At 44.3% G+C, this 489,803-nt stretch overlaps 1 protein-coding gene and 1 non-coding gene across 3 annotated transcripts; both read left to right on the top strand.

Annotated features, from left to right (window-relative positions):
• Positions 1-11,010: 11,010 nt before the first annotated feature.
• LOC143763247 (small nucleolar RNA U3) lies at positions 11,011-11,227 on the top strand. Its single transcript, XR_013212329.1, has one exon. It is a non-coding gene; the product is annotated as a small nucleolar RNA U3 (small nucleolar RNA).
• A 420-nt stretch (positions 11,228-11,647) lies between these two features.
• VPS53 (VPS53 subunit of GARP complex) lies at positions 11,648-287,833 on the top strand. 2 transcript variants are annotated; one of them, XM_077296358.1, is made up of 25 exons: positions 11,708-11,866; positions 25,622-25,702; positions 37,052-37,101; positions 40,818-40,884; positions 79,846-79,932; positions 83,686-83,801; positions 85,350-85,469; positions 97,763-97,841; positions 101,046-101,189; positions 103,027-103,169; positions 118,587-118,728; positions 134,504-134,602; positions 147,289-147,383; positions 171,989-172,231; positions 195,580-195,727; positions 199,736-199,818; positions 205,485-205,563; positions 222,977-223,125; positions 231,116-231,185; positions 246,586-246,723; positions 260,420-260,524; positions 273,744-273,879; positions 275,511-276,110; positions 284,679-284,923; positions 285,238-287,833. In XM_077296358.1, exons 1-23 carry the CDS (start codon positions 11,783-11,785, stop codon positions 275,516-275,518), a joined length of 2,466 nt encoding a protein of 821 aa, XP_077152473.1. In that variant the 5' UTR covers positions 11,708-11,782; the 3' UTR covers positions 275,519-276,110; positions 284,679-284,923; positions 285,238-287,833. The 2 variants fall into 2 exon arrangements, with proteins under 2 accessions (XP_077152472.1, XP_077152473.1); XM_077296357.1 differs by lacking the exon at positions 273,744-273,879 and having other exon boundaries at positions 11,648-11,866.
• The last annotated feature ends 201,970 nt before the right edge of the window (positions 287,834-489,803 follow it).

The following is a 489,803-nucleotide window of genomic DNA, read 5'->3' as shown; positions in this document are numbered from 1 at the left end:
GATGATGTCATAATAGGTATATGGGCATGAGACTATGGGATGGAGGATATGTATGATGGGAATATGGGCATGGGACTATGGGATGAGGATGTGTATGGTGGGTATATGGGCACGGGACTATGGGATGGAGGATATGTATGATGGGTATATGGGCACGGGACTATGGGATGGAGGATAATCATTATAATTTGTTATAACTAACCACAGTTAGTTACTATGCCCATGCAACGCCGGGCTCTTCAGCTAGTATTATATAAAGTGCTGATGGGGGTGCATTATATTATATAAAGTCTGGCTATAGTGAGTGCATTATACTATATAGAGTCTGCCTATGGAGAGTGCATTATATTGTATAGAGGTCTATGGGGGTGCTTTATACAATATAGATTCTGCCTATGGGGGTGCATTATACTGTATGGAGTCCTAAGGGGAGTGCATTCTACTATATGGTGGCCTATGGGGAGTGCATTATACTATATTTAGGACTATCTGTTGCATTATACTATATGGAGTCTGTTTAGGGTCCCATTATACAGTGTGGTAATTACAGCGAGAGGGCCATCATACAGTGTGGGAGGTAATGTGGGGTCTTTCTACATTGTGAGGCTATCATAGAGTTTTGGAGCCATCAAACAGTTTGGGGGCTACTAAGGGGTCAGTATACTGTGTGGGTGCTACTGTAGAGTGAGGGGGAATTATACTATGTATAAGAAAATATCATACAGTGTAGAGGGGAGCTGTGCAGGTGGGGAGACTTGGGGCATTATTACTAGTGATGAGCGAGTATACTCGTTGCTCGGGTTTTCCCGAGCACGCTCGGGTGGTCTCCGAGTATTTGTGACTGCTCGGAGAATTAGTTTTCGTTGACGCAGCTGCATGATTTACAGCTGCTAGTGAGCTTGATGTGAGGGTTGCCTGGTTGCTAGGGAATCCCCACATGTAATCAAGCTGACAAGTAGCCGCAAATCATGCAGCTGTAGCAAGGAAAACGAAATCTCCGAGCAGTCACAATTACTCGGAGACCACCCGAGCGTGCTTGGGAAAAACCGAGCATCGAGTATACTCGCTCATCACTAATTATTACATGAACTGAAATAAGCTCAATATTAATATAATATCAACATATACTGTAATTAATATATTATTTATAACTAATATTAACTATCACTCAATATTGAGCAGAATTAAGTATGTCGACATTACCCTATATACCGTTTGAACCCGAATACAGCCTCTTCTATATATTGTATGTGGCCCACACAGCCTCCCCATGTCCAGGACATGAGGCCCACACAGCCTCCCCATGTCCAGCACATGAGGCCCACACAGCCTCCCCATGTCCAGCACATGAGGCCCACACAGCCTCCCCATGTCCAGCACATGAGGCCCACACAGCCTCCCCATGTCCAGCACATGAGGCCCACACAGCCTCCCCATGTCCAGCACATGAGGCCCACACAGCCTCCCCATGTCCAGCACATGAGGCCCACACAGCCTCCCCATGTCCAGCACATGACGCCCACTCAGCCTCCCCATGTCCAGCACATGAGCCCCACACAGCCTCCCCATGTCCAGCACATGAGGCCCACTCAGCCTCCCCATGTCCAGCACATGAGCCCCACACAGCCTCCCCATGTCCAACACATGAGGCCCACTCAGCCTCCCCATGTCCAGCACATGAGGCCCACACAGCCTCCCCATGTCCAGCACATGAGGCTCACACAGCCTCCCCAAGTCCAGCACATGAGGCCCATATAGCCTCCCCATGTCCTGCATATGAGGCCCACACAGCCTCCCCATGTCCAGTACATGAGGACCACACAGCCTCCCCATTTCCTGCACATGAGGCCCACACAGCCTCCCCATGTCCAGCACATGAGGCCCAAACAGCCTCCCTGTCCAGCACATGAGGCCCACACATCCTCCCCATGTCCAGCTTATGAGCCCCACACAGCCTCCCCATTTCCAGCTTATGAGCCCCACACAGCCTCCCCATGTCCAACACATGAGGCCCACACAGCCTCCCCATGTCCAACACATGAGGCCCACACAACCTCCCCATGTCCAACATATGAGGCCCACACAGCCTCCCCATGTTCAGTACATGAGGCCCACACAGCCTCCCCATGTCCAGTACATGAGGCCCACACAGCCTCCCCATGTCCAGTACATGAGGCCCACACAGCCTCCCCATGTCCAGCATATGAGGCCCACACAGCCTCCCCATGTCCTGCATATGAGGACCACACAGCCTCCCCATGTCCAGTACACATACCTCCCAACCATCCCGGATCCAGCGGGACTGTCCCAATTTTGACAGTCAGCCCCGCGATCCCGGGCGGGACATTAGTTGTCCCACACTGGGTGGGAGGTGTGTAATATCACCCGGTCAGCTCCCTGAGTCCCTGCACCTGCAGAGCAGCACACCACATATTGGCTGCTCTTTGCGCACAGGACCTGTGATGCGGTCACAGGATGGGAGGAGTCAGGGGGTCACATGATCGGGACGACCTCCGTGTACAGGACTCTACTGGTTGTCATGACGCTGGACGAGGGTAAGCATATGTGTGAGGTCAGAAGGTGTTTACAGTGTGGATGTAGCAGAGCTGTGTGTGTACGAGGTGTACGGAGCGGAGCAGCGTGTGAAAGGTGTATGGAGCGGAGTCGTGTGTGTAAGAGGTGTACGGAGCCATGTGTACGAGGTGTATGGAGCGCAGCCGCGTGAGTACGAGGTGTACGGAACACAGCCGCATGTGTACGAGGTGTACGGAGCGGAGCAGCGTGTGAAAGGTGTATGGAGCAGAGTCGTGTGTGTAAGATGTGTACGGAGTGGAGCCATGTGTGTAAGAGGTGTGCGGATCGGAGCAGAGTGTGAAAGGTGTATGGAGCAGAGTCGTGTGTGTACGAGGTGTACGGAGCGGAGCCGTGTGTGTACGAGGTGTACAGAGCAGAGCCACGTGTGTACGAGGTGTGCGTAGCAGAGCCATGTGTGTACAAGGTATACGGAGGGGAGCAGCGTGTGCAATGTGTATGGAGCGGAGCCGTGTGTGTACGAGGTGTATGGAGTGGTGCCGTGTGTGTACAAGATGTATGGGGAGGAGCCGTGTGTGTATGAGGTGTACGGAGCGGAGCCGTGTGTGTGCAAGGTATACGGAGCGGAGCAGCATGTGTAATGTGTATGTAGCGGAGCCATGTGTGTACGAGGTGTACGGAGTGGTGCCGTGTGTGTATGAGATGTATGGAGTGGAGCCATGTGTGTATGAGGTGTATGGAGCGGAGCCGTGTGTGTGCAAGGTATACGGAGCGGAGCAGCATGTGCAATGTGTATGGAGCGGAGCCGTGTGTGTACGAGGTGTACGGAGTGGAGCCGTGTGTGTACGATGTGTACGGAGTGGAGCCGTGTGTATGAGGTGTACGGAGCGGAGCCGTGTGTGTACGAGGTGTACGGAGCGGAGCCGCATGTGCAAGGTATATGGAGCGGAGTCGTGTGTGTACGAGGTGTATGGAGCGGAGTCGCATGTGTACGAGGTGTATGGAGCGGACGCTGGCTGTGTCGGATCGGAGCAGAAATTGCTCCTCGCTCTGACACTGACTGCCACAGGAGACACGGAGAGGTCTTTATCAGTGGCGTATCACAGCTGCAGCGACGTGAGCAGTCAGCGGCGCAGCTGGATGACACCATTCAGCGCCATGGGAGTGGAAGCTGCCGGCTGCTGCGAGGGTGCGCGGTGAAAGGTGTGTGTGTGTAGTGATGGAGAAGGCAATGATGGGGGTGGGGTAACCATGTGTGGCCATTATACTGCACCCAGCATTGTGTGGGGCCATTATACTGTATGGAGCATCGTGTGGGGCCATTATACTGTACCCAGCATTATGTGTAGCCATTATACTGTACAAAGCATCATGTGGGGCCATTATACTGTATGGACCATCACGTGGGGCAAGTATACTGTACGCAGCATCATGTGGGGCCATTATACAGTATGGGGCACTGTGTGGCCATTATACAGTATGGAGCATCATGTGGAGCCATTATACAGTAAGAAGCATCATGTGTGGCCATTATACAGTATGAAGCATCATGTGGGGCTATTATACAGTATGGAGCATAATGTGGCCATTATATAGTATGGAGCATCATGTGTGGCCATTATGCAGTATGGAGCACCATGTGGCCATTATACAGTATGGAGCATTGTGATGTGTAGCCATTATACAGTATGGAGCATCATGTGGGGCCATTATACAGTATGGAGCATCATGTGGGGCCATTATACTGTATGGACCATCACGTGGGGCAAGTATACTGTACGCAGCATCATGTGGGGCCATTATACAGTATGGAGCATAATGAGGCCATTATAAAGTATGGAGCATCTTGTGTGGCCATTATACAGTATGGAGCGCTGTGTTGCCAATATACAGTATGGAGCATCATGTGTGGCCATTATACAGTATGGAGCATCATGTGTGGCCATTATACAGTACGCAGCATCATGTGGGGATATTATACAGTATGGAGCATAATGTGGCCATTATACAGTGTGGAGCATTATGTGTGGCCATTATACAGTATGGAGCATCATGTGTGGCCATTATACAGTATGGAGCATCATGTGTGGCCATTATACAGTATGGAGCATGATGTGTGGCCATTATACAGTATGGAGCACTGTGTGGCCATTATACAGAATGGAGCATCATGTGTAGCCATTATACAGTATGGAGCATCATGTGGCCATTATACAGTGTGGAGCATCATGTGTGGCCATTATACAGTATGGAGCACTGTGTGGCCATTATACAGTATGGAGCACTGTGTAGCCAATATACAGTATGGAGCATCATGTGGAGCCATTATACAGTATGGAGCATCATGTGTGGCCATTATACAGTATGCAGCATCATGTGGGCCCATTATACTGTGTGGAGCATCACGTGGGGCGAGTACACTGTACGCAGCATCATTTGGGGCCATTATACAGTATGGAGCATCATGTGTGGCCATTATACAGTATGGAGCATCATGTGTGGTCATTATACAGTATGGAGCATCACGTGGGGCCAGTACACTGTACGCAGCATCATTTGGGGCAATTATACAGTATGGAACATCATGTGGGGCCATTATACAGTATGGAGCATCATGTGTGGCCATTATACAGTATGGAGCACTGTGTGGCCATATTTTTTTGTTTATAATTATTGTTTACGAAACATTGTGATCAGAAGTGCTAAATAGGTGTGGTCGGGGCGTGACTAGTTTTGAAATGGGTGTGGTCAGAGGTGTGGCCTAAAATTTGCTGCGGCGCGCGCCGCTAACTTTGTCCCTCTTTCCCTTCCTCGAAAGTTGGGAGGTATGAGCACATGAGGACCACACAGCCTCCCCATGTCCTGCATATGAGGCCCACACAGCCTCCCCATGTCCAGCACATGAGGCCCAAACAGCCTCATGTGCAGCATGAGCCCCACACAGCCTCCCCATGCCCAGCATATGAGGCCCACACAGCCTCCCCATGTTCAGCATAAGAGACCCACACATCCTCCCCAAGTCCAGCTTATGAGCCCCGCACAGCCTCCCCATTTCCAGCTTATGAGCCCCACACAGCCTCCCCATGTCCAGTACATGAGCCCCACACAGTCTCCTCATGTCCAGTCCATGAGGCCCACACAGCCTCCCCATGTCCTGCATATGAGGCCTCCTCATGTCCACAGTAAGAACCATATAGCCCCATAACCTCCTCATGTCCACAATAACACCCCAATAGCTTCCCGATGGCCACAGTAAGAACCCCATAGCCTCCCCATGTGCAGCCAAACATCCCATATACATAAATAACTAAAAAAAAATCACTCACCTCGGTCCCATTCCCCGGCACTCTGCTTCTGCTTCTGTCTTGGTGTCTCCAGTGCGCTGACTCTCCGCAGTACACAGCTGACGCGATTAAATGACATAATCGCATCAGCTGTTTCACACGCTGATTGGTGGAGGAAATGGCCTGAGGCCCCTTCTCCGCCAATGCAGTCAGCGTGGATATACCGTATTTTTCGGACTATAAGACGCATCCGAACATAATACGCATTTAGGTTTTAGAGGAGGAAATTAGGAAAAAAAAAATGAAGCAAAAAATGTGGTAAATTCTGCACTTAATATCCCCTATCCTGGTATATATGGTCCCCTCATCCCTACTCTGGTATGCATGGCCCCCTCATCCCTATCCTGGTATGCATGGCCTCGTCTTCCCTATCGTGGTGTGCATGGCCCTCTCATCCCTATCCTGGTATGCAGGGCCCCATCCTGTCCTAGTATGCATGGCCCCATCCCTATCCTGGTATGCAGGGCCCCCATCTCCTCCTAGTATGCATGGCCCCATCCCTAACCTGGTATGCAGGGCCCCATCCCGGTCCTGGTATGCATGTCCCCATCCTTATAATTGGCCCCCACCCCAATCCTGGTATGCATGGCCCCATCAGAAAACATTAAAAAACCAAACCATTACATTTACCTTTCCAGCGCTTCTTCGCAGCGTTCTGCTCCGTTGCCAGCAGCTGCTTTATGCTTGTAAGCAGTGCCTGGCAGGGACGTCATGTGCTGCTCACAAGCAGAACACAGCTGCCGAAATACTCACTGCTCTGTACACCAGGACTGTGTGCGCAGTGTCAACCGGAGCCTTCCTGCTGCTGCCGGTGATCACGTGTTTCGCTACTTAAGAGAAATTAATACTAGCTGCTCTCTGCACGCACAGTCCCAGCGTACAGAGCAGTGAGTATTCTGGAAACTGCTCTGCTTGTGAGCAGCACATGACGTCCTTGCCAGGCGCTGCTTACAAGCATAAAGCAGCTGCTGGCAACGGAGCAGGACACTGCGAGGGAGCGCTGGGAAGGTAAGTGTAATGTGTTTTTTTTAATGTTTTCTGATGGGGCCATGCATACTAGGATGGGGGTGGGGGCCAATCATAAGGATGGGGCCATGCATACCAGGAGCGGGGTTGGGGCCAATCATGCCAAGACGCTATTAAAGATAAATAAATAATTATTGTCCTCCATGCCCATGGGCGTGGAATGCAGTGAATATTCATTTCTCATGTTCTGTAGGGCTGGTATCTACCACTGACCATATCTACTATATAATTGTCTAATGGTCACTTCCGTCTTTTTGTCTGTCTTTCTTTCTTTCTGTCTGTCACGGATATTCATTGGTCGCGGCCTCTGTCTGTCATGGAAATCCAAGTTGCTGATTGGTCGTGGCAAAACGCCCATGACATTGCCACGACCAATCAGCGACAGCCATAGTCTGGAAGTGAAATGGCCGCTGCTTTACTGCCCTGCAGTCAGCGCTGAGCGCTCACACAAGGTTAATGCCAGCGTTAACGGACCGCGGTGTAACGCACTCCGTTAACGCAGCTATTAACCCTGTGTGACCAACATTTTACTATTGATGCTGTGTATGCAGCATCAATAGTAAAAAGATCCAATGTTACAAATAATAATAATAATAATAAAAAAAACACGTTATTCTCACCTTCCGACGTCGCACGCTGTCCTCGGTAGTGCAAGCGGCAGGTTCCGGTGCCAAGGATGCTATGCGAGAAGGACCTGCCATGATGTCACGGTCATGTGACCGCGATGTCATCACAGGTCCTGCGCTCATACCAACCCTAGGACCGGAAGCTGCCGTGTGCACCGCACACAGGCGCCAGGACTTCAAGGGGCCTTCGGAAGGTGAGTATATGTTTATTTTTTATTTTAAGTCTTTTTTAACCACGCATATAGTGCCCACATTGCTATATAGTGCGTGGGCTCTGTTATATACTGCGTGGGCTCTGTTATATACTACATCTCTGTGCTATATACTATGTAGCTGGGCAATATACAACGTGACTGCGCAATATACAACATGACTGTCCAATATACTGCGTGACTGTGCAATATACTACGTGCTCTGTGTTATATACTACGTAGCTGTGCACTATACTATGTGGCTGTGTCAGTTCTGTTATATACTACGTTGACTGTGCAATATACTACGTGGCTCTGTTATATACTACGTGGCTATGTTATATACTACGTAGCTATGTTATATACTACGTGGCTCTGCTATATACTACGTCGCTGACCAATATACTACATAGCTGTGCAATACACTACGTAGCTGTGCAATACACTACGTGACTGTGTTATATACTAAGTCGACTGTGCAATATATTACGTGGCTATGTTATATACTATGTGGCTATCTTATATACTACGTCGCTGACCAATATACTACATAGCTGTGCAATACACTACGTAGCTGTGCAATACACTACGTGACTGTGTTATATGCTACGTCGACTGTGCAATATACTACGTGGCTCTGTTATATACTACGTGGCTATGTTATATACTATGTGGCTATGTTATATACTACGTGGCTCTGCTATATACTACATCGCTGACCAATATACTACATAGCTGTGCAATACACTACGTAGCTGTGCGATACACTATGTGACTGTGTTATATACTACATAGGTGTGCAATACACTACGTGACTGTGTTATATACTATGTGGCTGTGCAATATACTACGTAGCTATGCAATATACTACGTGCCTCTACATTATACTACGTGGCTATGTTATATACTACGTGGCCCTGCTATATACTACGTGGCTGACCAATATACTACATAACTATGCAATACACTACGTGGCTATGTTATATACTACGTGGCTGTGTTACATACTATGTAGCTGTGTTATATACTACGTAGCTATGTTATATACTATGTAGCTATGTTATATACTACGTCAGTTGTGTTATATACTACGTCACTGTGCAATATAGTACGTAGCCTGTGCTATATATTACCTACATATTCTAGAATACCCGATACATTAGAATCGGGCCACCCTCTAGTGGTGGTAATATCCATATTGGTCTTTATATAGAGAATAGATGGTGGCCCGATTCAAATGCATCGGGTATTCTAGAATATGCATGTCCACGTAGTATATTGCCCAGTGAAGTAGTATATTGCCCAGTTACGTAGTATATTGCACAGCCACGTAGTATATTGCCCAGTTACGTAGTATATTGCCCAGTTACGTAGTATACAGCACAGAGCCACGTAGTATATTGCACAGCCACGTAGTATATTGCCCAGTGACGTAGTATATTGCCCAGTGACGTAGTATATTGCCCAGTGACTTAGTATAAAGCACAGAGCCACGTAGTATATTGCCCAGTGACGTAGTATACCGCACAGAGCCACGTAGTATATTGCCCAGTGACTTAGTATACAGCACAGAGCCACGTAGTACATTGCTCAGCTTACGTAGTATATAGCACAGAGCCACGGAGTATATTGCACAGTGACGTAGTATACAGCACAGAGCCATGTAGTATATTGCCCAGTGACATAGTATACAGCACAGAGCCACGTAGTATATAGCACAGAGCCACGTAGTATATTGCCCAGCTACGTAGTATATTTCCCAGCCACGTATGTCACAGGTTAAAAAATAAACATATACTCACCTTTCGAGGGGCCCCTTGTAGTTCTGTCGCCTGTGTTCGGTTCAGGCGGCAGCTTCCGGTCCGAGGGTGTGATGACGTCGCGGTCACATGACCTTGACGTCACGGCAGGTCCTTCTCGCACAGGCACGCAGGGCCTGCGATGACGTCGCGGTCACATGACTGTGACGTCATGGCAGGTCCTTGTCGCACACCAACCTTAGCCCCGGAACCTGCTGCTTGCATGGACCGGTCACCGGAGTGTTGGAAAGGCGGCGGAAGGTGAGTATATAATGATTTGTTATTTTTTAAAATTATTTTTAACGTTAGATGTTTTTACCTATGCAGCCTCAATAGTAAAAACTTGGTCACACAGGGTTAATAGCGGCGGTAACGGAGTGAGTTACCCGCGGCATAACGCGGTCCGTTACCGCTGGCATTAACCCTGTGTGAGCCGTGACTGCGGGGAGTATGGAGCGGGCGCCGAGCACTGACTGCAGGGGAGTAGGGAGGGACTAATCGGACTGTGTCCGTCGCTGATTGGTCGTGGCAGCCATGACAGGCAGCTGGCGAGACCAATCAGCGAATGAATATCCATGACGGAAGTTGCCGACAGAAAGACGGAAGTACCCCTTAGACAATTATATATATAGAGATTATCTTCAGTAACAGCGCGGTCACATGCTGAGGTTCTCCTCCACTATTAGGGGGCGTCACCGAGTTGTAATCAAGGTGACCTGGTTAGGGGCCCACTCAGAAGCTTCGCCCCTGCACCAAAACCCTAGCTACGCCTCTGCGTCACAGATAGAGGACTCTATATAAAAAATACTCCATACACTATAAAGACATTCTGACAGGGAACGTAGACTGTGCGCCCCAATGGGGACAGTGCAGATAATGTCTGTAAAGTGCTGTGGAACTGATGGCGCTATAAAATAAATCTATGTCTGTGGCCTCACAGCTGCAGAGAGCCAGGAAGCGCATATATATAGATATGTATATATACAGTCCATACACATAGATATGGGCAGGCAGCTGCAGAGGCAATGTGTACAGATGCACCCATAGCTCTGGACAGGTATATTCTATGTGTGGGTACGTGGGCACAACATTCAGTCACACAGGTCACTGGTCACCGCCAGCCTCCGGTCTGAGGCAGCAGGTCAGGGAAAGAAAAGAGCTACTACCCACCACAAACTCTAACCAATGGCGCTCTTTCTCTCTGAACTCCTAGAGGTGTTTACTCCTCCCACAGATGGCTCTAATCTGTTCTGCCATTGGTCGGTAGGTGGAGAGTATGCAAATATTCCCGAGAGGCTACACTACTAACTTATCGGAAGTAGATCACATATAGAGCCTTTTGTAAGGAATTTTATCTCAATTTTCACATTCTGAAGATGGAATTACTTAAACATCCTGTAATAAATAAGAATAGTGTATCATGTGTGAGATCTCCGTAATATAGCAGGGGGCCGCGCACAGTCCCTACCGGCATTGCAGCAGGAGAGAGGTTAAGACTATACTTTCAGGGATCATTTCTATAGTGTGTAACTTGAGAAATGTGCTCTAAAGTGTCCAAACTTCCCAACCACGAGGAGGAGCTGTAGTGATCTCTCCTGAGCGTGAAGTGAGCTCTCAGTTCTGCTTCATTGCAGGGGCTGATTGCTGGTGATGATCGTTCTCCTTCTCTGTTACAGGGAGGTGGAGGGGGAGATCACAAGCTGAGTGGTTGGTTTTTTTATTCTGGTTAAAGAAAGAATCATTTGAAGGATGAGACAGTTACTCGTGGATTAATGGTAGTTGGTGCTCATCATGGCGTCTCAGGTGTGGTTTGCAGAAGGCGTTATATAATGACTCCGGATCTATTGGTTCGTACAATGGTGTGCGTTGTGCAGCGTGCGAACCAATAGAGGGCGCAAGTTAGGTAATAGAACTGAGTTGTTAGCGTTCTCCCTTTCGATCTCCACAACCAATAGATGGCGCTAAGCGGGTCAGGTAACACATACATCAGGTCTCTGCTACATTGCTGTGACACTTATGAGGTCAGAGTTGCCTATGGGACCGCAATGGTGTGCTATGCTGACTGCGTGCAGCTTTATGTAATCGGAACCCTAGGTAATAGCTACAGGCAGTGCCAGCATTAGTGACACAACGGGCTTCCTTTCCCTCACTAAACATGGCTGCCATGGTGTTAGTCACAGCTCGCTGGTTACATCACTTCCTCCCAGCATGCACCTCGCACCAGGAAGCGGCCAGAGTAAGCAGCAGAGAAGCAGCCGGTCAGGATGGAGGAAGATGAGCTGGAGGTGGTGGAGGGGCTGGAAAATGTGTTAAACCTGGCACCAGAGGTGCAGCAAGCCATAGAGCAGGTGAGGAGAGCCACATGGCGTGCCCTATCGAAGCACAAGGACTTGTGGTCTGTGCAGTGACTGGCGAGTGCCCACTGTGCATGCCAGGCTTATTATGAGGGGAGCTGGCAGTGTGTACAGAGGGGGGCATAGTGCCCTATAGAGTGGTCTGTGCAGTGACTGGTGAGTGCCCACTGTGCATGCCAGGCTTATTATGAGAGGAGCTGGCAGTGTGTACAGAGGGGGGCATAGTGCCCTATAGAGTGTTCTGTGCAGTGACTGGCGAGTGCCCACTGTGCATGCCAGGCTTATTATGAGAGGAGCTGGCAGTGTGTACAGAGGGGGGCATAGTGCCCTATAGAGTGTTCTGTGCAGTGACTGGCGAGTGCCCACTGTGCATGCCAGGCTTATTATGAGAGGAGCTGGCAGTGTGTACAGAGGTGGGCATAGTGCCCTATAGAGTGGTCTGTGCAGTGACTGGTGAGTGCCCACTGTGCATGCCAGGCTTATTATGAGAGGAGCTGGCAGTGTGTACAGAGGGGGGCATAGTGCCCTATAGAGTGGTCTGTGCAGTGACTGGTGAGTGCCCACTGTGCATGCCAGGCTTATTATGAGAGGAGCTGGCAGTGTGTACAGAGGGGGGCATAGTGCCCTATAGAGTGGTCTGTGCAGTGACTGGTGAGTGCCCACTGTGCATGCCAGGCTTATTATGAGAGGAGCTGGCAGTGTGTACAGAGGGGGGCATAGTGCCCTATAGAGTGGTCTGTGCAGTGACTGTACCTGGACTATGACAGCCTCAGGTCAGGAACCTTCCAGAATAACCTTCAGCTGCTGTGCTTGTGTCTAGCCAAGCTGTCAGAAACCGAGTACATAAGGTGGCAGTGTTATGAGGCCCTGACATTGCCCTCAGCCTGGCACTGAGCAGTTGGGTAGGCAGCCTCCAGAGAACCCCAGAATTGTCCCGGCTGCTGTTGGCACCGTCTTCTTTTCACAGATAAGAGCAGGTTCACCCTGAGCACGTGACAGGCATGGAATATTCTGGATATACTGTGGTGAATGTTATGCTGCTTGTAACATCATCCAGCATGACCAGCGTGGCAGTGGGTCGGTGATGGTATAGAGTGGCATGTTATTGGATGGTCTCAAAAGCCTTTTGTTGATGGCTAACATGATCCCAGCTCCTGCTGAGGGATGAAATTGTCAGATACATAGTTACACCTTACATAGGAGCCCCAGGCCCCTATCCTGGTGCAGGACAATGCCCGGCCCAGTATGGTCAGTGGGAAAGCTGTTCCTAGATGTGCATGGGGCATGCAGTTGTCTCGCCCGTGTGCCACCTGAGGACCACACGGACCGTGCAGGAGAGACAGCACTACAGTAAGCGCTGTCCCATGCGTGTGGTGCTGAAGGCGGCATTCATCTCTTCTCCCCTGCAGCGCTCGCAGTAGAGAAGGGATGAAAAATCAAGTTTTTTTTTTGTTAAAAATAAAGTTTGGAGTCACCTTCCGCCTCCCACACCTCCCCACCCCCTGCGCGCCAGCCCGCTTGCAGAGGAATACTGACCCAGCTCCCTCGGTTCTTCCTCTCAGCTCCGGCAGCTTGTCCTGTGTGAGCGGTCACGTGGTACCACTCATTACAGTGATGAATATGCGCTGCAGGGGAGAAGAGATGAATGCCGCCTTCAGCACCACACGCAGGGGGGGGACAGCGCTTACTGTAGCGCTGTCTCTCCTGCGGCGATACGTGCACCCTGAGGAGAGTGCACACTGTTCTCCGTGTCCGCGTGTGCGGGACGCTTTGCGGACCGTGCTGCTGGAGAAAAACGGACATGTCTCCGTGTTTTTAACACGGACACACGGTCCGTGAAAACACGCAGACATGTGCATAGACCCATTCATTTGAATTGGTCTACGTGGGTCAGTGTTTCCGGTACATGAGAAAACTGTCACTACACGTACTGGAGCCACTGACGTGTGAAACCGACCGAAGGGTGTGTGTGTGTGTCTGTGTATGGGGGTGTGTGTGTGTGTGTGTGTGTGTGTGCAGTACACACATGGGAGGCTGCTGTGGGATACCGGGATGATGGGAGGCTGCAGTGGGATACCGGGATGATGGGAGGCTGCAGTGGGATACCAGGATGATGGGAGGCTGCAGTGAGATGATGTGGGATGATGGGAGGCTGCAGTGGGATACCGGGATGATGGGAGGCTGCAGTGGGATACCGGGATGATGGGAGGCTGCAGTGGGATACCGGGATGATGGGAGGCTGCAGTGGGATACCGGGATGATGGGAGGCTGCAGTGAGATGATGTGGGATGATGGGAGGCTGCAATACTGTAATGTAGAATGATGGGGGCTGTAATGGAATGATGGGGGTGCTGTATTGGAGACTGTAAAGGGATGATGAGGGCTGCAAAATGATGATGGGGCTGCTACGGTAAAGGAACTGCTGTGGGTGATTGTTACGGTAGCGGTACAGTGTCCAGAAAGTGTGTGGGAGCCATTTTAGAGCCCTTATGTTTTGTGGCCCTGTTCTTTTTCTTGAGAAAATAAGACAAGCCCCCCCCCTCCCCCAAAAAATAAGACATGGTGCAACTTTCAAATCAAAAATTAATATTAGACGGTGTCTTATTTTCGGGGAAACAGGGTAGACGTGCCCAGCGTTGCTCATTTCACTTGTATTAAGCAAAGCACATCCAGTGGTCATGTAACTGCACAGTCTTGATATCAACAATGGAGATTTCTGAGAGCGTGTGATATGCTTGCTGTTGAGATTCAGACATCAGTGTTATCCGAGCATGCTCGGGTGCTAACAGAGTGTCTTCGGTGTGCTCAAAAAATATGTTCAAGTCCCTGCAGCTTATCTTGCGGCTGTTCAACAGCCGCTACTCATGCATGGTAGGCAGTCCCTACATATGTTGCGGGTGTTGAACAGCTGCGAGACATGCTGGGACTAATGTATGAGCTCTCATGTATTACAATGACTTCCTATACAGCTGTCATGTACCGGTATTTGACTTCCTATACAGCCTGTATACAGCTGTGTGCACCTCATGTATGAGCTTCTGCAGCAGCATGTGTTCCGGCTGTTCGACAGCCTCAACACATGCATGTTCGAGGCAATCCCTGCATGTGTTGCAGCTGCTGAACAGCCGCGAGACATATTGGGACTCCTGCGCCTTATCCGTGCACGTTCGTTCATCAATAATCAGTATATGACTTCCTATACAGCATGACGCAGCTGTGTGCATGCTCAAGCATGAGCTTCTATACATCACTGTATGACTCCCTATACAGCCTGTACACAGCTGAGTGCACGCACAAGCATAATCTCCCAAATATCGGTATATGATTTCGTATACAGTCTGTACACCAATGTCCCCACCTAAGGCATGAGCTTCCATGTATCAGTATATGACTTCCTATACAGTGTGTACACAGCTGTGCGCACGTCATGTACGAGCTCCCATATGTCAGTATATGACTTCCTATACAGCCTGTACACAGCTGTGCGCACCTCATGTACGAGCTCCCATGTGTCAGTATGACTTCCTATACAGTGTATACACAGCTGTGCGCATCTTATGTACGAGCTCCCATGTGTCAGTATATGACTTCCTATACAGCCTGTACACAGCTGTGCGCACCTCATGTACGAGCTTCCATGTGTCAGTATGATTTCCTATACAGTGTACACAGCTGTGCGCACCTCATGTACGAGCTTCCATGTGTCAGTATGACTTCCTATACAGTGTGTACACAGCTGTGCGCATCTTATGTTCGAGCTTCCATGTGTCAGTATATGACTTCCTATACAGTGTGTACACAGCTGTGCGCACCTCATGTACGAGCTTCCATGTGTCAGTATGACTTCCTATACAGTGTATACACAGCTGTGCGCATCTTATGTACGAGCTCCCATGTGTCAGTATATGACTTCCTATACAGCCTGTACACAGCTGTGCGCACCTCATGTACGAGCTTCCATGTGTCAGTATGATTTCCTATACAGTGTACACAGCTGTGCGCACCTCATGTACGAGCTTCCATGTGTCAGTATGACTTCCTATACAGTGTGTACACAGCTGTGCGCATCTTATGTTCGAGCTTCCATGTGTCAGTATATGACTTCCTATACAGTGTGTACACAGCTGTGCGCACGTCATGTACGAGCTCCCATATGTCAGTATATGACTTCCTATACAGCCTGTACACAGCTGTGCGCACCTCATGTACGAGCTCCCATGTGTCAGTATATGACTTCCTATACAGCCTGTACACAGCTGTGCGCACCTCATGTACGAGCTCCCATGTGTCAGTATATGACTTCCTATACAGCCTGTACACAGCTGTGCGCACCTCATGTACGAGCTTCCATGTGTCAGTATGACTTCCTATACAGTGTGTACACAGCTGTGCGCACCTCATGTACGAGCTCCCATGTGTCAGTATATGACTTCCTATACAGCCTGTACACAGCTGTGCGCACCTCATGTACGAGCTTCCATGTGTCAGTATGATTTCCTATACAGTGTACACAGCTGTGCGCACCTCATGTACGAGCTCCCATGTGTCAGTATGACTTCCTATACAGTGTGTACACAGCTGTGCGCACCTCATGTACGAGCTCCCATGTGTCAGTATGACTTCCTATACAGTGTGTACACAGCTGTGCGCACCTCATGTACGAGCTCCCATGTGTCAGTATGACTTCCTATACAGCCTGTACACAGCTGTGCGCACCTCATGTACGAGCTCCCATGTGTCAGTATATGACTTCCTATACAGCCTGTACACAGCTGTGCGCACCTCATGTACGAGCTCCCATGTGTCAGTATGACTTCCTATACAGCGTGTACACAGCTGTGCTCACCTCATGTACGAGCTCCCATGTGTCAGTATGATTTCCTATACAGCCTGTACACAGCTGAGCGCACCTCATGTACGAGCTCCCATGTCAGTATGATTTCCTATACAGCCTGTACACAGCTGTGCGCATCTTATGTACGAGCTCCCATGTGTCATTATATGACTTCCTATACAGTGTGTACACAGCTGTGCTCACCTCATGTACGAGCTCCCATGTGTCAGTATATGACTTCCTATACAGCCTGTACACAGCTGTGCGCACCTCATGTACGAGCTTCCATGTGTCAGTATGACTTCCTATACAGTGTGTACACAGCTGTGCGCATCTTATGTTCGAGCTTCCATGTGTCAGTATATGACTTCCTATACAGTGTGTACACAGCTGTGCGCACGTCATGTACGAGCTCCCATATGTCAGTATATGACTTCCTATACAGCCTGTACACAGCTGTGCGCACCTCATGTACGAGCTCCCATGTGTCAGTATATGACTTCCTATACAGCCTGTACACAGCTGTGCGCACCTCATGTACGAGCTTCCATGTGTCAGTATGATTTCCTATACAGCCTGTACACAGCTGTGCGCACCTCATGTACGAGCTTCCATGTGTCAGTATGACTTCCTATACAGTGTGTACACAGCTGTGCGCACCTCATGTACGAGCTTCCATGTGTCAGTATGATTTCCTATACAGTGTACACAGCTGTGCGCACCTCATGTACGAGCTCCCATGTGTCAGTATGACTTCCTATACAGTGTGTACACAGCTGTGCGCACCTCATGTACGAGCTCCCATGTGTCAGTATGACTTCCTATACAGTGTGTACACAGCTGTGCGCACCTCATGTACGAGCTCCCATGTGTCAGTATGACTTCCTATACAGCCTGTACACAGCTGTGCGCACCTCATGTACGAGCTCCCATGTGTCAGTATATGACTTCCTATACAGCCTGTACACAGCTGTGCGCACCTCATGTACGAGCTCCCATGTGTCAGTATGACTTCCTATACAGCGTGTACACAGCTGTGCGCACCTCATGTACGAGCTCCCATGTGTCAGTATGATTTCCTATACAGCCTGTACACAGCTGAGCGCACCTCATGTACGAGCTCCCATGTCAGTATGATTTCCTATACAGCCTGTACACAGCTGTGCGCATCTTATGTACGAGCTCCCATGTGTCAGTATATGACTTCCTATACAGTGTGTACACAGCTGTGCTCACCTCATGTACGAGCTCCCATGTGTCAGTATGATTTCCTATACAGCCTGTACACAGCTGAGCGCACCTCATGTACGAGCTCCCATGTCAGTATGATTTCCTATACAGCCTGTACACAGCTGTGCGCATCTTATGTACGAGCTCCCATGTGTCAGTATATGACTTCCTATACAGTGTGTACACAGCTGTGCTCACCTCATGTACGAGCTCCCATGTGTCAGTATATGACTTCCTATACAGCCTGTACACAGCTGTGCGCACCTCATGTACGAGCTTCCATGTGTCAGTATGATTTCCTATACAGTGTACACAGCTGTGCGCACCTCATGTACGAGCTTCCATGTGTCAGTATGACTTCCTATACAGTGTGTACACAGCTGTGCGCATCTTATGTTCGAGCTTCCATGTGTCAGTATATGACTTCCTATACAGTGTGTACACAGCTGTGCGCACGTCATGTACGAGCTCCCATATGTCAGTATATGACTTCCTATACAGCCTGTACACAGCTGTGCGCACCTCATGTACGAGCTCCCATGTGTCAGTATATGACTTCCTATACAGCCTGTACACAGCTGTGCGCACCTCATGTACGAGCTTCCATGTGTCAGTATGATTTCCTATACAGCCTGTACACAGCTGTGCGCACCTCATGTACGAGCTTCCATGTGTCAGTATGACTTCCTATACAGTGTGTACACAGCTGTGCGCACCTCATGTACGAGCTTCCATGTGTCAGTATGACTTCCTATACAGTGTGTACACAGCTGTGCGCATCTCATGTACGAGCTCCCATGTGTCAGTATGACTTCCTATACAGTGTGTACACAGCTGTGCGCACCTCATGTATGAGCTCCCATGTGTCAGTATGACTTCCTATACAGCCTGTACACAGCTGTGCGCACCTCATGTACGAGCTCCCATGTGTCAGTATATGATTTCCTATACAGCCTGTACACAGCTGAGCGCACCTCATGTACGAGCTCCCATGTGTCAGTATATGATTTCCTATACAGCCTGTACACAGCTGTGCGCATCTTATGTACGAGCTCCCATGTGTCAGTATATGACTTCCTATACAGTGTGTACACAGCTGTGCTCACCTCATGTACGAGCTCCCATGTGTCAGTATATGACTTCCTATACAGTGTGTACACAGCTGTGCGCACCTCATGTACGAGCTCCCATGTGTCAGTATATGACTTCCTATACAGCCTGTACACAGCTGTGCGCACCTCATGTACGAGCTTCCATGTGTCAGTATATGACTTCCTATACAGTGTGTACACAGCTGTGCGCATCTTATGTATGAGCTTCCATGTGTCAGTATATGACTTCCTATACAGCGTGTACACAGCTGTGCTCACCTCATGTACGAGCTCCCATGTGTCAGTATATGACTTCCTATACAGCCTGTACACAGCTGTGCGCACCTCATGTACGAGCTCCCATGTGTCAGTATATGACTTCCTATACAGCCTGTACACAGCTGTGCGCACCTCATGTACGAGCTCCCATGTGTCAGTATATGACTTCCTATACAGTGTGTACACAGCTGTGCGCATCTTATGTATGAGCTTCCATGTGTCAGTATATGACTTCCTATACAGTGTGTACACAGCTGTGCGCACCTCATGTACGAGCTCCCATGTGTCAGTATATGACTTCCTATACAGCCTGTACACAGCTGTGCGCACCTCATGTACGAGCTCCCATGTGTCAGTATATGACTTCCTATACAGCCTGTACACAGCTGTGCGCACCTCATGTACGAGCTCCCATGTGTCAGTATATGACTTCCTATACAGTGTGTACACAGCTGTGCGCATCTTATGTATGAGCTTCCATGTGTCAGTATATGACTTCCTATACAGTGTGTACACAGCTGTGCGCACCTCATGTACGAGCTTCCATGTGTCAGTATATGACTTCCTATACAGCCTGTACACAGCTGTGCGCACCTCATGTACGAGCTCCCATGTGTCAGTATATGACTTCCTATACAGTGTGTACACAGCTGTGCGCACCTCATGTACGAGCTCCCATGTGTCAGTATATGACTTCCTATACAGTGTGTACACAGCTGTGCGCATCTTATGTATGAGCTTCCATGTGTCAGTATATGACTTCCTATACAGTGTGTACACAGCTGTGCGCACCTCATGTACGAGCTTCCATGTGTCAGTATATGACTTCCTATACAGCCTGTACACAGCTGTGCGCACCTCATGTACGAGCTCCCATGTGTCAGTATATGACTTCCTATACAGTGTGTACACAGCTGTGCGCACCTCATGTACGAGCTCCCATGTGTCAGTATATGACTTCCTATACAGTGTGTACACAGCTGTGCGCACCTCTTGTACGAGCTTCCACGCTGTCACTGGCTGTGGTGCCGGCAGTGACCCTTCATGCTTTGGTTCTGGAGATGTTGCCAGCGCAGCTTCAGCCATACTTTCTCATACATAGTTTTGCAATCTCCTGAACTTATTTAGCCCTTGTGCACCTTGCCAGCCTGGTACTATACCTACCTGGTGGTGTTATTGGATAAGGCACACAGTTTGGCTGTTGCTGTAGCCAAGTCGCTGCCTATCTGCGGCTGGTCATTGCCTGCAGGTTGAAGCTTCAAAATTAAGTGACCATGGACCATTCCCAATTGAGTGACATCTCAGCCACAGCTATAGTTTCACTGAGGTAACTAAAATGAGCAGACTGTCCCTGGCCAACTGTATTTGGGTCAACTGTGTGATTTTATGGGTACACTTCCAAGTGTATCGGGCAAATATGTCACATGGGCCAAAGTTTGCAACTTCTTGGTCCAGAACAGGGGAGCGCACACTGTGGCTTCTGACCATTGACTTCCCCAGACAAGTGACAGTTGCCTGTAAAGTTGCCTTTAAAAGTCAGTGTAGGAGAAGGAACCATGTAAAGGCCTTAGTGGCTCTGCGGCTCCATCCTCCATGCTGGTGACTAGGGTTGAGCGACTGTTACTTTTTTAGGATCGAGTCGGGTTTCATGAAACCCGACTTTCTCAAAAGTCGGATCGTGTGAAATCGGCCGATTATTGTGAAAAGTCGGGGGGCCGACCGAAACACGAAACCCAATGCAAGTCAATGGGGGTATTTATTTATTTCTTCTTCTTCCTCCTCCTCCTTCTCTCTCTCTCTCTCTCTCTCTCTCTCTACTTCCTCGGACTGTGTAAATCGCTACATCCAAAACGGTAATATGGCGTTTATACCCCCACCCCCTGTGACGCCGCAGAAAGCAAGACGAGACCTATGTCATCACGCTGCCCACACTCCTTCATTGGCTAAAAAAATGGCGGTTAAAGCGTCATACGAAACGCGACTTTGGCGCGAAGATCGCCGACCGCATGGCCGATCCCACACTGGGATCGGCTCGGGTTTCACGAAACCCGACTTGCCGAAAGTCGGCGACTTATGAAATTGACCGATCCGTTTCGCTCAACCCTACTGGTGACATGACACTACTTTGTTCTGTGGTGCTCCATCTTATGATGCTTGCACTGCTGGTTCCTCTGGCTCCTGCGGCTCCTCTTTCCCTGGAACCATGTCCTAGCCATACCTCCCAACATTCGAGGAAGGGAAAGAGGGACAAAGTCAGCAGCAAATTGTGGGCCACACCTCTGACCACACCCATTTCACAACTAGTCACGCCCCAACCACACCCATTTAGCACTTCTGATCACAATGTTTCGTAAACAATAATTATAAACAAAAAAAAAATATGGCCACACATGACGCTCCATACTGTATAATGGCCACACATGACGCTCCATACTGTATAATGGCCACACATGACGCTCCATACTGTATAATGGCCACACATGACGCTCCATACTGTATAATGGCCACACATGACGCTCCATACTGTATAATGGCCCCAAATGATGCTGCGTACAGTGTACTGGCCCCACGTGATGCTCCATACAGTATAATGGCCACACATGATGCTCCATACTGTATAATGGCTCCACATGATGCTCCATACTGTATATTGGCCACACAGTGCTCCATACTGTATATTGGCCACACAGTGCTCCATACTGTATAATGGCCACACAGTGCTCCATACTGTATAATGGCCACACATGATGCTCCTTACTGGATAATGGCTACACATGATGCTCCATACTGGATAATGGCTACACATGATGCTCCATACTGTATAATGGCCACATTATGCTCCATACTGTATAATGGCCACACATGATGCTCCATACTGTATAATGGCTCCACATGATGCCCCATACTGTATAATGGCCACACATGCTCCATACTGTATAATTGCTCCACATGATGTTCCATACTGTATATTAGCCACACAGTGCTCCATACTGTATATTGGCCACACAGTGCTCCATACTGTATAATGGCCACACATGATGCTCCATACTGTATAATGGCCACACATGGTGCTCCATACTGTATAATGGCTCCACATGATGCCCCATACTGTATAATGGCCACACATGCTCCATACTGTATAATTGCTCCACATGATGTTCCATACTGTATATTAGCCACACAGTGCTCCATACTGTATATTGGCCACACAGTGCTCCATACTGTATATTGGCCACACAGTGCTCCATACTGTATAAGGCCATACATGATGCTCCATACTGTATAAGGCCATACATGATGCTCCATACTGTATAATGGCCACATGATGCTCCATACTGTATAATAGCCCCACATGATGCTTCGTACTGTATAATGTCCACTCATGATGCGTACTGTATAATGGACACACATGATGCTCCATACTGTATAATGGCCACTCATGGTGCTCCTTACTGTATAATGGCCACATTATGCTCCATACTGTATAATGGCCACACATGATGCTCCATACTGTATAATGGCCCCAAATGATGCTGCGTACAGTGTACTGGCCCCACGTGATGCTCCATACAGTATAATGGGCCCACATGATGCTCCATACTGTATAATGGCCCCACATGATGCTGCGTACAGTATACTTGCCCCACGTGATGGTCCATACAGTATAATGGCCCCACATGATGCTTTGTACAGTATAATGGCCTCACACGATGCTGGGTACAGTATAATGGCCACACATAATGCTGGGTACAGTATAATGGCCCCTCACGATGCTCCATGCAGTATAATGGCCCCACACAATGCTGGGTGCAGTGTAATGGCCACACATGGTTACCCCACCCCCATCATTGCCTTCTCCATCACTACACACACACACCTTTCACCGCGCTCCCTCGCAGCAGCCGGCAGCTTCCACTCCCACGGCGCTGAATGGTGTCATCCAGCTGCGCCGCTGACTGCTCACGTCGCTGCAGCTGTGATACGCCACTGATAAAGACCTCTCCGTGTCTCCTGTACCAGTCAGTGTCAGAGCGAGGAGCAATATCTGCTCCGATCTGACACAGCCATTGTCCACTCCGTACACATGCGGCTCCGCTCCGTTCACCTCGTACACACACGGCTCCGCTCACCTCATACACACAGGGCTCCTCCCCATACACTTCGTACCCACACGGCTCCACTCCATACACTTCGTACACACACGGCTCCTCTCCATACACTTCGTACACACACGGCTCCACTCCATACACTTCGTACACACACGGCTCCGCTCCGTACACCTCGTACATACACGGCTCCTCCCCATACACCTCGTCCACAGACGTCTCCACTCCATACACTTCGTACACACACGCCTCCACTCCATACACCTTATACACACACTGCTCCGCTCCGTACACCTCATACACACACGGCTCCTCTCCATACATCTCGTACACACACGGCTCCGCTCCGTACACCTCTTACCACATGGCTCCGCTCCATACACCTCGTACACACGTGGCTCTGCTCCGTACACGTCTTACACACACGACTCTGCTCCATTCACCTTTCACACGCTGCTCCGCTCCGTACACCTCTTACACACTCGACTCTGCTCCATACACCTTTCACACGCTGCTCCGATCCATACACCTCGTACACACACGGCTATGCTACATCCACACTGTAAACACCTCCTGACCTCACACATACTTACCCTCGTCCAGCGTCATGACAACCAGCAGAGTCCTGTACACGGAGGTCCTCCCGATCATGTGACCCCCTGACTCCTCCCATCCTGTGACTTCATCACAGGTCCTGTGTGCACAGAGCAGCCAATATGCTACTATGTGGGTGCAGGGGCTCAGGGAGCTGACCGGGTGATATACACACCTCCCAACCAGTGCGGGACAACTAATGTCCCGCCCGGGATCGCGGGGCTGACTGTCAAAATCGGGACAGTCCCGCTGGATCCGGGATGGTTGGGAGGTATGTGACCTAGCTATGTGCCCACTCTTGGATTTGTTACTTATAAAGCAGTACATGATGCTCTCAAAGTGTGAGACCAAGAAAGAGAACCTGTAAGTGTCTACAAGGGTACAAGTGGCACATTGTACTGGCGTACCTGACATGCACACTGTTCTCTTGGTGCACTGTATTAATATACCAGTGGGTGCATGTCATGTGCATCTTGATATAATCTTGACTGTGAATTACATAGGGTTTTTTTCTTATCCTGGAAGTTTAAGGCCGCTTACAGAGGAGAGGATTTCATGTTTCATGTATGGACCGCAATGCACAGAGCAGTGATTACTTAGGTCTATAAAAACAATTTTTTCAGCTACCAAGGTTTTTTGAATGGATTTAGGGTATGTTGAGGATACTGAATTAAAAAATCCCATTACTTTGTATTGATTCTAGTTTTTGAGAATTCATCCATGAAAATAGTTCATTTCCCCAATGCAACTTGTGTGTGATCACAGATGCAATAGCTTTTGGTCCTTTAACTGTTTAACAGTGTCTTAGGTAGTGAAATATTCCATATAATTATTTTATATCAATTTATCAATTTGTAGGCTTACAATGCTATAAAAGCGATTTCTTTGAAGCCAGAATTCCTATTAAATATCTCAGAAACTAGAGCCAGTCATATTCTTAAACCACACCATAAACTTAATATATACCCACTCAGACATTGTTGGCACCAAAATCACGGTATATAAGTGTTAGCCCCCCCCCACCGAACAAACGGCCTTATATTTGCCTATCAGGCCGTTACTACAGATTAGGTGGCCACAGGCGGTCCACGTATTGTGATCCACGTCTGAAAGCAGCCCAAGACTGGGCCCTCACAGTGACTTGGTGGGTGATACATGACTTGCAGCCAATGATTGCACTATGCCGCTGCTATATGTAATACTTCGTGAATGTTTTCCTGTTGCAATGCTCAAATCATAGAAAATCCTCATGATTTTATTTTAATTTTTTTTGTATCAAAATGACAGCATGCAGACCAGCAAGTGACACTTTGCTGGTATCTGGGTCTCAGCGTCTATATCGTGCTGCTCTCAGATTACATAGCAAAACCCTGGTGACATATTCCAATTAACGTCCATTGTGTTGTATTTAGCATCTGTATAGTATGATGTATTTTGAAAGAGGCTCTGAAGGTAAGACGGTTTGGAGGGCATTGGTCTACATGATAACTCTGTTGTGCTGACTATGATTGCTTTGCTATTATTCTGTTATATTATATTAGACCCTAATAGTGTACACCTGTAAATCTATAGATTTTCTTCCATGGTTAAAACGTAATTTCTGTTTGATTTGTAGGTATTTCCAAGCCAGGACCCATTGGATCGTTCAGACTTCAATGCTGTAGAATATATTAACACTCTGTTTCCAACTGAACAGGTAAGTCTGATTAGCCATTACAAAGATAATGGATTACAGCAGTGTAAGTACGGGACACCAGTTACATCAGAGCAGATGTGGTGTGTTTAAGGGGTGATCCAGTACCTAAAATGTTCTTTCTAAATATCTATTTATACACCCTAACCACTTTTGTAATTAGGTTTATTATAAAAATGCCCTATCCTATCGTGCTTATCCCTAAATGTGTGTTGTTGTTTTTTTTTACTGTACTTCCCGAGGAGTCTTGAACAGGACAGTACGGAAGGCCGGGCCTGCACTTCCCTGCAGCGTCTATCTCCCCTCTTGGAACAGGTCGTTGTCAGGTGGCAATTCTACAGTTTCTTGCGTCGTCGCACACTGAAGTTGTCCTGGATCTTGAGTAAAATGGGTAATGGATGCTGTGACAGAGGTGAGTGCAGCACCGGCACTCTGCTTCTATCACCCCCCATGCATCTTCTAACTTGGAAGCAAATCATCATCAAGGGGCATAGATAAAAGCTGTGTAAGTGCCACCCCACAGCTTATCAACACTACAAGTCCATCAGTGATGATAGCTGCTTTAACTCTTGAGAGGATAATTACTACATCAGGAGGAGAGTCCTGAATACAAGTAAATAAAACCTAACTAATGGAAATATATAGGGTGCCGTTTTATTTAAGTATACATAGAGAATTCAGCAGTCAGTAAAACAGTGATACAATAGTAAAGTGCTCAGTGCAAATAAAAAGGGTTTTATCTCGCCAAGTTCTTGATGCCAGATCACTGAGAGATGCCATGTCTGGTATGGCTCCCGTCCTAACAAGGGCAGTACCCAGCACTCTGCACTCTTCATGCTATGTTCCCTCTGCCACTGCTGGACCTGTTTATACCCCTTTGAGTTGGATCCAATGGAACCTTTTTCATGTCTTTGCAAGTACACTCCCCCGATGAGGCCCTGCTAGTGAGGACGAAACGTGTCTGGAGAGTTTTTTTGGGGAGGAACTTTTACCCAACTCTAGGTAACACACTTGCGTACTGTCCTTGTTATTGCAGGAACCATACAGGGCATGATAAGGGATGGTAGTTCACGTATCTATCCAGCGGGCTCTGTACTCCAGCATTTGTTGGTGTTCTAGCTTCAAGAACTTGGTAACGGAATATCTTTTTATTTGCACTGTTTACAATAGTAGAGTGCTCATTGCTTCACTAAATTTTATTGACTGTTGATTTCTATGTGTATATTTAGATAGTGTTACCCAAGAGTTGCATTTGTATTTATTACCATTACAAGTTAGGTTTTATTTACATGTGTTGACCACTCCACAGCTTCTATCACTGCCCTCAAGCAAATCGTCATTAAGGGATGGCACTGATGTCATTCGCACAGCTACTATTGCCGCCCCGGATGTTAAATCATTTGAGGGCGCTGCTAGACACTGTGGGGCGGCACTGTCCCTGCATCTATCTCTGCCCCTTGATGAGAACTTGTTTCACAGAAGATGTGACAACAATAGAAACAGAGTGCTGGCGCTGCCCTCACCTCTCCCACAGCTTCTATCACCATGGATAGAGGACATCTCCGGAGGACGGCAATGCAATAAACTGAAGTAAGTAATTGCAGTGCTAACCTATGATGACGTCCTGTTCCAGAAGGGGCAATTGACGCTACAGGGAAGCGAATGCAACCCCAACCTCCTGTGATGTCCTGTTTGAACCTCTTCTCAAGCGAAACGTGACAGTAAGTGAAGTAAAAAAAAAACACATTTAAGGATTTTCTACATAGGGAGAAGAGGTGTACAGAATTTTATAACCATGTTAATTACAAAATGGTTAGGGTGTAAAGACTGATATTTAGAAAGAACATTTTAGGTATTGGGCCACCCTTTTTTTAATCAAACTTTTTTTTGTATAGAATGTTAAAGATAATAGAACAAGTCAGATAACCGGATTGTTATAAATCACATACACTTGATTAAGAAATAGTCGCATTCCTTGTTCTTGAGTGTGAATGAAACTCCATTATTTTATCCCCAACATCATCATACCCCTCTCTTTTTGGTGCACAGATTACAACCAAAAGCAGGTAAAATCTAGTACAATAATGAAATGTAATATTTTAATGGAAAACCAAGCTGAATAACATATATATAACTATCAGATGACTAGTAAATTGAAAATATCTGTACCATTAGTTTACTAATGTACGTAGTGTGTTAGTGGTGACAGGGGCCTTGTATGTACCCTGATATCACATTCATTGCGTTGTGAACTTAAAGGGGATTTTTGGACACAAACCCACCTATCAAATCTGGCTGTCCCTGTAACGTGTCCCTAAAATTCCCTTACCTACACTTTCCTTTATCTCCCCTTTAGCTTCCTGCTGCCATTTTTGGATTTGGTTATGGTTTTCCTTCTGAGCTCTCAATCTCTATTTCCAGGCTGTAGATGTAATTCTTTTTCTTTTTATCTGTAATCTATGGAGCCTTGGTTTTATAATGTGTACATGGTTATATTCCCAATCTGCTGACTCAGACACAAACCTTATCCAGGCGTCCATGAGTCACATACCTGTTCTACCTGGGTGGCATCCATGTGCTGTCTGTGATTAACATTGCTATGGATAGGAGAAGCTTTGCAGATTTTTTATTTTTTTTTCCCCACCAATGAAAAAAATCACTGATGAAACACTAATGATAAGAACTGACACACGGGCCATATACTGATGAAAAGCTGGTTAAAAAAACAAACAAACAAAAAGAAAAACAACTGATGAACAACAGTCAAGTGTCTTTACATCTGAGAAAAGTCACTGACGTCTGACTGAGTTTCTCAGGGTGTACTACTGTCGGGTCTAGGCTGTGATAACTCCTCACTTGTCTACTGCCTGCATCTCCAGCATTGTCACACCGCTTGATACAGTTTACCCTCATAGTGCAATTACTTGCCTTTAAAAGGGCCCAATCACTCCTCCAGGCCACTTTTCAACCTCCATTACTTTCAACTATCTCCTGCTAGGCCACCTACTATAATATTTATTTTTGTTCCTGCACCTCTTGTTCCTCCCTCTATTGTCCTATCCATTTAATCTTACTGTTCTATAGATTTGTTTACATTACCCAATTTTTGCACCATTGAACGACCGCTGATCAGTTACCTATCCACGGTGATTTAAAGCGAACCTGTCAGCAGGAATTTTCCCAGTAACCTACAGACAGTGTCAGGTTGGCGCCGTTATACCGATTACAATGATACCTGGTGATGAAATCCGTCTTGTGGTTGTTATTTACTCTGTATTTGTAGTTTTCAGTTAATGAGATTCTTGTGCTTTTGGGGCGGCCTGTGTGGGCGGCTTTATGTGGTGCTCTGCTTAGATATTCATCTTTATGGGCTTATAACAGGTCACTGACCCCTCATGATCTGCCCCCTATTTTACATACTGAATATTCAATGGTGTGTTTAGAAATTTTTTTTTACATTGAGCAAAATGGCAGCGGTTCCTGCGCAGTATCATGTGTAGCATTATGCCTATAATATTGCCAAGTAAAAATGAAAATTCCCTTCATCAAAATGGCGCTTGCCCACTAGCGTCTATAGGAACTGCTGGCGCCATTTTACTGCAACCAATTTTTTTTTCTCTAGCAAAATGCGCAGTAGCATCGATTGCTTTCTGATAGATGTCACTGCGCAAGTGCTGCCGGTGCCATTTTGCTGAAGACTAAAGAAAAATTTGGCTTCAGTAAAATAGTTCCGATGCTTGCGCAGTAGCATCGGAACATAGCATCTTATGAACCGGTCATAAGCCCATACTTATGCATATGTAAGCAGAGCATCACATAAAGCCCCACCAGGGCCAGACTGGCAATTCTGGCAAATGCCAGCAGGGCCTGTCTAGTTGTGGGCCGCCTTGTCTGCTACATTCTAAGAATCTGCATCCTCAAGGCGCCCATAATGTTAACAGTTGTGATGACGCACAAAGTCGGTGGCATATCACTTACCCCATCAGGCCACGGGTATCCCTTCTGTCTGCAACCTGCCGGAGGCCAACAGCAACTGGGGACATCGGCGGTGCAATGACGTTACTGCATCGCGCTGTTAGCGGAGGATGAGGTGGCTGAATTTGGTGAGTATAGGGATTTTTGGTATAGGGATTTTTTTTTTATTTTTGAGGGCTGTGGCGAACCATCATACTACATAGGGGGCTATGAGGTGATCCATCATACTATATGGGGGGCTGTTGGGGTACAGTCATACTAGAAAGGAGCTGTAAGGTGGAGTATTGTACTGTGTGGGGTCATCCTACTTTGTGGAGGAATAATACTCTACACTGGTCATGAAAGGGGTATCATAGTGAGTGATGCACTTTGGACCTTCAGTAGGGGAAAATAACTGTGCTGCAATACATTTCCTTTTCCATTCCTTAAAATGTGTGGAGGTATGCTCTTTGTGACGTGATAGGACTTTTTCTATGGGACCTGTTATTTTTATGTACATCCCTGCTCAGGAGCATAATTACAGTAAAGAGGCACTGAGGGTCATTATTATAAGGAGGCACAATGGGGGGATTGTTATCATTTTAGGGGAAACAAGGAGTCATTAGTATTAATATAACAAAGAATAGGGGGTGTTTTTATTATTATAAGGAGGTACAAGGTCATTATTATAAGAGGTCAAGGGAGAGCATTATTAAAGGAGGCACAGGGTAATTATTATAAGGTATCCCAGGTTGTGGTTTGTGTAGAGGTGGTATAATGTGAGGAGAGTCCTGGAAAATCGGTAAAGTGAAGATGCCTCTGTGTTACATTTTGCAGGGACGAGTTATGGATGGAAGAAGAGGTCATGGTGATCTGGGCCGAAAGAAAAGGGAAAATGAATGACAACAAAGAACATCACTGGCGAGAACCTGCACCATATACACATATACAGTATGCTCTGCAGAGCACTGGTGCTGAACTGATATTACCATTATATAGTCACTGTATGGTGGTAATATCAGTCTTGGTACAATGGTAGCTCTTCAAGCTTGAGGATAAAGTCTGCAGTGACTATGTGACTTTGGACTTCTGAATGCTCAGAGTTCGCACTCTGAGGATTCTCTGGTGTCGGCGCTGGGAGTTGGTGGTCATGTGCAGTGGCGTAATTTGAACAGCATGGGCCCCAAAGCAAAACCTCTAATGGGGTCCTCAATTATTGCAAGTCTCGCACCTACTGTAGTTACACCCCTGATCATGTTGCCACAAGTATGTGATTTGCATACATACGGTCACATGCTAACTAGACGTGCAAAGCTTTTCTCAATACAAGTTATATTAGCAAAGCCGAGTACAATTAGTCGGAATATGGCTAGAGATGTGAAAATCGCATAGTTGTGATTACATGGTGGCCACTCCCAGTGCTGGCACCGGGGCATTGTCAGTGTGCGCTGTGAGGATTCAGAAGTCTGAAGTTACATAGACCCCTTTAGCGATCAGTATGGTGGTACTATTAATCTACTATATAATTGTCTAAGGGTCACTTCCGTCTTTCTGTCTGTCTGTCACGGAAATCCCAAGTCGCTGATTGGTCGCGGCAAAACGGGCACGACCAATCAGCGACGAGCACAGTCAAGCGGCGAAATGGCCGCTCCCTACTCCCCTGCCGCCAGTGCCCGCTCCACACAGGGTTAATGGCAGCATTAACGGACCGCGTTATGCCGCGGTGTAACGCAGTCCTTTAACGCTGCTATTAACCCTGTGTGATCAACTTTTTACTATTGATGCTGCCAATGCAGCATCAATAGTAAAAAGATCTAATGTTAAAAATAATTAAAAAAATTAAAAATCATTATATACTCACCCTCCGTTGGCCCCCCAGATCCAGCCCAGGCCTTTCCAACCTGTGATGCCCGACGTGCCGACGCGCGTTGTGAAAATAATGCCCGACGTGGGCAGCGGAAGCAGTCTTGCGACGTTTCCTCTGCCCCATTGTAAGGTCCGGGGAGGAGGGGGCGGGGTTTGGAAAATGGCGGACACGACGCACAAAAAAAGTCACATGTAACGTTTTTTTGTGCCGACGGTCCGCCAAAACACGACACAACCGTCGCACGACGGTTACGACGTGTGGCCATACGTCGCAATGCGTCGCTAATGTTAGTCTATGGGGAAAAAAACGAATCCTGCAGACAACTTTGCAGGATGCGTTTTTTCTCCTAAACGACGCATTGCGACGTACAGCCAACAACGCTAGTGTGAAAGTAGCCTAAACCAATATAACTGCACAAAATTTAGAAATAAACATTTCTGACATGCAAAAACAAAACCCCCCAAAATTAGTGACCAATATAGCCACCTTTCTTTATGATGACCCTCAACAGCCTTCCATCCATAGATTCTGTCAGTTGCTTGATCTGTTTGCGATCAACATTGCGTGCAGCAGCCACCACAGCCTCCCAAACACTGTTCAGAGAGGTGTACTGTTTTCCCTCCCTGTAGATCTCACATTTTATGAGGGACCACAGGTTCTCTATGGGGTTCAGATCAGGTGAACAAGGGGGCCATGTCATTATTTTTTCTTCTTTGAGACCTTTACTGGCCAGCCACACTGTGGAGTAGTTGGAGGCATGTGATGGAGCATTGTCCTGCATGAAAAACATGGTTTTCTTGAACGATACCGATTTCTTCCTGTACCACTGCTTGAAGAAGTTGTTTTCCAGAAACTGGCAGGAGGTCTGGGAGTTGAGCTTCACTCCATCCTCAACCCGAAAAGGTCCCACAAGTTCACCTTTGATGATACCAGCCCATACCAGTTCCCCACCTCCACCTTGCTGGCGTCTGAGTTGGAGTGGAGCTCTCTGCCCTTTACTGATCCATCCTCTGGCCCATCAAGAGTCACTCTCATTTTATCAATCCATAAAACCTTTGAAAAGTCAGTCTTAAGATATTTCTTGGCCTAGTCTTGATGTTTTATCTTATGTTTCTTGTTCAAAGGTGGTCGTTTTTCAGCCTTCCTTACCTTGGCCATGTCCCTGAGTATTGCACACCTTGTGCTTTTTGTTACTCCAGTAACGTTGCAGCTCTGAAATATGACAAAACTGGTGGCAAATGGCATCTTGGCAGCTTCACGCTTGATTTTCCTCAATTCATGGGCAGTTATTTTGCGCCTTTTTTGCCCAACACGCTTCTTGCGACCCTGTTGGCTATTTGCCATGAAACGCTTGATTGTTCGGTGACCACGCTTCAAAAGTTTGGCAATTTCAAGACTGCTTCATCCCTCTGCAAGACATCTCACAATTTTGAACTTTTCAGAGCCCGTCAAATCTCTCTTCTGACCAATTTTGCCAAAGGAAAGGAAGTTGTCTAATAATTAAGCACACCTTATATTTGGTTTTGATGTCATTAGACAACACCCCTCCTCATTACAGAGATGCACATCACCTGATTTACTCAATTGGTAGTTGGCTCTCAAGCCTCAACAGCTTGGAGTAGGACAACATGTATAAAAAGTATCGTGATCAAAATACAACTTGCCTAATAATTCTGCACACAGTGTACGTGGGCTGTGTTAGATACTGCGTGGGCTGTTATATACTGCATCTCTATGCTATATACTATGTGGGCTGTGCTATATACTACGTGGCTGTGGTATATATTACGTGGCTGGGCAATTTACTACATCGCTGCGCTCTATACTACGTGGCCTGTGTTATATACTGCATGGGCAGTGTTATATACTACGTGGCTGTGCAATATATTACGTGGCTGGGCAATATACTATGTGGCTGGGCAATATACTATGTGGCTGGGCAATATACTATGTGGCTGGGCAATATACTATGTGGCTGGGCAATATACTATGTGGCTGGGCAATATACTATGTGTCTGGGCAATATACTATGTGTCTGGGCAATATACTACGTGTCTGGGCAATATACTACGTGTCTGGGCAATATACTACGTGTCTGGGCAATATACTACGTGTCTGGGCAATATACTACGTGGCTGGGCAATAGACTACGTGTCTGCTATTTATCACGTCGGCTGTGCTATATACTACGTGGCTGTGCTATATACTACGTGGCTGTGCTATATACTACGTGGCTGTGCTATATACTACGTGGCTGTGCTATATGCTACTTGGCTGTGCTATATGCTACTTGGCTGTGCTATATTTCTCTGCTGTATCTGTGCATCATGAATCGTTGTATGTGTTAAAGAGGGAGGCCCACTGAGACTTTTTCGCCCAGGGCCCTCAAAAACCTGGAGCCGGCCCTGGCTTCACTGATTGTTCAAGGCCGGGCGTGACCAATCAGCGACAAGCGCAGTCTGCCCGCGAATTGGCATGGAATTTGAACCACGCTTCATTAATTGGTCGCGGCCGGCCAAATCCTGTGTATAAATTGCATTATTCTGTAAACTTCATAAATATACTACATACATATTCTAGAATACCCGATGCGGCCACCATCTAGTACTGTATATGCTGGTAATATTTGGTTATGATTTGTTGGAATTTGTCTGTAATATTGCAATCTTATTATTTTGATATTATAATTATTTAATCTTGTATAGTGATATTATTGGTATTATTAGAAATATTGGTCTTGTAGTAATTCTTGTTTCCTTCAGGCAGGGTAATATTAGTAATACCGTATATACTCGACTATAAGCCGAGATTTTCAGCCCATTTTTTTGGGCTGAAAGTCCCCCTCTCGGCTTATACTCGAGTCATACCCAGGGGTCGGCAGGGGAGGGTGAGCGGGGGCTGTCTGTTTATACTCACCTGCTCCTTGCGCGGTCCCTGCAGGTCCCTGGTTCCCCGGCGCCGCAGCTTCTTCCTGTACTGAGCGGTCACATGGTACTGCTCATTACAGTAATGAATATGTGGCTCCACCTCCCATAGGGGTGGAGCCGCATATTCATTACTGTAATGAGCGGTAACGGTGACCGCTCAATACAGGAAGAAGCTGCGGCGCCGGGGAACCAACCACCTGCAGGGACCGCGCCAGGAGCAGGTGAGTATAATGGTGTGGGGGAGCGCTGCGCGATGGTCACCTTTCCTCGTTCCAGTGCCGCTCCGTCGTCAGCGTCTTCTGCAGTAATGCTCAGGTTAGAGGGCGTGGTGACATGGTTAGACGGAGCGGCACCGGAACGAGGAAAGGTGAATATTGCAAGGGCCTGAGCGACAAGAGGCGAGTATGTGATTTTTTTTTTTTTATCGCAGCAACAGCAAATGGGGCAAGTGTCTGTATGGAGCATCTTATAGGGCCATATTCAACATTTGTGCAGCATTATATGGGGCAAGTGTCTATATGGAGCATCTTATGGGGCCATAATTAACGTTTGTGCAGCTTTATATGGGGCAAATGTCTATATGGAGCATCTTATGGGGCCATAATTAACGTTTGTAGAGCATTGTATGGGGCAAGTGTCTGTATGGAACATCTTATGGGGCCATAATCAACGTTTGTGCAGCACTATATGGGGCAAATGTGTCTATGGAGCATCTTATGGGGCCATTATTAACCTTTATGCAGGATTATATGGGGCATATTTTAATATGGAGCATCTTATGGGGCCCATCATAAACTTTATGGAGCATTATATGGGGCTCTTGATTCAATATCAATATTCAAAAACACTTAACCTACTGATGTCTCAATTAATTTTACTTTTATTGGTATCTATTTTTACTTTTGACATTTACCAGTAGCTGCTGCATTTCCCACCCTAGGCTTATACTCGAGTCATTAACTTTTCCCAGTCTTTTGTGGCAAAATTAGGGGGGTCGGCTCATACTCGAGTATATACGGTATATCCCCATCTGGTGCTTGGGGGCGAGTACAGCTTGGGCCTGTATGATTTCAAATGCCAGCGCTCAATTTCAGTCCCAGGCCATCCCTGAGCCCCACCCACAGGCCGCCCTGAAGCACGTGAATCTCAAATAAGTAGATTTTGGTGATGTACCTAAAACTGTGGTTCATTATTTTGAATTGTTTTCGGCATGTGGCTTGAGGTCCTTGGAAAAGGTTTCTGTTTGTAGCAACGACAGCCTGTGCAATGATGGAAAATAATCATGGCATCAAGTTTCCTTTTTATATACAGATGTAAGAACTGTATTTTTCTTTTATTCCATACGTTATGATATGTAATGCCATATGTTTACCCAGAGTCCTACTGGATGGTTGCATCATCCACACCCACTAGAGGTCACTGTTCTCCTTTGTGTGCACATTGGTTATCTCTGCTGAGTAAACCAGTCAGCCCCAGCTCGCCTAATAATCTGCCATAGCGATTGTTTGCTGTTTTATTCTGAGACTAAAATTATAGAAAGAAGAAAAAAACTCGTTACATTTGTGTTTCTTTTTAAACCACAAAAAGTTTAAATGTTTCTTTCTCGTTTAAGGCTATGTGTGCACATTCAGGATTTGCTTGCAGAAATGTATGCAAGGTTTCTGCATCTCTTGGCAGGAAAAACACTGCCGAAAAAATGCTCATTTTTGCTACGTTTTTCGTTTACATTTTTGTATAGCAATGAAGTTTTTTTTTTTTAGCTAAATAAAGATATTTGAAAAAAAAAAAAAAAAGTTTTGTGATGTAATTTCTTAGTTCAACACCACCTTTTTCATGCTGATGCAGTAGTAGGGCTTGGTGTCAGCAGCTGTCATTGACACCTAGCTGTAGGCTTAGTAATGAAAAAATGTCAGCCCGACACCCTCATTACTCAGCCGATAAGTAAACACAAACACACCTTGTCACCAGCCTATGTAGGAGCGTAAAGAGAACGAACGTACATAGGCTGTAACCAGACAGCAACTGTTAATTTTAAAGAAAAAGAAATTAAGAAACTTACGTGGGCTCCCATAATTTTAAATGAAACAGACGGTCAGTCATTACATGTCTCACACTGATAACACGACCTTTCATTTAAAATAAGCTCTGGAGGCAGATTCTCTGGGAAATCTATGTCCTGCCCATAGATCTTCACAGCTCATTTACATATTTAGAAAAGTGTGGGTTATTCATGCATAAAACATTGGATCACAGTAATCAAAGTACCATTTTATTCAGCTTTCTGTGACCTGCATGCCCATATAGATGGCTTAGGAGGGACGGTCCTACTGACAGATTCCCTTTAACTTTTTCACAGAACTGGAAGTAGAAGATCCAGTCTGTCCATTTTTTTGTGTCCCCTAACAGCAGGAGAGGGTGCCACCCCATAACTATTCGGATCTTCTCAAACATATAGAACAATATAATGACCATGAACAGTTTTTTTTTATTGGTTTCATTACAAATTAGTTTACACGTTTTCTAAAAAGGCTTTCAGGCTGTATTTTCAAGACTACTCATCTCTATTTGTGTCTAATTTTTGGTAATGTTTCTTCTTTTTTGCAGTCCTTATCAAACATTGATGATGTTGTGAACAAAATCCGTCTAAAAATAAGGTAAGAGATTTATTATTACAGAAACCCTTTTTATTATAGTATATGTTTAATCTTGGTAAACACCTGAAAGAGTTCTGTCTATAGCTGTGGATTCTTCTCTAATGTCCTTAAAAGGGTTAACGTACATTTTAATCCATACATATTTGAATAATAATAAGTTCCACAATTGGATGCCTTAACATTTTTTTTCCTGTGCTTATAAATGTGCCCCTGCTGTGTACTGTGTAATGGCTGTGTCTGATCGTGCAGGAACATGGTCTGATCATATCAGAGCTCCTGGTCAGCACGGGGATCACAGATATTGCTTTCTGTCAAGTAAAACATTTCACTACTTGTTTAAAACCTGTTTTACCTCACAGAAACTAACAGATGTGATCCCATTTTGTCCTGTCTGTATACTCTCTTCCTTCCTCCCCTGCCCAGTAGCTCTGATATGATCAGACCATGTCCCTGCAGGGTCAGACACAGCCATTACACAGTACACAGCAGGGCCACATTTATAAGATTATCTCAGCACAGGAACATTTTTTTTTAAACACATCTACCGGTAATTGTGGAAATTATTGTTATTCCAAGGTCCATTGATTAAAATGTACTTTGTTCATGGGAAAATCCCTTTAATGTTTTCTGCCATTTACGAGGATATCTACAAACACAACAGACCTTTGTCTAAACAGAAGAATCACATTTTGATTAAAAATGCTATTTATCGAAATATTGCCATTGCCCGGAATAACCAGTTGAGTTCTGAGTCTCATTTTTCTATATGTAAGAGAAACAATTTGATAGCTTTTAGATTACCCCTACCTGGTGTTTATAGCTTGAAACCCTGAACCTAGCATTATTTTGGTTCAATTTTTCTACTAATAACTTTAATAGGGGATAGAGTTGTCATAAAAATCTTTGTGTAAACCCAACAGGAGCCATATGTGGCTTATAATAAAAGCAGTTGTTAATGCTCATGTGAAGGGAATCTGCCAACTATGGTTATATAGTACATGTTAGCAGAGTTGTAAGTGGCTGTGTATGGTGTTTATTTTACTATTTGGAGAAAACGATGTTTGACGTTGGCTTTCTCTGTATGTATCAAGCTTGCTAATAGTGATGGTGGCAGTACTGGAGCTGGGCAGAGTCAGTGTTCTGGCTCCAGACATACCTATTCTGTTATACTTGACATCCCACTTTCTGCATTGCAACTGCTGACTTCAATCACACAGGGGGGTTGTCAATCAAGAGGGAATTAACATGCTAAGAGCCTGGACATCATTGCTCCTCATTCTTCCAGCACTATAACTCCTGGTAAGCTCGGTACTCTGGGACTGTGCTCATTTTAAGTTCAAGACTTATTAACAAGTAATAAATCATCATGCCGTCTGTTTATTCTGATGACAGGTTTTTTTTAAGGTGGAATTTGTCAGAAGGATTTGACCCCCCTGCCCATCAAACTACGATATTTATGCATCTAGCTATTTGAAAGGGAAGTCACAGTACTTATGCACAAGTACAGCAATACCATTCAGTTCCTTTGTCATCCAAGGAAGTATCAGTTCCTTTGTCACTAAGAAATCAGTGCTTTAATTGATATGCAAATAAGGCTAAAGATCTGAAACTTCTGTCACTCCACCTCTATTCTCTGCTCAGCCCAACCTCCTCCTGCTTGATTGACCACTCCAACCTCCTCCTGCTTGAGTGACCACTCCAACCTCCTCCTGCTTGAATGACCACTCCAACCTCCTCCTGCTTGAGTGACCACTCCTTTGCCTGAAGTTGCTTAGCTTAGAGACCAGTCAAGCAGGAGGAGGTGGGTCTGGTGGGGAATAGAGGCTTCAGAGCTACAGTTTCATTTACATATCAATTGAAACACTGATTTCTCAATAATTGAGGAATGCACTGGCCATGTAATGGATATTGCTGGACTTTGCCTTTTGAAAGCACTACATGTAAATATAAATAATTTGGGTTGTGAAATCCTGCTGACAGATTCCCTTTAAAGAAAACAAACAGATGATTGGATTAAATTTTTAAAATGTCTGTGTCCACTTTTCAATGAAAAGTGTAGGGTCGCTGAAGTCTCAGAAATCATCCCCAGTACAATTTATTTTCCTGGTATTTTTGATAACCAGCCAGGCAAAATTGATAGCTGTGGGCTACAACCCTCAGCTGTCAACATTAGTAAGGCTGGCTAGAATAGAGGGGTCACCACTCCATTTTTTTAATTTAAATAATTAAAAAACAAACAAACAAAAAAAAACAAACAGTATGGTGGTCCCCCCCTATTTTTGACAACCAGCCAAGCTAAAGCAGACAGCCGCCCCAGAAAGGCGCATATGTTAAATGTTCCAATTCTGGTGCTTTGTCCGTATCTTCCCTCTTGCCCTGTGGTGACAAGTGGAGTTCATGTTTGTGGGGTTGATGTCACCTTTGTATTTTCCAGTGACATTAAGCTCACGGCTTAGAAATGGAGAGGTGTCTGTAAGACACCTATCCATTAGTAATTCCATAGTTACATTTAGTGATGAGCGAGTGTACTCGTTGCTCAGGTTTTCCAGAGCACGCTCGGGTGACCTCCGAGTATTTGTTAGTGCTCGGAGATTTAGTTTTCATCATGGCAGCTGAATGATTTACAGCTAGTAGCCAGGATGAGTACATGTGGGGGTTGCCTGGTTTTTAGGGAATCTCCACATGTAATCAAGCTGGCTAGTAGCTGTAAATCATTCAGCTGCCGCAATGAAAACTAAATCTCTTAGCAGTCATAAATCCTCGGAGGTCACCCGAGTAACGAGTACACTCGCTCATCACTAGGTATATTGTAAATAAACACACACCCAGAATAAAGTCTTTTATTTGAACTTAAAAAAAAAAACACACACACTTACTTTTTTTTTTTATATAAAAATATCACAACGTTATACACACCTAACGATCATTGCACTTAAGACATGGTCTCCTGTAAAAAAAATAAAAAAAATAGCCATATCTCTCATCTGTCTGTCGTTCTGTTCCACGCCATAATCCATGTCTGGGATAAGTATTTTTCAACCTGGACGGTGCCAAGAAGCGGCCGTCCAGGATGAAAACCACTAGAGAATGAGCTGCTGCGAGCGCAGCATTAATGACTAGCGGTGGCATCATCGAGGTTACCACCGGTCAATGAGGCTGCACTCCTAGCCGGACCCCTGACCTGCGGTGACCTCAGTGAGATCACTGCTAGTGAGTAAAAGGCTCACTATACAGCTGTGAGCTCGAGTTCAATGCAGTTCACCGTGAGGAGAAATTTCTGAAGTCACCGCAGTTCAAACGCGTTGACAATAAACCTACATTTGTACCTCAGTACTGGTTTGTCGTGACTCCAGAGGCACTTCATTCTGAAATATTTTATGGAAGCTGCTGCACTTGGATTCTAGGCCTTTTAGATGTTGTCTCCCTTTGTTCTCTTGTCTTTTTTTTTTATCATATGTTACCTGGATAAGACCCTATTACGCTCTTGCATTTTTTAGTTACATAGTTAAGGGCACAAAGGGCATGCTACAGACATTCTGTCATTAGTGGTTTTGAAGGTTTTGTTCCTTTGAGTGTTTCGAAAGCTGCTGTCTAAATTCTGTCTTAATATCTATTCTTTGAAATGAAGCTTGTGATGTCACATAATTGCTTTCGGAAGAACAAGTAAGTAACACTATAATGCAGTAGTATGACAAATATGTTTTTTTGTGTTCTAGACGTCTGGATGACAGTATAAGAACTGTAGTACGAGGTCAAACAAATGTTGGTCAGGATGGGAGGCAGGTATGCATTCATTCTAAATGTTCCTATTTTTTCTGTTTTGAAGAATCCTTCTGTATTCGCCAATAGTCTTTGCTAAATGACTCTGGAATCATTCGTAAGACATTTTTACTGTGCAGTTTTCAGGATCTTGCTTTTTCTACAGTGACCCTGTGCCTTTCAATAGTGACCCCTGTGGGCACTTGGAAACCAGTTATGGAAAGGGAACCCCACCTAATCAGTATGGGGGGGGGACTTTCTCTTCAGTTCTTTTGATACTTTTTTTTTTAATTTAATCTTGGGTCTTCCAGGCAGGCTCTTTTTTGAAAAATCATGATGGCTAGTGCAATACTTAATTAGTTACATTCACACCATGAACGGACTGGGACTAAAATTCAGCCCTGGCATTTGAAAACACACAGGCCCATGCCATTCCTGCCTCTTTCCCCAGATTAAGGTCTCTATTAATTATAGCATCCTGCCTACAGGAAATTACCGTATATACTCGAGTATAAGCCGACCCGAGTATAAGCCGAGACCCCAATTTTGCCACAAAAAACTGGGAAAACTTAATGACTCGAGTATAAGCCTAGGGTGGAAAAGGCAGCAGCTACCGGTAAATGTCAAAAATAAAAATAGGTACCAATAAAAGTAAAATTAATTGAGACATCAGTAGGTTAAGTGTTTTTGAATATCCATATTGAATCAGGAGCCCCATATAATGCTCCATAGAGTTCATGATGGGCCCCATAAGATGCTCCATACAAAATACGCGCCATATAATGCTCCATACAGTTTGATGGGCCCCATAAGATTCTCCATATTAAAATATGCTCCATATAATGCTGCACAAATCCTGATTATGGCCCCATAAGATGCTCCATAGACACATTTTCCCTGTATAATGCTGCACAAATGCTGATTATGGCCCCATAAGATGCTCCACAGAGATATTTGCCCCCATATAATGCTGCACATGGCCCCATAAGATGCTCCATACAGATATTTGCCCCCATATAATGCTGCACATGGCCCCATATGATGCTCCATAGAGATATTTGCCCCATATAATGCTGCTCCTGGCCCCATAAGATGCTCCATACACATATTTGCCCCATATAAGGCTGCACATGGCCCCATAAGATGCTCCGTAGAGATATTTGCCCCATATGCTGTTGCTGTGATAAAAAACAAAACAAAAACATGTTCCCCTCTCGTCGCTCAGGCCGCAGGCACTTGCTATATTCACCTGTCCCACGTTCCACCATCAGCGCCGCTGTGTCTTCCGCGTCCTCTGCACAGACTGTTCAGGCAGAGGGCGGCGCGCACACTAATCGCGTCATCGCGCCCTGTGACCTGAGCGTCACTGCAGAGGACGCGGAAGACGGAGCGGCGACGACGCTGGAACGTGGGACAGGTGAATATGCCCCCGCTATACTCTCCTGCTCCTGGCGCGGTCCCTGCAGGTCCCTGGTTCTCCGGGCGCTGACAGCTTCTTCCTGTATTGAGCGGTCACATGGTACCGCTCATTACAGTAATGAATATGCGGCTGCACCCCTATGGGAGTGGAGTCGGGTCCATATTCATTACTGTAATGAGCTGTACCATGTGACTGCTCAATACAGGAAGAAGCTGTCAGCGCCTGGAGAACCAGGGACCTGCAGGGACCGCGCCAGGAGCAGGTGAGTATTATTACACAGCTGCCGCTCCCCCTTCCCTGCCGACCCCTGGGAATGACTCGAATATAAGCCGAGAGGGGCAATTTCAGCCTAAAAAAATGGGCTGAAATTCTCGGCTTATACTCGAGTATATACGGTATTATTATTATTTATTTATATAGCACCATTAATTCCATGGTGCTGTACAAAAGAAAGGGGATCAAGACTAGTGATGATGAGCGAATATACTTGGTACTCGAGATTTCCCGAGCACGCTTGGGGGTCCTCCGAGTATTTGTAAGTACTCGGAGATTTAGTGGGGGTTGCCTGGTTGCTAGGGAATCCCCACATGTACTTATGCTGGCTAACAGATGTAAATCATTCAGATGCGGCGATGAAAACTAAATCTCCGAGTACTTACAAATATTCGGAGGACCCCCGAGCATGCTCGGGAAATCTCGAGTAACGAGTATATTCGCTCATCACTAATCAAGACTACTATCTATATTTACAATAATAACTTTACATAAGATTTAATAACATTACAATATAACAGATAAATATCACCAGATACACAGCGGTGAAAATACCGCCATACTGATCAATAACCAAAACCTCTGTACTAGACCATACAATGACCATATATTATTGTCAGTTTTACACCAGTGCTCTGCATACCATATATGTGTACTGTAGAGGTTCTCAGAAGTTTCGTTTTTGCTGATTACTGTCAATCATTTTCCTTTTTCTTTTTTATTTGGTCCAGGCCGCCATTACCTTTTCTTCCATCCTTAACTCATTCCTGCAAAATGTAACTGAGCCCCCTCCTCACATTCCCCCCCAGTGTCCTAGACAGTAATGCCGTATAGACTCGAGCATAAGCTGAGTTTTTCAGCACATTTTTTATGCTGAAAAAGCCCCCCTTGGCTTATACTCAAGTCAGGGTCCCACAAGACAGAGAGGGAGCAGCTGCGGCAGACCCCTCCAGGGTCACTGGAGGCAGGAGCCGGCTGCTGCAGCTAAGACCTGTGCCCGCTGCTAAAGAGAAATGAATATTTAATGTACTCTCAATGAATATTCATTTCTCTTTAACCCCTTTCCGACATGGGGCGTAATAGTATGCCGATGACGGTCTCCCTCCAGTTAAATGCCGCTTTCAAACTGACCGGCATTTAAATTGCGCTTCCGGCAATTGCCCCGGAAATAGGCACACTGGTGACCCCCGTGACGTGATTGCGGTCACCGGTGTGTTGGCAAGGCAACCTGAGGTCTCCGGCAGACCTCTATGGTTGTCAGTGCTGGCTTGCTGTGAGCACCACCCAGGGGTCGGTGCTCATAGCAAGTGAGTAAATCTGCTATATAGAGACGATCTGATCATCGCCTCTATGTAGCAGAGCCGATCGGGTTGTGGCAGCTTCTAGTCTCCTATGGAGACTACTGAATCATGCCTAAAGTTAAAAAAAATAATAAATAAATAAAAAAAATTTTTTTTTTAAAATATAAAAAAATCGTTCAGAATCACCCGATCTATCAATAAAATAAAAGGATTAACCTGATCGCTAAACGGCGTAGTGAGAAAGGTCAAAACGCGAAAATTATGTTTTTTTGGTCGCCACGACATTGCATTAAAATGTATAAATGGGCGATCAAAAGAACGAATCTGCACCAAAATGGTTTCGTTAAAAACATCAGGTCAGCACGCAAAAAATAAGCCCTCACCCAACCCAAGATCACAAAAAATGGAGACGCTATGGGTATCGGAAAATGGCGCAATTTTTTATTTTTACAAAGTTTGGAATTTTTTTTACACCACTTAGATAAAAAAGAACGTAGACATGTTTGGTGTCTATGATCTCTTAATGACCTGGAAAATCATAATGGCAGGTCAGTTTTGGCATTTAGTGAACCTATTAAAAATGCCAAACAAAAAACAAGTGTGGGATTGCACTTTTTTTGCAATTTCACCGCACTTGGAATTTTTTCCCCGTTTTCTAGTACACAACATGGTAAAACCAATGGTGTCGTTCAAAAGTACAACTCGTCCTGCAAAAAAGAAAGCCCTCACATGGCCATATTGATGGAAAAAAAAAAAAGGTTATGGCTCTGGGAAGGAGGGGAGCGAAAAACGAAAACGCAACACCTATAAAAGCTCCAAGGTTTAAGGGGTTATTAGCGGGCACAGTAGTCGCAGCCACCGGCTTCCTACAGCGGCCGTGCGATCACGTGTGCCCACTACTTAAGGGAATGAGTATTCACTGCTCTCAACTCACATCGGCATGGAGAGCAGTGAATATTCATTACCTTTAGTAGCGGGCACACGTGAGGGAGCCATGCATACCAGGCTTATATTCGGTTCGGCTTATACTCGGTAATTCCCCTCTATGCCCTGTACAGTAACATTACTCTCCTTTTGTGCCTCGCACAATAGCAGTGGCTCCTCTGTGTACCTACACAGTAATAACAATCCCTCTAGAGTTCCTCATAGTAACAATGCCCAGGGCCGTATTTAGGGTTTCTGCTGCCCTAGGCACTTTTAGTGCTGCCCCCCCCACCCCCCCCTTTGGTGAGTATGACACTATCGGCAGTGACTTTAGCAAGAATCGCTGATGTGAAAGTCGCCTTTTGCAGCAAATCCGGCAGTTTTTCTGCATGTGCCGCGTAACGGATCACTTACGGCAACACTGCGTTCGGCCTCATTCATTCCCTATGGGATTTGCGGCACTTATGATCTGGCGAATGCGGTACCATACCTCCCAACTTTTGAAGAAGGGAAGGAGACAAAGTGTGCTACGCGCGCCGCTGCAAATTTTAGGCCACGCCTCTGACCACACCCATTTCATAACTAGTCACACCCATATCCACGTCCCAACCACAGCCATTTAGCACTGCTGATCACACTGTTTTATATACAATAATTATAAACGAAAAAATATGGCCACAGTGCTCCATACTGTATAATGGCCACGCATGATGCTCCATACTGTATAACGGCCACACATGATGCTCCATACTGTATAACGGCCACACATGATGCTCCATACTGTATAACAACCACACATGATGCTCCATACTGTATAACGGCCACACATGATGCTCCATACTGTATAACGGCCACACATGATGCTCCATACTGTATAACGGCCACACATGATGCTCCATACTGTATAACGGCCACACATGATGCTCCATACTGTATAACGGCCACACATGATGATCCATACTGTATAACGACCACACATGATGATCCATACTGTAACGACCACACATGATGCTCCATATTGTATAATGGCCACACATGATGCTCAATACTGTATAATGGCCACACAGTTCTCCATGATACTGTATAATGACCCCCCCTCCTGTATGCATGGCTCATATTCACCCCCCCCCGTATGCATGGCTCATATTCACCCCCCCTGTATGCATGGCTCATATACACCCCCCCTGTATGCATGGCTCATATACACCCCCCCCCCTGTATGCATGGCTCATATACACCCCCCCCCTGTATGCATGGCTCACATACACCCCCCCCCCCCTGTATGCATGGCTCATATACACCCCCCCTGTATGCATGGCTCATATTCACCCCCCCCTGTATGCATGGGTCATATTCACCCCCCCTGTATGCATGGCTCATATTCACCCCCCCCCCCCTGTATGCATGGCTCATATTCACCCCCCCCCTGTATGCATGGCTCATATTCACCCCCTCCCCCCCCTGTATGCATGGCTCATATTCACCCCCCCCCTGTATGCATGGCTCATCTCCCCCTCCCTCCCTGTATGCATGGTGGCTCTGGCTTATCTCCCATCCCCCCCCCTGTATGTGTGGCTCATCTCCCATCCCCCCCTGTATGTGTGGCTCATCTCCCATCCCCCCCCCCTGTATGCATGCATGCATGCATGGTGGCATTGGTGGCTCTGGCTCGTCATCTCCCATCCCCCATGCGTGGCTCATCGGCAGCCTGCCCCGCCGCTCCCCATCTATCTTGTGGCTGCCGCCTGCCGGGCTCCCCGATCCTCCTCCTTCATCCTCCCCGGCTCCCCCCGTCCCTGGCTGTCATCATACTCACCTGGCTGTGTCACCTCACACCGCGCACGGCGCGCAGAAGAACGGGATCCTCCACCTCTGTGCTGTGTCCCGGCGCAGCACCCTCGTCGTCCTGTATGAGCGGTCAGGTGGTACCGCTGATTTAAGGTCATGACCTTAATCAGCGGTACCATGTGACCGCTCACACAGCGAGGGTGCAGTCACTGAGAGCAGACCAGGCGTCGCTGGAGCAGGTGAGGTGAGTATGCATCAATCATAGTGTGTATGGGCAAGGAGGCAGCGGCGGGGGGGCGGCGGCAGCGGCGAGGGGGGAGGGGCTTAGGCCTTTAGGTGACCCCGGCCGGACCGGACTTTGCATAAAAAAAAAAATAAAAAAAAAAAAGAGCACACACACCTGCTCAGGTGCCGCCCCCCCCGCATGGCCCCGCCCTAGGCACGTGCCCTCAAGTGCCTAGTGGCAAATACGGCCCTGACAATGCCCCTCCTTACAGTTATACAGCACCCTATAGTAATAATGTCCCTGTGTGCCTCCTTATAATAATTGTCCTTGACCACTTATAGTACAAACACCCCCGTACATTCTTATAATAATAATACCTCCTGTGCTATCCCTATAATGATATTATAGGTGCACATAGAAATTACAGGAACCCTTTGCAAAAGTCCTGTCACAGAACATAGGCTCCGTCACAGCAGGGCAGACTTTCCAAGTTTAGGAGAAGCAAATGTATTTCAGCCCTTACAAAGTTATTTTGCCCCTACTGAATCCCCTTACTATTCTTGCACCAAAAAGTGCCCCAACACAGAATAATGGTCCCACATTCCTCCACATACACCACACAACAAAATGGTCACCCCTACCCCCCAACACAGTGTGGTGGTTTCCCCACACATTATAATAGTTAACCCACAGCCCACACAGTTTAATGGCCACTGCACACAGTATGATTGTCATCATACACATAATGGTGGTCCCCTCCACAGCCTACCATGTAGTATAATGATCCCCCACACAGTAAAATGGTCCCAGCACGACCCTTCACATAGTACGATGGCTCTCCAAAGATCCAATACAGTATGATGGTATCCCAATACCCCTATATAGTATGATGGTCCCCCCACACCATTATATAATATGATTCCCCCATAGGCCCCTATATAGTATATGATAGTCTGCCCACAACCCCAATACAGTATGATCGTCCCTCCACAACCCCAATGCAATGTGATGGAACCCCCACACATTTTTGTATGCCCCCACATCCTACCATATAGCATATTGGTCCCCACAGCCCCAATACAGTTTGATGGTCCTCCCACAGCCTTCCATATGATATGATGGTCTCTCCACAGTCCCTCATATAGTATGATGGTCCCCCATACAGAATGATGGTGCCCCATAACCCCGAAACAATATGATGATAATCACAACCCCCCATATATAATTATATCCCCCTCCGACCTCTATATAGTATGATGACCCCCAATTCAGTATGAGGGTCTCCGATAAACCCCCTATACTATGATGGCCCTGTACAGGACCCTATATAGTATGATGGTCCCCACACGGGCCCCATTATAGTTTAATGATCCCCCACAGCTTTCCATATAGTATAATTGTCCCACCCATAGGACCCTATATAGTATGATGGTCCCTCTATAAGACCTTATATAGCACTAGATTGTGGCCCGATTCTAACGCATCGGGTATTCTAGAATATGAATGTCCCCGTAGTACATGGACAATGATGATTCCAGAATTCGCGGCAGACTGTGCCCGTCGCTGATTGGTCGAGGCAACCTTTTTGACATCATCGTCGCCATGGCAACCATTATGACATCTACGTCGATACTGTGCCCGTCGCTGATTGGTCGAGGCCTAGCGGCCTCGACCAATCAGACGCGGGATTTCCATTATGACATCATCGTCGCCATGCTGTGCCCGTCGCTGATTGGTCGAGGCCTGGCGGCCTCGACCAATCAGCAAATGAATAAACGGGACAGACAGACAGACGGAAAATCCCTTAGACATTTATATATATAGATGATGGTCCCCTACAGCTTTCCATATAGTATAATGGTCCCCCGACAGACCCCTGTATAGTATGATCGTCCCCCACAGCTTTCCATATACTATAATGGTCCCACCACAGGCCCCTATATAGTTTAATGATCCCCATAGCTTTTCATATAATGACTGTCTTACCCATTGGCCCTTATATAGTATGATGGTCCCCCAAAAAGCTTTTCATATACTGTGATAGTCCACCTATAGGACCCTATATATATTATAATGGTCCCCCACAGCATTCCATATAGTATGCTGGTCCTCCCACAGCTTTCCATATAGTATTACTAGCTATTGAACCCGTTCTATGCCCGGGTGGCGAGCATTTATATTGGTATATGGTCTCCATCCTGGTATGTGCTGCTCCCATCTTGCTCTCCCATCCTGTGCCCCGATCCTGTCATGTGCTGCTCCATCCTGCGTCCCCATCCTGTCATGTGCTCCCATCCTGCACGCTGAGTGCGGGCGGCTGTGCTGAGTGCGGGCGGCTGTGCTGAGTGCGGGCGGCTGTGCTGAGTGCGGGCGGCTGTGCTGAGTGCGGGCGGCTGTGCTGAGTGCGGGCGGCTGTGCTGAGTGCGGGCGGCTGTGCTGAGTGCGGGCGGCTGTGCTGAGTGCGGGCGGCTGTGCTGAGTGCGGGCGGCTGTGCTGAGTGCGGGCGGCTGTGCTGAGTGCGGGCGGCTGTGCTGAGTGCGGGCGGCTGTGCTGAGTGGGGGCGGCTGTGCTGGGCGCCGAGTGCCGGGGGCCTGAGCGGGCAGGGACACCGGCGCGCTGGGGGGGTCAGGTGCCGGAGTTGCCACTAGCTCAGGCCCCCGGCACTTGCTTTATTTACCTGTCCCCCGTTCCACTGCTGCGCGCCGCTCCATCTTCCGGGTCCTCTGCCTGTGACTGTTCAGTCAGAGGGCGGCACGCATTAAGCGCGTCATCGCGCCCTCTGAACCGTTCAGTGGCGCATCACTGGAACGGGGACAGGTAAATATTGCATACTCCCCCTCGTCCCTGCTTCTCCATTGGAGATCGCGGTGTGCGTTCAGTGCTTACGCATACCGCGATCTCCTGGGAGCGTCACTCTGTGGGGTCCAGACTGCGTTGCCGCTTGCGCAGTCTATAAAGGCTTCGGACAGAGTGACGCTCCCAGCGTTATATTATAGATGGTCCGCCTCACAGGCCCGTATATAGTATGATGTTGTACCACACAGTATTATCGGCACCATATCCCACAAAATAAATAAATAAAAATGATTACTCCTCTAATCCAGCCTATGCTTCTACCGCAGCCACCGTCTCCTCTTCAATCCTGTTTTGTAGTACATGTCAGTGTCACAATGTAGTGACATCATCGCGCTGCAGGATTACCCCTGTGTTGGGCCGGCCTCCAGCAGGCAGGAATCAACCTGAGGCCTTCCGGAGGAACTGTTAGAGTAATGAGCTGGCGGCTCCATGCTCCGCCACAGCTGCTAAAAGTAACGAAGTCACAATTCATGCAGCCCACACCTGGATCAGCTCATCTGGCATTTGCCATAATTGCCAGATGGCCAGTCTGACCCTGTCCCTGGGGGCCACTTGCTGCAGACCTCTTTAGCCTGTTTCCTTCTTTTATACAAGAACATTGTGTCTATTCAGCGGCTCTGTGTCCCAGTCTTCAGTCTTCTCTCGTAGTTTGTTGTGTAGGATATATACTATTTTAGGGCCCTGCCCCATCATAGAACTAGGCACCCATAACACTTATAATGTAACTTGGGAAAGGGGTTGACATTGTTACCACAATGGGTGGAGATATACTGTATGTGGTATGCCTTCTGTAAATGAACACCCACATAATTCCTGGTTCTACTTGTGTAAAAAAAAAAGTCAAGAGGAAAAAACTCACATGACAATTTTCTTTTCTTTCTTTTTTTTTATTGGAATAGCAATAAGCAACATTGTAATAAAAATATTACCGGCCTTATAAGAAATTAAACCATGATCATGATGACTCTCAGGTCAGAACCAATGGAAACAGAACTAGCTGTGGTCATTGAGGACAGTCTGAGAGCCACTGGACCCAAAGAACCAGAGAAAGGCAAAGAAACCCCCTGGAGACTTCTGCCTCAGGGCGGAAAAAAATTCCTTCCTGACCCCAGTTGTGGCGATCGGATAATTCCCTGGATAACATCTGTCTTGCTGCATATTGCTGTATATCTGCATGTAATTATAAGCTCAGAAGTGTCGACCCTAGGAAGGAAAAGACAAAGATCTTACAGACTAATATACACCCTGCTCCTAGCAGCTTACAGTCTAATATACACTATACAGTCTGCTCCTGAAAGCATACAGACTAATCTACACCCTGCTCCTAGGAGCTTACAGTCTAATATACACTATACAGTCTGCTCCTGAAAGCATACAAACTAATATACATCCTGCTCCTAGGAGCTTAGTCTAATATACACTATACAGGCTGCCCCTGAAAGCATACAGACTAATATACATCCTGCTCCTAGGAGCTTACAGTCTAATATACACTATAAAGGCTGCCCCTGAGAGCATACAGACTAATATACACCCTGCTCCTAGGAGCTTACAGTCTAATATACACTATACAGGCTGCCCCTGAGAGCTTACAGACTAATCTACACCCTTCTCCTAGGAGCTTACAGTCTAATATACACTATACAGTCTGCTGCTGAGATCTTACATACTAATCTACACCCTGCTCCTAGGAGCTTACAGTCTAATATACACTATACAGGCTGCCCCTGAGAGCTTACAGACTAATCTACACCCTGCTCCTAGGAGCTTACAGTCTAATATACACTATACAGGCTGCCCCTGAGAGCATACAGACTAATCTACACCCTGCTCCTACGGCAAGAGTGGACAATCATGTGAGCTCATGTATATGATTTGTATACTCCTGGCCACATTCCGACTAGACATGTCCGGCCTCGCTCAATTAATTTTCATTGAGTGAGGCCACTCATGTCTAGTCAGCACCTGACCACATGTATGCAAATCGCCGGCACCAGAGAATCCTGACAGCGTGCAGTGCCCACTGTGAGAATTCAGAAGTCTGTAGTCTCATCACAAACTTGGACTACCCATTTAATGCTCCCAACATAAATAAAAATGAGAATTAGTATCACTTCTTTTTTTTACATGCAGGTAACGTTTTAGATGAACAACTGCAGAGCCATCTCTTTTTCTTTCATCTTGATTTTGTCCAGACCCCATGATGACTTTTATCATCCACAGCTCATCTCTGCAGACCTCCATCTTCTCCAGTCGTGTGCAGCACATCCCCCACATGATGCCCTTAAATGCAGCAGTGTCAGTATAACGCTCCTGCATAAAAATATCTGCCCTGTGCTGTGCCTCTGAATAAATCATTGCCCCTCACTATATTCCCTGCACAAAATATGACCCCCATGTCAGCAGCGTGATCACATGACCTGATCACGCTGCTGGCGTTGCTCTGACACGGCGGTCAGAGCCTCAGTTGTACTCGCTTCTACAATGGTTCACTGAGAGCCGATGCGCTGCAGCTTCTGTGAACGGCCGACTCCCAGTCCGTGGGGCTGCACCTCCTGTAGACTGTGCCCGGGTGCACGTGCCCCTAGATACGCCTCTGTTCTGCTGACATCTATATAATATAATACAGTTGCAGACTCTGATCAGAGTTTGATGAGATTGCCATCAGTTTTTCTCGGACGTGGAAAGAGAAGTAAAAATGTTTCTCAACCCACTCCATTCTGTCAGTCTGTGAAAATCGGAACTCATCCTACAATATAAACAAAATTCCTACCAGCGCTCCTTTAACTTCATATATTCTAAGGCAATATTTTAATATAGTATAGAGGAAAATGGGAACAATTCCAAGTGTGGTGAAATTACCAATAAAGTGCAATTCCACAATTGTTTTTTTTACTATGTTCACTAGGGATGAGCGAATAGCTATAGCGCTTACCGAATAGCTGCATTGGGAACCTGGATACCTGGAGCGCTCCCGATAATTAGCCCAATAAACAGGCTCTCCCTGCATGTGTTGTGACTGTCATGCAGCTGTGGTACCAGACAGCTGATTATCGGGAGCGCTCCAGGTATCCAGGTTCCCAATTCAGCTGTTCGATATGCGCTAAAGCTATTCGGATAATGACTTAGCTGAAGCTATTCGCTCATCCCTAATGTTCACCAAATGCTAAAACTGACCAGCCATTATGATTCCCTAGGTCATTATTAGTTTGCACATACATTTATAGGTTATTTTTTATTTAAAGGGAACCGGTCAGGATATGTCATCTCCTGTATGTACCTGTATGTCATCTCCTCCTGTATATAGTATATATCTGTATGTCATCTCCTGTATATAGTATATACCTGCTGTATGTCATCTCCTGTATATAGTATATACCTGTATGTCATCTCCTGTATATAGTATATACCTGTATGTCATCTCCTCTGTATATAGTATGTACCTGTATGTCATCTCCCCTGTATATAGTATATACCTGTATGTCATCTCCTGTATATAGTATATACCTGTGTCATCTCCTGTATATAGTATGTACCTGTATGTCATCTCCTGTATTAGACCTTGTTCACATGTTTTTTGGTCACTATTTTTACCTCAGTATTTGTAAGCAGAGAGCGCTTGTAACGGGCCTCATACCTGTGCTCTAGTAGACATTTGTTATTGTCTCATGGATTGGCCCCGGGCTGCAGTCTGACATCTACACATTAGAGCAGTTAACTCTTCTGTTATTAAACCGCCCGGTGACACCCCACTACTACTATGTGCTGGTTTCTCTTAGAAGAAGTGTAATCATGGCAAGCTCTTTCAGCCATTCATGTAAGTTTATTTTGGCCATTCCTGTTCTTGCAGTATGTACTAAAAATTAACCCCAAAATAAAATCTGAAGGCTGATAACCTCCTTTCATGTGTGGAAATGGCTCAGGCCGGGTGTGAAATTCCTGTGAAGGGAGTAGCAGATTTCCTTGAAAGCTTTGGCACTTCAATTATTTCACGTATACAGGAGGCAGTTGTTGTTGTTTTATTGTGGGTTGTATTATATACGGTAGTTAAATGAAATAAACCTATTAATAGCTACCTGTTATAGTATGTTTCCATCATTTCTGTACGTTCGTCAGTGAGCCATCATTTATAATAGGCGATGTCTTGCAATAGCATAGCTCCTTGGTATGGCAGTCTTAGATTCCCTAGCAACCAGGCAACCCCCACATGTACTTATGCTGGATAACAGATGTAAATCATTCAGCTGCGGCGAGAAAAACTAAATCTCCGAGCACTAAAAAATACTCGGAGGACACCCGAGCGTGCTCGAGAAATCTCGCGTAACGAGTATATTCGCTCATCACTACAGATAACCTCTTTAAGATTTTAAAATTGTATCCAAGCCCTCCTGGCTTTGGGTTTTGCTTACCTGGTAATATATCAGACTGGAGCAAGTAAGGGTACTGTCACACAGTACCATTTTGATCGCTACGACGGTACGATTCGTGACGTTCTAGCGATATCGTTACGATATCGCAGTGTCTGACACGCAGCAGCGATCAGGGATCCTGCTGAGAATCGTACGTCGTAGCAGATCGTGTGGAACTTTCTTTCGTCGCTTGATCACCCGCTGACATCGCTGGATCGTTGTGTGTGACAGCGATCCAGCGATGTGTTCGCTTGTAACCAGGGTAAACATCGGGTAACTAAGCGCAGGGCCGCGCTTAGTAACCCGATGTTTACCGTGGTTACCAGCGTAAACGTAAAAAAACAAACAGTACATACTCACATTCCGGTGTCTGTCCTCCAGCGTCTCAGCTTCTCTCCACTGTGTGAGCGTCTGCCAGCCGGAAAGCGAGCACAGCGGTGACGTCTGACGTCACCGCTGTGCTTGCCGGCTATGGCGCTTACACAGTGGAGAGAAGGAGAACGCCGGGGACAGACACCGGAATGTAAGTATGTACTGTTTGTTTTTTTACGTTTACGCTGGTAACCACGGTAAACATCGGGTTACTAAGCGCGGCCCTGCGCTTAGTTACCCGATGTTTACCCTGGTTACCGGGGACTTCGGCATCGCTCCAGCGCCGTGATTGCAACGTGTGACCGCAGTCTACGACGCTGGAGCGATAATCATACGATCGCTGCGACGTCACGGATCGTGCCGTCGTAGCGATCAAAATGGTACTGTGTGACAGTACCCTAAGAGCAAAATTGCGCAATTGTTTTGGTGGCACAACTTATCTGAGGTTTGTCACCTTGTAACCCTAACTTTAGGCTTTGTCACTTTAGAACCCAATGAGTAGATGTGGCTGAACTTAATATACATTGTCTTATACACTTTGGGATATCTGAAGTTCACCTTCCACCCCACAATAGGTTTAGTCTGAGGCATAGCAATAACTGTGATTAAAGCCTAAAGGTACCGTCACACTAAACGATATCGCTAGCGATCCGTGACGTTGCAGCGTCCTGGCTAGCGATATCGTTTAGTTTGACACGCAGCAGCGATCAGGATCCTGCTGTGATGTCGCTGGTCGCTGAATAAAGTCCAGAACTTTATTTGGTCGTCCGATCGCCGTGTATCGTTGTGTTTGACACCAAAAGCAACGATACCAGCGATGTTTTACACTGGTAACCAGGGTAAACATCGGGTTACCAAGCGCAGGGCCGCGCTTAGTAACCCGATGTTTACCCTGGTTACCAGCGTAAAAGTAAAAAAAACAAACAGTACATACTCACCCAGCGTCATACCTCCCCCAGCGTCTGCTTCCTGACACTGACTGAGCGCCGGCCCGAAAGTGAAAGTGAAAGCCGCTGTGCTGTTAGGGCCGGAGCTCAGTCAGTGTCAGGAAGCAGAAGCTGGGGGACGCTGGGTGAGTATGTACTGTTTGTTTTTTTTACTTTTACGCTGGTAACCAGGGTAAACATCGGGTTACTAAGCGCGGCCCTGCGCTTAGCAACCCGATGTTTACCCTGGTTACCCAGGGACCTCGGCATCGTTGGTCGCTGGAGAGCGGTCTGTATGACAGCTCTCCAGCGATCAAACAGCGACGCTGCAGCGATCGGCATCGTTGTCGCTATCGCTGCAGCGTCGCTTAATGTGACGGTACCTTAAGGGTACCGTCACATTAAGCGACGCTGCAGCGATAGCGACAGCAATGCCGATCGCTGCAGCGTCGCTGTGTGGTCGCTGGAGAGCTGTCACACAGACCGCTCTCCAGCGACCAGCGATGCCGAGGTCCCCGGATAACCAGGGTAAACATCGGGTTGCTAAGCGCAGGGCCGCGCTTAGTAACCCGATGTTTACCCTGGTTACCAGCGTAAAAGTTAAAAAAACAAACAGTACATGCTCACCTGCGCGTCCCCCAGCCTCTGCATCCTGACGCTGACTGAGCTCCGGCCCTAACAGCACAGCGGTGACGTCACCGCTGTGCTTTCACTTTCAGTTTAGGGCCGGCGCTTTAGTGTCAGGAAGCAGACGCGGGGGGACGCGCAGGTGAGCATGTACTGTTTGTTTTTTTAACTTTTACGCTGGTAACCAGGGTAAACATCGGGTTACTAAGCGCGGCCCTGCGCTTAGTAACCCGATGTTTACCCTGGTTACCAGTGTAAAATATCGCTGGTATCGTCGCTTTTGCTGTCAAACACGGCGATACACGGCGACCTAGCGACCAAATAATGTGCAGACCTTCTAGCAGCGACCAGCAATTTCACAGCGGGATCCAGATCGCTGCTGCGTGTCAAATACAGCGATATCGCCATCCAGGTCGCTGCAACGTCACGGATTGCTGGCGATATCGCCTAGTGTGACGGTACCTTAAAGGTACCTTCACACGAAACGACATTATAACGATATCGCTAGCAATCCGTGACGTTGCAGCGTCCTCGCTAGCGATATCGTTTCGTTTGACACGCAGCAGCGATCAGGATCCTGCTGTGATGTCGCTGGTCGCTGAATAAAGTCCAGAACTTTATTTGGTCGTCCGATCGCTGTGTATCGTTGTGTTTGAAAGCAAAAGCAACGATACCAGCGATATTTTACACTGGTAACCAGGGTAAACATCGGGTTACTAAGCGCAGGGCCGCGCTTAGTTACCCGATGTTTACCCTGGTTACTAGCGTAAAATGTAAAAAAAACAAACAGCACATACTCACATTGCGTCCCCTGCAGTCTGCTTCCTCCTCTGACTCAGCGCCGCAAAGTGAAAGTGAAAGCAGCACAGCGGTGACGTCACCGCTCTGCTCTCACTGTACGGCGCTCAGTCAGTCAGGAAGTGGACGCAGGGGGACGTGAATGTAAGTATGTGCTGTTTGTTTTTTTTAGATTTTACGCTGGTAACCAGGGTAAACATCGGGTTACTAAGCGCGGCCCTGCGCTTAGTTACCCGATGTTTACCCTGGTTACCAGGGGACCTCGGCATAGTTGATCGCTGGAGAGCGGTCTGTGTGACAGCTCTCCAGCGACCAAACAGCGACGCTGCAGCGATCGACATCGTTGTCGCTATCGCTGCAGCGTCGCTTCGTGTGAAGGTACCTTAAGAGTGCATACTTCCCAAGCTGGAGACTGCATTCCAGAGATAATAATTTGGGCAGATGTGGTTTATTCTCTATAAAGTGGATATTCGTTTAGGGAGGGAATGAATGTTTTTGTGATACATTTGTGCAGATCTTGAGATTATGGCATATTTTAAGCTTTTAATTTGGATCTATTTATCACATACTAATGGAAATAACACAGTCCATTATCAGGATTGACCACCTAGAAAGTTATTTTTCCCCCCACCAAAAATGCTAGTAAATATACAACCTTGAGTTTTCCTTTTCAGATGTCTTCTATGTATGTGTATTTCTGGTGAAGCACATCTGGGTAATTATACTGTGATAAATTCCCCTGTGCATTGGTGATAACTTCTGTAAAAAAAAATTATATATATATATATATATATATATATATATATATATATATATATATATATATATATATATATATATATATATGAGAAATGTGCATAAGTGTATTGAGTTTGCTAAACAGTTGTCTTAAAAAGACTGTCGCTGGCCATATGCTTTAGCTTTATTAGCTTCTATGGGCATCACGTATGGGGACGCCGGTAGGTGAGAATGTCACTATTTTTTATTTTTTTTATTATTTTTAACATTATCTTTTTACTATTGATGCTGCATAGGCAGCATCAATAGTAAAAAGAGAGAGAGAGCGAGAGAGCATTTCCCTGACTGGATATTCTTCCGCACATGCTCCGTTTCAAAAGATGGCATCCGTCTCTGGATTCCTGCTTTACACAGTCAGCGACGGATCACTGAGCGCCGCGTCACTGAGCGATTTTCCGACGTACAGAAAAAACGTTCCTCTGTGCATTTTCACCGCCCGACGGACAGTAATTTTATGACGTATCCAGTGCACGATGGATGAAACGGATGGCCATCTGTCACAATCCGTCACTAATACAAGTCTATGGGAAAAAAACGGATCCAGCAGAAACATTTGCTGGATCCGTTTTTTTCCACAAAACGACGCATTGTGACGGAAACAGAAAGACGGAAGTGTAAAAGAGGCCTTAGGAACTCCATTCTGTGAGGCAAAATACCAAGTAATTCTGTATGAGGGGCTTTGAATCTGGCCTCGGGGTAGGCATTGAATTAGATGGATAACCATCTCTGTGGCTGCTATGTAAAACTACTAGCCACAGCTTATGAAATGACTGGCTGGCTGCAGCATTCCCTGGCAAAATCAGGGAACTGGAGTTGCGCCTAAATTTTGCAAATTTTGACGTCTTCACACCAGTTCCTCTTAGTTCTGCAGAAATGTAAGTGACTGGCGTGCGGCGGGGTGGGATGTCCCAGGTCATCTAATTCATAAAGCATGTAGAAAAGCCGCGGAGACACCATCACGTGTTTCTCAACGCAAGCAATGAATAGCCAGGTCTTTCACCGGGAAGGAACAACCACGGGAAGGGCAGCATCCAAGAAAGGAAAACCACCTATGCCAAAAACATGTAGAAAAGCCACGGAGGCACCATCACGTGTTTCTCAACGCAAGCAATGAGTAGCCAGGTCTTTCACCGTTAAGGAACAACCATGCATTTGCATATTTCCCTTTAGGGATGGGGGCAGTGTTCTGGATCACTGCGTTGAGAAACACGTGATGGTGTCTCCGCGGTGTTGGATGTTTTGATCTCCCCGAGGTCATTCATCCTTATGTTTATAATGTAATTCATAAAGAGCTCGGTGTTCCCTACTTGAGAAATGTCACTGCAGTACCTGACATTAATGAGACTTCTGGTGTAGAGCACAGAGGTGCACGCCACTCGTTAGTTTCTCCAGATTCATGACGAGGCGTGCACATGTTAATTAATCGCGAGTGTCTGCCTCGAGCACGCCCTCTCAACACCAGGGTGAACAACTCCTTGATGTATCAGACCCTTAATTCTTATTTCTATCAACATATAAGATATAATTTCTATAAATATTTTTTACCATATTTTTTGCTTATCTAAGACATTAGCCATAACATTTGGAGTCTGTAAAAACAAAAGCATAGTGAATGTGAGGTTGAAACCCTTAGTGATTTTTGAAAATTCTAGTTGCGCTTTAGAGTCCTCTTGCTTGTTTTGAAGAACTACAATTTTTGTTTCACTTTGTTCCTGAAATTCACATCTCTATTAAATAGATCTCTATTAATGTAGCGATTAGCGATTGATAGAATTATCACTAAAAGGGATATTCGCTTCTAAGGGTACATTAATTGGGAAGTTCCTAGGAATGCTCGTTTTCCGAATCGATTATCTAAACCGGCTGCCCACTTGTATGGTGTGAGGCCGCCCCATCTAGTGACGTGTACTGGTCAGGAGAATGTATAACTCACACACATCCTCCGGTCCCAGGTCTAAAACCGGTGAATCCCCGCAGAACACACTGAGTGACTGCAGACTTATTGATTTGGACCTGACAGCCCCTTTAAGGGAACCTGTCACCCCCAAAATCAACTGCAGTGCACAGGAGCTGGGCCTTTCTGACCTTTCCCGGCACCTGCGCACTGCAGTACTTTGCTCTGCCCTCAACAGGACAGACAAAGCACGCCTGCGCTGGAGCCCCAGAGTGAAGACCAGAAGAGGATGTCATCGTAAGAATATGGGAGGCCCCGGACCGGACCGCGACGCCCACCGTACTGGGACCGCCCCCCCCAGGTGAGCATAATTTAACCTCTTTTTCTCATCTTTCAGGATACATCGGTGGCTTATCTACAGCATTACAGAATGCTGTAGATAAGCCCCTGATGCCGGTAGGCTTAGCTCAGCTTCGATTTTTGGGGTGACAGGTTCCCTTTAACTTGCACTCACCTTCCACTCAGGCTGCAAATTGAGCATAAATCACACCGATAAAGCGCACACATCAGATGCACAACACGTTGCAATCACTTAACAAACAAGTGGGGTGATGAGTCTCCAAAGTACCTACTGATATCTGGCAGCCAAAATGCCAAACACACTCAAAAATGCTATGGATTTTTCAGGTAATACAATATCCAAAGTGGGATATAAAAAACGGATGTGTTCCAAGCGGTATAAACCCTGGGTTTATTCTATTCTTGCTTGTGATCGGTCCCTTCAATCCATTTAATGTTCTGATGTGATTTTTTTTTTACTGTGCTATGATTAAGTGCGGTGTACCGCTCAATGCTTGTCAGTAGGGTTGAGCGACCTTGACTTTTTTAGGGTCGAGTCATGTTTCACGAAACCCGACTGTTGGGAAAGTCGAGTCGGGCGAAATCGGCCGATTACTGCGCAAAGTCGAGGATCGACCAGAACACGAAACCCTATGCACGTCAATGGGGATTTTTTTTTCTCTCTCTCTCTCTCTCTCTCTCTCTCTCTCTCTCTCTCTCTCTCTCTCTCTCTTTCTCTTTCTCTCTTTCTCTCTTTCTCTCTTTCTCTCTCCCCTCCGTCCCAGCACAGAAAATTTCGTTTTACACATTCCAAATCGCTACTGCGCACAAGCGATAAAATGATGATAGGCGTGCACGCCCTAACCCCTATGTCATCACTCTGCCCACGCTCCTTCATTGGCTGTAAAAATGGCGCTAAATGCGTCATACGAAACGCGACTTTGGCGCCAAGATCGCGTACCGCATGGCCGACCCCACACAGGGATCGGGTCGGGTTTCATGAGACGCCGACTTTACCAAAAGTCGGCGACTTATGAAAATGAACGATCCGTTTCGCTCAACCCTACTTGTCAGTTTTTGTGTTTTTTTATATATCACCCTGTATATGTTTTGTCATTTTTTAATGGATCTTCAATAAAATAACTTTTTTATATTCTCTACGGATGGATGCGCGGAATTTCCTATTCTGCTCCCTATTATCGCTGCAAACAACCAGCTGAAAACTGCACCCCCCCATGTTGGATTATTTCAAGGGGTTATCCCTATTAGCAGTGTAGGTGGGCTTCCCACCCCTTCTTTGTTTTTCAAGGTCAAAACGTACTAAAGTTCTAGGATTAAAAAGCACTTACAAGAAGCACAAAAAGACACAAAATAAGGCTAAATAGAAATATGCATAACAAAAAATAAGAAGGAGAAATAACAGAAAATACCTAAATGTCTCAATCTATAGACATGAGGATAGGAAAATGTTGAAACAAACTCAGATTTGGCTGAGCCCCTTTCAATTGTCCAATTCATCCTTTATATACTCAGTAGCGGGCTCAGGTTTCCAGGAATGGCTGTAAATTTGTGAGGTCATTTTCAAGTCTATAACCGGGCACTGAGTTAATAAGGAGCGGTAGTACAATATCCAGTTTAGATAACATATGTTTATCGGCCCATCTTTTGAAGCTTGTACCCAACCAGGCTTATATATCAAGAATGATATGGACTTTTCGACGTTTTTATGGTCTTCAGTGCAAAATATGGTTGCCAAATTTATAAACTAATACTACATTTTCACGAGCTCTGATTGGCTTACATCATTGTTTCTCAAACTCCAGGTCTCACGGCCCCCAACAGATCAGGTCTTGCTCAGTTTTGCACAGGTGATAGGATTATCATAAAGATATCAGAAACTGTACAATACTAAGGAAATCCTGAAAACATGATTGGCTTACATGTAGCCTATCGGCAGTAGTTTAATGGCCATCAACGGTCAATGGAAATGCACCCTGAATGCTTGAGGTTTTCGAGTTTCTCTTCTGACTTAGCTTCCGAACTGCCTTGTTTTCCTTAACCCCTTCACAACCCATGACGCACTCTATGCGGACTCTGGTGATGAACCCTCATGGCACATGACAGCTGATTTAATCAACTGACATGTGCCCCTAACAGCCATAGGTGGAATTGTTATCTACCCACGGCTGTTAACATGTTAAATACTGCTGTCAATTTCACAGAACAGCATTTAACATGACCGCGCCGGAAGCTCGCCACTAATTCCATCAATCGGCTCCCATGCTACATGATAGCAGCTTCAAGTCTCCTAAGGGTACGTGTCCACGTTCAGGATGGCCGGCGGTTTGGACGGAGCGGAAAACCCGCTCCGCCCCCTTATGTAGACTCGATGATGCCGGATGTGTTCATTGCACACATCCAGCATCATCGCACCCCACACATAGGGCCCTGTGTTTTACCTTGCGGAGGCGCAGCGTCGCCGCAAGGTAAACGGACATGCTGCGATCTAAAAAGACGCGCCGCATATCCGGAATCGCAGGGCCGCCGGATGCGTATTACCACGCATAGTGGAGACGGGATTTCATGAAATCCCCTCCACTATGCTGTAACATCTGGACGCTGCGTGTTTGACGCAGACTATTGAAACAAGTTAAAAGTGGAAAAAATGTTTTAAAAATATTAAAGAAATATAAAAGTTCAAATCACCCCCATTCAAATAAAACCCTAAAAAATACACATATTTGGCATCGCTGCGTTCAGAAATGCCCAATCTATCAAAATATAAAAATAATTAATCCGATCGGTAAACTGTATAACAAGCAGAAGAAATCAAAACGTTAGAAATGTTTTTGTCGGTTGCCGCAACATTCCAATAATAGGCTATCAAAACATCGCATCTACACCTAAATGGCAGTAATATAAACATCAACTCAGCGCGCAAACAATAAGCCCTCACCCAGTTCCAGAGCTCAAAAAATGGAGACGCTGCAGTTCTTGGAAAATGGTGCTTTTTTTTATTTTTGCAAACTGTGGAATTTTTTTCATCACTTAAAGTGAACCTGTCAGCAGGATTGCACTCATTAAACTGCAGACACTGTCAGGTTGGCGCCGTTATACTGATTAAAATGATTTTTTTTCCACACAATGCGATGTGCAGTATGTAAAATAAGGAGGTAGGTCACTAAAGCCGTACAGATAGATATGTAAGCAGAATACCACATAAATCCCCAGCCTCAGCCCCACCCACAGACTGCCCCGGAGCACGATAATCTCATTAACTGAAAACTACAAATAAAGATTAAACAACAACCACAAGACGGATTTAATCACTTCAGGAATCATTGTAATCAGTATAACGGCGCCGACCTGACACTGTCTATAGTTTACTGAGCACAATCCTGCTGACAGGTTCCCTTTAAATAAAAAAGAACCTATACATGTTTAGCATCTGCGAACTCTTTTGACCTGGAAAGTCATAATGGCAGGTCAGTTTTAGCATTCAGTGAACATGGTGGAAAAAAAAAAAAACTATTTTGGAATTGCATTTTTTTTTGCAATTTTACTGCACTTTGAATTTTCTTCCCATTTTCCAGTACACGATATGGTAAAACCAATGGTCATGTTCAATAGTACAACTTGTTCTGCAAAATCAAGCCTTCACACGGCCATATTGACGAAATGGCTCTGGGAAGAAAAACGCAACAACAGAAAAAGCCCAAGGTTGTGAAGGGGTTAAAGGGATTTTCCCATGAACAGAGTTAATTTTAATCAAAATTTTAATAAATAAATCTTTGAATAATAAGTTCCACATTTGGATATGCTTACATAAAATGTCCCTGTGCTGAGATAATCTTATAAATGTGCCCCTTCTGTGTACTGTGTAATGGCCGTGTCTGTCCATCCAAGGTCTGATCATACCACAGCTCCTGGGCAGGGGAGGAAGCATAAGAGTATACAGACAGGACAGCACGGGATCACAGCTGATTATTTCTGTGAGATAAAACATTGCTTAAAAACATGCAGGGAAGTGGATCCTATTCAAATGAAAAAAAGAAAAAAAAAACCCAACAAACAGACAGCTAAGTAATGGACCCCTTTTCCATAGACTTCAGTGTTTAAATAAAAAAAATATTGCTGAATTCAGTTTTTTTTTAGCTGAACAAAAAAAGTTGTGTCTGCAGTTTTATGTCAGATTGCTGCTGGATCCGTTCTAACGGGTAATTACTGGACATGTCAACACAGCCTTAGAAAATCTGACATGCCTGAACTTGGGAAAGATGTGATCTACCTCATTTTGAACTGACACAATGGGGCAGGTTTAATATTTACAATCTTTGGCTCACAAGTGGTTCTCACAAAAATGTTGTCTTTTTTATCTTTTTTTTTGCTGCTCATGGCACTTTTAAACCAAAATCAGTGTAACACTGCTTCCCTCAGCCCAGCGAATTTACTTTAATTTATTATTTATTAATTTTTTGGTGTAAATTACAGCTCATTGTCAGCCTATAGCTTCAAAAAATGTGGTACATGTAAATCCAATTGTCTTTTTTTTTTTTAGGCCATACATTTTGTGTTCTAATTACGCCAGTTTCGGGATAGCTCTGCCTACACGGGTTTTAAATCAACGTCTTCATAATCTACTGAGTGTCAGTATTTTTTTATGCTTTTACTATAACTTTTTTTGGAAACCCTTTGGATAACAATCACTGATCCAAAAACGAATGAACTTGTGAAAATTGAGCAAGCTTTAAAAGAGAATTTGCTTGTATCTTGCCCTTTGGGCTTTAACATGCATGTCAATTCTGCTACAGTGTAAATGTCATTATTGGGTAAGATTGGATTTTCTGCTATTTAGTCCTAATGGCCAATATTGGCTAATTTCACGCTGAGCTGCGTGTATAGATTTATCGGTGTCTCTGTAACCAGCCCCTTGTGGGCACCGTGTTTACTCAGCGATGAAATAAGAGGAGATTGTGGTAGACCTGACAGGTCGGTGCCCTTGTGCCTTCGTATTAGCTGTATACCTATAGATCATTTTTGGTGTTTACTGTGCTACATAAACAGTGTGCACATCTTTTTATAGTTCAAATCCACATTTCCAGCAGAAAGAAACATGTCTTCGCTTGGATCACTTTGCCGTATAATGCCCTGCGTATTGTGGTGAGATTACTTATATGTTGACTGAACTGCCACCATTAGAGAAGGAAAAACATGGAATCTGCACAGTCTGTCTTTTTACATACTGACAGCAAGAGGTTGCAAATTGAAGAACTCATCAAAGGAGACGTAGTTCCGAGATGTCTAAGCTTCACATTCAAGGAGGTCCTTAACCTTGTAAGGCTGTTAAATTCCAAAGTCAGATGGTAACAGCTGTCAGCATTCCATGGGGCTGCTCAACACCCAAGGACAACATTGCTCTATTGAAGTCAGTGATGACTATGCTCAATATTTTGTTTTTCAATTATTTGAATCTATTTTTCAATGTGTAAATTAATCAAATCTTTGGAATATAACCCTTTAAAATATTCTCAAAAATGTAAAAACTTAAAGCCATTTATGAACGTTTACATATGTTTCTGATCCGTGAAGTTCAGGTCCTAAGATCCCCGACCATAGCACGCTGGTGATATCACTAACTGCAGCCACAATAAGAAGTATTGTATATAGTTTAGTTTGCTGATTTATAGCTTTGGCTAGATCTGTTGGAAAAGCCACTTGTCATAGAGGGATAAAGATGGGAGTGTGGTCTGTTTTGCTATGTTATGATTTATTCCATTAGCTTAATTTATATGTAACAACATTTTTGGTCTAAAAGGAGAACACAGATGTCTATAAATGGGTTCACTGATCCCCATGGTCTTTGTACATGGCTTAGCTGTACAGACTGTAGAACTCAATTTGCAGTTTCTCCAAAAATCTATAGGATAATGTGCTTCTGTGCTGACTTTTGCAGTAGCATTTGCCAATGTAGACCAGTGTGAATCCCTGTCTGTCTCTCTGGTTATGAAAGCTGGCTGCTTGTATAGAAAACTTTTTGTGTTACATAAAGCTAAGAACTAGTGCCACATTATTGTGAAGTTGCAGCATTTTTTTCCTGGAGATAAAGCAGGAATACGTTTTTATTGAGCCAAAATATAATAGTGATGGGCAGATAATCCACAAATGTTTACTTTAATTGTACAATATAGGGGTACTTGTTATATGGTTCATGCTGTCGCATTAAGGAGGAGCTAAGTGGGTCGCTTTGCTCTTTTTGAGGAAGTCTGCTAAGACCACCCATGGGATTATTGCATCTAAAGTAATCAAGAATTTAAATGAATGTACTAAGTTATACTGAATCTTTTCCTCCTACACTATATAATAATATATTCAACATCTCCTGTCCCCCCATATATGTTAGACTAATGTTGGTCGCATTCGTCGATATCCACTGGCCTGGTTGACAGTCTAATGTGTAAGGGGGTGCTGACCATCTGATTGTCTGGAGAGATGTCAATCAGGCATGTCCAATTTTAGACTGCCGATTGTGTTGTTCTCTCGTAAATAAGCTAATCTAATGGCAGAGATGTCGGTTGGCGTCTCTCTCAGAGAACACATCGGCTGAAGTATCTGTTAGCTGACAGCCATGTAATGCCAGCCAACAAATGGGTGGCCAGCTGCTGAGATCCGCTAGCTGGCGCATGGCAGTGTCGTCATATGCCGCCGCTCCAGTACACAGATGTCAGCTGCTAGCCTCGAATTGGCCGCCGGCTAACATTGGTATTGCTGGGCAGAGAGCCAGTTCCTGCGCAATAGTAATAATAATTTCCCAAGGGCACACATTCAACTAAAGTAAAGCGCTGCCGTCGGCTGGCCCCTGGACCGGGCTGGGATCGTCAAAGGGTCTACAGTGGCCTGCGGGCCACCTAAAGCTGCCTCGGGCTGCATGCTGCTCACTGGCCACGTGTTTGAGACCCCTGCAATAGGCTGACAATAAGCTAAGTGCACACCACAACCAGTTGACAAATCCTCACCACACTTCATGCCACCTTTCACAGTCTTGTTAGGCCAGCAAGATGACTGCCCTGGGTAACATACTAGTGCACACGCACACCCAGCTTTCCAGCACCAAACAGGCTTACTTCTAACACCCTGGTATATAGGGTAACACAGCCTAACTATACTTTCCATCCTCAAGGTTGTGAGTACATTTAGAACAGCAAATAACAAACTTTTTAAATTTAATATACAAAAGACACAATGCTTACAAAAAGATGAATATCAAAATGAAATACACAGAATGTAAAAACAGTACAAAAATAAGAATGGGTAAATGTTTAAAACGTTTACTGATTTAATTGGTGATTCTTGAGGAGACACCACTGAAATTTTGACTTATTTAGAAACCTCATAGTTACCCTGGGTCTGACCCTGTCTGTCAATGGATTAAATATCTTTAAGTATCCTATCCAGACTTAGCCTACTCAATCCGTCGAACTAGGGGCACCCTAATCCCTGTCCCCCCCGGATTACTGACGAAGGTGGAGATTCTGAGGTCACATGCCTTGCTATACTCCTATATTACCCCTTATCTGTTCCCTCCCACACCCAGGGAGGTGGGAGGCTGAAGTGTATATGATAACACTAACCAGGCAAACAAGGGAAGATGGACATGGATAAATTAAAACTATAATTATGCAAAATACATTCACCAAACTGAGTAGAAAACATGGGAGGTGTATATGAAAGTGAAACCAAATGCGAGAGGATGAACACGCAAACTAATTCCACACAACAGTCACCTGAATAACTCTCCAAACACGATCTTCACCTCCAAATCCTAACCAGGCAGTGAGAGCAATCACTGGCAATTCCCAAGTGCCATTGGCGAGCATATATAGCAGAGGGTAATGGCCAACACTGAACAGCTGAGACAATCCAGGTTGGAGAGCCTCAGGAGATCAAATGAACTGATTAACCCTTGCACAGCCAGCAAGGAAAAACCTACCCAGTTTAATAAGATGATGAAGCAGTTCTAATCAGTGCTTAAGGAGACGCCACAATCTTCTGGACCCGCTCTCACTGTATCCCTGTGACATCATTTTATTATATTTTCTATTCTAATTATCACCGCTAAACAAGTTTGAAAGGGTTAATCCCATATTTGTAGATGGGTATTCTTGGGTACTGTTTGTAAAAACAAGTACTTTTGCAATTTATTGTTTGATAACATATTTAGCCAATCTTGAGATATTAATGATTTTCTTATGTATAAAGCTCGTTATTTAGCTGTGGTGGTCGAACATCCATAGTACACATGTTCTTTTTTCTTTAAAAATTCTTTTTATTGTGATTTTATAAATTGGTTACAACAAAGGTACAATCGAATTGCTCAGCATATCAAGTTAATAGCAATAATATGCACATGTTATAATCTGTGGGGGGGTAATTATGGGACATGTAACAGTTTATTGCAAACGAACAAGTCAACAGAAATTCAATGAGTGGAGGGGAAGGAGAAAGGGTGGAGGGTAGTAGAAATCCAGTAATTTTAAACTGGAGAAATTTGTGTACTCTTGAAGGCTTGAGAGCTCAATGTCAGAGTATGAGGGTAAGGAAAGTCCTGTCGGAAACTATAGTCAAGAGGTGTAGTTGATAAAGTCTCCAGGGATTACAGATTTCTGTAAATTGTATGTGGCTCTTGAGTTCCCAACATGAGAGTTCTTCGCATCTGTAAATTTGTTCTACCTTGGATTTCCACTGGGTGATAAGGGTGCTGAGTTAGATTTCCGCGTAGTAGGTTTCAGGATCCTAGCTGATAGCCGAAGCGTGTATGTATTTAAAAATAAAGTTTGTTTCTTGAAATTTTGTTTGAGATATGGGAAATAGACCTAAAAAATGTCAATCTTGACCATGTAAGTGGCTAAAAGTCTACTTGCCCCGATGCACTCCTCTAAATGCAGTCATATGCAAGAAAACACATATAAAATATTGAATAGGTGGCATACCACCCCAGCCAAACTTCAAAGTTTCCAAAAATCATAAAGCTCAACATGGTGGGGATTCCTCTCCAAGGTCGGTACTACGATATGGGGTGGTCATATCCAGAAATCTAAATATTCTGGTCAGAAATCCTGGGTTTCATAAATCAAATCCTCAAAACACAGCTGGCTCTTACTACAGAAATATGTCTACTACACCTTTTGCTGATGAATGGGAATCTTTTTGGGTTCTCAGAGAGAGACTATTTGATTCTAGAGTTACAGCAACCTGTTTTTGAGGCTTAGTCGGGGACAAGAGTGACTCAAACTTTGTTAGGTGTCTGTTCGAGTCTGGGTTATTTGCAACAGATTTAAGAAGGAGCGTACGTTTGTGAGGTGAAGAGGGTTTAGTGAGGTAATGTTTAGGATTTTTTTAAATTCCTCTCTGGTGGGGATTAGTCTGGTTTCCCACAGGTCTTGTAGAGGTTCATTGGAGTGGCACAAAGCTTAAAGAAGGGTTTCATTTTGTATGGGTATAGGAGAAAGGAAGATATCTTTGACCTCTAGCAGGGGAAACAGATAAGGGAAAAAATTTTCCTTGTTGTGGTGTGTTGACCAGATTTTAAAAGTGTCTGTGGAAAATTGGTTTTGATTTGGAAGGAATTAGGGAAGTTGCGCAGGGAGAATATGAGCTATCATAATGAGTACTTCAGGTTTTCTTCAACTTGAAACCAAGTTCTGTGTGTGGGACGTTAGTTCCAGTCCATGACTCTCTGAAGGTGAATAACTTGCTGAAATTGGAACTGGGCTGGTAGGTCAATGCCTCCTGTACTATGTGTCACAGTAAGGCTACTTTCACACTAGCGTTGTGCGCTGCACGTCTCTATGCGATGTGGCGGCGCACCGACGCTAGCTGTGGAAGCGCCGCACAACGGGGGCAGGGGATGCTGTTTTTCAACGCATCCTCTGCCCCATTGTGAGGTGCGGGGAGGCGGAGGCGGAGTTCCGGCCACGCATGCGCGGTCGGAAAAGACGGGAACGATGCACCAAAAAACGTTACAAGCAACGTTTTTTGGTGGCGACGGTCCCACGCAACACGACGCAACCGTCGCACGACAGTTGCAATGTGTGGCAATGCGTCGCACTGTGTCGTTAATAAAAGTCTATGGAGAAAAAACGCATCCTGCAAGCACTTTTGCAGGATGCGTTTTTTCTCCAAAACGACGCATAGCGACGTGCAGTGCACGACGCTAGAGTGAAAGTAGCCTAAGAATATGATGTGGGATCCTATGTTTGTTGGGGCCCCATAGGAATTTTAAGATCTTGTGTACATTAACAAAAAAGGATATGGGAAGATAGAGTGGGAGTACTTTTAACAAGTATGTTATTTTAGGCCAAATCATGCATTTCAATAAATTTATCTTGCCTAGCCAAGATATATATGGGATTGTCCATGTGTAGAACATGTCGTACATGCTCTTTTCTGTTGAGCTTGTAACCACTGCTTTGCAGCTGATGGCATCATTGGAGCGTACTGTGTTGGAGTGGCTGCTATTTTTAGAAGCACTAACACTCATCTATGAAGATGGGAATAATCCTTAGTCATGTACCTGCAGTTATACAGAAAAACAATTACAGTGCAGGAACACATTATTCAGTGCTGAAAAATCTAGGATGTGCATGGACCACAACCTGCCCCAAGCAGGTATTGAGGCAAAACTGTTAATGACAGTGATTGTGTACATTAATGCACTATAATAATTTTCTACATGTCTAGAGGAACATTTATGAAGATTTAGAGGAAGTGACTGCATTTTAGGTGCACTGTTTAACATCTTCCCGACCGATGACTTTCACACACGCGTACACGTTGAGCATGCAGTTCAAATCACCCTCCTTGTGCCCCATTAACCCCTTCCCGACCTGTGACGCCACGTAGGCGTCATGAAAGTCGGTGCAAACCGACCTGTGACGCCTATGTGGCGTCATGGAGGGATCGCGTCCCTGCAGATCAGGTGTAAGGGTTAACTCCAATTTCACCCGATCTGCAGGGACAGGCAAAGTGGTACTTTAGCCCGGGGGGGGGGGGGTGGCTTTGCCCCCACGTGGCTACGATCGCTCTGATTGGCTGTTGAAAGTGCAACAGCCAATCAGAGCAATTTGTAATATTTCACCTATGAAATTTGGTGAAATATTACAATCCAGCCATGGCTGATGCTGCAATATTATCGGCCATGGCTGGAGACAGCGATCTGACCCCCCCCCCCACACCGACTGACAGCAGCGATCTACCGCCGCTGTCAGTCTTTCCTCCCCTCCGTTTTGTGCTCCACTGCCCTCCACTGCTTTCCTCCCCCTCCTCTCCCCTCTGGTGCCCCCCCCCCCCTCGCTGTCCGATCCCACCCCTCGTACAGCTGGAGTCCCGGGGACCCTCCCGGTGTCCATCCGGCATCTTCGATGGGCGCCGCCATCTTCCAAAATGGCGGGCTAATGGGCAGTTCACCCACCGAATCTGCCGGCCGGCAGATTCGTTACAGGTACATTTTGATTACTGTGATAGGTTATATCACAGAGATCAAAATAAAAAAATAGTAAATAAAGCCCCCCCTTATCACCCCCATAGGTAGGGAAAATAATGAAATAAATAAAATATATTTATTTTTATTTTTCCACTAGGGTTAGGGTTAGAACTAGGGTTAGGGTTAGAACTAGGGTTAGGGGTAGAACTAGGGTTAGGGCTAGGGTTAGAATTAGGGTTAGGGCTGCAATTAGGGTTAGAATTAGGCTATGTGCAAACGGTGCGGATTTGGCTGCGGATCCGCAGCGGATTGGCTGCTGCGGATTCGTGGCAGTTTTCCATCACGTTTACAGTACCATGTAAACCTATGGAAAACCAAATCCGCTGTGCCCATGGTGCAGAAAATACAGTGCGGAAACGCTGCATTGTATTTTCCGCAACATGTCAATTCTTTGTGGATTCCGCAACGTTTTACACCTGTTCCTCAATAGGAATCCGCAGGTGAAATCCGCACAAAAAACACTGGAAATCCGCAATAAATCCGCAAGTAAAACGCAGTGCGTTTTACCTGCGGATTTTTCAAAAACGGTGCGGAAAAATCCGCACACGAATCCGCAACGTGGGCACATAGCCTTAGGGTTAGGGCTGGAACTAGAGTTAGGGTTGGAATCAGGGTTAGGGTTGGAATTAGGGTTAAGATTAGGGTTAGGGGTCTGTTGAGGTTAGGGTTAGGCTTGTGGTTAGGGTTGGGATTAGGGTTGGTTGTGTGTTGGGGTTAGGGTTGGGATTAGGGTTTAGGGGTGTGTTGGGGTTAGGGTTGTAGTTAGGGGTGTGGTTAGGGGTGTGTTGAGGTTAGGGTTGTGATTACGGTTATGGTTAGAGTTGGGATTAGAGTTAGGGGTGTGTTGGTGTTAGAATTGAGGGGTTTCCACTGTTTAGGCACATCAGGGGTCTCCAATCACAACATGGCGCCACCATTGACTCCAGCCAATCTTGCATTCAAAAAGTCAAATGGTGCTCCCTCCCTTCTGAGCCCCGACGTGTGCCCAAACAGTGTTTTACCCAAACATATGGGGCATAAGCGTACTCAGGAAAAATTGTATAACAATTTTGGGGGTCTAATTTCTCCTGTTGCCCTTGGAAAAATAAAAAAAATGGGGGCTAAAAAATTATTTTTGTGGGGAAAGAAAAGATTTTTTATTTTCACGGCTCTGCGTTATAAAATTCTGCGAAGCACTTGGGGGATCAAAGTGCTCACCACAAATCTAGATAAGTTCCTTGGGGGGTCTAGTTTCCAAAATGGGTTCACTTGTGGGGGGTTTCTACTGTTTAGGTACATCAGGGGCTCTGCAAACGCAACGTGACACCTGCAGACCATTCCATCAAAGTCTGCATTTTAAAACTTAGCTACTTCCTTTCCGAGCCCCGATGTGTGCCCAAATAGTGGTTTACCCCCACATACTGGGCATCAGCGTACGCAGGACAAACTGGACAACAACTATTGGGGTTCAGTTTCTCGTGTTACCCTTGTGAAAATAAATAACGGGCTAAAAAAAATCATTTTTGAGGAAAAAAAGATTTTTTATTTTCACGGCTCTGCGTTATAAACTTTTGTGAAGCACTTGGGGATTCAAAGTGCTCACCACACATCTAGGTAAGTTCCTTGGGGGGTCTAGTTTCCAAAATGGGGTCATTTGTGGGGGGGTTTCTACTGTTTAGGCATAACAGGGGCATAACATGACGCCCGCAGACCATTCCATCAAAGTCTGCATTCCAAAACATCACTACTTCCTTTCCGAGCTCTGCCATGCACCCAAATAGTGGTTTACCCCCACATATGGGGTATGAGCGTACTCAGGACAAAGAGGACAACAACTTTTGGGGTCCAATTTCTCCTGTTACCCTTGTGAAAATAAAAAATTGTGGGTAAAAAATATTTTTTGAGGAAAGAAAAATTATTTTTTATTTTCATGGCTCTGCGTTATAAACTTCTGTGAAGCACTTGGGGGTTCAAAGTGCTCATCACACATTAGATGAGTTCCTTTGGGGGTCTAGTTTCCAAAATGGTGTCACTTGTGGGGGAGTTCAAATGTTTAGGCACACAGGGGCTCTCCAAACGCGACATGGTGACCACTAACAGTTGGAGCTAGTTTTTCATTCAAAAAGTCAAATGGCGCTCTTTCCCTTCCGAGCCTTGCCGTGTTCCCAAACAGTGGTTTACCCCCACATGTGAAGTATCGGTATACTCAGGAGAAATTGCCCAACACATTTTAAGATCCATTTTATCCTGTAGCCCATGAGAAAATGAAAAAATTAAGGCTAAAATAATTTTTTTGTGAAAAAAAAAAAGTACTTTTTCATTTTTACGGATCAATTTGTGAAGCACCTGGGGGTTGAAAGTGCTCACTATGCATCTAGATAAGTTCCTTGGGGGGGTCTAGTTTCCAAAATGGGGTCACTTGTGGGGGAGCTCCAATGTTTAGGCACACGGGCTCTCCAAACGCGACATGGTGTCCGCTAAAGATTGGAGCCAATTTTTCATTCAAAAAGTAAAATGGCGCTTCTTCACTTCCTAGCCATGTCGTGCGCCCAAACAGTGATTCCCCCCCCAACATATGAGGTATCAGCGTACTCAGGACAAATTGTACAACAACTTTCAGGGTCCAGTTTATCCTTTTACCCTTGGGAAAATAAACAAAATTGTTGCTAAAAGTTCATTTTTGTGACTAAAAAGTTAAATGTTAATTTTTTTCCTTCCATGTTGATTCTGCTGCTGTGAAACACCTGAAGGGTTAATAAACTTCTTGAATGTGGTTTTGAGCACCTTGAGGGGTGCAGTTTTAGAATGGTGTCACTTTTGGGTGTTTTCAGCCATATAGACCCCTCAAAGTGACTTCAAAAGTGAGGTGGTCCCTAAAAAAATGGTTTTGTAAATTTTGTTAAAATGAGAAATCGCTGGTCAAATTTTAACCCTTATAACTTCCTAGCAAAAAAAAAAAATTTTGTTTCCAAAATTATGCTGATGTAAAGTAGATATGTGGGAAATGTTATTTATTAACTATTTTGTGTCACATAACTCTCTGGTTTAACCACTTTCTGATATTGGACGTACTATCCCGTCGAGGTGAGGTGGGCCTGTATGACCACCGACGGGATAGTACGTCCAGCGCAATCGGCGGCGCTCACGGGGGGAGAGCGGCTGATCGCAGCCGGGTGTCAGCTGACTATCGCTGCTGACATCCGGCACTATGTGCCAGCAGCGGTCACGGACCGCCCCCGGCACATTAACCCCCGGCACACAGCGATCAAACATGATCGCGGTGTGCCGGCGGTACAGAGAAGCATCGCGCAGGGAGGGGGCTCCCTGCGTGCTTCCCTGAGACCCTCGGAGCAACGCAATGTGATCGCGTTGCTGCGAGGGTCTCTTACCTCCTCCTCGCTGCAGGTGCCCGGATCCAAGATGGCCGCGGCATCCGGGTCCTGCAGGGAAGGAGGTGGCTTACCAAGTGCCTGCTCAGAGCAGGCGCTTGGTAAGCCTGCAGTGCTGTAAGTCAGATCAGTGATCTGACAGTGCTGTGCAAACTGTCAGATCAGCGATCTGTGATGTCCCTCCCTGGGACAAAGTAAAAGAGTAAAAAAAAAAAAATTTCCACATGTGTAAAAAAAAAAAATAAAAAAAAATAAAAATTCCTAAATAAAGAAAAAAAAAATATTATTCCCATAAATATTTTTCTTTATCTAAATTAAAAAAACAAGAATAAAAGTACACATATTTAGTATTGCCGCGTTCGTAACGACCCCACCTATAAAACTATATCACTAGTTAACCCCTTCAGTGAACACCGTAGGAAAAAAAAAAAACGAGGCAAAAAACGCTTTATTATCATACCGCCGAACAAAAAGTGGAATAACACGTGAACAAAAAGACGGATATAAATAACCATGTTACCGCTGAAAACGTCATCTTGTCCCTCAAAAAACAGGCCGCCATACAGCATCATCAAAGAAAAAATAAAGTTATAGTCCTCAGAATAAAGCGATGCCAAAATAATTATTTATTCTATAAAATAGTTTTTATCGTATAAAAGCGCCAAAGTATAAATAAAACGACATAAATGAGGTATCGCTGTAATCGTACTGACCCGAAGAATAAAACTGCTTTATCAATTTTACCAAACGTGGAACGGTATAAACGCCTCCCCCAAAAGAAATTCATGAATAGCTGGTTTTTTGTCATTCTGCCTCGCAAAATTCGGAATAAAAAGCGATCAAAAACTGTCACGTGTCCGAAAATATTACCAATAAAAACGTCAACTCGTCCCGCAAAAAACAAGACCTCACATGACTCTGTGGATTAAAATCTGGAAAGATTATAGGTCTGAAAATGTGGAGATGCAAAAACTTTTTTGCTATAAAAAGCGTCTTTTAGTGTGTGACGGCTGCCAATCATAAAAATCCGCTATAAAAAATGCTATAAAAGTAAATCAAACCCCCCTTCATCACCCCCTTAGTTAAGGAAAAATAATAAAATTAAAAAAATGTATTTATTTCCATTTTCCCGTTAGGGCTAGGGTTAGGGTTAGGGTTAGGGTTGGAGCTAAAGTTAGGGTTAGGGTTGGGGCTAAAGTTAGGGTTAGGGTTGGGGCTAAAGTTAGGGTTAGGGTTTGGATTACATTTACGGTTGGGATTAGAGTTAGGGGTGTGTCAGGGTTAAGGGTGTGCGTACTCAGGACAAATTGGACAACAACTTTTAGGGTCCAAGTTCTCTTGTTACCCTTGGGAAAATATAAATTTGGGGGGCTAAAAATCATTTTTGTGGGAAAAAAAAGATTTTTATTTTCACGGCTCTGCTTTGTAAACTGTAGTGAAACACTTGGGGGTTCAAAGTTCTCACAACACATCTAGATAAGTTCCTTGGGAGGTCTAATTTCCAATATGGGGTCACTTGTTAGGGGTTTCTACTGTTTGGGTACATCATGGGCTCTGCAAATGCAACGTGATGCCTGCAGACCAATCCATCTAAGTCTCCTTCCCTTCCGAGCTCTGCCATGCGCCCAAACAGTGGTTCCCTCCCACATATGGGGTATCAGCATACTCAGGACAAATTGGACAACAACTTTTGGGGTCCAATTTCTCCTGTTACCCTTGGGAAAATACAAAACTGGGGGCTAAAAGATCATTTTTGTGGAAAAAAATATTTTTTATTTTCACGGCTCTGCATTATAAACTTCTGTGAAGCACTTGGTGGGTCAAAGTGCTCACCACACATCTAGATAAGTTCCTTAGGGGGGTCTACTTTCCAAAATGGTGTCACTTGTGGGGGGTTTCAATGTTTAGGCACATCAGGGGCTCTCCATACGCAACATGGCTTTCCATCTCAATTCCAGTCAATTTTGCATTGAAAAGTCAAATGGCGCTCCTTCCCTTCCGAGCTCTGCGGTGCGCCCAAACAGTGGTTTACCCCCACATATGGGGTATCAGCGTACTCAGCACAAATTGTACAACAACTTTTGCGGTCCATTTTCTCCTGTTACCCTTGGTAAAATAAAACAAATTGGAGCTGAAATAAATTTTGTGTAAAAAAAAAAAAAAAAATTTTAAATGTTAATTTTTATTTAAACATTCCAAAAATTCCTGTGAAACACCTGAAGGGTTAATAAATTTCTTGAATGTGGTTTTGAGCACCTTGAGGGGTGCAGTTTTTAGAATGGTGTCACACTTGGGTATTTTCTATCATATAGACCCCTCAAAATGACTTCAAATGAGATGTGGTCCCTAAAAAAAAAATGGTGTTGTAAAAATGAGAAATTGCTGGTCAACTTTTAACCCTTATAACTCCCTAACAAAAAAATAATGTTTTTTCCTAAATTGTTCTGATGTAAAGTAGACATGTGGGAAATGTTACCTATTAAAGGGCACCTGTCACCCCGTTTTTTCAGTATGAGATAAAAATACTGTTAAATAGGGCCTGAGCTGTGCATTACAACAGTGTATTTTGTGGACCCCGATTCCCCACCTATGCTGCCAAAATACGTTACCAAAGTAGCCGTTTTCGCCTGTCAATCAGGCTGGTCTGGTCAAAAGGGCGTGGTGTCTTCCCCCAGATCTTGCTTAGTTTTCCGTTGGTGGCGTAGTGGTTTGCGCATGCCCAAGGTCCCGAATCCACTGCACAGGGGAGTTAAAAGAGCGCGATGTGCACTATTTCATTGGTGATCGGTGGGGGCGGCCATCTTCCTTTGGCCGCGCGTGCGCAGAAGCGGCGCTCTGCTGGCCGCGGCTTCAGGAAAATGGCCGCGGGATGCCGCGCGTGCGCAGATGGAGATCGCGGCGGCCATTTTCCTGAAGCAGAATTCGCATCTCGGCTTCAGGAAAATGGCCGCCGCGATCTCCATCTGCGCACGCGCGGCATCCCGCGGCCATTTTCCTGAAGCCGCGGCCAGCAGAGCGCCGCTTCTGCGCACGCGCGGCCAAAGGAAGATGGCCGCCCCCACCGATCACCAATGAAATAGTGCACATCGCGCTCTTTTAACTCCCCTGTGCAGTGGATTCGGGACCTTGGGCATGCGCAAACCACTACGCCACCAACGGAAAACTAAGCAAGATCTGGGGGAAGACTCCACGCCCTTTTGATCAGACCAGCCTGATTGACAGGCGAAAACGGCTACTTTGGTAACGTATTTTGGCAGCATAGGTGGGGAATCGGGGTCCACAAAATACACTGTTGTAATGCACAGCTCAGGCCCTATTTAACAGTATTTTTATCTCATACTGAAAAAACGGGGTGACAGGTGCCCTTTAAGTATTTTGTGTGACATATCTCTGTGATTTAAGGGCATAAAAATTCAAAGTTGGAAAATTGCGAAATTTTCAAAATTTTCACCAAATTTCCATTTTTTTTCACAAATAAACGCAAGTTATATCGAAGAAATTTTACCACTATCATGAAGTACAATATGTCACGAGAAAACAATGTCCGAATCGCCAAGATCCGTTGAAGCGTTCCAGAGTTATAACCTCATAAAGGGACAGTGGTCAGAATTGTAAAAATTGGCCCGGTCATTAACGTGCAAACCACCCTTGGGGTAAAGGGGTTAACAGAATCAAAATTCAAAATTTGAAAATTGCAAAATGTTCAAAATTTTTGCCAAATTTCCGTTTCTTTCACAAATAAACGCAAAAATTATCGACCTAAATTTATCACTAACATGAAGCTCAATATGTCACGAAAAAACAATCTCAGAACCGCTAGGATCCGGTGAAGCGTTCTTGAGTTATTACCTCATAAAGGGACACTGGTCAGAATTGCAAAAAATGGCCAGGTAATTAAGGTCAAAATAGGCTGGGTCATGAAGGGGTTAAAAATAAAATAATGACAAAAAAATACGCAAATTTGGAAATGTCTGAGCTATCAAAATATAGAATAATTTGATCCGATTGGTAAATGACATAACAAGAAAAAACAAACAAAAAAAAACCCTCCCAGAATTACGTTTTTCGGGTGCTGCAACATTGCACTAAAATGCAGTAACTAATAATCAAAACATTGTATCTACCACAAAATGATATCAGGAAAAATGTCAGCTCAGTGCTCACAAAATAAGCCCTCAAGCAACCTCAGATCCTGATAGATGAGAACGTTGTGGGTCTTGGAAAATGGTGAGAAAATCAATTTTATTTATTTATTTTTTTTTTACAAATTTTAATTATTTTTTTTTCACCACTTAAGTAAAAAAAAACAAACAAAAAAAAAGTGTTCATGTTTGGTATCTGCGTACTTGTATTGACCTGGGGAATCATATTGCTAGGTGAGTTTTTACGATATTTTAATGCATGGTCAAAAAAACCCAAACCACTGTGAAATTGCACTTTTTTTGCAATTTCACCACAGTTGGAATTTTTTCCCTGTTTTCCAGTACACTACATGGTTAAAACAATGGTGTTGTTTAAAAGTATATCTCGTCCCGTGAAAAAAAACAAGTTCTAATACAGCTGTGTGGCTGGAAAAATAAAAAAAGTTACGGTTCTTGGAAGAAGGGGAGGAAAAAACAAAAACTGAAAATCGCTCGGGGGTGATTGAGTTAATATATAAAAAAAAGAGATGTGTGTGTAATATGTATAGATATATATAGATATATATGTATACAATATATATATTTAATTCACATAAAATGCAGATACGATGTTCTCATCCTTTGATGGATGATTACTGTTTGAACATGAGAAGCCAAAATGCACATATTTATATAGATAGTATTTAAGGGAATCGAGGCATTTGCTTGGCAAGAACAAATTGTCCTGCTTTTATCTTGTTTATTATCATAAATTCTAGATTAAGAAAGTGTTTAGAAGTGCACTTTATTGTATATATAAAATGTTCAAGTGAATCGTTATATACACAACCCTTTATTTACATTTAGATGCTATATGAGTAACGTGAATCAAGTGGACGCAGGTTGGATTAAATACATTGTTCAGAATTTGCATCTTAAATAATAAATACTGTCATCTTTCCGTAGCATTGATGAATTGCTGATTATCTTTGTTTTTTATTCGCAGGCTTTGGAAGAGGCTCAGAAAGCTATACAGCAACTGTTCGGCAAGATCAAAGACATCAAGGACAAAGCTGAGAAGTCTGAGCAAATGGTAAATAGAGCATTCCTTAGATGTTAATAGCGCTATACATCGAGATGGTTTTATACAGTCACCCAACAGATAGCGTAAAATATATTGTGTGTTTGTTCTGTGTGTGCATATATACAATATATATTTATAATACATATTTTTATGTAGTTTTGTTTTTGTTGTGTAGCATGTCTTTATGTATAACTTTTATTTACTTATTTTTATCTTCAAGAAAAAACATGCTTTTTAGCCAATAAACATGGAGTAACTCAAATTATAATTTTTTTAATAGACTCGATCCCAAAATATGTTTGTGGTTTATTTGCTTTATCTGTGTTTGAGGAATCGGTGATGTTATCTGGGGTAATTAGACCCACAGTTTGTATTAAACTTGCTGTCCAGGACTGAATTGATAACTTAGCCATATGATAAGTCATGAGTGTGAGATCTCTGGGGGTCCAACACTTGGCACCTCCACCAAACCGTTAAAAATAAGTGTAGGAGAGAGGAACACATCATCCCGATACATTGCTCGGTCTTTGCTACTGAATATTGCTCTTTATATCTCCCATCCAAGTTGTGTGCACTGCCTTGTGTTGGACTTCCTCAGATCTCGTATTAATGACTTACCTTAATTAAGAGTGATTGTATCCTAAAATGACAAATAGGCTGCATCATTAAAGAGTGAAACTAAATAATCAAATTCTATCTAGGCGATTCCCAAATATTTTTGGAAAAGTACCAGTTAAGGGAATCTGTATGCAGGTATTTGCTATGTAATTTGAGAGCAGCATAATATATGGCAAGAGAGCCTGATTCCTTCTATGTACCACTTGCTGGACTGCTTGGTGTAGCTGTGATAGATTCCATGTTTTATCTGTTGTAGAATGGTTATCATGCTAAACTGTGTATAACCCTTCCCACACCTCTAACAGCTTGCTGACCATTTTCACAGAAAACTGACAATCAGTGTTAGGTTGGGGTTACCAGGAGCTGATTAAGAGTAGCCAGAGCCCTGGGAAGTTTAGAAAGCGTGCCCGCACCCTCAGGTACCAGATCATGTTATGTGACATGTCACATGATCCCCTTTTCTAGGGTATGTGAGTAACACACAGGTGATCCTGTGCATGTCTGTAGATGGAAAATGATAGAGATAGCGGCGTATACATTTTTTTCCTTATGTACAGCACTATACATAACATAGCACTATACATAATAGTGTAGGGGCGGGAGATTAATCAACCAAGGGGCCACATGAGAGACTGGGACTGTTTTGGAGTCCCCACCAATATTATGAAACTAATTATGCTCAAAATAAACATATTAATCATAATTTTTTAAATGTTGTGTGTCTTAAAATTGAGCAGAATAAAGTATGCCAACATCACCCTATATACAGTCCCCACATAGCCCCCTACATACAATATGTTCCCCGCACAATACTGTATGTTCCCCGCATAGATCCCAGAATCAACAACCAAAATGATGAACCTATGGACTATATACTGTATATTTATATATTATACATGCACCCTATATTGCCTGACCAGTTGTGTACTTAGCCTAATGGCATCTTCTTCCTACGCGTTTCCTCCCTCTTTTGGTCATTAAGGGATTCATCAGGGAATTCCTTCCAGCAGGAAAAGAAAAGGAGACCGTAAGCTGTACTGCAATGAGGATAACAGCTCGCGGGTCCAAGCAATATGTCCCCATATAGACCCCCCCCACATACAGTGTGAGTCCCAACACAGCCCCCTACATATGAACAGCACAAACTCACATAGTTCCAATATACAGTATGAGCCCCTACAAAGCCCCCTAAATATAGTATGAGCCCCAAGATGGCCTCCTATATACATTGAGCCAGCACATAGTTCCCTAGATACAGTATGAGCCCCTTAAAGTCTCCTATATACAATTTGAGCCCCACCTAGTATCCTATATACAGCTTGAGCCCCCACATAGCCTCCTATATAGATTATGCGCCCCACATATCCTCCTATATGCATTGAGCCCCCACATAGCCTCCTATATACATTGAGCCCCCACATAGCCTCCTATATACAGTTTGAGCCCCATATAGTCTCCAGTATACTGTATGAGCCCCCACATATCCTCCTTTATACAGCATGAGCCCCCACATAGCCTCCTATATACAGTATGAGCCCCATATAGTCTCCTATATCCTGTATGAGCGCCCACATAGCCTCCTATATCCTGTCTAAGCCCCCACATAGCCTCCTATATCCTGTCTGAGCCTCCACATAGCCTCATGAACAGTATGATCCCTCACATAGCAACATATATACAGTACGAGTCCTCACATAGCCCATATATATAGGCCCACATCCCATACCCATTAATTAAAAAAACTCACCTTGCTCCTGTTCCCCCTGGCGCTCTGCTCCAGTGCCCGAGGCTCTGCTTGTACTTGTGGCCAGCACGTACATGTTCGCGTGTGCCATCTGATTACATCATCGGAGCTGTGCTGCCATTGTTTGTTGTCGGCAGCGGAGCGCTAGGAAAGCTCCGTGCCGGGATATATTATGGGCGATCTGGTCATGGGGTACCCCGGAGCCTCAGGCCCCGTGTGGTAGCCCAGATTGCTCTCATTATAATCCGCCTAGGGAGTTATACAGATCAGCAGGACCATGCACGTGAGACCTTTTCAGGCCTTTATAATCTCCTGCTGAAGAAATACTGCATTAAATTTACAACACACGGACCAGTGAATGACACATCCTTGGAATCAGGCTGTCTTGCCCTATGTTATGCTGCTGTTAGATTATATAGAAAAAACCTTCTGGTAGGCTCCCTTTATATGTAGCTTTGTTATGAGGTGTATTTTGTCAGTTTTAGGCTAGTTTCACACATCAGTTTTTTGTTTTCAGGCTAAATCCGGCCAATTTGTAAAAAAACAGATCTGGCGCAAATTGTGGAAAACTGATGCGCCGGATCCATTATTTAGCTGGATCCGTCCTTCTTTAATGCGCATGGATTTTTGACTTCCTGTTTCGGGGAAAAGAGAGAGACCAGAACAGAAAATCTGCATGATTTATATGTAAAGTGCTTTGAAAACAGGATCCGGCCGCCGGATTAATTGTTTCACACCTCCGTTTCATGTGTTTTTGGCCGATTTCGTCACTGTGCGTTTTTTTCCGCCTGATAAAAAAACGTTGCAGTGGATGTTTTCTCTGTCCGCCGGAAACGACTATTTGGACGGATCCGGGAAAAAAACGGATGAAACGTCTGGCCATCAGGCACAATCCGGCGCTAATACAACTCTGAGGGAAAAAACGGATCCGGCGTAAAAAAAAAAAAAAACGAACCTTTTTTTCCAAAAATTGCCTGATTGTGCCTGAAACAAAAAGCCTGATATGTGAAAGTAGCCTTAGACAGTCTGCACTGTAGGATTGGCCTATGTCTGAAGAAGCGTATAATATTACCTTCTAAAATTCAAGTAATTAACCTTCTTTTCTTTGTGCAAATCAAGACTATTCATTGACTACAGTGAACAGTTTGAAGGAAAGTTGGGAAAGCTACAAATCTTTATTTCCAGTATGAAACCTGGCAAACATATTGTCATAATTAGGTTAGGCGCAATATGGGCTGCATGCATGCCATCTGTCACCTAGGGATCTCTTTATTACCCCAGGGTATGACTTCCTCTTAGAAATTGTACCATAATTGGTGACAATTGAAGTTCAAAATTAAATTACATTCATTTTCAATTGCAAATTCCATCATTAACCAACATTGTGTGTCTCTTCCAAGGTGAAAGAAATCACAAGGGATATTAAGCAGTTGGATCATGCCAAGCGCCATTTGACCACATCAATTACAACACTGAACCATCTACACATGCTGGCTGGAGGAGTTGACTCACTGGAGTAAGCTTGTTAGCTGTGCTGACCTCATTGATATTCTTGTGACCACTTAAATTCTAGTTGCTTGTGCTACACAACAGGTTTCAGTAGTTCAAGTTAGCTTTCTAAGTATATGTACAGACTTAATATTATAACCACTTGCCCAATAGTGTGCATGCCCCCTTTGTGCCACCAAAACATCTGTGACCCGCCAAGACCGTGTGGCATCTGGCACGGAGGAGTTAGCAGCAGATGTCTTTAGTATAGTGTGGCCTAAATGGATCAGACTATATTTGTTAAATCATCACCTATAGGTGCTGTATCAGATTGAGATTTGGAGTAATTGAAGGTCAAATAAACACCTTAAACTATTTATGTTCCACAAACCATTTCTGAGCGATTTCTACAGTGCAGTAGGGAGTATTTTTCTGCTGGAAGAGGCCATTTTGAGTTCTGGTGATTTAATTTGCAGGACCTGGTTCAGCGACCATGTCAGTAATCTGTGTTCACTGGATGGCAGCCCTCAGAACATCTTTTGATAAGTTGGCGTGGCACAGTGTCTTTCATAAGCAGTAGGTGGTTCTCATGGCTCCCATCCAGTAACCACACGTAACTGATGTGGCCAATGGGCTGGATCCTGTGGATCCATTTGCACTAACTTCAAGGTCATTGCCATTAGGGATCATGACTGACAAAGGAGTGCACTTGGTCTACAACAATATTCACATGCAAATGAATGCCAGGTCCCCAGGTTTCCCCGCATAATATTGCCCTGATAATCCGTGCATCCGCTGGTTTGCCATTTTCCTTAAGCACCCTCTGGGAGAATGGCAAACCAGCAGATGCACGTATTTTTTGGGAAATATTTTGCCATTGTTCTCAACAGTTAAGTGACGCACACACTCTCAGCAATCCACATGTTTTCTTAGGCCTTGCCACTTTCTTTAATTACCCTACGGTCCAGTTCTCGTGCTCACACGCCTGTTGTTAGTACTCTGTGGTGGCTTGGCAGCATAGGCACTTTGACCAGTATATGCTGTAAAGCTGCGATGCATTGTATATAGTGACACCTTCCTACCATAACCAGCCTTATTATTTTCAGCAGTTTTTGCTGCTATGCCATGTTTTTGGGTTCGGACCAGACTGGCTAGTCTTTGCTCCCCACACTCACCATTTAGCCTTGGGTACCTATAACCCTGTTTTTGGCTATTCCCTACCCACTTGTAGAGCTAATTAGGTCATTATCATTCAGATCATTATGCTTGCCCATTATTTCTGCTTTTAACACATCAATTGAAAAATCTAAAAGTTCACTTGCTGTCTAATGCTGTCCGCAGCGACTCCGTCAACTCCATTCAAGGGAATGGCTCTATCAGGGTTCCTGTCACAATACAGTATTTTGGGGATTTAAATGGAAACCCCAACTTGGCGCTCAGCGTAGAGCACTGTATAAGTGTAAGCAGAGTCTTGTATATCCTATGCATTAATATGTGCCATTGTCAAGCGATAATCGGTCTTATTCGCTTCACCAGTCATTGGTTTTATTGTACTTTTTTTCAATTTGTTCTTAAGAGCTATGACTAGAAAAAGGCAATATGGCGAAGTTGCCAACCTTCTCCAAGGGGTGGTGAATGTCCTGGAGCACTTTCAAAAGTACATGGGAATACCACAGATTCGACAACTCTCAGAAAGGTGAGTTTTTTCATCTTGTGATATGTAACTGTTGCCTAATGGTTTAGATACACTGGCCGACTATTGTTAAAGGGGTAGTCCGAAGGTAAAAGAAATTTTATCTAAATCCCTATCTATTTGATGCCGTAATCTAAGCTATTTTCTAATATGCTATATATTTTTTTTACTTCCTGTATGGTGAACTCTTCATTTGAGAGCCCCCCGGTGCATCCTGGGATAGTCAACCAAAGAGCCATCAGTAATTCTCTTTTCAGGGACCGGATTGGTCCTTGCTCTGTTACTGCACTGATCACAATGAGCCGACAACACAGCGGTGTTACGATACCTGGCATGCAGGAGATCAACGCTGTCCCCGCAGGTGACATCACTGGTCTATTATGGTCTATGTCGGGTATTGTAACACCCCTGTTTTTCCAGCTAATTACCGCAGATTTGAGCCGCCAAGAGAGCGGACACCATCACTGTGCATATTGTAGGGACAAGCCCCACCCCTGAAACGAGCATCACTGGTAAGGTTTCATTTCAGGGAGGGAGCAGAGGCTGTGACGGTGACCGCAGTATCTGTCCCTTGCTCTGATGACGCTTTGTTTGACTATCCCACGATGTACTGGGGGCTCTCAAATGAATCATCATCAGACAAGAAGTAAAAAAATAAAATAGACCATAAACTGTTTAAGGTGTAAGTTTTTTAGTATTCTTTTTGTCTTTTTTAAATCGGTCATATGGCTCCAGAGGTATGGGCCTTTTAAATTGGTGCTACTTTTTCTGGTCTCCGCTAAGGGGCGTGGCTCACAGGGTGATTATGCCGAGCAGCGTTAAGACACGCCCCCAGAGAATCCCGTGAGCAACGCCCCCTTGTAAAGATCACAAAAAAACAGGACTTAAAAATAAAAGGTGTCTGTCTCTGAAACCATACGCGGAATTAGAGAAAATGAGAAAAGGAATGCTTAGGCGAGCATTGGTAATAAATATGTGCGAAAACTGCTCACTTTTGACCTGATTATTGGCCCTGTTTGACAGAGAAAAAGTGGCAATAGGTAACATGGGCTGTCCTCATTCAGATGTTGACGCAATGGCTGAAGGTTGTGCTAGGTTTATAACACACACTTTCTCAAAATAGCCATTGTCTCAAAGGTTTCCCTGTAGCTTAAATGTAACAGCAACATTTTACAAAGTTTTAACAAATTAATCTTAGTGACCGCTAATGTCGGAAAACACTAAACCACTTGCCTTTAATGTCCTATGTAGGCAATTGTGCTCAATTATGTTGCAGATTTTCCTACTGCTATTTGTCCCCAGTGTATTTCTAGAAGATTGGTTAAGCCTCCCTATTGCCGTTTAATGTCATCTCCTTTCAGGCCACCTACACACTTCTCACAATCAATTATACATTTCCATTATGTGTCCTCTGTCTCTTTCTTATCAGTGGAAACATTTGGAAGCATGGAGCAATTTAAGGGTTCTCAGGCATTGATCGCTTCAGGATAGATGAGGGCTTAGATGCCATCTCTCTTTTGAAATGTCAATGGGAAACATGATGGATTGTTTAGCGCTGATATTTTTAGTTGCATCTTTCCCGAGCCTCCTTCCTGATGTTTACATTTTGATAACCGTTCCATCTGGTTATGATAGGAATCATGATTTGTACGGAAATGAAAGGCACACCCTGTTCATTGCTTACATCTCCAGTGCTCAGAAATAAGGAAATATATTTTCTGTAAGCCAGAATAAATAGACTAACGGGCAGTTGCTTCTCATTTCTCATTTCCTTCAGTGACAAAAGTTAAAATTGGGTACTTCCATATTTATACTACATATAAAATCCATTTTATATAAACCAGACACAAGTATTATGAAGCACATGTCAGAAGCCTGGAAGATCCTGACTCCATTAAATTGGGTGAATTATCATCAACCTATATGTTAGGGTTGCGGATTTAATGCGGATCCGCAGCTTTTTTTTTCATGCAGAACCGCAAGTAATTTACAGTACAATGTAAATCAATGGGAAAATAAAAATGCTGTACTAATGGTGCGGAAAATTCCGCACAGAATCATCAGCGGTTTAAAAAAAGGAACATGTCAATTCTTTATGCTTTTCTGCAGTGTTTCCGCACCCATTCCATTATAGGAAAACGCAGGGGTAAAAACGCATGAAATCCGCAGTAAAAATGCACAAAATCCGCATAAAAAAAGTGCAGATTTTGACCTGTTTTTTTCTGCCAAGAGATGCAGAAACCGCACCCACAGGCAAATCCGCAACTTGTGCACATAGCCTAAGAATCAGTTTAGTGGAATCTATCAAAATGTGCAAATTTGTATTATGTTTGTTTCAAAAAGAATGCGTCTTACACAGCTTTATTATAAATTAGTCCATTAATCTTTAAAAGCAAATTAGATGTAGGACAACTTTTTTCAACACTTACTTGATTATCCACAAGGTGCTGTTATGATAGTGTAACAATTCACTCGGGAAAATGGATAACACAATAGAAACTGCAGCTGACCCTGCCTGTTCCAGTGCAGACTAGAGATCTTGGCTAGAGTTGAGCGAATATGTTCAGAATCGGTCTCCAAATCTGAATTTGTCATATTCGTGTCATATTGATATCCTATTTGTGTCAAATTTATGTTTGATGATTTGTTCTGAACATATTTGTTCATTTCTACTCCCATTGACCACAATGACGGTTCAGCTGTGTTCAGGGAATATTGCAAAAACAATATTCGCTTCTGATCAAAATCGTAACCAAATTTTGAAACATTCGCTCAACTCTAACACTGATCCCTTAGTCGCTATTGATTCCTGCGTGAGCTAAGATATCTCTAACCACAAATTGTACGATGGCAACTTGGGCCTATGCTGCCTGAAAAGTCGTTGATCTCTCCATGTTCCTCCTAAAGAACCAAATGATAGAGCAGAGTGACAATTACCTACAGAAGGAAAAGTGTGCTGAATTAGAAAGAGATCCAGAGTGAGTAAAACAAACCACAAAATTAAGGATAAGTACTTAATGTTAGAGAATATGCCGCCTACTTCCTAAAAAGAGACAGAAGATCGGTGCAGGGTAAAGAAGATAAACAGCAAAGAGATAAACCCTAGCTGGTCTTTCACTGACTCACTTAAACTACAACAGTATGGCTACACCTGTTTTAACTTGTTACCTGTATAAAAGACACCTGTCCGCACAATCAATCACACTCCAACCTCTCCACAATGTCCAAGACCAAAGGGCTATCTAAGGACACCAGGAACTAAATTGTTAACCTGCATTAGGCTGGGATGGGCTGCAGGACAATGGGCAAGCAGCTTCGTGAGAAGGCAACAACTGTTGACACAATTATTAGAAAATGGAAAAAACACAAATTGACCGTCTTCCTCAGTCTGGGGCTCCATGCAAGATCTCGCCTCGTGGGGTAAGTATGATTTTGAGGAAGGTCCGTAATCGGCTCAGAACTACACGGGATGACCTGAAGAGAGCTGGCACCACAGTCTCAAACATTACCGTTAGTAACACACTACGCCATCATGGATTAAAATCTTCCAGGGCACCCAGGGTCCACCTGCTCCCTCCAGCATATGCCCAGGCTCTTTTAATTCGCCAATGACCATCTGTATGACCCAGAGGAGGCACGGGAGAAGGTAATTTGGACAGATGAGACCAAAATAGAACTTTTTGGTATCCACTCCAATCGCCATGTTTTGGAGGAAGAAGGATGGCTATAACCCAAGAGCACTGTCCCAACTGTGAAGCATGGTGGGGAAAACCTCATCCTTTGGGGGGTGCTTTTCTGCAAAGGGGACAGGATGAACTGTATTGAAAGGAGGATGGATGGGGTCATATTTTGTGAGATTTTGGCCAACAGTCTGCCTCCTTCTCTCAGTAAGAGCATTGAAGATGGGTCGTGCCTGGGTCTTCCAGCATGACAATGACCCGAAACACACAGCCATGGCAGCTAAGGAGTGGCTCCATAAGATGCATTACAAGGTCCTGGAGTGTCCTCCTAGCCAGTTTGCAAACCTGAACCCTATAGAAAATCTATGGAGGGAGCTGAATCTCAATGTTGCCCAGCAACAGCCCTGAAACCTGAAAGATCTGGTGAAGAACTGTATGGAGGAGTGGGCCAAAATCCCTGCTGCATTGTGAGCAAACTTATTCAAGAACTACAGGAAACGTCTGACCTCTGTAATTGCAAATAAAGGTTTTTGTACCAAATATTAAGTTCTGTTTTTCCATTGTATCAAATACTTATTTCATGCAATTAAAAGATAATTATGTTAAAATCATACTGTGATTTTCTGGATTTTTTTTTTTTTTTTTTTTAAGATTCTGTCTCTCTCACAGTTGAAGTGTACCCACTGTAATAATTACAGACCTCTCTATTCTTTGTAGATGGGAAAACTTGCAAAATTATCAGTGTATCAAACTCTTATTTTCCCCACTGTATGAGATTCACTATAAAATATATGCATTTTTTAGCATCAAAAATTCCTATTGTCTTTTTCTGTTCAGTATTTTTCTATTCTCTACTATATAATTGTCTAAGGGTCACTTCCGTCTGTCTGTCCTTCTGTCTGTCACGGATATTCATTGGTCTTGGCCTCTGTCTGTCATGGAATCCAAGTCGCTGATTGGTCTCGCCAGCTGCCTGTCAAGGCTGCCGCGACCAATCAGCAACGGCCACAGTCTGATTAGTCCCTCCCTACTCCCCTGCAGTCAGTGCCCGGCGCCCGCTCCATACTCCCTGCAGTCACCGCTCACACAGGGTTAATGCCAGCGGTAACGGACCGCGTTATGCCGCGGGTAACTCACTCCGTTACCGCCGCTATTAGCCTTGTGTGACCAAGTTTTTACTATTGATGCTGCCTATGCAGCCTCAATAGTAAAAAGATCTAATGTTAAAAATAATAAAAAAATAAAAAATCATTATATACTCACCTTCCGCCGCCTTTCCCGCTTCTCGCGACGCTCCGGTGACCGCTCCATGCAAGCTGCAGGTTCCGGTGGCAAGGATGGTGTGCGAGAAGGATCTGCCATGACGTCATGGTCATGTGACTGCGACGTCATCACAGGTCCTGCGAGAAGAACCTGCCATGACGTCACGGTCATGTGACTGCGACGTCATCACAGGTCCTGTGCTCATACCAGCCCTGGGACCAGAAGCTGCCGCGTGCACCACACACAGGACCAGGACTTCAACGGGCCTTCGGAAGTTGAGTATATGTTTATTTTTTATTTTAAGTCTGTATACTACGTGGCTCTGTGCTGTATACTCCGTGGCTGGGCAATATACTCCGTGGCTGGGCAATATACTCCGTGGCTGGGCAATATACTACGTGACTGGGCAATATACTACGTGGCTCTGTGCTGTATACTCCGTGGCTGGGCAATATACTACGTGGCTGGGCAATATACTACGTGGCTGGGCAATATACTACGTGGCTGGGCAATATACTACGTGGCTGGGCAATATACTGTGTGGCTAAGCAATATACTACGTGGCTAGGCAATATACTACGTGGCTGGGCAATATACTACATGGCTGGGCAATATACTTCGTGACTGGGCAATATACTACGTGGCTCGGCAATATACTACGTGGCTGGGCAATATACTACGTGGACATGCATATTATAGAATACCCGATGCGTTAGAATCGGGCCACCATCTAGTGGTACCCATATATTTCACAGAGCTGCATAGTTCTCATTTGAAACTTGATCTCTGACCGTCTAGCCTTATTGACAGCTCATCATGGTCATCTTCCCTCCTGCTGCTGGGATCTGTCACTGCTCAGATCAATCTGCAGCTGTTAAATAGGATCTGTGAACACTGCTTCATTTGGACCTTTGAACTCTCTAGTTTAGTTCATTTTAATATCCTGATTATAGGCAACCATTCTGATATGGCTTTTCAAAGTAAGTACACCAGTCCCATAGGTACGGAAGATCTGTTTATTAATATATGTAAATTGTATTGTGAAATGTGGTGACTTCTCTTCTATGTCAGGCATGTTTCTTGTGTTTAGAACAGCAAAGCCGTGTATGTGAAAGCTGAATAAAACTTGCTACAAAGTTAATTCATTTATAAATAACTGCTGTTTTTTATGTAGAAAGTGCACTGTGTTTTTTTTTTTAAATCCCTGTCTGTAACCTGAAAAGGTTAAATGGGCATAGCAAATAATTGAAATGGCCTGGAAAGTATTTTCACCGAGACATAACAACTGTACCACAAGTCCGTGAAGACCGGCTGCCTCAGCCTCTTTTTCTGCTGCGCTGCCAGTCCTTGTCTAAAATTTCTGGTAGGCTAAGCAAAAAGAGCTTGTGGTTTGTAACTCCTACTTCAGTGTGAATGCTTGAGGGAAAAGATGTGAAAGGCAGGAAAAAATAAGATTTTTCTTACTTGATCTAGATGTTGAATTCCAGGTTGGGATACTATTAAGCTAACATTTTCACTGGGGATATTCTATTTCTTGAGATTATTTTTGCTATGAAAATATTTGATCAGTTTTGACTATTCATGATTAATATACCGTAAGTGAACAGAACAATGGCATACCTATGGTACTTAAATATTTTAACGCTTTCATGATTGGGGTTATTTAAGCAAAATGTCACCTTTTTCCAACGCTAGTGGGTGGAGACGATCTGCGATGCAGTCTCCTCCATACTGTATATAGAAAGCTGATGGACTCCTTCTCTCCTGTCTCACTGTAGCTCACTCTTAAAAGCATCAGTAACAGAATATTGGTGAGCATGCAGCAGTACTGAGCAGTCTACCTGTGAATCAATCAATGGAGCGAGATAAGATTTTGTAGGAACCAGCCATGTATCTCTGTGCTTACTTCCCCTCTCCACATACTTCAATAGGCAGCTGTAACGTGACCCTTTAGCAAAATGGCAGTCTTGTTTCGTCTATTCGTTCATATATCACCAGTTATTCCACAGCTCTTTACAGACAATTGTCATCACTGTCCACATTGGGGCTCATAAGCTAAATTCCCCATCCTGTCTTTGGAGTAAGGGAGGAAACCATAGTACTCCGAGAAACCCACACAAACCTGAGAAGAACATACAAGCTCCTTGGAGATGTTTTCCTTGGTGAGATTTGAACCCAGGGCTACAGTGCTAAGCACTGATCCACCATGCTGCCCCATTTTTAACAAGAATCTTAGCAGGATTTTGTTTAGAATGAATGATGAGTTCGTTAGGAAGGGAAAGAAGTGATTCATAAGTGGAGAAAGAAGTATCGTTTCCTGACCAGGTATATTACAAGGTTTCTTCTGTTTGATTTAAATATTTGACTTAAGCAATGTTTAATGAAATAGCAGTCATTATTTAGGCTCACTTTCAGCTGAGAGCACCAGTGAGTATGCATAGGTATGCCGTCTCTGAATAGGTGTTAGCATTCACATGATTAACCTTATCTAGGCTTTTGTTCTATAAACAATATGTAAGATAATTCAGGCTAAAGGCCCCGTCTCACATAGCGAGATCGCTGCTGAGTCACAAGTTTTGTGACGCAACAGCGACCTCAGTAGCGATCTCGCTATGTGTGACACGTACCAGCGATCAGGCCCCTGCTGCGAGATCGCTGGTCGTGTCGGAATGGCCTGGACCTTTTTTTGGTCGTTGAGGTCCCGCTGACATCGCTGAATCGGTGTGTGTGACACCGATCCAGCGATGTCTTCACTGGTAACCAGGGTAAACATCGGGTTACTAAGCGCAGGGCCGCGCTTAGTAACCCGATGTTTACCCTGGTTACCAGCGTAAATGTAAAAAAAACCAAACAGTACATACTCACCATCTGATGTCCGTCAGGTCCCTCGCCGTCTGCTTCCTGCTCTGACTGAGTGCCGCCGTACAGTGAGAGCACAGCACAGCAGTGACGTCACCGCTGTGATCTGCTCTCACTGTATGGCGGCACTCAGTCAGAGCAGGAAGCAGACGGCAAGGGACCTGACGGACATCAGATGGTGAGTATGTACTGTTTGTTTTTTTTGGTAACCAGGGTAAACTTAGTAACCCGATGTTTACCCTGGTTACCCGGGTGCTGCAGGGGGACTTCGGCATCGTTGAAGACCGTTTCAACGATTCCGAAGTCGTTCCCCTGATCGTTGGTCGCTGGAGAGAGCGGTCTGTGTGACAGCTCCCCAGCGACCACACAACGACTTACCAACGATCACGGCCAGGTCGTATCGCTGGTCGTGATCGTTGGTAAATCGCTATGTGAGACGGGGCCTCTATAGACAATAGTAACATAATCTAGGCGTATGCTCTGTTTACAATAGTAACATGATCTTGGTTCATGATCTATAGACAATAGATAACATGATCTAGGTTTATCCTCTATAGACAATGGTAACATGATCTAGGCTTATGGTCTGTAGACAATAGTAACATGATCTAGGCTTATGCTCTATAGACAATGGTTAAATATAAATTTCACCGCACTCTCACAGGGAATATAATGCAAAATTTTTACAAATTTATTCAATATGTTCTGGGAGCATAACAGAATATTTTAACAAAGCGACAAGAGACGTTTCGGCTCCACCGGAGCCTTCATCATACTCGCTTGTTCAGATAGATAGAACGCATAGGGAAGATAGGGATAAGGATCCCAGTGATGCTATGGTTACGTGGTGCCCAGGCGTAGTAGCGCAATTTGGGGATCGCTGTGGATCTGTGTAGGTAGCGTGGATAGGGGCGCTCCCGTGCCTAGCTGCAGTGATTCATCTCCATCACTGTACTGTACTTCTTCAAAGTGTCCATTTTAACACAACAACACAAGGTTGCACGTTTCTCGTGCTACTATGAGCAGCCTTCGTAACCTAAACATGATACTATCATCTACAGAATCTTTTGGATTTGTCTCCCATCGATCACATCTGGGACTTCATTGGTCAGCAATTGTAAAGGGATAAGCCAGCAGCAGATCTTAATGACTTGTTTGAGAATCTCTGTGTATGCTGTGATACTCAATCAAAGCGTCATCAGGGCAGAAGCTGGATATCCAGCGTTCAAAGTCCAGAGCCATCCTCGCAAGCAACGTCACTAGCGGGGGCGGCGCAGGTCTCTGCATGTTGCCGGATATTCTGACACAGCGCACTGACAGTGTGCTCTCCTCCATGTTGTCTACTCCAAGAGCGCTGTCAATGTGCACATCGCACAATACAATGGGATTCTCAAATGAAGCGTCATCACACAGGAAGGAGGGGGAAAAATACAATAATAGTGTACAGTACAGTTAATGCAAGTATATTAGAAATTAATTTAGATTAGGGCAATAAATAGTGATTAAAATTTCTTTGCCGTTCGGACCACCTCTTTAATAATAACCTAATTGATGACATGCCAAGGTGTATCAGTGCACATATTTCCATGCTGGGTGCTTATAGATGATAATGAATACATTGAGATTTTGAAAATGTAGTTTCCATTTTTCCATCCTTTTCATATCCTAACATTGTCTATCATACTTGTGATTTCAATATCCCCATATATTTTCCTTCTTGGTGCTGCAATCTCAATATTGAGAACAGTATATGACCTTAATAAACAGTGATTTCAAACTTTTGAAGAAATAGAATGGCATTTCAGTCCAAGTACTTGGTCTGATATTAATATAGCAAATTATCAAGTGTAATTTGTGCATTTTTTTGTTTCTTCCAAAAATGCATTTTTTGACTACTCCAGAGGACTGATCACAATTGCTGTAGAATGTGGGTTAATTTGTGTCTTGAATTGATTATGTATGGTATGATATGAATGTTAATTCCCCAACACAGATTACGATATAGCTGCATATTAAGTTACCATATAATGCAGGCAAACCTGGTAGTGGTACAATTATTGATAAGTGGTCTCTATTATACTTTATCTTTATCACTTTTCTGTCTGCATCTAACATTAGCACTATAGAAAGATCTACATACGGTAATTATACTGTAGCACTAACATAACCATAAGTATACTGTTGTTAGAGACCACATCAGAAATTAATGTCCATTTTTGTTTGTGAGGGCCAGGTTCTGGCTGTTTTATATCACCAGAGCTATGCAGTGAAATGCTTGCCCTTTATATCTAGAAAAGTTGTTCACTGGTTAGTTATAATTACAAGGGTCGCTATTAGTGATGAGCGAATATACTCGTTACTCGAGATTTCCTGAGCACGCTCGGGGGTCTCCGAGTATGTTTTAGTGCTCAGAGATTTAGTTTTTATTGCCGCAGCTGGATGATTTACATCTGTTAGCCAGCATAAGTACATGTGGGGATTCCCTAGCAACCAGGCAACCCCCACATGTACTTATGCTGGCTAACAGATGTAAATCATTCAGCTGCGGCAAGAAAAACTAAATCTCCGAGCACTAAAAAATACTCGGAGGACACCCGAGCGTGCTCCAGAAATCTCGCGTAACGAGTATATTCGCTCATCACTAGTCGCTATATAAAGTTGTCAATTGTATTTTGGCATAAACTCCATACTATGATCCAATAATATGTATTCATGTTAGAATTTTAGTCTTGGCATTCTGCAGGACCATGCCTTATAGAAAGGGCCTATACTTTGCACTGCAAGATATGAAAGTTGCAAACATGCAAGGCCTAAGCCCTTCACCACCGCTGGATTTTCGGTTTTTGCATTTTGGTTTTTTTGCTCCCCTTCTTCCCAAGAGCCATAACTTTTTTGTATTTTTCCGTCAATATGGCCGTGTGAGGGCTTGTTTTTCTGGCATGAGTTGCACTTTTGAATAACATCATTGGTTTTACCATATCGTGTACTGGAAAACAGGAAAAGAATTCCAAGTGTGGTGAAATTGTATGAGTGCAATTCGACAATCATTTTTTTTGTGTGTGTGTGTTTTTTTTACCATGTTCACTAAATGCTAAAACTGACCTGCCAATATGATTCTCCAGGTCATTACGCGTCCACAGACATGTATAGGTTCTTTTTTATTTAAGTGGTGAAAAAATCCAAAGTTTGTGGGAAAAAAAGGCACCATTTTCGCCGGTGTCTTCATTTTTCGCGATTATTTTTTGTGCTCCTAGTGCACTTTTTTTTATTGATACGATTTTGAGCTAGATATGTTTTGATCTCCTGTTATTGGCAAAAAAAGCCTTAATTCTAGTGTGTAGATTTATTTTCTCTTTACGCTTTTTACTGACCAGATTAATTATTTTCATATTTTGATAGATATGGTGTCTCTGAACACAGCGATACCAAATGTTTTTTTTTTAATTATTATTTTGAATTGGGCAAAAGGGGGATTATTTGAACTTTTATGTATTTTAAATTTTGTTAATGATTTTAAAAATGTTTCTTTTTTTACACTTTTTACTTGGTTCAATAGTTTTCTTAGGAGTTTCGTTTTCTTGAAGCTGTGATTGTCTGATCTCTTGTGCTACACATTATTATTATTATTATTAGTATAATTATTACACATAGCAAGACTTCAGCCCTTTCCATGTGTAACATAAATGATCACCTGCAATGAACACTGGCCAGGGGGCGGTGCTCATAGCAGATCTGCAATGACAAGCATCGGAGTTTTCTGCAGACCTCCAGTTGCCATGCCAACCCATCAGCTCCCAGCAATCATTGGATAGGGGCGCCGGTGGGTGTGGTTTGTGATGTGCTTCTGGCATTCTCATGTTAATTGCTGCCTTCAGAAATTGACCGCGGTATTTAACATGTTACAGCCGCGGGTGGATCGTGACTCCACCCACAGCTGTTAGGGGAACATGACCACTGATCAGATCAGTTATGTGTCTAAATAAAAATGCAGGCTCCGCGCCGGAGCCTGCATCAAAGAGGGCTAAAAAGAAATGGTCACTAGGTTTCTACTAGTGCTTTTGAGAGAAGCATGATATAGAGTTAAGTGACCCCGGTTACAGCAATGTAATCACGTACATGGCTGTTTGCTGCAGTTTTGATAAAATTGGTGTTTTATCTGCTGCAGATCTAGCAGTTTTCTGAATGCTGAGCTCTGTTTAACCCCGTCCACACCACTGAGGCGCAGCTTTCTGTGTACACTGCTTACGCAGGACGTTGGGCCAGGGTTAAGCAGAGCTCATGAATATGTAGGACTACATGGCAGCAGGTTTACTAGTCCTAAAGTGATAATCTCTTGCTGGTAAAATAGTAATTATATACAGCAAGCAGTGCATTACGTGACACATCGCTGGATTCAGAGTCCCTTTCTCTAAATTATGCTGCTCTCAGGCAAGGGGTAAATACTTGGTGGCAGATTTCTTTTAATTAACTTTATTTTTATTCCTTTCTCACCAGAGTTAAAGCTGCACAGACCGAGCTAGGACAACAGATACTTGCTGATTTTGAGGAAGCATTTCCTTCACAGGGAACCAAGGTAATTTTCTCTAAGGGTGATGTCTAAAGGCATTATATTGATGTGTTGGGATATCTGTTGGTTGTATGAACCATAAGGTACATATTACACTTGCAGAATGCAAAGTATTAGCAAGCAATGCGCAGGCAGAGAGCAAGGGAATCTGGGAGAAATTATGAAACCAGCAGAATTGTTTCTGTAACTTTGGCCTTTTAAACACATGTTCAGTATTTGCAGTTGAAATGTCTACAAATACTTGTGTGGGCAGGAAAAAAAGCATCACAAAATACACACATTTTTAGTGCTTTTTTTCTCCATTCATCAGAATAGGTGAAAAACGCTCAAATAATTGACATGTTGCAGATATGAAACTGGCATTCACTGTGCATAAAAAAGTAACAAAAAGCCAGTAAATACTTAATGTTTGCACACACCCTAAAGGTCCACATAAAATGGAAAATACAAAGTTTGGGTACGTTCACACAGGACTTTTTTGCTGCTTTTTTTTGCTGCTTTTTTTATGCTAATTTAGGTGCGTTTTTTGGTGCGTATTTGGTGCGTTTTTTGGGTACGTTCACACAGGACTTTTTTGCTGCAGATTTTTGCTGCAGTTTTTTGCTGCAGATTTTTGCTGCAGTTTTTTTTTAATGCCAATTTTCAGCTGCTAGGACACCTCACAATGGCTCTTCACACCTTACTACCAGGAACTCCCTCACAATAGATCACAATCAGGACACCTCACAATGGCTCTTCACACCTCACAATGGCTCACAATGGCTCTTCACACCTCACTAACCACACCCTTAAGCTCTTGGCTGTGAGATCCCTTCCTGCTGGCCATGATTTTCTGCACAAAAAACGCAGCAAATAATGCTACATGCGTTTTTGCAGCGTTTTTGCAGCGTTTTTTTCATCACCCATTCAAGTCAATGGGTGAAAAAACGCTGCAAAAATGCTGAAAGAAGTGACATGCCCTATGTCCAAAAAAAGCAGCAAAGCAGAAAATACTGATCAAACAAAAAACCAACGTGTGTGCATGAGATTTCTGAAATCTCATAGGCTTTAATGGTACTATAAAAAGCAGCTGAAAATTAGCATAAAAAAAAGCAGCAAAAAAAAGCAGCAAAAAAGTCCTGTGTGAACGTACCCTTTTTCTTTATAAATGAAGGTGAAATTTAGATGACGTGCACTTGTAGTATATTTTTTAATATTGTTCAGATTCACACAAATGGTAAAAAAAACCTTGGAATTAATGTAAAATATATATATATATATATATATATATATACATACATACATACATATACACACACACACACACACACACACACGACATAACTTATGATTAGGGATGAGCGTACCCATGGAAATGCGGGTTCGGCAGAACTTGAGAAAAAAAAGTTTGGTTTGGGTACCAGATCTTGACCCGAGCATGACCCCACACCCAAACCCTATAAGGCAATGGGGATCTTAACTTTGGTGCTGTAAAAATCATTGTAAAATGTTTGTAGTACTGGGGGTAAGAGTAGGACAATTGCCCTGCAAACAAATGTGGATAGGAAAATGGCTTAAAATAACAGAATAAAAAAAAATAAATTAATCTTGAACCAAGAGGCAGAAGTCCAAGTGGAGGAGTGAAGCACTACCTTGTGTGTGTATTTTATTGTACTTATTAACAAATAAATGAAAAAAATGGCGTGAGGTCCCCACTATTGTTATAACCATCCAAGGAAAAGCAGACGGCTTTGAGCTGCTCTTATTATTCTGGGAAGGGGCCAATATCCCTGGACCTTCACTACCTAATAATATCAGCCCCAGACTGCAAAAAGAGAAGAAAATGCTTTGAAAAATCTTTATTTGAAAAAAAAAAAAATCCCCCAACAATTTCCCTCTTTCCCCTATTTATTAAAAAATATTAGTAATAAAAAAAATTAAATAATCCACAGGGTCCAACGTAATCCATAATATGAATGTCCCACTATGATCCCCGTCTTGTTCATCCAGTCTATGGCGCTCTTTTCAGAGAACGCAGACCCATAGACTGGAGCAGCGGCCACTGCTGGGTCTCACGCTGGGCTCCTTGAGACCCAGCTACTGTGAATTGATTTGACGTCCGTAAGATCACCTCAGTTCATAGCAGTCGGTCCTCACCATGTGCAGCGCCATTGCTGGACTGATGGGCAGTCGTTCATCAGTGCCGCACTGGCGCTGTGCATCGTGAGAGCCTCCCGCTATGAACTTAAATGACCTTACTGGCGTCACCTCAATTCGCAGCAGCCGGGTATCGCGGTGTGCAGCGTGAGTCCCGGCAGTGGCTGCTGCTCTAGTCTATGGAGCTGCGTTCTCTGAAAGGAGCTCAATAGACTTCAGAGAGAAGTCTTTATTAAAAAAAAAAATCTGTCTTTTTTAACTATTCAATTACCTGGTTAGTAATGAGGGTGTCTGATAGATGCCGCTCCATTACCAACCTCTGGGTTTGATGTCAGTGGTCATTACACAGCTGCCATCAACCCCAAATATTACCCCATTTGCCAGCACACCAGGGCAAGCGGGAAGAGTGAAGCAAAGCACCAGAATTGGCAAATCTATTGGATGCTCCTTTTTCTGGGGTGGCTGCGGGCTGCTATTTTTAGGCTGGGGAGGGACAAATATCTAATTACCTTCCCAGCCTGAGAATACCAGCTGTCGTCTTCACCTTGGCTGGTTATGAAAAGTTGGGGGAACACCACTCCATTTTTTAAATGAGTTATTTAAATAAAAATAACGGCTTTGGGGGCCCCTCTATTTTTGACAACTAGCCAAAATAAAGCAGACAGCTGGGGGCTGCAGCTGTCTGCTTACCTCCTATTGTTATCAAAAATATTGACGACCCCTGTTTTTTTTTTTCCCTTCTATTATCATTATTATTATTATTTTCCATTTCTACCATGGTGTGCCGGCGAATCGCAGCCATACCAATATTTGGCATGGCTGTGATGGAGCTGGAAGTGCCATCATCAAAAAAGCTGGTTGATTGGCTGCACTGCAGAACTTCAACAAGCTTTTTAGTCTGCCAAACCCGAACAGTAAACCGAGCATACAGTACAAAGTCTGTGTTCGGGGGCGCTAGGTGTCTGGTACGGACCATGATCTTTACAGTTTTGGGTTCACTTATCCCTACTTCTAACACCTTGCAAAGATCCAGTTAAATAAACCTACATTTTGTTCTTGTTTTTGCTTTGTCAGAGACCAGGTGGACCCAGTAATGTCCTCCGTGATGCCTGCTTGGTAGCCAATGTCTTGGATGTACGGATTAAACAAGAGATCATCAAGAAATTTATTAGGCAGCACCTGTCTGAATATTCGGTTCTCTTCCAGGAAAATCAGGATGTACGTATGCATCAAGTTGTTTTTGACAAATATTAATGTATCTTACTTGATGTATGTTATTTGCATACCCAATCTGGTTATTATGGAATTTTCCCCTGAGAGGACCCCTAAATAATATATGCAGTTGCAGAGGGAAGCTTCCAGTTCTGTCACATGTAGTATTCCATGGGACAAGACATTTTTTACAAGAGCTTTTATGTCTGGTTAATAAAGAAGCTGTAGACTATAACCTATTTGTAGCCATTGTCTTGAGGGAACCACCTATAACTGTGTCCAGAACAGTTATTGTGCACTGTAGCGTTTTTCTTTATTTTACAACAATAATCAGTAGGTTTAAGTAGGCAAAATGATTGGGACTGTTGTAACAATATAGTGAAAATGCTTTAACCAGCCCAAGATCATTGTTTCTGGTTTCATTTTGGTTTTCAGTTTTTAGAAGCACGAACCGTTAGTAAGTAGGATTGGAATGAAAGGAGCGCTATCTAATCACAGTTAATGTATTATAAGAAAAAGGTGAAACATTTGTGGTATATGCTCACCTGAGACGATGTGCCAACTAGCGCACAACTCTATAAAGATTCAAAACTAACCACGATACAGATAGCAACCAGCCTGGATGTTAATGGAAATGTTTCCAATGGAGTTCCAACGGGAGGATAGAGAGTGTAAGGAAAGTAAATCGGCGCTTCCACAATGGGAGTGTGATAGAAACTGGAAACAAAAATATTGTTTTGTTTAATAAGGATGGAGGTTTATGTTATGGCAGTGTCCAAATCTGAGCCCATATTGGACAGCGGTGCTTAATGCCGTAGGAGGAGCATATGGTTGTAGGATTGAGAGGGATCCTGTGGTGTGTATTCTGGGATATGTGGAGGAGGTCCGGGAACATAATAAATATAAGGTGGCAATAGCTAGATTATTATATAGTGCGAGGAAACTAATTGCCAGATACTGGATAAATGAAGATCCACCAACGTTGCGGGAATTTTTCAGACAGTCTGACTCTATTGTGAATATGGAATAAAACATTTATGTTAAGAGAAAAGGCATAAGAACATTTGAGACACTATGGACACCTTGGGTGGAGAGAGGATGACCCTGAACTTAGGTTATACCATGCATTATTCGCTGCTCTTGTATGTAATGGGGGGAGGGGAAGAGAGGAAGGGATTTTCTGAAACTAATGACCATTGTTAATGTAGTTCTCATTGCGATTTTTGTTTTATTGCTTGAATTTGGTTAAATAAAAATGTATCTGATTTAAAAAAAAAAAAAAAAAAAAGAGGTTGAAACTGGGATAGTGAAATATCTGTGGTAATGGAGCTATGCTCAACTATCATTTTTATTAAAATAAAAATGGCATTTGAAACATAATGCATTTTGGCTTTATACATCGTTCATCAGGTGTCTGATAAAGATAGCAAAATACTATCAACTTATGCGCGCTCCACTCTGCTGAAGTGGGGATGGGGTTGGAAATTAAGTACCTAAACACCAATTGTTTTCAGTCTGTCATCCATGACCCTCATACATAGGTAATTGCAGACTCAATCCTGAAAACAGGTTAATAACATTAAAAAACACTACAGAACTATGTGAATAGTATTGCACACTTTAAATAACATTTACATTTTTTCATACATATTAACTTTATTTTACACAGCTGTAGCGTGTTGTTTTTAAATGCCAAAATATTTTTTTATCCTATCTCTACCATACTCCCACTGTGGAAGCGCCGATCACCTGGATTTTTTTTTTTACCTTAGAAGCATTAACTATGATTAACAAAAGTTAATTTTCAAATTTTTCCTTCTTTACATCTATTTTTATATGGCAGGTTGCATGGCTGGATAAAATTGATAGACGCTATGCTTGGATCAAACGTCAGCTAGTGGATTATGAAGAAAAGTACGGGCGCATGTTTCCAGCAGACTGGTGTATGACAGAACGCATTGCTGTGGAATTTTGCCATATAACCAGGTAAGATGAGAGAATAGAATGGTCATTTGGCAAAATTAACTTTCCCCATTTTTTTTTTTCCAGAAATGGTATAAAAGGCTACCAAGAGAATAGAAAATTGTTGCACGTCAAGAATTTAAAAAACCAGACCATTCTATTTGTAACCATTCTTATTAGCCAATAGCTATTACTTTAGAGTAAAACCTTAAGGCCACGTTCACACGCTGCGGGTTCCTCTGCGGGTTAATCCCGCAGCGGAATTGATAAATCTGCAGGGCAAACCCGCTGCGGTTATCCCTGCAGATTTATCGCGGTTTGTTCCGCGGTTTCCGCTGCGGGATTACTGCTGTACTATTGATGCTGCATATGCAGCAATATGCAGCATCAATAGTAATGTAAAAAATAATAAAAATTGGCTATACTCACCCTCTGACGTCTCGATCTCCCCGGCGCTGCAAGCGGCTGTGCCGACAAGGACCTTTGTGACGTCACGGTCATGTGACCGCGGCGTCATCACGGTCATGTGACCACACCACAGGTCCTGTTCGGCACAGCAACTGAGACCGGACGCCGCGGGCAGCGCAGAGAGGTGAGTATAGCATGATTTTTTATTTTAATTCTTTTTTTTACACCCAAATATGGTTCCCAGGGCCTGGAGGAGAGTCTCCTCTCCTCCACCCCGGGTACCACCCGCACATTATCCGCTTAACTTCCCGCAACGTGGGCACAGCCCCATGCGGGAAGTTAGCGGTTCAATGCATTTCTATGGGTGCAGTATCGCTGCGATTCTGCACCGAGAAGTGACATGGTCCTTCTTTTTTTCTGCAGAAAATCCGCGCGGATTTTCCACAGAAAAAAAGGATCGTCGGCACAGCGGGTTTTGTTTTCCATTAGGTTACATTGTACTGTAACCTACATGGAAAAAGGATGCGGACCCGCAGCTGCAAAACAGCTGCGGGTCCGCAGCAAAACCCGCAGCGTGTGAACATAGCCTTGTTGCACGTCAAGAATTTAAAAAACCAGACCATTCTATTTGTAACCATTCTTATTAGCCAATAGCTATTACTTTAGAGTAAAACCTTAAAACCTCAGAATTGAGTGATTCCATAATTTTCCCCCTATGCTTGGTTAAAAAAAAGTAACCATTACTGACTACCACATTTTTTGTTCTTGATTTCTTTTAGTGCTTCTTAAAGCCAGAAAGTTGCCATTTGAAATGACTTTAGTTTTGTGCCATGTCTGTGATCTGCTTTTTTTCTACAAAATTAAACCACTGAATGAACATCCTCCAAGGCCAGTGATTCCATAATTTTTGCCAGGGGTTGTAGTAGCAGGTTAGCATTACATATTGCTCCTGACTTGCGGGTTCAGACATTCAGCTTTTTTAAAATGCTGCCTTTAAATTGTGATGCTAAAATTATCGTTTCTGATTCTAGATACATATTAAGAAGTTTAAGAAGTTATGTTGTCTTTTTATTTTCACATTATCGTCTGTTATAGTACAGGATTTCAGGGCCAGGTATAAATGATGCAAGATTGTTTAGCTTTTATTTGGAGCCCAAACTTACAACTGACTTACCACTAACAAATGTTTAATTCAATTTCTTCAAGAAATTAAGAATATTAAGTTAACCTTTTTCCCAATTCTACAGTTTTACGCATGCACGAGCCTGTGAATTCCTAGTTGCTGTAGGTTTGGGCTGTGCAGAATTAATTTCTCTGTATTTTTCATGTTCAGCACTGTATGATTTTGTGCAGATTCACTCCTGAGTTTATTGCCAGGCTTCTGCTTTTATCACAGAGTGGTGTCCTTGGTTTTATTCTTGTTTATTCTGCATAGGTTCCCTGTGAATGTACCCCTGAGTGCTATAACGCAGCCGAAGTAACGCCGCTCTCACTCGCACGTTAAAAATATCATACATTTCCTTTTTAACTCGGCGAAGGCTTTTTTCATTTCGTGAAAGGATTGCTTAATGCAAGGCCTTGAGCCGCCCAGCTATGTTGTTCAATAATTTAATCATATATTCTGTGCTGAGCTTTCTCCAGGAAAAAGAAGAAATCCCCTTGAGCTTTTCTAATACCCTTTATACCTGTCATTGTTCTCACTTTAATGAGAACTTCATATGCTGCCAGAGCTTTGTACTTCTGGTACACATGCTGGCTTAAAAGCCCAGAATTGTACCCTGAACTCCTCACCTTTCCGCAGTTATTTCTTGTCCAGAACTAACAGTAAAGGGACTAAAGTCTAAAATGCAAGTGTCTAGCTAAATCACAAATTTATCATATCTGTCTAAATAGGTCCAAAATGCTCTTTATTATTTATATATTGAACTCGGCAATACAATGCTGTGCAGGATGGGCCTCTTTTTGTTTTAGAGATAGCTTGGGATTAAATATATTGTGACTCCTGCATTTAAAAAAAAAATCCTTAAAGTGGTATTCCCATCTCCAAAATCCAATCCCAATATGTAGTAGGTGTAATAATAATAATATTAGCAAATGCCTCCAATTAGAAATGTAGTATAGTTCTTCTTATTCGTTATGTTGCTTAACCCATGTGCTGGGCTTCTGATTTCTCCTTGTCCCAAACTGATAGTTCTTCTTCACGTCACTTGTCTTGTCTATTGCATTATTCCTGTGTCTTCTTGTGAATAAATATGTGACACTTCAGATTTTGTGTTATTCTATTCCTTATGAAGAGACTCTAGTAGTCTGGAAAGCTTGCAAGTTGTTACCATTATTTTCAGTTAGCCATTAAAAGGTATCAACCACTGAGGACTCTCACATTTTCGTATTTTTCTATCAAGTCGCTAACACCGAGGGTCTCAGGGAAGCACGCAGGGGCTCCCTGCATGCTTCCCTGAGACCCTCGGAACAACGTGAGTGATCGTGTTCCGAGCGTCTCCTCTGTCCTCCTTCCTGCAGGTCCCGGATCTAAGATGGCCGCGGCGGGCCTTCTGGGTCCTGCAGGGAGGTGGCTTGCAAGCACCTACTGAGAGCAGGCGCTGGCAAGCCTGCAGCACTGCCTGTCAGATCGTGCAAAGTGTCAGATCAGCGATCTGACACTATTGACACTATACCATGATGTCCTACACTGGGACAAAGTAAAAAAAAAAAAAAAATCTTAAATAAATGGAAAAAAAAAAGATTTTTCTAATAAATACATTTCTTTATGTAAATAAAAAAAAACAATAAAAGTACACCTATTTAGTATCGCCGCGTCCGTAACGACGCAACCTATAAAACTGTCCCGCTAGTTAACCCCTTCAGTGAACACCATAAAAAAAAGTCAAAAAACAATGCTTTATCATCATACCGCCAAACAAAAAGTGGAATAACACGCGATCAAAAAGATGGATATAAATAAACATGGTACCGCTGAAAATGTCATCTTGTCCTGCAAAAAACGAGCCGCCATACAGCGTCATCAGCAAAAAGATAAAAAAGTTTCAGCTCTCAGAATAAAGTGATGCAAAAATATTTTTTTTCTATAAAATAGTTTTTATTGTATAAAAACGCCAAAACATAAAAAATATATAAATTAGGTATCGCTGTAATTGTACTGACCCGAAGAATAAAACTGCTTTATCAATTTTACCAAACGCGGAACGGTATAAACGCCCCCCCCCCAAAGAAATTCTCGAATCGCTGTTTTTTGTTCATCCTGACTAACAAAAATCGGAATAAAAAGCGATCAAAAAACGTCACATGCCCGAAAATGATACCAGTAAAAACATCAACTCGTCCCGCAAAAAAACAAGACCTCAAATGACTCTGTGGACCAAAATAAGGAAAAATTATAGCTCTCATGTGGTAACGCGAAAAATATTTTTTGCCATTAAAAGCGTCTTTTAGTGTGTGACAGCTGCCAAACATGAAAACCCGCTATAAAAACCCGTAAGTCAAACCCCCCTTTATCACGGCCTTAGTTAGAGAAAAATAAAATAAAAAAAATGTATTTCCATTTTCCCATTATGGTTAGGGTTGGGGCTAAAGTTAGGGTTGGGGCTAGAGTTGCGGTTAGGGTTTGGATTACGTTTACGGTTGGGTTAGGGGTGTGTAAGGGTTAGGGGTATGGTTAGGGTTGGGATTAGCGTTAGGGGTGTCACGATTCACACCGTGACTGTCAAGATCCCTTAGCCGCTGCCCACAATATGTCACGGATTGGGGTGACTTTAGACCAGCAGACGGCTATCACATGTGCAGGGGGGCTTATCCTGTTATCCCTCCACTGCCACAATGTGATGAAAAAACACACACGAGGCTATTGACCTCTTGTTTACAGCAGGGGCTTATTTTAGGTATCCCACTGCTCTTCAATATACCATGAACTGCAGGGATTTGTGTCTATCCCGCTTACAGTTCCACTTAACACTTGCAGCTCTCTGGCGCCCCCCTTACTCTCAGGTCAGATTAGGTACTGCACCTGGGGTAATTAGTCGCCAGAAAGACTGCCTGCTATGTACTGGCTATTGGGCGCACTACAGCAACGCGATAACTACTCCCACTCAGGCAGGAACAATAATTATCAAGCCGCAGTCGCTACAGTGACCCCCCAACAGCCGGCACACGGTAAGCTGCCACCAGCGCCGCTTAACCGGGTTCGGCTGCTAACCCCCAAAATAGTAGCGTAATTCCCTTCAGAGACAGGGTACGGTTTAGGGCAGGAAGAACGAACTAGTATTAAAGAGTATACCCCATAAATGATTTTTAGGCAGTGTTTATAAAATATTTTACAAAGATGTTACAAATGAGACAATTGCAAATATGTACAAGGTAATTATGAAAATAAAAGGATTAAATGAAGAAAAGATAACACTCACATATTCTCAGATCATTGCATTGCAGGCAACCAGACATCCCAGCTCATTTGTCGTGCTGCTCAGGCCTCACAGGAAAAGACAAGAAAAAGAAGCTGGGGATCTGGCCACAAACTTAAGACCTACAGCTAGTGACATCACAGAAAGGGCTGGCTTTTCCAGATCCTCCTACCTTTCAGTCTGAGTACTTTGAATACAAATTGGTCTAATGCTTATAACTCCGTTCCAGTACATATCAGAATCATAGCACACCCAGCATTCAGCTTGTATTAACATGAGCTTTCTTATGAGATCAAATATGTCCTATTATTTACAGAGCAATCCCTACTTCTTCACCAGAGGGAGCTACAAGCCTGTGATTAGAGTCATTGATAGATCCACCGAGAGAGAATAAGAACATCTATTTTCGTGTTTTTAACGTAAACGGTTTGCGTAATATCTTACAAAAATGGAACAAAAGACTTTCATGATTCTAGAAGTTTCTCTAACAGTTCCTGCTAACACCAATTTCCCTTGCAGCTATGACCGTCGTAAATACCTTCCGTCAATAAAACTCCCCCACAAGGCAAGCTCTGCTACACAGACAGTTAGAACCACAGGGAAGGAAAGAGAACCAGAGAGAGGGGGGGTTTAGCCCCTGCATGCTAGCAAGAAAACTAACTTATGATATTTCATACCATATCGTGACAAGGGGTGTGTTGGGATTGGGGTTAGGGGTGTGTCAGTGTTAGGGGTGTGGTTAGGGTTGGGATTAGGGTTAGGGGTGTGTTGGGGTTAGGGGTGTGTTGGGGTTAGGGGTGTGGTAAGGATTAGGGTTAGTTGTGTGTTGGGGTTAGGGTTGGAGTTAGAATTGGGAGGTTTCCACTGTTTAGGCACACCAGGGGCACTGCAAACGCAACATGACTTCCGATCTCCATTCCATCCAATTCTGCGTGGAAGAGGTAAAATGGTGCTCCTTCCCTTTCGAGCTCTGCCGTGCGCCCAAACAGTGGTTTACCCCTACATATGGGGTGTCAGCGTACTCAGGACAAATTGGACTACGACTTTTGGGGTCCTATTTCTCTTGTGTGCTTGGGAAAATACAAAACTGCGGTGCTAAAAAATCTTTTTTGTGGAAAAGAAAAGATTTTTTATTTTCACGGCTCTGCGTTATAAACATTAGTGAAACACTTGGGGGTTCAAAGTTCTCACAACACATCTAGAGAAGTTCCTTGGGGGGGTCTAGTTTCCAATATGGGGTCACTTGTGGGGGGTTTCTACTGTTTAGGTACATCAGGGGCTCTGCAAACGTGAAGCCCGCAGACCATTCCATCAAATTCTGCATTCCAAAACGCCACTTCTTCCCTTCCGAACAGTAGTTTTCTCCCACATATGGGGTATCAGCGTACTCAGCACAAATTGCAGAACAACTTTTGGGGTCCAATTTCTCCAGATATCCTTGGGAAAATACACAATTGGGGGGTAAAAGATCATTTTTGTGATAAATTATTTTTTAATTTTCAGGGCTCAACATTATAAACTTCTGGGAAGCACTGGGGGTTCAAAGAGCTCACCACACATCTAGATAAGTTCCTTAGGGGGTCTACTTTCCAAAATGATGTCACTTTTGTGGGGTTTCCACTGTTAAGGCACATCAGGGGCTCTCCAAATGAGACATGGCGTACTATCTCAATTCGAGCCTATTTTGCATTGAAAAGTCAAATGGCGCTCCTTCCCTTCCGAGCTCTGCCATGCGCCCAAACAGTGGTTTACCCCCACATATGGGGGATCGGCGTACTCTGGACAAATTGTACAACAACTGTTGGGGTCCAATTTCTCCTGTTATTCTTGGTAAAATAAAACAAATTGGAGCTGAAGTAAATTTTTTGTGAAAAAAAGTTAAATGTTAATTTTTTTTAAACATTCCAAAAATTCCTGTGAAACACTTGAAGGATTAATAAACTTCTTGAATGTGGTTTTGAGACCTTGAGGGGTGCAGTTTTTAGAATGCTGTCACACATGGTTATTTTCTATCATATAGTACTGCAGAAAAAGAAATAACACGTCACCGCTGCTACTGTTGTCCCACTATACCCACTGCTATGTGCCGCTGCTGTGCCAATTTTATGCCTTCTGTAGGACATCCGGGTGCTCCTAATCCAGTCAGATATGAAAGTCCATTTATAGAAAAAACAAGAGTGCACTCACCGGTCCTCTGTAATACGATCCTTTATTTAGAACATGTGCAGGTAAGGCTGGTTTCACACTTGCGTTTTGATCTGCAGCGTTTTAGCGCTAAAAAACGCATGCCTTTTTTTTCCTATACTTAACATTAAAAACGCATGCGTTTGACTCGTTTTCGGCATCGCACTCGTTTTTTGACGCGTGCGTTTAGTTGCAGAAATGCAACCTGTAGTAATTTCTAGCGGCGTTTTTTTGCCGCAAAAAACCGCATGCGTTTATTCGCGGCAAAAAAATGCATTGCTGTCTATGTAAACGCATTTGTTTTTAAGCACATGCGTTTGCTTGCGTTAAAAACGCATGCGTTTTTATAGAAAAACACAAGAAAACACAAGAAAACCCTAACCCTAAACACAATAAAAAACAAGAAAACCCTAACCCTAACCCTAGGGTTACTAGGGATCCTAACCCTAACCATAAGTTTAGTAACCCTAGGGATCCTAACCCTAACCCTATCCCTAGGGATCCTAACCCTAACCCTTAGGGTTAGGATCCCTAGGGTTAGGGTTAGGATCCCTAGGGTTAGGGTTAGGGTTAGAATCCCTAGGGTTACTAGGGATCCTAACCCTATCCCTAACCCTAGCTATTTCTGTTTATAGTGGGTTTTCTAGTTGATTTTGATGATTGGCAGCTGTCACACACTTCTCAGCATGCGTTTAAAAAACGCAGGAAAAAGCGCATCAAAACGCCGCGGTTTTTTTTCTGCATGCAAAAACGCATGCGTCTAAAAAATGCGGCGTTTTGCCGCCTTTAAATGCGTTTTTTCACAACATGCGTTTTTTTTAAAATGCTGCAGATCAAAACGCAAGTGTGAAACCAGCCTTACCTATAGGGAGAACGTGGAATGCGTTCTCCCTATAGGTTACCTGCACATGTTCTAAATAAAGGATCGTATTACAGAGGACTGGTGAGTGCACTCTTGTTTTTTCTATGAATGGACTTTCTATCATATAGACCCCTCAAAATGACTTCAAATGTGATGTGGTCCTGAAAAAAATATGGTGATGTAAAAATGAGAAATTGCTGGTCAACTTTTAACCCTTATATCTCCCTAACAAAAAAAAATGTTGGTTCCAAAGTTGTGCTGATGTAAAGTAGACATGTGGGAAATGTTTCTTATTAAATATTTTGTGTGACATCTCTGTGATTTAAGGGCATGAAAATTCAAAGTTGGAAAATTGCGAAATTTTCAAAATGTTAGCGAAATTGCCATTTTTTTTAACAAATAAATGCAAGTCATATCAAAGAAATGTTACCACTCTCATGAAGTACAATATGTCACTAGAAAACAATGTCAGAATCACCGGGATCCATGCAAGCGTTCCAGAGTTACAACCTCATAAAGGGACAGTGGTCAGAATTGTAAAAATTGGCCCGGTCATTAACGTGCAAACCACCCTTGGGGTTAAGGGGTTAACCCCTTTATGACCTTAGTCGTATCCATACGTCCAGGTCATATGGTACTTACCGACCTTGGATGTATGGATACATCTACATATACTTATTTTGCTTACACAGAGGCAGTCCTCGTGTGATTGCCGCCTGGTATCAGCTGTTTTAATAGCTGACACCCGGCTCTCGGTGCCAGGAGTGGTACCCGCACTGCTTCCGCACTTTAACCCACTAAATGCTGCAATCGCAGCATTTAGTGAGCAGGCAGAGGGATGAAATGCTCCTCTGCCGTTGGATCGGAGACCTTATCGCAGGGTCGTGATCATTGTGATGGTGACCTGATGTCGTCATGACAACATCCGGGTCACCAGGCACTAGGAAGTTAGTTCTCAGTGCATGATCTAACTAACTTCTGTCTCCAGGGCTGACAGGCTATAAGGTATAGCAATGCTTTATACCTGCAATTAGACTGCAGAAAGTGAAAGTCCCATAGTGGGAATAAGTAAAAAATAAAAAAAAGGAGTAAACATATTTTTTTTTAAATCACAACATAATAAAAGAAATATATATTGTACCCATAAATAAATTTATGAAAAACTAGATGGTGGCCCGATTCTAACGTATCGGGTATTCTAGAATATGTAGGTAGTATATAGCACAGCCTACGTACTATATTGCACAGTGACGTAGTATATAACATAGCTACGTAGTATATAACAGAGCCACGTAGTATATAACAGAGCCACGTAGTGTATTGCACAGGTATGTAGTATATTGGTCAGCCACGTAGTATATAGCAGAGCCACGTAGTATATAACATAGCTACGTAGTATATTGTAGAGCCACGTAGTATATTGCACAGCCACGTAGTATATAGCAGAGCCACGTAGTATATAACATAGCTACGTAGTATATTGTAGAGCCACGTAGTATATTGCACAGCCACGTAGTATATAACAGTCACGTAGTGTATTGCACAGCTACGTAGTGTATTGCACAGCTATGTAGTATATTGGTCAGCGACGTAGTATATAGCAGAGCCACGTAGTATATAACATAGCCACGTAGTATATTGTAGAGGCACGTAGTATATTGCATAGCTACGTAGTATATTACACAGCCACGTAGTATATAACAGCCACGTAGTATATTGCACAGTCGACGTAGTATATAACAGAACCGACACAGCCACATAGTATATTGAACAGCTATGTAGGATATAACACAGAGCACGTAGTATATTGCACAGCCATGTTGTATATTGCACAGCCACGTTGTACATTGCACAGTCACGTTGTATATTGCACAGTCACGTTCTATATTGCCCAGCTACATAGTATATAGCACAGAGATGTAGTATATAACATAGCCCACGCAGTATGTAAGACAGCCCACGTAGTATATAGCAATGTGGGCACTATATGCGTGGTTAAAAAAGACTTAAAATAAAAAATAAACATATACTCACCTTCCGAAGGCCCCTTGATGTCCTGGCGCCTGAGTGCGGTGCACACGGGAGCTTCCGGTCCCAGGGTTGGTATGAGCACAGGACCTGTGATGACGTCCCGGTCACATGACTGCAACGTCATGGCAGGTCCTTCTCGCATAGCATCCTTGGCACCGGAACCTGGCGCTTGCACCGCCAAGGACAGAACGTGACGTCGGAAGGCGAGAATAACCTTTTTTTTAATTATTATTATTATTATTATTTGTAACATTAGATCTTTTTACTATTGATGCTGCATACTCAGCATCAATAGTAAAAAGTTGGTCACACAGGGTTAATAGCTGCGTTAACGGAGTGCGTTACACCGCGGTCCGTTAACGCTGGCATTAACCCTGTGTGAGCGCTCAGCGCTGACTGCAGGGCAGTAAAGCAGCGGCCATTTCGCTGCCAGACTATGGCCGTCACTGATTGGTCGTGGCAATGGTCGTGGGCGTTTTACCACGACCAATCAGCGACTTGGATTTCCATGACAGACAGAGGCCGCGACCAATGAATATCCGTGACAGACAGACGGAAGTGACCCTTAGACAATTATATAGTAGAAAATTAAACCATGAAAGTACACATTTAGTATCGCCCAGCCTGGAACAACACGACCTATAAAACTGTCCGACGAGTTAACTCCTTTCTCAGGAGAAATTGCACAACAAATTTTGTTGTCAACTTTCTCCTGCTATCCTTGTGAAAATTAAAAATCTGGGGCTAAGGCTAAGTTCACATTTGCATATGTGTCCGCAGCGTATCGTCTGCATGTGCGAACGCATGCTAAAACGCATGCAAAAGCATGCTTATTAAAACAAAGAGAAATTGCGGCAGCACTCACCGGTCCCCTTTGTATGACTATAAGGATTTATGTCTCCGATGTTTAGGGGAATGCACATTAGACATGCTGCTATTTTAGAGGTTGCTATTAGTCTTATTTTTATAATTACTATTTAGATCCTTTTAAGTATTTGGGTTATGAAAAAGGACAAGGACGTAAGTACTTATTCCAGGTTATTATACTAGTTTTGCTTTTAATATATTGTTTCGTCTTTTTTATGCACATGTTGTACTTCGGCTTCAGGTGTTTGGGAATGGGGGCGTGGGGTGGGAGGGGTTTGCCCTGACTCACCTATTTGTATCAGCGTCACTTCCCAGCACCATTGACCCGTGGAAGCGCTGCCATTAGCGCGAAACGGCCGTTGTCTATCCCTGCACACCTCCTGTTCATCTGCACACCCCCGAGCCGTGAAGATGTTGTTTTAACATGTTTCAATAAAGGACTCAGGCCACTCCAGGACCAGTGAGTGCTGCCGCAATTTCTCTTTGTTTTAGTGCTCGTTCCATTCACTTTTTCTTCATGCGAGCTCCCTGGTCAAGCTGTCAGGCTCTCCGCTACACCACATACAGGCTACGGCCAGCTCCAGGTAACACAGCTGTGCTGCTCTACTCCTTTTTTTTTTTTTTCTTTGTTTCAGTTTAAAAGCATGCTTATGCCTGCACATCATCTTGCGCATGACGCAAACAAAAATGCTGCTTATCCATGCGTTTAAATGTGTGTTGGCATGCGTTTGCTTTTTTTATGCACATGGTGGAGGCGGTGACATCATTTTCTGGACATGCGCAGTCTAAAGTTTGCATGCGTACGCATGTCCTTGCCTACCAATGCGTTCCCATAGACAGTAATGCATTTTTTGGACGCAATCATCCGCATGCAATATTTAACTCCTCAAGAAATGCAACATGTTGGGCTCCCCAGACATCGCTGGACACCGCCGCACACTGCGAAACAGCGCATTCGTACGCATCCGCATGCGAACGCATGCAAAATCATGTCCCTACCTACACCATGTTAAAGGTATGTACGCATGACGAATTCGGATCTTACACTGCGCACAGATACGCAAATGTGAACCTGGCCTAAAATAACATTTTTGTGGGAAAAATGTTTGTTTTTGTTTTTTTCTGATGTCTGTTATAAACTTCTGTGAAGCAGCTGGGGGTTCAAGGTGCTCACCACACATCGAGATATATTCCTTGAGGGTCTAGCTTCCACAATGTTCAGTGGTTGTTTTTTCACTGTTTAGGCACATCAGGGGCTCTCCAAACGAGACATGACACCGGCAGACCATTCCATCAAAGTTTGTGTTAGAAAACATCACTTCTTCTTTTCTGAGCCGCACCTTAAGCCCCAACAGTAGTTTACTCCCATATATAAGGTATCAGCATATTCAGAAAAAATGACACAACAAATTTTATGGTGCAATTTTCATGATACCCTTGTGAAAGTGCAAAATTTGGGGCTAAAACTATTTTTGTTGGGAAAATTATTTTTTTTTATTTTTCACGGCTTAATGTTATAAACTTACGTGAAGCACCATTGGGGTTCAAGGTGCTGAACACACATCTATAAACGTTCCCTGAGAGGCCTAGTTTCCAAAGCGGTGTCACTTGTGGGGGATTTCCAATGTTTAGGCACATCAAGGGCTCTCCAAATGCAACATAGTGTCCGCTAATTATTCCAGCAAATTTTGCATTCAAAAAGTCAAATGGCGCTCCTTCCCTTCTGAGCTCTGCCATGCGCCAAACAGTAGTTTTCCCTCACATATGGGGCATTGGTATGTTTAGGAGAAATTGCCCAATACATTTTGGGGTCCATTTTTTCCTGTTACCCTTGCAAAAATGAAAAAAAAAAATGTTGTGACAAAGTTATATGTTAATTTTCCCTTACACATCAAAAAATCCCTCTGAAGCATTTAAAGGGTTAATAAACTTATTGAATGTGGTTTTTAGCACCTTGAGGGATGCAGTTTTCAGAATGGTGTCACTTTTGGGTATTTTCTGCCATATAGGCCCCTCAAAGTCACTGAAAAAAACGCCCCACTTTAAAGTTTTTGAATTTCCACAAAAATTTAAAATAACCAATAAATTTTGTTCAACTTCACAATTGTGTTCCACTTGTTGTTGATTCTTTATCAAAAATTTACATTTGGTATCTTTATGTTTGAAGCATGATATGCGGGAAAAGGTTGAAAAGTTCCGGTGGGCCGAATACTTTCGCAAGGCACTGTATCAGTCCAGGAGGGAAAAGAAGCAGATTTCTCTAATATACCACAAAGTTGCTTATTTTCATGTGTGTACTATTGTTTTATGACAGAAAAAATAAATTTTGTGGTTGCTATTCAAATTATTTCTCACTTTTTCCTATCCTTAAGAGAGGGGAGTCTTGTATGTGAAACTTAACCAGGCTTGTATGAGCATTGATTAATTTTTGCTGTATCCTTGAGTCCTATACTTATGTTGCTAGATGCACTCTATCTTCCCTCATTCACCCTGGTATGAGGAACCAGGTAGCGTTGTTCTCAAAAGTTTACATACCCCGGCAGAATTTTTGCTGTCTTGGCCTTTTTTCAGAGAATACGAATGAGAGCACCACAACATTTTTTCCACTCATGGCTAGTGGTTGGGTGAAGCTATTTATTGTCAAACTACTATGCTTTCTCTTTTTAAATCATAATGACAACCCAAAACATCCAAATGACCCTGATCAAAAGTTCACATACCCCATTTCTTAATGCCATGTATTTCCCCCTCTAACATCAATGACAGCTTCAAGTCTTTTGTGGTAGTTGTGGATGAGGTTCTTTATTTTCTCAGATGGTAAAGCTGCCCACTCTTCATGGCAAAAAGTCTCCAGTTCCTGGAAATTCCTGGGCTGTCTAGCATGAACTGCACACTTGAGATCTCCCTAGAGTGGCTCAATGATATTGTGGTCAGGAGACTGAGATGGTCACTCCAGAACCCTCCCTTTGTTCTGCTGTAGCCAATTACAGGTCGATTTGGCCTTGTGTTTTGGATCGTTGTCATGTTGGGACGTCCATGCACAGCTTCCGGGCTGATGATTGCAAATTTGCCTCCAGTATTTGCTGATAACGTGCTGCATTCATCTTTCCTTCAACTTTGACTAAGTTTCCTGTGCCTTTGTAGCTTACACATCCCCAAAACATCAGCGCTCCACCTCCGTGCTTTACAGTAGGAATGGTGTTCCTTTCATCATAGGCCTTGTTGACCTCTCTCCAAATGTAACGTTTATGGTTGTGCCCAAAAAGTTCAATTTGGTCTCATTACTCCAAATTACCTTATTACAGAAGTTTTGAGGCCTGTCTCTATGCTGTTTTGCATATTTTAGGCTAGATACTTTGTGGTATTTGTGCAGTAATGGCTTTTTTCTGGCTACTCGACCATACAGCCCATTTTTCTTCAAGTGCCTTCTTATTGTGAATCTTGAAACAGCTACACAGTTATCAGAGAGTCCAGTATTTCAGCTGATGTTGTTAGTGGGTCTTTCTTTTCATCCTGAACAATTTTCCTGGCAGTTGTGGATGAACTGTTTGTTGGTCTACCTAACCGTGGTTTTGTTTTTACAGAGCCCCTGATTTTCCATTTGTTAATTACAGTTTGAATGCTGCTGACTGGCATTTTCAATTACTTGGACATCCTTTTGTATCCCTTTCCTGTTTTATACAGTTAACTACCTTTTTCTGTAGATCTGTTGACAATTCTCTTGCTTTCCCCATGACTCACAATCCAGAAACATCAGTGGCTGGATGAAAGATGCAAAAGTCTGTCTGGATCCCAGAAACTCACTCAGCTTTTATGCACACACACTGATTACAAGCAAACAGGTCACAGGTGAGGATGTTACTGTTAGTAGCCATTCAAGCCCATTTGTGTCAACTTCTGTGCATGTTATCAGGCCAAAATCACCAGGGTATGTGAACTTTTGATCAGGCTCATTTGGATGTTTTGGGTTGTCATTATGATTTAAAAGAGAAAACACAGTAGTTTGTCAATAAATGGCTTCACCCGACCACTAACTATGAGTGGAGAAAAAAAGTTTTGGTGTTACCTATCATTCATATTCTCTGAAAAAAGCCAAGAAAACAAAAATTCTGCAGGGGTATGTAAAATTTTGAACACAACTGTATTTTAAGGCTGTGTGCACACGTTCAGGATTATTTGCGTTTTTTTGCTATAAAAACGCTATAAAAACGCTTAAAAACGCATACATTAAGCATGCCATCATTTGTAATGCATTCTGCAATTTATCTGCACATGATGCGAAAAAAACGCATTGCGGTTTAAAACGCAGTATGTTCCTTAATTTTGTGGATTTTTCACGTTTTTCCCGCTATTCAATGCATTGGTAAGCTCCGGAAAAAAACGCACAAAAAACGCGTGAAAAACGCGCGAAAAAAACGCATCTGGATTTCCTGCAGAAAAAGTCCGGTTTTGTTCAGGAAAATTCTGCAGAAAATCCTGAACGTGTGCACATAGCCTAAAAGTACATTTATAAAATCTTGAACACATCACCTTAACTTAGCTTTACATGAAAATCTTCAGAAACAAGGGCTTAATTTCCTTTCCCTTAGCAATTTTCTATATTATACCACTGTTGCATTTTTATCAAGAAAATTGCATTGTTTATTAAAAAATGTTTGTGTTTTTAATCTGCAGAAATGATCTTTCAAAAATTATGAGAACAAGAGCTAAAGAGATTGAGGTGAAGCTTCTGCTCTTTGCTATCCAGAGGACCACTAATTTTGAGGGACTTCTAGCAAAGCGTTTCTCTGGATGCACTTTGACCGACACTGTTGTGGTAAGACCATTGTACTATATTATCTTTCTTGTTATAACACTTTACATATGTGAACTCTGCTCTGCTTCTCTATTCATTTTTTTTATATAAAGAAAAGTGGAAAGGAGCTACAATATATGGGAGAAGGTTAGTGTAGAGTTCGGACTCTTTCTGTAACTCCCATAGACTAGAGTGAGTACAACCGTGATTGTCCAGCTTTTAAAGAAACCAAAAGAGAAGAACCTGATATAAGGTCTAATGAATGCGTAAACCATATATGGTGAAAATTGTGACTTTGATTGGGATTGTGATTAAACCTTTTTTCCTCTAGACGTAACACCTGCCCTTTGTCCCTGTTGCCGACCTAAGTGCAAATAGATCTTTAGAAAGATCTGTCATGTCCCCTCATATATTTGTACATTGTGATATGATCGCCCCTAATCCTCCATTTTTCCAAACTAAATAACCCCAAGTTAAATAACCCTGTCTTGGTGTTGCAGTCCACTCATTCGCTTAACCCATAGTGACATCGAGCGTAATAGTACGCTGATGTCGGACTCCCTCCCTTTGATGTGGGCTCTGGCGGTGAGCCCACATCTTTCCCGGCACGTGTCAGATGTTTTGAATCGCGATCCACCCGTGGCTATTAACCTGTTAAATGCCTCTGTCAAACTCTGACAGCGACATTTAACATGCGTTTCCAGCAATCGTACCGGAAATTCGTCCATCAGTGATGCCCGTCACGTGATCGCGGGTCACTGATGGGTTGGCATGACAACCACAGCTCTACTGCAGACCTTTATGGTTGTCACTGCTTGCTTGCTATGAGTGCCGCTCCTTGGTCGGCGCTCATAGCAAGTGAGTAATTCTGCTACATAAAGGCGATCTGATCATTGCCTGTATGTAGCAGAGCCGATCGGGAGACTATTAAAGCATGCCAAAAGTAAAAAAAAAAAAAAAAAAAAAAAAGAATTAAAAATATTTAAAAAAATCACCCCCCTTTTTGTCTCATTCAAAATAAAAGAACTAAAAAAAAATCAAACATACATATATTTGGTATCGCTGCTTTCAGAATCACCCGATCTATCAATGATAAAAAAAGGATTAACCTGATCGCTAAACGGTGTAGAGAGGAAAAAAATTAAAAACGCCAGAATTACATTTTTTTGGCGCGCAAAAGATAAGCCTTCACCCAACCCCAAATCACCAAAAATGGAGACACTACGTGTATTAGAAATTGGTGCTCTTTTTTTTTTTTTTTTTTAAAGAAAGTTTGGAATTTTTTTCACCACTTAGATAAAAAAAGAACCTAGACATGTTTGGTGTCTATGAACTCGTAATGACCTGAAGAATCATAATTGCAGGTCAGTTAAAGCATTTAGTAAACATAGGAAAAAAAGCCAAACAAAAAACAAGTGTGGGATTGCACTTTTTTTTGCAATTTCACCGCACTTGGAATTTGTTTCCCATTTTCCAGTACATGATATGTTTAAAACCAATGGTGTCATTCAAAAGTACAACTCTTCCCCAAAAAAACAAGTCCTCATATGGCCATATTGACTGAAAAGTAAAAAAGTTATGGCTCTGGGAAGAAGGGGAGCAAAAAAACGCAAAAGCGAAAACACCTCTGGTCATGAAGGGGTTAATCTTTGTTGCTCTTCTCTATACCTGCTCTAGTTCAGGTATATCCTTCTTATACACTGTAGACTAAAATTGTACACAGAATTCTATGTAAGGCAGCAGTAGTTACTTGTATAGAGGCAACATGTTCTCGTCATGAGCATCTATACATGCATTCCATTATTCTACTTGCCTTAGCAGCAACTGCCTGGCACTGGTCACTAAAGTGCAGTTTTCCCTTTACCCAAATCTTTCTCAGTGACCGTTTTACCCAGTGTTTTACAGTTTAGTACTTAATTACAGTCATGGCCAAAAGTATTGGACCCTTGAAATTGCCCTAACAAATAAAGTATTTCTCAAATAAAATTATTGCAACATAACATTATTTGTTATACCCATGTTTATTTCCTTTATGTGTATTGGAACAAAACAAAAAAACAGAGGGAAAAAAATGCAAATTGGACATCATTTCACACAAAACCCCAAAAATAGGCCGGACAAAATGGTTGGCACCTTTCCAAAAACGAGTGTTTCACACATGTGATTCAAACTCACCTGTGGTATGTAACTGGTGTGGTCAATGTGAAAGTCGCACCTGAAACCAGATAAAAAGGGGAGAAGTTGACTCACAGAAAGAGGAGAATAGAACTGATTGAGGACTTGACAACCAAAATTGCTGAAAAATATCAACAAACTCAAAATTACAAGTCCATTTTCAATAATCTTTGATGTTCCTTTGTTTTCACGGTGCCCAACATAATCAAGAGGTTTACAACCCATGGCACTGTAGCTAATCTCCCTGGACATGGACGGCAGAGAAAAATTGATGTCAGGGTTGCAATGCAGGATAGAAATCTGGAGATTACCAAAGGATTTTGGGTCGCAATGTCGTTCCCAGTGTCAGGTTTGTGTCCTAGGTCATGAGTCTTCCAGCAGGACAATGACACCAAAAAAACTTCAAGAAGCACCCAGGAATGGATGGAAACAAAGCGCTGGGGAGTTCTGAAGTGGCCAGCAATGAGTCTGGATCGAAATCCCGTTGAACACCTGTGGATAGATCTTAAAATTGCTTTTGAGAAGGCAGCCTTCAAATATGAGGGACCTGGAGCATTTGGCAGAAGAAGAGTGATCCAAAATTCCAGCTGAGAGGTGTAAGAAGCTTGTTGATGGTTATAGGAAGTGATTAATTGCAGTTACAGTATTTTTTGGATTATAAGACTCACTTTTTTCCCCTCAAATTTTGGGGGAAAAGTCTGGGGGGCCTCTTATAATGCGGATGTACCTTACCGATACCGTTGCTGCAGGTCGCAAGCTGGGATGAGGTGGTCTCTGGTACTGCTGCGGGGGTCTCCTGTGCTGCTGCGGGGGTCTCGGTGCTGCTGTTGGGGCCCTACCAACATTTTATGAGAGGTCAGAGCCGCCGCAGTTCCATAGTTTCCTGTGCAGTGGACTCTGGGAAAATGGCCACCGGGGGGCAGCATATGTGCAGATGGAGATCTCGACACCAAGGTCTCGGGAGCTGAGATCTCATCTCCCGAGATCTTGGTGCTGAGATCTCCATCTGTGCATGCGCCGCCCCAGCGTCAATTTTCCCGGAGTCCACTGCACAGGAAACTATGGAACTGCGGGGGCAGACACCGCGCCAGACACCTCCACAGCGGCGTGACGCACAACGGCAGACCCCCTCATCCCAGCCTGCAGCATGACCCCACTCCTGCCTCCTCCAGCAGCAACCCTGGAACCCCACTTCACCGCAGCTACCACCCCCAGTAAGCAATAAGACGCATGGATTATAAGAAGCACCACCATTTTATAAAAAAAATAAAAAATGTTTTTTCCTATTTTTCTCTTCTAAATTTGGGGTGCATCTTATAATCCGGAGCGTCTTATAAACTGAAAAATACGGTACTCTGTTAGTTTTTTGGGGGCACTAGCAGAAGGGGCACAACGCTGCTCCGTTTAGCTCAGACCGCAGCACAGATCACCGTTGTTCTGTACTGTAGGTAAACAGAAAAAGCTCTAATTTTTAGAGTGATTTACAAAAATTATGTTGCAGAGTCCTGCACTGCAATCCTTTTTTCTTTTTCGAAGTGGAGATGCACCTTAAAGGGTCGTGGTTCAGCCAAATATATGTATGGCACAGACCTGTTTCAGCATTGACCATGGACTGTAAAGAACAGTCAACCATGTGCCCAGCCAGCTCTCCTTAGCCTTTCTTCCACTTAGCAGCCTTTGTTGGCAGTCTAACACTGTTCTTTTCAAAGAAAAATCTGCTGCAAATGTTGGAGTGTAGGAAAAAATTGGAAAATAAGCACATTTTTGCTGCTTTTTTCCCCCCATTCATTAGAATGGATGAAAACAATGAAATAATGCTCATGCTGTAGATTTGAAACTGGTTCAAATCTGCAAGGAAATAATAAGAAACAATATAGGCTGTCCCAACACCTAGTCTGTGTCGGGGTCCCTTTTTCTGGAGTTAGATGCGTGATCCAGACGTGTCACTTATAACCAGCAAAACATTCTGGAAGTATATTTAGGCGCTAAGTACCGTATCCTTTAACAAGCTGTAGAGACTGTGTTGTTAAATCTGCTCGTTTTAATATATTTTACTGTTTAATTTAATGAAGAACATATACATTTTTCTCATTTGAATTCTCCCTTTTCTATTACAAAATGAAAAGAGCTCATTCTGATTCAGCCTGACCACTGCAGACTTGGCATGTCATCTGAATTCCTTCCTCAATTACTCACAAACTTGTAGCTGCCTTGACAAAAAAAGTAGTCTTCATTATGTGGTTCTCTCTGTGATGTTCTTATTGCTAATATTTCAATGTACTTTAGCCACTTTGTAACAAGTTTATGGACGGCCATGCACCATGCGGAAAGTAAGCTGATCATGTGCGGTTGGTACCCAGGGTGCAGGAGAGGAGACTCTCCTCCACGGACTGGGCACCATATCACTGTTAAAAAAAAAAAAAAAAAAAAGAATTAAAATAAAAAATAGTGATATACTCACCTTCTGATGGCCCCCGGAGTCCTCTCGCCTATCAGCGGTGCACGCGGCGGCTTCCGTTCCCAGGGATGCTGTGTGCGAAGGACCTGGGTTGACGTCGCGGTCACGTGACCGTGACGTCATCCCAGGTCCTTCGCACACAGCATCCCTGGAAACGGAAGCCGCCGCGTGCACCGCTGAGATCATTGGGTGACGTCGGAAGGTGAGAATAACCATTTTTTAAATTTTTTTTTATTTTTAACATTAGATCTTTTTACTATTGATGCTTCATAGGCAGCATCAATAGTAAAAAGTTGGTCACACTTGTCAAACATTGTTTGACAAGTGTGACCAACCTGTCAATCAGTTTTCCAAGCGATGCTACAGATCGCTTGGAATATTCTAGCATTCTGCAAGCTAATTACTCTTGCAAAACGCTAGTGTTTAGCGGGAATACGCATGCCAATTTCGCATGTGATATACCCGCGGCAGGAGTTGCGGAATTGCCACTGAAATTTCCGCAGCAATTCCGCAACGTGTGCACATAGCCTTAAGAATAAAGCTTTATTAAAGGCTCGTATGTTGAACTTTTAATTTCCAAAGCATAAGATAACATCGGAAAAAAGTACAAAAAAGTCCTGATGTTTTCAAGTGGTTAAATGGTCTTGAGTAATTACTAGCATTTAACTGTACAGTGCATTAGTATTATACGAATAAAAAGTCACCGGAAAATATTTGAGCCGAGCTATGTACTTCTACAAACAATTGTGCCACCAATGCACAAATTGCTCAAAAGAGTAATTGTTTTATTGAAAATATGCTTTTATTCACACATTATTAAAACTATTCTAAGAGATCCCAACCAAATATAGGCAAATGTCAAGATACAGCAGCCAGATAAGGAGTATGGGTAAAAAGTACGTTTAGTGAAGCCATTCAGGAAAATCCATGAAATAAAGGGCATTTAGGTCAAATATATAACAATGTGAATTTATCCAAGTCAAAACACATGTATTGCGATACATGGAATAGCTTTACCCATACTTTGTTTGCCCAAATCTTGCCAGCCACTGACCCCAACATGCTTTTTGCTTGTTTTAGTTTATTCAGAGAGTACAGACAGGACAGATTGGGCACAAGGCGCAAACCCATGAGTAGTGGTTGATCCTTAAGCTGTTTAATTTACCTACTGTATAAAATTGGCAAGCTGCACCTGATGTTGCATTCACGTTGGGATTGAACGCGCATGTGCAATCCTTGATACCTGTTTAATCTAGTAGGCTCTTAAGGAGACACGGGAGTCACCTGGTGCTCTGGTCTGCTAACTGAAACCACAGGGATCATCCCACCGAATGCAAACTCTCCTTTTACCGTGGGCATAATACTACTCAGACAACACAGGGTGAGAGTAAAATAGTGTGGCAATTATTTATGGAACCACAAAATTACAGAGTCCTCACCCTTCCGTTGACTTGCCAGGGTAAGAGCAGCAGTGACTTAAGAGCTTCCAGGGCCGACAACACCACCTGTGGCACGCACAAAGAAGAGGTAACTGCAAGATTAGGAAGATGACAGTCCATTGAGGTACAAGGCCAGTTGACTATGTATCCATGGGCTCAGGTGACCGACTGGTTCAAATCCAGACTACCCCAAACGTATTCATGGTTCAGTGATGGTCATTGGAGCAGATCTGTATTCGGTCAGCTGGGTTTTCAAAACGTGCCCACACTTTTACCTACAGATGCACATACAAACGGCAATATGTTTTCACAGATGCACAAATTACAAACATATATGTAAATTATAACACACTCCCACACACTCATCTGCTTTTATATACATACTGAAATAGATACAAACGCATGCAGAGGTACATACAGGAACACCTTTATACACACAGGGGCACACACAATAAAATGTGTACAGTTATTTACATGGATAGTGAGGCTCAAGTTAAACCTATGCCTTCTAAAGGATAGCTCAGCTTCGCAAGTTCTCCCACTTAAAAAGATGAGAGGCCTGTAATTGACATCATAGGTAGACCACAACTATGAGAGTCAAAATTGAGAAAACAAATCCAGTAAATCACCTTGGGTTACAAGGACACTAAGCTTCAGGAGGGCAAATTTCCAACGGATGAGAGATGATCTTGGTGCAATTAACTGGGACGATATCCTGAGACATAAAAATACACAAAGAAAATGGGAGACGTTTATTAGCATCCTGGATAGGACCTGTGCACAGTATACACCGTATGGGAATAAACATACTAGAAATAGGAGGAAACCAATATGGCTAAATAGAGCTGTAAGGGGCGCAATCAGTGACAAAAAGAAAGCATTTAAAGAATTAAAGGAAGTAGGTAGTGATGAGGCATTAAATACAAAAAATAAAATACATTCTGTAAAAAGCAAATCAAGGCAGCAAAGATTGAGACAGAGAGACTCATTACCAGAGAGAGAGTAAAAATAATCCCAAAATATTCTCTAACTACATAAACCGTAAGAAACTAAAAATTGATAGTGTTGGCCCACTTAAAAATAGTCTGGGTGAAATGGTGGATGAGGAAAAAGCCAATATGCTAAATGACTTTTTTTCATCAGTATTTACACAAGAAAATCCCATGGCAGACAATATGATCAGTGATAACAAAAATTCCCCATTATATGTCATCTGCGTAACCCAGCAGGAAATACGTCAGCATCTAAAAATCACTAAAATTGGCAAATCTCCGGGCCCGGATGGGATACACCCCCGAGTACTGCAGGAATTAAGTACAGTCATTGATAGACCACTATTTTTAATCTTTAAAGCATTCATAATAACAGGGACTGTACCACAGGACTGGTGTATAGCAAATGTGGTGCCAATATTCAAAAAGGGGACAAAAACTAAACTCGGAAATTATAGGCCAGTAAGCTTAACCTCTACTGTGGGTAAAATCCTGGAGGGCATTCTAAGGGATGTTATACTGGAGTATCTGAAGAGGAATAACCTCATGACCCAGTATCAACACGGGTTTACTAGGGACCGTTCCTGTCAGACTAATCTGATCAATTTCCATGAAGAGGTAAGTTCCGGACTGGACTAAGGGAACGCAGTGGACGTAGTGTATATGGACTTTTCAAAAGCTTTTGATACGGTGCCACACAAAAGGTTGATACATAAAATGAGAATAATGGGGATAGGGGAAAATATGTGTAAGTGGGTTAAGAGCTGGCTCAGGAATAGGAAACAAAGGGTGGTTATTAATGGAGCACACTCGGACTGGGTCGCGGTTAGCAGTGGGGTACCACAGGGGTCAGTATTGGGCACTCTTCTTTTTAACATATTTATTAATGACCTTGTAGGGGCATGCAGAGCAGAATTTTAATATTTGCAGATGACACTAAACTCTGCAGGGTAATCAATACAGAGGAGGACAAATTTATATTACAGGATGACTTAGAAGCTTGGGCTGATAAATGGCAAATGCGCTTTAATGGGGATAAATGTAAGGTCATGCACTTGGGTAGAAGTAATAAGATGTATAACTATGTGCTTAATTGTAAAACACTGAGCAAAACCGTCAATGAAAAAGATCTGGGAGTGTGGGTGGATGACAAATTCACATTTAGTGGCCAGTGTCAGGCAGCTGCTACAAAGGCAAATAAAATAATGGGATGCATTAAGAGGCATAGATGCTCATGAGGAGAACATAATTTTACCTCTATACAAGTAACTAGTTCGACCACACTTAGAATACTGTGCACAGTTCTGGTCTCCGGTGTATAAGAAAGACATAGCTGAACTGGAGCGGGTGCAGAGAAGAGCAACCAAGGTTATTAGAGGACTGGAGGGTCTGCAATACCAAGATAGATTATTACACTTGGGGCTATTTAGTTTGGAAAAACGAAGACTAAGGGGTGATCTTATGTTAATGTATAAATATATGAGGGGACAGTACAAAGACCTTTCTGATGATCTTTTTAATCATAGACCTGAGACAGGGACAAGGGGGCATCCTCTGTCTGAAGGAAAGCAGATTTAAGCATAATAACAGCCGCGGATTCTTTTCTGTAAGAGCAGTGAGACTATGTAACTCTCTGCCTTATGATGTTGTAATGAGTGATTCATTAGTAAAATTTAAGAGGGGACTGGATACCTTTCTTGAAAAGTATAATGTTACAGGTTATATATACTAGATTCCTTAATAGGGCGTTGATCCAGGGAACTAGTCTGATTGCCGTATGAGGAGTCGGGATGTCTCCAATGTGCAGCTTACTCTTTGCCACATGGGGTTTCTTTGCCTTCCTCAGGATCAACATGTTAGGGCATGTTAGGTTAGGCTATGGGTTGAACTAGATGGACTTAAAGTCTTCCTTCAACCTTAATAACTATGTTACTATGTTGTCTGATTTGGCAAGATTTATTTTTCAAATTATGGTGGAAAATAAGTATTTAGTCATTAACAAAAGTTCATCTCCATATTTTGTTATATATCCGTGGTCAAACTTTTCTGTACTTCTTCACAAGGTTGGCACACACAGTTGGTGGTATGTTGGCCCATTCCTCCATGCAGATCTCCTCTACAGCAGTGAAGTTTTGAGCCTCTCGCTGGGCAACACGGATTTCGAACTCCCTCCAAAGGTTTTCTATGGGGGTGAGATCTGGAGACTGGCTAGGCCACTCCAGGACCTTCATATGCTTCTTACGAAGCCACTCCTTTGTTGCCCTGGCGGTATGTGCTTGGGATCATTATCATGCTAAAAGACCCATCCACGTTTCATCTTCATGGCCCCATTTATTCTTTCATGTGAACGGATCAGTCGTCCTTGTCCCTTTGCAGAGAAACAGCCCCAATGCATGATGTTGCCACCCCCATGCTTCACAGTAGGTATGGTGTTCTTTGGATACAACTCAGTATTCTGTCTCCTCCAAACACAACGAGTTTTGTTTGTACCAAACAGCTCTACTTTGGTTTCATCAGACCATATGACATTTTCCCAATACTCTTCTGAATTATCCAAATGCTCTCTAGCAAACTTCAGACGGGCCCGGATATGTACTGGCTTAAGCAGGGGGGCACATCTGTCACTGCAGGATCTGAGTCCCTGGCAGTGTAGTATGTTACTGATGATAGTCTTTGTTATGGTGGTCTCATCTCTATGCCGGTCATTCTCTAGGTCCCCCCATGTGGTTCTGGGATTTTTGCTCACCTATCTTGTGATCATTTTGACCCCACGGGTTGAGATATTGCGTGGAGCCCCAGATCAAGGGAGATTATCATTGGTCTTGTATGTCTTCCATTTTCTTATTATTGCTCCCACAGTTGATTTCATCACACCAAGCCGCTTGCCTATTGTAGATTCAGTCTTCACAGCCTGGTGCAGGGCTACAATTTTGTTTCTGGTGTCCTTCGACAGCTCTTTGGTCTTCACCATAGTGGAGCTTGGAGTGTGACTGTTTGAGGTTGTGGACTGGTGTCTTTTATACTGATAACAAGTTCAAACAGGTGCCATTACTACAGGTAATGAGTGGAGGACAGAGGAGCCTCTTAAAGAAGAAGATAGATGTCTGTGAGAGCCAGAAAACTTGCGTGAATTTAGGTGACCAAGTACTTATTTTCCACCGTAATATGAAAAATAAATCTTGCCAAATCAGACAAGGTGATTTTCTGGATTTTTCTTCTCATGTTGGCTCTCATAGATGTGGTCTAACTATGATGTCAATTACAGGCCTCTCTCATCCTTTTAAGTGGGAGAACTTGCACAATTGGTGGCTTACTATATACTCCCTCCCCCCCACTGTACCTAGAGACTAGTACAGGGGGCACTTTACTCCCCGCCTCCTGGCCCAACTCTTCCTTATACCTAGTATGTTTAGTGTTCATATTACTTTTTGCACTTATTTTGCTTTTTCAAAAAAGAACAAGAGCTAGGAAACTTCAGTGTGCATAACTATTCACCCCCCTAAAATCAGTTCCTTGTAGAGGCTTCTTTTGCTTCAATTACAGCTGCAAGTCGCTTTGGATCAGAGTCTCTCCACATCTTGCCAATGGGATTTTTGCCTATTCCTTAAGGCAATACTGCTTCCGCTCCTTTAAGTTAGATGTTTCCTCTGGTGAACAGCAATATTCTAGTGTGACCACAGATTCTCAATTGGATTAAGGTCTGAGCTTTGACTAGGCCACTGCAAAACATTTACGCGTTCCCCTTAAACCACTTGAGTTTTGCTCCAGGGGTCATCAGAGATGGAGATATTTTTTTTTATAACCTAAACCTGACTTGTACTTCAACAGCTTTGCCCCTGACTTATTTGGAGTCGTCCTTGGTCTTCCTGGTGTTGTTACACATAGTATATTCCACAGCCACGTAGTATATTGCACAGCCATGTAGTGTATTGCACAGCCATGTAGTTTATTGCACAGCCACGTAGTATATAGCACAGCCCACGTAGTATATAGCACAGAGACGTAGTATATAACACAGCCCACGCAATATATTACACAGGTCACACAGTATATAACACAGTCCATGCAGTATATAACACAGGCCACGTAGTATATCGCACAGAGACGTATATAGCACCGCCCATGTAGTATATAACACAGCAACTTAGTATATTGCACAGCCACGTAGTATATTGTACAGCCACGTAGTATCTAGCACAGCCCACGCAGTATCTAACACAGCCCACGCAGTATATAACAAAGCCCACGTAGTATATAGCAATGTGGGCACCATATCCCTGTTAAAAAAAATAATTTAAATAAAAAATAGTTATATGCTCGCCTTCCGGCGGCCCCTGGATCCAGTCCAGGCCTTTAGCGATGCTCCTCGCGACGCTCCGTTCCCAGTAATGCATTGTGGCAATAACGCGTGATGATGTAGCGGTCTCGCGAGACCGCTATGTCATTTCCGGTCATTGCCGTAATTGATTCTTGGGACCGGAGCGTCGCGAGGAGCGGGAAAGGCGCCGGAAGGTGAGAATATAATGATTTTTTATTTTTTAAATTATTTTTAACATTAGATCTTTTTACTATTGATGCTGCATAGGCAGCATCAATAGTAAAAAGTTGGTCACACAGGGTTAATAGCAGCATTAAGGGACAGCGTTACACCGCGTTATGCCGTGGTGTAACGCAGTTTGTTTAACGGACTGCTAAACCGCTATGGGGGCACTAACTGGAGGGCAGTAGGGAGGGGGCACTGACTGGTGGGGAGTAGGGAAGGGGAATTCACGGCCTGACTGTGCCCGTCGCTGATTGGTTGCGGCCAGCCGGTCGCGACCAATCAGCGACATGGGATTTCCGTGACAGACAAACAGACGGAAGGGACCCTTAGGCGATTATATAGATAGACTAGATAGTGGCCCGATTCTAACGCATCGGGTATTCTAGAATATGTATGAATGTATGTATGTATGTACGTACGTCGCACTTAGCACAGCCACGTAGTATATAGCACAGCCACGTAGTATATAGCACAGCCACGTAGTATATAGCACAGCCACGTAGTATATAGCACAGCCACGTAGTATATAGCACAGCCACGTAGTATATAGCACAGCCACGTAGTATATAGCACAGCCACGTAGTATATAGCACAGCCACGTAGTATATAGCACAGCCACGTAGTATATAGCACAGCCACGTAGTATATAGCACAGCCACGTAGTATATAGCACAGCCACGTAGTATATAGCACAGCCACGTAGTATATAGCACAGCCACGTAGTATATAGCACAGCCACTTGGTATATAACACTGCCCACGTAGTATATAGCAGCCATGTAGTGTATGACACAGCCACGTAGTATAGGCACACCAACGTAGTATATAGCACAGCCACGTGGTATATAGCAGCCATGTAGAATATATCAGCCACGTAGTATATAGCAGCCACGTAGTATATTATACAGCCCACGTAATATATAGCACAGCCCACGTAATATATAGCACAGCCCCGCAGTATATAACACAGGCCACATAGTATATAACACAGGCCACGCAGTATATAACACAGCCCACGCAGTATATAACACAGCCCACGTAGTATATAGCAGTGTGGGCACCATATCCCTGTTAAAAAAAATAAATAAATTAAAAAAAAAAGTTATATACTCACCCTCCAGCATCCACCGAAGCTGTCCTTATGCGCGCGATGCTGCTGCCAGCTTCCGTTCCCAGTGATACATTGTGAAATTACCCACATGACTTAGCGGTCTCGCGAAACCGCTAAGTCATCTGGGTAATTTCGCAATGCATCACTGGGAACGGAAGCTGGTGGCAGCATCGCGCGCATCGGTGGACGGCGGAAGGTGAAAATAGCACAATTTTTTTATTTTTTTAACATTATATATTTTTACTATTGATGCTGCATAGGCAGCATCAATAGTAAATAGTTGGTCTGGAATGGGGCGACACACTGGCACTGACTGGAGGGGAGTAGGGAGGGGGCACTGACTGGAGGAGGCACTGACTGGAAGAGAGTAAGGAGGGGCCAATTCGCGGCTAGACTAAGCCTGTTTCCGTTACAGACAAACAGACGGAAGTACCCATTAGACGATTATATAGATAGATATGTATAAAAGGGTGAAACCTTTTGCAAATATATATATATATATATATATATATATATATATATATATATATATATATATATATATACATATACATATACCATTCAGGCTATTATACCAAGGTTTTAACGTTCATCTGTGGCTGTTACATATGTTTTTGAGAACTTTAATCTACACTTATAAAAACATGCAAATAAAGTGAAAAGAAGAAGATAATGTAGCAATGAAGTGTGCTAAATTTCTAAAGTATCTTGCTGCCTTTTTAATGTTTTCCATTCAGATGATATTTTGTATGGAGTCAATGGGTCTGTTTTTGAAAATATATGGCAAATATATGCATTACATACAAAGCTTGTCTGCCTATTTCAGAGTTCGGTGCGTATTTCATACAAATTTCTCATACAAATTTTTGGTTGAGTAACTCTTTTGGCAAAGTCACTCCTTCCCCCTCTTTTCATGCCGTTGTCTGTTCCCAAGAGAATTCGTTTCAGTGTATTGCGTATTTTCCCATAAGAGACCCTGATGGCATTTATGGGAGTGAACATAATACTGTTTATGAAAGTTCTGGAGAAATTTACTGTTGCAACCAAAATTATTCCACCCCCATAGCAAATTAGGTTTGTTAGTAAAATTTATGAAAAGATGTTTCAAATAAACCAATCAAACAAGAACAAATTAATTAGCACAACATAGCTAATGAAACATGTGATGTCTCCAAACTCAACACAAATTTCCACTTTTAATTCAGTTTCAGAATTCACCTCTTTGTGGTATATTTATATGATTTTGAGCATATTGGAGCTCACTTTTCTTGTGCTTTTGGACCAGTAGAGGTGTTTTTTTTGGAGCTCAGACATGAATACGATCAACAATTATGCACTGTGAAACCTCAGTACCTGCTGCCACCAAATCTTGCTGCAGATCTTTTGCATTTACTTAAGGGTTTTGTAATTTGTTGGCAGCTGGTGATCGCTTCCTCTCTCTGGCATGTCTAGGTGGTGTCACCAGTGTTATTTTAACTTTGAACTTGTGAATTATGCTTACAACCCTATCTCTAAGAACATTCAATATCTTTGATATTTTTTCTATTCTTTTCTTTGTTTGTGTAAGGCCATGATCTCTTCTCTTTACCTTTTTGGGCCACTCTCTTGGCAACCTAAGAATATTAATGGAAATCTGTCACCCCCAAAATCGTATAAGAAGCTGTGGCCTCCGGCATCAGGGGCTTATCTACAGCATTCTGTAATGCTGTAGATAAGCCCCTGATGTAACCTGAAAGATGAGAAATAAAGGTTATATTATACTCACCCAGGGGTGGACCTGCTGCGGCCCGGGTCCGATGGGCGTCGCGGTCCGGTCCAGCGCCTCCTATCTTCATCAGATGGCGTCCTCTTCTTGTCTTCTTGCCGAGGCTCCGGCGCAGGTGTACTTTGCCCTGTTGAGGGCAGAGCAAAGTACTGCAGTGCGCAGGCGCTGCGGACAAGAGGAGGACGTCATCTCATGAAGATAGGAGGCGTTGGACCGGACCGCGAGCCCATCGGACCTGGACCGCAGCGCCCCTGGGTGAGTATAATATAACCTTTATTTCTCATCTTTCAGGTTACTTCAGGGGCTTATCTACAGCATTACAGAATGCTGTAGATAAGCCCCTGATGCCGGTGGCCGAAGCTCATATACGATTTTGGGGGTGACAGGTTCCCTTTAATGAACTGAAGGCCTTTGCCCATGGGCTAAGATTCCTCAGGTATGCTGACAGATGTTGGCATTCGGCTACACATCACTTGCAGCAGATCAGAACAACCAAGGGGTGCTCTAGCATGCACTAGTCAGTAAAAGTGACAAATTGTGATAAGATGAATTTAGAGAAAACACTTCTTTTATTAGTTGTTGAGCTATTTAAATTGTTCTTCTTTGATTGTTTTACAAATCAGTCCCAGGTATCCCGGTCTCCGCTTCATTATCCTGAGTCTACTGCCCTCTGTTGTGTTCCACGTTGCGTTTGGCAGGTGGCCCGGCATGGATCAATGACATAATCTCCCTATGTCTAGTTAAGGTCCTTTGAAATGCACACCTACGTCTTGTAATTTTGACTCTAGTGCTCCTTGTTTGGTATTCTCCATTATCTGTACTACTGCATTTCAACTCCTATCCATCTCTGCTCGGTTCCAATCCATCTGTCCGTCTGTTCCTGAGTTTCTAATTAGTGTTAGTTGCCATGATTCTATGTGTCCGTTGGAAGCTGCACCAAGTCTGGGATCCGTATACCCACACAGGCCAGAGATTTAGTGGATGCTCCTCACCTGGTGAGCCCTAGCAGATTGGTTTATTGCAAACAGCAGAAAGTTCGTACATTTTGCTCTTACACAATTTGGAGTGAGGAATTTTCATTTGATTTCTAAACCAAGAGTGCCAGGTGGTGAACAGAACTATTCTTCCTACCCAGAAAGTGTGCATGTTCGTCCAGCTATTGACATTATGAAAACTAAAATGTGATTTGTCTCAATTGCTGAGTTTTAGTTAGCGATTGCAATTTCATAGTTTTTCCACTCATTTTTTGCTCATGTGTTTTAATTGATAGAAATTATTTTTATTAAAAATAATAATTTTATAATTATTTTCTAGAAAAAGCCTGAAGTTCAACCTCCTGTTTCTACTAACCCATTTTTGGATGATGACAACATAGAAGAGTCTGCTCTGGACAGAGATAGTGACTTGGACAAAGTGAGTATTAAGCCCATTTTCTGCAGTAATTTTTAATGTCTGTAAAATTATGTCATTCATTTTGTTATAACTGTATTAAATCGTGTTGTTTACTATGCTAGTCCATATGTAGGTACCTGGAAAAAAACATTGACCATTTGGTATGTATATGTTTATGGAGCAACATTTGCCACTGTATGCCTCTATAGTGGCTCATGCTGGAAAGTCCTCCTTGCATATTTTTTATGATGTACACTGCAACCACACTATGAATAGACTCACAGGGTCACTGAGAAAAAGTTATAGAGATGATGTTGTTAGACAGTTGTGAATTTTCAATCCTTTAAAAGGGATGGTCACATAAACAAAGTACATTGGAATTAACCCCTTTACCACCTTTCAGAGCCATACTTTTTATTTTTTCGATCAATATGGCCATGTGAGGGCTTGTTTGTTGCGGGAAAAGTTGTACTTTTGAAAAATACCATTGATTTTACCATATAGAGTATTGTAAAACGAGAAAAAATTCCAAGTGCAATTCTACATTTTTTTTGGGGGGGGGGGTATGTTGCATACCATGTTGACTAAATGCTAAAACTAACCTGCCATTATGATTCTCCAGGTCACTACGAGTTTGAAGATGCCAAACACATGTAGGTTATTTTTACTTAAGTGGGAAGCAAAATAATATCCAGAGTTTGTTAAAAAAACAAACAAAAAAAAACAACATACCATTTTCCAAGACATGAAGCGTCTCCATTTTTCTGGATTTGGGTCGGGTGAGGACTAGTTTTTTGCGCTCCAAGTTGACGTTTTTATTGATATTATTTTGGAATCGATACAATGTTTTGATCTCCTGTAATTGCATTTTATTGCAATGTTGCGGAGACCATAAAAAATGTAATTCTTGCTTTTTTGATTTTCTTTCTTGTTACGCCATTTATCGAACGGAATAATTCTTTTTATATTTTAATAGATTGGGCGTTTCTGAACATGGCAACACCAAATGTGTATTTTGATTTTTTTTAATTGTTTTATTTTGATTGGAGCAAAAGGGGCATGATTTGGACTTTTATATTTTTTAAATAGTTCTGAAAACTTATTTTTTAACCTTTTACATGCTTTAATAGTTGCCTTAGACTATCTGATCACTTGTGTTACACATAGCTGACTATCACAGCTGACACCCGGCACTATGTGCCAGGAGCGGTCATTGACTGCTTCCGGCACTTAAACCCCCTGGAACACTGCGATCAAACAAGATCGCAGCGTTCCGTTGGCATAGGGAAGCATCATGCAGGGAGGGGGCTCCCTGCATGCTTCCCTGAGACCCTCAGAACAACGCGATGTGATCGCGTTGTTCCAAGGGTCTCCTCCCTGCAGGTCCCGGATCCAAGATGGCCGTGGGGTCCTTCTGGGTCCTGCAGGGAAGTGGCCTGTCAGTGCCTGCTAGGAGCAGGCGCTGAGAAGCCTACACTGCCTGTCAGCTCGCTGATCTGACATAGTGCTCTGCAAAGTGTCAGATCAGCGATCTGACTTTATACAGTAATGTCCCACCCTGTAACAATGTAAAAAAAATAACATTTTTTAAAAAATTCCTAAATAAAGAAAAAAACCACATTTCTTTATGTAAATAAAAACAAACAATAAAAGTACACATATTTAGTATTGCCGCGTCCGTAACAACCCGACCTATAAAACTGTACCACTAGTTAACCCCTTCAGTGAACACTGTAAAAAAATAAATAAAAAACAAGGCAAAAAACAATGCTTTATCATCATACCACCGAACAAAAAGTGGAATAACACGTGATCAAAAAGACGGATATAAATAAACATGGTACCGCTGAAAATGTCATCTTGTCCCACAAAAAATGAGCCACCATACAGCATCATCAGCAAAAATAAAACGTTAAAGCCCTCAGAATAAAGCGATACAAAAATAATTATTTTTTATATAAAATAGTTTTTAGTGTATAAAAGCGCCAAAACATAAAAAGATATAAATGAGGTACTATCGCGAAGAATAATCCTGCTTTCTCAATTTTACCACACGTGCAACGGTATAAACGCCCCACGCAAAAGAAATTCATGAATTGCTGGTTTTGTTCATTTTGCCTCACAAAAATCATAATAAAAAGCGATCAAAAAATGTCTTGTGCCCCAAAATGGTACCAATAAAAACATCAACTCGTCCCGCAAAAAAACAAGACCTCACATGACTCTGTAGGCCAAAATATGGAAAAATTATAGCTCTCAAAATGTGGTGATTAGGGTTGAGCGACCTTAGCTTTTTTAGGATCGAGGTGGGTTTTGTGAAACCCGACCTTCTCGGACGTCGGATCGTATGGAATCGGCCGATTCTACTGTAAAGTCGGGTTCCGGACCCGGAACACGAAACCCAATGTATGTCAATGAAATTATTTTTTTTATTCTCTCTCTCTCTCTCTCTCTCTCTCTCTCTCTCTCTCTCTCTCTCTCTCTCTCTCTCTCTCGTGCAAGGCATATGTTATTTTTTGACTCCGGAAATTACTACGTCCGAAAACGTAACATAGCACTATGATGCCGCAGGAGCCGGAACCTATGTCATCACGCTGCCCACAATTAATTGGCTCAAAAAAATGGCGGGGAAGGCGTCATTCGAAACGCGACTTTGGCGCCAAGTTCGCGTTCCACGTGGCCGACCCACACTGGGATCGGATCGGGTTTCATGAGACGCCGACTTTGCCAAAAGTCGGCGACTTATGAAAATGAACGACCCGTTTCGCTCAACCCTAGTGGTGATGCAAAAACTATTTTTTTTTTTTTGCAATAAAAAGCGTATTTTTGTGTGTGACAGCTGCCAAACGAAAACTCTCTATAAAACCCGCTATAAATAGTAAATCAAATCCCCCTTCATCACCCCCTTAGTTAGGGAAAAATAATAAAATAAAAAAAAATATTTTTTTCCATTTTCCCATTAGGGTTGGGGCTAAAGTTAGGGTTAGAGTTTCGGCTAGAGTTGGGGTTAGGGTTTGGATTACGTTTATGGTTGGGATTAGGGTTGAAATTAGGGTTAGGGGTGTGTCAGGGTTAGGGGTGTAGATAGGGTTATGTTTAGGATTGGGGTTAGGGGTGTGTTGGGGATAGGGGTTTGGTTGGGATTAGGGTTAGGGGCCTGTTCGGGTTAGGGGTGTGGTTAGGGTTATGGTTGGGATTAGGGTTAGGGGTGTGTTCAGGTTAGGGTTGGAGTTAGAATTGGGGGGTTTCCACTGTTTAGGCACATCAGGGGCTCTCCAAACCTGACAGTGTCCGATCTCAATTCCAGCCAATTCTGGGTTGAAAAAGTAAAATTGTGCTCCTTCCCTTCCGAGCTCTGTCGTGTGCCCAAACAGTGGTTTACCCCCACATATGGGGTAACAGCGTACAACAGAACAACTTTTGCAGTTCACTTTCTCTTGTTACCCTTGGGAAAATAAAAATTTGGGGGCTAAAAATCATTTTTTTGGGAAAAGTAAATGATTTTTTATTTTCATAGCTCTGCGTTATAAATTTTAGTGAAACACTTGGGGGTTCAAAGTTCTCATAACACATCTAGAGAAGTTCCTTGGGGGTCTAGTTTCCAATATGGGATCACTTGTGGGGGGTTTCTACTGTTTAGGCACATCAGGGGCCCTGCAAATGCAATGTGATGCCTGCAGATCATTCCATCTAAGTCTGCATTCCAAAACCGCGCTCCTTCCCTTCCGAGCTCTGCCATGCGCCCAAACGGTGGATACCCCCCCACATGTGCAATTTGTCCTGAGAATGCCGATATCCCACAACAACTTTAGGGGTCCAATTTCTCCTTTACCCTTGGGAAAATAAAAAATTGGGGGCAAAAATATTTTTGTAAAAAAAAAAAAATGATCCTTAGGCGGTCTACTTTCCAAAATGGTGTCACTTGTGGGGGGGTTTCCACTGTTTAGGCACATCAGGGTCTCTCCAAACGCGACATGGTGTCTTACCTCAATTTCAGCCAATTTTGCATTGAAAAGTCAAATGGCGCTCCTTCCTTTCGAGCTCTGCCATGCGCCCAAACAGTGGTTTACCCCCACATATGGGGTATCAGCGTACTCAGGACAAAATGTACAACAACTTTTGGGGTGCAATTTCTCCTGTTACCCTTTGTAAAATAATACAAATTGGATCTGAAGTAAATTTTTTGTGAAAAAAGTTAATTTTTTTTTTTTAAACATTCCAAACATTCCTATGAAGCACTTGAAAGGTTAATAAACTTCTTGAATGTGGTTTTGAGCACCTTCAGGGGTGCAGTTTTTGGAATGGTGTCACACTTGGGTATTTTCTATCATATAAACCCCTCAAAGTGACTTCGAATGTGATGTGGTCCCTAAAAAAAAAAAAAAAAATGATGTTAAAATGAGAAATTTCTGGTCAGTTTTTAACCCTTATAACTTCCTAACAAGAAAAAATGTGGGTTCCAGAATTGTGCTGAGGTAAAGTAGACATGTGGGAAATGTTACTTATTAAGTATTTTGTGTGGTGTCTTAAGGGCATGAAAATTCAAATTTGGAAAATTGCGAAATTTTCAAAATTTTCACCAAATTTCAGTTTTTTCACAAATAACCGTAAGTCATATCAAAGAAATTTTACTACTATCATGAAGTACAATATGTCACGACAAAACCGTGTCAGAATCACCAGGATCCATGCAAGCGTTCCAGTTATTTGCTCATAAAGGGACAGTGGTCAGAATTGTAAAAATTGGCCTGGTCAATAACATGCAAACAACCCTTAGGGGTTAAGGGGTTAATTCATGCACAGCACTTAAAGAGATAAAGGCAAACCAATGTTTAGAAAAAACACCATATTGCAAACATAATAAGTTTAAAGAGGGTTAAGACCCCCCAGGAAGAAGCTTAAAAGCGAAACGCGCATCGGGGCCCAGACTACACGTGCAGGTTATGACTTTAACCTATGGGTTTTGGATGTAAACAAGAAAAATATGTACACTTGGGAGAGTAAACATACCTGCGGGTGTCATCTTTTTGTTTTTTCCCCATGTGTTTTTTAATGGAATTTGTTTAAAAAAAATGTCTCAAAGTTCCTTTTTTTAATACCTAATGCAAAGAGTTCTATTTCTATGTAGGTTGAGTAATTGATCTGGAAGTGCCAATTATTTAGGCCTTTATTCGTAGGCTTTATTTATTGTACCACACACTTGGTACAGCCACAGGAACATTAAAATGCATATGTTCAATATATATATATAGAGAGATACATATATATATATATATATATATATATATATATATATATATATATATACTGTATACATATATATATATACTGTATACATATATATCTATCTATATATATATATAGATATATATCAGCATTGAATATACATTTCAACAAGACAATGTATGTACATTTACAAATACTCCAACGCGGGACATGCTCGGAGGCTCAGGGCGGCTACTGCAACCCCCTTACAATACCACCCAGTCTCTAGTCACTTCTAAGTCATGGACCTTTTAATCCACATGATTTACACAATTAGCAACTTAAATGTTGCTCAGTACCCAAGTCCTTCTGGAATTTATACCACTGAGAGAAGCCAACTTAGTAGCAAAGCCACGGCAGGGGACTAAAAATCCTCCAAAAATTCAAAAATACAACTGAAAAAGGGCAGCACTGCTTACCTGAGCAGGTCTCTGAACAAATGCACTCTCTTTGCTATGTGGGTTGGCTGCATTCTGTAGTGCCTTTGTTCAGAGACCTGGGCAGGTAAGCGGTGCTGCCCTTTTTCAGCTGTATTTTTGAATTTTTGGAGGATTTTCAGTCCCCTGCCGTGGCTTTGCTACTAAGTTTGTTTCTCTCAGTGGTATAAACTCCAGAAGGATTCAGGTACTTTTAACATTTAAGTTCTCACTGAGAGAAGCAGCATCATTTTCCTTGCTTACAATATAAATATACTCCTCCATTGAACTTGCAACACCAAGAAGAAAAAGCTGTATGGAATTATGGAAATCACTGGATCAGTACACGTTAATGATATGCAAATTGTGAAAAATGGAAACAAAATAAAAAATTCTTGATATATTGTGTATCGGCACCACCCACCATACAGAAATACACGCCTTTGCATGCCATCAATGAGGTTTTTGAGTGCAGTCTGAAGAATGTTCCTCCTACACTGAATGCACTTGAGCACACAAAACATCAAGATCCACTTCTGGCAACTTCTTCTTCCGCAATTGCTGACTAATAAGGACCCAGATGTCCTCAATGGAAGACAAGTCTAGAAACGCTGCAGGCTATGGCCGCACGTTTAGGCCACACAGCCTACTCACAATAGCACTAACACTTTTTTATATTCTGTCATGAAGGTGTCTTCATGGTGTTACCCATGTGGTCTCCTAAACAATCTTCGGTTATCAATGCAACCAAGAGAAAAGCAGGACTCACCGCTGAAGAGGATAGATCTCTAATCCATCTTCCATTGTCGTCGTGCTCTGTTCCATTATAGATTTTGAGAGCGGTGGCAAGAGTTGAATGGAGCATAATTTTAGATAGGGTATTTTGTTGGAATATTTGTGGTTACTTAATAACTATAAACTAGTTTTTGGATGTAATCATGCATAGTTATTGTCTTTGACTTTTTTATAGGCTATGTAATTTATCACTCATGTTTTATGGGATTCCTTCTGTCCATATTGGGAATTTCTGTTATACTGGCTATGAATTTCTTTATTGATGTATTGGTATTTTGTTAGTAATTACTGTAGATTATTGTTTTAATAATGCAACTACTGTCTGATTCTTGCTTCTGTGGTTCAGGCAGTATTAATTTCCTGACAGGTAACCCCTTAAAATATTTTTTAATATGCCTAGAAAAGGGGACATGCCTAACTGTAGTTTTAAGATCAGCCAAATTCATTTTTTGGGTAAGAAATAGCATTTGACTAGTTGCTCAAAATTTAATAAATTTGTTTCAGTTTTTGCTCATCTGGTCTGCTTTTACATTGTCTAAATTTAAAACCGTATTAAACAGGTTGTACTGGACTACATTATTGATATTTCCGTCATGTGCTTATCTGAAGCCAATCTCACATTGATCACCTATCCTAAGGGCAGAGTCAGACATACGTATAAATTGGAGCAAGATCAGAAAGCTTTGCACAGACTGGCCACCGACTCTCCTGACCTAAGCGTGACAGCAGCATATATTTCTATGCAGCTGTCACTCTTGGGTCCGGAGAGCACCGCTGTCCAGTCCACTGCATTCTTATCTTGCTCTGATTTATAATGCCATCTGATTCTGCTCTAAGGATAAAGGCTGAGTCACACATAACGATATCGTTAACGATATCGTTGCAACGTCACGCTTTTGCTGATGTAGCAACGATCCCGCTAACAATCTTGTTATGTGTGACAGCGACCAACGATCAGGCCCCTGCTGGGAGATCGTTGGTCGATGGGAATGATCAGGACCATTTTTTGGTCGCTGATCACCCGCTGTCACCCGCTGGATCGGCGTGTGTGACGCCGATCCAGCGATGTGTTCACTTGTAACCAGGGTAACTATCGGGTTACTAAGCGCAGGGCCATGCGCTTAGTAACCCCATATTTACCCTGGTTACCATTGTAAAAGTAAAAAAACCCAAAAAACAGTACATACTCACATTCTGATGTCTGTCACGTCCCCCGACGTCCACAGGGTTAAAACTGCTTTCGGCAGGAGCGCTGGTAATGCACGCGCTGCTGCCGAGAGCTTCCCTGCACTGACTGTGTCAGCGCCGGCTGTAAAGCAGAGCACAGCGGTGACGTCACCGCTGTTACTGCCGGCGCTGACACATTCAGTGCAGGGAAGCTCTTGGCAGCAGCACGTGCATATTAGCAGCGCTCCTGCCGAAAGCAGTTTTAACCCTGTGGACGCCGGGGGACGTGACAGACATCAGAATGTGAGTATGTACTGTTTTTTGTTTTTTTTTTACTTTTACAATGGTAACCAGGGTAAATATCGGGTTACTAAGCGCGGCCCTGCACTTAGTAACCCGATGTTTACCCTGGTTACCCGGGTGCTGCAGGGGGACTTCGGCATCGTTGAAGACAGTTTCAACGATGCCGAAGTCGTTCCCCTGATCGTTGGTTGCTTGAGAGAGCTGACTGTGTGACAGCTCCCCAGCGACCACACAACGACTTACCAACGATCACAGCCAGGTCGTATCGCTGGTCGTGATCGTTGGTAAGTCGTTTAGTGTAAAGGTACCTTAAGTCATCTATAGCTTAGTCCTACTCAACCCCTTTAATGCACTTCCACCACCATGTGTGCTTTTCTAAAACTACCTGCATTTGCGCCAAACTTTTGCAGTAGAATTAGTGGTTTGTAACAGCCCCAGTCTAATGTGAAAATTGGGTTGAGAGATTAGAATACATGAGAATAACCATAATAATGTACAGTATGTAAAAGTTGAAGGAAAAAAAAATAGCTGAAGATAGGCTAAGTTGGTATACCATCAATGAGTGATCATATCCAATAAAATGTGTACAGCTAACATAAAATCTAGAACAATTTTTTTACATATATTCAACGACTGGTGGCAGCGAATAATCGTTCTTGGGTTATTGTTGAGTTTGCCGTGACTGTATCGGAGGTATATATGTATATTCCGTGCTTTAGAATCGGATGTGTATATACACTTCCTTTTAGTTCCCCAATAACCAGACTATTAGTGGGAGGAGCCTGCGGCCTCCTCCGTTCATTGATGGTTAGTCGAGTAATTGTCAGGATGACAGAGAGCAGTAGAGAGCTGTTCGACACAAAGATCACAGCGAGTGGTTCTGTGTGACCATTCCAGGATGCAATATCTTGACATGTTAGTATACCCAAGTCTTTTTCACACGTCCTGTGGCTTATTTCTATTCATCCAATTATGTAGATGTAATTTATGTTTTTCTTGCCCAAATGTAGAATCTTGCATTTCTTCCTGTTAAATACCATTCTAATAGTCGCTGCCCATTGTTCAAGCCTTTCTCTGTCTTCTATAGTGTTAGCTATACACCATCTGCAAATTTGATTAGTTTACCTTGAATTCCATTATCTAGATCATTTATAAATGTTGAACAACACTGGGGCCAGGACAGAGCCTTGTGGTAACCCACTTGCAACACACTTCCAATTGGATGTTCAACCGTCAATTACCACTCTTTGAGTACGATCACTTAGCCAGTTATGAATCCACCTAACTGTAGCCTTGTCAATCCCATACGTGGTCGTTTTTTCAATAAGTATAGTGTGAGATACTTTACCAAATTCTTTGCTGAAGTAGAGATATTGTATATACTCGAGTATAAGTCGACCTGAGTACAAGCCAAGGCACCTAATTTTGCCTCGAAAACTGGGAAAACTTATTGACTTGAGTATAAGCCGGGTATGCATTGTCCCATCATCCCTATCCCGGTATGCATGGCTCTCCATCCCCGTCCTTGTATGCATGATTCCCCATCCGTCCTTGTATGCATGGCTCACCGTCTGTCCTTGTATGCATGGCTCCCCGTCCACCCTTGTATGCCTGGCACCTCATCCTTGTATGCATGGCTCCTTATCCCCTATCCTTGTATGCTTGATTCCTATGAAAAAAAAAACATCCTACTTACCTTCCCTATGTGCCCTCGGTGCATTTTGTTCTGGCGACAGCAGGTCTTCCGGCCGAGCGATCACGTGTCCCCGCTCATTAAAGTAATGAATATTCACTCCACGTCTATGATAGTGGAGAGTGTGATCGGAATGAGATGCTGCAAGGGCGTGAAGGGAAGGTAAGTAGGCTGTGGCTGTAACTGTGCGCGCTATAAGAGATATGAATATTCATTGCCAGCGCAGTGAATATTCATTTTTCTTTAGCAGCGGGCACAGTTACAGCCACCGGCTCCTGCCTCTGTGACCCGATGCTCTGCCTCTCCCTTCCCGCGCCATCTTTCTGGAACAATGACTTGTGTATTAGCCGAGGGGGGCGTTTTCAGCACAAGAAGTGCTGAAAAAGTCTGCTTATACGTGAGTATATATGGTACTATATCTACCGCATTTCCTTGATCCACTCAGTCAATGATTTCATCATACAAGGAAATAAGATTAGTCTGGCATTACTTATTTGCTACAAACCCTTACTCGCTCTTGCTAATTACTGTATTCTTATCGAAGTACTTGCATGCTATTTAATCATTTATTCAAAGATCTTTCTTCGTATAGAAGTAAGGCTCAATGGCCTGTAATTTCCTGGTTGCATCGTCTTTCCTCTTTTGACGGTGGAGACAACATTTTCCATTCAATCTTTGTGGACTTCTCCTTTTCTGTATGAATTTTGAAAGATTCTTTGTAGTATTTCTGCAATTTCCTCTGCTATCTCTTTAAGTACACTAGGATGTAATTCGTCTGGGCCAGAAGATTTAAATTTATTTAAATTAGCTAAGTGTTCCCTCATCATCTCTCTGTTAATGGATAGTGTAGATTCTTTTATTCCTTTGATAGCACCGTGAAGTTCAGTTTATCTTACATTTGATTTGTTAGAGAACACAGATGCAAAATAGAAATTTAAAAGTTCGGCCTTCTCAACATCATTTTTTACCTCTTCATCCTTTTCATCCTTTAAAAGTCCTATAGCATCTTTAACTTTTCTTTTGCTTTTCACATATCCCCCCCAAATCCTTTTTTATCCAATCTCCCTTGCAAACCTCACTTCATTACTGGCCTTAGATCTTCTATCGCTTGCCCTGCATTCCCTGCAGACAGCATTATTTTCTTCTTTAGTTATGCCCCCTTCTTTCCATTTGATATACATTTCTGTTTTTTTAGCAAGTGTTTAAGTTGTGTGTTCATCCATCCTGGTTTGTTTAAATGCATCCAATTCTTCTTTTCGAGACTGTTATTGATTGTGCACTGAAATGGTTCTGAACGGTACCACATCTCCAGGGCAGGAGGCAAAAGATTATACAGACAGGACAGCATGGGATTGCAGTGATACTGTTGTTATTAAACCAGGTATTGGTACTTTTGGTAGTGTGGACAGGTGTCAAGTCCTGCTGGAGAATGAAGTTTCCATCTCCAAAAAGCGTGTTGGCAGAGGGAAGCATGAAGTGCTCTAAAATTTCCGGGTAGACTGCTGCGCTGACTTTGGTTTTGATAAAACAGTGGACCTACACGAGAAGATGACATGGCTCCCCAAACCATCACTGATTGTGGAAACGTCACACTAGATCTCAAGCAGCTTGGATTTGGTACCTTTCCACTCTTCTTCCAGACTCTGGGACCTTGATTTCCAAATTAAATGGAAAATGTACTTTCATCTGAAAACAACACCTTGGATCACTGAGCAACAGTTCAGTTCTTTTTCTCCTTGGCCTAGGTAAGAGGCTTCTGACGTTGTCTATTGGTCATGAGTGGCTTGACACAATGAATACGACACTTGTAGCCCATGTACTGGATACATCTGTGTGTGGTGGCTCTTGAAACAATGACTCCAGCAGCAGTCCACTCCACCCCAAATTTTTCAATGGCCTTTTCTTAACAATCCTTTCAAGGCTGCGGTTATCCCATTTGCTTGTGCACCTTTTTCTACCACACTTTTTACTTCCACTCAACTTTCCATAAATATGCTTGGATACAACACTCTGTACAGCCAGCATCTTTAGCAATTACATTTTGTGGTTACTTTCCTTGTGGAGTGTGTCAATGACTGCCTTCTGGACATCTGTCAAGTCAGCAGTCTTCCCCATGATTGTGGAGCCTACTGAAACAGACTAAGGGACCTTTTTAAATGCTCAGTAAGCCTTTGCAGGTTTTCTTTTGTTAATTATTCTATTTTACTGAGAAGACTTTTGTGTTTTCATTGGTTGTAAGCCATAATCATCAACATTGACAAAAAAACACTTGATGTAGATCACTGTTTGTAATGACTCTATATAATAAGTTTCTCATTTTGTATTGAATAACTGAAATAAATTAACTTTTTGATGATATTATAACTTAGTGAGAAGTACTTGTAAGGTTGGACAGTAAAAAAAAGAACATTAACAAAAGAGCCTCAAGTTTGAGTTTCATGAGTCTCATTATATTGCTGTGACTTACCACTATATTAGTAAATGACCTATGGCATACCACAAAAAAAGTGCATTATCAGAATTCTTATTCCTCAGAAACTCATGTCACAATAACCAATAAGACCTTATCAACAATGCCATTATTGGCTGAAAAAATAAAACTGGATGAAAAATTACTTGGATACAAATAGGGGATGGGGAAGATACAGTACACAATGGATATTTAAGGAGAAAATATATTTTAATAACCCACATGACTATAGTGGTGTATGGCGAGCTCTTTTACCTAACTCTATCCAATAACTATAGCTTTTCAACTAACCACTTTGATCAAATTGAGTCAAATGGTTCAATTCTATTATTATGCTTTGCAGTAAGATACTCCGTGGACTGTGCTTCCAATACGTGTGTGTAGTTCCATTAATGGAGGAGGAATTGGTCACTTCCCAATGGCGGTCTTTTATCTGTAACCTAGGTCTCTGAAATGCCGATAAGCAATTGAAAACACAAGAGCCTAGAAATAATTTGGTAGCACTGTCCTTCTGGCTTCCACCACATGTCTTTTCAATGTCACAGTACAAATAACAAGTGATGGTTTTCTTTACATTTGACTATTTTTTTGTTAACAGCCAAAGAAGCCCAAAGCACCAGAAAATCCATTCCATGGCATCATTTCAAAGTGTTTTGAGCCCCATCTATATGTGTATATAGAGTCGCAAGACAAGTGAGTAGTAAATACTGCTTTTTAGATGTTGAATTTGAAAACTAAACAGTGATTGTATAACTGTATTTAATCAGAATTGAATAATTCTGTATATATTATGTTAAATGAATATTTTTTATTAGTTGTATTCTATGCGGCACTGGTACCTGATTCCATCTAATACTGAACTCATTTTACAGTAAGCTACTTAGTGGGGCCAGCACTGCCAGGGGTCTGTCTTGCTTCCTGCCAGCCAATGTAATCCCAGGACTCAGTAATCCCGCCACACCCTGTCCTGACTTTACATAGAATTTCATTTTGATTTTCCTCTTTTCCACTCAATCAGAAATGTTTTCCATTAGTGTTTCCCTTGCAGGCACCCTAAACTTGAAAGGAATTTGTAACCTTAGCTAAAGGTTTTTGAGAAAAGAAAGCTTTCAGTTTTCAAGTTTATTAACCAATGCTTACCCTGAATTGATATTGAAAAAGACTTTATTTAGAAAGCATGTCCTGTCACTTGTATTGTATCTATTTGGAATTTTTAGAATCCATTTTCTTGTCAGCAATAGTTTTACTTTTTTTTTTCTTTGTATTTCTTAATGCTGTCACACCACCATAAGTTGACAAGCTCCCCTTTTTGGGTCTTAACCCCTTAACGTGCAATGATGGATATATCCGACATTGGACGCCTCGCCCTGTTTGGTGTGGGCTTCGGCGATGAGGCCACACCTTTTCTGGCACATGACAGCTGATGTCAACAGCTGTCATATGCTCTTAACAGCCGTGGGTGGAATCGTGATCCAATCTCTGACAGGGACATTTAACATGCACGCACAGGAAGCATGTAATTAACCACGTGCCACGTAACGGCGGTTGCTGATGTGTTGGCAAGAGAACCCGGGGTCTGCAGGAGATCCCTTTGGTTGTCATTGCCGGATCGCTATGAGTGCCGCCCAGCAGTTGGCGCTCATAGCAAGTGAGCATTTCTACTATATAGAGCAGGGCTGCAGCCCTGCTCTATGTAGCACAAGCGATTAGATGATCGCAGCTTCTAGTCTCCCATGGAGACTATTAAAGCAAGTAAAAAGTAAAAAAAAAATAAAGTTTTTAAATATATATATATATATAAAAGTTCAAATCACCCCCCATTTTCACCATTCAAAATAAAACAATTTTGTATTGTTCATTACGTTCAATTGTTTGAAAGCAAATATGAATGTAACGTAATTTCATTATGTTCTCAATAAATGAATTAAAAAAATAAAAATAACAATTTAATTTAAAAAAAAACCACATATATGGTATCGCCATGTTCAGAATCGCCTGATCTATCAAAATGTGAAAAGAATTAATCCAATTAGTAAACGGCGTAACAGACCAAAAATCAAAATGCGTTTATTATGACTTTTTGGTCGCGGCAGCATTACATTAAAATGCAATAACTGGCGATCAAAAGAACATATCTACGCCAATATGGTATAAATAAGAGCATTAGATCGTTGCTCAAAAAATAGTCCCTCAACTAACCCGAGATCACGAAAAATGGATATGCTACGGGTCTCGGAAAATGGCGCCTTTTTAAGGACAAACTTTGGAAGTTTTTTACAATTTAAATAAAAAATAACCTATAAATGTTTGGTAACTCGTAATGACCTGGAGAATCATAATGGCAGGTCAGTTTTAGCATTTAGTGAACATGGTAAAGAAAAAAATTGTGGAATTGCACTTTTTTTGCAATTTCACTGCACTTTGAATTCTTTTCACGTTTTGTAGTACAAAATATGGTAAAATCAATGGTGCTGTTCAAAAGTATAGCTCGTCCCGCAAAAAACAAGCCCTCACATGGCCATATTGATGGAAAAATAACAAAGTTATGGCTCTGGAAAGATGGGGAGCAAAAAACGGTAACTCAAAAACAGAAGTACCCCTGGTCCTTAAGGGGTTAAAGATTTTAACCCCTTTCCGACGTTAGGCATAGTAATGTGCCCACGTTGGACTCCCCCTTTTTGGTGCGGGCTTAGGCGCTGAGCCCGCACCTTTCTGGGCACATGTCAACTGATTTATACAGCTGACATGTGCCCGCAACAGCCGCAGGGTGAAATCGCAATCCACCTGTGGCTGTTAACTAGTTAAATGCCGCTGTAAATTTCTGACAGCAGCATTTAACTTGCGCTTACCGGAAGCGCGTCCTTTATCCTGCCCATTGATGACCCCGTCACATGAATACCTAAGTAGAGCACCACATGTAGACCCCCCACAGGCTGCCACGGAGCACGAGCATATCATTAACCCCTTTGCGACATGCTCCGTACTAGTACTGCGCTGCCGGCACTGCATTTGTGCCAGCAGCAGTACTAGTACGGCGCACCGATCACCGCGGTCTCACTCTGAGCGCCACGGTGATCGGGTGCGGGTGTCAGCTGTATATGACAGCTGACACCCCGCAGCAATGCCCACGATCGGCACTAGCGCCGATCACGGGCATTTAACCCCTCTGATGCCGCTGTCAGTAGTGACAGCGGCATAGAGGGGGATCGCGCAGGGACGGGGGCTCCCTGCGCTCTCCCACCGGAGCAACGCGATGAGATCGCGTTGCTCCAGTGATCCGGAAGGAGTCCCCGGATCCAAGATGGCCGCGGGACTCCTTCCGGGTCATGAAATGCCCTGGCTAGCCGGTGCCTGCTGAGAGCTGCTGAGAGCAGGCGCCGTAAAGCCTCCTACACTTGCCTGTCAGATCGTTGATCTGACAGAGTGCTATGCACAATGTCAGATCAACGATCTGATCTAATACAGTGATGTCCCACCCTGGGACAATAGTAGAAAGTAAAAAAAAAAAATAAATAGCATGTATAAAAAAAAAATTAAAAAAAATCCCCAAATAAAGGAAAAAAAAAAACATTTCCCAGTAAATCCTTATATTTATGTAAATTAAAAAAACAATAAAAGTACACATATTTGGTATCGCCGTGTCCGTAACGACCTGCTCTATAAAACTATCCCACTAGTTAACCCCTTCAGTGAACACCGCAAAAAAAAACAAAAAAAAAACAAGGCAAAAAACAAGGCTTTATTATCATACAGTCAAACAAAAAGTGGAATAACACGCGATCAAAAAGACGGATATAAATAACCATGGTACCGCTGAAAACGTCATCTTGTCCCGCAAAAAAAAAGCCGCCATACAGCATCATCAGCAGAAAAATAAAAGTTATAGCTCTCAGAATAAAGCGATGCAAAAACAATTATTTTTTTATATAAAATAGTTTTTGTGTAAAAGCGCCAAAACATAAAAAAATTATATAAATGAGGTATCGCTGTAATCGTACTGACCTGAAGAATAAAGCTGCTTTATCAATTTTACCACACGTGGAACGCTATAAACGCCCCCCCTAAAAGAATTTTAGGAATTGCTGGTTTTTGTTCATTCCGCCTCCCAGAAATCGGAATAAAAAGCGATCAAAAAATGTCATGTGCCCGAAAATGTTACCAATAAAAACGTAAACTCGTCCCGCAAAAAACAAGATCTCACATGACTCTGTGGGCAAAAATATGGATAAATTATAGCTCTCAAAATGTGGTGATGCAAAAACTATTTTTTCCAATAAAAAACATCTTTTAGTGTGTGACGGCTGCCAATCATAAAAATCCGCCAAAAAAATTGCTATAAAAGTAAATCAAACCCCCCTTCATCACCCCCTTAGTTAGGGAAAAATAATACAATTTTAAAAAATGTATTTATTTCCATTTTCCCATTAGGGTTAGGGCTAGGGTTGGGGTTGGGGTTAGGGCTAGGGTTAGGGCTGGGGTTAGGGTTGGGGTTAGGGTTTCAGTTAGAATTGGGGGGTTTCCACTGTTTAGGCGCATCAGGGGCTCTCCAAATGCGACATGGCGTCTGATCTCAATTCCAGCCAATTCTGCTTTGAACAAGTAAAACAGTGCTCCTTCCCTTCAGAGCTCTGCCGTGCGCCAAACAGTGGTTCCCCCCATATACGGGGTATCAGCGTACTCCGCACAAATTGGACAACAACTTTTGTGGTCCAATTTCTCCTGTTACCCTTGGGAAAAAAAATGTGGGGGCTAAAATATCATTTTCATGGAAAAAAAAATATTTTTTATTTTCACGGCTCTGCGTTATAAACTGTAGTGAAACACTTGTTGGTTCAAAGTTCTCACAACACATCTAGATAAGTTCCTTGGGGGGTCTAGTTTCCAATATGGGGTCACTTGTGGGGGGTTTCTACTGTTTAGGTACATCAGGGACTCTGCAAATGCAACATGATGCCTGCAGACCAATCCATCTAAGTCTGCATTTCAAATGGCGCTCCTTCCCTTCCGAGCAGTGGTTTCCCCCCATGTATGGGGTATCAGCGTACTCAGGACAAATTGGACAATAACGTTTGTGGTCCAATTTCTCCTGTTACCCTTGGGGAAAAAAAAATTGCGGGCTAAAACATCATTTTGTGGAAAGAAAAAAGGATTTTTTAATTTTCACGGCGCTACATTCTAAACTTTAGTGACACAATTGGGGGTTAAAAGTGCTCCCCACACATCTAGATAAGTTCCTTAGGGGGTCTTCTTTCCAAAATAAGGTCACTTGTGGGGGGTTTCTACTGTTTAGGCACGTCAGGGGCTCTCAAAACGCGACATGGGTTCCGATCTCAATTCCAGCCAATTTTGCATTGAAAAGTCAAACGCGCTCCTTCCCTTCCGAGCTCTGCCATGCGCTCAAACAGTGGTTTATCCCCATATATGAAGTATCAGCGTACTCAGGACAAATTGCACAACAACTTTTGGGGTCCAATTTATCCTCTTACCCTTGGGAAAATAAAAAATTTGGGGCGAAAATATCATTTTTTGTGAAAATTAATATGAAATTTTGTTATGGCTCTACATTATAAACTTCTGTGAAGCACTTGGAGGTTCAAAGTGCTCACCACACATCTAGATAAGTTCCTTAGGGGGTCTACTTTCCAAAATGGTGTCACATGTGGGGGTTTCCACTGTTTAGGCACGTCAGGGGCTCTCCAATCGCGACATGGGTTCCGATCTTAATTCCAGCAAATCTTGCATTGAAAAGTCAAATGGCGCTCCTTCCCTTCCGAGCTCTGCCATGCGCCCAATCAATGGTTTACCCCAACATGTGGGGTATCGGCGTACTCAGAACAAATTGTACAACGACTTTTGTGGTCCAATTTCTCCTGTTACCCTTGGTAAGATAAAACAAATTGGATCTGAGGTAAAAATTTTGTGAAAAAAAAAGTTAAATGTTAAATTTTTTTTAAACATTCCAAAAATTCCTGTGAAGCACCTGAAGGGTTAATAAAATTTTTGAATGTGGTTTTGAGTACCTTGAGGGGTGCAGTTTTTAGAATGGTGTCACTTTTGGGTATTTTCTGTCATATAGACCCCTCAAAGTCACTTCAAGTGTGAGTTGGTCCGTAAAAAAAATGGTTTTGCAAATTTTGTTGCAAAAATGAGAAATCGCTGGTCAATTTTTAACCCTTATAACTCCCTAACAAAAATAAATTATGTTTCCAAAATTGTGCTGATGTAAAGCAGACATGTGGGAAATGTTGTTTATTAACTATATTATGCAATATAACTCTCTAATTTAAGGGCATAGAAACGAAAATTTTGAAAATTGCTACATTTTCATAATTTTCGACAAATTTCTGTTTTTTTCACAAATAAATGCAAGTCATATCGAAGAAATTTTAGCACTATCATGAAGTACAATATGTCACGAGAAAACAATGTCAGAATCACCAGGATCCATTGAAGCATTTCAGAGTTATGACCTCATAAAGTGACAGTGGTCAGAATTGTAAAAATTGGCCCTGTCACTTAGGTGAAAACAGGCTTCGGGGTGAAGGGGTTAACTCAAAACTGAAAATAAAGATTAAAGAGCAACCACATGGTGGATTTAATCAACCAAGGTATTATTTTAATCAGTATAACTGCGCCGACCTGACACTGACTGTAGGTTATTGTGCACAGTCCTGCTGACAGTTCCCTTTAAGTTTTATTTATCGATTTTATTTTATTTTTTTTAAATTTAGACATTTTTTTCTTGTTAGGGTCCCCTTAAAAATAGTCAGAATGCAAGGAGTATTGCTGCTCAGACTTCCAGGGATTACCTATTTTTACAGAGAAACATAAGTATTTAATTCCCGTGCTGCTCTGCGGCAGATGAAATGAGGCTTTACATGGTACTTATTTTTATGAATTGGCTTTATCTATTTCTTTAACTTCTCTGTTTTGTCTAATTGGAAATTATTACTCCAAGCTCATCTCTATCATCTTCCAATTTAATCTGTATATTAAAAATAGGTTCTTAAAAAAAAAAGTGATTATTCCATAAACCATCCTAATTACCTATGTAGTCATTAGAATCGTGTGCATGTACATTAAAATACTTACCGACTGCGGTCGGACATGACTGTTACTTTACTTTGCCAGGTCACACAGGGACCGTTGTGTAGGGCAGAGTTCCTTACTTAAAGATTTGCCTATGGAGCCTCGGAACGAAGCTCCATAAACTTACATTGAGAAAGTGAATACCAATTCAGACATATCACCTGTGTGAGCTGGCAAGTCTATTTTCCGGTCGTGTGGTCTAGAAGAGCTGCACCCTCGGATAACCCTTATTCGAGCCAGTTCACTAGTAATTATTTGTATGCACTTACACATCCTTAAGTAATTAGGACAGATTATGAAATAAAAATTTTGATGGTACATTTTCTTTGAGTACTTTTGCCGTTTTAATTCCGTGTTTAATGCCAATGTAAAAAAATAGTGAAGGGAGGAAAGGAATGAAGAAAAGATTCTACTTCTCCGTTCCTGATTTTTGCTTTATATGTTAAAGCACCCGCAGGCCAGTTCTCATGATGAGTATTTGTTATGGATTTCATGCTGCAGCACTTCTGTACTAATTAGCTAATGTAGGTCTCTTAAGATTTTTTTTATTGCCCTTTTAGTGAGCTTTTTTACATGCATTTTTATTACGGTGTTGTCTTTCAAATAAAACTTTGTTTTGCGGATTGCATGCATTTTATACTATGTTTCCTCTGCGGGAAAGCATTAAAAAAAATACGATACGTGGATTTTAATTGGAGATTTTCAGCGTCCTATTCAAGTCTATGGGGAAAACCCACAACAAGTCAGAATCCGTCTGAAAAAATATAGTGTGCACATAGCCTTAGGGTGACTTCACACAGAAGTATATTTCTGGAAAACATTCACTGCAGTTTGTAATATAGTTTTATTTACCAAAGCTAAAGAGTTGATCAAGTAGGAAGAAGTTGGATTAAACTCTTGAGCTTAAAGAGGTTGGCCGGATGCTACAGATCCACCATCTATTGATGCGCGCAAACTATAAAAATGGCGTGGCTGCTGTATTTGGCAGCATCCAAGAACTTCTGACCAGCATCTTTAACAGTAGATTAGCGGGGGTGCGAAGTGTTGGACTGCCATAGAACCAATATTGATGGCCCATCCTAAAGATAGGCCATCAATAAAGTAGTGAACTTCCCCTTTCAGAACTGCCACAAAAACCTGCAGCGTTTTTCCAACAATGCTTGTGTGTATAGTTAACCAAGGGTAAAAAATTAGGAAAAGCTGAATCTATCGATCAGTCGGGATAACAACCACAACGTTTCTTTAAAAACGTTTCTATAATTCTTGAAAAATCATTGGAAGTGAACGTCAAGCAGTTAATCTATGTACAGTATGTAGTTGTTATTCCTCAGCATCCAGTTTTCCCTAGTTCTCTTTTTTTCTAGCTATTACAAGCTGCAACAACATTTTGTCCTTACGGTCTGGGAACTTCTGATATGAATGTGTAGAACTAAGTGTGTTTTTATTTAAATACAGATGGGGACTTTTCCGCACAAATTAAGTTGTTTTTTTATGTCTGTGGAAAATGAATGCTTTAAGTTCATGCTTGCTCAGCAGTGTGGAAATTTACTGGCCCAATTATTTATAAGCCTTTATTTTTTATAGCAGGTGGGTACAGTACTTTGATTTAACAAGAAAGTAAAATTAAAAGTCCACTTTTTTCTTGCTAGTCCCTTTTTTAGCAGAATATTTAATAACTAAATGGAGTCCCGATGCTATCGCATCGGGAGGGCAGTAATGTCACGATGGGGGCAGGCTTTGTAGCATTGAGAGATGCTCTTCAAGAGTCTCATTTGCCCATTGTTGCCTACAACGTTGTGCTTTTGCTGCTTTCCTTTCATTGTTATTGGCGTACTTTTTAGGAGGAGCCATTTTGGCATTGATATTTGCTTTTTAAAGGGGTTTTCCCACGAACGAAAGTTCATTTTAAAAATTGTCTGTGTCTGACCGTGTGCAGAACATACCACAGCTCCTGGGCAGGGGAGGAAGCAAAAGACCATACTGACATTACAGCAGGAGATCGCAGAGGATACATTTTGTGAGGTAAAATATTGTTTAAAAACAGTCAGTGAAATATTTTGCCTGACAAAATGAATCCGCTGTGATCATTTTTAAAATGAACTTTTGTTCGTGGGAAAACCCCTTTAATGTGACCAGCTTCCTCTGCTTGTAGACATGTTGCTCATCTGCCTCCGGGATCAGCCGAATGATTCACTGCGCCTGCGCGGAATTCGCACAGGTGCAGTAAATCAGACCGCCGCCATCTTTGTGCAGACAGATAGCGCCGGTCACATTAAAACTGCGCATGCGCTCCTCCTGTGCAAAGATGGCGGTGGTCAGTGAATCATTCGGCTGATCCCGGTGGCAGCGTGTTTGCGACGGTGTTCCGCTGGTGGTACCGCGCAAGAGGCTGTGTATGGCGTATACAGCGTGCGCGCGTGTGGTGCATGCAGTCTATACAGTGTGTGTGTGTGTGTGTGTGTGTGTGTTGCGTACGATGTATACAAAAAGACACTATTCTTTCTGTCTTTACCATATAACTATAGAATTAGTAATGGATAGGCATCTCTTATTATAGACGCCTCTCCATTACTAATCTGTGGGCTTGATGTCACAAGACAATACAAAGGTGACATCAACCCCAGAAATATGAACCCCAGTTGCTGCCGCTACAGGGCAAGTGGGAAGAGCCGGGGAAAGCGCAAGAATTGGTGCATCTAATAGATGCGCCTTTTATGGGTGGCTGTGGGCTGCTATTTTTAGGCTGGGGGTGGGGGGGACAATATCCATGGCATTTTACCAGCCTGAAAATACCAGTCCCCAGCTGTCTGTTTTAGCTAGGCTGGTTGTCAAAAATGGGGGGGAACCCAAGCCTTTTTATATTATTATTTAATTAATTAAAAAATACAAAAAATACGTTGTGGGGACCCCTCTATTCTTGATAACCAGCCTTGCTGAAGCTAACAGCTGAGGGTTGCAGACCCCAGCTGTGAGTTTTGCCTGGCTGTTTATCAAAAACATGGGCGAACACATGCCGTTTTTTTTAATTATTTATTTACGGTGCAGGAGCCGGTGATGAATACTCCCACTGTTAGCAGCAGAAGGCGTCAGCTGATGGGAGTGGTAGTCCCATCAGTTGACACCAGTGACTGAAGATGAACCACCGATCACAGCTGCGGGCTCACGCTGTCTTTTGCCAGCGTGAGAACAAGGGCTCTCTCATCAGCGGTGATGAGTTCACTGCCAATTAGAAGCGGTGTTTGCCATTCTGTCATGCACATGACAGTGCGACAAACACCCGTGCAGCCGAACCCAAACAGTAACAACGGACTTCCTGGTGAAGTCTGTGTGCGGTGTCCATGCCTGAAAAGTAGGTGTTCGGTATGGATGCCAAACTTTACTGTTCTGGTTCGCCCATCTCTACTGAACACTAAATGTTATACAACCAACAAAGCTCAAAAAACAAAGCCATATTTGCATTTTTTTCAGCATTTTACTTAGAATTTGTTTAACATTTTTCAGTATATTATTTGCTAAAATGAATGGAGTCATTCAAAACAACTAATCTGCATTAAAAAAGCCAAGTGAAAAGAGAAATAAAAAAATCGTAGAATTTGGAAGGAGTAGAGGAAAAAAAATAAAGCGCTAAAAAAAAAAAGTCCCATTTCTTAACAGGTTAAATCTATAGTCTTTGCTATATAACTAATAGGAGGCGGTATTGGCAAGTGCTCTGACTTTTCTGAGAATGCAAAGAACTGTCATGACTACTGGGATGAAAAATCCAGTACAATATAAATGAGCTCTCCAGACATGCAAAACATAGATAAATAAAAGAAATGCCATTATAAATAGATTAAAAAATGATGTACCATAATTAGCGAATTACACTAGTTTTTCAAAGAAACTAACCACTGGTACATTAAACTGAACTGTTTTGGTACGCTGACAAGAAACCTTTCCTAGAATGCTAATAGGACAGGTGTCCGAGTATGTGCATTAGGAAGTTTGACATTACATGGTATAGGTTATCTCCTTGTCACAGTACCTGCTCAGCATTCATACCTCAGCACCCCTGGTATCTCCAGTATTAGATCAAATAGACATGGCGAACAGCAGTGTCAGCAGCCTTTTCTTACCTCAGCACCCCTGGTATCTACAGTATTATATCACATTGAAATGGTGAACAGCAGTGTGAGCAGCCTTTTCTTACCTCAGCACCCCTGGTATCTCCATTATTTGATCACATTGACATAGTGAACAGCAGTGTGAGCGGTTTCTTCTTGCCTCAGTACCCCTTGTATCTACAGTATTATATCACATTGACATGGTGAACAGCAGTGCGAGCGGTTTCTTCTTACCTTCACACCCCTGGTACCTCCATCTACAGTATTAGATCAGAATGGCAGGGTGGACAACATTATAAGTGGCCTTTTCCTACCTTAGCACTAGAGATGAGCCACCTCCCTAGTGTTCGGGTTTGGTTTGTCGAACAGGGACGTGTTCGATGAACACTGTCGAACCCCATTGAAACCAATGGCAGGCAAACACATACAAACACATAGAAAACACCTTAAAAGGTGTCCAAAAGCTGACAAACTGCTCAGAAGACACAACAAACACATGGAAAAGTCACAACTACATATAGTCATGCGAAAAGAAAAGAGATGGAGGAGTAAAAGGAGGAGGAGACACATATATAGGCATGTCATGCCCTTCTAAAATCAAGAAAGGCTGGAGTAAAAATCTAAACTCACTCTACCAACACCCAGACGTCTTGACAAAAAAAAAAATATATATCTTTAGGTAGAATGGCGGCGGGTCCATTCAGAACACTTTCCTTAGAAGACGTAGTGGGAGTTGTGCCAAAAAATGAACCCAATACATTCAGACTAATCCACCATTTGTGATATCCAAGGGGCAGGTCAGTAAACGACAACATCGACGCGGAACCAAGTACAGTACTATGTACTGTACCTCCTTTGACGAGGCCATCAGGCGGGTTAAGAAGTTGGTAAGGGGCACCCTAATGGCCAAAACAGACATTGAGGGGGCATTCCGGTTACTACCTGTGCCTCCGAATAGTGTCCTCCCATTGGGCTGCTTCTGTGAAGGAGCATACGACGTAGATCGCTAATCCAAAAAAGAGAAAAAAATCCAGCTTCCAAAAACTTAAAAATTTATTAAGGATAAAAGGCAAAGTCCAGTCCAATCCAATAAATTACATAGAGCAAGCAGTAGTTTGCTTGCTACTCTTCACTATGTAATTTATTGGATTGGGCTGGACTTTGCCTTTTATCCTTAATAAATTTGTACGTTTTTGGAAGCTGGATTTTTTATCCGTGCTTCCCCACAACACATGCCGACAGGTGAGCTGGTATATATTTTTTTCTTTTTTCTGCTACATAGATCGCTGTTTGCCCATGGGGTGCTCCATATCCTGCTCACTATTTGAGGCGTTTAGTTGCTTCCTCGAATGTGTCGTCATGGACGTTTGTAAGGCGGCACATATTATCCATTACTTTGACGACTTCTTATGCCTGGGCCCAAAAGATTCGCCACAGTGTGAAAACACGCGGTAGTCCACCTGTGAGAAGGAGAGAGCTGGAGGGAGAGTGGACACCCCAGAGCCGAGGGGTTAGATTGAGAAAGAAAGAAGGCGGTGTAGCTTGCTTCATGGGTGGGGTACTCTGCTGAGTAGCAGAAATTGCTACTAGGCCCAAAACGATTTCCTGGGCCAGATGCCGTTACAAAATAGTAGTTAGGTAAACAGGCGGTGTAGCTTGCTTCATGGGTGTGGTACGCTGCTGAGTAGCACTAAATTATACTAGGCCCAAAAGGATTTCCTGGGCCAGATGCAGTTAAAAATAGTACTTAGGTAAACAGGCGGTGGGTGGCTGGGCTACTCTGCTGACTAGCAGACACTGAACCTTTGGAGCAGACCTCTGAATCCCAGGCTATAGTATGAGTAAACAACTCTGCAGACGACCCCATCCACCTGGAATTGACGATGGCAACGTCATGTAAAACTCAGCAAGGGGACTAAGGCTAGGTTCACATTGCGTTAATGTGTGCACGCTAACGGACAGCGTTGCACGGCGAAAATGTCGCAATTAACGCCGTGCAACGGGTCCGTTAGCGCACCCATTGACAGCAATGTGAAGTTTCCCTGTAGCGCATCGCAAGCGCGTGCCCTTTTCGGCTCGCCCGAGGTCCGTTCCCCGCTCTCGCAGATCGGGGATCTGCGAGAGCGGGGACATTACCGCGACCCCTAAACGCGGCCCCTAAATAAACATTGCGTTAGCGCAATCAGCTAGCATTAGCGCTAAACGGATTGCCCTAACGCAATGTGAACTTAGCCTTAATAAGAGTCTCCATTTTTTCAAAAAATTCGGCCACAGACACCACTTAAGTGGCATCAATTTTGCCAGAGTTTTTTTTAAAACGGTTGGTGAGGTGATTTTCAAAAATCATCAAGCTTTTAGTCTCCCCAAGTTGACACAGGGGTAGAAAAGTCCTTGCGGATCCAGGATTTGTTCATCTTGATGAAGTTTAGTCTGTCTACATTGTCACTGGACAGCCACGTGCGCTTATCTGTCAGCACACCACCAGCAGCGCTGAACACACGTTCAGAGAGAATGCTGGCTGCGGGGCACGACAAGATCTCCAAGGCGTGAGTTGCGAGCTCAGGCCATTTTCAAGATTGGAATCCCAAAATGAGCAAGGGTCCAGTTCCACAGTCATGGCATTGGTGTTTACTTGGAGATACTCTTGTACCATCCTCTCTAGGCGTTGGCTGTGCATCAGACTTCTTGTCTCCTGTGGCCTTGCAAAGGATGGTCTAAAAAAAATCTTGAAACGATTAGAAAAAATTGCTGTTACCACCAGATACGATGTTACTGTTACGGTTAGAGTAATGACTCGATAGTCCCACGGTTGGCAAGTTAGAACTCAGTGCAGAACTGGTGTTTTGTGGAAAAGCAGATGTTAGATTCTGTAACAGTCTCTGCTAATACTCCTGCATGCGTGAATCCCTTTCTATGGCAGGAATTATTTAGCCAAATTTGCTTTTGTACCGGGGATCTAAGAGTGTGGCAAACCAGTAGTCGCCATTACTTCGGATTCTGACAATCCGAGGGTCATGTTGCAGGTAGTGCAGCAACAAGGCACTCATGTGTCTTGCGCATCCAGGAGGACCAAGTCCTTTTTGTCTTGGTGGTGGCGAGGTGAGAATCATGCTTCCTTCGTCTGCCCTCTCACCCCAACCTCGCACAACAGAAATTTGATCAAGGTCTCCCTCATCTGATGAGTCTTCCATGCCCAGCGCCAGTTCGTCCTCCACTTCTTCCTCGCCTCCTGCACCTTCCTCAACAGTTTGGCTGCTACCATGCGCCCTCGGTAATCCCTCTCCCCCAGCCTCCAATGCCAGCCGCCTTGGTGCTGCCAACCTTCTTGACCTTCGAGATATGATCTCTTCTGCATACGACTCCTCCTGTTCCTCCTCCTCTTGTTCCACCACCTGACTCCGGACACTGTGTAAGGTGTGCTCCAGCATGTAAATCACCGGAATGGTCATGCTGATAATGGCATCATCAGCACTAAACATCTTCCTTGCTATTTCAAAACTGTGCAGAAGGGTGCATAGGTCCCTGATCTGAGACCACTTCTGCAGCGTGATTTGCCCCACCTCTTGATCTCGTTGGCCCAGGCTATACGTCATAACGTATTGCACCAGGGCTCGTCGGTGCTGCCACATTCGATGCAACATGTGCAGAGTTGAATTCCACTGTGTCGGCACAAAGCATTTCAGCCAGTGAACTGGCAGGCCCAACGACTTCTGTAGAGATGCAAGTCGTCGAGCTGCGGGATGCGAACGGTGGAAGTGAGCACACAGCGACCGTGCCCTCTGCAGAAGCCCATCTAGTCCGGGATAGTGGGATAAAAATTGCTGGACAACCAGATTCAAAACGTGAGCCATACAAGGCACATGTGTGACATTGCCCCAGCAAAGGGCTGCACCCAGGTTTGCAGCATTGTCGCACACAGCCTTCCCTGGCTGCAGGTTGAGTGGAGACAACCATTGATGGAACTCGGTCTCCATCCAGAGCTGACCACAACTCCTCAGCTGTGTGACTCACATTTCCCAGACATTTCAATGTAAACACTGCCTGATGCCGTTGAGCCCTGGTGACAGCATAGACAGGAGGTGTGCAGGATTCCTTCTGCGCAGTTACAACACGGGTGGCATTACCAGACAGGGTTTGGGTGCAGGTGGAGGACCGAGAGGAGGTTCAGGAGGCAGAACCAGTGGAGGAACTTCTAGATGCAGAGGATCGACGAGCAACTCTTGGGGACGGCATGACTTGGACAGCAGCCCCTTCTCCTGATGTTACCATAGTTACCCAGTGCCCAGTCACCGACATGTAACACCCCTGTCCATGTCTACTCGTCCAAGTGTCTGTGGTGAAATGTACCCTGTCACACACAGAGTTTCTCAAGGAAGCGGTGATGTTGTGTACGACATGCTGGTGTAGCGCAGGCACAGCTTTCTTTGAGAAGTAGTGGCGACTGGGCATCTGGTACTGGGGCACTGCGACGGACATAAGGTCTCGAAAATCCTCTGTGTCCACCAGGCGGAAAGGCAGCATTTCTATAGACAACAGCTTGCAGATGGAGAAATTCAACCTCTTAGCTTTGTCATGGCAAGGAGGAAATGGCCTTTTACTTGTCCACATCTGAGCGACTGAGGGCTGGCTGCCGTGCTTAGACGGAGTTGAGTAGGGTGTCCCCGGCAAACTGCTGGTCTGTGAGGAAGGTGCAGGCGGAGATGTTATGTTGCCTTGATCAAAATGTGGTGTCGATGTCGGAGAGCGCTCAACGCCATCAGGTGTTTCCACTTGCAAATGTCCTGACGACCTGCCTATCACACTTGCTTTTGCGGGTAAAGAGGTGGAAGGTCTGCATCCAAAACCAAGTGCGACTGCTGTCCCCACAGTCACAGAGGATGAAGAGGACGCGGATGCGTCCTCTTTGATGGGGCAGACAGTGGTTGACCCGGCCCACTAGGCCGCATTGTAGCCCAGTGAGCTTCCTGTTGTGAATTCCGTTCTCGGGCTCCCTCCTGTGGTCATGAGTGGTATTGTGTGAGTTCTGTTCTTGGGCTCCCTCTGGTGGCCTTTAGTGCTTACTGCGGGTCTGTAGCTGGAATCCAGCTGCCTCGTTTTCTGCTAGTCTGGCCTCTATTTAACTCCACCTGGACCTTCACTTTTTGCCTGCTGTCGTTGTATTCAGTACTGGTTCTGATCTCTCTGGACTTTCCTTGTGACCTGTCTCCTCCTGAGAAGCTAAGTCTTGCTAGTTCATGTTTGCTCATTATTTCCTTGAAAATGTTTCTCTGTATATGATGAGTTCTGTCCAGCTTGCTTATATGTAATATTCTCGCTTGCTGGAAGTTCTGGGGTGCAGAGTTGCGCCCCTCACATCGTGAGTTGGTGTGGGGGTTCTTGTAATCTCTGCGTGGATTATTTTTGATAGCATTTTATACTGACCGCACAGATCCCTTGCTGTCTTCTGTCTATTTAGTGTTAGCGGGCCTCATTTGCTAAAAAACCTGTTTTCATTTCTACGTTTGTGTTTTCCCCTTAACTCACCGTTATTATTTGTGGGGGGCTGTCTAAAACTTTGGGGTGATTTCTCTGAGGCAAGTGAGGCTTGCTTTCTCTCTAGGGGTAGCTAGTTTCTCAGGCTGTGACGAGGCATCTAGGATTTTAGGTAACGTTCCACGGCTGCCTATAGTGTGTATTGATAGAATCAGGGTTGCGGTCAGTATAGCTCCCACATCCCCAGAGCTTGTCCTAAGGATTTCTGTTACTTAGCAGGTCAGTTTGCGATCCTTGCCACCAGGATCATAACAGTACAGCAGGCCATAAAAGAGTTAATGCATCGCAAAAGAGGGATAAGAGAGATCCTGAGTTCATTTTTTTTTTTTTTTCCCTCTGCAGTGTGGCTAGCCTCTCTCCTCCCCTTAATCTCTGGGTGGTTCAGAATTCAGCTGCAGACATGGACATTCAGAGTCTGTCCTCTAGTCTGGATCATCTCACTGCAAGGGTACAAGGTATCCAGGATTATGTAGTTCACAGTCCTATGTCAGAGCCTAAAATACCAATTCCTGAGTTATTCTCTGGAGATAAATCTAGGTTTTTGAATTTCAAAAATAATTGTAAATTATTCCTTTCTCTGAGACCTCGTTCCTCTGGTGACCCTGTTCAGCAAGTTAAAATTATTGTTTCTTTGTTACGTGGTGACCCTCAAGATTGGGCATTCTCTCTGCCGCCAGGAGATCCTGCATTGCTAAATGTGGATGCGTTTTTTCTGGTGCTTGGATTGCTTTATGAGGAACCTAATCTAATAGACCAGGCAGAAATGTTTTGCTGGCTCTCTCTCAGGGTCTGGATGAAGCAGAGGTTTACTGTCAGAAGTTTAGGAAATGGTCTGTGCTCACTCAGTGGAATGAGTGTGCCCTGGCAGCAATTTTCAGAAAAGGTCTTTCTGAAGCCGTTAAGGATGTTATGGTGGGGTTCCCCACGCCTGCGGGACTGAATGAGTCTATGTCGTTGGCCATTCAGATTGATCGGCGTTTGCGGGAGCGCAAACCTGTGCACCATCTGGCGGTATTTTCTGAGCAGAAGCCTGAGTCTATGCAATGTGACAGGATTCTGACCAGAATTGAACAGCAGAATCACAGACGTCAGAATGGGTTGTGCTTTTACTGTGGTGATTCTACTCATGTTATCTCTGATTGTTCTAAGCGCACAAATAGGTTCACTAAATCTGTCACCATTGGTACTGTACAGCCCAAATTCATTTTGTCTGTTACTTTGATTTGCTCCCTGTCATCCTACTCAGTTATGGCTTTTGTGGATTCAGGTGCTGCCCTGAACTTGATGGATTTGTCATTTGCCAGGCGCTGTGGTTTTATCTTGGAGCCTTTGCAATTTCCTATTTTACTAAAGGGAATTGATGCTACGCCATTGGCCAAGAATAAGCCTCAGTACTGAACTCAAGTGACTATGTGCATGACTCCTGCACATCAGGAGGTGATTCGTTTTCTTGTGTTACATAATTTGCATGACGTTGTCGTGTTGGGTCTGCCATGGCTGCAGGCTCATAATCCAGTCCTGGATTGGAAAGCAATGTCTGTGTCAAGTTGGGGTTGCCAGGGGATTCATGGCGATGCTCCTTTGGTGTCAATTGCTGCTTCTACTCCTTCTGAAGTCCCTGAATTTCTGTCGGACTACCAGGATGTATTTGATGAGCCCAAATCCAGTGCCCTACCTCCTCATAGGGATTGTGATTGTGCTATAAATTTGATTCCTGGTAGTAAGTTCCCTAAGGGACGACTTTTCAATTTATCTGTACCAGAACATACCACTATGCAGAGTTATATAAAGGAGTCTCTGGAGAAGGGGAATATTCGCCCGTCCTTGTCCCCTTTGGGTGCGGGGTTCTTTTTTGTGGCCAAGAAGGATGGTTCTCTGAGACCTTGTATAGATTATCGCCTTCTAAATAACATCACGGTCAAATTTCAGTATCCTTTGCCATTGCTGTCTGATCTGTTTGCTCGGATTAAGGGGGCTAGTTGGTTCACCAAGATAGATCTTCGAGGAGCGTATAATCTTGTGCGTATAAAACAGGGCGATGAATGGAAAACGGCATTTAATACGACCGAAGGCCATTTTGAGTACTTGGTGATGCCTTTTGGGCTCTCTAATGCACCTTCCGTGTTTCAGTCCTTCATGCACGACATCTTCCGAGAGTATCTGGATAGATTTATGATTGTACCTGGATGATATTTTGGAATTTTCTGACGATTGGGAATCCCATGTGAAGCAGGTCAGGATGGTATTTCAGGTCCTGCGTGCCAATGCCTTATTTGTGAAGGGCTCTAAATGTCTCTTCGGAGTCCAGAAGGTTTCCATTTTGGGCTTTATTTTTTCTCCTTCCACTATTGAGATGGATCCAGTTAAGGTCCAGGCTATTTATGACTGGACTCAACCTACATCAGTGAAGAGTCTTCAGAAGTTCTTGGGCTTTGCTAATTTTTACCGTCGCTTCATCACTAATTTCTCTAGTGTGGTTAAGCCTTTGACGGATTTGACCAAGAAGGGTTCTGATGTGACCAATTGGTCTCCTGCGGCCGTGGAGGCCTTTCAGGAGCTGAAACGTCAGTTTTCTTCGGCTCCTGTCTTGCGTCAGCCGGATGTCTCTCTCCCTTTCCAGGTCGAGGTTGATGCCTCTGAGATAGGAGCAGGGGCTGTCTTGTCGCAGAAAAACTCTGATGGCTCTATGATGAGGCCATGTGCTTTCTTTTCAAGAAAGTTTTTGCCCGCCGTGCGGAATTATGATGTTGGTAATCGGGAGTTGTTGGCAATGAAGTGGGAATTTGAGGAGTGGCGACATTGGCTTGAGGGAGCCAAACATCGTGTGGTGGTCTTGACGGATCACAAGAATTTGACTTATCTCGAGTCTGCCAAACGGTTAAATCCTAGACAGGCTCGATGGTCGCTGTTTTCTCCCGTTTCAATTTTGTGGTTTCATACCTTCCGAGTTCAAAGAACGTGAAGGCTGATGCCCTTTCTAGGAGTTTTGTGCCTGACTCTCCAGGAGTTTCTGAACCGGCTGGTATCCTCAGAGAGGGGGTGATTCTGTCTGCCATCTCCCCTGATTTGCGGCGGGTGATGCAGGAATTTCAGGCCAATAAACCTGACCGTTGTCCACCGGAGAGACTGTTTGTCCCAGATAGATGTACCAGTAGAGTTATTTCCGAGGTTCATTCTTCGGTGTTGGCGGGTCACCCTGGAATTTTTGGTACCAGGGATTTGGTGGCTAGGTCTTTTTGGTGGCCGTCCTTGTCGCGGGATGTGCGTTCCTTTGTGCAGTCCTGTGGGATTTGTGCTCGGGCCAAGCCTTGCTGTTCTCGTGCCAGTGGTTTGCTTTTGCCTTTGCCTGTCCCAAAGAGGCCTTGGACGCATATTTCCATGGATTTTATTTCGGATCTTCCAGTCTCTCAGAGGATGTCTGTCATCTGGGTGGTTTGTGATCGTTTTTCTAAAATGGTCCATTTGGTGCCCTTGCCTAAGCTGCCTTCCTCCTCCGATTTGGTGCCGCTGTTTTTTCAGAATGTGGTTCGTTTGCATGGGATTCCGGAGAACATTGTGTCTGACAGAGGATCCCAGTTTGTGTCCAGATTTTGGCGGTCCTTTTGTGCTAAGATGGGCATTGATTTGTCGTTTTCGTCGGCCTTCCATCCTCAGACGAATGGCCAAACTGAACAAACTAATCGGACCTTGGAAACTTATCTGAGATGTTTTGTTTCGGCTGATCAGGATGATTGGGTGTCCTTTTTGCCATTGGTTGAGTTCGCCCTCAATAATCGGGCTAGTTCTGCTACTTTGGTTTCACCTTTTTTTTGCAACTCTGGTTTTCATCCTCGTTTTTCCTCAGGTCAGGTTGAGCCTTCGGACTGTCCTGGGGTGGATTCTGTGGTGGATAGGTTGCAACAGATTTGGAACCACGTAGTGGACAATTTGACGTTGTCACAAGAGAAGGCTCAGCGCTTTGCTAACCGCCGTCGCTGTGTGGGTCCCCGACTTCGTGTGGGGGATTTGGTATGGCTGTCTTCTCGTTTCGTTCCTATGAAGGTTTCCTCTCCTAAGTTCAAGCCTCGTTTCATCGGTCCTTATAAGATTTTAGAAATCCTTAACCCTGTGTCATTTCGTTTGGACCTCCCAGCATCGTTTGCCATTCATAATGTGTTCCATAGGTCATTATTGCGGAGGTATGTGGTGCCTGTGGTTCCTTCTGTTGATCCTCCTGCTCCGGTGTTGGTTGAGGGAGAATTGGAGTATGTGGTGGAGAAGATCTTGGATTCTCGTATTTCGAGACGGAAGCTTCAGTACTTGGTTAAGTGAAAAGGCTATGGTCAGGAGGATAATTCCTGGGTTGTCGCCTCTGATGTCCATGCGGCTGATTTGGTTCGTGCCTTTCATCTGGCTCGTCCGGATCGGCTTGGGGGCTCTGGTGAGGGTTCGGTGACCCCTCCTCAAGGGGGGGGGGGTACTGTTGTGAATTCCGTTCTCGGGCTCCCTCCTGTGGTCATGAGTGGTATTGTGTGAGTTCTGTTCTTGGGCTCCCTCTGGTGGCCTTTAGTGCTTACTGCGGGTCTGTAGCTGGAATCCAGCTGCCTCGTTTTCTGCTAGTCTGGCCTCTATTTAACTCCACCTGGACCTTCACTTTTTGCCTGCTGTCGTTGTATTCAGTACTGGTTCTGATCTCTCTGGACTTTCCTTGTGACCTGTCTCCTCCTGAGAAGCTAAGTCTTGCTAGTTCATGTTTGCTCATTATTTCCTTGAAAATGTTTCTCTGTATATGATGAGTTCTGTCCAGCTTGCTTATATGTAATATTCTCGCTTGCTGGAAGTTCTGGGGTGCAGAGTTGCGCCCCTCACATCATGAGTCGGTGTGGGGGTTCTTGTAATCTCTGCGTGGATTATTTTTTATAGCATTTTATACTGACCGCACAGATCCCTTGCTGTCTTCTATTTAGTGTTAGCGGGCCTCATTTGCTAAAAAACCTGTTTTCATTTCTATGTTTGTGTTTTCCACTTAACTCACCGTTATTATTTGTGGGGGGCTGTCTAAAACTTTGGGGTGATTTCTCTGAGGCAAGTGAGGCTTGCTTTCTCTCTAGGGGTAGCTAGTTTCTCAGGCTGTGACGAGGCGTCTAGGATTTTAGGTAACGTTCCACGGCTGCCTATAGTGTGTATTGATAGAATCAGGGTTGCGGTCAGTATAGCTCCCACATCCCTAGAGCTTGTCCTAAGGATTTCTGTTACTTAGCAGGTCAGTTTGCGATCCTTGCCACCAGGATCATAACAGCTTCCCACTGCAACTTATGCCTTATATCCATGTGACGGTTCATGCATGAATTACTCAAGCTAGTGATTTTTTGGCCTCTACTGAGATTTTGTTGACAAATCTTACAGACAACATGAGTTGGGTCATCCTTTGCGATATCAAAAAATGCCCAGGCTATGCAAGGCTTAGAGCCCGTGCGACCTGAAGAGCCACCATGACTTCTGGTCTGAGGCACAGTTAGGGTTGAGGATGCAGTTGTTGACGTGCTTCCAGTACTCCGTCTCTGTCCAGGAAGGCGCACCGTTACCTCATCGTCAGACTCGTCACTAGCATCCTCCTCCACCTCCTCTGCTGACCTTATGGACTCGCAGACTGGGGTTTGACAGTAAGTGGGGTCTACAACCTCGTCATCATCATCCTGTGTGTTCTCATACCCGTCGTCCTCAGAGCCAACCTCTTCCTGCCCCAACCGAAAAGTCAAGTTTTCGTTCCAATCTTCCTCATTGTCTCCACTAACACGAGTTACAGTTTGGGAACGAGGGTCTACATTATGCTCAGAACCTTCTTCATCTGGGCCTGGATCCGACTCAGAGATTCTGGGCATCAGTGCAGATCATTTCCTCGTCTGGATTCACAGAAGCTCTGGAGCAGACCTCTGATTCCCAGGCTATAGCATGCGTAAACAGCTCTACAGACTCAACCATGTGTGTTACCCCATGCTCAGACGGGCAGCTGGAGACTTGGGAGCTGTGAGGAAGCAAGTGCGATTGGGGTGACAACTGAGGACTGGAGTAGTTGTGATGTTGAAGTTGACATGGAAGAGAGCGCACTTGAACGAGCACTTGATATCCGTTCAAGCACCTGCTGTTTTTGTGCCTCATCTGGAATTTTTGGCGATGCTTGTAGCGATGGTCATAAGAAAGGGATCATATCAGATTGTCCACGATAAGAAGTAGACATCTTACTTTGGCTGGAAGATGGTCTTTCTTCTGCAGATGTTACTGTTGCTTTACCACCTACCCCATGGACACAACCTTTTTTTCCCTTTCCCAAACGCCTATTCTAGCAGGCCTTTTGCTACTCATTTTAGTGCTTAACTAATTGGCAACTCTGTATCTGTAGTTGTTGGCACAACAACCGATGGATGAAAACCGCGCAGAACTGAGTGGCTAAACTGTGGTACTAGGCCCAAAACTATTAACTGGATTAGATGCAGTGAAAATAGAGATACTCAGGCGGTGTAGCTAGCTCACAGGCGGGCTACTCAGATGACTATCAGACAATGCTACTAGCCCAAAAGGATTGGCTGAGCTAGATTACACCAAATGCTGTGACTAACACTTGCACAGCACTGGCTTAGACCTGCCTGGCAAACAGTGCTATGAACTGCTGTAACCTACCCTGAAAAGGGCTGATATTACAACTAGTCCCGACTCTTCTCGACTCCCTAAACCTATCTCTCTGACAATTCGCTCCAAAAAACACTCTTAGTCTGTATAGCGCCCACAGCAGCAGCGGTGCCGTCTAACACTAAGCTGCAGCAGTGAGGAAATGGTGGCGACGGGGCAAATGGCTTGTTCTTATAGGGCGAGGACATGTGACATACACAGCCAATGACGCATGCCCTTGCTTGTGTGCATCACATGCACATTGCTGTGTGTGTGTGTGCACTGCTGATAGGCTGAGAGACTGCACCGCCCCTCTGTAAATGCGGGAAAGAAAAACAAAATGGAGATCGGCGTTATTTCAGCACAGATCTATTCCCCCCCGCCCACTATACACTGAAACAGTCCATTAACAATGATGAACCGTTTTAATGTGCAAATCAAGCTAGGCTTTTGATGAACAAAGAGTTATCGAACGGAAACTCGAACAGCCGAATTTTAAGCAAATTGTTTGGGTTCGTCGAACGACTCGAACACCACCCAAAACAGCTCGAATTTGAAATTGGCGAACAGTTCGACTCGAACACCGCTCATCTCTACTTAGCACCCCTGGTATCTGCAATATTAGCTCAGAAAGACAGGGTGAACAGCATTGTGAGCAGCCTTTTCTTACCTCAAGACCCCTAGTTTTTATAGCATTAGATCAGAAAGATGGGGTGCACAACAGTGTAAGCAGCCTCTTCTTACTTCTGCACCCTTGTTATCTCAATCTATAGTACTAGATCAGAAAGGGTGGACAGCGGTTGTTACCTCAGCACTCCTGATATCTCCAGTATTAGATGAGATTGACAGGGTGCACAGCAGTGTAAGCAGCCCCTTCTTACCTCAGCAACCTGGTATCTCCAATATTAGATCAGAAAGACAGAGTGGACAGCAGTGTGAGGATCCTCTTTTTACCTCAAGACCCCTAGTATGTATAGCATTAGATCAGAAAGACAGTGTGACCGGCCTCTTACATATGTGCGAACTTTGTGGTGGGTTCTGTCTTCATCAACCATAATAATCTAATTTGTTAGAAGTGTCCAGATACATTTTCAGTACTTCATTTTGGAGCGCAATCGCACCTGACACACTACTATGAAGACTTCTGCTTTAACCACAGTTTCTATACAACATAATGTGTTTTGGTCCTGACAGACCACTGCGCTAGACTTGCCATATGCTAGATAAGATTTGATCCTGTAGTCTTCCTGGGGGTTGCATGGTAGCAATTTATCTCCCTTAAATAGCATGCTTTTGAAGGAGGAATCAAAGCCAATATTGGTCTTATCATTTCCAAACTTCCATTGCCGTAGTACTAGAAGTTAACAAAAAGCTAATTTTGAAGGCACATTTTCTTATCTGAAATAAGAGACCGTGTCACGCCACGTTACTTTTCTTTTACGTTATGGGTGATATATGTAAAACAGATGTACACAGTAGTTTCATAGGAAAACTCTTCTTTGATTTGTAAGCCAGCAGAATGAATGTGATTTCCTTTGCTACTGGCACATTTTTGTAGAAATCGAACCTCAAGATTATTCAGCCAGGTATGTGAGATACAAATGTGGTTTGGATTCAGTTCATGCATTTTTTGGAAAATCTAAGAATGCTTAAAATAGTGGAAATCTATACCGTAACTTTTTTTGCTTTTTTCCCCTGGATATTTGAATTTTAAGGACCTTTGAAAACGGAGTCTCATATGTACAACCCCCTACATGATAACCAAATAAGCAAAAAGCTTTTTGGTAGGTCTCTTCCTCCACAATCGTTTAATTTTGCATTGAAAAAGCTGTTTTCCCTGAAAAACCGTGCACCCAATCGTAACCGCCATTGTGTGTGAGTACCATAAACTAGTTGCTCTTCAACTAACTTCAATGTCTATTCTCATAGGAACCTAGGTGAATTGATTGATCGCTTTGTTGCCGATTTCAAGGCCCAAGGGCCACCAAAATCCACTTCTGAAGATGCCGGGGCTGTTCTTCCAAGTTGTGCTGACCTGTTTGTCTACTATAAGAAGTGTATGGTACAGTGCTCACAGCTAAGCACTGGGGAGCCAATGATTGCCCTCACCACTATATTCCAGAAGTACCTGCGGGAATACGCCTGGAAGATTCTATCCGGTAACCTGCCCAAGTAAGTTTAGTTGTAATCTAATTTAGATTTAATAAGCTAAATTATTGATAAAAGTTAACTTTTCTCTTTTTCCAAAACTCTAAAGTGTATTATGCTGGAGTAAATGATGTTCTTGATCCGTTACTTATTTGAAGAACTTGCCGTACACCTCTGTCTGTGTTGAATTAAGTAAAGCATTCTTGTCTAACAAGCATTAAAAGTGTAAAAATGCTGCACATATGCAGAACTTTCATCTGTGGTATGTAGATTTAGTTCCTTATTTTCTGGGCAGAAAGGCGTTCTCTCATAAAGACAAGCCCATTTTTTATTTGAACCTTGAAGGGGAAAATATGTTGCTTGTGGGAAAATATTATTAAATGCCAGAGATGCAAATAAATGGGTAATGTAATACATAATGAGTCGTGTCGTATAACGTATTTCTCCTTGTTATCAGCTCTGGCAAATAGCTGTGATACCCTTAAGACTTCAATATGCCCTGAAATTGTGTGCCAGGTCTTTTTTTTTATTTGGATACTGGTGCTAGCTATTGTTGGCAAAATTATCTCTCTGTTTAATGTTTTTGAGATATACTGTGCTGTGCAAAACTTTAAGGCAGATGTGGGGGAAAATGCTGCAAAGTAAGAATGTTTACAAAAATAGAAGCGTTAATCGTTTTTATTTATACCGTATATACTCGAGTATAAGCCGAGATTTTCAGCCCAAATTTTTGGGCTGAAAGTGCCCCCTCGGCTTATACTCGAGTCACGGTCGGCGGGTGAGGGGGAGAGGGCGCTGAGGCATACTTACCTGCTTCCGGGGCTCCTGGCGCTCCCCCTGCCCGTCCCACGGTCTTCGGTGCCGCAGCTCTTCCCCTGTTCAGCGGTCACATGGGACCGCTCATTAGAGAAATGAATAGGCTGCTCCACCTCCCATAGGGGCGGAGCCGCATAATTCATTTCTCTAATCAGCGGTGTCGGTGACCGCTGACAGAGGAAGAGGCTGCGGCACCCGGAGACCAGCTGTCCGGGGGAAAGAGTGGGACACCGGGAGCAGGTAAGTATGTCATATTTACCTTCCCTCGTTCCACCCGCCGGGCGCCGCTCTGTCTTCGCGTCCTCTTGTTCTGACTGTGCAGGTCAGAGGGCGCGATGACGCATATAGTGTGCGCGCCGCCCTCTGCCTGATCAGTCAGTGCAGAGAGACGCCGGTACCGGACGCTGAGGAGCTGCAAGCAAGAGAGGTGAGTATGTGTTTTGTTTTTTTTATTGCAGCAGCAGCAGCAGCAATGGCACAGATTTATGTGGAGTATCTATGGGGCAACGGTGCAGAGCACTATATATAAGGCACAGCTTTATGTGGAGTATCTATGGGGCAACGGTGCAGAGCACTGTATATATGGCACAGCTTTATGTGGAGCATCTATGGGGCAACGGTGCAGAGCACTATATATAAGGCACAGATTTATGTGGAGCATCTATGGGGCAACGGTGCAGAGCACTATATATAAGGCACAGCTTTATGTGGAGCATCTATGGGGCAACGGTGCAGAGCACTATATATAAGGCACAGCTTTATGTGGAGCATCTATGGGGCAACGGTGCAGAGCACTATATATAAGGCACAGCTTTATGTGGAGCATCTATGGGGCAACGGTGCAGAGCACTATATATAAGGCACAGCTTTATGTGGAGCATCTATGGGGCAACGGTGCAGAGCACTATATATAAGGCACAGCTTTATGTGGAGCATCTATGGGGCAACGGTGCAGAGCACTATATATAAGGCACAGCTTTATGTGGAGCATCTATGGGGCCATAATCAAAGGTCAAAGGTGCAGAGCATTATATATGGCACAGCTATCTATGGGGCCATAATCAAAGGTGCAGAGCATTATATATGGCACAGCTATCTATGGGGCCATAATCAAAGGTGCAGAGGTAATATATAGCACAGCTATCTATGGGGCCATAATCAAAGGTGCAGAGCATTGTATATGGCACAGCTTTCTATGGAGCATCTATGGGGCCATAATGAACTGTGCAGAGCATTATATATGGCACAGCTATCTATGGGGCCATAATCAAAGGTGCAGAGCATTATATATGGCACAGCTATCTATGGGGCCATAATCAAAGGTGCAGAGCATTGTATATGGCACAGCTATCTATGGGGCCATAATCAAAGGTGCAGAGCATTATATATGGCACAGCTTTATGTGGAGCATCTATGGGGCCATAATGAACGGTGCAGAGCATTATATATGGCACAGCTTTATGTGGAGCATCTATGGGGCCATAATGAACGGTGCAGAGCATTATATGTGGCACAGCTTTATGTCGAGCATCTATGGGGCCATAATGAACGGTGCAGAGCATTATATGTGGCACAGCTTTATGTCGAGCATCTATGGGGCCATAATGAACGGTATGGAGCATCTATTTTTAATTTTGAAATTCACCGGTAGCTGCTGCATTTTCCACCCTAGGCTTATACTCGAGTCAATAAGTTTTCCCAGTTTTTTGTGGCAAAATTAGGGGGGTCGGCTTATACTCGGGTTGGCTTATACTCGAGTATATACAGTAAATTAGCAAAATGCATGAACTCAAAAGCAAATCAGTATTTGGCGTGACCACCCTTTGCCTTCAAACAGCATTCGTTCTTCAAGGGACATTTGCACACAGTTTCTAAAGAAACTCTGCAGGAAGCTTCTTCCAAACATCTTGGAAAATTAGCTACAGATCTTCTGTGGATGGAGGCGCCATATTATCACTTATGGAACTCTGTTCTTTTTTTTTTTTTTTTTTAAATTTTGAAAATAGTTCTTAGAGCACCTCTGCTTAGTTAGAAGAGACAGAGCAGGAAATGTTCTCATACACAAGGCTCCCGGGGATATCACTGCACTTTCTGAGAAGACTGGCATTGGCGCTCCACCTGCGATGAGTGTATTGTCACATGTGTCCCTGTCTGTCAGTGGGTTCATTATCTATCAATATCACACTGGTTTTTCCTTTAATCTTTTCACTCCGATCAGAGCACAGACCATTGTGACAGTGGTAGTTGGTAAAGGTGCAGGCAGACAGGGAGAAATCTTCGAATAAAGCAGCACTATGTCCCTGGGAGCAGCGCACAGTAAGGCCATGTGCACACGTTCAGGATTTTTAGCGTTTTTTTTGCGTTTTTTCGCTATAAAAACGTGATAAAAACGCGAAAAAAACGCTAACATATGCCTCCTATTATTTACAAGGTATTCCGCATTTTTTGTGCAAATGTTGCGATTTTTTCCGCGAAAAAATCGCATAGCGGAAAAAAAAGCAACATGTTCATTAAAAATGCGGAATTGCGGGGATTCCGCACACCTAGGGGTCCATTGATCTGCTTACTTCCCGCACGGGGCTGTGCCCACCATGCGGGAAGTAAGCAGATTATGTGCGGTTGGTACCCAGGGTGGAGGAGAGGAGACTCTCCTCCACGCACTGGGCACCATATAAGTGGTCAAAAAATAAGAAATAAAATAAAAAACAGTCCTATACTCACCCTCGATGTCCAGCGCAGTGTTCCCGCCTCTGTGCTGCACGCTGGCTGGTTCCTGTAGCTGGTGTGCGGAGAAGGACCTTGCCGAATGACGTCACTGTCCTGTGATTGGTCGAGACCGCTCACGTGACCGTGACGTCATGGAAGGCCCTGCGCGCACACATCAGCTATAGGAATGGACGCCGGTGAGGAGATCTGATGTCTGCGGGTGAGTATAAGCATTTTTTTTATTTTTTTTTATTATTTTTAAACATTCTATCTTTTACTATAGATGCTGCAAAAGCTAAAAAGATGGTCACACTTGTCAAACGCTATGTTTGACAAGTGTGACCAACTTGTCAGTCAGTTTTCCAAGCGATGCTACAGATCGCTTGGAAAACTTTAGCATTCTGCAAGCTAATTACGCTTGCAGAATGTTAAAAAAACGCAAAAAAAACGGAAAAAAAACGCAAAAAAAAAAATGCGGATTTCTTGCAGAAAATTTCCGGTTTTCTTCAGGAAATTTCTGCAAGAAATCCTGAACGTGTGCACATACCCTAACTCCACAACATTGAAGATGGTATCTACTCTGAGCAGCAAGATCACATTGCTCCAAACAGATAAGTCACTTGGGTGCTGGTGGCGTGACGCAGTGCCACTAGGTATGTCAAGAAATGTCGGCGACGTTTTACTGATACCGGTAGTCCCGTCTTGAATAAAATTAGCATATTATTCACATAATTATAAAAGCCATTTCCTCATTAATATTTCAATAACTTATGTTATAACTTATAGGTTTTTGGGGGTTGTTTTTGTACCAGTAATATATTAAAATAAAAAAAGGCTGGAGTAATTTTTGGTGATAATATCCTCTTCAATTACATTGACTGATGAAATAGTCAATTGCCAATCGATAAATGAAAGGTATTTACACTTATGTTTTTGAAATCATTCTTCGCTGTAGATTGTAAGTTCGCAAGGGCAGTTTACAGTTAGTGTCTAGACTGTAATTTTTATTTGTATTCTGTATGCAACCCTTTCTCATGTACAGCACCATGGAATGAATGGTGCTCTAAAAATAAATAATAATCAAAGGTGTGAGGATTGGCATGCTTGACCAGGTTTGAGATGCAAGTCTGCAGTTACTTTATGTGACTGCAGGCTTCTTTCAGCAAAATGCAACCACGGGGAGACATCTCAGACCGCTGCAGCCCAACAGCGCCCGACTACACCTGGGGCAGATGCCCCCCCCCCCCCAAACACTGATGATGATGATAATACTTCACTTTTTCAACACCCACCTGAAAGTTGCAATACATAATACACAGCTTATTATCATATCATATTATCAACTTCTTTGCGATGTAAAATCGAACATGTCTGTTACGTACACACTTCTGAACACGTGATGTGGGGTGCAACTATAAGGGTTAATTTTGACTCCTCCCTTTCAATCTTGCGCTCAGCCTCTGTTATAGGCTGAAAAGTGAGCATAAATCATCATATACTCATCTAATCCGGGATCCCAACACATTGATGTCCCTGCACTACCGCTCTCAGCCATGGCAGGGTGAAGCAATAGCCGAGGTGTTCTGACCTTCCTATGCATGTGCCTGTCCATCGGCATCATCCTGCCGTGGCTGAGAGCAGTAGTGCAAGGAGATAATTTCTCCCCTCCTCTGCCATAGAGTTAACTGTATTGGCACGTTATGCACACCGATACAGTTAAGAGTAGTGTGGCTGTGAGTGGGCCGCTCAGGGCCCGAAGTAACTGCCTCCTCTGCTCCCTGGTAGCCCACAGAATACACTGTAACACGCCCAGTCCATCAAAGTTCACAGCAGCTCAATGTGTACAACGATAAATTGAATTGATCTCCATGCCCCTCACAGTATTACATCCACCAGCCCAGAAGTATTCAGTGCCACACGCAGTACACAAATTCTGCGGGTTAGACGCTGCGTACTTGTGCAAGCGTCCAAACCACAGCGTCAAGATGTTCCAACATAGTGGATGGGATTTCATAAAATCCCATGCCCACTATGTGTCCACAGACACCCACGGCTCACCCGCAGAGACGGACATGCGGCAGATCTCTCCAGACCGCAGCATGTCAGTTTCTCTTGCAGAGATGCAAGTCTTGGATGCGGTGAATCCCCATGGTTCAGTAAACACATGCAGATTCACGTTAAATAGATGGCAGTGCAAAGTACTTCCAGTTATGGATCGTCTCCACATACCCTAAAGGCCCCGTCTCACATAGCGAGATCGCTAGCGAGATCGCTGCTGAGTCACAAGTTTTGTGACGCAACAGCGACCTCAGTAGCGATCTCGCTATGTGTGACACGTACCAGCGATCAGGCCCCTGCTGTGAGATCGCTGGTCGTGTCGGAATGGCCTGGACCTTTTTTTGGTCGTTGAGGTCCCGCTGACATCGCTGAATCGGTGTGTGTGACACCGATCCAGCGATGTCTTCACTGGTAACCAGGGTAAACATCGGGTTACTAAGCGCAGGGCCGCGCTTAGTAACCCGATGTTTACCCTGGTTACCAGCGTAAATGTAAAAAAAACCAAACAGTACATACTCACCATCTGATGTCCGTCAGGTCCCTTGCCGTCTGCTTCCTGCTCTGACTGAGCCGCCGTACAGTGAGAGCAGAGCACAGCAGTGACGTCACCGCTGCGCTCTGCTCTCACTGTACGGCGGCTCAGTCAGAGCAGGAAGCAGACAGCAAGGGACCTGACGGACATCAGATGGTGAGTATGTACTGTTTGTTTTTTTTGGTAACCAGGGTAAACATCGGGTTACTAAGCGCGGCCCTGCGCTTAGTAACCCGATGTTTACCCTGGTTACCCGGGTGCTGCAGGGGGACTTCGGCATCGTTGAAGACAGTTTCAACGATGCCGAAGTCGTTCCCCTGATCGTTGGTCGCTGGAGAGAGCTGTCTGTGTGACAGCTCCCCAGCGACCACACAACGACTTACCAACGATCACGGCCAGGTCGTATCGCTGGTCGTGATCGTTGGTAAATCGCTATGTGAGACGGGGCCTTAACAGTAATCAGTGCAACCCCCCCATACACACACAGAGTATAAAGTGTAGTAGACCCACATCCCCTATATAGATATGATAGCAGACTACCAGTCTCACATAATATACATTGCAGCAGAACCCCAGCAACTCTCATACACATTGCTGTAGATCCCCACAGCCTGCCATGAGATACATTGCTACAGGCCCCTGCCCCATAAAATACATTGCTGCAGACCCCACAATAATATACATTTCTGCACCCTCATAATATTAGCCCTCCATGCAGTCCACCACAGTGGACAGTACTTACCCTGACACTACACATCCATTTTACCATTAATTTGCTGTCCAGCAGAAGTGAAGCCCTGAAACAGCACCGGAGAGGGAGGCGGAGCCAGCAGTTCTGCTCCGCACAGGGCCTGGATTGCAGAGATATACTGTAGACAGCCAGGAATCCCCCTTCAGCCAGCCGCTCTGACAGGACGTGGCCATGCACAGCATGCAACATCAGCACCACAACCGGGCAGTGGCAACTGAAGGTACAGCAGGCGGCCCTAAACAGCTGCTGAGCGACCGTTCCAGGAGGCATTCGCCCCTGGCAACATCCATTGCTGCTTGTTTTTGGTAAACAACACCCATTGAGTCAAAATTGTCACTACACCTGGAGATAAATTCCCAGAACGGTGTCATTTCCAAAATGTGGTCACATGAGGGGGAAATTCTGATCTCTGGCACTTAGGGGCTCCGTATATGTAGTCTGCAAACTATTCCACGAAAATTTGTTTTCCAAGAGTTAAATAGCACTCCTTCCCTTCCTAGTCTCGCCCTTTAGCTAAATGGTACAGTACAGCCACATATGGAAATTGTGTGACAATTTTTGTTGGCAATGCACTCTTAGCTGAATTCATTGAGTGGTGTAGTTTGTAAAATGGGGGTCACTTTATCAGGGAATTCTGCTGTTCTGGCACTTCAAGGGCTCTGCCTATGTGACATGGCAAAAGCTTGTAAATCTGGTACCACCAATCAGTTAAATGAGTATATAAGCAAGGTAGAACAGTAGTTAAATATATATTAAAAATTAACTTTTAATTTAATCCATTAAAAGAGCCCACTGGCTCAAACCAACAAAAACCATAAATAGATGCCAAAAATAACATAACCCACAATGTGCAAATACTACAAACAGCGCTACAAGCGCAATAGAGTCACTATAACGGTGAGCCACTATATATTTTCTCTCTTAAGGGCTCTAACCATTACAAACAATACCTTCAGGTATTTTTTACTAATAGAAAGGAACGACCTCACCCGAGTTGTGCGTCCTCTAAATCACAGCTTGCAGTAAAAAGCCGGTTCCCCTATACATGAGGGAGCCCTCTGCGTGCTCATTCATAGCCTCACTTCTCCGGGTTTTTTTCTTTTTTTCAGACAGTCATCATGTCCTCCCTTATGGTAGACTTCTCCCTATGTGACATGGCACCCTCAAACCACAAACAACAAAATCTGCATTATAATATGGCGCTCCTTCCCTTCTAAGCTTTCCACTGTGCCTGAAAAGTAGTTCCCGATTGTAGGGTATTAGCAAACTCAGGAAAAGTTGTACAACAAACTGCCATTTTAGTAATTATTATGTCTTCACCACCCAATGTTATACAATTCTGTGATGCACATGTGGTGTCAATATGCTGACTGCACCCTTAGATAAATTAATTGAACTGTGTAGTTTATAAAGTGGGGTCACTTGTGGGGGGGGGGGGAGAGCATTCTGCTGTCCTGGCATGTCAGGGGTTGTAACAATCATTTCCTCCTATCCCTTCAGAAAATTGAAAACTTGGTGCCATAGCAACATTTTAATGGGGGTTTCTGCTGTTTTGGCGTGTTAGGGGCTCTTCAAATGTGGCATGGTGTACGCAGCCTATTCCAGCCAAAATGGTGCTCCAAAATTCAAATGGCGCTCCTTCACTTCCAAGACCTTTTGTGCACCCAAACCATAATTTTCCATTACATGTGGGGTATTGGTATACTGCAGAGAAATTGCACAGCAAATTTTGGGGTCCATTGTCTGTCACCCTTGTAAAAATGAAAAATTTGGGGCAAGGCCAACATTTTTGTGGGAAAATGTATGGTTTCATTTTCATGGCTCAACATTATAATATTCTGTGGAGCACCTGCAGATTCAAGGTGCTCACCACACAGCTACATAAATTCCTTGAGGGGATTAGTTTCCAAATTGGGGTCACTTGGGGGGGTTCCTTTTTTAAGGCACATTGAGGGCTCTGTTAACGCATCATGGTATCCATTAATGATTCCACCCAATTTTGCATTCCAAAAGTTGAATGGCGCTCCTTCCCTACTGAGTCCTGCTGTGTGCCTAAGCATATACTCAGGAGAAACTTCACAAGAAATTGTGTAGTCCATTTTCTCCCGTTAGCCTTGTGAAATGCTAAATTTGGGTAAAGAATCATTTTTGTGGAAAAAAGTATAACATTTTATTTTTTCCTTCCAAATTGCTTTAATTTCTGTAAAGCACCTGAAGGGTTAATAAACTTGAACTTGAATGTGGTTTGAGCAATTTTTAAAATTGTGATTAATGTGTATTTCTCTAGTCACCTTCCACGACAGCAGTATCGGAGGATGTCTCCCCGCCCTAATAGGGGACAGGAACAGAAAGAGGTTAAATACCCCTCCCCTTCCTGCAACCACCAGTGTTTTTCCTGTCCCCTATGGGGCATGAAGAGGTTCTCCGATAGTGCTGCCGTGGCCGGCGAACGAGAGCACTGGTTACCTGACAGCCGGGCAGTCGCGGTTGCGAGCTCCGCTCTCCTCCTCCGCCTCCAGACTGCTCCCATCTCCGCGGTCCCCGCGTGACTTGGGACCTCCGCCCGCTGTTCCTGCGCCACCTTCAGGTGGCAATGCAGAGCGGTGTAGTGCTCCGGGGTCCTCCTGCAGCTCCCCGGCTTCCTCCTCTCCCCACGCTGCTGCGGGGTTGGCGCGCGCGCGCGCCGGAAGTGACACGCTCCGGGACTTCCGGTTTTTCGAACTGGAGCTTTGGCGCGCGCCGGCCGGCGTCCTGAACCTGGGAACATCAGCGACGGCCAGGGCGGGCGTCTCGGACCCCCCCAGGGACACTTTCGAGGGAGGAGCACCAAACTCGCTGGAATCTCGGTAAGACTACTTATTCCTGACTGGGGAGCCCTCCTAGTGAGACGTCTGTCGGTGACTGTACCTCTGGCATTATGGACGGCGACAAACCCTCTCACTCTGCCACTGCAGAGCCCAGCGCTCACCCCTCTACTGTAAGTAGTGGGATGATGTCCCTTGCTGTCCATTCTTTAAAAGTTTAAGCGGCTCAGTCCACCTTTCTCTCTCGTTCCAGGGAGACAAGGTCACTGGCACTAGGAAGCCCAGCCGCAAGTGTGGTGCTTGTGCAGCCAAGCTCCCCTCAGCATACACAAAGAAGCTCTGCCAACCATGCACAGACGAAGTGCTGCGTAGCGAACAGCCTTCTTTAATGGATAGCATCAGAACCCTCATCAGGGAGGAGGTTCAGTCCTCTATGGCAACCTTCTCTCGAACCCCGACTCCGCAGCCTTCCCCTCCTAAGAAAAGGAAATTGGGCCGGGTAGCCTCAGACTCTGACTCAGGCGAGATACATACCTCGGGTTCAGAGTACAGCTGGGAAAAAGAGGGTTCTACTTCTACTTCTGCTCCCAAATCGGATAGTAGGAAGTACCTCTTCTCCTCTGAAGATTTGGAAGAGTTAATTTCCATGGTGAGAGGCACCATGGGGGTAGAGGAGGAGATAGAGGGCCATTCCGTGCAGGATGATATGTTCGGGGGTCTGAAACCTAAATCGGTAAAGGGATTCCCCATACATGAAAACATCGAGAACATTATCCTCCAGGAGTGGAGCCTGCCAGAAAAGGGGCTGAACGTCCCATCTGAGTTCAAAAATCGCTTTCCCCTGGAGGGAGATTGTTCTTTATTTGATATGCCCAAAGTGGATGTTCAGGTGTCAAGGGTCACTAAGAAAACGGCCCTACCTTTCGAAGACTCCTCCCAACTTAAAGATCCTATGGATCGTAAAACTGAGAGCTTACTGAGGAGATCTTGGGACACCTCAACTAACTTATTGAAATCCAACGTGGCCTCAACATGTGTGGCCAGATCGTTGTTTCTTTGGCTTCGTACCTTAGAGAACCACCTCGTACAAGGTACATCCAGAGAGGACATCCTTAATTCTCTCCCCTTGCTCCAAAAAGTAACCGGATTCCTCGCGGACGCTTCCGCGGAATCAGTTCGGGTAGCCGCTAGATCCGCTGTCCTTACAAACTCAGCAAGGAGGGCCCTGTGGCTTAAGTCTTGGGGGGGAGACATTACCTCAAAGTCCAAACTTTGTGGTATCCCTTTCCAGGGCCATCATGTCTTTGGACCAGCCTTGGACGACATCCTGGACAAGGCTTCAGACAAAAAGAAGGTCCTTCCAGAACAACGGAACCCGAGGAAGCGTTTTTTTCGCCCCCCCCCCGTGAACAACCACCCCAACAGAACTATAGGGGAAAAGGCAAAACGGGGCGACGGAGCTACCCTAAAGGTGGGAGAGCCAGAAACATCATGGTCCCCCAGCCCCAGCAGCCCTCTGAAAAACAATGACTGCTTCCAGGTCGGGGGTCGACTCTCGAATTTTCTCTCCAGGTGGCAGGAGATCACCAGGGATCAGTGGGTCCTGCGTACCATACAGGATGGCCTAAAATTGGAATTCGAGAGTCCTCCTCCTCGCCATCTAACAATCACTTCTCCACAATCTCCAAAACTTCAGGAGGCTTTGAGGTCGGATATTCTAAGCCTGCTCCGGGAGAAATTGATTTCCCACGTACCACATCGGGAAAGAGGAGAAGGCCATTATTCCCATCTCTTTCTGGTGAAGAAACCCTCAGGGAAACACCGTATCATCGTAAACCTGAAACCTCTGAATCAGGTGATAAGATATCGAAGATTCAAGATGGAATCTATCAGATCAGCAATCCCGCTGATTGGACAGAACTGGGTAATGGCCACATTGGACCTGAGGGACGCATATTACCATGTGCCAATACACCCAGACCACAGGAGGTTCCTCAGGTTCGCCATCTCCCAAAACAAACGGATCAGCCATTACCAGTTCAATGTCCTTCCTTTCGGAGTATCATCAGCTCCACGGGTCTTCACCAAGATCATGTTGGAAGTGATAATCTTTATCCGACAACAGGGGGTCTGCGTCATTCCATACCTGGACGACTTCCTCCTCATTGCTCCATCAGCTTCTCGCCTCAATCAGGACGTGGCGAAGGTTTTCAGCATCTTAACGTCTCTCGGGTGGATTCCAAATCTGGCAAAATCAGATCTCCGGCCATCTCCTCAGAAGAAATTTCTAGGAATTCTTCTGGACTCAGAAAAGAGAATGTCCTTCTTACCCAGGGACCGTCGGATAGATCTTGTCCACAAGATCTCCAGATTCAGAGACCAGAAATTCCCAACTCTAAGAGACTCTATGTCAATCCTGGGTTCTCTAACATCATGCATCCAGGCAGTCTCCTGGGCCCAGGCCCATACAAGGATTCTTCAATCTCACATCCTGTCGTATTCAAGAGGACACCAGATGGCTTTATCCAGGAAAATTCCTCTTCCCACTCATGTAAGATCCTCCCTCTCATGGTGGCGGAACCCCCGAAACTTACAGCGGGGAGTCAGCTGGGATCAGACCCCTCTCCGAGTACTTACAACAGACGCAAGTCAGAGAGGTTGGGGTGCTGTGATTGAGAAATCCCACTTTCAGGGTTTGTGGTCCCCAGAGATGAGACGCAGCTCCTCAAATCTGAGAGAGTTAAAAGCAGTGGAGGAGGCGCTAAAAGCCTCATCGACCCTCATCCAGGGTCACCATGTACGGGAGATGTCCGACAACATGACCACTGTCGCCTACCTCCGACACCAAGGGGGCACGAAATACTCAAGCCTAAAGCTAACTGCTGGAAGGATTTTTTCCTGGGCAGAGAAACACCTCCTGTCCATCTCTGCAGTACATATAAAAGGGCTAGACAATTCCCAGGCGGATTACCTCAGCAGGAGGGACTTTCATCCTGGGGAATGGTCCCTAAATCAGGAGATATTCCTATCCTTGGTCCAGAGGTGGAAAACCCCCGAGGTGGACCTGTTCGCCAGCAGACAGAACAAAAAGTCAGACAACTTTTTCTCCCTGAACATCTCAAACGAGACTCAAGGACTGGACGCATTCTCACATCCTTGGGAATTTACCCTAGCGTATGCCTTCCCGCCAATCCCATTGCTATCCAGAACATTGCAGAAAGTCTGGATAGACCAAGTCCCAACGATTCTGATAGCCCCACTGTGGCCAGGAAGAGGCTGGTTCAACGCGTTAACAGACATGTGCTTAGAGGGTCCAATCCTACTTCCCCAGAGACGCGACCTGCTTCAACAGGGTCCTCTATTTCATCCAGACCTGCACAAGCTGAAGTTAGCAGCCTGGCTTCTGAAGCCGAGATCCTGAAGGCCAGGGGGCTCTCTCAAGACGTGATTGAAACCCTACAAAAAAGTAGGAAGCCGATAACTAATGCCATTTATGGGAAAATATGGAAGAAATTTTCTTCATGGTGTCTTTCGAACAAACCAGATCCATTTAACCCGGAAATTGCTCAAATCCTTCAATTCCTCCAGAAGGGCTTGGAGATGGGACTCTCACCAAGTACCCTGAAGGTCCAAGTGTCGGCCCTCGGATCTTTCTTTGAACAAGATCTGGCAAGTCACCGATGGATCAAACGGTTTATAGCTTCAGCAACAAGAATCCGTCCAAGACGTCTCATCCACACCCCTCCGTGGGACTTGAATCTTGTCCTGAACAGTCTGACCGGTGACCCCTTTGAACCCCTTTCAGCCTCCAACTTAAAGATCTTGACCCTAAAAACGTTCTTTCTGGTGGCCATCACTACCGCCAGGCGTATAGGGGAGATACAGGCTTTATCAATCCGGGAGCCATTCCTGACCGTAACTATGGACAGCATAATCCTGAAATTAGATCCTTCCTTTATGCCTAAAGTGGTCTCTGAATTCCACAGAAATCAAGAAATCCTCTTACCCTCTTTCTGTCCGAATCCATCTAACCCAAAAGAGGAAATCTTTCATACCCTGGACGTCCGCAGAGTGGTCCTATTCTACCTTCAACAGACAGAAGGTTGGAGGGTGGATCAGAATCTATTCGTCCAGTGGTCAGGACGAAATAAAGGCAAGAAGGCAGCCAAAAGTACAATAGCAAATTGGATCAAACAGGCCATTAGCCTTGCCTACTCATCCCAGAATCTGACTCCTCCAGCTTCTCTAAAAGCACACTCCACCCGTGCAGTCTCAACTTCCTGGGCAGAGAGGGGTAGCGCATCTTCAGAGCAGATTTGCAGAGCCGCCACCTGGTCGTCAGTCCATACATTCACCAGGCACTACAGGCTCAACTTCAATAGGGACCTATCGTTTGGCAGACGAGTTCTCCAGGCTGTTGTCCCTCCCTAAAGAAATTAGCGGTTGGTATTGCTCAGATACTGCTGTCGTGGAAGGTGACTAGAGAAAATAGAATTAGAACTTACCGGTAATTCTCTTTCTAGGAACCTTCCACGACAGCACTAATTTCCCTCCCTATCTGATTTATGTATTAATTGTTTCCTGCACTTAAGTGGTAACTAAACATGCTACTGTGTCCAGAAAAAACACTGGTGGTTGCAGGAAGGGGAGGGGTATTTAACCTCTTCCTGTTCCTGTCCCCTATTAGGGCGGGGAGACATCCTCCGATACTGCTGTCGTGGAAGGTTCCTAGAAAGAGAATTACCGGTAAGTTCTAATTCTATTTTTCTTTCACATAGGCCCTCAAAGCCACTTCAAATGAGATGTGGTGTCAAAAAAAAAAAAAAAATGGTTTTGTAAATTTTGTTGGAAAAATGATACTGATATAAAGTAGACATGTGGTAAATGTTATTTATTCACTATTTTGTGTGATATAACTATCTAGTTTAAGGACCTATAAATTAAAAGTTTGAAAATTGCGAACTTTTCACCAACATTTTCAATATATTCACAAATAAACGCAAAAAATATTAACCTAATTTACCACCAACGTAAAGTACAATGTGTCACGAAAAAGAATCTCAATCTGTGAGATATATTGAAGAATTCGAGTTACCACCGGTAATTTTGCAGCCATACAGTGGAGAACATGAGTAAAGAATTCTCTTTTTGTCTATTTCACAGTCTCCCTAAACCTAATCGGAGGTTTCTCAGAAGACAACAGCATCTAGTGCTCTCACTTTTACAATAAGAATGCAGACTTTTTTTATAGGACGCTTTCCTTATCCATATAGTAAGCTACTTTGACAGGTTTCATTTTTCAGGGACTACACCATGATAATAAGATTGGGACTCATTAGTCTGAGTTCTCCTTGGTGGAATAGAACCTGTGCTATTCTAATTAAGAAGCAAGTCTTCTCACCTTCTGCTTAAGTGCTGTCAGACGTAGTGACAGCAGTGCTGAGTGCTTCACATTTGTATTTCTTTATGCAAGAAGCCCTTTTGACATCAGCTTAGCATTTCACAAGTACGAGCTGTCACTCTGAAAGCGTGCTCCTTGTAGGTTGGACAGACGGTAGGCACAAAGCTGTAGTTAGCGGTGGTGTGTTAGTCTCTTTACTAGCCGAGTCACCATATTAATGTCTCAGTCTTCGGCTGCCTTGTAAATTCCTCACACATGTACAGTACGGTAAGGAAGTCGTCTTGTCGGCTCCGTTTCCTACCACTGAATTGCTGTCCTCGTGCTCACATATGATGTCTGTTACTAAATGTAGTAGTCATCGTGGAGGCCAATAAATCTTTATTCTGCTTTGGTACAAGTAGGGGATGTGGGGATTATTGTGCTAGCTGGAAAGGTGTAGGTTTCTTTTTTTCTTGCAACTGGACACCAGCAGATTCCTTTCCACTGAGAAACTCCTAAAACTTTTTTTTTTTTCATGAGATCTAAAAAAAAAAAAAAAGTCATACCTGGCCTATGTTGTCCTCATCGGCTTCTTCCAAAGCAAACATGTCCTAGATGCGAGAGGACGGAGGCTTCTCTGTCATCTGTGAAAATAACACACTGTGATTGAGACGTAAAAATAAATAAATGGTCTGGTTTAGAACTGTACATAATCTACCTATTAGGTTTCGGCAACAAGGCCCTTTTAGTATCCATGAACTTTGGCTAGTTAGTACCTGGAAACATTACCTTCTTCATTCTACCAATTTCAGAATCCCTAGTTCTCATCACTGAATGGAAACATTCAGAAGTGTAAAACCAGTTGTGACGACTTCCAACTAACAATTGTGTGACTCATTGACCAGTTCATTTATGGGGTATTTTTGGGGATTTCTTGTCCAGGCAAAAGTTAGCAGCTTTTAGCATGTGTTTGTTTAACAACTTTTTTGTTAAGTGGACATTCCATGTAATTTTTAACCACTAGGGTTTGTTTGTTTTTTTCTTGTGTAACTAGTTAAGCGATTACTAATATTTATTGTAAAAATAAATAAATAAAAATGCAACCTCGAAGTAGGCACTTTGTGTTCGACATCATGTGACAATTCCTGTTTAATACAGGGCTTACCCTGTGATAATAATTAAAGATGTTGATCCATCAGACACATTTATGGCATATTGAAAACAAAAGTCCGATAGATACAGTCCCAATGCTGTACCCCCATCTATATTGAGAATAGGGCCTTTTTGGGTATTGTCAGGGATGGGGGGAGGTATCAACGCGTTTGGTCTCTATATTCATTTCTATGGGAGCTCCACTAATTGCCAAGTGCGGTCTGTGTGATAAATGTCTCAGATGGGAATAAATCTTTAGCCCTTTAGAGGATTAAGTGAAGATAAAAAAACACATCCCAAAAAGCTTGTAATTGCATAGAGCTTTTTACAAGCAAAAAAAATAATAGTCAAAATTAAAAAGCATTAAAGGGATTGTCTCACAAGACACATTTATAGCATATCCATATATACATAGCTTATGCCCTGTATATGTGATAAATATGTATTCCACCTTTGGGATTTGCCTTAAATGTCTGATTAAGGCTACTTTCACACTAGCGTCGGGCTCGGCCCGTCGCAGTGCGTCGGGCCGAGGTTACCGACGCTAGCGTTCTCTGCGCCGCACAACGGGGGCAGCGGATGCATTTTTCCAGCGCATCCGCTGCCCCATTGTGAGGTGCGGGGAAGTGCAGGGAGGTGGGGGCGGAGTTCCGGCCGCGCATGCGCGGTCGGAAAAAGCGGACCGTCGGCAGCAAAAAACGTTTAATGTAACGTTTTTTGCTCCCGGCGGACCGCCACAACACGGCGCAACCGTCTCACGACGGTTGTGACGTGTGTCAATGCGTCGCTAATGTTAGTCAATGGGAAAAAACGCATCCTGCAAGCACTTTTGCAGGATGCGTTTTTTGCCAAAACGACGCATTGCGACGTATTGAAAAAAACGCTAGTGTGAAAGTAGCCTTAGATGTGAGTCCCACCTTTGCCAAATAACGGTCACCTGTTTCCCAATTCCGGCTGGCGTCTGTGAGAGGTGAGGTGGCCATGAATGCCCCAGCTCTCTTAAAGACTGTGGAAGTTCTGCATATAGCCGAGTGCATTTGCCAGCTAAGGGCGTGTGGCAGATGTCCGTGCAAATCTGTCCAATCTTGGACCACAATGCATGGACTGGCTGTGACTCTTCCAGCCCAAGCATCATATATTTCTATGAGATTGTCACGCTTCTGCCAGTCCATGCATTAACGGTCGGCGCTCCGACTGATTTGCAGAGATGTCTGCATAAAACAAATAATGTTAAATTTACACTTAAAAGGGTGTTCGGAAAGAGCATTTTTATCCTAGCTCACGATCTATTTAGTCCCATAATCTAAGCTATTTTCTAATATTCTTGCTTTAAAAATTCCCTATTGTTCCCGAACTACACTATTTAGCTACTTTTGTATTTTTTCTTATTTCCTATCTGATGATTCATTTGAGTATCTCAGTGCATGATGGGATACTCAACCGAAGCATCATCAGGGGGCAGATACTGCCGTCACTCTCACAGCCTCTGCTCCCTCCCTGAAATGCAGAGTCATGCGCAGTCTCCCCCAGAGCCCTGTGCGATGGGCGCAGCATCCTTTCTGGACTCGGTATAGATGAATAGTAATAAGCCGGCAACAGAGCAGTGTCACTATACCCGGTGTGCAAAAGAACAGCACCCCAAGTGACGTCATTGGTCTCAGCGGGGTGTAGTGACACCGCTCTGCTGCCGACTATTCATCTATGCCGACAACAGAACGGATGCTGCAGTCGTAATGCTAGGGAGACACTGCACTATGGACATCCTCAAGGTCACAATCAGGACAGCACTGCCCCTGAAACGAGCGTCACTGATGACCCTTTGTTTCAGGGAGGGGACAGAGGTTTCGGCAGTGACTGCATCCTCTACCCCTGATCTTGCTTCGTCTGAGTGTCCCAGAAGGCCATGGTGATACTCAAACAAGTTGTCATCAGACCGGAAATAGGAAAAAAAAATACAAAAACAGTTGGATACTGTAGTTGGGGAATGGTTGGGAATTTTTAAAGCAAGTTTATTAGAAAATAGCTTAGATTATGGGACTAAATAGATAGGGACTTAAAATAAAAATGCTTTCATTTTTAAGCGTCTAAAGATGCAACATATTTAATATAATGTAATAAATCTAGCATAAATATACATGGTCTAAAAATGTATATCAGGCGCCACACCCTAAAAGCTGTGTTTTTGCGTCAATCATTTCTAGATGTGATCTATATAATCCTTCTGTTGTTACCACTTCTAGTAAAGGCTGTTTTTGTTATCTGTTCCGGACTTTATGGATCTCACTTTCTCATTAGTTTGTTTTGTGTCGTCTTAATTTTGCTCTGTGGGATAGTGTGTGGACAAAGGGTTTGTTCTGCAAGTCTTCTTGTTGTGAAAATCTAACATTTTCAGCAGAATTCATCTGCTGCTTCCAAAGCAAACATGTCCCAGATACATTTTCAGCAAAATTTCAATAAACCTCATTTTTATAGCAGAAAAAAGCTAATAAGGCGTATTAGCTTTCACCTGCCACCACTTACCACTGCTTTTATTCTCTTCTTTTTTTTCCCTTTGTCTGGACACATGCTGGACCATATCCTGCAGTTGGTAAAAGGCACGAGAAACAGAAAATGTCGCTCACCACACTCTTAGCTATTAGCTGTACTGCTGAAATCTCCTCAGTAATTGATTGTAGTTTGCCTCCATGTTTCCATTATTTTAGGCTTATCAAGCCAGGATGTGTTTTGAACATAACCTTTAAGAAAATGTTTTCTGTGCCAATTTCAGACATCTTTTATCTGTGAGAAAGGCCAGCAACTATTAACTTAAAATGGTTCTATTGCTAATGATAACTGTGGATATAGTCCTTCAGTGCTCTTTACATGGTTTTAACTTAACCCCTTCCCGACCTTTGACGCATACGCTGCGTCATGAAAGTCTGTGCCAATCCGACCTATGACGCAGCATATGCGTCATGGAATGATCGCGTCCCTGCAGATCGGGTGAAAGGGTTAACTCCGATTTTACCCGATCTGCAGAGACAGGGGGAGTGGTGCTTCAGCCCAGGGGGGGTGGCTTCACCCCCCCGTGGCTACGATCGCTCTGATTGGCTGTTGAAAGTGAAACTGCCAATCAGAGCGATTTGTAATATTTCACCTAAAAAACTGGTGAAATATTACAATCCAGCCATGGCCGATGCTGCAATACCATCGGCCATGGCTGGAAATACTCAAGTGACCCCCCCACACCCGCCGATCGCCCCCCCAGTCCTCCGTTATGGGGTCCGGTCCCCTCCGTCCGCCTGCTGGCTCCCCTGTCCTCCTGTCCGCTCCCTCCTTGTTTGTATTCACCCCCCTGTGCTCCGATTACCCCCCCTGTGCTCCGATCCACCCCCCCACCACCCCTTCACACTTACCGATCCTCCCGGTGTCCGTACGTCTCCTCGCTGGGCGCCGCCATCTTCCAAAATGGCGGGCGCATGCTCAGTGCGCCCGCCGAATCTGCCAGCCGGCAGATTCCTTACAGGTACATTTTGATCGCTGTGGTAGGTTCTATCACAGTGATCAAAATAAAAAAAATAATAAATAAACACCCCCCCCCCTTTATCACCCCCATAGGGACAATAATAAAATAAAGAAAATTTTATTTATTTTTTTCGTTTTCCACTAGGGTTAGGGTTAGAACTAGGGTTAGAACTAGGGGTAGGGTTAGGGGTAGGGTTAGGGTTACGGGTAGGGTTAGGGTTAGGGTTATGGCATGTGCACACAGTGCGGATTTGGCTGCGGATCCGCAGCGGATTGCCGCGGATCCGCAGCGGATTGGCCGCGGATCCGCAGCGGATTGGCCGCGGATCCGCAGCGGGTTGGCCGCGGATCCGCAGCGGATTGGCTGCGGATCCGCAGCGGATTAGCCGCTGCGAATTCGCCGCTGCGAATTCGTAGCAGTTTTCCATCAGGTTTACAGTACCATGTACACCTATGGAAAACCAAATCCACTGTGCCCATGGTGCGGAAAATTCCGTGCAGAAACGCTGCGTTGTATTTTCCGCAGCATGTCAATTCTTTGTGCGGATTCCGCAGCGTTTTACACCTGTTCCTCAATAGGAATCCGCACAAAAAAACACTGGAAATCTGCTGTAAATCTGCAGGTAAAACGCAGTGCGTTTTACCTGCAGATTTTTCAAAAATCGTGCGGAAAAATCTCACACGAACCCGCAACGTGGGCACATAGCCTTAGGGTTATGGTTGGAATTAGAGTTAGGGTTGGAAATAGGGCTAGGGTTGGAAATAGGGTTAAGATTAGGCTTGTGGTTAGGGTTACGGATAGGGTTAGGGGTGTGTTGGGGTTACAGTTGTGGTTAGGGTTGGGATTAGGGTTAGGGTTGGAATTAGGGTTACGGGTGTGTTGCGGTTAGGGTTGTGGTTAGGGTTATAGCTACAGTTGGGAATAGGATTAGGGGTGTGTTGGGGTTAGTGTTGAAGTTAGAATTGAGGGGTTTCCACTGGTTAGGCACATCAGGGGTCTCCAAACGCAACATGGCGCCACCATTGATTCCAGCCAATCTTGCGTTCAAAAAGTCAAATGGTGCTCCCTCCCTTCCAAGCCCCAACGTGTGCCCAAACAGTGGTTTACCCCCACATTTGGGGTACCAGCGTACTCAGGACAAACTGGGCAACAACTGTTGGGGTCCAATTTCTCCTGTTACCCTTGCAAAAATAAAAAATTACTTGCTAAAACATAATTTTTGAGGAAGAACAATTATTTTTTATTTTCACGGCTCTGCGTTATAAACTTCTGTGAAGCACTTGGGGGTTGAAAGTGCTCACCACACAACTAGATAAGTTCCTTGGGGGGGTCTAGTTTCCAAAATGGGGTCACTTGTGGGGTGTTTCTACTGTTTAGGCATATCAGGGGCTCTGCAAATGCAACGTGACGCCCGCAGACCATTCCATCAAAGTCTGCATTTCAAATGCCACTACTTCCCTTCCGAGCCCAGGCATATGCCCAAACAGTGGTCTACCCCCACATATGGGGTATCAGCGTACTCACAACAAACTGGGCAACAAATATTGGGGTCCAATTTCTCCTGTTACCCTTGTGAAAATAAAAAATTGCTTGCTAAAACATATTTTTTGAGGAAAGAAAAATTATTTTTTATTTTCACGGCTCTGCGTTATAAACTTCTGTGAAGCACCTTGGGGTTATAAGTGCTCACTATGCATCTAGATAAGTTCCTTGGGGGGTCTAGTTTCCAAAATGGGGTCACTTGTAGGGGAGCTCCAATGTTTAGGCACACAGGGGCTCTCCAAACGCGACATGGTGTCCGCTAACGATTGGAGCTAATTTTCCATTCAAAAAGTCAAATGGCACGCCTCCCCTTCCGAGCTTTGCCGTGCACCCAAACAGTGGTTTACCCCCACATATGAGGTATCGGCGTACTCAGGAGAAATTGCCCAACAAATTTTAGGATCCATTTTATCCTGTTGCCCATGTGAAAATGAAAGAATTGAGGCTAAAAGAAATTTTGTGTGAAAAAAAAGTACTTTTTCATTTTTGCGGATCAATTTGTGAAGCACCTGGGGGTTTAAAGTGCTCACTATGCTTCTAGATAAGTTCCTTGGGGGGTCTAGTTTCCAAAATGGGGTCACTTGTGGAGGAGCTCCAATGTTTAGGCACACGGGGGCTCTCCAAACGCGACATGGTGTCCGCTAAAGATTGGAGCCAATTTTTCATTGAAAAAGTCAAATGGCGCTCCTTCCCTTCCGAGCCCTGCCGTGTGCCCAAACAGTGGTTTACCCCCACATATGAGGTATCAGCGTACTCAGGACAAATTGTACAACAACGTCCATTGTCCAGTTTCTCCTTTTACCCTTGGGAAAATAAAAAAATTGTTGCTAAAAGATCATTTTTGTGACTAAAAAGTTAAATGTTCATTTTTTACTTCCATGTTGCTTCTGCTGCTGTGAAACACCTGAAGGGTTAATAAACTTCTTGAATGTGGTTTTGAGCACCTTGAGGGGTGCAGTTTTTAGAATGGTGTCACTTTTGGGTATTTTCAGCCATATAGAACCCTCAAACTGACTTCAAATGTGAGGTGGTCCCTAAAAAAAATGGTTTTGTAAATGTTGTTGTAAAAATGAGAAATCACTGGTCAAATTTTAACCCTTATAACTTCCTAGCAAAAAAAAAATTTGTTTCAAAAATTGTGCTGATGTAAAGTAGACATGTGGGAAATGTTATTTATTAACTATTTTGTGTCACATAACTCTCTGGTTTAACAGAATAAAAATTCAAAATGTGAAAATTGCGAAATTTTCAAAATTTTCGCCAAATTTCTGTTTTTTTCACAAATAAACTCAGAAATTATCGACCTAAATTTACCACTAACATGAAGCCCAATATGTCACGAAAAAACAATCTCAGAATCGCTAGGATCCGTTGAAGCGTTCCGGAGTTATTACCTCATAAATGGACACTGGTCAGAATTGCAAAAAACGGCAAGGTCATTAAGGCCAAAATAGGCTGGGTCATGAAGAGGTTAAAGGGGTTGTCCACCATATGTATTTGGGCCTAAAAATAATTTCTGCAATTGGGTTTTAATAAAAATGTCTGCACAGTTTGAGTTTTAAATACTTTTTGGTTTTGCTGCACATTCCTCTTTGATGTGGTTTGCGGTCATAAGTCATCTGTGGAAAGCTCAGAAAAAGTACTTAGGACCATTAGCAACTAGCTGTCACTGTATCAGTGGTCGTAACCATGGATACCTAAGGTCCTGTAATGCTCTACATGGGGAAAGAGACATAGCATATTGGCTGTACACTATATTTCTAATTGGAGGAGGTATTTGTTTTTATTATTATTATTACACCTATTACATATTGGTATAGGATCTTGGAGATAGGAATACCCCTTTAAGGAGCATGCTATTAACTCTTCCTGAAAGAACAGGAAGTATGAGTGCAAGAAAAAATATTGCCAAAATTTTTTCAAAATATACATGTAACGCAAAATCTGATTTAAACAATTGATCATTTTTTATGAAATATTCCATTTAAAGCTAAAAGGAAAGGGACTATTGTTGGTTTGATTGTGATTATTCTTAACCACATGAATAATTTGGGTATTTGTTGTGTTTGTTTTTTGGATACCTTTCTGGATGCTGAGTATAAATGATTTCTTCTTTGTCTCATCAGAACCAGCAGCAGTAGTACTGGACTTACCATCACTAGTCTTCTCAAAGAAAAAGAAGGCTCTGAAGTTGCCAAGTTCACCACAGAAGAATTATGCCTGATCTGCAGCATCCTGAGTACAGCGGAGTACTGTCTGGCAACTACACAACAGGTAGCTTCTGTGATATTAGTGTGTAATCACCACAGTGGCTATTCTGTTTTGGATAGTTACTCTAAGTTACCACTTCAAAAGTGAAGAACGATGGCTATGTTCACACCATTACAGAACTGATTCAAAGGTAAACTGTAACAAGTTACTTCTGCACTTTTTATTCTGTTCAAAAACATAGAAATACCCTGAAACCAGACAGACGCCATTGTAGTCATCAGGGGCCATCTGATTCAGTTTGCATCAATTCTGACAGATCTATTTTGCACATGAATTCCATTTCTCTCTACCTCAGAAGCGTAGCTAGGGTTTTGGTTCAGGAGGGGCTAAATGTCTGAGTGGACCCCTAACCTGGTAACCCTGATTACAGCTATGGTGGCGCACCCGAATAATGGATGTACAAGAACCTCAAACGATGACTACTTCTTCCTGATGGAATCAATCACTTTTCCAGTCTTTTCCATCTTGCCCAGACCGACATGACAACTTTTCCAGCAAGGACTCGGTTGCAGAAATTGCAACAAAGTGACATTTGATTTCTCATTTCCAGAACAGCCCCATCTATGCCCAACTTGCACTAACTTCTCAACCTACTGATACCCCTTTACTCCCTATACCCGATCACTCACTCGCTCTTGTCACCTGCATCTTAAAAACATCTCCAGAATCCGACCTTTTCTCACCTTTGAAACTGCTAAGACTCTTACTGTCTCTCTTATTCATTCTCGTCTGGACTACTCAAGCTCTCTTCAGATCAGTCTTCCTCTTACCAAACTTTCTCCTCTCCAATCCATCTTGAATGCGGCGGCCAGGGTCATATTTCTGTCCAGCCGCTTCACCGATGCCTCCATCTTGTGCCAGTCATTACATTGGCTACCCATTCGCTACAGGGTCCAGTATAAACTCATCTCTCTCACCCACAAAGCTCTCCACAGTTCTGCACCGCCTTATATCTCCTCTCTCATCTCTGTCTATCGCCCTACACGTGCCCTCCTTTCTACAAATGACCTAAGACTAACATCCCCCGTAATCCGAACCTCGCACCTCCGTCTCCAAGACTTCTCTCGTGCTGCGCCAGCTCTCTGGAATGCACTTCCCCAGACGATCAGACTGATACCTAGCCCCGACCTATTCAAGCATGCTTTAAAAACCCATCTCTTCAAACAAGCTTACCACATCAACTACTCAGTAAACTAACTTTGCCCTGATCCCTCCTTCCAAATATTATTCTGAATCTGCACCCTACTTTTCATCTGCCTCCATACCCTCCATGCACATGATAACTGCACATGATAACTGCACTTGATACTTGACTATTGCACTTAAACACACGGGCTGATGACCGGATCATGCAGCTTTTATATGAAAATCCCTATCTATATATATAATTGTCTAAGGGGTACTTCCATCTGTTTGTCTTTAACTTCTGTAACGGAAATCCCGGGTCGCGACCAATCAGCGATATTGGGGCGGGAGTTAAACACCGCTTCACTTTTTACTATTGATGCTGCCTATGCAGCATCAATAGTAAAAACCGATAATGTTAAAAATAATAAAAAAAACAAACATTATATTCTCACCTTCCGGCGTCCGCGGCACCCTTTCCCACTCCTCACGACGCTCCGGTCCCAAGAATGCATTGCGGCAATGACTCGAGATCACGTAGCGGTCTCGCGAGATGATGATGTAGCGGTCTCGCGAGACCGCTACATGATCATGAGTTATTGCCGAAAGGCATTTGTTATGACCTGGTGGTTACGGAGTGGTACTGAGATGACCTGGTGGGTAAAACCAATCATGGACAAGCTCAGATGAGGTGGCAGCTCTACAGACAGTAATCACCTATATGACCTAGTGATTACGGAGCAGCACAGAAATGACCTAGTGGGTAAAACAAATAATGTACTAGCTCTGAGGAGGTGGTAACTTTACTGACCGCAATCCCTACTCCTAACACCAACATTAGAAATAGCCGTGGAGCGTTCCTATCTCTGCCTAGACGCCTCTTCACAGCCTAAGAACTAGCTACCCCTGAAGATGGAAACGGAAAACTATCTCGCCTCAGAGAAACCCCCAAAGGAAAGAGAGCCCCCCACAAATATTGACGGTGAGTGAAGAGGGAAAAGACAAACTCAGAAATGAAACTAGATTTAGCAAAGGAGGCCACTACTATCTAAATAGACAGAGAAAGAAAAGGCTACTGTGCGGTCAGTATAAAAACTAAATGTCCACGCAGAGTTTACAAAAATAACCTCCACACCGACTCACGGTGTGGAAGGGCAAATCTGCAACCCCAGAGCTTCCAACTAGCCGGAATATTTCATGATGACAAGCTGGACAAAAGAGACATAACTTAAACTGAACAAAAGGTCATAGGCAGGGAAACGCCCCAAAACTAGCAGAACTTATCTTAAGCTGAAATGGACTGGCCAACAGAGAACTTCCAGGAAAGGACTGAATCCACAGGAAGGGACATTGACAGCTGGCATCCACTACAGCCCAAAGCCCAGTTAAATAACCAGGCCAGGGAACCGATTAGTGAAAGCAGCTGCTAAGTACCACTTGAAACCACCAGAGGGAGCCCAAGAGCAGAACTCCCAAAAATACCATTTGCAACCACAGATTGGAGCCCAAGAACGGAACTCACAACAGGCATTACTGGGAACGGAGGGTCGCGATGAGCATCGCTGAAGGCCTAGGCTGGATCCGGGGGCTGCCGGAAGGTGAGTATATAATTATTTTTTATTTTAATTGTTTTTTTAACAGGGATATGGTGCCCACACTGCTATATACTACGTGGGCTGTGTTATATACTGCGTGGGCTGTTATATACTGCGTGGGCTGTTATATACTGCGTGGACTGTGTTATATACTGCGTGGACTGTGTTATATACTACGTGGGGTGTGTTATATACTACGTGGGGTGTGTTATATACTACGTGGCTGTGCAATATACTACGTGGCTGTGCTATATACTACGTGGCTGTGCTATATACTACGTGGCTGTGCAATGTACTATGTGGGCTGTGTTATATACTACGTGGGCTGTGTTATATACTATGTGGGCTGTGTTATATACTATGTGGGCTGTGTTATAAAATACGTGGGCTGTTATATACTACGTGGGCTGTGTTATATACTACATAAATATTCTAGAATACTCGATGCGTTAGAATCGGGCCACCATCTGCTTTACTATAATTGCCAGACCTGAAATAACAAGCCCTTTTCACCTATTGTGTCCCCCCATTTCCTTGTAGATTGTAAGCTTGCGAGCAGGGACCTCACTCCTAATGTCACTCTTTAAATTGTCTTAACTTGTATTGAATTATTGTCTGTACATGTCCCCGCTTAATTGTAAATTGCTGCGAAATATGTTGGTGCTATATAAATAAAAATTATTATTATTATTGTACCCCAGTACTGAACCGCTGCTGCCTTATGTGACCCTATTACTGTACTTAACTGGGTGGTATTATGTGCCCTTTAGATGGTAAAACAAACCTCTGGAATACATTACTGCCCTGTGCGAGGGCCCTAGAAAACAGTTCTCACATTTTGCCCCCTAGAATGTAATAATGCCCTCAGCCAATACATTTGAACTTGTGATGATAGGCAGGGAGTCTCCCTGCTCAGCCTCAGAATGTAACTGTATGGGCGTGCTGCTCATTAGCGTAGCTCCAGTTGTGGGCCTCTCGGGGCCTGGGGCGATAGCCCCCTTTACCCCCTCCCGGTAGGTATGCTACTGCTCTACCTAGAATGAAGCAGAAAAAAATGGAGGTGTGATGAGTTGAGTGTACACTGCAGCTGTTTTTTTGTGCTTATTCCATTTACAATTTGGGCACTTTTTTCCTCTGTAACTGTGTCTCTTATAGCAGCCGAGTTACAGAAAGAAAATTAGTGTACAAATGAAGACGTCCTGAAATGGTAAAACAAAAAATATTTTAATAAAATAAACACTAAATACAATTGCTTTTATTAAAATAACTTTCTTGTCATTTTTTCTTATAGCTAGAAGAGAAGCTTAAAGAAAAAGTAGATGTGACACTAATAGAAAGAATTAATCTAACAGGAGAGATGGATACTTTTAGCACGTAAGTTTAGCTTTCTTGGTGTATTTGTATGCTATTGAACTTTCTTATGCATATGTACTTACTGTTAAGGTATGCATTTCACTCCAAATTAACACTTCAAGCTAACGACGAAAGCTTGTGCTCAGTGCACCCTTACTGTGGTTAAATGCAGCTATGAACTGCTCAGCCCACTTGTATAGATTACTGCCACTCATTCTAACCAAGACAGCGTTGTTTGAAGATATACCGCCGTTATGTGATCACTGTCTGTGCAGGAGAGAGCAGACATATCACACTCTTTCGCTTCTGACATTGCTTTTTTTCCTCTGCTATAGCTGCAGTGCAGGAGAGAGCAGAAAAATCACTCTCTCCTCGCTTCTGACAATGCTCTTCTCCTCTGCTATAGCTGCAGTGCAGGAGAGAGCGCAAATCACTGTCTCATTGCTTCTGACATTGCTCTTATCCTCGACTATAACTGCAGTTTAGGAGAGCGTACACAAATTACTCTGTTCTTGCTTCTGACATTGCTTTTTTTCCTCTGCTATAGTTGTTATTATTATTATTATTTATTTATATAGCACCATTAATTCCATGGTGCTGTACATGAGAAAGGGGTTACATACAGGGTTATAGCTATCATTTACAGTAAACAGGTTTACAGTGACACACTGGTACAGAGGGGAGAGAACCCTGTCCTTGCGGACTTACATTCTATGGGATAGTGGGGAAGATACAGAAGGTAGGGGTGGGCGGCGGCGGCTCTGGCGGTGGTGAGACGGCGGCTCGGTTATTGTAGGCTGTAGGCTTTCCTGAAGAGATGGGTTTTCAGGTTCTGTCTGAAGGATCCGAGGGTGGTGGATAATCGGACGTGTTGAGGCATGGAATTCCAGAGGATGGGGGATATTCGGGAGAAATCTTGGAGGCGATTGTGTGAGGAACGAATAAGTGCGGAGGAGAGTAGGAGGTCTTGAGATGAACGAAGATTACGTGAAGGAAGATATTGGGGGATTAGTTCAGAGATATAGGGAGGGGATAGGTTGTGGATGGCTTTGTAGATCAGTGTTAGTAGTTTGAACTGGATTCGTTGGGGGATTGGGAGCCAGTGGAGGGATTTGCAGAGGGGAGAAGCAGGGGAGTAGCGAGGAGAGAGGTGGATTAGGCGGGCAGCAGAGTTGAGGACAGACTGGAGTGGTGCAAGAGAGTTAGCGGGGAGGCCACAGAGGAGGGTGTTGCAGTAATCGAGGCGGGAGATGATGAGAGCATGTACAAGAGTTTTGGTAGATTGTGGGCTGAGGAAGGGACGGATTCTGGCAATATTTTTGAGTTGGAGGCGACAGGAGGTTGGCAAGAGCTTGGACGTGAGGTTTGAAGGACAGGGCAGAGTCAAGAGTTACCCCGAGGCAGCGGATTTCAGGAGCGGGAGAGAGCGTGATGCCGTTTACCATAATAGATAGATTGGGTAGGTGGGATACGTGAGGTGGGGGAAAGATGATGAGTTCGGTTTTGTCTACATTGAGTTTTAGGAAGCGAGAGGTGAAGAAGGAGGATATGGCTGGCAGACACTTCGGGATTCTGGACAGCAGGGAGGTGACATCTGGGCCAGAGAGATAGATCTGAGTGTCGTCTGCATACAGGTGGTACTGGAAGCCATGTGACTTTATGAGTTGTCCTAGGCCAAGGGTATAGATGGAAAAAAGTAGGGGTCCTAGGACAGAGCCTTGAGGGACTCCAACAGAGAGAGGGCGGGATGAGGAGGTAGTGTGGGAGTGGGAAACGCTAAATGTGCGGTTGGATAGGTATGAGGCAATCCAGGACAGGGCAAGGTCTTTGATGCCAAGGGAAGAAAGAATCTGTAGCAGTAGGCAGTGATCGACTGTGTCGAAAGCAGAGGACAGGTCAAGAAGGAGGAGGATGGAGAACTGTCTGTTAGCTTTGGCTGTGACTAGGTCATTAGTAATTTTTGTCAGGGCAGTTTCGGTGGAGTGGTGGGGGCGGAAGCCAGATTGGAGGTTGTCAAGGAGAGAGTTAGATGAGAGGTGGGAGGAAAGTTGACCATGGACATGCTGCTCAAGGAGTTTTGAAGCAAACGGGAGCAGCGATATGGGGCGATAGCTGGGCATAGCAGTTGGGTCAAGGTTATTTTTTTTGAGGATAGGTGTGATGGTGGCATGTTTGAAGGCAGAGGGGAAGGTACCAGAGGAGAGCGATAGGTTGAAGAGATGGGTTAGGGCTGGAATAAGCGTGTTAGTGAGGTTGGGGAGCAGGTGGGAAGGCATGGGGTCAAGTGCACAGGTGGTGAGGTGTGATTTGGAAAAGAGGCGAGTAAGCTCTCCTTCAGTGATGTTGGAGAGGGAGGTTATTAGGGAAGGGCAGAGGTCTGGTGTATGGAGTGGTTGGGGTGGTGGACAAGTAAAGGTTTGCCTTGTTTGGTCGATCTTGTTTTTGAAGTAGGTGGCAAAGTCCTCGGAAGAGATGAAGGGAGTTGGAGGTAGCAGTGGTGGGCGGAGGAGAGAGTTCAATGTGCAGAACAGTTGTTTTGGGTTGTAGGATAGTGAAGATACAAGGTTAGTGAAATAGGTCTGTTTAGCAGAGGTGAGGGCTGATTTGAAGTCAAATGTAGCTTGTTTGAAGGCAGTGAAGTCGTCTGGCAGGCGTGTTTTCTTCCATCGCCGCTCCGCAACCCTGGATGCTTGTCGAAGTTTGCAGTGCAGGAGAGAGCAGACAAATTTCTCTGTCCTTGCTTCTGACATTGCTCTTCTCTGCCATAGCTGCAGTGCAGTAGAGACCACACAAATCATTCTCTCATCACTTCTGACATTGCTCTTCTCTGCTATAGCTGCAGTGCTGGAGAGAGCACAAATCACACTCTCCAGGCTTTTGACACTGCTCTTTAATACTATAACTGAAGTGCAGGAGAGTGCACAAATCTCTCTCTTCTCTCTTCTTCTCCTCTTCTTTAGGCCCCGTTCACATGTCCTGGTGATTCCGGTACTGGAAAAAAACATGTACTGGTGAGGTCCATGTGCCATTCGTGTGTCAGTGTAGCGTTCGAGTATGATGTGCCAATTCTGGGGCAGCGGTTGGCTTCTATCCTTTGGTGTTGTGAACTCTGTTTTTGGGCTCCCTCTTGTGGTCACAAGTGGTACTGTGTGAGTGCTGTCTTTGGGCCCCCTCTGGTGGCTCTTTGTGTCATTCTGCAGCTCTGAGGCTGGATCAGCTGTCTCGTTATGTTAGCTGGTTTCCTATTTAGCGCACCTGGACTATCAGTTGTTGCCTGCTGTCAATGTATTCAGTGCTATTTTGTTTTCTCCTGCCTACCTTGGTTTCCAGTCTCTTCAAGAGAAGCTAAGTTTTCTGTTTGTTCATTTTTTGATCATCAGTGTTCAATATTTTCCTTGGTTATTTATTTGTCCTTGTCCAGCTTGCTAATATGTGATTTCCTTGCTTGCTGGTAGCTCTAGGGGGCTGAGTTTCTCCCCTCACACCGTTAGTTGGTGTGGGGGTTCTTGAATTCTCAGCGTGGATATTTTGTATAGGGTTTTTTACTGACCGCACAGTTCCCTGCCTGTCTTCTGCTATCTAGTATTAGTGGGCCTCATTTGCTGAATCTGTTTTCATTTCTACGTTTTGTATTTTCCCCTTACCTCACCGTTATTATTTGTTGGGGGCTTCCTATATCTTTGGGGTCATTTCTCTGAGGCAAGTGAGGTCTTACTTTCTCTATAGGGGTAGCCAGTTTCTCAGGCTGCATCGAGACGTCCAGGAATTTAGGCACGTTCACCGGCTACCTTTAGTGTGTTTGGTTAGGATCAGGTTTTGCGGTCAGTCCAGTTACCACCTCCCTAGAGCTCGTTCTATGTTCAGTAACTTAGCTAGTTCATTCTGTGATCCTCAGCCACTAAGGATCATAACACTTTGGCTCCAGACAGATCAATAAGTCATTGACTGTCCTAGCCTGAAAATAGAGGCCCACAGCCATCTGCTTCATCTGCAATGGTTTTTGGACCTCACGCCATCTTTTTAAATTTATTTAATGCTTTGACTACAACTATAGTCAGCTCCAACTGGTTTCGGTGATCGAATGGAGACCAGGCAAATTTGATGACAGTTGTAGTTAGCGCTATTCTCATGCGATGGTGCTGACTCAAATGGTAGACCAGATCAGGATGATGAGAGTTGTAGTCAGCGCCAGGGAAAAGCACTAATTGTAGTGCTTTTCCCAACTGCCTGAGCTATTCATCCCGGTACATGTCACTCAGATGTCATCCGTGTGTCATCAGTGCGGCACTCATTTCTTCTGTGCTGCTGGAAAAAAAAAAGGATATGTCTGCGTGTTTTTCACATGGACACACATTCCATCTGAAAAAACTGATGTGTGCACCACTATTGAATACAATGGGTGTGCATGTCCGTATTTTCAGTCCTTCAAAAATGGATCGCATATGGACCCAAAATAACGCACGTGTTAAATGGGCAGGAGTGAGCGCACAAATTTCGTTGTAGCTAACATTACTACACAACTATACCCAACAGATGTCAATAGCGAGGAGAGAGTGATTTGTGTACCCGCTCCTGTTTAAGAGAACAGTAATCACATAACTGAGGTTTATCTTCAGACACTCTGGGCAAGCCAGCGCTGTCAGCAACTCTAAACAAGTCAGTGGAATGGTGCACACAGGAATTTTGTCACTTAAGGGTGCATCAAGTACCCTGACTGGCTTATAACAATAAAGTTGTTTTTTGGGGTTCAACTAAGTAACAGATTTCAAAACAAAAAGAACTATTTTTATTGTTGCTTCATTGCTCACAAGCCAGCATGGTTAGTTTGAAGTGTTAATTTGGGGTGATAAAATATGCAAATTGCATCTTCAGAGAGAAAAAGAACTTGAACTCTATAGCGCCAACTGTCACAATCGATCATACAAGTCACAATCAACCCTTTAACGAGTCTTGCAATATGACTTAGGATAAAAGCCAAATCAGATTCTCAGTTTGCAGACAGTGTTTCGGGCTGTTGGCCCTCGTCAGTGCAAAGTATGAGAACTGATTTGGCTAGGTGAGAGGCTCTGGACTGGGGTCTAAGGGGTAACGTTTCTCCTTGTGGAGAGTGACAGACTCACTTTAAACCCAGTCCATAGTATTTTCATATGATTTCAGTTAGCTTTACCTTGTAACAAACAGTATTTAATATAAACAATGTAAGAAGTTTGCCTTTTGACAACCTTAAATGAATCTGTGCAGTCAGTCCAAGGGCTCTCCTGATTATTATAGCTCTTGAGCCATTGTTATGCTTGTAGTCCTGCAGTATCTAAGGTATGGAGGAAACCATCACACATTTTATGTTAAGTTGTATTAAGACATAATTAATTTGTAACGGTAGAAAATTGAAAAAGAAAATGCATTTTCCTTCCACATAAAGCTAATGCTTTAGTTTTAACTAAAATAAATGTGCAGGTTAATGATAAAAATGGTAAAATGCTCTATGTAGGTTGAAATCAAAGGCCTAATTTTCTCTTTTTTAGGTTTGCCAATTAGCACCATATTATCATGCTAATGCTTACATATGGGGCTGTGTAATTCAGGATTTTAGAGTTAGTTCGCACAGCCCATCTGATTTATCTATAGCAGTGTGGTGTAAATGTATTTATTTTGTTCCAAAGAATAAAACTTTTTCCTTTTGCTTTCAGAGTGATTTCGAACAGCATTCAGCTCCTTGTACAAGACCTAGATTCTGCTTGTGATCCAGCGCTAACCGCTATGAGCAAGGTAACCACCTCTGAGACTAAATTGCTCTTATTGCTCAGCCAATAAGATTCATTTACATGAGGTTTTTTTTTTATACTGAAGAGAATCTGGTAAACATACTACCCAGGTCCATTTCCTCAACAAAGGAGAGGGCAACACTCCATGTCATATAGAGCCATACTGATCATGCAGCAGATACACGGCATAGAGATCAAGTGTCCAATAGCAACACAATAGAATTAATACATTTTATTTCAAAAATATTAAAATGATGCAAAATAGACAAAACAATAATGATCTAAAAGGGTGCCTCAAACCAAAACACACAAGGAGAGCAGCTGCAGCAATATATAAATGAATGCCTTATATGCAGACAAGACTCGTAATTGAGTCAGTGTCCAGCCGTCATGCATAGAGATAATCATAGCATGCACATAATTATGTGACCATATAGCACAGTAATACTGATATCTGCATGGAGACAAATTTTCCCAGACATCAGTATAAGCATGTTGGGGTGCACATTTGCCATCCTCACAATGGGTGTAACCTACCTCAGACAATTTAAGCATTGAGGTGTAATGATTTAACCAAATGATTTCTGCTGTCTGGTAATAGTGAATGCTGCAGATCTGGTGATTGCTGAAGTGATACAGGAAAGATGGCATACACTCCCCATGTAAGTAGATAGATACTGCTATAGGAAAATTCCTCCCATAGTGGAAAAAACGAACAATGCGTGTATCAATGCTACTTATCAGATTGTAACATGTACATATTACGTGTGCCTATGTCTATGATGCTGACACGTGGATACCTATGGCACACTGTCTATTCTAAACCCGACACGCGTTTTGCTTGTGCTTCTTCCTGGGGGCAACCCCAGCCCTTCTGGCTCATACTGTCTCCTCACATACTTAGCCCCTCACTCTTCATACTGTCACTTCACATATCCGCCCCCCGTCTCCCCATAATTGTGTCTGCACACATCCCATCACCCTTGCTCCCCATACTGTGTCCTCATACATTTTTCCCTTCGCTACTCATACTGTCTGTACTCTTCCCCCCTCTCACCATACTGTGTCCGCACCCATTCCCGAACTCACGCACAATAATGTGTCCGTATACATTCCCCCCTTTTCTGCCCATACTGAGTTTGCACCCATCCTCCCCATTTTGTGTCTGCACCAATCCCCCCACTCGCCATACTGTTTCTGCACCCATCCCTCCCTCATACATTCCCCTCCTTCTCATACTGTATCTGCACCATCCCCCCACTCACCATACTGTGTTCGCACCCATCCCCCCACTCACCATACTGTGTTCGCACCCATCCCCCCACTCACCATACTGTGTTCGCATCCATCCCCCATACCGTTTCCTCATTCATGCCCCTTTTGCTCCCAATATTATGTCTGTACCTGTCCCTGTCTTGCTCCTGAAACTGTCCTCAAATCTTCCCCACTCCATTACACTAAATCTACCCCAGACTAAATGCCCCATCACCACACACGAAATACCCCATCACCACAGTAAATGTCCCCCACACACTAAAGATCCCAATCCTAAATTTCCACCACACACTAAATACCCTCAACCCCACACTAAATATTTCCCACACACTACAAACCCCCATCCTAAATCTCCCCACACACTAAATACCTCCATCCCCACGCTAAATCTCCCTTCATAACACTTTAATCTTGGGTGACTTCAGCTCCACAGGAGTGCCAGCATGTGATTGCATGACCTGTTCACACTGCTGACGTCGCGCTGACCCGACGGTCAGAGCTTCAATTATATTCGCGCCTTGCAGACACAAGTACAATTCGTCATTGGGAGCCGGCATGCTGCACTTTCTGTGAGCCAGCTGTCCCTGGTGCAGATTTTACATTATTGAGGCCAACCACCTCGGTGACACATATTTGCCATCTGGGACCTTACCTCCTCCTTTTTCTACTACATACCAAATTTTTCAGATTATAAAATGCACTTTTTCCCAGAAATATTTTGGGAAAATAGTGGTGCGTCTTATAATCCGAATGTAGGTTAACGTCTGCGGTTGAGCATGGTCGCTGCTGCAGGAAGCTCACTTTATGCATCAACATTGTATTTTTGCATGCATTACTTTTATAGGGCCTTTGTCTTTGCTGATTTACGAATATCGGGCTTGCCTTATAACTGTGCCTATACTTTATCCTCTTGAGCACTAATGACTGTGGTCCATTGCTCACTGAGTGCTTTTTTGATACAGATACAATTATCCATTTTGGTACAGTGGTATTTTTTATTCTGGGATAATATAGGAATCACTTGAGTATTTAGTCCTTATATCCTCAACATTTCCTATGTTAAAGTTTATATTTCTGTATATATTGCGCTAAATCACCTTATTTATTGTCTCATTACGGAGGGACATTTTTGCTTATATCCCTGTAAAATTGTTTCCTGGTCATCATTTTTAGATGTGTATCCACACATGATTAAATCACCGTTGTTGGGTCTATATTACACAAGTAGGAATAAAATTCCACTATCCATTTTTTTTAGCCTATTTTTGATCTGACCTAATTTTTCTGACTAATATCATGAGTGGAAACACTCTACAATTGGTGTTACCATAATTGCATATGATAACATATGTATGGTTTTAGCTTATGTCTGATACTCTGTTTCTATACATATTTGTATTCTAATTGTATCTATTTGTGTAATGAAGAAATATTATTTTTATTGGCTAATACTCCATTACATCTGTAGGTCTTATGTACTTTTGGGAGAGCTCTTAACTTTGGTCTTTTTGGGTACTTCTACTACATTTCTAATTGGAGGTATTAGCTAATATTATTATTACACCTACTACATATTAGGATAGGATCTTGTAGATGGTAATGCCCCTTTCAAAAATTTGTCGTTCAGACAATTTCCTAAAAGATAAACTATGCGTTTTATGTTTTACTGTATCATATAGAGAATTAAAAGGGTTATCCACGAACAAAGTTCATTTTAGTCAATAGATGTTTGAATAATAATATCTTCCACAATTGGATGTGTTTAAAATAACCTTCCTGTTCTGAGATAATCGTATAAATGTGCCCCTGCTGTCTACTGTGTAATGGCTGTGTCTGACCGTACAGGAACATGGTCTGATCATATCACATCTCCCGGGCAGGGGAGGAAGCAAAAGAGAGGATATGGACAGGATAGCACAGGATCACAGCTGACTCTTTCTTTGAGGTAAAATATCTACTATATAATTGTCTAAGGGTCACTTCCGTCTGTCCTTCTGTCTGTCTGTGGCGGATATTCATTGGTCGCGGCCTCTGTCTGTCATGGAAATCCAAGTCGCTGATTGGTCGTGGCAAAACGTCCACGACCATTGCCACGACCAATGAGCGATGGACACAGTCCGGCGGCAAAATGGCCGCTCTTTCCTCCCTGCAGTCAGTGCCCGCTCCATACTCCCCTCCAGTCAGCCCTCACATGGTTAATGCCAGCGTTACCGGAGCACGGTGTGACACACTCCGGTTACGCAGCTATTAACCCTGTGTGACCAACTTTTTTACTATTGATGCTGCGTATGCAGCATCAATAGTAAAAAGATCTAATGTTACAAATAAGAAAAAAAAAAAAAAAAAAAAAGGTTATTCTCACCCTCTGACGTCGCGGCTGTCCTCGGCAGTGGAAGTGCCAAGGATGCTATGCGAGAAGGACCTGCCATGACGTCACGGTCATGTGACCGCGACGTCATCACAGGTCCTGCGCTCATACCAACCCTGGGACCAGAAGCTGCCGCATGCACCGCACACAGGCGCCAGGACTTCAAGGGGCCTTCGGAAGGTGAGTATATGTTTATTTTTTATTTTGAGTCTTTTTTAACCACGCATATAGTGCCCACATTGCTATATTATACTACGTGGGCTGTGGTACATACTGCATGGGCTCTGTTATATACTACATCTCTGAGCTATATACTAACGTGGCTATGTTGTATACTTCGTGGGATGTGTTATATATTACGTGGCCAGTGTTGTATACTGCGGGGGCTGTGCTATATACTGTGTGGCTGCTTTGCACTGCGTGGGCTGTGCTATATATTACGTGCCCAGTGTTATATACTGCGGGGGCTGTGCTATTTACTGCGTGGCTGCTATATACTGCGTGGGCTGTGCTATATACTGCGTGGCCACTGTTATATACTGTGCGGCCTGTATTAACGCAGCGGGTATTCTACAATATGTATGTATATAGCAGCCACATAGTATATAGCACAGGCCACGTAGTATTTGCTATATACTATGTGGCCTGTGCTATATACTATGTGGCTGCTATATACATACATACATACATATTCTAGAATACCCGATGTGTTCGAATCGGGCCACCATCTAGTTGTTTAAAAACAGACAGGGAAATGTTTTGCCTCACATAAAGAATCAGTTGCTATCCAATGCTGTACCATGTTCCAGCGTGGTCAGACACAACCATTACACAGTAAATAGCTGGGACACATGTATAAGATTATCTCAGCATGGGAACATTTGTTTAAACACATCCAATTGTGGAAATTATTTTTATTCCAAGATCTATAAAATAAATATACTTTGCAAACACCTTTTAAAGTTTATTTCCACTTTGAGAATTCAATTTTATTTTGTTCCATTAGCCAAATAGGTTACTGCTGACAGTGTGTGTCCTCAGCCTCACATAAGCTTGTAGCTACTTCACAAATCTGTGACTTCTTCACACTGATCGCTCAGACTCTGCTATGTTTGACTTGACAAAGGATGTCTGGTATAGATGTGTTAAAGTTAGCACTTTACATGAACCTTAAACATTGAAGCAGTCATGTCAGCAATATCTGCAAGTCATTATCTTATTTTTGGAAAGATACATTCACTTATCAGATAAATGTGCATTCTTTTATAATACGCATATATAAGGAAGCTTTTCTCTCATGGAAACATGAATGCCGATCCATAAAGAACTTACTGATAAAAATAGAACAAAATGAAAATAAATATAGGTTAGTGTGATGAGCGTGAAGGATCCACGCCACGCCACCCCACCTTACGTCAATATTACATCAGTGGGATCACGTGGTAAGGCCTCCCCACTTGTACAAACTTAAGGTTACGCACCCTCTGGGGACACGTAAGGTCAGCGTGGCACGGATTTACAAAAACACCCCCTTTCCACACAGGCCCAGGGAGGCCCTGGCAGTGAGAGAAGGTAGCCCACTCAGTCACTGACATGGCACCACCCTCGCCCACTACCCTGACAGGCCAAGAGGCCCCTTTCAGTAGCACCAGTGAAACAGAACCTTGTCAGCTCGATAGGACTGCCACCAATTCCTCGTTCAATATACGCCTGGTCCGTTAACAGGGTTATATCGGGCCAGAAACCTGCCCCCAGTAACCTGTGAGAGAAGGCCGAGAAATGGACGTATGGATCGAGATAAAAAGAGCAGACCAAGGTTAAATTATATATTTAATCGCCTTAAGGGCACACTACACAATACACTATATATACAATGGTTATAAATATATGATGGTCAGATATGCAAATACAATAGTGGTAGGACAAAAGGTTTAATCAGAACATATGGTTCGTTACCAATTAGATGAAAGGCCTTAGTTGCCGGGGAGAGGCTGCCACATGAGAGGCTTGTGGTCCCCTTTGTGTGTGACTTCTCACACAATGTGTCCTCGTGACCTCCCAGAGAAAAAGCAATAGGATATGCTTCACACAAGCATTTAACCCTCTGGATCTCTTCCCTCCTGCCCTCTGGGCTGAACCTAAATCCTCTACCCTGGAGGATTGGAGATAAATCTCTCAAAACCTATAAAAGATCATAACTCCTTTCTGGGTGGTCCTAGGTTCTGGCGCCATCGTATTTGACCGGGACCCTGCTACTCATAGAGACTAAACACACTTTTGCTACCTAGCTGCTTTGAGCTGTTATACATATCTCATTTTCCATGCGTGTAAGAATGGCTCGAGATCCAAGCATGCCCTCACCCTGTTCTGGGAATCTTGGAAATATAGACAATGTACTGCTAGGATGTATAGTATTTCCATAACTCCTTTATGAAATCCTATCTGGCTGAGCAAAGTACTCAGGCTGCTTGGCTTGGATCCACAGAGGGTCTTCCTGTAGAAGGTTGCATACCAGCTAGCTGGTGGGGGGCGGGAATCCCTTGAAATTGGGCCAGGTGTCCTGTTAACACAGCACATGCTGAAGAGGTTTATATAATTCTATGCCAAATAGGATACAGATGATTGACGTAGAATTAGATCTCCAATATTCTTCACACCTCCCTCCCTTAGCGGGCGCATTGGTCCAATCAACTGCGGAGGCCAGGCTACTATAGTAAGGGACAGACATCCTATAGTTCCCGACAGTGCCCAAGAAGGAAATCACCTTTTTCTGGGTCCTGGAGGTGGGCCAGGTAGTGATAGCTTTAGGCTATGTCCGTACGTTGAGTAATTTCTTGCAGAAATTTCTGCAAGGTTTCTGCATCTCTTGGCAGCAAAAACACTGCGGAAAATTCCGCTGCATTTTAGTGCGTTTTTGCATGCGTTTTTTTCCTGTGATTCAATGTGTCAAAAATGCCCAAAGACTTGATGTGGACTTAAATGCACAGCAAATCCTGGAAGGAAAAATACTGATCATGTGCACAGCACTTCAGGATTCTCATTGACTTTGCTGGCATAAGGATTCCATGGCATTTTTGGGCCGATTCCACGTGGATAAAAACGCATCAATAACGCATTGTGTGCACACAACCTTATAGCCCCCTCGCCTACCCAGTATCCCAGGTAGTGAACCTCACGCATGCCCAGCTGGCACTTCTCCGGCTCAGATCCATGATGGTCAGGTACTTTGCCCGGCAAACTGGTCGAGCAGGCCATCGATGCTCGGCATTGGGTATGCATTGGAGACTATGACATCTTTGACCCCCCTGTAGTCCACGCTGAACCGGGTTGTCCGGTCCTTCATTGGGACAAGGACTACAGGCGAGGCCAAAGTGCTGCTGGATGGTTGGATGACCCTCAGCTTCAGCATCTCTCCAATCTCCTGGCACATGTTCTGCTTTATCTCCAGGGAGTCCACATGATGGACAGCTCACTTTGTCCTTCTGGGCTTGTTGCTGAACAAATTCCGAAAGGGGTGTAGGGTTGCCCGCAGCTTGGACCGTTGGCTTCACAAGAGCTTCTTGCAAACCTCCACATTCTTGATAGTCCCACCCGCCTTAGCGGCTGAGTTTTGGTGTTCTCGCCCCAGTTTTGCCAATCCTTTCAAAATGGTCAGAACTGGGATGTAACACCACAGCTTGTGTAATTCATGACGATAGCTGTGGCATACCTTATGCCAGAAATCTTACTCCAATCCCTGACTGGAGTAAGATTTATGGCGAGGTGTATGTCTCTTTTCATGATTCTCTCGTGTGCCTCTTAATTAGTCAAGAATGTCTGACTCCAGCATGGCTCCTGATCAAGACTGTTGTGAACGTTGTTGGTCTTGATGAATCGGGAACATAGACTACAGTAAGATTGGTCAGTTTAAGTAAATGGTAGGAAGACAAGTGCTTGTATATTTTCCAGTCACCAGACATGAACATCATTGAGCATGTTTGGGGTAGGATGAAAGAGGAAGCTTGGAAGACAAAACCAAAGAATCTAGATGAACTCTGGGAGGCATGTAAGACTGCATTCTTTGCTATTCCTGATGACTTCATTAATAAAATGTAGGAATCATTGTTGAACCGCATGGATGCAGTCCTTCAAGCTCATGGAAGTCACACAAAATATTAAATATGACTCTAATAGCACCACAACTTCATTTACCAATGTTATGCAACATATATTTGTATTTTAAGCTAATTATTTGTTTGAATATCACATTACTTTCTGTGGGCGACAAAACTTTTGTCTTGCTAAAATCTGACCATTCTGTGTCCATTAACTGATCAATATTTCTGCAATGATGCCAATTTATTTTCTTAACCTAAACCACATTTCGGAGGGTTTCAACTTTCAAAAGAATAATTTATACAACCAATGGATGAATTTAACATCAGGTTATAAGCTTTTATTTACATAACATGGATAAGCGACATAACTTCTGTCAGGGAGTGTAGTTGTCTTTCTTCAGCAGTGCATCACTCCTCTGGTTCCTGGCTTTCAGGAAGAGGAGTGTTTCTGAAGAGTGACTATATAGCCCAATTGTATGGTGTTTCAAACTTGTTTAAATTGTGCTCTCTCCCATGCTGCAAAGTAAGGCAGCTTCGCCTCCACAGCAGTAGAGGAGCACAGGGGCACTGATGCTATCTGGATAAAGATATCTGCCCATCTCAATTGAAAACAGATTGGAAGCAGTTGCTATTTGCTTAGGAAAGCACTCAACTGATAGACTGCAGTGGTGGCCAGTAACCTAGGCAGCGAGCAGTAAACCATGAAATTGAAATCCCTCCTGATAGGAGAATAGAGAGAATTTTTAAGAAGTAAATTGCAAAGTTGCATGTTTTTACAAGCGCTTTGCAATTTCACCCTTTTAAGTTGAGACAACCACTTTAATAAATATTTAGCATTTCTACTTGACAATGCACTAGAAAAGCAAACTACACCTGCTGTGTTTCTGGGATAAATTTTAGTGAACCTTTTTGGCGTTAAGAGGGCTTGTAACATTTCACTAAGCCTGACCTTTTTGCAAAGTGGCAAGGGGTAACTTAAAGGCTGGGGCTACACTGCTACATGTGTCTGTCACACCAGAGCAATTCCTAAAGAAGCTTTATAGCCAAAGCATTTGTGCCTCTCGGCTGTGCCTTGATGCTGCCCTGATTCATTTTATGGCAGTGATAAAACCTGTGGTGCAGCACTTGCTCTCTCTGATTCTGCCACTGCCCTAAGGCTATGGTCACAATGCAGGCTCGGACTGGCCCATAAGGTAACAGGAATATCCCTGTGGGCCCCTGTGCAGATCTGGGCCCCCAAACCCACTTTATGGGCAGTACTTGGCATAATTCACTTGATTCACTCTGTACAGAACAAAAGCAACATCTCATAATTCACTAACCAAACTACCCAGTTTATTATTGTATAGAGATATAGGTAAGTTTGTGTAATATTTGTATGCAGGTGAAAAGTAGGCCCCCAAAGTCAATGTTACTGGTGGGCCCTTAGCACCCCAGGCCGACACTGTCACACTGTATCAGTTTTTGGTCAGTATTACACATCAATATTTGTAAGTAGAGTAGGTGAAAATGCAGACATGGTGACGTGTTTCTATTATACATTTCCTCTGATTGTTCCTCACCTGGTTTTTACTTACAAGTACTCATGTAAAATACTGATAGTGTGACCGTAGCCTAAAAAAAATTATCAAGGAGTGATGCCAGTGTCACTTACCCTGCTTCTATTACCGATCCTTATGGAGTCCTGTTTCAGGTAAACAAGCTGTGGGCTGACGTTACATCTCCTCTCCCACAGCCTCCATCACTGCATTTGATTCTGGATGTCATCAGAGGGAGGCTATGAAAGGAACTGGCAAAGTGACCACAGCGCCTCCCTCTGATAATGTCATGTACCAAGCTGGGTAATAGAAGGGAAAAGTGACCGCAAGGCCATCCTCCTGATGTCTCATTTCATAATCCCCTCAAACAAAACATTACAGGAAGTAAAGTAAAAAAAATAAATAAAAAAAAACACATACAGTGGGTACGGAAAGTATTCAGACCCCTTTACATTTTTCACTCTGTTTCATTGCAGCCATTTGATAAATTCAAAAAAGTTCATTTTTCCACATTAATGTACACTCTGCACCCCATCTTGATTTGCAAAAATTACTACATTTCTGTTTTTTTTTTCAATTTATTAAAAAAGAAAAACTGAAATATCACATGGATATTCTATTGAGTAGAAGCACCCTTTTGAGCTAGTACAGCCATGAGTCTTCTTGGAAACGATGCAAAATTTTTTCACACCTGGATTTGGGGATCCTCTGCCATTCTTCCTTGCAGATTCTCTCCAGTTCCATCAGGTTGGATGGTGAACGTTGGTGGACAGCCATTTTCAGGTCTCTCCAGAGATGCTCAATTGGGTTTAGGTCAGGGCTCTGGTTGGGCCAGTCAAGAATGGTCACAGTTGTTCTGAAGCCACTCCTTTGTTGTTTTAGCCGTGTACTTAGGGTCATTGTCTTGTTGGAAGGTGAACCTTTGACCAATTCTGAGGTCCATCCAGGTTTTCATCCAGGATATCTCTATACTTGGCCACATGTTTCTTGTTCCCTTCAATGACAACGTCGTCCTGTCCCTGCAGCTGAAAAACACCCTCATAGCATGATGCTGCCACCACCATGTTTCACTGTTGGGATTGTATTAGGCAGGTGATGAGCAGTGCAAGGGATATGAGTACTTTCCCACTGTAGGTAACAGCAAAATAGGGCGAATAATAGGTAATTTGAAATTTCATAATAAAAAAAAAATACAACTTACAAACAGCGCCAGAAATAATTAACACATTTGGAAACATTTGCAGCTGTGTAACAGTTAAGTTACATAGGTCACAATGCGACACCATTATGATATGGCGCTGTGTAGCCCTAGCAAAAAATATTTTTTTATGTCCATTTCAAGATGCAAGTTTGTAATAAACTTAACTGCAGCATTCCTAGCTGTTACTTCAATTACTACTGCTTGTTTTTGTTGATAAATGGTTAATGAATTGTATTGCAGAAATAGTGCTTGAAGTAAAAGCCAGCCAGACCATTTTATATTGCCATTCCTTCGAATGGGCTTCCTTTTGAGATCATTAGTCCCCAGTACCACGCCAAGCAGGCAGCACCTGTGTGCAGACAAATTGCAGTCAGCAGGTAGCAATTGCAGATGCTGACTTTTTATTATTATATATGTTGGATGGAAGCAGTTGAAAACTAACTGGACTGTGCCCAAGCAAAACACAAGGGGGAAAACGTTTAAAGCCTGATGAGAAAATTTATTCTGACAGGGGCAAAACAGCCACAGCGGAGTTCAGTTTTCCCTTAATGGATTTTCATGCTGCTGCTTCTCTTAGCACGAGAAGAATAATGATAAACTAAAATCTCAGATCACAGCTACGGTATTTTCCAACCACTTTCTATGGTAAAAAAAAAAATGGAAAAATGTTTTGGGATTTTAAAATGGGAAAGGAAAGTGACATAAATAGCGGTGTTGTAATCATAGACACTACAAATAATCCCTTTGTGCTGCAGAGACCTGAGATTATTTACTGGCATGGTTATAGTGTGTCATCAAAGAGGGTAAACCTCTTTTTGATTTATACTTGTATTAAAAATCGATTTTAGGAAAAGGGGGTAAATACAGTCCATGACCGGTACAGTCCATGTCCCCATGTATTCTCCTTTCCATGTTGCCCCATCTGCCTGTGTATGTCCTTCCTTTATTATCAGCACAGAGGTCGGGCCATTTTGTCATCCTTCTGTCCTACCTTTATTCACATGGAATCCGTATAGTCGGGTGTTCAGTAGATACATTTTTGTCATGCACATGTCCTTAAGGTGATACAGCAGAGTTGTAATGCCTGCTCGTGTAGACAAAAAAATGAAGATATATTGTTTTTGGCTGTTTTTAGTGATAAAGCTCTCAGGCCCATTATTTTTAGAAACCTAGCAATGATCTTATTTATTTCGTCTCCTATGGCTACCACAGGGAAAATGTAGTGTTATATGCCTGCCACTCACATTAATAGCCAACCATATAATACGTGACACACGTAATACGTAAAAACACACTAGGTTGTGGAATAAGTAGAATTAAATGGATTCAAGACCCAACCAAATTATTGATATATCCAGAAATCCACAACAGAGCGATAGAGGTATCAAGAACAATAAGACAATATTTATTAAAGTGTCAAATGCACAACATTGTAATGAACATACATGGACCAAAAAACAATGGATGGGAGAAAACAGGCAGAACTGAACCAGCATAGAAGATGTTAAGCTGAATGCCGGTAAAAGACACAGAAAAAATCCAGGCTTCCTGACTACACCAGCACGCCGGTATATGCTCGTTGGTCTAGGTAGAAAAAATCCACAGGTGGGCAACCCTCAGGGGAGACATCATAATATAAAATAACATATAACCAACCCACAGAGGTAGTTCATCAGAGTGAGACTATCTACTGAAAAATGCTGCTATGTATAGCAAGACCAAGAGCATACAGATGTAAGCAAACCCAAATTGACATGCATGCTGCTAATGGTGCTGGAACATTACCTTGGGACATGCTGGAAAATAGGACGCCGGCGTGGTGGGAGCAGGAAAGGGCCTCGACGTGCTTTTCGCCGTCGCAGCTTTGTCAGGAGGCGTGGCATAGTGAGGGGAAGGCTGGGGTATATGTGGGAGTAGGGGGGGAACTCGCGGACCAATCGGCGCGCACTCATCATGATGCGAGTGTCCGTGGTCTGGGAGAGAACGGCCGTGCACCATGAGGTATGGGCGGGAGGACCGACGTCATCTCCGCCCATCCCCATGGCAACGCGGCCGGCTCCCAGTACAGCTAGGGACACCACAGCGCATGGGTGGGGGGCGCTCAGACCGGAGTAAAAGATGGAAGGGAAAAAGCACCGCGACTGAAGCTGGTAAGGGACGCACTGTGTGGGGAAACGTGACCAGGCCTGCAAAAGTAACAGTGTAATGGGGCACCCTTTCAACAATGCCTACATGCCCTAATAAGGCATTTAAAAATTAGTATTCTTGAGAATTTAAGTAAAAAGTTAGCTAATTTTAATTTATGTATGTACAGTGTTGTGCAGAAAGGTTTAGGTAAGTGAGTCGAAATTGCTGCAAAGTACAAAAAAAAAGCATTAAAATAGAAATATTAGTTTGCATCAATTAACAAAATGCAAAGTTAAAGAACAAAAGAAAAGTGTAAATCTAATTATTTGGTATGATCTTTCTTGGTCTTTAACCCCTTCCTGACATGCGCCGTACTAGTACTGCTTTTCAGGAGATGCATTCCCACAGACAGCAGTACTATTACGGAGCGGCCTCACGCTGCGCCGCGACGATCGGGTGCGGGAGCCAGCTGTATGTGACAAATGACACCCCGCATCAACGCCCACGATCGGTGCTAGCACCGATTGTGGGCGTTTAACCCCTCTGATGCCACTGTTAGTAGTGACAGCAACATAGAGGGGCATCGCACAGGGAGGGGGCTCCCTGCGCGCTTCCATCAGGACAACATGATGCGATATCGTTGTCCTGATGGTCTCCATGGAGACCCCCAGCACCAAGATGGCCGCGGAGTCCTTTCGGGTACTGCAGGGAAGGTAGCTTGTGAGCGGCTGCTGAGGGCAGGCTCTGGCATGCCTCCTTCCCTGCCTGTCAGATCCTGATCAGCGATCTGAAGTAATATAGTAATGTCCCATCCTGGCAAAATGTAAAAAGCTTAAAAATAAAAAAATTACAAAGTGTAAAAATATTTTTAAAAAATCCCCAAAGAAATAAATACATATTTTTCCAATAAATACATTTATGTAAATAAAAAAACAATAAAAATACCCAAATGCCCCCCCCCTCCACTTCTGAGCCCAAGTGTGCCTAAACCACATATAGAACCCACATTTTTGGCATTTCTATAGTGATGAGAGCCCGCCTAATTTACATGTGTGTGTCGACAGAAGCACGAGCTGGGCATAATGTACTGGTGACAGCAGCATACAGGTCACTACAGCGTACTGGTCACTACAACGGCATTTTGCAATTTTCACCCTACAACATGCACTGCTGCTTGTTTCTGGAAAACACCCATTGAGTCAAAATCGTCACTACATCTGTAGATAAATTCCCAAAGGGGTATAATTTCCAAAATGGGGTCACTTGAGGGGTATTCTGCTTTTCTAGCACTTAAGGGCTCTTTATATGGAATCCGCAAACTAGTCTAGGAAAATCTGCGTTCCAAGAGGCAAATAGCACTCTATTCCTCCCAAGTCACTCCATATGGCTAAGTAGTACAGTACAGCCACATATGGGGTATTTCTACATTCAGCAGGAGTTGTGTGACAAATTCTGCTGCCATTTTTACCCATTTCCCAGTGTGAAAATTTAAAACAATCTTGGTGGTAAAAATTTTAATTATTTTTTCTTCACTTCCCAATGGTATAAAAGTATGTGACACACCTGTGTATGGTATAACATAATATTTAAGTCCATAGGGAACTCTGGTATTTAATTGAAAAATGTACCACACTTCTTTGTTTTTTAATTTATGTACTGTAAATGCATTATGTTATGCTATTAAATGCAGCACTTTTTTGTCTTTTCCTAATGTATACTGAAATTTGTATAATTTTTCCCACTTCAACTGTTCTGTATCACTTACAGTTGGTACGGAAAGTATTCAGACCCCATTACATTTTTCACTCTTTGTTTCATTGCAGCCATTTGGTAAATTCAAAAAAGTTCATTTTTTCACATTAATGTAACACTCAGGATCCCACCTTGACTGAAAAAAATAACTGAAATGTAGAATTTTTTGCAAATTTAATAAAAAAAAACAAACTGAAATATCACATGGTCATAAGTATGCAGACCCTTTGCTCAGACACTCATATTTAAGTCACATGCTGTCCATTTCCTTGTGATCCTCCTTGAGATGGTTCTACTCCTTCATTGGAGTCCAGCTGTGTTTAATTAAACTGATTGGACTAAATTTGGAAAGGCACACACCTGTCTATATAAGATCTCACAGCTCACAGTGCAAGTAATAATAATCTTTATTTTTATATAGTGCTAACATTCCGCAGCGCTTTACAGTTTTGCACACATTATCAGACCAAATGAGAATGATGTGGTCAAAGGTACTGGCCAAGGAGCCCAGAGACAAAATTGTGGCAAGGCACAGATCTGGCCAAGGTTACAACAGAATTTCTGCAGTACTCAAGGTTTCTAAGAGCACTGTGGACTCCATAATCCTTAAGTGGAAGTAGTTTGTGACCACCAGAAGTCTTCCTAGACCTGGCTGTCCAGCCAAACTGAGCAATTGTGGGGGAAGAGCCTTGGTGAGAGAGGTAAAGAAGAACCCCAAGATCACTGTGGCTCTGAGCTCCAGAGATGCAGTAGGGAGATGGGAGAAAGTTCCACAAAGTCAACTATCATTGCAGCCCTCCACCAGTCGGGCCTTTGTGGCAGAGTGCCCCGACTGAAGCTTCTCCTCAGTGCAAGACATATGAAAGGCCGCATAGAGTTTGCTAAAAAACACATGAAGGACTCCCAGACTATGTGAAATAAGATCCTCTGGTCTGATGAGACGAAGATAAAGATAGACCTTTTTTGGTGATAATTTTAAGCTGTGTGTGTGGAGAAAACCAGGCTCTGCTCATCACCTGCTCAATACAATCCCAACAGTTAAATATGGTGGTGGCAGCATCTTTCTATGGGAGTGTTTTTCAGCTGCAGGAACAAGACGACTGGTTGAATGAACCATGAATGCAGCCAAGTACAGAGATATCCTGGATGAAAACTTCTACCAGAGTGCTCTGGACCTCAGACTTGGCCGAAGGTTCACCTTCCAACAAGACAATGACCCTAAGCACACGGCTAAAATAACAAAGGAGTGGCTTCAGAACAACTCTGAGACCATTCTTGACTGGCCCGGCCAGAGCCCTGACCAAAACCCAATTGAGCATCTCTGGAGAGACCTGTAAATGGCTGTCCACCAACATTCACCATCCAACCTGACGGAACTGGAGAGGATCTGCAAGGAAGAACGGCAGAGGATCCCCAAATCCAGGTGTGAAAAACTTGTTGCATCATTCCCAAGAAAACTCATGGCTGTACTAGCTCAAAAGGGTGCTTCTTCTCAATACTGAGCAAAGGGTCTGAATACTTATGACCATGTGATATTTCAGTTTTTCTTTTTTCATAAATTTGCTAAAAGTACTACATTTCTAGTTTTTTTCAATCAAGATGGGGTGCAGAGTGTACATTAATTAGAAAAAAATGAACTTTTTTGAATTTACCCAATGGCTGCAATGAAACAAACAGTGAAAAATTTAAAGGGTTCTAAATACTTTCCAGACCCACTGAATGTGTTTGCAGTTTTTTTGTAATTGTTTACTTCATTTTATTTAATTTTTTTTGTTCTATGTTCAGCAGTTATATGCATAGCTATTTCTATGGTATTGGTCTTTGTGATCTTTTTGCATAGCTATTATTACTGTTGCTGTACTAAAATGTCATTGCAGTGCGCCTTTCAATTTAAACACCCAAAAAACATTGTCCCTTCACGATCCTATTTTTTTTTTATTTAATCTTTCTATTATTTTGCTTTGGTAAGGTTAATGAAGGGCAAGGACAACATCTGCAAAGAGTTTGTATGTTCTCCCCGTGTTTGCGTGGGTTTCCTCTGGGTTCTCCGGTTTCCTCCCACACTCCAAAGATATACTGATAAGGAATTTAGATTGTGAGCCCAATCGGGCAAACTGTAAAGCGCTGTGGAATATGCTAGCGCTATATATATAAAAATTAAGATTATTATTAATGATTATTATTTGTTCATTTTCATGTCATACATGTCATACCAGTGTGTTCGCCAAAGCGTTAAACTATTTCAGTTGCACTGGTAATGCACTATCTGTTCACCATAATTAAGGTTTCTTTATGCTACAGAAACGCGTAGGTGATTCATGCTGATCTTTGTACATTTTTTTATGAATTCAGCATGATTTTAAACGTGCTTTATTAAAGTTTGGAATTTTATTCTTATCTGAGCTGGAGCCTATTCTATATTCTTAGTCACCAGGAATGGCTACCAATTAACAGGTATATTTCATCAAGAGTTCATTTGCAAAATCCTTGCTCTTCAGAAAGTGTTTGCGACCAGCAGGTAGACAGTGTTGACACAACTGCTCTAAGCTAGAATATAGCAAGGACCATTCAATTAGAGACAAACACAAGTCCATCATTACTTTTAGACACCAAGGTCCATTAATCCAGAAAAGTACTAGAATCTTGAAGTTATGTTCAAGTGCAGCCGTGAAATCCATCATAAACACAAATACACAAATTTTCAGATCTTTAGATAACAGCCCTCAACAATGAGGACCTAACATCAAATAGCTCTACAAAGAAATGTATCCAATGCTCCAGAGCAATCCCATAGTTAATTATTTATGCATCAAAATAAATACCTTAAATTAAAATTTTTTTTAAAGTTTTGTTCATAACACAGCCTTTGTCAAGCCAAAATGTAAGTAAAGCATCATCATTTTGGTTTGAAAACGATAAGGTGTAACAATGCATCTCTAGATAAAATCCTTCATTGATTAGTACCTCTTAGTATAGTATTGCCCATGTTACTTCACCACCACGTTTCCTAAAGTTTGTATTGTATAGGGATTTCTGATCTTGTATTTTGTGTTGTACAGATGCAGTGGCAGAATGTGGAGCATGTTGGTGACCAAAGTCCCTATGTTACTTCAATAATCCTACATGTGAAGCAGAACGTCCCCATTATTCGAGATAACTTGGCGTCTACCCGAAAATACTTCACTCAGTTCTGCATCAAATTTGCCAAGTAAGTTACTAAAGGTTTGATTGACTTGATGAATGCGGCCATTATTTCTTACTTGATAGATTACAACATGTAAGTTATTTTCTTTCTAGCAGAATTGCTAGAAACAACTTCTCTGTGGTTTTTAGGGTTTTATTACCATAGCGGGAAAGCTGTAGTTAAGTCTGAGGCTGGCCCTTCAGAACACAACATCAAGGGATATAATAATAAGTGGATCAAGAATTGTGCCAAGGATACCAATTTGGTATTTTAAATATATGTAAATGCTTTCTTTGCAAGAAGCTTTTGTCCAAATGAAGGGTTTTAGTTTTTCTACATTTGTTTTTGTTTGTTGATACAATTTGATTTTCCTGGCAGCTTGCTTTAGAATAATATTAAAAGGTATTATGTTGCTGGTTCCTTGCAGTCCTGCCCAAGATTGGCTTAACCACTGCTGACTTGGGCTGTCATGCTCTCCCCATGGGTTTTGCAATAGCCTACCTCTTATTAACACTGAGAAAATACAGGTTATCATGAACCGCAGCCAATGGATTTCTGATGACATCTGCAGGTGCCTTACTTTGCCAATTTACGGGAGGAATTTCTATATGTACAGTTCCCTCATATAATCTTCAAAGTGTCTCTCTGGGTGGGTTCTGAGTATGCGAAATGCCTAAAAACATGAGCTGTTACACTAATGCATTATGCTATTACATACTAAGCTGTAAACACAGCGGGATATTAAAGATGTAAAATTAATCTGGAACTGCAAATATTCGCTTAGTGGCCGCTTTACTAGCTAATCTTTTTTTTACTACGAAGACCATAAAATAACCTGAGTGCAATTTGGAGGCTATTTTGATATTAAAAAAATGGTAAAAAATAGCATTCAATAGTTGACATTCATTTTAAGTTAACCCAACATCTGCACCTATGTGTCCAAACTGCAGAAGTATTCCGGAGCACAATGATCTCAGTGCTTGTGCAATATTCCCAGTGGTATGCCCCTCCTACGTTCTAACAGGGACCCTCTGCCGACAGCTGCATCGTTCATCAGCATAAGCCCAAACCGTCACAGCCTTTACCAATCAGCGAGGATTTTTTTTGTCTCCAATGTTCTTTTTCAGAAGTATATGGTTGGAACCACTATTGCACTTGTAAATACAGTATTTTATTTAGAAGTAAATCTAAAAGGGATTGTCCAATATTAGACAACCCCTTATAAATGAGGCCAGAGAGGTGCGAAAAATGATATTCAGCTCAGACCATATATGCTCCAGTTCCCTGTTCTTAGGCTAGTTTTCTTCTGCTTGGCAATACGGTGGCTCAGTGGTTAGGACTGTAGCCTCGCAGCACTGGAGTGCTAGGTTCAAATCCTACCAAGTCTATACTAGAACTAGTACAGAGGTTAGATTGTGAGCCCCATTGGGGACAGTGATGATGATGTCTGTAAAGCTCTGTGGAATTAATGGTGTTATATAAGTGAGAAAAATAAACATGAACATCCTCTGATGGCATCATGTGCACACTGCAGTCAATCAGCGGCTAAATTTATAGTTTGTCCCAGTTGAGTGGAGGAAATATTGTTTGCTAGCGTTTGCTTAGGACACAGTTCAGATGTCATTTGTCTGGAGTGGCTTGTGTAGAAGCCTTCTGTTGGTAGTGTATGTTTATTATATTTACCGTATATACTCGAGTATAAGCCGACCCGAGTATAAGCCGACCCCCCTAATTTTGCCACAAAAAACTGGTAAAACTTGTTGACTCGAGTATAAGCCTAGGGTGGAAAATGCAGCAGCTACCGGTAAATGTCAAAAATAAAAATAGATACCAATAAAAGTAAAATTAATTGAGACATCAGTAGGTTAAGTGTTTTTGAATATCCATATTGAATCAGGAGCCCTATATAATGCTCCATACAGTTCATGATGGGCCCCATAAGATCTCCATATTAAAATATGCCCCATATAATGCTGCACAAAGGTTAATAATGGCCCCATAAGATGCTCCATAGAAACATTTGCCCCATACAATGCTGCATAAAGGTTGATGGCCCCATAAGATGCTCCACACATTATGGCTCCATAAGATGCTCAAAACATTATTCCCCATTAAGATGCTCCACACATTATGGCACCATAAGATGCTCCATACATTGTGGCCCCATGAGATGCTCCATACATTATGGCCCCATAAGATGCTCCATACATTATGGCCCCATAAGATGCTCCATACATTATGGCTCCATGAGATGCTCCACACATTAGGGGCCCCATAAGATGCTCCACACATTATGGCCCCATAAGATACTCCATACATTATGGCTCCATGAGATGCTCCACACATTAAGGCTCCATAAGATGCTCCATACATTGTGGCCCCATACGATGTTCCATACATTGTGGCTCCATAAGATGCTGCATACATTTTCCCCATTTGCTGTTGCTGCTTTTAAAATAAAAAAAATCACATACTCACCTCTCTTCGCTCAGGCCCCTGGCACTTGCGATAGTCACCTTCCACGTTCCATCACTGCGCGCTGCTCTGTCTTCCATCCTCTGCACTGATTGTTCAGGCCGAGGGTGGCGCGCACACTAATCGCGTCATCGCGCCCTCTGACCTGAGCAGTCACAGTCAGAGGATGGAAGACACTGGACAGAGCAGCGCGCAGCGATGGAACGAGGAAGGTGACTATCGCACAATGCTCACCTCCCATGATATACTCACCTGCTTCCGGCACGGTCCCTGGCAGCGTCTCATTGTCAGATGGTCTCCGGGAGCCGGCGGCATCTTCCTGTGTTCAGCGGTCACGTACCGCTCATTACAGTAATGAATATACGTGCATATTCATTACTGTAATGAGCGGTACCACGTGACCGCTGAACACAGGAAGAGCTGCCCGGAGACCATGGGACATGCAGGGACAGCGCCAGGAGCAGGTGAGTATGTGACAGCCGCCGCTCCCCCTCACCCGCCGACCCCCTGCTGACAATGACTCGAGTATAAGCCGAGAGGGTCACTTTCAGCCCATTTTTTGGGCTGAAAATCTCGGCTTATACTCGAGTATATACCGTATTTGTTTTGCTTGCATATGTATTGCTGTCATTTTCCCCAGTGCTTTACAGACACTATCATCACTGTCCCCATTGGGGCTCATGATCCAAATTTCCTATTAGTATGACTTTGAAGTACCTGGAGGAAACTATTTGCAGATGCTGTCCTTTGTGGGATTTTGGAATTCAGTGTGAACAGAGCCTTAAAAGGATGGTCTGAAACCGAAGTTGAATTTCATCCTAAATGTTTATTTAGTTTAATAATCTATTCACTTTTCTAATTTACTTCAGTTGAAAATTCCCTGCTGTTCCCTCTGTACTTTATCTTCTGTGTTTTTTTTTTTTTATCTTCTGTTCCAATTACTTTTTGTTTATGTATCCCCAGTGTATGCTGGGATATTCGAATGGGAGGTCATCATGGGGGGAGGGGGGGGGGGGGGGGCGCTATGGCCAGTGCTGTAGCTGCTTTACCCATCCTGAAATGAAGCATCATCTGTGACGTCTTTTTCAGGGCTGGGTTAGTCCCTGCTCTACAGAGCATGCGTCAGCTGTTGAATTCCAATGCATTCTCAGTATGCGCTCCCTGCAAACAGTGCTATAATCCACAGATGCGCAGGGATTGCGCTCACTCGCGACGAGCCAGCAAAAGAGCGCACTGTCAGTGTGCATTGAAAAAGTGAGTACTCAACAAGCAGGGAGACCAACCCCAGAAACAGACCTGCACTGAAACGGGACTTCATTAGAGATGTCCGTTTTGAGGGCTAGGCTGGTCTTTGCTCTCCCTGCTTTGCACATTCTCTCCTTATCAATGCGCACTGACTGTGCACTCTTGCCGGCTCGTCACTTCTCATTAGACCCAGCAAGGAAGCGCACGGTCACTGCACATACTGACCAAGTGTTTTAATTGATAATAGGTGCATGCTCTGTAGTCCCATGCTCTGTACAGCAGGGACTAGTACAACCCCTGAAACTGACTTCATTAATGACCTGGTATTTCAGCAGCTGCGACAGTGATTATAATCCCAATCCTCTTGTGGCGTCCCATTTGAGTATCCTAACATACACTGCAGATTCTGAAACAACACGTTATTGGAACAGAAATTTAAAAAAGGAAAAAAGAAACAACGGAAGATACAGAGTGTACGGTAGGGAATTTTTATTTGAAGTACCGAATTTTTCGGACTATACGACACACCTTTTTCCCCAAAAAAATTGGGAAGAGAATGGGGGATGCGTCTTTATAGTGCAAACGCAGGCTTACCCGGGTGTTGCTGCAGAGGTGTGTGGCAATGCTGTGGACGGTGCAGAGTGTACCTGAGCAGGGTCCCTTCTTCAGGATGCCACCTGCAGAAATGTGGCTGCGCCGTGGCCCGGTGTCCACGGTGAGCAGATTACATCACTGGTTTCCCTGCAGCCATCTTCCTGAAGCCATGGGCCACTGGAGGCTTCAGGAAAATGGCCGCTGGAGGCCGTGCGTGCGCAGATTAAAATCTCTGCGGCACTCGGCTTCAGGAAAATGTCCACCAAGATCTCAGTGTGTGCACGCGCAGCCTCTGGCGGCCATTTTCCTGAAGCCTCCGGCGGCCCACGGCTTCATAAAGATGGCCACAGGGAAACCGGTGATGCTCTCAGCTCTGCTCACCGTGGACACTGGGCCGTGGCGTCACCACATTTCTGCCGCCGGTATCCTGAAGATGGGACCCTGCTCCATGATCCGCAGCATCGCACCCTGGGACTGCAGCATTGCCCCTCTTCTGCCGCCGGCATCCTGAGGATGGGACCCTGCTCCCGCTCTGCCTCACCGCTGACACCAGACCTGCAGCATCGCACCCGGGACTGCAGCATTGCCCCTCTTCTGCCGCCGGCATCCTGAGGATGGGACCCTGCTCCCGCTCTGCCTCACCGCTGACACCGGACCTGCAGCATCGCACCCGGGACTGCAGCATTGCCCCTCTTCTGCCGCCGCCGGCTTCCTGAGGATGGGACCCTGCTCCCGCTCTGCCTCACCACCGACACCAGACCCGCAGCATTGCCCTACTTCTGCCGTCGCCGGCTTCCTAAGTAAGGGACCCTGCCTTCTGTGACCCCGCTGCATCGGCTCTCAGATAAGATACTGAAAATTCGGACAATAAGACAGACCCTCATCTTATAAAAATCATTTGCTGCGGTTTTCCACCCCAAAATTTGGGGTGCGTCTTATAGTCTGATAAATACGGTATATTAGAAAAGGTATTTAGTTTATTAAAGTAGATAGACATTTAAGATGAAATTCTATTTAGTTTTTTTCTTTCTTGCAGCAAGTGATTCTATGTCTAAATGTTCGTTCATAAGTGTTAGTATTGATATTTGCTAGTCAAGCTCATCCCCTTCTGCTATTTTTCTCCTAAATGACCAGGCTGATTGCTGAGTAATCTCCCGCTGTTCTTGGCTAGGCTTATAGGTTACCCTTCAGGACTTATTTAGACACCTGGCTTGTGCAGCCTTTCCAGCAGTATGGGCAAACTTCACATTTCCTTTAGTTATTTATGCTTTGTCCCACGACCAAGTTCTTAGAATTAAGCCATTCTCTTTGGATTTTTTATATTGTTTATTTTATCTTCTAACAATCATTCTTTTGTGTATACAGAGGACCAAGATAATATACTGTTCACAAATTTTCATTAAAACAAGGCTATTCTGTGTGTAGACTGTTGGTTTATATTCACTTTTATTTCCTTTCTTACACTTGAATCACAATTTCCATTTAATATGGCGTTAGTTGCACTTAATTCATATACACTCAGATTTATTTGGTATACAAAAAATAGGCTAGGACTGCATACCTGATTTGTAATGAATTGGCATACACTTTTACTAAATAAAATATCATAAGATAATAACCAAATAAATTTAAGTATGTTCACTTCGTCTAGTTTTCCTCAATTTTTTTGCCTTGAAAAACAACAAAATGAAAATGTTGCCATATGAGGCTCTGTTCACATAACTGAAGTCAAAATGTTCCACTGTTTAATATAAAGGGGTTATCAGGGGTGGGCAGTGTTTTTGAATGGAGCCACCTACACGGTAAAAGAGGTTTGATACAGGAAAAACACAAGTTCCTTCAGATTGCTACTATGCACACCTTCTCAGCGCCTATTTCTTCATGGAATGGCTACAAGTGATGAACCACATGGCTTTTGTGGGGCTCTGAACAAAGACTTTTTATTACATTGTAAGACTTTTTTGAGATATACCCTATGAGGATTCTAATGGTCTGCTATTTAAATGTATCTTAAGCTTTCCTTCGAATTCATGTGCACGTTTCTCGAGGTATAATGTGAGGCACAATTTCTTGCTATGGTCATAGGCATAGACTCTAATTGTAATGAGCTCTTTTATCTGCTGCTTCTGAATGGCAGGCCCTTGGAAGCTCTTGTATAAAATGCAGTGATTAATATTTATAGTAAGGAAACATTCCCTGTTTTCTTAGTACTTTACCTTCAAAGAGCACACATTTTTAAAGGGTTGTTCTCAAAGTAACAAGTTATTCCATATCCATGCTGATCGCTGGGGGTCTGAATGTTGGAATCCAAAGCAGTCCAGCATTGAATGGTTCTACGTGCACATGCTTGACCTCCGCTTTATTCACTTGTCTTTGAGACTGTTAAAGAAAGGCAGGTACAACACTTGGCTTTCCCTTGGCTTTTTCCGGAAGTCTCATAAATAATGGAGCTGAGGTTGAGCATGCGCTCTCCACTCTATTTAACCCTGCTGTGGAACCATAAAAAAAAAATCACTGCTTTGGTAGCATGGGGTCTATATGACCACAGGCTCAAAATCATCAGATTTCTGATCTGGCAATAAATGTATCCCTTGCATTCACTGCACGTCATAGTACCATGTTCTTCACAAATGAACTTCTTGCAGTCATTGCAAACAAATCTCGTCTTTTTGTCCTTCGATTGAGGACAAACATAGCACCGTTTGCGCTGTCCTGTAACATTGCTGGTGTCACTTGGAATGTCTGATGGTGCCTTTCGACCCAGCTCAAATTATCTTCCAAATTACCTTCATTATCAGTATCGACATCACTAGAAGCATCCAAAACTGCCAATATTTCATCAGGAGTCATCACAGTTCGTCTAGCCATTGTTTATTTACAATTAGATTACAAAACCTGTGAATAAACAGAAAATATAAAAAAAAAAAAAAAAAAAAAAAAAAAAAAGTCAGACAATAAAGGTACTATGGAGTCAGGAGAGTCCCAAACACAGAAAATTGAAAATAACTTAGAAAGAAAACTGAAAAACAAATACAAAATATCATCAGCATAAGCAGAAATATGTTACTTGAAAATACATAGAAGGTCAATGTCTGAGATTGACCAGTTTTAGAAATATTTCAATTTATTCAGTGCTGGGGTCTATATGACCCCTTTGTTCCACAGCAGGGTTAAGACAGGGTTCCAGAACCCCATTCCCCAGATCCCTTGCGGATAGTGTGTTAAACTAAATTTACTCTGACTGATTATTGTCAACTAGTGTTCCAATGACCACTTGTTTCCTGAAAATCAGAAAAAATGCTACTAGTTGACCATCAAACGAGCAAAATGCTTGTTTGTCTGGTGAAATAATTTTTAAGTAGGCTTAAAAATGATCATTCTCAGCAGCACCTATTCTGTGTAAACACGACATGTGCTGCTGAGAACAATGACAGTCTATTCACTCAGAACTATTGATTACTGATCATTCTGTGAGCATAGGAATTGCTGTTTCAATTAAACACGATCAGCAAACAAGTATGTTTTAAGCAGTCGTTAGTTGCCGGAAGTGAGGTGTCAGTTCGTCCCTACAGTTTTTGTTTTAAGAGTTTTATATGATCAAGTCTGGTGGGTCATTTGGGTGAATACATGCATAGCCATACTTGTTTCTGTAGGATTCTTTTTCTGCATTTACCTATTTACTTTGAATTCTGTTTTTCAGCTCCTTCATTCCAAAGTTTATCAACCACCTTTTTAAGTGCAAGCCTATTAGTATGGTTGGAGCTGAACAGGTATGTAGAGAGTAATTACATGTGTGATACATAATACAATTAAATTTGTTTATAATTATTTACTTGAAGACCCGCTGCTGCCCATAGGGTGTGTAAACACTAGATAGTGGTGGTGGACATTCCTAGTTGGTGTAACCATTTTCCTGGCAGATTGTTTACTTTCACACGTTGGTAGGGCATTGTTTACATTAACACATATCACTAATTTAATTACACTGTACTAAAGGCCCCGTCACACATAGCGATTTACCAACGATCACGACCAGCGATACGACCTGGCCGTGATCGTTGGTAAGTCGTTGTGTGGTCGCTGGGGAGCTGTCACACAGACAGCTCTCTCCAGCGACCAACGATCAGGGGAACGACTTCGGCATCGTTGAAATGGTCTTCAACGATGCCGAAGTCCCCCTGCAGCACCCGGGTAACCAGGGTAAACATCGGGTTACCAAGTGCAGGGCCGCGCTTAGTAACCCGATGTTTACCCTGGTTACCAAAAAAAAACAAACAGTACATACTCACCATCTGATGTCCGTCAGGTCCCTTGCCGTCTGCTTCCTGCTCTGACTGAGTGCCGCCGTACAGTGAGAGCAGAGCGCAGCGGTGACGTCACCGCTGCACTCTGCTCTCACTGTACGGCGGCACTCAGTCAGAGCAGGAAGCAGACGGCGAGGGACCTGACGGACATCAGATGGTGAGTATGTAGTGTTTGGTTTTTTTTACATTTACGCTGGTAACCAGGGTAAACATCGGGTTACTAAGCGCGGCCCTGCGCTTAGTAACCCGATGTTTACCCTGGTTACCAGTGAAGACATCGCTGGATCGGTGTCACACACACCGATTCAGCGATGTCAGCGGGACCTCAACGACCAAAAAAAGGTCCAGGCCATTCCGACACGACCAGCGATCTCACAGCAGGGGCCTGGTCGCTGGTACGTGTCACACATAGCGAGATCGCTACTGAGGTCGCTGTTGCGTCACAAAACTTGTGACTCAGCAGCGATCTCGCTAGCGATCTCGCTATGTGTGACGGGGCCTTAATACTAACAGCCATGTTCATGTGAGGATACCAAGAAATTATGGTAAAATTTAAACTTAGAAAATGACAAAAATAAATGGGTTTCACATTCTGCTGTACCTGCATTTTTTCACCAAAAAGGCTGCAAAAAATGAGTTTGCTGCTCTTTTTTGCACTTACTCATCGCTTTCTATGGGTGCAAAAACGCTGAAATAATGGAAAAGCTGCAGTTTTACAATTCAATTAGGAAAAAAGTGTGTACATGGGGTTTCAGAAATCTTAGTTTTTGCTGGTACTATAAAATGCAGCTCTTAATTTGCATTAAAAAAATGGTGCAACAACATGTGAAAATAGAATATTTGCATTGTTTAATTGCTTAAAGGGGAAACTGTTCGTAGGATTTCATCTTCCTAACTATATATTTATATGTACACAAGCCCAGAAATACGTGATCAGTCGTGCCTCTGTCTCTGAGAAATCAGTGTTTGAATTGATATATGCAAATGAGGCTGAAGATCTGAAGCCTCTCTTACTTCAGCTCTATTCCCCACCCAGCACCAGTTCCTCTTGCTTGACTGATGGCTCCTTTGCTTGAAGTCGCACATTATATTGGCTGTCAGTCAAGCAGGAGGAAGCGGCGCTGGCCATTGAATAGAGCTGCAGTGACAGAGGCTTCAAATCTACCATAGCTTTTTATCTTCATTTGCATATCAATTTGAATGCTGATTTCTCTTTAACTGCATAATGGACTGGCCATGTAGAGCTACTGCTTGACTTGTATTTAAAGGGAAGGTGCCGCAATTTTGTTTTTGTATTAAAAATGATTGTTTATATAAACAATTATTTTTAATACCAAATTATTTTTTTTAACTTTAATATCTTTTTTATTAATTATTTTTGCAGCCACTGGGCGCCGCCATTTTGCTTTGCAGGAGTGTAAGAGTCCCAGCACGACACTTACACTCTGCAAATACGGCAGCCCTGGGCATAGGAGGCTGCGGTCGGCATCCGACATCATAGCTATCATTGTGCTGCTCCCTGCTGTGATCTGGCTACGCCCCCTGGATTGTCTCGACATCACAGCAGAGGCAGGAGGTCGGCGCCATCTTTCTTCAGCCCACAGTGTGTAAGCTCCACTCACTGTGACTTGGGAGCTGCGCTGATATAGGAGGGACAGCTCCAGCTGTCTCCCCTTTCACACTGTCAGCAGTCGGCCCTTCCCTGTCCCCTGCTGCATGGTGTGTGGCTGTGATCTCTAGGATCGCTAGAGAGGGTGAAGTGCTGCGGTCTGATGTCCTCTATCAGGAGCTGCAGAGAGGTAACAGAGGGGGGATGGGGGAGGCTCTCAGTGCTGCTCCGACCCTGCCTCTCACTGCAGCTCCTCACAGGACATCAGACCGTGTATCTATCACTATACTGTGCTGAGCCATGTAGCTAATCCTCTCCTGTGTGATACTGTCTGCTGGCCCGTGTATCTAATCCTATACTGTGTGCTACTATGCTGAGCCATGCATCTAATCCTATACTGTGTGATACTGTCTGCTGAGCCGTGTATCTAATCCTATCCTGTGTGATACTATGCTGAACCGTGTATCTAATCCTATCCTGTGTGATGCTGTCTGCTGAGCCGTGTATCTAATCCTATCCTGTGTGATTCTGTGCTGAGCCGTGTATCTAATCCTATCCTGTGTAATATTGTCTGCTGAGCCGTGTATCTAATCCTATCCTGTGTGATACTGTGCTGAGCCGTGTATCTAATCCTATACTGTGTGATATTATGCTGAGCCGTTTATCTAATCCTCTCCTGTGTAATACTGTCTGCTGAGCCATGTATCTAATCCTATCCTGTGTGATACTGTCTTCTGAGCCGTGTATAATAATAATAATCTTTATTTTTATATAGCGCTAACATATTCCGCAGCGCTTTACAGTTTGTACACATTATCATCGCTGTCCCCGATGGGGCTCACAATCTGAATCTAATCCTATCCTGTGTGATACTATGCTGCGCCGTGTATCTAATCCTATCCTGGGTGATACTGTCTTCTGAGCCGTGTATCTAATCCTATCCTGTGTGATACTGTGCTGAGCCGTGTATCTAATCCTATACTGTGCGATACTGTATGCTGACCTGTGTATCTAATCCTCCTGTGGAATACTGACTGTTGAGCCGTGTATCTAATCCTCTCCTGTGTGATACTGTCTGGTGAACCGTGTATCTAATCATCTCCTATGCACTCCTCTCCTCCCCTGCATATCTTTCCCCATTGCACACACAACTCAATGCGTGCGATAACAGGAGCTGCAGGGGTCATGCTGTATTATGGCATTATGTGAGATCTATATGACGGTATTATGTGATCTGTAAGGTGGTATTATGCTTGATCAGTATTGTGAGAATTATATGGTGGTATTGTGTGTGTGATCTATATGGCGGTATTATGTGAGAACACTGGCAGCATTATGTGTGATCTATATGGCGGTATTATGTGAGAACACTATGGCAGTATTATGTGTGATCTATGTGGCAGTACTAGGTGAGAACACTGGCGGTATTATGTGTGATCTATATGGTGGTATTATGTGAGAACTGTATGACAGTATTGTGTGATCTATTTGATAGTATTGTGTGTGATCTATATGGCGGTATTATGTGAGAACACTATGGCAGTATTATGTGTGATCTATGTGGCAGTACTAGGTGAGAACACTGGCGGTATTATGTGTGATCTATATGGTGGTATTATGTGAGAACTGTATGACAGTATTGTGTGATCTATTTGATAGTATTGTGTGTGATCTATATGGCGGTATTATGTTTGATCTATATGGCGGTATTATGTGAGAACACTATGGCAGTATTATCTTCAGAAAGGGGACCCATTTTATGGTGGTTCTGGCTGAGCACCTGCACACGGGTCTGGGGTAATAGAGGGGGCAGCATGACCTCCAGTTAGGTGCAGTCAGGGGAGGGCTGGTGAGGCAGCTGAAGAGAGGGGTCTCATTTTTATCGGGAACTATATGGCTACATTTCCTTCCCAGCGTCACCCCGGACTGCGCCTGTCGCCTCGCTTTCACGCATCGCCAGGACAGGATGGAGAAGACAGGATCTAAGGAGGGGAATGGGGTCTGCATGCAAAGTCTGGATCAGAACAGGCCATCAATCTGCAGAAATGTTTCCTGGATTTCTGTGGAGCAGACTGTCCATCCACGTGTATAAAAGACAGCGCTCTATGTACAATCCCTGGCTGCTCCGCGCACCAAACAGGGGGCCCCCATAGACCAGCACACTGCTCTCCTGAAATACTCTGCGCTGCTGTCACCCTGCTCCCTCCACCACATATCTCTCAGAATCCTTGCTGCCTGCCATCCTCGGTGACTGTCTACTTGTCAGTATAAGGCTGCTTTCACACTAGCGTCGGTACGGGCCCGTCGCAGTGCGTCGGGCCGACGCATGCTGTGAAAGAAATGCCCGACGTGGGCAGTGGAAGCAGTCTTGCGACGCTTCCGCTGCCCCATTGCAAGGTCCGGGGAGGAGGGGGCGGAGTTTCGGCCATGCATGCGCGGTCGAAAATGGCGGACTCGACGCACAAAAAAACGTTACATGTAACTTTTTTTGTGGCGGCGGTCCGCCAAAACACGACGCAATATGTCGCAATGCGTCGGTAATGTAAGTCTATGGGAAAAAAACGCATCCTGCAGACAACTTTGCAGGATGTGTTTTTTCTCCTGAACGACGCATTGCAACGTACAGCCAACAACGCTAGTGTGAAAGTAGCCTAAGGCTGCCGTCACACTATCAGTATTTGGTCAGTATTTTACCTCAGTATTTGTAAGCCAAAACCAGGAGTGGGTGATAAATGCAGAAGTGGTGCATATGTTTCTATAATACTTTTCCTCTATTTGTTCCACTCCTGGTTTTGGCTTACAAATACTGAGGTAAAATACTGACCAAATACTGCTAGTGTGACGGCAGCCTTAGTCTGCAGTCACCAACAAAATGGCTCACTGGGTTCCTGAATATCATCCTCTCTTATCCCTTAGCAAACACCAGAAGGGGAGGAGAGGAGTGACATCACACACGTCAGCAGACTCCGCCCATAATTACTGCAGTGCAGTAATGTGAGCTAGTTGTACACTAGGTTTTTCTGAAATTTCAGCAGCTGCTCCCCCTAGTGTTTAAAAGTGGAAATTCCAAAACTTTTCAAATTGTTTTTCATATTTTACTAAATTAAACATTAATTCTTTACATTTTTACAATTTCTGTAAAAAAAAATTTTTTTATGGCACCTTGTACATGTACATATAAATAGGGGCGTGAAATCCTGCTGACAGATTCCCTTTAAAACTACTGTCAAGGTAAAACTGAAAAATTGACTACATGTCAATTATATATGTTGCTCTCCTCATTTACGATCATGCATTCAGGTTCGCCATTTTCATTGTACCTGAATGGTCACTATAGTCTTTGACTTCCTTATGAAAAGCTGTGGATGGTGAAATTCAGACTTACTGAGAACATTCTGCGGCTGTGGTGGCATTTTATGGGGGAGCCAAAATGCCGGAATGGCGCCAGGGTGGTTGATGAGGAGGGCGCTAGGTGTCTGAATGGAGGGTTACTTTAGATTATCCTGTACTAGTCCAGTTATAGCCTGAAGTCCGGTCCGCAGCAGACGTTCTGCTGTCTCCAGAGCTTGTCTTGGTGATGTGCATTTTGGGAAGCATCACTCTTACACTAGGTCCTGCATGATAATATGCTGTGAAAATCTAACTCTCCCTCTGCATTATCCGAACTTGGAAAGGTGCAGCCTTGGAGCACAATGCAGACTGTGCCTCATTACTAGTGGGATAGTACTAAAGCACTGCTTGTACACAGTCACTCACATTCTTAGCACTACAATGGCCACTGTGTACATTGAGCTTCACTGGAAAGGTAAACGGATTTGTTACATTACCCATGGCTGTCCATACTGACAACCCTGCGTTATTATCAGACTCTGAACTATGCTGTGCTCCTGGAAACGTATCCTCTAATCCTAGCTTCAAAGCCGGGCAATAAATAAATGCTGTAATTGCTCCTGAACTCCGTCATTTGCCTCTCTAATGTAACTTAAGTGGAAGAGAATACATGTAGCAATATACACTTTTACAGAAAACCTCCATGGGATAGCAGACTCCCACTATAGGGACACCGTTCTGCGCTCTGTTGTCAGCGCTGCTTATTATACCATTCATTAGGAAGCATTTGTTGTGCTGGAAATCAAACTATTTAAGAAAAACCACATTGCCATCAAGCATTTCGGTTTCCTAAAATCCTGTCTATATCCGTCGATTGCTTTTTTCATTTTTACGTACAAGAGGCCAAATGCATGTCATTCAAAAGGTTTGGAACAAGCTGTGTGTACTAATCCATGCTTCCTGCCTGGCAATTCTATTTATACTGTTGTGTTTAGCTTCCTTTTTTGTACTTTACGCTTGCGCCAGACAAATACAAACACTTCACAGCAATTATCAGCGACCATAAAAACACTAATATATTACAGTCAGGAGCTCTCTGACCTTCATAATGCTGATCTGCAGGGGATGTCATGTTGACATAGTGTGGCTGAAAGTTAGAAATCCATTTGATATATGTCTTCCTTCGAGAGAAATTAAAGCCAACATTTTGTACTGTTTGGAAGCAAACGACTCTCAAAATACGGACTACTTTTTTTGGTTTTACTTTTTCTATTTACTTTGTTTGTATAGCACCAACATATTCTGCTGTCCTGTACGGAGATCATAATTAGTGATGAGCGAATATACTCGTTACTCGAGATTTCTCGAGCACGCTCGGGGGTCCTCCGAGTATTGTTTAGTGCTCAGAGATTGTTTTTCCTGCCACAGCTGAATGATTTACATCTGATAGCCAGCATAAGTACATGTGGGGGTTGCCTGGTTGCTAGGGAATCCCCACATGTACTTATGCTGGCTAATAGATGTAAATCATTCAGCTGCGGCAAGAAAAACTAAATCTGAGCACTAAAAAATACTCGGAGGACCCCCGAGCATGCTCAAGAAATCTCAAGTAACGAGTATATTCGCTCATCACTAATCATAATCTCTTCCTGTCCTCCAACAGGGCTAATGTCCCGGTATCAAACACATACTCCTGCCTATTTGCTTAGCCTATTTATATTAGTTTACTGCACACAACTAAATTGGCAAAATTGGGGTTGTCCCCTTTCATAGAATCTTCACCCATGCCTGCAGATTATCAAGCAAACCTCACTTTCCTCACCATTCCCAGGTCCAGCGTTTAGTTTCTGATGCTGCTTCCAGTGTCCCTTATTGGCTGTGGCCCCGACGTCATATGGAGAACATGGCAGCCAATCTGTGAACTCAGCGGCCCGGATCAGATTGTTCCATTCTATTATCCCGGCAGATCACTGGACTCACTGATTGGCTGCTGCACTGTCAACGTGAAGTCGGCACTACAGCCAATACCAGACACTGGGAGCAGTGCCAGAGATAGAGCACTGGACTCAGGTACAGTGAGTAAAATGCGTTTTTTTATATACCGTATATATTTATTACAAACTGCAGCCAGGAATGAAGATTTTCTGAAAGAAGACAACCCCTTTAAAATACAAAAGGAATAAGTACAAGAAATGTATCAAATCTATAATATAATGCTGGATGCATCCTTCTGTCTGAAGCTAGTATAGACTGCGCCAACGCAGTGTGGCCGGATTCAGAAGGACAATGCATTAATACACTGACGGGCCAGTGCCTCGAAGAGGATGAGGCTGCAGGAGGAGTGTGGCGCCAGACTCCCCGCCTATCTCCAGTGCCATGAGGACGAGGCTGGAGGAAGAGTGTGGCGCCAGACTCCCCGCCTATCTCCAGTGCCATGAGGACGAGGCTGGAGGAGGAGTGTGGCGCCAGACTCCCCGCCTATCTCCAGTGCCATGAGGACGAGGCTGGAGGAGGAGTGTGGCGCCAGACTCCCCGCCTATCTCCAGTGCCATGAGGACGAGGCTGGAGGAGGAGTGTGGCGCCAGACTCCCCGCCTATCTCCAGTGCCATGAGGACGAGGCTGGAGGAGGAGTGTGGCGCCAGACTCCCCGCCTATCCAGTGCAATGAGGACAAGGCTGGAGGAGGAGTGTGGCGCCAGACTCCCCGTCTATCTCCAGTGCCATGAGGACGAGGCTGGAGGAGGAGTGTGGCGCCAGACTCCCCGCCTATCTCCAGTGCCATGAGGACGAGGCTGGAGGAGGAGTGTGGCGCCAGACTCCCCGCCTATCCAGTGCCATGAGGACGAGGCTGGAGGAGGAGTGTGGCGCCAGACTCCCCGTCTATCTCCAGTGCCATGAGGACGAGGCTGGAGGAGGAGTGTAGCGCCAGACTCCCCGCCTATCTCCAGTGCCATGAGGACGAGGCTGGAGGAGGAGTGTGGCGCCAGACTCCCCGCCTATCTCCAGTGCCATGAGGACGAGGCTGGAGGAGGAGTGTGGCGCCAGACTCCCCGCCTATCTCCAGTGCCATGAGGACGAGGCTGGAGGAGGAGTGTGGCGCCAGACTCCCCGCCTATCTCCAGTGCCATGAGGACGAGGCTGGAGGAGGAGTGTGGCGCCAGACTCCCCGCCTATCCAGTGCAATGAGGACAAGGCTGGAGGAGGAGTGTGGCGCCAGACTCCCCGCCTATCTCCAGTGCCATGAGAACGAGGCTGGAGGAGGAGTGTGGCGCCAGACTCCCCGCCTATCCAGTGCCATGAGGACGAGGCTGGAGGAGGAGTGTGGCGCCAGACTCCCCGCCTATCTCCAGTGCCATGAGGACGAGGCTGGAGGAGGAGTGTGGCGCTGGAGTCAGCGCCTGCACATACCGCAATATCCGTCAGCATTTTATTGATGACAAATTTGCATACAGTGTCTTCAACAAAATGGTGACGGATAGCGCATTATGCGCACGCACTGACTCCGGCGCCATTTCATTTAAATGTTTAACACAGACGACGTGCTGCACGGGAACAGAGTACAGGTGTGTAGGACTGTTTATTGCTTTTTTTTTCCTTTTGTATGTATGTATTAAACAGCAGCAGCGCAGGCAGGATGGGCGACCAGGATGAGGAAGCATATAATAGGACTGGGGACAAGGCTGGGGGGATTAATATGCGGCTAATCTGTAGGGTAAAATTGTTATTGTGCTGCTCGCAGCCTAATGCAGTGGGAAGAAAATGAACCCGCAGCATAATAAAGTTTTTTACCTGCAGATTAACCACATTTCTGCAGGTTGGCAGCGTTATTTCTGGTGACAGGTTCACTTTAATTTTGTAGTACAATACATCAATAAAATGGCACCGGAGCCAGGACATGTGCATACCACAATATCCAGCGCCATTTAACTGAAGACACTGTATATGCGAATTTGCAGACACAGTATCTTAAAAAAAAATGGCGGCGGAAATGTAGCAATAAAAATGCTCATCACCCGGGCGTAGAGTGGATTCAACAGCTAGTAAATCTATAAGGCAATACTCACCTGCTCAATCCCCTTTAGCACCACTGCTGTCCTGGAGTTGCCTGCCAGTCTTTGGTTGCTGGTGATTACATGTCACACTTGCATATGACCACTGCAGTCAATCACTGCCCTCAGTATTTTTGTGCTGTAAAAGCATAAATGCGAATTACAGTGATTGTAAGCATGAGTCACAATAATGCATGGCACATGATCGCTGCATCAAAGTCAAGAGACCAGTAGGGACCACCAGAGAGGTGGAGCTAGAGCTGAGTATTTAAAGGGAACCTGTCACCCCGTTTTTTCAATATGAGGTAAAAATAGTGTTCAGTAGGGCCTGAGCTGTGCTGTACAATGGTGCCTTTATTATCCCCTGATTCCCCACCTTTGCTGCCAAAATACCTTAGTAAAGTCGCCGTTTTCGGCTGTCAATCACGCAGGTCTGGTCAAATGGGCGTGGTGAAATAGCTGTTTCTTCCCCACCTCTTGCTTTTCTTCCCGGCATTGGCGTAGTGGTTCGCGCATGCGCAGCAGCCGAATGCACGGCGCAACGGCCGAAAAAGAGCGCGATCTGCTATTCCCCTGGTTATCGGTGGCGGCGGCCATCTTCCTGAGGCCGCGCAGATGGAGATCGCGGCGGACATTTTCCTGAAGCCGAGATGCGAACTCTGGACTGGGCGCTATAGAGTTTAAGTCCTCTTTTTCTCAGAAGAGGCAATTTGAATATTTAATTTCCCAGAGGAGCATTGCACGGCGAATAAGCCTCCTTACCTTGACAAGCCAGCTGGTATGTCACTCTCCACAAGGAGAAACGCTACCCCTTAGACCAAAGTAAAAATGGCAATTTTACAATTTGCACACTGGCCACAGTGGCATTTTTTAGACTCCTACGTTTTAGGAAATCCACACATCCATTAACCACCATGATCTGACCCTATCTCTTATATTGAAACATTTATTGAGCGCATGAAAAGGTTATTGTGAAGGGAAAGGAAGCCGTATCAGTGCCTATTGTGAATGATGGAGTCTGTGTTATCAGCTGTGTATACTGCTACCAGTATTTGTGATCCTGCCTCTGATGATAAAGCACCTTGCTGCAACGCCTCCTGAAAAGACAGGAGCTAAAAGTCTAAAAAGTTCCACTGGACTGCGTAAAAATTAAAAGGTTACTAATTTTCATTTTTGAGATCGTGATGGATAAAAACAGAAATGGACAAATTAATAAAAAATGCATGTAGCACAAAACCTGATTAAACAACATTTTCCGATGATGGCTTCCCTTTTAAACAGTGGAGTCAATATGTTTAAAATTGAATAATAACCCTTGAAGTTCAGTAATTGTTGCTTTAGATGGGTGGAGGCATCCAAAAAATATAACTGACTTGTGAAGCAAACCCTTACACAGAGGAGCTAAGTAGCTTTGTTTTTTTTTACCTTAAATGCTAGATTAGTAAAATGATTATACTTGATGAAAGGTTAAAAATCTGAGCTAAAAATTGATGGCATGGCTTTCTTTTGTCAAGTTTCTTTTTGTGAATTTTGGAAGCCTTTGTTTATTTTTCATTTTTTCAGTTTCATTGCATTTGGCTGTTTGCTTTCCCGTCTCCATTTTTAGGGCCCCAGTATGAAGAATGCAGAATGGTTCATTAACCTTGTGTACAGGAAGCCTACATAAACTGTGGTGGTCTTCTGCATTTGTGGAGCCACCTAACTGTCTAAGTAGAACAGTGATTTGGTTTCCTCCTTTTATTCTTGAATGCATCACTGAGTTAAGCTACTGTGGAGACTTTATTATGGTCTGTAGATTACAATAATGAGGATTTAGGTTCTGAGAGAGCTGACCTATACACAGACACCGCTTGCAGGTGTCCTCTTTTCTTTTCTTTTTTTGTCCCATTCTTTTTCTTGTCTTTTTCTCTTGGCAGGAACTGGTTAGTCACTTCACTGCTTGTAAGACACATTCACCATTGTTTGTGTCATGTTTTGCTGTTTAGTTTTACCTAAAAGCAGAACCCCCTGGCATTTCTATAGGTTTTATTTTTACATGCAGTGATGGCTTTGTACCTTTACATCTCCAGACATTGTGGATGACTTCATCTTGTTTAGTTGTCTATTCACTTCCTTCATCCGTAGCCTAAGCAAGAGTATTCTTTGTACTGAGCACTTTTTCGTGAATCTACTCCTTTTGAAGTACAAGTCAATAGTGGGACGGGGGTTTAAGATGGGGGGGGGTTTGAACGCTCAATATTTCCTCCTCCCCTTGTTAACATAACACAAACAACATTATAGCATTTGGATTGGTGCTTGACAGTTTGTGAATCCTTCAGAATTTTTCAGATGTCTGCAAAAATTTGACCTAAAACTAAGTCAGATTTTTACAAAAGTCCTTAAAGTACCGTATATAGAAAATCAAATAAAAGAAGTGTGTAAAAATTATTAGACATTGTATTTTTTTTGATGAGGGAAATTATTCAATATCACATTTGTGAGTTGCAATTGTATGTGAACCTTTGCTTTCAGTATCTGGTGTGCCCCACCTCCACCTTGTGCAACAATAACCTAAAGGTTTCTTCCAATTGTTGATTAGTCCTGCACATCGGCTTGGTGCACATCGGCTTGGTGCACATCGGCTTGGGGGAATGTTTGCCTATCACTCCCGAGTCCCTACAAAACATCTTCAACTCTGTGATGCTGGTGGATTTTCTCCCATGAAATTCTCACTTTTATATCTTTCCACAACATTTCTACAGAATTACGGTCAGGACTTTGACTTGGTTATTCCAAACTTTATTTTTATTATTCCATAATCATTCCTTTGTACAACGACTTCGGTACTTTGGATTTCTGTGTTTCTGCATGAACCAAGTTCTCTTGAGATTCAGCTCGTGGATAGAGGTATTGACATTTTTCGTTAGCTTTTGCTTGTTTAATTTATGATTCATTGTTCTATCAAAGATGCCAAACTGTCCTGGACCAGATGCAGCTGAATAGGCCCAATCCATGATAATAACCTCCATCGTGTTTCGCAGATAACATGAGGTTTTTATGGTGAAGTGAAATATTTTTCTTGTTTCAAACTAACCTTCTCATTTAAACCCAAAAGGTCTATTTTTTTTCTGATCGATACGCAAAGCAATGTTCAAATAGCCTTCTGGTATGTCGAGATGATCTTTAACCAACAGCAGATTGCAGCAATGTTGTTGACTTTCTCTTTGCAATCCTGCCATGCACAGCATTGTTGTTCAGTGTCCTTCTCATGGTGGACTCAAAAACATTAAAGGGAATCTGTCAGTAGGAGCAATCCTCCTGAGCCGTCTACATAGGCATGTAAGTCATAGACAGTTGAATAAAGTGATACCTTTACATCTGCGATCCGATGTCTTATTCCAGAGACATCAATGTTTTTCTTATATGTAAATGAGCTGTAAAGATCTATGGGCTGGACTTGGATCTCCCTGAGAATCTGCCTCCAGAGCTTATTTTAAATGAGAGGGATTTACCAGTGTTAACCAAGTAATGACAGACACTTTGATTTCATGGTGACACCCAGCTGTATAGGGAGATCAGAAGTAACACAATACAACAGAATAGAACTTTTTCTCATTACACACATTTTCAGGGGCCGTTGTCCCCTCACAGTGCTGGCAGAGCTCTGCCTGATTATAGCAAACACAGTACAGCAAAGTTGATCCTTGTTCCAATGCAAACGCATTCGCATTGATGTTAGCTCTGCTGTATTGCCTGTGAGGATGTAAGCTGACACACTCAGAGGTCACCTGGAGTGCAAATTAAACCCATAAACAGCCTAGATTTGTGACACTTCCACAAACATATGATCCGAAAAAGAATTAGGAAGCTTATGCGATAAAATAACAATATTTATTGAAACATGTATTAATAAAGTTTAAAAATAGTACAGGGATACAAATACAAAAATAAAGCCACCTGCATAAGGAGTACACCAAATATAATAGGACAAGTGTCATGATACAAAAAAATTACTTTAAACTCATGACACCAGGTGTCTCTCAGTTGTAAAATGTCAGTTGAGTGGGTCAGTACATACAATGAAGAAAGGAGATTCACAGAACCTGCAGAGTCTAAAATAGTACTAAAATGAATAGAAAAAAAGTGGTTTAAATTATGATAGCAGGTAATGGAGATGAACCCGAAAAATAGTTGCGCCTGACAAGGGGCTAAGCTCATGTAGAGGTTACTTATAGAATGCACATAAAGATGTCATACATAAAGTCAATCAACACCAAGATTTGCAAAGTGTTCTAGTAGTGCCCTATAGCTAGCTTTGTTAATAAAGTGCAATGATAGTGCCACATAGCTCAGAGGTGTCAAACTGCATTCCTCGAGGGCCGCCAACAGGTCATGTTTTCAGGATTTCCTTAGCATTCCACAAGGTGCTGGAATCATTCTGTGCAGGTGATTAAATTATCACCTGTGCAATACAAGGAAATCCTGAAAACATGACCTGTTGGCGGCCCTTGAGGAATGCAGTTTGACACCTCTGACATAGCTAATATGTCTCTGTAGTGCAGAAATGAGACAAAATTTCTTCCAATTTCTAGAGCTGCCAACAAAGCACATTTATGGCTCTCACATTTAATAATTATGCATGTAAGAGTTTGGTTAAATGAGAAGATAATCATTTAAAAGATAAACAATGTGTTAGTATCGCCCGAACGATGTCAGACAAGTGTTTATATTGGACGAGAGTCGTGAATGAAAAGGTTGAATAGCGATTGTTACATTGTAATATTGACCATCCTGCACTGTGATCACACAGATAATCTGAAGTGTTTGGGGTGTTTTTATTTTCAATTCATAAAGTATTGTACAGGCACTTGCGTTGGTACTTTGCAAAGAAAATGTAATCAAATTAGTGATAAAATGCTCAATAATCAATTTCACGGGTTTATATGAAAAGTAGCATGTGCAATAATAACGACGAACACAAATATTTACTACTTCCAGTGCTCCAACTACTACTGAACAATTCTCTTGGAACACGATTAACCAATCATGTAAAGCCAGACAAATTGAGGATTTGAATTTCCACTCTCCCTTTTAATCGGTTTAATCGTTGATCAAACAACTTCTATTCACATTACACAGTTTTAAAAAGATGAACAAGGTTTGTTTTTTTTGCTCTCTTAAACTATTTCATGCATGATGATCGGGCACTTTTGGATACTCGGTTCAATCACTCAACCCATTCACGCTGCACAATCACCGTGGTCGATGTGACGTTACCGGTAGAGGCTGACTGATTACCCGCCAGTGTAAATGCAGTTAAGTGTCAGTTGTAGGAAATTGGAGTTCCCTGGGTCTGTGCTTCCTTGTTAAATATAAATCTCCTTCTTGTAAAATAACCATTGATGTAATGGGTATATACTGTTCACTATGCAGTTGGTGTAAATGTGTTCCAAAAGTTGTTTTGAAATGCTTTTCTTACTTGGAAACAGAACAAGCTTGGAAAATATGTCTTGAGACAGCACAGTGACGAAGTGTTTATTTACCGGTCTATTATTTTTTAATCCCCTTCATTAATACCTTGTTAAGACTTGTAAACCGTGTTCAGAAAATGTTTATGCTAATTAACAATCTCATCATGAAGCAATATTTTGCAGTCAGCCCTTCGGCATTTTAGGAGGATGTAGCACCATTTTTATTTGAGTGCAATGTCTGGCTTCGTATCTCAGTTTCAGGTCTAATTCAGTCACTTGAAAGGGTCTTGGCTACTTTTTGAAATTAGCTTGTGTGGCATTTTCCTACTGTAAAGTACCTAGGTAAATGCAGTTTTGTGAGCCTTTAATTAATATTTTAGGTCTGCTTGTATGAGCACACTTTTAATGCTTGTTTAACTCATTTACAGCTTCTTCTTGATACTCACTCTCTGAAAACCGTGCTCCTAGACCTACCATCCATCGGTTCACAAGTAGTGCGAAAAGCTCCAGCAAGTTACACGAAAATTGTGGTGAAAGGCATGACTCGGGCTGAGATGATCCTGAAGGTAAGCAGTTCACTAGGCCATTATGTTCATGTTTTTTGGTTGTGCATCATATAAACAGTGAAAAGTTACACATATTAAGGTAGCAGAAGGCTTCTGATACCTTTATAATTATATGGATGTGACGAAAACTTTCCTATTGCCTAATTAACTAAGGCTAAACTTTGGTTGGGTATCGTAAAGATTTCCAAACAAAAAATAAATAAAAAGTGTGTATGTGATTTTGACTGACCAGGATGAGTTAAATCAAAGATATTGTATAGAAAGCGAAGATTAAACATTTAGATACGTGTGACTAGTGAATAACAATTCTGTTAAGCCTCAAAGGGAATTTGTCAGTAGGATCAACACTTTAAAGCCATCTATATGGGCAAGCAGGTCGTAGGAAGCTGAAAAAGATCATACCTTGATATCTATGATCTGATGTCTTAGTCTAGAAAAATCCATGTTTTTCTTATATGTAAATAAGCTGTTCAGGACAATGGTCCGGACACTGATCTGCATTAGAATCTGCCTCCAGAGATTATTTTACATGAAGGGTTCATTACCAGTGTTGTGTGTAATAGCCGCTCTCACTGCAGAGCTGTGTATCATTCTAACTGACACATCTGTAGGTTCCGCTCACCTTCCATCCCACAGGCAGACAGGCAATAACGTTACAAAATACAGCAGAGCTGTGAGAGCTGCAGCAAATGTGTTTGTAAGGAGACAAAGTTCAGTTCTACTGTTCTGTGTTAACTTGTCACACATTGGTAACGCCCCATTTTTTTAAAATAAGCTATGAAGGCAGATTCTCCTGCAGATCACTGTTTTGCCCATAGATCTGAACAATTCATTTACATGTAAGACAAAAGTGGATTTCTCTGGAATAAGACATCAGATCCTAGATATCAAGGTATTACTTTATTTATCTTTCTATGACTTGCATGCCCATATAGATGGCTCAGGAAGGTTGATCCTACTGACAGGTTCCCTTTAAGAGCGCTATACAACTCAAAAAACTTTGAAAAAAGCAAGAATTCTTCTTTTGGCTGATAGGCTTTTTTTTTACATTTACACCCAATATTATTCTGATAACATAGCCAAACGAGCATGTTTATTGCTGTACACAAAGGGGAATTTCCTGTTGCCAGAACCTTTTAGCAGTAGCTTATCTCCCAGTGGTAAAAATAATTGGACATGTCAAAAAATATCCTGCCCGATCTCTTTTTAACCAACATATGAAATCTATGGGTTTGTCTAACTAACTTATATTTGTATGTATATGGTTAGTTTATACCTAACATTAACACCATGCTTTCAAGTGACTGTACACCAAGGAGACTAAACATCCAATACCATTTTCTCCAGTTTTGTACATAGTACTGAGAAGAATAAATTAGTCATTTAATGAAAGCCATATTTCATCATATTGATTGTAGAGATGGACTTTGCTGTAGTCAAGAAGGCTGGAAGATGGAATAAAATTCTTGCCTGACTTGAGATGGAATTGTTTAAATGATTTGAACTGATACTATCTCTAAATCGTGTTTTTCAGACCTTTCTAAATGTGTATATGTAAGCATCTTTGCAGAATGTATCTGCTACAACACTCATAAATCACTGCTATGAGATAGATGGATGATATGGTAAAATTAAGAACATTTTCTATAAATAAGTGAGATACAGTATGAAGAAGGTATTTTTTTTTTTTTTTTTGGACCTTGGACAAATATTTTGAACTTTTTGAGCTTTTCCCTTCTCCGGGATTACCCTTGAACATAGCAATTAAAGGATAAGACATGCAAAGTTTAGAAAAATAAATATACACTGGGACAGTTTTATGACCGTCTGAAACTGGTGGGGCAGACCAGTTTAAATAAACCGTCCGCGGGAGGACTCTACTTTGACAACTATATCGCAATGGATGCAGTTTCTGTATTGAAAGCTTTAGTTACAATTAAAGAGAAAGAACCATATGGAAGTGATTTAGCAAATATTTTTTTTTCCATGTTAGCCAGAACAAGTGTTGGATGTTTATAGAAAGAGCTATCTATTTTCAAAGGACATGTTGTACTGCGGTCAAACAATTCTATACCATTGTTCCTGCTAGTACATATTTTAGATCCCGTCCTTACTTATCCACCGCCAATGCCCATTAAGGAAATAATTTCTGTTTCCTAACGGTACCGTCACACAGTACCATTTTAATCGCTACGACGGCACGATCCGTGACGTCGCAGCGATCGTATGATTATCGCTCCAGCGTCGTAGACTGCGGTCACACGTTGCAATCACGGCGCTGGAGCGATGCCGAAGTCCCCGATAACCAGGGTAAACATCGGGTAACTAAGCGCAGGGCCGCGCTTAGTAACCCGATGTTTACCCTGGTTACCAGCGTAAACGTAAAAAAAACAAACAGTACATACTTACATTCCGGTGTCTGTCCCCGGCGTTCTGCTTCTCTCCACTGTGTAAGCGCCATAGCCGGAAAGCACAGCGGTGACGTCAGACGTCACCGCTGTGCTCGCTTTCCGGCTGGCAGACGCTCACACAGTGGAGAGAAGCTGAGACGCCGGAGGACAGACACCGGAATGTGAGTATGTACTGTTTGTTTTTTTTACGTTTACGCTGGTAACCACGGTAAACATCGGGTTACTAAGCGCGGCCCTGCACTTAGTTACCCGATGTTTACCCTGGTTACAAGCGAACACATCGCTGGATCGCTGTCACACACAACAATCCAGCGATGTCAGCGGGTGATCAAGCGACGAAAGAAAGTTCCATACGATCTGCTACGACGTACGATTCTCAGCAGGATCCCTGATCGCTGCTGCGTGTCAGACACTGCGATATCGTAACGATATCGCTAGAACGTCACGAATCGTACCGTCGTAGCGATCAAAATGGTACTGTGTGACGGTACCCTAAGGATTATTGTTTTATTTAAAGAGCAAATGTAAATATTCTTTAGTCTGTTGTTGTCATGAATGAAAAGTTGAGATTGAAAGCCCACTTGTTAGTAATAAACAATAGGCGGGAAAATTGTTCAAATATAAGAGACATTTTTTTAATGAGATTAGAAAAGTTGTATTATTATTTGTATAGAACTGTGCAACTGAAAATTGTGGCATTTTCCAAGTTACAGGTTGCTTAAAGATGTATACATTAGTAAACTGAAATTAAAGGGAATCTGTCAGCAGGTTTTTGCTACTTCATCCAAGAGCAGCGTAATGAAGGCAGAGACCCTGAATTCAGCGATGTATCACTTAGGTTACAGGGTGGAGCTGTTCTGACACAATCCGAGTTCTTAGATGCTGCAGAAAACAGAAAGCTAAACCCGCCCACCAGGGCCGGACTGGCCATCGGGCATTTCTGGCAAATGTCAGAAGGGCCTGTGCCTGCAGTGGGCCGCTCAATCTGAATCTCAATCACCCCCTTCACGCTGTCAGCCGGCGTTCTGTTTTCTGCAGCCAGCACACTAGGCAGCATCAGCTTGCCTTGTGCACAGGATCGTGCTGCACTTCTAAAATCACTGCGGCTGCCACGCTAGACAGGATGAAGTTGATGGCCGCGGTCTGATGTTCTGAACACCAGCTGTGATGAGGTAACATAGACACGGGGCAGGGGGGAGAGGCGCGCTCTGCTCTTCTGTGCTGCTGGGACTCTGCTACTTACTGCAACCTGGGGTCAGGAGTCAGGACATCAGACGCCCACATCCTCCTGTCCAGCGAGGCGGCAGGGACAAAAGGGATTTACGAGCTGCTGATAACTTTACCCTGAGTGCACGGAGCAAAAGCACAAAAGCCCCGGAGTTGTACCTGGAACTAGCTAAGAGGCAAGCTTTAATAGAATTAAGAAAAAAAAGCTGTGTCCACTCTTCTTCCATGGCACTAGCTCAAAAAATCACCATTCCTGTGGTGAACTATACTCCCAGCATGCCATAGGAGCTGCTGTACATGCTGGGAGTTATAGTTCTCAAAAGCAGGGAAAAGGCCATGTGCACATGTAGTTTTGATGGCTGCGTATTTTTCCGCAGCAGATTTTAGAAATCCGCAGGTAAAGGCACCGCGGATTTTGTGCGGATTCCACCTGCGGTTTTACACCTGTGGATTCCTATCGTGGAGCAGGTGTAAACCACTGCGGAATCCGCACAAAGAATTGACATGCTGCGGAATGTAAACCGCAGCGTTTCCACTAGCATGGGCACTGCGGATTGCGTTTTCCATAGGTTTACATTGTACTGTAAACGCATGGAAAGTTGCTGCGGACCCACAGCCTCAAAACCACTGCGGATCCGCAGCAAAATCCGCAACGTGTGCACATAGCCTAATAGTCAACCATGTGACATAGATGGCACCTGTGGGATCTTAAAGGAAATCTGATGGCTGAGGGTATGTTTCCACTTGGCGTATTTGCTGTGGATTTGATGCAGTGTCCTATCTTCAGCGGCCAGATGTTACAGCATAGTGGATGGGATTTTATGAAATCCCATCTCCACTAAGCGTGCACTGACACCTCCGTGACGTCATCCCAGGTCCTTCGCGCACAGCATCCCTGGGAACGGAAGGCGCCGCGTGCACCGCTGAGAGGTGGGAGGACTCCAGAGGCCATCGGAAGGTAAGTATATCAATATTTTTTATTTTAATTCTTTTTTTTTTTTTTCTTACAGGGATATGGTGCCCAGTCCGTGGAGGAGAGTCTCCTCTCCTCCACCCTGGGTACCAACTGCACATGATCCGCTTACTTTCCCGCATGGTGGACATAGCCCCATACGGGAAGTAAGCGGATCAATGCATTCCTATGTGTGCGGAATCCCCGAGATTCCGCAAAATAATGAACATGCTGCGTTTTTTTCCGGAATGCTTTTCCGCTCCGGAAAAAAACGCATGTGCACAAAAATTGCATAATGCATTCTAATTAATAGGATGCTTAATGTAAGCGTTTTTTTCGCGTTTTTATAGTGAAAAAACATGAAAAAAAGTGAAAAATCCTGAACGTGTGCACTTAATCTTAGTGTGTAACCACCATACAACAAGTGGGCCTGTGGACCTTCAAATGCCAGGGCTGAATTTTTGTCCCACTGCGGCCCTGCCGCCCACACCAGGCTCTGTATGTACATTGTATATTGACAGTGAGCTGCTTATCACAGCAGGGGTGGAGACGGCCACTTAGTCACAGCACTGATAATGTCCTAATGATAAAACCTTCATTATAAATAGCACAGCTTGATAAGTGACACATCATTGAATTCGTTGTTTTAACCCCTACCTCATGCTGTCCTCAGAATACATACGATTCCTTTCAAGAATTTGATAAACTCCCAGTATTTAGTTATCGAAAATAATGTATTTACCTCTGCTGGACCTACATGATGTCAAGATTATAGAGATGTCACTTCATACTGTATGGCCACTGAAACAGACCCTGGCACGGCTCTTTTTGCCCCCACGACTATGCATTGATTGACTGCACTGGTCATATGATGTGTTATCATAAAGAATATAATATCAGTGGCATGCGATGGTGGGAAAAAAAAGTTGAAAATGTTTCAAATATCATTCTTTTCCAAACGGTTATGGATTTTCCAAAGTATACCCAATTCTTGGAAAACCATTGTCATAAACTACAAACAGACTCAATAATTTTTTTTAACCAATGTTTGCATTAGGCTATGTTCACACAATGTTTTTTTTTTTTTGCTGCCCTTTTTTATGCAAATATTAAGCTACAGTACCAATAAGAGCTATGCAATTTCTGAAAGCTCATGCACTCACATTGGAAAAACTCCTGCGGTTTTGCAACTGTCACTTCTTTCAGCGTTTTTGCAGCAATTCTTCACCCATAGAATGCAGTGAGTGAGCGTAAAAACGCAGATATCAGGTTTTACTGCGTTTTTGGTGCAAAAGCCTTAAGAAAATTGCATCATGATTTTTTGTGGGGGCACTAAACTTTTTCGGCATGCGCAAAAGACAACAAAAAAGCAGCAAAACCTTTTTTCTGTAAGCGGATTCTTCACCTCCAAGAGAGCAGCAAAACTGCAACATGTGATCACAGTGAGGGTGGCTCTTACAAGTTTCACAGTACGTGCGTAACACCAGTGAGGCACAAAGGAACTGCATGCTAAACAAGTGTAAACATGAGGAATCGCAGCTTTCTGAGTCATCGTTTTAGCCCCCCAACAGTAAGCATATCTTTGGTCAGGGTACGTCTCCCACCATGACATTCCCATTACTATAAAGTCTCACAGTGTCTGATGATTTACACACAAAGTTATTTCTATATTAATCATCTTCAGTTGTAGACACTGGTAGTCAAGTCTGAGAGTACTAAAGTCTTTATATGTGAATTTGGGAAGTAGTGATGTCACAACATACATAACATGTCATTCAACGCTTAAGTCACAGATCCTACATTTATAATACTGCATAATAAAATGTACAGCTATCCTAAAATGAATATAGTCACTTATTGTCAAGTCATGGAACATAAATGTAAGCTGAAATATTTGCAAGGAAGACTGCAGCATACGAATCCTCTTTGGGCTTTGTGCCTCTGACTTCAACCTGTCTGAACTGTAGTTTTAGGGCGAAAGTCACAAGGTTTTTTTTCCACTTTCTCTGGGGAAATAAATGCATTATTTAGGGTATGTGCACACGTTGCAGATTTCCTGCAGATCTGCAGCTTTATTTTCCACGCAGAAACGCTGCAGATCTGCAAGTGATTTACAGTACAATGTAAATCAATGCCACAAAAAAATGCTGTGCTAATGGTGCGGAATATTCTGCACGGAAAACGCAGCAGATTAAAAAAAGGACCATGTCACTTCTTTTTGCAGATCTGCTGCGTTTCTGCACCCATTCCATAATAGAAATCTGCAGGGGTGAAAAAGGAAGAAATCCACACAAAAAATCTGCAACGTGTGCACAGACCAAAAAAAGGCGCAGATTCTAACCTGCATTTTCTGCCAAGAAATGCAGAATCTGCACAGAAAATTCCACAGTCAAATCTGCAACGTGTGCATATAGCCTTACAGTACTAGTAAAGTGAATATGATTTCTGAATTCTCATGCACACGCTGCTCATTGTTTCCTTGTGGATTTTAACTATCAGTGTTTTTTTGTTTTTTTTTTCAAAACTGTAGCATGTCAATTCATTCAGAATTTTTGCAGTATTTTTCACCCATTCAATTAAAATGGAACTTACGGTAAGTAAGAAAAAGCATCAAAACTGTGTGCATTTTACACAGCGTTTTTCTTTCCACACTGGGATTTGCTGCCGAGAAATCTTCTACAAGTAACTCAACGTGTGCCCATTCCCTTAAAGATCCTTAAAGGGAACCTGTCACCAGGTTTGGCGAATGAGATGCGGCCACCACCTTTCAGGGCTGATACACAGCATTCTATAATGCTGTATATCTGTCCCTAACCCAACCTGCAAATGAAGAAAAAGACCATTTATTATACTAACATGCGGGGCAGTCTGGTCTGAGGGATAACGCTCTTCTTGGTGTGGTGCCTCCCATCTTCTTGCCATGCCGTCCTTCTTGGTTCATGTGGTGGCCGCATCTCATATTCGCCAAACCTGGTGACAGGTTCACTCTAATCTTGAATCTTGTACTTCAGATGCAGCGCTGAATTGGTAAGATTAGGGGGTATCCCTGCCCTTCTGTCATTGATTGACCAGTAATTGTGCATTGGAAGAAAGCGGTCCATCAGAGGTGTGTGGTAGGATTAGGTGGCAGCTCATGAATAACAAGCTATGCATCAGATAGTGGGCCAGATTCTCTAAAACTACAAGACCCAGACAGATTACTGCACTTTCTGGCTATTTAATGTCACTCCCACTGCTGATCCGTATGTGTGTTTCTTAAGTTTGGGAAGTACACATAGATGATTTGTGACATAGGCTGGTTGGTCTGCCAACTGTTTATTTCCGTCAAAGGCAGGATCCGTTTATTGCAGGAGTTCTATTTTTCTGCCCCTATAATGGAACAGAAAAACACAAATCCTAACACTAGTGTGAACTTACTGTTCATAAACAGATTTTCTTCTTTGTGTTTGTCATTTGTAGGATGTACATGGCTGTCCTCTGAATGCTTGCTACTGCAGTTTGATGAAACCACAAAAGGAGGAAAAAACCTCCACAATTCTAGAGAAAACACAAAAAAAACAGGCAAAGATCCTTACCTATAAACCCAAGAAAATATTCATCAAGCACGTAAAAATTATATTATTTTATTAGCATATGAGGCAAAAATGACACAATAAATAATAAAAAATATATTAAAAATAAGGAATTTTACTAAAATACTTAAAAAAAACAAAAATAATAATACAAAAAGTGATAGGACCTGGTGCGGAGGGCAGAGTACATCAGACCAATTGATAAAAAAATAATAAAATATATCTAATTATAGAGAACGTATATATATTACTGAATAAGTAAATAAAGTGCAATATTACCCATAAACAATTCATAAAAAGCAAGAGTGCACATACAAGGAAAGGAATGTATGTGTATATATATATATATATATATATATATATATATATATATATATATATATATATATATATATATTCATACATATACACGTGTATAAAAAATGTCATATGTGTAACCAAAAAAATAATAGTGATATCCATTAGGAAATTGCCAGTGCATAAAGACTCTCCTAATTGAAGTGCAATTCTATGAACAGGGAGACAAAATAATAAATAAACCAGCCACAAATACCAACCGGTATGACGCACCACTGCCCCCGCACACACCACTCCAATGCACGTTTCGCTGCCGCTTCATCACGTGGGTTGCCAGCTTACGTATTGTGGCCATAATATTAACTAATACCTTACATATTTTGATATGTTCTTGTGCACTTTTATTTTTACTTTTTGAGGTGCAGTTGGGCCCAGATGGCTTTGTAAACTGTGGCCTCTGTTCACACAGGACGCTGTACAGTTAGTACTGGGCAGCCCGCCACAGGGCGTCATTAATAGTCTGTGATCCAGATGCTTTGCATTCTCTGTGTGAACACTGCCGCATGCAGATTATCTGTTTGCACTAGTGTACCACACGGCCAATCCCTTATTGTAGGCTGGCTGTCTCATTTGGTATTATAGCACCTGTGTAGTCGCCATCGTTACTCGGGCATGCTGCACCATGATAGTGCATTTGATTTGAGGCCCGGACTGGTAAGGATCCTTTGCCTGTTTTTTTTGGTGTTTTCTACATTTTGATGAAGGAAATCCTTAGTAGTGTGTGCAATAATAAAACCGAACAGACAAAACCTGACAGAACGAAATGAACATATACCCTGCTATGAGTAAAAATCAATAATCCATAAAAATAACATTGGCTACTTGGTAAACTCTGTTTTGGAATTTAAAAAAAAGCGTAAAAGCCATCCCACCAGTGACAAGGTCTGCCCAGTCAGGATGGTCCCAAGCTCTAGTATTAAAACCTTGCAATATGTCAGAAATGACCCAATATGAATACAATGTTCATTTTGTTTTTTGTTTCTTTTTTAGGTTTTGTTTGTTTAATGACTGTGACTATGCTCCTATATGTTGCATGTATACCAACGTATACTCATTTATTTTGGTTTTGCTTTAGTTTTTTACACTGAGTGCACGCAAGCTGGGTGTCCAGAGTTGGGCCCCGGTCCTGCTCGGCCTTTATTAACATTGAGGTCATTTTTGACACATGGTGAGATTTTAATATTAGAGGTTCAGACCGTCCTGATTGGGTGCACCTTGGCACTGGTGGCATGGCTTTTACTTTTTTGATCAAAACCAGTGTTTACGAAGTGCCCTATGTTATTTATATGCACTGTTGCTCATATTACTTATAGCGAGGTATATCTTCAGTTTCTGTTTGTGTACAATAATAGTAAAGGTGTAAGCATCCATCCTTTATTGCACTTATAAATTAATGAAGGTAAATCTGATTTTTCGTTTTAATTAAGCAAAGCTGGAAATTTTTTATTATATGTTTCAACTTATAGTATGGCAGAAATAATGCTGTGTATAGTTTGTGTCCTTCCAGAAACCACAAAATATCCTTGGGGAGCTGGAATGCTCTTTGGGGTTTTCTGGAAGCTGTGCAGTCTGCTTGGCAGCTCCTCTGCTTCACATTCCAAGTTTAGGTTGGGCCTTCAGCCCAGCGGTTTAGCTGGTCAGAAGCATTTGGATCATCCAGTCTATTACATTTTATGTACCAAACCCTTAACAAATTTTTGTCACATCCCCCATATAATCTACTAAAAAAAAGAGTGTACACTGTGAAATTGTGTGTGTGTGTGTATGTATGTATGTGTGTATATATATATATATATATATATATATATATATATATATATATATATATATATATATATATACATACACACACTGCTCAAACAAATAAAGGGAATACTTAAACAACAGAATATAACTCCAAGTACTGTAAATCAAACTTCTGTGAAATCAAACTGTCCACTTAGGAAGCAACACTGTTTGACAATCAATTTCACATGCTGTTGTGTAAATGGAATAGACAACAGATAGAAATTATTGGCAATTAACACTCAATAAAGGAGTGGTTCTGCAGGTGGGGACCACAGACCACATCTCAGTGCCAATGCTTTCTGGCTGATGTTTTTGTCACTTTCGAATGTTTGTTGTGCTTTCACACTCGTGGTAGCATAAGACGGACTCTACAACCCACACAAGTGGCTCAGGTAGTACAGCTCATCCAGGATGACACATCAATGCGAGCTGTAGCAAGAAGGTTTGCTGTGTCTGTCAGCGTAGTGTCCAGAGGCTGGAGGCGCTAAAAGGAGACTGGCCAGTACACCAGGAGACGTGGAGGCCGTAGGAGGGCAACAGGACCGCTACCTCAGCCTTTGTGCAAGGCGGAACAGGAGGAGCGCTGCCAGAGGCCTGCAAAATGACCTCCAGCAGTCCACAAATGTGCATGTGTCTGCACAAACGGTTAGAAACCGACTCCATGAGAATGGTCTGAGTGCCTGACGTCCACAGATGGGTGTTGTGCTCACCGCCCTCCAGGATTGGCAAATTCGCCACTGGTGCCCTTTGCTCTTCACAGATGAAAGCAGATTCACACTGAGCACATGTGACAGATGTGACAGAGTCTGGAGATGCCATGGAGAGCGACCTGCTGCCTGCAACATCCTTCATCATGACCGGTTTGGCAGTGGGTCAGTAATGGTGTGGTGTGGCATTTCTTTGGAGGGCCGCATAGCCCTCCATGTGCTCGCCAGAGGTAGCCTGACTGCCATTAGGTACCGAGATGAGATCCTCAGACCCCTTGTGAGACCATATGCTGATTCGGTTGGCCCTGGGTTCCTCCTAATGCAGGACAATGGCAGACATCATGTGGCTGGAGTGTGTCAGTAGTTCCTGCAAGGTGAAGGCATTGAAGCTATAGACTGACCCGCCTGTTCCCCAGACCTGAATCCGATTGAACGCATCTGGGACATCATGTCTCGCACCATCCACCAACGTCACGTTGCACCATAGACTGTCCAGGAGTTGGCGGATGCTTTAGTCCTGGTCTGGGAGGAGATCGCCGCCTCATCAGGAGCATGCCCAGGCGTTGTAGGGAGGTCAAACAGGCATGTGGAGGCCACACACACTACTGAGCATCATTTCCTTGTCTTGAGGCATTTCCATCGAAGTTGGATCAGCTTGTAACTTCATTTTCCACTTTGAGTTTGAGCATCATTCCAACTCCAGACCTCCGTGGGATATTAGTTGTGATTTACGTTGATAATGTTTAGGTTTTATTGCTCTCAACACATTCCACTATGTAATGAATAAAGATTTACAACTGGAATATTTCATTCAGTGATATCTAGGATGTGGGATTTCAGTGTTTCCTTTATTTTTTTGAGCAGTGTATATATAAATATGAAATATTCGTAAGGTATGTGAGCTTCCAAGTGTAAGTTCTGTTTTAGTAGTAAACACATTTCTGAATGTGTATTGGATGCATTGGAGATCATATTATTGAATAGATATGGTTCTAGATTTCTAAGCCTTATACATTAATTCAGATGCACTTCATTAGGTTTGAGGAAACTACAGTACTTGTAAGACATATTTATGTACATTTATACTTTAGAATGTCAAAATGTTATTTAAATATACTGTATGTTGGTATATATAACTCTATAAATATGGACAAAATTGTTGGCACCCTTCTGTTGACTTAAGAAAAAGCCACAATGGTCACTAAGGTAACTTGAAACAGATAAAAGTAATTTATTATTTACAGAATATCAACTGCAGTGAGTACGTAAAGTACTCAGACCCACTTTAAATTTTTCACTCTTTGTTTCATTGCAGTAATTTGGTAAATTAAAAAAATTTCCTACATTTTTTGACTGAAAAAAAAAAACAAATGTAGAATTTTTTGCAAATGTATTAAAGAGAAAAACTGAAATATCACATGGTCACAAGTATTCAGACCCTTTTCTCAGTATTTAGTAGAAGCACCCTTTTGAGCTAGATATCCTGGATGAAAACCTCTTCCAGAGTGCTCTGGACCTCAGACTTGGCTGAAGGTTCACCTTCCAACAAGACAATGACCCTAAGCACACAGCTAAAACAACAAAGGAGTGGCTTCAGAACAACTCTGAGACCATTCTTGACTGGCCCAGCCAGAGCCCTGACCAAAACCCAATTGAGCATCCCTGGAGAGACCTGAAAATGGCTGTCCACAAACGTTCACCATCCAACCTGATGGAACTGGAGAGGATCTGCAAGGAAGAATGGCAGAGGATCCCCAAATCCAGGTGTGAAAAACTTGTTGCATCATTCTCAAGAAGAGTCATGGCTGTACTAGCTCGAAAGGGTGCTTCTACTCAATACTGCTCAAAGGGTCTGAATACTTATGACCATGTGATATTTCAGTTTTTTTTCCTTAATAAATTTGCAAAAATTTCTACATTTCTGTTTTTTTCAGTCATTAATGAGAAAAAAATGAACCAAATGGCTGCAATGAAACAAAGAGTGAAAAATTTAAAGGGGTCTGAATACTTTCCGTACCCACTGTATATTCAAGAATTTGCCTTCAAGGGTAATATAAGTACGATATAGTGTGTACTAGATTAGACACTGACTATATATGAGAACATTAGCAGAATATGGAATTAATTTAATTCCTATGCTCTAAAACCAGGAACCGACTGTTCTAAATCCCTGTTGTATTACTACCATTGGGATAAAATAGTATAAATTGTAGCAGTAACATACAACACAGAGTAAATATATTTTTATAGAGTGTTGTGTGCAAGGAGGGGGAGGATAAATACCAGAGATGGCCTCACGTATCGATGTAGGAGAGCTTTCGCTCTCTGCCTTTAGGAGCATTGACAAGCATCTTAATATTGGTTCCACTGCATTATAGAACTTCATTCATGACCACATACACTTAATTTATCAGTTCTGAAGTGAGATTGGGCTAACATGGTGTACCATCATAAAGAGATCTTGGAGCTTCCATTATATCTTGAAATGGCCTTCTGATTATTATATCGCTACCAATTACCGTACGTTTTACATCTGCTCGTTGAGAATACCACATATTCTTTAGGTGTGAAATAAGATCATAGATAATCTCCCAATGTCATGGTTAAAGAGAATAAGTTGTGAGTATAGTGTTTGGAATGCCAATGTGTGTAACTGTATATGTCTGTCTCCCAACTCTTTAGGTGGTGATGGCTCCTCATGAGAACTCTGTTGTTTTTGTGGATAATTACATCAAACTCCTTGCTGATTGCAGCACCGAGACTTTTCAGAAGATATTGGAGATGAAGGTGAGAGCACAGGAAGTGGGTAGAAGTAGTCCTGTTTGTTAGCACAGCTTTGTCACGTCGTGTAAAAGAATAGCAAGGGATTTTAAGAGAGATCATTCATTCCATCTGATGATCCTTTAACACGTATTTGTTACCCAGGATGTGACTCGACCTCTTATACATTGGCAACCGTTTTAATACTTTGACTTTTTAGTTAACGTGCAATACACTGTCTGAGAATTTTCCTTCAAGGATAATATACCCTAAGTGCGATATAAGAGTTTTTTTGTTTTTAAGCCCCTGTAAAACAAACACCGTACTTATCGAACTTTTCTGTTAAGCTTTCAATTTCTTTTTAAGCATATGTTCCCAAATGTTATATATGCAGCAGATTTTCCATATAGGCTTTTAAGGGTGGAAAATGAGCTGCATATATTGTGGTGGGATTTTACAAAATCTTATAAACATGCTGCCGGGAAAAGATTGTGTAAATTGACTTCTGGCCAACTTTACTTCTGAGTTATTCAGCTTCTCTAACATGTTCTTTATGTACACATTATTTTTTTAAACTGTAATTTTTAGCAAACTTTCTATAAGGAAATAAAACTTTGTCACTTTTCTGGTAAATATAGCATAGTATCCTGAAGTTGATGACGTTTAGTGATCTGGGCATGGCTGAGCTAGCAGTTCCCTGCAGTTTTTCCTCATCTAATTAAAGTCTATGGTGAAAGTCCCCAAATAATACTCATATTTATCACAGGAGAAAGTGGCGTGATGCGGATTTTAAAAATACACCGCAGATCAGTTTACGCTACATTAAAAATGTAATAATGGGCATGAGATTTCTATAAATCCCAAACACTTAGCTGTAACTGTAAGACGCTGCATTTTTTGGATATGAAAAGACCCCTCAGGAAGAAACGTACCAAATACTCATGGGAACTTAGCCTAAATCTTACATGACATCCATTGTGATCGCATCTCCACTTGAACGGTAAGCTCAAAGGTTCCCACACTGCGGTTCCTGGACGTGTCTAATAGACGTTTAGAGCTGGTGTTGCTTAAGTATCTGCACTATTCAATTGTTAGAGTGTTAATACAAAACATTCACTACTGTGAATATCACTGCATCCAAAATGGTGTCCCATAGGGTATAATCATAATGACAATGCCAATTTGATTATTGGTTTATTGGTTAAAATTCTTTTAACATGGCACTGAAAGATAAAATAAAATGAGTTAATTGTATTGAATCCCTTTGTCAAACATGCTGCTTTATTTTGGGGGGTAAAATTACACTGATGGTAACTCGATGGCCAAATCAAAGGTGTTTTTTGGGCTAAATACGGTACATTCTTGCCTCCACTGTAGATTCTGTGAAATTTACAATATTTGACATATTTGCCTGCTGTCAGCCATGGGGATCCAGCGTAATAAATCAAAATGCTGGGCACTCCACTACTAGTGGTGAACATAGAAGTCCCAATAATAAAAAATCCCCCAGATACCTGGCATTCGCAACTTGGGTAATGCTTTCAACAAATGAAAATTATTGGACTCATTTCATCCCATCCCATGGTTTCTGGAATGGGCTAAAACGCATCTGATGAATAAAGACAAGCATTACTGAAGGTGTGCTTCCCAGGACTTATTTTGTTTTTTTCATTGTGGCTCAGGCAGAGACTGCTCCATGGTCTGACCCGGTGCCATAAGTATGTCATTAACATCTGATGATGCGCTGTTCAAATCCCCCAACTTCTGTAGACAATTACAGGCCTGTGACATGTGAATGTCGTCATTACCGGTGTGGCATATGCTGCCTATGTGGGATGGGGGGGCAAGTGAGTATGGCACCTTTTATTTAATTCAGAATCCAAGTTGGGGACAAGCTCACTACTCTACTAAGCTATGCACTACAGAAATAATAGGGTTAAATAATTTGGGGCTTCAAAGAGTGGTCAAGCTGCAATACACTGTCCAGTTAACAATATTAAGCTGCTGCACTTAGGCTAGGTTCAGATTGCGTTAGTGCAATCCGTTTAGCGCGAGCGCTAGCGGATTGCGCTAACGCAATGTCTTTTTCGGGGCCGCGTTCAGGGGTCGCGTTAACGTCCCCGCTCTCGCAGATCCCCGATCTGCGAGAGCGGGGAACGGACCTCTGGCGCGCCGCGGACGCTGCAAGCAGCGTCCGAGGCGCGCTACAAAAGACCGGCACATCGCTAGCGTGTGCCGAAAATGACACGCGCTAGCAATGCGCTCTAACATTGCCGGCAATGGGAGCGCTAACGGACGCGGTGCACGGCGTTAATTTCGCCGTGCAACGCTGTCCGTTAGCGCTATCCCATTAACGCAATGGGAACCTAGCCTTACACTGAATGATTACTGTGAAGGAGCTTTCCTACAAACAATCATTTCACAATAATCTATCAATGTGAAGAGGCTGCCAGTCACCTGATTGATCTGTTAAAATGATCTTTTGTACTGCAGAAAAGATCATCATACTTGGCAGAATAGAGCCGAAACAATGGCAGCCTATGTGCACTGAATAATCTATTACTGATCGTTAAACGTAGTCTGCCTGTGTAAGCAGACTATTAAGTGACTAACAAATAGTAAATATTCACCTATCTACAGTCTACAAATTTCTTTCCCAGCCTCAGGGTCTGTTTACACATACTGACCGACAGCAGGATACTACTGCTGATCAGTGAACTTTTACCAATCTGCGGTCGTTTGAATGCCTGTTTACACAGGTAGACCAAAGTAAATGATGCGCACTGATCAATATATATACTACACTAGATTGATCAGCATGCATCTATCCATGGTTAAGTGAATGCAGATAACGCCGCACTGGGGATTCAAAGCACAGAAAAGTGTACTTTCACACCTAACGAGATTGGTCAATTTTTAGCAACATTAACTTATCTAAATCCACAGAAAGTTATCAAGATGGTGCTCTTTTTGTATACGTAAAATTGGCTACATCTGTAGTCGGCCATTGTTCTCAACTGAACTAGACCTGTTTACTCAGAATGATGCATCGCTGAGAACGAAGATCTTTTATGCTGCATAAAAGATCATTTCACCCGATGAGCGTTTTATGTTCATTTAGTGATTGGCAGCCTGTTTACATAATCGTGAAACTACAGTTTTAAACTACCGTATGCTCGTTCACAATTATCTTGCAGTGTAAATGCCCCTTTAGTCTGAAATGACGTGTGTTTGGCAACTAGAAATCGAAATAAAGATTGTATCGAGCAATGCTTGAACGAACCCTGGAATACTGGTATCTCAATGAGACTGTTGACCTTAGCCACTGAAATGAAAAAAGTTGTGATTTACTATAATAACAATATACAATGTTTTAGATATTCATGTGTATGAATACCCTTTGCCTTACCCTAAGTTAACATGAGTATAAAAAAAACCCCTAATTTCAGTTGTCATCACTATGGCATCTGTGTCGCACCCGCTTTTATACATGAGCAGTTACCATTTACAAGACCAAATACAGTTTCCTAAAGAATTGCAGTGTATCCATAAAAACGGAATGCTAGACGTTTAACCTGTATGGGATCTGATTTTTTTATTTTACTATAGACTTGAATAAGCGAGTTTGAAATACGGCAAATCTAGTGCAAGATGCTATTTTTTCACTCACAAATTTATTCTATGACAAAAACATATCTGGACAGCCGAATTGAACAATGTTGCTCCGAGTGCTCTCGTTTATTCATAAAAACACTCAAACTAAAAATACAGTTGTGTGTACTTGTCCTCAAAACTTTTTAGCAGAGTGAGACTGCAGGAACATATTGATTTGCTATTCATAATGTATGTGTTTTTTACCTTGTGTTAATACAGCACTTATTAATATATAATATGCTAGATACAGCGAAGGGTGAAAGTAGGAGATCCGCACAGAAAAGTTTCTCTTTGGTTTTAGAAAGCGTTTTGTTTGGACAAGTCCTGTATGGACACTCGTCTCTAGGCTGTTTTGTTGATTGCCAGGTCTTTAAAGAGCCTCTCTGGTTGATTAATATTGTAAGAATATCGGGAGACCAGATGGTAAGATCACTCCATTGACCCTGTATGTGGCTCTCTCTGCCAGCATATATTAATGTGGTGTTGCCAGTCATGGTACTCTTACGGAGACTACACACTTAAAGAACCGGTACTCTTGCCTAAATACACTTGGACTCAAGTTCTGTACCTGGTTAAACAGTACTCCGATTGCACATAGTGTTGGTGACTTGCATGATTGTACTTACACAGCTGTGAGCAGTCAAGAAAAATATGCATACGCCTGGCCATAAGCTTGGACATCTACCAAGGGAAGTACATCTTTCATCTTTTTACTTAAGTTATGACTCTTGACTAGACTCTTTTATTTTTTTTCTAATATTAAATTAAACGCTAGTCGCTTTGGAACTATTGTTGCTCCTCTGCATTGTGACACTCAAGTCTCCTGCCAGTCCGTGATTTATTAGGACATACAGTGGCGATCAAAAGTTTAGCTTCTTTTTTATAAGTGTGAAAACTTCTTTTTGGTTGTTATGATGCCATTTCCTGGTGTTGAACTGAAAGTGCATGAAGTTGTGATCATGCAAGACCTTAATTTTAACCAAGATGGTTTAGAAAATTGGTATGGTCAATTAATTAAAGAATACTGACTGCCAAAAGTTTTGCATATACTATTTATAGATCACAACATACAGATAATTGATTGTTACAAAGCCATAACTTAGTATTTTATAGCACAGCCTCTTGCTTTAATTACTGCACTGCAGCGATGGGGCATTGAAGCCACTAGGGTATTCAAGACATCTTGAGGGATCTTGCTCCAATCCATTTGCAAATCTGCAAACAATTCATCTTTATTGCGATGGGTACGGGCCCCAAACATTTTTCTTTGCTAACCAGTTTTTTACTAAATTGGATGGGTGCTTAGGATGATTGTCTTGCTGGAATCTCCATCGCCTGCCTACTTTGGTTTTACCATGTGGCTGCATTACATTCTCCAGTATATGCTTGCACATGGTAGCATTCATACTTCCATCAATTCTATGCAGAGGGCCAAAGGTAGATGTAGAAAAGCAGCCTCAAACCATAACATTGTCACCACCATGTTTCACTGTAGGTGTTTGGTGCCTTACAGCACTACGTTTTCCAATTCAGCAGTATATATATATAGTGCTTGCCATCACTACCAGATAGATTGAACTTGGATTTATCCGACCACAACACTTTAGACCAATGTGTCTCTTTCCATTGGCTGTGTTCTTTGGCAAACTCAAGTCGGACCTTCCAGTTCTTTGCAGAAATGAAAGGCTTCTTGACTTGAACTCATGCATTCAACCCTATTGCGCTTAGCTGTCACTCTACAATTTGGCAACTCACTTTTTGACCCTGTATTTTTCCTTCATTTTATGCAAACTCTATACAGCACTTTTATGGACATCAGATACTGATTTTTCTTAATAATGTGATCAACTTTGGAGGCAGTTTTTCATGGTCGTTCACGTCAAGGTTTGTCAGCTGTTCCATAAATTTCTTTTGCTTTCTTTATTATACTTGACACTTGACTCTGAGAGCAGTTGAATTCCATAGCTACCTCTTTTTGGCTTTGGGCTGACTTCACTCTCAGATTAATAAATTATGCTTTGTCTTTGCCATGTTTTAACCCAAAAAACACACACAACAAATATGCAAAACAGTTTGCCCAACAAATTTTGAAAACTAACACATACAGGGATAAAACAATGTCAAACACGATTTTTATCCTTAAAGCTGATAACCATTTGCTTCCTGTTTGCTAAAATCACCAGAAAAATGGCATCACAACTAGACAGAAGTAATCACATATATATAAAAAAAAAAATCACTACTGTACTTCTCCCAAATGATGATATGCCTCTGTTCATGCCAGGCGTATTCATATTTTCAGTGATGTTATTGCATTTATGCTTATATCTACCCACGATTTTTTGATGGTGGCTTATTGTATACATCATATCATTATTTTTTTGTTTTGTGTCTTTTGTGGTGTAATACACATGTTCAAGAGATGATCTATAGGGATTAACAGGTGATAATAGGGTTAGTCAACGAGGAGCAGGGTGCCATTTCTTGCATTGCTTTCTAGGGTGCCAACCTCTGCAGCCAGTTAGGACAGATATTGAGGGCCCAGGGATAATATAGTATTCCCTTTTTTTCTTTTCATCTCCATATGTGGACATTTTCTTCTTTCGCTTTTTTCCTATTTTTAAAGCATATCCATGAAAGTACTTACCATTGTAATATGAGGTTTTTTTTTCGTTATAAGACAGGACATTTCCAACTGTGCCACATTTATTAAGAGTCCTGTTCATTTTAATAAATAAAGCACATATTATTCCAGCTTGTCATAAAATGCATAAAGTAAGGTATTTCACTTGTTTCTTGCTGGGGCCACTTGTTGCAAATCTCTTTAGTCTGTTTCGTATAGGTTTATAAGACCCCATGTGTCTGCTGTGTCTCAGTCTTCATTCCTCTTTCAGGTAGCATGTTCTGTAGGGCATGTATGCTATGTTAGTGCTTCCGTCAGAGATTCATCACCATAACAATTGTAATGTAATTTTGAATAAGAGTTGACATTACGCCATAATTATGGATGGAGTTATATGTGATCTTATTTCTGTGTATAGTGCCCCCTACAGTTCTTAGCTCTATTTGTAGAATATGTAGGGCAGTAGTGATCATTCCCATTATTACCATTGTGTAAGAAGAAATGCAGACAAAAAACACAAACTACTATATATATATATACGTGTGTGTGTGTGTGTGTGTGTGTGTGTGTATGTATGTGACCTCACAAAATTAGAATATCATCAAAAAGTTAATTTAGTTCAATTCTTCAATACAAAAAGTGAATTTCATATATTATATAGAGTCAATACAAACAGAGTGATCTATTGCATGTGTTTATTTCTGTTAATGTTGATGATTATGGATTACAGCCAATGAAACCGAAAAAGTCATTATCTCAGTAAATGAGAATAATTAAAGGGAACCTGTTACTCCCAAAATTGAAGATTTTCGGTCCGGGTCCGATGGGCGTCGCGGTCCGGTCCAGCGCCTCCCATCTTCTTACGATGACATCCTCTTCTTGTATTCACGCTACGGCACAGGCGTTCTTTGTCTGCCCTGTTGAGGGCAGAGCAAAGTACTGCATTGCGCAGGTGCCGGGAAAGGTCAAAGAGGCCCGGCGCCTGCACACTACAGTACTTTGCCCTCAGGGCAGACAAAGTACGCCTGCGCCGGAACGTGAATACAAGAAGAGGACGTCATCGTAACAAGATGGGACGGACAGGACCGCGACGCCCATCGGACCCAGACCGCATCGGGACCGCCCCTGGGTGTGAGTATAATGAGAGATCTAATGAATCCCACTTTAGCCCACTCTGAGGGGAAACATGCAGCCAGAAGCTCAAGATGTATCGCACACTGGTTCACGAATCCCCTGCATGACTTGCTATCGCCAGAGTACTTATCTGGCAGTGGGAGGCGGGATAAGGTCGGAACATGGGTGGCAGTGGACAAACTAGCTGCAGCCACGCAAGCAGCCTGAGCAGCTACAGCGGTAACATCTACAGTCGAGGTTGTGCACTCGAGAGCCGCAAACCTGCCCTCCAGCTGCTACAGGGCCTGAGCATGTGACCCCCGACCTCCAATGAGAGGTCGTCCCTTGGGCATGCTCAGAAGAAGAAAAGCAGGACTTAGTCCCAGGGATGCCTGCCCGCTGCTGATCAGTACTGGTTACAATTGCTGAGCCTGGAAGGACAGCAGTAACCAGTCGCACAGTAGCAGCTTGAGCCAAACGCTTGGACCGACTTCTCTGCTGAGCAGGCTCCACTGCGGCTGGAGGAGATTGGGAGACCGCAGTGGCGATGGTTCGAGATTCCCCCTATGCAGCGTCAGGAACTCGACACCTAACACACCTAAATACAGAGCTCCTGTGTATAATGCCACTTAGTGTTGTGTTTTTGTTTTTTTCATTAATGATCAGTATTGTAGTATTCAGTCACTATGTGGTGTTAATACATGATCTGGTCATGGTGTGGCAGTATTTGATCGTTGCATGTGGTATTATTCGTTCACTATGTGGTGGTAATATGTGGTCTGGTCATGGTGTGATGGTATTTGTCCCTTGTATGTCATATTAATGGTCATTAATGGTCAAATATATGTTTCTAATTCCCTTAAAGGGAACCTGTCACCCCCAAAATCGAAGATGAGCTAAGCCCACCGCCATCAGGGGCTTATCTACAGCATTCTGTAATGCTGTAGATAAGCCCCCGATGTATCCTGAAAGATGACAAAAAGAGGTTATATTATACTCACCCAGGGGCGGTCCTGCTGCGGTCCGGTCCGATGGGCGTCGCGATCCAGGTCCAGCGCCTCCTATCTTCATTCGATGACGTCCTCTTCTTGTCTTCTTGCTGCGACTCCATTGCAGGCGTACTTTGTCTGTCCTGTTGAGGGCAGAGCAAAGTACAGCAGTGCACAGGCGCTGGGCCTCTCTTACCTTTCCCGGGGCCTGCGCAAAGCAGGCCTTTGCTCTGCCCTCAACAGGTTAGACAAAGTATGCCTGCGCCGGAGCCGCAGTGTTAAGACAAGAAGAGTGCGTCATCCTATGAAGATAGGAGGCCCCGGACCGTGACGCCCATCTGATTGGACCGCCCCCCCTGGGTGAGTATAATATAGCCTCTTTTTCTCATCTTTCAGGATACATCGGGGGCTTATCTACAGCATTCTGTAATAATAATAAGCCCCTGATGCTGGTGGGCTTATCTATGTCTGTCCTGCTGCATATTGCTGTTTATCTTTATGTCCATAATGAATAAAGAACATTGGGAGCTTAAATTCCCTGATACAAAATATATGGATGCAACCTCAAGTAGATCACAAGTCTTGTTTACCATAAAATACAAATTTTATGAAAGTCACTTAGGCAAGTTAAAGTGTAAATCTATCCACATAGAAATTTCTGCCAGCTCAGAGCAGTCACGGATTGCTCCAGCCAGGGACACGCCTTCTTCCGCTGATGTTGTGTCAACACTGCAGTGTCTTCTCTTCCACTCTGCTCTGTAAATGGGGTGTCACTGCTGATGGCATGCTGATTGATAGTAGACTCCCTGCAACCTAACTACAGGGAGCAGGTTGTGAATCCGCATGATGTCTGCAGTGATGCCCCATCCACAGAGCAGGAGAGAAAGTACAGCCCTGTTGAGGAGAGGGGAAATAAAAAGGGAAATTGTTGGCTAAGTCAGTAGAGATTGTCCTCGTGCATAACAGGCAGGTAGTTAGCAACTCTACCTGTTATATGGCGCCATGCTCAAAAGTCCTGGATAATCCCTTTAATGGCAAAGCTACTCAAAAATGGAGCCAAATTTACTATTGCCACATCTATAAAATTTCTACCTATCAAAATATAAGGACCAGACTATAGTCTGAAGAAACACAGCTTCCAAAAGCTGAGTTTCAACTGACAGAAGTTGCATTGTAAACACACATACCTAAGTTGGAAGAGATGTACGTATGTAACAGGAGAAGAAATAAATCTTCTCCTCGGGTGACTGAGCATTGAGGACTGCAGGGGGGGGGGGGGATATTTTATTCCGATGTCACACACTTTTCTTCAACCCCTGGAGTTGCTTGCTTACGAAACAGCTCCTCTGTCAGTTGAGACCCATGTCTCAGGAGCTGTATTTCTTAAGACTGCAGCCCGTAATTACACATGACTAAGACGGGCTACTGTTTGATTTATGTGATGGGAGCTATTATATATTATTCTTGGAGAACCACTTAAATCTTTATAAAGTAATAAAACGTTACAGTAAGAATACAAAGAAAACATTCAGAGCTGAAGGAGGGTCACAGAGGGCCTGAATATGAAAGGTGAAATAAAAAGGTAAATGCTTAAATGAAATATGAAGTACCCTAGAGTCCACACAATGCCGCCATTGCTCCCTACTGGGTTCATAAGAAATTTAAAGCCGGACCCTGTGGTTGTGCTGTATGTGACAGTCATAGATGTCTTGGTTTAAATGTCAATAGTGTTCAATTTGTGGCTGAAGAAATTAGGATTAGAGTAGATCACGTGTATCCCATAGAGTAGTTATAGGAATGGAATATTTATCTATTTTGCTCCCTATTATATTATTAATTTCACAGCGCTTTAGTGACATTCACTGTCCCCACTGAGGCTCACAATCTAAATTTCCTGTCAGTATGTCTTTGGAGTGTGCGAGGAAACCAAAGTACCCGGAGGAAGCCCATGCAAACATGGGAGAACATGCAAACTCCTTGCAGATGTTGTCCTTTGTGGGATTTGATCCCAGGACCCGAACGCTGCAAAGCAACAGTTCTAACCACTGATGGATATATTCCTTAGAGTGAAGGTGTACAGAGAAAATGGGGGGTTGGAGTAGTGGATGTTTCTCAGTGCGGCTCCAACATCATCGGTTGGCTATCCCACTCATAGATTCTCCGAAAAGCCTATTTTATGTAAATAGTGATTACATCTTGGAACGCAACTTTATTATAATGGCTCTGCAGTGTGCCTCTGTTAACCGGAAGTGATACGTACAAGATAGCACGGTCACTTCCGGCTAGTCTGCGTTTCACTATTGGAACGCAGCGTGAGCACATCATGTGTATTCGGTGTGGGATTGGTGACCATGCCGGCACTATGGCGGGATGACTCCAGGTGGTTGGGCTACAGCACAACTCCTCAAGTCCTGATTGGACGTGAGTGTTGACAATGGGGGTTTGTGATTCTTGATGACGTTACACGCCGGGGGGCAGACCATGCCTCCGGGAATTTATTTAAGGGGATTTTTACTGTGGGATACCTAGGACTCACAATAAGGCAGTGACACACAGTCACACTCATTAATGGTTATCCAGCCACTGCTGTGTTATCCAATGCTGACGGACATTTGATTTAGGATTTAAGATCTAATACTCTCGCCTACTGGCTTTTCTGAACTCCCCTGATGAATGCCCATGACTGGGGAGGAAATGCGTTGGGAGATTTATGACCCTATTCTTTTGTTGGTGGGTGTCCATACCAGGGGTCACTTGGGGCCTGTCCTTGCTAGGACAGGAGCACTACAGGGGCACAACAGGTTTAGGGAAGCAACCCCGTACGCCCTACCCCACCCTGTCATCTGGACCTCCTTTGTTCCTGGTAGAATGGTTGAAAGGAACTTGTTGTGGATATCCGTCCACTTCTATTGGTGAGGTCAAGCCAATTTTTTATTTCTTGAGCACTGGTTTGCACGAGCACTTTATCCATGTGGTTTTTTTGTGTGTTATGTATGTCCATTTTAGGATTTTGATTAAAAGTTATATTTTAATTTACTGGGATACTCTCCAAGCTGTACTTCTAATCCTGAGGGTGTTATAACAGTGCTGACTACTGCACACTGTAGCTTACTGCCCCAAAAGTACTGGCACCTTCAGCGTACACGGCAGTGCAGTCGCCCACGGCAACAGGTCACAGACTGTCTTTATTTTTCCCGACTGCGATTCGGAGGATCCGATTTACTTACCTGTTTTGTGAGTGCGCGGTTTATTAAAAGAGACTTTACTTTGAATCTTTTCCTGGGTCACTGCCTCATCACTGCACAGCGTGGATACCTCTGCACTACACAGCCTATACTGACCTGCTCTAGCAGTGCCATCATCACATGAGGTGCAGAAGAGTCAGTGTTATTATTGCTGCAATGGCATCGGAGGTGGTTATAGGCTTTTTTTTTTTTTTTTTAATAGGGGGAATATAGAAATTGAGAAGGGGTTTTCCGAGTAGTTGACTATCCTTTTAAGAACATCTCTAATTCTGTCAAAATCTACTAAGGGTATGAGAAACATGGTGTGTGTTTTTTTTGTAGTGGTTACGATTGTACATTTGATGGAGAAGGCTAGAAATTTGTGACTTTTTTAATGTCCCATTCTCTATTTAATAAATATACCTCTAAAGCAGGGGCGTACCACTTTTTTTGGTCCCAAGGGCCACATTGTTTTATGTGCAGATATTCCCCAAAGAATTGCATTAGATGAGGAAAATCTGCAGGTAAAAAATGCACTTAATCTGCACGACTGGGTAAATAAATTTTTTTGAAAGCCAAATACTAGTATAACAAACCAAACAGCTTAACACATGACACCAAAAAAATACAAAAAAACACGCAATGTCAAAAATGCGATTTTAAAAACACATATAAAAAATCACTCAAAACTGTAATGAGAAATTGCAAGTAATTTAATTTATTTTAATAGGTGCAGAAATACTACAGGAAATCTGCCACATCAAGAACTCACCAAATACTCTTTGTGTTAATGTAACATCATGGTGTGTTCAGAGTTTTAGAATATAGGACTTTGAAATAGATTCTGCTCCTAAATCCACATCAAACACCGTATCAAATACTTTTTTAATATGTTGTCAACTGATTTGAATAGGATCCTTTAGTTCACACAGTTGTTTTTTTTTTCATGTTATTTTGAACATTTGACAAAACAGAATTAGGAGGGAGTGACTCTCAAAAAGGATGTGCTATTTGTAGATGTGTATGTGTCTATTTGTAGACAGAACAGGACACTCAAAAATGTGCTAAAAAGGAGGCCTCCAGTGATATAGCGATCACCCAGCAAAGAGGGAGTATTTGTAGAGAACCAAAGAAATGGACAGATCTCAGGGGAAATAAGGAAAGAAACTATCAACAACCCTTGCAGAAGTCAGCCAAATAGGATATTGGGGCAACTTGAAGAATGAAATCCAAATTGACCACTAGACTACCCAATCACAGTATTTAGCTAAATTAGTATCCAGAGTAAAAGTGTCATATTTACTTAACTCCTCAGTCAAAATGTCAGCATCCACATTGTGTAGCACTAGAATACTAGTAAACCTCCAAGAAAGAGACACCGCATACAACGAATGGGTACTTATCAAAGTCCTGATTGTATCTGTTACATCAGTATATGCCTGCTATTGTCCTACTGGACTGTGGAAGACTAGCAAGTGAATCATTGCTGCAGGAATCTTACATTTCATTTGGAATATTGTTTAAAGACTTTGAATTTCTTTTGGAAATATCAATCTATAAAACATGTCTGGAAAAATAGACTTGTTTTAGATTTGTTCTTGAGCTAGTCTTTCAAATTATGGGTATTTCATTTCTTTTAATAGTTTGACCTCACACCGGTGAAAGTGGTTCCTACAATTGTAAATGATTTCAGTGGAATTTTACCATCTTGGTATGGACTGATGGAAAAAAACAAACTTCTGCATGCAGGACTATATGTACATTTACTAAATATATTCGGTAGGTAAACAAAAGGGATTGAAGTCTTGAAGTCTGTTACCATGAGACACATGGGTCTGAGAGAGAGTTTTAAGACCACACATCTGAATTTAGAGGTTTATGCATGGACTGGCCCGGGTTTGCTGACCCAAAGTCAACGAGTTGTGGGCTGAAAAGAAAGGTGACAGCATGCCGTATGAAAAAATAAAGATCCATTTACACTAAACGATTATTGTGAAACGAGTGTTGTTATAGACGCTCCTTTCACAATATTCGTGCAGTTTAAACCGGCATCTGATAAACAAGCTAAATATTCCATCATTGAGTGAAATCATCTTCTGATTTGCACAAAAGATCCACGTTCTTGACCATGCATTGTCCTGTCTAGCAGGATCTGCTCTGGCCGGCTGGCAGCCGTTGCGCTCTGAACAATCTATTACATTTCTAAGGTGATCTATATAAATTAGCTATTGAACAACCGCCAACCAGGAAGCATGTTCCTGGTCGGCGTTCATTTATGCTGCACATCACTGTTGCTAGGTTTGTTTCTGTAATAGAAACCATAGCCAAGGAAATGGTCAAATATTAGACATGAAGACCCCGAATGATCAAGACTGACGATTTTCTCGTTGGTCTTGATGAGGATAGGGTGGAGGGAGTCAGACTCTCATGATTAATGATGAGGTGCAGGTCTTTGTTTAATCAGCAGCATCTGACAAGTAGCTTGCGCCATGCAAGAATTCTCACTCCAATCAAGAATTAGATGAGCTGTGGCAACTCACACCCACCCTTCCTGCCCCAGCTTCACCCATTTTGGGGGAGCTGTAAGTAACTGGCGTGAAAATGGCAAGCGTTGCAAAAATTTGGCACAAATCCAAGTAGCGAAAAACATTTGCCGACGTTTCAAAGCTTTTATGCCAATTTTCCTCTTGAGACACTGCTTACAGATTAGCCTCTATTGCAAGAACAGACAGAATAACTTCCTAAGACTGCATTTGATTACGAAGTTTCTAAATTCTGTTTTCAGATGTGCCTGATGGGCGTCTTTTTTTTCATAGAAGAAGACTTTGTTTCTAGAACATCTGCTTCCTGATAACTCTTGGTTTTTTTAGTCATTGTTAGATTACTTTGTTCTGCTGGTCAGCACTTTCTTCAAAGTTAAATGTAGAATTCATTAAGCTCATAGAGGCCAGCCAAAGTACAGACATATAGTTTTCTATACGTATAAGTGGATTACAGTCTGACTTAATAAAGATATATTTCACTGCTCTATTACTTTTGTTCATACATGTCATATGGCTAGGTTTTGCTTTTAGAATACTTTATGCAAGGGAATGTTCCAAGTGTAATTACAAAAAGTCAACCTTTCTATAGATTTAGTAAATTAAAAACTGGTTTGATTTAGTTAATGCCAAATCCAAGCAAGGGCATTTGTTTAAATCTCCATTCTCTTTAGTGTCGTAGTAACACCGATCGTATATATTAAGCAGCTAGCACAGTCAGTTTTATTATTTGTACTATAAATTTAGCAATCAGTGCATGAGGAATAGGGATGGATTCTCTACTTGTAAATGATGTACAGTATATGCCACTGTTCTTTTCTTTTCTTTTTTTTTTTTCTGCCCCAATTTCATGCTTTCTTTTTTCTTCAGGGGCTTAAGCGGAGTGAGCAGAGCAGCATGCTTGACCTGTTTCGACAAAGACTTCCAAATCCTCCTTCTGGGGCCGAAAACAACTCTGTGACTTCGCAAACTCCGACCCCAGAGCAAGAGTCCTCAAGAATAAGAAAACTGGAAAAACTCATCAAGAAACGACTGTAAAGCTGCTAGAGGAACCTGTGGACTTAACCGTGGCATGCTAGCTGCGTTAACAATCAGCTCCAGTCTAGCACTCGAACAGCCACCCTATTATACTGTCTCATCCCCTTTAATTAATAATGCTAAAAGTGTCAGCTGCACAAGGTTTGAGCCAGCGAGGAAAACACTGGGGCTGGCTGAACCCTAGGAGTTTTTCTGTCTAGACAGAACATATCGAGATGAGCCAGTTCCTCAAGCATGTTAAAACACTGTTAGGTAGTATGTGGTTATGCAGAATTATTCTCCCTGATTTTTCTATTTGGTTTTGCCTGGGGCTTGTGCGCAGGAATATAGCATGGAGTCCAGTCTATTACAAACGGCACTTCTATTCCTGCTGTGTTAACCACTAAAACACACAACGGACATAACAGGCTCTTATAAACTGTGACTGTTAGGGTATGTGCACACGTTCAGGATTTCTTGCAGAAATTTCCTGAAGAAAACCGGAAATTTTCTGCAAGAAATCCGCATATTTTTTTTTTGCGTTTTTTTTCCGTTTTTTTTGCGTTTTTTTAACATTCTGCAAGCGTAATTAGCTTGCAGAATGCTAAAGTTTTCCAAGCGATCTGTAGCATCGCTTGGAAAACTGACTGACAAGTTGGTCACACTTGTCAAACATAGCGTTTGACAAGTGTGACCAACTTGTTACTATAGATGCTGCTTTTGCAGCATCTATAGTAAAAGATAGAACGTTTAAAAATAATAAAAAAAATTAAAAAAATGCTTATACTCACCCGCAGACATCAGATCTCCTCACCGGCGTCCATTCCTATAGCTGATGTGTGCGCGCAGGGCCTTCCATGACGTCACGGTCACGTGAGCGGTCTCGACCAATCACAGGACAGTGACGTCATTCGGCAAGGTCCTTCTCCGCACACCAGCTACAGGAACCAGCCAGCAGAAACAATGGAAGCTTGTATAAAAGGTTAAAATGCAATCTTTATTGAAAAATGACACATTAAAACAAAAACACAGCACTTATCAGACCATAATGATAGTGCAATACAAAAAGAGTAACAAAATGACAAAAGACACCAGACAATATGAGGTTTGACCGCATATAAGGTATTATGTATTGGGGAAATATCCCATATAACAAGGCATAGGCATACTAGTTAGACCTCCAAACACCCATAACTGTTCTCAGGGATATACCATGAATCCCTTGCGTATATTATAACAACCCAGATCCATACCAGGTAACTATAGTCCAGTGCATGGGAATGAACAAGGATAACCAGAAATGCCTCACCTAATTGCGGATAAGCCTCTGTACGCACCCCGACGCGCGTTTCGCCGCCATTATGGCCTTGCTTCTTCAAGGGGAAGTATGTTATTAATTGCCTACAGGACCTTAAATAGTGACACAAACAAAACACCTGATCGATCACATGATGACGCTGCGTGTGTATAGCGCATGCGTACGACGCCGTCCGGGTCCGCCCATCCACGCCCGGACATACCCCGCCTCGGGACCGGCGAGAACAAAAATGCTCTCGCCCGCACCCGCTGCAGGATGTTGCCGGAAGTGAGGGGGCGGAGCCAAGACGGAGTCGCGCGCACGCGCATCACAGCGCCGATCGGAGCGAATCTGTATCCACCCATTAAAACGCCAGCCACCAATGGGACAGTGAGTATCTGAGAAAACATCCCACTCTTCTAATAATAATTACAGGGTAACAGTAACCGTACAGCATACACGATAAACATCAGCATGGAGAAGGGAAATCCACCCAGATATTGTCCTTGGCAGCACAGATATTGCGACCCGCATATCTTCAGGGCCCACGGTATATTCCAATGACAGGCGGATATGAGCTCTTTATTTAGAAGAGTTACATCTCGTAGTAGAGAATAAGCATCAGATCCAGGTGGGAGCAATAAAATCTAAACACAATATAATGTAGAGACAAATTAAAAACAACTTATATACAATTAAAACACACAGGATCAAGGAGAGCATGGGGAAGGTAGACAAGATCGGGCAAACAAAGCGACCACGACAAATAAAGAATCACACATATCTTTTACAGATAAGGACCAAAGTTGAGTGATTCATTCAATCCAGCGGGTTTCATTGTCCCAAGTGTGACAATCCATTTTAGTTCGCGTTGTGCTAATAATTTCTTTACATTTCCACCCCTAATACCGACATGTACAACATCAATACCTCTCACTTTGAACTCTTTGGGATCACTATTATGTACTAGTCGGAAATGACGTGGAATCGTCTTTAAGGTTGATATATCCTCCACCGTTTTGGATGCACCAATGTCTCTCACATGTTCTCTAGTGCGAACCCTCAGTTCGCGCGATGTGAGTCCCACATATATTAGCGGACAACCACATGTTGCGTAGTAGATTACATTTTTCGTACTACACGAAATGTATTCTCTGATGTCAAATATTTTACCGTCAACTGAGCTGAATGTAGATACTTGGGAGACATTGGTGCATGCCAAACAGTGGCCACATTTGAAAGAGCCCTTTCTAGGTTGTGTTACACCAAAGAAGTTAAGACTTGGGGCCACGTAGTGGCTTTTAATGAGTAAATCATTCAGGTTTTTAGAACGGCGAGGAGTCATGAGTGGTCTATCAGCCAAAAAAGGTCTCAGGGAGGGCTCTGCACTAAGAACGGGCCAATATTTGGTCATGACACTCCGCATGGTATCCCATTCATGGTTAAACACTGAGATAAAGCGTATCTTCTCATCATTTCTCTCCCTAGTTTTCTTGTGGTACAACAGCGCGTCCCGAGACACCGACTTAGCTCGATTATAGCCATTTTTGATACATCTTTTACTATATCCACGCTGTTTAAATCTTTTTCTCAGATCCGTGGCTTGGACCTCAAATTTTTGGTCCGTTGAACAGATCCGCCTCATCCTTAGAAATTGTCCAACGGGGACGGCCCTAACTGTTGAATGGCTATGTGCGGTGGTAGCATGTATTAAGGAATTGACTGATGTCTCCTTGCGGAAGACATCAGTCTGGATAACAGAAGAAACATCAACCTCTAAGCTGATGTCTAAAAAATCCATTTTAGTTCCATGATGCCGATATTTAAGTTTGATGTTAAAATTATTGTTGTTTAACATAGCCATGAACTCATCGAGCTGCCGCACTGTCCCCCGCCACAAAAATAATACATCATCAATATAACGTAGCCAGCACAGCACATGGTCGGCGGCCCCCGCCCCCGAGTCACCGAAAACCAACCTCTCCCAGAAACCCAGGAAGAGGTTGGCGTACGCGGGGGCACAGGCCGCACCCATGGCTGCGCCACGCTTTTGGTGGTAAAATTGGTCTTTAAAAGTAAAAAAATTGTGGGTGAGGACAAAGTGTAGCAGCTCCAAAATGAGTTCACACAGTGGGCCGCCCAGGTTGGACATCTCCAGGAAGAAGCGGACCGCCCGGATCCCATCATCGTGACCAATGCATGTATATAACGTTTCTACGTCCGCGGTCACGAGGATGGTCTGTTCATCAACAAGGAGGCCGTCAACCCTAGCAAGGACGTCCGTCGTGTCTTTTACATACGAAGGTAGTGTCTCTACAATGGGTTTCAAATAGAAATCGATGAATTTGCAAATAGGATCACACAAACCATCTATCCCCGACACGATCGGGCGTCCTGGGGGGTTGACGGCATCCTTGTGTATTTTGGGGAGCAGATATAATGTCGGTGTCTTCGGGAACTGTACCGTCAAACCATCAAGAACCTTTTTACTAATGGTCCCTAAATCAAATGCTTTAATTAATATTTTTTGGAGTTGAACAGAGAAAGACACCACCGGATTGTACCCCAATTTTTTATAAACCTGGCTATCTCGCAATTGTCGGAAGGCTTCACGTTCATATTTAATTACAGGCCAGATCACGATGTTCCCTCCCTTGTCAGCTGCCTTGAAAACCACATCATCCAGTGCCTGCAACTGCCGTATTGCAGCTCTTTGTTTCCCAGTTAAATTATCAAAACGGCGGCGTGAGGATAGCATTTTGAAATCATTAGATACTAATTTGGTAAATACCTCAATAGCTGGACAGAGTGACAAGGGAGGGAACCTCGTAGATCTGGGAAGAATGGACTTGGGGATATCACCTTCATCGTTTGCTGTCTGCTCATCCAGTAATTCCTCCAATATACGTATGGTGTCTCTCTCTGTTGCACTCCAACCATCCAAGTCGTTAGTACCTTTGCAATGTAATTTCTTTAGAATCAACTTGCGCGAAAAGAGATGGAGGTCTTTCAACGCTGTGAAATAATTGAAACCATTAGTAGGAGAGAAAGATAAGCCTTTACTCAATACCTCAAATTGAGTATCTGTTAACACATGATTTGACAAATTGATTACCTGCAAACCTCCCTGAGACTTATTCTCTGGCTGTTTCCCATCAGATCCTTTTTTAGCAGCATTTTGTCTGGTGTTCATTTTTGTATGGCTCCCACTCATTGGGGTCGCTTCATTGTCCGTATCAAGCTTCATGGAGATATTAAAACAGATGAATACTGAGTCTCTCCAAACTATTGAAAAAGAAATGGAAGAATTGCAAATTAATATTAAAAATGAGATGACGGTAGAATCTTTAAAGAAATTCAATAATGAAATACAGGATGAAACGCAAAAATTGGCTGATGAAATACAGCAAATGAAGTCAAAAAAATTCCAAAGAGATATTAATGATAAACAACAAAATAGGATGTATAAATGGAGAAATCCAGGCGAAAGAGCACGTTCATTTTATAGAAACGAGTCCCAGTCACGGTCACGGTCAACATCGGTTAAATCAAGACGAGGAGGAATGCAGCAGCAAAGTACGAGTAAAAATCGGCTTGATACGGACAATGAAGCGACCCCAATGAGTGGGAGCCATACAAAAATGAACACCAGACAAAATGCTGCTAAAAAAGGATCTGATGGGAAACAGCCAGAGAATAAGTCTCAGGGAGGTTTGCAGGTAATCAATTTGTCAAATCATGTGTTAACAGATACTCAATTTGAGGTATTGAGTAAAGGCTTATCTTTCTCTCCTACTAATGGTTTCAATTATTTCACAGCGTTGAAAGACCTCCATCTCTTTTCGCGCAAGTTGATTCTAAAGAAATTACATTGCAAAGGTACTAACGACTTGGATGGTTGGAGTGCAACAGAGAGAGACACCATACGTATATTGGAGGAATTACTGGATGAGCAGACAGCAAACGATGAAGGTGATATCCCCAAGTCCATTCTTCCCAGATCTACGAGGTTCCCTCCCTTGTCACTCTGTCCAGCTATTGAGGTATTTACCAAATTAGTATCTAATGATTTCAAAATGCTATCCTCACGCCGCCGTTTTGATAATTTAACTGGGAAACAAAGAGCTGCAATACGGCAGTTGCAGGCACTGGATGATGTGGTTTTCAAGGCAGCTGACAAGGGAGGGAACATCGTGATCTGGCCTGTAATTAAATATGAACGTGAAGCCTTCCGACAATTGCGAGATAGCCAGGTTTATAAAAAATTGGGGTACAATCCGGTGGTGTCTTTCTCTGTTCAACTCCAAAAAATATTAATTAAAGCATTTGATTTAGGGACCATTAGTAAAAAGGTTCTTGATGGTTTGACGGTACAGTTCCCGAAGACACCGACATTATATCTGCTCCCCAAAATACACAAGGATGCCGTCAACCCCCCAGGACGCCCGATCGTGTCGGGGATAGATGGTTTGTGTGATCCTATTTGCAAATTCATCGATTTCTATTTGAAACCCATTGTAGAGACACTACCTTCGTATGTAAAAGACACGACGGACGTCCTTGCTAGGGTTGACGGCCTCCTTGTTGATGAACAGACCATCCTCGTGACCGCGGACGTAGAAACGTTATATACATGCATTGGTCACGATGATGGGATCCGGGCGGTCCGCTTCTTCCTGGAGATGTCCAACCTGGGCGGCCCACTGTGTGAACTCATTTTGGAGCTGCTACACTTTGTCCTCACCCACAATTTTTTTACTTTTAAAGACCAATTTTACCACCAAAAGCGTGGCGCAGCCATGGGTGCGGCCTGTGCCCCCGCGTACGCCAACCTCTTCCTGGGTTTCTGGGAGAGGTTGGTTTTCGGTGACTCGGGGGCGGGGGCCGCCGACCATGTGCTGTGCTGGCTACGTTATATTGATGATGTATTATTTTTGTGGCGGGGGACAGTGCGGCAGCTCGATGAGTTCATGGCTATGTTAAACAACAATAATTTTAACATCAAACTTACATATCGGCATCATGGAACTAAAATGGATTTTTTAGACATCAGCTTAGAGGTTGATGTTTCTTCTGTTATCCAGACTGATGTCTTCCGCAAGGAGACATCAGTCAATTCCTTAATACATGCTACCACCGCACATAGCCATTCAACAGTTAGGGCCGTCCCCGTTGGACAATTTCTAAGGATGAGGCGGATCTGTTCAACGGACCAAAAATTTGAGGTCCAAGCCACGGATCTGAGAAAAAGATTTAAACAGCGTGGATATAGTAAAAGATGTATCAAAAATGGCTATAATCGAGCTAAGTCGGTGTCTCGGGACGCGCTGTTGTACCACAAGAAAACTAGGGAGAGAAATGATGAGAAGATACGCTTTATCTCAGTGTTTAACCATGAATGGGATACCATGCGGAGTGTCATGACCAAATATTGGCCCGTTCTTAGTGCAGAGCCCTCCCTGAGACCTTTTTTGGCTGATAGACCACTCATGACTCCTCGCCGTTCTAAAAACCTGAATGATTTACTCATTAAAAGCCACTACGTGGCCCCAAGTCTTAACTTCTTTGGTGTAACACAACCTAGAAAGGGCTCTTTCAAATGTGGCCACTGTTTGGCATGCACCAATGTCTCCCAAGTATCTACATTCAGCTCAGTTGACGGTAAAATATTTGACATCAGAGAATACATTTCGTGTAGTACGAAAAATGTAATCTACTACGCAACATGTGGTTGTCCGCTAATATATGTGGGACTCACATCGCGCGAACTGAGGGTTCGCACTAGAGAACATGTGAGAGACATTGGTGCATCCAAAACGGTGGAGGATATATCAACCTTAAAGACGATTCCACGTCATTTCCGACTAGTACATAATAGTGATCCCAAAGAGTTCAAAGTGAGAGGTATTGATGTTGTACATGTCGGTATTAGGGGTGGAAATGTAAAGAAATTATTAGCACAACGCGAACTAAAATGGATTGTCACACTTGGGACAATGAAACCCGCTGGATTGAATGAATCACTCAACTTTGGTCCTTATCTGTAAAAGATATGTGTGATTCTTTATTTGTCGTGGTCGCTTTGTTTGCCCGATCTTGTCTACCTTCCCCATGCTCTCCTTGATCCTGTGTGTTTTAATTGTATATAAGTTGTTTTTAATTTGTCTCTACATTATATTGTGTTTAGATTTTATTGCTCCCACCTGGATCTGATGCTTATTCTCTACTACGAGATGTAACTCTTCTAAATAAAGAGCTCATATCCGCCTGTCATTGGAATATACCGTGGGCCCTGAAGATATGCGGGTCGCAATATCTGTGCTGCCAAGGACAATATCTGGGTGGATTTCCCTTCTCCATGCTGATGTTTATCGTGTATGCTGTACGGTTACTGTTACCCTGTAATTATTATTAGAAGAGTGGGATGTTTTCTCAGATACTCACTGTCCCATTGGTGGCTGGCGTTTTAATGGGTGGATACAGATTCGCTCCGATCGGCGCTGTGATGCGCGTGCGCGCGACTCCGTCTTGGCTCCGCCCCCTCACTTCCGGCAACATCCTGCAGCGGGTGCGGGCGAGAGCATTTTTGTTCTCGCCGGTCCCGAGGCGGGGTATGTCCGGGCGTGGATGGGCGGACCCGGACGGCGTCGTACGCATGCGCTATACACACGCAGCGTCATCATGTGATCGATCAGGTGTTTTGTTTGTGTCACTATTTAAGGTCCTGTAGGCAATTAATAACATACTTCCCCTTGAAGAAGCAAGGCCATAATGGCGGCGAAACGCGCGTCGGGGTGCGTACAGAGGCTTATCCGCAATTAGGTGAGGCATTTCTGGTTATCCTTGTTCATTCCCATGCACTGGACTATAGTTACCTGGTATGGATCTGGGTTGTTATAATATACGCAAGGGATTCATGGTATATCCCTGAGAACAGTTATGGGTGTTTGGAGGTCTAACTAGTATGCCTATGCCTTGTTATATGGGATATTTCCCCAATACATAATACCTTATATGCGGTCAAACCTCATATTGTCTGGTGTCTTTTGTCATTTTGTTACTCTTTTTGTATTGCACTATCATTATGGTCTGATAAGTGCTGTGTTTTTGTTTTAATGTGTCATTTTTCAATAAAGATTGCATTTTAACCTTTTATACAAGCTTCCATTGTTTCTCCTGATTAGCATTCTCGGTGTATGGAGGTACATGCTATTGTGGGGTGACTGACATCAGTCACCACAATGAATCTGGTTTTTGTGTTAAAGGAACCAGCCAGCGTGCAGCACAGAGGCGGGAACACTGCGCTGGACATCGAGGGTGAGTATAGGACTATTTTTTATTTTAATTCTTTATTTTTGACCACTTATATGGTGCCCAGTGCGTGGAGGAGAGTTTCCTCTCCTCCACCCTGGGTACCAACCGCACATAATCTGCTTACTTCCCGCATGGTGTGCACAGCCCCGTGCGGGAAGTAAGCAGATCAATGGACCCCTAGGTGTGCGGAATCCCCGCAATTCCGCATTTTTAATGAACATGTTGCTTTTTTTTCCGCTATGCGATTTTTTCGCGGAAAAAATCGCAACATTTGCACAAAAAATGCGGAATACCTTGTAAATAATAGGAGGCATATGTTAGCGTTTTTTTCGCGTTTTTATCACGTTTTTATAGCGAAAAAACGCTAAAAAAACGCTAAAAATCCTGAACGTGTGCACATGGCCTAAAAGTGATACAACTCAATTTCCTATATACCGATATTACTAAATGGGTTTCCACAACCACCAATAAATGCAAGATGTAAAAAAAAAACAAAAAAAAAAAACCTCTGCGTATACAATGTAACTTCATTATAAAGACTCAGATGAATTGCTGGAAATTGTCTAGTATTTTTTCTGAGTATCAATAAAATACCTCCGGGCTTTCTGAGGAGCAGACTCCAAATGAAAAGTAGATGTGGTATTCAGATAAGCGTGTTAGGCTACGTTCACATTTGCGGCCAGCGTCGGGCGCCGCAGCGGCGCCGCATGCGTCATGCGCCCCTATATTTAACATGGGGGCGCATGGACATGCGGCGCACTTGCGTTTTGCGCCGCATGCGTCGCTGCGGCGCCCGCGTCGGGTCGCAGAGGACGCAGCAAGTTGCATTTTTGCTGCGTCCAAATTCAATGAAAAAAACGACGCATGCGGCGCAAAACGCAGCGTTGTGCATGCGTTTTGCTGCGTTTTTTGTTTGCGTTGTGCGCTGCGGCGCCGACGCTGCGGCGCACAACGCAAATGTGAACGTAGCCTTATGTCTCCCTTTTGCACTCCTTGCATAACTCCCAAACTATGGTGGGATAAGGTAAAATACATTATCGTGTTTTCATTATCCTTTGCACTCTGCGGATTATTCTGGTAAAAACATGATCGATGTTTAGCAGTGCACATTAGCCTTGTCCTAGAAAAAACATGTTCAATTCTTGGACTGAAAAGACTTGTTACCTTTCTTTTCTTCTACCTAGAATACTGTCTATATGGGTTGGTAGACAACAAAAGTATTCTGTCCACTACAGCTGTTCTGTTAAAGAACTGGGGTTGATCGTACCCTTAACATTATCCCTATATGCTCCCCTAGTGTGACTTCTATCCAGTAATCCAGGCTACCAACTTCAATCTGTAAATGCCAGAGTTGAAGATGGAATCGTGAATGATGGCAAAAAAGGCAAGGTCTGTAATAAAGTGGGGCCCCTACACACAGCAGTTTGTCCTGAACCAGGAGTGGGCGGGTGACATGTTGCGAATACAGATCACTTACATTAAACTATGTGCAATTTTGCTAGACCGTACTCAGCACAAACTTCTACATGTGTAGGAATCCTAAAGTGTAATAGTAAATTACCAATGTATTATTTATTTAGCCACCATATGCCAGAATTGAGGCATAAAGACCTTCTAGAATTGACTCCTTAGTCTAAACTGATTTGATTTTAAGAGTCTGTAATGTATTCGCCACGGTTTGCTGCAAGTTATAGTGTTGGGTCTTAGTGTGGCAAATCTGTAAATTTGTGCCTTTGCTGTATATTTCTTTTTTGATGGGCATTGAAAAGATTAAAAATTTCAGATGTTTAGATGATTAGTAGCAAATTTAAGATATTTAGAAACTATTAGTCTTGCAATTCTTCCTGTCTGACTGGTTTGAGGCCTTGAGATGTTTTTTTAAATTAAGATATTTTGGAATTTTAAGATGCCTCCTTAAGGTTATATAATATCCCATGAAAAAAAATGTAACACCTATTCCCAGGAGGTATGAGAGGTATTCAGAATGCACAACTTAATTCATTCAAGCGCCTATGGTGTAGGGCTTGGGGCACCTAATGTGTTTTGTGGAGGTTCCTGTATTCATACATTTAATAGGGTGCTTTCACATTGTGTTCAGGCACCTGTTCCGTGGTCACATCGGGGCTTACGTCTGAAACAACCACAAAACGGGATTTGGAAGTATGCACTGACAGAGCCTTAGACTGTTATGGTGCCTGCAGAGCGAACCTGTGCTCTGACGTTAATCATTTTCAATATAAGTAAAAAAAACTCGGCAAAATGTATCGTGTTGGAATAAAGGGGTTCCAATTTATTTTGCATACAGTGATCAATTAGACGATTTCGGTCTAGGTATAGAACTTCATCAGAAACTGTATGCTGCTTGTTTAGGGAACAAAGTGTCCTAGCACTGGGAAAATTACCAGTGCCGTGGGTTTGATAAACAGACCGGGTAAATGTAGTCCGGTGTAGCGGTTAGGGTAAACAGGCTAACCCGTTGTATATTCTGTTTTCCGCTTGATAAATAAATCATGTGTCATGGCGCAGAGAATATGGCGAGCTGCGTCGTCTGCGAGTTTTTTTTTACTTATATTGATTTTGGGATGGATACCCTACTTGAGCACCTATTCCAATGACTTTGAGTGTCTATAATCCAGTGCCTCATTTTCAGGCATGTATGAGTACTAGAGGTGGACACTCAGACTTAGTAGGCTGCGTCTGGGTGTCCGATTCCAGCAAGTGAATATGCCTGAAAATGATGCACGTCAGAGCACACGTTCGCTCTGCGGGCGCCATTATAGTCTAGGGCCTCATCGGCGTATACATCGGAATCTAGTTTTGCTGGGAGTTTGAATGTAAGCCCTTACAGGGCCACCGAACAAGTGCCTGAACTCAATGTGAAAGCACCCTTAGAGTTCCTGAGGATAGATGATATTTTCTTGTGGGACAACCCATTTCAAATATGGTTATTTAGGTTGTGGTAAAATGAGCTTTTGATATGAAGATTTCCTAACTTAGTTTGCTGAAAACCTTACAAAAAAGCCTAATGCATACGGTGTTCGTTAGCACTCTCAAAAATCTTTTGTGGGACCCTGAATTCTTCATGTTATTTGCTAATTTTATAGTTACAGACTTACCATTTAATATTAAACAGAGTAAACATGTCTGCACAAACCTCCATACTGATACATCACGATTCTTGCAGTTGTATGTTAGTAGATAATCAACGTAAAGAAAATCAGTAAATGACTTTTGATTAGTAAGGACAAGGTCTTACGAACTGAACTTCAGGTTGATTTACTGTGATTTTACGTGTACCTTAATATGTGTCCGACAAAAAAAAAATGTTTGTTACAATTACCTGAAAACTGCAGTAAAATGAAACCGTGCTAGTCTAAAAAAATAAAATTAACCTCCGTGTGAATGTCTTAAAAATATTATAGAGAATTGGAACTTGGCAATCGCTGATATTTAATGACACCTCATAATGTTGTCCATGTAGTCATTAATGAATCTTACAGTATGTACTATAAGATGGTTTTACAACATGATCGCATAAATGCACCAATAATAAAGGCATCTTTTCAAACATTTTTTGACAAATTCTTTGCTGCTTTTTTCGCATATATTTCAATATATATCTTCAGTCTGTTTAATAAAATATGACTTGAAACCTGCTGGATACTTGAAAAAAACTTGCTTGACATTATAGTAATGTGACAAACAGGTGTACAAGTGAACACCAAGGCTTTCAAGGAGATTATAGGAAGCTCACTGAAATAACTTATCAATCATAAAATTATGGCAAATGATTGAACAACCATATTTTAGGTTCTTGAAACATGAAAGTAGATCTAGTCACTTACAGTTTACACAACAGTTTATCCATTTTTATTTTTTCTAAAGAATAGGTATTACCTAAGGTTCTGCAGATTGGTGGGAGTTCAGGTCCCGAGGCCCTCACTCAAAAAGCTGCCTAAGCTCACACATAAAGCGGTTTTGTCAGGACTCTGAACATTTTTTACCTTTTGTGCATTACTGCCCTCTTCCAAGATGGCGTCTTTGGTCTCATGTGCACTGTGTCTTCCTGCTATAAAACTCCACCCCAGCCTTCAGTCTGTGCTAGAGTATTCTGCCTTGCATCCAGCTCCTGACCTCTGATTACTCCCTGGCTATACACCTGCTCCTGTGAACCTGTGTGGTGATCCTGCTACTCTGCTCTGAGTTCCTGCTGCATACACAAGTTTCCAGTAATCCTCCTTCATCTGCTGCTCGTGTTTACTTCATCTGCATTTGCTGGACATGTAAGCTGCTGATGCTTTGCTATAACCTGAGACTATTAACCAGGCCTCCCTGGTTGAGCTAAGATATGATTTGAACTGCCTATGAGCATATCTATCTGTGTCTGGACTAAGACAAGGATTTATTCGTCTCAAGAATAACTGTGCTTCATAGACTTTCTGCTTGATTGCATTTTTTTCTGAAGACTGCTAAGCTGCGTTTATTATTTGCACCAAGTGTTGTGGACTTGAGTTTCTCTCTGCACCTGTTAGAATCACCGTGTGATAATATACACTTTACCACTTATAAAACTGTGTCCTGTAGTTGTCTTGTTCCACGCGAACAGTCTCCGGAGTTATCCCCTATAATTATTACAGGATACTCTAGCCTAAAAAAAAAAAAAAAAAAAAAGACTGCTGGAACAATGACTGCAGAAAGCAGATTAGAGCAGGTGTTTTCCATAATTAGATCACTGCAGAAAGATGTGGAAGGTCTGCAAAAGAAGTTTAGAAGCTTTGAACTCAATCAACAAGTGTTTGGGCAGACTTTGCAGGACTTGAGCAACCGCATGGCAGCCCAGGAAAACAAACTTGCTGGCATAGAGTCCCAGTATGGACGGGCTTTTCAGGACTTAAGCACGCAAATAGCTGCACAAGTAACTTTACCCTCTGGGCAACTGCCACCAGCTAGCCCACCTAAGTTGCCCCCATTCAGATTTAATGGTGATCGCAACAAATTTCATGGCTTTGTGAATCAATGTATGCTATATTTTGATGTGCATGCAGACCGTTTTCCTACTGATAGATCCAAAGTATTGTGTGTAATAATGCTACTGACCTCACGAGCGCTCGCCTGGGCGAATCCGATGATTGAGTCTCGTGACCCACGGTTAAATGACTTGGATGATTTCTTGGCCGCTATGGCATTAATGTTTGATGACCCTAATCGCCATGCAACCGCTGAATCTGCTTTGTGGTCTTTACGCCAGGCTAAACGTTCTGTTATTGAGTATGCCACTGAATTCAGGAGAATTGGCGGTAGATACCAATTGGGACAGTTATGCACAATTGCCTATTTTTAAAAGGGGTCTGTCTAGTATTGTAAAAGATGAACTAGCCCGCTCTGAGTCACCACAAGAGCTAGAGACATTTATACAGCATTGTGTGCGCATAGACATTCGTCTTACTGAGCGTAGGCAGGAGAAATTTGCTGCATATAACCGTGTTTCTAACTTTTCCCTTCCTTACAAAGAGCCTGCAGGTAAAACCTCTCGGGAGGTGGAGGAGGTGCCCATGCAAATTGATTCCGTTCAGAGGCGCGAGATCAATGAGCGCCGGGAGCATCGCCTTCGTGAAAGTCTATGTTTCTACTGCGGCCAGTCTGACCACTTCTTGATCAATTGTCCTAAGTGTCCTAGACGGCCTAACAAGGTGCTAGCAGCAATAGGGATGTATGACAACTGTGATGATGAATCTAACATCTCTGAATGTAGCCTGTCTTTAAACGCTGTATTCCATTCACTTTCTATTACTTCAACCCCCAAGGAAAAGAACTCTCACTGTTCTCTCCCTATTAAGATCCTGTGTTCAGGACAGTGGATTTCCAGTTCAGCTATGATTGACTCTGGTGCAGGTGGCAATTTCATGGATATCGCATTTGCCAAGGAACATGGTATTAAAATTCAGCAAAGAGCCTCTCCAATTACCATGGAAACAGTGGATGGGTCACCTTTAATCTCTGGGCCTGTGGATCAGGAGACCGTACCCCTTGAGCCTAATCATCAGGAGCAACTTTCTTTCTTGCTAATTTCTTCTCATTTTCCTGTGATTTTAGGCATTCCTTGGTTGCATTCTCAGAACCCAATTATCAACTGGGAGACCAAGGAGATTATCTTCCCAACAAGGAGCAACTCAGTGCTAACAGAAGCTGTCCCTGAGTCCACGACTACGGAACCACATGTACAGGTATTTTCTTTACCTCCAGCTTATAAAGAGTTCTCTGACATCTGTGACAAGAAGAATGCAGATCAGCTTCCTCCACACAGGCATTATGACTGTCCCATTGAGCTGCTTCCCAGAGCAGCCATTCCTTTTGGTAACGTATACCCTTTGGCGGCACCTGAGCTTCAAGCCTTAAAAGAGTGTATTGATGAAAATCTGTCCAAAGGCTTCATACGTCCTTCTTCCTCACCAGCAGGGGCACCTGTGTGCAGGATGGGACCCTGTGTTGACTATCGAGAACTCAATAAGGTAACCGTACGAAACCGTTACCCTTTGCCTCTGATTCTCGAATTACTGGAAAGAGTCCGCCATGGTAAGGTGTTCTCTAAACTGGATCTTCGTGGGGCTTATAACTTGGTGCGTATTCGTCCAGGGGATGAGTGGAAGACAGCATTCAGATGACGGTATGGACACTTTGAATCTCTTGTGATGCCCTTCGGGCTTTGTAACGCCCCTGCAACATTTCAACACCTTGCTAATGACATTTTCAGAGATTTGTTGGACCAGTTTGTAGTGATCTATTTGGACGATATACTAATCTTTTCTGACTCTCTACAGGAACATGAAGAACATGTCAAAACTGTTTCAAGATGTCTGAAAGAGCCATCTGTATATTAAGCCGGAGAAATGCGAGTTCCATCGTTCTGAGATACAGTTCTCAGGTTATATCATCTCTCCCCAGGGGCTGAACATGGAATCTGGTAAGATTCAGGCTATCGTTGACTGGATGGTACCCAAGAACATTAAGGAGGTCCAACATTTTATTGGTTTTTTCAAATTTCTACAGACGCTTCATTCGAAATTTTTCTGATATTGTCCGTCCCATTACTTCCTTGACAAAGAAGGAAAAGCCCTTTAAGTGGTCATCACAGGCTCAAGAAGCTTTTGATCGGCTTAAGATCTGTTTCACATCAGCACCACTGTTGATACACCCAGATCCAACACAACCTTTCATTGTGGAGGTGGACGCTTCTGATAATGCTTTGGGGGCTATTCTCTCCCAAAGAACTGGAGAGAAGGGTCTGCTACATCCTTGTGCTTTCTTTTCCCGTAGACTAACCTCAGCAGAGAAGAATTACGACGTGGGAGACAAGGAATTGCTGGCTATTATTGCGGCTTTCAAAGAATGGAGGCATCATCTCCAAGGAGCTGCACAACAGATCATAGTGCTAACTGACCATCGTAATTTAGAGTTCCTTAGATCCGCTAGATGTCTATCTCCTCGTCAGGCTCGTTGGAACTTATTTTTAAATCAATTTAACTTTATCTCGTACCACCCAGGTTCTCATAATGGGAAGGCTGATGCTTTATCCCGAATCCATGCTAAGGATTCCGTACCTGGAGCCCCGTCCAAGACCATTCTATCTGATGCCAATTTCATCAGAGTTATCCACGATCAGGACTTGTGGAAGGAGTGCAGGGAGGCCTTTGACGGTGATGTATTTCTGGCCAACCCACCTGTGGATATTAATCTTATCTTTAAGGGTGGCATGTGGTTCAGAGATCGACGTATCTACGTCCCTGAGGTCGTCAGTCTGCAGATCCTCAAGTTGGTACATGACTCCAAGTTGGCTGGCCACAGGGGGTTACAGAAGACACAAGAGTTCCTGAGCCGATTCTTCTGGTGGCCAACTTGCCTGAAGGATACCAAGGACTATGTTCTCTCTTGCGAGGTATGTGCTCGTTACAAGACTCCTCATGTGGCACTTACGGGTCTTCTACAACCATTATCTGTTCCGTCCCGCCCTTGGGGGTCTATATCAATGGACTTTTTTGTAGAGCTGCCTACATCGGGGGGCATGAATACAATCATGGTGGTAGTTGATCACCTGACTAAAGCTGCTCATTTTGTTCCATGCACCGGCCTCCCCTCAGCTAAAGATACAGTGAACTTGGTTATACAGAATGTCTTTTGGTTGCATGGGGTTCCGGATGAGATCATCTCTGACCGTGGAGTGCAGTTCACTTCAAGATTCTGGAAGGGGTTTTGCTCTGCACTCAATATTAATGTCTGTCTCTCTTCCGCTTACCATCCCCAGACAAATGGTCAGACTGAGCGTACCAACCAGACGCTGGAACAATATCTAAGATGCTATGTCAGCCATCTCCACGATGATTGGTTGGAGTTGCTGCCGTTAGCCAAATTTTCATATAACAATTCTCAGAGCGCCGCCACTAAATTTACACCTTTCTTTGCCAATCTGGGTTATCATCCGTGTATCTTACCTAGGTCTCCAATTAATTCTCCGGTTCCGGCAGTGGAGGAAATGCTGACTGCGATGAGGCAAAATCTGGAGGTTCTGAAGGAATCCCTGACCACAGCTCAAGAACGTTATAAGAGATCGGCTGATAGATTCCGTAAACCTGCACCCATGTTCAAGGTAGGAGATTCTGTGTGGTTAGCAACTAAGAATCTGAAGTTAAACGTTCCTTCACAAAAACTTGGACAGAAATTCATTGGCCCTTTCAAGATCAACGGTATTGTGAGTTCTGTGGCCTGTCGGCTGAAGCTGCCTAGGACTATGAAGGTACACCCAGTTTTTCATGTATTTTTACTAAAGCCTGTATCTCTTAATACCTTCCAAGGATGTGTTGTGCCACCTCCGCAGCCTGTGGTGATTGATGGGCAAGAACAATTTGTGGTGGAGGAAATTGTTGATTCCAGGATTCGCAGCAATCGGCTCCAATATCTGATAAGATGGCAGGGATATCCCCCTGAGGAAGGCTCTTGGGAACCTGTGGAAAACATCAATGCCCAACAAAAGATTTCTCGTTTCCATCAGAGATTCCTTGAGAAACCAGGTCCAGGATCGTCCTGAGGCCGCTTCTAAGGAGGGAGTAATGTCAGGACTCTGAACATTTTTTATTACCTTTTGTGCATTACTGCCCTTTTCCAAGATGGCGTCTTTGGTCTCATGTGCACTGTGTCTCCCTGCTATAAAACTCCTTCAGTGTGTGCTAGAGTATTCTGCCTTGCATCCAGCTCCTGACCTCTGGTGACTCCCTGGCTATATACCTGCTCCTGTGAACCAGTGGGGTTATCCTGCTACTCAGCTTTGAGTTCCTGCTGCATACACCAGTTCCAGTAATCCTCATTCATCTGCTGCTCATGTTTACTTCCATCTGCATTTGCTGGACATGTAAACTGTTGCTGATCTGCAAGAACCTGAGACTATTACCCAGGCCTCCCTGGTTGAGCTAAGATATTATTTGAACTGCCTTATAAGCATATCTATCTGTGTTTTGGACTAAGCAAGGACTTATTCGTGTCAAGTATCCTCAAGAATAATTGTGCTTCATAGACTTTCTGCGTGATTGCATTTTCCTCTGAAGTTTCCTATAGACTGCTAAGCTGCATTTAATATTTACTCCAAGTGTTGTGGACTTGAGTTTCTCTCTGCACCTGTTTGAATCACCGTGTGATAATATAGACGTTACCACTTATAAAACTGTGTCCTGTAGTTGTCTTGTTCCATGCAAAGAGTCTCCTGAGTTATCCCCTATAATTATTACAGGATACTCTAGCCTAAAAAAAAAAGGAGACTGCTGGAACAATGACTGCAGAAAGCAGACTAGAGCAGGTGTTTTCCATAATTAGATCACTGCAGAAAGATGTAGAAGGTCTGCAAAAGAAGTTTGGAAGCTGTGAACACAATCAACAAGTGTTTGGACAGACTTTGCAGGACTTAGGCACTGCATGGCAGCCCAGGAAAACAAACTTGCTGGCATAGAGTCCCAGTATGGACGGGCTTTTCAGGACTTAAGCACGCAAATAACTGCACAAGCGACTGTTCCCTCTGGGCAACCACCACCAGCTAGCCCACGTTGCCCCCATTCAGATTTAATGGTGATCGCGACAAATTTCGTGGCTTTGTGAATCAATGTATGCTATATTTTGATGTGCATGCTGACCGTTTTCCTAATGATAGATCCAAAGTATTGTGTGTAATAATGCTGCTGACCGCACGAGCGCTCGCCTGGGCGAATCCGATGATTGAGTCTCGTGACCCACGGTTAAATAACTTGGATGATTTCTTGGCCGCTATGGCATTAATGTTTGATGATCCTAATCGCCGTGCAACTGCTGAATCTGCTTTATTGTCTTTACGCCAGGCAAAACGTTCTGTTATTGAGTATGCTACTGAATTCAGGAGATTAGCGGTAGATACTGTAAGATTTCACTTACTTACGGGTTGGGGAATACTCGCTTGGCAGTGATATAACACACAGTAAGACGTTTTCTTCAAAGTTCAACTGGGTTTATTACTCCATAAACCCCAGTGGCAGAAAACACAAAACAACAATCTTCATATCACGGCAAAACAAAGTAACAACGTTCACAGCGTGACTCTGTTCCATCAGGACTGTGACCATACACTCTTGGTCGAGTCCGATATTCAGGCTCGCTCTGGAGCCAAACGCACAGTCTGGTATTACCTGCTTGTCCGTGCTGCAGGCTTTCCACTGGCAGTACCACACGGGACCTGTTTCTGGCTCTGCCGATCCCTGTCCTCACCTCGTGCTGTTCAGGGATCCAGTCCTCCTCCCAACACCCAGGTTACTCGGGATCACACAGATGGCCTGTCCGGGTACTATTCAGGACGTCCATCCCCGGCTGGGACCATCCAATACCCAGGCCAACAGTAGCAAAGTCCCACCACGTGCTCTTCAGGGCTAGCACACCCAACACCGAGGTTTCTCTCAGGACCTTGCACCTGTACCATTCAGGTCTACACACTCAGACCTACAGGAACCAAACAGGAACATACACAGGGACATGTGACCCACACCCTGGTCACATAATGTACCTTGTAACCACACCCCATAGGTGAGGTATATCACATGGGCTGGTCACGTGATCATGACATCACTGCAGGTCCTCATACTCCTGCAGGGAAAAAGGTACAGTGAGTGCCCTCACCCAGTGGTGAGGTATGTGGGTAGCCAGACCCTCCCATCTCTCATAGCTACCCGTAACCCGGACCCAAATATACTAAGCAATTCCTTATTGCTTTATGTGCATTAAAGAAACACTCCAGGTTACATCACCGCGACAAGCCTTCTCTGTGATACATACCGTCCATCAATCACATGACCAATCGTTGTTTCAATACAATTATGTCTCCAAGTGCATCTTGAAGTGCACACACAGCGCCCCCTGTCAGTAACATTGGTCACTGCACCACAATACCAATTGAGACAGTTATGCACAATTGCCTATTTTTAAAAGGGGTCTGTCTAGTATTGTAAAAGATGAACTAGCTCGCTCTGAGTCACCATAAGAGCTAGAGACATTTATACAGCATTGTGTGCACATTGACAGTCGCCTTACTGAGCGTAGGCAGGAGAAGTTTGCTGCATATAACCGTATTTCTAACTTTTCCCTTCCTTCCAAAGAGCCTGCAGGTAAAACCTCTCGGGAGGTGGAGGAGGTGCCCATGCAAATTGATTCCGTTCAGAGGCGCGAGATCAATGACCCCCGGGAGCATCGCCTTCGTGAAAGTCTATGTTTCTACTGCGGCCAGTCTGACCACTTCTTGATCAATTGTCCTAAGTGTCCCAGACGGCCTAACAAGGTGCTAGCAGCAGTAGGGGAGTAAGACAACTGTGATGATTAATCTGACATCTCTGAATGTAGCCTGCCTTTAAACGCTGTATTCCATTCACTTTCTATGACTTCACCCCCTAAGGAGCTTAAGGAAAAGAACTCTCACTGTTCTCTCCCTATTAAGATCCTGTGTTCAGGACAGTGGATTTCCAGTGCAGCTATGATTGACTCTGGTGCAGTGGCAATTTCATGGATATCGCATTTGCCAAGGAACATGGTATTGAAATTCAGCAAAGAGCCTCTCCAATTACAATGGAAACAGTGGATGGGTCACCTTTAATCTCTGGGCCTGTGGATCAGGAGACCGTACCCCTTGAAATTTTGTTGGAGCCTAATCATCAGGAGCAACTTTCTTTCTTGCTAATTTTTTCTCATTTTCCTGGATTTTAGGCATTCCTTGGTTGCGTTCTCAGAACCCAATTATCAACTGGGAGACCAAGGAGATTATCTTCTCAACAAGGAGCAACTCAGCGTTAACAGAAGCTGTCCCTGAGTCCACGGCTACGGAACCACATGTACAGGTATTTTCTTTACCTCCAGCATATAAAGAGTTCTCTGACATCTGTGACAAGAAGAATGCAGATCAGCTTCCTCCATGCAGGCATTATGACTGCCCATTAAGTTGCTTCCTGGGGCAGCTATTCCTTTTCATAACGTATACCCTTTGGCGGCACCTGAGCTTCAAGCCTTAAAGGAGTATATTGATGAAAATCTGGCCAAAGGCTTCATACGTCCTTCTTCCTCACCAGCAGGGGAACCTATCGTTTTTGTAAAGAAGAAGGATGGGACCCTGAGACCCTGTGTTGACTATCGGGAACTCAATAAGGTAACCGTACGAAACCGTTACCCTTTGCCTCTGATTACCGAATTACTGGAAAGAGTCCGCCATGGTAAGGTGTTCTCTAAACTGGATCTTCATGGGGCTTATAATTTGGTGCGTATTCGTCCAGGGGATGAGTGGAAGACAGCATTCAGATGCTGGTATGGACACTTTGAATCGCTTGTGATGCCCTTCGGGCTTTGTAACGCCCCTGCAACGTTTCAACACCTTGCTAATGACATTTTCAGAGATTTGTTGGACCAGTTTGTGGTGATCTATTTGGACAATATACTAATCTTTTCTGACTCTACAGGAACATGAAGAACATGTCAAAACTGTTTTAAGACGTCTGAAAGAACCAACTGTATATTAACCGAGAGAAATGCGAGTTCCATCATTCTGAGATACAGTTCTTAGGTTATATCATCTCTCCCCAGGGGCTGAACATGGAATCTGGTAAGATTCAGGCTAGCCTTGACTGGCCAGTACCCAAGAACGTTAAGGAGGTCCAACGTTTTATTGGTTTTGCACATTTCTACAGACGCTTCATTCGAAATTTTTCTGATATTGTCCGTCCCATTACTTCCTTGACAAAGACGGAAAAGCCCTTTAAGTGGTCATCACAGGATCAAGAAGCTTTTGATCGGCTTAAGATCTTTTTCACATCAGCACCACTGTTGATACACCCAGATCCAACACTTTCTTTCATTTTGGAGGTGGACGCTTCTGATAATGCTTTGGGGGCTATTCTCTCCCAAAAAACTGGAGAGAAGGGTCTGCTACATCCTTGTGCTTTCTTTTCCCATAGACTAACCTCAGCAGAGAAGAATTACGACGTGGGAGACAAGGAATTGATGGCTATTATTGCGGCTTTCAAAGAATGGAGGCATCATCTGCAAGGAGCTGCACAACAGATCATAGTGCTAACTGACCATCGCAATTTAGAGTTCCTTAGATCCGCTAGATGTCTTTCTCCTCGTCAGGCTCTTTGGAACTTATTTTTAAATCAATTTAACTTTGTTATCTCGTACCGTCCAGGTTCTCGTAATGGGAAGGCTGATGCTTTATCCTGAATCCATGCTGCGTATTCCGTACCTGGAGCCCCGTCCAAGACCATTCTATCTGATGCCAATTTCATCGGAGTTATCCACGATCAGGACTTGTGGAAGGAGTGCAGGGAGGCCTATGAAGGTGATGTATTTCTGGCCAACCCACCTGTGGATATTAATCTTGTCTTTAAGGGTGGCATGTGGTTCAGAGATCGACGTATCTACGTCCCTGAGGTCATCCGTCTGCAGATCCTCAAGTTGGTACATGACTCCAAGTTGGCTGGTCACAGGGGGTTACAGAAGACACAAGAGTTCCTGAGCCGATTCTTCTGGTGGCCAACTTGCCTGAAGGATACCAAGGACTATGTTCTCTCTTGTGAGGTATGTGCCCGTTACAAGACTCCTCATGTGGCACCTACGGGTCTTCTACAACTATTACCGGTTCCGTCCTGCCCTTGGGGGTCTATATCAATGGACTTTATTGTGGAGTTGCCTACATCAGGGGGCATGAATACAATCATGGTGGTAGTTGATCGCCTGACTAAAGCTGCTCATTTTGTTCCGTGCACCGGCCTCCCCTCAGCTAAAGATACAGTGAACTTGGTCATACAGAATGTCTTTCGGTTGCACGGGTGTTATGATCCGGTGGCCTAAGAGCAGCATGAGACATACTCTGGAGAAGGTGGTACCTGTACTGACCGCAGACCCTGAACTTAAGACCGCAACTAGAAGTAGCCGTGGAATGTACCTATCACTCCCTAGACATCTCGACACAGCCGGAGGACTAATTACCCCTAGAGATAGAAAAGGGAAAACTATCTTTCCTCAGAAAAAATTCCCAAAGGATAGCCAGCCCCCCACAAATATTGACTGTGAGAGGAGAGGGAAAAAACATACACAGACTGAAATCAGAATTTAGCAAAGGAGGCCACTTCTAGCTAAATAGGAAGGATAGGACAGAGTACTATGCGGTCAGTATTAAAACACTAGAAAATATCCACCGCATAAAATACAAAAATCTCCACAGCTAACTAAAGATATGGAGGGTATATCTGCATCTCCAGAGATACCAGCTTGGCTAAACAAATCCTTATACAGACCAAGCTGGACAAGACAAAAACATGGAAAAGAACTGAACAATAAGGCCACAGCATGTGGACAGCAAAAATCAAGGCCAGAACTTATCTTTGTTGAAAGGAACAGCAAAGCAGGAGAGAGCAGGCAAGGATGTGAATCCTCCAGGAACAATGGACAACTGGCACTGACTAAAGGGTCAAGCAAGGCTAAATAGCCCAGTCAGGATTGCAAAAACTTGACACACCTGATGACTGCTGCGATCCAGAGACAGCAGCACTACCACTTATAACCACCGGAGGGAGCCCAAGAGCAGAATTCACAACACAGGGGTTCCGGATGAGATCATCTCTGACCGAGGAGTACAGTTCACTTCAAGATTCTGGAAGGGGTTTTGCTCTGCACTCAATATTAATGTCTGTCTATCTTCTGCTTACCATCCTCAGACAAATGGTCAGACTGAGCGTACCAACCAGACGCTGGAACAATATCTAAGATGCTATGTCAGCCATCTCCACGATGATTGGTTGGAGTTGTTGCCGTTAGCCGAATTTTCAAATAATTCTCAGAGCGCCTCCACTAAATTTACACCTTTCTTTGCCAATCTGGGTTATCATCCGTGTATTTTACCTAGGTCTCCAATTAATTCTCCGGTTCCGGCAGTGGAGGAAAGGCTGACTGCGATGAGACAAAATCTGGAGGTTCTGAAGGAATCCCTGACCACAGCTCAAGAACGTTATAAGAGATCGGCTGATAGATTCCGTAAACCTGCACCCATGTTCAAGGTAGGAGATTCTGTGTGGTTAGCAACTAAGAATCTGAAGTTAAACGTTCCTTCACAAAAACTTGGACAGAAATTCATTGGCCCTTTCAAGATCAACGGTATTGTGAGTTCTGTGGCCTGCCGGCTGAAGCTGCCTAGGACTATGAAGGTACACCCAGTTTTTCATGTATCTTTACTAAAGCCTGTATCTCCTAATACCTTCCAGGGACGTGTTGTGCCACCTCCGCAGCCTGTGGTGATTGATGGGCAAGAACAATTTGTGGTGGAGGAAATTATTGATTCCAGGATTCGCTGGAATCGGCTCCAATATCTGATAAGATGGCAGGGATATCCCCCTGAGGAAGACTCTTGGGAACCTGTGGAAAACATCAATGTCGCTTCTAAGGAGGGAGTAATGTCAGGACTCTGAACATTTTTTACCTTTTGTGCATTACTGCCCTCTTCAAAGATGGCGTCTTTGGTCTCATGTGCACTGTGTCTTCCTGCTATAAAACTCCACCCCAGCCTTCAGTCTGTGCTAGAGTATTTTGCCTTGCATCCAGCTCCTGACCTCTGATTTCTCCCTGGCTATACACCTCCTGTGAACCTGTGTGGTGATCCTACTACTCTGCTCTGAGTTCCTGCTGCATACACAAGTTTCCAGTAATCCTCCTTCATCTGCTGCTCGTGTTTACTTCATCTGCATTTGCTGGACATGTAAGCTGCTGCTGCTTTGCTATAACATGAGACTATTAACCAGGCCTCCCTGGTTGAGCTAAGATATGATTTGAACTGCCATAAGCATATCTATCTGTGTCTGGACTAAGACAAGGATTTATTTGTGTCAAGTATCCTCAAGAATAACTGTGCTTCATAGACTTTCTGCTTGATTGCATTTTTCTCTGAAGACTGCTAAGCTGCGTTTATTATTTGCACCAAGTGTTGTGGACTTGAGTTTCTCTCTGCACCAGTTTGAATCACCGTGTGATAATATAGACTTTACCACTTATAAAACTGTGTCCTGTAGTTGTCTTGTTCCACGCGAAGAGTCTCCTGAGTTATCCCCTATAATTATTACAGGTTCAATAAAATATCTATGAGATCCTACTCCACTTTTTGTACAGTCTCGTAGACTTTCTATTTAACCAATAGAGTGAGCGTTGGTGATGAAAGGCACATTTCAGAGTAGCTTTTTGTGCAATCAGTGGTGGTTTTAGAACATGGACCCTCATCGATCTGCAGGACATATTTGTTAGAACTAGTGATGAGTTAGTGTATTTGTTGCAGGCTCGGGTGGTCTCCGAGTATTTATGACTGCTCGGAGATTACGTTTTCATTGCCTCAGCAGCATGATTTACAGCTATTAGCCAGCTTGCTTACATGTGGGGATTCCCTAGCAACCAGGCAACCCCCACATGTACTCAGCCTGGCTAATAGCTGTAAGTCATTCAGCTGCCACGATGAAAACTAAATCTCCGAACACTAACAAATACTCGGAGGTCACCCGAACATGCTCAGGAAAACCCGAGCAACGAGTACACTCATCACTAGTTAGAACTTATTGTGGAGTAGCGGACCCACCTTCTCCCTGTGCTGCAATGCCCGCCACTGGCCAGTCGGAGGCTGGCAGGTGACGTTAACGTGTCTGTGACAATGGATGTATTGCAATGACATGCACCGTGGTGCATTTGCTGACAACAGCTACCAGCTCCTGTACCGGCTGTAGAAGAAGACTCCGCGTCATGGGAATGGAGAAAGGTGAGCGTAATCTTTTTTTTTTTTTTTTTTTTATTAGTTGGAGAAGAACAGAACAGGGCACATTACCCCAGGAAGGTGACTAGGATGGAGCACACTACCCAAGAGGGGGAACAGAATGGGACACATTACCTCAGGAAGAGGACCAAGGTGGAGCTCATTAACCAAGGAAAGGGCACAAGGCCCCAGGAAGCTGACCAGGATTGGGTACATTATCGCTGGATTGCGCACATTATCCTAGGAACAGGACAAGGATGGGGCACATTATCTTAGGAAGGGGACAAGGAAGGAGCACATTATCTTAGGAAGGGGACAAGGAAGGAGCACATCACCCTAGCATTGGGCACAATGCCCCAGGAAGCTGACCAGGATTGGGCACCTTATCGCTGGATTTGTCACAATATCCTAGGAAGTGGACCAGGATGGGGAACACTACCTCAAGTAGGGGGCCAGGATGGTACACATTACCTCATCAAGTGGACCAGGATGGGGCACATTGCAGCAAAAATGCAACGTGTGCACATAGACACCAAATGAATTGGGGGAGACTCAGTGACTGATTTATATTTATTCGCTGTGGAAATTATAGTTAATGGGAGGCACGGAACTGCCTTATCAGTTTATATTTTAAAAGGTCTATGGCTAATCGTATACTAATGGAGGAGTACATATACAAATGCTTCTCACTAAATTAGAATATCATCAAAAAGTTAATTTATTTAAGTTCCAGGTGTTGGTACTTTTGGTAGTGTAGACATGTGCCATGTCCTGCTGGAGAATGAAATTTCCATCTCCAAAAAGCTTGTCGGCAGAGGAAAGCATGAAGTCCCTAAAATTTCCAGGTAGACAGCTGCGCTGACTTTGGTCTTGATTAAAACACATTGGACCTACACCAGCAGATAACGTGGTTCCTAAACCATCACTGATTGTGGAAACTTCACACTAGACCTCAAGCAGCTTGGTTTGTGTGCCTCTCCACCAGCATCGGACTGGAGTACCTTGGGCCCACCAGAGAAAAATCTTTCTTGGGGCCCACCATACCGTTTAAAAATACCACACAGGATAGATCCTATATACCACACCACGCACGAGAGCTGACAGATCCTCTATATACTACACCACACAGGAGAGCTCACGGATCCTCTATATACTGCACCACACACGAGAGCTGACCGATCCTCTATATACTACACCACACAGGAGAGCTGAAAGATCCTCTATATACTGCACCACACGGGAGAGCTGACAGATCCTCTATATACTGCACCACACAGGAGAGCCGACAGATCCTCTATATACTACACCACACAGGAGAGCCGACAGATCCTCTATATACTACACCACACAGGAGAGCTGACAGATCCTCTATATACTACACCACACGGGAGAGCTGACAGATCCTCTAAATACTACACCACACAGGAGAGCTGACAGATCCTGTATATACTACACCACAAAGGAGAGCTGACAGATCCTCTATATACTACACCACACGGGAGAGCTGACAGATCCTCTATATACTACACCACACGGGAGAGCTGACAGATCCTCTATATATTACACCACACGGGAGAGCTGACAGATCCTCTATATATTACACCACACAGGAGAGCTGACAGATCCTCTATATATTACACCACACGGGAGAGCTGACAGATCCTCTATATACTACACCACACAGGAGAGCTGACAGATCCTCTATATACTACACCACATAGGAGAGCAGACAGATCCTCTATATACTACACCACACAGAAGAGCAGACAGATCCTCTATACACTACACCACACAGGAGAACTGACAGATCCTCTATATACTACACCACATGGGAGAGCTGACACATCCTCTATATACTACACCACACGGGAGAGCTGACAGATCCTCTATATACTACACCACACGGGAGAGCTGACAGATCCTCTATATACTACACCACACAGAAGAGATGACAGATCCTCTATATACTACACCACACGGGAGAGCTGACATATACTCTATATACTACACCACACAGGAGAGCTGACAGATCCTCTATATACTACACCACACAGGAGAGCTGTCAGATCCTCTATATACTACACCACACAGGAGAGCTGACAGATCCTCTATATACTACACCACACGGGAAAGCTGACAGATCCTCTATATACTACACCACACGGGAGAGCTGACAGATCCTCTATATACTACACCACACAGAAGAGCAGACAGATCCTCTATACACTACACCACACAGGAGAACTGACAGATCCTCTATATACTACACCACACGGGAGAGCTGACACATCCTCTATATACTACACCACACGGGAGAGCTGACAGATCCTCTATATACTACACCACACAGGAGAGCTGACAGATCCTCTATATACTACACCACACGGGAGAGCTGACAGATCCTCTATATACTACACCACACGGAAGAGCTGACAGATCCTCTATATACTACACCACACAGGAGAGCTGACAGATCCTCTATATACTACACCACACAGAAGAGATGACAGATCCTCTATATACTACACCACACGGGAGAGCTGACATATACTCTATATACTACACCACACAGGAGAGCTGACAGATCCTCTATATACTACACCACACAGGAGAGCTGTCAGATCCTCTATATACTACACCACACAGGAGAGCTGACAGATCCTCTATATACTACACCACACAGGAAAGCTGACAGATCCTCTATATACTACACCACACGGGAGAGCTGACAGATCCTCTATATACTACACCACACAGAAGAGCAGACAGATCCTCTATACACTACACCACACAGGAGAACTGACAGATCCTCTATATACTACACCACACGGGAGAGCTGACACATCCTCTATATACTACACCACACGGGAGAGCTGACAGATCCTCTATATACTACACCACACAGGAGAGCTGACAGATCCTCTATATACTACACCACACAGGAGAGCTGTCAGATCCTCTATATACTACACCACACAGGAGAGCTGACAGATCCTCTATATACTACACCACACAGGAGAGCTGTCAGATCCTCTATATACTACACCACACAGGAGAGCTGACAGATCCTCTATATACTACACCACACAGGAAAGCTGACAGATCCTCTATATACTACACCACACGGGAGAGCTGACAGATCCTCTATATACTACACCACACAGAAGAGCAGACAGATCCTCTATACACTACACCACACAGGAGAACTGACAGATCCTCTATATACTACACCACACGGGAGAGCTGACACATCCTCTATATACTACACCACACGGGAGAGCTGACAGATCCTCTATATACTACACCACACAGGAGAGCTGACAGATCCTCTATATACTACACCACACAGGAGAGCTGTCAGATCCTCTATATACTACACCACACAGGAGAGCTGACAGATCCTCTATATACTACACCACACGGGAAAGCTGACAGATCCTCTATATACTACACCACACGGGAGAGCTGACAGATCCTCTATATACTACACCACACAGAAGAGCAGACAGATCCTCTATACACTACACCACACAGGAGAACTGACAGATCCTCTATATACTACACCACACAGAAGAACTGACAGATCCTCTATATACTACACCACACGGGAGAGCTGACACATCCTCTATATACTACACCACACGGGAGAGCTGACAGATCCTCTATATACTACACCACACAGGAGAGCTGACAGATCCTTTTTATACATACATATATACAGACATCTCTATATACTACACTACACAGGAGAGCAGTAATGTAGGTCCACTGTGTGTAGTAAAATACTTACCGGTGGCCATATTCCACTGCAATGAAGAAGACACAAGCAACGACACAGCGGCAGAAGACGGCGACTGCTGCATATTTTATTACACACAGGGAAGCTTTCTGTTGGGGGCGAGACATTGTTTTTATTAGTATGATTTTGGGATAGATGTGATTTTTTTCATCATTTGTTATAGTTTTTTTTGAGTAATTGTGGCGAACAGAAAAAAGGACATTTGGCGTTCTTGAGTTGTTTCTGTTTACGGTGTTTACTGATCGGGTTAATTGTTTTTATATTTTGATAGATCAGACTTATTTTTTAAATATATACTTATTTTCAATTGGATAAAAAGGGGTGATTTAAACTTTTAGGAATTTTTAAAATTTTGTTTTTACCTTTCACTGGTACAGTTAGCCCCCTTAGAGGACATGAAGATGCGATCATCCGATCGCATGTGCTATTATATACAGTGATGCCACAGCATCACTGCATATAGCAGAAATCACAGTCTCCTTTAAAGCCTGGCCACAGGAAGAAGACCCCTGGCTGTCATTACAACCCATCGGCGACCCACGATCACATCATGGGCGCCAATGGGTGAGAGAATGATGCGCACGCATGTGTTATATGCTGCTGTCAGAGATTGACACTGGCATTTAACACGCGCCATACATGTAAGGCTGATGTCGTAAAGGTGTTAATTACCTGAGGACTCCCTTCACCACTGTGTCACCCAATATCCTGTGGGCCCCCTCCCCCACTGTCACCTCTATTTTCCTGTGGGCCCCCTCCCCCACTGTCACCTCTATTTTCCTGTGGGCCCCCTCCCCCACTGTCACCTCTATTTTCCTGTGGGCCCCCTCCCCCACTGTTTCACCTCTATTTTCCTGTGGGCCCCCTCCCCCACTGTCACCTCTATTTTCCTGTGGGCCCCCTCCCCCACTGTTTCACCTCTATTTTCCTGTGGGCCCCCTCCCCCACTGTCACCTCTATTTTCCTGTGGGCCCCCTCCCCCACTATTTCACCTCTGATTTCCTGTGGGCTTACTGAGAGGGGGAAAGGGAAGCCACAGTAAAATAGAGGTGGTTGACACAATGGGGGAGAGGGCTCACAAGAAAATTATAATATCACTGTGGGCCCCCTCCCCTGTATTACCTTAAGGATGCATGGGGCCCCCTCCCCTAACTGCCTCTATGGCCATTGATCTACTCAGGGTGCAGGCATCATAACTATTTATTTACTTACACTCACACTGACTGCAGCCATCCCTCTGCTCCTCTGCACAATACATGGCCGTGTGCTGCTTGGGTAGGACTGCTGACCAATCACAGCACAGCTCCTTGCCTGAGCTGTGCTGTGAGCTCACACAAAGAAAACTAACGCTGATTGGCTGAATTGCAGCCAATCAGCGTTTACACTGCTGCCCAGGGCTTTGTGGAAGAGGAGCAGAGGGACAGAGCACAGGACGAGACAGGTGACTGCGGGACAAACTGTAGTGTGCAAGTGCGCGTCTCCTCTCAGCCTCAGAGTCAGCTGTTCTGCTGACTGTGCTGGCTGAAGTGAGGGTCGGCACACACACACAGCTCTCAGTAATGGCAGCGGCAGCAGGTAATGTGAAGGAGCTGCGCCTGCACTTCCCATCACCTGTGCAGTCTGCCAGCCGCTGCCGGCTATACAGTAAAGTGCGCCCTGCTCCCTGCAGCTATGAGCATGCAGGGCAGGCACACATGAAGGAGGCAGGGGCTGGGGGGCGGGGCCCACCGGAGGATTCTCCGGTGTCCCGGTGCCCCAGTCCGACGGTGCTCTCCACTCTTCCTCCAGACACTGGGACCTTGATTTCCAAATTAAATACAAAATTTACTTTCATCTGAAAACAACACCTTGGACCACTGAGCAACAGTCCAGTTCTTTTTCTCCTTGGCTCAGGTAAGATGCTTCTGGCGTTGTCTATTTCATGAGTGGCTTGACACAAGGAATGCCACACTTATAGCCCATGTCCTGGATTCGTCTCTGTGTGGTGGCCCTTGAAGCAATGAAATTGATGAATGGGCGGGGTTTATCTCAGGTGGGCAGGGTTACGTCTGCCGAACTTGGGAATTATACACCCATTAAGAGAATTCAGTGTCTCTCACTGGGGTTCCGGCTCCCATCATTCACAGCAGGGAGCTAGCTCTTTGTCTCGGATTGTTCGCGAACGACCCATCACTACAACTCCAGTATTGGATATAACAGCTGTGTCCTGTATCTGTGGAAAGCAGCACAATCACTGCACTCCACATCCCATCCACAGTGGTGACAGAGCTTCACATGAAAGCATGGATGAGGGAGGGACGGACATTATACTCACCTGTGCACAAGCCTTTTCCTTCCTGGTTAGTCTAATCAGCTGAGCCTCTGCTGCCTCACACTGTGTGCTGCACAGGTTAGCTGGAGCAGGGGGAGGCTCTGACAGAGAATGGAGTTGTTGGCACCAGTCTCTGCCAGACCGAAAAACTTTAGTCGGTAAGTGAGCATCTCCGCCAGAATCGGGAGAGAGCTGCTCACATGACTGTGTGTGATACCTAGGACGCCATTCAGAATGCTGACAGGGAGTATTTTACAAACTGTCAGCATTCTGCAGCTTAGACACACACATTATACAGAAAGCCTGGACAACCCTTTAATTACATAGTTTCCTCTTTTATTATCTATAACATAGTTTCTTATAAGATACCATTCTCTCTGGTTATATATGGGACGGTCCCTTATCATGTAGCATTCTCTGTTATGTACAGTGCTGTCCATTATAACATAGTATCATCTTTCGTTATGTACAGTGCCGTCCCCATTATTACATAGTATTGTCCTGCTGTGTTCGGTGATGTTCCTTACATAATGTGTTCTTGTTATTCACTGTACCCTCAATTATTACATAATCCTCTCTTGTTTGATATAAAATGACTGCTGATGGAGGGGCCGGTGACAAGAAGACCAGTCCATCAGCTCCTCCATTAGAAATGAAGCTTTACCAAATTTCATCAGCACTCATTGCATTATACAGCTAACAAGAGAGGTAAGGACGGTATGTAATAAAGAACACGGCGCTATAAACAGCAAAAATAAAAGAATCCCATACATAAGGAACAGTGCTGTACATGGGAAGAGATGGCACTGTGTAAGGACCCCTTCACACGTCCATATAAAACAGGTACTGGAGAAAAACAGTACTTGTGTCATCCGTGTTTTTCCAGTATGGATAAAGAAATGACAAAGCGCACGAATGCCATGGGTCTGTGCAATACGCATACTGCACATGGATGCCATCAGTGTGCTGTACTTGTTTAACATTGCAAAGTATAGACAAAGCTTTGTAATATATATCTGCACCTTGGTCACCATAAAAGGAGGGGCCAAAATACATTTTTTGCACATGGACCCCAAGCTGTCAGTGTTCGCCCCTGTTTTGGACTATAATGATATATACTGTCATTCTTTTTATTGAAATTTGGTATTTTGCATCCTTTATTTCCAGGTCGTCCCTCATGACAGCACCACAAGGAGGTTGCTCTTCATATCCTTGATAGGGACAGGAACACAGAAGAGGTTAAATAGCCCCTCCCCACCTCCACCCTTCAGTGTTTTTCCTGTCCCTATCAGGGACAGACGCAGGAGAGAGTTCTCCAGAAAATGGATTTTTACCTGATTGAAGTCAGGCCTCGGTAGAGCAGGGGCTCCTGAGTGCGGTCCCATCCTCCTGGAGGGGGCTCTGGCCACAAGAGTCTTGCAGTGAAGACTCCTCAGTGTTGCTGGATACCGACGGAGGTACCTCCGCAACTAGGTTGAGCTGTGTGCTCCCAGGGCCTGTCTCATCCCCTCACAAAGGGGCTCTGAGACAGCGGCTGCGGTGTCCGGTGCTCCCTCAGGCTCCACGTGCGGCCGGTGCTGGCGTCGTTCCCCGGACTTCCGGTCCGACGCCTGGTCAGAGTGACGACTTCCGGGGGCGTGGCCGGATTCCCGGGGTCGGCGGCGCTGAAGCATTTCCGAGTACGCTGGGAAGCTGCAGGGGAAGCAGAGACCGGGACAGAATGGCGGCTGGATTGTGCGCCAGAATCTAGGTCCCAGGCTGGTCGGCGTGCGTTCCGAAGATGACGCATGCGCAATACAGCTGGGGACCTGGAATCACCGTGGAGGCCGGCAGCTGAGCTCGGAAGGAGGACGAATCAGATGGGTAAGACTGACTACTTAATGACGGACAACTGACAGCACACTTGACTCGGTAAGATGGAAGGTGCTAGCCGTCCAGACGTCCAATCCTTAGAGCTACCCACGGACCATGTGAGTAATACGTGGTATGGGAGACATTACAGTACTCTAGATCCGTAGCTACAGGGATCTCCTTTACATTTACAGGATAAGGACATTCCTGAGAGGCCATCTGTTAGATGTTAGGCTATAAGAAGAAGTTATGCGAAAAATGCATCGCTAAACTTCTAAAGGACGAACAGGCTTCGTTATTAGACAATATCAAAAGCATGATTAGAGACGAAGTCCAGGCTACAGTGTCTACGATGGTGCCGCCCCAGTCTCCACGGCCTAAAAGGCCTAGATTGGATATGGACTTAAGTTCTGAGGAAGGAGAGGTCTCCGGGTACTCCGATCCAGGCTCAGATGAAGGGAGTAATCCATCGGCCGTGTTTCCAGAAGAACGGAAGAGATACCTGTTCTCGTCCGAAAATACGGATGTGCTGCTAAAAGCAGTTAGGAGCACTATGAAAATAGAGGACTCGTCTGAGCCACTATCGGTTCAAGATGAAATGTTCGGGGGCCTAAGAACTCGCAGGAATAGAGTTTTTCCAGTCAACAATCATATAACAGCTATGATAATGGAAGAATGGGAAGACGTGGGGAAGAAACTAGTAGTCCCGAGAGACTTCAAGTACCATCTTCCCTTTGATCCAGAGGAGACTAAGATCTGGGAATCCGTTCCGAAAATTGATATCCCAGTGGCCAAGGTCACAAGAAAAACAGCTATCCCCTTTGAAGATTCGTCAGGGTTAAATGACCCAATGGATAAGAGGTCAGAAGATCTTCTCAAAAAAGCCTGGGAATCGTCAGCCGCCATTATGAAAACGAACATAGCGGCTACCTCTGTAGCAAGATCCATGAGCCTTTGGGTGGACGAGCTGGAGAGTCATATTAAAGACAGAACTCCAAGGGAAGAAATCTTAAAATCTCTTTCAGTTCTGAGAATGGCGACTGATTTCATGGCGGATGCCTCAGTAGAATCAGTGCGTTTTGCTGCCAAAAATAATGCTCTGTCAAACGTGGCAAGAAGGGCCTTATGGCTGAGATCATGGACGGGAGATACCCAATCAAAGAACAAGCTGTGTTCAATTCCATTCTCAGGATCTCACGTCTTTGGTCCAGTCCTGGACGAGCTACTCGAGAAAGCGTCCGACAAGAAAAAAGGCTTCCCTGAAGAGAAGCCAAAGAAAACACAATTCTTTCGGAAAACTCGCTCCCACCCAAGACAGGACTACAGAGGGAAAGGGAAGTCCGGCAGATGGAGCTACCCTAAGGGGGGCAGAGGAAGAGGGTCCTTTCGAGACCAGTCGTCAGGTACCAGCAAACAATGACGCCAACAACATAGGAGGAAGGCTACAATACTTCCTAGAGGGATGGCAGAACATTACTCAGAATCAGTGGATTCTACAGACAGTTGCACAGGGGTACAAGATAGAGTTTACTCATCTACCCCCCAAGAGATTCTGTTTAACACAGACAGAGTCGTCAGCAGTACATCAAAGACTGCTAACAGACATACAGGAACTCTTGGACTTACAGGTCATAATACCAGTACCCCATCATCAGCATTTCCAGGGTCATTACTCCAGTCTGTCCTCCATAAAAAAAACCAAGCGGAGAATACCGTACAATAATAAACTTAAAACCATTAAACAAATGGGTGGCGTACAAACGCTTCAAGATGGAATCTCTCAAATCAATTATACCGTTAATAAAAAAGAACTCGGTAATGTGCACGCTAGATCTCAAACATGCATACTATCATGTTCCCATCCATCCCTCGCATCAAAAATTCCTCAGATTTGCAATAAGAAACCGCAGGAGAATACTTCATTTCCAGTACCAATGTCTACCATTCGGCCTCTCCTCTGCCCCAAGGATATTCACAAAACTCATGACGGAGGTCATGGCCCATCTAAGAGAAAAAGAAGTTCTCATCGCACCATACCTGGACGATCTGTTATTGATAGCAGATTCATCTCAACAGATGGAAGAATCTTTAAGGATTACCATGTCACTCCTGAACCGTCTGGGGTGGATAATAAACTTAAAAAAGTCAAGTCTCGAACCAGAGACACAGAAAATATTTCTGGGCATACTTTTAAATTCCGAACTGGAATACTCCTTCCTACCAGACCTAAAACAACGGTCAATCAAAAAAGAACTTCAAGCAATAAAGAAACGCAAATACATTTCCATCAGGAAAGCTATGAGGATTCTAGGGCTCATGACCTCTTGCATCCCCAGCATACAGTGGAGCCAGTTTCACTCCAGAACGCTTCAAAGAGAAGTTCTTTCAGTATGGAACGGGAAGGAAAGGTCTTTAGACAACAGGATGTGGTTACCCAACGAGGTAAAACAGTCCCTCTCATGGTGGATCGACATAGAAAACCTCAAAAGAGGAAAACCATGGAGATTATCTCCATGCGTAAACATAACCACCGATGCGAGCTCAAGAGGCTGGGGAGCCCACATAGAAGGACGATACCTACAGGGGACATGGCCATCATCAGTACGCAACAGTTCCTCCAACTACAGGGAACTCAGAGCGGTCTGGGAAGCACTAAAAAGGTGCCAATACGAGATGCAGGGACACCACATCCGAGTCTTCTCAGACAACTCGACCACGGTAGCCTTTCTCCTACATCAGGGAGGACCGAGGCACCGTCCACTTCAGGCTCTAGCAGAAACAATATTCTCCTGGGCGGAGAATTCCGTGAAATCCATCACAGCGGTGCATCTAAAAGGTTCACAGAACCAAATAGCGGACTTTCTCAGCAGGGAGAAAGTGCAGCCGTCAGAATGGTCTCTAAACGAAGAAGTCTTTACTCAGCTAACTCGACAATGGGGCAATCCGCAAATAGATTTATTCGCCTCAAAAACAATACAAAAACGGAAAAATTATTTTCATTAAATCCAAGAGACAGTCCGGCTGGCATAGATGCCTTGGCTCAACATTGGGACATGGAACTTGCATACGCGTTCCCTCCATTAGCCCTAATTCCCAGAGTTTTGAGGAAAATTCAGGAAAGTCTAACGGTAGTGATTCTCATAGTGCCATATTGGCCCAAGAGGAGCTGGTTTTCTCTGCTGAAGTGATGACGATGGAAGACCCAGTTCTACTACCACTGAGGCAGGATCTCCTAACGCAGGGACCGCTGGTCCATCAAAATCTAAAGATGCTGAAACTCTCAGCATGGATCTTGAAAAGGAGATCTTGAGATCAAAAGGACTGTCGGAGTCGGTCATCTCAACCATGAAAAAGAGCAGAAAGCCGGTAACCTCGGCTATATACCAAAAAATTTGGAAGAAATTTTGTGCTCAGACCAATACTCCAATATCCGTTCTCCAAGAACCAAATATTCCTCAAATCTTAAATTTCCTCCAAACGGGCTTTGATATGGGCTTGAGGCCTAGCACGCTAAAGGTACAGATCTCAGCGTTAAGTGCCTTTTATGATTATCCACTAGCGAATCATCCCTGGATAATAAGATACATCAAGGCTACGCAACGTATCAGACCGACAATAAGAAGTTCAGTACCCTCATGGAACCTCACACTGGTACTAAATGAATTACGAAAAGCTCCATACGAGCCACTTGATCAGGGAGACCTAAAGTCTGTAACATTCAAGACTGTCTTCCTAGTCGCAATAACGACAGCAAGGAGAATAGGCGAAATTCAAGCCCTGTCCATAACAGATCCATACTTGAAGATACAAGAAGATTGTATTGTTCTAAGGTTGGATCCCTCGTTTCTTCCAAAAGTTGTGACGGACTTTCACAGAAGCCAGGAAATAATCTTGCCTACGTTCTGTCAGAACTTCAACAATGATAAAGAATGTTCTCTCCATTCCCTGGATGTTAAGAGAACAGTATTGCAGTATCTAAAACTTACAGACGGCTGGAGAATTGATTCGAACCTCCAGATGTCTGGGAAGAATAGACGCAAAAAAGCCTCAAAAGCGACTCTAGCCAGATGGATTAAATCTACCATTTGCGCTGCGTACACTTCAGCCGGTGAAACTCCTCCAGAACATCTAAAAGCCCACTCTCTGAGAGCAATAACTGCTTCATGGGCAGAGAGTGCGGGTGCATCCATGGACCAGATTTGCCAGGCAGCAACTTGGTCTAGCTCAAATACCTTTTGTAGACATTACAAACTAGACGTTCTGTCAAATCAACAGACTGGCTTTGGTAGGAAAGTCCTCCAAGCCGTAATCCCGCCCTAAATAGGAGTTATTTGGTATTTCTCCTTGTGGTGCTGTCATGAGGGACGACCTGGAAACTAAGAGTTAGTCATACCGGTAACGGTATTTCCAGTAGTCCATCATGACAGCACCCATTATTTACCCTCCCATGAACTCCTGTCTGATGTGTGATATAAACATGTATAGAGAGGAAGTTTAATAAAATTGCGTTGTATCTATCCTGGTGTGGTACTTTGTAAAATCACTGAAGGGTGGAGGTGGGGAGGGGCTATTTAACCTCTTCTGTGTTCCTGTCCCTATCAAGGATATGAAGAGCAACCTCCTTGTGGTGCTGTCATGATGGACTCCTGGAAATACCGTTACTGGTATGACTAACTCTTAGTTTTCATGGGTGGTTTTCACAGGTAGGTATCAGCCAATAAGGAGCCCCAAAACATTTTTACACAACCCCCTTAAGGTTTGCATATTGTTAGAAGCTCATCTACTATATAACTGTCTAAGGGTCACTTCCATCTTTCTGTCTGTCCTTCTGTCTGTCACGGATATTCATTGGTTGCGGCCTCTGTCTGTCATGGAAATCCAAGTCGCTGATTGGTCGTGGCAAAACGCACATGACCATTGCCAAGACCAATCAGTGACGAACATAGTCTGGCAGCGAAATGGCCGCTGCTTTACTGCCCTGCAGTCAGCGCTGAGCACTCACACAGGGTTAATGCCAGCGTTAACGGACTGCGGTGTAACGCACTCCATTAATGCAGCTATTAACCCTGTGTGACCAGCTTTTTTTCTATTGATGCTGCGTATGCAGCATCAATAGTAAAAAGATCTAATGTTACAAATAATAATAATAAAAAAAAGTTATTCTCACCTTCCGACGTTGCACGCTGTCCTCGGCAGTGCAAGCGGCATGTTCCGGTGCCAAGGATGCTATGCGAGAAGGACCTGCCATGACGTCACGAGGTCCTGCGCTCATACCAACCCTGGGACCGGAAGCTGCCGCGTGCACTGCACACAGGCGCCAGGACTTCAAGGGGCCTTCGGAAGGTGAGTATATGTTTATTTTTTATTTTAAGTCTTTTTTAACCACGCATATAGTGCCCACATTGCTATATACTACGTGGGCTGTGTTACATACTGCGTGGGCTCTGTTATATACTACATCTCTGGGCTATATACTATGTAGCTGGACAATATACAACATGACTGTGCAATATACAACGTGACTGTCCAATATACTACGTGGCTGTGCAATATACTACGAGCTCTGTGTTATATACTACATACCTGTGCAATATACTATGTGGCTGTGTTGGTTCTGTCATATACTACGTCGACTGTGCAATATACTACGTAGCTATGAAATATACTATGTGCCTCTACAATATACTACGTGGCTATGTTATATACTACGTGGCTCTGCTATATACTACGTCGCTGACCAATATACTACATAGCTGTGCAATACACTATGTAGCACGTGGGCTGTGTTATATACTGTTTGGGCTGTGTTATATACTATGTGGGCTGTTATATACTGCGTGGCTGCTATATACTAGGTGGGCAATGTTATATACTGCGTGGGAAGTGTTATATACTGCGTGCCCACTGTTATATACTGCGTGGCCTGTATTAACGCATCGGGTATTCTACAATATGTTGTAGCCTGTGCTATATACTATGTGGCTGCTATATACGTAAGTACATACATATTCTAGAATACCCGATGCGTTAGAATCGGGCCACCATCTAGTCCTTTATATAACTGGGGAGTGATTTTTTTGTTTAAACTGCATCAAGGTGATTAGATACCTAACATTTTCTCATTCATTAGCTGTTCATTGCCATCTAAACAGTCATATGATTAGGAACTAGTTCTTTTGATCTGATGGTTGATTATCGGCTCATTAAAGGGGCATTTATACGGCAAGATAAATGTGAATAAGCGTTGTTATAAAAACGTCCGTTTCACAATTATCTTGACATTTAAGCAGGCTGCCGATCACCCAATGAATGATCAAAATGATGATTCCTTGGAGGAAATGAGATTTTGTGCAGCATAAAATAATGATCGTTCTCGGTGGTGCATCTACTTGTGTAAACAGTACTTGCACTGCCGAGAACTATGGCAGCCTATGCGCATCGAATATAGATCGATCAGTGCACATCGTTTGCTTTGGTCTGCTTGTGTAAACACAAACGTACAAATGACTGCTGATCAGAAAAAGCTTATTCATTAGCCGTTCTATTGGGCCATCGGTTGGTCCATGTAAGCAGATATTATCCGCTTCGTGACCGCTCACTGTACATAAATATTGGCGCTAGCTGGGCTCTGTGCAGTGCCGACATTTATGAGCAGTTATTGGTCTCTCAGTGCTCAGGACTCCCAGGGTCCTGCAAGTGCTGTGATTCATGTGAAGAGCGGTAGCTCTGACAGGTGACATCATTGGGATCTGATTGGATCAGGTCCTAATGATGTTAACCCCTTGCTATCTTCATGATGCCGCTATCGCGGCATTTAGAAGATCGCAGAGGAAGACGATAGCTATACCCACCTCTCCGACGCCCCCAATGGTGAGATCTGATTAAATCACGGGGAATCCAGCCAGCTACAGTGGCTTGTAAGACTCAGCCAGCAGCTGTGAGGAATGCCTGTTTGTTAGGGAATTCCCACATGTATTCAGCGTATCTGGAAGCCGTAAATCATGCAACTGAGGCGATGAAAACTAAATCTCCGAGCAATAACAAATACTCAGAGGTCACCCGAGCGTACTCGGGAAAACCCGAGCAACGAATAAATATACTCGCTCATCACTATTAATTAGCAAGTATGAGCGGTAACCAAGGATAAAGCCCGCTATGATATAAAAATGGATGTGTTCCCATCAACATGTGTTGATTATGAAGGGAATAAACGGAAAAGGGACGTGCATGTACTAAAAAAACATTGTCAGCTGGGTGAAAGGGAGGGGCGCATTTGTGAATGAAGGAGGGGACGGGGACTGCAAGTAACTTTATGAAAAGAAACCTATGTGTGAAAAAAATGCATTAGAAGAAAGGAGGAAAACCTCCTTTGTCATCTATGGGAGTTATAGTACTTGTGAAGGTACTGGTGTAATGTGTTGAATGAGGGTGCAAAATTGCAGATTTAAAACCAATTAAAAACACCTAAAATACACAAAACCCAGAATTACGACTAGTTGCTATTATTATTTTTATTATAGGAAGGAATTAAAACCAAAGCTCTCATTTAGCCTACCTAAATCGCCACCTCGTATTCTGAAAGTAATTTGATCAATACCCTTGATAATAAGACCATGAGGTTTGCAATTGTGATATTTTTTAAAATGACGGGGCAATGTTTTCAATAGAGCTGGATCATCTATGGACTTGGCCTTTTCAATGTCCCGGGTGTGTTCTCGTACTCTTATTTTTAATTCCTGTGCTGTTTAGCCAATGTAAATTAAATTACAAGGGCATGTGGCATGATAGATTACACCCTGAGAGGAGCAGGTGAGATGTTTCCTAATATCAAAATTCTTGGATGGGGTATTGCCAAGTTCAGCAGAAATTGTGTGAAACATTTTGGCACCATTTTTACCCATTTCCCAGTTTGAAAATGTAAAAACTGGGGCTAAAACAATTTTTTTGTGGTAAAAATGTAATTGTTTTCTTCTCTGCCCAATGATAAAAAATTCTGCGACCCACATGTGGTGTCAATATGATCACTGCAACCCTAGGTGAACTCATTGAGAGGTATAGTTTGTAAAATGGGGTCACTTATGGGGGATTCTGCTGTTCTGGCACCTCAGGGGCTCTGTCAGTGTGACATGGCCCACTCAAACCAGTGCAGCATAATCCGCACTGTAATATAGCGCTTCTTCCCTTTTGAGCTTTGCACTGTACCTCACAGTAGTTTTTGATCACTTATGTGATATTGAGATACTCAGGATAAATTGCGTAACAAATTGTACTGTTCATTTTCTCCTATTACCCCTTTTGAAAATTGCAAACTTGGGGTCAAAGCAACATTTTAGTGGAAAAATTAGTAATATTTCATTTACTCTGCCCAATTTTATACAAGTGTGTAAATTGCCTGAGGGTTAAACATACTTACTACTCCCCTAGATGAATTCGTTGAGAGGTGTAGTTTACAAAATGGGATCACCTGTGGGGGTTTCTGCTGTATTGGCATGTCAGGGGCTCTTAAAATGTGACATGGTATCCGCAACCTATTGCAGGAAAAATAGGGCTCATTCCGTTTCCAGGCCTACCATGCACTCAGGGCCGGCGTCCGCACCCGGCGTACCCGGGCAAGTGCCGGGGCCCTGGCGAGACGGGGGCCCATTTAGGGCCGGCGTTAGGGGCAGGCTGCCTGCATGCGGCCCCTGAGGCAGGCATCTGCGGTCCGAGGTGCACGCTAGAAGAGAGGAGGCAGAGGCAGCACAGAGCTCTGGAACTTTTGCAGCTGCTGGACAGCCGCCCACAATCCGTCGCCATGGATACGCAGCAGAGCAGAGTGACTTCCGACTGTCCAGTGCCTGGAGAATGAGCCGAGCATCGCCAAACAGGAAGTGTGCAGCACCTGCCACCTGGAACAAAGGATTGCGGGGGCCTTGGGGATGCAGAGCCTGGCTGGGAGGACAAGGTATGGGCTCTTATATACTGATTGGGTTGTGTTATATACTACGTGGGCTGGGCTGCTATATGCTACGTTGGCTGCTATATACTACATGGGCTGCGCTGCTATATACTACATGGGCTGAGCTGCTATATACTACATGGGCTGAGCTGCTATATACTACATGGGCTGCGCTGCTATATACTACGTGGGCTGCTATATACTTCTACGTGGGCTGTGCTATATACTACGTTGGCTGCGCTACTATATACTACGTGGGCTGGGCTGCTATATACTATGTTGGCTGCTATATACTACACTGGCTGCGCTGCTATATACTACATGGGCTGTGCTATATACTACGTTGGCTGCTATATACTACATGGGCTGGGCTGCTATATACAACGTGGGCTGGGCTGCTATATACTACGTGGGCTGGGCTGCTATATACTACGTTGGCTGCTATATACTACACGGGCTGCGCTGCTATATACTACGTGGGCTGGGCTGCTATATACTACGTGGGCTGGGCTGCTATATACTACGTTGGCTGCTATATACTACACGGGCTGCGCTACTATATACTACGTGGGCTGGGCTGTGCTATATACTACGTGGGCTGCTATATACTACATGGGCTGCGCTGCTATATACTACGTGGGCTGCTATATACTTCTACGTGGGCTGTGCTATATACTACGTTGGCTGCTATATACATGGGCTGCGCTGCTATATACTACGTGGGCTGGGCTGCTATATACTACGTGGGCTGCTATATACTACATGGGCTGCGCTGCTATATACTACATGGGCTGTGCTGCTATATACTATGTGGGCTGCTATATACTACGTGGGCTGCTATATACTTCTACGTGGGCTGCTATATACTACATGGGCTGTGCTATATACTACGTTGGCTGCTATATACTACATGGGCTGCGCTGCTATATACTACGTGGGATGTGCTGCTATATACTACGTGGGCTGCTATATACTACGTGGGCTGTGCTATATACTACGTGGGCTGCTATATACTATGTGGGCTGCTATATACTTCTACGTGGGCTGTGCTATATACTACGTTGGCTGCTATATACTACATGGGCTGCGCTGCTATATACTACGTGGGCTGGGCTGCTATATACTACGTGGGCTGCTATATACTACATGGGCTGCGCTGCTATATACTACATGGGCTGTGCTGCTATATACTATGTGGGCTGCTATATACTACGTGGGCTGCTATATACTTCTACGTGGGCTGCTATATACTACATGGGCTGTGCTATATACTACGTTGGCTGCTATATACTACATGGGCTGCACTGCTATATACTACGTGGGATGTGCTGCTATATACTATGTGGGCTGTGCTATATACTACGTGGGCTGCTATATACTATGTGGGCTGCTATATACTACGTGGGCTGCTATATACTTCTACGTGGGCTGTGCTATATACTATGTTGGCTGCTATATACTACATGGGCTGCGCTGCTATATACTACGTGGGCTGGGCTGCTATATACTACGTGGGCTGCTATATACTTCTACGTGGGCTGTGCTATATACTACGTGGGCTGCTATATACTACGTGGGCTGCTATATGCTACCTGGGCTGCTATATACTACGTAGGCTGCTATATACTACGTGGGCTGTGCTGTATACTACTATGTGGCTGTGCTATGTACTACTGTGTGGGCTGTGCTGTATACTACTGTGTGGGCTGTGCTATATACTACTGTGTGGGCTGTGCTATATACTACTGTGTGGGCTGTGCTATATACTACTGTGTGGGCTGTGCTATATACTACTGTGTGGGCTGTACTGTATACTACTGTGTGGGCAGTGCTGTATACTACTATGTGGGCTGTGCTGTATACTACATGGCTGTTCTATAAACTACGTGGGCTTTGTTATATACTATGTGGCTGTGCTATATTCTATATGGGCTGTTATATGATACGTTGGCTGTGTTATATACTACATGGCTGTGTTATATGCTACGTGGGCTGTTATATACTACATGGCTGTGTTATATGCTACGTGGCTGTGCTATATACTACGTGGGCTGTGTTATATACTACATGGCTGTGTTTATATGTGATCATGAATCGTGGTATGTGTTAAAGGGGGGGCCCACTGAGACTCTTTCGCCCGGGGCCCTCAAAAACCTGGAGCCGGCCCTGCATGCACTCAAGCAGTTGTTTTTCAACAAATATGTTTTACTTGCATACTTTGGAAAAATTGCTAAACAAATTTTGGCATCTCTTTTCTCCTGTTACCATTGTGAAAATGAAAAAAATGGGGCTGAAACATCATTTTTGTTGGGAAAATGTGTATTTTAGTTTGTTTTTTAGTTTTCACGTCTCAACATTATAAAATTCTATGAAGCCCATCGAGATAAAGTCCTTGAGGGGTCTAGTTTCAAAAATGGGGTCATTTGTTGGGGTTTCCACTGTTAAGACATCTAAGGGGCTCTCCAAACGTGACATGGTGTCGGCTATTGATTCAAGCCAATTTTGTATTCCAAAAGTCAAATGGCGTCCTTCCAAGCCCTGCCATGCGCCCAAACAGTAGTTCTCCTTCTAACTCCGTAGCAAAAAAACATTAGGTTTCAAATATTGTGCTGATGTAAAGTAGAGTAATAACAAATTTTATCACTTTCATGAAGTTTAGAAAGAAGGAAAATAAACCAGCTCACCCGTGATGCATAAACCAAACCTCGGGAGCACGGACCCTCTGTGTCCAGGCGTGTAAAGTCCAAAAAATAAGAGAATGTACAGCTTCACAGAATCCGTAAAAAAGAGTTTTCTTTATTCACAAACTTTAAACTTGGAGTATACAGACTTCAGCACGAACCATATGGGTAAGAATCTCAACGCGTTTCTGGAGACTAAGCTCCCTTAATCATGACAAGGGAGCTTAGTCTCCAGAAACGCGTTGAGATTCTTACCCATATGGTTTGTGCTGAAGTCTGTATCCTCCATGTTTAAAGTTTGTGAATAAAGAAAACTCTTTTTTAAGGATTCGGTGAAGCTGGACATTCTCTTCTTTTTTTGGACTTTCATGAAGTACAATATGTCACGAAAAAACTGTCTCAGAAACAGTGGGATACGTTGAAGCATTCCAGAGTTATAACCACATAAAGTGACAGTGGTCAGAATTGTAAAAAAGGGTGGCACCTCTCCCACGTATCAGTTGGTTTCCTGTTCCTAAAGGGACAGGATCCTACAGAATATTCAAGGATCCCAGGCTGGCCGACTCGGGTATTGGGGGGTCTCCTACCTCGGCCGGTGCGGAGATCCTGAAGACGTCACGGTGGTCCTGGCAGGGCTGCACGGCGGTGACGTTCACAGCAGGGAGCAATCGCCGGTGGTGTTCTGTCTCCAGGGCCAGCGCGGGGTAAGTATATTCCCCTGGTGTTTACTCCTTCCGGGCAGGCTGGTGCTGTGGGCTGTGTACTGTGCAGCGGCATTGTGGTGGTGCCACCCGGTATTTTGCTGGCTAGCCGGGCATCCCACGCTGCTCTCAGCACTGACAGGAAGCGCTGTGGGCCGGGGCGATGTCTGGGGGCGGAGCCGGCGTCTACTTCCAGGTCTCGGGGTTCCGCGCATGTGCGGTATCTCCAAGATGGCGGTGCCCACCGGGATTTGCACGCCGCTCACTCACAGACCCCCAGCCGATCTCCTGCACCTGTGGGGGGGCAGACAGCGAATCAGTGGGAAGCGCTTGGTGTGTCTGCTGACCGGAGGAGGGGTTATATAAACAGGCTCCAGATCTTCCCTTGCTTCTGGCCTCAAAACCGTGAGGTATGGAGAGTGATCGTGAACAGCAGCCTCAGCTGCTGGATGAGGTATGTCAGAAGTCCAAAGGGAAGGAGCATGACAGAAGGAGTGATGAGCCTGGTCGCAAAAGCTCCTCCAGACAGGGGTCTGGAGCGTCAGCCAGGAAAATTCCCCCTCATATTCCGGTATCTTTCTTTTTGGGCAACCACTGGTAAGTAGTGTTGAGCGATACCGTCCGATACTTGAAAGTATCGGTATCGGAAAGTATCGGCCGATACCGGCAAAGTATCGGATCTAATCCGATACCGATACCAGATACCAATACAAGTCAATGGGACACCAAGTATCGGACGGTATCCTGTATGGCTCCCAGGGTCTGAAGGAGAGGAAACTCTCCTTCAGGCCCTGGGATCCATATCAATGTGTGCAAGAAAGAATTAAAATAAAAAATAGGGATATACTCACCTCTCCGACGCAGCCTGGACTTTACCGCCGTAACCGGGAGCCGTTGTACCTAAGAATGCGCGCTTGAAGGGCCTTAGATGACGTCACGGCGCTCTGATTGGTCCGTAGCGGTCGCGTGACCGCTACGCGACCAATCACAAAGCAGTGACGTCACCTAAGGCCTTTCAAGAGCTTGAAATACCTTAGAAGACGTCCGCAGCTTCTGATTGGTCGCGTAGCGGTCACGTGACCACTACGCGACCAATCACAAAGCAGTGACGTCACCTAAGGCCTTTCAAGAGCTTGAAATACCTTAGAAGACGTCCGCAGCTTCTGATTGGTCACGTAGCGGTCACGCGACCGCTACGGACCAATCAGAGCGCCGTGACGTCATCTAAGGCCCTTCAAGCGCGCATTTTTAGGTACAACGGCTCCCGGTTACGGCGGTAAAGTCCAGGCTGCGTCGGAGAGGTGAGTATATCCCTATTTTTTATTTTAATTCTTTCTTTTACACATTGATATTAATCCCGATACCGATTCCCGACGTCACCGCTGTGATCTGCTTTCACTTTACGGCGGCACTCAGTCAGAGCGGGAAGAGGACGGCAAGGGACCTGACGGACACCGGAATGTGAGTATGTACTGTTTTTTTTTTTTTTACTTTTACGATGGTAACCAGGGTAAACATCGGGTTACTAAGCGCGGCCCTGCGCTTAGTAACCCGATGTTTACCCTGGTTACCTGGGGCCTTCGGCATCGTTGGTCACTGGAGAGCGGTCTGTGTGCCAGCTCCAGTGACCACACAATGACTTTCCAACGATCACGGCCAGGTCGTATCGCTGGTCGTGATCGTTGGAAAGTTGCAGAGTGTGATAGTACCCTTACTTGCCCCCTCAGGTAGCGGAAGAATCCTTTAGTGTGGCAGCAACCCTGAAAAAAATGGTCAGGATGGAAGTTAAACAATCCATTAAGTCCCTATCTCAAGCAGGAAGCTCTAATTACAAAGCTCCTCTGGTCTCTGATTCTTCGGCGGATTGAGAATAGAGATGACGTTTCCTGCGATTCAGCTGCATCGTCCTCTTCCTCGGATGAAGACACTGCCCGCTTTTGTCTACCCCTTGAAAGGATAGATAAGTTAGTTAAGGCGGTCAGATTGACAATGGGCATAGCAGAGCCCAAGACTCAGTTATCCAGAGAAGAAATTATGTTTAGTGGATTGGAGCAAAAGAAGCGTAGAGTTTTTCCGCTAAATGAAAAAATTCAGGAACTTATTAATAGAGAATGGAAGAAACCTGAGAAAAAAGGTTCATTGCCTCCAGCACAGAAACGCAGATATCCCTTTGATGACCCGGCAGTCAGGAATTGGGAGAAGGCCCCTAAATTAGATGCGACAGTAGCCAAAGTGGCGAAATGAGCTTCTCTTCCCTTTGAGGTTATGGGAACCCTTAAGGACCCCCTTGACAGAAAGGCGGACACTTTTCTGATGGGTACCTGGGAAATGGAGGCCGGTTCCTTAAGACCTACGGTGGCATCAACCTGTACAGCCAGGTCAATGATGGTTTGGCTGGACGAATTAGAAACCCAGTTGAAGGAACGGGCCTCTAGAGACTCTATTTTAACTGCTTTACCGGTAATTCAGGAGGCGGCTGCCTTCCTGTCAGACTCTTCTATTGACTCAGTTAAGATGGCGGCTAGAGCAGCAGGACTCTCTAATGCGGGTAGAAGAGCCCTGTGGCTAAAATGTTGGCCGGGAGATATACAGACGAGGTCAAAGCTCTGTGCCATTCCTTGCAAGGGAGAATATTTGTTTGGTCCCACCTTGGTTGAACTCCTAGAAAAAGCGGGAAATGACAAAAAGAAGTTCCCTAATTTATTTGGGTCATACCGTCGTCCCTTCAATAAGAAGAGGTTTGGCCGGGGAAGCGTACCTTTTCACCCGTTATAGATCAGTCTAGATGGGAAGATAAGCGTAGAAGAGGTACAGGATTTATGTTCCGTCGTTCCTCGAGGGAGAGAAAGAAGCCAGACCAATGACTTGCAACTCCGGTGGGGGTAGATTGTTACATTTCTTTTCAGCATGGTCAAAGATCACAAATAGTGCTTGGGTGCGGAACACTATATCCCAGGGACTCACACTTGAGTTTATTCATACCCCACGGGATAATTTTAAGTTGACTCCCTTACGCTCTTCTCCCCTTGAACAATCGGCTTTAGAAGAAGAGGTGGCGGCTCTTTGTTCTAAAAATGTCTTGATAGAAGTTCCAGAATCTGGTAGAGGAAGGGGATTTTACTCTCCCCTGTTTCTTATTCAGAAGCCTGACAAAACATATAGAACCATCATAAATCTTAGACAATTTTCTGGTCAAACATACCTTCAAAATGGAGTTTATTAATTCAACAATAAAGATGCTGTTTAAGAACTGTTTCATGGTAGTAGTGGATTTAAAAGATGCTTATTATCATGTACCCATTCATGCAGATTTCCAACAATTCCTAAGGGTAGCGGTATTAATTGGGGGAGTAGTTCGCCATTTTCAGTACAGGGAACTTCCTTTCGGTCTAACTGCTGCCCCTAGAGTATTTACAAAAATAATCGCGGAGGTTATGGCACATTTACTGGAATCTAATATTCTTATTGTTCCCTACCTAGATGATTTCCTCATAGCAGGGAATTCAAGGGATCACTGCTTGTCACAATTAGAAGTAGCTAGGATTAAGTTGGAACACTTAGGTTGGATAATAAATTATGAAAAATCTTGGTTACAGCCCCTAAGAATTCAAAAGTTTTTAGGGTTGTTATTAGATTCAGCTAGTCAGCTACACAACAGTGTCTTCTCCCTATGGAGAAATTAGATCAAATTCAGCTTTAGGTATTAAGGACAATTAATACACCCTCAATGACTCTTCGACAAGCTATGTCCCTGCTAGGGTCCCTCACGTCATGCATTTCAGCTGTCAAATGGGCTCAACTTCATACTTGATCCCTACAGAAATATGTCTTGATTAATGACAAAGCCTTGGGAGGGGCCTTACCCGAACAGATAACCCTGAGGCCGGTAACTCTTGAATCCCTTAGGCCATGTGCACACGTTCAGTATTTTTCACTTTTTTTTCGCATTTTTTCGCTATAAAAACGTGAAAAAAAGCGAAAAAAACGCTTACATATGCCTTCCATTATTTTCAGTGTATTCCGCATTTCTTGTGCAAATGTTGCATTTTTTTCCGCGAAAAAATCGCATCGCGGAAAAAAAAGCAACATGTTCATTAAATTTGCGGAATTGTGGGGATTCCGCATACCTAGGAATGCATTGATCTGCTTACTTTCCGCATGTGGCTATGCCCACCATGCGGGAAGTAAGCAGATCATGTGCTGTTGGTACCCAGGGTGGAGGAGAGGAGACTCTCCTCCACGGACTGGGCACCATATAATTGGTAAAAAAAAGAATTAAAATAAAAAAGTCATATACTCACCTTCGATGGCCCCCGGAGTCTTCCCGCCTCTCAGCGGTGCATGCTGCCGCTTCCGTTCCTATAGATGGTGTGTGTGAAGGACCTGCGATGACATCGCAGTCACGTTACCGCGACGTCATCGAAGGTCCTGCACACACACACCATCTATAGGAACGGAAGCCGCTGAGGAGATCGGCTGTCTGCAGGTGAGTATAACCATTTTTTTTATTTTTTTTATTATTTTTAAACATTCTATCTTTTACTATTGATGCTGCATAAGCTGCATCTATAGTAAAAAGTTGGTCACACTTGTCAAACACTATGTTTGACAAGTGTGACCAACCTGTCAATCAGTTTTCCAAGCGATGCTACAGATCGCTTGGAGAACTTTAGCATTCTGCAAGCTAATTACGCTTGCAAAATGCTAAAAAACCCACGAAAAAAACGGGGGAAAAACGCAAAAAAAAAAAAAAAAGCGGATTTCTTGCAGAAAATTTCCTGTTTTCTTCAGGAAATTTCTGCAAGAAATCCTGACGTGTGCACATACCTTTAGGTGGTGGCTGGATAAAGATAATTTTTCTGCAGACGTTCCCTGGGTAACAGATATAACACTGGTGATAACCACGGATGCCAGCTCCTCAGGGTGGGGGGCCCACATGGGTGACATGTTGATTCAGGGACAATGGGAACCCTGAGCAACATCTTCATCCAATCAGAGGGAGATAATGGCGATCGAGTTAGCAGTTAAAAAACTCCTCATATATCTGCAGAGACACCACGTCCGGATCCTTTCAGACAACCAGGTGGCAGTGGCTTATGTAAAGCATCAAGGTGGAACACATTCCGAAGCTCTGATGTGGGTCACAGATCGCCTGTTCCAAACAGCAGAGACAAATTTTCAATCTTTGACTGCTCTTCACATCAAAGGGAATGAGAATATAAAAGCAGACTTTCTCAGCCGCAATACGCTAAGACAAGGAGAATCGTCTCTAAAAGGAAACATTTTCAATCAGATTGTCCGCAGATGGGGGTCAACCGGCGGTGGACCTTTTAGCCACCAGAGACAGCAAAAAAGTAAAAAGATTTTGCTCTCTGAATCCCAGGGAGAATCCTCTGGCGGTGGATGCATTCCTAATAAAATGGGATTTTCCTTTGACTTACGCTTTCCCACCATTGAACCTGTTACCTCTAGTGGTGAGGAAAATCAGGGAAGATCGAACAAAAGTCATTCTAATTGCCCCATTCTGGCCCAGGAGAACCTGGTTTACATGGCTCAGGACAATATCGGTAGGCGATCCCTGGGTACTACCAGATATCCCGAACTTGCTTTTCCAGGGACCGATCTGCCATCCACAAGTGAGGGGACTCCATTTAACGGCTTGGAGTTTGAGCGGTCATTGTTAAAGGACAGAGGCTTCTCCCCAAATTTGGTAGATACCGTTCTAAAGAGTAGGAAACAGATAACAATAAAAATCTACTCTAGAACCAGGAGAAAGTTCTTGGCCAGATCTTAGAGTTTCTGCAGAAGGTGTTAGAATTAAATCTTTCTACAAGTACACTGAGAGTACAGATCTCAGCACTGGGTGCCCTGTTCTCTTCTAATATTGCCAATAACTATTGGGTGTCGAGGTTCATTAAGGCAGTCGGTAGAGCTATGCCTTTGCATAAAAACAAGACGGTACCGTGGGACCTAAATCTAGTTCTTTCATCTCTGACAAAAGATCCCTTTGAACCCTTACAAGAAGCCTCAATCAAAATGTTGTCCCTTAAAACAGCTTTTCTGGTAGCTAGAACATCGGCTCGCAGGATAGGAGACATCCAGGCACTTTCCAGACTTCCACCTTATGCAGAATTCTTACAGGATAGGGTGGTCCTCAGGCCAGACCCAGCTTACTTGCCAAAAGTAGCGTCCCAATTTCACAGGTCGCAGGAGCTAGTTCTGCCATCTTTTATCCCTAATCCTTCTAACCCTAAAGAAAAAGAGCTCCATACGTTAGATGTTAGAAGATGCCTTCTACAATATATCTCAGTCACTAATGATTGGAAGAAAGATAATGTGCTATTCTTATCCTTCCAAGATCCTAGGAAAGGGGTTAGAGTATCAAAATACACACTAGCCAAATGGATTAGGGAGACTATTTCTCTGGCTTTTACACAGCAGGTGGGGGTCTGGCTCCGCAGAATCTGAGGGCGCATTCCACCCGAGCCATGGCATCATCCTGGGCAGAAAGGTCTGGAGTGTCAATCGACCAGATATGTAAGGCGGCCACATGGTCATCCCCTTCCACCTTTTTCAAACACTATCGGTTGGACTTGGGGTTCTCCTCAGATCTCACCTTCGGGTTAAGGGTGCTGCAGGCTATAGTCCCTCCCTAAGGTGGCTAACATCTCTGTAAATCTCTAGTGGTGCTGTCATGGGAGTCCAAATAAAGCATTAAGCTACTTACCGGTAGCGGCATTTTTCGGAGGCCCATGACAGCACCCTTAGTTCACTCCCTTTTCACTTGGGAGCTACACTTCCTTAAAATATATATAAAAAAAAAATAAAAGATTTTCTCACGTGTGATATCTGGATTGTTACTTTATTAAAGGTATCGTATTTGATTGTATATAATGTTTGTATATGCTTGTCCTTAACCGCGGTAGTCTTCTCAGGCTCTGTAATACAACTGATACATGGGAGAGGTGCCACCCTTTTGTATCTGTAGGTTTCCTGTTCCTAATGGGCAGATCCCCTTTCTCGTGGTGCTGTCATGGGCCTCCGAAAAATGCTGCTACCGGTAAGTAGCTTAATGCTTTTATCAAATCCCATACACAATAGTACCAGATCTGGGCTCTGTCCACTCTGTGTTAGGTGTATATATAAGAGGAAGCAGTGATATCTGTTATGATCCGGTGACCTTGGAGCCGCATGAAACTTTCTCTGGAGTAGGTGGAAACTATACTGACCGCAGATCCTGAACTAACACCGCAACTAGAAGTAGCCGTGGGGTGTGCCTAACAAACCCTAGACACCTCAACACAGCCGGAGGACTAAATACCCCTATAGATGGAAATAGGAATACTACCTTGCCTCAGAGCAGAACCCCAAAGGATAGGCAGCCCCCACGAATATTGACTGTGAGTAGGAGAAGAAAAGACACATGCAGGCAGAAAACAAAATTTAGCAAAAGAGGCCACTCTAGCTAAATAGGAAAGGATAGGACAGAATAATAGACGTTCAGTATTAAAACCCTTCAAAAAATATCCACAGCAGATAATACAAAAAATTCCACAATCTAACTAAAGACGTGGAATGAATATCTGCAACCCCAGAGAATCCAACAAGACTGAGAAAATACTGACACAATCTAAGCTGGACAAGAAAACACAAAAGAATAGCACGGAATCATGAAGCACACAGCATGTGTGCCACAGAAAAAAAACCAGACACTTATCTTTGCTGATTTGGCAGAAAGGCAGGAGGAACCAGGCAGAGGTCCAACACCTCCCAACAACAATTGACAACTGGCAAGGACTAATGAATCCTGCACACCTAAATACCCCAGTCAGAACTGCAATCAGCAGAAACACCTGACCAGGACTGCAACTCAGGGACAACTGCATTACCACCTACCACCACCGGAGGGAACCCAAAAGCAGAATTCACAACAGATATCCCTGAAGAGCCTTTGCGGGATGTGATCATATTGAGGAAAGACTGCCATCTGCTGGCTGTGCACAAATAGGTGGAACCAATTTGTACCTGAAAAATTGCAGGGGGAGCAGCTTTGTGTGCTGGACCTGGTCAGGTGACTTGGAGGACAGAGTCTCGGGATTTAAAAGCCTTGTGTGTGAATCCGAGGGGATATTTCAAACCAACAGAGAAAGAGGGGAGCAGATGTGGACCAGAGATGGAGATGAGGCCAGCATGACAGGCCACAGCAGAAAGTCTTTCTCCCCAGGGTGCTGGTCACCACCTGACAAGGTTCAGACAACGTTCAAGAAGACCCAGAGTCCCGGATACACCAGTCAAGACCAGGATCTGCCCCCTACATCGGTCAAGATCCAGAGACTAAATGTCACCTGTCAAGAGCCAAGCCCCAGTCCTCTCCATTCCAGGCCCATCAGATATTCACCGATGGTAAAGCAGTAAAGATCCGCAAGGAGATGACAACTTAAGAGGCATGTTTGCAGTTGCAGAAGGACAGCACGAGTGAGCAGGGCTGTCACTTCCAGTTTTGACATTTAGTTCCTGGCCTGGCTGGGGGAAGGCCAGCAGGTTGTGAGGGTTCTGGTTGATGAGGGGGATGCTTAGCACCCTTTAATAGACTTAATCAAAAAGACTTGCCCCTAGTGAGAAAACTCTGTGACCCTCGCTAGGGCCAGAGTTAGAGAGAGAATCTGAGTGGCAACTCCCAACAATGGGCATGCCACATTCATGTAGAGGACATTAAGTATTATGCAGTGAAGAACTTTTGTTGCTAATTCACTTGTATCGGTACTTGGTTTATTTCGCCTTGTAATCGCCAACTGTTTAGAATTACTGTAAATCACCATTGCATTTAAACAGAATTATGTTGTTCACTGACTGTTCTTGCCTTGCGTTATTTGCGTGTTTCATCAGGTCACCTGCATTACATTTGGCATAATTGGCAGGATGCCGCATTCAAGTACAGAGATGGCCGACTAGTCTGTGACCGAGCCCAACAGGGGATATAAAAAGTGGGGAGAATAAGTTTTTCATACATTCCCGATTTTGCAAGTTTTGCCACCTATAAATAATAGAGAGGTCTGTAATTTTTATGGTAGGTACACTTCAACTGCATTTTACTGCATGAAATAAGTATTTGATACTATAATTAAACATAACTTATTATTTGGTACAGAAACCTTTGTTTGCAATTACAGAGGTCAGACGTTTCCTGTATTTCTTGATAAAGTTTGCACACACTGCAAAAGGGATTATGTCCCACTCCTCCATACCGATCTTCTCCAGATCTTTCATGTTTCAGGGCTGTCTCTGAGCAACATTGAGTTTCAGCTTCATCCAAAGATGTTCTATTGGGTCCAGGTCTGGAGACTGGCTAGGCCACTCCAGAACCTTGAAATGCTTTTTACAGAGCCACTCCTTAGTTGCCCTGGCTGTGTGTGTTGGGTCATTGTCATGCTGGAAGACCCAGCTACAACCCATCTTCAATGCTCTTACTGAGGGAAGGCGGTTGTTGGCCAAAATCTTGCAATATATAACCCCATCTATTCTCAATTCAATACGGTGCAGTCGTCCTGTCCCCTTTGCAGAAAAGCACCAAAAAGTATGATGTTCCCCCACCATGCTTCAAAGTTGGGTTGGTGTTCTTGAGGTTGTACTCCTCCTCCTCCTTCTTCCTCCAAACACGGCGAGTGGCGTTTATACCAAAAAGTTATATTTTGGTCTCATCTGACCACTTGACCTTCTCCCATGCCTCCTTGGGATCATCCTGATGGTCACTGGCGAACTTCAAACGGGCCTGGATATGTGCTGGTATAATCCTGATGCAGGATTTTAATCCATGATAGTGTAGTGTTTTACTAATGGTAATGTTTGAGACTGTGGTCCCAACTTTCTTCAGGTCATTGACCAAGCCCTCCTGTGTAGTTCTGGGCTGATTCCAGACCTTTGTCAGAATTATCCTTACCCCACGAGGCAAGATCTTGCATGGAGCCTCAGACCGAGGAAGATTGACAGTCATCTTGTTTTTCTTCCATTTTATAATAATTGTGCCAAGAGTTGTTGTCTTCTCACTAAGTTGCTTGCCTATTGTCTTATAGCCCATCCTAGCCTTGTGCAGGTCTTCAGTTTTGTCTTTAGTGTCCTAAGACAGCTATTTGGTCTTGGCCATGGTGGAGAAGTTGGAATGTGATTGAGTGTTAGAATCTGTTTTGTTTTTGACCATCCGCCATCTTGTTTTGGCTTCTGGCTGCTGGTCTTTTTCCCCTGGTGCTGGGTTGTCTTAGGTCAGGTGATTGTATCACTCTTTATTACCCAGCACCTGCCTCCCAGTCCTTGCTGGACAACAGTGTTAATCCACTAGAGTTCTGGCTAGGTGCTTTGATAGCTTTCTGTGTTTGATATTGTGCAGTTCTGGGACCCCCAGTTCTGCTATCCTTAGTTTCTGTTTTCGTTTGTTTTCGGCAGCCTTCTCTGTATTTTCTATTAGGAGGTGACCTGTTTTTATACCCAGTCCTTAGATCTTTTAGGGACTTCCTTCCCCCATCTATAGGTCTTCGCTTGAGATTAACCTAGGATCGTCGGTGGGTCTATTCGCAAGGAATGGGTCGCCCACTCCATCGTAGGGTATCAGCCTAGTCTCAGTGCAGAGTCAGTTTTCCCCTTCTATCCTAGTTCTGTGTTGCAGTTCCATAACACTGAGTGTGTGGACAGGTGTATTTTATACAGGTAACAAGTTCAAACAGGTGCAATTAAAACAGGTAAGGAGTGCAGAGTAGGAGGGCTTCTTAAAGAAAAACTAACAGGTCTGTGAAAGCCAGAATTCTCGCTGGTTGGTAGGTGATCAAATACGTATTTCATGCACTAAAATGAAATTTAATTATTTAAAAATCATACAATGGGATTTTCTTTTTTTATTTTTAGATTCTGTCTCTCATTGTTGAAGTGTACTTATGATAAAAATTACAGACCTCTCCACTCTTTGTAGGTGAGAAAACTTGCAAAATCAGCAGTGTATTAAATACTTATTTTGGGGGGGCAGTGCTCAGCAATCTTTGCAAGTTCACGGCAAACTGTGTGTCACTGTGGGACTGGGTAGAGAGATTGAAGAGCATGCTGTGCATGTATCCACTGGCCCCTTCCGTTCAGGTCAAGTTAGCTCTCCTGACGGAGAGACTCGGAAGACGATTATGTACCCCCCACCTAGGGACCGTGACACTATGGATAAAGTGATGAAAATTTTAGATGACAAGCACTTTGACACTACGGACTTAGTTCACCTCCACATGCGGTTGTTTTGTTGTATCCAAGGGGAAGGTGGAATAGTAGCTCACTATTTTAGTGCATTGCAGGAAATGACAGCCTACATCACCAAGAAGACCCAAGACAGCCACAGAGGACTGGATCCATTGAATGAAATGCTGTGGGATCAACTAGTTGCTGGCCTGAGGGACCTCTACCTAAGACAAAGTTTAATGGAGTGGCTGTGCCTGAATCCAGATTTGGGCTTTCTTGAGGTCAGGGACAAATCTAGAGTACTGGAAAGAGAGGCACCTGTCCTGACTGATGCGATCTGGAGCCATGAAGTGGCCTCACCTGTGTTAACCCACACTGAGCCCGTCTGAGTTCGGGAGATACGTCAAGAAATATAGGATATCCAAGGTGATCTGTGCATTATCAAGGGGACCCCTGCTGTCCTCACTGCCCAACATGAAAGGAGGCTAGAGCTTGAAATACATTTCTCCATGAGCTCCACCACACCATCTATGTAGCCCATCAGTGGAATGAAAGCTAGAGTGTTGGACTTGCAGTGGAAGAGGGCATATGTCAAGAGACTGTCCAAGTCGAGAAAGGAGACAAAGGGGGCGTCTGTTAAACTCATGTGCCTCACGGTTGTGGAGTATACTGTGGGGTTTCAAACCTTGGAGAACAGATAAGGGGACTCCGAGGGTATTGTCATCAAGAGACCCATTACCTGGACTGAATTCAATTTGCAGCACATTTGTTGCTTGATGGACAAGGGGTCTCAGGAGACCACTATGCCTGAGGCATATTTCCAGAGTCACTCGCCTGAAATTGCTCGTTCCAGAAAAGATCACACCATCTGACTGCTGGTGGCCAGCCTACTGTAGCTGGAGTAGTATGGAAGTTTGTACGGGTGTGAGGAATAGATCTGGGCCTAAAAGAAATAGTGCTGGTGAAGGAGTGTGGACAAGGAGGACCTATTGTAACCCTGGTACCTGTGCCACCCATGATCCGGCCAGTAAGACGGTGTTTCAATAACTTGAGTGATTCAAACCAATTCAGAAGTTACCAGCTGCCTCCCAGCATCTCGGCAAAGTGTTGATAACTCCCGAAGCCACAATGACACTGCTTGCGGAACAGACTGTACTTAATATGCCTGTATTGGTCCATGTATCCTTAGAGGGTGTGGACGTGTAAATTGAACCTATATAGGGCAAAGAAGCAATCTTCGGATTATTGGTTGCCTGTACCCTGTCCACCGTATGACAGGGACGAGTACCTGTGCATTGTACAAACTTGAGTGGAGCAAGTTTGCAGTTGATGCCCTGACGAGAAGTGGCCTGAGTTTTAAGAATGCTGGAAAATCTCACCAGAGTTGATGCTATAGAACTGACACCTGTAGGAGGAGACCCGTGGACCTTGGCGGTGTCGCTCAATAGTCAAAAAGGCAGAAGTGAAGCACTAGCTGGACATTAACTCTTGGAACAGATCGAGGCAAAATTCTCCTTGAGGCAAGTTGGACAAATTGAACAGTTAATACAGTGCTATCAGGGAGTGTTTACATGACACAGAGATTACTTTGTACTGGGGGGCCTTTCAGCATTTGATGGAGAAATGCTTGGCAGATCTGAATTTTGAAACCACCCTGATATATTTGGACAACATAATCATTTATTTTGCCATGTTCGAAAATCACCTTAACCGGCTGAAACAAGTACTGAAGCTGCTTTAAAGAAAACTGAGTTAAAAGTCAAGCCCCAGAAGTGTCACTTGTTTATATGGGAAATTGAATACCTGGAACACACAGTATCTAGTGCGGGTGTATACCGCACTGCATAGAAGGTAGTTGCAGTACAGATGTGGCCTCCTCTTACCAACCTGACAGAATTGAGAGCATTCCTAGGGCTAGCTGGATACTACCAAATGTTCGTAAAAGACTTTGCCAAGATTGCGGCACCACTCAAAGAGTTGCTGTGGGGGGACAGCGGGGGGAACCAAATCCAGTGAGGCCCACGACAAGAGGAAGTGTTCCAGGCATTGAAGATGGTGCTGAGAAACACTCCAATCTTGGACTACGCTGAGTTCTCTCAGCCCTCCATGCTGTACACCGATGGAAGCCTGTATAGACTGGTGGCAGTACTGGCCCAGGTGCAAGAAGAAAGAGAGAGAGTGATCGCATATGCCAGTCGGTCGCTGAGGGACACAGAAAAGAATCTGGAAAATTACAGTTTGTTCAAGCTGGAGGAGTTGGCACAAGTATGGGCCATGACAGAAAAATTTGTAGAGTATTTGTCAGGGTCATAAACATATGTGCGAATAGACAACAATCCCCTGGCCCACCTGGAAAATGCAAAGCTGGGTGTGCTAGAGCAGCGGTGGGTCATGAGAATGTCCAAGTACATTACAAGATCTCCTACCAGTTTAAGACCTCGAACACGCATGCAGGCGCCCTGTCCCGAGTCACCCGAGCCGGCCCGAAGAGAGACATAGATGAAGAGCTTGAAGGTGACAAGATTCTGGGCTTCAAACGGTTTGCTGTGGCTGTAGTAATTGCCCACCCACCCAGATTTTGGGTACTTCATGAGATGAGTGAATACATCTGCAACAGTCTGATCCAGAGCTGGCAAAACTGAGAAACTGGATTGCTCTGGGACAAGGACCTGATCAGAAGACTAGGATTGCTTTACGCACAAACACCCTGCAGTTCTTGGGCCAGTAGGAAAGGTTCTTCCTGAGAGGTTGCCTACTGCGCCAAAGAATTCATCTTCCTCGAGAGTTCTATGTTACCTGGCAGGTGGTGACTCCAGAGGCGTTGGTGGTGCAGCTGGCTAAAGAGTTCATGAGAGAGATGCCCACTTTGGTGGGGAGAAGAAGACCTTTCGGTGGTTGCAATGACTGGTATATTGGTTCCAAATTCAACTGGAGGTCGAAAATGTTTGCTAAAAATGTTACCGATGTAAGCTGAACAGACCCCCAGAACTGTGGGCCTCTATTCAGGCTATCCAAACCCCTGCACCCTTGGAGGTCCTGGTGATCAACTATCTGATGATCATAACTTCACCCAATGACTATGAATATTGTTTGGTAATGATTGACCATTTCACCAACTTCGCGATGGTGACCCCCACCTGGGGTTAGACAGTCAAAGCTGCAGCCTGGGCCATCTGTTTGGACTTTATTCGCATATATGGATGTTGTGAATTCTGTTGTGGGTTCTGCTCTTAGGCTCCCTCCGGTGGTTATAAGTGGTAGTGCTGCTGTTTGTCCTTCACAACAGTCATCAGCTGCTTCCACTTTGGACGGGGCTATTTAGTCTGGCTTCTTCCTTTAGTGAGTGCCAGTTGTCCATTGTTTTCTAGGAATCCACATCTCTGCTTGTTTTCTCCTTCTGGATTGTCCAAATCATCAAAGATAAGTCTTGGCTCTGTTTTTGCAGTCCACATGCGGTGGACTTAATAGTTCTGTGAATTGCTATGTCTTTTCTTGTCCAGCTTTGTCTGTGTTAAGATTTACTCAGCCAAGTTGGAAGCTCTGGAGTCACAGAGTTACCCTCTATGCCTTTAGTTAGGTGTGGAGATTTTTGTATTCTCTGTGGTGGATTTTGTAGTATTTTTTATACTGACCACACAGTACTCTTTCCTGTCTTTTCTTTCTAGGTAGCATGGCCTCCTTTGCTAAATTCTGTTTTCAGTCTGCGTTTGTAATTTCCCTCTCCTCTCACAGTCAATATTTGTGGGGGGCTGCCTTTCCTTTGGGTATTTTCTCTGAGGCAAGATAGTATTCCTGTTTCTTTCTTTAGGTGTAATTAGTCCTCTGGCCGTGACGAGGTGTCTAGGGAGTGACAGGAACATCCCACGGCTACTTCTAGTTGATGTGTTAAGTTCAGGGTCTGCGGTCAGTATAGAGGCCACCTACTCCAGAGCTCGTCCATGCTGCTCCTAGGCCACCAGTTCATAACAGTACAACTGGCCAACAATGAGTTAACCGCATCTCAAAAGAAGGGAAAGAAAGTGCTGAGCCATTTTTTTTTCTGTACTCTGTTGTGTTTTTTTTTCCCTCTTCACTTCTGGGTGGCTCAGGAGTTAGGCGTTGACATGGATGTTCAGGGACTTGCTTCTCGGGTGGATCAACTTGCTGCTAGAGTACAGGGTATTTCTGATTATATCGTGCAGACTCCTGTTTTAGAGCCTACAATTCCTACCCCCGATCTGTTCTTCGGGGACAGGTCCATATTTTTGAGCTTTAAAAATAACTGTAAACTGTTTTTTGCTCTTAAGCCCCGTTCTTCTGGTGATCCCATCCAGCAGGTAAAAATTGTCATTTCTCTGTTGCGTGGTGACCCGCAGGATTGGGCATTTTCCCTGGAATCTGGGAATCCGGCCTTGCTTAATGTAGACACCTTTTTTCAGGCGCTTGGGTTATTGTATGATGAACCTAACTCTGTAGAGCATGCTGAGAAAACACTTTTGGCCCTGTGTCAGGGTCAAGAAGCGGCAGAGTCATATTGCCAGAAATTCAGAAAATGGTCTGTGCTTACTAAGTGGAATGAGGATGCTTTGGCGGCAATTTTCAGAAATGGTCTTTCTGAATCTGTTAAAGATGTTATGGTGGGGTTCCCCACGCCTGCAGGTCTGAGTGATTCTATGTCTCTGGCAATTCAAATTGATCGGCGCTTGCGTGAGCGCAGAGTTGTGCACACTATGGCGTTGTCTTCCGAGCGGAGTCCTGAGCCTATGCAGTGTGATAGGATTGTGTCTAGAGCGGAACGCCAAGGATTCAGACGACAGAATAGGTTGTGCTTTTACTGCGGCGATTCTGCTCATGTTATTTCTGATTGCCCTAAGCGTGCCAAGAGAATCGCTAATTCCGTTACTATCAGTACTGTACAACCTAAATTTCTGTTATCTGTGACCCTGATCTGCTCATTATCGTCATTCTCTGTCATGGCATATGTGGATTCAGGCGCTGCTTTAAATTTAATGGACTTAGAATTTGCCAGACGTTGTGGTTTTTCCTTACAGCCTTTGCAGAGTCCTATCCCTTTGAGGGGGATTGATGCTACACCATTGGCTAAAAATAAACCTCAGTTTTGGACACAGTTAACCATGTGCATGGCGCCAGCCCATCAGGAAGATTGTCGCTTCCTGGTGTTACATAATTTGCATGATGCTGTTGTGCTGGGGTTTCCATGGTTACAGGTACATAATCCGGTGTTGGATTGGAAATCTATGTCTGTGACTAGTTGGGGTTGTCAGGGGGTTCACGATGACGTTCCTCTGATGTCAATTTCCTCTTCCCCCTCTTCTGAAATTCCTGAGTTTCTGTCAGATTTCCAGGATGTTTTCGATGAGCCCAAGTCCAGTTCCCTTCCACCGCATAGGGACTGTGATTGTGCTATTGGTTTGATTCCAGGCTGTAAGTTTCCTAAGGGCCGACTTTTCAACCTGTCTGTGCCTGAACATGCCGCCATGCGGAGCTATGTAAGGGAGTCTTTGGAGAAGGGGCATATTCGGCCATCTTCTTCTCCATAAGGAGCAGGTTTTATTTTTGTTGCCAAGAAGGATGGCTCCTTGAGACACTGTATTGATTATCGCCTCTTGAGTAAGTTCACGGTCAAATTCCAATACCCTTTGCCTTTGCTTTCTGATTTGTTTGCCAGAATTAAGGGGGCTAGTTGGTTTACTAAGATTGACCTTCGAGGGGCATATAATCTGGTTCGTATTAAGCAGGGTGACGAATGGAAAACTGCGTTTAATACGCCCGAGGGCCATTTTGAGTATCTTGTGATGCCATTCGGACTCTCTAATGCCCCATCTATGTTTCAGTCCTTCATGCATGATATTTTTCGGAATTATCTTGATAAATTCATGATTGTATATTTGGATGATATTTTGATTTTTTCAGATGATTAGGAGTCTTATGTGAAACAAGTTAGGATGGTATTTCAGGTCCTTCGTGACAATGCCTTGTTTGTGAAGGGGTCTAAGTGCCTCTTTGGAGTACAGAAGGTTTCTTTTTTGGGCTTCATTTTTTCTCCATCATCTATAGAAATGTATCCTGCTAAGGTTCAGGCCATTCATGATTGGATCCAGCCCACATCCGTGAAGAGCCTTCAGAAATTTTTGGGCTTTGCTAATTTTTATCGCCGTTTCATTGCCAACTTCTCCAGTGTGGTTAAACCCCTGACCGATTTGACGAGGAAGGGCGCTGATGTAGCTAATTGGTCCTCTGAGGCCATTTATGCCTTTCAGGAGCTTAAGCGCCGATTTATTTCTGCCCCTGTGTTGCGTCAGCCGGATGTTTCTCTTCCTTTTCAGGTTGAGGTTGACGCTTCTCAGATTGGGGCAGGGGCCGTTTTGTCTCAGAGGAATTCTGATGGTTCCTTGATGAAACCGTGTGCCTTCTTTTCTCAAAAGTTTTCGCCTGCGGAACGCAATTATGATGTCGGCAATCGTGAGTTGTTGGCTATGAAGTGGGCATTTGAAGAGTGGTGACATTGGCTTGAGGGGGCCAAGCACCGTATTGTGGTCTTGACCGATCATAAGAATCTGATTTACCTTGAGTCTGCCAAACGACTGAATCCTAGACAGGCCCGATGGTCCCTGTTTTTCTCCCGTTTTGATTTTGTTGTCTCGTATCTTCCAGGTTCTAAGAATGTTAAGGCTGATGCCCTCTCTAGGAGTTTCTTGCCAGATTCCCCTGGGATTCTTGAGCCGGTTGGTATTCTTAAGGAGGGGGTGATTCTTTCTGCCATCTCCCCTGATTTGCGACGGGCTCTTCAGGAGTTTCAGGCTGATAAACCTGATCGCTGTCCAGCGGGGAAACTGTTTGTTCCGGACAGATGGACTAGTAAAGTGATTTCTGAGGTTCACTGTTCTGTGTTGGCTGGCCATCCTGGGATTTTTGGTACCAGAGATTTGGTTAGTAGGTCCTTTTGGTGGCCTTCTTTGTCACAGGATGTGCGTTATTTTGTGCAGTCCTGTGGGACTTGTGCGCGGGCCAAACCTTGCTGCTCCCGCGCCAGTGGGTTGCTTTTGCCTTTGCCGGTCCCTGAGAGGCCTTGGACGCATATTTCTATGGATTTTATTTCGGATCTTCCTGTTTCCCAGAGGATGTCTGTTATCTGGGTGGTCTGTGACCGGTTTTCTAAGATGGTTCATTTGGTACCTTTGCCTAAGTTGCCTTCCTCTTCTGAGTTGGTTCCGTTGTTTTTTCAGCATGTGGTTCGTTTGCATGGCATTCCGGAGAATATTGTGTCCGATAGAGGTTCCCAGTTTGTTTCTAGGTTTTGGCGGTCCTTTTGTGCTAAGCTGGGCATTGATTTGTCTTTTTCTTCTGCATTTCATCCTCAGACAAACGGCCAAACCGAGCGAACTAACCAGACTTTGGAAACTTATTTGAGATGCTTTGTGTCTGCCGATCAGGATGATTGGGTGGCTTTCTTGCCATTGGCCGAGTTTGCCCTTAATAATCGGGCTAGTTCTGCTACCTTGGTGTCACCATTCTTTTGTAATTCTGGGTTTCATCCTCGTTTTTCTTCAGGGCAGGTTGAGTCTTCTGATTGTCCTGGGGTGGAATCTGTGGTTGACAGGTTGCAGCAGATTTGGGCTCATGTGGACAATTTGGTGTTGTCTCAGGAGGAGGCTCAGCGTTTTGCCAACCGTCGTCGGCGTGTGGGTTCCCGGCTTCGGGTTGGGGATTTGGTCTGGTTGTCTTCTTGTCATGTTCCTATGAAGGTTTCTTCCCCGAAGTTCAAGCCTCGGTTTATTGGTCCTTATAGGATTTCTGAGATTATCAATCCAGTGTCTTTTCGTTTAGCCCTTCCAGCCTCTTTTTCCATCCATAATGTTTTTCATAGATCTTTGTTGCGGAAATATGTGGTGCCCGTGGTTCCCTCTGTGGATCCTCCTGCCCCGGTGTTGATTGATGGGGAGTTGGAGTATGTTGTGGAGAAGATCTTGGATTCTCGTTTTTCTAGACGGAGGCTTCAGTATCTTGTCAAGTGGAAAGGTTATGGCCAGGAGGATAATTCTTGGGTTGTTGCCTCCGATGTTCATGCTGACGATTTGGTTCGTGCCTTCCATTTGGCTCGTCCGGATCGGCCTGGGGGCTCTGGCGAGGGTTCGGTGACCCCTCCTCAAGGGGGGGGTACTGTTGTGAATTCTGTTGTGGGTTCTGCTCTTAGGCTCCCTCCGGTGGTTATAAGTGGTAGTGCTGCTGTTTGTCCTTCGCAACAGTCATCAGCTGCTTCCACTTTGGACGGGGCTATTTAGTCTGGATTCTTCCTTTAGTGAGTACCAGTTGTTCATTGTTTTCTAGGGATCCACATCTCTGCTTGGTTTCTCCTTCTGGATTGTCCAAATCATCAAAGATAAGTCCTGGCTCTGTTTTTGCAGTCCACATGCGGTGGACTTAATAGTTCTGTGAATTGCTATGTTTTTTCTTGTCCAGCTTTGTCTGTGTTAAGATTTACTCAGCCAAGTTGGAAGCTCTGGAGTCAGAGTTACCCTCCATGCCTTTAGTTAGGTGTGGAGATTTTTGTATTCTCTGTGGTGGATTTTGTAGTATTTTTTATACTGACCGCACAGTACTCTTTCCTATCTTTTCTTTCTAGGTAGCGTGGCCTCCTTTGCTAAATTCTGTTTTCAGTCTGCGTTTGTAATTTCCCTCTCCTCTCACAGTCAATATTTGTGGGGGGCTGCCTTTCCTTTGGGTATTTTCTCTGAGGCAAGATAGTATTCCTGTTTCTTTCTTTAGGTGTAATTAGTCCTCCGGCCGTGACGAGGTGTCTAGGGAGTGACAGGAACATCCCACGGCTACTTCTAGTTGATGTGTTAAGTTCAGGGTCTGCGGTCAGTATAGAGGCCACCTACTCCAGAGCTCGTCCATGCTGCTCCTAGGCCACCAGTTCATAACATATGGACGCCTGAAGCGAATTCACTCTGACCCAGGGGCCTGATTCCAAGGGTGAAAAATGGACAAACTGTATCGTATCTACGGGATCGATAAGTCCTGATCTACGACGTACCACTCACAAGGGAACGGGGTCAATGAAGAATTCAATCAGACCCTGTTACTAATGTTGTGGACCCTAGAAGAGGACAAGAAGATGAAGTGACCAAAGTCCACGCAACTATCGGTTACACTCCCTATATGCTGGGGTTTGGGAGGAGAGGACAAGAGTTTAGGGAACTGGAGCTGGATTCGGAGGACCTTTGTCCAGGGAGTAGTCCAAGTACCTGAATCTGAGAACACTGACACTGACTCCAGACAATAAGGAAGTTGGTCGAGCAGAAGTTTCGAGAGGTGGAACACTCAGGTTGACCTCTCATGTTGGGTGGACAACCCAAGAGACCCAGAAAGAAGCTGGATCATCGCTGGGAAGCAGTACCCTACCGAGTAGTGAGGAAGATTCACCAAGATAATGCAGTCTATGAGGTCAGACCTGAGGAAGATGGCGGAGTATTACCCTGGGTGTTGCACCAAAATATGTGGCGGACAGGTCCCCAACTGGAGTGGACAAAGTTCCACAAAGGGGAGTCTCAAAGGAAGAGAAAGGATGGGTTACAGTGCTGTTGCATTCACTTTAGATGCTGATTCCGCTCTTGAATAGGACAGAGAATGAAGCAGGAGTCGACTCGCAATCTCCGCTGAGTCTCCAAGTACTACAGAAGTGAATTTACAGGAAGTGCCTTGCAGGACTAAGCAGGCCAACGCCAGAGTTTGCCCTAATCGGTATGCTAAAGATGATTTTTTCTGGTCATAGATACAGCAGAAAACTTGGGAGTGCACTCAACTGTTGGCCGAACTTGGATAATCACCGGGGAAACTACGAAAACGCAAAGACTACACTCACCAAGGAACAGGTGAGCGAAAAAAGGGGAAGAATGTAAGAGGAAGCAGTGATAACCCTGAAGAGCCTTTGTGGGATGTGGCCATAGTATGGAAAAATTGTAATCTGCCGGCCAAGTGCAATCAAGTGGAACTAATTTGTCCCGGAAGAATTGCAGAAGGAGCAGCTTCATGTGCTGGACCTGGTCAGGTGACTCACAGGACGGAGTACTGAGATATAAAAGCCAAACCGTGGGGAGATTTGGCTCGGAGAAAGAGAGAGGAGCATTAGTATTATATAGTGAAGAACTTTTGTTACTAATTCACTCATATCAGTATTTTGTTTGTTTGATTTGCCTTCTTATGATCACCAACTGTTGAGTTACTGTAAATTACTAGTGCATTTAAACAGAATTATTTGTTCACTGACTGTTCTTGCCTTGTGCTATCTGTATGTTGCATCCGGTCATCTGCATTACTGTCCTTTCTGTTGTATGGGGCCTGGTGAGCAGAAGTACAGAGGGGTCCGGGCTCCACCTCTTGTTCTTCTGCTCACCGGGCCCCATCATGCACTCAAGTGCTATGCGCTGGTGTGCACACCTCAATGCTGGGGCCTGGGAGCTTTCTCAGAGCTCCATGGCTGTCTAGCCTGGACTGCTGCGCATCTCCAGCTCCCTCCACCTTCTCTGGATTTCTGGTCAGATGACGGTGTGTGCGCGATGACATAATCGCGTATGCGCCGACATGTACGAGGAAGCAAGAAGCAGAGCTGTGCCTGCAGGGGATTGTCAGTGAGGTAAGTATGAAATCCTTTTTTTTTCTTTATAAAATTAATCAAATGGGGAGGGGGACTGCAAATGATGAAGTGTGTCTGAAGGGGACTGCAAATGATGAAGTGGGGGGCAGGGGGGACTGCAAATGGTGAAGTGGGGGGGCAGGGGGGACTGCAGATGAAGTGAGAGGGGATGGGGGACTGCAAATGATGAAGTGAGGGGGATAGAGGACTGCAAATGATGAAGTGGGGGGAGGGGGACTGCAAATGATGAACTGAGGGTGACTACAAATGATGAAGTGAGGGGTGAACAGGGGACTGCAAATGATGAATTGAAGGTGGGAGAGCAAATGATGACCTGGGGGGAGAGCAAATGATGACCTGGGGGGACAGCAAATAATGATTAATTTTGAGGGTGGGGCAGTAAATGATGTATTGAATATGGGGGAGAGCAGTTGATAATGAATAGAGGGTGGGGTGGGAGAGAGAGAAGACATGACAATGAATTGGGGTGGAATGGGCATGAAATATAAGGAATCAGGGGAGCGGAAGGTACAGAGTGGGGGCGTTGAGGATGCAGTGACTGGTAATGATTTAGGGGAAAGAGTACAGGTGCTAATTCATTTATATATTTATTAGGTGGGGAAAGTGGCTATTTATAGTTGGTGGGGGCACAGATGTGGATTATAATTTATATTTGGAATAGTGGGTTGCATAATAACTGATTATATATTAATGGTGGGTAACATAGTAACATAGTTAGCAAGGCCAAAAAAAGACATTTGTCCATCCAGTTCAGCCTACATTCCATCGGAATAAATCCCCAGACCTACGTCCTTCTAAAGAACCTAATAACTGTAAGATACAATATTGTTACGCTCCAGGAAGACATCCAGGCCTCTCTTGAACCCCTTGACTGAGTTCGCTATCACCACCTACTCAGGCAAGGAATTCCAGATTCTCACTGCCCTATCAGTAAAGAATTCTCTTCTATATTGGTGGAAAAACCTTCTCTCCTCCAGATGCAGAGAATGCCCCCTTGTGACCGTCACCTTCCTTGGTATAAACAGATCCTCGGAGAGAGATTTGTATTGTCCCCTTATATACTTATACATGGTTATTAGATCACCCCTCCGTCGTCTTTTTCCTAGACTAAATAATCCTAATTTTGCTGATCTCTCTGGATATTGTAGTTCCCCCATCCCCTTTGTTTATTAATTTTTTTGCCCTCCTTGTACTCACTGTAGTTCCATTATATCCTTCCTCAGCACCGGTGCCCAAACCTGTACACAGTACTCCATGTGTGGTCTAACCAGGGATTTGTACAAAGGCAGTAAAATACTCTCATCATGTGTATCCAGACCTCTTTTAATGCACCCCATGATCCTGTTTGCCTTGGCAGCCGCTGCCTGGCACTGGCTGCTCCAGGTAAGTTTATCATTAACTAAGATCCCCAAGTCCTTCTCCATGTCAGATTTACCCAGTGGTTTCCCGTTCAGTGTGTAATGGTGATATTGATTCCTTCTTCCCATGTGTATAACCTTACATTTATCATTGTTAAACCGCATCTGCCACCTCTCAGCCCAAGTGTCCAACTTATCCAGATCCATCTATAGCAGAATACTATCTTCTCTTGTATCATCTGCAAATATCAATATTTTACTGTGTAAAGCTTCTACCAGATCGTTAATAAATATGTTGAAGAGAATAGGTCCCAACACTGACCCCTGCGGTACCTCACTGGTCACAGCGACCCAATTAGAGAATAAACCATTTATAACCACCCCCTGCTTTCTATCACTAAGCCAGTTACTTACCCATTTACGCACATGATTGCATGTCTAAATTCAGCTGTGTAGTGTAGAAGAAAGGAAAAAGTGGGGAATGTGCTCTGGAAGTGGTGTTCTAGGGAACTATTTGTTGTTTTATGCAGAGACGAGTCCTGGCTGGAAAAAGCAATGGCCGTCTGCGCTGCATGAAAAAGAAAAGCAAAGATTAAGTACTTAAGCTAGAGACATCACTGGTGAGTCAGTTTGTTACCTGTACACTGACACTATGTACTGTATACTATGTACACAGCTCCTCTGTATATTGTCACTGGTGATCATTGTATTACCTGTACACTGACACTATATACAGAGCTCCAGTGTATACTGTCACTGGTGATCACTGTATTACCTGTACACTGGCACCATATACAGAGCTCCTGTGTATGTCACTGGTGATCACTGTACACTGACAATAAATACAGAGCTCCTGTGCATAATGGCACTTATTGTTGTGCTTTTTAAAAAAATTTAATGATCAGTATTGTAGTATTCAGTCACTATGTGGTGGTAATACATGTTCTGGTCATGGTGTGGCATTATTTGATCCTTGTATGTGGTATTATTCGGTCACTATGTGGTGGTAATATGTGGTCTGGTCATGGTGTGATGGTATTTGTCCCTTGTATGTCGTATTAATGGTCATTAATGGTCAAATGTATGTGTCTAATTCGCTTAAAGAAAAATAAATTAAAATATCCCTATAAAGAGTATTGGATATTTTAAGAAATTTTTAAAAGGTTAGAGTAGAATAGGGCCATGCCAAAAGATTCTGCCTTGTCGTGGTGGCGGCTCAAAAAACTTTTTGGCCAAAGTAAAAGCTGCTGGGTATGTATGTGATATAGTGTTTGATGGAAACTGTTAATATCTGATTGGTGAGGACGTGGTGCAAAAGTTGAGTTTTTCCAAGAGTGGGTTGCGGGACTGTGGAAGGTTCGAGGGGTGGAGTCGGAGCTGGGGTGAAGCCTGGGCAGGGTCTCGAGGGGACCTGAAAATGTTGCCATTATGGGGCCCTGATATTCCTAGTGGCAGCCCATATGTCAGGCATGCATCTAAAAAAAAATCCTGCAGTGTAAACTGTATGCTGTACAGTTAGATGTAGCTACTATTAATGCACACCATTTTTTGTAGGATATCCTAATACTGCAAATATACTTGTTGTAAAGAGGACTCTCGTTTTGCAAATATCTGGTTAATTATATGCACTGGATACAAATGTGCTGTGTGAACATAAGCTAACTTGTTCTGCAACATTTTCCTGGGTTAAGCATTAGTTAGCATATGAAAGGTTTGACCTTTCAAGCAGGTTGTTGAGACAGACAGCCTTAATACTTATAATTATTATTCTTTTTTTCATGGTTTGTTGATATAAATGAAACTGACATTCCAAAAACATCACGAAGAGCCAATTTTCTAAATGTATTCAAAATAGATTAACTTTTTTTCTCCTTTTTATTAGCTAGTATACCCACCCTGCATTCACACTGTTTGCTTAACCTGGGGGTCTAGCTATGTGATTAACAAGCACAAAATGCTGGAAAATGAAGCTGAAAAATCAAGTTCTGATTATATTTTTTTTATTACTTCTTTCTGGGAGTGTCCAATTCCTTATTTTCTCAGCTCTTTGTTTCTCATGACTAAACACAAATCAGCACTTGACATTTAGTCCTGTGTCTGCTCGTTTGACTTGTTCGTGAATTTGGGAGTTCCTCCTCACACATTTTCCACCTTTCTGAATTTATGAGGTTCGGATGAATAGTTTCTTTCTCCCAAGATCCAGATTCACTTGCTGTGTGTTACTATTCAAAACTCACTTATACACAAACACATTCATTCTATTTATTGTGCTTAGTATGGTGGATGACTTATGAGCACTATTTAAATCCCTTAATATAATTGCTAAAATAAGAGCTGTCAAAACCATTTGCTGCTTCTGTGGTCTGCACTTCAAGGCTTCATTCAGACGTCAGTGATTTTTCTCATATGCAAAAAAAAAAAAGTTGGCATGTTATCAATGTTTTTGATAAAATCAGAGTTTGGTCAATGTTTAATTTTTTTGCCATCACAGCTTATCTGTTGCTTCATAACTAAAAAGGAGGTGCCCAGTCCGTGGAGGAGAGTCTCCACCCTGGGTACCACCACACATGATCCGCTTACTTCCCGCATAGCCCCATGCGGGAAGTAAGCGGATCAATGCATTCCTATGTGTGCGGAATCCCCGCGATTCCGCAAATTAATGAACATGCTGCGTTTTTTTCAGGAATGCGCTTCCGCTCAGGAAAAAAACGCAGCATGTGCATACAAAATTCGGATTGCATTCTTTTAATAGGATGCTTAATGTGAGCGTTTTTTTTCACAGTTTTATCACGTTTTTATAGTGAAAAAACGTGAAAAATCCGGAACATGTGCACACAGCCTAAGTGGACAGTTTGATTTCACAGAAGTTTCATTTACTTGGGGTTATATTTTTTTTTTAAGTGCTCCCTTTATTTTTTTTAGGAGTGTATGTATGAATATATATATATATATATATATATATATATATATATATATATATATATATATATATACATATATATATATATATATACTGTGTGTATATATATATATATATATATAATATATATATATAATAACTGTTTGCAACAAAGTGCCATGTGCAGAGTCACCCAGGTGGATTAGCTCAAAGACAAGGCATTGTATGGGAGATGTGTGACGCAACAGGAGATGGTGATAATGCAAACCTCATGGTATGTGATGTTCAGCATTTCATATCTAACATCCCTTGTGATTTGTAGAGGTTTAGGGTTAATATCAAACATCTTTTTTTTATATGATGTGCCTGTATAGTATTTGCTGTTTTTCATTTGCGTATTATTATTTTGATTTGCATCTTTTTTAATGTCTATTTCATGAACTCCCATGTATTTTTTATGTTTAGTCATTGGGGGCAAAGTTTCAGTTTTCCTGAAACTTTCGGCTGATTCATCAATTTTTTAAAAAATTGCATATGCAAATTGTCTCTTCAGAGAGGAAGAGAACTTGAACCCTAGTGCCACCGATACAAAGTGGCAAACCTAAAAATCAATATTGACCCTTTAACGATCCTGGCAATATGACTTAGGATAAAACCCAAATCAAAATCTCAATTTGCAGACATGGTATATCGGGGTATTGCCCCCTGTCAGTATAAAGTATGAGAACTGATTTGGCAAAAAAAAAGATACCATATTTTGTGGACTATAAGATAGTCCTGCTGTGGCTATGGGTGGGAAGCGGCAGAGTAGCAGCGTCACAGGAGGCATGAGCTGATGGCTGCGGCTAACACGTGTGCCCACTATTAAAGAAAATGAATATTCACTGCTCCCCACATCCATCATCCTACCCATCTCTATGCACTGAAGATGGCATCGAAAGGTGGGAGCGACTATGCGAGTGGAGAGCAGTGAATATTCATTTACTTTAACAGTGGAGACATGTTAGCCGCAGCCGCCGGCTTCCTGCAGCAGCTGGGTGATTACATGTGTCCGCACACATACAGGGATTGCCTGTTTGTTAGGGAATCCCCACATGTATTCAGGCTGTCGAGCAGCCGCAAATCATGCAGCTGCGGGGACACAAACATAATCTACAAGCATGCCCAAGATACTCAGACAACACGCTCGGAAAACTCGAGTAACGAGCACACTCGCTCATCACTAAGGGCTAACTCAGGAGATAAGGTAAGGGTGGCGGCCCTGGCACCTTCACCTTCAGAAGTATCCACAGGAATAGGGCGAGCTAGGGCGCCTCCTGTTGGGGCAGTGAAGGAGCCCATGGTCCCGGGTCACCCAACAGCTGTGTCATGACAATAGCTCTGATTGTAATCATTTTTTCTAATCCATTATGAATCCAATCATTGCTCTTACAGGGCAACTGTCTCCGTCTGGAGGTGGCAGATTTACACACGGTTGCTTTGCAGCACCCTAATACATCTGGTGTAGGATTCACATCTCTCAGGCAAACCATAGTGGACAGCCCAAGACAGACATAGTGGAGCATATTGCCTGACAAGTTCTCTAGGGGGGGGCGTGACAAGTTTACTGTGTTCAGAGAGGCCTGCAAACTATACTTCAGGTTACGTCCTGTTTCCTCAGGTTCAGAGGAGCAACGTTTGGGGATCGTAATCTCGCTCCTCCAGGGAGACCCCCAAGCATGGGCGTTTTCTCTCCCGTCTGACTCCCAGTCGCTTCAGACAGTGGAAGAGTTCTTTCTGCCTCTGGGCCTTATATACGATGAGCCTGATCACGTCTCCTTGGCTGAGTCCACAATGCACCAACTTCAGCAAGAAGACTGACCAGCAGAGCAGTATTGCTCTGAGTTTCGGAGGTGGGCCACGGACACAAAGTGGAATGACCCCACACTCCGTAACCAGTTCTGTGAGGGACTTACAGTAAGGGTGAGTTATGCGTTGGCCCTGTATGAGACTCCAGTCTCCCTTGAGGCAGCCATGTCCCTGGTGATTGGTACTGAGTCAACTGAGGAAATCATGCAGGTGGATGCGGCATCTCACTCTGGTATACTATCTGTTGTTTGGCGAAAAGAGGGAGTGTTTCTGCTGTGGTAAAAAGGGCAATTTTGTGGGCACTTGTCCTTCCTGACCTCACAGTAAAACAGCTGCCGGAAAACTAGGTGTCCCGGGTTGCAGGGACATTTGCAACCCATGTGTATTCATCACCTCTGTGGGGCACAATTTTTTCTACCAGCTGAAATCCACCTGGGTGAGATCAAGGTGGACGTGTCTGCTTTTCTGGACGGTGGGGCAGGGTTTAACTTGATCGACACTAGGTTTGTCCAGATCCAAGTCCTCATTCCACATACTCAGTCCAGACCCATACCCATAATCGCCATCGACTCCACCCCTTTGAGACGGGTATTTACTCAAGTCGTCCGAGGTTTACAGCTTCAGGTAGGGGCCATGCACTCTGAGGTAATAGACTGTTATGTGCTAGGGGTCTGCCCTCACCTGTGGTTCTTGGACTTCCTTGGCTTGCTCTGCACAATCCTGTAGTAGATTGGCAGACTCAGGAAGTGGTAAAGTGGAATGAGTATTATCAAGGACATTGCTTGGGTAGCCGCCTTGCTTGGGTGGATATCCAGTCTGTGCCAAAATACCTGTCTGATTTTGGGGAAGTGTTCTCTGAGCAGGGGAATCAAGAACTTCCTCCCCATTGTCATTATGATTGCTCCATTAATCTGGTTCCTGGTGCCAAGCTGCCTAAAAGCGCACTTTATAACATCTCTGGTCCAGAACAGCAGGCCACGAAGGACTACATTGCGGAAAGCCTGGCAAAGGGTCATATTAGACCATCCTCGTCCCCCATTGCTGCAGGGTTCTTTTTTGTAAAGAAAAAGGATGGGGGTTACGCCTATGCCTGGATTTCCAAGAATTCAATATGATCTCTGTCTGTGATCCCTATCCGCTTCCTGTCATCCCGGACCTCTTTAATCAGATTGTGGGAGCAGAATCGTTCTCAAAACTGGACCTCAGGGGGGCATATAATCTCATTCGCATTAAAGAGAGGGATGAGTGGAAAACTGCATTCAATACGCCTGAGGGACATTATGAAAACCTGGTGATGCCTTTTGGGTTGACAAATGCGCCCACCGTCTTTCAGCACTTTGCAAATGACATCTTTAGTCACCTAGTAGGCAGCTTTGTTGTTATCTGGACAACATATTCATTTTTCCACCTGACCTTGAGTCGCCTCAGATACGAGGGAGGGGCAGTAAGAGAGACGTTTCTGTAAAATGTTACATTCTGTAATGCCCAAGGTTTTGATGAAATATTTACCACCAGTGGCCAGGTACCTGGGATCATGTCATACGAGATTGGTCCATGCTTCTGTCTGTGTTCAATGTCCATGCCTCATCCTCTTTTTCGGGCTGGCGTCTTTTCTGTCCTAAAAAACGGGAAATGGACGGGAAAATTTGTTGCACCATCGGTAAGCTCTATTAAACTCGTAATCTTCGGTGTCCCTAATGAATTTGAACCTTTTATTTTGTTTGGTCTCCCTTTTATGTTGATCGATTTTGGTTTGGATTTCAGACTTGAGAGCATTCAGTTCTTCTTGGGAACTAGCTGCTGAGAGCTGGGACTCTATATTTTGGATCCGTTCTGTGCTGGACTGGATGGCTTTTGCAGGTGCTCTATGGTCAGCGTAATCAAATCAAAAGAGCATTTGTTTAATATTTGTTCAAACCTGGAACAGTACTCAGATGAATCACCAAAGAGGGTGGGACGTAGAGGGACTCCAAGTCCCCTAGGAATTCTTTTCACTTTAAGGTATTCAGTTAAGGTTGCACAATGTAATTCTATATTTACGTGATGGCGCAGTTCGCGTTCCAAATCTTGCCCATGAGTTTCTTTTGGAGGAGCCTTTAGAAACTCACTAGAAACGATAGTTTGTGCAATAATATTGGAGGTTTCCTCTGCGTTGTAAGAAAAAGTGAGAGAGGACATGACCGGAAGAAGTGTGCTAAACGTAAGGGCAACTAGAGTAAAGGAAAAACACCATATACACAACCTCAGAAGGTGCTCAAGTAGGGCCCCACACCATACATGTAAAATAAAGAAAACTTGGCACTCAACTTCTAGAATATTTTTTTTAATTTTTTTTAATGCAGCCAGAAAATAATATAGACGTTTCGGCCTCACTGGCCTTCATCAGTAACTATAAGTGAAAAAATATATACAGAATATGATTGACAATGAAAATATCATATCAAAGAAATTACAACTAAAACAGAATTAAAGTATATACAGGATTGGGCAATCTAGAGCTTATTTACCTTTATAGACTATGGTGTCACTCCTATTATCACACTGAACACGATTAAGCACTATACTGCAGTCTGGTATGTCTCCTCATTTTTTCCACCAGATATTATATTCTCATTTGTTTATAACATTATTATTTTGTGCAATTTAAAGGTAGTTTCATGCCACATTAAATGGATCAGATTATTCAATTCTGACATGACCATATGTCTAGATTATTCCTTGTCACTGTAGGTTGCCCAATCCTGTATATACGGTACTTTGTTTTTGTTGTAATTTTTTTGATATGATATTTTCATTGTCAATCATATTCTGTATATATTTAGCCACTCTCGTTCCCTTTATAATCCTGTTCCTGATTCTAATCCATGTCAGAGTTACAAATTGCTGCATGGCTTATGAGGAGAGGAGTTCATATGAGAAGGAGTTCTGAAATTTGTAAGTGTTGGTAATTCCCTTCCCTCCTCCACTTTGGTTTATTCTCATTCCTCCACTCCCAGGTGCATTACTCTGTTATATTTGAGCAAATATTTTGTATGGAAGGTGTTTTCTGTTAACCCTCGTTTGTATAGCCTGGTTTGTCAGATTGGTGTACTGCTGTGCATGGTAGCCTCCCTCTTCCCTGGGTGGGGGAAAAGAACAGACAGAGGGGGCTAACTTAGGAGATAAGGCAAGGGTGGCAGCCCTGGCATCTTCACATCCAGAAGTATACTGAGGAACAGGATGAGCAAGGGCAACAGGGAAGGAGGCCCTTGTCCCGGGTCACCTGACAGCTGTGTCGTGACAGGCAGGCCATGTATACCAGGATGGGGTGCCTTCTATACATAGAAAGGGCCCAGGATGGGGGACATTAGTACAGAATTGGGGTACATTACCCCTATAACAGTGTCAGCAGATCTCCCCATGGTGTAGGCCATGGTTTATAGGGGTGGACGTGTGGCGGTTATAGCTGATATGGCAAACAGTGTGGCAGGTGTAGCTCATTAAGGCGAACAGTATGGAGGCAATATTCTATAGGAGGCTTATTTAAGTCATAAAATGGACAGATATATTTTATGCAGAGGGCATTTTAATAACACTGTATTTTTAAAGGGCACTGTGTGGCGATGTGCTGCAGAAGACCGGAGAAGAGGGAAGTCTACAGAGACAAGATGTGGATGTGAAAAGTCCTCATGGCATCTGGACAAGATGGATGTGAATAGACTAAATCACAGAAGAGGTCACCCATAAGGTACCTGGATGTAAATGTTTACTATTGATACTGACTACGTCTCATGAGTACTGTGGTTCCTGTATGGTCCACAGTCTGATAAAGACTGATTACAACAACTCCAAGCATTTTCTTTCTATTGTTAAGGACACACTTTTTAGTTGTAGATGCATCCATGAGATACAAATGTATATGGGCCTGACTTAGAAGGATTAAGCTGGCCCGTTTTTAATCACGTGTTATCATAGACCTAATGGAAAAGAGAAGAATTAGCTTGGTAGAAAGGGAAAATGAGCGATTGCAAATAAAACAAGTTAATAATCATTTAGAAACAGCAATACTAATGTTTTAACTCAGGAAGAGTTCAGAAATCAATATTTCGTGGAATAAACATGATTTTTAATCACAGCTTTCATGCGTCTTGACATACTTTCCACGAGTCTTTCACACTGCTTCTGGCACAAAAATTTAAGCAGTTCTTCTTTGTTTGATGGCTTGTGACTATCCATCATCCTCTTGATTACATTCCAGAAGTTTTCAACGGGGTTCAGGTCTGGAGATTGGGCTGCCCATGACAGGGTTTTAATGTGGTGGCCTCTTAATTTTTGCCAGAGCTGTATAATATACCCTCTAACATATGCACCGGACAACAATAGGGACCGATTGTCAAATAAATATAATCAAAGGAGGGGAGGAAACCTAAACAAAATCACAAGGTCCATAATATTGTAAATATAAAATTGCTTTATTATATAAATTGAACAGGCAAGGATAAGTTTGGTCAAACATATACAACTCTGGCAAAAATTAAGAGACCACTGCACAGCTTTTAAAAAATCAGCTTCTCTACATGTCTGACAGCCATTCCATTCCAGTGTCAGTTGAATTCCAATCAGAGTACACCTCATTCTACTTAAACGAAGAGAAGGGAGTGAAGGAGGCACTCCAAACCTGGTGCTAAAATTATTAAAAAAAACTTTATTTAAGGCATGTCAGCCATGTTTAACCCCTTTCTGACATCTGACGTACTATCCCGTAGAGGTGGTATGGGCCCGTATGACCACCGAAGGGATAGTACGTCATCACTGATCAGCCGCGCTCACGGGGGGAGTGCGGCCGATCGGGGCCTGGTGTCAGCTGACTGTCGCAGCTAAAATCCGGCACTATGTGCCAGGAGTGGTCACGGACCGCTTCTGGCACATTAACCCCCAGAACACTGCGATCAAACATGATCGCCGAGTTCCAGCGGCTCAGGGAAGCATCGCGCAGGGAGGAGGCTCCCTGCGTGCTTCCCTGAGACCCTTGGAGCAACGCGATGTGATCGTGTTGCTCCGAGGGTCTCTTACCTCCTCCTCCCTGCAGGCCCAGATCCAAAATGGCCACGGGGGGCCTTCCGGGTCCTGCATGGAGGTGGCTTGCAAGCGCCTGCTCAGAGCAGGCGCCGGCAAGCCTCCTTCAGTGCCTGTGTGATCGCTGATCTGACACAATGCACTCCAAAGTGTCAGATCAGCGATCTGACAATATAGTATGATGTCCCCCCTGGGGCAATGTTACAAAGTAAAAAAAAAAAAAAAATCCTAAATAAAGGAAAAGAAATATATATATTGTTCCAATAAATACATTTTTGTCTAAATAAAATAAAAAACAATAGAAGTACACATATTTAGTATCGCCGTGTCCGTAACAACCCGACCTATAAAACTGTCCCACTAGTTAACCCCTTCAGGGATCACCGTAAAAAAAAAAAAAAAAAAAAGAGGCAAAAAGCAACACTTTATTATCATATCAAAACAGGGCTTTACCCCAACATATGGGGTATCAGCGTACTCAAAAGAATTTGCACAACAATGTTTTGGTCCAATTTCTCTGGTTACCCTTGGGAAAATAAAAATTTGGGGGGCTTAAAAAATCATTTTTGTGGAAATTTTTTAGTTTTTATTTTCACGGCTCTGCGTTATAAACTGCAGTAAAACACTTGGGGGTTCAAAGTTCTCACAACACACTAGATAAGTTCCTTGGTGGGTCTAGTTTCCAAAATGGGGTCACTTGTGGGGGTTTCTACGATTTAGGTACATCAGGGGCTCTGCAAACGCAATGTGACGCCTGCAGACCATTCCATCTAAGTCTGCATTCCAAACGGCGCTCCTTTCCCTCCAAGCTCTGCCATGCGCCCAAACAGTAGCAATTAGAGAGATCAGACTACACGAGATGGCTGAAAAATTCAAAGTTCGTGATTACCCATCACAACTCCTTGAAGCAGAATCTAGCAGGGCATCCAACGAGGCTAACGCTAGCACAATTACAACTTATAAGACCCCGAGAATGCCATTTGTCCACAAATCATCACCCATCTATGCTTAGGGTCCATAACCTGATCCGGAGACACTGCCCCCTCTTAAACAAAGCTTATCCCAATATCCAATCATTTAAAAACCCACCACTTATGTGTACAAGACGCCCAAAGAACATAAGAGACAATGTGGTTAGGGCTGATCTAGGATCTTGTAAGTCTACATAATGTAGGACTCTCAGTGGGCACAAAAGGACGGGTAAATTCCCATGTTTAAATTGCATGAGTTGCTCTAATGTAATTAAAGGTAATGAGGTGATTCATCCACAAATGGGTAAATCCTATCCCATTAAGGACTACTACACTTGTGAGTCCAATTTTGTCATCTAGATCATTAAATGTCCCTGTGGGCGAAACAACCCTGGCCATTAGGGACCGCATTTCCAGTCATAAATCGACTATCAGATGTGAGAAAATATGGTTACCCCTACCGGCCCATTTCAAGGAGGCCAAACACACAATGTGGCCCAACTCAGGTTTTAGGTAATAGCAAAGGTCCTAAGACCAAGGAGGGGTGGTAACCATATCCAGTTGTTGAAACAGCGGGAAACATACTGGATTTACACCCTGGACACACTTCACCCTAAAGGCCTCAATCGTGATATGGACTGGTTAACATAATAAATCTTTGGTCTTTTTCTCCTAGATCAATTGATTTTATGCACACGTAGTCTCGACCCATATCGTACCTGAGATGGTAAGATTCATCGTTAACCCCCCCCATCTTTTTATACGTTTCCTTCTCCACTTTTCTATTTTTCCCCCTTTTTTTCTTTATCCTTTTTTATAATTTTTTCTCTACAGTTTGGACTCCTACAGTGATTTTTATTTGGTTTATCGATTGCTTTATCTATTGATTCATATCCATTATTTCCATTGGATCCATTTACCTATGTGTATCTACCCATCTCCACTTATGATTTATATCTATTTATTCATCCATATTTATTTATTTATTTATTGATCTATTCATCTTTAATCATTTGTATGTATGATTCTCATATTTTCTATATGGTTTTACCGGATTTATTTACCTATGTGTATTTACCCTTGTCCACTTATTATTTATATCATTTACATTTATTTATTCATCCATACTTTTTCATCTTCAACCATTTGTATGTATGATTTCCATATTTTCTATATTGTTTTACCGGATCTATCTACCTATGTGGATTTACCCATCCCCACTTATGATTTATATGTATTTATTCATCCATATTTTTTTACTTATTTATTTATTCATTTTCAATAATTTATATGTATGATTTTCATATTTTCTGTATTATTTTCTATATTTTTTTTCCATATCAATTGATCTACTTTGCATTCACTATACATCCTCAATATACATAATACTCTCTTCCATCCATGTTCCCCTATTTATATATACATGGATACAGGCTCCAACAATGCACCAGCTCAGTATACGGCACCTCATTCTCTCCCTTTTCTAACATCTCACATACAATTACGCTGTAATGACTTAATTCCCTCACTACCTCTGTTGTATCCATGCACTACATTATATGTACATCCCCATGGCAACATGTAAACATTGTATTACGAGGACACGCAGTACTAGGAAGCTCCTTTTCCTTCTGTGAATGCGCCAGCGGTGTCCGTCACTTCCGGTCACCTGACCGGCCAGCGCTATATACAGCAGGGTGCACAGGCCATTGTACCTTCTCCTCCCTTGGGTGCAGACCTGCCAGCCTTCCCACTTAACCACCAATGTCGGCTTTTACAGCCACAGATTTCCAGATACCACCAGACCACCGGATGTAAGCCCTTCTTCGTTTTAGATAAGCACCAGCCTATATACTACCATTATACTTACAAACTTTTGCCCTACAGCTTTGAGAGCGCATATCAAAAATAGTACTGCGGCTTCATCATTACCCCTATTGAACGTGGTAAATATGCATTTCCTTATTTATTGCCTACATATATATCTATACAGACCTCATCTAAGTGAATCTTTTTTCCCTTTTTTAGTCATATCACCACTGAGCATACCAATTTTGCAAACTAAAGTACATGCTTCATCCATTGTGGTAAACTTGGCCCCCCTCATTCTATATTTTTCTACACTGTTACTTCCTCCCTCTACATACATCATAATCACTGTACAAATTATATATATATTGCCTTACCTTACACCCCATCACTGATAATTACCTTATACCCCACCACTGGCCACTTTTCTCTTTTTTTCCTGCTCTGCATGTGTTGCTCATTTCACCATACCACTCAGTATCCATTATAAATAAAAACATCTACGGCACAAAAAAGAAGGGGTTTATGATACTTTATTATTCCTAACAGGACATACCTACCACTATATCTCTTCCCAAAGTGGATGCACGAGTACGACTTGTTGATGCACCAATAGAACGGTATGTCAACCTCTTTCATCTGTTTATCTCTTATCCTTCCATCTCACTACAATATACAACTACAGCTTCATCTCTACTTAGCCTCTGATTTATGTTCTTGCACCAATGATACGTGGTCCTTTATCCAACTGTGATCAGTGAATAACCCTACTCATTTGTTTTGATTCTACCTGACATGTTTTCAATTTCTTTGTAAATATGTATGATATGTCTTATACCTAAGTAACTCACTGTATATACTGTACATTATATATATTTTTTTCATTTTTTCAGCGACATTGTCATCAAGGCCACACTGTGGCCGAAACGTCAATATTGCCTGTTGCTTATCACCTATAAATAAAATATTCACTTGAAGCAAATCTCCTGGAATGAGTGCAGTGATTATAGACTTTACTTATGTATGGGATCATTGATTCCGTTCACTAGCACCGTACATCCAAGCATAAGTCGTGTGCTAGCCATTTGTTTCTTCTGCATTTTGCACTTGACATGGTGGACAACCCATTTATCTGTACCAAAAGCTGCTGTGTGTACTCTGCAACCCATATCTATAGGAATTCTGTGCCAAAAGCTGCTGTGTGTACTCTTCAACCTATATCTATGCAAGTACTGTGCCAAAAGCCGCTGTGTGTAATCTGCAACCATGTCTGTGATAGTAGTGTGTCAAAAGTCGCTGTGTACTCTGCAAAGCTTATCTGTGGGAGTACTGTGCTAAAAGCCATTGTGTGTACTCTGCAACCATGTCTGTGATAGTATCAAAAGATACTGTATGTACTCTTCAACCTTTTGGCGTATTGTGCCAAAAGCTGCAGTACTGTATGTACACTGCAGCCATGTCTGTGATAGTATTGTGCCAAAAGTCGCTGTGTGTACTTTGCAACCCATATCTGTAGGAATACTGTGCCAAAAGCCATTGTGTGTACTCTGCAACCATGTCTGTTGATAGTACTGTGCCAAAAGCCACTGTGTGTACTCTGCAACCCATATCTGTATGAATACTGTGCCAAAAGCCATTGTGTGTACTCTGAAACCATGTATGTGATAGTACTGTGCCAAAAGCCACTGTGTGTTCTCTGCAACCCAAATCTGTGGGAGTACTTTGCCAAAATCCGCTGCACGTACTCTGCAACAATGTCTGTTATAGTTCTGGGCCAAAAGGCACTGTATGTACTCTGCCACCCATATGTAAGGGAGTACTGTGCCAAAATCCACTGTGTACTCTGCAGCCGTGTTTGTACGAGCAGTGTGTGTAAATAATTCTACTCTGCAGCAGTATCTTTGCAATTTGTAGGCCAAACAAATAACCTTATTATACCGCTTTGTGTATACAAGTAGTGTGGAAAAAAATAAATCTACTCTTTACAGCATAACATTTCAGGCCCTCATTGGCTCTGATAGCTGTCAATAACCATAACTGTCAATATTACTCTCACGTGCTCGCACAGCTGCACTCCACTCGCCTTACTGCAGACTGTTTCCGGTGTCAGTTTTTGTGTGGCCTTTTTCTCTTCAGCCAACCCTTCTGGGGGCTGTCCTTCTGACGCAATCACCACATCACTCATCACTCCTGGCGACTCTGCCTTCAGCCACATCTCTTTCACTAGTTATCTCTTACCCAATGGGCCGTACTTCATTTTGAAACGCACTCTCTTTCAGAACGTGACTCCCTTTCTGGGCAGAATTCTGGCTGCAGCGCATCCCCGCTTTTAGGTCGACCCTCCAATGGGCGGGACACCTTTTCGTACCCTCGGATGCTGTCCACTCCCATGATTGGCCTGACTTCTCAACATCAGATCAGAGGTCACCTCCATCTTGGGATCCATGCTGTTTGCCGTCATCATAGTTTCCTCAATTTCAGGTATTGTTATATCTACATCACGTCCACCAATTTGAAATTTATATGCTGTACCAATTTAGGCGCTTCTTAAATTGCACCACGGACATTCTTCACCCCGCTTTCTTCATCTTACTGACTACGCCTATGTAACAGGGCCCAGGGTGATAGGGAGTGTAGTACAATCGGCACCTTGGCCCGCTACAGAAATAGGGAGACCTTTGGGTCCCTGGGTATGTGGGGAGTTCAGTGTTTCAGTGAGGTAGGTTTTCCTACTAAATTCTGATACTTCTACTGGTGCGTCAATTCTTTTGGTCTTCAGAAAGAGATAGCCACATCGGCTTGGACTTGCAAAGCCCTTTTTACTGATCAGCACATTCAGATACAGGGAGTAGCATGTAACATATTTTACTTCATGTTATTTCATAGGCAACAGCACTTTCACAGTGATAATAGACACAGACACTGCTGCGTCCCATGAATGGGAACACCTTGTTATGCATTCTCTATGTTATGCATTGCATTCTGTTGTTGCTAGGCAGAAGCCCTGCCCCTTGAAGTTTGTTCCTTTTTCTCACCTGTAGTTATTATTATTATTATTATTATTCATTTATATAGCACCATTAATTCCATGGTGCTGTACATGAGAAAGGGGTTACATACAGAGATATAGATATCGTTTACAGTAAACAAGTTTACAGTGACAGACTGGTACAGAGGGGAGAGGACCCTGTCCTTGCGGACTTACATTCTATGGGATAGTGGGGAAGAGGCAGAAGTTAGGGGGCGAGGCGGCAGCTCTGGCGATGGCGAGGCGGCGGCTCTGGCGATGGCGAGGCGGCGGCTCTGGCGATGGCGAGGCAGCAGAATGGTTATTGCAGGCTGTAGGCTTTCTTGAAGTGATGGGTTTTCAGGTTCTGTCTGAAGGATCCGAGGGTGGTGGATAATCGGACATGTTGAGGCATGGAATTCCAGAGGATGGGGGATATTCAGGAGTAATCTTGGAGGCGGTTGTGTGAGGAATGAATAAGTGTGGAGGAGAGTAGGAGGTCATGGGGGGATCGGAGATTACGTGAGGGAAGATATTGGGAGATTAGTTCAGAGATATAGGTTGTGGATGGCTTTGTAGATCAGTGTTAGTAGTTTGAACTGGATTCGTTGGGGAATTGGGAGCCAGTGAAGGGATTTGCTGAGGGGAGAAGCAGGAGAGTAGTGAGGAGAGAGGTGGTTAAGACTGGCAGCAGAGTTGAGGACAGACTGGAGTGGTGCAAGAGAGTTAGCGTAGAGAGTTGTAGATGTTAGTTGATGATGTTAGCCTATGCTCCTCCCTTCTTTCTCATTATCAGCTTGCTGTAGCCTTTTTTGGATGTACATGTGCACTTCTCTGTTTAGATTACTCTTTCCACCTGCTGCATTGTACTTAAATACAAGATTTCAGAGAAAATCAACTCTGTTTCTCCTAGACTCTTATTACAAGTCAGTGTGGCTGAGTTGGAACTATCTGAGGACTCATCGCATGTGAGTACAACAATCATACAGTTATCTAAGGGATTGATGGCTAAGGATTTAGAGACTCCTACTGCCTTGAAGAGTCAGAATAGTGGAAAGAGTGGCTTGCCACCAAGAACAGTATACAGCTTAGGCTACTTTCACACTAGCGTCGTACGACGCACGCTGCAATACGACGTACCGACGCATACTGTGCCAAAAAATCATAACAGGGGCAGCGGATGCAGTTTTTCAACGCATCCGCTGCCCTATTGTGATGTCCGGGGAGGCGGGGGCGGAGTTCCAGCCGCGCATGAGCGGTCGGAAAAGGCGGACACGACGCACCAAAAAAGTTATGTTTTTTGTGCCGACGGTCCGACGCAACACGACGCATCCGTCGCACGACGGATGCAACGTGCGGCGATACGTCGCAATGCATCGTTAATGCAAGTCTATGGAGAAAAAACGCATCCTGCAAGCAATTTTGCAGGATGCGTTTTTTTTCCAAAACGATGCATTGTGACGTACAGCTAACAATGCTAGTGTGAAAGCAGCCTTAGGCTACTTTCACACTAGCGTCGTTTGGCTTCCGTCGCAATGCGACGTTTTTGCGAAAAAACGCATCCTGCAAAATTGCTTGCAGGATGCGTTTTTTCTCCATAGACTAACATTGGCGACGCATTGCGACGTATTGCCACACGTCGCAACCGTCATGCGACGGATGCGTCGTGTTTTGGCGGACCGTCGGCACAAAAAAACCACTACATGTAACTTTCTTTGTGCGTCGTGTCCGCCATTTCCGACCGCTCATGCGTGGCCGGAACTCCGCCCCCGTCTCCCCGCACATCACAATGGGGCAGCGAATGCATTGAAAAACTGCATCCGCTGCCCCCGTTGTGCAGCGCTTTCAACGCTAGCGTCGTTGCGTCGGCACGACGCTAGTGTGAAAGTAGACTTACACTCCAGAGAAAGGAACATCTATCAAACTAATTGTGAAGACACAGCAGCTTCATAGAGTCTGCAGACACTGCTGGTGCTGCTTATAAGCAGCAACATTGTATACGAGTTACTCTGCAGCTAGGAGCAGAACAGCCCCCACCTTTGCATTCCTGTGTACAATGGCAAAGTCAGGAAGGATCTCTAATTCTCTGCCTGATTTACATCAGCAAGAAAAAGATTTGGGAAGTGGAGACATGGGAGGTGCATACAAATTGAAAACACAGACTTTGGCTAAGTAAAAACACATAATGATAAACATAACAGGATCAATAATTGTTTTTAAAAAACAAAGTTGTTTAGGATATTTTTGAAAATTTAATATTTAGATCACTGTTATATATTTCATTCTGATGCTCTGGGAGATAGTGTTATATATTTATTGACTTGTCACAGATTAATCATTTAACTTTGATATACGGCTGTCCAGTGATATCAATATCCCTGAGCTAGTAGTGTGTGTCAGAATATATTAATGGTATTATATCCATGATTTTAGTTTGTGTCTGTTTCATATGTCTTCACTTTGTCTTTAATAGTTAACTATGCTAATTAATCAGCACACCGATGTTCTCACCGGAACTTAGCATAAGAAGAGTTACTCATCAAAATGTCGGACATCATGATAAAGGGTGCGTAGCCACCTGAAACGCGTCGATGTTCCATATCATGTAAATTACAATGCTGATGCTGTTTTACCCTCTGCTGAGCATTTTTGGTGAATAAAGAAAGAAGTTTGTTCACAAAAAGAAAAAAAGACATAGGATCTCACTCAGCCTTCAGTGAAAGATTTAAACCCTTGACTAAACCTACACGGAAGGTCAAAGACCATCTAGAAACCCCAAATATGAATTACTTTTCAGTGTATCCTCCCTTTTTGCAAAGGGTGCTGAATCAACTGACTGTCCTATCTATGTCTGGCGCTCATGAGTTTCCACCAGAGAGAGCCCTGGAATGATTATGCTCAGCATACCAGTCTTTCAAGGGCACTTGTGAGAAATATACCTCAGTCTTGGTAAGACTAAACACGCCAGAATCTCTAAAGGAACTTGAGAGCTTTCAACAACTCAATTCTGAATGAGACTGCACTGTGCTCAACATCATGAACAAAACAGAAGCAAAAATCGTGCAGATGTCGGAAGGGTCATCTCACAAATCCAGGTCTGCTAAGTACTCAAAGCACTCATCCAGATCAGGTGCATCAAAATTCTCTACCCTCAGTTTTTAAGAGCGCATGCCAAAGCGGAAACTATGAAACTACAAGCCGTCTTCTGCACATAAGAAGGCGGAAATAGAAGTCCTAGAGAAGGAATGCGAACATGCGATAGCCATGGCAAGGTTAAAGGTCTTTGAACAAGCTCTAAGTGGGAGTCAAGGGGACAGTATCAGCTTGTGTGAGATCGATACAGAAGACCCCCTTAAGCGCACAAGAGACTATGTACTAAGTCAAAACAACAAACCACCGACCACCGCTAACATTCCTGTCAGTTCAGACACTTCTCCAAGGCACCAAGACGCTGATCCGTCTGCAGCTCCCAGCTTTCAAGGTCAGTCCAACACACAACCAATGTCCAAACCTGGATCCCATTCACGCAGCCGAACACTGCACCTCAACATACTCCATATGCAACATCTACATGCAACCTAACATGATGGCAAGTCACTATACCTTTGACAACCGCATGACTCCAGCTTTGCATGCGACAGAGACTGTATACATTAAACTGGTGGCTGGGTTAAACATTTATGCCGCTCCATACCTTCCTCTGCTTCTGAAACAAGAAACTACAACCAAAGTGAACAGCACTACTCAGCCAGCAAGTGTGCTCCCAAAGTCGAAAAGAACAGACATGTCCGACTGTGCAAGGCACATGATTCACTGAGAACTCACCAACACCACACTCACAAAGTTAAACGACCAACCCGAAAACTACAGAGGGTTGAAGTGTGCCTTTAAAACCGCAACTAGTGACCTTGTCATTACTGCTGCTGAAGAGCTGGACCTGGCTGGGACCATGTTCCACAGCGAATCAAGAGACTCAGATCCGTTTATCTCAGCGATCCAGCGACAGGTCTTGTGATCGCATGGGACAGACTAGAAAAAGGATTTGGCAGTCCTGAAGCTATAGAAGACGCACTGCTCAAACAATTACAGGATTTTCCTAAAAATATCTGGAAAGGGCGCTTTAAAATTCCAGGAACTCACGACCTGCTGTTCGAACTACAGCTTGCCAAGACAGACACAAGTCTACCTGGCCTCAGGTACCTGGACACCGCACTTGGGGTGAAACCCATAGTTGCCAAGCTGCCAAATAACATGCAAGAAAGGTGGACCACGCTAGGGACAAGTTACAAAAAGGAACACCAGATGTCCTTTTCTCTGTTCTCCTACTTCTGCGACTTCATCAAGGACATTGCAGAGGCCGACGCAAGCTTCATCTGTGGAGAATCCACTGGCACAGCTTCATCCGCTCCCAAATATGAGAGCACTTATCAAATTTACAGAATAAATAGAGGCCCAGTATAGGTGAAAAAGACTGACATTCTTCCCACAACAGCATCGGTTCCTGACGAGGACCACAAGGCTGAAAGAGTCAAGAATCCAAACCACTAGAAGCCACATCCACTGAAGAAATGTATCGTCTTCAGAAGGAAACCACTTCAAGAACGCATGGAGCTTCTAAGGACGTTTAGAGTATTCTTCAGATGTTGTGCTTCTACCGAACACCTTGCTAAGGACTGAAAGGTTGCAATCAAGTGTATGGAGTGTGACAGTGAGGACAACGTACAAGCGCTCCATCCATCCCAGCTTAACCCTACACCTCCGCCTTCTCCCACCACGAGCCATGGTGGGGAGAGTACAGGCCAAGCATCAAGTCATCTCGCAGTATCTTTGTCATGCACAGAAGTCTGCGGAGAAGGTCTTTGGGTCAAGTCTTGTGTAAATATTTTCCTGGTAAAGGTATATCTCAAGGGTCACCCAGAGAAGGCTGTGAAGGTGTATAGCATCCTGGACGATCAGAGCAACCGATCACTAGCAAGGTCAGAACTCTTTGATCTGTTCAACTTAAAGGGAAGCGCCTACCCCTACACCATAGGCACCTGCAGCAGCATCTCAGAAGTCTTCAGAAGGAGGGCCAGTGGTCTCATGGTAATGTCTCTTGAAAATAACGTAGAAGTACCTCTACCAACACTCATCGAATGCAATCAGATACCATCCAACAAGGAAGAGATCCCAACACCAGAAGCCACTCTTCAGCACCCTCATCTGAAGACTATAGCCATCAAGATCCCAGCTCTCGATCACAACACAGAAATCCTGATTCAAATTGGTTGAGACATCTTCCGGTTACACAAGGTACGCCAGGAAATCAATGTCCTACAATGACGCACCATTTGGTCAGCGCTTTGACCTAGGATGGGTGATCATAGGGAACGTCTGCATAGACAAACTGAAGAGACCTAACTCTATCTTCTCCTACAAGATGCACATTTTGCCAAATGGTCACAGCACTCATTTCCAGCCATGCCCACATCATTACTGGGTGAAAGAGAAACTGAGTGACACGAAGTGGCGATAGCCAGCACTTGACAGTGCAAACACGGACCGTCCCTGGGACGATGACCTCGGATCAATGATATTCAAGAGAAGATAAAGAATTTATAAGGGTTATGGACAAAGAATTAGCTCAAGACTAGTGTTGAGCATGCCGATACTGAAATATCGGGTCTCGACCGATATTCGCTGTAACGGAGTTCCGATACTGAGTTCTGACTTTTAGAATATCGAATACCGGAATCGGAAGTTCCCATAATGCAATGAGCCAGTTTGATTTTATTCAGCCAATGAGGATCCTTAGAAGTGTGGGCACATCCTGTTAGGCATGTTAACTAATGGCATGGCTGTGATTGGCTGCTGAAATGATGTTGTGATGCACTATAAATGCCGCTGCCACCATTTTGGGTTCACTCTGCTGTGAATTTACTTAGGGACAGGATGTTGCTGTTCTGACTCTGAGGGGCAGTTTGAGCTAGCGATTTGCTTTATTGTGCTTTACCCAGGCTACTTTAGCAACCGATGTGTGAGAAGCTTTCTTTTGCCTTGCAGCGCTGTTCACTGCTGTCTGCGAGATCTCTGTGTGTGAGTGCAGCTGACGCTGTAGTGTGTTCTGCAGCCACCTCCGGTTGTAGTCTGCTCAGCGTGCGTCACTGCCTCATACATTGTCCTTTTTTGCATTAGTGCTGCTCATTTTTCCTGATTTCTCCTATTAGTGTGGTTCCATCCGTAACCAGCTAGATTGCTTGCAAACACTATATTTTTTGGAGCCTAATCTATTGTAGGTTACCTTCCTGCATTGTAATAGCTACAAAAAATTTGTGATACTATCGGTTTTGCATCTTTGGGCACATCCAGTGACTTTTTGTAAAAAAAAAAAAAAAAAAAAAAAAAAAAAAAAAGGAAATAAAGTTCACCAAACACTCCACTTTACCGTTGTGTAGGCCACATTAGCTCATATTAAAGTCTAGTCCCCACTTTATAAAATTAGTGTTTCTTATACCTGTTAGCAGCTGTTCAGGAATAAGCACACTAAGCCCTTAGTACTTTTCTGCCTATCTTTATCAGTCTACCAAGATGAAAAAGGCACGGAGTAAGGCACGTGGTCATGGGCGTGGAGTTTCTGCAGAGAGAGGATGTGAGGATTCTGTGCCTGCTGCGGGTACCAGTGACTCAGCATCCCCCAGTTTTACCAGCTAACAGTCCTTTATGCGCAGCTTTGTAGGAGCTCGCCATAGCCCACTGCTGCGGGAGGACCAAATTGAAGCCGTTGTCGGATGGATGGCAGCTAACGCATCGATTTCAGTTAGTTCCAGATCCTCTCAGGTCCTGAGCACTGAAGAGCACACCCATCTGTCTCTTCACCACCTGCCAAATTGCCCAGGCAGTCAGAGAGCCCTGGACAGGAGCCATCTCTACTTCTGTTCTCTGAATCTCTTGGCTTGGAAAGAGGGGGCCAGCCAAGCAGCATTCTAGAATTTGAAGAAGAGGTAGTATGCAGTGATGCACAACAGCTTTGTCTCTCTGAATCTGAAGAGGCGGGTGGGCCAGTGCCAGTGGTCAGCACACCTCGGTATGCATCTGATGATGAGACTTGGGTGCCACTTTCTGGTGCGTACTGTGCTGCAGAGACTACCCAGGAGAAGCAGTTGTTTGAAGAGGGTAGTGTAGATGATGACATCCTTGACCCATCATGGCGTGAGGTACAGGAAGATGGTGGGAGCAGCTCTGAGGAAGAGATTCCCTGAACGGCCAAAAAAGGAGGGAGAGGGAGGGGGCAGACTCGGTTGCCTGTAGCCTCCACTTCGGCACCCATTAGGAGCATGCATCTTCCAAAACCCAAAATGGGTGCTCCCAAGACTTGCAGTGCCTGGACCTAGGCCAACCTACAGCGCCACCTACCACCTCTTCAGCTCGTGTTGTAGCCTCTTCCTCCAGCTCACACACAGCTGGTTCGGCTTCCTCACAGGATCGCCATGGAAGAACCTCTGGCACTGTTGTACAGAGACACAGTGTCATTCCACCCACAGCACCATGTTCCCTGTCATCCTCACACTCCCAGGCCAGTCTACAGCCATCGGTAGCACAGGCATGGGAGAAAAGGCGCCCATACTCGGCAAACCGCCCCCGAGCACAGGCTCTGAATGCTGGCATTGCAAAACTACTGTCACTTGAAATGCTATCATTCAGGCTGGTGGAGACTGACACCTTCCGTAACTTCATGGCATTGGCAGTCCCACAATACAACATGCCCAGCTGCTTTTATATCAGCAGGCAAGCAGTCCCTGCCCTGCAAAAGCATGTGGGGGGAAAAATTAAACATGTGCTACTAAACACCGTCAGTAGCAAGGTCCACCTGACCACCGATGCGTGGACCAGTAAGCATGGACAGGGACGATACCTTTCCCTCACTGCCCATTGGGTAAATGTTGTGGAGCCAGGTACAGATCTTGAGAGTGGCGCTGTACGTTTTCTGCCAACTCCAAGGATTGCAGGAATCCAGTCTGTACACATTGACTCCTCCTCATACTTCAGTTCCTCTGAATCAGCACTGCAGGAGCCGTCACGGTCTACCTCCACATGGACCTGTGAACGCTTACCTGTTACGACTGATATGAGCACAGCCGTGACCAAACGTCAACAGGCCGTATTGAAATTAATTACTTTGGGGAACCGAAGCCACACAGTGCAGGAGCTCTGGAATGCCATCAAGCAGCAGAGCGACGTGTGGTTTGTGCCAGCGAATCTCTAGCCAGGCATGGTAGTGTGTGACAATGGCCGAAATCTGGTGGCAGCTCTGGGCCTAGGCAACCTCACTCACATCCCATGTCTGGCACATGTGCTCAACTTTTTCATGCAGAGTTTTTTGAGGGTCTATCCGGATCGTGATGCACTGCTGCACAAGGTCCGCATAGAGTGCGCTCACTTGCGGCGTTCCAGCATGGCAAGATCATGTATTGCAGCTCTGCAGCGCCGATTCCGCCTTCCGGAACATCGCATCATATGTGACCTACCCACCAGGTGGAATTCAACGTTACATATGTTGGAGAGGTTGTGTGAGCAGCAGGCAGCAGTAATGGTGTACCAGCTGCATCAGGCGCAAACAATTCGCACTGCGCACCGTTCACACTTCACCACCACTGAGAGGGCCTCTATGAAGGACATCTGCCACGTTTTGCGTGCCTTAGATGATTCCATGCGGATGGCGAGTGCAGATGATGCACTAGTCAGTATCACTATCCCCCTTATCTGCCTGCTTGAAAAAACACTGCAAGCACTAAGGGAGGAGGTTTTGGTAGAGGTGGAGGATGAGGAGTCACAAATGCCATCTGCTTCTGGACAGTCTGGACAAAGACCTAGGCAGGGGACACTTTGTGAGGAGGATGAGGAGGAGTCAACGGAGGAGGAAGACATCTGTCCAGAGGAGGGAGGTACACAATGCTCTAGTAGTCAGTATGTAGAGAGAGGGTGGGGTGATGCAGAGCAGGCAGAGATCACGCCTCAAGCAGGCATTTCTTGGCCAGTTGGCAGTCTGCAGCACATGGTTGATTTCATGCTGCAGTGCCTGAGAAAAGAACGCTGCATTTCCCACAATCTCAACACGGCTGATTATTGGGTGTCCACCCTCCTAGATCCTTGCTACCGGGACAACTTTCAAAGCCTCATAACACCGTAAAACCGGGAGCGTAAAATTAGGGAGTTCCAAGACGCACTGGTGGTGCATTCCATCATGTTCTCCATTCCACCTGAGAGCAGTGCTGCTAGTGCTTTACAAAGCAGCTCAGTGCGTCGAGGCAGTGGGGGAAGCTCTGCACAAAGAGAGAGCAGAAGCAGTGCCTCAGCACAAGGCAAGACCAGTATGGTCCAAATGTGGCAAAGTTTTGTGTCCCCGCCACTAATGTCTACACCATCACAGATGGCTCCAGTCTGCAGGAGGCAACGTTTCCATCAGATGGTGACAGACTACATGTCTTGCCCTCTCAGTGTACTCCCAGACGGCTCTTCCCCTTCAAGTTTTGGGTCTCTAAGCTGGATACATGGCCAGAGCTTAGCCAGTATGCATTGGAGGTGCTGGCTTGCCCTGCTGATAGTGTATTATCCGAACGCATCTTTAGTGCCGCAGGTGGTGTACTAACAGACCGTCGCATGCGTCTATCCTCCAATAACGTTGACCGGCTAACTTTTCTGAAAATGAACAAGACCTGGATCTCACAGGAATTTGCCAGTCCTCTTCCAGATTAAATAATTGGTTGGCAACAGTATACAGGTCTCCTGTTGTGTTCATGTTTCTACCACCTGAACTGTAATCCCTGGGCTCCAACACCACCAGTTGCTGCTCAGAAGTGCCGTCTGCACAGTCAACACTTGCTCCTGTGTTAGGGTTCAGTAACGTCAGCTGATCCCCTGCTGTGTGTCTGGCAATTTCTCCTGCTCTGTCCACATTCACACTACTACTGATTTTAAACTTGCTCCAATTAGGCCTCTGCCTCCACTTTGATTCTAGTATTTACCCTGGGCTCCAACACCACCAGTTGCTGCTCAGAAGTGCCATCTGCACAGTCAACACATGCTCCAGTGTTATTGGGTTTCAGTAACGTCAGCTGATCCCCTGCTGTGTGTCTGGCAATTTCTCCTGCTCTGTTCACATTCACACTACTACTGATTTTAAACTTGCTCCAATTAGTCCTCTGCCTCCACTCTGTTTCTAGTATTTACCCTGGGCTCCAACACCGCCAGTTGCTGCTCAGAAGTGCCATCTGCACAGTCAACACTTGCTCCAGTGTTAAAGGGGTTCAGTAACGTCAGCTGATCCCCTGCTGGTTGTCCGGCAATTTCTCCTGCTCTGTCCACATTCACACTACTACTGATTTTAAACTTGCTCCAATTAGGCCTCTGCCTCCACTCTGTTTCTAGTATTTACCCGGGGCTCCAGCACCACCAGCTGTTTCCCGGCAGTGTCTTTGGCATGGGTACTCCCTCCTGCCCAGCCTGGTTCCAGCACGCCAGCTGTTTCCGGGTAATGTCAACGTCACTTTGCCTCCAATACGTTGTCCTGTCGTGTTGCGGTCGGTCGGGTTAGCCGACTCTATGGTGCCTGCAGTTTAGGTGCTTCCTATGTGGGCTGTGGGATCTAGCAATGAAGGCTGGTTCTGTAGAGCCAATAGGACAAGCACCCTCTGTAGGACTGTGGGTTTTGGTAACTCCGGCCGGCTCGCGGCCTTGCAACTTTTTTTTTTCATGTGTACCATCCGTTGCATATCTGAGTTTTAGTACCATTAGCTGGTTCTTTGGAAGTCAATCTTGAATATGTCCCCCTGGGTTCCAGTAACATCAGCTGGCTCCAGGCAGTGCCTTTGGATTAGGTGCCTCCTTCTCGGTATCTGAGTGCCACCAAGGTCTGCTGGTCCTTGGTAGTGCTTTCTGGCACAGGTACCTCCTGCTTAGTAACCGGGTTCCAGTACCATCAGCTGGTTCTCGGTAGTTCCATTGGCTCTTGTATCTTCTACTACCCATCCGGGTTCCAGTACCGTCAGCTGGTTCTCGGCAGTTCCTCAGCCTTCTTGTACCTTCTGCTACATTTCCAAGTTCAAGCTTTTTGAAATGGTTTTTGGTAATCACTCTGGATCTCCCAGACAACGACCCTAAAGACGGCGACCCTGAAGACCACCCCGAAGAAGACGACGGCCCTGAAGATGACGACCCTGAAGACCAACCCGAAGAACACGACGACCCTGAAGATGACGACCCTGAAGACGACGACCCTGAAGACCACCCCGAAGAAGATGACCAAGGGGACAAAGAACAAAAAGACAACCACCAAGATACAGAAGAACAAGAGACAGAAGACCAAGAAGCAGAAGAACAAGAAGCTGCAGAACAAAAAGCAGAAGAGCATTATGCAAAAGACTAAAAAACAGAGCAAAATATATTATCTAAATTATAAGCAGAAGAAGACTAAGCAGTGTATGGGGGTGAGTCCGTTCCTCCTCGTGGTGCCCCTGGAAAATACCTGCTGCTGCAGGCCAAACTGAACATGAACAAATCCTGTTGTAAATCTTTTGTGACAGGCAGAACGGAAGGTGTAATCTTCAAACTTTTAGAGATAACAACTACAGGAATGCCTGTCACAAATAAGAATATGATGAAGAAGAAGAATATGAAGAAAATGAAGAAGTAGAATATGAAGAAGAATAATAGTTGAATAAGAAGAATGTGAAGAATGTAAAATAAAAGAATAGGAAGAAGGTGAAGAAGATGAAGATGAATAAGGTGAAGAAGAAGTTGATGAAAAAGATGCTGCTGCTGGGGATGATGAAGAAGAAAGTGTGGAAGAAGTAAAAAAGAAGGTGAAGAGCATGGAAGTAGTGAAACATAAATATCTGACAAAATATAAAAAAGCTTAACATAGTCAATATCTTTGTAACTCCGAACGTCTTAAAAAATGTTTTAATTCCTGCTATTCCATTTGATTGGGCTAAACCTCTATGCCTTTAATGTCTCCTCCACCTCCCCCAATACATTCTACATTATTCTTAGTTGTTTTCCTTCATGTAGAATTAACCTACAAGGAAAGAAAGGGTTTATTTTAATTCCGATATTTGTGTCCCATTGACTTGCATTGGTTTCCGGTATCGGAATCGGCGATATCCGATATTTTTTGGGTATCGGTCCAATCCAATCCAATATTTCCTGATATCGGAAGGTATCACTCAACACTACTCAAGATGACTCCAACAGCTGGGTGGCTCCGTTACCCTTTCCTTCTCCAAGAGTAAGGTTGCCAAACAATCTTCAGCAAGCAACAGCAAGGTTCTCTTCTCTAAAGCGCACTTTAAAAAGAAGGCCAGAGATGGAAAGACATTTCTTCGATTTCATGCAAAACAACTTTGACAGAGATCATGTAGAACCAGCACTACACTGAAGGAAAGAGAAGAATGCTGGTACCTTCCGTTCTTTGGGGTCTACCACCCTCGGAAACCTAACAAGATCAGGGTAGAATTTGACTCTAGTGCTCAGCACGAAGGCGACTCCCTCAGCAACTTGCTTCTTACTGGACCCAACATGAACAACAGCCTCATATGAGTGTTGATTTGCTTCAGGCAGGAACCCGTGGCGATAATGGCTGACAGCAGTTGTTTCATTGCTTCATTGTGAAGGAAGACATTAGAAACTATCTCAGGTTCCTATGAAACAAGGGCAAAGACATCCATGACGATCGTGGACTACCGGATGAAGGTACACATATTCGGCTCCAAGTCCCAAGTTGTTGTTATGTAAAATCTCCTTCAGTTGCCGCCAGAAGAGAAGTCCACATTTTCCCCAACGCGTCTACAGAAGCCATAGCCGCAGTATCTTATCTGAAGACCTCGAGAGCGCACAATAAAGTGCACTGTGGTTTCATTCTGTGCAAGGCCAAACTAACTCTTAAACCTGCACACTCATTACCAAGGCATGAACTTTGTGCCACAGTATTGGCAGGAGAAATTGCTGAAGTTGTGAGAGATGGACATCGCAATCGATTCCTTTACATTCTACACAGATAGTAGAGTGGTACTCGGATATATACAGTACAGACCAAAAGTTCGGACACACCTTCTCATTTAAAGATTTTTCTGTATTTTCATCATGACTATGAAAATTGTACATTCACACTGAAGGCATCAAAACTATGAATTAATACATGTGGAACTATATACTTAACAAAAAAGTGTGAAACAACTGAAATTATGTCTTATATTCTAGGTTCTTCAAAGTAGCCACCTTTTGCTTTGATGACTGCTTTTAAATCTTTAAATGAGAAGGTGTGTCCAAACGTTTGGTCTGTACTGTATATATAACCAAAAGAAACAATTCTATGTCTGTGAGTAAAAGAGTAGAGCATATAAGACATTTTGCTACTCCTGAGCAGTGGCATCACATCCCCTCTGATCTAAACCCAGCTGACCAAGGAACGAGACTCTCAGCTGCATCCAAGCTCGATGACAACTTGTGGCTGACACCACCAAGTATCTTATATGAGGATACCTGTGATAGCTATGTCAGCAACGCATATGAGCTGGTGGATCTAGAATCTGACAAGGAAATTAGACCAGCTATGTCCACACACAATACTTCAATGACATAAAGGCTGAAGTTGAAACCACATAGTTTTGAATGCTTCTCAAGTTGGTCATCCGCTGTATGAGCTGTGGCTCATTTTACTTACATCGCTCATTGCTTTACCAATGACAAGTCATCAGGGTGTCGTGACTGGCATCCTACTATTGAAGACAAGGAACAAGCTGCACAAGTCATCATCAGTTGTGTACAACAAGAAGTATATCACCATGAGATTGACCGCATTACGAAAGGTGTCAACTTCTCCAAAAACAATACGCTCCTCGACCTGAACCCAGTGCTCGATCACACCAAGTTGCTAAGACTAGGTGGTCATATAGGGAAATCTGAACTGCACCATAAGGAGCAGAACCCTATTATCATCTCGGGTTGGCACTACGTGGCTTCTCTGCTAGCCCGGCACTATCACGAACAAGTACAGCATCAAGGCAGACAGCTTACAGAAGGTGTCATCAGCTCCGCTGGTTTGTGGATTGTTGGAATGAAGAGATGTCTCCTCTGTTCTCCATAGATATGTTAAGTGCCAAAGGTTAAGAGGAAGACATCAGTACCAGCAGATGGCAAATCTTCCAAAAGATCGTCTAAGTACAGATCAGCCATTCTCTTATGTCGATGTAGACGTCTTCGGTCCTTGGTCGGTCGTTACAAGAAGAACTCATGGGGGAATTGCGAACAGTAAGTGATGGGCGGTTCTATTTACCTGGCTCAGTATCCGTAAAGTTCACATTGAGGATATCGGATCCATGGACTCTTCTTGCTTCAGCAATGTCCTAAGAAGATTCTTTTCCATCCCTGGGCCTGCCAATCAACTCCAGTCCGACTGTGAAAGTTCGTAGGGGCTTGCAAGGAATTGCAGTTAGATAACTTCTTGACTAATAACGTCTGCACCTGGGTGTTTAATCCTTCACACTCGTCACATATGAGTGGATCCTGGGAATGCATGATTGGAATTGCACGAACAATTCTCGATTCCATTTCGCTGGACCACAAGCTTCCTCTCACCCATGAAGTGCTGGTCACTTTCCTTGCCGAGGTGTCAGATATGATAAATGCCAGACCTTTGATTCTGGTATTATCCGACCTTGATGCTCCGATGATTCTCACTCCAGCAACACTCCTTACGCAGAAGATTGGAGCTGCTCAGTCCCTCCATTGGATTTTGAATGCAAAGACATTTTCAGACATCAATGGAAGCAGGTACAACATCCGTCTAATCTATTCTGGCATCGGTGGAAGACTGAATATCTGCATCTGCTTCAAAACCATCACAAATGGCAGAAGCCAACTCCTAACTTACAAGAAGGAAATCTTGTCCTTTTAAAAGACAGAGGCTCATCGTAACCACTGGCTGATGAGTCTTATCACCAAGGTTGTGACCAGTGATGACAGAAGGACTCGGAAGGTAGAAGTCAAGGTGACAAAAGGGGGTTCAACTTGAATTTTCTTTCACCCAGTCACTGAACTTGTGCTACCTTTACCAAAGGAGGATGTCACATGAACTGAACATTGTTGCTGGACTCCGCCATGGCGGGGAGCATACCTCCTCATACCCCGTGTTAGGACATAAAACGCTCTGCGTGTAACTGGACTTGAACACGTCCCCATGGACTAAACATTACCATTGGATTGTTGGGTTGATGGAAGAGTTGACTTGTTGTGGCTTCCCCAACCTGAAGATGGGTTTTTCTATCAAACTCATATTCATTTTTTTCATTTCTTATTCAAGGGCTATGCGTCATCACTCAAGTAGGGACTTGAATTGTTGCATTATTGTTACATATTGTTTTCTTCTCCTCTTTTCAGGTTCCATGTCGGCGTTGGACAGCAATGACTCGTCACGTCATACAGAGACATTGTGAAATCTGAAGATTTCAGACAAGGAGTGTTGTGTCCCATGAATGGGAACAACTTGTTATCTATTCTCTGTTATATATTGCATTCTGCTGTTACTACGCAGAAGCCCTGCCCCTAGAAGTTTGTCCCTTTTCTCTCCTGTAGTTGATGATGTCATCCTTTGCTCCTCCCTTCTTTCTCATTATCAGTTTGCTGTAGCCATTTTTCGATGTACATGTGTACTTCTCTGTTTGGATTACTCTTTCCACCTGCTGCATTGTGCTTTAATACAAGATTTCAGAGAAAATCAACTATTTCTCCTAGACTCCTATTACAAGTCAGTGTGGCTGAGTTGGAACTATCTGAGGACGCATCGCATGTGAGTACAGCAATCAAACAGTTATCTAAGGGATTGATGGCTAAGGATTTTGAGACTCATACTGCCTTGAAGAGTCAGAATAGACACAGTTCTTAGACTACAAATCACTGCTGAGTGTTTCAGCTCTAACGGCAATTCGGTTTCTTTGGAAACTCGACGTAAGGGAACTTCTGCTCAAGTTTTCTGTTCTGGTTACCAGGCTATCCTGGATCCACCTTCTAAACAAGGCTTTGTGTTCCACAGCGTCTTCTCTTAAACAAGGCCCCAGTTCTAACAAACAAGAAAATAGAACCGGAGTACTATTCCATTACACCCTAGCTGGAATATTAAAGCGAGGTTGCCTGCTTTGCACAATAATTGTTTCAAGGTAAATACTTTGGACCCTCGTGATCCTTAGGGCAACAGCATTGGGGAGGAGTCTCAAGGCAAAGTGGCTGGAACTGCTGATAGCAAGCCTTGCGACGGACCTCCACTTTGACCCAGAATCAAAGTATGAGATTTTAATCTGTGCCTTTCTACTGTACGCTAATAAAGGTAAAAGATTGCCTCAGTGGTTGAACTGTGAAAACATGCTCTGTGGGTAATATTTTTAATAAGATTCTGTGGGTATACTCTGCCCCATGCTGTCTGGGTGAAAATTTTTAACTGGACTGCTGTTAGTAAGCCTTGAGGCTGACCGCCAGCTCAATTCAAAATCATACTAACAGCTTTTCATTGATGTCCGCTGAAAAGTATATTACAGGAGCTGAAATTTTGGAGCTGTACAGGAAATGTGAAAACATGCTTCGTGAGTGAAATTTTTTATCAACTTCTGTGGGGGTACCGTGCCCCATGCTGTGGGTGAAATTTGTAAGCTGCTTCTGTGGGGGTACTCTGCCCCTAGGTCTGTGGGTGAAATTTGTAAGCTGCTTCTGCAGGGGTACTCTGCCCCATGACCTGTGGGTGAAATTTGTAAGCTGCTAATTGTACGAGTACTCTGCCCTGTGGTCTGTGGGTGAAATTTGTAAGCTGCTTCTGTGGGGATACTCTGCCATATGGTCTGTGGATGAAATTTTTTTTATCAGCCTCTGTGGCGATACTGTGCCCCATGCTCTATGGGTGAAATCTGTATGCTGCTTCTTTGGGGGTATTCTGTGAAGAAACCCCTTATCATAGAAAAGCTTGTGACAGTCTTCCAAGCAGTAGGGATCTCGGGTATGAGTAAAAACAAATATTGTGGAATGTGAGAAAGAAAAAAAAATGGCACTCACTGTCCCTTAAAATATTCCTTTATTCATGAAGTTTGAAGCGGTGCAGCAGGTTGACAATGCATCTCAGTAAGGACAACGGCTGCTTTGCGCTCCTCTATGCTTTAATGTGTCTTGACATTTTTAATTGGAATGTTTGTAGCAAGCCTCAGTCTCTGTTGGGGCACTGTTAACATTATTATGTTGGTCATTTACAACCAATTTTGCCATGATTACTATGCTGAAAGAAAACCTTTAAGTCATTTCCCTATCCTCGTTTGTTTGCAGGTCAATTGTCCTGCTCTTACCCACATTTTGCTTCGTTTTGCAGCCTCTAGGCCTTATTCCAACCATTTTACAGCACTGAAGTTCAGGTCCTCATTGACTTATATGTGGTCCGGGGTCAAGTTTCGGTCTCGAACAGGAGTTTAAAATAAGTCCAGCCGAACCCAGACATACTCAAGATGTCTGTTTTTTGAGGGTGCCAACTAGAAAGAGTTATGGAAACCTAAGACAATCACCAAATGCATTACCATTAAGTACGTCATAGGTTTTTCAGGGGGATTTTACAATGAGATTTTTTAAGCATGCTGAGGAATGTAAGAGAAACTCAGTACTGCCCAATGGTGCCATATATCTTAAGAAAAGGTTTATGCATCATTTTTGCAATTTTTCTTTACACAGGGTTTGTGTGGCCACTAAAAATTGACTTCAAAAATTGTATTCCAGAATAGTTTTTCTTAAAAAGTTGTCTATAAAGTAACAAATTATATTTTATACGCCAATTTTTGAGATTTGTACATTATCATGGAAGCTTGGTGTTACTTTATTTGGTTTAAGGCTGCTTTATTGCAAAGGTTGCAAAAAAAGTCTCAATTGCATTAACCCCTTTCTGCCATCGGACGCACTATCCCGTCAATGTGACCTGGGACTTAATTCCCATGGACTGGATAGTAAGTCATATGCGATCAGCCGCCCACATGGGGGGAGCGCGGCCAATCACGACTGGGTATCAGTTGATTATCACAGCTGACACCCAGCACTATGTGCCAGGAGCGGTCACGGACCGCTCCCGGCACTTTAACCCCTGGAACACTGCGATCAAACAAGATCGCAGTGTTCCCATGGCATAGGGAAGCATCGCGCAGGGAGGGGGCTCCCTGCGTGCTTCCCTGAGACCGTCAGAACAATGCCATGTGATTGTCTTGTTCCGAGGGTTTCCTCCCTGCAGGCCCCCAGATCCAAGAGGGCCACAGGTTCCTTCCAGGTCCTGTAAAGAGGAGGCTTGTCAGCGCCTGCTGAGAGCAGGTGCTGAGAAGCCTCCTACACTGCCTGTCAGATCGCTGATCAGACACAGTGCTCTGCAAAGTCTCAGATCAGCGATCTGACTTTATACAGTGATGTCCCACCCTGGGACAATGTAAAAAAGTAAAAAAAAAAAAAAATTAACATATGTAAAAATATATTTTTTTAAATTCCTAAATAAAGAAAAATAAAGAAATAAATATTTTTCCAAAAAAATACATTTCTTTATGTAAATAAAAAAAACAATAAAATAACACATATTTAGTATCGCCGCTTCCATAATGACCCAACCTATAAAACTGTCCCACTAGTTAACCCCTTCAGTGAACACCGTAAAAAATAAATAAAAAACTAAGCAAAAAACAATGCTTTATCATCATACCGCCAAACAAAAAGTGGAATAACACGCGATCAAAAACACCTGCTATATACTATGTGTGACAAATATCCAGACCTAATGGATGTTATTTGGGTTCTGGTACATGGTCAGACCCACAGTTCTGATATGATGCTCTATATATAAAATCTGTACCCTATTGAGGGTTAATAAAGTGGGTGTTTTTTGACCAGTAGAGTTAGATGGAGGATGCGCTGACCAGGCATGACCATAATTGGGGACTGTCATAAAGATTTGTTTCCGCAGTGAATTTATACACACACTGTATACCAAAAACAAAAACGTTTGGGGGTAGTGTGGTAGTATAATCAAGTAGCATTTTATCTGTATCTAAAGGGAACTTTGACAATGATTACCTTATAGGGTCATGTGCACCCCATAAGTCTTTTTAGTGTTGTCTTATTCTTGCACCTTGCACTTTTGTTTTTGTTTTGTGTGTTGTTCCTATACACTTAAAGGGGTTTTAGTAAATTTAATTAAAGGTTATATCTTAATCCAGCATGAAAATTCAAAGTTGGAAAATTGCGAAATTTTTTAAAATTTTCGCCAAATTTCCGTTTTTTTTTCACAAATAAACGCAAGTAGTATTGAGGAAATTTTACCACTATCATGAAGTACAATATGTCATGAGAAAATAATGTCAGAATCACCGGGATCCATGCAAGCGTTCCAGAGGTATATCCTCATAAAGGGACAGTGGTCAGAATTCTGAAAATTGGCCAGGTCATTAACATGCAAACCACCCTTGGGGGTTAAAGGGTTAAGCTACTCTACTTGGGAACAATTTCTATTTTTTATTTTGGAAAAAATAAGTGTAAGAAAAAAAATGTCTTTGAGTTGCACAAAATTCATTAACTCACATGCACCATTATGAAGAAAAAGTAATGACGAATGCCACAAGAAAATAGAAAAGTCAATAAAATAAAAAAAAGGAATCAGTCCCTACGTTTAAAAAGAAAAAGTATCCATGTGTTTCACTGCTGAAGTGAACTTGAACTATGTGAAGTTACTTTAACTCCCTAGTAATTATCCAAATCCAGAAGGAACTGTATTCCCTGAGGCAGAGGGCAGTTAAAGCTCTACGTGAAAGTTCACCATTTGGAGAAGATTTTCCACGGTTCTCAGATAACAACTATTGGTTTCTAAATTTGAATTCAAGAGTTTCAACTCAGATTAATATCAATGAACTATTGTTTGCTGTGATGAGTGGGCATTGTGAAGCTAATAATGAGGAGTTCACAATGGCTGAAGCTTTCTCCTATAACAAATGAATAGTTATCCAGCAGTTTCCTTCATTCCCAACATTCATGAGATAGTAGTAAAACAGATTTCTGTGCTTGTAAATCACATCAATGATCATCTGTTAAGTTAATTGTTGGAGGACTCCAAGCAAGCAGGAACAGTAAGTTTGCTGTGAAATCAGTAAAATTACACCAAACTGAATCATCAAAGTTTTAAAAATGTTACCCTACTCTCTTCACAATGGCTGTACAGAGTAGCTGCCATTCAAAGTATATTATTAATATGTACAGTATATATAAAAATACAAATATGTGTGTGGCACGTAAGAATATGGCTAACACATGATAGTCATGGAGTTATAATGTATATTCTGCTTGTTTCGTTAATCAAGGGAAGTAGAACAGGGAGCTAGAATAACAAACCGTTATATGTCATATAATGCTTATATAGTAAATGTGGCCACCAATGGACATATATGAAATAAAGTGCAATACATGAGCAAAACATCAAATACACACAAGTTAAAATGGCATTGTAATACCAATATTCATCATGACCAAAAAGTGTCAGTATTACTCATTAAGTACATATCCTAAACAGAGTCTAGAGTAGAAGACCACACATTTTACCTAGAGAGATCAGGTTATCCAGGGACCCACCACACCCGATGCACGTTTCGCATTGAAATGCTTCGTCCAGGAGAGACCCAGAAATGCCTGAGCTTGGGGTTTGTGGGGGAGGTCACCCTGGGTGAAAACTCCTCTCCATCTCTGACTCTGTCAGTGTCCGCGTCCTGTGGCAGCGCTCGTTTTATTGAGTTGGCCTACCTTGACTCTGGCTCTGCAGGTAACCTAATTCAAAAAGCTGTTGTGAATCCATTGGTGGTTTCTTCTGTGGATGGAAAACCCCTTTCCGAAACCATCCTATTTGTGACCGAGTCTGTAGAACTTCGATTAGGATTGCTACACTCGGAGAAGATTTCTCTTTATGTGCTGTCGGGTCTGTCTCACCTTGTGCTTCTTGGTCTGCCGTGGCTGCAAAAACATGAACCAGTCTTGGAATGGAGATCCCGAGATCTCTGTTGGGGTCAGGCATATCATGAGAGACTTCCTATTTACCTCACTTGCCTGTAGCTTACTGGACATAGGCTAAGGGTACCGTTACACTAAACGAATTACCAACGATCATGACCAGCGATACGACCTGGCCGTGATCGTTGGTAAGTCGTTGTGTGGTCACTGGAGAGCTGTCACACAGACAGCTCTCCAGCGACCAGCGATGCCAAAGTCCCCGGATAACCAGGGTAAACATGGGGTTACTAAGCACAGGGCCGCACTTGGTAACCCGATGTTTACCCTGGTTACCATTGTAAATGTAAAAAAAACCCCAAAACACTACATACTCACATTCCGGTGACTGTCACATCCCTCGCCGTCAGCTTCCCGCACTGACTGTGTCAGTGCCGGCCGTAAAACACAGCACAGCGGTGACGTCACCGCTGTGCTCTGCTTTTACTTTACGGCCGGCGCTCACAGTCAGTGCGGGAAGCTGACGGCGAGGGACGTGACAGACATCAGAAGGTGAGTATGTAGTGTTTTTTTTTACATTTACAATGGTAACCAGGGTAAACATCGGGTTACTAAGCGCGGCCCTGTGCTTAGTAACCCGATGTTTACCCTGGTTACAAGCGAACACATCGCTGGATCGGTGTCACACACACCAATCCAGCGATGACAGCGGGTGATCCAGCGACGAAATAAAGTTTCAAACGATCTGCTACGACGTACGATTCTCAGCGGGGTCCCTGATCGCAGTAGCGTGTCAGACACAGCGAGATCGTATGTATATCGCTGGAACGTCACGGATCGTGCCGTCGTAGCGACCAAAGTGCCACTGTGAGACGGTACCCTAAAACTCTAACACCATGTAGGCCATATGACTGTCCTATTGATCTTCCGCCAGGTGCTTCCCCGCCATGAAGCTGAATCTATCCCCTGTTGCAGGATGAGACACGTGCCATGTCCGATTATATTGAAGACAAACTAGCCAGGGGATTTATCCAGAAATCTTTCTCCCCGGCAGGAGCCGGTTTCTTTTTTGTGAAGAAAAAGGATGGTTGTCTGTGACCTTGTATCAAGTACAGGGGCCTCAAACTAAATTACTATGAAGAATAATACCCTCTGCCTCTTATCTCCGAGTTGTTCAATCGTCTTAAAGGTTCCAGTTTTCATGAAGCTCAACCTTCACAGGACATACAACCTAATTCGAATACATCAAGGAGATGAATGGAAGATGGCCTTTAATACCCAAGATGGCCATTAGGAGTACAGGGTGTATGACCTCTTCCGAGATCTTCTCTATTCATGTGTGGTAGTATTCCTAGACAACATCTTGGTGTTCTCTCCCAATCTGCCTTCACACCAAAGGGATGTTGTCCAGATCCTGCAGCTTCTTTTCCAAAATCATCTCGGCTCCTAAATGCAAATTACTCTATAGGCAATCAGGTACTGTTAGCATTTAAACTGGCTCTGGAGGCGTGGTGCCTCTTGCTAAAAGGAGCTATGCATCCTGTGGTTATATACACTGACCACAAGAATCTAGCATATCTGCAAACCGCATAGCTACTTAAGGTACCGTTACACTAAACGACTTACCAACGATCACGACCAGCGATACGACCTGGCCGTGATCGTTGGTAAGTCGTTGTGTGGTCGCTGGGGAGCTGTCACACAGACAGCTCTCTCCAGCGACCAACAATCAGGGGAACGACTTCGGCATCGTTGAAACTGTCTTCAACGATGCCGAAGTCCCCGGGTAACCAGGGTAAACATCGGGTTACTAAGTGCAGGGCCGCACTTAGTAACCCGATATTTACCCTGGTTACCATTGTAAAAGTAAAAAAAAAAAAACACTACATACTCACATTCCGATGTCTGTCACGTCTCCCGCCATCAGCTTCCCGCACTGACTGTGTCAGCGCCGGCCATAAAGCAGAGCACAGCGGTGACGTCACCGCTGTGCTCTGCTTTACGGCCGGCGCTGACAGTCAGTGCAGGGAAGCTGACGGCGGGGGACGTGACAGACATCGGAATGTGAGTATGTACTGTTTTGTTTTTTTTAACTTTTACAATGGTAAGCAGGGTAAATATCGGGTTACTAAGCGCGGCACTGCGCTTAGTAACCCGATATTTACCCTGGTTACAAGTGAACACATCGCTGGATCGGCGTCACACACGCCAATCCAGCGATGACAGCGGGTGATCAGCGACCAAAAAAAGGTCCTGATCATTCCCTACGACCAACGATCTCCCAGCAGGGGCCTGATCGTGGGTTGCTGTCACACATAACGAGATCGTTAAGCGGGATCGTTGCTACGTCACCAAAAGCGTGACGTTGCAACGATATCGTTAACGAAATCGTAATGTGTGAAGGTACCTTTAGCCCATGACAAGCCAGGTGGTCTCTGTTCTTTGACCACTTCAACTTCACACTCCATTGTCGGACGGCAGATAAGAACGTCAAGGCAGATACTCTCTAGATCTTTCCAGTCTTCTGACCAGGAGGAGGAGCCCCAAGACATCATTGAGCCCTCCAAAATTTTTATGGTAGCTCCATTGGATTTGTCTTGGCTCCCTTCTGGTAAGACTTATGTGGCTGAACCAGATAGGAGGTGGGTTCTTCTGTGGGGCCACTTGTTTAAGGCAGCTGGCCATGCCGGTCAGAGGAAAACACCTCTCCCATCTAGCAACATTATTGGTGGCCTACCCTATGCAAGGATATTGTGGCTTTCTTCTCTGCATGTCCCTCTTGTGCACAGAACAAAACCAAGAAACAGATTCCCACCAGTTGCCTACTTCCTTTGCCCATACCACCTGCTCCCTGGCAGCATATTGCAACTGACTTCATCACCGATCTCACACTATCATCTGGGTATACCGTTATCTAGGTGGTTGTGGTTTGCTTCTCCAAGATGAATCATTTATCTCCACTCTCGGATAGAGACTTCCAGTTTACTACATTGTGCACTGTGTCTAACATGCTTGCTAGTTCTCAGGTCCCAGTGCTCATATTCCTGTATACCTACCTGCCTATTAGCCATGCCCATCTGCCTGTCCATCAGCTGTGCCTGTCTGCCTGTATTTCATCCATGCCCTCTTGCCTATGTATCATCCGTGCCCGCCTGCCTGTCTACCATTCTGGGACATTCCTGCCTCCTGTCCCTTGAGGGTCAGCTGCCAACCATCCGAGGTCAGTCTTGGTGTAGCACCTGTTACAGATTCCCTTTTCTCTCCTTGGACTGTGGTATCGTCAGCTGTCGTATCCGAAGTCAGACTTGGTAAGGTACCTAGTCACGCCTTTCCAGGCTCTCCTTGGATCATGGCACAGTGATTCCACCACCCAGTTCATTACAAAAACACTGCATTTTTTGTGGCAGAAAAAAAACTTGTAAAAACACATAAAAAAAATGCAACCTGTAAACAAGCCTTTAAGAGGAGCTGTCAGCACAATTTTGTAATGTAAAGTAGACATGGCTGTAATTTCATTGATACATTTGGTGAAGAAACCCACTTTGTTTCATCTGTAATCTCAATTTGAAGTTTTCTGCTAATTAGATTTTGGTGCACAGGGGTTGGACTGAACACTGTTTTTGTGCTCCCTGTCTGTTATTCCCCAACCCCTCCGCCTGCCTTCTATGTTTAAATTCTCCACTTCACACACAGGAGACAGGCAGGGACTCACAGACAGGAAGGAGAAGATCCAGTGTGCAGTAAAATGGGCATTAAAGAAGAACCACAAAGCGCATTTCTTCACCAAATGTATCTGGAGCGCCCCCAGACACAGGGCAATGGGGTTCTCGGTACCGGGTCCCTCTGTCGCGGTTCTGGGGATGTCACGGTGGCCCGACCCAGTCCGTGGCCCTGCTAAGGGGCGTCCAATTAAAGGTGTAGGTGGCGGTGGTTTAGATCGCGGTAAATAACGAGGACACAAGGTTGCAGTCTCTTTACCTTTTACTGTAGACTTCGGCATCCACAATCCATAGCACTGCTAACAGGGCTTGCTGAGACCTGCCGGTCCGAAGGCACATCCAGAGTTCCCTTTGCAGGTGGAAATCAGTAGCCTACCTACTAGCGCCTGGGTGTTGTAGTACTTCCCTGCTGAGCACCACGGGATAGTCCTCACAACTGTCGTGTATGTTTCTGTTCTTTCTCTCCATCCCCCAGATGATATGGATAGGACGCACCTGTATGATGGGGTAGGCCTGGAGTTATTTTATAGGGACCCTAGAGACGCCCCTCTCCCACAATTGCCTCCGTTGTCTTCATTAGGTGTAAAGGTGAGACAGCCAACCTAGAGTTAACTGCCCTGCCGTAGTTTAAAGTAATGCGTAGAGTCTATTACTTCCTCGGCGTTCCGGCCACCGGCTACGCGCCTCAGAAGGATGTTGCCGATCTCGGGGCACGACTCCTACTGGTTCTATCGCCTTTGTGCTGTGATCTCATTTCTCACTTCTCCACAATATACTTCGCTTCGTGTCCTTTAAGATGCCGCCGCAATGAGGTGCAGGCACGGCTCCGTAATGATCTGTCCTGTGCTAGGCCACTGTCAGGATCCCACCCCTGACAGGGACCTCCCTGAGTCCTTCCAAGCAACCTCTTCTCTCACTAGATGTTACCTGGGCAAAACCCAGTCAGCTTCTCTCTAACTTCCTATCCAACCCCCAGTTTTACCAGAGTGTGAGGAGTGGCCTAATACATAGAACCTTTTGCTCCCCCTGGTGGCCAGAGTGTGAAGTGTAATGTGTGACTGTGATACCTGGTCAGGTGAACTCTTTTAGTGCCATCAGACGTAACATCACTCCCCTTAGCGGCAGAGCGACGTTACTGCAACGACCAGGACTCTGGGGCGCTGCATATCAATGTAAAAGGTATCACAGAGACATTATAGGCATGTATTAACTTTACATTACAAAATCATGCTGACAGATTTTCTTTTAGAGTGCCTTCATTTAGAATTCATATACATGGTTTAACATGGTTATATTATATCTCTTTGCTGTACCACAGAACTTCTCACACTGTAAGGCACAGCTGAGAAGCAGTTTTCACAGACATGATAATATTCTCATAATATTCTGCTCAGTCATTTCTATATCAGCAGTAATGTTAAAGAAGTTGTCCACTACTATAACTTTTTTTTTTTCATAAATCTTGCTATTATGTGCCACTGAAAACATCTACTGTGTTTATTTTAGCAATATTACCTTTTATCATGCTGTAGCAGCACATCTTCAGTGCTGGATCCAGCTCTCATGGGGTTAATCGACAACTTCCTTTCTCCTGACTTACTGTGCTCTAATACTACAAGTTCCATGATGCATTGCACTCACCTGTAACTCTGCACCTGGCACACCCACTCCAAAACACACCCCAACCCCTCCCTCCTCTCCCCCTCTATCTTCAAAAAGATTTGTGATGTCATTTCTGTCCAAACTGCTCTTTTACATTTGTCCAACCCACACTCCATTACACATAGATAGATAGATAGATAGATAGATAGATAGATAGATACAGATATATCTATGTCTATTTCCATAGATATGTCCATATCCATGTTTCTAAACCCCTTCACCCCTGGAGCTTTTTTGTTTTCGTTTATCGCTCCCCTTCTATCCAGAGCCATAATTTTTCTGTCAATATGGCCATGTGGGGGCTTATCTTTTGCGGGACAAGTTCTACTTTTGAACGACATCATTGGTTTTACCATGTCGTGTAACAGAAAATGTGAAAAAAATTCAAAGTGCAATGAAATTGCAAAAAAAGTGCAATCCCACACTTGTTTTTTGCTTGGCTTTTTTGCTAGGTTCACTAAATGCTAAGGCTGTGTGCACACATTGCAGATCTGATTGCAGATCCGCAGCGTTTTTTGCTGCACTGAATTGCATCAAATCCGCAGTGTAGTGCACAACCAATGTAAGTCTATGGGAGCCGCAGACTTGTTGGGCACATACTGCGGAAAAAAACGCACCGAAATGCAGCTTTTTTTCTCGCAGCATGTCACTTCTTTTGTGCGGAACTGCAGCGTTTCTGCACCTTTAGACTTTCATTGAGTTGGGCACATCCACAGCAAAACCGCAGATGTAAAAAAGATCTGCAGTTTTGCTGCGGATATGGGTCCGAGAAATGCTGCAGCTCGGGAGGATGGAAGTGTGTGGGCGGTGACGATGTGCATGTATGTGTGTGCGGGCGGGGTCTGCGGGCTGTTCGGATGTGTGCGGCTCTGTGTGGGACTGTTCAGGTGTGTGCGGGGTCTGCGGGCTGTTCGGATGTGTGCGGGACTGTTCAGGTGTGTGCGGGGTCTGCGGGCTGTTCGGATGTGTGCGGGACTGTTCAGATGTGTACAGCCCTGTGCAGGACTGTTCGTGTGTGTGCGGGGCTGTTCGGGTGTGTGCGGGACTGTTCAGGTGTGTGCGGGGCTGTGCAGGGGGTCTTTTGGGGTGTGTGTGCAGGCATCATACGATGGGACTACAAGTACGCAGCATCCAATCTGCAGCTCATTCGGATGTAATCCGGACAGTGGACACGCACCCTACGCTATCCATACATCTATCAATAGATATATCTATCCAGACACATCTACAGATAGATATATGAATAGATAGATGTAAGCATCTATAGATCTATCTATATGTAGATCTGTCTATCCATTTCATCTATCGTCTATCTGTGTGTTTAATGGAGTGTGGGTTGGACAAATGTAAAAGAGGAGGTTGGACAATAATGACATCACAAATCTTTTTTTTTTGTTCAATAATACATCTTTATTTAGCTTTCAAAAATGCACCAAAACGCCTAAAAACCGTGCAAAAACCGCACCAAAAGCGAATTAAAAAATGCATCAAAACCGTGCAAAAAACGCATCAAAACTGAAAAAAACGCATCAAAACTGCATCAAAACCGCACCAAAATTGCATCAACATTGCATCAACACTGCACCAAAACCGCACCAAAAACTGCATCAAAACTGCGCAAAAACCGCAAAAAAACTGCATCAAAACCGCACCAAAAACTCCATCAAAACTGCACCAAAACCACACCAAGAACTGCATCAAAACCACACCAAGAACTGCATCAAAACCGCACCAAAAACTGCATCAAAACCGCACCAAAAACTGCATCAAAACCGCACCAAAACTGCAAAACTGCACCAGGTTTTGATGCAGTTTTTGGTGCAGTTTTGATGCAGTTTTTGGTGCAGTTTTGATGCAGTTTTTGGTGCAGTTTTGATGCTTTTTTTGGTGCAGTTTATGCGCGGTTTTAATGCCGTGTTTGGAAATAAGTAAATAAATGGAAAATGTGCATGATTTGAATGGAAACATGCATGAAAAAACGGATTCCAAGGCCGGATTCATCTTTTCCCAGCTTAGTTTCATACGTTTTTTTTCCGGATCCGTCGCTGTGCGTTTTTTCGCCGGACAGAAAAAACGTTCCTCTGTATGTGTTTTCCATCTGGCGGAAACAGCTTTTTTGACGGATCCGGCAAAAAACGGATGAAACGTGTGGCCATCAGGCGCAATCCGGTGCTAATACAGCTCTATGAGAAAAAAACGGATCCAGCGGAAAAAAATGGATCCGTTTTTTTCAAAACTCGCCGGATTGTGCCTCACGGCAAAAACCTGATGTGTGAAAGCAGCCAAATATATGGATAAATACATCTATGTATCTATAGATATATCTATCTATAAATATATCTATGGATAGATATATCCATAGATATATAACAGAAAGGCCGATGATTCTAAGGCCTCTTTCACACTAGCGTCGTGCACTGCACGTCGCAATGCGTCGTTGTGGAGAAAAAACGCGTCCTGCAAAGTTGTCTGCAGGATGCATTTTTTCTCCATAGACTTTTATTAGCGACGCAGCGCGACGGCCCCTTACCGATGCTAGTGTGAAAGCAGCCTAAGGCTACTTTCACACTTGCGTTTTTAGCGATCCGTCTTTTTGGGAAAAAAACGGATCCTGCAAATGTGCTCGCAGGATGCGTTTTTTACCCATAGACTTGTTTTAGTGATGGATCGCGACGGATGGCCACACGTTGCGTCCGTCGTGCAACGGATGCGTCATGTTTTGGCGGACCGTTGTCACGAAAAAACGTTCAAGTGAACTTTTTTTGGTCCGTCGCGTCCGCCATTTTCTACCGCGCATGCGCGGCCAAAACTCCGCCCCCTCCTCCCCGGACTTCAGAATGAGCAGCGGATGCATTGAAAAACTGCATCCGCTGCCCACGACGTGCACAAATTTCACAACGTGCGTCAGTACGTGGCCCGACGCATAGCGATGGACCCGTACCGATGCAAGTGTGAACGAGGCCTTAATGAGCGTTTCATTTAATAAAAAACGGAAAAAAAAGCGTGGGCTCCCCCACAATTTTCTGCGCCAGAGGGGGAAAGCCGACGGCCGGGTGCCAATATTTGTAGCCTGCTATGAATATCAGCCCGCAGCTGTCTGCGTCGCCTTTACTGGCTATTAAAATAGGGGGACCCCCCAAAAAAAATGATGTGGGGTCCCCCTATATTTTATAGCCAGAAAGGCTACGCAGACAGCTGCGGGCTGATATTCATAGCCTAGAGAGGGGCCTTGGATATTGCCTCCCCCCCCGGCTACAAATACCAGTCCGCAGCTGCCCCAGAAATGGCGCATCTGTAAGATGCACCAATTCCGGCACTTAGCCCCTCTCTTCCCACTCCCGTGTAGTGGTGGGATATGGGGTAATAAGGGGTTAATGTCACCTTGCTATTGTAAGGTGACATTCAGCCGGGTTAATAACGGAGAGGCGTCAATAAGACGCCTATCCGTTATTAATCCAATAGTAATAAAGGGTTAATAAAACACACACACATTAGGAAAAATTTATTTTAATATTCTTAATTTAACCATACTTACCATACTTCAGCGCCTGCAAAAAACATAAAATAATAAACCTTATACTACCTGTCCGCCGTAGTCCAATTAATAACGAGTGTCCCACGACGATCTCCCTTATAGAACAGTGACATCGGGTGATTTCACTGCTCTATAGGACCCTCAGTGACACACTGACAGGAGACAATGGCTCCTGCAGTGCGTCACTGAGGTTACTAAAGTTCAAAGTCTTACTTTATGGCAAAAAGCTGCGTGGGAAAATTTCTCATACAGCAATGCCATAAAGTGAGACTAGGGACTATTTTCTCACAGGGGCATAGGAATACATTGTGAGGAATACATTGTGGAAGGATACCTTCCATCATTGTGTTCCTGGAGCCCCTGGAGAGCAGTCGCATCATTAGATGCTCCTGCTCTCCATGGGAGATCGTCGAGGGACACTCATTTTAATTGGATTTCTGCAGATCAGGGAGTATATTGGTTGTTTATTATTTTAATATTTTTTACAGATGACAATGGCTTCGGGGATCAAGGTGACAAGTGATGGTGAGTATGTACTCTGTTACATGTACCGTATGTCTGTATGTATGTTGTATGTATGTACGTACTGTATGTGGCATGTTGCATGTCGCATGTCACATGTTGCATGTCGTCGCATGTTGCCGCATGGTGCATGTCGTCGCATGGTGCATGTCGTCGCATGGTGCATGTCGTCGCATGGTGCATGTCGCATGTCATATGTTGCATGTCGTCGCATGGTGCATGTCATATGGTGCATGTCGTTGCATGGTGCATGTCGTTGCATGGTGCATGTCGTCGCATGGTGCATGTCGTCGCATGGTGCATGTCATCGCATGGTGCATGTCTGCAGCATGGTGCATGTCGCCGCATGGTGCATGTCGTCGCATTGTGCATGTCATCGCATGGTGCATGACGTCGCATGGTGCATGTCGTCGCATGGTGCAGGTCGTCGCATGGTGCATGTCGCATGTCGTCTCATGGTGCATGTCGTCGCATAGTGCATGTCGTCGCATAGTGCATGTCGTCGCATGGTGCATGTCGTCGCATGGTGCATGTCGTCGCATGGTGCATGTCGTCGCATGGTGCATGTCATCACATGGTGCATGTCGTATGTTGCATGTTTTCGCATATCGCATGGTGCATGTTGTCACATGTCACATGGTGTGTGTTGTATGTATGTATGTACTGTATATGTGTATTTTTTAATTTTTTTTTTACATTCAACACATTAGCCGGATGATGGGACTACTACTGTCCCATCATTGGCTAATGTGTCACTCACTGTCACTGCAGCAGGCAGAGCCCGATAGGACTTGTAGTCCCATCGGACGATGCCTGCACACAGAGACACACACACACACACACCCCAAAGACCACCCCCCCAGCAGACCCCAGCACATACCGGTGTCGGCCCGCAGAGCACCGGCGCCGGCCCGCAGAGCACCGGCCCGCAGAGCACCAGCGCCGGCCCGCAGAGCACCGGCGCCCGCACAATCATCCCTGCCTAGCCCCGCCGCACATCCCTGCCTAGCCCCGCCCGCCCCCAGCAGAGTCCTGCAGCCACCAGCCCCGCCCACAGCCCAGTCACTCTTGATGAGTGACTGTTGACTGTGAGGCTGGCTCACGCCTGCTACTGACGTCACGTCAATTTCCAGAGTCTGGAAATTAATGTGACGTCGGCGGAAATAAGCGGCGGCTGCAGCCTGGGGGTCACGTGACCCAGAGTCAGCCGCCGGAATAGAGCCGCTCACAGGCGAAAACGGCAACGGAAGGTAATTGCACAATTCATCAGGGGCCCCGGGGGGATACATTGGGGGGTTAATTGAAAGTAGTGGACAACCCCTTTAAGTTTAGCCACATATTTGAGTCATTTTATAATGGTTATAATTAGGGTTGAGCTAAACGGATCGGTCAATTTCATAAATCGCCGACTTTCGGCAAAGTCGGGTATCGTGAAACCCGACCCGATCCCAGTGTGGGATCGGTCATGCGGTCGTCGATCTTCGCGCCAAAGTTGCGTTTCATATGACGTGTTCAGCGCTATTTCTCAGCTAATGAAGGAGGACGCAGAGTGTGGGCAGCGTGATGGCATAGGTCTCGGTCCCCACCATCTTAGAGAAGGGCATGACAGTGATTGGTTTGCTTTCTGCGGCGTCACAGGGGCTATAAAGGGGCGTGCACGCCGACCGCCATCTTACTGCTGCCGATCTCAGCATAGGGAGAGGTTGCTGTAGCTTCGTCTGAAGCAGGGATATTGTTAGGGAGGAAAAATAAACCCCCAAACCGCTTGTGCTGTAGCGATTTCCACTGTCCAACACCACCTTTTCTTTGCAGGGACAGTGGAGACTAGATTTCTGTGCATCAGCTCTGTAGCTTATAAGGCTCCCTGATAGCTGCATTGCTGTTTGTACACCGCTGTGCAAACCACCTGCTTTTTTCAAAGCAAAAATCCTGTTGCTTCTTTCTGCACAATTCTCTTGTTTCTTTGTCCACACTCTTGTGTGCAGCAGTCCTTTTTATTGCTGCCATACTTGTCCTTTGATCATTGTAGGGAGATTGAAATTCTACTACAGCCCTTGTATTTTTTTATATATCTGCCAGCCACTTTCTGCCACTCAAACTGTGTATGGGAGATTTATATTGCCACTTAGTGCATCTGCGGCAGTCCTGTTTGTGGTATATCTGCCAGCCACTTTCTGCCACTGAAACTGTGTAGTGTAATACAGTGGGCCTGATTTTTCCAGCAGTCTCCCACACATAAAAAGGGAGATTAATATTGCCACTAAGTGCATCTGCGTCAGTTCTGTTTGGCGTATATCTGCCAGCCACTTTCAGCCACTTATACTGTGTAGTGTAATACAGTGGGCCTGTTTTTTGCAGCAGTCTCCCACACATAAAAAGGGAGATTTATATTGCCACTAAGTGCATCTGCGTCAGTTCTGTTTGGTGTATATCTGCCAGCCACTTTCTGCCACTTATACCGTGTAGTGTAATACAATGGGCCTGATTTTTGCAGCAGTCTCCCACACATATAGAAAGGGATATTTAAATTCACAACAAGTTTACATACACCTTCTACCTTGTTTTACAGTACCATATAACGGTTGTTAGTTTAATTACATTTTCTCAAGAATGAGGAAGTCTGGTGGAAGAGGTTGTGGCCGTGGGCGGTCATTGCCAGCTGGTAATAATGGTGGTGGTGGGAAAAGCAAAATAGCACCTAAGGCTCGAGTTGTTGAGCCAGCGTCATCGTCTGGCTACACAAGGCCTTGAACGCTCCCTTTTCTGGGAGTAGGAAAACCGCTTTTAAAGCCGGAGCAGCAGGAAAAAGTTTTGGCTTTCCTTGCTGACTCAGCCTCTAGCTCTTTCGCCTCCTCTTCAGAATGTTCAAAATTTAAAAGCAGCGAGTCGTCAGTGTATATTGCCGGTCAGGAACAAGTCGCTTCCTTGTGACCTTCACCCAAAGCAAAAGTGAAGGATGCGGCAGGCGACACTACAGTTTACTCCATGGAGCTCTTTATACATACCGTGCCTGGGTTAGAAAGGGAAATTGCTAACAGGCCATTACAAGATGATTCGGACATGGAGTGCACAGATGCACAGCCACAGCTAGATTATTATGCTGTTCCATTGACTCAGATCACAACATTGCCCTCGCAGTGTACTGAGCCAGAACCTGACCCTGATGAGACTATGGTGCCCCGTCCCGAACGCTATAGCACCTTACACGGTGACACAGAGGAAGATGCACAGGACATTGAAGAGGGGGTAATAGATGACCCAGTTGTTGACCCCGATTGGCAGCCATTGGGGGAACAGGGTGCCGCTGGCACGAGCTCTGAAGCGGAGGAGTATGAGCCGCAGCAGGCATCAACATCGCAACAGCTTTCATCTACCAGGCCCGTATCTGGCCAAAACTGTGTGTCAAAACCAAAAACAGTTTTAGGACAGCGTGGCCATCCGGTGAAAGTAGCACAGCATGCAATGCCTGAAAAGGTATTCGATAGTAGGAAGAGTGCAGTCTGGCAATTTTTTTACCAAGATCCGAATGATCAGTGCAAAGTTATCTGTAAGAAATGCTCAAGGACCTTTAGCAGAGGGCAGAATGTAAAAAATGTAAATACAACGTGCATGCGTAGACATTTAACCAGCATGCAATTGCAAGCCTGGACTAACTACCAAACGTCCCGTAACGTAGGTGCACCCGCTCAGAATGAAGCTAGTCAGCAATGCTACATTGCTTCCCTCACTGTAAGCCCACCGTTTAGGACACCACCTGCAGCAAATGTGGAGGTATTGTCGCAAGGCCAAAGCAGTCAGGGAATCACCAGGTTGTTGGTAGGAAACACTGTATGTAGGCCAACAGCAAGAATACCCTCACCAACCCTCTCTCAATCTGCCATGTCCACCACCACCCCCGCTAGTTCCACCATATGCAGCTCTCCAGTCCAGCTCACCCTACAAGAGACTCTCATTAGGAAAAGGAAGTACTCATCCTCTCATCCGTGTACACAGGGTTTGAACGCCCACATTGCTGGACTAATCTCATTAGAGATGATGCCCTACCAGTTGGTTGAAAGCGAAGCTTTCAAAGCCCTGATGGCCTACGCAGTCCCACGCTATGACCTACCCAGTCGACACTTCTTTGCGAGAAAAGCCATCCCAGCCCTTCACCAGCATGTCAAAGACCGCATTGTCCATGCACTGAGGCAATCAGTCAGTAGAAAGGTGCACCTCACAACAGATGCATGGACCAGTAGGCATGGCCAGGGACGTTACGTGTCCATCACAGCACACTGGGTTAATGTGGTGGAAGCAGGGTCCACAGGGGACAGCCATAGTGGGACAGTTCTGCATAGCCCACGGTCTAGGAAACAGTTGGCTGTAGGCGTTCGCCACCCCTCCTCCTCCTCCTCCAGCAGAAGCGAAAGCTCATCCACAGAGCGCAGTCCCACGACCACTCCATCCGCAGCTGCCATTGTTGCACACGAGGTGTCCCATTATGGAACAGCTAGTGGTAAGCGTCAGCAGGCTGTGTTGGAAGTGAAGTGTTTGGGCGACAACAGACACATTGCGGAAGTTCTGGCCGAGTTCTTGCAGCAAGAAACTCATTCATGGCTGGGCAGTGTACATCTTGAGGCAGGCAAGGTAGTCAGTGATAACGGAAGGAATTTTATGGCTGCCATAGCCCTTTCAGAACTGAAACACATACCTTGCCTGGCTCACACCTTGAACCTGGTGGTGCAGTGCTTCCTGAAAAGTTATCCGGGGTTACCAGCCCTGCTCCTGAAGGTGCAAAGACTTTGCTCGCACATCCGCCATTCGCCTGTACATTCCAGCCGTATGCAGAACCATCAGCGATCGTTGAAGCTTCCTCAGCACCGCCTAATAATCGACGTTGCAACAAGGTGGAACTCCACACTGCACATGCTTCAGAGGCTGTGCGAACAGAGGCGTGCTGTAATGTATTTGTGGGAGGATACATATACACAGGCAGGCAGTTGGATGGCAGACATGGAGTTGTCAGGTGTGCAGTGGTCGAAGCTACAAGACCTCGGCTCGACCTCGCACACGGCAGGTAAGTGCAGACGACGCCATCATAAGCATGAGCATCCCACTAATGCATCTGCTGATGCAAAGTTTGATGCACATTAAGGAGCAGGCATCTGCAGCCGAGGATGAGGGAAGCCTTGATGACAGTCAGCCATTGTCTGCTCAGGGAACTCTCCTGGACGAGGTGGCGGAAGAAGAGGAGGAGGAGGAGGATGATGGGGATGAATATTTATGGGAGGAGGAAGCTTCTCAGGGGGCAACAGAAACTGGTGGCATTGCAAGGTCAGGTACAGGGTTTTTGCGGGAGACAAGTGATGTTGATTTGCCAGAAAGTGCTCCTCAACCCAGCACAAGCAGTGATTTGACACCTGGAACATTGGCCCGCATGGCTGATTATGCCTTGCGTATTCTAAAAAGGGACCCCCGCATTATCAAAATGATGACCGATGACGATTACTGGTTAGCCTGCCTCCTGGATCCACGCTATAAAGGGAAATTGCAAAATATCATGCCACATGAGAACCTTGAGCAAATATTGGCTACCAAACAAGCAACTCTTGTAGACCGTTTGGTTCAGGCATTCCCAGCACACAGCGGCGGTGATGGTTCTCACACGAGCTGCAGGGGGCAACATGGCAGAGCTGTTAGAGGTGCCCAAATCAGAAGTGGCGTTGGATAGAGGGGTTTTATGACCAGTCTGTGGAGTGATTTCGCAATGACCGCAGACACGAAAGGTACTGCTGCATCAATTCCAAGTGACAGGAGACAACATTTGTCCAGTATGGTTACTAACTATTTTTCCTCCCTTATCGATGTTCTCCCTCACACGTTATTCCCCTTTGATTACTGGGCATCTAAAATAGACACCTGGCCTGAATTGGCAGAATATGCATTACAGGAGCTCGCTTGCCCAGCTGCTAGTGTGCTATCAGAAAGAGTCTTCAGTGCTGCTGGTTCAATACTGACCGAAAAAAGGACTTGTCTGGCTACCCAAAATGTTGAACCAATCATGGATTTCTAATTATTTTGCCCCACCTTCCCCTGCCGACACGTAGCTTTCCTGTAAAAAGATCTTGCTTGTGGACTCCTCTTACTGACTGCTCCAATTCCTCCATTTGCAGCTGCTGAATGTCCACCATAGGCCATTTTTACATCTCCCTAAATGGGCTGACTCCCCCCACGGGGCTGTGGTCACCACTTGGCACAAGCATCCGTGCGAGTGCCGTTTGCCTGGACAGGTGGGTGTGCCCACTTTTGGCCGACGGCACTGGCACAGGGTCCCTCATAGTACAATGAAGTGTCTCTGGTGGTGGTGGTGGTGCACACCCAACGTCAGACACACTGTCGTAATATGAGGGGCCCTGGGCCAGTTCCGCCGCCCACGAGAGAGTGTTCCCCCCCCAGCTCAAACAGTGCTCTACCACTTGCAAAACTTACCTCTCTCTGCTCCACCACTGTTTAGTCTGTGCTGTTAAATCCTTCAATGGCACTGCCAATACAAATTTGTTGAAATGATAGATGATAGTAAAAATATACAGGGGCCCTGCCCTCCATTTAGACCAGTTAATACTGTGCACGAACTACCACTGTCTGCTACTCAGCAGAGGAACCAACCCCTGTACCTAGCTTTGCCACCTGTTTATTTAGGAACTTTTTTTGCAGACATTTAGCCCACTTTACTATTTTGGCCAACTTACTGTGTCAGCCACTTCTTCCAGTTGTCCTCCACCGAACAAAGCAGTGCCGCCAGTTTACTCCTGTTACCAGTTTAGAACTGCATTGAGCCTACTTTTTTATTTTAGGCGCCTAGTAAGTCTGTCTGCACCACTCCTTTGTAATCATCCTCCGCTGGCCAAACCAATGTTGCCAGTGTACCCCTGTAACCTATTTTAAATTGTATAGAGCCTACTTTTTTATTTTAGGCCTAGTAAGTCTGTCTGCGCCACTCCTTGCAATCGTCCTCCGCTGACCAAACCAATGCTGCCTGTGTACCCCTCTAACTTATTTTAAACTGCATAGAGCCTACTTTTTTATTTTAGGCCTAGTAAGTCTGTGCCACTCCTTGCAATCGTCCTCAGCTGACCAAACCAATGCTGCCTGTGTACCCCTGTAACCTATTTTAAACTGCATTGAGCCTACTTTTTTATTTTAGGCCTACTACCTGTGTCTGTCTGCGCCACTCAATACAGCTGTCCTCCACTGAACAAAGCTGAGCTTCAATCTTCAGGCTTTCGGCCTATAGGAAATTTTAAACTGCATTTGTCCTACTAGTTTGGTTGGGCCCCAGTAACGGTGTCTGCCACTCCTTGCTTTTCTCCTCCACTGAACAAAGCTGAGCTTCAATCTTCAGGCTTTCGGTCTATAGGAAATTTTAAACTGCATTTGGCCTACTAGTTTGGTTGGGCCCTAGTAACAGTGTCTGCCGCTCCTTGCTTTTCTCCTCCACTGAACAAAGCTGAGCTTCAATCTTCTGGCTTCGGCCTATAGGAAATTTTAAATTGCATTTGGCCTACTAGTTTGGTTGGGCCCTAGTAACGGTGTCTGCCGCTCCTTGCTTGTCTCCTCCACTGAATATAGCTGAGCTTCAATTTTCAGGCTTTCGCCCTACGTAAAATATGAAAATGCATTTGGCCTACTTGTTTGGTTGAGCCTACTAATGGTGTCTGCTGCTCCTTGATGTTCTACTCCACTGAACAAAGCAGTGCCGCCTGTTTACTCCTGTTACCAATTTTGAACTGCATGTAGCCTACTTTATTCTTTGGGCCTATAACTCTGTTTCCTCCTCATCCTGCCCATTGCCCAGCCACTGCTAGATGAGTCTGCTGGTACATTGATCCAGACCACTACATTCCCCTTGCACTCTACACAGCCAGAATCTAACCCTGCTGAAAGTCAGGTTCCCCTTCCCGCATACTATACCACCTTACACGGGGACAAAGAGGAAGGTACAGATGAAAGTGCAGGTTCCTTCATCAAGTGGGGGGGCATACTCGTTGGCGACGTCACTGGCACAGGGCCCCTCATAGTACACAAAAGTGTCTCTGCTGGTGGGAGGCGCCCCCGCCGTCAAACACACCGCCGTACTTTGAGGGGCCCTGTGCCAGTGCCAATGCGAACGAGTGTGCCCCCCCTGCTTGCTCAGGATCACAGCACTTGCAAAGTTGAAATACTTACCTCTCCCTGCTCCACCACCGTGACGTAGTCCGCGTTTCCTGGGCCCACGAAAACCTTGAGCCAGCCCTCCCTCCCACAACTTTAGCCAATGACCCCCAATTTTCAATGCCTAACTATTATTATAAGGTAAATTAAGATTGACAAGCTTAAGTTACAAGAATGGATGTTTTTGGCATTAAAATGGGCACTGTAGGTGTTTTCCTGTCCTCCACTCGCTGCCGACTTTGCTTCCCAATTGACTTGCATTGGGTTTCGTGTTTCAGTCGGATCCCCGACTTTTCGCAATAATCGGCCGATTTCACCGAAAAATCCGACTCAATCCTAAAAAAGTAAAAGTCGCTCAACTCTAATGGCGTCCACTAATGATTCCAGAAAATTTAGCTTTCAAAAAATCAAATGGCGCTCCTTCCCTTCTGAGCCCTGCCGTGCACCAAAACAGTAGTTTCCTCCCACATGTTGGATATCAGTGTACTCAGGAGAAATTGCACAGCAAATTGTATGGTGCAATTTTTCCTTTTACCCTTGTGATAAAGCAAAATTATGGGCTAAAATACATTTTTGTGTGATTTTTTTATTTTACAGCGCAACGTAATAAATTTCTGTGAAGCACCTTTGGGTTCATGGTGCTCAGCACACATCTAGATAATTTTCCTGCCAGCTCTAATTTCCAAAAATAGTGTCACATGTTGGGGTTTACACTGTTTAGCCACATCAGGGGCTCTCCAAATGCAACATGGCTCCCGATAATTATTCCAACAAATTTTACATTCAAAAAGTCAAATAGTGCTCCTTCCCTTCCAAGCTCTGGCGTGTTCCCAAACAGTAGTTTTGCCCCACATATGGGGTATCTGCATACTGAGGAAAAATTGCACAACACATTTTGGGGACCATTTTTTTTTTTTTTTTTTAAATTGAGTCTAAAGATAAATTTCTGCGAATAAAAGTTAAATGTTCATTTTTTCCATCCACATTCCATTAATTCCTCTGAGGCACCTAAAGAGTAAATAAACTTCTTGAATATGGTTTTGAACACCTTGAGAGGTGGAGTTTTTGGAATGGTGTCACTTTTGGGTATTTTCTGTCATATAGACCCCTCAAAGTCACTTCAAATGTGAAGTGGTCCCTAAAAAAATGGTTTTGTAAGTTTTGTTGTAAAAATGATAAATCGCTGGTCAACTTTTAATCCTTTTAACTTCCTAACAAAAAAAATAATGTTGTAAAAATTGTGCTGATGTAAAGTATATATGTGGGAAATGTTATTTATCAACTATTTTGCATGACATAATTCTCTGATTTAAGGGCATAAAAAATAAAAGTTTGAAAATTGCAAAATTTTCTAAATTTTGGCAAATTTCCAATATTTTCAAAAATAAATGCAAGTCATATAGCACAAATTTTATCACTATCATGACATACAATACGTCATGAGAAAACAATATCAGAATCAGTGGTATCAGTTGAAGCATTCCAGAGTTCTAACCACATAAAATGATACTGATTAGAATTGAAAAATGTGGTCTAGTCAGACAGAGGAAACAGGTTTCGGGGTGAAGGGGTTAAACATATCACATTTAGATTACCATGTTTATGATTAAGGGAACTTGAAAAAATATCAATTTTATCCCTCAGACCTTTGGGAAGAGAGCTACTAATTGATATAAAAGTCTACAATTGTCCTCTGATCCGTAAAGCTGATCATATTTAAATGGGTTCACTTTCCCCTCCTTTGGACATAACTGACTTTCAGAGGTAGTGATAGCTTCAGCTGTCTTCTCATTTCCTTCGGATGTCTTATTTGATCAGCTGAGGGAAGAGTGAAGCCAGAGCTAATTGTCCACAGGGATTGCAGGACATATCAATGTCACTCAAGCCTGGAGAGAGCTAGTGCCAACACCGCTGGAACAGCATCTGCTCCAGAATTGAGTGTAGTGGTTATTCCCATCCCATAAAGTGATCACTATCACTTGTACATATCACTTTCTAGTCATTAGGGAGCTGATTGTCGAGCCCCTATGATCCCTGAGAACAAAACAGGTATAGCGTTGCTGTTTCCTGTGCAACTGATGACTGCAAGAAGTTCTGTACAGCAAGGATTGCAGCACTCACTAAATCATCACTGCGGCTGTCCGTTTGCAGATGATATAGCGCTAGATTGAATGGCACCGATCTCCTGCATCCAGAGCTGTACCCAGACCCAGTTGCATTCAAATTCTTCAGAAATGACTGGTCCAAGAATTGCAACATTCATGTTAAAGTAGCCTAATTCAGTTACATATGACGTTCCCTATAAAAAGTTAGGTTTTAACAAATTATGTACCTAGCAGATTATCATGTGACTGGGCACAAAGTGATAGCCAATATTATTGTTCGATCACCCATTATCTACAATCATTCATTCTGAGAAAGTATGAGCTAAACTGAGCCATATGTTTTGTGACCTTATACATATTCAACATTCGTGTTGGACAGACTGACCTGGAAGAAGTGATAAGTCAGAGATTTATCCAACAGTTCTAAGCAGCTGAAAAAACTCATGTGGTGGAGCACTCATTGTTGTAAATATGATAGTTATGAAGCCAAGACATAGCCTGGGGCAGCTGTTCTTTGCTTGTGGTTCCGCAGCCCATAAACTGTAGTTAGAGCAAGTTTTCATACATCATACATACTCCATCTTTAGGCAAAAAATAGTATTCTATTCTACTCATATATTCTATGACCAAGGGCAGTAATGCCTGAAACGCGTAAGACTCACTTATTATTTTAACCGCGTGTGCGAGGATGGCAAGCTTCAGAGACACCACCAGGTTACAGTCATTGTCACACACGATCATGCATGGTTGTAGGTTCAGGGGCAAGATCACAGATTTGTCTGGTCTGTTATACCTTTCAAAAACTCTGCGGTGGTGTGCAGTTTGTCATCTAAGCAAATTAGCTTCAGGAGAGCCTGTAGCCACTTGACTGAGACAGTGTTGCAGTGCTTCCAGCTTATGACTGATGTTGACATTTTGGAGATGGAGGGTGAGGAGGAGGTGCAGAAATTACTGTAGAAGGTGGGGGAAACCCTTATTGAACCCAGGACCATAATCCTCAGTGTCGGTACTACATGTCCCGCACCGGGGTCTGACTGGGTCCAGCTTCCACAATGTTCACCCAGTGTACCGTCAGGGACATGTAGTGTCCTTGGCCACAAGCACTTTTCCAGGTGTCCATGGTTAAGTGGACCTTCCCAGTAACAATGTTAGTCAGGGCACAGTTGATGAAATGGGACATGTTCTTGTGTAAGTCAGGAATGGCACACCGGGAGAAAGTGTGGCAGCTGGGGACTGAGTACTGAGGGACAGCCACTGCCATGAGGTTGCGGAAAGCTTCCATCTCCACAAGCCTAAATGGCAAAATTTCCAGGGCAAGCAGTCTGGAAATGTGTCCATTTAGTATTGTGGCCTGTGGGTGGGTGGCTGTGTATTTACACTTGCATTCCAACTGAATACTGCGCTATGACAAGGACGTGAATGTCCTTGCTGATGATGGTTGTAAGTGTGCAACGACAGGTGCAGGGGGAGGCATCTTCACCTTCATCATGGACAGGGGATAGGCGTGCACGTAGAACAGGGGAAGAGTCAGAGGTGTCACCTGCAGATACTATTTCTGGACCCTGGTTGTTACAGGTTCTTTCTCCAGTATCACACAATCAACAGAGCAAGAGAATAGTGAACAATTCCAGAACCTTTATTTAGGCAAAAACATGAAAGGTCCATATAATTCACCACACTGAGGATACAACAGTCCAGAACACTAATGCAGTTCAGTAACAGGATAAAAGTCCAACAATCCAGCACACACAGGATAAAAAATGGTCCATATGCTTCCCCTCCTCTCTGATGTGCTGTCTTCACTTCATAGTTCCAAACAAGACTGATCTGTGTCTCACCTCCCCATTCACAGGTTAGGGGGTGGGTCACAGGGGCTCATTGTTTCAACAAGCTAGGTCAACATGTCATTAGCATATTAGCAAACAACATTATTCACTGACCCTGTGGAGAGATGACAATACAGAACTGTGGGGAGAATATTAGATGGCAAATAACAACTCAACACCATGAAAATAAGTAAAATAGAAATATACACAAAATGATACCCACATAGCATATCACACCATCACAACCTCTCCCCCCTCATAATAAGTGAGCACGCCATTAGGTCTACACAGACCTCTGGCCTGTTCACTTTAGTCCTCTTTGCTGCACTGTTTATAGTTCCTTGTACAGTGGCAGGGGTTGCAATAATCATGAGCACTTGTCCATAAATTCCCGAATCCTGGCTTTATGGTCATACCAGGCTTTTTGACTGGACTGGGCCGTTCGCTGATGTTCATTAGCCAAGGTAGCTAGCTGAGTGAGACAGTCTCTGAACTCTAGAACGTAGGGAATAATGGGGGTTCCGGTATCTGCGATATCTCCCTCCAATTGTTCTTTCAGAAGAGTGAGAGGCCCACGGACCTTCTGCTTCCACAAAAATGACTTTGTAACTCCCCAATGTCATTTCCAAGGAGGATATCTGCAGGAAGTCCTCCCATAACGCCAGTCCAACACAGTTTTTCTCCAAAACCAAAATCCAAATGTACCAAAGCTCTCTGTATATATTTGCTTACACCCCTTGCCAGGACAATGGGAATTCCCAGGCCCTGGTGAATTGCCTCGGGTCGAACCACACGGGGGTCAGCGATAGTCAGGAATGCCCCCGTGTCTCTAAATCCCGACACTTTGTATCCATCAATTAAGACATCCTGCAGGTGGCAATGCCATTGCTCTGTATTTCTGAAGGACAAAGGCCAGAGTCCGTACACTCCAGGAGGGGTATCTATGGTGCCGTGGTCGGTGGTCCACTCTGGTGGGGGTGGTGGTTCCTCTTCCTCAGGTGGGATGGAGTGCACAAGATGCACTGGATGAGGTGGGGCTGCGTGGGGCTCCCTCCGAATCTTTGAGGGACAGCCAGACTGCAAATGTCCAGGTTGCCCACACTTGTAACATCTCCTCTCTGCGATACCGCCAGGTCGTGGTCGGAACTGTTGGGGCCCAGGATTGTGAGCTGTGATTGTCATCGGCCTGTGGCTGGGTGGAGGGGCAGATATAATCGGAGGGGGACGGGGCACGGGAGAAGGCCGTGGTTCATTGTCCAGAAGCCTCCTCCATTGTGGCCGGATAGTAAGGGCTTCATCTGCCAGGGCTGCAGCTCTATCCACGGTACACGGCTTGCGCTCCCGGACCCATTCCCGTACCTCTGCTGGGCACTTGGCAAGAAATTGTTCTATAAGGAACGCCTGTATAACATCTTCCACAGTAAAGGCGTTTTCTGCTTCCAGCCATCTCCGACATGCCTGGGACATCTTATGTGCATACATCCTAAACGATCCCCCCTGTAGTGCATGGAACTTGGCCCTATATGAGTCTGGGGTGATAGCATGGTAATCCAGGATAGTCTGCTTTACAATGTCATAATCCCGATTCCGCTGTGACTCAATGGTTCGGTAAGCCTCCGCCAGGCTACCGTTCAGGAGTCCCACTAACAAACGCATCCAGCCAGAGTGGGGCATCTCCATCACAGCACACTGCTGCTCAAAGTCCTTGAAGAACCCCTCCACATCTCCGGAAGCCTCATCAAATAGCTTAAACTCTGTCCAGGTGATCCGTACAGGCTCCCGGATCATTGGGTTTAGATTCCACATTGCATTACTCCCTCTTTCAAGCTCCATTGCTTCTTGTCTCCGCTGTGCCCGGCGGGCAGCCTCCTCCTTGTACTCCTGAGAGATGCCTGGGCCCAGAACCGCCATCTCTTCTTCGTACCACACCACCCACTGGCTTTTTGGGGTTGGGGTCCTCGTCTCCATTGCTTGTCATTCAGACATATGGGAGTAGGTGGCTGGGCTGGCACCCACCAGTAGATCAATTAAGGCCTCTTTAGTCAGTCCCTGGTAGTTCAGGCCCAAGTCTCTGGCTCTCTCCTGTAAACTGGATACAGTCCAATTTCTGTACTCACTCTGTGGGTGGTTCTCCATTAGGTTACGCTCTGTTGATCCCGCTGCTTGCCACCAGTTGTTACAGGTTCCTTCTCCGGTATCACACAATCAACAGAGCAAGAGAATAGTGAACAATTCCAGAACCTTTATTTATGCAAAAACACGAAAGGTCCATATAATCCACCACACTGAGTATACAACAGTCCAGAACACTAATGCAGTTCAGTAACAGGATAAAAGTCCAACAATCCAGCACACACAGGATAAAAAATGGTCCATATGCTTCCCCTCCTCTCTGATGTGCTGTCTTCACTTCATAGTTCCAAACAAGACTGATCTGTGTCTCACCTCCCCATTCACAGGTTAGGGGGTGGGTCGCAGGGGCTCATTGTTTCAACAAGCTAGGTCAACATGTCATTAGCATATTAGCAAACAACATTATTCACTGACCCTGTGGAGAGATAACAATACAGAACTGTGGGGAGAATATCAGATGGCAAATTACTCAACACCATGAAAATAAGTAAAATAGAAATATACACAAAATGATACCCACATAGCATATCACACCATCACACTGGTGTTTGGTCCAAGTAGTCAGATGGTTTTCTACCTTGTCCCTGAGCATGCTGATTGTGGTCAGACTTGTCATTGTGCTGCCCCTGCTAATGCTGGCCTGGCAGATGTTGCAAATGTCCTTTTTTTGGGTTAACTGCACTGTCTTTAACAAATCGTCAGACTCGGGAACACCTAACCCTGGGTTTGACAACTTCACCCGTGCTGGTGCTCTGGGGAATAGTTGGTCGCCTTGTGTCTCTGACCACTCCACTGCCTCTTCCTGTCCGTTGTGATGCTGTGGATTCATCCCCTTTGCACTGCTGTCCTCGCTCTGCATGTCACCTTCCTAGGTTGGGTCTGAGACGTCATTGTCCACCACCTCGTCTTCCTCACCTTGGTCCTCCTCCTGACTTGCTGATGATACAACATCACTTGTTGGCAGTGGTGTGCCATCACCATCCACCTCTTGTGAGAGTAATTGCATTTTCCCACCATTGCCTTCTTGTGAGCATGGCTACATGCGATCTCATGTTCCGCTTGAAACGGGCAGTGCAAGAGGCCAGGATCTATAAATGAAAATTTGAACAGCTCTTTGGAGTGTCCAAGTATGGGATCACTTGTCGACATGAGCTATGTGTTTGTTGTGCTCCCACAGCAGGCAATTTCACCTTGCCCATGGCCTCAGATTCTGCGCTCACCGTCATCATCACATCCACTTCCCTATCCCTTACAGTGTGCTTTGCCCATTTTAAGTGACTTATGATATATCCATGTTGAAAAAACTTTGCAGTATTATAATCGCAGGAAAATTTGTCCAACTCAGAAGGACTTGTTACACTGCAGTATCAATATAGCAAATCTATTGGTAACCAATCAAGTTTGTCTTTTTTTGTTTTGATGCACAACTGGAGCAGTATAAATGCTGCACAATTTTTCCCTGATCCAGGTCGGGGTTTGCTTCTTGCTTTTCTTTCTCTGGCCTGGTTATGGTGGGGTTAACCTTTCCTGCCTCTCTTTGGTTCGTGGGTGGATATTTATTGGTGCCATTTCTGGTAGCATTTGTCAGTGATAGTTACAGTCTCTGGCTTGAGGAGCTGACCCGTTTACCCTAGTGGTCCTTCTGCCTCTCACTACCCGTATTTGTGTCTGACCCATTTCCTACAGTGTATGACTCGGCTTGAATTCTGAACCCTGCCTCCAGCTTTCCATCTCTGTTGCTACGTTTCCCATCTGGGTTTGACTCCTTGGCTCATACACTGACTACATCTTCTGTCTCATGTTTTGGATCCCGCGCTCCCGTCTGGTTCCGATTTCTGAAGAAGGTACACATGGCACTCAATGTCCTCATTGGTTGTGCACAAGTCAGGTTTCCAGCCTGTCAATTAGTAATCACAAAAAACTTGGCACTCAAAGTTTTGCAAAAAAGAGTTGAACATTTCTTTTATTGTGCATCCAGTTCAAAGATTTTAAACGTTTTCGGTCTATTCACAAGACCTTCATCAGAATAATCTTTAACAAAACTGGAATAATGAGCACGATATATGGGCCTGAAGACCTGCTTATCAAAACGACCCAGGAGAATTAAACCTTTAGGATCCTGGAGTATACATAAGCTAAGAGGCGCAAAGGAAGAGCGAAGAGTCACAATATGGACTGGCACTTAAGCTTCCAGGTCCGAGGTGCAGAGATACCGATCATCCCGATTTCTGGCTTGTCTCTGACCACGTACATTGCTGTGACCTCTGGTCCCCCGAACATCCCGATTTCTGGCTTGTGTCTGACCACGTGCATTGCTGTGACCTCTGGTACTTCGTCTTCCTGTTTGTTGCTTAAAGACCTGATTGACTTCTCTGCTGCCTCCAAGTGGTGCTCCGCGCTTTGCACTGTGGTGCTACACGGAGAGTGCTACCTTTTTCCCACTACCTACGCCCACTGGTGGAGGTTGCATGCAACTGCCTTGCAGTTGCATTAAATTATCACTGACCCAAGCATTTAAAGGGGATTTTGCACTTTTTTCCTTTCTCTGGTATAGATCCGCTCCATACTCTAGCGGACCAAGTGGCTAACGTTACTCAGATGATGCAGGAGTTATCTGTGGAGCACAGGGCTTTGGTCACTTCCCAGAAGCAGGTGCAGAGGAAAATGGCTGAGACAGTTAAGATAGCCCAGGGGACTCCCTCCATCAGTAAGTCTGGTGAGGTGACTGACGTGTCTCTGCACTCTCCTGAACCTTCAGTGAAACTCCCTGACACATTCTCTGTAGAGAAGGATAAGTTCCGCATGTTCAGGGAGGGTTTCAAACTACTATTTTCCCTTAAACCCTGATCTACAGGGGATAAGAGTCAGGGGGTGGGAAAAATTATATCTTTACTGAGGGAGGGTCCACAGTCTTGGGCTTTTTCCTTACCCCCGACCTCCCCTGAGAGAATGTCTGTGGACAGGTTCTTTGAGGCTCTGGGCCTCATCTATGACAAACCAGACCGAGTCAGATTGGCAGAGGACACTATTATGGGTCTATCTCAAGGAAAGCTCTCTGCCGAATGGCACTGTTCAGAGTTTTGGCGATGGTCCCCAGAGGTGTCCTGGAATGACTCAGCACTCAGGTGTCAGTTCCGGAGGGGACTGTCCTGTCTGATCATTTAAAGGACGCTCTGGCTATCTATCCTCCTCCTAGTTCTCTGGAAGATGCCATGACTCAGGCCATTCACATGGATCAGAGGTTATGGGAGAGAGGAGTTGTGCATTGGGAGGCTCCTTTCCTTTTGGTTAAGTAGGGGCCATCACCATCAGGGAGATGGAGAGGAGACGTCGACGAGAGGGTAAACTTTGTTTTTACTGCGATGCCACAGGACATTGGAAGAAGGACTGTTCCTCCTGTCCTCCTACTTCCAAGGTGTCAGGAAATGCCTAAGTCTGGGTAACTACCGAGGAGGTTGCCCAGGCTCACAGGTACCTTTTCCTCATTCCTTAAAGTACTATTAACCCCTTTACCCCCAAGGGTGGTTTGCACGTTAATGACCAGGCCAATTTTTACAATTCTGACCACTGTCCCTTTATGAGGTTATAACTCTGGAACGCTTCAACGGAACCCCATGATTCTGACACTGTTTTATCAGGACACATTGTACTTCATGATAGTGGTAAAATTTCTTTGATATTACCTGCGTTTATTTGTGAAAAAAATGGAAATTTGGCGAATATTTTGAAAATTTCGCAATTTTCCAACTTTGAATTTTTATTCAATTAAATCACAGAGATATGTCACACAAAATACTTAATAAGTAACATTTCCCACATGTCTACTTTACATCAGCACAATTTTAGAACCAAAATTTTTTTTGTTAGGGAGTTATAAGGGTTAAAAGTTGACCAGCAATTTCTCACTTTTACAACACCATTTTTTTTAGGGACCACATCTCATTTGAAGTCATTTTGAGGGGTCTATATGATAGAAAATACCCAAGTGTGACACCATTCTAAAAACTGCACCCCTCAAGGTACCAAAAACCACATTCAAGAAGTTTATTAACCCTTCATGTGTTTCACAGGAATTTTTGGAATGTTTAAATAAAAATGAACATTTAACTTTTTTACACAAAAAAATTATTTCAGCTCCAATTTGTTTTATTTTACCAAGGGTAACAAGAGAAAATGGACCCCAAAAGTTGTTGTACAATTTGTCCTGAGTACGCTGATACCCCATATGTGGGGGTAAACCACTGTTTGGGCGCATGGCAGAGCTCGGAAGGGAAGGAGCGCCATTTGACTTTTCAATGCAAAATTGACTGGAATTGAGATGGGACGCCATGTTGCGTTTGGAGAGCCCCTGATGTGCCTAAACATTGAAACCCCCAACAAGTGACACCATTTTGGAAAGGAAGGAACTAGTTCCCTAAGTAACTCATCTAGATGTGTTGTGAGAGCTTTGAACCCCCAAGTGTTTCACTACAGTTTATAACGCAGAGCCGTGAAAATACAAAAAAATTTTCCCACAAAAATTATTTTTTAGCCCCCAGATTTGTATTTTCCCAAGGGTAACAGGAGAAATTGGACCCCAAAAGTTGTTGCCCAATTTGTCCTGAGTACGCTGATACCCCATATGTGGGGGGAACCACCGTTTGGCTGCATGGGAGAGGTCAGAAGGGAAGGAGCGCCATTTGGAATGCAGACTTAGATGGATTGGTCTGCAGGCGTCATGTTGCGTTTTCAGAGCCCCTAATGTACCTAAACCATAGAAAACCCCCACAAGTGACACCATATTGGAAACTAGACACACAAAGGAACTTATCTAGATGTGTTGTGAGAAATTTGAACCCCCAAGTGTTTCACTACAGTTTATTACGTAGAGCTGTGAAAATAAAAAATCCTTTTTTTTCCACAAAAATTATATTTTAGCCCCCAGTTTTGTATTTTTCCAAGGGTGACAGTGTAAATTGAACCCCAAAAGTTGTTGTCCAATTTGTCCTGAGTATGCTGATACCCAATATGTGTGGGGTAACCACCATTTGGGCGCATGGCAGAGCTCGGAAGGGAAGGAGTGCCATTTGGAATGCAGACTTAGATGGATTGGTCTGCAGGCATCATGGTGCATTTGCAAAGCCCCTGATGTAACTAAACAGTAGAAATCCCCCACAAGTGACCCCATATTGGAAACTAGACCCCCCAAGGAACTTATCTAGATGTGTTGTGAGAACTTTGAACCCCCAAATGTTTCACTACAGTTTATAACGCAGAGCCGTGAAAATAAAAAATCTTTTTTTTCCACAAAAATTTATTTTTTAGCCCACAGTTTTGTATTTTCCCAAGGGTACCAGGAGAAATTGGACACTAAAAGTTGTTGTCCAATGTGTCCTGAGTACGCTGATACCCCATATGTTGGGGTAAACCCCTGTTTGGGCGCACAGGAGAGCTCGGAAGGGAAGAAGCACTGTTTTACTTTTTCAACGCAGAATTGGCTGGAATTGAGATCGGATGCCATGTCGCGTTTGGAGAGCCCCTGATGTGCCTAAACAGTGGAAACCCCCCAATTATAACTGAAACCCTAATCCAAACACCAAAAACCAGCTATTCATGAATTTATTTTGGGGGAGGCGTTTATACCGTTCCGCGTTTGGTAAAATGGATAAAGCTGTTTTATTCCTTGGGTCAGTACGATTACAGCGATACCTCATTTATATCATTTTTTTATGTTTTGGCACTTTTATACGATAAAAACTATTTTATAGAAAAAATAATTATTTTTGCATCGCTGTAATCTGAGGACTATAACTTTTTTATTTTTTCGCTGATGATGCTGTATGGCGGCTCTGTTTTTGCGGGACAAGATGACGTTTTCAGCGGTACTATGGTTATTTATTTCTGTTTTTTTGATCGCATGTTACTCCACTTATTGTTCAGCAGTATGATAATAAAGCGTTGTTTTTTGCCTCGTTTTTTTTATGGTGTTCACTGAAGGAGTTAACTAGTGGGACAGTTTTATAGGTCGAGTCGTTAGGGATGCAGAGATACTAAATATGTGTACTTTTATTGTTTTTTTTTTTTATTTAGATAAAGGAATGTATTTATTGGAACAATATTTTTTTTATTATTTATTTAGGATTTTTATTTATTTATTTTATTATTTTTTTTTTTCCCTTTTTTAATTTGCCCCAGGGGAAGGCATCACAGTAAAGTGACAGATGTACTGTGTCAGATCAGCGATCTGACATGCACAGCAGGGAGGGTTCCCGGCGCCTGCTCTGAGCAGGCGCTGTGAAGCCACCTCCCTGCAGGACCCGGATGCAGCCCCGTGGCCATTTTGGATCTGGGGCCTGCAGGGAGGAGACGCTCGATACAAGGTGAGCACATCGCCTTGTACCGATCGTCTAAGGGAAGCCCGCAGGGAGCCCCCTCCCTTCGTGATGCTTCTGGAGCGGCCCCCAAACGCAGGGCAGCGGGGTACTCGGTACCAGGTCTCTCTGTCTCGGTTCTGGGGATGTCACGGTGGCCCGACCCGGTCCGTGGCCCTGCTAAGGGGCGCCCAATCAAAGGAGTAGGTAGAAGTCTGTCAAGTGTTCGTGACGCCACCTGTGATATTCGGTCAGGATGACCGACGCTGCTAGGGGTCCGCTGGGGTGATGGAATGGCAGCTAGATGGTATACCTTCCCACAGGTGAAGTATGTCCCCTGGGCTTCCCAGAGGTGTAGATGGTGATGGTGTAGATCCCAGTAAATGACGAGGACACAGGGTTGCAGTCTCTTTACCTTTTACTGTAGACTTCGGCATCCACAATCCAGAGCACTGCTAACAGGGCAAGCTGAGACCGAAGGCACATCCAGAGTTCCCTTTACAGATGGAAATCGATAGCCTTCCTACTTGTGCCTGTGTGTTGTAGTACCTCCCTGCTGAGCACCACGGGATAGTCCTCACAACTCTTGTATCTGTTTCTGATGTTCTCTCTCCGTCCCCCAGTTGGTATGCCTAGGACGCACCCGTATGACGGGGTAGGCCTGGAGTTATTTTATAGGGACCCTAGAGACCCCCCTCTCCCACAATTGCCTCCGTTGTCTGCTTAGGTGAAAAGGTGAGACAGCCAAACTAGAGTTAACTGCCCTGCCGTAGTTCAAAGTAATGCGTAAAGCCTGTTACTTCCTCGGCGTTCCGGCCGCCGGCTATGCGCCTCAGAAGGATGTTGCCACAATCTTAGTCTTAGGGCACGACTCCTCCCGGTATTATCTCCTAGTGCTGTGATCTCGTTTCTCACTTCTCCACAATATACTCCGCTTCTTGTCCTTTCTTAGGAGGCCGCCGCAATGAAGTGCAGGCGCGGCTCCGTAACGATCTGTCCCTTGCTAGGCCACTGTCAGGATCCCACCCCTGACAGGGACCCCCCTGAGTCTTCCCAAGCAACGCTCTCCTCTCACTAGATGCTACCTGGGCAAAACCCAGTCAGCTTCTCTCTAACTTCCTATCCAACCCCCAGTTTTACCAGAGTGTGAGGAGTGGCCTAGTAAATAGAACCTTTTGCTCCCCCTGGTGGCCGGGGTGTGAAGTGTAATGTGTGACTGAGATACCTGGTCAGGTGAACTCTTTTAGTACAATCAGATGTACCATCACTCCCCTTAGTGGCAGAGCGACAATACTGCACGACCAGGACTCTGGGACGCTGCACTCCCCACCGTTAAATCCAGTACTCCCGGACTGGGAAAAGAAGAACAACAATACATGTTAGCAAAAGACATACAAAATTTTGAAATGCTGTAAACAATTAAATATAACGGTGCTTCCCTTTATGGGAGGTGAGGATGCTTGAACGTTGCAAACAGAAACATATTGTTACAACTGCCGCTTCTACTTACCTGTCCAGGCCTCGCGCTGGCTCCTCCTCGCTTGCACCCATTCCCGCTGCGGGTTCTGCTGCAATGTCCGTCGCCTCTCTTCCTCCTCGCCGCTCTGCTCGTCTCGCTGTCCTTCCCTCCACTGCGGTTGCTGCTGTTCCCGAGCTTCCTGTGCGGCCGTCTCCTCCTCAATCCAGACGTCTTCCTGGTTCTCTGTTTCCTTCTTCTGCCACTAGAGGGCTTCAGCATGGTGCTTCTCTTCCTGCATTCTCTCGGTCAGTCTCTGCTCCATTCAGGTGCTTTAGGGCACGGGCGCGGACTCCTTGTTTCAATTAACTCTTTTCTGCTCCCTCCCAGCAGTCCTTGCCTTCCAATCAGATTTTGGCATCAGGTATATCTGGCGTCTCCTCCCTACCAGTGACGCCTGATTATTGTGTGCATTCCATGCAAGCTTCTGGCCCCGTATCTGACTCGTCCTTGTTTCCCTGTCTCACCTTTTTGCTGGATTTCTCTGTAGTCCGTTTTCTCTCGCTAATACTATTCTGAGCCGTCCCTCTTGGTTTCCAGCAGTTGCGGTATCTGACTCCTTGGGCCTGCTCCTCACGATCCCTGTATAGGGGTTGGACTCCCAGGTTCGCTCGCCCGTTGGAGCTTCAGTGCCGTGACCCAGAGGGTCCACTCTCTGTCCGTTTCTTCCGTCCTCACGGTCGCAACAGTATAATCAGGCCATGGACCCCGCTGGTTCCACTACGGCTACACAAAAGGAATTACTTTTTTTGCGTGAAAATCAGTCTCGGATCATATCCATTATGAAATCTATGGACACCCGGTTGTCTGCTTTGCAGGCATCTGATCCCGGGAATGCTTCTCTTGTGGCTGGGCTCCAGCAGGAACTCGCGCAGCAGCGAGACACTCAGTCGCATATACTCAATTACATAGCGTCTGTCGACGACCGCCTGCTTTCTCTTCAAGCCACGGCTACTGCAGCAGCTTCTGTCCCGCCTCGTGATTCTGTGTCCCATCCTCCACCACGTTTGGGTAAACCTCCTAGGTATTCAGGAGATCCCAAGTTATGTCGGGGTTTTTTGAACCAGTGCCGATTACATTTTGAGTTATTACCCCAACAATACCCTTCTGATCGAGCCAAAGTGGCTTTTATCGTGTCTCACCTCGAGGGGGAGGCTTTGGCCTGGGTAAACCCATTATGGGAGTGGGATGATCCTGTAGTCACTAATATTTTAGTTTTTTTGGAAACTTTCCGTAAGGTCTTCGACGAACCAGGACGTTTGGCTTCTATTACCGAGTCCCTCTTCAGACTTCAAAAGGGTACTCTTACAGTGGGGCAGTACGCCATTCGCTTTCGCACTCTATCTTCTGAACTGGGGTGGAACAATGAGGCTCTGGTTGGGGCTTTTTGGAGGGGACTCTATGGTAAAATTAAGGATAAGCTTGCTGGTCGGGACATTCCCACCTCTCTGGAGGATTTAATTTCTCTTGCTACCAGAATCGATTTGCGGTTTCAGGAGCGTTCCTGCGAGTTTGGCAGAGAGAGGAGACCACCTAGGCCTTATCGGTCACCAGTTCCTACCCCTTCCACTCTTCCCAGTACTTCTGTCCCAGAGCCTATGCAAGTCGATCGCATAAAGTTGTCGGAACAGCGACGCAGGGATAGGCTGGCGCAGGGCTTGTGTCTCTACTGTGGGGGAGCTAATCATTTTTTGCGCTCTTGTCCAGAGAGAGTGGGAAACTCCTCCACCTAGGCCAGGTAAGAGAGGCTTCCCTAGGTGACCCAAATTCCTCTCTACCATTAACTTTTTCAGTTTTGATTTTTTTAGGTCGGGAGCGTAGATCTTGGGAGGCGTATGTGGACTCGGGTGCAGCTGGCAATTTCATTCGCCAAGAGGAGGTGGACAAATTCCATATACCAGTTGTCTCCCTAGAAGACCCGCATATTATCTCGACTGTGGATGGCAAACAGTTATCAGTTCCTCGTTACTTTTGTTACGCTCGAATTGGAGATGCAAGTAGGAGCCCTCCATCGAGAAAAAATCGCTTTCTATGTTTTGCCTAATTTATCCCACGCCTTGCTCCTAAGTCTGCCTTGGCTCAGGTCGCATGAGCCAGTCCTAGATTGGCGAACCGGCGAGGTTCTTCGCTGGGGACACTCCTGTCATGAACATTGTCTCCGCTCTGTGGTTCCTTCTACCCTCTCTCCAACACCCAATAAACTTCTTGGTCTTCCGCAGGCATATCATATGTTTGCTGATGTTTTCGATAAGAAGGAGGCTGAGTCCCTACCACCACATCGGGCCTATGATTGCCCCATTGAGCTTCTTCCTGGATCCACGCCTCCACAAGGGAGAACATACCCTTTGTCTGCAGTCGAGACATCAGCCATGTCCGAGTACATCAGAGAGAACTTGGCCAAGGGCTTCATCCGGAAGTCTTCCTCTCTGGCGGGGGCTGGATTCTTCTTCGTCCGAAAGAAGGATGGCTCTCTACGGCCCTGCATTGACTACCGGGATCTAAATAACATCACGGTCAAAAATAGGTATCCTCTTCCGCTTATTCCTGAGCTCTTCGACTGCCTGAGAGAGGCTCGAATCTTTACCAAATTGGATTTGCGGGGGGCCTATAACTTGGTCCGAATACGTGCCGGAGATGAATGGAAGACGGCTTTCAACACGCGTGACGGCCATTATGAATATTTGGTCATGCCCTTCAGTCTTTGTAATGCTCCAGCAGTCTTCCAAGAATTTGTCAACGAGGTTTTTCGGGATCTTCTGCACTCCTGCCTAGTAGTCTATTTGGACGACATTCTCATTTTTTCTCCCGATCTTGCTTCTCACAGAAAGAGTGTCCGCTTGGTCTTGCAACGCCTTCGAGAGAATCATCTCTACGCCAAAATTGAGAAGTGTCTTTTTGAACAAACCTCGTTGCCGTTTTTGGGCTACATTATTTCTGATTCTGGATTAAAGATGGATCCTGAGAAGTTGTCCGCTGTGCTTAAATGGCCACGTCCACTTGGGGTAAAAGCCATTCAACGTTTTTTGGGCTTTGCAAATTACTATAGACAATTCGTGCCCCATTTCTCTTCTTTGTCTAAGCCGCTCTCCATTCTTACCCGGAAAGGAGCTACGCCTAATTCTTGGCCGCCGGAGGCTGAAGATGACTTTATCACCCTGAAGCAGGCCTTCGCTTCTGCGCCAGTTCTACATCGGCCAGTGACCTGTAAGCCCTTTGTTCTGGAAGTGGACGCCTCCTCCACAGGAGCCGGGGCAGTACTTTCTCAAAGGTCATCCTCCGGACATCTTGTGCCCTGCGGGTTCTTCTCTAAATCTTTTTCTTCCGCAGAATGCAATTATTCCATCGGTGATCGAGAACTCCTGGCCATAAAATTGGCTTTAGAGGAGTGGCGTTATCTTTTGGAAGGAGCCATCCACCCTTTTACAATTTTTACCGACCACAAGAATCTTGCCTACCTTCAATCAGCACAGAGACTCAATTCCCGACAAGCCAGGTGGTCTTTGTTCTTCAGTCGTTTTGACTTCAAGCTTCAGTTTCGTCCAGGTAGCAAGAATACCAAAACGGATGCTCTCTCTCGATCCTTACAACCCAAAGAGGTGGACGACGTTCCTTCACATATTATTGATCCGGCAAAATTCCTCACGGTAGCTCCTGTGAGAGTTCTTCCTGCTCCGCCTGGTAAGACTTTCGTCCCGCAAGACAAGAGGCTAGAGGTACTTCGCTGGGGGCATTCTTCAAGATTTCTGGACACGTAGGAATCAAGAAGACTCTCAATCTTCTCTCTCGCTATTACTGGTGGTCGTCACTTCGTCAGGTTGTGCATGACTTTGTGGCCACCTGCGCAACTTGTGCTAGGAATAAAGTTCCTAGAAAATTGTCTTCTGGTCTTCTGCATCCTTTGCTTGTGCCGGAGGGTCCTTGGCAGCAAATCGCCATGGATTTCATCACAGATTTACCTTGCTCCTCTGGTTGCACAACAATCTTGGTGGTAGTGGATCGATTCTCCAAGATGGCTCATTTCGTTCCACTCCCTGGTTTACCTTCGGCTCCGGAATTAGCCAAGATCTTCATTCTTCAAATCTTCAGGCTGCATGGCTTACCTCAGCGAATCGTATCTGATCGAGGGGTACAATTTACGTCTCGTTTTTGGAGAGCTCTCTGTAAACTTCTGGGCATTTCTCTGGATTTTTCCTCCTCCTATCATCCACAGACCAACGGGCAAGTGGAGCGTATTAATCAGGTGCTGACATCTTATCTACGCCATTTTACCAACTCCCATTAAGATGACTGGGTAGAACTTCTTCCCTGGGCAGAGTTCGCCCATAACAACCATTCCAACGAGTCATCTACCAAGTCTCCTTTTCTTGTGGTATATGGACGTAACCCTGGTGTACCTCTTCCTGTGCCTCCATCTTCTGGCGTTCCAGCAGCTGATGCCCTTTCTCATGACTTCTCTCAGGTTTGGCGAGAGACCAAGGATGCTCTTGTTCTAGCTGCTACACAAATGAAAAGACATGCGGACAAAAGGAGAAGGGATCTGCCACCGTTTCATCCTGGCGACAGAGTGTGGCTGTCTACTAGACACATTCGCTTGAAGATTCCGTCTTACAAGTTGGGACCTCGCTATATTGGCCCCTTTGAGATCCTCAAACGCATTAACAACGTGGCCTATAAATTGAGGTTGCCTGCTTCGCTTCGGGTCCCTAACACTTTCCATGTCTCGCTCCTTAAACCTGTCATCCTTAATAGGTTTTCTTCTCCTACAATTTTTTCTTTACCGTTAGGGGATGACAATACTTTTGAAGTGAGAGATATTCTGGCCATGAAGACAGTTAGAGGGAGAACTTTCTTTCTCGTCGACCGGGAGGGTTTCGGTCCTGAGGAGAGATCTTGGGAGCCTCGTGGGAATATTAATGCTCCACGTATTTTGAGAAGATTTCTTGACAGTCATGGGAGAGGGAGTCTTAAAAGGGGGGGTACTGTTACAACTGCCGCTTCTAGTTACCTGTCCAGGCCTCGCGCTGGCTCCTCCTCGCTTGCACCCATTCCCGCTGCAGGTTCTGCTGCAATGTCCGTCGCCTCTCTTCCTCCTCGCCGCTCTGCTCATCTCGCTGTCCTTCCCTCCACTGCGGTCGCTGCTGTTCCCGAGCTTCCTGTGCGGCCGTCTCCTCCTCACTCCAGACGTCTTCCTGGTTCTCTGTTTCCTTCTTCTGCCACTAGGGGGCTTCAGCATGGTGCTTCTCTTCCTGCATTCTCTCGGTCAGTTTCTGCTCCATTCAGGTGCTTTAGGGCACGGGCGCGGACTCCTTGTTTCCATTAACTCTTTTCTGCTCCCTCCCAGCAGTCCTTGCCTTCCAATCAGATTTTGGCATCAGGTATATCTGGCGTCTCCTCCCTACCAGCGACGCCTGATTATTGTGTGCATTCCATGCAAGCTTCTGGCCCCATATCTGACTCGTCCTTGTTTCTCTGTCTCACCTTTTTGCTGGATTTCTCTGTAGTCCATTTTCTCTCGCTAATACTCTTCTGAGCCGTCCTTCTTGGTTTCCAGCAGTTGCGGTATCTGACTCCTTGGGCCTGCTCCTCACGATCCCTGTATAGGGGTTGGACTCCATGGTTCGCTCACCCATTGGAGCTTCAGTGCCATGACCCAGAGGGTCCACTCTCTGTCCGTTTCTTCCGTCCTCACTGTCGCAACACATATTTACATTGGACTTAAGTTTTAAATAACACTTACAATTAACTGAGTATAAATAACTATTATAACCCAGCCGGGCATACAATCTACTAAGTGCAGGGGCGGATTATCAGAGGGTCAATATGGGCAGTAGCCCAGGGCCCAGTGGTGTGGGGGGGCCCTGGGCTACCGCACAGATTGACCCTCTGATAATCCACCCGAGTGTGACTGTGAATGCCCGCCGGGCGCCGGCATTTATGTGCCCCCGGACCCGGTGGGCAGAGAGAGGGGGTCCGCATCGGGCCCATTCTCATCTGCTCACCGGGCCCCTTCCGGCGCTGCGGCGGTTTCCTATTGACGTGCGGGCGCGCGCCCGCACGTCAATAGTTAACAACAGCCGCCAGCCAATTGGAGGCTGGCAGCTGAAGTCGGCCGCAGCGCACACGTCGCCGGCGTCTGACGTCATTGTCAGTCGCCGGCGAGTGTGCGCTGCTGGAGGGAGCTCGCCGCCTGGAGCACTGGTCAGGTGAGGAGAACTCTTTTTTTTTTGTTGTTTTTTTTTGCGAACGGCAATCCGGGGGGCCCTGGGCAATATGCTGGACACACTGGGGCAATGCTGGATACACTGGGGCAATGCTGAAGACCCTGGGGCAATGCTGGAGACACTGGGGCAGATTGCTGGACACTGGGGGCAATGCTGGAGACACTGGGGGCAATGCTGGAGACACTGGGGCAGATTGCTGGACACACTGGGGGCAATGCTGGAGACACTGGGGCAATGCTGGAGACACTGGGGTAGATTGCTGGATACACTGGGGCAGATTGCTGGAGACACTGGGGCAGATTGCTGGAGACACTGGGGCAATGCTGGAGACACTCGGGCAGATTGCTGGACACACTGGGGCAATGCTGGAGGACACACTGGGGCAGATTGCTGGAGACACTGAGGCAGATTGCTGGACACACTGGGGGCAATGCTGGAGACACTGGGGCAGATTGCTGGAGACACTGGGGCAATGCTGGAGACACTGGGGCAATGCTGGAGGACACACTGGGGCAATGCTGGAGGACACACTGGGGCATATTGCTGGAGGACACACTGGGGCAGATTGCTGGAGACACTGGGGCAATGCTGGAGACACTGGGGCAATGCTGGAGACACTGGGGCAGACTGCTGAACACACTGGGGCAGACTGCTGGACACACTGGGGCAGATGATTGCTGGAGACACTGGGGCAATGCTGGAGACACTGGAGCAATGCTGGAGACACTGGGGCAGATTGCTGGACACACTGGGGGTAATATGCTGGAGACACTGGGGCAGATTGCTGGACACACTGGGGGCAATGCTGGATACTCTGGGGCAATATGCTGGACATACTGGGGCATATTGTTGAACACACTGTCTGGGGGCAATGCTGGAGACACTGGGGCAATGCTGGAGACACTGGGGCAATGTTGGAGACACTGGGGCAATGCTGGACACACTGTGGGCAATGCTGGACAATTGGACATACTGGGGCAGATTGCTGGACACACTGGTGGTAATATGCTGGACACACTGGGGCAATGCTGGACATACTGGGGCAGATTGCTGGACACAATGGTGGTAATATGCTGGACACACTGTCTGGGGGCAATGCTGGACACACTGGGGGCAAAATGCTGGAGTCAGATGCAGCGCCCCAGAGTCCTGGTCGTTGCAGTACTATGGCTCCGCCACTAAGGGGAGCTATGGTACGTCTGATGGCACTGAGGGAGTTCATCTGACCAGGTATCACAGACACCAATACATTTCACAGCCGGGCCTCCAGGGGGAGCTAAGGGTTCTATTCACTAGGCCACTCCCCACCATTGTGGGTAAACTGGGGGTCAAGCAGGAAGTTAGATCAGAAAGCTGACTGGGTTGGACCAGACAACACCTGGTGGCAGAGGGTGTTGTAGGGGAAGATGCAGTAGGGTCTCTGTCAGGGGTGGGATCCTGACAGAGGCTTGGCAACTTGAAAGAACGTAACGGGACCGTGCCTGCTCAGCATAGCGGCGGTGCCCAAGGAAGGATCAGAAGCGAGATAGATTGTGCTGAGTGAGAAACGAGATCAAAGCGATAGGAGAATACCAGTAGGAGTCGTGCTGTAAGACCGAGGCAACATCCTACTGAGGCGCACAACCGGTGGCCGGAACGCCGAGAGAGTATTATAACATTCAGCTTCAAGCAATACTCTAAACAGCGGCAGGACAGTCAGTCTAAGGCGGGCTGTCTCACCTAAATCACCTATGCAGTCTTGGGGGGCAACTTGTAGAGAGGGGCGACTCTAGGGTCCCGGAAGAGCTCCGAGCCTACCCGTCAAACGGGTGCCGTTCCAACCAGAACATCAGGGAGGGACGGAGGATTAGCAGAACATCATCTAATCGAGTTGTGAGGGAACTTAAGAAACAGACACAACAGTTGTGGGGACTTTCCGTAAGCACAGCAGGGAAGGACCACAACACATAGCACAAGCAGGAAGGCACAGATTTCCACCTGTGAAGAGAACTCTGGAGGTGCCATTGGACCGGCCGGATTTGCGCAGCCTGGTGAACCGTATTCTGGACTGAGGACCCAGAGATCTTCAGTAAAGAGGTAAAGAGACTGCAACCTGGTGTCCTCGTTATTTACCGCGACCTGCACCCCACAACTGCACCACCATCACCACCACTCCATACCTACCTACCGTGCGCCCCACGGCAGGGTCACGGACCGGGGCCTAGCCACCGTAACAACCCCAGAGCAGAGACTCAGAGGCCCGGTACCGGGTACCCCTCGGCCCTGCGGCGGTGGGGGCGCTACAACTTGGCGTCACGAACAGGATATACTTAAGCCTGAAGAATCAGGTCATGTGTGCCTTGGAACTGTGATTTATTGTGGATGGACTGTACTTTATTGCAAAAGACTGTGTGCTGCGCCATTTACCGCCAAAATCCGCCGCCATTACAGCGCTGAGGAGAGCGCAGGAAGAGAAGAGGGGCGTGGAATAGGCGTAGACAAGCTGGGAAGCGCGAAAGACAATGACCGCCCAGTCTAAATATTGCTGTGTCCTGAGGACGTGTCCGTCAGCAGTCGAGACCCGCCTCCTGATTTTCTATGTTGGGCGGAAACCGAAGAAACGAAACTATGACTCAGATGAGGTGGAACTGGAGACCAGGACAGGCCTGCAGAAAAGAATGGCCCCGCATCGACCCCCGTCACCAGCGGATTATTCTGATATGCCCCCGCTGGAAGATTTGGACCCTTGGGAGCTGCCGATGGGGCACCCCGTGCCTGAATGGTCTCCGGCTCGTACGCCTTCTGCAGGAGAGGAGAGCGGCGCCGGAGGAGCTACCGTGGGTGAAGGTAACCAATGCCGCGACTCCCGGGGAGGCCACCTCACCTCTGCACACGACCCGGCCACTGCTGCGACCAGTGGCACCCCGATGTCCCCGCCGTCTGGCACCAATGCAACGGGGGGGCATGACCTCGGGCCCTTCCCCTGGGGGGAATATCGGAACCACCTGATCGCAGAGTTCCAGCGAGAAGTGGAGCGGGAGGCGCGAGGTGAGCTGCTGGAGGGCTCCCTGCCGAAGTGGGGCGTTGTGGTTGTGTACCTGCCCCAGACGGGAAAGGGCTTCGTGCAGGAGATCGGGACAGCCCTGAGAGTCCGCATCACCCGGGAAGAATTGGAGCCCTGCCTGTGTGGAGACGGCGCCAAGTCCTTCCTGAAGCCGGGGGATGTGGTCACATACCGCCGGCACCTAAAGGGGAGCGGCTGGTGGGCCCGGGATATGCAGCGCTGCACCGCCGTTCTGGCGGTATCCCGCACCGAGGGGGAGGAGCTCGCCGCTGAAGCCGCTGCTGCCGCCGCTGCTGCTGCCAGCATTATCCATCGGCCCACACAGACCCTCATTGCACCGCACGACCTGGTCGTGCAGGAGACCCAAACCCACGGGGTGCACCTGGCCGCGGGAGTGAACTTGGAGTCCGACCCGCCTGGGCCGCAGAGGGCCACCTGCCAGGTGAAGCCTCGGTGGGGGTTACCGAAAAATGAATAAGATACTACTACTTCTGCATATGTAAATAGTTACTGTTCTCCTGTTCTGCTGCTAAACCCGTTCAGGGTTAACTTTTTAAAGGGATTCCTGCGTTGATCCGGGATCCCTATTGTTTTGTTTATTTTTTCTAAAGTTTTGCACAAAGTTTCCAGAACTTCCGCAATCATGAACAGTGCATGATACAAACTTTTTGTATATAGTTTGCACCTTATTAAAGGTGCTCCCTACTGGTTTTACTTAAAGAAGGACTCTTTGTGAAGATACCACACTGGAACCTTTGCTGAGTATGGACTGGTAGCTTGAGAAGACGTGCTACCGCATAGAGACTTGGTCCCCTCTTAAAGGGGATGTTCAATTGTCGCACTTAAACAGTGATATTTGTCATGAATCCCAATGGCTAGGGATAGCAAGGGACAAGCAAAGTAATACAAAATATCGGACGAGCTCTAGGGTGATGGAACCTGGGCTGACCGCTGCCCTACGCCTGACAAACGCAACTAGAGATAGCCAGGGAGCGTGCCTACGTTGGTTCTAGACGCCACGCACCAGCCTAAGAGCTAACTAGTACTGCAGAGAAAATAAAGACCTCACTTGCCTCCAGAGGAATGAACCCCAAAAGGTATAGTTGCCCCCCACATGTATTGACGGTGAAATGAGAGGAAGGCACACACATAGAGATGATATATATAGGTTCAGCAAATTGAGGCCCGCTGTAAACTAGAAAGCAGAACGATACAAAAGGGGTCTGAGCGGTCAGCAAAAAACCCTAATCAAAAAACCATCCTGAGATTACAAGGACCCATGTGCCAACTCATGGCACATGGGGAGAACCTCAGTCCACTAGAGCTACCAGCTAGCATAGAGACATAATAAGCAAGCTGGACAAAAAAACCAACAACTGAAAATCAGCACTTAGCTTATCCTGAAAGATCTGGGAGCAGGTAGGCAGGAACCAAACAGAGCACATCTGAATACATTGATAGCCGGCAAGGGAATGACAGAAAGGCCAGGTAAAATAGGAAACACCCAGCCTCTGATGGACAGGTGGAAACCAAAGGCCGCAACCCACCAAAGTCACCCAGTACCAGCAGTAACCACCAGAGGGAGCCCACAAACAGAATCCACAACAGTACCCCCCCTTGAGGAGGGGTCACCGAACCCTCACGAGAACCCTCAGGGCGATCAGGGTGAGCTCTATGGAAGGCGCGGACCAAATCAGTCGCATGAACATCGGAGGCGACCACCCAGGAATTATCCTCCTGACCATAACCCTTCCACTTAACCAAATACTGGAGTTTGCGTCTGGAAACACGAGAATCCAAGATCTTCTCAACAACATACTCCAATTCTCCCTCCACCAGCACCGGAGCAGGAGGCTTAACCGAAGGAACAACGGGCACCTCATACCTCCGCAACAACGACCGATGGAACACATTATGAATAGCAAACGATGCTGGGAGATCCAAACGAAAAGATACAGGGTTAAGAATCTCCGAGATCCTATAAGGACCGATGAACCGAGGCTTGAACTTAGGAGAAGAGACCTTCATAGGGACAAAACGAGAAGACAACCACACCAAATCCCCAACAAGAAGTCGGGGACCCACGCGGCGACGGCGATTAGCAAACTGCTGAGTCTTCTCCTGAGATAACTTCAAATTGTCCACCACCTGATTCCAAATCTGATGTAGCCTGTCCACCACCATGTCCACTCCAGGACAATCCGAAGACTCCACCTGACCAGAGGAAAAACGAGGATGAAACCCCGAATTACAAAAAAAAGGAGAGACCAACGTGGCAGAACTAGCCCGATTATTAAGAGCAAATTCGGCCAGTGGCAAAAAAGCAACCCAGTCATCTTGATCAGCAGAAACAAAACACCTCAAATAAGTTTCCAAGGTCTGATTAGTTCGCTCCGTCTGGCCATTCGTCTGAGGATGGAATGCAGACGAGAAAGACAAATCAATGCCCATCTTGGCACAAAACGTCCGCCAAAATCTAGACACAAACTGGGATCCCCTGTCAGAAACGATATTCTCCGGAATCCCATGCAAACGAACCACGTTCTGAAAAAATAAAGGGACCAACTCAGAGGAGGAAGGCAACTTAGGCAAGGGCACCAAATGAACCATCCTAGAAAAGCGGTCACACACAACCCAGATAACGGACATTTTCTGTGAAACCGGGAGATCAGAAATAAAATCCATGGAAATGTGCGTCCAAGGCCTCTTCGGGATGGGCAAGGATAACAACAACCCACTGGCCCGAGAACAGCAAGGCTTAGCTCGAGCACACACTTCACAAGACTGCACAAAGGTACGCACATCCCTAGACAAGGAAGGCCACCAAAAAGACCTGGCCACCAAGTCTCTAGTACCAAATATTCCAGGATGACCAGCCAACACAGAAGAATGGACCTCGGAGATGACTCTGCTGGTCCAATCATCAGGAACAAACAGTCTTTCTGGCGGACAACGATCCGGTTTATCCACCTGAAACTCCTGTAATGCACGTCGCAAGTCTGGGGATACGGCGGACAATATTACCCCATCCCTAAGGATACCAGTAGGCCCAGAGTCTCCAGGAGAGTCAGGCACAAAACTCCTGGAAAGAGCATCTGCCTTCACATTCTTTGAACCTGGCAGGTATGAAACCACGAAATTGAAATGAGAAAAAAACAACGACCAACGAGCCTGTCTAGGATTCAAACGCCTGGCAGACTCAAGGTAAATGAGATTCTTGTGATCAGTCAAGACCACCACACGATGTTTAGCACCCTCAAGCCAATGACGCCACTCCTCAAATGCCCACTTCATGGCCAAAAGCTCCCAATTACCCACATCATAATTGCGCTCGGCGGGCGAGAATTTTCTAGAGAAGAATGCACATGGCTTCATCACCGAGCCATTAGAACTTCTCTGTGACAAAACCGCCCCCGCTCCAATCTCGGAAGCATCAACCTCAACCTGAAAAGGAAGTGAAACATCTGGTTGACACAACACAGGAGCAGAAGAAAACCGGCGCTTAAGTTCCCGAAAGGCCTCCACGGCTGCAGGAGACCAATCAGCAACATCAGCACCCTTTTTAGTCAAATCAGTCAAAGGTTTAACAATACTGGAAAAATTAGCAATGAACCGACGATAAAAATTAGCAAACCCCAAGAACTTCTGAAGGCTCTTAACAGATGTAGGTTGTGTCCAGTCACAAATCGCCTGAACCTTGACGGGATCCATCTCAATAGTAGAAGGAGAAAAAATGTACCCCAAAAAAGAAATCTTCTGGACTCCGAAGAGACACTTTGAGCCCTTCACAAACAGAGAATTGGCCCGCAGAACCTGAAACACCTTCCTGACCTGTAAAACATGAGACTCCCAGTCATCAGAAAACACCAAAATATCATCCAAATACACAATCATAAACTTATCCAGATATTCACGGAAAATATTGTGCATAAAGGACTGAAAGACTGACGGAGCATTGGAGAGTCCAAAAGGCATTACCAAATACTCAAAATGGCCCTCAGGCGTATTAAATGCGGTTTTCCACTCGTCACCCTGTTTTATCCGCACCAGATTATACGCACCGCGAAGATCTATCTTAGTGAACCACCTAGCCCCCTTAATGCGAGCAAACAAATCAGTCAATAATGGCAGTGGATACTGATATTTGACTGTAATCTTATTCAGAAGGCGATAATCTATACAAGGCCTCAGGGAACCATCTTTTTTTGCCACAAAAAAAAAACCTGCTCCCAGAGGGGACGAAGATGGACGAATATGTCCCTTTTCCAATGACTCCTTAATATAATTCCGCATAGCAGTATGCTCTGGCAGTGACAGATTAAATAAACGACCCTTAGGGAACTTACTGCCAGGAATCAATTCTATAGCACAGTCACAATCTCTATGAGGAGGGAGCGAATTGAGCTTAGGCTCCTCAAAAACATCCCTATAGTCAGACAAAAACGCAGGGATCTCAGAAGGAGTAGATGAAGCGATTGAAATCGGAGGTGCATCATCATGAACCCCCCGACATCCCCAGCTTAACACAGACATTGTTTTCCAGTCCAGGACAGGATTATGAGTTTGTAACCATGGCAGACCAAGCACTAGTACATCATGTAAATTATACAGTACAAGGAAGCGAATCACCTCCTGATGAACGGGAGTCATGCGCATGGTCACTTGTGTCCAATACTGCGGCTTATTCATAGCCAATGGTGTAGAGTCAATTCCCTTCAGAGGGATAGGAACTTCCAGAGGCTCCAGACTAAAACCGCAGCGTTTAGCAAATGACCAATCCATAAGACTCAGGGCAGCGCCTGAATCCACATAGGCATCGACGGAAATGGAAGACAGTGAAAAAATCAGAGTCACAGACAAAATGAACTTAGGCTGCAGAGTACCAATGGCAAAAGATTTATCAACCCTTTTTGTGCGTTTAGAGCATGCTGATATAACATGAGCTGAATCACCACAATAAAAACACAATCCATTTTTCCGCCTATAATTTTGCCGTTCACTTCTGGACTGAATTCTATCACATTGCATAGTCTCAGGTGCCTGTTCAGAAGACACCGCCAAGTGGTGCACGGGTTTGCGCTCCCGTAAACGCCGATCAATCTGAATGGCCATAGCCATCGACTCATTCAGACCTGTAGGCGTAGGGAACCCCACCATAATATCCTTAATGGCCTCGGAAAGACCATTTCTGAAGTTTGCAGCCAGGGCGCACTCATTCCACTGAGTAAGCACCGACCATTTCCGAAATTTTTGACAATATATTTCCGCTTCATCATGCCCCTGAGAGAGGGCTAATAAAGCCTTTTCAGCCTGAATCTCCAGGTTGGGTTCCTCATAGAGCAATCCCAATGCCAGAAAAAACGCATCCACATTGAGCAATGCAGGATCCCCTGGTGCCAATGCAAATGCCCAATTCTGAGGGTCGCCCCGCAGGAAAGATATTACAATCTTGACCTGTTGAGCAGGGTCTCCAGAGGAGCGAGATTTTAAAGAAAGAAACAATTTACAATTGTTCCTGAAATTCAGGAAGGTAGATCTATCTCCAGAAAAGAACTCTGGAATAGGAATTCTAGGTTCAGACATGGGAGTGTGAACAACAAAATCCTGTATGTTTTGAACTTTTGCCGCGAGATTACTCAGGCTGGAAGCCAAACTCTGGACATCCATGTTAAACAGCTAATATCAGAGCCATTCAAGGGTTAAGAGGAGGTAAGAAGCAGCTAGACAGCAATTAAGGGCTAGGCAGCAAAACTCTGAAGGGAAAAAAAAAAAAAAAAATTTCCCTTAAACACTTCTTTTTCTCCTGCTTCAGCCCAAACAATTAACACTTTGTGGGCCGGCTATACTGTCATGAATCCCAAAGGCTAGGGATAGCAAGGGACAAGCAAAGTAATACAAAATATCGGACGAGCTCTAGGGTGATGGAACCTGGGCTGACCGCTGCCCTACGCCTGACAAACGCAACTAGAGATAGCCAGGGAGCGTGCCTACGTTGGTTCTAGACGCCACGCACCAGCCTAAGAGCTAACTAGTACTGCAGAGAAAATAAAGACCTCACTTGCCTCCAGAGGAATGAACCCCAAAAGGTATAGTTGCCCCCCACATGTATTGACGGTGAAATGAGAGGAAGGCACACACATAGAGATGATATATATAGGTTCAGCAAATTGAGGCCCGCTGTAAACTAGAAAGCAGAACGATACAAAAGGGGTCTGAGTGGTCAGCAAAAAACCCTAATCAAAAAACCATCCTGAGATTACAAGGACCCATGTGCCAACTCATGGCACATGGGGAGAACCTCAGTCCACTAGAGCTACCAGCTAGCATAGAGACATAATAAGCAAGCTGGACAAAAAAAACAACAACTGAAAATCAGCACTTAGCTTATCCTGAAAGATCTGGGAGCAGGTAGGCAGGAACCAAACAGAGCACATCTGAATACATTGATAGCCGGCAAGGGAATGACAGAAAGGCCAGGTAAAATAGGAACCACCCAGCCTCTGATGGACAGGTGGAAACCAAAGGCCGCAACCCACCAAAGTCACCCAGTACCAGCAGTAACCACCAGAGGGAGCCCACAAACAGAATCCACAACAGATATTGCTTTAAGACAGGTAGCAATAATGTTCTGACAAAAGAAAGTGATGATAATGTTTACATGAGAAAGTTATATGTAACCAACTAGTTAATTGTGAGGAAATGCTGATGATGTTCCCTGAAAGCGAGAGAAAGATGGAAGACAGTTTAATGTTCTATAGGAAATGCTTGATAATGTTGATAGATGATGAGGATAGAAGGTAAACCCTGAGTCCTCATAGGAGCCATATAGAGATGGCTCAACGCTCTTAAATTGAAGGTAATGTTATGTTCTATACTGTGTATAGTAGTTGAAAAGACAGAAGGCTCGGGCTGAAAGGAGCGGTCCTGTAAGAAAGGAGAGGCAGTAGGTCTGGTGCCGTTAGGACAGGCGGTCCTGCAGATTTAAAGAAGGAGAATGTGAAAGTTAAATTGCCTTATAATATGATTATAAGAAGGTCTTTAAAGGATTTAGAGTGTACATCCTTAAGGGCAATGTTAAATTATTGTTCAACAAATTTTGCACTTAGTAGAATACCCGGTTGGGTAACAGGAGTTATTTATAGCATGTTGCTATAATATTTAACCATGTTTTGTAACGTTCAAGTGTCCTCACCTCCCATAAAGGGAAGCCTGTTTAAATATGCTTACTGTTATTGCACTCACAAAAATTGTATGTCTTTTTGCTAACCTGTATTGTTGTTTTCTTCCCAGTCCCGGAGTACTGTGTTTAACCAGGGGGAGTGCAGCGCCCCAGAGTCCTGGTCGTTGCAGTACTATGGCTCCGCCACTAAGGGGAGCTATGGTACGTCTGATGGAACTGAAGGAGTTCATCTGACCAGGTATCACAGACACCAATACATTTCACAGCCGGGCCTCCAGGGGGAGCTAAGGGTTCTATTCACTAGGCCACTCCCCACCATTGTGGGTAAACTGGGGGTCAGGCAGGAAGTTAGATCAGAAAGCTGACTGGGTTGGACCAGACAGCACCTGGTGGCAGAGGGTGTTGTAGGGGAAGATGCAGTAGGGTCTCTGTCAGGGGTGGGATCCTGACAGAGGCTTGGCAACTTGAAAGAACGTAACGGGACCGTGCCTGCTCAGCATAGCGGCGGTGCGCAAGGAAGGATCAGAAGCGAGATAGATTGTGCTGAGTGAGAAACGAGATCAAAGCGATAGGAGAATACCAGTAGGAGTCGTGCTGTAAGACCGAGGCAACATCCTACTGAGGCGCACAACCGGTGGCCGGAACGCCGAGAGAGTATTATAACATTCAGCTTCAAGCAATACTCTAAACAGCGGCAGGACAGTCAGTCTAAGGCGGGCTGTCTCACCTAAATCACCTATGCAGTCTTGGGGGGCAACTTGTGGATAGGGGCGACTCTAGGGTCCCGGAAGAGCTCCGAGCCTACCCGTCAAACGGGTGCCGTTCCAACCAGAACATCAGGGAGGGACGGAGGATTAGCAGAACATCATCTAATCGAGTTGTGAGGGAACTTAAGAAACAGACGCAACAGTTGTGGGGACTTTCCGTAAGCACAGCAGGGAAGGACCACAACACATAGCGCAAGCAGGAAGGCACAGATTTCCACCTGTGAAGAGAACTCTGGAGGTGCCATTGGACCGGCTGGATTTGCGCAGCCTGGTGAACCGTATTCTGGACTGAGGACCCAGAGATCTTCAGTAAAGAGGTAAAGAGACTGCAACCTGGTGTCCTCGTTATTTACCGCGACCTGCACCCCACAACTGCACCACCATCACCACCACTCCATACCTACCTACCGTGCGCCCCACGGCAGGGTCACGGACCGGGGCCTAGCCACCGTGACAACCCCAGAGCAGAGACTCAGAGGCCCGGTACCGGGTACCCCTCGGCCCTGCGGCGGTGGGGGCGCTACACAGACACTGGGGCAGATTGCTGGAGACACTGTCTGGGGGCAATGCTGGACACACTGGGGCAGATTGCTGGACACTGGGGCAATATGCTGGACATACTGGGGCAGATTGCTGGACACACTGGGGGTAATATGCTGGACACACTGGGGGTAATATGCTGGACACACTGGGGCAGATTGCTGGACACACTGGGGGCAGGACTGGAGGCATGGGCAGAATGTAGACACGGAGCATGATTGGAGACACGGGGCAGAATGAAAGACATGGGGCAGGATTGGATCATGGGGCAGGATGGATACGATGGAGACAGATGGGGCAGGATGAGGAGATCATATGGTGTAGAATGGATACTCATGAGTGCAGGATGGGAAAACATATGGCTGGAGCCAGGAATGAGACACACGGGGCCAGGTTGGGGAATATTATTACCATAGGGGCTAATTAAGGGATATTATTACTGCAGTGATGTATTTATTTTATATTTTGAGTATACTGTTTTAAATGGGGGGGGGGGCGGTCCTGTTACTGTGCAGAGTGACACTATATCGCCTTTTTTTCTCCATGTGGTGTAATGTAGGAGTTGTGAAAAATTAAGTAATGTGTTCTGGAAGCAGAGCTCGAGATAACTGTGTTATTTCCTGCAGAAACGAGTCCTGGCTGGAAGAAATGATGGCGGTCTGTGCTGGATGAAAGATGGAGGACTTCACCTAGAGACGTCACTGGTGAGTCAGTGTTACCTATACACTGACACTATACACTGTATACTATATACAGAGGTCCTGTGTACAATGTCACCAGTGATCACTGTATTACCTATACATTATATACAGAGCTCCTGTATATAATGTCACCAGTGATCTCTGTATTACCTCTACACAGACACTGCATACTAAGTACAGATGTCCTGTGAATACTGGCACTTATGGTGATAGTATTGTGTTTTGTTTTTTTTTATTACTGATCAGTATTGTAGTATTCAGTCACTATGTGGTGGTAATATGTGGTCTGGAAATTGTGTTGTGGTATTTGTCCCTTGAATGTGCTATTTGGTCACCAAGTGGTGGTAATATGTGGTCTTGACATGGTGCGGTGGTATTTGTTCCTTGTATGTGATATTATTGGTCAAAATATGCCTAAATTGTATTGCAGATTTTAACAAATATTTAGTAGGTTACAGTAGAGTAGGGCCCGGCCATTTTTCTGGAATAATCTGGTTCGGGTATCACATGACCCCCGTCACATGACCCCGTCACATGACCCCCGTTACATGACTGGGGGGGGGGGGGCCACAGTGTCTGAAGAGCCCGGGGCTCTGAACAATAATTTAACTTTTCCTTTAAGGGCGTATACTGAACCCACTACAGGCATACTACAAAATACTACAGTACAAATTAACTTTTCTTTATGTCTCTTTCTTAAGTGCAAAATCTATGAACCGTCTATCTATGGTTCTCCGGAGGACTCACTAACCCCTACAGGTTCACTTTATTGAAACTCAGCTTTCAACTTTCCTTCGTCCTTAATCTCTAAAGTTCGTCATTAAACATTTTCCTATTACTAACTACATGCTATTTCTATGTAGAACATTATCACTATTCAAATTTCCTTAAGGCAACATTATGGCTTAGACTAAGTGCAACAATTATACATTCCCTTTAAGAGGGTACCAAGTCTCTTCTGAGGTAGTGCAAATTCTCGATCTGCAAGTCCGGTTAAAGCAAGAACTTCTGCGCTTTACTCAGGAACAGTCTCTTCAAACAGCTCTTCTTTTCGTAAAACCAGTGGGGGGCACCTTTAAGAAGGTGCAACTATATACAAGCAGCAGTTTGTGAATCATTCACCATCCATGATTCGGCAGTCTCTTGATAACAAAAAGTAGAAAACTTGAAACGATAGGGATCCCTGGTCAACAAAGGGATCCCTTTAAGAAGTAACCCTGGTCAGGTTTTAAGCAGAAAAACAAACAAACAACTATTTACATCCTCATGGTTCCGAGGTTTATTCTTGTAGATCCGAAGGCCGTAGCTCCGCAGGTAGCAATGGGCGAGGCCATCCGCCCGGATACCTGCGGTTACCAGGTGTTGTACCAGGAGCTCCCTCACTCCAGATAGGGGTCTGGGTACCCACAGTTTTGGATCCTGAGATGGCCTGGGCACTAGCCATCACTGTGGTCATCTCTTTAGCCCCAACGGTGGTGGTAGTGGCAACGGTACAGGTCGTAGTTTTGATGATGGTGCACGTCGGAGTAGCAACAGTAGTCTTTGTAGTAACCGTAGCCTGACCATGAGGTGGCACCACCGCCACGGGAGACAATTTGACTGACGTTTCGGTTGGAGGTGCTACAAGGTCTTGCTTTTTGTGCACGTTCAGAGCAAACCAGCCCTTCTCCCCGAAGTGCCTGGTATAGGTGACGATGTCTCCCGGGTAAAGGTCTCGATCTGGGTGACCTTCTCTGAGGTGGGACTCCACATCTCTCCGATTTACGAAGACCTTGGCATACAGGCCTGGCTCCTTAATAAAGCCCCAACCCCCACGGAGTCTAAAGGCAATGACGGTGCCTTGCCTGCACGGGGCCTGGTGGGTGGTGCGGTCCTTGCGGGCCTGGGCTTTCACCGCCAGGTCCCACTGGTAATGGGCCTCCCGTCGGGCCTGATACTCCTTCTCCTTCTTCTCCCACTGTTGGTCTAGCTGGGCCTGGTATTCCTCCCAGCTAAGGGCCTCCACCATCTCCCCTTCATGCGACTTCACCCCGGGGAACCCCATGAAGTCTGACCCTGGGTTCACCCAGCGACACACAGTCCGCTCTGCATAGACCTCACCTGGCAAGGTGGTTGGTGAAATCGGGGCCTTCAGGAACTGCTTCATACCCGTGGCCTGGTCCCAGGGTGCAAGGCGCAGGAATCTGTTGGTCCCAGGGGAAGGTGGCGCTGCGACGGGGCCTATCAGCAGGTCCTCCACTGGCGGGGCAGGGTCGGTGTGCTTACCGGCCGGCGCGGTGTCCTCCTCAGCGACGGGCTCTGCCGGTGTCGGCGGAGGCATCGGCAGCAGCTCGGGTAGCGGTACAGGAACCGATGTCGGGGGGTCCTCCGCCGGCGATACCTGGTACGGGGCCTTGGTCTTTACCCGTAGTTGGAGGAGCTGATCAAACAATTCCTCCATCTCAATCTGCAGGAGGTTGGTGCCAACTGTGGAGGTTTGGCTACTGTGCTCTTCCGGGTAGCTGGGGAAGTCCTCTGCTTCAACCCCGCATTCTGGTTCTGAGCGGCTGGCCATGGCATCCTCCACGTGGCTCGCTTCCTGGTCCTTTTCCCGCTCTCTTCTTCGTGGGCAGTTTAGCTTTCTTTGTCTCCGCCCTCCGTTGAGAATCAGGAGGCGGATCTCGGCTGCTGACGGACACGTCCTCAAGGTACAGAAATACTTAGACTGGGCGGCCATTGTCTTTCTCGCTCTTCAGTTTGTTCACGCCCACAAATCCACGCCCTTCTTCTTCTCCTGCGCTCCTCGTTGCGCTATAATGGCGGCGGTTTTGGCGGGAATTTTTGGCGGCAATTAGCAATACACAGTCTTTGCAATAAATCACGGTTCAAGCACAATTCAGTCACAGTTTCAAGGCACACATGACCTGATTCTCAGGCTTAAGTAGATCCTGTTCGTGATGCCAAAATTGGAGCGGCCCCCAAACGCAGGGGAGCAGGGTACTCGGTACCGGGTCTCTCTGTCTCGGTTCTGGGGATGTCACGGTGGCCCGACCCGGTCCGTGGCCCTGCTAAGGGGCGCCCAATCAAAGGAGTAGGTAGAAGTCTGTCAAGTGTTCGTGACGCCACCTGTGGTATTCGGTCAGGATGACCGACACTTCTAGGGGTCCGCTAGGGTGATGGAATGGCAGCTAGATGGTATACCTTCCCACAGGTGAAGTATGTCCCCTGGGCTTCCCAGAGGTGTAGATGGTGATGGTGTAGATCGCAGTAAATAACGAGGACACAGGGTTGCAGTCTCTTTACCTTTTACTGTAGACTTTGGCATCCACAATCCAGAGCACTGCTAACAGGGCAAGCTGAGACCGGCCGGTCCAAAGGCACATCCAGAGTTCCCTTTACAGGTGGAAATCGATAGCCTTCCTACTTGTGCCTGTGTGTTGTAGTACCTCCCTGCTGAGCACCACGGGATAGTCCTCACAACTCTTGTATCTGTTTCTGATATTCTCTCTCCATCCCCCAGTTGGTATGGCTAGGACGCACCCGTATGACAGGGTAGGCCTGGAGTTATTTTATAGGGACCCTAGAGACGCCCCTCTCCCACAATTGCCTCCGTTGTCTGCTTAGGTGAAAAGGTGAGACAGCCAAACTAGAGTTAACTGCCCTGCCGTAGTTCAAAGTAATGCGTAGAGCCTGTTACTTCCTCGGCGTTCCGGCCGCCGGCTACGCGCCTCAGAAGGATGGTGCCATGATCTTAGGGCACGACTGCTCCCGGTATTATCTCCTAGTGCTGTGATCTCGTTTCTCACTTCTCCACAATATACTCCGCTTCTTGTCCTTTCTTAGAAGGCCGCCGCAATGAAGTGCAGGCGCGGCTCCATAACGATCTGTCCCTTGCTAGGCCACTGTCCGGATCCTACCCCTGACAGGGACGCCCCTGAGTCTTCCCAAGCAATGCTCTCCTCTCACTAGATGCTACTTGGCCAAAACCCTGAACCTGATTGACTCTAAACTGGTGGCCATCTGTAAGTTAGGGACAGTTAGGTTGGAGACTCCCATAAAGATTGTGACCATTGATTCTAAACCCCTCACCAAGGATGGTGTCCATTTTATTTCTGAAGAATTCATCCTCAAGGTGGGGGCGCTACACCAGGAGCATATGTCATGTTTTGTCCTGGATAATCTCCCAGCTGCTCTGGTGTTAGGGTTTCCTTGGTTACTACTGCATAACTCCGTAATTGACTGGGGGTTCCGGGATATTGCTAAGTGGGGACCTAATTGTTCTGAAAATTGTCTTACTACTATGTGTATGTCATCTGTCAGTCTGGAAGGTATTCTGGAGTACCTGAAGGACTTTGAGGATGTGTTCTCAGAAAAAGAGGCTGAGATGTTACCACCACATCACCCATTTGATTGTTATGTTGACCTTATTCCCGATGCTAAATTGCCCAAGGCCCGTTTGTATAATCTGTCTGGTCCTGAGTGAGCCGCCATGAAAGAATACATCTCTGAGAGTCTCCGTAAAGGGCATATTCAACCCTCGGAGTCTCCTGTGGCAGCTGGGTTCTTATTTGTAAAAAAAAGATGGTGGTTTGCGTCCATGCCTCGATTTCCGAGAGTTAACTAAAATTACTGTGAGGAATATTTACCCCCTTCCACTTGTCCCTGATTTATATAACCAATTGTCTGGGGCCAAGTGGTTTTCCAAATTGGATCTCCGAGGGGCATACAATCTTATCCGTATACGGGAGGGGGATGAGTGGAAAACCGCATTCCTCACCTCTGAAGGGTTGTTTGAAAATTTGATTATGCCTTTCGGCTTGACTAATGCACCAGCCGTTTTCCAGAATTTTATCAACCATGTTTTTTTTTACTTCCTTGGGCACTTCATGGTAGTTTATCTAGATGACATTCTGGTGAACTCTGCGGAGAAGTGGGCCCACATAAGTCATCTGCGCTCTGTTCTCCAGAGGCTCTGGGAGAACTGTCTTTTTGCTAAACCAGAGAAATTTTTGTTTTTGGTTCAGGAATTGTCCTTTCTGGGATTCTGTCTGCTGAGGAGTTTTGTATGGACCCCAGAAAGGTTCAAGCCATTGTGGACTGGGTGCAACCCAGAGATCTTAAAGGCCTTCAGCGGTTCTTGGGGTTCGCTAATTATTATAGGAAATTTATAAGGTTTTTTTTCTCAAATTTTCAAACCCCTCACTGATTTGACCTGAAAGGGCTCAGATATCAAGAGTTGGCCTGCTCCAGCATGGTGTGCCTGTGAGTGTGTTTTCAGAAAGGGGAGTGCAGTTTGTGTCCAAGTTTTGGAGGGCCTTTTGTAAAAGGTTGATTATCTGTTTGACGTTTTCTTCAGCATATCATCTTGCGACTAATGGTCATACAGAGAGGACCAATCAATCCCTGGAACAAATCTTGCAATATCTGACTGCAGCTCAGCAGGACAATTGGTGTTCCTCTTTGCCTGTGGCTGAATTTGCTTTTAATAATCGCATTAATCAGTCCAAGTTAACCTCCCCTTTCTTCTGTAATTATTGGTTTCACCCTCATTTTGGGGAATTTTCCCAACTGGATTCAGGGTGTCCTGGGGCTGATCTAGCTGTTGAACGGTTGGGGGAGGTGTGGCAGAAGGTTCAGACGAACATTGGGGAGGCTCAGGGGAGGTATGAATTCTTTGTTGACAAAAGACGATCTGTGGGGATAAGGTATGGCTGTCCACCAGGAATATTAAGGTTAAAGTTCCCTTGGCTAAGTTGGGGCCCAAGTTCATAGGCCCATATGAGATTATGGAGGTAGTCAATCTTGTGGCCTTCTGTTTGCGTCTTTCCCGTCACTATGGATCCCCAACGTGTTCCATAAAGCTCTTTTGAAACCGTTGGGGTCTTCCTCAGGGGAGTCTCCATCTCCACTGCCACCTATTTTGGTGGATGGTCAGAGTGAGTATAAAGTAGAACGGATCGTGGACTCTCGCATGGTCGGTCGCTCACTCCAATATCTGGTTCATTGGAAGGGTTACGGTCCTGAGGATAGGCCCTGGGTTCCGGCACGATCAGTCCAGGCTGATTGGTTGATCCGGGCCTTTCCTGCTCAGTATCCTGGGAAACCTGGGGGTCCGGAGGCCCCCCCTTGAGAGGATGGTACTGTCATGATGCAGGTCAGTGTTTGCATCTTGCTTTTCTTTCCCCGGCCTGGTTAACGTGGAGTTAACCTTTCCTGCCTCTCTTTGGTTCGTGGGTGGATATTTATTGGTGCCATTTCTGGTAGCATTAGTCAGTGATAGTTACAGTCTGTGGCTTGAGCAGCTGACCCATATACCCTAGTGATCCTTCTGCCTCTGACTGCCCGTATTTGTGCCTGACCCATTCCCTATCCCTGACTTAGTGTGTGTTTGGTGGTTTCCTACAGTGTATGACTCGGCTAGATTTCTGAACCATCCCTCCAGCTTTCCATCTCTGTTACTATGTTTCCCATCTTGCTTTGACTCCTTGGCTCATACGCCGACTACGTCTTCAGTCTCACTTCACTTCTGTGATCTCTGGTACTTCATCTTCCTGTTTGTTGCTGACTGGCCTGTCTGACTTCTCTGCCGCCTCCGAGTGGCACTCCGCGCTTTGCACTGTGGTGCTACACGGTGAGTGCTACCTTTTTCCCCTTAGCTACACCCCCTGGTGGAGGTTGCGTGCAACTGCCTTGCAAGCGCATTACAGCTAACAGCAGTATTATTATTGATTATCATTAGCCCTAAGGGCTGTTTTTGTACTTGAAAGAAATATAAATATGGTTGAATACCTGGCTAATACGCAGCTACAATTCTGTCCCTCTCTCATCAGCACCTCTCCCTGCTAAGTCTGTTTTTGGGTTACAGTGTGACGAGCATGGCCTCACGAGTCTTTTATAGACTTGATGACGCTATGCGGCCAGCCAATCACAGTAATGCCTCAACCAAGATGGCTACAGCATCACAGTGACTGGCAGGCAATCCCTGCATGTTTATTGGCTGTCTAAAAAATGTCAAACATGCAGGGCAGAGACTCGAGCTTTTGCTCGAGTATTAAAAACATACTCGCCTAGTAACGAGCATCACAAGCACTCTGATGCTCGAGCAAGTAATGAGTAGTTTCAAGCACGCTCGCGCATCACTACAAAATATTTCTCATTTTTGTATGCAATACTCGATTTAACTAAGCCCTCATTTACACTTCTGTGTTTAAATATGGATGTGAAAAATGTATCCGGTGACATCAGTGTTTATGCATTAGTGTGTCATCCGTGTGGGAATTTTTACCATCAGAGTGTCATCTATGAGTCCGTTTTTGTCATAAGGGTTCGCTTACACTTGCATATAAATAATCGGCCCCACTCTCATCCAGGAGAGTTGGTTGATCTTCCCTCACATGTTGTATGTGTGCATTCTGTATGTAATCCATTTTTTTTTTATCGGCAGCTATTACTGTTTTACTCGTTTACAGAACCATTTACAGAATTCTAATGTGTCGGTAAAGATGCTATACTGATGGTCCGTATGGCATGCAATTTTTTTTCTCTCACCCATCTGATTTTTGGATGAAATCGCAGCATGCAACTCACTGAATTCAGCTGAGAAAAAAATCACAGTTCTGCACTGCCTCATTGAATAACATTGGTCTGAAGGCAATCCGATTTTTCAGCACATTGCACTCATCCAATTTATACGCAAGTGGGAGTAAGGACTTAGTATGTTATCCGTGTATCCATTTTTTCCATCAGTGTGTCTTCGTCTATATTTTGCAATGTTGAACAGAGGTGTGTCTTTTTCATGGACCCATAGACTTGTATTGACCCTTTTCATTCGTGCTGCTGGAAATAAATGGACATGTCTCTGTGTGTTTTGCAGAAACACATGGTCCATGAAAAAGTACAGACTTACAGTACAGACCAAAAGTTTGGACACACCCAGGGCCGGACTGGGACCAAAATTCAACCCTGGCATTTGAAGTTACACAGGCCCACTTGTCACATGGTGACTGTATAATATCTTTGTACACTTGTAGGTTACAAGAAGTGAGGGGAGTATAACACGACTATATAACATATAATCACAGCTATATCCAGCATTACAGCTCAGTCCTATTTATTGCTTTTAGTTGCAGTACCGAGAAAAGCCGCGCTACTTTACCTACATAACTGGATCTTGTAGATAATGAAGGGATGAGACGACCAAAGGCTATGGAACCTCATTCTGATGCTCCATAAACTTTGCCTACAGCCACTTTTGGTTCCACTGCGCAGCATGAGACCCGGTGACTCTGAAGAGCGGTGGCATCAGCAACGTCACCGCTCTTCAGATATTCCGTGTCTTGCGCTGAGCTCGGCGACTGTGAAGAGCGGTATTGTTACTACCGTCACCGCTGTTCAGAGTTCAGCTAGTAGTGGGGATGTCTGATAGACACCTCTCCATTACTTACACCAGGGATTGATAGCAGCTGACATTACACAGCTAACATCAACCCTAAAAATAATTACACATACCAGAATTAAATGCTCTGGCGGCTGGGAAAAGCAGTAGAGTTAGGGTACCGTCTCACAGTGGCACTTTGGTCGCTACGATGGCACGATCCGTGACGCTCCAGCGTCGCTCCAATATCGCTCCAGCGTCGTAGACAGCGGTCACACTTTGCAATGCACGACACTGGAGCGATAATTTCATGACGTATTTGCGATGTAGAAGCCGTTGGTTACTGTGCGCACATTGTATACAACCTTTGTTACACGATGCGATCATGCCGCCACAGCGGGACACTTGACGACGAAAGAAAGTTTCAAACGATCTGCTACGACGTACGATTCTCAGCGGGGTCCCTGATTGCAGTAGCGTGTCAGACACAGCGATATCGTATGGATATCGCTGGAACGTCACGGATCGTGCCGTCGTAGCGACCAAAGTGCCACTGTGAGACAGTACCCTTAACGCTATTCCCAGGCGCCGAATGCTAACTACAACTGTCATCATCCTTGCCTGGTCTCCCTGCGAAGCATTACATGCACTGATCTCAGGCCACTAAACGAGTGTGATTGACAATACTGAAGTCGTTCGCTTGCTTCCTGGCCTCTTTACACCAACTGAGAAAGAATGACACCGGCGATGTCCTCCTGAGAACAAGGATTTCTGTTCCCACATAAACAATCCAATCGATAAATAGGCAGCATTTTGCTTATTTAGTATGATACACCCCATAGTCCTCCATATATTATAATGTGCACCTCAGTCCTCCATATAGTATAATACACTCCTCAGTTCTCCATATAGTATAATACACTCCTCAGTCCTCCATATAGTATAATACACTCCTCAGTCCTCCATATAGTATAATACATTCCTCATAGTCCTCCATATATTAAAATACACTGCAATTCCTCCATATAGTATAATACACTCCTCATAGTCCTCCATATATTAAAATACACTGCAATTCCTCCATATAGTATAATACACCCCTCAGTCCTCCATATAGTATAATGTACTGCTACAGTCCTCCATATAGTATAATACACTCCTCATAGTGCTCCATATAGTATAATGCCCCGCCATTGTCATCCATGTAGTACAATTCACTTCCGATAGTATAATGCACCCCATAGTTCTTCATATAGTATATTGTATTCCCCATAGTCCTCGATACAGTATAATGCAGCCCACATATAGTATAATGATGCCACCCCAGAGAATAATGCAGCCACCCCACAGAATATATTGTAGCCCCCTGAGTATAATGTAACCCCCTAGAGAATATAATGCAGCCCCCTCATATAGTATAATGCAGCCCCTGAATATATAATATATGGTAGCCCCCTCATAGAACATAATGCAGCCCCCCATAGAATATAATGTAGCCCCTCCATAGAATATAATACAGCACCCCATAGAATGTAATACAGCCCACCTCCCCATAGAATATAATGTAGCCCCCAGAGAATGTAATACAGCCCCCCATAAAATGTAATACAGCCCCCCCATAAAATGTAATACAGCCCCCCATAGAATGTAATACAGCCCCCCATAGAATGTAATGCAGCCCTCCCACATAGAATGTAATACAGCCCTCCCACATAGAATGTAATGCAGCCAGCCCCCATATAATGTAATGAAGCCAGCCCCATAGAATGTAATGCAGCCAGTTCCCATAGAATGTAATGCAGCCAGCCCCATAGAATGTAATGCAGCACAGCCCCCATAGAATGTAATGCAGCTCAGCCTCCATAGAATGTAATGCAGCCAGCCCCCCATAGAATGTAATACGGCCAGCCCCCATAGAACGTAATGCAGCACAACCCCCATAGAATGTAATGCAGCACAGCCCCCATAGAATGTAATGCAGCACAGCCTCCATAGAATGTAATGCGGCCAGCCCCCCATAGAATGTAATGCAGCCAGCACCCCATAGAATGTAATGCAGCACAGCCCCCATAGAATGTAATGCAGCACAGCCCCCATGGAATGTAATGCAGCACAGCCCTCCCATAGAATGTAATGCAGCCAGCCCCCATAGAATGTAATGCAGCCAGCCCCCATAGAATGTAATGCAGCCAGCCCCAATAGACTGTAATGCAGCACAGCTCCATAGAATGTAATGCAGCCAGCCCCAATAGAATGTAATAAATCCCCCCATAGAATGAAATACAGCACAGCCCCCATAGAATGTAATACAGCCCCAACCAATAACCCCACAATCCAGTTATCACTCATTGATATATTTAAAAAACAAAACAAAAAAACACTCTCTTCACCCCTCCTCATGCCCCGTGCTGCTCCCGGCTCTGGCCTCAGCAGCTGCAGTCTGCCCACCCGACACACAGCAGGTGTGCAATGATATGACATCATCGCGCACCCGCAGTGTCAGACGCAGAGCGGGGAATGATGGGAGAGGGAGCGACAGCAGACGCTCTCTCCTCTATCATTGCATTCAACTGTACCGGCGTCATAGACGCCGGTATAGTTGAATGCGGCTGCGCTGGGGGGGGGGTGAGTCGGCGGCGGGGCAGGGAGTTGGCGCTGGTGAGCAGCCCACGACTGCCACTGGCCCTTCTGGCATTTGCCAGAAATGCCAGATTGCCAGTCCGGCCCTGGACACACCTTCTCATTTAAAGATTTTTCTGTATTTTGTTGACTATGAAAATTGTACCTTCACACTGAAGGCATCAAAACTATGAATTAACTAACATGTAGAATTATATACTTAACAAAAAAGTGAAACAACTGAAATTATATTCTAGGTTCTTCAAAGTAGCCACCTTTTGCTTTGATGACTGCTTTGCACACTCTTGGCATTCTCTTGATGAGCTTCAAGAGGTAGTCACTGGGAATGGTTTTCACTTCACGGGTGTGCCCTGTCAGGTTTAATAAGTGGGATTTCTTGCCTCATAAATGGGGTTGGGACCATCAGTTGTGTTGTGCAGACGTCTGGTGGATACACAGCTGATAGTCCTACTGAATAGACTGTTAGAATTTGTATTATGGCAAGAAAAAAGCAGCTCAGTAAAGAAAAATGAGTGGCCATCATTACTTTAAGAAATGAAGGTCAGTCAGTCCGAAAAATTGGGCAAACTTTGAAAGTGTCCCCAAGTGCAGTGGCAAAAACCATCAAGCGCTACAAAGAAACTGGCTCACATGAGGACTGCCCCCGGAAAGGAAGACCAAGAGTCACCTCTGCTTCTGAGGATAAGTTTATCCAAGTCACCAGCCTCAGAAATCGCAGGTTAACAGCAGCTCAGATTTGAGACCAGGTCAATGCCACACAGAGTTCTAGCAGCAGATACATCTCTACAACAACTGTTAAGAGGAGACTTTGTGCAGCAGGCCTTCATGGTAAAATAGCTGCTAGGAAACCACTGCTAAGGACAGGCAACAAGCAGAAGAGCCTTGTTTGGGCTAAAGAACACAAGGAATGGACATTAGACCAGTGGAAATCTGTGCTTTGGTCTGATGAGTCCAAATTTGAGATCTTTGGTTCCAACCACCGTGTCTTTGTGCGATGCAGAAAAGGTGAACGGATGGACTCTACGTGCCTGGTTCCCACCATGAAGCATGGAGGAGGAGGTGTGATGGTGTGGGGGTGCTTTGCTGGTGACACTGTTGGGGATTTTTTCAAAATTGAAGGCATACTGAACCAGCATGGGTACCACAGCATCTTGCAGCGGCATGCTATTCCTTCCGGTTTGCGTTTAGTTGGACCATCATTTATTTTTTAACAGGACAATGACCCCAAACACACCTCCAGGCTGTGTAAGGGCTATTTGACCAAGAAGGAGAGTGATGGGGTGCCACGCCAGATGACCTGGCCTCCACAGTCACCAGACCTGAACAAAATCGAGATGGTTTGGGGTGAGCTGGACTGCAGAGTGAAGGCAAAAGGGCCAACAAGTGCTAAGAATCTCTGGGAACTCCTTCAAGATTGTTGGAAGACCATTCCCGGTGACTACCCCTTGAAGCTCATCAAGAGAATGCCAAGAGTGTGCAAAGAAGTCATCAAAAGCAAAAGGTGGCTACTTGGAAGAACCTAGAATATAAGACATAATTTCAGTTGTTTCTCACTTTTTTGTTAAGTATATAATTCCACATGTGTTAATTCATAGTTTTGATGCCTTCAGTGTGAATGTACAATTTTCATAGTCATGAAAATACAGAAAAATCTTTAAATGAGAAGGTGTGTCCAATCTTTTTGTCTGTACTGTACAAAAATTATAATGGGTATGTATTATATCCATGAATAAACGGATATAACCCCTACCTACAACACAGACGTCTGAATGAGACCTAATAAGGACAGATCAAAACTTGCATGGAAAATTGCTCTGTATGAACCAGGCCTAAGCTTATGATTTTGTTATCCTGTTCTAGCTATACAGTATATCCATTGTTGTTCATTTGTGCATTACAATATTACAAGACAGGTTGGCATACACTACTGAATTTAAGACATATGAGTTTTAGAAAATGAAATTTTTCAGAATCAATGATGCAACCATAAATTTGCAGACAGCCAAGCTATTATATAAATGAAACCCAATGATGTATGAATGAATGCTCTTTTATATCATAAATAGAACGAGAAACAACAAAACAGGAAAGGAAATGTCATAAGAGCAGAGTATGATGAGTTACAAACTGCAATGTAGCTTTATGAAATAAAAAAAAACAAAACAAATGACAGCTATGATAATATTAAAATGTATATGAGAGCAAAAATTAGAATCATGACTTTACAAAAGAGGAAAGTTTTCCAGCGCATAATTACAATATTTCTAATTAAAAAAGAACAGTATTAGATTAGCAAAGAAAATCTGGATGTTAAGGGTCCATACAAATTTTATGATTTTGACTCTGAGTGTTTAACTTATTTTTGTGATTTGTCAACAAACAAGTGACCAAGTGATGTGCACCAAATTTATGAAAGACTAGATGTTTCCAGCCAGCTAACGCTCGGCACGCTCATTGCTATCTAATTAACGCTGCTGGTGATTAAACTAAAGTAAATAATGACAACATTCAATAGCGCTTATGTAGGTGGTAAATTAACTTAAAATGAAGTTAATAACAATAGTGTGGTGATGTGTTGGGGGCGGGATTATGTGTGGTAATGGGGTGGGGGGCGGGATTATGTGTGGTAATGTGGTGGGGGGAGGGATTATGTGTGGTAATGTGGGGGGGGTAATGTGTGGTAATGTGTTGGGGGGGCAGGATTATCTGTGGTGATGTGTTGGGGGGCAGGATTATGTGTGGTGATGTGGTGGGGGGCGGGATTATTTGTGGTAATGGGGTGGGGGGGCGGGATTATGTGTGGTAATGGGGTGGGGGGCAGGATTATGTGTGGTGATGTGGTGGGGGAGCGAGATTGTGTGGTGATGTGGGGGGGATTATGTGTGGTAATGTGTTGGGGGGGGCGGGATTATCTGTGGTGATGTGTTGGGGGGCAGGATTATGTGTGGTGATGTGTTAAAGGGGCGGGATTATGTGTGGTGATGTGGTGGGGGCGGGATTATGTGTGGTAATGTGATGGGGGGGCGGAATTATCTGTGGTGATGTGTTGGGGGCAGGATTATGTGTGGTGATGTGTTAAAGGGGCGGGATTATGTGTGGTGATGTGGTGGGGGGGCGGGATTATATCTGGTGATGTGATGGGGGGCGGGATTATGTGTGGTGAATTATGTGTGGTGATGTGGTGGGGGGGCGGGATTTGTGTGGTGCTGATTGTGTGTGGTGCGGATTATGTGTGGTGATGTGTGGGGGCGGAGATACTGTGCAGGGGGCGGGACTAGCTTGTAATCACGATGCCTCTTATATATATAGATATAGAGTAGATGTTTCCAGCCAGCTAACGCTCAGCACGCTCATTGCTATCTAATTAACGCTGCTGGTGATTAAACTAAAGTAAATAATGACAACATTCAATAGCGCTTACGCAGGTGGTAAATTAACTTAAAATGAAGTTAATAACAATAGTGTGGTGATGTGTTGGGGGCGGGATTATGTGTGGTGATGGGGTGGGGGGCGGGATTATGTGTGGTAATGGGGTGGGGGGCGGGATTATGTGTTGTAATGGGGTGGGGGGCGGGATTATGTGTTGTAATGGAGTGGGGGGCGGGATTATGTGTGGTAATGGGGTGGGGGGCGGGATTATGTGTGGTAATGGGGTGGGGGGGCGGGATTATGTGTGGTAATGTGGTGGGGGGGCAGGATTATGTGTGGTAATGTGGTGGGGGGCGGGATTATATGTAGTAATGTGGTGGGGTGGCAATATGTGTGGTGATGTGGTGGGGGGGCGGGATTATGTGTGGTAATGGGGTGGGGGGTGGGATTATGTGTGGTGATGTGTTGGGGGAGCGGGATTGTGTGGTGATGTGTTGGGGGAGTGGGATTGTGTGGTGATGTGTTGGGGGGCGGGATTATGTGTGGTGATGTGTTGAAGGGGTGGGATTATGTGTGGTGATGTGGTGGGGGGTGGGATTATGTGTGGTGATGTGGTGCGGGGGCGGGGGCGGGATTATGTGTGGTGATGTGGTGGGGGGTGGGATTATGTGTGGTGATGTGGTGGGGGTGCAGGATTTGTGTGGTGCTGATTGTGTGTGGTGCGGATTGTGTGTGGTAATGTGGTGGGGGCGGGATTGTGTGCGGTAATGAGGTGGGGGCAGGATTATGTGTGGTGTTGTGGGGGCGGAGCTACTGTGCAGGGGGCGGGATTAGCGAGTAATCACGATGCCTCATATATATAGATATGCACCATGATTAATCTAGATCTGCAATGTGCTTGACAGACTTGAATAAAAAGATCCATAAGGGAAGTTAACACTGCAGTTTTTGATTCACATTTGTAAGTAAAAGCCATAATTGGATCTAATTGGACGGGAATGCTTGCCATTCCTTTATACTTCCCATTCATTTTGAATCCACTTCCGGCTTTGAATTGTAAAATAACAGTAGATGTTCTACATGTATTTATTGAACAAAACACTGTTTTTGCAAAAAAATAAATTCCAGTGTATTTTTCTAGCGTTTGCTTTTTGTATTGCCATAATTAGTTGTAACTCTCTATCTAACATTTCAAGGATTCCTTCTCCTCATTTAAGTAATATCATCTTATAGAGCCTCCACTGGGGATTATATCATTTAATGTTTTCCATTGAGGGTCACCAGAAATTCATGTATGATAATATTGCATAGATTGTATCACAGAGTTTCTTGATGGGGGAAGAAAAGTCAAGAGGCTGAAACTTTTTTCATAGACACTGATGATAAGACAGTTCCTGTCACCTATACCCTCCTAATCCTGTTCCCCTTCCTCCGCAGATGCCATCTCCTATCTTGTCTCACAAAGGGCATGGGTGGCATTATGCAGAGTTGTAGGAATGTTCTTGACATGAACTGATGCAATACCTAGAAAAAACCTGTAAAATTCCAGGTTGTGAGGTAGCAAAACACAAAAAATGACCAGGGAAGTGAATATTTTCGCAAGTCACTGTATATATATTTCTGAGGCTGTCATATTTGAGTCAATGTAAATATGGCATAAGAGTGGCAGTTGCTCTGGGTGAGTCAAACAGTGTAACTATGCACGAGGCAACTGCCCTCCTTGGTCCCTCTAGTGGATTTGATACTGCTCCCTAACCATTATTCCACCTCAAGAGACTAAAATAATGGTCTTGATTTACATCAGTTTAAGGAAACATCTATTCTGAAACCAATAATTTTAGAGAAAGTCATAAACCATTCTGCAATCATAAAATAAATATGCGTTACTTCCGTTCTAGAATCACAAAAGGATTCAGGTTTCATCTCATTTCCTGCAAGTAACAAAAAAAATTGTTTCCTAATTCTAAATTTCGATATATGATTAGAAATGGATGCAATCAGTATGTTTAAATATAGTCACATTATTACAGCACATCAGGCAATGTAAACGTCATAGAGCCTAACAAGAAGCAGCTCTTGATCTGGTGACTGGGGTCAGCCATTTCTTTATCTGAATGACAATAACGCAGTTCTCACCACCGCTTATGAGATCAAAATGTTTGTTTATGACAAAAGATAAAAAGAAACTGTCCTATCATCTGACATGACTGTTTAGTAAATTGTATCCTTCAGAACATAACAAATCTGTGGCATCATTTCTCACACCTTGACATCGTGCTGTTCCTCTCTTCTTCCTACTAGTCATGTTGGAACAGTTGGGTGTTAATCGTTGGGGGGTGGGTGAGTGTCCCTGGACTCTTGGACTATGTCCAATCAGAAATGACATATCAGACTTCTCTACGACAAAGGGAAGGGGGACCAGTAATGCCCAGATACTGACACATTCTTAAATTTCCATAAAAAATATGAAAGGAACAGCGCAATGCAGAGTAATAAGAAAAAATGTCCCGGAATTGTTGCTTCATAGGAATATCAGAATTTAAAGGGAACCTGTCACCTGAATTTGGCGGGACCGGTTTTCAGTCATATGGGCGGGGTTTTCGGGTGTTTGATTCACCCTTTCCTTACCCGCTGGCTGCATGCTGGCTGCAATATTGGATTGAAGTTCATTCTCTGTCCTCCGTAGTACATGCCTGCGCAAGGCAATCTTGCCTTGCACACGCGCAGTATGCTTTGCCCAACTGCGGGCAAAGCCGAAAAGCATTGGTGAGCATGCGCCGGCGCACTATGTCCCGGAACACAGTGAAATACTTCCGGGACATAGTGCACCGGCGCATGCGCACTAATGCTTTTTGGCTTTGCCCGCAGTTGGGCAAAGCATACTGCGCGTGTGCAAGGCAAGATTGCCTTGCGCAGGCATGTACTACGGAGGACAGAGAATTTACTTCAATCCAATATTGCAGATAGCATGCAGCCAGCGTGCAAGGAAAGCGTGAATCAAACACCCGAAAACCCAGCCCATATGACCGAAAACCGGTCCCGCCAAATTCAAGTGACAGGTTCCCTTTAACAAAACAGCGTCTCTGAAAAGCTCATGGTTCCTCTTAAAAAAGGTAAAACAGAAATCAAAGGATAAATTCTCTTAGTATCAAGTCAGGTGTTTTAGATTGAAACCACTTTCAGTTACTAAAGCTTAGCCCAATAGTCTGTCTAATGCAGGGGTGGGGAATTTCAGGGCCATTTACGGCCCTCGATGACCTTTTATCAGGCCCCTGAGAAGATTCTCAGGGGCCACATTCTTGGGCAGGGAGGTGTATTTTGATTACAACCAGATCATTAATTTCTTCTTGCTCTATTAGCACACACACGCAGTGTTCACTACTGAAGGACATGCAATGAAAGATTACATCCTGAAACCAGTGCCAGAGTCAGGATGTACTTTGTTGGCGGAGTTTGTACGGTCCTCGAAGGATGGTATAAATATCCAAATGGCCCTTGGCAGAAAAAAGATTCCCCACCCCTGGTTTGCTAAATTAGTTTACTAAACTTTACTAAATGGAAAAACCCACCACAACCCAGCAATGACAGCATTGTGGATGTGTGAATGTTTTTCATTTTAACCCTTTTCTGATCTCGGACAGGATAGTACGTCCGAGGTCAGATCCCATGCTTTGATGTGGGCTCCGGTGGTGAGCCCACATCAAAGCCGCGACATGTCAGCTGTTTTGTACAGCTGACATGTGCGTGCAATAGCAGCGAGTGGACAACAAAGTGTAGGCAGGCACAACCGCCAGGGATCACCTCTAGCATGCTACAAAACAGCACAGAACCATGAACAAGAGAAGAAAAAGGGTAGCATGCAAACTAAAGGGATCACCGCACAGATTTACCAAAATATAACAATTTTATTAAACCACACTTATAGAACACTACACACAGCAGTTAAAAACACTTAAAATTTTCATAAACATAGCAAAGAAGTAATAGAAACCAGACCCGTAATAAGGTCAAACCACAGTGCCACCCTGAAAACTACCTAAGGAGTCAAAATACAAGTCCCCCCGTGGCTAAAAATAGCCAAACCATCGGGCGTCCTATACTACCTGAAAAAATGTACCAGGCCTCCAAAGTAGCATCCCCATGTGATGTATCAGGGCAATAGAAGATGGTGAAATGAAAAGGTGGCACCGGGCACAGGTGCCCAACGCGTATCGCCAGTTAAACTGGCTTCCTCAGGGGCAATGTCAGTAGTGTCCATATCTGGTGGTTAAATACCTTTCAAGTAATGAACAGAGTAGAGTCAGCTGGAGACAGGAGGTGTCCGGACATAGACTGGGTGGTGAGCATTCATGCGAGGGCCTGAAATGGCCCGAAACGCCCACGGCTGCGCAGTGAAGGAAAAAAGTCCGGTGCTCCCACTCCGGATCGCCCGCCCAGATGCAAGTGCGCACGCGCCAGAGCGGCGCACGCGCAATGCATACACCGCGGGCACGTCACAGACAGGAAGCACCCGAGCCAGTACCAACATGCCAGCGGTTGCGCAATAGGGCGCATGAGTGCACGGTCCCCTGTCCCAAAGACGTCCGCCCCGGGCCCAGCGCGCACGCGCGAACCAGCGCACACGCTGTGGGCCGAGGACGGACACCGAGGAGACAGAGGAACCGAAAGGAATAGCAGAATCATTTATCAAAGCCAGAGAGCATGGTGTGTTCCACATAAAGTGCGGGCACAAAGAAATAAAAAAGAGTCACCCAGTCCAGGCCCTAATAAACCGGCTGATGCGCATTAAGCCCAGTCCCAAGATGGCCGCCCCGGGCCCAGAGCGCATGCGCAAGACAGCGCACGCAAAATGGGCTGAGGACGGACACCGAAGAGACAGCAGGAAAAAAAACCATCACAGTGGGCCAGATATAGATACGATGAGATAGGGGAACAACAGGAGAGGGAAATCTGTTGTGAATTTGGTTTCTGGGCTCCCCCGGTGGTTTCTGGTTGTACTGCACTTGTGTGCTTCATCTCCTCTGTTCACCTGTTTTCCATCAGTATGTGGGAGTTTTCTATTTAGCCTTGCTCCTCAGTCATTTCTATGCCGGCCAACAATGTTACCAGAAGCCTTTCTGTTGCATGTTCCTGCTCCCAGACTACTATCAGCTAAGTTGTACTTGTAGTCCTAAGTTTGTTTTGTATTTTTGTTCCAGTTCTCTGTGATTGAATATTTCTGAGGCTGGAAGCTCTTGTGAGCTGAAATTGCCACTCTGGTGTCATGAGTTGATGTTAGAGTCTTAAAGTAATTTCAGGATGGTATTTTGAAAGGGTTTTCAGCTGACCGTGAAGTTCCCTTTTCTGTCTTCCTACTATCTAGTAAGCGGACCTCAATTTGCTAAACCTATCTTCATACTTCGTATGTCATTTTCCTCTAAAATCACCGCCAATATATGTGAGGGCTACTGTCTGCCTTTTGGGGAAAATTTCTCTAGAGGTAAGCCAGGTCTGTATTTTCCTCTGCTAGGGTCAGTCAGTTCTCCGGCTGGCGCTGGGCGTCTAGGGATAAAACGTAGGCACGCTACCCGGCCACTGTTAGTTGTGCGGTAGGTTTAGCTCATGGTCAGCTCGAGTTCCCATCTTCCAAGAGCTAGTCCTTTTGTATGCTTAATTACGTTCTCTTGCCATTGAGAACCATGACAGTTTGGCCGGACAAGGGTTAAAATAATTGGCAGAAGAAAGGAGAGAAAAGAAGTCTGCAGAGAATTTTTTTTTTTTTCCTGAGTTTGCTCATTAGTTGATTCACTAGCATCTCTGCTTACTGCAGCCTTCGTCTCTCTCCTTCTAATCCTTGAATGGTTCTGATTTCACCTGATTAATATGGATCCACAGAGTTTAGCTACAGGTTTGAATAATCTCGCTATGAAGGTTCAAAGCTTACAGGATTTCGTTATTCATGCTCCTACATCTGAACCTAGAATTCCTTTACCTGAATTTTTCTCTGGGGATAGATCTCGCTTCCAGAATTTCAAACATAATTGTAAATTATTTTTGTCTCTGAGATCTCGCTCCGCTGGAGATCCTGCACAGCAGGTCAGGATTGTAATTTCCTTGCTCCGGGGCGACCCTCAGGATTGGGCATTTGCTTTGGCACCAGGGGATCCTGCGTTGCTCAATGTGGATGCGTTTTTCCTGGCTTTGGGGTTGCTTTATGAGGAACCTCATTTAGAGATTCAGGCTGAAAAAGCCTTAATGGCCCTGTCTCAAGGGCAAGATGAGGCTGAAATATACTGCCAAAAATTTCGTAAGTGGTCTGTGCTTACTCAGTGGAATGAGTGCGCCCTGGCGGCGAAATTCAGAGAGGGTCTCTCTGATGCCATTAAAGATGTTATGGTGGGGTTCCCTGTGCCTACAGGTCTGAATGAGTCCATGACAATGGCTATTCAGATTGATCGGCGTTTGCGGGAGCGCAAACCTGTGCACCATTTGGCGGTGTCTACTGAGAAGGCGCCAGAGATTATGCAATGTGATAGAATTCTGTCCAGAAGCGAACGACAGAATTTTAGGCGAAAAAATGGGTTATGCTTCTATTGTGGTGATTCAACTCATGTTATATCAGCATGCTCTAAACGTACTAAGAAAGTTGATAAGTCTGTTTCAATTGGCACTTTACAGTCTAAGTTTATTCTATCTGTGACCCTGATTTGCTCTTTATCGTCTATTACCGCGGACGCCTATGTCGACTCTGGCGCCGCTTTGAGTCTTATGGATTGGTCCTTTGCCAAACACTGTGGGTTTGATTTAGAGCCTCTGGAAGTTCCTATACCTCTGAAGGGTATTGACTTCACGCCATTGGCTAGTAACAAACCACAATACTGGACACAAGTAACTATGCGTATTAATCCGGATCACCAGGAGATTATTCGCTTCCTTGTGTTGTATAATCTACATGATGTGTTGGTGCTTGGATTGCCATGGCTGCAATCTCATAACCCAGTCCTCGACTGGAAAGCAATGTCTGTGTTAAGCTGGGGATGTCAGGGGACTCATGGGGACGTACCTTTGGTTTCCATTTCGTCATCTATTCCCTCTGAGATTCCGGAATTTTTATCTGATTATCGTGACGTTTTTGAGGAGCCTAAACTTGGTTCACTACCTCCGCACAGAGATTGCGATTGTACTATAGATCTGATTCCGGGCAGTAAGTTTCCAAAGGGTCGTTTATTTAATCTATCTGTGCCTGAACATGCTGCTATGCGGGAATATATTAAGGAGTCCTTGGAAAAGGGACATATTCGTCCTTCGTCATCTCCCTTAGGAGCCGGTTTTTTCTTTGTATCTAAAAAAGATGGCTCTTTGAGGCCGTGTATTGATTATCGGCTTTTGAATAAAATCACGGTTAAATATCAGTATCCTTTGCCAATGCTTACTGATTTGTTTGCTCGAATAAAGGGGGCCAAGTGGTTCTCTAAGATTGATCTTCGTGGGGCGTATAATTGAGTGCGAATTAAGCAGGGGGATGAGTGGAAAACCGCATTTAATACGCCTGAGGGCCATTTTGAGTATTTAGTAATGCCTTTTGGTCTTTCAAATGCCCCTTCAGTCTTTCAGTCCTTTATGCATGACATTTTCCGTGATTATTTGGATACATTTTTGATTGTGTATCTTGATGATATTTTGATTTTTTCGGATGACTGGGACTCTCATGTCCAACAGGTCAGGAGGGTTTTTCAGGTTTTGCGCTCTAATTCCTTGTGTGTAAAGGGTTCTAAGTGCGTTTTTGGGGTTCAAAAGATTTCGTTTTTGGGGTACATTTTTTCCCCCTCTTCCATTGAGATGGACCCTGTCAAGGTTCAGGCTATTTGTGATTGGACGCAACCCTCTTCTCTTAAGAGCCTTCAGAAGTTTTTGGGCTTTGCTAATTTTTATCGTCGATTTATAACTGGTTTTTCTGATGTTGCTAAACCGTTGACTGATTTGACTAAGAAGGGTGCTGATGTTGCTGATTGGTCCCCTGCTGCTGTGGAGGCCTTTCGGGAGCTTAAGCGCCGCTTTTCTTCCGCCCCTGTATTGCGTCAGCCTGATGTTACTCTTCCTTTTCAGGTTGAGGTTGACGCTTCAGAAATCGGAGCTGGGGCGGTTTTGTCGCAGAAAAGTTCCGACTGCTCCGTGATGAGACCTTGTGCGTTCTTTTCTCGTAAATTTTCGCCCGCTGAGCGAAATTATGATATTGGTAATCGGGAGCTCTTGGCTATGAAGTGGGCTTTTGAGGAGTGGCGTCATTGGCTTGAGGGGGCTAGACATCAGGTGGTGGTATTGACCGACCACAAGAATTTGATTTATCTTGAGTCTGCCAGGCGCCTGAATCCTAGACAGGCGCGCTGGTCGTTATTTTTCTCTCGGTTTAATTTTGTGGTTTCTTACCTACCAGGTTCTAAAAATGTGAAGGCGGATGCCCTTTCTAGGAGTTTTGAGCCTGATTCCCCTGGTAATTCTGAACCTACAGGTATCCTTAAGGATGGAGTGATATTATCTGCTGTTTCCCCAGACTTGCGACGGGTCTTGCAGGAGTTTCAGACGAATAGACCTGATCGTTGCCCGCCTGGTAGAATGTTTGTTCCTGATGATTGGACCAGTAGAGTCATCTCGGAGGTCCATTCTTCTGCGTTAGCAGGTCATCCTGGAATCTTTGGTACCAGGGATTTGGTGGCTAGGTCCTTCTGGTGGCCTTCCCTGTCGCGAGATGTGCGAGGTTTTGTGCAGTCTTGTGATGTTTGTGCTCGGGCCAAGCCTTGTTGTTCTCGGGCTAGTGGATTGTTGTTATCTTTGCCTATTCCGAAGAGGCCTTGGACTCACATCTCCATGGATTTTATTTCTGATCTCCCTGTTTCTCAGAAGATGTCTGTCATCTGGGTGGTGTGTGACCGTTTCTCTAAGATGGTCCATTTGGTTCCCTTGCCCAAATTGCCTTCCTCATCCGAGCTGGTTCCTCTGTTTTTTCAAAATGTGGTGCGCTTGCATGGTATTCCGGAGAATATCGTTTCTGACAGGGGAACCCAATTCGTGTCTAGATTTTGGCGAGCGTTCTGTGCTAGGATGGGCATTGATTTGTCTTTTTCGTCTGCTTTCCATCCTCAGACTAATGGCCAGACCGAGCGAACTAATCAGACCTTGGAGACTTATTTGAGGTGTTTTGTGTCTGCGGATCAGGATGATTGGGTTGCCTTTTTGCCCTTGGCGGAGTTTGCCCTCAATAATCGGGCTAGTTCTGCCACCTTGGTTTCTCCTTTCTTCTGTAATTCGGGGTTTCATCCTCGTTTCTCTTCCGGTCAGGTGGAGTCTTCGGATTGTCCTGGAGTGGATGCTGTGGTGGAGAGGTTGCATCAGATTTGGGGGCATGTGGTGGACAATTTGAAGTTGTCCCAGGAGAAGACTCAGCATTTTGCCAACCGCCGTCGTCGTGTTGGTCCTCGTCTTTGTGTTGGGGACTTGGTGTAGTTATCTTCTCGTTTTGTCCCTATGAAGGTTTCTTCCCCTAAGTTTAAGCCTCGGTTCATCGGCCCGTACAAGATATTGGAGATTCTTAACCCTGTGTCCTTTCGTTTGGACCTCCCTGCTTCTTTTTCTGTTCATAATGTCTTCCATCGGTCATTGTTGCGCAGGTATGAGGTACCGGTTGTGCCTTCCGTTGAGCCTCCTGCTCCGGTGTTGGTTGAGGGTGAGTTGGAGTACGTTGTCGAGAAGATCTTGGACTCCCGTGTTTCCAGACGGAGACTTCAGTATCTGGTCAAGTGGAAGGGCTACGGTCAGGAGGATAACTCTTGGGTGACAGCCTCTGATGTTCATGCCTCCGATTTGGTCCGTGCCTTTCATAGGGCTCATCCTGATCGCCCTGGTGGTTCTGGTGAGGGTTCAGTGCCCCCTCCTTGAGGGGGGGGTACTGTTGTGAATTTGGTTTCTGGGCTCCCCCGGTGGTTTCTGGTTGTACTGCACTTGTGTGCTTCATCTCCTCTGTTCACCTGTTTTCCATCAGTATGTGGGAGTTTTCTATTTAGCCTTGCTCCTCAGTCATTTCTATGCCGGCCAACAATGTTACCAGAAGCCTTTCTGTTGCATGTTCCTGCTCCCAGACTACTATCAGCTAAGTTGGACTTGTAGTCCTAAGTTTGTTTTGTATTTTTGTTCCAGTTCTCTGTGATTGAATATTTCTGAGGCTGGAAGCTCTTGTGAGCTGAAATTGCCACTCTGGTGTCATGAGTTGATGTTAGAGTCTTAAAGTAATTTCAGGATGGTATTTTGAAAGGGTTTTTAGCTGACCGTGAAGTTCCCTTTTCTGTCTTCCTACTATCTAGTAAGCGGACCTCAATTTGCTAAACCTATCTTCATACTTCGTATGTCATTTTCCTCTAAAATCACCGCCAATATATGTGGGGGCTACTGTCTGCCTTTTGGGGAAAATTTCTCTAGAGGTAAGCCAGGTCTGTATTTTCCTCTGCTAGGGTCAGTCAGTTCTCCGGCTGGCGCTGGGCGTCTAGGGATAAAACGTAGGCACGCTACCCGGCCACTGTTAGTTGTGCGGTAGGTTTAGCTCATGGTCAGCTCGAGTTCCCATCTTCCAAGAGCTAGTCCTTTTGTATGCTTAATTACGTTCTCTTGCCATTGAGAACCATGACAGAAATCTCTTAAACATCGAAGAAATGTATATAAGAATACGGACAAACAAACTCAGATCCCCAAATACGTAATAACGTCCCAGAGTGCCCAAATACACTCAAAGAAAGAATGATACATATGAATACATGTGCATGGTACCATAGATGGAATCATACCAGGGCTGCAGACGCAGACATAAACACCCAACACATCTGATGATCGCTGCTATGTAGCAGAGCCGATCAGGGTATGCCAGTTTCTAACCCCCCTTTCGCCCCATTCAAAATAAAACAATAAAAATAAAATCAAATGTACACATATTTGATATCACCGTGTTCAGAATCGCCCAATTTATCAATAAAAAATGGATTAACCTGATCGCTAAACAGCGTAGCGAGAAACAAATTTGAAACGCCCGAATTACGTTTTTTTAGGTCGCTGCGACATTGCATTAGAATGCAATAATGGGCGATCAAAAGAACGTATCTGCACCAAAATGGTATCACTAAAAAATGTCAGCTTGGCACACAAAAAATAAGCCCTCACGCAACCCCAGATCACGAAAAATGGAGACGCTACGGGTATCGGAATATGGCACGATTTTTTTTTTGCAAAGTTTGGAATTTTTTTTCACCACTTAGATAAAAAATAACCTAGACATGTTTGGTGTCTATGAACTTGTAATGACCTAGAGAATCATGATGGCAGATCAGTTTTAGCATTTAGTGAACCTAGCAAAAAAGCAAAAAAAAACCAAAACGCATGGGATTGAACTTTTTTTGCAATTTCTCCGCACCTGGAATTTTTTTCCCATTTTCTAGTACACAAAATGGTAAAACCAATGATGTCATTCAACATTACAAGACGTTCTGCAAAAAATAATCCCTCACATGGCCATATTGATGGAAAAATTAAAAAGTTATGGCTCTGGGAAGGAGGGGAGCGAAAAACGAACACGGAAAAATGGAAAAACCCAAGGTCATGAATAAACTGTAAATCATGGCTAGTGATGACCGAATTTGTTCAGAAAACGATTGCCAAATGTAAATTCGGCACGAATATGGCACATATTTTATGAAATAGGTAACATTCGGTGAAAAGTACGGGAAAATATTTGCGTTGCCACAAAAGTTTTTTCAGCACTTTAGCAATGATAATGGTGGTGTTTCATGATCGTTTTTCATGTGTTTGATGAGGGGAGGGGGTTTGCAGAGCTCAGAGGAGCGGCGTTCTTGTAAACAGTCATTTTTATTTATTTTTTCCTAACTTTATGTGTGCGCATTGTGGCTAGCCAATCAAAGCGCAGGAAACACCCACAATGTACTGACACAACGGCTTGTGTCATTGGCTGCTGAAATCACATGTCCCTCTCCATATAATTAGAGGACATCTTGTTTTAGCGCCATTTGGACACTGTAACAGTGCAGAGAGGCTGCTCCTGACGCTGGCACTGTTAGCAGCAAGATTTTATCTAGTTAGCTAGATGGTTATATATCAGTCTGACAGTATAGCTAGATAGTGTCCAGTGTGGCTGTTGAATTTACCCTCCTGCATTTTTTTTCTTTGCCATTACTGAGGTCCACAGACAAAGCCAGCAGGGCACATGTCCTACAAGTGTGTTGTGCACTGCTTGTATTGTGCTCCATGCATGACTATAGCATTCTAAATAATATTTTTCACTAGCTAAATGTGATACAGCCTGCTGCATCCCTCCTTGTCATTTTGTGCTGTGGTGATATGAAATTGTCTGCTGACCTAACGTGCATTGAAAAAAAATATATAATTTTTTCTGTTGCTAAATGTGAAACAGCCTGGTATATCCCACGCTGTCATTTTGTGACGGTGATATGAATTTGTCTGCAGACCTAAAGCGCATTTACATTTTTTTTATTTTTTCTGTTGCAGAATGTGATACAGCCCGCCATATCCCACATTGTCATGTTGTGGTGGTGATGTAGAGCTGTCTGCAGACCTAGCGCACTGTTGTGAAATTGGATTCTGGGCTCCCCCGGTGGCCACTTGTGGAATTTAACTTGTGTGCATCATCCCCTCTGTTCACCTGCTCCTATCAGGACGTGGGAGTCGCTATATAACCTTGCTCCTCTGTCAGTTTCATGCCGGTCAACATTGTAATCAGTAGCCTTTCTGTGCATGTTCCTGCTACTAGACAACTCCCAGCTAAGTTGGACTTTTGTCCTTGTGTGTTTTTGCATTTTGTTCCTGTTCACAGCTGCTGTTTCGTTACTGTGTCTGGAAAGCTCTTGTGAGCGGAAATTGCCACTCTGGTGTTATGAGTTAATGCTAGAGTCTTGAAGTGATTTCTGGATGGTGTTTTGATAGGGTTTTCTGCTGACCATGAAAGTGCCCTTTCTGTCTTCATGCTATCTAGTAGGCGGACCTCGATTTTGCTAGACCTATTTTCATACTACGTTTGTCATTTCATCTAAAATCACCGCCAATATATGTGGGGGCCTCTGTCTGCCTTTTGGGAAAATTTCTCTAGAGGTGAGCCAGGACTGTCTTTTCCTCTGCTAGGATTAGGTAGTTCTCCGGCTGGCGCTGGGCATCTAGGGATAAAAAAACGTAGGCATGCTACCCGGCCACTTCTAGTTGTGCGGCAGGTTTAGTTCATGGTCAGTATAGTTTCCATCTTCCAAGAGCTAGTTCTCATATATGCTGGGCTATGTTCTCTCGCCATTGAGAATCATGACAGTTTGACCGGCCCAAAAAAGGGTTAAATTACTGGCTGAGAAAGGAGAGAAAAAAGAAGTCTGCTACAATTTTTTTTTTTTTTTTTTTCCCTCTAGTTCTGAGTGTGCTCTTAATTGAATCACTTGCTAGTCTGCCTATACTGCAGCCTTCCTCTCTTCCTCTCCTTCTAATCCTTGAATGGCTCTGTGTTCACCTGTTTCAAATGGATCTTCAGAGTGTAGCTACAGGTTTGAATAATCTCGCCACAAAGGTACAAAATTTGCAAGATTTTGTTGTTCATGCACCTATGTCTGAGCCTAGAATTCCTTTGCCTGAATTCTTCTCGGGGAATAGATCTCACTTTCAAAATTTTAAAAATAATTGCAAATTGTTTTTGTCCCTGAAGTCTCGCTCTGCCGGAGACCCTGCACAGCAGGTCAGGATTGTAATTTCCTTGCTCCGGGGCGACCCTCAAGACTGGGCTTTTGCATTGGCACCAGGGGATCCTGCGTTGCTCAATGTGGATGCGTTTTTTCTGGCCTTGGGGTTGCTTTATGAGGAACCTCATTTAGAGCTTCAGGCGGAAAAGGCCTTGATGTCCTTGTCTCAGGGGCAAGATGAAGCTGAAATATACTGCCAAAAATTCCGCAAATGGTCTGTGCTTACTCAGTGGAATGAGTGCGCCCTGGCGGCGATTTTCAGAGAAGGTCTCTCTGATGCCATTAAGGATGTTATGGTGGGGTTCCCTGTGCCTGCGAGTCTGAATGAGTCCATGACGATGGCTATTCAGATCGATAGGCGTCTGCGGGAGCGCAAACCTGTGCACCATTTGGCGGTGTCTACTGAGAAAACGCCAGAAAATATGCAATGTGATAGAATTCTGTCCAGAAGCGAGCGGCAGAATTTTAGACGAAAAAATGGGTTGTGCTTCTATTGTGGTGATTCAACTCATGTTATATCAGCATGCTTTAAGCGTACTAAGAAGCCTGACAAGTCTGTTTCAATTAGCACTTTACAGTCTAAGTTTATTCTATCTGTGACCCTGATTTGTTCTTTGTCATCTATTACCGCGGACGCCTATGTCGACTCTGGCGCTGCTTTGAGTCTTATGGATTGGTCCTTTGCCAAACGCTGTGGGTATGATTTGGAGCCATTGGAGGCTCCGATACCTCTGAAAGGGATTGACTCCACCCCATTGGCTAGTAATAAACCACAATACTGGACACAAGTGACTATGCGTGTTAATCCGGATCACCAGGAGGTTATTCGCTTTCTGGTGCTGTATAATCTACATGATGTTTTGGTGCTGGGATTGCCATGGCTGCAATCTCATAACCCAGTCCTCGACTGGAGAGCTATGTCTGTGTTAAGCTGGGGATGTAAAGGAACTCATGGGGACGTACCTTTGGTTTCCATTTCATCATCTATTCCCTCTGAGATTCCTGAATTCTTGTCTGACTTTCGTGACGTTTTTGAAGAACCCAAGGTTGGTTCACTACCTCCGCACCGGGAGTGCGATTGTGCCATAGACTTGATCCCGGGTAGTAAATACCCTAAGGGTCGTTTATTCAATCTGTCTGTGCCTGAACACGCTGCTATGCGAGAATATATAAAGGAGTCCTTGGAAAAGGGACATATTCGTCCTTCGTCATCTCCCTTAGGAGCCGGTTTTTTCTTTGTGTCTAAGAAAGACGGCTCTTTGAGGCCGTGTATTGATTATCGACTTTTGAATAAAATCACGGTTAAATATCAATATCCGTTACCACTGCTTACTGATTTGTTTGCTCGTATAAAGGGGGCCAAGTGGTTCTCTAAGATTGATCTCCGTGGGGCGTATAATTTGGTGCGAATCAAGCAGGGGGATGAGTGGAAAACCGCATTTAATACGCCCGAGGGCCATTTTGAGTATTTGGTGATGCCTTTTGGTCTTTCAAATGCCCCTTCAGTCTTCCAGTCCTTTATGCATGACATTTTCCGCGATTATTTGGATAAATTTATGATTGTGTATCTGGATGATATTCTGATTTTTTTCGGATGACTGGGACTCTCATGTCCAGCAGGTCAGGAGGGTTTTTCAGGTTTTGCGGTCTAATTCCTTGTGTGTGAAGGGTTCTAAGTGTGTTTTTGGGGTTCAGAAGATTTCCTTCTTGGGATACATTTTTTCCCCCTCTTCCATCGAGATGGATCCTGTCAAGGTTCAGGCTATTGGTGATTGGACGCAACCCTCTTCTCTTAAGAGTCTTCAGAAATTTTTGGGCTTTGCTAACTTTTATCGTCGATTTATTGCTGGTTTTTCTGATGTTGTAAAACCATTGACTGATTTGACTAAGAAGGGTGCTGATGTTGCTGATTGGTCCCCTGATGCTGTGGAGGCCTTTCGGGAGCTCAAGCGCCGCTTTTCTTCCGCCCCAGTGTTGCGTCAGCCTGATGTTGCTCTTCCTTTTCAGGTTGAGGTCGACGCTTCTGAAATCGGAGCTGGGGCGGTGTTGTCGCAGAGAAGTTCCGACTGCTCCGTGATGAGACCTTGTGCTTTTTTTTCCCGTAAATTTTCGCCCGCCGAGCGGAATTATGATATTGGGAATCGGGAGCTTTTGGCCATGAAGTGGGCTTTTGAGGAGTGGCGTCACTGGCTTGAGGGGGCCAGACATCAGGTGGTGGTATTGACTGACCACAAAAATTTAATTTACCTTGAGTCTGCCAGGCGCCTGAATCCTAGACAAGCGCGCTGGTCGTTGTTTTTCTCTCGGTTTAATTTTGTGGTGTCTTACCTACCGGGTTCTAAGAATGTTAAGGCGGATGCCCTTTCTAGGAGTTTTGAGCCTGACTCCCCTGGTAATTCTGAGCCCACAGGTATCCTTAAAGATGGAGTGATATTGTCTGCCGTTTCTCCAGACCTGCGGCGGGCCTTGCAGGAGTTTCAGGCGGATAGACCTGATCGTTGCCCACCTGGTAGACTGTTTGTTCCTGATGATTGGACCAGTAGAGTTATCTCTGAGGTTCATTCTTCTGCGTTGGCAGGTCATCCTGGAATCTTTGGTACCAGGGATTTGGTGGCAAGGTCCTTCTGGTGGCCTTCCCTGTCACGAGATGTGCGAGGCTTTGTGCAGTCTTGTGACGTTTGTGCTCGGGCCAAGCCTTGTTGTTCTCGGGCTAGTGGATTGTTGTTACCCTTGCCTATCCCGAAGAGGCCTTGGACGCACATCTCGATGGATTTTATTTCGGATCTGCCTGTTTCTCAGAAGATGTCTGTCATCTGGGTGGTGTGTGACCGTTTCTCTAAGATGGTCCATCTGGTTCCCTTGCCTAAGTTGCCTTCTTCTTCCGAGTTGGTTCCTCTGTTTTTTCAAAATGTTGTTCGTTTGCATGGTATTCCGGAGAATATCGTTTCTGACAGAGGGACCCAATTCGTGTCTAGATTTTGGCGGGCATTCTGTGCTAGGATGGGCATAGATTTGTCTTTTTCGTCTGCTTTCCATCCTCAGACTAATGGCCAGACCGAGCGGACTAATCAGACCTTGGAGACATATTTGAGGTGTTTTGTGTCTGCGGATCAGGATGATTGGGTTGCTTTTTTGCCTTTGGCGGAGTTCGCCCTCAATAATCGGGCCAGCTCTGCCACCTTGGTGTCCCCGTTTTTCTGTAATTCGGGGTTTCATCCTCGATTTTCCTCCGGTCAAGTGGAATCTTCGGATTGTCCTGGAGTGGATGCTGTGGTGGAGAGGTTGCATCAGATTTGGGGGCAGGTGGTGGACAATTTGAAGTTGTCCCAGGAGAAGACTCAGCTTTTTGCCAACCGCCGTCGTCGTGTTGGTCCTCGGCTTTGTGTTGGGGACTTGGTGTGGTTGTCTTCTCGTTTTGTCCCTATGAGGGTTTCTTCTCCTAAGTTTAAGCCTCGGTTCATCGGCCCGTACAAGATATTGGAGATTCTTAACCCTGTGTCCTTCCGTTTGGACCTCCCTGCATCCTTTTCGATTCATAATGTTTTTCATCGGTCATTGTTGCGCAAGGGATGAGGTACCAGCTGTGCCTTCCGTTGAGCCTCCTGCTCCGGTGTTGGTTGAGGGTGAGTTGGAGTACGTTGTGGAAAAGATCTTGGACTCTCGTGTTTCCAGACGGAAACTCCAGTATCTGGTCAAATGGAAGGGATACGGTCAGGAGGATAATTCTTGGGTCACTGCCTCTGATGTTCATGCCTCCGATCTTGTCCGTGCCTTTCATAGGGCTCATCCTGATCGCCCTGGTGGTTCTGGTGAGGGTTCGGTGCCCCCTCCTTGAGGGGGGGGGTACTGTTGTGAAATTGGATTCTGGGCTCCCCCGGTGGCCACTTGTGGAATTTAACTTGTGTGCATCATCCCCTCTGTTCACCTGATCCTATCAGGATGTGGGAGTCGCTATATAACCTTGCTCCTCTGTCAGTTTCATGCCGGTCAACATTGTAATCAGTAGCTTTTCTGTGCATGTTCCTGCTACTAGACAACTCCCAGCTAAGTTGGACTTTTGTCCTTGTGTGTTTTTGCATTTTGTTCCTGTTCACAGCTGCTGTTTCGTTACTGTGTCTGGAAAGCTCTTGTGAGCGGAAATTGCCACTCTGGTGTTATGAGTTAATGCTAGAGTCTTGAAGTGATTTCTGGATGGTGTTTTGATAGGGTTTTCTGCTGACCATGAAAGTGCCCTTTCTGTCTTCATGCTATCTAGTAGGCGGACCTCGATTTTGCTAGACCTATTTTCATACTACGTTTGTCATTTCATCTAAAATCACTGCCAATATATGTGGGGGCCTCTGTCTGCCTTTTGGGAAAATTTCTCTAGAGGTGAGCCAGGACTGTCTTTTCCTCTGCTAGGATTAGGTAGTTCTCCGGCTGGCGCTGGGCATCTAGGGATAAAAAAACGTAGGCATGCTACCCGGCCACTTCTAGTTGTGCGGCAGGTTTAGTTCATGGTCAGTATAGTTTCCATCTTCCAAGAGCTAGTTCTCATATATGCTGGGCTATGTTCTCTCGCCATTGAGAATCATGACAGCGCACATTAAAAAAAAATGTTCTGCTGCTGAATGTGATACAGCCTGCCATATCCCACATTGTCATGTTGTGATCGTGATATGAACCTGTCTGCAGACCTAATGCGCATTAAAAAAAATTATAATTTTTTCTGTTGCTGAATGTGTTACAACCCACCATATCCCATATATTGTCATTTTGTGGCAGTGATATGAAGCCGTCTGCAGACCTCAAGCACATTAAAATATTTTTTTTCCATTGATAAACGTGATACAGCAGCCAAGATCTGAGTTTGAAATTGTTTTGAGCCTATCTTCTACATTATGTTAATTTATGGCATCCATGATGAGCATCAAATTCTCTCTGGTAATTGGTGTTGGGTAAATGAGTAATCGTTGTAGGCTGTATCCTCGAACTTGTACTTTCCATAGCCGCCCTGTTATTGATCCTGTTCTACGTTCCCGTTCCAGCCATCATCATGCCCCTGTTCCTGATCAGTTCATCTAACGATACGTCGGCCATATTTCTCCAGCAAACCTGCACCTTACCAGCAGCAACTGTAGGAAAGACGACATTCAAATGCCACAAACAATCTTCTAGATTATATAGGCCTCATCCCCACGAAAAATATTTTTTTTATGTTACTAACCGAATACTGAAAGGGAGATCTCAGTATGAAATTGTTTTAAGCATCTAGTCAATGCTATACAGACCTCATCGACAGGACCCCTAAAAACTCTTCTGTTACCAACGTAATACAGTAGGGGACATCTCAGTTTGAAATTGTTTTAAGCCTCTAGTCAATGATATACAGGCCTTATCAACACACCCAAAAAAATTCTTCTGTTGCTAAGGTAATAAAGTGGGGAAAATCCAATTTCAAAATTGTTTGTCTTCCAGCCCTCAGCCACACTTAAACAATTCTATCTTGTGTTACTAACGTCATACAGTAGGGGACATCTCAGACTGAAATTGTTTTAAGCATCTAGTCAATGTTACAGTGGGTATGGAAAGTATTCAGACCCCTTCAAATTTTCACTCTTTGTTTCATTGCAGCCATTTGGTAAATTCAGAAAAGTTTATTTTTTTCACATTAATGTACACTTTGCACCCCATCTTGACTGATAAAACAGAAATGTAGATTTTTTTGCAAATTTAATAAAAAAAACAAAAACTGAAATATCACATGGTCTTATATAAGTATTCAGACCCTTTGCTCAGACACTCATATTTAAGTCACATGCTGTCCATTTCCTTGTGATCCTCTTTGAGATGGTTCTACTCCTTCAATGGAGTCCAGCTGTGTTTAATTAAACTGATTGGACTTGATTTGGAAAGGCACACACCTGTACCCCCCATTTCCTCAATATGGTTGTATCATCATTGTAAATAAGCAACTGTAATTGGTGTCACCCCCAACTCAGCCTGGATCATGACACTTACATTTTTCCCTCCTTCAGGCTGTAGCAGCTTACCTGCTGTAGGAGGTCAGCTGTCACCTTCTGCAGGTCAGCCATGGAGTAGCACCTGGTGCCACCTCTTTGTCCCTCGTTGGGTCGCAGTTTTCACCTGCTGTCACTTGTCCAAGTAGGGATTTGGTAGGCCACCTAGTTACACCCCTTCCAGGCTTTCAGAGAGATATGGAACAGTGATCCCACCACCTTGCCCATTACAGTCTCCATCTGATGGGTTGGCTATAGTGGAAGAGGTGTCGGTCCCCGCTATACTAGTTCTTTTTTTTTTAAGAGTTGGAAGGGACCTCCTGGGTCATCTGGTCCAACCCCCTGCTCAAAGCAGGATTCACTAAATCATCCCAGACAGATATCTGTTTGAAAACTTCCATGAAAGGAGAACTCACCATCTCTCATGGCAGCCTGTTCCACTCATTGATCACCCTGTCAAAAAGTTTTTTCTAATATCTAATCTGTGTCTCCTCCCATTCAGTTTCATCCCATTGTCTCTAGTCTTTCCTTGTGCAAATGAGAATAAAGATGATCCTTCTACAATGTGACAGCCCTTGAGATATTTGTAGACCGCTATTAAGTCCCCTCTCAGTCTTTTTTTTTTGCAAGCTAAACATTCCCAAATCCTGTAACCATTCCTCATAGGACATGGTTTGCAGACCGGTCACCATTCTGGTCGCTCTTCTCTGAACTTGCTCCAGTTTGTTGATGTCTTTTTTAAAATGTGGTGCCCAAAACTGGACACAGTATTCCAGATGAGGTCCGACCAAAGAGGAGTAGAGGGCAATAATGACTTCACGTGATCTAGACTGTATGCTTCTGTTACTACATCCCAGAATTGCATTTGCCTTTTTTGCTGCTGCATCACACTGTTGACTAAGGTTCATCTTATGATCTATTAGTATACCCAAGTCTTCTTCACATGTGCTGTTGCTAAGGCTACGTTCACATTTGCGTTGTGCGCCGCAGCGTCGGCGCCGTAACGCACAACGCAAACAAAAACGCAGCAAAACGCATGCACAACGCTGCGTTTTGCGCCGCATGCGTCCTTTTTTTTATTGATTTTGGACGCAGCAAAAATGCAACTTGCTGCGTCCTCTGCGCCCGGACGCGGGCGCCGCAGGGTCGCATGCGGCGCAAAACGCAAGTGCGACGCATGTCCATGCGCCCCCATGTTAAATATAGGGGTGCATGACGCATGCGGCGACGCTGCGGCGCCCGACTCTGCGGCGCAGACCGCAAATGTGATCGTAGACTTAGCCCTATTCCTCTTATTCTGTGTATGCTTTTTCATTTTTATTGCCCAGATGTAGTACTTTGCATTTTTCCTTGTTAAAAAACATTCTGTTAGTTGCTGCCCACTGATACAGCTTATTTATAGCTTTTTGAATCCTCTCTCTCTTTTCTCTAGTATTAGCTATCCATGCTAGCTTTGTGTCATCAGCAAATTTAATCAGTGTACCCTCAATTCCTTCATCTAAATCATTGAAAAAGATGTTGAACTATACAGGGCCCAGCACAGAACCCTGTGGTACCCCACTTGAGACATTCTTCCAACTGGAGGTGCAGCCATTTGCGACCACTCTTTGGGTCCAATCACTAAGCCAGTTATGAATCCACCTAACAGTTTCCTTGTCCATTCCATACTTGGTCATTTTTTCAATAAGGGTGGTGTGAGATACTTTGTCCAATGCTTTGCTGAAGTCAAGATATACTATATCTACAGCATTTCCCTTATCCACCCAGTCAGTGATTCTGTCATTCTACTCTATTGCAATTGATGCCACTTTGTTGGTGTCTGCCACTAATTTTTGTAAATGTGTAGACTCCTGGTTGGGTCTTCTTCATGCATGTTGCCTGTAGCAGTAGACCTCCAAGACTATCAGGCCTCCACTTCGTTGGAGTCAACTACCCGTGTAACTATCCTAAGATTTTCCTGACAGTAGTCTACAAAATTTGTATGATATTTGTGCCACCTGAGTGTGCCTGGGTATGAAAGCATGTTGAACTGTTGCATGTGGTATCTGGGCTCCCAGCACAGGAGGCCTACACTGATCCCTCTCCCAACTCATCTTACTGTGACATTCAATTGAAAGCTGTTAATGCTGTCCCAGACCCTGTTGCCTCATGCCTGGCTGATTGCTGCAGTACCATGCTACAATTTGCACTGTGGGTGAATTGAGGCCACTTTCCTAGTGTCTGTCCCTCATTTTATATGTTTTGGCAGCATTTGGGGCCATTACCAGGTGTTGTGCATGCGTTTGTTTTTGCCTCCCATTGACATGAATGGCGTTCGGTTATGTTCGGCGAATTTCGACAAATTAATTGGCAAATATTGCAAATTCGGCGATCTTAATCTGAACTGAACATTGAAATATTCGCTCATCTCTATTCATGGCCTCTCTAGATCAGGGGTTTCAAACCCGTGGCCAGGGGCCTAAGAAATTTGTTATAGCTCACAGCCAGGGACGAATTATAATGAGGTCAACTAGACTAGCACACAGGGTCTGAAGCTCTGTGGGGGTTGGGGGTGCATGGCCACGTTTGCCCTCCTTATAGTCTTTTTCTCCACAATTGGCAGTGCGCATCAACAGGTAGTTGGCAAATGAATTGCAGGGATAGGAGAGGGGGTATGTAATTGCAATGAATTGGGGGGGTGGGAGAGCGGACATGAAATTGTAATTACTTGGGGATATGTGTGGTGAAAAAGGATGTATAAATTGTAATCATTTAGTGATGTGAGTGGGAGAGAGAGTATATGTAATTGCAATGAAATGGGGGAGGGGGAGGACATAAAATCAAATATTTGTAATTAATTTGGGGCTGGGATGGAAGGGAGGACATGTAATTTTAATCAATTGGGGGAAAAGAGTACATGTCATTTTAATAAATTGAGTAGTGGGTGGGAGAGAGGACATGGAATGGCATTGAATTGGGGGAAAGGATCACAGAACAGGACCTTGTACTGAACTCAGGAAGGGGAGAGAGGCACAGTGGCAAATTAATTTATTTTTATTGGCTGGGGAAAATTGGGAAATTATATTTCATAGGGGACACAGTCATAGCTTATCAATTTATATTATGAATTGTGAATTGTAGAGTGGCTAATTATATATTAATGGTATGGTGCATACTTGTATTTCATACCGCAGTGCGTGGGACTTTGTTTCTGTCATGGCCAAAGTTGCCGTTAACTACAGCCTGAAATAAACATTGCGGCCTGCGCCCTAAAGAGAATCTTCTCAGTGACCCTAGTACAGGGGCCTCAAACAAGCGGCCTGCGGGCCACATGCGGCCTCTGATGCTGCTTCATGTGGCCCGTAGGCACTGCAGACACCCGGTCCAAGGGCAGCCAACAGCAGTGCTTTATTTCACATCGGTATCACCTGCTGGCCACTGACTGGCTAATGACTGGCATTGGTATTGCTGTGCAGAGAGCTTGAATCTGCTCCGCAATACATATATATATAAACTAAACAAATAAACTTCAAAAAGTGTATGTCTGTTATCTCTACATCCATAACGACCAAAGCTATAAAACTTCCATAACCCATACAATGAATGCCATTTAAAAAACTAAAATAAACACTGCAAAAATGTAAAAAAAATGATCAAAAAGTGTATATAAAATAAATGGAGTCACTAAAAATGTCCCTTTGTCCTACAAAGAATGCTGCACCCCCAAATTCAAATATTTTCTATGTGCGGCCCAGCTGAGTTTAAGACCCCATAGACCTTATTTTGGTTTGATTGAGACCCCTTCTCAATGGTAATAATCTTATGAGGCTTCTACCTTGATCTAGCCATGTGTAAATGCATTTTCATTGTCCTAAAAGTTTGTATTTCAATGCTCTGTTATAAAAATAACTTCTTTCTTTTCAGTTTTGGTTTTTCTCAAACGTTGAGATCATACAGAATGACTGATTGGGGACTTTTAAATAAGTCAAATAGTATTTTTATGACTACGCTGTGGATTGTTTACTAAAGGAGTAGATTATTATACAGCAATTCATATGTCACTGCCTTAAAGGGCTCGTTCAAAGTTTGTAAGTTATCACCTATCAATATTTAAAGAGGACCTGTCACCAGATCAAAAGTGGTCAGTTTTTGCTCTTATTTTATTGCTACTCCCCAGAATATTCAATTTTTTGGGTTATTTTTTTTAAATCCACCAGTTCCAGAGAAATGGTCCTTTCTATTTTGATGTTAATATTTAGGGTTTTTACAAGGAAGTGGCGCTTACAGGATTCTCTGGGGCATGTGTTAAGGCTGCTCTGCATTATTTCTCTGTGAGTCACACATCCTTGGTAAAGACTATAAAAAGCAGCACTAAATAAAAAGATCCATATCTCCGGATCCATACAGAGGATTTAAAAAAACAGAAAGAAAATATGGACTACTCCGAGAAGCAGGAATAAAATAAGGGCAAAAACTGGCCACTTTTGACCTGGTCAAAGGTCCTCTTTTACTTGGTACAAACTCATTAACAGAGTGGTGAAGTCTCAGAAATCTCCTCATTTTTTTACTTTCAGCTATTCAATTCCTACCTGTGGAACCCTGAAGTATTAAGTGAATGATGGTGGCAGGTACACAGATGAACAAAGGTGCAACAAGCCATGAAATAAAGTGAATACGCTATGAGCTAGGGTTCAGGAGCAAGGCAAATCTGTCACTGGGCCTGACATTATTGGAGCAGGATGGATGTTATAGCAATCCAATGAGGCTGGCAACTGATAACTCATTTTTGGAATGGGGAGAGGTCAGTACCATAGATATTGTTATTTATTTAGTTTTATGTGTTAAATTACACATTTCTTCTAAAAAGATGTTTCAGAATAAAGCACGGCAATAGTTTACCTCCCATAATAAGCTAGAAGTTGTATGACAGGTGACAAAGGATTTACTAAATAAGGGTAAAATGTGTGAATGTGCATCATTGGAGTAAATTCTGGTCTACTTCGGAGGTAGAGAATGTGATCACAGCAGTACAACTAGCTTTTTCAGGTACATTACTTGACCCCAAAAGATGCCTATTATTATTACTGAATAGCCAGGGAAGAAAATCATCAGCAGTCACATGAAGACTTTATCAGAAAGTCACCATGCTATATGCATAAATAAAACTTCGGCATTATAAACTTCATAAACACCTGTGACGGGTTGAAAACTCTTCGATTCTAACCAGTCGCATATCTCCCCATATCCAACACTACGTTGTTTTGCTATGCGCACAAACTTCAGCACTATAAACTTCATAAAGTCTTCGTATAAGAGCGGTTTTCTTCTCTGGCTATTACTTGGGATATCACCCAGTTCAACCAGCCCACCCCCATCACGCTAAGTGTGCACCAAAACTTTCTCTATTATTACTCAATAGATCATGTCATACACCAACCAAAGGCAGATATCAATAAAAAGATCAATCTGATCTGTTGGATTATGCTTTTATCACTGTTCGGGGCAGTTGTTGGTAGTGTTGAGCATTCCGATACTGCAAGTATCGGGTATCGGCCGATACTTGCTGTATCGGAATTTCCGATACCGAGATCCGATACTTTTGTGGTATCAGGTATCGGGTATCGCAACAACATTAATGTAATAATGTGTAAAAAAGAGAATTAAAATAAAAAATATCGCTATACTCACCTGTCCGACGCAGCCGGGACCTCAGCGAGGGAACCGGCAGCGTTGTTTGTTTAAATTTCGCGCTTTTACTTGGTTACGTGAAGTCCCGGCTTGTGATTGGTCAGGGCGGCCATGTTGCCGGGACGCGGACCAATCACAGCAAGCCGTGACGAAATTACGTCACGGCTTGCTGTGATTGGTCCGCGTCCCGGCAACATGGCCGCCATTAACCAATCACAAGCCGTGACGTCACGGGAGGCTGGACATGCGCGTATTTTGAAAAGCGCGCGTGTCCAGCCTCCAGTGACGTCACGGCTTGTGATTGGTTAATGGCGGCCATGTTGCCGGGACGCGGACCAATCACAGCAAGCCGTGACGTAATTTCGTCACGGCTTGCTGTGATTGGTCCGCGTCCCGGCAACATGGCGCCGTGACCAATCATAAGCCGGGACGTCACTGGAGGCTGGACACGCGCGCTTTTCAAAATACGCGCATGTCCAGCCTCCCGTGACGTCACGGCTTGTGATTGGTTAATGGCGGCCATGTTGCCGGGACGCGGACCAATCACAGCAAGCCGTGACGTAATTTCGTCACGGCTTGCTGTGATTGGTCCGCGTCCCGGCAACATGGCCGCCCTGACCAATCACAAGCCGGGACCTCACGTAACCAAGTAAAAGCGCGAATTTTAAACAAACAACGCTGCCGGTTCCCTCGCTGAGGTCCCGGCTGCGTCGGACAGGTGAGTATAGCAATATTTTTTATTTTAATTCTTTCTTTTACACATTAATATGGTTCCCAGGGCCTGAAGGAGAGTTTCCTCTCCTTCAGACCCTGGGAACCATCAGGAATACCGTCCGATACCTGAGTCCCATTGACTTGTATTGGTATCGGGTATCGGTATCGGATTGGATCCGATACTTTGCCGGTATCGGCCGATACTTTCCGATACCGATACTTTCAAGTATCGGACGGTATCGCTTAACACTAGTTGTTGGCAATACATGAAAAGTCATTTGCACCAAACAGAAGACCCAAAAGTACAGTTTAAAGATTAAGGCAGAGATTGATCCAATGGTTTGTTACTTAACTTCTGGCACATGTTGCCTCCGATGAGCGGGAACCATAAGGAAACCATATGATAGTTATCTGGGTTCTGCAGGGACTAAATTTCCTGACAATTTTCTTAGTGCACCACGGGCTACTATGGCACCTCTGACATTGTGTGGGATCAAAGATTCAGAAATCTTGAATTGACATAATCCCCATGTATAAGCAGCTTCAAGTTTTCAGTCTTCAGGATGTGCCGTCTAACAGCCTGTCAGTGTTTCTTGAAAGAATGTAAATTCCTTTAGGAAGTATCAGCAGTTACTGTCAGAACATAACTGCAGACCGCAGACGCCCGGGGCCACAGTCTGCTTTTAATTTTGGTTGAAGAAGAATTTCTTTTTTCTTTTTCAGGATTTTCAGTTCACTGGTGCTGGACAGATCAAGACGCCTTGTGTGTATGCATGTCACAGTTCAGATGAGTTTGTTTTGGCTGTGGATTTAGTTGTAACAAAGGATACAAGGTCCCGGTCATCCTAAAATAGCTGAATGGACATATTACCTAGGACTAAGGTGAGCTGCTTTGTTGAATGAAATAAAAGGTAAATGTTCTATTTAGAAAGTCACAAATTACCATTTAAAACAATGTGACCGGTAAATGTCGTAGAGTATATTTAGAATGGAGTAAATAAATCAGAAGACTGAGTGAAGAATGAGGGTGGAACGTGGATCTGAAGAAATAACATGCTGCTTCAATTATTTGTTTAGAAAATGTTAATGCCTACAGGGTGGCATCTGAGAAGAATTGTAATGACATGCACATCTTCATTAGTTTCTACTGGATTTTTATTAATATTTGTAAAAAAAAAAAAAAAAGAATAAAAACACTAATAAAAACAAAGATGTATGATGTTACTCTATAGTTGTTAGCCTTTGGTATAATATAATAAAACAATAAGTATATACACTGAATATATATACTTTATTTAAATAAACACTCTCCAACACTTTTCCTTCTTCACCACATTATAAAAGAAAAATCCCATGCAGGTCTGTTGTATTCCACCGAATCCAACATAGTCCAGCGAATGGAGACCTGAAAAGAATCTAAACACAAAACACAGAGAAATTAGACAAAGACACTTTACCTCATTCACTGCTTTAGTAAAAAAAAAAAATTCCCACGTAGGTCTGACATAGTCTAAGCGAACTTGACTTAGTCCAAGCACTTCCAACAAAGTCCAGCAAATCAGTCATACAAAGCCTATGGAGCCTCGTTGTTCCAAAGGCTTTCCAAACAGCCAAATCCAGGTCACGTTGCGCTGACCTGGCGATTCTGAAGATCGATGACGTCAGTCACACATTGGGGTGGGTGCTTCACCTTGGAGGTCCTGCTGCCACCTTGGTATGTGTTAACTCACTCTCAATAGTTCTATTTCTGCTGGATATCTGCAATTGTGTTGTTATACCTATATACTCACCTGTATTTATTATATACCTATCAATAGCACTACCAGCTACAGCCATAGTGTTCTGTTCTATCTATATACTTACTTTTTTATATACTTATACTATCACTTGCACTACCAGCTACAGCCATACATTATACTCACTGTTTATTCAGATTAAAAGTTTGTACTCCATACTATATTCATCTATATTACCATTAAAACCTACAAGAGAAAAAAAGTAAGCAAAAACCCTGATGTAACTTAGTAAAAAGGAAAAAGTGCATTTAAATAACACAGAGTTTTTAGTAATACTGTTTTTTTAATCAAAAAATAGCACAAAAGCCATCCCACCTCGTCAAGGTAACTCTGATCGGGACAGTCCTACACTGTCTAATATTAAAACCTTACCATTAGTGTTGAGCATTCCGATACCGCAAGTATCGGGTATCGGCCGATATTTGCTGTATCGGAATTCCGATACTGAGATCCGATACTTTTGTGGTATCGGGAATCGGTATCGGGATCGATATTAATGTGTAAAATAAAGAATAAAAATAAAAAATATTGATATACTCACCCTCTGACGCGCCCTGGTTGTAACCGCCAGCCTCCGTTCATAAGAATGAGCGCTTGAAAGTCCTTAGATGACGTCGCGGCTTGTGATTGGTCGCGTGGCGGTCATGTGGACTTTCAAGCGCTCATTCTTATGAACGGAGGCTGGCGGTTACAACCAGGGCGCGTCAGAGGGTGAGTATATCAATATTTTTTATTTTTATTCTTTATTTTACACATTAATATGGATCCCAGGGCCTGAAGGGGAGTTTCCTCTCCTTCAGACCCTGGGAACCATCAGGATACCTTCCGATACTTGGTGTCCCATTGACTTGTATTGGTATCGGGTATCGGTATCGGCGATATCCGATACTTTTCGGGTATCGGCCGATACTATCCGATATCGATACTTTCAAGTATCGGACGGTATCGCTCAACACTACTTACCATGTGTCAATGTTGACCTCAGTGTGAATAAGGGCAGACAAAAGGACTGGGCCCAACCAGTGAAACACCAGACTGTGGAAGCCTTATATATAATCTCTAGCTCAGAAACAGGGAGGCCACACCCTGGCTTGCACAGAATGCAGCAATACAGAGAAAAAAACCACAAAAATTGAGCTTAACTTGAGTTGGTACACATGCAGAGGTTAAACGCATGTTCACATTGGCCACAAAAAATTAAAACCTACAAGAGAAAAAAAGTAAGCAAAAACCCTGATATAACTAAGTAAAAAAGCAAAAGTGCATTTAAATAACACAGAGTTTTTTGTAATACTGTTTATATAAGGCTTCCACAGTCTCCTGTGTCACTGGTTGGACCCAGTCCTTTTGTCTGCCCTTATTCACACTGAGGTCAACATTGACACATGGTAAGGTTTTAATATTAGACAGTGTAGGACTGTCCCGATCAGAGTTACCTTAACGCGGTGGGATGGCTTTTGTGCTATTTTTTGATCAAAAAACAGTATTAGGGTATGTGTCCACGTTCAGGAAACGCTGCGTTTTTGACACTGCGTTTTTCCGCAGCGTCAAAAACGCAGCGTCCAGATGTTACAGCATAGTGGAGGGGATTTAATGAAATCCCGACTCCACTATGCGTTAAAAAACGCATGCATTTTTTCCGCGAAAACGCATGCGCGGTGCGTTTTTTCAAAACGCAGCATGTTGCTACAATGAGCAAAACACGCAGGCACACCGCAGGTAACCTGCCAGTGACCTCAGGTGTAGTTTTGGTCAGGATTTTACTTGCATAAAATCCTGACCAAATCCTGATGCAATCCTGAACGTGGACACATACCCTTACTAAAAACTCTGTGTTATTTAAATGCACTTTTGCTTTTTTACTTAGTTACATCAGGGTTTTTGCTTACTTTTTTCCTCTTGTAGGTTTTAATGTTTTGTGGCCAATGTGAACATGCTTTTAACCTCTGCATGTGTACCAACACAAGTTAAGCTCAATTTTTGTGTTTTTATCTATATTACCATGCAGAATGTTTCCTCCCCTCATTTTATTCTTGGCACATCATTTTTATTAACCTATCTAATTGTTGGACCCGTTTCTCTTTTGTGTGTACCCCCATTTTTTAACCCCTTACTGACATCGGACGGGATAGTACGTCCGATGTCAGCTCCCCTGCTTTGATGCAGGGCTCCGCGGTGAGCCTGCATCAAAGCCGGGACATGTCAGCTGTTTTGAACAGCTGACATGTGCCCGCAATAGCGGCGGGTGAAATCGCGATTCACCCGCTGCTATTAACTAGTTAAATGCCGCTGTCAAACGCAGACAGCGGCATTTAACTACCGCATCCGGCCGGGCGGCCGGAAATGACGGCATCGCCGACCCCCGTCACATGATTGGAGGTCGGCGATGCTTCTCCATTGTAACCATAGAGGTCCTTGAGACCTCTATGGTTACTGATCACCGGTAGCTGTAAGAGCCACCCTGTGGTCGGCGCTCACAGCACACCTGATTTTCTACTACATAGCAGCGAACAGCAGATCGCTGCTATGTAGCAGAGCCGATTGTGTTGTGCCTGCTTCTAGCCTCCCATGGAGGCTATTGAAGCATGGCAAAAGTAAAAAAAAAAGTTAAAAAAAATGTGAAAAAAATAAAAAAAATATAAAAGTTTAAATCACCTCCCTTTCGCCCCAATCAAAATAAATCAATAAAAAAAAAATCAAATCTACACATATTTGGTATCACCACGTTCAGAATCGCCCCATCTATCAATAAAAAAAGCATTAACCTGATCGCTAAACAGCGTAACGAGAAAAAAAAATCGTAACGCCAGAATTACATTTTTTTGGTCGCCGCGACATTGCATTAAAATGCAATAACGGGCGATCAAAAGAACGTATCTGCACCGAATTGGAATCATTAAAAACGCCAGCTTGGCACGCAAAAAATAAGCCCTCAACCGCCGACCCCAGATCATGAAAAATGGAGACGCTACTAGTATCGGAAAATGGCGCAATTTTATTAATTTTTTTAGCAAAGTTTGGAATTTTTTTTCACCACTTAGGTAAAAAATAACAGAGTCATGTTAGGTGTCTATGAACTTGTAATGACCTGGAGAATCATAATGGCAGGTCAGTTTTAGCATTTAGTGAACCTAGCAAACAAGCCAAGCAAAAAACAAGTGTGGGATTGCACTTTTTTTGCAATTTCACCGCACTTGGAATTTTTTTTCCGTTTTCTAGTAGACGACATGGTAAAACCAATGATGTCGTTCAAAAGTACAACTCGTCCTGCAAAAAATAAGCCCTCACATGGCCCAATTGACGGAAAAATAAAAAAGTTATGGCTCTGGGAAGGAGGGGAGTGAAAACGAACACGGGAAAACGAAAAATCCCACGGTCATGAAGGGGTTAATACTTGATAAATAATAAATATTTTTTAACGCTACTTGTCTTACTGACTTTATGTTGTTTTTTGGTAGTTATTGGTATTTGATTTGACGATTTGTCCTTTGGCCATAATCCGTTTGACACAAGCAGTTTTCTTTATTATATCTTATATAAAGTTGCTTATACATGTACATATATATTCTGTCAGTTTCCTGATACAGTTTTCTTTTATAATGGGCACATGTGGATACGTGCCTCTGGTACGTGTGAAAAAGGATGTCACATGTACCATAGACACGTACATGTGAAAGGGGCCTAATGGACATGTTAACATTATTCTTAATATTAATATTAGATTACAATATGATACTGACAAGTCCATGTCATGATATTACTAGAACCACTGATAGCTGTAAGAATATCTAGCTAACCACTCCAAAGTGCGTTTTTCTTCTGCATCATCAGGGAGTGGTGTGACGGGGAGTCGGCTGCCATACTTTGAATTACCGTAGTAAGTATAATCATCAACAGGTGTAGTAATTTATGACATGGGTTTGTGCAATACTTGTGTGTCGCATATTGATTTTTTCATAAACTGTTGTTTTTATCATGGTGACATTAATAAAAACTGCTGCTGCAAATATTGTACACTCATGTTTAGCATATTTAAAGAGTAATCATCATTTAAATTTTTATTTCATAAATCAATAGCAGGCACAAAAATAAGCAACTTTGTAATATATTATCAGAGAAATCTGCTTCTTTCTTCTCCAGGACTCTTCATTTATTCTCCAAATTCTGGTAAAATCTGTATTAATTGAAGACCGATTGTTACATCACTGGGAGGAGAGGATATACATTAAATAAGATTCTATGTAGATGGAAGGGTGAAGCTCTGTCTATAGCTCGTCTGCCCCTCACCATCTTCCCTCTACATAGAATCGTATCAGCACCAACTCCCATCTCCTCTCTCAAAAATGGCAAAGTCTAGCTTCACTGAATACAGATTTTACCTAAGAATTGAGAATTTTGAAAATTAAAGATCATTCCTGGCAGAAAAAGCAAATTTCTCTGATAAGAGATAATAGAAAGTTTCCTATTTTCATTTGTACTACTGAGTTATAAAATAAAAATTAAAACAACGGTTATACTTAAAATAATGTGGATACATTAATTTAATGTAAATGTATTATCTATATATTGTACATTTTTGTCACACCTGGATATAACTTGGATATATCAATGAGAGCTATCTATTAAAATTATGGCACATCCATGCTCCTTTTTCTAACGTATTTTTAATTATGCCCATTGTGTCTCCTGTTTTTATGGTAGCCTATGCATTAATAAAGTTATTTAGTAATTGTACAAATATACTTTGTCAGCTTTTTTAGTACTGTTTTGGATTGTATTGCATGGGTGTAGAGATGGGCGAACCCGAACTGTAAAATTCGGCATCCATACTGAACACCTACTGTTCGGGCACAAAAACCGAATACGGACTTCACCAGGAAGTCCGTGTTACTGTTCGGGTTCGGCCCCCGAACACCGGGTGTTTGTCGCTCTGTCATGTGCATGACAACGCAGCAAACATTGCTTCTGATCGGTGGTAAACTCACCGCCGGTCAGACAGCCGCAGTTCCCATGCTGTCAAAAGAAAGCGTGAGCACACAGCTGTGTTCGGAGGTATAAAGTTTACCTCCAGTCACTGGTGTCAGCTGATGGGACTACTGCTCCCATATGGATAAACACTTAACATTTAATAAACCATTAAAAGATACCAAGACACAACAAAACATATAATTAGAACCTTAAAAAGACCTGCCAAAAGAAACTATCAGGATCTGAAAAGGCACTAATTCTGTAATTGACTACCTATGCCAGTACCACTGGCATGTAGTGGAAGGACCTTGCAGGGTGATATAGACAAATAATGAATTGAAACGGTCTCACCCAATTCAGTTCCACATTAGGATCTCTGGCAAAGGTTTTCAAATGTTCATGTGGATCTGTGGGCATCCAGCCAATGTACAGATATCCATATCATGGGTAGAAAATGTTTGTGCCAGTTAGGAGAAAATAACCGCTTCCAGACACATTTCATCCCATCTCGGATTCATCAGGGAATATGGCAGCCAGAGCGGAGAACTCAGCTATATCATGCAATATAAAAAGCCTGCTATGAGACAGCTCATTCACCAGTGGTTCTCAGCCTGGACGGTCGCATTTTGGCACCTTCCAGGTTGAAAACTGTTTATCCCCCAGACATTGGTTATGGTGTGGGACAGAACAACGGACAGGTGAGGGATACATTTCTTTTTTCTTTTTGTTTTATTACCGGAGATGAGCGATTCGGTGGAAATAGGCATTATGTATCTTATTTTTATATAAGAAAGTAAATGTGTTTTGTTTTATTTCAAATAAATGACTTTATTCTGGCTATGTCTTCATTTACCATATAACTATAGGATTAGTAATGGATGGGTGTCTTATAGACTCTTCTCCATTAGTAATCCGTGGGCTTGATGTCACCTGACACTACAATGGTGACATCAACCCCACAAATACGAACCCCACTTGCCACCGCTACAGGGTAAATGGGAAGAGCCGGGGAAAGTGCTAGAATTGACGCATCAGTTGCACCTTTTTTGGGTGGCTGCAAGCTGCTACTTTTTGGCTGGGGGGTCAATAGCCATTGGCTCCATACCAGCATGAGAATAGCAGCCCCCAGCTGTCTGCTTTACCTTGGCTGGTTGTCAAAAATGGGGGGACCCCACGTCATTTTTTAAATTATCTATTTAAATAAATAAAAAATACAGCGTGGGGACTCCCTCTATTCTTGACAATGAGGCTTGCTGAAGCTGACAGCTACGAGTAACAGATTCCAGCTATGAGCTTTGCCTGGCTGGTTATCAAAAATACAAGGGAAACCACGCCAGTTGTTTTTTTAAATTATTTATTTACAGCGCAGGCACCGGCTTATGACTTCTCCCATCTGCTGCTCCTGCACTGTTATTAGTGGCAGCAGGTGTCAGCTGATGGGAGCAGTAGTCCCATCAGCTGACACAATTCACCAGAGGTGAACTTTATACCTCCAATCACAGCTGAGCGCTCACGCTGTCTTTTGACAGCATGGGAACTGCAGCTGTCTGACCGGCGTTGATAATTTTACCGCCACTCAGAAGCGGTGTTTGCCACCCTGTCATGCCCATGAGAGCGTGGCAAACACTGGATGCTCGGGCCCCCATTCAAGTGATTGGGGTCCGGGTTCGGGTACTGCTCTGGTACCCAAACCCAAACTTTTTGTAACTGTTCAGCAGAACCCGCCGGACTCGAACATCCATTTCTAGGCCGTAATTTAATTAATTCATTGGTATATCCTTCTTATACAGTATATGCTTTATCAAACAATAGCATCATTTATAACCTAAGCATTACAAGCTAATATCTCCGTAACAGAGAGGAGAAATTACAAAATAAAATGAAGTTTCATTCACCTCAGCAGCAACTATTACATGATGTGGTCAGTTTAGTTTGATGAAAGATCCTCTTTAAAGAGGTCTATGAGGTCTTGTTTTTATGTAGGAAGCTGTAGTTTTTATTGGTATCATTTTTGGATATGTACAAGTTTTTGATCAGTTTTTATTTATGAGGAGAGATAAACAAAAACATTGCTTCCGGTATTGTTTTATTTGAATTTTTTTACACTGTTCACCACTTAAGATAAATAATGAAAAATTGTTATTTAGTTCAAGTTCAAGGCGAAGGTCCTGAAATTCACAGTTTCACAAGAATTCAAACATTTGCAATTTAGATTTTTGGTTTGCAAAAAAATTTACACTTCTCCATGTGCCATACTGTGGAAGCATCAGAGAGCACGCTAATGTCATTTTGACTACTGCAACCTCCTGCTCTGTGGCCTCCCCTCAAACACTCTCGCACCCCTCCAATCTATTCTAAACTCTGCTGCCTGACTTATCCACCTGTCCCACCACTATTCCCCGGCCTCTCCCCTCTGTCAATCCCTTCACTGGCTCCCCATTGCCCAGAGACTCCAGTACAAAACCCTAACCATGACATACAAAGCCATTCACAACCTGTCTCCTCCATACATCTGTGACCTCATCTCCCGATACTTACCTGCACGCAACCTCCGATCCTCACAAGATTTTCTTCTCTACCCCCCTCTTACCTCCTCTTCCCACAATCGCATACAAGATTTCTCTCGTGCATCACCCCGACTCTGGAACTCTCTACCACAATATATCAGACTCTCGCCTACCATCGAAACCTTCAAAAAGAATCTGAAGACCCACCTCTTCCGACAAGCCTACAACCTGCAGTAACCACCGATTGACCAAACCGCTGCACGACCAGCTCTACCCTCACCTATTGTATCTCACCCATCCCTTGTAGATTGTGAGCCCTCACGGGCAGGGTCCTCTCTCCCACTGTACCAGTCATGACCTGTATTGTTTAAGATTATTGTACTTGTTTTTATTATGTATACCCCTCCTCACATGTAAAGCGCCATGAAATAAATGGCACTATAATAATAAATAATAATAATTTTGCATTGTTGCGTAGGCCTTTCTGGAGCGCCACCACTGCCGCAGGGCCGAGGGGTACCCGGTACCGGGCCTCTCTGTCTCAGTTCTGGGGTTGTCACGGTGGCTAGGCCCAGTCCGTGACCCTGCTGAGGGGCGTCCAGTGAAAGTTGAGAAGGTGATGATGTTGTGTGGTGTCGGTCGCAGTAAATAACAAGGACACCAGGTTGCAGTCTCTTTACCTCTTTACTGAAGGCTTCCGGATCCTCAGTCCGAAATACGGTTAACCGGGCTGCGTGAGTCCAGCCGGTCCGATGGCACCTCCAGAGTTCTCTTTGCAGGTGGAAATCTGTGCCTACCTTCTAGCGCTTGTGTGTTGTAGTCCTTCCCTGCTATGCTTACGGGATAGTCCTCACAACTCTTGTGTCTGTTTCCAAAGTTCCCTCACAACTCGATTATGATGTTCTGCTTTGTCTCCCATATGATATGGCTAGGACGAACCCGTATGACGGGTAGGCTCGGAGGTCTTCCGGGACCCTAGAGTCGCCCCTCTCCAGATGTTGCCCCCTGTGTCTGCTTAGGTGATTTTGGGTGAGACAACCCACCTATAACTGACTGTCCTGCCGTAGGTTTGAAGTAAGGCCTGGAGCTCAATACTTCCTCGGCGTTCCGGCCACCGGCTACGCGCCTCAGTAGGATGTTGCCTCGTCTTACAGCACGACTCCTACTGGTGTTTCACCTTTTTGCGTTGATCTCGTTTCTCACTCAGCACAATAAACCTCGCTTCTTGTCCTTTCTTGGGGTACCGCCGCGATGAAGTGCAGGCATGGTCCCGTAACGTTCTTTCTCTTCGCTAGGCCTCTGTCAGGATCCCACCCCTGACAGGGACCCCCCTGAATCTTCCCCTGCAACACCCTCTGCCACAGGATGTTGCCTGGTTCCAACCCAGTCAGCTTCTCTCTAACTTCCTATCTAACCCCCAGTTTTACCAGATTGTGAGGAGTGGCCTAATACATAGTACCCTTAGCTCCCCCTGGAGGCCAGACTGTGAAGTGTATTGGTGTCTGTGATACCTGGTCAGGTGAACTCCTTCAGTGCCATCAGACGTACCATAGCCCCCCTTAGCGGCGGAGCATCAGTACTGCAACGACCAGGACTCTGGGGCGCTGCACTCCCCCCCGGTTAAATCCAGTACTCCTGGACTGGGAATAAAACAACAATACATGTCAGCAAAAAGACATACAATTTTTGAAATGCAATAACAAGTAAACTTTAACAAGGCTTCCCTTTATGGGAGGTGAGGACACTTGAACGTTACAAACATGGTTAAATATTTTAAATAACATACTATAAATAACTTCTCTTACCCAACCGGCTATTCTACTTAGTGCAATTTCTGAACAATAATTTAACATTGCCTTTAAGGACGTACAAGCTGAATCCACTAAAGACCTTCTTATAAAATGCTATAAGGCTAATCAACTTTTCTTCATTTTCCTTCTTTACATCTGCAGGACCGCCTGTCTATCTGCCCCAGGCCTACTGCCTCTCGCTCTGTTGCAGGACCGCCCCATTCCTCATCCAGGCCTACTGCCTTTCTGCTACTATACACAGTATAGAACTTATCATCCTTCTCTCAGTTCAAGATCGCTGAGCCATCTCTGTACGGCTCCTAGGAGGACTCACCGACTAACCCCATCCGGGTTCACTTCCTGTCCTCATTCTCTAACACATTATTAAACATTTCTTACAATTAACTAGCTAACTACATATAACTTTTACATGTAAGCATTATTACTTCTTCTTTTAAGACATCATTACACCTTAAGTGCTATTGGTGAACGTTCCCTTTAAGAGAGAACCAAGTCTCCATGAGGTAGTGCAACTTCTCAAGCTGCAAGTTCGTGTTCAGCAAGGACTCCAGTGCTGCTTCCAAGAGCAGTTTCTTCACAAAGAGTCCTTTTCTTTGTAAAACCAGTAGAGGGCACTTTTAAGAAGGTGCAACTATGTACAATAAGTTTGTAATCATGCAGTGTTCATGATCCAGCAGTTCTTTTCAACAATGATGAACGAGAAACAAAAGCAAAAAGGCAAAAATAGGGATCCCGGGTAAACTAAGGGATCCCTTTAAGAGTTAACCCTAGTCGGGTTGTAGCAGCAAGAAGACACATAGAAGGACGGACAGTTAACTATATACAGTTTGCAAAGCACTCTAAAGCTTCATAGTAAATTGCAAGACTCAGGTCACCCGGTGTCTGGATCCAAAGGCTAACCCTGGCTGCAAGCTCGGTAGCTGCAACAAGGTGTACGGTGGCGATAGTAGCAAGGTCTGTCAAGTCTGGTTCAATCATGGTCAAGGCAACAGGTGACACCCCCTCAGGCCCACATCGTTGGACGTTCCGAGCGCACCATCCTTGTGCACTCCGGTGGCGGGTATAGGTCACCTGATCCCCCCTTTGCAATAGTGGGTCACCATATCGGTTGCGGAAAGGGGTCTTCACGTTTCAACTGGTAACGAAGATGTCAGTCGGTAGTCCCGGTTCCCGTATGGAGCCCCAACCCCGCTTTGGGTGAAAGGCCAGCACAGTTCCCCGCTTTACCACGTCTTTCCTGCTGCGCGCAGGCTTTGGGTGTTTCACTTGTGGCGCGTCAGTTTGTTCTGTCTCTTTTTGGTTTTTCCAGTGTAAGATCAGGCATTGTTTATATTGTTCCCAAGTGAGCACAACAAGGGTGAGGCCTTCCTCCCGAGCTCCATCTGGCCCAATCCGGGGGGTATCCCACTGGAGAATCACCCCTTCTGCGCTCACGTCTATGGGTTCTCCCATCTTGGTCGGTAGCGGAGGTACCAGCCTCCCCATCGTGTCGGGGGTGAGGATCACCCGCTCCACCGAGAGGAAACTGTTATTGTTGGGGTGAGGAGCGGTCGCGGGAGTGGGAGCGGTCAGGAGAGCAGGATCGGTCGGGGGAGCAGAATCGGCCGGGGGAGTAGGGGTGCCTTCCATACCTGCACCTGGTGTGGTTCCACCGATGTCGATCCGTTCCGCTGACAAGGGCACTGGAATCGGCTGCAGCCTGGACCGCGGCTGCTCCAAGGTGGCCTCTCGATGTGGCTCCGCTCTCCATGGCTCCGCACCTGCTGGCTCCGTGGTCGGAATAGGTAGGCTCGGCTCCTCCGCCGGCGGCTCCAAGGAGTTCAGATCCTTCAGCTGCGGTGGATGCGGTTCTGCCTCTGGTGGGTGAGGGCAAGCCGGGATCACTTCGCCGTCGCTCGGGCACCTGCTGATCATCTTCACTGTCTTGAGATCGGCAGCCGTGCATGCACCTGACTCCGCCATTTCTCCGAGGTCAAGCTCCCTCTTCACCTCGTTCCCGCCGTTACAAATCAGGGGGTGGTTCTCCTCTGCTGCTGGGCAGGTCGCCATCTCGCAGCAGAAGTCGGAGGAGGCGGTCGCTGCTTTTGGCGCCGCTTTGGCAGTCTCCTCCCATGACACGCCCTTCTTCTTCCTCTGTGCTCTCCTTAGCGCTGTAATGGCGGCGGGTTTTGGCGGGAACTTTTGGCGGAAAGTGGCAATGCACAGTCTTCGCAATAAGTCACAGTCCAAGCACAATAAATCACAGTTCCAAGGCACACATGACCTGATTCTTCAGGCTTAAGTAGATCCTGTTCGTGACGCCCAGTTGGAGCGCCCCCACTGCCTCAGGGCCGAGGGGTACCCGGTACCGGGCCTCTCTGTCTCAATTCTGGGGTTAATATGGTTAGTTTACCGTGTGCACAACCGAGTATGGTGCACGGGTAGGTTCCCAAACCGTAATCAATCAAAAATACAAAACCCGGCACTCAACTTATTGGTGTGAAGAAACAACAGATTTATTGTGTCCCAAATCCAACAAAAATGTTTCGGTCTCGCAACGGGACCTTCATCAGTAACTGAAACAAGTGTATATATATACAATCAAAACTTGGGAAAATATGGGCCTGAAATCGCCATCTTGAAGGTGGAGAAGTAGTGATAAATGATGTACAGCGCATGTCCAAAAGCGCAAGTGGATGAGCTGAATACATAAACTAGGAGGGGGGGGGGGGGGGGGGCGACGGCTCTATTGTTAGTAAATGTGTCAGGGGGGCGTAAAGGAGAGGGCTGATGAAGCGCAATGCTGCTCTGTGTATGAGCGAGGATGGGCGGAAGTGACGCACCGGAAGTAACCGGTCACATGGGTGGTGGCCTGGAATCGCCATCTTGGAGGTGGATGAGTAGTAATAAATGTCATACTGCGCATGTCACTAGGCGCAAGTATGTGAGCTGAATACACAAACTAGGAGCGCATAACGGTTGTCATGGATATGATATCAACTAATGAAAGCGGCCCTGGTGTGCATCACTATAGGAATGCTATAGTATGGGCGGATGTAGTGTGCACCATAATAAAGGCCCTATATAATAAAAAGGTTATGTGTGCTCTGACTAGAGAGGGACAAATGGAGGGAGAATAATTGGAGAATCGCCCCATATGAATAGAGAATAATAAAAGAGGCCCCAGACAGGTCAGTGACAACTGGTATGATTCATGTGAAAAGTTTTATTATCTTATAGGATGAATATAGCAGATAGTGCTGTGATACAATATACCAGAGTTGAACAGATGGAATTAGATATAACAAAAGACGAGGGGACGTGACAATCCAGAGCGAGGTGATGATAAGTGAATGGAACGGTGCCCGTGATCCATAGTGATGGCAATTTCAATAAAGGCGACTCTGAAGGGACAAAAAAGAGCGAATTAATAACAATGCATGACCATCAAGATATCACTTATACAAATGCCATAAGCTCATAATCGCGGTTCAGGCCTCTGGGAGAAAGAGTTTCCAGAGTATGTATCCAGAAAGCCTCTTTCTTTTTAAGTAGAGTGACTCTGTCCCCTCCTCGCCTAGGGGGGGTGGTACATGATCTATGACCTGGTATTTTAATTGTGAGACAGTATGTCCCTGTGTGTGGAAATGGTATGGAATAGGAAGCAGTAGGTTACTGCAACGGATAGTACTCTTGTGTTTCGAGATCCTATCTCTAACTGATTGTGTGGTTTCGCCAATGTAGAGTAGTCCGCACGGGCATTTAATGAGATATATGACATAAGAAGACTCGCAGGTGAAAAAATGCTTAATGTGGAACGTTTTACGAGATCTGGGATGTTGAAAACTGTTCCCTTTTTGAATGTTATTGCATTGTGCGCAATGTAGGCACGGGTAGGTGCCGGTTTTGGGTCGTGAGAGGAAGGTCTGTCTCTGTGGGTGCTTAGAACCAATATCCGCTCTAACCAGGTTGTCTCTCAGGTTCGGGGGTCTCCTAAAGCATGGTAGGAAGGGCTCTCTGAATTCTGGTATGTCAGGATGGGCCGTGGACAGGAGATGCCAGTGTCTCCTGATGGTTTTGTGGAGAATGAAAGAGAAAGGGTGATACGAATGGACAAAGGGGATACGTTTGTCCGGGGTCCTCCTGGTTGGTCGGGAAGGGGGATCTCTAGATTCTGTCAGGAGGGTGGGGGGATAGCCCCTATTCCGAAATTTAGTAGTCATGTCTTGCAGGCGTGCCTCACAGAGTGTTGCATCTGGGACTATACGTTTGACTCTTTGATATTGTGACAGGGGGATGGAACGTTTGGTGGAAGGTGGATGAAAGCTCTGGTAGTGTAGCAGGCTGTTCCGATCAGTTGGCTTTGTATAAAGATCGGTGGTTAGTAAGCCTGCTGAGTCCTTAAGCACCATAGTGTCCAAAAAATTGATGGCATTCTGATCATGGCTGATGGTGAACTTAATGCCTGGCCAGGCATCATTGAGGAACAAAAAGAATTCCTGCAAGGACTCCAATGAGCCACCCCACATGCAAAAAATATCATCTATATAGCGTTTCCATAGTGTAACGTTATTAATGAAAAGGGGATGCCTATAGATGATAGATGTTTCGAAAAGTGCCATATACGTATTAGCGTAAGGGGGCGCTACATTGGAGCCCATTGCTGTGCCCCGTGTCTGTAGATAGAAGGAGTCCTGGAAAAGAAAATAATTATTGTATAGTACCGTGGACAATAAGTCAATACAAAGATTGATTTGCTCGGTATCAAATCCTGCGGCAGTGAGAGACTGATGTACTGCATTGATCCCATTCAGATGTGGGATGGACGTGTATAAGTCTTTAACATCAAGGGTAACTAATAGGGTGTTAGGGGATACCCTGTGTAAATTCTTGATACACTGTAGGAAGTCCCCCGTGTCCAAAATGAAAGATGCTGATTTTTGAGTGATTGGTGTGAGTATTTTTTCAAGGTACCGTGATAGTGGTGAAAGAATGGAGTCCGTGGAAGCTACTTTCGGCCTACCAGGGGGATTGGCTAAATCTTTATGAATTTTCGGTAAGGTATAGAATACCGGTGTTATGGGGTTCTTCTTTCTTAGAAAGTCGCTCGTTTTAGAATCTAGGATACCCAGATTTGAATATTTGGCAATAATGCTCTCAATTTTACCCCTAATCTCTGTAGAGGGATCCCTTGGAAGTGGATCATATATAGAAGTATTGTTCAGCTGGCGGTGGATCTCCGCAACATACTGTGCTTTGTCCATTACGACTAGGGCACCCCCCTTGTCTGCTGGCTTAATGACGAGGTTAGGGTCTTTCTGCAATGTCGCAAGTGCCTGGTGTTCTGCTACCGAGAGATTAGAGGGATAATGCAATCTACCTTTCTCGATGTCGTCTCGGATAGTGTGAAATGAATCCTGAACGAAGCCAATAAAGGCCTCTACAGCATGAGAACCCTGGGGTGGGCGAAAAGTGCTCTTCTCGCAAAGGCCCAATGTCATTATGGACATCGGGTTAGTGCGAGGGGGTGACGGAGTAATGGGGGAGGAGGCAAAATGGGTTTTAAGTCTTAGTAACCGAAAGAAACGTTGTAGATCCATCTCTAAATCAAAGGTTTTACATTGAGATGACGGACAAAATGACAAACCCTTTTGTAATACCCCAAGTTCCGAGACCCCTAATGACCTTGAAGAAATATTGATCACTAATGATTCAGTACCTTGGATCTCGTGATCCGCATCTGGTCTGGAATGTCCCGCCTTGGAGGAGCTCCGTCTTGTCTTCTTTTTGGGAAACGTCTTCGTTGCCCTAAAAAAGGAACTGAAGTAGAAGGGAGGGGGTTCCTCTCCTGATCCGAACCAGAGGTAGAGTAGTCTGTAGTGGATCTCTGGTTGCGTGAGGATTGTCGTCTGGATATCGAGTTGTCGTGCCATCGATATACTTGGTTCGTCTCGTAGTCGATGGTGGACGCCGCGAGGATAAGCCTACATACAGGTAATTATTTATACCTTTCTCTATCTCAGACTGATTTTCTAGGGTCAGTGTAACAAGTCTCCCTTCTCTTTCCCCTCTCCCTCCTTTTCTTAGGCTAAAAACCTTTCTCTCTCCATTGGGGATCCCGTACTATATTGACTCATTTTCCTGGTAGGTACCCAATCATGTCCTTAACCCCTTGTGGGATTCTCTATATGATATCTGCTCACTCCGGTCCACGTCTATTCCCAGACAGGTCATATAGGCACTTCCCCCAACATCATCCCAAATAACGGTATGTATTTCTCTATCACTGCACTACCACTGTGCCACGTTATAGGTCACTCTTCCACACACATGGACCTCACTTACTACTAGAAACTGCCATAGTCATGTGCATTGCATATGTTGTATATACTTTGGTTTTGTTGTTATTTATATGTTTTATATTTTCCCAAGTTTTGATTGTATATATATACACTTGTTTCAGTTACTGATGAAGGTCCCGTTGCGAGACCGAAACGTTTTTGTTGGATTTGGGACACAATA

The sequence above is a fragment of the Ranitomeya variabilis genome, chromosome 3 (genome assembly GCF_051348905.1).
Source record: "Ranitomeya variabilis isolate aRanVar5 chromosome 3, aRanVar5.hap1, whole genome shotgun sequence".
Lineage (NCBI taxonomy): Eukaryota > Metazoa > Chordata > Amphibia > Anura > Dendrobatidae > Ranitomeya > Ranitomeya variabilis.
Note: the sequence above shows the minus strand (reverse complement) of the source record. Positions and strands in the feature narration are given on the sequence as shown.

What these genes read in the sequence shown, in the direction of transcription:
- VPS53 (XM_077296357.1), top strand. Translation starts at nt 11,783, where the DNA reads ATGGAGGAAGATGAGCTGGAGGTGGTGGAGGGGCTGGAAAATGTGTTA. An exon ending in GGAGGAGTTGACTCACTGGA is followed by an intron (nt 83,802 to 85,349) that starts GTAAGCTTGTTA and finishes TTTGTTCTTAAG; the next exon opens with AGCTATGACTAGAAAAAGGC. An exon ending in TTCCTTCACAGGGAACCAAG is followed by an intron (nt 97,842 to 101,045) that starts GTAATTTTCTCT and finishes TTGCTTTGTCAG; the next exon opens with AGACCAGGTGGACCCAGTAA.